Below are 576716 nucleotides of genomic sequence, written 5' to 3' on the forward strand. Positions count from 1 at the left end.
TTTGTGTGGACTGTGAGATTAACCTAAAAGAGCTGCCTGTAGACAGGATCATGGGATTAGAGGTCACAAAGGCAGATCATGTGCATCAGTTGGGTACCATCTTGTTTACTGCTTGGGACAAAAATCCCCTCTGCTCCCACTTTTAGGCACAGCTTCATACCAATTACTCAGGTCCAAAGTTTACTTCTGATTCCAGCCTTAACAGACAAGTGCTGAGCCCATCAAGTTTTACTGCAGTCAATACACCTCCCTTCTAGAAGCAACTGGTCACAGCCATTTCCAACACAAAGCTGCTTGGGCCACCCTTTCTTCTTTTTATAGTCTGTTTCCAGACACTCGGTGACCCATAAAGTTAACTTATAACCAAGTCACAGCCATGACCAGAGCTGTTGTTCTTGTGTCCACCCCTGAGGTTCCCTGGCTTCCCAGGCAGGGCCTGTTGCCTTTTCCCAGGACGTGCATGCTTGGAGGCAATGAATCAGACTGCTTGCCTCCTGTGGGGTCCTTCCTCTTGGTCCAACCCCAGGTCCTGGATACTTAACTCAGACTGTTTCCTTGAAACATTCCCCAAACCCTGGGATTTTCTGGTTTGCCCTCATGAACGCCCATACTGCATTCAGTGCCTAGCAGGACCCTTATTAATGGAGACGTGGATCCCCCTTGGTGAGTTGAGGTCGAGGCACGTTGTGAGCTCCAGTCACCTGGGCGAACACAGCAGTGGTTCAGTGGATATTTCTAGCTCAATGTCCTGATGGTGTCATTTACAATCTAATTTGTCTTCTTTCCCACCCGCCTCCCCTTCCTCTCCAAATAGGGTGAGTATATATACTGAGGAGAGTGTGATGGAGAGACTTGGCCTGTAGGCAGGGTGGAATGTGAACGTTATTGAATTTAGAGAAACTCATTAGGGCATGGAGTCCAGAAATGATCAGGAGCAATCCTATGATTACTAAGACACCCAGCTTCTTAATTTTATTGATTTGGCTGGGTTAGTAAGTTTCCTAGACTTGACCAAGGGTGGGGAGCTAGTTAAATGCAAGGCCAGGGTTAGCACACACATCTTCTCACTCCCAGTCTGGGGTTCTTCTCATTACAGGATACTATGTTTCATCAAAATCTAATTTCGTTTTGTGACAGAAAGATTGGCTTCACAGATAGGAAGAGAGTAATGAAATGTATTTTGGTTTTAGTAAAGTTGGTGCCTATCTCCCACAACATATTAATTAATGAAGGAAGAAAACGGGGGTTAAATCTTATCATAGAAACACACGCTATTGGAACGTTCTGATTTGTAGAATTTTAGGACTGGAAGGTACTTTAAACATAATCATCTAACACAGCAGGTTTCACACTGTGCTCAGTGGAACCCTAGGGTCCCACACAGGTGCCTCAAGGGCCTTCTAAGGATGGGGGAAGAAAGTATGTAGGACTCTGAGCCTTCTCCCTTAGGGCCACTAGAGCAAGCCTGTCTTCATCAGTTTTATATGTTGGGGTTTTAGGTTAGATTTTATCTCAAAAGGGGAATCCACTTCTAAAGAAAGTATGCAAACTTTAAATCTACTTCAAACCCCTCAATTTACAGATGAGAAAACTGAGGCCTCGAATCTTGACCCTGTGGAGTTGCAAAGCAAGAATCATCCCATTCTAGGGATGTGGGAACCAAGATTCAAAGCTTAAGAGATTTGTAGAGATATATGGATTTCATCAAGTGACAGAACCAGGGCTGGAACCAGGTAGAGATTTTTTTTATTCCCAGCCCATGACGTTTCCTATCGTGTCACATTGTTTAATAATATTGAGCATGTGGGTGACCTAATTACTCCATGATTCAAGAAGTCCCCCTAGGGCTTCCCTGGTGGTGCAGTGGTTGAGAGTCCGCCTGCCGATGCAGGGGACATGGGTTCGTGCCCCGGTCCGGGAAGATTCCACATGCCGCGGAGCGGCTGGGCCCATGAGCCATGGCCGCTGAGCCTGTGCGTCCGGAGCCTGTGCTCCGCAACGGGAGAGGCCACAACAGTGAGAGGCCCGCGTACCGCAAAAAAAAAAAAAAAAAAAGAAGTCCCCCCAAAGAATGTGGGGCTGAAACACAGGAGTTTGAGGGAGCAGAATAAGAGGAAGCCAACAGTCAGCTAGTGTGGGGGAGGGGACTGACTCCTGGACCATGGAAACGGGTGCATCCATCCTTACTTCCTTTCCTCATGAGTATATTCCTTTATGCAAGTTCCTTGCTGCAGTGCTGTATCCCCAGTACCTAAATGAAGGCCTGGCACTTAGAGCTCAATAAATATTCGTTGAATCTTCTTGACACCTTCAAAACCCTTTCCTGGTCAAGGACTTGAGAGTATGATACATTAAAAAACCAAATACTGTATCAAATTTGCATAAATATAACCATCAAGTACAGCAGATTTATTTCCACACACAGTAATGCACAAGGCCTGTTCATTGAGTGAATCAATGAACTCAGCTGGCAGCGTCGGACTAAAAGAAGATCAGAGTGGATCTCCTTCTCAGAGCTGCCCTGGCAAATCCCCACAGGGCCTGGGCACCAGGCAAGGGTCCCAGTGGCAGCTGGCACCACTGATCTCTGTTCCTGACAGAGGGAAGTGCACATCCTGCCCGTAAGCTGCTGGGCAGATGTTCGACTGCCCTCTGGGGTAGCCTGACCCTGAATGAACTTAAATAGAAACAAAACCTGGGATCAGAAAGTTCTTATTATATCTTACCCAAAGTGGTTAGCATTTGTAGTAGGTTATTAAAGAGTACTGTACAACATCTTTCCTTAAGTTATTTTAAGAATAGGAATGGCTAGATCCTGCAGGTTTTGAGATATTTTTGTCTCTACAATAACACTTTACAACAGTATCACAGTTTATAGTCTTTCAAAGTGCCTTGAGGCAGGGCAATGGATTAGATGCCCTTCTGAGGCCATCTACGCCCTGTATTCATTTCAGAGGAAGAAAACACGAGGTGAACTCCCAAACAACAAAAATGAAGTAAAAGAGCTTCCAGGAGAACATAATAAGGCAATAAGACGGAGACACACACACAGAGAAAGAGAAATGCCCTTATTGAGATCAAGTGTGTGCTTGACCATGAAACCAGAAGAGCGAGAATCTGATGGAAACCATGCTTGTCTCTGTTGGTCCTGGGCTCGCCCATGCTCTGGAACACACCTCTGACATTTTGTGTTATGGTCTTCTCTGCGTTTAGGGGTGGGCTAGTTTGTCGACATGGTGGGATTACGGTAAAAGTCATTAGATGTACATTTGGATGTGGCTTTTCCATTTACAATAATTAAAACCAACTACTCAGCTGACATTTTCTTTTGACCCCATTCCCGACTTTCTTCTACTTCGGCCTCTTGGGGCTAAGTCTTGGGTTCCGTGAGGGCTTCAAGACCGTGCGTGTCTCCCCTACCTGTTACAGGTAGGGCGAAGTTGCCAATAGGGACAGGGCACTGCCAGGAACCTCATTATTCTTTTTGTTTTAATCCCCTTATTTGGATCCAAGTGGCAATTTCAGCCCCAAGGCTTTGGCACGACAACAAGTGGCTGATGCAGGGGGTGCACCCGGACCCAGGCTCGGGGCGGGGTTTCTGCTGCTCTTCCTCTGCTTCCCACCCCACCGCCGCCCACCGCCCTCCAGGGTCACTGCTCTGGGTCCTACGAGTGGGAAAGTCCTATTTTAAAGCCCTCTGCTATTTTCAGTCTCTCACCCGCCCCTCCACCGCCAAGGGCTCCCCGCCCGAGAGGCGCACCCTTCTAGGAAGCCTTTTCCCGGCCCAACTCAGCCCCGGGGGCACGGAAGCCTCCACACCCGCCTGGTCTCTCCGGCGGCGGCGAACTCACGCACCACCTGACTCGTGCTCCCATTGGCTGCTGCCTGTTGCTAACCCACGTGACCGGCGCCGGCGCGCCCCGCCCCCGGCTCCGCCCCCGCGGGCTCCCGCGGCTCCGGCTCTGCGGCGCGTTCCTGCGGGCGCCGGACGCGCGGGGCTCCCAGCCGTCGCCCGCCCGCCCCGCCGACTGCAGCCTGCGCTCGGCGCTCGGCGTCCGGCGCCCGGCCGAACGGCGCCCACAAGGTGGCAGTGCCGCGCTGCTGGTGTCCTGGCCGGGTTCCGCGCGACCCGCGCGGGGAGGCCGGAGCCCGCGCATCCCTCCTGCAAAAGTTTTAATGAACATAGACCCACCCGGGCCTGAGGCGCTCCCAGGCCTGCTAGCCGCGCCGCTTCGATTTCGGAGTTCCTCTGGGAGAGTTGCACGCTTCGATGGCGTCTCTCTTTGTCCTCGACTCAGAGAATCAGGATTCGGATCCTGTAATTGAAGCAGGTATATTGATGTTTTCAGCACTGTTTTTTTGTTGTTTTTCGTTTTGTTTTAGAGCCCTTCTACTGGGAATTGATTCTGAAAGAGATATATTAACACAAACCTATCGACAATTATTCTGTCTCTTTTCTTGAGAGCCTCCCCCCTCCAGAGAAGCAATCTGCAGCCTCCTTTTTGGGGGTAAAAGACCTATACCACCACCGTTTCGGAGGATCCTTCCCTGCACCCGAGTCCTGGGATCCTAACCCCGTTATGTGGAGGAGGACCCGGGGAACCTCCCGCCCCGCAGCTATCCTGGGATGCCCTTAATTCCAGGCGCACAGAGAGCAAATCTCCTCTGACCTCGTTTGACCCCGCTGCACGCCCGGCGTCCTCATTTAGTGTGTGAGGGTTGGAGGGCCGACTTTTCTCTCTGCTCACTGGCATTTTTTCTCTGCCTTCACTTTTCTCCTTGGCTCGTGGCTGGTCTCACGTCCCCCACCGCAGTCCAACCCCACTACACTCACACAGAAAAACACACAAGCACGTGCTTGCCACTCCTTTTCGATTTTAAACAAAATGTTCTGAGGGTTCTCTGGGGCCATCCGACTCCGGGAAAGAGAAAGCTCAGAGGATGTGAGGGCAAGATGGTGACTTGGGGCACTTTCCTACAAGGGAGAAGGAGAAACACTCCTAGGCTTCCCATTGTCTACACCACCAAGCCCAAATAACATTCCCAGTTAGTCAGGCCCTTCCCTTGGGCCCCCTAAGCTGCCCTCCAGGAAATTTCTCACAGTGCTTCTAGTCTGCTCCAACCTAGCATTCATCCACCTGTGACAGAACGATAGAGGGGGACTCCTATGCACATGTGCTGGAGTTTCTGCTCAGAGGCAAACACGGAACAATCTGTGTGCCCACTAACTGCCCCCCACGTTCTCCAGTGAGGTGCAGGCCATCTCTGTGGGATTGCTGGAGGGACAGTGCCACCCCTTAACTCCAGGCTGTGCGATGGGAGGCTAAGGACCCAGGTAAGGCCAGCAGGGAACATTTTATTAGAAAAATGTCGACCTGTTGTGCTTTCGCACCTACCTTAAGATAGGTGAGGAGGGCTCCAGAGAACCACCTGGAGACCTTGCAGGTGTCTCCTGGAGTCTGGGGGACATGGGGACCAAGGCGACCTCAGAGTAGAGAGAACCATTTGCAGTGGCTAGAGAAGGAGGTATTTGGACCAGACTCTCTTCCAAGAGCTGGCAAGGCACACATCACCAGCTAGTCTTCCTGTTGGCAAAGTGGACCTATTTCCCCAGGCAGGGCCGGGGCCACAGTGAGCAGTAGGAAGAAGGACCTGTGCGGGCAGGGTGGCCTGCCAACCGAGGCTGCCCATGGGAGGGAACATCCCACCATGGAAAAAAACCCACAGAAGGACCCCACGAGACAAAGAGCCAGCATCTGAATGTCTGCCACCAACCCCTAATTACAACTGAGGCTTCCCTGAAGGACTTTGCTCTTTGGGCCCTGAGAGACCTGAACCACCAGCCGGTGATTGGAGGATCTGAGAGGAAGAAACAAACACTGACTACGTTTCCCGACCCCCAACCACAAGTCCCCAAACCTAAGCCAGCTTCCAGCTGTTGGTAGAAGGAGAGAAGGGCTGATTTAAACGAAAGGGTCAGGTTTTTTATGTTGATTGGACTAAACTTTTTAATATGGGGGACTAATAATACTGACAACAACACACATTTACATCATATTTAGTGTTTTACCTGTATTAGCTCATTTAATCCTCAACAACAGCCTTGAGAGGTAGTCTTATTATTCCCATTTCATAGATGAAGAGGTTGAGATCCGGAGAGGTTAAGTAAATAGTGCGAGGTCCACAGCTAGTAAATGGCAAAACCAGGATTTAAATGGAGATTTCAGAGTCTAGGTGTAGAATTAAAGTGCTTCTCCATCTCTGAATCTTTATTTGTGTTCTTAATCAAACCTCACCTGAATTCAAGGCCCACCTCTACCTGATATAGTCTGAGAACCCTCCTTGGTTGGGCCAGCTGAAGAGGCCTCCCTGCTCTGTCATGTTTTCAGGAGTCCGGCCATGGCTGTGGAGATGCCATCACCCTAAGGAAAGAGGGAGGCATCTTCTGAGGAATCGCCTTGAGAACCCGAGGCACATCTGTTCATACCTTCAATCCTGACAAGCTGTTTTTGAAGGCGAATATGATGTTTGGAACCATCTAGAAGTCATTTGGAGTCCAGTGAAAAAGCCAGCGATCAAGGTAAGAGAAACTACTTTTGGTGAAAGGAAATAGGATACACTCTAACTGAAACGAGTCTGGTTTTCTTCTGTGGCTTGAAAACTGGATCTAAATGTAATTCCAAAAGAGAAAATTCTCCCAGGAGGTGAGTCCTGGCCGCCTTATTGGAGAGCGTGTACTCCCAGGGATGCAGGCAGGGTAAAACTCATTTGGAAGTACACGTTGTTTTTCTAAATATATATATTCTAATCATGCTCATCACCTTATCCTCAACTTTCATTTATATTCTTTCTGTATCTTTTACTTCTTTCTATTCCCTTTCACACCAAGTGTGTTACATGCAAAATGAGTATGTTAGGCTGACAAGGAGCCTTGTATGTTGGGGAAACTTTCTATTTGAGTAGAATTAAGAGGGGAGTCCTGGTCTGCACGTGAGCTGGGGTGCAAAGTTGAAGGAAAGCGACAAGGGTGGAATAACTTGAGAAATACTTGTCTCCATCTCCTGGGGGCAGAGTTTATTTAATAAAATCATGGGAGATATAATTAGAAAGGGATGTCTTATGGGTAGATAGGTCTTTATCTTTTAGGCCAGTGGTTTTTAATTTTTTTATTAGAGATTTTCTCCTGCTGCCTCCTATAAAGGCCCCACAAACAGAAATGCAATACAGGCATAACTCTTTTTTTTCCCCTGCTCTACACTTTATTACCCTTCTCAGGTGTTGTGTTTTTTACAAATTGAAGGTATGTGGCAATCCTACAAGCAAGGGTATCAGTGCCATTTTTCCAACAGCATTTGTTCACTCCATGTCTCTGTGTCATAGTTTGGTAATTTTTGCAGTATTTCAAACGTTTTCATAATGATTGTATTTGTCATGGTGATCTGTGGTCAGTGATCTTTGACACTGCTCTTGCAAAGATTACAACTCGCTGAAGGCTCAGATGATGGTTAGTATTTTTTAGCAATATGGTAATTTAAAATTAAGGTACATACACTGCGTTCTTAGGCATAATGCTTTTGCACACTTAATAGACTACAGTAGTATAAACGTAACTTTTATATGCACTGGAAAACCAAAAAAATCCTGTGACTTGTTTTATTGCAAGATTCGCTTTATTGCAGTGGTTTGGAGCTGAACCTGCAATATCTCTGAGGTGTGTCTGTATGTAGAACAGATAAAAGTGGTCTCTGGCCAGAGTTGTGGAGGCAGGGGCCTGCAGCCGGCTGCCTCACTGTGGTCCCTTGTGCACACACCCCAGGCACATCTGAGGAATCCTAGGGCTCTTCCAAAGCAGTTTGAACCACTGGTGTAGACAACGGGGGCGGAGGGGGGGCTTGAAAGTTTGCACCAGCCCACCTCTGCATCAGTGTAACCTCCAGCTTCCTGACAATTCCAGCCCTGCCCCTCACGTCTTCAGATTTGTCCTGTTCCCCAGAGTCTTACAGGACCACTATCCCTGAGACATAACTTGCCTAACATCCATTCTCCTTTTTTCCTTGCTAATGGAAGCCAACTTTAATCTGGCGGCCATGTACTCAAGTGACACCCACCAATGAATCATGATTGGTCCAAGGGAGGACTTGGCCAAATCCAGCTGCTGACTCTTTTGATAAAATTTTATTGGAACACAGACACTCATTTGTCTACCTCCTGTGTACAGATGCTTTCATGCTTCAACAGCAGAATTGACTACTTGTGGCAGAGACCATATAGTTTGCAAAGACTAAATTATTTACTATCTGACCCTTTACAGAAAAAGTTTGTACACAGCCATGGCAATCCCATTCTCCTTTGCCAGACGTATGCAGACATATGGTCACCTTTGACCAAGGATATATAATGTAAAGTCTGCTGGAAGCAACTGAAAGAGGTTTTCCTTCCTGATAAGAGAGAGGAATATGAGGAGAATGTTGTTTTTGTCCTTTTCCTTTCCATTCTATCACATGAAGATGTGATGTCTGGAGCTGTGGCAGCCATGATGAGCCTGATTCCCCAATGGTATCATTAAGTCACCAAACCTACCTTAGGACCATCTACTTTCAAACTTCTTGTTGAGCAAAGAATAAAAATCCCTGTGGTTGATGTAACTCTTCATTAGGTTTTTGTTACTTGCTACTACATATAGACTAACTAAGGTATTTTGTTTAAAGCCTAACAGCAAAAGGCCGAGTGTTCTTGTGGAAGTTGTGCACTGGAGTGGTTTATAGTAAATCTAGTGGATACTAATAATGATAGCTTATAATTATTGAAAACTTCCAGCACGCCAGCCACTCTACCAAGTACTTTACCTTCATTTTCTCATTATCACAAAACCCTGTGGAGACACATTTATCATTATCTCCTGTCTCCATTTTACAGATAAGGAAAGTGAGGCTTAGAGAAATTTAATGATTTGCCAAAAGTGACACAGTTGAGTGGCAAAGTTCAAATTTGCACCCAGCTCTGCTGACTTCAAAAGCCAAGCTCTTAACCATGACTTTACATGGCCACTTCTATCCACAGGCCTGAATTCAAATTCCAGCTCAGCTACTTGGCAGGCAAGTTACTTAATCTTCTTGAGCCTCAGTTTCTCCACAATAAGGGGATAATGTGTTCCTTAAAGAGAATGTTACTGCCACAGTGCCTGAGACACGGTGTTTCACTGTATTTTCTCGCGTGCTCGTTTCTTTAGGGGTAAGTGGATGGCAGTCGGTGAGCTGGGAGAGTAACCAAGAGGTAGAAAAGAGAATAGCCAGGGAAGGGAAAAGACACACCAGTTCCTGGAAAATTAAAGGAGGCTGGCCTCAGGCCTGGACCGGGTTCTATGAGGAGCGGGGGAGGGGAGGGAGAGAAAGAAAACCAGGATACTCCCACCTCATGGCCACACCTTGTGTCTGACCAAGGACTTGGCGACCTTACGGTCAGCTGTGACTTGAGAGCACGTTCCAGCCCATTGTCCTGTCTCAAGGTGCTTTGAAAAATTGTAAGGAGCTAAACAAAAAAGAAATTCCTTGAGGTGTAGTAGGTATCATTCCCCTTTGTGGAAAACTGAGCCACTGTGCAGAGGCAAGCGTTCCTCAGCGCGGAGGTCATTGGCGGCTCCGGCCATTGGCACGTTGTTATCTTCCTTACTGTCCTGAGCTGCTTGCCTGTGAGGAACGGACCTCTGAAGACACTGAGGAAGGATCAGAGGTTCCCTTCTTGGTTCTCAGCTTTATTTTAGAGATTTCTGCTCGGAGCATTACTGTACGGGTTTTTAATGGAAAAGAATAATCAAGACCAGTCCGCTCAAAGAGCTTATGGAAAATATATGAAATTTAGAGTTTAAAAACCAGATTTAATTGTTAGGCCTATTTTTAAAAAGCGAGCAAAGGAAAGCAAGAAAAACGACCCCAGTGGCTTATTATGTAACACCAGATGTTTGGCAAAGAACAGAGCAGATGAGGGGGTGATGTTTTCGCTCTTCATTAGGTTGCTTTGGCCTCGCTGTAGAGGCAGTGAGAGAGGCTTATATAAGAAGCACGGCCTCGGCCATGCTCTCCGCTTGCCCTTCAAGAGACCCGTGAGCCTTCAGCTGCATTTTTAAGCTCCAATGGGGCGGATTCTTAATGAACACATTCCTGTGACCCAGCACGGGCTTGAGAAGCTTCTGGAAATCATCTAATGATGACTCCAGGTAGACAAAGCAGTGGGGGGGGGAAGGTATTTTCCCTTCTCATTCAGGTGTCGTAGGCTCTGGGAGACCTAAAGTCGTTTCATCTTAAATGTACGGATCTAACGTAATATTAAAACACGCCCGTGGGCTTTGAAAAAGTGACAGCTGCATTTCGGTGTGATAGAGAGACGTCCACACTTCAGCTTGCTTTGTTGGTCAGCGTGGATGTTTGCTCTTGCCAGAAATGCCAGCGAAGGGCAGCAAGCACCGTCCTGCTAGAATGCGAAAACCAGGACCTGATTAGTAGACGCATTTGTTGAAAAAGCATTTTCGCCGCACACTAATCTCTACATATCCTGTGGGGAAATCCTCTCAATCCCATACCTGATAAATGAATGTGGGAAGTGAATAAACACTCTGGAAGTCTCTTACTGATACATAATTCCACGTGTTATGTGGGTTCCGCCAGCCTCTGAGCTGGGGCAGCCTGGTGTACCTTTCAGACTGACCCGGAACAAAGCTTGTCGAGGAGAAGATGTCTGCGCTTCCTCCCTGCCCAGCACTGAGCACTTGGCTTCAGCCTTTCACAGGAACCAAGGGGGTGTTCAGGGCTAATGCTGACATCCTGGATTACAGTTTTTATTGTCTGGTGCTTTTGTTGAACTTGAATACTCCACCAGGCGTTGTGTAATACTGCAGATCAGAAACACCACGCTCTGTGTTCTTCTGGTTTTCCACTCAGGGCCAGGGTAGGGGGGTCCTGAAGCTGCTACAAAAATCCTTTTCAAAAGTTAGAATTGAGTCTGCGCAATTGAGTCTGCGGTCTCCCCACCCTCCTCCAGGGGTCTTGGAATGCTACTCCACAATGGTTGTACATGACTATGTAATAGTGATTTTCCTGAAGGTTCTTGAGGGCACAGGCCATGCCTTTTCATCTTTGTGAAGATTGGTGCCTGGTGCGTCCATTAGTAATTAACTAGTTATCAGTAGTTAATTAATGCTGAATGAATGAACTGCAGCCCTTGGTAAGTTTGTGGGCCCATGTATGTGAGACATTGCCAGAGAATGACAGTTAGGTTTTGTTAAATTAGGGATTTATTTAAAAGTGAATGAGGGAGATTTTCTGAAGTCCTTGATAGGACCTTCAAAGATGAAAAAGTGTCTGCTGGCCAAATGTAGTAACAGGGCGACTGCACCAGCACCATCCCAAGGCATGTCTGTGTATCAGAAGGAGAACCGTACAAAGAGAGCGTCCTAGATGTACCCCCAGGTCTCTGGGCAGTACACATGCACATGTCGAAAATACCTTTATAAACCCCAAAGGACTCAGGTTCACTGCCTGCTAGGTATAATCAGACATACATGCATGATGTTGAAACACGTTTCAAGATGCTACTGGTGAAAGAATCAGACTGTTTGTTTGATGTCTTATCAACAAAAGAGCTTTACTGCTGCATAACAAATTACCTCTAAACTTAGGGATTTAAGACAACAAACATTACTCTTAGTTTCTGAGGGGTCAGGATTCTGGGCTCGGCTTAGCTGGGTGGTCTGGCTCAGAGTCTCTCTTGAGGCTGCAGTCAGGATGCTACAGGGGCTGTATTCATCTGAAGGTTTGCTGGGGCTGGAAGATCTGCGTTCGAGATGGTGCTCTCACACGGCTGTGGGCAGGAGGCCTCAGTTCCTCCCTCTGTGGGTCTCTCCATAGGCTGCTTGAGTGTCCTCACGATGTGGCCATTTATTTCCCCCAGAGTGAGTGACCCAAGAGAAGGAACAGGGAGGACCTTGCAGTGCCTTTTATGATGTAGTCATAAAGCACTTCTGCTTTATTCTATTCATTAGAAAATCCCTAAATCCAGCCAGTACCCCAGGGGAAGAGAATTAGCCTTCACTTCTTGACGGGAGGTGCATCAAAGACTTTCTGAACATATTTAAAATCCATCCCAGAGCTGTTGCTTTAATTCGACAGGTATATTTTGAGCAGTAGCTGGCCTTTCCATATGTACATGTTAAATATGTAAATCCTGCTTGGTCTGGAGGAAGTCCTCATCGAGTTGCCCACTGTGAGAAACAGGTTGTCTGAAAATCAGGACCTGTGGTTCTGAGTGCTTGACCTTGTAACTTCCCTTTGAAACCATTTTTGTTTTCCCCGTCTGCAGCGTGGAGAGGCTTTTCACTGGAATCCGTTTGCAACCTCTTAAACAAGAGTAACAATAGCACTCACTATTAGCCATGCTAAGAGTTCCACAAATACTATTTCATTAAATTCTCTGTGAGCTAGATGTTCTTATCATCATCCCTGTTTTACTGATGGGGCCACAGAGGGCTGGTGTGATTTGTCTGAAGTCATCTAGCCAGTAAATGGTAACACTGGGATTTGAACCCAGGCAGTCTGGCTCCAGAGTCTGGGCTCTTACTTTCTCCACTGTGTTAGAGTGTCACCTCCTTCAGCTGGCCTCTCTCTCTCTCTCCACCCAAGACCCCTAAAGTTAAGTTTATTTGTATGTTGTGTAGCTTCTACTTTAAATGAGCCCATCTCAAAAACACTCTGCAAAGTTGGAAGGGATTGGGTCTGGTATTTATTACCACCACCGAGTCCCCATTTAGACCTCCCCACCACCATAACTCATTCTGGGTTTGGGAAACCATTCCCTTTTCTTCCCCTTCAGGTCTGCGAGTAATAATAGCTCCTACATTGCAGCAGGCAGAAAAATGAGTCCCTCACCCCACCCCAAGATGTCTGTCCTAATGCCTGGGGACCTGTGCATGTGGCAGAAGGAACTTTGTGGTTGTAATTAAGTTGAGGATCTTGAGATGGGGAGATGATCCCAGATTATCCAGATGTGACCCATATACCAGGATCCGTATGCGTGAGAGTCAGAATTGGATGTGGATTTGAGGAAGCTATGCTGCTGGCTTTGAAGATGGAAAGAGGGGCCATGAGCCAGGGAAAGTGGGCAGCGTCCAGCAGCTGAAAAGGGCCAGGAAACAGATTCTCCCCTAGAGATTCCAGGAGTGCCAACACCTTGATTTTAGCCCAGTAAGAACCATTTCAGACCTCTGACTTCCAGAACTCTACGGTAATAAATTCGTTTTGTTTTCCACTCTCTACTGCCCAGAAAAAAAATTCCATGGAGTTGCTGAAAATCCACCCTGCTGTTTTTACATAATACGATAACAGAGGAAGAAATTACAAAACTACATCTTATTAGAGATTATATAATTATATAAACTGAGCACATGCTTAAGTTCCAGGCTGTGGGATACAAGAAATTCACTGTGGGAACTTAGAAATTCATTCAGAAGAAAAGGCATATACACATCAAGCAAGCAGCAAATCTGTATTTAAGGGAGAGTGTGTTCAGGACCAATAGCGAGCCCTGGAAAAGTACGGAACCAGGTCGGGTCAAGGACGCTGGCGCAGCTGAGCATGTTCTGGAACTCTACAGTTATCTTACCATGTCTAAAAGACCATGTAGGGACAAGAAAATAATCTTACTGATAGGCAGTCTCAGACACACAGCGTTCTAGAAGGTGTAAAACAGTTCTCTGCTTTTCCCATTGGTCACCCTTCAATTGACTTAGGGCAGCCTCAGATGAGTCCCCACTTTCTCTGCTCTCCCCATGTTTCTTTTTTATGCCTCCAGTCTCTCCTCAGGGTCTGTGCCATCCTGCCAGTACCTAGAATGGTCCAGAGGTAGAGATGCTCCAAGCTCTATCTGGATGGACAGCAGGCATTCTTACACTCACTGGTCCCCCACCGAGTATCTTTGCATTTGACATAGGCTCACCAGTCTTCAGAGATGAGCCTCCACAAGATAACAAAGCTCTCTCTCTTTAATCACAGTCACCTCTCACAACCCAGGAGTGAGAGGGGGTGAGTGGGATGAGGACAGACAGGCAAGCAGATTGCAGGGTCCGATGGACTCTGCAGAAGGGCTGGGGTGTGAGTATGGGGGGAGGGGTTAAGAGCATTCCAGGCCTGGAGAAAGCATTTGCAGAGGCCAGGAGGGAGCAAAACACGGGCAGACGTGTGCTACAGAAGAAGGTGTAGATATATGTTCTTGGGGCAGAGTGTTCCTCTAGGGTAGATGGAAGAAAACTGCATGGGGCGAGAGTGACGAGATTGTGGTGTGCTGGGAAAGCTGTAGAGATGGGTGTATGTTTGGGAAGCCCTTCGAGGGAGTGAGTGAATCATTCCATTTTCAGCCCTGTTTTGGACATTATTTACCTGTGGCTAAAGAAATGAGGGGTGGCTGCTGGGGGGAACCCTGGGGCCACACGTGGGAAAATTCCCACAGCTCCCTATGCCTCTTCCTGCAGAGCTCAGAGCGCTGCCCTGGATAGTCTGCTGCGGAAACCCTAAGAGTTATTGCCAGGCCTTGGAAATAATTAATACACGTACTAGTCAGAGTCACATCTCTGTGTACACAGGTATGTCCCAGGGTGGGCAGCCCTGCTATTTGTCGCATTTTCCGGGAGGCTGCCAGCAGCCCCGTGCGGGCTGTGATTCTCGCGGCTGATCGCGCAGGTGTCTGACCACATTAGCGTTGATCCCGGGCCTGGCTGTCGCATCGCACTCCCCCCAGGCAACATGTTTCTGTTTCTCTAGTATTTAGAACTGAGTTCTGTGCTCTCCGCTCTGTGGATATCAAATATAAATGATTTCAAGCCTGGGCTTTGGGTGTGTGGAGACTGCCTTTTTCTAGGCGAGTATTTCATGAGGTCTTTTCTGACGTGCTGTTTCCACGCTGTTCCTCTCCAATATATCACGGCATTTTTTGGTTCCCGATACTGATAGGGAGAAGATTCTCTGTCTTGGTGGCAATATCTCATCCAGAATTTCTATCACTTTTGTAAGTGGGAAGAGGGATATTCACACCTACTATAAATATTCTAGGTCCTTACTAAAATGTTTTTTCACTTAGAGTAGAATTTGGTGTTCGAAGTTTCCTTCTTGGATTCCAGCCAGTGAGTTTTAGGGGATTACCCAAAGGATTTCATTATGAGACTGAGCCACTTACAGATTGCTCCTATGGATAGGGGCTCATGTGACGTAATGTGGCTGCAGTGTAACTGAGAAATGAGAAAAGAACTTTGGGAGCTTGTCCCAGTTTATATTGCAGTAAGAGGGGAGAGCCTGCTAGGTAGGATTGGGTTTATTAGGTAAAATGGTTTACTGCTTAAATGGTGAATTTTCTCCTCTTTTGCTTCCTGTCCTGCCACGTGGTTTCCATAGCGAGACAACACCGGTGTCTATCTTAAGACCTTGGGTCCTGGAGTCAGATGACTGGGATTTGAAACTCAAGCGCAAGTTATTTAAATCGCAAAGCCTTGGTTTCGTAATCTGGAAAATGATAATAATAATAATAATAACAGCAACAATGACAACAATCATATCTAACTCAAAGGGCTATTTTAAAAATTAAGTCACAAAACTCACATGAATCGTTTAGTATCTGGCACATAGCATAACAAGCAGTCAGAATGCTGTCTTTTGTTGTCAGTGATAGTAATATTTTTCTATTGTTTGTAATGAATTGGGAGGTTCAGAGTACACAAAATTGAGATAATGCTGATGATGGCAAAACTTTAGAAAAGAGTACAAGACTTCTCAAGTTTTGGATAATAATCAGGAATGAATTATTTGCTTAGTCTCTTACCGGCATTATCACTGTATTTCGCTGTATAGAGATTTATTGCCAGCTCACAGAAGAAGCCCTTCCATTCTTTGGCTTGCATACACGTGGGAGTGTGTGTGTATATGTGTGTATGTGTGAGGACATATGCATATTGCTTCATGGGATACCCCCTTGCAAAACGTAGAGAGAAGCACTGTGGGCTGTAAAGGAGACCATCACAGACAAAAAGAGATTTCTCTTCTGTCCTTTCAAATGGACCACTGCCCACTGAAGCACCTTTTTCTTTTCTCTAAAGCCAAGTAAAGGCATTGGGGCCGATCGTCTTTCAGCAGCACTCTTTTTTCTTCTTCTGTTTGGATTTCTCTAAGCACGGTTCCCCAGGCGTCTGGAAAATTAAATGAAAGAAATAAAATAATTCATCTTTTTTTCCCCCTTGGAGTGAGGACCTGCAGAAATAAAGGAAACCAAGATACTTATAATAGGATCCATGTAGGTGTTAGGGAACAAAGAGTGACAACAATCATATGGATGGCTTAAAATAGCTCCACTTCAGGGTGGACCTATTATGCAAGAGAAACTGTGCTGGTGGTAATTCCAGCCACTTAAAGGAAGATACGATCATCTTACAAAGGGAGATACTCACCACCACAAAAAGATTTGATTTTTGGTGACAGATCCCTCATTTTGGTGACATAGACAGTACTAGACAGCAATATGGGGGAAAATTGAATTGGGAAGGGCTAGAAAAGGTGGAAAACAAAGAGAGGTATTAGTGATATTAATTGGAGCTAGCAACTCTGATTCATGAGGTGGTTTGCATCGGCATTTGGTCAGGCCTTTTCAGAGCAGGTGTGGTGGTAACCTGCGGGCAGGGTTTTGAGAAAACCTGAGCAAGGGTGGAGAGGGCTTCCCCGACCCTCTTCTCTGCTTTGCTGTCTGTCCTGAGAGCTGATAAGCATGTGAGCTGCTGAGAGCGTGATGTTCAGAATACCCTTCCTCAGGAGAGCCCCAACTATTCAGGCACGGTCTTTTATGCTTTGGAAAATCAAACAAGAGAAGGATCAGGAAAGTTCTAAGAGGAAGAAACAGCAATTGCATAGTCTGTAACATAGGAAAGATTTATTCCAGAGCGTAGGCTAAAGGAGCAGCCCCCTCTGGGACACGTCAACCTCACGGTAGAGGGAAGGAGCAGTGGTGAAACCCTGTATTAGCTTTGAAAGCTCCTGGCAGAGATGACACTGGCCACATTCATTCAGATGTCATTGGCTAAAGGAAATCAAATGGTCAAGCTCAGCATTAGCAGGAGGAGAAGAATTATTGTTCTGCAGGAACTGGTCTGCGGAGAGGGGCACTGAATATTATAAACAAATAATACAATGGTAACAATGCCATGTTTTGCTCTCTCCATTTTTTTAAAACTGATTTCAAGGTGAAAATTCAGTAGCAGTCTTTTGTTAATAGACATGAAAACTTTCAGATACTGTAATTCAGGATATGATCCAACCCCTAAAACTTAGCATCACAAGCATTCTTTTGAAGGCTAACTTGTGAAAGTCTGAAATGTGCAGTTTGGAAGTGATTAAGCCCAATTCTACTAGAAGAAAAGAACATTTAATAAAACAGAGTTCTCAATTCCTCATCTCATCTTGTACCATTCCCCAAACATTTGAGACCAACTGCTAGGAGGACTTTTATGCAGAGAAAAGAAAAAAAGAATCTTGTATTTCTTCCGTCAAGTAAAGGTGAAAGGGATGAAAAGAATATATTGGTAACATAATTTTAGTTAATGTTAGGTTCCATTTAAGAAAGTCTGTATCATGTGGTTAGCTATGGAGTAGGAAACTTTATTTTCACCAAGGAGGACAAAAATCCCAGTTTACGTAAGCCAAGGAGAATATAAGCCAAACATCAAATATGTTACTTCTGGTAGAGGATCCACCCGTTCTTGCCTGGACTATTGCAGTGGCCCCAACTGACCTCTTGTTTCTGCCCTGGCCCACGCTGACATCTTTTCTCCACGCAGCAGTCAGAGTGGGTCTTCTAGAACTTAGAGTATATCATGTTCTGCTCAGAACCTGCACATAACCGTCTAAGGAGACTCCCAACTCACTCTGAACCGTATCCAAAGTTCTATCCATGGTCTGTGGGATCCTGCATGATGCAGCCTCCGACAGCCTTTATGACCTCATTTCCCACCACTCACCTCCCCCCTCACTCCACTGCAACCACACTGACCTCCTCGCTCTTCCTCTTCCTCTAACCTACCAAGCCTCTGCTGTCTTAGAACCTTTGCACTGACTGTTCCTCTACCTGGGATACTCTTGGCTTCAAAACTCCACATTCCATGGGGCTTCCCTGGTGGCGCAGTGGTTGAGAGTCCGCCTGCCGCTTCAGGGGACACGGGTTCGTGCCCCGGTCTGGGAGGATCCCACATGCCGCGGAGCGGCTGGGCCCGTGAGCCATGGCCACTGAGCCTGCGCGTCCGGAGCCTGTGCTCCGCAACAGCAGAGGCCACAACAGTGAGAGGCCCTCGTACCGCAAAACAAAACAAAACAAATCCACATTCCAAATATGTTTGCTTTATTAGGAGGCCTTCCCTGACCACTTTACCTAAAATAGCACCCAGACCTTCTCTGCCTACTTCTCCTGCTTTATTTTTCCTTCTTCACGTGTGTCACTCCCTGACATCATATCCATGCTCATTCTCCACCTCCTTTTACTAGATTATAATCGCCAAGAGAGTGGGGTCTTCATTTCACTCACTGGTACTAAGACCGGTGACTGGCACTTAGTAGGTGCTTAATAAAATTTGTTGGATAAAAGAAGCTATTGCTATTATTCCTGATTTCATCAGATTAGTGTAAATACTAATGTGCCATTAATACAGAAACTAATAGAAATGTGTTTCCATGCATAGAAGATTCATTCCATAAAACTGATGAAAAACCCTACACATTAAATGTTTTAAAACAGAAGACCACAATCCCATAATTTTCTCTGCTTTTTGTTAATTTTCTTCAGCAAAGTCTCAGAGTTTATAGTACCGGGAATCCTGCACAAAGGACTAGATGAAAAAGTCATCAGATACATTTCCACATGAATGATAAACTGTCCTTTGTAAGCTGAACATGGTGGATTATAGTTACAGCGGCAGTGATGAGAGTAAAATGATAGCAAATATCGGGGTGATGGGAAAACAAAAGCAAACACGGAGCCTAAATGGGCTGATAAGACAAGTATCAGGATGACTGAACAGAAGTATTGGGCTGGCCAAAAAGTTCGTTCGGGCTTTTCCGTAAGATGTTATGGAAAACTCCGAACGGAACGAACTTTTTGGCTAACCCAATAAGAAACAAACCACCAGGCTCAGAACAGCCTGGTTTCTAGTCAGCCCACACGCTAGTGATCAGGACTTCTGTAATCTTGGAAAACCATGTCCCAAGTTCCCCTATTCTTCTGTTTCCATGCAGACAGCTGGGGCCACCGTGATGACACATAGTAAGTCCTTATGTACTCTTTGAAAGAATGCATGATAGAAAGAGTGAGCTGGATTTTCTCTGGAGACCGAATGAGCCCTCTGCAATGGTGATGAGTGATTAAGATGCTTTAATGGTTGAGAGTGGAGGTGGCTGACTGTGACCCCAGAGCCCGAAGCTTAGTGAAGTACCACCCCAAAAGGGAGGCCTTGCCCAGCAGGATGAGTGTGGATTCTCAAAATTCGGCCTCAAGGAAGGGGAGATCCCAGGTCCCGCAGGCCTTTGTGGCCTTCCTTGCTAAGTTAGAACACACGCCTGCCAGCTTTATCCCTGGCTGGAGATGGATGCCCGAGTCTGTATCACACCCGTGAAGCACCTGCTTCTCCTCTAGCTGTGAGCTGATAGAAACATCTTCTTCAAAGGCCACCCAGGCTGCCAGGTTGGGAAGCTCAGTAGCTCAGGGAACCTGGACCCTGGCGATGGGCTGCAACTTCATCACGGCCCTCATCCCTTTCAGAAAGCCCAGGGGCAAGGCGTTTGTTGTCAAAGGCAGAGAAAAGGAATTCACACATGTAAAATTTGTAACTAGCTCCAGGCAAGCAGTAGGTGCCCCATAGACATCATATTTTATCGTTGCCTTGGAAGAACCTTGCCCACTTAGGATCCTCATCCTCATTTTAGAGGTGAAGGAGTCACCACTCAAGACAACTGTCCCATCAGTCAGGACCTGCACGGGAAACTCAGACCCACTCAAAAGGCTTTAACAGAAGAGAATTTGAGGAAGGGTACTGTTTACTGAGGCGCGAGCAGGGCTGCAGCAGGGGGCTAGGAACGGCAGCTCTGGGGATGAATGGCCGTGGGAAGCCATGGCTGGTCCTCGGCCTGAAGGGCCAGAGGGGGTTGGTGCTGCCAGAGGCGGTGAGTTTGGGGGCAGTAGATGGGAGCTGGCCCTGTCCAGGTGTGCCATGCGGCCCCTCTGACCATGTCCTCACTGCCGAAGCAGGGAGACAGCGAGGGGAATGAATACTTCTGCTTCTCTGAATTCCTGTCCTGTCACCGCCCTTCATCCTCCCCCCCCTTCTCTCCCCTTCTCTCTCTCTCTCTCTCTCCCTCTTTCTTTTCCCTCCACTCTTCTTTCCTTCCATCCTTCCTCCCTCCCTCCCTCCCTCCCTTCCTCTGCCACAGACCCACCAGGCATTAGGACCTCACTAAATAAGACCCGAATCCCTCCCCGAGGTACTTACTGCAGCGTCAGGCTATTAAGGAGTTTGTTCCATTAAGGACTCTCTGTGTTTTCAAGCCCTAAGCACAATGTACTTTGGAATTTTATTTTTTAAAAAGGCTCCATCTGTGAAGTCCTTGGAGATCCCCCAGGCAGGAGGGCAACCTAAGTTTACAGCCTTTTTCCTAGGGCCCTGCACATCCGAAGCTGCCCCCATTCAGCTGACCAAGCCCCAAGCTTTTGCTGCTGTGTTTGTTCATTTATTTTTAAATATATTTTCCACTATGCCTCAGACCAACAAGGACCTATGTCTTTCTGCTGTCTCGTTCTGAAGGCTCCTACACCTGTGAATTTTCTTGGGAAACTGGGGTGCCTGGGACCAAGCCCTGTGACCAGTGCCCCCTGTTTGGGCCAGGAAGACCCTCCCCACGTGGGAGCTGGGGGGCGTCCGGCCCCCGTCTGGGCTTCCCTGCTTCCTCATGCTGTGGACTGGGGCAAAGCACTGGTGCCTTCTCTGCGCCTCTATTTACAAAGTGGACATAATGACCCCTTTTTCTTTAAATGGGAGTGCCGGGGGAGGCTTTTGTGCATTTTGAAAGGACTTGCAGCCCCTCTTTGGCGAGCGGAGAGTGCAGGACGCGCTGTGGTTCTCCTTATTCACAGAGAGGTGCCTTCACTTCAGCTCGCCCTGCGCCCTCGCCATCTTCCCTGGTGTTATTGACTAAAGTACTCTTCAAGAAGAATTTCTCCGAGGCTCCCATGTTGACATCCTACTAGTGTCTCGAGAGCCAGGCTTGCTAGCTGTTTAGCTGTTTGTTCCTTCGGATGAAGGCCTGCCATCGCTCTATTAAACACTCTCCATTCAACAGGAATAAGGAGGAGAAGTGGGGGGGCGGGGGGGGGGGAGCAGAAATCCAATAACTGCTCACAAAAAATAGGTGCTTCTCAGCGTCACCCCTGCTATCTCACCACCCTAGACTTCAGCCCTCGTATGCTTTGAGAAAATAAATCTGGAGCATGTATATCTGCTGCAAGGGGGATTGGGCTTTTCCACAGGATGGGTTGGTGTGAGAAGTATTCTAGTGCTGGGTGGGGCACGATGCTGGACTAACTCGTTGGCTGGGGTGGAGATGCTGGTTTGCAGTGACTCAGTCTCTCTCTCTTTCTCTCATCTTTCCAGCAAAAGCATTTGGTCTTGGGACTTTCCTTCTCTAACTCTCTGCCACTGTTTCCCCACATCAGTTCTTCTTGCCTTGTTGCCAGAGAAACCAGCAAAAGAAGGAGACTCGCTTACATGCCTTATAGGGAGGAGGGACCACTGTTGTATGCAGTGGAGCCTAGACTTCTGGGCAAATATCTTTGCCCAGATATCAGGGCAAAACAAAGCAACAGCACCTTCTTCTGGCAGCTCTGGGGCATCCTTGGCCGGCAGCCCACAGAGGTGGAATGGGCACCCACTCAAGAATCAGAACTCACAGTTTCTTTAATCTGGACTTCACCTTGAGCAGCCTCGTGACTTTGGACAAGTCACTAAACATCTTCAGACCCAAATATCAAAGTCATATGATTTTTGTAGATAATTGGTTTAGCAAGTATGTGTTGAGTGCCTGTGTGCGGGGCACTGTGCTAACGCTAGGGCTGTCAGTCTTTGCTCTCAGTGTGTTTCTGGCCTATGGGAGAAATGGACCTGAAATAGGCAAAAACAATAGTGTTTGATGAGTGAGTACCGTGTGCTACCGTAGGGGTGAGAAGAAAGACGAGTCACAGGAGGGACACCCAACCCCATCTTGGGTATTTAGGGAAGGCTGCCTGGAGGAGGCCACAACCAAAGAGAGAACTGACCAGTGGAATAAGTTGGCAGGGAAAGGGGTACAGAGACCCAAGAGGGCATCACCCATCAATTCAGAATGGCTGCAGAGGAGAGAGAGAGGAAGAGCCATCAGGGTTAGGGGTGCGGGCAGTGGTGGGGTTGATGGGCGCGTGCCTGGAGACTTAGGCAGGAACAATGTGGAGATGGTGTTAAGAGGTTCAGACATCATCCTGGGGTAATGAGGAGCTGTTGAATACGTTTAAGTGAAGGGATGACAAAATCAGATTTGCGCTACAGGAAAGTCACTGGAGCTGCGGTGTGGAACTGAATCAGAGAGGGTGTGCTCGATATTTTCCATTTGCCTCTCCAGTCCCGCTCGCTGCCTTTGTCCATCCTGCTCTGTGTCCCAGTAGGCTGACATTGTTTGGACTACAAGAGCAGGTTTCTCTGCCCTCTGATCTCCAGACAGGTTCAGCCCATAAGAGGCAGGAGCAGGAGATGGGAGGGTGGAAGGAGTTAGAAACTGGGGTGTCTGTTCCCCAGCTCCCTCCCTCCTGTGGCCTCAGATTGGCGTGGGGGTGTGTTCCCCTCCTGCAGCCCCGGACCCTGCCTGGCGGACCTTTCCCCCTACGACCCTCTCTCTAGGTTATGTGTAGTAACAGCTGCCATCAGGTCCAGGCACCTAAGCTTCCCCTTGCTGCTAGCCCCAGGGGGCCTCTCCATCCTTTGTTGGTTTCTGTCAACCCTGCCAAGACCCTTTGTAAACAGGGGTTGTTCAAGGACCGCACTGGCGGTGTGCCATCTGCTGGGCCCCCGGCCCCAATACAGGGGATTATGGCTGGAGCAGGGCAGTGTGAGGCCCTTGCATCCATCCAGGCCACTGTGAGAGTGGGGAATGGCAGGGGGGAGTCAGTGGATCCCAAAGATACCTGCAAGATAAAAACAACAGGTCTTAGATACAGGGGTGAGGGAGGGAAAGCTGAGGTTGACCTCTAGGTCCTGGCTTCTAACTGGGAGGACAGTGGTGGTATTCACTGAACTACCAGCAGGGTTGGGGTAGATAGGTTTGGGGTAGAAGGAGATACTGAGTCTTTGAAATACTCAATAGGCATTTGGATATAAAAATCTATGGTTCAGAAGAGGAATCTGGGCTGGAGATTCATTAGCATAGAGATGGTAAATGCTGTAAAAGAAAGTCTAATGACCCAGGCAGAAAGCATAGAGTGAGAAGAGAAGGAAAACAAGGCAGCCGCCCTGAGGAAGAGACACTTGGAAGGGCTGGGCTGATGCACTGCAGGCTGAGAATCTACTGTCTGGGGCAGCAGAAGCGGAGGTAGAAAGCTACAGAGACCCAGAAACCCTTCATCAGAGATTCTTCCAAGTGTCTGAAAGATGGCGTGGTCAGCAGGCTCATTGTCCTGCCAAAGGTCTCGTCTCCGGCCAGAGACCTTTTCCTTTATTGAAGCCCCTTTCTTGGAGAGAAGGGGAAGCACAAGATCGTCTTTCGACTCCATATATATCGGTTGACTATGTAGTATACGTGAGTCTCAGAAACTCCTCTAAAACCAAGTGGCCTCTGGGAGCACACGATGTGCAGGGCCCATGTTTCCTATTAAAGTTGTGGTAAAATGAACATAACGTAAAATTTACCACCATCATCATTTTTAAGGGTACAGTTTAGTGGTGTTAAGTGTGTTCACATTGTTGTATAACCAATCTCCAGGGCCCCTTTCATCTTGCAAAGCAGAAACTCTGTACCCACTAAACTATAACTCCCTCTCTCCGCAGCCCCTGGAAAGTACCATTCTACCTTCTGTCTCTATGAATTTGACTACAGGCAGACCTCAGAGATATTGTGGGTTTGGTTCTAGACTCCCGCAATAAAGCAAGTCACATGAACTTTTTGCTTTCCCGGTGCATATAAGAGTTATGTTTACACTATACTGTAGTCTGTTATGTATGCGATAGCATTATGTCTAAAAAGTCAACGTATACACCTTACTTTAAAAATACTTTATTGCTAAAAAATGCTAACCATCACTGAACCTTCAGCGATTTATAGTAGTAGCATCAAAGATCACTGATCACCAGAACAAATATAATAATGATAATGAAAAAGTTTGAAATTTTGTGAGAATTACCAAAATGTGACACAGAGAGCAAATGCTGTAGGAAACATGGCACCAACAGACTTGCTGGATGCAGGGTTGCCACAAACCTTCAACTTGCAAAGAGCAATAAAATAAGGTGTGCCTATATTCTAGGTACCTCCTATAAGTGGAATCATACAATATTTGTACTTTGTGACTGGCATATTTCACATAGCATAATGTCCCCAAAGTTCATTCCTGTCGTAGCATGTGTCAAAATTTTCTTCCTTTTTAAAGCTACACAATGTTCCTTTGGATAGACCACATTTTGGTTTTTTGTTCATCTGTCGATGGATGGTTGGTTTGCTTCCGCGTTTTGGTCGTGAATAACGCTGCTATGAAAATGGGTATAAATATCTGTTAGGGTTCCTGTTTTTAATTCTTTGGGGTTTGTCCCCAGAAATGAAGCAGCAGAGGAGTTTTTGCATTTAACAAAATACTAGGTTATCATAATGAAAGTTTAAATCTCAGTGATTGAAGAATAATAAGGAACAGGGGGGAGGTTTATTGTGTTTTTAACTTATGCACCATGCATCACTTCTTTTCCATCCTGTATTACTTGGCATCTCTGAAACCTCCAAGAGCCTTCCATGAGAGAATTCTGGAATACTGGGGAATTCCTCTGGAATAATTGTCTCCTCATCCAGCCGCGTACTTCCTTGTTCATTGCCTGCATCGGTGGCCACAGGGAGCTACTACTTGTGTGACTGTCGTGTTTCGTTAGCGTAGCGTCAGGGTTCACGTGCACTGTGATGTGTCAGGATTTCCTTCCTTTTTAAGGTTGCACGTCCGTCTCCTATTGTACATCATAGAGTGTTTCTCAGTTCACGAAGGCCTTTCATACGCATTCTCCCTTTCACCCTCATTTCCCCCACATTGCAGCTGGGGAGTGGTTATTACTCCCGGGTTGCAGCTGAGGAAACAAGCTTTGCGGCATCGGGACCACACAGAAAGCCCAGGCCTGGGACCAGCACACAGGCTTTTGGTGTCTGGTCCATGGCGCTTTCCCTGGAGCACGGCTGCATGTGCACAGCCCACTGGGCGTGCGCTGGGCACCCTGTGAGAGAGAGCAGGTCCAGTGACAAGTGAGAAGTGGAGGCAAGGCCTGGAGTGGCGGAGGACCTGGTAGCAGACCTCCTCTCTGTGTGGGCGGAGGCTCACTTTCCCTCTGGGACACAGGAAAGGGGATTTTCCAGGCCAGCCCCCGGAGTGGGGTGACCGGCCAGCCCTCACAAGACGACTCCTCAAACTTAGCATCAGTGATTAGAGCAGGCAGGCAGGAGAGAGGGTGATGAAGTAGGGGTGTGATATATGCAACAGCGGCTGTGGGCGTGCTGCCTCGTGGTCTTGTCACTGCTGTTAGAACTCCCTTTGATTTCAATAGCCGGGGCACAGAAGCAACCCAAATGTCCATCAGCAGAAGAATGGGTAAAGAAGACGTGGTTCATATACACAATGGAGTATTACTCAGCCACGAAAAGGAACAAAATTGTGCCATTTGCAGAGACGTGGATGGACCTAGAGTCTGTCCTACAGAGTGAAGCAAGTCAGAAAGAGAAAACCAAATATCGTATGATATCGCTTATATGTGGAATCTAGAAAAATGATACAGATGAACTTATTTGCAAGGCAGAAGTAGAGGCACAGACGTAGAGAACAGATGTATGGATACCGGGGGAGGGGGAAGGGGTGGTGGGACGAACTGGGAGATTGTGATTGACATATATACACTACTATGTACAAAGCAGATAACTAATGAGAACCTGCTGTATAGCACAGGGAACTCTACTCAGTGCTCCGTGACGACCTAAATGGGAAGGAAATCCAAAAAAGAGGGGATCTGTGTATATATATAACTGATATGTGTACATATAACTGATTCTGCTGTACAGCAGAAACTTATACAACATTGTAAAGCAACTATACTCTAATAAAAATTAATTTTAAAAAGCCCCAAAAACAAACAAAAAAACTTGGTTCTCTTTGAACTGGAGAAAAAAAAATCTCCCTAAATAAAATGAGTGCACTGCTGTCCTCTGGGGGAGTTCTCATTGGGGCGTCATGCTGGGGTTGGTGGGGAGAATAATCGTCTCTCCCTTAGCGTTCACGTCCAGACCATCAGACCGTCCTGTGTAAATGTGTAAGAACAGGCCCTTTGTGCTTGGAGAACACACACATCGTGAGCACTAGCCGCTTTTTTGGATGCTCGTGGCCCTCAAGCTTAAGAGCAGTAGCTCTTCTATCCCTGAAGCAGCTGAATAAACCCTGTGGCCAACATTTAAATCATAATCTCTGGGACCTGGGCTTAGGCCAGTGGAGGAAATGTGCAAGGGGTTGCTGCCTCTGGGTTCCCACTAGGAAACTGCTTCATATACTATGCTGCTTCATTTCCCATTCAGAGACTGTTCCAGAACATTTGCTGTTTGTCATGGTTAGGAGGTGGGTTATCCCAGTTAATCATATATTCTAGTTAAAGGTGAGCTATTAGTTCTCATTCATGGAGCATGGCTTTTCAAAAGCATCAGAATGCTACAAAATACTCTGAACAGTAAATTACAAGGAGCACAATCCAATCTATCTTTTAAAACACTGACGCTACTTGTATTTCCTCAGGAACATAATTATGAACCCCATGCACCAAAGAGTTGGTAAAACAGGCAAGAGAATGCTGGATAAACAGCTTCTAATGAACTTCCCAAGTCTTGATTCTGTCATATGTTAATTTTCTTAAAAGGACCTGAGTATGTTTGAAGGTGATTGAGATTCAATAAGCTAATAGAAGAGAATGACCTTAGAGGCAACTTAAACCAGCTCTGCATCTAGCACAGAATGCCCCTCTCTAAACTTTCTGACAATTATTTTTTCCCATTTCTTTTTTTAAAAAACAAAACCCTGGTACCAAGGAGCTCACAACTGCATTCCATTTATGAATTTACTATTAAAAAATCCCTTTGATTCTCGCCTCTGAAGCCATGGAGGCTAAGTCCCATCTTTCTGTTTTACAACTCTTCAGATGATTAGGACGTTTGTGTACCCCTTTCCCAGTTTCCTTTTAGCTAAGCCTGTCACCTCCATTTCCTGCAAACTTCCTCAATGTTTGCAGATCATCCTTTGACTATTCACTTGTCTGGGGGGGCTCGAGACAGAACTATGCGAGCAGATGTGGTGAGTCCAGCGCCAAATGCCGTGGGACTGTCCCCTCCCTCCTTCTGAGTTTTATACTTCCATGATCGTGCCCAGGAGCTCTGCTTCTCTCCATGGTCATTCTCCCTGGGTTCAAATCCTGGCTCTGCCACTTACTACTGTGTGGCCCTGGGCAAGCAGATAACCTCTTTTTTTTTTTTTTAAATATCGTTGCTTTACAATGTTGTTTTAGCTTCTGCTGTACAGCAGCGTGAATCAGCTCTATGTGTACATACATCCCCTCCCTCGTGGACCTCCCTCCCACCCCTCATCCCACCCATCTAGGTCACCACGGAGCACCATATTACTTAGCCATATAAAGGAACAAAATTGGGTCATTTGTAGAGACGTGGATGGACCTAGAGTCTGTCATGCAGCGTGAAGTCAGAAAGAGAAAAACAAATATTGTATATTAACACATATATGTGGAATCTAGAAAAATGGTACAGATGAATCTACTTGCAGGGCAGGAATAGAGATGCGGGCATAGAGAAAGGACATGTGGACATGGGGTTCTGGGGGAAGAGGGGGTGGGATGAATTGGGAGATTGGGATTGACATATATACACTACCAGGTGTAAAACAGGTAGCTTGTGGGAACCTGCAGACAACCTCTTTAATGCTATTAAAGGGAACAAATTATAGTATCAACCTCACAGCCTCACAGGTTTATGGCAGTTGAGATCATGCATACATCATAAATACCTAGACCTGCAGCATAGTAAATACTCAATAAATGCATGTGCTTGGAGAGCAGTGACGGTGAACACAGATGGTGAAGTCTGAAGGTCGGGTTCACACGCCAGCTCAGGTTCACATTTTGACCCCATCACCTCTGACTGAACAGCCTTGGGAAAGTGGCTAAAACTCTCTCTGCCTCAATTTCCTTATATCCTTATTTCCTTATATCTCCTGCGAAAGGAGATTACATGTAAGGTGTTTATTACATGTAAGGTGCTTGCAACAGAGCCTGGAAAGTAAAATGGGCCATATAAATGAGAGCTATTATTATTATCACAGCTTGAAAAGACATCTTATCTTTAAAAGGAGTCACATCAGAGGCTGGCCCATGTAGGAGCCATGGGTACCAACATGCTGGGTCCCATAGCCCTCACAACCTGATGGTCTGTGTATCCACAGTTCTCACTACTTAGTTTCTGTATCTCATACTACTCCCTTAGCAGATCATCTTGAAGACGGCAAGTGCTTCAAGAATTCCTGGTCTTTGCAACCACATCTACCTTTCCTCTGAACTATCTGAAATCTGCTTTCCTAGTTTCTGGATAGTTTAACTACATAATTTCTCTCCAGACGTGGCTTGAGGATTGCCTATTCTGAAAACTGCTCGGATTCTTCTAGGTGGGATCAACCCCGCACCACATTATACATGCAGTGTTCCAGAGGAAGGGCAGTGCTCACGTGTGTACAATAGCCTTTACTCCCTGTGAGACTATAAGGCCTTCAAGACAGGGCTGTGCTAATTGGTTTTTCTATATTTACTGGGTTCAGGCACATTTAGAGTAAAGCCCAACTTCTTCATGCCCTTGTCCTACTGCCAGTTGGCAAGAAAGTCTTCCCTTTTTAGAAGCACTTAGCAGAGGGTAGGTGCTTAAAAATGTTTCTGGAGTAATGATATGCTTAACCTGGTCCGGCAACCCCACCTGTGAGAAAAAGGACAACGTGGAGAAACTTGTTTAAACTGCGAAGTATTTCCAAATGCTTATTACCACTACTTCTAAAGCAGCAAAATTACTTTTCCAAGACCTTTTTTTCTATATCCCAATTGGCCTTTCTCTGAGGAAAAATCAGAATTAAGTCTGGAAGAGAAAACATCCTTCTTTATTTTTTCTATCTTGTTACAATTTAGAGATTCAATTATTTATTAAAGTAAAATACAAACTTGTACTTTGTTTTTAATAAAATGAGACTTACACCAGACGTAGAGATACTTGAGAGATTTCCATTGCTTCTATGTATTGCCTTTAGGCCAGTTTTATCACTAAGGAAAAGCACTGAATTATTTCTTCCCATTGTCATACCTTCTGCCAATTCCCAACTCCAGCTTCTCCACATGATTATTTTAGCCTGATTTTACCTGCAATGGAAATATTAAGCAAAGGCACCACAAACAAAATCAAAAGCAAACAATTGGGAAAAATATCTGCAGGGTGTATTATATAGACAAAATGTTAGTGTTATTAAGTTAGTAAGACAAAGACCAACCCCCAGTATAGAAATGGGCAAAAAATATGAACAGGCAATTCACAGAAGAAGAAATATGAATGTTGACTACGTATTTAAAGACTGCTTTACTTCACTAGTAATCAAAGAGGTTAAAATGTAAGATGTAATATATTTTTCACCTATCAGATTGACAAGATTGAAAAGAATGAAAATAACCAGTATTAGCATGGTGTTGTAGTAACAGAACTCTCAAGAAATATTAAAGGGAAGCCTTATGGAGCAATTTAGCAGTGTTCATTGAGAACTTTAAAATACTCATACTGGGCTTCCCTGGTGGCGCAGTGGTTGAGAGTCTGCCTGCCGATGCAGGGGACGTGGGTTCGTGCCCCGGTCCGGGAAGATCCCACATGCCGCGGAGCGGCTGGGCCCGTGAGCCATGGCCGCTGAGCCTGCGCGTCCGGAGCCTGTGCTCCGCAACGGGAGAGGCCGCAACAGTGAGAGGCCCGCGTACCGCAAAAAAACCCAAAAAACACAAACAATAAAAAAAAGTAAAATAAAATACTCATACTGATCACGATAATCACTTTCGAAATGTATTCCAAAGGAATAAAACTGACAGTTGTACAGAGATGTATGTAGGACAGCCATTGTAGTACTTTATAATAGCAGAGAAAAATCTGAAGCAACATAAATTTCCACCAGGAAGAGACTAGATAAATGATTGGTGGAACACTGACACAATAGAGCAGTGTGTGCCCATTCCAAAGGATGAGGGGGAGGTATGGGTCCCTGATATGCATTTAAGTAAATATGATATAGTATGATGCATCCTTATTTTATAAGAAGCATAGAAAAGATTAGCTGAAAATACATTTACTTTCTGTTTTATACGTTTCTGTACCTTTTGGATACTTTAACATATGTGTATTTAACAAAAAGCGCTCGTACCTGAATCCTTGATGTATGCTGGGAATGATTTGGAGATTGGCAGCTAGGGAGTAATATCCCCAAGTACTTTAAGTTTCAAAAGCTTTAGGGGAAGCTTAGGCCCACTACAGATGGGCCTAGGCCTTTGTTCTTATGGGCACATGTGTCAAGGGGCTAAATCTCAGTACAGAACAGTGTCTGGGCATTCACGCAACAAGTGTTTTAGAATATAGTAAAAGGGGATTTTTATTACCTCAAATCTGCCTTGACCAATCAATCTTCTCTACCTCCCCCACCCCAACCATCAATCCTGTGTCTTTAATTTCCTTCCGGCCATCTCTTGGGCATCCCGCAAGACATGACATGGCAAAAGCTTATCAAATTTCTCTCCAAACAAGGGATCCTTTCCCACTTATCTCTCCTGACATCCTTCTAATCCTCTTGGGCTTTGCTGGGGGCCACCCGCCACGTGTGGTCACAGAACACTTGGAATGTGTTGCGGTATGCTGTAAGTGGAAAACACACACCAGATATGGAAGATTTAGTATGAAAAACAAAAGCACCCAGTAGGTAAAATATTAACTTTAAACGATGATATTGGGACATATGGGGTTAAATTTAAAAATTCTCAAAATAGTAATATTATTTATTTCTTTTTTGCTCTTTTAATATAGCTCCTAGAAAATTTATAATTATATACATAGATTGCATTACATTTCAATTGTATGAAACTACTCTAGACTTTGCAATCCTGGAGTTATTCTTTATTTCTTGCTCTGTGGTTCCATACCAAATCTGTCAACAAGCCCTGGTACCCGGTCTCTTGGCCCTTCATCCTTCCCCTTCCTTTCCTGAATCCGGAGTCCAGACGAGCCCTCTCCCTGTAACAGCGCCCCCTGCATCCGCCGGCTTCCAGAGATTCTACTCCAGGCCTCATTCAGCTGCCAGTGAACAAACTTGATAACCTGAATAATGGGAGTTAACCTCGTTAAAATCCCCCCGGGGGGATTAAAAAGAAAACAAATAACAGAATAAACTCTGGGCATAACTGCTTGTCTAAGAAGAACTCTGATGTGCTAGAGATGAAATAACCAGCCACTCAATTTTATGTGCTGCCGTCAACATAAGCCAGCGCCTCCTGCCCACAAATGAGAGGCTCCTTGAGAGTGGAGCAGGAAGCCCTTGTCAAGCTCCAGAGGAAGAAGATGGAGTCCCTGACCTTCTAAACCACAAACAGATACACAGTTTCTTTTCAGTTTGGTTTTAGCTCAGTCTTCCCAGACACAGCCTTCGAGGGCCAGGCTTTCTTTTAAGAAGGCATTATGGATAACACACACACATTTCTGGTCCTGGACTCTGAGCTTTGGGGATCATGAATTGACAAAAAAATTTTCTGGAAAATCCAGCCCCTTCTCCACCCAGAGGAAGAATCAGTGGTGAGAAAGTAAGAATGGAAATGGCCATGCAGTAGATTAGATCTTGGGGATGACTAGGAATGACTGAGATGAGGATTACTCAGTTCTTATTCTCTTCACGCATTTCTTGCCTATCCCAGGGCAGTGGCTGGCAGACGTGAGGGGCGCCCACCAGAAGCAGGCACACCTGGGCATGGGCAGAGACTGGAGACCCCAGCCCAGGTCAGAGCACCTGCCCCCCAGCCAGCAGTGCTCCTCTCCTTCTGAGGTGCTGTCCGATTCCCCTGAGGCCCTTGGCCTGCCCCTCAGTGAAGGCTGAAAGCCACTCAGGACCTGTGCCAACCCCTGACCTCGAGCCACTTCAGAAAGAAAGGCAAGCCTCCTAACTGCGGCCACTGTTCTCTGTTGTGTCCCCGACTGATGATATAGAGTAACTAGATCTATTCCCCAGGTCATGAACCCAAACTGATATTATTTCCGTTTTCCAGCTCACACCTCATAAACGTGTCCTTCTGGCTGGTCCAACCGGCTAGGCTTGGAGAGCGAGGCTGTCACCAGGACAATAGCTCTTCTTTCCGACAGTAAACAACAAATGCAGTAAGGACCTCATGGAGCTCTAGAGGAGAAGGTGAAGGGATTCCCTTCGCTGCGTCACAAACGTGGATCTCCTTCCACGTACACACTGACGGGGACACTCCAGATTTCCTCAGGTGGGGAGTCAAGCAGAAATGGAGGCACACAGCACCACCGCCCCGGTTCATCTGTCCCATTTTTCTAGGTTCCACATATATGCGTGAATATAAGATATTGGGATTGACATATATACACGAATATGTATAAAATGGATAACTAATAAGAACCTGCTGTATAAAAAAATAAAATAAAATTTAAAAAGAAAAGAAATGGAGGCACAGGTCAGCCCGAGGGGGTGTGTGGTGATGAGGGAAGGATGTCCAGTGCTGGCCTTGGCGTTGCTAGCAGATTTCCAGGAGCCTTATAGTTTGTACTTTTTCTCTTAAGCACCAGCTGGCAGTGCCAATTCCTCTCTCAAGGGCTGGCGCTGTGAGTCACTGCCCATCTGCCAGCAGTGAGAAGAAGGAGGGAAGCATCTCACGGAGCCCTGGCTGCCTGCCCCGATTTGCCGTGAAGATGGCATGAGGTTTGCGGTGGCCCCCGGTAGGACAAGCAGTCCCAGGCCTGCCTCACACTCGTCCCCTCCTGCCGCCCCTGACAAAGGACAATTCATCCTCTGTGATGGGTCCCTCTTGAGACTGGCTCGAACTCCTCAGGCTGATGCAAATGTATTTCAGATGACATTGGATTTGCACTGATTGTATCCCACTGACTATGGACCTGGTAGGCTTTTAGACTCTACTAGAATCAATCAGACCTGGAACTCTGGCTACTGAAGAATAAACAAATGCTTCTTCTAACAGAGTGGTTTTAAATCCATTTCCCAGATGAAGGAACGGCAGCTCAGAGAGAACATTAACCAGAAGCCAAGTTATGCCGTCACAACAACCTCAAAATCTCAGTGGCTCAAGACACCAGCCTGCAGGTCTGAGTGGTTCTCCTGGGCAGTTGTCCTCCACGTGGTGACTCAGAGATCCAGCTGCTTGGATACTATTGGATCTGTCATCTCAAAATGAGGCTCCTAAATGTGCCCCAGCAGGGGCGGTGAGAGCCTGGGGTGTCTCAGAGGGGACTTTCACTGCCTCAGGCTGGGTAGCTACACATGTTACTTCTAGTCAGATGAACCTGCTTAAGTGCTGGGGCTAGAAAATGTCATCTTCTTGTTGTTGGAACACGAGCAGAGGAGAGACATTGGTGAGCACTGTCATGTCCGCCAGAGCGAGATCAAGGAACTCTCCCTATCCTTGTTCCATCTAGTATTTGTGCCCCCTTCTGCCTGCCTGTATAATTCTTCTCTCTCTTGCACACTGGCTTCCTTGAATTTTGTGGTCCATATGTTGAAAATGAGGAGACCAACAGCACTCAATGTTAGTGGTGTGGATTCAACCACCTGAAGCATCTGATCTCTCTCTCTCTCTGACCTCCCAGATTTCCCAGGGAGAGGACGAGTTGGCCCAGTTTGGGTTACCTGTCTTCTCTAGACACCTATGCCTGGGACAGAGGGGAGGAAGGCCATAGATAAGAATGTGGCAGTTCCTACTGCAACCTTGTAGATGGAACATAGGTAAAGGGTCACTAGAGATTGTTAAGTGACAGAATGAGGATTCTCACCCAAGTCTGTCTCCCTCTGAAGTTCTTTTACATTTACTACACACACAGCTTCCTGGCTATATTAAAGGTCAAATAATTGGGAGAGCTAGTCCCTGTATATATAAAACCATGCATACTGCTGAAAACTCTGTATCTTCAGACTTACTATGGCATGCATACATTAGTCTAGAACTAAAGGAAATAGTAATAGGTTTAACAGATTCTACAGTACTCCGAATGTGGTGTAGCCATCCCAATGCAATATGATAAAAATTATTTCTTTTCTCCTCAGGGGTCTAAGTATCCAGATCTACTCTCCAATCCAGTAGCCACTAGCTACGTGTACTTATTTGACTTTAAATTCATTAAAATTTAAATTTCAGTCCCTGAGTCACATTAGCCACATTTCAAGTGCTCAAGAGTCCCATGTGGCCCGTGGCCACTGTAGGACAGTTCAGATGTAGAATATTTCCATCACCTCAGCACATCCTGTGGGACAGCAGTGGTCTAGACCTCAAACTCAGGAGTCTCTATACAGAGGAAGCATATTCTGAGATACGGAAAAAAAAAAATTAAAACATACTGGAATGAATCAAGAAGTTTCACACTAAAGCAAATAAGCTGTCTTAATAATAAAAACTTGGCAGTGCTCTCGGTGGTCCCCCGGATCTGTCTCTTGCTTCAACAGTGTTTGGACAGAACAGACTCAGGGACGCCCTTTGCTCCAGACTCCAACGATGAGTGGGGTAAAACCCAGGGCGCTGTGGAAGCCGCCATTCTCATGGAGAAGGACCTGAACCAGGCCCTTTTCGATCTGCATGCCCTGGCTTCTGCCTGCACAGACCCCCACCTCTGAGACTTCCTGGAGACCCACTTCCTAGATGAGGAGGTGAAACTCATCAAGAAGATGGGTCACCACCTGACCAACCTCCACAGGCTGGCTGGTCCCCAGGCTGGGCTGAGCGAGTAGCTCTTTGAAAGACTCACCCTCAAGCATGACTAGGAGCCTCCAGAGCCCAACGGCCTTTGAGGAGCCTCTCTGGTGTCAGGGCTTCTGCCTGAAGCCCCTCTCTGCAGCTACTAGGCAGCTTCTTAACTACCCTGGAGCCCTCCCCCACGCCTTGGATCAAATGGAAACAATAAAGCTTTTTGCAACAAAAAAATAGATAAATAAATAAACGAAAAATAAAAACTCAACTAAACCAACCTAGGAACCCAAAAGAATAGATGGCAGGAGAGGCAAAAGAAGAAATAGGATCTCACTGCCCATGATAGGAATGATTTGAACATAACAAAGTGAGGGTTAAACCACATTAATTACCTTCATAAAAACTGGTGGCTTCATTGTAGATAAGTCCCACCTCATTCCTCAGGAGTGAACCACACATGTAGGCTGCACAGTCTCCCACAAAGGCAGTGTACCGTCTCTACAGCTCTTACGTGCGTTCACCCTCTTCCCTTTTTTCCTTTCTCCATCAACGCTTTCACCCTGACTGTACTTTCTGCTGCAAAACATTTACCCTCCTTCCACCCTCAACTTCCTTCAACTTTTAAGCCAAGTCAGAGATCTAAATGTGATCCTTTTCCAAAGGGTGCCCTACCAGCCAAATAGCTGTGAAGGCAAGGCCAGATTGAAGGGTCCTGAAGGATGAATGAGATAATCCAGCGTTGAATGTTGCCCTGAGAGATGCTTGTTTCCCTTTCACAGGACGCAGAGTTGAGTATATATAGGGTACCAGTGAACATAGAACGTAGAGTGTCAAAGTGTGGAATGAGAGTTAAAAGGTGTTAGTCAACCAGATCAAACCAAACCAATAGTTTCCATGTTCAAACAAATTGAAAGTCATACTAGGTGAAAGAATACATATCTAGAGCTGTTGATATACAAATGTGTCTTGTGAATTTCCAGGAGGATGTAATAACATGTCACATTCCTAAACTTATTTCACACCAGCTAGCTCCCTTTAGTTTGGCACGGTTTTGTCACTAGATGCAACCCTCAGGCCTAAAGTAAAAAGGTTGGTTTTCATGAGTGACTTAGCCCTGAAGGTGGTTTCAAAGGAATGCTCGTTCCAGAATATTTTGAGAGTATCATTGTAATAAGAATGTTCCCAGGTTGATCATGACGAGAAAGTCTAGTCTGAGCATCTGTTCTTATGTAGTCAGCAACAAAAGTTGCTTTCTAGATACTTGGTATGTTTGGTTGACAGAAAAGTTTGGAAGTAAAGAAAACAAGGAAAAGGGAAAGAGAGATATAAAGTATGAAGCCACAGAGAGAAAAAACTAACTCTTAATCTGGACCAGGCTTGGCTTCAACCATTTAAATTGTCATGTCTAATGATATGATGGATATCTCCTTTAGAGATTGAGTGACAGTTGTTAAGGGAATAGTATAAGAAGTGTTTAGCAATCCTCGGGGATGAGGTACTTATTTTTCCTAGCCAGATCTAGGCTGGCAAGGTTATAACTTTTTTTTCCAAACGGCTCCCTAATGCATGTGGTTTGGTCAGGTTGATCCATAGATAACATGGTAGGTGGCTGCTGGACGGCACATCTCAGTGCTTCATTTCCTTTTCAGTCTTTCTTGGCTGCATTGCTTTGGATACAGTGGGAGGGCCTGTAATATTTCTGCATTTCTTTTTGGGATTGTGAATTGATTCTGATCAACAAGCCAAGTTATGTGGCTTTTGGCTACATTTGTCTCAAGAAATGTGGTAGGTGAAGAAAAACTCTGTAGTAACTATTTCTAATAGTTAAATATGTAATTCTAGAATGATTTGGCTCAAAATTAAAAATACTCTACAATGAACAGCATTTGAGTGAAAACAGAAGCTACCACACAAAGGTACAACAGTTAGGAAATACCAGGTTTCAGTCACGTTGTATGAAGGCAGCTTCATGCTGTGTTGGAGTTAGCAAAATTGCCTAGAAGACCACACAGATCAGAACACAAGGAGATAAACAGCAAATAGCTGGCAGAAGTATTTGAAGCCTAAGTTTAAAAATAAAAATAGGTAATGAGATGAAAAAAAGCATTTGAAAAAATTCAACAGCCATTTGTACATAAAAATCTCTTATCAAAAACAAAACAAAACACTTCTTGAACCTGGAAAAGGGCAAAGACAAAAATTCTACTGCTAACTTAATACTTAATGAAGAACAATTGAACACATTCTATTTAAGATAAGAAATAGGACAAAAGCACCTGCTTTCATTGTTTGTATTCAACAGTGTCCTGAAGTTCCTAGCCACTGTAATAAGGCAAGAAAAAGAAACAAAAGGCATAAAGATTGGAAAAGAAGAAATGACTGGTTCTTAGATACAAATGACATGATTGTACACATAGAAAGTCCTAAAAAATCTACAAAATAATGCTAGAAATAACAACTAAATATCAAATTTGCAACATATAGGTCAATTATATAAAAATCAATTTTATTTTAAATACTCATAGCAAACAAATTAAAATGAAATTTAAAAAATAATTTACAATAGCACCAACACATAAAATACTTGGGAATAGATTAAACAAAATTATAAAATAATGTTAAGAGATATTTAAGAAGACTTAAATTATGAAGAGATATCATATTCAAGGACTTTATTTCCTGAATCAGGAATTAAATATTGGGGTGGGATAGGGAGGGTGGGAGGGAGACACAAGAGTGAGGAGATATGGGGATATATGTATATGTATAGCTGATTCACTTTGTTATAAAGCAGAAACTAACACACCATTGTAAAGGAATTATACTCCAATAAAGATGTTAAAAAAAAAAGGATTAAATATTAAGAGGTCAGTTGTCTACACATAGATTCAGTGCATTCCCAGTCAAAATCCCAGAAGACTTTTTGTCTGATAGAAATTGACAAACTGGTTCTAAAATTTATATGTAAATGCAAATGACCTAGAATAGCCAAAAACCCCCAAAAACTTAAAAAAGAACAAAGTTGGAAGACTAATACCATCTGATTTCAAGATACAGTGCAAAGCTACAGTAATTAGGATATTGGCATTATAATAGACAAATAGATCAATAGAGTACAGAAAAGAGACCCACACATATACAGCAAACTAATCTATGGTGTTAGAAATTAGAATAGTGGTTGCCTGAAGAGTAGGAAAATGGAAATTTCTTAGGTGATAAAAATATTCTGTATCTTGGTTGGGTGGTGGTTATACAGGTGTATAGTTTTGCCAAAACTCACTAATGCACACTTATGATCTGTACCTTTTACTATGTATAAAATGTACCTTAAAAAAAAGAATAGCTGTTGACTCTAAACACATATTTTCTACCTCTTGCTTAAATACTTCATATTGGATTTTTGCTGTTGGTGCTGCTGGTGGTCTTGTGGCTTGAAAAGGAAACTCTGAAGAACAAACACCAAGTTGTATATAAAACTGGACATCCCATTATGCAGAGGAATCACTTGTGCAAACCAATCTAGGTTTATTATGGGCACATCTCATAATGCACAGAGGGAGCACAGTGACCTGATAATTACACTGCCATCAGAGATAGTCAAGAACTAAGGCTTTGGGTTCAGGCAGATTTGGGTTTGAACCCTGGCTCCAGTGTTCCCTGGCCATTTGACTCTGGATAAATTACTGGGCTTCTTGTCCCCTTATTTCCTCACCTGTATATAAGTGGCATAATGCTTACCTCATAGTTATTAGGAGCCCAGATAGGAAAATACATGCAGGTTGATAGCACATGTACTGTACACTGCTAACAACATTAAGAATAAAATGAGGGTTGCTTCTATATTAGATAATACACCAGAGAATTTTGGAATTTTACTTAGAAATTTGTCTGAAAGTTCCCAGAAACATTTCCTTCGATGCTTTTCCCACTAAATAAATAAGTTAGTTTATGATAAAGAAAAAGAAATGGGTCCCCTGGACTCACATCTCTCACCCTTCCAAAAGATTATTTTCACCTCCCACTCCCATCTTTATCTCCCATTCTCACCTTTATTCTTACCTCCCTAATAGAGGAGAGGTTCTCAGATTCCGATTTCACACAATCGAGATGCAACACTTTATTTATTTTACATATCATTGAGATCTGGGTTACTTCACGATAGCTTCAGGCCTTAAATGGGAAAGCTTGGAACTTTAGCACCCACTCACCGAGCAGGTGAAATGTGCCCATCTCAAGTGGTTTTGGGTGTCAGAGTCAGTGCCAATCTGATGATACTCAAGGTGCACAAATACAGCCAAAGAAGTTCCTACAAAGGAGATACACTTCCAGAACTTGAGTTGTATCCTGAACTATACTGTGTCCTCCTCTGACCCTCTCCCAGAGACAAGAGCTGGACAGCATTGTTTAATTACCACCTTTCACAGCTAAGGGATCTGTGTGACATTGCAAATGTTGCTTACCGTTGCAGATCTCAGTCAGACAGATCTGGGAATGGAGCTGCCTGGAACTTACAGCTCTCCCACATCACCCAGACCAGAGCCCAGCTGCCAGACTTTTCTCTTTACCTTGGTCCCAGTTCAGGCCAGGTTCGGTGCATTGCTGGCACAGTGCGGTACACCTGTTACCCTGTGGCCTTCTTTAACTGTCTTCTCTGAATGACCACAGCACATCCTCTCTGGTCCTCTCATTGATGCATGTGTAGAACTGGTGCAAGCGTGAGAACTCTGAGGTCAAGCAGACCTGAGTTCAAGTCCTCCCTTTCTGACCACATGACCTCGGGCCAGTGCAAACCTCTCAATCTCTGTTTCAATCGAATCAGTCTAATAACAGCACGTGTCTGTCTTCCTAAAGATTCAATGAGATAACATATGTAAAATGTTTATCAAAGGGCCTGGGACTTAATGCATGTCAGCTACTATACTTATTGTATTTACTAATTATAAGAATTCTTTGTATCGTTCTCCAATTGCTCCCTATATGTAAAAACTTGGGTCCCCATTTATGTGAGGGTGAAGGCAGTTTGCATATTCTTTTTATTTTTATATACCCCACTGTACCTCAGGTGGTAGGGGTTAGAGGCAGCATCAATAACAGCTGAATGAGTGACTGTAGGTGACTTGGTTGGCTTCCTGATATGATACGACTTACTGTGCTTTTCCACATACAGTTTAAATGTCCACAATGAACAGGTGATCTGACCTAATTGCTCTTACATTGCAATGCTCTTCCCCAAAAACCTTACTCTGGAGACACGTTCTCTTCCTGCAGATGAAATATTGATATGTATGGCTGGTTCATACTACACTTTTATTTTCTTTAAATATGTGGCTTTTCAGTAAGCGCAGGTGAAACCCGGTGGGGTATTAGTTGCTTTTCTCCTTTCTGAAAGAGGACAAGGGATCGAGGCATTACTTAGCAGATTACAAAGATTTAAAAAAAAAATCCTCCTAACTAGTTCACTTACAGTGTATTCGTTACAGTGAAAACGATGGCCATCGCCCCTGGAGGGAACACAGAGAATTGGGTGACACAAAGGTGCAGGCCAGCTGGATCAGTGCAAGAAGCGTCCTCAGGTGACTCGGACTTTTTCATGAGAAAACAAGAGTGTCCTCACTCTTGAAAACAGCAGAAGGTGACATGATTCATGTCAGGTTATGAAATGACTTCAGCGGGTGCCTCAAGGGAGAGTCCCCTGGGCCTGCTGGTCGATAGTGAGGCTTGTCCTGTGCAGGACCTCCTGTGAACCTGCTCAGGCACAAGGAGAAGGGCTCCTGTGAGCAGAGGTCGAGGTGGGCCACTGTGCCTGGGCATTGGCTTCCTGCTTCACCCCTGTCAAGACTAGAACAATACCAATGACTCGACAGCCTTCAAGCCCAGCCAGCGCTGCTTGTAACCCTGAGGAGAGATGCTTGGAACCATTTTTGCGTGCTTTTCAGATCCTTTTGTAAGAGGCTGGCATGAGGGTGAGAGGACGGAGAGTTATAGCCACTTCTCTGCGGTCTCTTCCACATCTCGGGCCTCGAGGACATGCAAGAGACCAGGACAGAGATTCCCAAGATACAAATGGAACGTCAGGGAATTCCCAGAATCTGTTTTCTTCTGTCCAACCATTGCCCGTGTCTCGAAGACAGAATGGTTCCCGAGGACCTTTGTCTCGGGACAAAGGATTTCAGTTGTTACTTTTCACTTGAGCCTCTTGTTTTAGGTATGAAGCTAAATCAAAAAGTGAGCTATGCAAAAAAATATATAGTTTTTTAATTTCTTTTTTTTTGTCTTTGGTAACAATTTAATTTCTATTTTGAGCCCCCATTCAGCCAAGTGGTAAAACCCTACCCTTAGCCAAACCGGGATCCTCCTCCTCAAGGCTACGTCCATTCTCTAAGAGGCATACAACGCTGAAATTAGGGGTCTGGGAGCAGAAGGGTCATCTTAGCCTGGGACTTCTCGTTTCTGGCCTCTGCTGAGATGCCCTTCTTCCTCATCCGTGTCTCTGCTGGGACTCCTTCGTATCTGATTACAAAACCTCTTAGGGTTCTCTCTCCCTCCGTCTGTCTCTCTCCCTCTCCCTCCCTCCCCCTCCCTTCCCCTCCCCTCCCCTCCCCTCCCCTCCCCCTCCCCTCCCCTCCCCTCCCCTCCCCTCCCCTCTCCCTCCCCTCTTCCCTCTCCCTCCTCCCCTCTTCCCCCTCCCCCTCCCCTCTTCCCCCTCCCCCTCCCCTCTTCCCCCTCCCCCTCCCCTCTTCCCCCTCCCCCTCCCCTCTCTCCCCCCCTCCCCTCCCCCTCTCCTCCTCTGTCTCTGCCACGTCTGCAACCACTCTTGAAAGCACAGAAAACACGTCACTGGTGCAGTCCACACTGACGGAGGGCTTCTGAGATCTGTCCACCCATGTAGATACATTTCACAGACATTTCTTCTGCTCCTCACCTTGCCAGGCATGGTGGAATCAGGTGGAGGAAGAGGTGGGAATTGCTACAGCTCGTGGCTGGGGGCACAATCCTCTCTGGAACTCAGGGGTTCTGTCACTCCTTCCCCTTACTTTCTTACTTGACTGAGGGGAACTCAGGACCCAATAGCATCTCAGCTTTCCTTCCCTCCCTTTCAACTTTTCTCTTCCTCACGCCTCCAGCCCAGAGACTCTTTATCTAGTGCCAGGGTGGGGAATCCTTGCTTTTCTATCATGTTTTTTGTTTTTTTTTAAAAGAAGATGTTGGGGGTAGGAGTTTATTAATTTATTTTATTTATTTTTGCTGTGTTGGGTCTTCGTTTCTGTGTGAGGGCTTTCTCTAGTTGTGGCAAGCGGGGGCCACTCTTGATTGCGGTGCACGGGCCTCTCACTATCGCGGCCTCTCTTGTTGTGGAGCACAGGCTCCAGATGCGCAGGCTCAGTAGTTGTGGCTCACGGGCCTATTTCCTCCGCGGCATGTGGGATCCTCCCAGACCAGGGCTCGAACCTGCGTCCCCCGCATTCGCAGGCAGATTCTCAACCACTGCGCCACCAGGGAAGCCCCCTCTATCATGTATTTTTAATGCCCCAAGTCTTCAAGCTTGTATTGAGTTCTTCCTCTCTGTGGTCTGGTGCAGTACTGTCCTTGACTTGGATAAATGGGACCCCTGCCCCAGGCCCTGTGCCTCAGGGAAACCTGCTCTTTGAAGTGTCTTCTTGAACCTTTCTAAATCCTCCTCTGGCCCCCAAAAGGTATATGGGCCTCATTCCCGTTTCTCTCCTGTGAAGCACTGTCTGACCCTTTTCTGCATGTGAGGGTCTACCAGATGCTGAGGGGCCCTAGATCTTGAACCTGTAGGATCATCCAAGGGCACTAGTGCTGGCCTCTTTTCTAGAAGAGTAGCTTGGCAATAAGATTACTTCCACTGGATGGAGCAGTGATTCCTTGTCAGGATTGTAAGAGATTGGGCCACCATTCCAGTGCTACTGACAGGATCGTTTGGAGTGACTTCAACTGTTTATACGGACAGTTCCCCACCCCCTGCAAAAATATCTGCCTGGCACCCCGAATACCCTAGGGGTGACTTTGTTTTTATATCTCTTTCCTTCACTCAGGCAGTAAGCATAAAATATCAAGTTAATTCTAGAATAGAGGGAATAGACACAGGGTAATAGAAAACATAGGGAAGAAGCACCTCAGCAAATCTACTTAAATATGATGCTGCCATTCTCAGGAAAAGTAGCACAGTAGGTGGTCTGCACTGAGATTCAGGAGACGAGTTCTATTTTTAGTTCTAGTCCTGACTCTGCTACTAACTGTGTGATCTTGGGCAAGGCACTTCGCTTCTCTGGACCTATTTCTTCATCTTTGAAATGAGGTGACTGGGTGGATGGATGAGTGGATGGCTGGGTAGGTGGGTGGATGGGTGTGTGGATGGATAGATGGATGAGTGCATGGATGCATGGATGGATGAATGGGTGGGTGGGTGGGTCCAAGGATGGTTGGATGCATGGATGGTTGGATGAGTAGGTGAGGATGCCTGCCAGACAGACCGAAGAGACGGAGGAAGGAGAGCTGGTGGCTGTCGGCTGTCCAGACACTCTAGCCCTATCTAGCTGCTTCAGATTTACCATTTTCCTGGTCATCTTGCCTGCCCCTGCTTTGTTTCAAGAGCGGTTTGGTGAGGTAGTTGAAAAGATTGCCCCAGAAGTCGGAAAACCTGAATTTTTCTTCTACAGCGTTTGTTGTGCACTGGCTGACCCTTGGGCAATTCAGAAACTCTGTCAATTTCCTAATCAGTAAAATGGAGTTAATGACACCTGTCCTGTCTGTCCTGCGTGGTTGTGTGGGAATCGAATACGATAATGGATGTGGAAGATGCTCTGCAGCCAGGGAGCCCTCATGCAAGGTTATGTTTTGTGAGGTGTTTACTGGGACTGCTTTCCCCCCCTTACTCCCCTTCACAGCTGCCCATGGCACTCATACGTGGCTTACAGGAAACTGTTCCAGGGGATTTCACAGCTCCCGGAAGAAACAGAGTGACAGAAATCACAAGCTAAGGTTGTGGTGCCATGTTGTGCTCATCACATCTCAGGGGAAAGGACTTTTTTTGTTGTTTTTTTATTTTTGTTAAGGCGCTGCAACCAGAGGCGAACCGTTATTCCAGGGAGAGTAAAAACCAGGGGTTATTTGTGTATGTGCGGTTATCCACCTGCACTAAATGAGGCAGTGGAGAATGTCCAGCGTTAGGCTGAGCCGACACCTAAGCGTTTGTGGGATAAATCAGCTTATCTACGACAGTGCTGAAAGGTGAAGGCTGAAACCATCCTCTTGTTAAACATCCATATGCAGTTTGTAAGAGAACCGTCGCATCTCATCCCTTTACCCAGAGCCAGGCGCTCTTGGTCACTTCTTAATAATTCTTGTTTTGTAACATCATAAAATCTTAGCCTCCAAAGAAAGCTTTACGTGACCTAATCTGGCCTTCCCCTTAGTTTGATGGTTCTCAAAGCATGTCCTTGGACATGCATCTTCAGAGCATCACCTGGGAACTCATTAGAAATGCAATTTCTTGGGCTCCCCCTCAGACTTAATGAATTAGCAGCTCTGGGGGTGGGACCCCAGTGATCTGCGAACAAGCCTTCCAAGTGATTCTGACGGACCTGAAATTTGAGAACCAAGGTCCTAATTCATTACTTCCCTAAACGGCATACCTGAAGGATGAGCCCTGTGGCCTCTACCTGAATGTTTCTGGCTACAGGGAGCTCGCTGGTTCACAAAGCATTTGGTGAGAAGCCCTAACAATTAGATATTTTCTCCTTGTAATGATGAGATAATTCTGACTTTTTGTCCCTTCCACCTGCTGGCCTTGTCTCTATCTGCTAAATGCAATGCAGAGTTAGAGCTGACTGGAGATCGCTGGTAACTGGGCTAATTATTCACGTAGTAGGAGCCTGGGAAAGTGAGTACAAGAGGATAAACTGGGAGGGGGGCCAGTGCTTCGAATTTTCTTTTAGCAAGATAAAACAGAAAGATTAAGGGCTGTCCCCTGCATTTGTGAGATTATGATAAATATCAGTATTAATAACAATAGTGACAGTAATAATTACCCTTGGCTCTATTTGGATGCAGGTCAAGAAACCATCCAAATCAAATTACATGTAAAGAAATATGTGTGTTCAGTGCTGGGAACATTTTCAAAGAGGAAGAAAAATTGTTGCTATGAAAAACATTTCACCTTCTAGTGGGGATAACTTCTCCTTTCCATTCAGAGGAAGCTGTAAAAGAAAGGAATCTCCCAGCAGGATAGAGATATTTTATGGTGAGGTCCCAGCCCCCTCTGACTAAAGATGTGTACAGTCATTGAGGCTGGAGGGGGAAAACGAGCCTTTGCCTGGTTGCCCCTAAACCTGGAATGCTTTGAGTTAAATACACTTGTTTGACCAGATTTTGTTAGTGATAGTCTTTTCTGTTTGTTTCTGGTGGGCACTTGGCAGAGGGGCCTGGGAGAGAGTGTGATATTCTCATACTGGAATCCTCCGGAGTCAGGGAGGCTGGGAGGGTGGAGGCTCCTTGCCCGGAGGGTGAGGCCACTCTTGACAGCCTCACCTCCTCTTATCCAGTGTAGGTCTCTTCTTACTCCAGTGCCTCCTGTCTTTGGACTGAAAGCACTGCAGCTCTAAGCCCTTCCAGGACACTCTCACAAATGATTTTTCCTCCCCCCAGTTTGAGCCTGGAGAGTGTTTACTTCCTGTCAACCCCCAGGGACCTGCTGATTTTTCCCATTACTGCAAATTGCTGCTCTCAGTGCTTTGCATTTGTTATTAAGATGCAATCAGGGTTTCCTAACTGATTAAGAGCCTCACCCTACAACCCCCCGACCCTCACACCTGACTTGGAGGCAACGAGAGTGGAAAACAGGATCCCTTGGCTGCTGGGTGTCTGTTCTGTTGGGGGGCTCATGGGTTTGGGGGCAGGCAGCTGGCGGGACACCAGGGAGGGATGAAGAGGCTCCTCCATGAATCCTGGGCATGCCGGGAAGGAACTTGGTGCCTCTCAAGTCCCTGGGCATTGTGGTGGGTGTCGGGCCGTGTGACAGGCCTCTGGGATGATGACGGCTGATGGCTGCTGTGGCCTGCCCAATGAGGCGCAGGCGGCCTGAGCTGGGCCTTCCAGACCGGTAAACGCAGAGCGTCTCTTAAGGTTGAGTGGCAGGATGATGAGCACGCGGGTGATGGCCTGCCCAGAATCATATGCCGGTCAGCTGGCTCCGGAACTGCTCCCAGTGCTGCCACCCAGATGCCCCCCACCTCTGCTTCCCCACCCACCACGTCAAACCCACTCAGCCCCTTCCTTGGTCCTGTCCGTGCTCAGAGCCAATGAAATGCACATCAACACTTGTCCACACATATGCAGTGGCTTCTGAGCACATGTACAAAATCAACTCATGGTGCAAAGCTCGCTTTCTTAACAACATCTGTGACCCTTTCTCTACCCTCCTTGTACATGTGTGTTTTTTTTTAAGTGTCTCCATTTTCATCAAACAAGTGTCTTTGCCCTTGCCCTCACTGAAGTTTCATCGTTGCCTGATAAAAAAGAAAAGCCCTCGAAGATCAGAAATCTTACTGAATCCCTGAGAAGTGAAAGGGTGAGAGGATTGGGGGAGAAGCCCTGTGTCGCAGCTGTCACGGAGCGAAGCAAAACCTCCAAAACTTAATTACAGGGTGAGCAGAGCTAGAGTTCTTTATGCGCTGCTCGACGCAAGGCAGAGCTGCGTGGGCAATCTTGGGGCCAATGGGACACTGGTCCTGCATCACTTGGTTTTTCATTAGATCTACTGAATGTGTTTTGGGGAGAAACAGAGAGTAGAAGATTAAGGGAAAAGACAGGGAGGAGGGATTTTTGTCCCACTTCTCGTGCCCAGACTTGAAAAGAGATGGACAATCCCAAGTTCAATCCCTGCTTGTTCCATTTACTGCCTCTGTTATCAGAGCCTGTGTTTCCCGCTCTAAAGTGAAGATAATAAATCTTCATCGGGTTGTCATGAGTCAAACACAAGGGGTTATATACAAAGTACATGAGGTTTACTTTTCTCTTTCTTTTTTCTTTTGTTTGGGGAAGTGGGTAGTTAAGGCAACATTTAAAAACATAAAATTATTATTGGCATCATTTAAAGACTAAGATGAAATCTTAAGGTTCAGGTATTAAATTCCAGAGTTACGTTATCTCATCCTCTCTATTAATTATATTACTTTTTCCTGCATACTGCTTAGACAACCCAAAGCTGACAAAGGCGAAGACTTGACCCAGGATCCTCCCTGACTGTTCAGGAAACCCTCCTGGACACAGCTTTCAAAGCAGGTTGAAGGGCCAAGGAAAGAGAGATCAGAATGGGCACTGTCTTTGGCACAAGGAGGCAGCTCCGAATATGTTTAAGGAGAAGGATAGAGGCTGTGAATCCCTTTCACGAATGTAGATTTAAAATTCTTAATTAAAATATTTGCAAGTCAAATCCAGTGATACATAAAAAGTAAACATCAAAACCAATTTGGGTTAATTTCAGAAATATAGGAATGGTTTAATAATCAAAAGACAGCAATTATAATTTAACACATTAATAGAATAAAGGAGGAATATAAATTGAATGTAGAATAATATACACAATATAGAATGATAAAAATAGAAAGGAGATGTGGCCATCTCAATAGATGTAGAGGAAGCATTTGATAAAATTCAATATGCATTCTTGACAGAATTCTTACTCATCAAAACAAACATAGAAGTCATTTCCTTAATCTGATAAAGGGCATCTACAAAAAAATCTACTGCAAATATCCTACAGGTAAAATAGTGAAAGCCATCCCTTGAGATTAGGAATGAGAAAAGATACCTGAATCACCTTTCTTCAATGTTGTACTAGAATGACTAGCAAGAAAAAAGAAATAAAAGCAACGAGGTTTCAAAAGGAAGATATAATATTACTGATATTTGTGGATGACATGACTGTACATTTAGAAAAAGACAAAAGAATTAAAACTATTAGAATTATTAAGTAAATTCAGCGATGCCACTGAATACATCAGTATACAACAATCAATTTATTCCTACATACAGTATTTCCTGCTTATCTGCAGCAGATATGTTCCAAGACCCCCAGTGGATGCCTGAACCTCGGCTAGTACCAAACTGTATATAGACTATATTTTTTCCTGATACAGGTACTAATGAGATGGGTAGCATATACAGTGTGGATACACTGGACAAAGGGATGATTCAAGGTCCCGGGCAGGATGGAGAAGGTCCCGGGCAGGATGGAGAGGCACAGTGAGAGATTGCATTATGCTACACAGAAGAGCACACAATTTAAAACTTATGAATTGTTTATTTCTGGAGTTTACCATTTAATATTTTCAGAACATGGTTGACTGCGGGTTACTGAAACCACAGAAGTTAAACTTTGGTTATAAGGGAAGGACTATTGTACAAGCAACAATTGCAAAGGAAATAAAATCCATACCATTTACAAGAGAATGCCCAAAAGGTATTAAACTATCTAGAATAAATACAATGAAAGATGTGCCAGAAAACATCATGAGAGAAATTAAGGTCTAAATAAAGGAGGAATAGACTATATTCATGGATTAGAAGATTCAATATTGTAAAGAAGCCAACTGATCTAAATATTCAGGATTTAGGATATTTAGGACGTTTGTGTTGCTTTTTTTCTTTTTGGGGAAAGTGACAGGCTGATTATAAAATTTATATGAAAATGCAAAGGATAATAGCCAAGTACTCCTTGAATAAGAAGAATAAAATTGAAGGGTTTATTAAGAGGTATTATAAAGCTGCAGCCAATTAAGAGAGCTTACTATTCATATAAAATAGAAATATCAAGCAGTGTGTCAGAAGAAAGTATTAAAAACAGACTCATTCATATAAATTCATACTTGATTTATGACAAAGTTAACACAGCAGTGCATTAGTTAAAAGATTTTTTTTTTCATAATGGTCTGAGTCAATTCGATATCTGTATGTCAAAATCTTGATTCCTCTCTTACACCGTATAAAAGACATCAGGAAAATTACAAATCTAAATGTGGAAGCTAAAATAATTCAGCTTCTAAAAGTGCAGACAGATGCCTGCAGGCAATTTGTAACACTAGTTCATCAGACACCTGGGTTCTAGCTCCTGCTTTAGGCCTCTGGGGACCCCAGCTACATGGTGTGTGAGTTAGAGATGCTTTAGGCTGCAAGTAACAGAAATCCCAAATGGCACCTTAAACCCACAGGCCTTTGCTTTTTCACTTAAGAAATCTGGTGGGAGGTGGAGGCTGATGTTGGTTCAACTGCTCAGGGAACAATGTGGTTTCTCTCTGTTCACTCTGACATCCTGAGTTGTTGACTTTTGTCCCCTCTCCTTGTCATCTTGAGACTGTAAAATGGCTTTTGCAGCTCATAGCTTCAAAACCATGTACAGGGCAGAACCAAGGGGAAGAGATAGGAGAGCTTACTCTTTTCCCTTCCCTGTGTCTTATCAGAGGAAAGGCTTCCCATAAGCCAACCCTCATCCTCAGCAAACTTCCTTGTGTCTCCTCGGCCAAGACCAAGTCACACTGGCACCGCTAGATACAAAGGACCCTGGAAAGTGAGTAGTATTTGGTTCAGAATAGCTTTTGCATAGCCAACCAACAGTGGCAGAAGACAAGTCATTCAGAATGACAAACAGAAGCAGAGATGTTGTATAATCTACCTACAACTCTGAGTAATCAAGAGTCGGATTTACCTGTTTGTCTTTCTTTGGGGACAGAGGTGTACTTGACTAATCTCCATGCAACCTTTGAAATTACTTGCTTGATTTTTCTGTGTTTGTGGTGAAAATGAGGTTTTTCCTTTGGTAAATATAATGATTTCCTAATAAAAGTGATAAATTATTTCATTGAGTGGTGACTCCAGACACCCCTCCCTGCTACTTGTTTGAACATCAGAGTCAATTCCCCCAGTGTCATCCTGGACAGTTTGATGGAGGAAAGGAATGGGAAGCCTCTGTTCAATCAAGTATCTGATTCATACAGGTGCAGTATGCAAATTGCTGACTTTCTAAAAATTCGAATAAGATAAAAGCATGCTTACAACCGTCCTTACAGTCTCTGTTCTCTTTCTCTAAATCTCTTAACATCTTCTCCCAACACTACCTGCTATGTGTGGTAGGATTTTCGAGACTGTTTTTATTTTCCCCTTCTTTTCTTCGCCCTAATTGCTCTCCCCGAGTCTTCTGTGCTTCTCTGCCACTCTTCGCTGTCTAATGTGGGTGAAGCGATTCAGCTGAGAAAATGACACGTTGCAAAATGTGTACACTAGTATTAAATCTAATCACAATATATGCCCTGATCTGGACATGGCACCTCCCCATGAACAATAGATACTTATTTATATATAAGGTGTTTTTACGACCTAGTTCTTCTGTCACTGCTGGGTATTTTCAGTCCTTTTTCACAATGCCTTTACAGCAAATGCAGCGTGTCAGGAATTCTAGATTATCCTTCCCAATGTAGTTGGAGGAGATAAATTGACAGGCTGTTTCTGTTTTTGTGTCTACCTGTATTTCATGTGTACAAATATACAGTGTATATTGTAAATTGTTGCTATTTTAATGATTCCTTCTGTCAAAACAGTCCATGACCCTGCTTGCAGCTCTCGGCATGTTAAAGGTGTGCTGTAGTGAAAAGCTAAAGGTTTAAGGGAAAACCAAGCATAGAAGAGATGGTTTAGAAAATGCAGGATGTGCTAAGTAAGAGAGGAAAGGCAAAGAGCCTGCACATGGGGTTTTAAGACACAGCGAAGAAAGAAAATTTGACTTTTAAGGTCAGGGTCTGAGAGGTGGGCAGCCTGAATGATGAATCAGGTGGCCAGGGAATCAGAACTCCAAAACCATGGGGTTCTGCCTGCAGCCAAGCACTGTCTCCTGCATGGAACAGTCACCCAAAGCTGAGCTCAAATCTCAAAGGTGTAAACCAAGTGCAGGTAAACCAAGTGCAAAAAGAATCACAGGGCTAAGTGGGAGTCTTTGCTGGTGGTTCATAGGAAAGTGAAAGCAGAGAGAAAGGGCAGGGTGTTTTAGGAGGGAGCATCGAAGGTTCCGGAGGTTCTGATCTCCACTGCTTGGGTGAAGGCTGGTAGAAACCATGAGAGCAGAATAAGGTCTTTGCAACGAAGGGCACATACATCAGGGAAGTCTATGGAATGCACTGTTTTTATTCTTGCTTCTAAATGGATGGGTAGGATTCAGACCTGTACTTAGTACATTTAACCCATAAATGAAGGTCCCTGCCCCGATTGGCTTTCCCAAAGTGTGGGAGTTGGATGAAGGATGTGATAAGAAAACCAACATTTATTGAGCACCTAATACGAGCCAGGGACTGTGCTAGGGATGTGTGTGTGTGTGTGTGTGTGTGTGTACATATATCGTCTCATGTCATCCTCACGGTGAGTGTCTGAAGCAGTTGTTGTCACTCATGAGGAAACTGAGGCTCAGAGAGGTTTAGGGATTTGCCCAAGGCCACACAGTCAAAGTCATGGGCCTAGATTCAAACCTGGCTCTGCTTTGCTCGAGGCTCGTTCATTCAGCATTTTCTGCGGATTGACTCTCAGCCTGAACTGGTTGTCTCCCTCACAGAGGAGGAAGCTGCCCTGCCTCCCTGGGTGTTCTTTTCCTTTCCACTCTCCCCCTGGCTGGGTGTGGCCACGTTGACAGGCACCTGGGTTTTTCCCAGACTGCACACTTGGGAAGATTCCACTCTGGCTTATGGTGACGCCACTGTCTTTCAAGCCTGTCACCTCTTGTGGCTTTGCTTCCTGCCCCTCCCGGCGGGCAGCATGCCTCCTTTGATCAAAGCTCCTGAGGGGGGCTTCCCTGGTGGCGCAGTGGTTGAGAGTCCGCCTGCCGATGCAGGGGACACGGGTTCGTGCCCCGGTCCGGGAAGATCCCACATGCCGCGGAGCGGCTGGGCCCGTGAGCCATGGCCGCTGAGCCTGCGCGTCCGGAGCCTGTGCTCCGCAACGGGAGAGGCCACAGCAGTGAGAGGCTCCTGAGGGGATAGCCCTGGGCAGGGTGGTGTGTGCTGATGCTGCCAGGCAGGCCGAGCTGAGCGCTGGCCTCTGGAGCTCAGGCGCGCAGTGCATTCTGCCCTCACTCCACTCGGCTCACAGCAGCTGCCTGCAGATCCGGCTCGTCCGGTCCTCAGGGTCTCGTGCAGAGAAAAGGGGAGAAGGAGATCCCCTCTGCAGCCTGGGCTCCCCGCCGCTCTCCTTGCCAAGCAAATTTGGAACAAGTTCTTTTGGGACAGTTTATTGATAATCCTGCCAACCACCCATTCCTGTGATTGGAGTATGGCATTCGGTCACAGAGTGACAAAGCAGACACAGTGATTAGAGTAAGGCAGATACTGGACCAGAGGTGGGGCTAGTAACCAAGTTCTACACGGGATCTGTGGACCTTCTAAACTCTTCGATTTGACATTTATTGAACTGGTTTAAGAGCTTCACTCCTTCCCGTTGGCATAATAGGGTGTTCAGAGTTCAAGGCCCACTGTCTCAGCCACTTTATCACAAGGGGTATTGGAGAATAGGTCAAATTTTCAAATTCTTCCATGCAACCTCAATCATGAAACTAAAGGAAAGCTAGAAACTGGCAATAAACTGGATGTCTAGTTCTTAGACATTGTTTGTCCCCCCCACCCCGCTTAGTAGGTTGTAAGGGTCATTCAAAATATTTGATAGAATTGTCCCCTGTTTAGCCAGAGCACAGTTGCGATAAAGAGGGTGAGGCGGAAGAATTGAGAATTTTACCACTAGTAACATTTGGGCACTGAAATGTCGTGACTGCTCCACGCCTGACCTTGCTCATCTGGACACAGTGGTGACGACACTTCCTTCCCAGGGAGGTGGTGTCAGGCACAGCACCACCCTCTGGACTCTAACCTCCTTGAGGATGGGGGCTCCCTTGCTCTCACTGCATCCTCACCCAGCACCACAGGAGCCTGTTCAGTGGATCCTTCTAGACTACCATCCTTCCTCCCCCTCCATTCCTCCTTCACACCACAGGCAGTGCCCCTTATCTCCTGAATCAGGACTGGGACTTGATTGGATCCTTGTAATCTCTTCCACATCTCCGCCTGTGGTGGAAATAGCCGTTTCCAAAGAACAATTGACTTTCACGCAAAGCCACACCCATGTGGTAAAAAAGTCAGAAACCCAAATGAAAAGGGGAAGAAAATGAAAAGATGAAAAGGGTGGGAGGGGAGAGCGAGGGAGTGCAGGAGCAGGACAGAGGCCCACCCTCAAGGGGATTAGCGCACGTGCAGCCCAATTACTGACCTGCCAAATACCTCTGGCTGTGCCTCTGAATGGAAAATGGGATAGAACAATAGGCACTGGAATTTACAGCCTGTGAAAGCAATGCACTCCACTCCGAATATGCCAAGTTTTGCTTTCTGACCACAGGAGCCTTTTCTGGCCCACGTGGCCCCATGACAGCCGGCAGAAGAGAGCAAACCCTCCATGGCCGTGACCTCTAGCTTGGCCCCTCTGTTCCTTCTGTGTGTATTCTCTGTGCTTAAAAAGGCCGAGCATGTTTCTACAAGGAAGGTGAACACGAGGTGTATAGTTAATGAATTATATATCAATAGGGTCTTACATCCTATGGCCTGATTTAGCAAAAATGTATCTGTAGGTCTCCATCAAATCACTCAGCTAGATGACCCAGACATTCCTGACTTTACATTGAGGGAGTCAGGCTCTACCACTGCTGAGACTTGAACGAAACACTCGGTGCACTTTCATATGTTCTTAACACATTCCTGATTTGGGTTAACAGGGCTGCCCTCCAGTCTCGAGCCAGAGAAACCCAGAACAATCCGTACCTCTGTCCTCTCTCTCACCCCCGGCACCAATGTGGCCATGCCAGCCTGTCTTCTTTCCTCTGATTCTGGTCACACCTCTCCATCTTCCTCACTGCTCCCCTCACCTTGACGAAGGAAGTAGCCTTTTCTGTCTTCGAATCTTTCCTTGTTTTTGTTCAACTTCCTGGATTCTCCCAGATTTTGCTTCCTTTCTCCAAATCCAATCACATCGCTCCGATTTCCCCACCTCCCCTGGGTTCTGTTTGACACAGGAGAAAACTGCCAAGACCAGGGGGAGTGTAGGGGGTGGAGCCCATCCTGGGGGACGCTCACACTGGGGAAGTGCCCCAGGAGCTGGCTGGGCTATTGCTTTGAGACTTGCTGAGTCACTTTATTCCTTTATTTAAACAACAACTTTGATTAAGCCCCTATTATGTGCAGGCAACATTATAGGCCCTGGAGATACTGTGTTGAACGCAAAACCCACCCTGGCCCTCCTGAACTTAGCTTGCTGTGGACCCGCTTCCGCAAGAATCAAGCGCATGAGCAGAGGGATCTGGGGCCAGGGTCCTCCTGGGAAAGGCTGACCCCACCAAAGAACCGAGCAGGAACCCCCGACGGCGGAGGCCCACGTGGGTGTCAGCGATGGGGTAAAGAAGGGTTCCCGCTGCTGTGAAGCACAGGTGCCTCCTTGTTTGTTGAGGTTGGTTTTAGGGGCTGTCAGAGAACAAGAGTGAGGAATGGGGCGCTAAAAATACCCAAGGATGTTCCCAGAAATCTCTGGGTGCCTTGGCTCCCACTCTGCATAGCTTGCCAGATGGCGTGGCCCAGATTCCACCTCTGAGCTCTGAACCCCACCTGTGTCAGGGTTGGATCAAAGTTGCTGCTGGGGCAACCGCGCAAGGACCAACCGAACAGCTTGGAAGGTATTACCGCTGGTCCCCTGCGTAGCCATTAGATATCCAAATGCGATTGACATCAGGACCTGACCGCTAAGGGGCACCTCCTTATTTCTGAGGGTCCCCTTTTGTCCCCTTTGGGCTTCTGCTCCCTGTTCTTTCAGGTGCACATGGAGTTCTCAGCCCAAGGATGCTCTCGGGTCTCTGGGAGCTCTGGAAATCTCCAGACTTGGGCTCTTTCCTTATCCCAGCAGCAGTGAGCTTGGTGAGGCTGGAAGTCAGCAGTGAGGCCCAGCAGTGTCTCCGTCAGCGCCCGTGAGCAGCTGGTGTGAAACCGCACGGGCCGCATTGCAATAACAGACAGAGATGAGTGTGAGCCTGGGGGGCGGGGAATGAGGGAAAGATGTCTGCTCCCCCCCATAAGCAGGGATGCGGCTGTGTGACTGGGTTGGGGAGCTGTCTTAGGAGCCCAGCCTGGACTGGAAGGGCCCCCCACTGTAGGGGTAGAGTCGAGGACCGGGCAGGGAGAAGTTCCTCTTGGGGAGGCACAAGTCAGAGGTTGGACTGGTCATAGCACCTCATCCTCAGCCTGAGCGGTGTCTTGGTGTTGGTCCCTCTGGAAGTGGATGCAGAGGCAAGACTTCAGGAGCTTAGTTAGGAGGTGATGCCGGGAAGCACGGCTAGGGGAGTGGGAGGGGACAGAAGGGAAGGAAGACAAGGAGGGGGCTTTATTAAGCCATTTGCCACCGTGGGCGGCTGGGGCTTGATCTCACCAGAAAAGAACATGCCTCAGACAGACTGCAGCCAAGGGCGAGGGAGATGGGCATTGCTCGTCACTGATGGACAGATGTTTTCTGGGGCCTTGACCTTCAGGCCCTCTGGGTTTCCCTGCACGTGGCACAGAGGGCTCCTGTGGTCAGGAAAAAGCAGAGTCACAGGCTTTGCAGGAAGCAGGCTCCGGGCGTAGAGGGGGATGCGGAGGGGACGTGGCTGGAGTGCCAGGGACATCTCGGCAAAGTAAGAGAACCCCAACAGGGTGCCGCTGGCTAAGGGTGCCGAAGAGGGCGTGAGTGGAAGGTGGAGCAAGGGGAATCCCTTGAGGTGAGAGAAGAAGACAGCTACTCACCTTTGTAACGGGGCACCTGAGCTGTGGGTGGGGCAGGTGCCTGGAGGCCGTGCCCAGTCACTCTGGTCTGAAGGGGAGATGCCGGACTATCGCCCTTCCTCCGTGCTATGCACTGAATTGTGTCCCCCAAATTCATAGATTGAAGCCCTAACCCCCAATGTCACTGTGTTTGGAGACAGGGCCTATGAGGGGGTAATTATGGTTAAATGAGCTCATAAGGGTGGGGCCCTAATCTGATAGGGCTGGTGTCCTTCTAGGGAGAGGACAAGGCACCAGAGCTTGCTCTCCCTCTGCACAAGCACAGAGAAAAGTCCAGGTGAGGATACAATGAGAAGGCTGCAGTCTGCAAGCCAAGGAGAGAGCTCTCACCAGAAGCTGAATTTGCTGGCACCTTGATCATGGACTTCCAGCCTCCAGAACTGTGGGAAAATAATGTCTGCTGTTTAAGTTCTCCCATCTGCGGTGTTTTGTTATGGCAGCCCGAGCAGACTAACACACCCCTTCACTCCTCCTAAGCACCCCTGGGAATATCTGGAATATTGAAGATGTCCTCTTATCCATAGAGTTATGGGATCGATTTTAATCAACAAGAAATGCTGTGGTGCATAGGACGTATATCAAATGTTAAATCTGTAATTGATTAGAGACATTTTGAGGTTCTGAATGGTCCACGTCTGCAATTCCCTTCCCCCATCCTTGCAGCCACTCATGGAGTCAGAGGCGAGAGCCGGGAGTGGTCCCGAGGCTCTGGGATCCCCTCTTTTTCCTCCTCTTCTTCCTCCTTCTTCAGGCCGGTTGCCATCTCTAAATTGTAATTTTGTAAATTATAAAATTGTAATTTTCTTAAACCCAACAACAACAAAAACCCATAAATATATTTAAAAGTAAACTAGTGGGAATGCAGCTTAGTTTGGTTTGCCTTAGGTTCTGGGTACATGAGCCAGTGCTTATTTCCAGATCTGTCCATTCCCCTTAATGTGTCTTGTGATACATACACTTAACTCACTCTCCTAAACAGATCTCTCCATGAATAGGGAGGGAGCCAGACTATGAAGGAAGTTAAGAGCTTTAGGGCAGCTAAGTGGACGCTGTTTTGTTTTTTTTTCTTTTTTCCAGCTTCAAATCTTTAAAACCTGATGTTAATGTTTTATTTTTATTAGGTGACTGAAAACATCCAGGAGGTGGGCATTCCACACCTGGCATTTCATGGGCACAGCTTCTCAAATGTTCTCTTTCAAATGATGGACCATTACTCTCTACCTCTGAGCTGTCCTCCTAGTGTGAGCCACCTTCATCTTTCACCCAGTCCATTGTCACAGCCTCCCTGTTCACTTTCCTTCCTTTGGTTTACTATCAGCCTAGCAGTGGGGGCAGATGGGGAGACCATGCTTGCATGGTCAAGTTCCTCCTCTGCTCAAAATCCTCCATGACTTCGTGTCTCACAGGGGCTGCTTGTGGTATGCCCTTACAGCATCTCTCTGGCCTCCTCTCCTACTACTTTCACTCACTTACTCACACCCCTCCTGCTGGCCTGGTCCCTTTGCTATGTATCCCAGGGCCTATGCACACACTGTTTCCTCTCTCTAGAATGCTCTTCCCTAGTTACCTACAGGGCTCACTCTCCTACCTCCTCAGGTCCTTCCTAACATGTTGCATTCTTACTGAAGCTTTCCCCAGCTCCACTCTTCAAAAGAGGACCCCAAGTCATCCCCCCTGTTGTCCTTATCTTATTTTCTTCTCCTCTACAGCATTTCTAATAGACTATGCATTTTTCTTATTCATTTTGTTTACTGTCTGCCTCTCCTCCGTGAATGTGGCCCACAAAGGGCAGGTGTTTGTCTGAGTTCTATCTGTCATGTGCCCAGCACAGAATGATGCCTGACACATAGTCGATGTACAAAAATAGGTGTCAGATGAATCCGTGGAAGGTGTCAGGGTGGTAGGCAGGATGGGAACACCCGCTGGGCTTCCCTTAAACCAGAGGTGCAGACTAGATGCTCACAGAGACATTTTCTTTGGTTTGCACAATATATTTCAAAAACTTTATTAGTTATCAATTCATAAGAAATTGGTCACTCATATAAAATCCAGATACCTGGCATCATTTGAAAAGTATGGGAAGATCAACTGCGTCCCCCTCCCCATGGCAATGATGAGTGGGGCTGAGTGGTGGCCACACACCAAGCACACGGTTGGGCATCCTCTCCTGCTGTGCTTGCTTCTCCAGGCCAGGCTGATGGCTGGAGAAGAGGGAGGGTGTGGGGTGGGCAAGGTGGGCAGAGGCAGCAGCACACTTCAGTTAAGACCTTGCTTTATCAAGGAGGGAAATGTCCTTGGCGTTTAGCTGCCCAGGTTCCCATTGGTGGCTGCTCCCAGCTTTCTGGTCCCTGTGATCTCCGAGCCGCAGAGCCTTTGTCACATCCTGGCTCCCTACATATCCTCAGAGGCACGTGGTCAAGAATAGATGGATGAAGATGCAGCTTAAGAGAGAAAAGAAAATGTACCTGTTGGTCACGTGTATGTGGTTCTCCACGCATGTGTTAGAAGGTTAAAGTGGCCATAAAGCACCATTTTTGCTAAATAGAGCAATTCTACTGTGTCATTGGCAAAGTGCGCCTGAGCACATCTTACACGTGTCAACCGGGTGCTCACTGAACAGAACTAATTAAGGAAAGCGAGAAAGAAAGAAAAATAAGACCTCAGGACACAAGCTCTCAGCATCTAAGGAGTTATTGTAATTAACAAGCAATAGAGAAAATGATATTACTTATTCCTCACCCTGTGTTCATTTAGCCTCTTATATCATGTTCCTTCTTTTACTCCTGATTCAGTGCACAGTTTTGTTTTGTTTTGTTTTGCGGTACACGGACCTCTCACTGTTGTGGCCTCTCCCGTTGCGGAGCACAGGCTCCGGACGCGTGGGCTCAGCAGCCATGGCTCACGGGCCCAGCCGCTCCGCGGCATGTGGGATCCTCCCGGACCGGGGCACAAACCCGTGTCCCCTGCATCGGCAGGCGGACTCTCAACCACTGTGCCACCAGGGAAGCCCCAGTGCACAGTTTTGCCTTTGGAGGAGCTGGGGCAGAAGTACTCAGTCACAGCTTCTCTCAGTAGATTTAGAAATAACAAAAGACCTGTCAAATAGTTGTATTATTTATAAAATATTTCTTGTTCACCTTTTATGCCTACAACATTTAAAAGATCCAGAAATAGCATAGTAACACATACAAGTTACTATATCCCTTATCCTTTTCTTCAGAATTTAAAAAGCACACATCCCTCCCATCTCCCCACCCCTCATGCCAAACAGTTTTGATTTCAAACTTAAACCTTGAGATACAAAGACTTCAAATTATGAATAACATGAGTTTCTGTAATTGATTTCTTCTTTCAGGTTATTCAGTGCCTACACTTGAAATACGATTAATTAGACTTACATGTATAATGACACATACCCATTTGAAAAAATCTAATACTGTGTTAAGCTACTTGGACCTTTGGTTCAGTTTTGAAAAGAAGTTATTATTTCCCACTGCTCAGCATATCATGTTTCCCACAGTAGAAGCTGAAAATGGATTTACCAACTAATTGTTGGACCACTGTTTATGTGTAGGTGAGAGAGATTTCAGCCAATCAGTCAGCAAGTTTGCTATCACCTCTTATGTAAGAATCATGGCTCCAGGCTCTCTGAGTCAGTTCAGGCTGCTATAATAAATTATCATAGGCTCAATGGCTTAAACAACAAACATTTATTTCTTACAGTTATAGAGGCTGGCAAGTCTAAGATCAGGGTACCAGCTGATTTGGTTCCTGGTGAGAACCTTCGTCCTGGTTATGGTCTCACATGGCCTTTCCTTGGTGAATGTAGGCACAAAGAGAGCGTGAGACCTCCTGTCTCACCCTCTTTTTATAAAGGCACTAATCCTTATCCTGGGGCACCCACCCACATAACCCTAGATGACTAACCCTAATTATCTCCCAAAGACCTCACCTCCAAATGCTATCACACTGGGGGATTAGGGCTTCAATATATGAATTTTGCAGGGTTAACACAGGCCATGGGGAAGCAAAGATAAATGAGGCAGCGAGACCCTCTGGGACTCAAAGTTCAGAGAGAGACAAACATACAAGCAAATGCAGCATTTAGGAAACAAAAAGAACTATAAGCAAAGTGCTGTGGAGAATTGGGGAAGGAATGATGGCTCTTTATGAGCAAAGGAGCGAGAAGGACATGTCACGTTCGGGGAATGGAACCAGCTGATGATAACCGTGGTGGCCGCTGCTCCTTTGATTACCTTCTCTAAGGCTGCTGGACCGTTGCTGCTCCCACTTTTGCTGTCACACTTGGCCTCACTGGCCAGTCCTCTTGGGGTGTGGTGCTGTCCAGTGAATTCAGCCTCTATAAGCTACACTTTTCCTGTTGCCTTCTTGGAGGAGCCAAAACAAGTTTCCCAGAGACAAGAAAGGAGGCTGCATTGAGGTACCCGACCCAGTATGGCAGCCAACTTTGTTCTTCCTGGCTGTATTCCAACTGGTGTCTATGGTGGGTGCTCTCTCTGGCCACCTTCAGGATGCTTGGCAGTCCTTTGGGTGTGCCTGGTAGAGACATGCTGGGGTGAAGGGGGAGCAGTGGGGTATGTCGGGATATGGGGTGGAAGTGGTACTCCCACCTCTACTGGGTGGAAGCCACAGCTCAGTACAGACAAGCCCTAGGGATTCTGGCACTGCTGCAGCCCAAATTCTAGGCATGCATCAGGGGCCAATCTAAAGAGATAAGTCAGTGAATGGATTTGGGAGCATGGCGGAGCTGGAATGCTCCATTTCAAGTCATCAGATGGGAACTGTGCATGTAAAATGTGAAAAGGGAAGAGCAGAAATACCCCTCTGAAAATCTATCTTGCTGAAAACTCAAGTTAATGGGATAAAGCAAGTGTGATTACCTACGACTGTCTCTCTTTTTTATACCTGGCAATTCCAGGGCCTGACTATCCATCTCCTTGTACCCATTTCTTCAGAGAGCCTTGAAATCCTTCATCTAACAGGACACCTGCTGGCACTTCCTGGTGTCCCAGAGTTCCCTTGGGCTCACATGAAAATTACGTCCTCACCACCATCCTTTCTTTACTGTGAGACCATCTCGTTTCTGCTGAGTTTTGGGTCACACCAAACCCTAAGCGCTAAGGACCCTCACCATTCTAATTGACCTGATGACCGTTAATGCTTCCAGAAGTTTCCTGCCACCTTCACTTAAAGAAGCTTTGTCAATAACTATGGCCCTTTGAGCAAATCACTGATTCCCAATATCCACTCTATAGGACAAGGGGGTAGAATTAGATAATTTCTAGGAGTCCCAGCAAGTAAAGAGAAGAATACTAGCATCGACTCAGACTCCTCCTACACACATCGGATCCCGTGGAAAGTAAATTGAAAGGAAATGGGAAGGAGAGACAGCACGTATTGGATTTCTCATTAGTCCCACTGCCTGGTTCTCATTAGCGAGCCTTCTGGGTTATGGGCACAAGGTCCAGGACTTATTTTCATGGCTGAATAGCACATGTGAAATGTAGACTATTTCTAATCCATATTATATGAGCTCCACACTTTGCTATCTCATAAAGTAATGGGCAGTGCTCAAGGAAAACCCCACCAGAATGACGGGCTAATCCTTGAGGGGGAAAATATTGCTGTTCTGCATACGCTTTTGCTCTCTGCTTAATTAATCCCTAAAACTTTCAGGCCTTAATGAGAATAATTAGACTTGACAGTACTGAGCTTAATGCACAACCACAGACAACAAAAAGCGCGTTCAGTGTATAAGCTTCCCAGAGCTTTGCTGAAAGACTGGCTAATGTTATTTACAGCGGCCCCAGTTAGGGGCCAGACGAGGGCTCAGACTTGAAATGTGGCTAGAGCTCCCCGGGGACCATTTCTCTGAGGAGCAGGGTACTGGTGCCCCCGCTTAGTGGTTTTCACTCCCTAACAAACCGTGGTCTAGACAGGACCTGGCTGGAAACTCCCTTATTACCACCCTGGTCAGACCACGTTTATCATCACCTGGAGTGTGATGCTAGCGCAAACCCTCCAGGCCTCTCCTGTTCAAATAATGAATCGAGGGAGCCACACCACTGCGCTCCCGTGTCTGCCAGCTTCTGGAAATCCCTCATTTTCCAGAAAAGTATTCATTTGTCAACAGAGGGATAATGTTAAAACCTTAAAGACAAATCAGACGGAAGGCAGGGCGGGGGAGAAGCAGGCAGGGTACGGCCTGGGAAAGATGGCTGCTTCAGTTCAGGGCAGTCTCTTTTATTTGTTAGCCTTGCGCCAGCCTCTCTGGCTTCTTGAAGAAAAGGTTTAGGTCTCCTTTGAAACAGTTTGGGTTCACCCTTCCCAGATGGGGCGTCTATAAGCATTCCTCTGGCCCCACAGGGATGACGGGGTTTATTTGTCTGCGTCTGTGCAGGGGCTGCACAGAGAGGGATGGAACGACCAGGTGGGTTCTTGTGTTTTTTGGTGGTGAAGCTGTCTGGGCTCAGGGCACAGACTCGGAGAAGGGATGGCGGGCACTTCCCGCCTGGTGGGGTGACATCTGGGTCCCCAGGAGTGGGGGCAGATTTCTGCACATTCAGTCAGTGGTAATTAGGCAGGAGGCAGGAGGGTGGTGAACGAAGCTTCCTAAACCACTCCCCAGGTTTACACCAGGAGTTATCACGTCCATTTGGAGAAAGATCTTTCTCTGAATCAAAAAACAACAGCTAAGCAAAATGCCCGGTGCTTCTCAGTTTTAAAATAATATAAACTTCAGGGTTCTTATAGATCTAAAGAGATTAAAGCAAAGGGATGCAACATGTTATTAGAAGACCAACATGTGGCCCTTTTAAAAATAGAAATTAGCACAATACACACACACACACACACACACACACACATATCCCGCAATGTGAGGACAGGAACTTTGACCCCGTAAGTGGCACTAAGCTAGCGACTTTGTTTTTAATTTTCAATCAAGGATCTAAAACAGACTTCAAAGGGCATTTAAGCTGACAGTTTTATATTCTCCTTGAGGAAGAGGAAAGATGAATAAGCGTAAAGCCAGCTCGTTCTCAAAATAATTGCAGCCCTGACACATCTAAATGAGTTTGTAAAAGAAAAAGAAAATACAGTGGCAATTGATCTCATTAATTAGAGATGTACCAGGATCGTAACACCCACTTATCCACAGACTGCCTGCAGCTACAAAAATAAAATAAAATAAAATTATAAAATTATAAAATTAACCACTTTCTCCCGGGGAACACAATTTCTTTCCCTCCCTGCCATAGAAAGTCAGTTGGAAAAAACCCCCTCGTTACCACTTTTTTCCCTCCACAGTGGGTAACAGCCAGAGAGAACAGTTTGGATGGGTTTCCTTTCTGTCTGCAGAGCCCAGGGTTTACACTGGATTGCGGCATGCCTTGCATAGCGCGGTGGCTTGTTACAATTAATTGAACGTGTAATCTGACAAACAAACAAACAAACAAAATGTGCTACAGGAAAATGGGAGAGTTGTTTTTTCTCAGCCTGTACATGTCATTTACCTGTGAGAGATGGCAGCGGGAGCCCAGGGCAGGCAGGCCCACCTCTATCAATTGCTCATTCTGTCTCTGCATCCCCCGTGATCCTATTTCTACTAACAATCGCTTTACATATGGAAAGGACTCAATGGGACGGCCCAGTGATAAAACGCTGAGTGACAGTTACCTCCAAGAGTGGCCCAGCCCTGAACTAGTGGAGGTGAATCATCAGGCTGACTGCATGTAAAACTTATATTGATATAAACGTGCACTGTGTTGTTGCAGAAGAGAGAGGATTGGAAAGAGAGAGGAGGAGAAAGAGGAGAGAAAGGAGAAGAGGGGAGAGAGGAGGAAGGGAAGAGTAGAAGAATAATGAATTGTTTAGCCCTGGGCAGAACACCTGGTGCTACCCCATTGATTTCAGTGAGAGTCTCTGTGTGTGTGTGTGTGTGTGTGTGTGTGTGTGTGTGTGTGTGTGTGTCTGGGGCAGATGTGGGCAGGGAAGGCAGGCACACTGTGCCTACAGTGGGCTGTAAGGTGAGTGGGAGCTAAGACCTAGCGTTGGTGGCTCACCCAGATGGGCACTTTTTTTTCTTTTTGCGGTACGCGGGCCTCTCACTGTTGTGGCCTCTCCCATTGCTGAGCACAGGCTCCGGATGCGCAGGCTCAGCGGCCATGGCTCACGGGACCAGCTGCTCCGCGGCATGTAGGATCTTCCCGGACCGGGGCACGAACCCGTGTCCCCTGTGTCTGCAGGAGGACTCTCAACCACTGCGCCACCAGGGAAGCCCCCGAATCTGCCCTTTAAAGGGCAGCCTCTCTTTAATTTACACAAAGATGCAGTGGGGGCCAGAGGCAGTCCTTTGGGGAGAAGTGTGGTGTCATTTGAAAACAAAGTGGGGCAAGAGTTTTGATACTAAAAGTGACCATGTTACCTTTTATCTTCCCACCCCTCTAGAACAGAAAAATGCGTGGCCCACAGACTCTGTGCCCATATTGGCATCACCTACACAAAGCTAAACCAACCAACGAAACAAATAAAGACAAAAATCTTTCAAAAGCAAAATACCCTCTAATATAACAATGGCTGTGATTTGACTTTATCGGAGTAAAAAGATTAAACTGATTATGGAATACTGAATAATATAAAGGACGGCCTAGCAGCTTCCACTGGGTCTAGGGATGCCAAAGGCTACTGTACCTTTGTCTTATGTCCTGGAAGCTGGGCTCTTATTGAGGTGTGAAGAACACGTGTGGCCACGTGTCCCCTGGTGTAGGGACTCACCAGCTCTGACCTCCAGATTAACTAGGGTGAATGCAGATGCAAGAGATGCTGTTTGGATGCCAGGGATGGCCATGGAAAAGTACAGGCCCTGAGAGCAAGCCTCCAGCTCTGTCTGGAGTAGTCGACAGGCCCCAGTCAGGGAAAGAAAAAGAATGCTCCCAACAGATCAAAGCCCTCAGTCTCTTAAAATGGAAATGAACATTTTACAAAGGCCTTTCTCAAGGGAGAAATATGCAGTAAATCGGAGCTTTTGAAAGACAACTGGGGCCTGTGCTGGTTTTTGAATAACTTGCCATTTAATACATGTTCTATTTTTGACCCTTTAGGGAAATATACAACCCCATCTGAAATTTATGGGCCAAAATAATTTAACTTTTTTTAAAAACCTCATTTTTATAAGTTTTTGTGATGGAGACAAATGATCTGAAAGCTTTCTTTTTACGGTATGATGATGAGGCGAGGTCATTTAACAAGAAGGAAATGCTTTTCTCTGCATACCAAGTCAGATTTGGTGAGTTTTTGGCATGTTAAGTCCAGCGCCCTGGGTCTCAGGATCTGTGAAGAGAAGCCAGTGTATGGAGCACTGAGGATCTGTTCTTGGGTTTCCTTTATAAGACCCTGATGATGTACCGATATACCCATTATATATTGTCTCTTCCAAGACGTGTGTGTGTACATACATAGAGAATTTGAAGCCCAAGACTGTATTTCATGCATCCCCAGTCCTGGTGAAAAGGAAGTACTCAGTGTATGTTTGAATTCAGTTGTTGGGTGTTTTTCTCATCTTTCCTATAATCCCTACAGTCCTGGGTACACAGTCTGTCCACAATACACTCTTGCTGTCTTGTAAAATCTTACCTGTCCTTGACCATCTTTGGATTGGAGCATAGAGGACCCGGGAAAGTAGCATCTTACTTACCAGAGCCTTGAATTGTTAAAAATCACGCAGGCTTACTTCACCTTTGTTTCGGGGGTAGAGTCTCATTTTCATGAGTGGTGCAGCAATTGTATTTACTCACATCACTCCGTCACCATCCCTTTCTGCTGACTCTTGAGAGCAACTGTCCCCACAGCATCCACCTGGGATTCCCACTAACCCGACTCAGATTCAAGGGTTGAGAGAATTCAGGATCTGAGGAATGACTCAAAGACCACATGGAGTTTGGTTTTGCATGTTTTCTTTGAGTGCTGGCCAGCAAAGACCGTGGCCTCACATAATTTTTCTGCCGGGTGTGGAAGAGTGCCACAGAAAGATGATTCATGAGAGGAAATTGTCGAGTTTCTGCCTGGAACGGGGTGGAAAAAACTTGGTTGAAAAAAATCCCAGACATGCACACAAAAGACACATAGAACCAAATTTATATCTTTAGCTTTGGGAATCTACATTCATTATTTCTCTCACTTGACTTGAAAAAGGGTGAAAATTGGGCCACAAAGCTCTTGTTGGGTTATAAATAAGATTTTTGATTATACATAAGTGTCTGGGCCACAATAGTAGCCAATATTTGCTTTGTGTTCCTCAGTTCATAAAGTGCTTTTCCTATATATTTAACCTTCATATTAGCCCCGGATATGGGTATTGTTCTTTTACCAACATTGCCTGATGAGAAAATGGAATCTTTATGAGAGGCTACATAGACAGTAAGAGTACAAGCATTTTAACCCAAGCCCTCTGCATCCTGGGACCTTTTGTTTCAGCCACAATGTGACTTACTGCAGTCCAATGCCAATTCTGCAACGTCAACCAGGAGTGCACAACTGAATTCAGTTCTTACGTTTAACTAACCAGAGTTTGCATCAGATCCCACAAGTGAAAGGGCAAGGTGTCTAACAAGACTGCCCTTACTTCATACACCAACCACAAGTGGGGTCCCCAGGCTACCCACACTTCTGCCATCTTGGGTATAAATTCAGTGGTTTCCATGATTCCTTCTGACTCAAGAATTCACTAGAATGACTCACCAAACTCAGGAAAGTGCTATACTTAACAATTACCATTTGATTACAAAGCAGGCGAATAAACATCCAGATGAAGAGATACATAGGGCAGAATTGTCAGGAGGGAGAGGGTGTGACTCAGCTTCCATGCATTTTCCTCCTGAAATCCAGGTGTGTTGCCCTCCCAGCACATCAGTGTGTTCACCAACCAGGAAGCTCTCTGAGCCTCCTTGCTTTGTTTCTTCTTCTTCTTCTTTTTTAATCAAGTTTTCCTCATGTGGGCATGGTTGATTAAATCATTGACCAGTGACTGAACTCGATCTCCAGTCCCTCTCCCATTCCCAGAGGTCAGAGGATGGGGCTGAAATTCCAACCCTCTAATCACGTGGTTGGTTCTTCTGGCACCAGTCTGGATGCTGAAGTTATCCCCGGGCCCTATCATGAGTCACCTCATTAGCATAAACTCAGGTACAGTAGAGAGGGGCTCATTATGAATTTCAAAAGACACTCCTAACATTCAGGATATTCCAAGGGCTTCTGAAGCTCTGTGCCAGAACCGGGAACAAAGACCACCTACTTTCTTTATTATATCACAGTGGTCTATAGTAAGTAGGTTCCAACTAGTGCCACCAATACCTACCTCCCACCCCCATAGCTTCAAGTGGCCCCCAGCCTTAAAAGGGGGCTATTTTTTCTCTTGTGGAAATTCCCTTTAGAGGTCAGCTGCCATGCTTTTAGAAAGTTCAGTTGTTTGGAAGACCAGAGACTACATTGAAAGGTACCTGGGAGGATGAGAGGCCCTGAAAGCAGATAAGGTTGGGGATTCCTGGAGAAAGAGAACCAGTCATGGCTTCCTTGACGGAAGAGAAGCCAGTTTTGGCCTAAGCCATTTGGTGATCTAAGCCTGGCCACAATGCTTGCCTTTGAACATATCTCAGTAATTAATGACCTTAAGGGAACAAAAGAATGCAGAAACAAACAACTGTTTTCAGGCAAGAGAAGTAACAATACCAAAGGTAATATATCAGTTGTGAAGACTCCTAGTTCTGTCTCCATGGTAAAGATTGGCCTGAAGCACTCAACCACCAGATCAACTGGAACCTAAGGGAGGATGACATTGACCTTTTCTGACCCTCATGACTTCAGTCAACTAAAGCTTGGACTCTCAACTACCCAAACCCCTTCAATAATATGCATGTACCCTTAGCTTAAAACTTCCCCAATTTTGCTGTTTGGGGAGACACTGCTTTGGGAAAGATCCCCAGTGTCCTCCTTCCTTGCTGCAAGTAATAAATCCTTCCCTCTCCTGATCTTTGGGTTGCTTGTGTCTTTTGGCTCAACATCCATCTAGAGGGGAACCCAGATTGTGGGTAACAGCCCCACTGAATGCAGCCATGTCAGTGACCTCAGCTATTCCACATGGAGCAGAAGAGCCTCCCAGCTGATCCAAGCCAACTTACGTCATTGGGAGAAATCATACATTTTTGTAGTTTTAAGCCATTAAGTTTAGGGTAGTTTGTTACCCAGCAGCAGGTAACTGAAACAGGGGCCTATTGAGATCCTTCTGATAGTTTAGTATTTTGACAACAGAACTTCACAAAATGTCTTTCCCAGAAGCATTTCAGTTATGCAAAACTCTGCTACATAGAGAAGAGTGTTAAAGGGAGCCTCCATATAAGAAAAATTTAGAGGACCATGTCTTGTATTAAAAAGTACAATATTGAGCCTGGTTAATTTTGATTGTCCTTTCTGCAGTGTTTCTTTTATTGGTCTTCCTGTCATCGCTTCTACGCACTTTTCTGTGTCCTTCTGGTTTACTCCCTTGGTGAGCCTAATGCAAGGACTAACTCGAAACTCATGAAACTTCTTCCTAAGTATCCGTGCAAAGACTTACTTATCCAAGTAGGTTTGGTTACTCATTATAGTTACCATTTTCATTGCCTACATTTTGTAGAAGCTATAACCAAAGATCCCAAAATTGGTATTTTAAGAAGAAAAGAAGAAATTTATATTTATCTTAACAAATTCAAGAGGGGAGAACTGGTTGGCAGGGCAGAGCTACACCATGCGGTAATTCAGGGAGCCAGGTTCCTTCCACTATGCTGCCCTGCCATCTCCTAGGGCATGGTCAGGGCTGGATTCCTATGGTTCCTGGAGGGTGGTTAACGTGATGGAGGAACAATGCGCAATACTTTAAACTGAGGTCTGGGAATGACCCACAGCACTTCCATTTTCCACTGAGAACATTGTCATGTGGCCACACCTGGTAGTCACCGGTGGGGTACCCATGTGCCCAGGGGCCATTTTATTATTATGACAGCCACATACTCAGCTTCTGCTTCTACAGGAGAAGAAAGAATGAGTTTTGGTAAATAATTAGAAATACGTACCATAGATGTCTTATAATCTTTAAAAGCAACCTCAAAAAAAAAAAAGAAAAAGAAAAAATCGGCATTTCGAAAAAAACATTAAGCAGTAGCAGCATCATTTTAATAATTAGATTGGCTACAAATCTAAAAGTATGGCAGCTGACTTCCAAAGGGAGTGTTCTGCAGAGAAAAAGTGGAAGCTACCAGTTCTTTTAAGACCTGGGCTCAGAAGTTTTGGAATGTCATTTTCTTTGCATTCTGTTAGTCAAAGCAAGTCACATGGTCAGCCCACATTCAAGGGAGGGGAAACAGATACACCTCTTAAGGTTGGGGGCCATTTGCAACTATGGGGGTGGGAGGTAGGTATTGTTGGTGGCCCTAGTTGGAACCTACCTACTATAGACCACTGTGATATAATAAAGAATGTAGGTGGTCTTTGTTCCCGGTTCTGGCACAGAGCTTCAGAAGCCCTTGGAATATCCTGAATGTTAGGAGTGTCTTTTGAAATTCATAATGAGCCCCTCTCTACTGTACCTGAGTTTATGCTAATGAGGTGACTCATGATAGGGCCCGGGGATAACTTCAGCATCCAGACTGGTGCCAGAAGAACCAACCCGTGATTAGAGGGTTGGAATTTCAGCCCCATCCTCTGACCTCTGGGAATGGGAGAGGGACTGGAGATTGAGTTCAGTCACTGATCAATACTTCAAAGGCAACAATCTTTTTTTTGTACGTACAGTGTCTGAACTATTTGTTTACAAAGCCCATGAAATTATTTTTGGTCCTACTTGATATTCTCCCCTTTTCAGTACCTCTCTCTTTTCCTGAGAGCCAAACCAACAGTGGCAACAACTTAACGGCATCAGGTCCCAAGGAGCTGTGGAATAATTGGCAGCCAGCAGCTCACATTCTGCCTGCTAGGTACCTCAAATGACTCCTCAAATAAGTATGCAGAGCCATTTCCTCATTCTCTTGACTTCTAACAGCCCTTTCTCAACGTTGTATTTTCACCAGTGTTAACTTGTGAGGGAAAGCTTGCACCTCATCTTCTCATTTTGTGTTACTTACGAATTGCCACACATCAAATGGACATATTTGATTCAGTAGCATACATTTAAATGTTTAATATATGCGGAGTGTGCGAGGGATGCCATTTCACTTAGCAGTCAGTGCTAACATCATTTTTTGAAATGCTCTCCATTTCCGTGATGTAGCCAAAGCTTTATTTATCATCAGATTTGCATTTTGTGATGTATTCTTGAGCCAGCCAAACTCATCTAAAAGCGAGCTTATTTAATGCAAAGTGGATTTAAATGTGACTGCTTTAAAATGGACCACCCTGTTTAAATGCTCCTCCGGATGTAATTAGAACAAACTTGAGTTCCATAGGCAGGAAAAAAAGGCAAGCTAAATGATCTCCTGCCCCCTGAGTAATTTTTGACCACACACCAATAAAACTGCTTATCAAGAAATGGTTTATTTTTAATGTAACTTTCCCACAAACAGTTTAACAGGAGGTAGTTTAGGAATGACACACCACATTCGAATAGACATCCAAAATGAACAAATCATGATGTTTCCAGCCTTCAGTATCCCTTGTCTCTTCAGACAAGAGAGAAAAAGAGAAGAGATAGAAGGAGATAAAGAGGGAAAGAGAGAAAGAAACAGATAACAAACAAAAAAATAAAAAGGAAAAGAAAAAAATAGTAGCGCTATGAGACAGTCTAAACTCCAATAGTGACTTATATTCAGAAGCATCTTATTATCTCCTGAGTGAACTAAGATTCTGTCACTTAACTCCACTTGCATCCCAGCCGCAATGACTGATGGAAATGTTATTTGGGAGCTATTCACATAAAACGACACCATCCAAATAGGATCTGGTAGTATGAGCATGCTTGTCAAATCTCCCATCCCCTACACAATGAACCTCAGAACAGAGCTGCTGCTTCCCGAGTCCTGGCGGATCCAAGCTTGGTGCCAGCCATTAAAAATAAAAGCCCGTTAAACTTTCAGGACATACTTGCACATTTTTGGGAGCCGCCAAGTTTTCGAGAGTTGAGCCAGTTCAGTGGTGATATCACCAGACCAGCGTCGCCTAGGCAATGAAAGTAGTTGCCATGGAAACCCCAGTGCTGCACCCATCAACAGCTTTACAATTTTGACAGTTCAGAAAGTGACTATTTAGGAATTTCAATTAGAGCAGAAATATACACATTTAAGTGAATAAAATGCTTTAAAAGTCTATAGAAAATAATTTAGATTTTTTTTTTTTTTTCAAATCAGAAGGCAGACCTCGAAATATATTCTACGTGTGGAAATGAATTTCGGGAATATTGTAAAAAGCGCTCTGTAAAGAAAAATAGATGTTAAAGTTCTTTTATGCCCTTTCCTTCCTTGGAAAGGAAATAGGCACCAAGAATAAATAAGTTGTGAAAAATGATCAGTGGATTTTTTTTTAACAGGGTAGCCACAATATGCCATGCTTGTTAAGTCAGAACTCGTGCATATTATTAAGAAATATTTTAGAATTTTATATCTGCCAATTCCTCGTATTTGTACAGTTCTGGCAGGGTATTCTTTTTCACAACTCTGCTGTGAGAGTTAGAACTCTTCTTTCCCTTTTATGTTAAGGGAAATTGAGGTTCACCAGGGTGGGAGGTGGGCAGCAAGTAGGGGAGTGCTTGAGATTCCAAATCAGGATGAGGCTCCAATTGCTTTGGGCTGTGGTTGCTCTTTAATTCATGGGCAATGAAAGCTGCCCAGATGAATACAGTGACGTTGAAACATCCTTCAGACAGAAAGCCATTTAAGAATAAAGCTCAAATCTATAACAAAAGAAACAGGTCCTGTTATTAGAGATACCCAATGTTAATAACAATAATATTAATTTGCACGTGTTAATACTAATACCAAGATCATTACTAAGAGCAGCTGTGCTAGTTATTCTTGGTTCGTCTCCTCCATCAGTTGTGCCCCCAGAGGTTGACCCCATGGACAGCATCACCTGGACCTGCCCTCTGCTTCCGGTTGGTTTGGGCGATGGAGACATAGGCAGGAGATCAGAGGTGGGAGGAGCGAAAGGCTGGTGTGCTCAGTCCTCCAGTCCCTGCCTCTTTGACAGCTCCGGCCTTAGACTGTTGCTATCCTTAGCCATGTCCCCATCCCTCATTGACTCCTGTAGCCTGCCACCACCTCTGTAAATAGTACCGACATTCAATAACTCTTAGTTAAACTTGCTGTACCATCTGTGTCCTGCCCAGACCTGACTTTTAAAACAGCAAACATTTATATAAACGCTTACTCTGTCTTTGCTGCTATTCTAAATGCTTTATGTACATTGACTCTAATCTTTGCAATAACCCTATAAGGTAGGTGCTATTACTATACCCATTTTACAGATGAAAGGTTAAGGGAGGAGCTGTTGAAATGCTTTTCAAATCTGTTATTTCCTTGGTCCCTATGAGTTCCCTGTGGGGTGGGAGTGGGGAACCGTGATACGAGAGAGTGAAGTTAGGAGAGAACTCAGGGGCACTCAGCTACTCAAGGGCACTCATGCCTCCTTGCCCAGTGGATTTTCTCTCTTCTCTCCGTTCTGTCATTTATCTCTGGCTTTCTCCAATGGGAGGTGTAGGATTCAGTGATATTATTTTATTCCTCAGCTCTGGTTTTCTGCCAGATGCCCTCACTTCGAGAACAGGGCTTCTGATGACAGAGAGAGGAAGGGCCTCCTGGCCTCCTTGGCTCCTGGGTCCTCCCTCAGGGTTGTACTTAGAGTACAATATGTGAGTACAGGGGTGCTCAGTTCTGGTGTAGTGATTTTCAAGTGCCCTGTGATGTTTTTAATCAGGTAGCTAGAACTACTTTGGGGTGAGGGGAATGGGGAAAGGGGAGGGGAGGTTCTGCTTGAAAACCTGTTCAAAGGTTTGAAAAAGTTCCCACACTGAGCACGTTCCCTGCCAGCCCACCAATAACATCCCCTCACCTCAACCCCACCCCATGTTCCCTCTACCTGCACCTCAGGTTGCAAGTTGCCCTTCTGGGACATTTCCTTCTGTTTCTCTCCCAAAGTTTTCTTGCTGTTCATTTAAACCAGATGTTACCTTTTGGAAGAAGTGAAGGGGGCAGAAATTTGTCCTGGGTCCATTTCTCCATGTGGGCGGCCCTGGCCACCTTCATTAGTAATAAGAGGGACACACTGCACAACCACTCAGGGTCAGGTACCATCCTGGGCACTGAAACAGATAAGCAAAATTCCTGGCCTGGAAAGATCTTGAGGGTCAAGAGGCATCCTGTGCACTGTTGTTCTCCTGGAGTGTGGCCGATACCTGTCATGTAGAACATGCTTAATAGGTATTCGATATATAAATGAGTGAATAAATGGACAAATCTTCTATTTATAAATACATGCCTGTGGACAGATATGAGCCATAAAATATTGAAGAGGAAGAAGTTGAGACAGGGGTCAACTGCCTGCTCCGGAGCAGGTATTCCTGGCTGCCGAGGAAGGGCTGGGACTGGGCTAGGGCTTCCTTCTGTGTCTGCAGGGCTTCCTGGGGCTCAGAGGTGGGGACTTGCAGGTCTGGCTGGAAGCTTGTAAAGGTGGGAAAAGGTCATTCACAACCCTCTGCTTCTCTCTCCAAATGACTTGGAGCTGCCAGCCTGGGTGAGGATTCCAGAATCAAGGATATGGGACAGAAAGGGGGATAGGCCACCTCCAAAACAGAGGGATACAGTCTAGGGCATGTGGCAGATTTGGGCTATAGTCATCAAGATACGTCCAAGGTCAAGCCACAAGTTACAGCTCTGAGCTCAGCCCTCCACTTCTTTTCACACCCTCATTTCTCCAGTGAAGAGGTCACATTAGCAACCTTGCTTCTTGGCCAGCATCACCCCAGATCTGCCTCATTCATTTCGAAGATGTTAACAGGAAGCTAGAGGCTCAGTCTCTCCGGGGCTTCTCTTGCACGGTGATGACTTCAGCAGAACGCTATAGGCCACCTCCAGGCTCACCCATGGCTGATTAATGCCCAGGATGTCTTAGAGCCTTGGGGTGGACACAGACCAGGGCAATGGCTTCAAAGCGCAGGCCGATCTGAAGGGTTGGAGGGCCTCTTCCTGTCATGGAGAGGGGTTATGTTGACCCAAGGGAATCCTGGTTAGGGAATGGGGTAGGGGATCAACCCTGACTTATTTTTCTTTCTTCAGCAAGGGCTTTCCCTTAGAATCAGAGAGAAAGTTGGAAAACATATATGTAGTCAGAAAAAGGAGAGAAGAAAGATAGCGTTACTTTTGTAATTCTTGCTGGTCACATACCTCGAAACTGCCCATATCTCTGTCATTAGACTCTCCGTGCAATCGGAGAGTCTAATTCTCCAATGCAACTTTTGGAGTCTAATTTCTCCAATGCAACTTTCCAATATAGACTCTAACCTTTCTGTTTTAAACCGAGGTGGGAAGAAATTACCAATTAATCTTGACTTTTAAGCAGTTTTGAGGCTTTTGGACTTAAACAGCTATAGGACTTTTGGTTTAAAAAAATACCTTAGGGCATTTGCTGCTTTTAAACAAATTGCTTACATTATGTAAAGCATCTGAACCATTCTTATGTTTATCCTCTCCAATGTTTACAATTCCATAATGCATTTAAATGTACCTTTATTCCCAAAGCACATTCAGATTCTGGTTCATGGTCACACCAGAGCCCCTGGGATGTAGCTCAGCAGAGGTACCAACCCCATCACTGAGATGCAGAGACCAGATCATAGACCTAGTGCCACCAGCCTCCCTAGTGGTAGAGCAGGATTTGAACATCAGCCTCCAGAGTGTGTGCTCTTTAATTCACACTGATGCATTGAGAATTTAGTTTCCTTTTGGAACATCTGGTAAAATCTCATTCATTAGTGTCACTGTAACCTAAATCAACCAGCATTCCTTCTGCCACTACCAGGGAGCAGCTCTTTGTTAGGTCAGGGGATATGGAGATGGATAGCTAGAGTCTACTCAAGGAAACAGACACTCAGAGAAGTAGTTAGCAATGAGTCGTCTTCATTCTTCACCCAATTTAGTTTTGCTGAGAACCTTCAGAGCCCCTATTAGAAACATCCATGGGAAAACCCACAACACACACACACACACACACACACACACACACATACATATGCACAAAAATTGTTGCCCAGTGGGAGAAGGTGAGGTCAAGCAAACTTATATGAAACAGAAGCAAAGAATTTCCTGGGCCTTGTCTAGTTAATTCCATCAAGGTTTATAGTCTACCTTCAGATATGATGCAACGATGATTACAGATCTCTAAGGAGGAGCTGTGACGTTAGTAAAATCATTATGGGAATTCCAATATTTGGAATTCCCAAAGCAGTTAATGGCCAAAGGATGGACCTTCAGCATCCTCTTTCATGGGTGTCTTCACGGACTGAATCAGATGGAATTCCAGAGCCTTCCACCCTTCTTTCTGCAGCCTCTATCTTAGTTCTAGAGTAAGACCTGCCTCAGGGTTGAAATATTTTTTTAACGTTTTTATACTGGAAAAGTTTTTAATGTACACATAAGTAAACAAAGAGAATAATGACACCATATACTCATCATTCATTACCTAGTTTCAATTTGGTACCACTCCTATTTCACTTCTCTCCCCCCTCCACTTTGGTGTTTTTGTTTGTTTGTTTGTTTAACATGATATCATTTTGCTCCTAAATACTTGGAGGAGGTTAACATTTCAGGCAGCGGTTAGACTCGGGGACAGAGGCCCGACCCTGCCTGCACTAGGTTCCCTGAGCCCCTCAGCCTCATTCTGCGTGAGCTTTAGGGGCCCTGGTTTCTAGGGAATTCTCATAATGGCCCTGCTCGTTTAGTTAAATGACGTCTATTAATCTGAGTGTTGACTTTCACAATTCCTTCTCAATAGTCCTTATTATGTTTGCTTTGAGGATCTAGTTTTTGCACCTCCGCTTAAGGACAAGGCTGAATAGCTTCATTTGCTTTGAGAGAAAAGCAAAAGAAGCCAGTCAACGTCATGAATGAATGGAAGGAAAAAGCAGTCAGAAACGCGTAACTAAAAGTCATTGAGTAAAGATGGGCACAATCTGAAAAACAGAGGGAACGTTCCCAAACATTGAGATAAACAGATCCTGTTCACTGAACAGCGTGTACAGAGGTGCCTGCCAACCATTGTTAGTGTTGAATCACCGGTTTTTAGTACCAAAAATAACTAGAGAGACTGAACTAACACTCTCACCATTTTGTGCATCCAGAGACATGAAGTAATTTTCTTAAGGTCACACAGCTTGCTTTCAGATGCTAAAAACCTGAGCACCTAACCACTGTCCCACATTGCCTCCAAATACCGATGACAATGGCAAGAGATGAAGACCGTTTAGAGAACTTGGCAAGGGGAGAGGCGGACCCTAGCACCTTTAGCTGCTGAAGTTTTCTTCAAGGAAAACAGTTGCTTTATTTGTAACCCATGCATACCAGATCGGTACTAGATCATAGCACAGAACTCCCTGTAATATAAGGAAATTACTATTTTCAGGGAAAAGGCCCTCTCCGCGGCATGGTTAGCTCAGATGTGAGAGTGAGGCCCAGATGACACTGAAAATCTCTCTCTGCCCCGAAAAGAAGGCAGGCCTGGCAAACTGGCAACTCCCCTCCCACTGGTAGAGAAATAATTCCAGGCATGTATCTACCTGATGGTAGGTAAATTGTAGCACCTGTAAAGGTGGGGGGAAAAATTAACTCAGTATAAACAACCTCAAAGATATGGGTGTGTGAAAGCCCTCAGATGTAAGAAATCACCTCTGCAAGCTGTGCAGCCCTGACTCGTTTCTTGTGCTTCCATGTTTGAACAGTGCCTGCATTAATGACGGGAGCTAGTGGTGTCGTCAAGACTTAACTTTTATTTATCCGTAAAGGTGTGGGAGGACCTGGATGGCCCCTGAAGCAAATGCAAGAAAGGGAACCACCCTCTGCCCCTCCACGCATGGGGTCCTGGATGCCACTATTGGCAAAGAGAGATAAATAGCTCCCTGTGATATGGGCTGTTGAACATTATGGGCTACCTCGGAATGAGTTAAATTCTTTTCTGTGGCTGACCATAATTCACTACTGCAACTCTTCTCCGAGGTCTCTATTTTTGAAATGACTAGAAATACAGAGATGGGCCATCCTGGAGTCTGTCATGGAGTTCCTCCCTGAATTAGCTCAGGTCCCAAAGGGCCAAGGAGCTGTTTGTGACCTGTTCCAGGGAATACTGTTTACCCTAAAAAACAAGCCTCAAATATTCTTGGCTTGCTATCTCCTGGGTAATTAAAGGGAGAGAGTAAATCACACACTGGAAACCAGGCCTGAGAGCTTAAGTTCGCGTCAGTCACCGAGACTGGCATCTGCACAGTGGAAGGGACCTGGGGTTTGCATTACACACAGCACCCCATGAGATCATTAGAACCACTTCAAGTCCTTGGCTTTCTGGGTAGCCACAGCCCCTCCCGTTTGCCCAAGTAAATGCAATCAGATTCGACTGGGAGCAAATTAGGGAGGCAAAATAAAGCGCGTTACTGAAAACCAGCAAGAACTCTACTGTCTACTATTAGAAAAATTAGAGACCATTTAACAACACGAGACCATTTTGTGTTGGAAATAAAAGAGGCCCTGAATGGAGAAGGCCAGGCCAGAGCTGAGGGCCGGCGTCCAGGTGAGATCAAATGCGGATCAAGGGGCTGGCTCCGGACTAAGCTGGGTTCACGTACGTCCTTATTAGCTTATGAGCGGAGGGAGACTGCCCGGCAAAACAGCTGTGTGAAAATTGGCCAAGCACCAACTTTCCAAATCCATGACATATTTTCTTGGTAGACTTACTTGTATAATTTCCCATGTAAGAGGAAAAATAGCCCTGGCAGCATGTTCCAAAAGACCGGCACTATGTTGATTTCAGTCCTTTAAAACTGGGACTTCTAACAGGGCATCCACAACTGCAATGGTGGCCAGCCTCTTTTTTTTTTTTGTATGTTTTTCTTCCCTACTTCCTTTTAGACCTCATAGTCACACCTCATATGTTAAGATTCTAATTTGTTTAACATCTAGGTGCTGAGCATAAAGGGAGTGGTAAATGGGGCTGGGGGACCGCGCAAAGGGAGACAAGAGAACACAGATGATTTTCATGTCCTAATAGGCATTCTGCCTGGAAACCTGTACAAAGACCTGAAATAGTATTGCTGTAAAGACTGTGAATGTTTAAAATGTCATCTTCAATTAGTAAGTGTCTTTAAATCTTCACTCTTTTGTCACGTTTTAGTAATGTTTATTACACACCATAAATCTTATTCATATCCACATAAATTGAGTCCTCCAGCCACAAGGGAGACAAGCACTTCTACTGGCTGATCTGAAATTCTAGAGCAGTGGATGACATCAAATATTATGACTGAAAAAAAGGAGTTCTCCAGAGCAAACTGGGTTGGGGAGAAGGAATAACCTTCTACCTCCATTGGTGAGGAAAATTGTAATATCTCTAAAATTCTGTTTAGTGATTTTAGGAGTTCAAATAAATGCTCATGTCTCTAATACAAGTTTAAATAAGTTGTTTTAAATAAGCCTGCATACAGGTTGATTTCAGGAAGGACAATATAGTGAATTAAATAAGTAGAATAGGAATAAAAATTTGTTAAGATATTACACACATCCCCCAAAAGGAGTAAATTTAAAAGGTTCAGGTTTATCTGCAGTGTAATTTGAGTGTATGTAAGGAGAAAGGGTGGAGGGGGAAAAAAAGACCTCTGTTTAGAAGAGGAAGAGTGACTGTTCCCAGATTCCTGGGTTTAAGAGACCAATAAAAAAACCTTTTGTAAATTTCAGGAACTGACATGTGATTGACAACTTTTTATTTTTCCAAATAAGGAAATATTATGTTGCATACCCTAGATAGTAGAGATCTTCCTACTCAGAGTTTTAAAACGAGTTAAGTTTAGCTTTAGGGAAAATGCACCTTTCTTTTCTCATTTTACCATGAATTAGCAATGAAATGCAAACAATTATTTTGGAATTGCTGCAGGTTCCAGGGAGACCTGTGTCTAATCCCAGTGAGATCTCTAATATTTTAGGGAGCTATTGCCTACCCCTGCACCTTGGTCTCCTGAGCTCTGCCCCAAAAGGCTATAGTCTGCTGACTGTTTCCTAATCAAAGGAATGTGCAGCTTGAAGGCTTAGGTGTGGGGTACACTGACCCACCAGCTTTCGTTTCACCGAGGAGGTCGGAGATGGCCTGGTGGAGATTTTATGGTGGGCTGAGGAACTCTGGCCTAAGCTAAGTCCTCCCTGACTGCCTGGCAAGTCCTTCTTCAGCTTGCCAGTTTCAGTGTAAGAGGCAAGGCCTCTTCTAAATCAATGCTGACCAGCTCTCTTACCCCTGGGTAGAATAGAACAATGGTTGGCAAACTCGGCTGATCAGCAGAACAATGTAGAAAGCATTTTTAAAATGCAACTTTGGGTCTCTGGAAATTCCAATTCAGTGGCTCTGGGGTGTGCTCTGGAAGCTGTACTTTTAAAAAATAAGACTCCCTGCATGATTCTGAAGCCCAGGTTGCAGACCACAGGTGGAGTGGAGTGCTAACTCCTACCTGTGCTCCCTCCTACCCCAGGAGAGACTTGGTATCATATCCCTTATAACACAGTGCAAGTACGAGACGGCTTTTCTCCCCTGGTAACTGTCCCTCCCAATCCCCATGCCCACCCCGGCACCAGCCCCAGCACACACACACTCACACACGCACACACAGACACAGACACACACACACACACACACACACACACGTACGTATACCGTTCCCTGCCCCACAAATTATGAAAACTTTAGGCAGGGAAAAGACTTATGTTAGCTTCCAGAACATCTAATGTAATGCCTGGCACATAATAGGGGATAGCTAAATAAATATTTATGTGATGTCTATCAGTAAATAAGTCCCTTCGAACTCTAAAATTCTGCATTTCTCTCTTCCCCATTGATAAGCAGTAAGATGAGGTAATAGAAAGTTTAGACTCACAAAGAATGATAAGCGGGGAGCTAGAGGTCCTGGTGTAATGGAAATATCTGGGTGTGTGTACAGGCTGTACCACTGCAGTTACGGGACTGTGAACCACACAGTTAATTCCTGAGTCCTCAGAGGCTCAGCTGTCAAGCGTTCTGTCAAGGCCAAGTGATTTCTGTGATCCTTTTTCAGCCCTAAAATTCGATGATAAATAGATGAACATAATTTTCTTTTGAAAATTAGAAACTGGCTTACATGTTTCTTAATACTTTTAAGTATTAAAGACACTTCTTAAGTATCTTATGTATTAAAATACTTCTTAACACGGAAATTATACAGTGTCAAGGAAAGCACGATTCCAGCCTGAAGGGCTGGCGGCTTATTTATCTCTTTATGATTACTGTTTTAAAACAAAAAGCTTTGGGGTTTTTTTCCCTCTCTTCCCACTAGCACAATCCAGTCCCCCACTGATGAAATGGTTAATGGAGAAATCCTACATAAGACTTTACCTGAGTTCTTATTAAAGTTATTTCTTTCTTTTTAAAAAATTATTATTATTTTAACATTTTTGGCAGCGTCGTGCAGCATGTGGGATCTTAGTTCCCTGACCAGGGATCGAACCCCGTGTCCCCTGCAGTGGAAGCGCAGAGTCTTAACCACTGGACCGCCAAGGAAGTCCCAGTCTTTCTTTAAAAAGTATATGTTGTCACCGGTGTTACCAGCTGTCACTAAATTAGCTGACAATCTAAAAAAAAGACAAAGAAAATAGTAAAAACGTTAAGTCAAAAAATTAAAAGCCAAAATGCTCCTCATTTTAAAATGAGGAGACCTTTTAAGACTCTCCCTAGCATGCAACATCATGTGAACATTGCCTTCACTTAGTGGTATATTTCCAGCATAAACTGAAGTTAATGTAGATTGGTGTCAACTACTACCTGTCAGAAGATGCTGGAAAGCCATGTCACCATGAGAAATGGACCAGGAGAAATAAATAACCTCCAAAGTGGTAGTCTACAAATATTGACATACATGGCCAGGATTCTACATAAATGATAGCAAACATGGCACAGATATAAAAGTCAGGGCCTGCACATTTATGTATCCTGGTTGATCTGCTTTTCATAAATCTGCTTAGCACTAATGACGAGGATGCATTTTTAATAAATTAATTTTGAATAGATGGTGCTCTAGAGGGAAGCTGGGACTTTCCTGCATGTTATTAATAGTTAAAGTGGAAGCATCCATTTAGGAGCACATCTGCAGCTGTAGAAATAGAGTCCCACCAAAATGACCCCCCTGACAGATGACCCGATCGCACTGCAGATCTCTGTAGCCCTTCAAACCCGGTGGGTTTTCACAGAAGTTGTCCTTTTGGACAAATGACCCATTGTGTTTAGAGTACATGTTTGGAGCTGTACTGTAGTCGTGACAACCACAACGGTCTTACCCACGCACCTTCTTCATGTGTTTACTATTGCGGGTGTGCAAGGCAGCCAGTGGGGCAGGGGCCCAGCACTGTCTGTGAGGACGTTATAGGAGGCTTTAACTGGCACAAAGAAGATCAGGTCCACGTGCCTGCTTTATCCAACTGACCTAAATAGAACCAAGTCTGCCTCAATGCCTGTAGGTTAATCCCTACAATCCCCAATGCTCAAATATAATGTTTACATGGAAGTTGACACTTTTCTAGGTCACCAGTGCCTAAAATTGGGTGACCCAAGAGCCAGAAGTAGTAAAAGACTTGGTGGGTGCCTGCAAGGACTCCATGACAGCAGGTGCGGCATGGAAGACCTCACGGGGTCTCCTGAGACCTAATTCCCTGTGGCCAAAAGAATGTAAACTCCCAGTGGGCAGGGAAGTTTCTGCTTTCTGGGCTACTGAACACGCAGCGCCGATCAGAGTGGCTGGTACTTAGTAGGTATACACTCGATACGTTTGTGTTAAAGGAATGATCGAACGAATGGATTCTAGGGTTTCCACAATGAGCAAAATAGCTTCATTCTCTGCATTTTCCTTATCACCCAGCGTCTAACTGTCCGTCCCCTTCTTTGCAGTGACCTATCTTTGCAGTGACTTGGGCTGGTGAGGTAATTATCATTTGCCTTCCATAAATGAGGGAGAATTGTTTCCCCTACCTTCACCAAACTCTTAGGGATATCCAGGGAACGTTTTCTGCATAAACATGCGAGCCTCGTAATATCACCGTCAGCCTTGGATTGAAAATTAATGACTATTTCATAAAATATTGAGACCTAAGACTGGCACTTAAAACAAGACCATCCTTTTCTTTTCCCTGAAAACCGCTCCCACTTAGATAATTGCCAGACCTCAGCAATGTTGTGAAATAAACCTGCAAACACACTGCGATCAGAGTGACACTGCATGCCTGGCTCTCAGGCTGGCAGGCCGGTGGCTGGGTGGTTACAGCACCCATTAGCATGAGTTAATGAGTAAGCCTTCCCTTCACTGTCACATTCCTCTCCTGTTATTAGCCAAAACCTGAACTTTAGCTTAATTGCAGAAGCCACCCGCCCCAGCAGATGAGGGCACGCTCTCCAATGTTGTGATTGTGTTCAAAGTGCTAATTGGGGGGACCCTGACAGATAACATGCCCGGCACCGGCACAGCAAAGAGCAGTAGGTGGGGTGCTGGCAATACAGATTCTGAGATGAAAAACTACATCTTCAAAAGCCTGGAGGATTTGTTTTTCCTCACGCTGGCTCGGCCTTGCACACGGAACCTGATTTCCCAAGTACAAGAGGACCTCACATATCTAGCTTCTTGAATTTTACTTTAGTCTCTCATCAACTTCTCCGATTTTGGAATTGATCATTTCACTGACTCTGAATCACATCCCTTCCCTCTTGATTTCCAAACATCTCTCCTGAAGGTTCTGTTTGTCTCTCCAGAGATTTTACTTTCTTTAGCACCTAAACAACTGGATTTTACTTTCTTTAGCATCTTTAGCTATGTGAAAAGGAAGAGACATAGGTTTTTGTACCTGCGACTCTAGCTTCTGATTTTTGGATTTTGTTAAAACTCTTTTGTATTTGCAAGGTGCTTGGTTCTGGAATATTTAGGATCTGCTCATCCTCCTGTAGTTAATTTATACAGCTTCATTACTGACTGGGCGTTAGTTTTTTACGTGCGCATTTCTTCATCTTAGAAATGTATATAATCCTACCTGATGTCTACCTGCTGCCTGCATCAATTAGGATTACTTTGGCTGCAAGTGATAGTAAACAGCCAACTGGGTTAAGCTGAAAACAAATTCTTGACTTGTATAATTGAAAAGTCCAGGGAAAGGGCTGGTTTCAGACATAGGACGATTCAAGAGCTTAAATGTCATGGGCACTTGTTTCTCTCCTACTCTCGGTTTTCAGCTGTGTTTCATTCCCAGTCAGCATGTTCCTTGGGGTCAGCAGATTGAGACTGTAACCCCACAGTGCGTTTCTCTGTCCCTCATACCCAACGGAGAGAAGAGAAATTGTGCTTCCTACACTTGAGTCTCATTGACCTTCACTGGCCAGAAGCGGGTCACGTGCTCCCCCCCTGAACCAATCACTGTGGACAGGGTGTGGCCAGAACATGCTGATTGGATGATCCTAGATCATCACGTGCTTCACTCCTGGAGTTCACATCCTGAGAACAATGTGAACTAAGCGTCTTGGGGGTCAGGGACTCCCCAAGCAAAATCAGGGTACTGTGGCCTCAAGGTGGGAAAGTAAATACTGGGTGGCATAAACAAACATCCACTGAACTGTCACCGAAAAAGGACCACTAGTTGAAATTAGTAAAGCGCTTTGAATCACTTGAATTCAAAAAGCAGTATGAATTCACAAGATGCAACAAATTTTCCTTTTTATATCCTGACATAGGGAGATAGAAGTAGCACAGTGTATGAAGTAAGTGTTATTTGGCATTTGTCTGAGTGAGAGTATCATGACTCAGTTGATATAATGTGACCTAAACTAAGTTCAAAACTGAGAATATGGTCCTGGCAGATTGAGGTCTTCCTTTGCAATCTCATACTTACCAGCACGGGCTATTGTAAGAAACAAGTTTGCGGCGATCAACTGATCCACCTTTTCTAGCCTTCTGTTGTTCTTACCTACTGTGGACTTTGGGAAGGAGTCAATTAGAGGAGTCCTTCAGCCAGTATCCTATGAGTAATGGGAGCATTTACATGATTGCTAATGGCAGAGTTTACACGATGCCTCAAAGCATCAGTGGTGATGTTTGGCAGCAGCACATCATGACTGTGATTATCACTATAAATTAAGTTTATGTTGATATAATTAGCAGTTAAAAGCTAAAGTAATATTTATACTGATACAAGTTCTATCAAAGCCATACTAGTGCAAACAGACGGTGAATGTTGATACAGTGGGAATAAGTTGATCTTGGAAGGTGGGGTATTTTTGAAACTGAGATGTCCTGCTGGTATATAGTTGACCAAACTGCTTTGCAGACTTAGGGTCCATGACTCAGTCAGGCGATCCCTGCTGAGGGGTGTCCTTTGGTAGCTTTGGCCTTGAACCACCCAAGAGAGAGGAAGTGCTGAGATGGAAGGTGACATCCAGGCACAAGGTCAGCAGTGACGAGGACACGGTCTTGCCAGTGTGGATCCTTTGTCCCAAGGGGCACCAGAGAGGAGGACGACCTGTTTCATTACAAGAACATGACCTTCCTTGAGACAGTCTGCTTGGGGCCGAGAGTCATGGATGTGTAGGCTTAGGGGATCCAAGGTGTGCAGTATCTCAAGGTCAGCAGCATCAAGATGACATTCTTCCCCTCCAGAGCGGGGGCCAGATGCTCCTGCCAGGTCCTCAGGCCCACTACCTAAGGGTGCCAGGCCACTCTGGTTTCTTCTCTGCATGTGACGTGTTTTACATGCACTGTCCCTAATCCATAAGACCCTCCCCAAAGTTGATGGGATTTTCTTTACTTTAGAAATAAGGCAACAGAATGGAGAAGGGTAAGTGACTTTCAAGATGCTCAGTGCTGGGCTTCCCTGGTGGCGCAGTGGTTGAGAGTCTGCCTTCCGATGCAGGGGACACGGGTTCGTGCCCCGGTCCGGGAAGATCCCACATGCCGCGGAGCGGCTGGGCCCGTGAGCCATGGCTGCTGAGCCTGCGCGTCCGGAGCCTGTGCTCCGCAACGGGAGAGGCCACAACAGTGAGAGGCCCGCGTACCGCAAAAAAAAAAAAAAAGATGCTCAGTGCTAGTAAGTGGTGAGATGGAAAGCAGGTCTGCGGCCGGCTGCCTTTGAAGCCATTCTGCCCCTGAAGTATTCATTCACTCAGAAACTCTATGTTCATTCAACACATATTTTTGAGGACTTGCATCTGCCAGGCACTTTTCTGGGAGCTGTATATACATCAGTGAGCTGTCCCGTGGAAGCCTGTATTTCAGGTCTCTCCTGGGAAGTACGTGATCTAGTGAGGAATAATCCTGGAAAGGCCAGCATATGCTTGTTCAGAGCCCTCGCCTGTTGGTCTGCTGGGGGCAACCTACTCTCTTGAGGTGTTCCTGGTGGTCTCGCATCTCTCTTTGCCTGAAAAAATTGGATGGAAGGGCTGATTACTTAGCACTTTGAATACTAAAAGGGAGGCAGTTGGTGGCTCTTGCAAGTTGAGGGAAGCAAGAAATGGCGGTGGCAGCTGGCTTTCGGTCTCTTCTTGAGGCGAGAAAAATTGTTTGTTGTGCCTCTGGTGGAATGAGAGAGAGAGAGAAAGAGAGATGAGTGGCCTCCTCAACCCTGAATCTGGTCGCGTCCCCTCCGCCTGCTCTAGGTGACCACTAGAACCAACATTTCCTGACAACCTATTAGGTACCAGGCGAGGTTTATAGGTCATCTTATTTAGTCCTCACAGCAGCCCCTGTGCAGTGGACGTTATGCTTCTACTTTTATCAACGAGGAAGCTGCGGAGCAGCTAGCTAACATGTCCACATGGATTCTAGTTGCTGGGCTGGGATCCAGACCCCGGCCTGTCTCACACCCAGCCGGGGTGCCTTCCGACCCTCCTCACCCCGGCAGAGGGCACCCAGAGGAAGAAGGGTGAGCCACTGCCTGGCCTCCTTCTTCTCTGTGCTCCCTCCCCCCCGAGCTCCTCCCCATCCCCCAGCCGACATGCTCCCTCAGGATGCAAGAGGGAACTCCTGTGCTATGCGGCTGCTTCCCACTAGCTAGCTATTTTACATTTGGTAGTGTATATATGTCCATGCCACTCTCTCACTTCGTCCCAGCTTACCCTTCCCCCTCCCTGTGTCCTCAAGTCCATTCTCTACATCTGCATCTTTATTCCTGTCCTGCCCCTAGATTCTTCAGAAACTTTTAATCTTTTGTTAGATTTCATATATGTGTGTTAGCATACAGTATTTATTTTTCTCTTTCTGACTTACGTCACTCTGTATGACAGGCTGTAAGTCCATCCACCTCATTACAAATAGCTCAATTTCATTTCTTTTTATGGCTAAGTAATATTCTATTGTATATATGTGCCACATCTTTTTTTTTTAATAAATTTATTTTATTTATTTACTTTTGGCTGCGTTGGGTCTTTGTTGCTGCGCGCGGGCTTTCTCTAGTTGTGGTGGGCTACTCTTCATTGTGATGCGCGGGCTTCTTCATTGTGGTGGCTTCTCTTGTTGCAGAGCGCGGGCTCTAGGCACGTGGGCTTCAGTAGTTGTGGCACGTGGGCTCAGTAGTTGTGGCTCACGGGCTCTAGAGTGCAGACTCAGTAGCTGTGGTGCACGGGCTTAGTTGCTCCACGGCATATGGGATCCTCCCAGACCAGGGATGGAACCTGTGTCCCCTGCATTGGCAGGCAGATTCTTAACCACTGCACCACCAGGGAAGTCCCTGTACCACATCTTCTTTATCCACTCATCTGTTGATGTACACTTAGGTTGCTTCCATGTCCTGGCTATTGTAGATAGAGCTGCAATCATAGGGAGGGTGGGAGGGAGATGCAAGAGCGAGGGGATATGGGGATATATGTATACATATAGCTGATTCACTTTGTTATACAGCAGAAAGTAACACACCATTGTAAAGCAATTATATTCCAATAAAGATGTTAAAAAAACAAAGAGGGAACTCCTGCCAGGGAAGCAGTTCCTCTCAAAGGGACACTGGTGACAGACTTTCCATAGGAAACAGAGAATGGAGAGGCAAAACCTGCAAGAAGGATGTTCCCCTTTTCTGCTTTTAAAAAGCTGTGTGAGGACTAGTGGTCTCTCAAAGGATATGGAAAATGTCCCCCCACCAAGACAGAGGGGGTTAAAAAGAGGAGTCACGGCTGTTCAAGAATAACTAAGAAAATTAACTGGGGGAAGATGTTTAATCTTTATGTTTTGAGGTTTTATCCAAACCAGCAATATTTGAGGGAGGGCTTCGATGTTGGAGATTTGTGTGCCGAGGCTGAGAAGCATCTCTGCCCCCTCTCCAGGGCGATCCCTGGGGTGGGGTGGCAGAGGGCAGGTCTGTTCCTTCTTGGGCTCCAAGGAGCTGGGAAGGAGGGCGTCTTTCAGGCACCATTGGAGCACTGCCCAGGCAATGTTTGTTGACATCATTTTCTCCTAATTAGACCTTTTTTAAAGACAAGAATGTTTGTAAGTGGAAAACAAGGACCTCTCCGGAAAGGTGGGTGGTCCATCCTAGGGAATGATGGGGGACTCAAGTCAAGTGAGGCATGACGCCCCTTTTATGTTCCTGCAACTGCCAAAAGTAACAGGTGTGTTTCCTACACGAGGGTTAGAATTTGCTGGAAGACTGTGGACACTCCCAACTCCCGAGACTGGCAGCCAACGCTAATTCCCTCCTGCGCTGCTCTCATCTTGCCCTTCTGAACATGTCGACAAACTCTGTCTTCATCGTTCTTCTGCCAAAGCACACCTGTGCTTCTCCTCTGTGGTCAGAAGAGCTTGGGCGGAGGTGGCGAGGTGCGTACCAGGTCCTGCTGTGCCGCCAGTAGGCACGGTGAGGTAGGCTGTGGACAGGCCACCTTGCGCTTCTGGACCGGATGCGTTCTCCCCAAAGTCCTTTCTCTGCAGTTCTAAAAGCCGCAATGTTAAGTATGAGGTAGAGGCAGGCACATGGGCCCCCACACACTCACACACACCAACACGTATACACTTCCTTCTAGTGCCCAGGTAGTGACAGTTTTATTTTCAAGGTAAAAAGCAAAGGGTCAGACAATCCCTTCCTTCAAATCTGCTCGGGCTGCCCTTTGGGGCATCTCTGCGGCAATGAAGGGGAGGAGGCCAGGCTTGCTGGCTGGGAGTGTGGTGCTGGGGCCCACCCCATGCTCTTTGCGTCTTCGGGGCCCAGCCACTCCATGTCTCAGGGCCTCAGGCTCCTTTTCAGTGAAAGTGGGGTGGTGGCGCCTCCCGACTCACAAAGCTTTCGTTGGGAGTCACTGCATTAATACGTATGAAGCTGCTGGAACAGGGCTTGGCACCTGCCGGTAGAAAGAGCTACCGTTAGCTGTTAGCACCTCACCAAGCCAGGTAAACCTCTGGCTTCATTTCTGTTGGGATTTCTTCCCTTCTCATCTCAGCGCTCGGTCCTGCCAACCTAGGCTAAGAAATGTGCTGACAACCATCTTTGGAAGTTCCCAGCGAAAGCCTCTTTCCAGTTCCGCCTTAGTAAAGTCATATTTTTCAGTTTCAACAACAAACAAAACCCAGCCAGTCCAAACCTCCTGCCACTGAAATCACTTGGAAACACAGTCATTAAAAAGCATGTTCTCTGGTGCTGGGTCTGGGCCCTCTTCCCCAGTAATAATACAGAAGGAAAGGGGTTATGGCTGGCAGGAGTTTCTGAAGAAGAAGTTTCTGCTAGCAGTGGTCTTGCTATTAGGGTGCTGCCCTGTCAGCAGAGCTGGGGGACATTAGGCCACCCCAGGAAACCTCCCAGAGAAAGTGCCTGGGACATGCACCATGTGCCTGCAGCTTTGTCATTTAGATAATCAATTGGTCAATTCATTAGAGCTGAGCCACAGAGAGAGCTTGGCTTTGATATTTGCGAAGAGGCAGGGTGCCCAGCAATGTCTTTCCAGGTTAGATTTGCCCTGCTCGACTGTCATTTGCCATTGTTTCTAGGGGGAAAAATGTATACTGACTGTGAAATCTTCCTTTGACAGTGTTTTCTGTTAGCTTACAAGTAAATCATGATAAATTTCAACCTCGTTTTACATTATACACACCACCCCCTCCAAAATAAAACCCTTCCAACAAATTGCTTACATGCTAAGGTCCTGTATTCCAGTAAGGCTTTAATTTATTTTAATGGACAAATAATAAATCCCTCCAAAGGCGGTGATTGGAATGGAAATGCTGACGGGTCCTTTCACAGTGACATGCTGCCTGGTGCCACTTTGACACGGAGAGATGGGGGTGCCTGGGGGAGCGGGTGCCCCGAGTCAGGATGACGGAGGGGGAAGAGGCTGCTGAGCTCAGATGTGGTGCCTGGGCCCACAGGTCTCGCATTAGTGCCGGAATCAGCGGCACGAAGCCATGTGCCCCGAGCTCATCAGAAACAACATGTGAACCATTGTCATGGTGTTTGTGGCGTGATTTCCTGCCTCCCAGTTGGGGTCTTACTCTGTGTTACTCTGCAGAGCACAGTTAATATCACTTAGAGTCATAGACGGTTAGATGTGGGTGAGATGTTAAAGGTCATCTCATTTCTAAGAGCCTGACCACAGCAGGGACCCACGGTCCAAGGGAACCGTGCAAGAGCCCCCATTGCTCTGGCTCTTGTCCCACGCACTCACACTCACCAAGGGGCACTAACAGTCCCGCCCCCGTCAGATCCGGAGGCCCCCATCTGTCAGCGGCTCCTCAACTAGCACCTGCCGTTTTCTTCCTCGCTGGTGACCCCCATTGGTGACAGTCCCCAAAGTCGCCTGATGATCCCTCCCCTCCCCACTGCCATTGCCGAGGCTCCCAGGAAATCACCCCCATCGCCCGATGCTCTCAGGGAGCCGGGGCCTGCGCTGGGGAAGTAGAGCCTCCTTCCCCTCCCCCTCTCCTGTCCTCTGGGAACGTGTGTGCAGGGCCTGTGCCTTGTGCCTCTTTTGGAGGACGGCCCCCTCCGTTTAGCTCACGGCCACATGGACACAGTGGGCGGGGCCGGCGGGGGCAGCAGCCACTCCCACTCTCACTCTGCTTCTCTAGCCCCTGGGCACCTCCCAGCCTCCGTCCTCCTCCTTAGTTCAAAATAACCCTGTGCAAGTCAGATTCTGCAAACCAGATCATTTTGGCCACGCCCACAAGTAGTTAGACATGTTACACTTTCCGTTTAGGTTAAAAAGAGTCTTCCTTGAAATACTTTATCAGTATGGAGTCCAAGGTCCGGAGACATTGAAGTGTAATCTTAGATATCAGGAAAGGCAGGGTTTTTGGATGGGTCTCTGTATCCTTTTCCCCAGGGGCGTGCGGTGCAGAGGATGAGACGTAGGTACATATGCTGCCTCCTGGGTCTGCTCTCTCCCCTCTGGATCTCAGGTTGACTGACACGTGGCTTTGAGAATGGAACATCTCGATCCCCTGCCCAGATGCCTCTTGGTGCACCAGCACGCACAGGAGCCATCTCCTAAATTCTCCGACTACTCCATTCCTCCCCGCATGCGGAGGAGTGGGCATCTGACATCTCTGAACTCCCTGAGTATCTATTACTGGATTCTCACCAGGTTCCGATCAACCCATTAATAGGAAAACGTGTCACAAGTGATGATGAAGAAGAGAGATTGTCCTAAAGGACACCTGCTATCTAACAGAAGTTCTAATGCTGGGTGGACACAACACATGGGTTGAACTGAACCAGGGGATGGAGGCGGGGAGGATGGCAGATATGGCTTCACATCTCTGCATCACCGCTCACTAGGAGAAGAGTCCTAGGCAGGTCACTTCTCTGAGCATCAGTTTTACCACCTGTAAAATGGGGACGATACCTCTGCTCCAGCATCATCATAGACGTCAGAAGTGAGATAGATGGCGCACACTTGTACATCCATGTTCACAGCAGCGTTACTTGCAACAGTCAAAAGGTGGAGGAACCCAGATGTCCATCACTGGATGAATGGATAACAAAACGTGGTATATATCCATACAACGGAATATTATTCAGCCTTAGAAAAGAATGTCATTCTGACACACAGTACATCATGGATGAACCTTGAGGACCTTATGCCGAGTGAGATAAGCCGGTTGCCCAAAGACACATGATGTATGATTCCACTTACCTGAGGTTCTTAGAGTTGTCAAGTTGATAGAGACAGAAAGTAGAATGGTGGTTGCCAGGGGCTGGGGGAGGAAGACGGGGAGTTATTTAATGAGGATGAAGTTTCAGTTTTGCAAGATGAAAAGAATTCTGGAGATGGATGGTGAGGGATGCACACTGTGAGTATAGTAAGTGCCACTGACTGCACACTGCAAAATGTATACGAAAATGAAAATTTTACGGGATGTATATTTGACCACAATAAAAAAAAAATAGGTAGCACTGTTAGCATGGTGCTTGGCACACGGGCAGATGCTCAGCAGATGGTTGCTAAGATCATCATCTTCAGGGGAGTGGACTCACGTCTGGCTCCACTGGGAAGCAGCTGGGACAATTTATGTCCCTCTTTGTGTGGCATTTGCTCCATTTGTAAAAGTAGACTCACATGTCTCCCTTCTTTCCTATGTGAGACCCAAAGGCAATTGATGGATATTTAGGGGATATTCAGGAAATATTTAGTGTAAGAGGAACGGGAATGGGAATGGAGCTAAGATATATTAAGCACTTTCTCAACGTGCTCTTTGGAAAGAGAGCTTTGTGTCCACTCCGGCCCGCCCCCAGCTGGAGATCTTTGCTTTATCCAGACACCAAAAGCAAAAGGTAAAGTTTGGATCACCTGTTCATTCTTGGCTTGGAATCTGCAGGTGCCCCTCTGCTCATCGAGGACTTTTTCCTTACAGAAAGTCCCCTAAAAACAAGAAAACATTTTCTTCTGTCCAAAACAATGTAGCCCCAGCCTGATCCTCCCTCCAAATGGTCACTAAGAAAGCAAAATGCCTCGAACGCTAACAGAGCCTCAATTCATTGCTTCCAGAGCCTGTAGCGTTTTATACTCACTCCTCGAGCATAATCAGGGGAGTGATTCTGAACCTTGTTAATCAGAAAGGGCCCTTTAAAAATGTCATGCTGTCAATATAAAACTTGGCTAAATTGCATTATAAATGCCAGATTCAGTGAACTAACACATTTAACACTGTTTCTTAAGTACAGTTTAGATTTTATCCGTGCCAGGGAGAATGAGAAAAATACCTCAGGAGAGCCAACGCCCGCGGATGCCTTGTGCTAAGCTCACTGCCCCCAGAGAGGGATTATAAATATTTAATTCCAAATCCAAGCCATTCTTCTCCTAACGCTATTGTCAATAAGGTGTCCCCACCAAAGTTGCTAGCTTTACGATTGGATGATGCACGTAGCTAAGAAGGTTACAAGGGGTGAGTGTCTTAGACCTGTTTTTCAGCCAGGAGAGAATTCCCATAGCTGTTGTTTTATACCAGAGAGGAAAGGTTTCTTGTGAGTCCCGGGCTGAGCATTGTATGCACACCTGCCATGGGAGGAAAAGGCTCCCTTATTGATATCTATAGAGTCCAAGATAGCCCTCCAACCAGAAACCACCTTGTTTTGGGGAAGATTCCTTGTCACATAGAAATGAACAGAGAACTAACCCCTGCATTCTCCTCCCCTCCCACCAAATAAAGCTATTTCTATACCCTTTTGACTAATTTGATGGTATCTTTTTCCTGTGATCCTGTTCAGACTTGGCCTGGTTTAACGGGAAACTTTGAGCTCTCAGTTTGACTAAACAGCACAAGAGAAAGCACGTTAAGGATCTGAAAAATGGTCATCAAACATTGTGACTTCTGATTTAAAAAAAAAAAAAAAGGTTTGTCTCAGGATAACTAGATGACTTTTTCCATGGTCAATGCATTGGCTTATTCCAAGATGAAAGGTTCTAAGTATACACGGCAGGATAATACTTTGAAATATTAACCAATTTTCATTTCTCCCCACCTCCTTCCTTTTTCCCATTTCCTTCTTTCAAGCTAGACTGTTCTACACTCATTATCTCAAGAAGCAATGACATAGGTGAAGCTTGGAGTGTTTTTCAGGCTTCTGAGTTTCAAAAGTCTTGTCCTCCTCAGAAAAAAATTTGAAGACCTTGTATACATTATAAAATAGCTAGCATTTACTGGAAACTTTCTATGTGCTGGGCATGATTTAAAGCATGTTTTTATGTATGTTAATTTTCATTACAACCCAGTAAGATAGGTATTATTATCATCTCTATTTTACAGATGAGAAAACTGAGGTAACAAGAAATGGAGTACTTTGCCCAGAATGGCACCTCTGATGCTATAGGCTGAATGTTTGTGTCCCCCTCAAATTCATATGTTGAAATCCTAACCCCCAAGGTGATGGTATTAGGAGGTGGGCCTTTGGGAGGTCATGAGGGTGGGACCTTCATGAATGGGATTAGTGCCCTTATAAGAAACATCCAAGAGAGAGCTCTCACTCCTTCTGCCATGTGAAGTTACAGCCAAAAGATGACCGTCTGGGAAACAGGCCCTCACCAGACACTGAAATGTGCATGCACCATGAATTGGGCTTCCCAGCCTCCAGAACTATGAGAGGGAAGCATTTGTTGTTTGTGAGCCACCCAGTCTATTTTGTTAATAGCAGCCCGAACAAACTGAGACATCTGGCAAGTAGCAGAGCCAACTCCCTAATACGGTAGTGTGTCTCCAGAGCATACATTCTGGAGCCCTGCACCCACCCGCTCCTCCCTGTGCAGGAGGGTCACTGGAGAATGTGTCCAGCATTACCACCTGGGAAAAGGAAGGGGCGTCAGCAGGACTGGGTAAAAGAGGAAGTTGGGCTGGGAGGCAGATTGTGAAGGCCTCAGCTGACCCCAGGAAGGGCTCTGGAGGTGGAGGGGCCCTTCAGCATTGTCCCACATTGTGGTAAGGCATTTGTGTGTATACGCCGGCATCAGCCAGCCAATGGATGAGGGCTGCCCCAAGAAGGCTTTGGGTTGAGCTCCCACGAGGGCTCCCAGCCAGGGCTGTCGGTGGCAGCACTCCCGGTCACTGGGGGATAAGACCTTCCGTCCTGGAGGGGGTCTGGGCGGCACACCACAGCGTCCACTACAGAAAGGAGGACGGCCAGAAAGAGTGTGATTGCCAGCCTCGGCCTGATCCTGCAGCATAAATTATGCCTCAGAGTTTGTGTCAACTCGAGATAAGAGAGCTGAGCTTTTATATTTCCTCACCCATCAGGCTTTGGCTAAAGACCACCCTGGGAGGGGGAGGTTTGGATATAAACTCCTAGACCCTTCAGGCTCTCTGCATGTGTATGAGCTTTGGCTCACGGAAAGCAGTTCCAACAGCCCCATGGGGGACTCAGAAGAGAGTCACAGGTGCAGGACATTAAAAGCAAATGCACACAAAGGCGGGACATGGGCATCAAAGGACAGTTGAAGGATCCCCGTGATCTGGCTGAGGCACCCACGGTATCTGCTACAGCTTCTGTAGATCTGAAAGGATTTCCCAGTTTGGAGGAAAGCAATGAGCCAGAGGAGAGAGATGGGGTCACTAGGAAAACGCCCTGCATCTGCTAGGAGAGCCCTGGGCCTCAGGGGTGTCTGTGGGTCGGGAGATGGAATCTATGTTTCACTCTCAGGGGGAGCCTTGCAGGGAAGGCAGACTCTGGAGTGGAGAGGGCTGTGTAGGGGGATTGAGACGGCGTGGTCTGCAGCCTCTAGAGTGGCAGCAGCCAGAGAACTCCACGGACCTGGGAGAGGCAGGGAGGCAGCTGGAGTTTTCTAGAGTTTTCAGCGTCTCTGCATGAGTAGGAGTAGAACAGCCTGTGAATGAGAGAAGACAGAATAATGGAGTAACATGGAGGCTGCAGCCAACTGTGTGGATGGGTATCCGGGGACCAGGCCAGCAATGGGCATCTGAGTGGACGCCAGTGTGAATACAGAGCAACAGGAACCTATACCCTGCCTGGCATGTTGGTAGAACATTGTCACCCTAGAGTTTACATGGAGAAAGCGGGGGACCATGAACTGACCAAGAATATGTCCCAAGTACCTGGACAGATGGAGACTTAGAATAGATATAGATTTGAAGAAAATGAAAGGAAATTAAATTTCTTATCTATATGCGTTTATGGGCTATTTGTTGCTGCCACATGTAGTAACTATGAACAAGGTCTCTTAGAAACCTCTGAACGATATAGTACATGGATGCTTTGGAAGACAGGTGTTTGTAATGCCTGTTTTAGCTCAGCATAATTACTGTTTCGTGGAAGGTTTCCTTTCCTTACGCGAAGGAATTATGCTGTGATGCAAGGACTGAACCAGCTGACTGAGGGACAGAAGATTACACAAGTAAAACCCGGGGCCCCTAAGGCAGAGAACATACTTCATGTATCACTTTGATTATTTGTCTGCAGTTGTGACATCATAACCCATGTGTCCAACACAGCACCGCGTGGGCACACACACATGTGCATACACCTCTTCTGAGGCTATTTCTTTTTCTTTCTTCCTTCTTCATGCTACAGTGAATTGGAGAACAAAAAAGCTAAATACATGCCAGCTTAGAGCCGCCGAGGGTGTGTGTGTGTGTGTGTGTGTGCGTGCGCGCGCACGCGTGTGTGTATGTGCGCTGCTTTTTTCACCCGAGGTCTCAGAGCTGGTTTCCTGCTTGGAGCTTTTCTTGTCTGTTTCAAAGCCCCCTTCACAAGCTTAACACTGACAAGGAGAACAATGGAAAGTGAGCTGGAGCTTGGAAATGAACAGAAAGAAGTGACTGACTTTGGGCTACTCCGGTGGGGTAAATGGACTATAAAATGCAATTTTAAATTAAACAGGTGCTTTATGTGCAACACAATATTGATTTTGTTTCCACAGGCAGAGGCTGAATTGCGTGCAGTCCATTTGTGTGTGTGTGTGTGTGTGTGTGTGTGTCAGACAATTTAGGAAATATATAAGGGTGAGTTTTAATTTAACTTAACTGCCCAGGAAGAACTTAATGATTAATATCTTTGGTTTTCAACTCTTCTTGGTCTTGAAATAATGACTCTTCCCCCTTCTGAACTGTATGCTTGTAAAGCCTTTGTCAACTCCTTTAAAATAGTCCCTCCTCTCTCCCCGTGCTGGTGACGGCGACATCACCCACCAGCCGTACACGTCTGCTGTTTCGCTATCATGCTTTCACTCTTTTCCTCACAAGGGAGTGGCAAGACGGGCCACACCCGACATTCAGAATCAGAAAGATATTGGTACCCTTACATCATATTACCACCCTTTCACATCTCCAGAAAACAAAAATAAGATGTACAAGGTCACATATAGGGGACCCTGGGATTCCTTCTCCAAAATGCTGTTTGGAAAGTAGCTTCAGTAACATATAAAAGGAGAGTTTGAACTCTGACATCCTGAGCAAAGCTGGGAGAGGGAGGATGTTTGTCTTCACTGCCCTCGGTATTAGCACCTGTGAAGACCTGTCTACACCTTTTAAACCCTTTTAGCAAGACTTGCATAGCTCCAAACCCAGGGTCTAATATTTCCTAGAATGTTCTATGGAGCAGAAGAGTGATCAAATTAACGTATTTTCACTAAGAATTCAATGCATTTGAAGTTAAAAGAAAAGAATAATCCTTGGAAGACATCTTTTAATCATTGGCAAGGAGGGGAGGGGAGAAGAGGCATCCTCTTATACCACCTGTGCGGAAGAATTTTGTGTATTAAAGTCTTAATCTCTACACCCTGTGATTTAGTCGTTCCTTTTTCTAGGACTTTATCTTAATGAACTAATTGAGGATATGCACAAAAATGTATGCATCTGGATTCACTGTAGTGTAATTTACAACAGAATGGCCACAAACTGAAAGTAACCTAAATTTGAAAAAAAAATAGAGTGCACTAAGATTCTGTAGAAGCCAGAGGCAGAAGCCAAGACCAGCCAGCCTAAGCAAAGGAGGGGGGTTGGTGATACAAAGACAAACATGTCTCATGGGACTGAGGTTAGGAACACAACTGGGCAGCCCTGACTTTGACATCTGTAACTTTCGGCAAGAGGACTAATGAAGGTCCCCATTCCAGTTGTCTCAGTATTTAAGGGTTATAATCAAGCTATAAATATAATATTTGAACAGTTAAATATAATGATCTGATTCCCTACCTTGACAAATATACCTTCACAACAATCCGGAGAACTAGACTTCTCAGAGTTTTGTGTCAGAAAATGCAGCACGTGGAAAGCCAGAATCTCATCCCAGGGCCCCTGGTCCCCTGGCGCTGACTGGCCCTTTTTCTCTGTTCACCTCCTGGTGAGCTCTACATCTTGAGGGACCTTGCTGACCATCACATGTGTGGACTCACCAGCCCACCCATTCAAGTCCATTCTCACCTCCTGCAAATTACCACGCTAACCTAGTCTTTGGATCTAGGGGTACATGTACTAGCAAGGTGAAATGCCAAAACCCAGGGAAAGGGTCCCCAAATGGGCTTGGGCCATTTGGGCTGGGAGTTCAGGGATCCTGGTTTTTTGGAGTATGGTTCAAAGAAGAAAGTTTGGGTTTCAGTTGGGCACATCCCTTAGCCCCCATGGGGAGGGCTTGGCTAGAGGGAGGGTGCAGCAGGGATCCTAAGATGGGGGCTCCAAGGCAAGGGGCTCAAGACAGGGGCCCCCTCTAGCCTAAGTCAAAGACGGTAATGCAGCTGGTCCTTGGAAGTGACTGCTATCTCTTTCCTCTGGCTCCCTTAACAAAGTACCACAAACCAGATGGCTTAAAACAAGAGAGATTTATTCTCTCACAGTTCTGGAAGCCAGAAGTCTGAAACCAAGGTGTCAGTAGGGCCGTGCTCCCTTCAGAGGCTCCAGTGGAGAATCATTCTTGCCCTTCCACCTTCTAGTGGCCCCAAGGTGTAGGTGTCCGTTGGCTTGTGACAGCATAAGTCTAATCTTTGCCTCTGTCCTCGCATGGCTTTTTCCTCTGTCCCTGTGCCCCACCTCTTCTTATAAGGACACCACTCATTGGATTGAGGGCCCACCTTAAATCGAAAATAATTTCATCTTGAGATCCTTAATTAATTACATTTGCAAAGACTTTCTTGTAAGGCTATATTCCGAGGTTCCAAGTGGATAGGAATTTTAAAGAGACAACACTATTCAACCTACTATAGGACTAAAACCTGAACATGAAAAATCACAGACAACCCATGGAGTTACTTTCCTTCCATCTCTTGTCCCTGATTTTTTCATCTGTATCTTAGTCAGCTGTTTATTTCTGCTTCTCCTTCCCCATGGGAAGTTATGGCCGCCTCCCAGCTACCAAAAAATGTGCATAACGACACAAAAAAAACTGGGAATCTATAGGCCCCAATTCCAAATTCCTGGGAGAGAGAATCTTCCTGGCTGAGGTTGGAAGCCTGGTCCACTCCATGCTGATAAATGTTGACCAGAGGAAGAGAGTCAAAGCTATATTACAGCCTTGGAGCAAAGGCAGCTAATTGCCTGGGTTGGCTTATGGACTGAAGGGACACCAACTGTCTGATACATAGAGAATTGGTTAAATTACGGCACAGCCATAGGAAGGAAGACCGTGTGACTATTAAAAATTATGTTTTAGGGCTTCCCTGGTGGCGCAGTGGTTGAGAGGCCGCCTGCCGATGCAGGGGACACGGGTTCGTGCCCCGGTCCGGGAAGATCCCACATGCCGCGGAGCGGCTGGGCCCGTGAGCCATGGCCGCTGAGCCTGCGTGTCCGGAGCCTGTGCTCCGCAACCGGAGAGGCCACAACAGTGAGAGGTCCGCGTACCACAAAAAAAAAAAAAATTATGTTTTAGAATAAATGTTAATGGCAAGGTAACATGCTGATAATTAAGTGAGAAAAGCAAGTGCTGAAACAATGTATGTATAATATTGTACCCATGTGGTTAATAAACACACACACACACACATACACACACACACACACAAAGAACTGAGGACAGAAGAATGGACATCAAATATTTACAACACCGTCACTAGACAATAGATTATACACGGAGGGGGGGTGTTTCCTTTGTTTCGTTTTTTTTTCCAACAATTTACTGTTAAATTGTTTAACATTTTATTAAATATGCCTGAAGAAGGATTTCTAACAAAAAAATAAAGACTTAATAATAGTGGAATTTAAGACATAAATAAGAGAAAATTTGGGGTAATAAACCTAAGGGATATCTATTGGGATATTTGCCTAATACACAAAGATTCCTCTTTTTTTGGACTTTCACTGGAACCATCAACTATAAACTCTGTCTCCAAAGGGGCAGACATATTCTCCCGCTTGGACCGGAGACGCAGAACAAGTCAGTCTGCAGAGAGGAGAGAAGAGAATGGGGCTGATGTCAGAATAGGGGCACAGATGACAGAGCACCTGGGCGCACTTCAGTCCGATTTAAACCCTCCCCAAGATCTGTTGACATTTCTGCTCTTGGGTTTTTTTCTGATGCTTCTTTATATTTATAGTAAATGTCTTTTTGTATTTAAACTAGCTTGAGTTGATTTCTGTTGCTTGCAAAGAGTTTTTTTTTTGATTTTTTTTTTGTTTTTTTTTTTTTTTTGTGGTACGCGGGCCTCTCACTGTTGTGGCCTCTCCCGTTGCGGAGCACAGGCTCCGGGCACACAGGCTCAGTGGCCATGGCTCACGGGCCCAGCCGCTCCATGGCATGTGGGATCTTCCCGGACCGGGGCACGAACCTGTGTTCCCTGCATCGGCAGGTGGACTCCCAACCACTGTGCCACCAGGGAAGCCCTCACAAAGAGTTTTGACCAATACAAGATCCTTCCCAGTTCCTCCAAAACATAACCCACAAGTGACCATGGCCTGGTACACTCAGTTCTAAGAACAGTTCAATAAGTAAAAGCTTCACATCTGAGACCTGATCTTTTGGATAAAGTTAGGTCCTTGGGTGCCTAAGGCACAAGCAGATGAATCAGAAAAAAGTAATAAAAGTAAGAATTTGATGAGAAACAAGGGACTGAACAGGGGGCAGATCAAAGAGAAAGGCAGGGGAGGGTGAAAAGGAAGCCATATGTTGAGAGTTCTAGAGTCTAGGATGCGGAAGTCACCCCCATCACTGACGTTCATTGATCTTCAATTCACAATCCCATGTGCAATCTGCTTGCCTTTTACGAAGGGCGGATGAATTCCAAAATTAGTTGAGTTGATCTTCATTGCCTTCAAGTTGGCCAGCATACCATCCAACTCCTGTGTGTCCAAGTTCCTTCCACTGGTCACAGTAACCCTGCAAAGGCCCCAAATACTGGCCCTCTGGGAGGGAGATTATTTCTTAACCCCACCCACAATGAATAACTGCAGACTGGGCAGTTGTGTTGGCCCCAGGTCAGTTTTCTTTACTGACCACAATCCAAACCAACAACTCATGAACAGCAAGTTCCATTTCCCAGGACTCTAGAAGAAAATATATCCCAGGGACCACTGAAAAAGTCAAGCAACACTACCGTACGGCCCATCAGATCCCGGTGTATCACTGTCACTATTTAAAAATAAATTTCACACTAATAGATGATTATCCATTAAATAAAATAAGAATCCATGAGGCCAAACTGATATAAATAAATTTTATTTAAAAATAAGGGGGAAAGGGAGGTGGAATGCCAACTAATAAATGTAGAAGGAATGGCGAAATTAGAAAATTATCATTTGGCAAACATCACAATGACAATTGATTCAGGTAGGGAACATCAATGGATGCTACTAAACCTGGCCAGTGAAAGCTTGATGACAAACAGGATATTGACTTAATTGTAAAGTATCTCCCCACAAGATTATTTTTAATTACAAAGAGGGAAACAGTAACTTTTTAGTGGAGAAACCGAGAAGACTGAACTTTAGCCAAGTGATCAAAGTCAGCCTCACTGCTAATGGAACCAATCAGGTTCACTTGCCTCCTGATACAATGGGTGAGGGGGACACATCTCTTCTGTGACATTCCTGCCAAAAGTACATAATCTGAATCTAAACCTGGGAAACGTGAGACAAATCCAAATGGAGGAACATTCTGCAAAAATTTCAAGTTCGTAAAAGACAAAGAAAGACTCTAGAGTGATTCTAGTTTAAAGGAGACTAAAGAGGTGAGACAGTTAAATGCAGCATGATCCTGGACTGAACCCTGAACCAGAAAAAAAATTATTTTGCTATGAAGGACATTATTAGGATAAGGTCTATCAACTAGATAATATTATCTGAATGATTTGGGGGCAAAAGGACATAATAACTTCAACTTAGTTCAGAAAGAAAATTATATCAATATATCCATATCTATATCTATACATCTGCATACCCGTCCATCTAGAGAGAATGCCAAAGGAAATGTGGTAAAGGCAAATGTTAACATTTGGGGAATCTGGGTGAAGCTATCATGGGAATTTTTTGTTCTATTTCAACTTTTCTCTAAGTCTGGAATTATTTTAAAATAAAAATAAATACCACTCAAATCCCTTAGGACCAAGCGCTTGTGGCCCATTTTCCCAATAGCTGATAAAATGTCATTTTGTGCCAGCAAAGTGTCAGCTTCGACTTTCTTCTGAAGCTTACTCCATCCCTTTCCCAAGTCCCACTTGTTCCTCTTCCAGCTGCTTGGCGTTTGTCAGCCCTGGCCTTGTCCCAGGCTGTGAAGGCCCCCGCATCCAGGCCTTCCCATGGTGCCCATGTGGACAGCCCCCCGGGACGCAGCCTCTGCTGGTCTGTGTGGGGCTGGGGCATCTGCAGTCTAGCTCAGGAAGCCAGATGTTGTCCTGGCATCTTCTGCCACCATGGCGACAGGGGGCTGCCCTGGGCTGCTGGATGGGAGGAGGAACTCTGCTCCAGTAAGGATCTAAATATAACACTGAGGAAAGGAGGTGAGAGGGAAGTGGGGGAACATCTTAGCTTTTCCTTCCTTTCCAGGAACAACCTTTAGAAATGTTTTAAAGAGCTTTTCTTCCTCATCATTACTATCAGATGTATGTTCTCCTGGGTTTCTTGGTACTTCAAAAGAATTAATCTTGCCCTACTAGACTTCACAATATCCCCGGTCCCCTACACACACACACACACACACACACACACACTGAGAATGGCTCCCTACACAAGACTTCCCTGGGAGCCCATCTCAGCCTTATTACTCAGCACCCAAATTTGCTCCCCTGGGGATTTGGTCCCAGCAAATCCTTCACCTCCAGAAAGAGAGAAGGAAACTAAACAGCAACGGTTCAGTGTACATCTGGGTCCAGTCACTGGTCAGCAGCACTTAGTAGGGCACCAGGTGTGGGCAGAACAATGCGGGTTTTCCGGGAAATTATAAGTGCCCAGGGTAAAGTATCTGTGTCTGATTCTGTCAGACACATCGTAAAACCTTGGAACTTATGTGCTGATGGTAAATGTCCTTCACAGTTAGCTGTCTCTCCTTAGGGTTTTCAATAGGGCATTCATTGAAGGTAGGAAAAAATATACATTGATGTCCCTGAAGGGAAATAAATGGAACACTTCAGACGTGATGCCAGACGGTGTGGTCATCATGCCACTGTTCTACATGGATTGATTTGGGCAGTGATGCAGAACTGCCAGGAGCCAGCCCTCAGATACCCATGATGAGAGCTTCAGCGGGTCACCGTCTGGACGAGATTTGGCTTGAGATGGCATTGGGTGGCACCGAAGGGAGTTGGAGGGATGGTCGAGTCTGGGAACCTGCTAAGTCATGAGGTGAAGCCTATGGCTGGGGGCTGCTTGGTCTATAGCAGAGACGAGGGGCTCACACACCATGCACGTGACATGCCATCTACTTTGGAAAGTAGAAGGAAGATACCAAGGGGCCAGAGATGTCACAGGGAATTTATGAGGGCCATTGTTTTGAAGGGACCTTTCAAGAAAATGCTTTTCCTTGAAATGCTGAGCTCACTTAGAGCTGTGAGTGAGGGCTAGCAGGGTCCTCTGCCCAGGAGGATGGTGGGGGATGGGGACAGACACCCCACTGGAGGTAGCCAACTGCAGTGGACTTGTGTGAAGAAATGCTGGGAAAGAATTGGGTTCCTCCTAAGGAGCAACAGGGTGGGGCTGATGGATGATTAATGCTACATGACTTACTGTGATGCGTTCTCAGGACGTTGCCCAAATCTTTTCTTGATTTGCGTTCGTGTGGATCTCTATCCTGACCATTTATTACAGAAAGATGGCTTGTTTCAAAGCCTGGCTCAGAACGCTGCTGGGGTATGCATCTGAACCGCTGGACATCATAAAATCCTATCTTGGTGCCAATAGAAGAAGATGCTTTCAGAGACTGTGATGAAGTTTCACTTTGAAACCTTGTTTTGAAAGCCCTGGGGAATGATAGATCATCTCAGGGCAAAATGGAAAAACTGCTAGTGTAGCTAGCTAGTAAGCTAGATTTTGTTCTCAAAGTTTGGGACCAAGGTTTTCCTGGTAAGCAACTTGGTTATCCCCAGAGAGAGGTCAAGCATTTATCCAAACTGCAAAAATATCAAGAAAGCAGGAAACAAAGTGAGTTTAACTTAAAAATATTTCACAGTGTTCAAATAATCTGTCATATGTTTTCTCATGTCACCCTCACAACAGTCTTTAACAAATGTGTACTGTCTTTCAACAAATATTTCTGAATGCCTCATAGGCTTTGTAACTTGGGATAACATGGGGGAACAGACAGACATGGTCTCTGCTCTCACAAATTTAGCCTGTCCTGAAGAAGAATACAATAATTATAAATGCTACTTAATTCCAAGGTGGAATACCAATCTCTTTCTTCAATTTTACTGAGGGAAAAACTGAGGCTTACTGAGGTTCAGGGATAATTCTTCATGTCCAGAACTAAAAGAAAAATCTATTGCCTTTTCTATTCTGTCATTCTGTTTCTTAGGGCATATAGCTTCAATTTGACTATTTTATTAGATAACATTTCTTTGTCACACAAAAGTAAGTTCAGGAGAAAATTTGCAGTGTAAAAATAACTAATATTATAGGAATTTATTAAATCTAGACAATTTTCTCCACTTATTCTATTTCTGGCCTATTTTTGTTGTATCAGTAATTTCTGATAAAATATCAAGGGTTCTCGTTTCCATTACATACAATTGCAGTGGCACTAAAACCTGCAGACGGCACGGCTAAATATAACTTTGCAAATCTATCCTTCTCTACCACACGTTGCCAGTCCCCAGAGTATCCTTACAGAGAAGATTCACAAAAGTAGATTGTTTTACTCCTTTCTGGCTACTCAGTGCCTAGAACGATGCCTGACACATAGTCACTAGATAAATGTTGAATAAATGAATGATTGGTCTCTCTGTTGTTTTAAGAAAAGAAAGCCCTATGTTTTCCTTCTTTCTTCAGACAGAACATGATCTTGAATTTCATGAACTGCCCTGATTATTCACTTGAACCTATACAACCTATAAAAACCAAGGTGAAATTGTCTTAATCCTATACATAAAATTTCAATTAGCCAAGCTAAATAAGGCGGAATGATTTCCAAATAATTCCAGAAGCTAATAGTAACAGAACTGTTGTAATAGGATATCCCAAAAGATCTTTCCCAAAAGGGGTGGTCTAGTTGAGAATGAGTCCGACTGTATATGAACATACTTGGAATCATCTCGAAGCATGTTTCAACGTGCCTGTTGACTATGTGTTTTTAATATGGATTTTGTTTTCATTCAGAATATAGAGTCAATATTTTCTGTGAGGACAAAATTACAAGTTTGAACATTTTGTTTCTACTAGGGGAGAATAAAGGTCTGAGTGAAAAGGTAGCAGCCAAAGGAGCGTGGAAGGGGAAGAGTTCCAACAGGAGTCGGACAAGATCACTTCAGGCAGAAGGTAAGTGAGTATGTTTTGTGGCCTTTCCAAGGAGTCTGTGCTTCACAGTTGTTTTGCGTCATCGTGTCATGAATGTTTGAGCATGTACATGGAGCCCTAAATTATCACCACCTGGCTTCGGTCCACCCAGTGGCACATTCCTCTTGTCCAATGATGCCTTAGCTCATGGTGTACGGTTGAGTCACTTGGAAATCCAGAAAAAGGATTGGATCAAGTCCCATGCATGCAGTGATTGGCCAGCCCTTGTAGCATCAGACTGTGGTTAGTTCCACTCCTAGATCCCTTTACTACATGGATGTTGAGTTAAGACATTTGATGATGTTGAAGCATCATGTTGTCTGTTCCTTCTAAATCCAAGAATTTGTTCCACCATCGGAAGGGTATGCTTGATGAAAGATGGGTCAGAGTCATCTGAAATGACAGGCTGTATTTAGCAGAATAATCTTGTTTTCTTTTATTTATTGCCCAAAGAACTGAATGTTCATGGGAAAGAATGTTTAGGCATCCTAGCATTTGTTTCTGGAATGTATTTTTCTCCATATGCAGCATGCAGCATCTGCATGAAGGATGGTAGACAGAAATGTTTTACTGCGATTCTTCATTACAGATAGGAGAAAACTGGAGGGCAGAGAGCCTCAGTAACTTATTCAAGGTAATCAGGTTCGTTCGTAGCCCAGGCTAAAACCCAGGACTCAAGATTCCCCGTATTTCACAGATGATTTCATAGGAACAGGCAGACATTCCACATCAGATTCCTCCCTCTCTCCCAAGCTCATTCTTGATTTGAGTAGCATTTGTTTTTCTGGAACTAATTACAAATTTACAGTTTAGGCACCAAGCCAAGCCCAACTATTATGGCTTCAGGCTCTGTTAGGGTAAATATAAGCAGAGATGTTCTGACTACGCTCTGTGAAGCCTCCTCAAGGGTCACAGTGCAGATGTGTGCTCATGTGAGTGCGCACGTGTGTTGCTCATGTGTGCATGTGTGGTTGTACGGATAGGGACGGGGCATCCTCTAACTTTGACAAGATTACTTCCCTCTTTACCTACTTACCTATTGGTAAGATTTTGTTTAAAAAACAACAAAAAATGTCTGTGGTGTCAGACATTCCTGTCACACACATCAGCATGTCCTGTAGATACTTTCTCCTGAATCCAAGAAGAAAACATTATATTTTAATTGTAAATTATTCTTTATGGTATAGGGTCTATATTACTGAGACTTTGGTAACTTTGGGCTCTTTAGTCCACAGGCTCCATTACATTACGCAGTGGTGGGTTTTTATTTGTTCACTTACTTGCTTGTGCGTTGAATGATCAACAAGGCTAACAGACATTTTATATACAGATTCATTTTATCTTTTATGTGTTACTGAAAATCCAAACTTTACAACAGAGCGCTATGTTAATGCAGAGAATTTATTAGTTGAGGCCACAAGCCTGGATCCTTCCGAAAGAACACATCAGATAAAGCCACATCAGGATATTACTTTTGATAATAAATGTGCAGACCGGACCATCCCTATGCCCATCTGTAAGGCTGGGTGGGATATTGTGGGCGTCCCCCATCCATCCTTCCACACCCCCAACACACTTTTTATCCTGAAAGCACATCCTCACTTGGTGGAATAGAAAATGTGGAAAGTGTTAGGACTGAAGCTGCAAATTCAGATAAAAATGCCTTGGTGTGTGTAGCTTATTCTTAGGTAAATAATATACCTGAAGGTATCTGAAAATTATCTTTTTTTCATAAACATATGGTTTTGTTGGCTCTGCCTCAAGGCAAACAACCATGCGACAGATAGTACAGAGTTCTTATTAGATGATTTGCCGTAACAAGATAGACTAATTAGCTCTTTCCTAAGAGTTCGGTTTGATGTTGGAGAGCCCGTGAGAGCCGTGGAAGCTGAGGGGAGAGAGGGATGTTACTGAGGAGGGGTGCCAAACAGGACTGGGTGGGACACGAAGGGAGGGATGCTGAAGACAAACTAAGCAATGTTCTGCGTTAAAAAGAGGCATGAAGGGCTTCCCTGGTGGCGCAGTGGTTGAGAGTCCGCCTGCCGATGCAGGGGACACGGGTTCGTGCCCCGGTCCGGGAGGATCCCACATGCCGCGGAGCGGCTGGGCCCGTGAGCCATGGCCGCTGAGCCTGCGCGTCCGGAGCTTGTGGTCCGCAATGGGAGAGGCCACAACAGTGAGAGGCCCGCGTACCGCAAAAAAAAAAAAAAAAAAAGAGGCATAAAGACAGACGGCCAAGCGGCGCATGAAGAGCTGTTCAACATCACGAATTATTAGAGAAATGCAAGTCAAAACTACAATGAGGTACCACCTCATACTGGTCAGAATGGCCATCATCAAAAAATCTACAAACAATAAATGCTGGAGAGGGTGTGGAGAAAAGGGAACCCTCTTGCACTGTTGGTGGGAATGTAAATTGATACAACCACCATGGAGAACAGTATGGAGGTTCCTTAAAAAACTAAAAATAAGAGCTTCCCTGGTGGCGCAGTGGTTGGGAGTCCGCCTGCTGATGCAGGGGACGCGGGTTCGTGCCCCGGTCCGGGAAGATCCTACATGCCGCGGAGCAGCTGGGCCCGTGAGCCATGGCCGCTGAGCCTGCGCGTCCGGAGCCTGTGCTCCGCAGCGGGAGAGGCCACAGCAGTGAGAGGCCCGCATACCGCAAAAAAAAAAAAAAAAAAAAAAAAAAAAAAAAAAAAAAAAAAAAAAAAAAAAACTAAAAATAGAACTACCATACGACCCAGAAATCGCACTACTGGGCACATACCCAGAGAAAACCATAATTCAAAAAGACACATGCACCCCAATGTTCACTGCAGCACTATTTACAATAGCCAGGACATGGAAGCAACCTAAATGTCCAATGACAGATGAATGGATAAAGAAGACATGGTGCATATATACAATGGAATATTAGCCATAAAAAGGAACGAAATTGAGTCATTTGTAGAGACTGGATGGACCTAGAGACTGTCATACAGAGTGATGTAAGGCAGAAAGAGAAAAACAAGTATCCTATATTAACGCATGTATGTGGGATCTGGAAAAATGGTACAGATGAACCGGTTTGCAAGGCAGAAATAGAAACACAGATGTAGGGAACAAATGTATGGACACCAAGGGGGGAAAGCGGGGGCAGGGAGTGAGATGAATTGGGAGATTGGGATTGACATATATACACTACTATGTATAAAATAGATAACTAATAAGAAAAAAAAAAAGAGGTGTAAAGAGCTAACATTTGGAATCTGAAACCATTTTGTTCTTGACTTGCTCACTTGCAAATAACCCAGTAAAAACGTATAGGCTTCTTAAAGGCAAAGATTGTGTCTTACCAATTTCCGCATGTCTAGTGCTTAATATAGAACCAAGCACATTGTTATCACTCCTTAAATGTTTATTGTTTTTAAGTAAATGAACGAATGCTTAATGCACGCATATATATGTTTCTCTACCAGAGAAAAAGATTTCCTTTTTTTCTTTAGGTTGATGCATTCCATGGTATTATATATGAAATGAGATGCCCTTTTAATCTGCTCTGCATGAAACTGACCATTCTGAACAAAGACATTGGCCTTCTCTGAATTCTGATGCTCTTAAAAATTGAGATAAATATTTAACCATCCCTCCCTGTGCCCTTGTGGATCTGTGTGGAATCCTTGAGCTGGCTAATTGAACATTAAATGTATAAGTTAAACTACTCATCTCTCAGTAACAGAGGAGGATAAACTTAGTACAAAAAGAACATTCTTCTTCCTCACCTGTGAACATAAAGCAAAACAAAAATCTGCAAGTGTATTTTGAGATAGGTTTATGAGGAGCTTTGACATATGCATATGAATTTGATGAAGTTTTGACATTTGTACAACTACACACTCATAAAGTTGTATCAGAAACTCTTTAAAAAACAACCACCACCATACATACATTTTGCTGTTTTTCTGGAAAAAAAAAATAGGTACTCCTAATCCATGGAGTTTCCATTCACAGAAAGAGCTGTCAGGAAAGAAAACGTCAGCCATAGAAAGGCATTCTATTAGGGAAATGAACCAAATCAGAAAAGGAGAACACTATTTGCAATTTAACCAGCCAAGTTAAACATGACACGATTAGAGCCAATCTTTGGGGACCAAGTTAGTGGTAATTGTGCCTTATTTAACTTGGCCAATTAAAGGCTGAACTCTTTTCTAAATTGGCTATTTTCAAAGCAATCACACCTTTGCACTCAGAATTTTTTTCAGCTTGCCATTTTTAATTTAGTATTTGACTGCTTAATGGATGTATGTGTACATGGACCCATGACTAAATATTTGCACATAATACAAAATTAATATGCATTTGTATTGGGCAGAATGAAGGATTTCTTATTATATTAGGCTTTTTAACCAGATCAGGGTCATATATGTTTTTACATGTCCAATAATTTCCAACATCTGAAGAAAGTACCTAAGCTGTGAAATATATTGCCTAAGGGTAGATTCCTAGAAAATAACTATTATAACTTGGAAAAAAGAATAACCTAAGGAATGAGGGTTTCAATATGTAGAAAAAGTAGAGAAGAGGACAAAGTGTTGTTTTTTCTACCAACCATAAGTGCATCTTCGTTTACTTTGTCACCATGAGTCAGTTAATATTTATTGAAGGCTCTGTGCAGAGAACTGCTCTTGACTAGATGATTCCAACCAAAGCCCCAGAAATTATCCCTGACTCAAGAAGCATCTACTCTTAAAAAAAAAAAAAAAAAAAAAAAAAAGAAAGAAAAGACCCAAATTGTGTGGGAGCATAAATACAAAGACTGAAAGCTCAAATCAGCTTCTCAGCTTTCTACACTGGGATAAAAGTATTCATATACGTTAGTGTTAAGACTCAAGACTCAGAAAAGGAGAAAAGAAAACAGTTGAGGAGGGCTTCCCTGGTGGCGCAGTGGTTGAGAGTCCGCCTGCCGATGCAGGGGACACGGGTTCGTGCCCCGGTCCAGGAAGATCCCACGTGCCACAAAGCGGCTGGGCCCGTGAGCCATGGCCGCTGAACCTGCGCGTCCGGAGCCTGTGCTCCACCACAACGGGAGGGGCCACGACAGTGAGAGGCCCGCATACTACAAAAAAAAAAAAAAAGAAAACAGTTGAGGGGAGGAGGTCCTCATAGCTCTATGAATTGAGACTGACGGAATTAGTCAAAAAAAGTTTTTCTGGGGAAATCTAGTGGAATAAGCACTGGAAGAAGAGTAAGAGGCTCTGAAATGAAAGTAAACGACTGAAAGTTAGCTTTGTAGAACAAAACACGGTAGGTGCTCTACACTAAAACAAATCTATCTTCCCAATGCCTTTAGGAATTAAGGACATATGTGTTTTTACATAAAGTGTGGATCCAAATACGTAGACTAGAGTAGACTTGACTTTTCAAGATCTAAAACCATTTTCTGCCTAACAGAATGAGTAGTTGCTTAAGAATTTCAATACCATGTTGTACGCATTCTGGTTAATTTTACAGCCAGCTTTTCTACACACACTTTCCATTCTTTGTGGAGATGGAAACCTTAACGCTGTCACCTGTTTTGATCAACAGGAGGAACTGATGACAAAGAGAGGTAATCGGAGTGCAGGGTAAAGTTAGGGCAGAAGTAAAATGAAAACTCGTACCCCGAGGCCACGTGGTGGGGCTTGGTGAGGTGAGCTGGAAGGAACACTGGATCCTTGGCTTCTAGAAAAAAGAGCTCAAGGCTCTTTCCTTGCTTCCCTCGGGTTGGGGGTGGGGTGGAGAGAACTTCACCCCCCAAAGGAGGTGTCGCTGTCTTTGGTCACATTTTGTGACACTTGATTGGCTGACATGGTGGTGGGTGTAGTGGCTGGAGGCGTCGCGTGTTAAAAGATGGGTCTGTCCCCTGTTTGGCTCCTCTGATGTCATCCCTCTCTTACTATCTATTTTAGATGCTCTTTCTTCCCCCACGGAGTAGACTCTTGGCTGGCTTAAGAAAGCCTGGGGCCGAAGACCTAGGCCAGCATGGTTCAAGTGTTGGCCGGGGTTCCTGCTTACTCTCTGGCTCTCTCTGGACATTTGAACTGGCCTTTCTTCTCTTCATAGTGATACAGTCTGAAGGCTTATGTTTGGGGAAAAGAACAAAGGACAGCAGGCCTCTGTCTGCTATGATCCTAGGTAGAGCTCATTGAGACAGGATCTGGTCCAGCCCTTAGAGGTGCATTGTAGTTTAGAGGCTGAAATCCCAGCTAAAAACAAAGTGTTGTTTAACTTTGCATATCATTTCTCTATGCACGTATTTATTTTGGGGGCCTTGTGTAGAGGTGAGTCTACTTGAGGGCAGAATTTGCATATTCTAAAACGCAAACACTATCAACATACCCCGGTAAACTATCATGATGATCATTCTTTAATGTCACTCTAATCTAAAATCTCTAACAGGCATGGGCTCTACAAGTGTCTCCTACACCCTGCTGTACAATCTTGAGTGAGGTGTTTTTCCAAAAGATTTTATTTTCAAAGTTAAAGCTCAATGGTTGGTTAAAAAAGAACCTTGGCCTCATACCATATGACATAACACTTAACATTTTTTTTTGGAGACATAGATTAAGCCCTGACTGCACGTAAGGTATTGTGAAGAGTGTTGAGTTACCAAAATCAACAAGTCATGGCTTCAGCCCTCAATCTGGGGAGAGGCAGATCTGTTTAAAATGGTCCCTGGGACTTCCCTGATAGCCCAGTGGTTAAGACTTTGCCTTCCAGTGCAGGGGGTGCAGGTTCGATCCCCGGTCGGGGAGTTAAGGTCCCACATGCCTCGCGGCCAAAAACCCAAAACATAAAACAGAAACAATATTGCAACAAATTCAATAAAGATTTTAAAAATGGTCCTAAACAAAAAATTGTCCCTAAAAACAATCATAAACAGATATACATGAGATAGTCAATACAAGAGACAGCATAGAGATGGAGATCATGAGTTGGTTGAAAAGAAATTCTCTATAAGAGAATGAACTTTGTGACCAGTAAAGGGAAACATTGAAGAAATGAAAAAACAGTGGAGAAAAGAAAAGATAATGGCACATAAAGGGAAATGATGTCAAATAAACACAAGTATTGCCCTTTAAATCTTTCCATTCTGTTAAGAATTTGAGAGGAGTAATCATAAGTAGAGTACAGTAATTTTGTCTTTTTATTCTGATGCATTGACATCTTGGGGCCATGCTGATCCTGGAGAGCCTGCCCCTCCCAGGACTAGCTAATTCCTAGAGATAGCAAAGGACTTTCCTGCCAGCTCACCTTTCATATGCAAACCAGCCACACCCCACACCCCCAGCCATCTCCTTTATGGGCCGCTATCACACTCTGGGCCGCTATCCCCTGCCTTAATCACCCCATGGCCAGTGCAATGGATGAAATGTTTGTGTCCCCCCAAAATTTATATGTTGAAATTCTAATCCCAATGTGATGGTATTTGGAGGGGCTTTTGCGAGGTAGTTAGGTCATGTGTGTAGAGCTCTCATGAATGGCATGAGTGCCCTCATAAAAAGAGGCCACAGAGCTAGCTTCTTCTCTTCCTGTCAGGTGAGGACACAGTGAGAAGTTGCAGTCTGCTCTCACCAGCACCTGGCTGTGCTGGCATCCCTCATCTCAGACCTCCAGCATCCAGAGCTGTGAGAAAGAAATGTTTGTTGTTTAAGCCACCCAGTCTGTGGAATTCTTTCATAGCAGCCTGAACTAAGACAGCCAGGTACTAGGCAACTAGGGACAGCCCCTATGCCTCAGAGCCCGCTGAAATCATGCAAACTAGACAATCTAAAGCTTGTTTACCCTTCCTCATGCATTCCTTCCCACAAAAGCCACCATAAAGGCTTTGCCCACATTTCCCCTTGCTCTCTCTGCCTCCTGACAGACCCTGGTGCTCCCCCGTGTGCCCCCTCCTGCCCCACCCTGTTTCTTGGGAACTGTGAATAACAAGCCGTCTTTTCAATGGCAGTTACCTCCTGACCTGTTGCCCTCAGCGTTCCTCAATAATAATAAAACCTACTTTTTAAAGCAGTGAGTTATATGTCAATGGAAGATTGTAAAAGGCCACCAGGAAAAGAAAACACAAAAAACTAAAATCTCAGCAGAGCAGGAAGAGTTTAAAAGTGCAGCTGGAGAAAGTGTGGGACAGAGGCCAGGTGGGAGATGCCTGAACAACACGGCCCCCTGTGTCAGCCACCGTGAGTAGAGGGAAAGACATTTGAAAAGCGCATCTTAGGCTGCAGAGGCAAATTCAGCTTGTACACTTCTTTTCTCGCCTTTGTTGTATGTGGTTTCATGTTAGGCACATTTCTATCCCTAACCTTGCAGTCAGGATGCTGGCAAGAGAGCTGGCAGGCATATTTGCACTGTATTTCAGATATCCCTGAGATTGCTAGGATAAAGAGAGGGTGGTGGTGGGCTAGAGAAGAGGACCCCAGCGGAGGGGAGAAGAATCTGCTGACAATGGAAGCTTCCTGCTCCCTGTCACTCCACTCCACTAATGCTGTCTTCATCTACCGAAAAATTAAATCTAAGCATGCTACTCTCCTATTTTAAACACTCAGATGTCCACCGCTACAATGTTCGGCATAGAAATGTGTCCACGATTGAGTTGGATCCTACCTTTCCAGTACTTTCACCCAGTGAACCTGATTGAATGTTCAGTGTCATGGAATTTCTCACCACTTCTTGAACAGACCATGCTTTTGTAACCAGTGGAGCGCTAACTCAAGACCAACAGAGAAATGGGGAAGTAATCCGTTATTAAGAGATGGACAAACCCCTGCTTACGGAAAAGGCAGGGCTGTCTGATAACAGCATGATTGGAAAACATGGTTTCCTTTCAGGGCTGAATCTGCCCTCCCTTTCATCACAAATAGCTGACTTATGGCTTAAATACTCAGGGGCACTTGAGAGAGAGAAGAATGTGGCTGGACCTGCAGAGCAGATGACAGATCCCCTTAGGTAGCTGCCTGGGCACAGCTAGTGGCCTTCTTTACCTACTCACTGGCCGAAAGGGGAAGAGAGAGCTAGCAAGACGGCCAGGCTGCCTAAATTGTTGATATTTGCAACAAGGAGGCTGGACATGCAGGAGTCAGGACTTTCCTACATGGCTTTTCTAGCGCAGTCACCCTGCCCAGGGCTAAGGCACGGCTCAGGGAATGTCAAGTTCTGATTCATCGCGATGCAGAAGGCATTTGTATGTATAGTTCTCTTCCTCCAGTCCAAGTCTGGGAAGGATGAAAGTACTTCCTTTGAAACATGAGAAGAAAGAATCCAGAGTTTTTCCATTATCTTTAGTAAGTGGACTCTTCATTTTTTTAAATCTACTTTCCCCCTTGGTCTCCTTCAGGATGGGAACCACATTATCCATCAATGCTTAACACAGCAGGTGGTTAGCAATAATAAATTTCCCTTTAGTGAGTAATAAACAAATGAATAAATGAGTGATGAACAAATCCCAGGCAGCAAATGTACCTATATAAACCTTTATTTATTTTATTTTATTTTATTTTAATTTATTTATTTTTTTTGCGGTACGCGGGCCTCTCACTGTTGTGGCCTCTCCTGCCGTGGAGCACAGGCTCCGGACACGCAGGCCCAGCGGCCATGGCTCACGGGCCCAGCCGCTCCACGGCATGTGGGATCCTCCCGGACCGAGGCACGAACCCGCGTCCCCTGCATCGGCAGGTGGACTGTCAACCACTGCGCCACCAGGGAAGCCCCATAAACCTTTATATTTTTATTATAAAGTCCAAAAAAATAAGCCGTAACAATAAAGATTTCACATATATAATGTTGTTAAATCCTCAAAACAATCCTGGGGGGCTTCCCTGGTGGCACAGTGGTTGAGAGTCCGCCTGCCGATGCAGGGGACGCGGGTTCGTGCCCCGGTCCGGGAGGATCCCACATGCCGCGGAGCGGCTGGGCCCGTGAGCCATGGCCGCTGAGCCTGCGCGTCCGGAGCCTGTGCTCCGCGGCAGGAGAGGCCACAACAGTGACAGGCCCGCGTACCGCAAAAAAAAAAAAAAAATCCTGGGAAGGGAGGTTATTCTCATTTTTTCCTATGAGAAAACTGAGGATCAGAGAGAACATATTAACCACTTAAATGCACGCAACTAGTGAGTGACAGCACTGGGACTGAGAGCCCAAACTTTCTGGTCCCAAGTAGACAATTCCAGAGCTGTCCAGTAAGTCTCATGGAGAAACTCATCACAGGAAGATAAGAAGAGAGCTAGAGGGGGAAGGACAGGAGTGTGGTTTTCAGATTTCACTGTGCTTAAGAATGAATGGAGGTATGCCTCCATCAATATTCAAAGATACAAGTAATGCCTACGAGTCACTAAGAAAGAGACACAGAATTCAAAAGAATGAGGGGAGAAGATATGAAGATGTAGTAATAGAGAAAGATTCTTAACCTTTCTAGGAATCAGGGAAATGAAAATTGGATGGATGAGATGTTCTTACACCCAATATTGGTAAAAATTAAGAAGTTTGATAATTTCAAGTATTGGTGAGACTACGAGGAAATGAAATGGGTACCATTGTACACTCCTGATGGGAGTATAACATTGTGTAGCCACTTAGGAAGACCGTTGGCAGTTTCTATGAAAATTTAAAATGCATATTCTTTATGACCCAGCGTGATCTAGAAGGTGGATTCTGTGTATCTCAGGACATGTGCCAGACTCATTCAGTATCAGGGAAAATACGGTAACTTCTGTTTGTGTTCAACTGTACACCATCCTTTTAAATTTCGTGTTGAGAATCTATTTTTGCGGAGGGTGCCATGGAGCACCGCCTCGATGCCCTTTCTAGCTGGTTCCCCAGCTGGCAGGAAGGGTGACTGCCAAAGGCTCATGGCTGAGTGGCTCCTAGGGAATTGCCCTCGGCCCAGGGGAGCTGCTTTGCCCATCCTGGTCAGCCTGTGTCCGATGACTGGTCAAGCTGGGGGTAGAAAGACTAGCCCCTTACCTCAATTCTAAATAGCACTAAGGGGCCATCCAGCCCTGAACTCCAGGGACCAGCTGAGTGCTTGCTGGCAACTGCATTGAGCTCACCTTCTCTCCCCGGTAACGTCCCAGCCTGCACAGCTCAGAGCCTTGGTGTCTGTTTCCTGGGGAGCTGACCTAAGGAGGTTGTATAATGCACAAATGAATACAAAAGCACACACATATAATTTACAAATATTTAAATGCACATATATTTTGGTGAATGCTCAAAGATGTGCTTTACGGATAGGGTTGCCCTGTCTACCTAATATTCGTATGTTGAAGTCCTAACCCCTCTGCCCAATCCCTCAGAATATAGTCTTGTTTAAAAATAGGGTAATTGTGGATATGATTAGTTAAGATGAGGTCATACGGGAGTAGGGTGGACCCCTAATCCAATATGACTGGTGTCCTTATAAAAGAGAAATGTAGCCACTGAGACACACACACAGGCAGAAGGCCATGTGGAGGTTGAACTTGTGCAGTCACATGCTGAGGAGCTACCAGAGTCTAGGAGAGAGGCCTGGAAAAGGTCCTTCTCTAGCACCATCAGCAAGAGCACGGTCCTGCTGAGACCTAGATCTCGGACTTCTAGCCTCCAGAGACAATAGGTTCCGTTTTTTGAAGCCACTCGGTTTTGTTGTTGTTGTTGTTTTTGTTTTTTGTTACGGCAGCCCCTGTGAATGAATACAGTGCCTGAGAGAAACAGTCACAGATACGCACAGGGATATATTCTTTGCAAATTCATAATAGTGAAGCAGAAAAAAACAGTATAAACAATGTAAATGTTTCTCAGTTAACTGATCACAAATAAAATATAGCATATCCATGCTATGGATATTTAACCTCAGTTTAAAAGCTTGTGGTAGGTTTCATTATATTGACATAAAACCTTCAGCGATCACTATTACTGAGTAAAGAAAGGGAGAAGTTATATTGACATAAAACCTTCAGCGATCACTATTACTGAGTAAAGAGAGGGAGAAGTTGAATGACATGTGCAGAACAAAACCATTTAATTTATGTTTAAGAAATGCAAAAGAATACTCTATCCTTTGATACATCTGTCTGTGGATATGAATACACAGAACAATGACCAGAAGGATATGGTCTAAACTTTTGACATTGTTTGCCTCTGGGGTAAGGGTAAAGAACCGGGGGGTTGCTAAAGGGATTTTTCATCAGTAACATTTAACTTTTAATAAGAGAATATATTCACAAATTTTCTTTGTAATTAAAAATTAATAAAAACAAGCAAAAAATCATCAAAGGGAATGTAATGTGGCATCCTAGAACAGAAGAAGGACAATAGGTAGAAACTAAGGAAATCCGAATAAACTCTGAGCTTTAGTTAATAATAATGTCTCTATACTGGTTCATTAATTATAATAAATGCACCATAGTAATGTAAGATATTAATACTAGTGGAAGCCGTGTGCAGAGGGTTATATGGAAACTTAGTACTATCTGTTCAGTTTTTCTGTAAAATCTAAAATATAAGATCAATTCTAAAAAAACTCATCTAGGGCCCTTGAGTTAGAAGAATGCAGATTCCCAGACCCTGGCTCCGGAGATTCTAATTCAGTAGGTCTAGGGGGAAGCCCAGTAATTTTTGTTCTTATTAAGCAACGCGAGGGGATTCTGGTACTTTGAGTTACTACGGGCTAGAAAAAAATATCCCAGAAAATCCAACCATACCCATTGGGTTAACAAAGCTGGTACTTGAAGCCTTTTCCCAGGTTGGACTGGGAGTTAGGAAGGGAAAGAGGTGATGCGGAGCGTGTTTCTACTCTGCGGTGGCTGGTCCAGGAGAGCGGAACTCCCTGTTGTGAGGTTGGCCCCTGAGGGTCCCCGAGGACCTGACAGCCGATGGGCAGCCAGCCAGCGACGCAAGGAGCAGCCTCTTTCTTCCCATCACCACGCTTTGGCATATGGTTAGTTCTCAGGCTTTTAACTGTATTTTGAGAATAGTGTTATCAATAATTGATCCTCCCAATTAAAATGTTTTTCTTCCAGCTAAAATTTTTATGAGTGACCTGAAAACATGGCATATTTGGCTACCCTCCCACCTCCCCACTCAGGCACTCAATTTATCGTTCCGAGTTCTAGTTCCCTTAAGATAGTACACAAACACGATCGTAACGGTTATCGTAACAGATGGTAGGTGTGCGTTAACGTGGCCTCCACCACTGGCTTGAGAGGACGCTGAGCTTCCTCATCTTGGTAAGCAAGGGTGTTTGGCCCCATATTAAGCATGTTATTCACTCATTCATTCATTCATTCATTCACTTATCCTCCCAGCGTTTGTGGAGAGGCTATCGTGTGTTCAGTACCCTGCTAGACGCTGGTTAGCTGGCTGTGAAAAAGATGACAGATTTGTCCTTAATAAAACTGGTTATTGTTAGTTGGACTGAATTGCCCCTCCCAGTCTCTACAGTCTGATGAATGAAGTCACAGTAAAGCTGATAAATTATTTCAATTGGAAAATAAGACACTTCTGTGACAATGTTTAACACGGACGGACTCAATTACAAGAGTAGGCTTTTAGATATTCCTCAAAACATCCTATCTTGAAGACAAAGATTTCCACGTTCCTAATACCAGCATTAACCCTCCTGTTTCCAAGTCGGGTGAGTGCTATCAGAACCTCACCACCAGCCTCCAGAATGGCGCAGCCCGATTTGCGGCCCTCATGGCCAGAGAGTGCCTGGGGGCACCGTTACCAACATCATCATACATATGGCTTTGGGGACCTCCAGCCCCATTTGGGGAGAAAACACTGAATACACAAGAACCTTTGCCTTTAAAGCACTTAGAATAAAAACATCATCTGTACTTTCACTCCTCACGCCCTTAAAACTGGAGGAAGTTGGTAACCAAAAATAAAGCCAGAAAACTAAGGGAGGACGAGGCGTATTAGAATATTGACGTGAGGATAATTACAGATGCGGGGCACAGCTGGAGTCTATGTGAACTTTGTAGAAGCCTGGGTGTGGGAAGGAGAGAAGAGGAGGAATAACAGAAGTAGGAAGGTAGAAAAGGGGCAACAGGGCTGGAGTGGAAAGGGTGAAAGATGGACAAGGGGTAGCAGAGGGAAAAGGGAGTGATGGTCAGCACTTTTTGAGCACTGCAGTCACGTGGCAGGTAATGTACACACACCTCCCGTTTAATCTATACAACAGGCTTTGAGAAGAGAACACCAAAGTGCCCTGGGATGCACACTCAGGTGGCCTCCCTACCCGAGGCCACGGCCTTAACCGCTGCAGGCCCTGCCCTACCGAAAGGCAAAGAGGACAGCAGCTCCGCCCTCTTTCCATGGGGCATGGGGCACCTGCGGGCAGGAGAACTCTGCAGTCCAAAGGGTCAGCTCCAGCCAGGTGTCTGCCAGGGACTTGCGATCGTGCCCCGTGGAGTCTGTGCAGGGACACTGCCTGGCCTTGTATTTTCCCAAAGGCTTTCACTTAGGAGAAGGGCCTCAGCTAGTCTACACAGTGAACCTTGTGCAAACTTGAAAAAGTCACCCCACTGGGTGGACCAGTTAGAAAAAGATGTCCCTTCCCTGGGGTCTGTGACTGCAGCCCCAGGCAGGACACAGGGTTCGGGGTACCCAGGGCTGGGCTCTGTTGTTCATGCACAAACTGTGCAGCCGTCTTTGGGGCTGGTAGGGCTCTGAACGAGGGAGCGAGCAGGGCCCAGGCATCCATCTGGGTGGAAGGGCAGCTCGCATTTTCCCCACAATGTAGAAAGTAAACTGTGTCAGGCAGCAGCCGTCCTCTTTTAATATCGGGCATTGAATTACTCAAAAGAGCTTTGACTGGGAAGCAGGTTCTCAGCACTCCTATTAATTGAATAGCCAAAGCATAAATTGGCTTTCAAAAGGTAGTTAGAAATGCATTTTATCCTTTAAAAGGAAGGAAAAAAAGATGAAGCGCTAACCACAAATCTTCACAATGGAATTACTCAGGAAAGATAGACAGTAGCAATAAATAGTAAAACCTTTGTATTGATAATATGCTCCTCTGTGAGGGGTTCAAAGCTTCTTCCTGTATTTTTAAATATACTCACGCCTCTCAACCTGCCTGTGACGTAGGGTGGGCAGGTATTATTTTCCCCATTATTACAAGAACGGACGCAGAAAAACGGAATGCCCGGCATGAGCTCATATAACACATCAGCATCTGAGAGAGATTAGAATGCAGCCTCCCGATGGCCATTCCAGACAAGATGGTGTTGCTGGAAAATGACACAAAGTGGCAGAGTAGCAGCCAGGGTTTAAGACCCACGTTGCTCACGAGTCTGTTTTGGATGACCATATGCTTAGCAGCTGAAATGAATGGTGCTCCATTTATTATTATTAATAAACATCCCTGTGCCCACATCACGGAGACGTACTTCACTGCCTAGCCCTGCACAGGACTGATCGGCTTCCAGCAGAAGCAGGCAGGGCAGGGCTCAGAACCTCCAGGGTAAGCACACGACAAATGCCTGAATGACTGATTGGATGTTTGCCCGTTAATAACAATAAACATTTCTTTAGGAGTTTACTGTTTGCGGGGAACTGCGCTAAGCATTTCATCTTTCAAAACTCTCGTGACAACCTTGTGAGGAAAGTATCATTGCCCCCATCGCACACAGATGTCAGAGGACCCATCCAAGTCCGTGCAGCTGGTTAAAGGGCAAAGCTGAGACTTGCATTCAAAGGCCCCGCTGGACTCTAAAGACAGGGGTCTAAACCACTCTGCTGTGCTCCCTCTGACCAAAGTATGTCCAAAATTTAAACACCGATCCTTCTTCACACCCTTGCAAATGCTAACAAATTCTGCTGTGAATGAAATCAACTGGATTAGTCAGGGTTCTCTGGAGAGACAGAACCAACAGGATATATATAGACACATAGAAGAGTGTTGCCAAACCAGACCCGGGTCTGCCTGCCCCCTCGTGCAGTAAAGCCAATCTCCTGACACCAGACTGTTGTGAAGGAAAGCACAGCCTTTACTGCAAGGTGCTCAACATGGGGCCAAGCAAGAAGAACAGGCAACTCATGCTCAAAAGACCCAAACTCCCCAGTGGCTTTCAGGGACGGGGTTTTAAAGGGAAGATTAGGGGTGTGTGTGCAAAGGAGCCAGATCTGCTCGGCACAGCTCTCTGTTCTGTTGATGGTGAGGTAACAGGGTGATGTTTTGGGAATCTCAATTATCAGCTTTCTGGCTCCAATCATTCTGGGGTCTACGTGCTGGTGGTCAGCATGCAGTTAACTTCTTCCACCTGGTGGGGGGTTCAGTATCTACAAAACAGCTCAAGGACGTGGCTCAGAATATTATCTACAGCCCTCGAGGAGGAGCTAAATGTCCTTGACTGTGTTTTATGGCCAAACTATTATTATTTTGTCTTGCTTAACTGTTTTACTTTGTTTCTGCATTTTCTTACTTCTCTGATTAAATTTGCACTTTGGAACTTGGGGAAGACCTAGAAGGCTAAAGCTTTTCTACAAACAAGAGGCGGGGGACACAGGGGTCTGTCCCTAGGGAGGTCCTGCAGGGTCCTGCTTGGTTACAAGAGTTGATTTATCCAGGAATTGGCTCATGTGGTTATGGAGGCCAAGAAGTCCCACAGTCTGCCATCTATGAGCTGGAGAACCAAGAAAGCGGTCCTGTAATTCTGTCTGAGTCCAGAGGCAAGGGAAACAGGAGAGCCAATGGTATAAGTTCCAGGCTGAGTCCAAGAAACCCCCAAACCAAGAGCATTGATAACCAAAGGCAGGAGAAGAAGGTTGATGTCTCAGCTCAAGCAGAGAGAGGGAATTTGCCCATCCTCCACCTTTTGTTCTGAGACCTCAGCAGGTGGGATGATGCCCACGCAAACTGGTGAGGCAATCTGCTGTACCCAGTCTACCCATTCAAATGCGAGATACCCTCATAGACACACGCAGAAATAACGTTTACCAGCTCTCTGGGCATCCCTTAACCCAGTCAAATTGACACAGAATATTAACCATCATATCAGTTTAATTCCTAGCCAAGATTTTTGGTGAAATAGACTAGACTAGACTAGATAATATCAGAGTGCATCTCAGGCAATAAAGGTAGTTATTGTTTTGTGAAACAGTTGTTTCAAATGTGTGTGTGTGCACATGCGTACTACTGGGTGGTGACATAAAGACTATTTATTGTGGGTCATTAAAGAAAAGCCCGAGAAGCACAGATTCAGGGTCCCCTCTGCCCCTCAGTTACCTTAAGCTTCCCTTCTCCCCACTCACGGCCACTTCGAAAAGACCCCTGCATCTTGGAATGCACCTCGGTGGTATCAGTGATGTGTTTGCTAAAGATGGACAGCAAAAACTAGAAATCTTCCTTTCAGCTCCACTAGCCTCCTGGGTTTTTGTTTATTTCATCTTTTGAATTACATGTGGGCCTTACGTTGCAGGAGCTGGTGGTAGGGTCTCTGTGATCTGACACCGATGGGGCAAACCTGGAGTCCACCAGCAGGTCCTGTAGGGTCAAGGAGGAGCAAGAGAGGCTAAATAATTAATAATTCAATAACTGAGGCTTGGAGCAAGCTTGGAACTTGCAAGAGTGGAAGTACTTTTAAACCTCTCAACCAAGGCCATCATGGGCACAGGCTTTGTTGAGTGAATTTATATCTGAGTTAAGCCAGCTGAGAGCATGAAACACACTGTGAGTTTGATTCAAAGGTGTGTAGAGTGTGCCCCAAGACTCTCTCCCCCACTATAGGCATGTTTAGTGGTACATGGGGACCATCTGGCCCCTGGGCTGCAACAGAGAAAGAAGCAGAAGGTCCCACTGGGAGGAGGGTCTGTAAGGGGACACTCCTACCCCCCAATTCCATTTTCAGAGTCCCCGTGGTGGCAGTAGGGAAAGAAATGTGAATATACCAATAATGGACAGAGGCTGGGATGGGAAAACAGCTAGCTGAGCGCAGTACTTTCCCTCCCTCTGTCTTCGTCTGCTTGGGCTGCCATAATGAAACACCATGGACTGTGTGGCTTAAACAACAGACATTTACTTTCTCACAGTTCTGGAGGCTGGGAGTCGGAGATCAGGGAGCCAGTGTGGTCAGGTTCTGGTGAGAGCTCGCTTCCTGGCTTGCAGATGGCTGCCTTCTCGCCAGGGGCCCACATGGTGGACAGAGAGTGAGCTCGCTCTGGTGTCTCTTCTTATAAGGACACCAATCCTATCAGATCAAAGCCCCACCTTATGACCTCCTGCAGCCTTAATTCCTTCTATAAAGGCCATATCTCCAAACGTAGTCACCTCAGTGTTAGGGCTTCAACATATGAATCTGGGGGTGGGGCAGTTCTGTCCAGAGCACCCCCATTTCTGCACATACCCTGACACTACACTGACCATCTGTCCTTCCTTCCCACTAGCCAAGACTCGAGGAGCCCTGCCATCGAAAGCAGGTGTGATGTGGGTGGAGAAAGTAGTTACGGAGGTCAGAACCACCCCCATTTGCAGGGAAAGAGGCTCAGCCTGGTGTGCTAAGGAGAATTACCTGGTTCTGTTGTGAGTTTCCTGCCGGTTTCCCATCCGACCAGCCATCCTTTTGTTTTCCCTGTAACTACTAACTACGATGGAAAATTAAAATAAACCCCTCCCATCATACAGATCTCCAGAGGGTACGATTATAGGGGTCTTTCAGTCTCTAATTCACACGATTCGTGAATGCTTGCATTTTTAACCAATGTCATGAATGACTTTGTAATTTAAAAAGTAACACTTTATAAAAATAGCACAAAAACACTTTATAAAAACACACAGTAAAAGCGCAGGTGACTCACTGAGTAAATATACAAGGGTGATGAAAGCTCCTGGCTCACGTCCTATAAAGTGTTGTGAAAGGGTGGGATTTGGGGAAAGGGACACCTCTGAGGGGGCTCTTTTCCAGTCTTCTACGTTCAGAGGGGACAGTGAAAAGATTGTTTCTCTACACAAACAGAAAGCCTGAGAAACAAGTTAGCTGTGTGTTTAAAGGTAGTGATGCAGCCCACCTGCATCTAGAGTGGAGGCACTCTAGAAACTTCTAGAAGCTTCATGATTCCTGGGAAGTTCTGTCACCTGGTTAGGTCGGGAGCTACCGGCACCCAACTCCCTTTCACACCCCACGCAGGGTGGCTGAAACCCGTGACTGCTCGCAACCTCGTCCTAAGTACAAACAAAGCATCCTTTCTGTTTCCAACGCCGGGGTGGGAACTGCAGCCCTGGAACGCTGAAAGGGCTTTATTAGAGCCCTAAGTGTGGGTGGAGGGAGGCCACTGGGCCTGGGCTTTATTAAACCGTAGCTCTTCCCTGCTGGCACCTCGTTATTGCCAGGGCTATTGTGAGGCTGAGGGGAGAGCGCTCAGAAGGAAGGATGAGTCCAAGTACAGGAAGAGTAGCTTCTGCTCATCACCACACAGAAGAGCTTAGGGCTAATAGTCGCCTAAAGTGCACACGTCACAGAGAGACTCGGGGACCAAGCCGGGGTCACTGGGGATCTGGGCCACGCTCGGCTGTAGCCAGCGCTTGAGCCCCATGTCTGGAAACAGGGCTCCCTTGTGGGTTTTGAGAAATGATGAAGCCCTGGCTTTAAGGGGCCTCCTTCCCACAGGGGTTTCCAGTACTTCTCTGTCAGGAGCTGTGGATCCTTCCAGCAAGGATGCCATCTGCACCCCAGGCAGGCCCCTAGTTCCTGAGATGTTCTCCTGCAGGAGGAAAATCTTCACTTTGCTGGTGGGAACTCCCCACCAAGCCACAGAGGGGAATTCCACTTCATACTTTCTTAAGGTGTGAATGAGCCTAGGTCTGTGGAAGTGCTTTGTAAACCGTAAAAGGCCCAGCAGAGGAGGGAACACAGAGGCATTATGGTTTCTTGCATAAGGTGTGTGGATTTCCCAGCCCTGTTTGCGTCTGAACATGTATGAACTCTTTTGACCTGCTCTCAGCGTGGGCTCACTCATTGCTACAAAATGCTCCCTCTGCTTTGGTTTTAAATTGCTTTTTCAAACCCAGGCTCCCAAAGAGCAACTGCATTTAACTGATTTAAGCGGTTGCAGAAGGTGGCAGCTTGGGGAGGCGGGAGGGACGGGTTGTGGAGGGGTTGGTGGCTTGGACATTACTCTGGTCTCACTGGGAAAGGGTGCCGAGCCCCTGGGGGTTTGCCCCAGGGGGACCTGCCCTCTGAGCAGGGGCCTGCACTGCAGTCTTTGCCCTGAGCCTCTTCTGGCTTGGGTCCCTAGTGGAGACAAGTGGCTGTGAGAGACTTGGGGAAGAGTCTCTCCTCTATCGAGACTGGACAGTGCCGTGACTGTCCCCCCAGGACTGGAACAGCCCTGGACCCCGGGGCCTTATCTCAGTTCCCTTGAGATTGGTGGTGAGTAAGGTGTATGTTAGGAGACCCAGGCAGATGGAGCCCTTAAAACCACAAACAAAATCATGATGAAGGTGAGAAGAGAAAGGAAAAGGAAGTGAGGGATGGCCAAGATCAGAAGCTGGGAGGAGTGGGGTGCTTCATATTAAGCCTGAGGACAGATGTGCAAGGTTTGCTTTGATGTGGAGTTGCACCCCCTCTTTGTCAGAATGTGATGCTGTAAGACAGGGCACCTCTATGGTAAACACCATTCTTGTAAACCCAACAGGACACCTATTGCCACAATATCTTCTTCTCTCCTTGTCTCATTGATTATTTATGGAGCTCCTAGTCTGTGCCAGATACAGTACCAAGCAGTTAATAAATATTGTCATGTACAACTTTCATAAAACCTTGTGAAATAGACATTTTAATCCAATTTTATAGTTGAGAAAAACTAAGTTCAGAAAAGGTCATTGTCTTGGGAAGGTAGGTGGAAGAAGGCCAGGATTGGAAGTGGCCTTTTCCTGAGTCCCTGATCTTTCTGCTTATGTATATTGTCCCTCCTTCTTTGTTCTCTTTCGTTGCTAATTGGCAAAAGGTCATGATGATCATCATTATCTTTTTTTTTTTTTTTTTTCGGCCGTGCCGCGTGGCTTGTGGGATCTTAGTTCCCTGACCAGGGACTGAACCCGGGCCCCAGCAGTGAAAGCACCGAGTCCTAACCAGTGGACCACCAGGGAATTCCCCATCATTGTCTTTCTTAAACTAAAAAGATTTGAAAGTGCACACTCAAACTTTGTTCGTTCAGTAAGGGCTTATTGAATTCCTACTGTGAGCGAGGCACCATAGTGGCATGGAGACACGTGAGCCAGGAGCCCAGAGGGAAAGCCCGTCTCCCAGTAGTGTCTTCTCCTGATACATTGCATCATCACCACTCCTGTTAGGGTTATAGGGTATAATCTGAACAAGTGCAGGCCAGGAAGACTTAGAGCTGAAATTCCTCTCCCGAACCATCAGAATCATGTGGATTTCTTAGGAAAATACCTGTAGGTAAAATAGAGATTTCTGTAGTGGCCAGAAACCTGGGTCGTGGCACTAGCATCACAACGTAAGTAAGCTGTGTGACTCCCTGGGCCTCAGTTTCCTCATCTGTCCAACCAGGGGGTCAGGCCACGTGATCACTATGTCCTTGTCGGCTCTAATATTTCACCAATTTAACCGAGTTTTCCACTTCAATCCACTGTCTAGGTGAATGAATCCTGAGGCCCATTTTGAAAATGTGAGCTGTTGGCATGTTTTTCTCATCCCTAAGACTTAGGTTCTCCTGGTGACATATGGCTTAATTAGTTGCCTTTGTTTCTGCACCTGAGTCATTTGTCATTTGTAGATGCTTTATCTTTGTCAGGGCTAGTAACGTTCACTTCTGTAAGAGTGAAATCTAGAGGTATACTGAATTATGAGCTATACATTCACTTTGAAAAGCAACCAACAAATCAAGAAACTGCAAATTGAATCCTTCTTTCAATGTAGCAGAACTGCTTGCATTATTAAGAGAGAATAGAAAGTAGATGCAACATATTTTTGTCTGCTAAATATGCATTTTTGTATAACCAGATTATTTTCATGTGAGATGAAAGAACAGTATTTGAAAATCTACTCAAATTGGTACAGTTAATTTAAGATAGGGGCCAGGCACAAAAATTTTTTTTTTCCTAGAAACTTCAAGAAAGTCATTTTTCTCTTCCTGGTGATTTGTTGATTGTCAATGGCTATACTCATTCTGTACCAACTGTACATATGATACAGTATCTAATCCTTAAACAATCCTTCAAGAACAGCTATTGCTGTGTCCATTTTGTGGATGGGGACAGTGGAGTTCAGGGAAGGTATGTCATCTATGCAGGTTCATTTGGATGGAAAGTGGCCGATGTGGGATTCAAGTTCATTTCAGTGTAAACCCAAATGGTTACACTTTCTCTGCGTGGAAGGGAGAGTATCCATACACATACAGTGCCTGGAAGGGAGAAAAATGGACGAATATCCAGGTGGTTTAAAACATGCCCAGAAATAAGCAAGGAGAAAGTGGCTTCTGTAAGGCTTTCTCCACAAAATCAGGAGGAAGAGTGGGCTAATCTCAGCGCAGTATGCCTTTATGTGAGTTAGTAAAAGGTACCCTTTCCTGGAGGGTGCACCCTCACGTGCCAGTGGCTTGTTGTGTGCAGGAGGGCTGACCTCCGACCCCTCGTGTAGGGAACCCTGGCCTAAGGAACACTTTGCACATCACTACCCTATGGATGGAGAAGGGGAGGTATCAGTAAGATGGGGCGGGGGGAACCAAGAGGGTCTTGGAATGGCTGGAAACCAGAAAAGGATGGCAGTATTTATTTTATGATCTTCAAATATTTCTTCTTCTCACTCTTTCTTTCTTTTGCAAATAGTTCAGTGCGCAGAGGGGAACTCTTCTTATGGCTGAAGAGGTTTAGCTTGATTTCCAGATGCCAAGTCAGTTAAGAGTGGGACCACACTTCCCAGAGCTGGTCTGGCTGAAAGCCAGGGAAGAAGTAATTCAGGGTTCTTATCGTTACTAGATTGTCCCAAAGAAAGTTCAAGGAGTCTTATCTCAGAGGTATTCGCTTCTAATAACTAGGCTGCCCGTCTGATAACGTGTTCCTCGGACTGTCTGCTGTCTCTCCATTTCTCCATCTCCTCTGCTTTCTTTAGCTCTTCTAGGCCTCTGCACAATCAATCTGTGATGTTCGGGCTTTGATTAATCATAGTAATAATACTGTAATAATAATCCAAAGATAGAGATGAAGGAGATGAAGGAGGAGGGAGAGGAGGGAGGGAACTCAGTCACATGGACTAAACCTAGGCCTGTTGCAAATGGGGAGGATGAAGGAAGAAGGGGATGGGACTAAAGAGGAGAAAGAGTTATTTTCACAAATAGGAGGCCATTTTGAACCTCAAGGGACTGACCAGAAAACTCAAACCGTGAAGTGTTTCCTCTGGAAATTATCTTAATGGTTAAATAATAGTACCTAACATTCGTAAAGATGTTGCATTTCTCACATGCCATCACATTTACTAGTAAGAGCAACACATACTAGTCAGATCTGTCAGATATGTGATAACAGATGCCAGTTTTACAGGTGAGCAGACTGAGGTTAGAGAGGTTGAGTAACCTGGACTTGGCTAGGGACAACTCCGTCTTACCACTCGTAGAGTTTTAGCAACTTGGGGGCAGGGCCCAGCCTAGGATTTGACACTGATAGGTGTTTCATAAGTGTTTGCTTTAGGAATAGGTGAATTAAGTTATACATTGGAAAAATAAATGAATCTTGTTGCAAACATAAGGGAAAAGTGTGTGTGTGTGTGTGTGCGCGCGTGTGTGCGCGCGCACACGCTCACACTATGACAAGGTAGTGGGGAGGGGAGTAGGAGGTGAGAATTGTGGAATCTGGGGAAATGGGCCCATCTGTCTGCTGCTTGGAGCACCTCTTATAGATCAGAGACAGAAAATCATTGGTGACTTTTGGCATCAAAATGGGATGTGTGGAAAACTTCTCAAAGCCATTCAGGCTGAGATGACAGCATAGCCCTGTCCACTGTAAGAAAAATTCCCCCCCAAATTTGGAGGGAGCACGTCAATTTACTCCTTCTCTCCCCTTCCTCTCTGTGAAGGCTCTTGCCTCCTTCTGTGGGTCCAGATCGCCAGACAAATAAATTGGGGGTAGGGCGGGCAGTGGTCAGTGGAGCTGGGACGTGAAAGTCCTCTTTCTCCATCTTCCAGCTTTCCTTACCATTAAGTTGTGGGTTGAGACTGGTTTAAAAAAATTCACATACCAATTAAAATAAGATACTTTAAAAAACAAATTCCAGCATATGGAGTATTGGCTCTCTCTCTCTCTCTCATTCTCTCTCTCTCTCTCTTTCTGTCCTCACTTCCTTTCTCCCCTTCTCTCCCCTCCCTATACCCCACCTCATGTATTCCTTTTATTCCAGTTTATCTGTGTTCCCAGTGAGCCGTTTCCACCGAAGCTGGAGCCCTTCCTCGTGAAGGTACACCTCGGGTGCTGTAGGGCACGCCCAGTGTGCGCATTAATCAGCCCACAGCACCATCTGTCATGATTCAGGCTTAATTGGAAGATGGACCTCACAAAAGGAGGCTTCACATGGAAGGAGGGGGCGGGAGAAGCAGCAAAGGCAGGGCCTCTCCCTTCAGGAAGGAAGCCAGCAGGCCCTCAGGTGCGAGCTGGGTTCCAGATCAAAGGGGAAAAGAGGCCTGCACCTGGGTGTATGGGGCACCACGCCTGGCCATGTTGGTGGCAGGGAGAGGGTGAGCCCTCCACAGGAGGGCTCTGAGAGGGACAGATTACATGGGAGTACAGTCAGCATCACCGTGTGAATTTCAGCTGACTTCCAGATTACTCTCCAGGACACTCTTCAATAGCTCGGGGCGGGGGGGGGGGAAAGGAACAGAGAACTAGGTCCTGCCTGCCCGCCTCCTTATACCCATGGCCCCTCCCGTCACCTTTAGAAAAAACAAGCAAACTAGGTTGGCCAGCAGATTCAGTTAAATTAGGCACATTTCATTTTTGCAAAGTTGAAAATTCAAAAAATTGGCTTTGGATCCACAGACCCTGCAAACCAAGGGCAAAGGTCATCTGGTTACAGAAGCCTGATTTTCCCATCCTTGGTGTTTCTCCTCTAAATTGGATGCTGGAGAGATGCTGTGACACTTCTAAGCCACTCTGTTACCTTTCTTCCAGTAGAAAGTTTATCCACCTACCAAAGTACTCAACTTGCTCTCCAGGGGTGGATGGGAATTGTGAGTACATGTTGGATTTATCACACACACACATTACTTATTTGTGTGAGAGCCATGTCATACCCTCCAGCACGTGTGCACCTTAGTGACTGGGTCATGCGCATATTTCTGGGGACCTGGTCACATGGTAGGCACTCAGTGACCAGTATATAAAAAGCTGAACAGTTGCAGGGCAATTACAGGGCTTCTGACACAATACAAGATGTACATGCTAAATCTCTCCCTCTGTTTTGAGTGGCTTTGAACATCTTTTTAATACTACTACTCAGAGCTCTTTCTTAACATAAGTACAGAATTACAACAACCCGCCTCATGATTTGCTATACAGTAAAATTTCCTTAATTGGGCCCAGCATTTTGGAATTAAGACACGATCTTATTGGGTAAGAAGTTTGAATGAAGGGTTGTAATTTCGAAATCTGTAAGTTTATGAGATCTACACTTACTAAACAGTGTTTGTATAAATGTAATCCTAGATTCATTTAGCTAATTTTCCTTATTAGTACCCCATTCATTTCTGAAGTTATAGCAAAAAAGAAAAAAAAGAAAGAAATACTGTAACATAATTATCAGTATTTCTTTAAACAAATCCTAGAGTAAGAAATTTTTTTAAAGATTAATTCAAATGAGCCTCACAATCTCCCGTTTCTCAAAACAATAAGATTTTACTCTACTTAATTCCAATTCCTTAGCAGCCGTCTTTATCCAGGGGAGAAATAAGTTAGCGGAAGCCTTGGGAAGGAGACGTAGTGGTTCAAAGTAACAAAGCTGAAGTTCCGTTTTTCTAGATGCTGCTTTTGGTAGATGCCATTTCCTCTTTCAGACCTACTGTGGCCAGGAATCACTTCACCTTTTCTACTGACTACAGCTGCCCCCTGATTATTGCATGTGTTCCCTTCCTGGTCCGGTTATTACTTTTCCTACAGCAACCAAAAAAATGTGGGATTGTCACCTTCCTTTCCCCACAGCTCAGGAGTCTGGGCACATTCTGATGAGGCTTTGTCTAAGGAGGTGGGTAGAAGGAGGTGTCATAAAGGAAAACTTCTCCCTCCTCTGGGGAGGGAGAATCTCCCCTCCTGCTCACCTCTTCTGGGAAGCCTTCCTGGAACCCTCACTAGGTCTGGGTGAGTGACTTGTCTTTGCTCTCTTAGTGCACTTAGGGGCAACATGCAAAGAATGGGAGTTTTAGAGCCTCATACCCCAAGTTTGGATCCCAGTGCTAATATTTATAGCAACGTAACCTTAGGCAAGTCTCTGAGCCTCTTTCAGTCTATTTCCTTAAACAAAGGGGAAAATAAAACTTATTGGAGGGTAATGGGAGGATTAGAGATAATATGCTTCTACATAAGTAGTACCAGAATAGTAAATACTCAAGAAATGGCAGCTCTTTTTATTATGACAGCACTTCCCACACTGTTCTGTGGTCATGTTTACCTGTCTGGCATCTCCTCAGGACTGTGAGGTTTTTTAGAGGATGTTTCTCTATCCCTGGACCTTGGAACAGAATCTGGCACAGAGGGGACATTATGTGAATGTTTTTTTTTGGAAGAGTGCATCAATGAGTCCACGAGAATGCCTGGATTCATCTTTAAGCAGGCTGACTTGGTTCGTGCATCATGCAGAAAATTTATTTCTTGAGACATATTTGAGATTAGAGACTATTCTAAACAATGAGGAAAAAAGGAAAAGAACAAAGAAATTGGATTCAATATTTTGGTCCTTAAAATGTAGCATACCCATGAATCATGATAGGACTCACTACATGAATACAAGAGGTAACTGGCTACATCACAGGCCAGATCATGCACATTCTGTGCATTCAGATGATGGGTGCGAAATGAAAAGCTGAAACACAGAAGGCTTTTTCTCTCCCTCAGCTCCCAGCATTTCTCATTTATTGGCAAGACAATCACTATTTTCCTTCTAGATACCGTTCATGGGAAGCATTGGGATCTTAGAGAAACTTGCAGAATGAACAGTTGTTGGCATCTCCTTGGGAAGAACAGAAAGAACCCAAAGCTTTGATAGATTTTAAACTGCAGCCCTCCTGGGATGCTCTAAATGGCTCATAAATACAGCTGATGGAATATTGCCTACGTGTATTTTCTACTTACACTCACCTTTGAGTTCTTGTCTGGCCCCTTGAGAATCAATACATACAATAACAGAATTGCTGATGTATTAATCTTTTCTGCTGATCTAAGCATTGTTTTTCCTACCAAAATGGGAATAGGGCTGGGGGAGGAAGTGAAATCTAGACCACTCTGAAAAAAATGGGGGGAAAATTTAATTTCCAGACTTCAGGAAATACACTAAGTATTTCTCTTTTTTCTAACCTCACTAAGGCATCTTGATGCAGTGCCCTGGCTGGCCCAGAGCCATGGATTTCAGATTATCACCAGCATCCTCTATCTTGGTTTTGTGACCTTCTTAAGACAAAGCTTTAGCTCCAGGTAAAGCCTGGGCCAGAAGTTCCATTAGAACAATAAGCCTCGTTCTCTAGAGCCATGGCCCCTGCCCGAAGGTTTGCATTACCATCCTGCAGCCTAGCATGGCAGAGGGACAGTTTTTAGGTTTTGAGAACTTTCGCCTGTGAGTATACTTTATTGGGGAAACTGACGGTGAACATCCACAGGTGGGGAAGGAAGGAAGAAGATCTCCACTGGAGATGAGTCCGAGAAGGAGAGCCCCGTTACCTAAATTCTCAGCGTGAAATTAGCAATGCCATATTGTGCTAAGAGGCGTCAGGGGAAGAAGCAAAGGAAGAGATGGTGAACTGGTTCTGTTGTACCTTTGATTCTCTCCTCCAGCTTCTCTTAGAGATGAAGAGATTGATAGCAAATGGAGGGGAAAAAAAATCAACTCCTTTATTTTTGTTTTGTTTTGGTTTCTCTTCCGCTCCTGCTTAGAAAACTAGTAAGATTCTGATCCTAAAGATTCACAGATGAATGGTATGTGACTTCCTACACCTCAGGGTGAGGCATGAAGTCAAAGGGCAGGGGACAGGGAGCATGGTTTCGGGGTAAGAGGGTGCTGGGCTTAAGTGGCAGGACCTTTGCTTCTTGGTTAAATTGCTTCACCTCTAGGACTCAGGATCCTCCTCTTGAAAATGGCAACAGTCACATCAGCTTCTGCCATGTAGGGACACCTGCAGCACTAACAAGAGAAAAGCAGCCATGTTTAATATTAGTTTTACACCATGTGGGGTCCTTCATAAGGAAATGAAGCCTGGAAGAAACAGTTGAACCTGGGTGCTTTTATCCTAAGTTTGATGAAGAGTGGACAGTTGTGATAGGACAGAGAGTACAAGGTAAGTCTAACAGACTGGGGGCAACTTAGCAAGGCCTAGGTGTCCCTCTCTGTGTCCCTCCGTCTTAGGAGACAAGGATGCCCCTCTCCTCTGGGTATAGGGAGGGCACTCCTCACATGAGGGTTTTATGACCTGCTTCAGGGGAAAGTCAGAAAGTCCCTCCTGCACATGCCATTTCCCAAATCCTTCAGCTTAAAGTATTCAGTATATGCCAAGGTGCCATATGTGGGGGTAGCGTGTCCTGAACCCCATCACCAATTTGTTGTGAGGAGTAAACAAGATAATGAAAAGCAGTGGACTCTGTTTTGTTTTGTGACGACCCTGGGGGAATCTCCTTCATTGTGTGAGTCCTGATGGGGAGGCAAGATTCTGGCCCCATGGGCAAACTGAACCTTTCAGTATTCTGGGGACAGTGGCAAAGTCACTCCTGGTGGCTGCATCATGGGTCCAGAGTTTGACAACGGCAAGGTCCTAGCCAGAGGGATCCTGTGGCAAGATCCACACTGTCAGTGTCCCCACTGCTCAGCCTTCCTTGATTTCTGCCCATTTTCAGAGTTTTCGGAGCTCAGTTCTCTAGCCTTCTATTCCGTGAACTTCTGACACTGTTTCCGTACTTTACTCTTCTGCTCACAGTTAATAAGCTGGTATCTTTTGTTTGAATCGAGGAACGCTGACCATTGCAAATGTGAAGTATGTGATACAGCCGGAGCACACAATGGGGTGTTCAGCAAAGCAGACACTCAGTACCTGGTACCTATTGCTATAATTAGCCTAATGGCACATGACTACCCTCGGCATTCCAGGAATTCATATTTGATGCTTCAACTACTCAGATGTCCATGGTGCGTTATATTTTGCTGGGATACCAATTTAAATTGCCTTCGGGATACACATTAGATTATTTCTTAATTGTTTGATTTTTTTACAGGGAACATATAACATCTGTAATCCTCAAAAATAATAAATATATTTCCATTAGAAAACACATGACTTTGATTTGAATTATATAGACCCATAAGCAACAAAGCTTTGGTGATTTACTGACCTCAAATTAATGACTAGCAGGCCTAGGTTATAAGAGAGAGAAATGTATTCTGTAATTATATTCTAGAATGGTACCCCATGGATGATCAGGATCTTCTGGTAGGATGGACCAACTCTAAAGAAACTTCAGTGGTTAAAGAAAGAAAGTCTAAGAAAATAAAGTTTAATATTCTGAATTAAGGCCTGGGTTATAATCTATATTCAACGAATAATCTACTAATACAGACACTTGGTCCATTATCAAGCTTGAGTATGTATGGACCAGTACCAGAGCATCTTGTCAGTCAGCCAAGTCCTTGCTCCTCAAAGGATGGTCCCCAGGACAGTAGCATCAGCATCGCCAGGGAGTTTATTAGAAATGCAGACTCTCAGGCCCCATCCACACCTACTGCATCAGAATCTGTATTTTACAAGATTCCCTGGTGATTCATAAGCATATTAAAGTTTGAGAAGTGTTGATAAGTAACTTAGTCATTAACAGCTGGGAGAAATGTCAGGGCTAGTTTCCCCAAACTAGATGGCGATAAAATTTACAACCCATTTTCAGGCATCAGTGATTTACTCTGGGGTTGCTAACCTAAGTGAGTACTATACTCTTTAAGGAGGTAACTCAGGAAATTTCTGTCTTACCTCCTATAAAATTATCATTTTTCCATATTTTTTTCCCTTCAGATTGACAGTTTGAGGGGAGTAGAAACCTCTTTTCTGCTTTATCTGCCTCTGGCTTGAAGCGAGAATGTAAAGGGCAACAGAGAAAATAACCTTAAATTGTCTACATCACTGAAAAGTAGTGATTTCATCTTTTGGGGTGGGACTGGGTCAGCTCGAATCTTACTTATGCCATTTGTTCAGGACAAGAGGTTTCTGCACAAGAAATAGCTGAGTATAATGGGGAGAATGGATTAGATCCTGAGGAAGCCGTTATCATGGAGTGTCAGTGAATAAAATTAACATGTATTTTTAATAAGTCTGTAATTACTAATTCTACAATAGACCATATGGTCTGTTCGCTTTCGTGGACTCAAACACTTAAGCCCTCAAATGCCGTTTAGTTTTAAACACACACACACACATCCACACACCTCTCCCCCTCAAAGAAAACAAAAGAATTGCATTTCGAGCTCCGTGACATTTCCTTAAGGAATAAAAATTCAAATTACTATCGAAGCCATAACTTTTACACTTGTGTCTAGAAAGCACAGCGATGCGTTTTTGCTGTGCCTTGTACCTTGGGCTCCTCTCTTTGTGACTCGTTGACTCAGTAGTGTGGGCTGAAGGCATCCTACCTGTGCTAAGTTTTCAGCTCTAAGTGCTGACTGTGAATTTTTGAGTCAGACCTGGCATTGTTATTTAAATGGCTCACTGCATGTTTTTCATATTAGAATTCCATTAAATTGAGAAACAAAGACCCCTCTGCTGCTTTCAAGGAGAAAATACCTTCATTTTCCCACTTCTAGACTGTAAGTATTTTTTAGTCAGGTCTTTTTATAATAGTCTCATGAACATATTTTCTGAGACATGCATGCACTTTATGACTTCATTTGGGTTTTTTAAAACTTCCGATTAAGCAATGCCCCTAAAAATGTTTTCTCTACTCTAAAAGGCTGCAGGAAGTCTCATGTGGCTCTCATTGCCTTAGAAGGGTCCCACAAAAAATTGCTATCTTGCAACATATTCTTAAGAATGGGGTAATAAATGCCAGCATTATGGGGACAAATCAGTCCATTTAAGATGACGGTGTATTTTCAAAATTCATTAACTGAATTTTTAAAAGTCAATCTGATCACTATGGATAATTTCACCTTTTAAATAAGCAAGAGATGTAGCGTTGATGAACGGGATTTGGATCACCCAGGCTCACAGCTTGTTCACGTCAGGCCTTGAGTTGGAAATTTAGAAGAATTCTCTGCAATTTGGAAAGACCCATTCCAGAGAAGACCTGGTAGCCAAGGCCTCCATTTACCTTTCTTAAGTTTCTAACCCAATGTTTTCAGCAATCAAGAAAGGGCGACCAGATTTAGGACTTAGGCTGTCCTGTTGTAATCTTTTCCTCTTCATGGGATTGCACACAATCACAGGATAGGAAGAAGTGCTAAAGACACCTGTGCCATGCCCGGTATGGGGAGCCCCTGGGGACCCCGATTCTTGGGTTTCACCTCTTTGTCCCCAGCATGTGGGCAAGTCCAGGACTCAATGTATCTCTTATCTATGCAGCAGCTAGAGAGTCAAAGCTGCAACCTTACATTAGTGCCTCCCTCTTAGGACCACCTCTCTCTAACTGGAGCTTCTAACTAGACATCTGATTCTTCCTTGGGAAGAGCTTGAGACAGGAGCTTCAGTAAACCACTAGAGAGCTGGACACATATCCTCTGCAACTAGGAACTCATGGAGGATTTATACCAGATTCATCCCTGGGAAGAGCTTCAGTGACCTGTGGTCACCAGAAGGAGGGCTGAGTCATGGCACTCCCCGCAATGGCAGGCAAAGCTACCTGAATCCTAGGGACCTGAGATGCAGTCCAGTTTGGTACTGTTGGTCTGGGGCTGTTGTAGATGGCATCCTGCAAGCATTTAAGAGTCGAGAAGAGAGAACACATAAGAGCGCCCACAAGAAAAAGTCAACTTGAAACGTCTGTATGGTCCAGAGATCACGATGCCATCGTACGACAGTGTCATTCAATTAAGAGTTTTACTATCTCTGTTTCCTTTCCTTTCTACCCCAAAGGGTAGAAATTGTAGCCAGTGGATGGTGGGAAGGTTGACCAGAAAAGGTGAGAGCCATACCCTCTCCCCAAAGAAAGGCCTTACAGTTGCTAGAGAAGGAGGTGTAGTATCTCAGTGGGGTTCAGGATGCCCTAACCCCAAATATGGCACCTTGGCATAGTGAATATTTCCAGCTGAAGCAGTTTGAGAAACCAGCAGTAGTGGGAAGGTCACTCTGACCTTTCCCCACCCTTCTCCTGTGAAATAGGTCCTAAAGCTCTCAGGTGAGAGGAGCCCTGCCCGTACCTGGAGGAGAGGCGCATCCTTATCTCCAAAGACAAAGGGACTCTGAGAAAAGTCTGAACACCCAGGCCTGGCCAGTGTCCCCCAGTTCACTACCCTTAGCTCATATTCTTTAACCTTATTCCTCCACGACTGTCTACTCTTCATCAAAACCAGAACAATACTCAGGGCTGTTTCTTCAGGGCTTCATTTCCTCATGAAGGCTCTGTGTCATGTAAAACTTACAGTAAATAAATTTGCTCACATTTCTGCTGTTAACCTGTCAGTTTCATGTTCAGACTCAGACAGGGACTCTAAGAGGACCCTGCAATCTTCTCCTCTCCTGCAATCTTACCGTGAATACTGAAGTTGCTCGGCGTACTGGGCTGCGCACCATTTGTTACTAAATTAACGGAGACATGGCTGAGATTTCAAAGGAACGCGTGATTTTTTCCATTGCCTGAGAGTAAACGGAAAAGCCACGGGGCGTGGAGTGTCCTCACTTTTATTCCCAGACAAGGCAAAGTTTCCCTGCTGGGTGGTTTAAAAGAATAAAGGTGTCAAAAATATTACACCCCTCGAGAACTGGGTGATTGGTAAAGTGGTTGCATGCTCTGTTTCCACTAAACAGAAACCCTTGGGCTGAGAGCAGATATTCACGGAATCCTTTAACAAATAGTTGCTGGCACATGGCACTTGGATAGCACCGGAGAGTAAAGATCGACAAACCCTACTCTTTGCCCTCAAGGAGCTGATGATCTACTGGGGAATGAGGACAATTGAAAATGAAGATGACTTTTCCGTGTGCTAAGTGCTGCTACAGGGTACCCAGAAGCACCTGACCTTTCTCAGAGGATGACAGACAGCCTTCCACTGGAAGTTAAGCAGAATTTTAGACTCAAGGTACCAGTAGGTATTAACTGGCAACAAAGAAGAAGAAAAGAGAGAAGGTACAGGGAGGATAATCGCGTTCTGGGCAGAAACAACAGCAGAGGGTGAAGCCCACAGGTAGATGAGCAGGGGCAAGAAAATTGGGAGTTGTTTATTTGCTTGGAGTGTGGAATTCAAGGTGAGGAATAGCAAGAAATGAGGATTGCGAGACAGGCAGCATCACATCAGGAAGAGCCGCATAAACCATACTCAGCTGGGATTTTCATCTTGGGTCCATGTCAGATTTTAGCAAGGGAAGGATCAGACTTGCACTTTTGAGTAATTTCTCCAAAGCAGAATAATAAGAAAATATTAGGTCCTTTAATCACATTGTTTAAAATTGCGCCCTTTAAATTTTTCTCGTTCTGTATGCTGTTTACACATGCGCTTAATATGGTAGCAATAGTACGTGCCTGTCATTTATAAATATATGCACATTTGAGGATGCAGGGACAATTGCTTTAGAAAGGGCTCCCCTGCTGCAGTAGATGACAGTGTGGAACGTGGGTTGGAGGGCAGCAAGGGTGGAGGCAAGGAGACTAGTTAGGAAGCTGTCGTGCTGATTGAAGTAGGAACGACAATGGCATTAAGGATGCAAGGAAGTGGCTAAGTATGAAGCCGGCTCTAATGTCACTTCAGGCTTGCACGTGTGACTGTTCCATCAGAAACCTCCGCACCCACAAGCGAGCTGACAGATGAGGGGTATAAAGAGCACAGGATGTCAGAAGATCCAGGTGTCAAGTCCTGGTTTCCTCACTTAGTATGTGATTTGGGCAAATCATTTACTTTCTCAGCCTTTGCTTCCCCAACCATAAACATGGGGCTATTGAAACATGGCCTCACTACTTCCTGGAGCAATTGTGTTGACTCACAGGAATAACAAATAAGAGGTTATTCTGAAATCAGTGAAGCACTGGACACACAATAGATGTTATTCCGTATCTATCATTATTCCATCATAGAAAGATTCCACAGGTACTGTATTTCCACGTGCGCATTGTCAGGCTCCACCTCTAATTCTAACAAGGGAAACAAATTACCCTGCCACTTAGTAAAAGCCAGCATCGTGTGACAAAAATAGAAATAAATAGGTCCGGAGACCAAGTTATGCCCTTTCCTCCCTGGGAAGGGCTGAGACTCAGTTTCCTTATCTGTGAATGGGGAAGAATGGCATCTCTCCTGCCTACCTCTCCGTTAACTCAGAGGGAGTTGTGAACACACACTGAGCTGAGGCCAGGAACTCTCTTCGGCTCTGCCTTTCCCACAGCTTCCCTGGGTGACCTCTAACAAGTTACTTTCCTCATCTGCAAAATGGGCAGACGATCTGTTTGACCTTTCAGTTATGAAATATCATTATTCTATTAAAGACGAACGATGAGATGAGATGAAATACAGAGCACGTTCATGACAATTGTGTATTACTTTTTCTGTTTTGCCTGGTTCGGTGGGGAGGAAAGGATGAATACGTTGAAAGGGGAATAAAAAGTTTACCACTACAATTATCTGCACATTAACCAAGGCATGGAAAATGGAAGACGCTGTGAAGATCTTCTCAATATGCAGAGCCACCAGGCAATCAGTGACAATAAAACTGTGAATTCAGCAATTCCATGCTGGGTTTTAATTTTCTGGCACTGGTGTGCCCATTATTTAAGCATGCATTTGGGTTGGTGCCAGCCTGCCCCGCTTCCCCACGGCGAGGGAGGGGTCCTGAGAAGCTTCCCCCATCACACACCAGTGGGCTCAGGACTCCCACAAACCCGCTACTCTTGAAAGGTCAGGAAAGGGAGGTGGCACAGCAGGCTTTATAAATGACAAAGGCAAGCTGGGGGAGAATTGGTGAAAAATGAAGAGTGTGGAAAAGGAGGGAAGAACTAGAAGAAACAGGGGAATAGAATTAAGGGGAGGAAGGAGACAAGACCGTGATGGTCAATGCTGTTTCACGGACAACAAAAAAGGGAGAAATTAGGTGTCAGAATAAGGTATGAGAAGAGGATGGAAGATGGGGATGTACAAGGACTGTATGGTCCAGATCCCTTTCTCCTCCCTGGTCAAGGATGCAGTCAGCTGACACCTCCCGCTGCAGAAACTTTGCACCTGCCTGTGTCAGCGCTGAGTCTCTTCCTGGGCACCTTCCAGCCAGCGGTGAGGGTCTAGGGCTTTTGCCTAACGTGAACCCTGCCCCAGAGCTCCCCGCTGGGCTAGCTGAGGCTTTCTCAGAGCTGCCTTTACATGGAGACTCTTCCTACTCAATCTCCCTTCCTTCTCCCCGATGGTGGTTTGTTTTATATGTCAACCTGGCCGGTTGACATATAAATAGTCCCCAGTTATATAATTACACTAATCTAGGTGGTCATGTGAAGGTACCTGGTACATGTGGCTAACGATCTCTAATGAGATGATTTTAAGTAAAGGAGATGAACTTCCACAACGTGGTTTGGGTCTCGTCCAATCAGTTGAGTGCCTTCAGAGAAAAAACTGAGGTTTCCTGGAAAAGAAGGAATTCTGCCTCAAGGCTGCATCATCAACTCCTCCTAGAGTTTCCAGCTTGCCGGCCTGTCCTACAGATTTCAGACTTGTCAACCCCCCCAAATCACATGAATCAATGCCTTAAAAATAAATCTCTTTATATATATATATATATAGAGAGAGAGAGAGATATAATATATAGCTCTCCTATTTGTTCTGTTTCTCTGGAGAACCCTGACTCTCTTCTTTTACAAGCATCAGACCTGTAGTCTGAAGGCTCTCCCTACTCGCTCCTGCCCCCCCCTTTACCTTCCATGTTGTTACCCCAATAAATCTCTTGCACTCTAACTCCATCGGGCCCTCTACTTGCTGAAGAAGCCAAATGCAGCCTGGACTCTCCAGACTATGTCCTCAATTCTATTTTAGAAAATCTGGGCATAATTAGCCACAGGATCTTATAACACTTGAGTGGGAGGAAAAGAAATAGAAGAAATATAGTGTAAAAAGAGAAATGAAAGGAAGGTCAAAGGCTAAGAGAAACATGGGGTCGCAGCTAGGAGATGCATCGAGGAAATTGCCTTTCCCCCCAAAAATGCAGCAATGTCAGATTTGGATATTGATTTTAAAGCCCAGGGGCTTTTTGCAAACAGTGGATTGGGAAGACACCAGGCAGGAAAGGAGAGGAACAAACACACACTGGTGTTTGTCTCTTGTTTGCTTTTGCTTATTGGAGAATCCATTGAAAATGTATATTTCCCCTTTGCCAATTGCATCTCTTAAATTACCTTACTTAAGAACACACACAAAAACAGTATTCATCGCATCTGCTTCAATTTTCTCCTCAACTTTTACGGATTCCTCTGCGTGGCTTCTTAGCAAAATGAGACTGAATCGTAGAACCGTCTGCTATTGCACAGATCATTTTTTCCCTTAGCTGCTTCACTTGTGGTTTATATAGAGAGTAACCTGGATGGGTTGATTCCAGGGACCATCTGTGATACAGTGATGAGGTGAAGACAATATGACCAGAGCAGTCCGCTGTACAAGGCTGGGAAGGAAACGGCAAGTGCTAATTAAAGCCTCTGGACCTGTATCCTGGCACACATTACCTGACAGCCTCTGAAGCTGGATCTTCATTTCTGAACTTGTGCTGACTTCCCTTAAATCTGAAGAGCTCCCGTTCATTCATTCTTTCATCCATTAATTTGACAATAGTTAACTCAGGGCCCAGCAGGTGCTGGGCACGGTGCTGGATGCTGGGGAAGAAAACCAGCATCATTGCCGGCTCACAAGCCTTCCGGTTCTGTTGGTTGGTGAATGCTTACGAGGCCGACTGTGTTTCTGGGTTGCTTCTTTCACAAAGGTGTGGCTAAAGCCAACTTTAAAAGCTTCCGTGTCCTTCCGCCAAGGGTTGTTGTGTGGCAGCCATGCAGAGGAGGCGTATTGAGGATGTCCCTCGGTCCACATGCTCAGGGAAGAAACCACAGGCCTTACTGGCACCACGGTCTTTTTTTTTTTTTTTTTTTTTTTTTTTTTGCGTTACGCAGACCTCTCAATGCTGTGGCCTCCCCCGCTGCGGAGCACAGGCTCCGGACGCGCAGGCCCAGCGGCCATGGCTCACGGGCCCAGCCGCTCCGCGGCACGTGGGATCCTCCCGGACCGGGGCACGAACCCGCGCCCCCCGCATCCGCAGGCAGACCCCCAACCACCGCGCCACCAGGGAAGCCCACCACGGTCTTTTTTGTCGAAAGCCAGTTGGCATTAGCTGCTGGTCTCTCCTCAAATGGACGGAGCACTTGTGGGTGGAGCAGGGTGTACTGCTCTTCTACCAGCCAATGCAACTCCTGCCATATCTCAGTCACCAAGATGCTGTCCCGAGGGCATCCGAATTTCTTATGCAAATGACCTTTGCATTACCGTGGTATATTAGAGAAACAGAACCAGTAGGGTGTGGGACTGGCAAGTGCAAAGTCTACAGGGCAGCCTGGCAGACTGGAAATTTTGTCAAGAGTAGAAGGTGCAGTCTTGATTCCAAAGGCGGTCTGGAGGCAGAATCCTGTCCTTTTCGGGGGACCTGAGTTTTTTCTCTTAAGGCCTTCAACTGATTGGATGAGTCCCATTTAGGAAAAGGATACTCTGCTTTATTCAAAGTCTACTGATTTAAATGTTAATCATATCTTTAAAACACCTTTACAGCTGCACATAGACTGGCATTTCACCAAACAACTGGGCTCCATAGTCTAGCCATGTTGACACATAAAATTAGCCATCACTCCAGTGAACTCCAATTGTAATATTTACCAGCCCCCTTCTTGGATAGAGTGGGGATAGGTTTCAGTTTTTATTTTGTTGATTGTTTCTTTTGCTTTTTAATTTGATGAAGTCCCACTTGTTGACTTTTGCTTTTGTTGCTTGTGCTTTTGGTGTCATATCCAAAGAATCATTACCAAGACCAATATCAAGGAGCTCTCTCTTTATGTTTTCTTCTAGGATTTTTATGGTTTCAGGTATTACATGTAAGTCCTTAATCCATTTTGAGTTAATTTTGTGAATGGTGTAATTTAGGGATTCAAATTCATTTTTTTGTTTGTGAATATTCAGTTTTCCCAGCAGCATTTATTGAAGAGACTGTTCTTTCCCCTTAGTCTTCTTGGCTCCCTTGTCAAATATTACTTGGCCATATGTGCACTCTCAATTCTGTTGCATTGGTCCACGTACCTGTTTTTATGCCTGTACTACACTGTTTTTGGTTTTTTTTTGTGGTACACAGGCCTCTCACTGTTGTGGCCTCTCCCGTTGCGGAGCACAGGCTCCGGACGCGCAGGCTCAGTGGCCATGGCTCATGGGCCCAGCCGCTCCACAGCATGTGGGACCCTCCCGGTCTGGGACATGAACCCGTGTCCCCTGCATTAGCAGGCGCACTCTCAACCACTGCGCCACCAGGGAAGCCCTACTACACTGTTTTGATTTCTATAGCTTTGTAACATAGTTTGAAATCAGGAAGGGTGATGCCTCCAGCTTTGTTCTTTCTCAAGATTGCTTTGGCTGTTCAGGGTCTTTTGTAGTTCCATACGAATTTTAGGATTGTTTGTTCTATTTTTGTGAAAAGTACCATTGGAATTTTGACAGGGATTGCACTGAATCTATAAATGGCTTTGGGAAGTATGGACTCTTTAACAATATTAACTCTTCTGATCTGTAAACATGAGATATCTTTCCATCTTTTTATGTCTTTTTCAATTTCTTCTGTCAATGTCTTAGTTTTCAGTGTATAGGTCTTTTACTTCCTTGGTTAAATTTATTCCTATTTTATTGTTTTCAATGCTATTGTAAATGAGATTTTTTTTTTTTCTTCAAATAGTTTATTGTTAGTATATAAAAAGCAACTGATTTTGTATTCTGATTTTGTATCCGGCAACTTTACTGAAGGAAAATATTAGTTCTAACAGGTTTTTTTGGTGGAGTCTTTAGAAGTTTCTATGTACAAGATTATGTCATCTGCAAACAGAGATAACTGTACTTCTTCCTTTCTGACCTGAATATCTTTTATTTCTTTCTCTTGCCTCATTGCTTGGCTAGGACTTGCAGTGCCACGTTGAATAGTAGTGGTGAGAGTGGGTACCTTTTTCTTGTCTCTGACCTTAGAGGGAAAGCTTTCAACATTTGACCATTGAGTATGATGTTAGCTGGGGCCTGTCATATATGGCCTTTGTTATGTTGAGGTATGTTCCTTCAATCCTCAATTTATGGAGAGGTTTTATCATGAAAATATGTTGAATTTTGTCAAATTCTTTTTCTGCATCTATTGAGATGATCATATGATTTTTATCTTTCATTCTATTAATGTGATGGGTCACATATATTGATTTGTATATGTTGAATCATCCTTGCATCCCAGGGATAAGTTCCATGTGCTCATAGTGTATGATCCTTTTAATATGCTGTTGAAGTTGGTTTGCTAGTATTTTGTTGAGAATTTTTGCATGTATATTCATCAGAGATATTGACCTGTAATTTTCTTTTTTTGTAGTATTCTTATCTGGCTTTGGTATCAGAGTAATGCTGACCTTGTAAATGAGTTTGGGAGTGTCCCTTTTTCTCTAATTTTTTGGAAGAGTGAAAAGTATTGGTATTAATTCTTCTTTAAATATTTGGTAGAATTCACTGGTGAAGGTAACTGGTCCTGGGCTTTTCTTTTCTTTACTGGAAATTTTTTTGATTCTTGAATAGAAGGTTGAATCAGTAGATTTTCTATTTCTTCATGATTCAATCTTGGTAGGGTGTATGTTTCTAGGAATTTATCTATTTCCTTAAGATTATCCAATTTGTTGGCATAAAACTATTAGTAGTTTCTTATAATTCTTTCTGTTTCTGTGGTGTCAGTTGTAATGTTTCCTCTTCGATTTATAATTTTATTTACTTGAGTCCTCACTCTTTTTTCTTAAGACTAGCTAAAGATTTGTCAATTTTATCTTTTCAAAAAATAAACTCTTAGATTTCTTGATCTTTTCTATTGTTTTCTATTCCTTATTTCATTTATTTCTTCTCTGATCTTTATTATACCCTTCCTTCTGATAAGTTTGGGCTTAGTTAGTTCTTCTTTTTCTAGTTTCTTGAGGTCTGAAGTTAGGTTGTTTGTTTGAGATCTCTCTTTTTTCTTAATGTAAGTGTTAATCACTATAAAATTCCTTCTTAGAACCGCTTTTGCTGTATTCCATACATTTTGGCATGTTATGTTTTCACTTTTATTTGTTTCAAGGTTTTTAAAAATTTCTTCTTAGACTCACTGGTTGCTCAGGAGTATTGCTGCTAACCTTTTATGTGCAAATTTCCAATGTTTTCCTACAACAATAGAGCCATAGTGTAGATAATATTTTGTTAACTTGATATTTGCACTTGGTCACATACTGTGTGAATTATTCCAAGATAATATGTATATATTTCTCTATAACAGCATTCTTAATTATTATAACATATTGTATTGCATGAATATACCATTGTTTATCCAACCAATCCTCTATTGATGGACATTAAAAGAGTTTCCTAATGTGCCCCTATTTATAAACAAGTATACGCTGATTGTTTTCAGTCATACATCTTTGTCCATTTGTCCAAACATTTCCCTCTGATAAATTCCTAGGGAGGGATTACTAGGTCAATAGGTGTGCACTGTTTAAAAGGCCTTTGGTGCCTACTGATAAACTGCTTTTCAGGAAAATACACCAATTAATACAAGGGCTATTATTTTAATAGCATATGTTTATCAGCTTATATTGGTTCCATATGTTACTGAATACCTCTGAATCCTCTATTTCCAAAATTAAATTTGGAAGAAAAATGTTTTTAATCCTGGGATAATAAGAATAATTAAAAAAAACAAAAACAGCTTAATCCTACCACTTTGGCTTTGCAGAAGATTCTCTTTATGGACTTTTTAAAAAAATTAAGTATATTTCTTTCCATTGATGCACCAGTCTACTATAAAATGGAGACTGCGTTACCTAGGTGTATAGAGATTTAAGAAGCAGATAATTTCTTAAAGAATATATGTATGTTGATGGCGTTCAGAGCACACTACCCCAAAATATGGCAACTTGCCATATTGAGCATTTTAAGCTGAAGGGCATAGAAACGGCAAATGCTGGAAGGATTCTCTGACCTCCCCCTTCTTCCCTGATGCAGGTCATAAGACCCTCCCATGGCAGGTGGCCTGTCTATACCTGGAGGAAAAGAGCATCCCTATCTCCAAAGATGGAGGGACCCCTAGGGGAATCCAAATGACAAGGCCTTGCTGAGTTTCCTACGGTTTACTACGTGTATCTCATACTCTTTTCTCCTATTACGCTTTCCCACAACTATCCACTTTTCATCAAACCTGGTATAAAACCCTCTGGTTTAATCATTTTTTTCAGGTCTTCATCTCCTTCTGAAGGCTCCTGTGTCATCTAAAACTACTATGGAGTACATCTGTATGTTTTTCTCTTCCTAATCCTTCTTTTGTTAGTCTAATTTACAAATCCCCAGCTGGAGAATCTAGGAGGGAAGGAGAAAAAGATTTTTTTCCTCCCTTACATGTACATGAACAGAGTTGATGATGTTGCTTAATGTTTGAGGACTGGAAGACTGGGTGAAGTAAAGTACAGAGATAGAGTAACGAGACACCCCAGTTCTGGACTCCACACATTCAATACTTTTTTAGTAGAGATAGATTCTCCACAGTCATCAGTTATTACAGCACTGCGTCAATTCAGATTGTAGAAACTCCACAGCCAGACTTAAAGCAAGTCCAGGACAGCAGGCTAGCACTCACCTGAGTTGACGTGCAGTTCTCACACCTACACATTGTCAACACTGAACTTCCCAGCCTCTTCTGGCTGCCGTAAACATACACCAAACACACACCCACGTGGCTAACTGCAAGAATCACCTTGACTTTGTCTCGAAAGTCACAAAAGTGATTTTGTTAATGACTCAGCACTTTTGATCAATTATAGTTAGAGGCTCGATACATGTGTGTTGCATTGAATTGCTCAGTGTTAATTGTCTCATCCTTAGGTGTTCACTTTGTAAGCATAAATGGGATTGACAAACTGACATTTTTATTCATGGGTCCCTAACAAGCTGGAAACCAAAGGAGGCAGAATGAGAAGTGTGGTTAGGGGCCAACTTTGTTCATGTCCATCAGGGGGTCAGAGGGGTTGAGGGAATAAAAGAAATCGATGCATCTTAGCATAAGGTTAGTGTAGCCTCTGAACGGCGGTCCTGTGATCTAAGAGCAGCCCTGTCTGCCTTCCACTGATAGCAACCACATGCATTTCCTGGGAGTCGAGAACAGTCACGGCACACGCACACACAAATTTCAAGGCAGGATTAAGCTGGAGGTGAAGTCACTTCTGCCCCCGTGATGCCTCACTTCTAAGCTGTCATCGCGCACCTTTTAAAATCCTAACGCCAACGTGCCAATTAAAAGCCTAGTTTGCAGTGGGACGATAGAAGGCAATGTGGGTTTCACTCTTTTCCAGCTGAACAAAAGCAATGGCTTTGCTCCTCGAGCTCCAGGGACAATGAGCTTTTTTTGAATGGTCCCTGCACCACACACTTCCCAGCTACAGTCACTGGCTAGGTAGGTAACAAAAGGGGAGCAAATGGTAATGAATCAGAATTTGCAGAGTTGAGCAGCTACGGGGCGAGGGAGGGCTCCAAAGAACAGCAGAGTGACCCGTTCCATTTGTATCACTTGTTAACCAAAATTGTCAGTGACTCTTAGAACAGTTACCTCCTCCCTGACACCAAAACCCTACACAGCACAACTCTAGAGCCTCCCCCCACCACGTTACTAATCACGTTCACGGTGACTTCCTTCACAGGTTACAGCATTAGCTGACTCCCAGACACTCCAAAGCGAACAAATTAAAGCGGCTCGCTCTGCTCCATGTCTATTCATGCAGCCGATTCATCTTCCCGAAATGCTTCTCCACTTCCAATTGGCATTCCAGCCATGTTGCATATATTTTTTAAAAGCCATCTTACAGGTCAATTACGTTAAACTCTTACCCATGACAATAATTTCCTCTTGTCCAATGTGTACAGACACAGGGAAGGTGCACACACAGAGCGTGCGTGTGAGCGTAGGCACGGAGCCCTTTGGTCTCTCTCTGCATTGTGCGGCCTCTCTTCCTATTGTGTTTCAGCCTTTTACTGGCAGTCTCTTTCTCCCGCAAAGAGAGATTACAAATACAATCCTAGAATTGCAAATAGAACAGTGGATGCTTTTTGTTCAGCTTCCTGTCCAAGTTGTTACCACCTTTGTCATGATAATGAGCCATCAGAATTTCATAGCCTGAATATTCTCTCCACTCCTCCTGTGCACTGAGGGCCTAAATTTGGATGAGTTTATGGTCTCCTTGCTTGCTGCCCCTGGATAAAGATGGCTGGAAAAGTTGACCGGCTTTAAGATAACCAAGGGTTCTAAGTGGAAGGAAGCAGTTCACGGATGCTTTTGAAGGGTTCACATCACGACCTGTATCAACTCATGGAAGGCTTATCTGGAAAACTGAAGAGTAAAATACGCACCTGCCAAGTTTTTCCGTTGGGTCTTGAAAAACGTGGATGGATCTTCCACCCTAGATGAATTTTCCCCAATCGTGACAGAGCAATTTTCATCATTCATTCAGGGGATGTGTGTTGAGTCCCTGAGTGTGTTGAGTGCCTGCTCTGGCATAGATGTGCTGGTGGGGACAGACGTGGCAGGCCAGAAGAACAAAGGCACACATGAGTTCGTATTTATGCCTGCACACAGCGCAAAGAAACAAAAAACTGAGTTCACCTCTACATGTCACTGTTATGTGACTCTCAGATCAAACTTCACCAGTGAGAGCCCATTTATAACAGCCTGTATGCTAATTAGCAAGCCACAAATTCACCAGTGGAGACCCATTTCTGACCTTGGCCATGCTCTTTCAAAAACTGTCCAATATTGATCAAGATAAGATAACAGAAGTGCATTTGTAGTAGCTGGACTTCCCAATGAGAACTCTGACTGCTCACCCCTAACAAGTAAATTTCTGTTAGAGCACCTCCTACACTTAGGTTGTGAATTAAGCTAACACATACATGATATCCCATTATCTATGCTAAAGCACTTTATAGCAAATTACAGACATCGGAACAGTTTACAAGATGATCCGATCTATACTTGATTCTGACATGTATGAATAATTTATTTCACCAGTATTTCATCAAAATTGTGCGCTGCTAATTAGATGGAGGGTTTTTGTGACAAAGCACAAACTGCTGGGGTGGGTGGTCTGTGAGGCTGTAGAACATAAAAGGGCTTTTTACCCCCCAGCAGATGGGGTCCCCCAAGGATGAAGGAGGCTCGAGAGCGACTTAAATGGGCCTCAGGGCTGTTTGTGATTGAAGCTAAGTGCTAGCTGTGATTAAATTTATGTAAAGTACCTAGCACAGTGCCTGGCACTGAGTAGCTGCTGGATATCTGTAAGACGTTTTTTCCCCTAGAGCTGGGTGTGCGTGGTTAGAAAATCACTGCACTGAGATACCTGGTTCCATCTCCAAGTAGGTGTGACTTTTAGTTCAGTGACTCACCCTCAGTTTGTACTGAGAAATCATTGATGAAGCCAAAAACAGAACTCAGAATCTGGGTTCAATTTCTAGTCAATACTTCCTCTTGCTGGGATGCCAGCCCTCCGCAAGCACCTTTGCCAAGAGAGAACAAGATTATCAGAGAAACCCAAGTGCTCTGGTAGTTTTTAAACAGCCAGTTCTTGCTTCCTCTCCAAATATATTTTGCTCTCATACTTGCAATTTCAAAGTAGCTAAACACAGAGGCCTCCCTCCCTCCCTCCCTTCCTTCCTTCCTTCTTTCTTTTTAATCCAGTCGCCTCCAGTATCAGGCTGGGGATTGGGCAAGGGAGGAAGGAAAGAAAAAATAATTTTCCCTCTGCCCTTCTGAGCTCTTAGCTGGGGCCTCTGTAATAAAAGACAGATTAACAAGAGAAAAACAAACAGAAGTTTATGAACTTGGGTACCTCATGTATACATGGGAGATACCAGGGGAAAATGAGTAACTCAAAGGGGTGGCTTAGAATTCAGGCTTAAATATCATCTTAATAGGGAAAGGGGAGGGCAGATGCAGGGCTCCTAGGGGAGAGTAAATGATGTTTAGGAGAGATGGATGGGCTCTTAGAAGAATAAGTGGGAGGGGATGACCATTTGTGACAAAGTTTGTCTGGGTGTGGTGTCAACTACTCTTCCCTCCTGGGATAAGAGTCAATTTTTCCTGGCTGATCAAACTCCCAGGGAAGGGAGGGGAGGGGAGGGGAGGGGAGGGGACTCAAGTGATGGAGTTCCTTTTGGAGGATCTGTCTTTAGGCAAATAAGGGGAGTTGAGAGAAAGCCTCTCCCAGAATCTGCTGTTTTTCAAGTGCCGACAGCTCGAAATAGTCACTGTGCCGAAGTGGCATATTTAGGGGTGGCGTGTCCTGAACTCCTGCAGTCATATTTTGGGGTGGCATATTCTGCTACCCTTCAAAAGAAAAGAAAAAAAATGTGCTGACTTTATCTTTATCTCATGTGTGTGTGTTGGGGGCACAAAAGTGGCAGGAGGTGGGGGTATAGAAGAAGGAACACAGACTCATCTGGTGCTAAAATAATCAATTGTAATTTGAGAAAAGTCTGAAATATGGCTGGTACAGCATTGTTTTTGTTTGCTTAAGAAGACACCGAAGAGGAGGAAGAAGTTTTCCTGGAGCGTCTTAGGGTGCCTGATTGGGTGTGAACCTTAAATCAACAAAGACAGATGAACCGGAGATATGTACACACACGTATTGAGTATAAGGTTTATACGACACAGGAGCTTCATAAGGAAATGAAGACCTGAAGAAAGTGAGATCTGGGTGTTCCGATGCCAGGTTTGATGAAGAGCACAGACGTGGAAGAACACCTAGGACAACAGGTATGAGGTCAGAGTAGTAAACTGGGGGATGCTTAGCCAGGCCTGTGCATCCCAATTCTTCTTGACATCCCTTTTTCTTTGGAGATAAGGATGTTCCTCTCATCCTGGTCTAGGGAGGGCACCTCTCACAGGAGGGCATCTCTCACAGGAGGGCTTTATGACCTGTTGCAGGAAAGAAAATCAGAGGAAAGGCCAGTGTGACCTTCCTGCAACTGCCGTTTTCTCAAACGCCTTTAGTTTAAAGTATTTAACATGCCAGGTGTTATATTTTGAGATAGCGTGTCCTGAACTCCATCCACACCCTTACTCAACCGATGAGTAAGAGACCTCAAGACTCTGCTTTCTCTGACCACAGTCTCCTGATTACCAAGGCGAGAACCATGGCGGGGATCGACTTTACATCTGCAAATACTGTTATTCCACAAGGTCAAGGCCAGCACTGCTTTCTAACAGCTGTTAGGCCCTCAGCTACATTTCCTCACGCTTTGCCTTGGCCCGTAGCCTAAAAAATGTTAGGAGTAGCATTGTCCTTTCTCCCCATCCCGTCCCCTCCTTCTCTCCACAGTTCCCCTCCCTGCAGAAAGGAAACTCCTCTGTTTTGCTCAGAAGTTTCTCAAAAGCTACAATGCAAATCACCCTAATCGTTTGCTAGATGAACAATGATCAGTCTAACCTCCTAATTAACATTGTTAAAATCTGCTAACAAAGGACATTTAACAATATCTTAATTAGGAAGGATTTCCAATTTGTGATATGGAGCATGTTAAACAAACAGGGCACAAGTGTCTTTTTGTTCCTGGGCTCGGCAGCCAGAGAGATTACAAGATATGACACAACATGTTCTGCATTTGCCATTTATCATTCTATATCCTTTACACATTTGCGCTATATAATTAGTGTCGTGGCTAATTTTACCTGTGTTATTGTTTGCACTGTAATTTGGAGATAATAGAGTGGGTGATGCTGGGTGATGGAAATTGGGGCAGGTGTCTGGTTCTCCCTTGGAATAACTGCGGCTTCAAACACCTGCTGGAAAAGACCTCGGCTAACAAACACAGCAAACCTGGGGGGCCTCCAGGCGCAGATAATGGTGTACAAGGTGAAGAACCTTTTTGAGTCGTTCCAAATAAATATGTGGGTGGCTAACCATCTTAGTCTCCCCTCCTTTTCCAAGCTCTTACAGCTTACTTTAAAAGCTCCTATTATCTATCATTTAATTATTAAAAAGTGTCTACTCTGTTTTCATAAATTATCTATGTGTTAGAGATGTTGGCGTATGAGGGAGAGAGTCATGGAGATAAGGGAGGTTCCAAAGCCAATTATCCCAGCTGGGAAGATTTTAGAATACAGTGGGACCCTTGAATTATTCTGTACTAGATCTTTAAGGATGTGTGTGTGTGTGTGTGTGTGTGTGTGTGTGTTTGTGTGTCTGTGTGTCTGTGTGTCTGTGTGTGTATGTGTGTGGTTAGAGTGGCTGGGGGCTGGCGGTGGGGAGGAGGAAGGGTTAATAATTCCTCTAATAAGTCCTATTTTATTATCGCATCTATTTGCAAGGACATCCTTACTGTTGGATCCTTTTCCGGGTGTCTTAACTTCTTTATCTTGAAGACAGGAGAAATGCTTGGAAGATATTACCAACACCAAATGTTATCTGGAATTACCGTTTATATAAACTACATCATCTAAAGTAAATGAGAAAACATAAGAAAAAGGCTTAATAGCATGTCTGGCACATAGTTAATATTCAATAAATTGTAGCTGCAATAAACTATGTCATATTATGAAGCTGTATATACTATACGATGACATCTTGGGTGCATTACAAGTCGATGGTGCTATATACAATACATACTATATTTCATATAGTATGTAATCTAATCAAATGTTCAGAGGCTATTTCTAGACTCTGGTCTAAGTCCCTGAATGGTCTCTTCTATGAAGACATCAGGCAATAGACCAGAGGTGCAACTTCCTACTCCCAACTTGCCAGGAACGACCTCCAAGGATTATCCAATAAGATAGCAAAATAAAATGGAGGGAAAAAAACTTTACAGTTGAATAACTGTGGTCCAAGCCCATATTGAAAAGTTGCTGACCTTGAATTGGCATCTGTTCCTTCTCTCCCCTCCTTACATTCCCCCCTCCCAGAAAAAACCAAAACCAAACCAAACCAAACCAAAACAAAATCCCAAAAAGCCCCTAGTGCATGCCATGCTTACACCCTTACCTAGGGAAGGGAGGGCTGTACTGACAATGGTGCTGTAGAGCGGTTCCTGGTAGAGATAAGAAGCATGGTGAATGTGCCTTCTCTTACAAAGCTTCCTCATAAAAATTTTTGTTTAAAGAAAAATACTACTCCTAGCATCATCCTCTCCATCCCCATCTCTGCAACTTCTACACACACACACACACACACACACACACACACACACACGTAAGGGAGAAAAAAAATCCTTTTCTCTATCCTTTAGGTTCTGTGATTAGGGGCCTGCAAATTAACTTGACAAAAGACAGATTAGCAAGGGAAAAGACAGATTTTGATTCACATACATACAAGAGAGTTCACAGAAAACATGTGATTCAAAGGAGGTGGTTAGAATTTGGGGCTTATGTGCCATTTTTATAGGGGAAGGAGAAGGGAAAAGGGCACTTATGAGAAAACAAATGACTTTTAGGAGAAATAAGCAGGCCCTTAGGAGAATAGATGGGAGATTAGTTTTATGACAATGCCTGTCTGGGTGTGGTGCTGACCAGAAGGTCTCTGAGAAGAGGAGGTAAGAGTGGCTCCCAGGGAGGGAATATAACAATTCAGTTATCTGCAGAGGCTCTGTGTTTTGGCAGAGAAGGGATTTCAAATGCCTTTAGCTCAAAATAATTCTTATGCCAAAGTGGCATATTTGGGGTGACATGTACTCTTCAACGACACACACCAAAGTGGCCTAATATACTACTATTGGGACATATATAGGTAATGTTAACACTTAAGAGTTGGAAGACACCTTAGAAATCACCCCCTGCCTTGTTTTATAAATTAAGAGAAGGGAGGCTCCCAGAGGGAAAGAAACTGCCTCAGATGTCCTTATGTTCAAGGGGAGACAAGGATGAAACCCTTGGAGCCCAAAGATCCCCAGGGTCTGCTGTCCCTGAAGGCAACAGCTAAACACAGTTCTCATTTCAAAGAGAGACTGGAAAAAAAAAGACACAGGAAGAAGGAGAAAGATCTCTTGTTCATCAAGCTTCGTCAGTTTCTGCTCATTTCTGAAAGGGTGGAAAAACTAAGATGAAAGCAGTTCTCCTGTAGAGGGTGAGGGAGAAAAGGGGTGAGAAGAAAAAAAGAGATAATGTAAATTGACATGCTCTCTCCTGATTGCTTGCAAAAACAATCACTTTTTGATGATACAGCAGCATTATCGGGAGAAGTAATTTATAGACACCATTTCAAAGCGGGGGTGGGGGGGTGGGGGTGGGGGAGGGCTGGGGAGTGGAGATCTTACAAAACCTAACAGCACAGAAATGCACGACGCAGTATTGCTTAGGAGAAAAAGAAATAAAACAGTAAACTTCTCCTGCACTTCCTACGTTGAAAAGGTTTGACTGTAAATCCTGATTTTGACATTCATCCCAGATCCATTTTAGAGGCAGCCCACAGACTCAACAGGGCGAGAGAAAACACTAAATCATAATTACCTCATAAAGGCCAAGCCTGTTTCTCTGAATGCTTGAGAACTGCTGTAGCTTCTCAAAATATCATAAATCTGTTGTGTTCTCTCCTGTTTTACTTAACAGCCAATTAATGTTACTGTTTAAAAGAATTAAAGCCATGGCTTGGAAGAGGGTGCGTGTTGAGGGAAAATAGAGGTCTTTAAACTTTGACTAGCACCCAGATACTGTTTGCAAATGGGCCCTCATTATGGAACAGCTCATTAAAAGACTCGGCCGCGGAAAAATCCCGCCACGATGCACATCCACTGATGTGATCTTGTTCTTATTAGCATACTGGAAAGGAAAACATTTTTCAACACAATCTTGAGTCGGTTTTAATATCCTACAGGGTGACATCGGACGTGATGGTAGGAGGCCTTGCTCCTCTCTTGCAAGTCCTCCTGCGAGAGAAGCTTTGGGCCACCCACACGGCCAGCGTAATTAGGGGGAGCGGTAGGATGGATCAGAACAAGGCAGGCACACAGCCCCAAAGGGTCCTGATGCCATCAGTAACTCTGGACCCCAACACAGTCTATGACTACGCCACACGTTTCCAGATAAAGACAATAAAATCTTTGTTTGTTCTCCGAGGTCTCACTAAGTCATTCCATCAGTTGTCACCCTAAATTCTCAGCAAATTACTGAAACAGCTGGCTGTGGGCACTCCTGGGCACTGCACGAAAACCAGCATGAACAGATGCTGAGTTGGGAGCATTCAGATCCCAAACTTATCTCCCACTTAGTTCCTTATCGGGAAAATGAAGATGCCAGTAACTGCCTATGACCTGTGTGGCAAAAATATTCTAAAACGACTTAGACGATTACTTTTGTCAAAAGAGTCCTGAACCGAAGCAAAGGAAAAGCGAGATGACACGGACACCCAGGAGATGGCCAAGAAGCAGGTGACCATTTGAAACTGGGATGCAAGGAGAGAGTGCAGCTGGATTTAAGCAGAGTTGGAAGAGCATGTGCTTAGGAGCCAGACTGCCTTGGCTTAGATCTCATCTCGGCCCCATATATATGGCAGGAGGCAAGTTACTTAACTTCCCTGAGCCTCAATTTTCCCATCTGTAAAATGGAGATAAAGTGGAGTCTCACATGTGAGATAAGACTGAACAATTGAAGTAAAATATCACATATATCCAAATTTTTTCTTGACAGTATGCTCCAAACTGCACCTATATGGTTTCTCTTCCAAAGTCATCTCTCACTGGGTCTCACACAGCTAGATTTTCCTCCAACAGTGGAACAGATAAAATCCTGGCCTCAGTTTATGAGCCATTTTGGAAGAAAAAAACTGTATTGCAAATTTAGGCACTGAAATCAGTCTTGGTGCTCCGAGATGCTAAACACCACTGGAGGCACCCTGGTAAGAGAGAGAGTTTGAGGAAACACACATCTTCTGTGTGCTCTGGTGCCTGAGTTCACGGAGTGAAAGTGGGAGCAAAATCACTTGTACCAATTATATTAAATGCAATCTCTCTCTCTTCCCACTCCACCACCACCTTCTTCTCTGGGAAGTACACACAGTTTAATTTCTCTAGGTTGAGTAAATCAAATGCATGCATCATATAACTCCACTGTAATTACAGACACACCTCACACGATTGTTGTGAAAGAAAACAAAACAAAAAAGTGAGAGGGATAGTGCTTGTCAAGGGTACAGCATGAGACTTGGTATGTGTTCAGTCAATACTGAGTACTGCTTTCCTCCCTCACATTTGTAGAAGCCCCATTATGACTATTTTCAAAGAGAATCAGACAAGTCACATTGCATGGAAACCCTACCCTCATCAATATCTTTATCCTTGAATGACCTTGAAGTTGACTGCTATAGACTGAATATTTGTGTCCCCCTAAAATTCACGTTGAAATCCTAACCCCCCAATGTGTTGGTATTAGGAGGTGGTATTTTTGGGAGATGATTAGGTTATGAGGGTGGAGCCCACATGAATGGGATTAGTGCCCTTATAAAAGAGACCCCAGAGAGCAACCTCACCTCTTGCATCATGTGAGGACGCAGAGATAAGACAGCTGTCTATGAACTGGGAAGTGGGTTCTCGTCAGACAGCAAATGTGCTGGCACGATGATCTTGGACTTCCCGATCTCCAGAACTGTGAGAAATAAATGTCTGTTGTTTATAAGCTCTCCAGTCTATGGTAGTTTGTCACAGCAGCCTGAATGGGTTAAGACAGTGACAAGAAGATAAAAAGGAGGGAGGAAAGGAAGGAAGAGGGGAGACAATGAAGAATATCTACTATGTCAGTGGAAAGAGTTTCAGTAATGATGATATGGAAGGCTGGTGTAGCTGGGGAGATGTTACAGCTTGATTCTATGTGTATTATCAGTTACTCTTTCTTCCAAAATTACATTTCTTACATATCTACCTCCCCAAGCAACCACCATTATCATTTGAATATATATTTCTTTCCATGCTGTATTCTGGGCATAGTTTTGTCACAGTTTCTCACCTTATATATATATAACTTTTATTAAGAATAAGGCCACTTCTACATTGCTGTGATCAGAGTTAGAACTTTAAATTTGGGACTTCAAACAAAATTTTACAAAGGAACTGCTGTTTTCCCTTTTCTCCTTTCTTTCCTTCTCCTTCCTTCCTTCCTTCCTTTCTTTCTTTCCTTCTTTTCTTTCTTTCTTTTTCTTTCTTTCACTGTTTAACCTCACTCTATTTCCTCCAGCTCATTATAGTTAATATTAGTAAATTACTTATTGATCATTTCTCTTGCTATGGCCTTATACTAGGCCTTTGCATGTGTAATTTAAAAAATCAAGGATTATTCAGAGGCTCTTCCCCTTTCCACCTGTACAAAAGGCTTCTGTGCTGTTTTCTAGTTCTTTGTTTGCAGAATCAGGTTGTAGGGCAGAACTGAAAGTAACCAAGATTGGCTGGAGTGATGCATGTCGGAAATGACAGTGTTTCTGGTGGAACAGAATTCAGTAAGGAGGTGAGAAGAGGAGTCAGGTGGAGTGCGGGGCCTGGGCTGAGCAGTAATGTGGACTTGAGATATTCGAGGAGTTTGGAAGAAGAGAGGAGAGATATGGAGTGGGAGTGGGCGACAGTTACTGGGACAGCATATGGGAGAGTAAGGTTCTAAGGACATTTGCAGCGTACTAGAGATGAAATCCCATTTGAAGGGAGTAAAGTTTCAATCAGCCTTTACATAAGTTTTAGTCACCACCATTCTTCCTTATTTTAGTAGCTTACTTTAAAAAAACTTCTTGTAACTATTATAATTGTTTCGTTCAAGCGGCATGATTTCCACGCCATCTTGTTGATCTTTTCTCTCTCTTCCATTTCACGTTAATGACCAGTGAAATAATTGCTCAGGTCAGTCCTTGAAATATCAGTTTTTAAAAATCCATAGAAAATTGCTGCAATTAACCAGACCCTCCAAATTGAGCAGTATACAAAATGACTCTCATGCCCTATCCATCGGCCAAAGTTGGAGAACATCTAGATGCTTTCCAAAGACTTCCCCAAGTAAATCGGTAAAAGCTGTCGTCTTCTTAGCCTGAGTAATAAGTGGGGCACAGCTGCTCTCAACAGCAGACTCGTGACAGCAAATCAAAGCAGGCTGATTCAACTTACACTCAAAGGGGCCTGCGCTGCCTCCTGGGTGTCTCATACTTCCAGAGGCGTGAAGACAGAGCCATGTCTACAGCCTCAAAGACTCATGTGAAATACAGAATCCTGGAAGGGACATGTGGGACCAGGGCCACAGGCAGAGAAATGGGGCTTGGCTGCAAATTAAACAGCCGGTCTGCAGAGACCTGAGTCACCACCAGACATTGCAAATTATTAATACCCACTCCCGCTAAATCCTTGGAATTTGCAAGAGAGTGCCTCACCATCTGAAGCTGAGTTTTCCAGCTTACAGCTTTGCCCAGACTGAGAAAGGCAGGAACAATGAGAGAATTAGTCAGGGTCTGTCCTTGGAAGACAGAGTCTCAGCTGCTCATTTCCTCCTTCCTGAACGTGAAAGGGGCACTTGACACCAAATCATCCAAGAATCTCAGGGCATCAGGCAAGCTAGTCAGTTGGAGGTTTATTGTTGAGTTGGCTTTTGGTTGCTTTCATAATTAACAACTTGCAAATACACCTTTCTGAAATCTTGGATTTCACTTTCTAATTATGCTGATGACTTGGGGTTAACTGAACAAAAAGCTTTCGTCAGTCACAAATAATCCTTTCATTCCATAGGATTCCAATACATCTTCTGGGTCCATTAAAACTGAAGTGAACAATCACTGTATTTCTGAATCTTTTTTTTTTTTTTCCATTACAAATATCTACCATCACTGGGCCCTGGGGCTGCAAGGTTAGATATAGATACAATATAGCAACATGACATCTGGAGTCTGAAAACAAGGGAACTTGAAAGATGCACAATCGGACAGTCCATGGTGTCCTGTTCTCTGGAGGTGGGCACTGCCGAGGTCCTAAGGGTTAGGCTAGCAATTCCTATAAGTACCATCTCTGTCTCTTTTCATGTGAGCATATGTTTTATGACAACCCCCTCTGGGAAGATGTGCCTGCATCCAGTTCCCAGCTGTGTATATGTCCCATTCTACCAGCTTCAAATGCCTTCTCTGGTAAGAAAGGGAAAATGGTGACACAGGGAGGGATGTGTGATAGTCATTTGTGTCCAGAACTCGATCATGTTTCAGAAGTTTATGACAGCGTATTAAGAAATGAGGACATTAGATGCAACCTAAGTTTCCAAGAAAGTGTTTTGCCTTATTTCCAACGCTCATCTGTAAACTTCAGCCATGGCACCAGCAGGCAGCTGGGAATCTCTAATTGACAGCAGGAGGGGCAGGGTAGGGTACAAAGGGCACTCAGAGCTGGTTGCGGAGGCAGCGTGCAGAGTGGGTCGGCACTCCAAGTAACCGTCTCAGTGTACGGATGGAAAGTGGTGCCTCGGCCTCCTGCTTCCCACCCCTACGCCTCCTGGATGAATTACCTTTAGCCTCCACCATATGGTGATACTTGATATTTTCTGAAATAATAACAGAGACCATGAGTCATCCAGCTATCATTTCTTCCCTGGAATGATCACTAAACGTCCATCCTTATAGCTCTGCATGGCCTGGAGAACCTCAAAGCTACTCTTCAGACTCTATACCACCTTGAAGCTCCCACGGTCTTTCTAAAGGTTCACTCTTACTCTGTCCTTGTGGATGAGAAAATAGGAGCACAGTTCAGTTAGGAGATACTTTATGCCCCAGGAAACAGTTAGCTTCTTTTGCCTTTTCTTCTGCAGAGTGAATAATTCTATTCTCTTTACATTTACTCATGAACTTCTTCGCCAACTTTCTTGTCATCTTTTTTGTCTCCTTCTGTGCTTAGAAAACTGGGCCGTTGTTTTTCAAGGCTCTTTCTAAAACACAATGACCTCATTTTGTTGTGTATTTCTGATTAGTACAACATGTCTAAGTAGACTTTAATTCAACTTTAGAGTTGAATTGAAAATTGTATTAACTGTGGTCATTTGATACATAATTGTATGAATTTAATCTACATTTTTGCCCCCATAGCTAATATTTTTCTTGCTATAAAATCATAGCTAGGAAAATTAAAAGATCTAATAAGCCGGTTCTCAAACCTCTGACCACTAAAACTATGAAACACATGAAGTTCTGTAAAATACCCAGACTTCATTGTTTCAGTGTATATTCCTTCTTTCTCTGCAAGGTGTAATAGGAAAACAAAACAAAACAAAAACATGGGACTTGAGCCCTTAATCCACTACTTTTGTCTTCATGAACTCAGGTGAGTCATTTAACCCCTCTGTGTCCCCATTTCCTCATTTATAAAATAATAGTGTTGGATTATATCAAGTGGGTTTTTCACAGCTCTTTGTTTTGCCACGAAAACCTTTCTTAAAAGAAATCTTTAGGTAGAAGCACAGCGCATAGAACAGATAAAAGCAGAGCTCTCTGGATGAAGCAGGGATGGCGAGACCCCCAACCCCAAGACTCATCCGCTCAAACCCTCCACCTAACTCACCCACTCTCACCTCATTTTAACAATGTACGGTTTCATATACAAGCACAGCTTGGGTACCTGTGAGCCTTTACACTCATAGCACATGTCTTGATAGGAATACATGCAAGTGTGTGAGATTATGTGTGTTTCTGTTAGTGGATAGAAGAAATCCAAATTTCCCCCATGCACCTTCTGAGACTAGAAGTGAGATCAAAGGTCGCAAGCTCACTGGTCATGAACCTGACACAGAATGGCAGCCCCGTGCCCACTAGCCCCAAGTATTCCTGGTACCCACCCTCCTGGGAGGGAGAGTAGATAGTCTCATTTGTGCTCTAGGAGATGCAGCTGCCCTTCTGCTGCTACTCCACTGGAAGAGCAGAGGCTTCCTCTGCCCTGGACACCAGAACACCTGCCGGTGGCCATCACATCCACTGCTCCACCAGGCAAGGTTGTCTCTTGCTGGCTGGTGGTTCCACACCATCTATCACTGTTCTGAGGAGCAAGTGGGGCTCTGCGGTTTCTCCAGTGACCACAGCGCCCCCAGGAGGCTGTGCTACTGCTTGGCCCTCTCTCCTGGGCAGCAGCATCCCCAGTGCCGTGAGCACTTACCAGACCAACGCCTCGCGGCATGGCGGGAAGCATGCCTTCTTCAGTTTCGAAGCAGTGTCACTCAGGCCTCAAGATTTTATGAATTTCAAGAAACACCTCTTTCAGTTTCTATTTACACCCTTTCCGCATTGCCACCTCTTCACAGGACTCAAGCAGGCGGGTATCGAAGCAGGGGATGCATCTATGGGACAGAGATCACACGATCCTCAGAACTGCCCTCCCCTAGAAGGATGAAGATGTTCTTACTGAGTCAAAGTCATTATGCCTGGCTTATTTCTCCCTTAATGCTCTCCCAGGAGGCTTCTCAGCCCCTGTGCAGATAACCTTCAGTTCTCCAGATGTGTCCCAGAGTGCTGGAGCCCCAGCTGACCCACCCTGGGCTCTTCCTGAGACCCTTTATGCACACGTATGTGGATGAATCAGTGTGTGGTTACAGAATAAATCAAGAGCAGCTTGTCGGCAAGATAACCGACAGCTAGGGGATTGGGATCTTCCCCACAAGTTTTCATTTTGGGAAGCATATGGAAACTCTAAGTGTGATAGGTAGAGATTAACTACTTAATTCTGTAGCTGGAATCAAACTGGGAGGCTTCAGAACAATCAGGCTATGTGTAAGAGGAAGGGGCTTCAGATCTGGGTAGGAAAAGTCTTACTTCTCTAGCAATGACACTGCTTTGGTTTTTGGCAACTGGTGTCAGAAATAGCACAAAGAAAGCCTGTGAGTAAGAACTCTGTTTAGATAAGTATTTCCCAAAGAGTGCCGTGCACAACCGCCTGTATTATGAGATTCCCTGGAAGTAAACAAATGTATGAACAGGTCTGGAGACCTCCACATCCTCTCTTAGAGGGTGTATTTGGCACACTCCAGATTAGAGAAAATGTTGAGTAGAGAAACTTTTAATATATTGACAATGGAAATCTTTTTTAAAAAAATCTAACACATTAATATCCTCAGAAGTAATGTTTTATGGAGTGCGTTTTGAGAAAGTTTGCTTAGAACAGGGGTCAGAAAACTTTTTCTATAGAAAATCAAATAGTAAAACCTTTCAGCTTTGTGGCCATACGCTCTGTGGCAATGACTCTGCTGTAGCACGAACGCAGCCGTAGACAGCACATAAACCAGCCAGCGTGGCCGCGTTCCAAGAAAACTGGTTATGGACACTGAAATTTAAATTTCATGTCATTTTCATGTGTCACAAAATATTATTTTTCTTTTGGCTTTTTCCAACCACTTAAAAAAGGGGAAAAAAATTCTTAGCTTGAGAGGGCTGTACAAAAACAAGTGGTGAGCTGAATTTGACCTCCAGGTTGTAGTTTCCTGACCCAGGGCTTGGAAGCAGCATCAGCTAGGAAAGGAAGTGAACATCTGTGCAGATACCAGATCCGGAGTCCACGGAGCAGAAACCCTGTCTGTGTACCCCCCCGTTCAATCTCCAGTGCTCAGTTTGCCGCCTAGGACTTTGACGAACCGTACGGTACATGCTCGTAAATGTTTTTTGAATGAAGGGATAACCATCGATTCAATTTATCTGTTAGTAGCATGGGCAGAAGTTAGTTTGTACTGGTTCTGATTCCTGGATGTCATCATAAGTGGCAAATAGGAACCCATGACTCTGAGTCATTCGATGCCAGCAAGAATTTCTACTAGAGAATGGACTTGAGGACACGGGGAGGGGGAAGGGTAAGCTGGGACGACGTGAGAGAGCAGCATGACATATATACACTACCAAACGTAAAATAGATAGCTAGTGGGAAGCAGCCGCATAGCACAGGGACATCAGCTCTCGGTGCTGTGTGACCACCTAGAGGGGTGGGATAGGGAGGGTGGGAGGGAGGGAGACGCAAGAGATATGGGAACATATGTATATGTATAACTGATACACTTTGTTATAAAGCAGAAACTAACACACCATTGTAAAGCAATTATACTCCAATAAAGATGTTTAAAAAAAAAGAATTTCACACTTTTTTGAATAGCCTTTGATTGTAGGTACAGACTGTTGCAGCCGCCTGGTGTATGAGCAGGCTGTCTGGCAGGAGTAAAAATAAATGCATTATAAAAGTTGCCTTGTCTTTGCAAGATAGGAATTTAGAGTCAGTGGCAACATCTAGGTCAGAACATATATCTGTTTCTAGATACTTCTTTTACTTACAGCTGACTTTTTACTTGCTTCCTGGAAAGGCTCTGTTTTGGTGTCCCCATGACATCCATTTGTCTCCATCAGTCTCCCCAGAGTTCACTGCCACAAGCCTGCTTTTCGGGCTTACTCTCAAGTCAGTCTCTTTCTGGGACTGTCTTGTCCTTTGGAAGTTTCCATTGGTAACGTGGAGTCACTGGATGACAAACCTTCTGCCTGGCTGCAGACGCACGTCCTCATTGACACCCTCCCTGATACTCCAGGTCTGTGCAGCACTCCTTCCTCTGAACATATGGATCCCTCCCTCCCTCCGTCCCTTCCTTCCTCCATTCATTCAAAACATGCTTACTGAACAAATGCTCACCCACACACTGCTATGGCCTGGGGGAAAGAAAAACCACCTCCCTTCGAAGGGTTCACAACGTAATGGGAGAGCCAGAGACAACAGACGATGAGAACAACTTCCCTAACACTGAGAACCTCTCCACCTGCTCCTGACCACACGCAGCCCGGTATTTTCAGTGCCCTTTTCTGGGTCTGATGCTAGAAGCTCCAGCTGGTTATGGATTCTTGAGAGCAGACGCCATGCCCTTTGTCTTTCTCACCTCAGAAGTGCCTACACAGTGACCACTTAGCAGAGTAGACTCTCATCACGTGTCTGCAGACTTTATTTTAAAGGTTTCGACATGGGATGCTTGGTTTCCTCATGACCGAGATTCACCCAGACGTGTGTGTGCTTGGCGACCAGTGGACCCGATGGTAGAGGGGAGGGGCGGGAAGCTGCAGTGGGATGGGCACCTGTTCTGGGTGGCACAGGAGAGGCAGCAGGGCTGCAGCAAACAGGAGGGCGCAGGAAGGGATTAGCCCGCCCTCCCCCTCAGGACCCAGAACAGTGTGTCTGGTGGACCCTTGGCTACTGTGGGCCTCGAGGAACTCACTTTCTAGGTCTAACCCCCATTCCAGGAGGAGGGTCCCTCCAGATCAGATCCTGTTGAAGGGGAGGTGGGGACACTTCCATTTCTATAGGAATTTTCAAAACGACAGGGTAGCTTCAGCAAAATGGCCGAGCCATGCAGTAGGGCCGGACGTCAGACAGCAGCGGCCCTGCCCAGTGCCTGCTCGCAACCCCACCAGCCATACGACAGCCTGGCCACATAGTCAACATAGCTACAGCTGGGACCCCTGCCTCAGTTTCACATGGAGAGGTGGGGTTCTGATGGTAAGGCTTTGGAATTAAGCCTCCATTGGTTTAGTATCTTTTTCTCTGTTGTCTGGGACAAATGATTTTATCCTTCTGAGCTTCAGTGTTTGCATCTACAAGATGGGGACAATAATATGTTTTGCTGTTGTGAGGACCGCAGGAGAGAATGTTTGTAAAGAGCCAGGCCCCAATAAGCACATTACAAATGGCAGCTGGTATTATGACCTTTCTCCCGCAGGGACTGTCTGCAGGGCCACGCTCACTCCTGGCCACTGCCGTTCGTGGGCCCGGGAAGCCCCGTGTTCTGCAGAGTGAATCAGCTTGATTTGCAATGGTGACCCCCTTGGGCGTTCAGGTTTAACTTTCCGTACCTCTATCTACGAAGCACCTTACCGTTCCTCCATCTGTTTCTCGTCTCCATATATTGTGGTTCCAGATTCCAGATGTCTCCTGCCCTTAACGAATACGGGGCTTGTGTTTCTGTTTCTTGTTCTCTGTGCTGTTTCGGAGCAGTTCTTGAAAAAAAGAAGGAGGGCGGAAACATCTTTGCTCTGTCATCTAAAAACCTGGTTATCTTTTCAGATACATCGAAAAGCACAACACGTAAGAGAATATCTTAGAAATCAAAAGTAAAAGCAGATCCTTCCCTCCCACCTCCTCCTTCCACACTCCCTCAAATGCAATAAAGACACAATAGCTCGCTTTTTCCGTCTCCCTGCCTGTGCTGCCATCAGCACATTCCTCCTGCGGGTCCCACAGGCCCCGCTCACAGATGAAGCAGTCAAGGCTGCAGCCTGACTGACTTGTAGGGAGGGGGATGTAATCGGAGGGAGGAGAACATTGCAACAACCCAGCTGCTCTTCCGAGGTTGATTTCCATTTTGGAAAATAGCAGAAGCAATTACTGTGGCTCATTAGAAGGCCTAACACACTGGCTGCAAAACTATATTTGGAAAACCGTATTCACTTAGCTCCAGAGTGGTGAGAGGGTGTGAGAGGGTGGCAGGAAGTGGAAAAGACAGACCAGGGCTGGCCACTGTGGAGACTCGAATCTGCAAACAGGTGATTTGATTGAATTCTGCGAGGAACGAGGCACTAATGGAGCTGGGACACAGGGCCCACCTGGACCTGCGTCTCGATGCTCTGAACCTTGGGAAGCTCCAGCCCTTTAGAAAATTGAGGTTGTTCATGGAGAGGCCCTTCTGCCGAGTGGGAGGTGGGGTGAGATAGAGTCTCTTTCATGTGTCCTTCTGAGAAAGCCCAGCTTCCACCTCGGATGTCCAGGGAGTAGCGGTGGGCTTCTGTGGTCTCCCTTGAATTTGCCGTTCAATTACATCAGGGCCTGTGGGCCTTTGGAACAAGTTTTCATTCTTATCTATCTGCTGCTTTCTGACTAGGAAGTGTCGACAACACATGCTGTTAGCTCCTGTCTTGTATTTGCTCATAACTAAAAGGAAGGTTCTGGGATGGGAAGGACATACTTTGGGCAAGAAAGGCATGGTTCAAGAAGTTTGTGGGGTAGGACTCTACCCCAGATAGAACTTGAAAAAAAATCATCTCTGCTCTCTACTGTTGGATGAGGGCATCTGGAGCCCTTCATCCCAGTAATACTTCTCATATAAGTTATGTGATGGAGCGATTTAATTTGTACTTAAATAATCCTCAATGTTGGTATGGTTCTTTATATTTTACAAGATACTTTCTTTATATTTTACCAGGGCTGTCAAGAGCTGCTTCCTACTAAAAAGTAGGGGGGAGTCCTCGCCAGCAAGCATGGGGGCGGGGAATGGTCTCCATGTAGTGTTTGTATTGATAGGCAACAGACAGGATCCAGGCACCTTGGGAGATTCCACAGTCTAGGAAATTTGTATTAGCTTCCCCTGCCCTGCTGATGACCCCTGGCTTTCTCATAAAATATCTCACTTAAAACCCAGGTACATATTATTGTTTCTATTTTACAGAGGAATAAAATGAAGTTCAAGAATTTTTTACAACTTGCCCAGGGCCACCCATCTACAGAACAACATGGCTGAGACGTCAACTCAAGTTACTCTTATGTCGGTTCCTCTTGACCATAGTGCCTTAGTCAGAAATGTACCTCCCTTAGGCAGGAATGTACAGTGGAGAAAGGACAGCCCCTTCAATAAGTGGTGCTGGGAAAACTGGACAGCTACATGTAAAAGTATGAGATTAGATCACTCCCTAACACCATACACAAAAATAAGCTCAAAATGGATTAAAGACCTAAATGTAAGGCCAGAAACTATCAAACTCTTAGAGGAAAACATAGGCAGGACACTCTATGACATAAATCACAGCAAGATCCTTTTTGACCCACCTCCTAGAGAAATGGAAATAAAATCAAAAATAAACAAATGCGACCTAATGAAACTTCAAAGCTTTTGCACAGCAAAGGAAACCACAAACAAGACCAAAAGACAACCCTCAGAATGGGAGAAAATATCTGCAAATGAAGCAACTGACAAAGGATTAATCTCCAAAATTTATAAGCAGCTCATGCAGCTTAATAACAAACAACCCAATCCAAAAATGGGCAGAAGACCTAAATAGACATTTCTCCAAAGAACACATACAGACTGCCAACAAACACATGAAAGAATGCTCAACATCACTAATAATTAGACAAATGCAAATCAAAACTACAATGAGATACCATCTCACACCAGTCAGAATGGCCATCATCAAAAAATCTAGAAACAATAAATGCTGGAGAGGGTGTGGAGAAAAGGGAACCCTCTTGCACTGTTGGTGGGAATGTAAATTGATACAGCCACTATGGAGAACAGTATGGAGGTTCCTTAAAAAACTACAAATAGAACTACCATATGACCCAGCAATCCCACTACTGGGCATATACCCTGAGAAGACCATAATTCAAAAAGAGTCATGTACCAAAATGTTCATTGCAGCTCTATTTACAATAGCCTGGAGATAGAAACAACCTAAGTGTCCATCATTGGATGAATGGATAAAGAAGATGTGGCACATATACACAACGGAATATTACTCAGCCATAAAAAGAAACGAAATTGAGCTATTTGTAATGAGGTGGATAGACCTAGAGTCTGTCATACAGAGTGAAGTATGTCAGAAAGAGAGAGACAAATACCGTATGCTAACACGTATATATGGAATTTAAGGGGAAAAAAATGTCATGAAGAACCTAGGGGTAAAACAGGAATAAAGACACAGACCTACTAGAGAACAGACTTGAGGATATGGGGAGGGGGAAGGGTAGGCTGTGACAAAGCGAGAGAGAGGCATGGACATATATACACTACCAAACGTAAGGTAGATAGCTAGTGGGAAGCAGCTGCATAGCACAGGGAGATCAGCTCGGTGCTCTGTGACCCCCTAGAGGGGTGGGATAGGGAGGGTGGGAGGGAGGGAGACGCAAGCGGGAAGAGATATGGGAACATATGTATATGTATAACTGATTCACTTTGTTATAAAGCAGAAACTAACACACCATTGTAAAGCAATTATACTCTAATAAAGATGTTAAAACTAAATTAAAAAAAAAAGAAATGTACCTCCCTTAATGGAAATCCTCAGTGACAACGGAATCATCTAGGATTTATTTATCTCGAGTCTGGGGAACTTGCCCCAAGGAGACAGGTTTACTGTCTTTCTGGTCTACCAGCCTTATTTAGCATATGGCTTCTGTCCTTATGCTCATAAGATGTCTGCTGTTCCTCAAGGAATCATATCCTCTTTCTAGGAAGAAGAAAGAAGTTTTCTAGAGCCAATGTAACAAAGTACCACAAACTGGGTGGCTTAAAACAATAGAAATTTATCCTCTCCCAGTTCTGGAGGCTGGAAGTCCAAAATTAAGGTGTGGGCAGGGCCGTCCTCCCCCTGAAGGCTCTAGGGAAGAATCCTTCCTTGCTTCTTCCAGCTTCTGGGGTTGCCAGAAATCCTTGGTTTTCCTTGGCTTGTAGATACATCACTCCAAGCTCTGCCTCCATCTTCAAATGGCCTTCTCCCCTGTGTGTCTGCAACTGTGTGTCCAGATTTCCATCTTCTTATAAGGACATCAGTCATATTAGATTTAGGACCTATCCTAAATCAGTAAGACCTCATCTTAACTTGATTACATCTGCAAAGACCCGTTTTCCAAATAAGGTTGTAGTTATGGTAGACATTGATTATCGGGGGATACCATTCAACCCAGTACAAAAGGGTAGAGGCAATGCCAGCAGATTTCTCCTGTGTCATATGGTCACCTTAACTGCAAGGGAGCTTGGAAAATCAAGGAGAGGCAGGCAAGGGAGGAGGAAATTGGAAGGGAAGTTAGGTAAGTCTGATACACACAGCTATTGTTTAACCAGCTTCTTTGTTTCAGACGAAAGGGAACTAGCATCTTTTGAGATCATACAGTAGTCTTAGGTTCTTTACATACATTACCCTATTTAATATTGTAGCTCCTTTCCATGTGTCTCTCTTATTGGGTTGTCAGCTCAGTGAAGGCAGGGCTGTATCTTCTATTTCTTTTATACACCATACAAATTGGAGCTCAGTACACATTATATTGACTAAATTATCGCCGAGTCTTCCTCACTTTTTGCTATAGCCCATTCTTTCCCAAGGGCCTCCTGATGTCAGCCATGGAAGTTGATCCAGGCTTGATGTTGTCTTCCTTCTCCTCCTCCTCCTTCACCTCTGTTTGTTGTCATTGTTGTTATAAAGGAAATAAGCAGCAGTTATATTTCATAAGTAATTCAGTGGGCTGCCCTCATGTGACCCAGAAGAGTAAATTCCTTTCTAGGTATCCCCACCTTGGAAGGACTGTGAATGGGAAAGACTATGGAATAAAGGATTATTATTTTAAGAAGCTAAATTCTAATTCTGAAACGGAATCTAGAGTTACGTGCTCTGTTCTCTATAACCACAACTGTTCTGTTTCCAGTTTTTAGAACTGCTGTCATTTGTCTTCTTAATCAATCCTTATAAGTGTTTCTGAAGGAAAAGGAGAAGGATATTAGAATCAAGACCCAATATCTAAAAAATCATACCTAGGAAGATAAATATATAGGTAGACAGGAGGGAAGATGGACAGATAAATGGAAAGGTAGACCGGGTATCTGAAAGGAAGCTAGGGAGTTCGGAGTGGGTGCCATGCTCACTCCCTGCCCTCTGTGCCAGGAACTCTGGTACACTCACTTCCTGGGCATAGCTGACTGGACTAGAGGTGAGCTCGTGGCCCAAAGGCAATCAGCAGTGGCACTGGCTGTGGTCCAGAGGGACGCAACAGGATTACCTGGAGAGACTTTTCAAAATATCAGATGTCCAATTCAATATCAGATGGAGATTTTAATTTATTCCATATCAGCGGGTCCCCTGGAAGTGTATTTTGAAAAAGCTGTACAGTTGCTTCTGATGGGCTCCCCTGGTAAGGAACCTCTGAGTGCTGGTTTCAAGGCAGTTTTTCCCCAGAGGGGTTCCTTATACTGTGTAGTGATTAGGCAAATCATTCACTCCTCCTTTCTGGAGGAGTTTGACTTCAGAACTCACAGAGGGTTGTTGACGCTGGGGAGTCCAGAACAGGGGAACTGGTGAGCCAGGGGACCTGTTTCACTGACATGGCAGAGCCCTGGAGCAGAGAGGGAAGGCTGCCTGGTCTGAGCAGAAGTGAGCAGATAGATGCTGTGTCCTCAGAGGGGCTATCAGGTTATAAAGCTCCAAATGGATCCTCAATAGTGAGATCCATGCTCCTTTTCCCAGTGGAGCTTCCTGAGCGCTCGCCTGCTTGTGTGTACCTTATAAACACCCACTCACTGAGGTAACCCCAGTACGTCTCTACTGTTCGCAAACTGAAAGAACTCAACATAGAAAAATATCTGTATAGATTCACTGAATACTCCTCAAGCATTTATTTTATAATGAGAATACAAATAAGATAAAGAACATACATATTCTTCACTAAAGAAGAAGTGGTGAATAAGACAGACTGTGTCCCTATTTGCATGGAGCTTGTATCCTATTTGGTTAATTAAACAACTGCGAAGAAATCAATAAGATAGTTTCAGAGGATAGTAAGTGTTGTGTTGGAGAATGATGGGGGAGGGCCACACTTTGGATTGGCTGGTCAGCGCAGACATCAATAATTCTTGGCAGCCCTTCATTCTTTTCATCACTTGGGGCCAGCTTCTTTCCTAGCTGAAGGGGTAGCAGGACTGCAGCAAAGGGTGGAAGGCCAGGCAAGTTTTGAAAATTACAAGGGATTCCTTGAGACAGAAGCATCCTTCTGACAAATATCTCTCTCCCCCAGAGACTGGAGGGGAGAGGAGTGAAAGAAGAGGGAGGGAGCATGGAGGAAGGGAAGGTGATCCTCTCCAAATCGATTAGGAATGAATGTAAGACTTGTTCCCAAATTAAAATAACCATCTACTAAAGGCAGGTTTCCTTAGAGCCACCCTTAGATGCTCATGACCTTCAGCTGTTTAAAACTCCTTTCCCCTTCTCCCTCTAGTCTGCCTGGGTCTCTCTCCTCCCTCCACCTCACCTCGTCCCCCTGTTCCTCCTCCTTTCTTTCCTCTCTCCCTCACACCGTGTTACCATTATTGTCAGTAGAACGAGCTGCATGCATGCCAAATCAGGTCATTCACAAATATAGAACAAACGTCTGTCACTACAGATTTACCATGACTAAATGACTAAAGCATGGCCCTTCTGTCTGTGAAAAGTGTGCCCATTAGTTATGTGGCGTCATAGCCTGCATAGCCTTTTAACCCTCTACCTTAGCTTCACGGAGGTGAGCATTCCTCCAATACACATCCGTTTGAGTGTCTTTGAATGATTTATTGTGGCGGTGTGTCTAAAGAGAAGACAAAATCAGCCTTTGCCTTTAACCCTCCCCCCCAGCACACATGCAAAGCCATTTTCTGGAGTTGAGGGCTTAACTGTAAATATTTGTTCTGGCTGAAACCTGCTAGAGAATATTTACCTAAAATGAGATAACTAACGACACTCCATTAAAGAAAATGAGCATGAACTGACACAACTTTTCAAGAAAAATTGCTAACGAAACATTAAACTCAATTTACGTTATTTAGAATTCTCTTTTAGTTTTATTTTTTATTATTTTTTTTTAAAGAACAAAACAGGTATATTTCTTTTGGACCACCTGATACAGAGGATCGTGTGGTATGGATGGATAGTATGAACGACAAATAATACAAGTATATTTTACTTGAAATAAACAAAAATGCTTACATAGCTCAACGGGTCACTTGGAAATAAACTTGCTTGACTGTATTACTGAGCAAAAACAAAGCTGAAACACAAACTCTTCTTTTGACATGTATTTGGAGGAAGACACTACTTGGTTTTTAAAAAAACCGACCTTCTCTTAAGGCCTGGTCATCGACGTGTAAACAGTGTAAATGAATCCGCCATTACCAATTGTCCTATCGTATCTATGTTACCTGTGCATTCTGAGATCACACCTGTACCTGCCGATAAACCTGGGAAGGGTTGCTCTATCACAGTTACATTTGAGTTGGCAGGCAGGACTGGGAAGACTAATTTGGAAAAAGTTTTACATCCTATTTAGAACAAATCACTAGTCTCCCCTTAAATAACAGGTTGTAATAGAAAGATGCTGTCTATGACTGTTAACTACGTTAACAAACATAGTTTGATTCATTCGCTTATAGTACAATCCTGCCATAAAGTATTAAAGCACAGGGTAACTATTATTCCTTTAACATCTGCATTTTTTCAAGTTTTATGCTCTACTATGTCCCTAGTATGTCAGCAGTTTTTGAATATTACAAAAATAATAATAAATGGGTAGAACTCTTCTAAAAATGCACATGTCTATCACTATAATGGTACTAGATGGGAAGGAGACGATGAGGGAAGGGAAAACAGCAAACACATTCATTTATAGGGAATGTGGTCCAAGTCTTTAGATTTAAAAATAACTTCCCCAGAGAAGCTGGCTATAATGGAATTTCCAGAAAACTTCCTTTGCCTCCAAAAAGAACCTGAAAAGCCCCAATCCAAACGTTTGAAACTATAGTTATGAGATGTTATAAATGATGATCAAAGCAACCGGAGGGAGAAGGATGAATGTGTCTTCCATTCAGCTATAGTTTGTAGCATAGCCTCTTTAGCTGTTGGTTGATCAGTTAAAAACCAGTGAAGTGCCAGAAGTGCTTTGAAGGATGGGGTAGAAAAGTACTGAACATATTACCTGTCTATGTCAGTAACAGGGCTTCATGGCTAGGAACATTTTCTAAGTAGAAAAATGACTCCAGGATAGATATCTCTCTCCATCATTAAATGTGGTAGAATTTAAAAAGAAAAAAAAAAGATTTACAAGTAGATAGAGTGAAAACAGAAAATTACAAGGCAGAAAACACAAAAGAATCTAGACAATGCTATAAGTTCAACAGTATTCCATGAGACTAGAAAACCTGTTAACTTTGAAAGCCCTAGAAAAGTATCCCTCTTGTTTATAAATCACTTATTTATCATATGACCACACGTTGACTCCTTTCTTTCCATGTACTGAAGAATCCTATATTCAGCCTTTAAGCATTCTGCATTTCTTTGCCAATCTTGTAGCTGAGTATCTTGTTCCAGTTGATTTTGGTGCAGGTAACTGGAAGTTGCTGGCACAAGGCCTTGAACGTGGTGTCTGACATTGTTTGATGGTTTTCACTGATTGATACTCATTTGCTGCATATGCTCTATGATTTTAATAAACTCCTTGGCAGTTTGGACTTCATTCGAAACAGTGACTGAGTCCTGTACATCTTTATGACTAACCAACTGAACACTGCCATCTTCGTAACAGTGAACCTGTATCTTAAGTCCTCCAACCACTTGGGCTATAGAGGGTGTGATGGTGAACTTCCATTCTGATCTCCAACGACCACTCCAGAAGTTTTTAGGCTGAAACTGGTGGCTTTAAATACATATGGCATACATGGATGCCATTTCTTCAATAACGGTCTGTTGCCCATCTGTAGTTTTAGCATAAACAGTACAGAAGCCGTTGGAATAATGGTCTTTCACATAGGCCCCTAAAGCACTGTCACAGGATTCTCTCCAAGAATTCAGACCTCCATCTACTTCCTCTGGCTGAGAGTCACTTGCTTCTCTCCGTAAGTGATCAAACTTAAAGGAAATTTTGTTTCTTGGATCTAAAAATCTGCTATTACCCAGGTCACCATGTTCTGTAATTAAGAACTGATCTTCATATCCTTCTATCTTCACAGGCATGAACTGACCCATGTTATACTGGGCAAATACATGTGCTGCCCCTTCCCTGGGGAGACCGTCATTATTAAGTAGTAGCCGGACATCGTTGAACACTTCATTAAATTCCGCTGGGGGTGCGTGAGTGATGAATTTAGCAGCTATGCATACCTTCTCCTCATCTGACACCCAATCCTCCAAGTCGGCCATCTTGGGCTGCTCTCTAGATGTTTTAAATTCATCATGTGCTTTTACCTTGTAAAAACCAGATCAGGGGCTTCCCTGGTGGCACAGTGGTTGAGAGTCCGCCTGCCGATGCAGGGGACACGGGTTCGTGCCCCGGTCCGGGAAGATCCCACATGTCGCGGAGCGGCTGGGCCCATGAGCCATGGCCGCTGAGCCTGCGCGTCCGGAGCCTGTGCTCTGCGACGGGAGAGGCCACAGCAGTGAGAGGCCCGCGTACCGCAAAAAAACAAAGAACAAAAAAAACCCAGATCAATTCTCCTTTCAATCTGATATTAAAATATATCTGATGATAACTGAGAGAAAGAAAAAGTGAGAAGAAAATAATAGTGATTTCTAAAGGAGGATAAAATGAATTTTTGAAATACCTACTTACCTTTAAAATAGTCTTGTTTTCAAATGGTTTAGTCCATGTTAAAGCACAAGTCCACCCTGAGTTTTATAGATAACTAAAGCAAAGCCCAAAGATACATATGTATGAATGAGAAAATTGGTAATGAAGAATATAATTCAACATTGAACACAAAAATTCCAAACAGCTAGAGTCTTCTTCTGTTTTAATTTCTGCAGGGCAGTCCACGGAAATTTTCAAAGACCTCTAAAGCCTAGTAAGAAGAGCATAAAAAAAGCACAAACTACTATCCATACCACTTGTTTCCATTTTGATCATTAGGCTGGGTCTATTTTCATTGAGAATTTTTAGTTTTTAAAAATGTAAAGGCAGCAGAAAGCACAAATGCTAAAATGAGAAAATCAGACCTGTTCTCACTGCCCCCAAATAACTACATTACCTCATTGACCCCAGTCGTCAATGCCTTGCCAGTTAAGTATTACACCATCATTACTGTTATCACCATTGTTATTATTTTGTTCATTTCTTTGCTCATTAGTTTTCTGGTTCAACCATCATACGTGGCTGTAACAGAAATTCATTACCATGGGATGGCTGTTGGGCTGCCTATGGGAAATGACTTGATAGTCTTGCAAACACTGAATCACGCAGGAAATTAACACTCACTTTCATGCATGTTTGCTTGCATGTTGATGACCTGGAAACACATGCTTACACTCCATATTTTTCCTTGTTGCTCTTGATTTGTTTTTCCTCTGGTAGGAACAGAACAATATGGGCTTCCTCCAGGGGACAAAACAGCACCTAACTACTGCAGCACGCAAGGGCGAGAAGTGCAAACTACACTGAGAGGAGACCAGCAGAGCGCACACAGAGGGGAAGTGCAGCTACCTGGCATCACACCTGGGCACTGCCAACCATCGTGGCAATTGGGCTGCCTGGAGAAGGGGAAGGCTAGGAGGAGAGTAGGATCCGACAGTGGATCCTAGAACACTCCCTCGAGGATGTCATAGGGAGCTTTTGCTCCTGGGGCCACGGAGTTTAGGAGCTCAGTTCCCGTCTCGCCCATCCCACACCAAAGAAGGGGAATGAACATACATGGATGCCATTTCTTCATTTCATCAAATACCTCCTTGCTTGTTACAGTCTTTTTGCCTTCAGTGGGCAAGAAGACCAACTAAAATCGTCCTTTATTCACCAAATGTTGTCTTTCCTAGCCTCTAGAGTGAGGCCGGTGACAACTACTTTGTACTATGAGTGGGCTTTTGGCAAGCTATCAACACTTCCTCAGCAGTGCTGTCCCATAGAACTTTCTGAGTGGTGGAAATGTCCCACGTCTATGCTGTCCTATCTAACAGCTACTAGTTACACGTGGTTACTGAACACCTGCAATAGGCTAGATAACTCATTTAAAATTAAACGTAAATTCAATTCAATTTATATTTTCCATAATAAAAGTTGTCGTTGTTGTTTAATGACCCTGAGTACTCAGAAGTGTGTCTTAAAAGTCCATCAACTCTTGCTTCTCTAATTCTGGTTGAATCACGTGTGGCTAGCGGCCACCTAGGGACAGCACGGATCTGAAGAGCAGCTCTCGGAGTTGGCGTCAGAACTTTCTGGCTACTCCTGTGTCAATTCAGGAACGTGCACATAATGCCTCAACTTATCCGTAAAAGACCTTGCTGCCTTATTCTTCTTGTTATAAACCAGGATTCAGGCCAATGCTCTCACACCCAAGTATACGATTACTGTCTATAATCTGATAACACTCAAATCGACTTTCAACCCCCGAGCTGACTTCTTTGGCTCATGTAACACTTTACCTACCTTGACGGTGGGCTAAAACCTCACCCCAGACATATAGAATCAGAATCTCTGAAGGGTTAGCTTAGCTTAGAAATTTACAATTTTAATAAGTTTCTCAGGAGATTGTTATGCAAACAGTCCAATGTTGATTATGACCAGCTCTGCATTACATTTCAGACTAGGTGTATCGCCACCAATTCAGGTGGCATACGAAGAAGATCAAACTCTTCATCTCCTTCTCCTGACTTCTGCCCTTCGTAATTTGTCCAAACCCAGGAGGTAAGGCCATAATTTCCATAAATCTGAGAGTCGTCATCACTCTTTGATTACATGTACCAGCTGGAGAATGGCTGGCACATAGGGAGCATTCAACCAATATTTAATCATTGTGCTTCCCTGGGCCCTTCGTTTCTCATATCTGATTAGTTGTGAAGCAAGGCCTTTTCCCTACATCCTGTCTCTTGTGTCCATTTCATTCTTTCTCTCTCTAACTGCCACTAAGTTCGTTGATAATTTAATCCTCTTGATCCTGTGACAGTGCATCTGTCATCGTCGTCCTCAGCATCACCATTATTATCATCCGGTCCCTTTGTGTTCAATCCACAAATGAACCTCGGGATATGGACATTATAATTCCCATTTTACAGAGTATTAGGTTTAAAGAATTTTACCCAGTGTCATTCAGCTAACAATTGTCAGAGAAATGTGCATTTATATCAGAGGTTATGGTCTCTTCTACCCAGTGGGACTAACTACCTGCTATAAAGCCCCCATTATACTCTATGGCAATTTTCCCCTGGACCAGTTATCTTCTCTGTTCATCTTGTTGACTGTGCCATGCCCATGGTGGAATAAAAAGAGAATCATCAATGGATGCTAAAATCACTGGGTGAGAAACTGTCCAGAGAATAGGACGTTCACAGTCTCAAATATGACACCACAGGTGACTTATTAATACCAAGGGGAAGGTGGCAGGTACCACCTTAACCAAATGGGAATAATGGGATAAACTGACATCAAGCACCTCCTGATGTGACGTAGTGAGAAAACCGCATCACCTGTGTAGTATTTCTGTCAGAAAGGTTAAACTTGAATCTAATCATGAGGAAGGAATCAGACAAATCCAAATTGAGATACAACAGACAAAAAAATGGCCTAGGTTCCTCAGAAATGCCAATGCCATAAAAGACAAAAAAGTTCAGTGAATGGCTCTAGATTAAAGAGGCTGAAGAGATATAACAATTAAGTGTGACATCTGATCCTTGATTGGATTATGACTTTTTCAGAAGCTATGAAGGACATATGGGGACAACTGAGGAAAACTGAACACGGACTACATATTAGAAAGCAGGATTGTATCAATAATACTTTGTATGATTAGACTGTGGTTATGTGGGCGAATGCCCTCATTCTCATATATATAGACGTATGTAGGGTTGAAGTGTCCTGACAGCTAAACTAGTACTCAAATGTTCCAGCAACAAACAAACAAACAAACCACAACCAGAGAGTTAAAGCAAATGAGGTAAATGTTAACGACTGAGGGATTTAGATAAAGAGTATATAGATATTTTTGCAACTTTTCTATAGGTTTGAAATTTATTCAAAATAAAAAGCTGGTTAAAAAAAAAAGAAATAATATTAGCAGCACTTATGTAGCCCTTACTTTGTACTATAGATACTTTTCCAAGCACTTTACACAGAGTAATTCGTTTAATCTTCACAACACCCTGCACGGTATATTATATTAGCTGCGTTTTACACATGAAACAATAGAGGTTCACAGAGGTTCAGTGATTTGACCGAAGTCAACAGTCAGCAAGGAGTAGAGCTGGGATTCCAACTAGAGGCTGTGCAACTTAATCTCTCTGCTCAGCTTTTATTGGGCATATCCTAGTTTCCATAGCCTTCTGAGGGCATGGAAGAGGTTGTCCATCACACCTCAATAACTCAAACACTTTAAAGTTCTTCTTTATATTAACTTGAAATTTATTTCCTGATGGATTTTATCCATTTGTTCTATTTCTACAGTGGGTCCATCTAGAGCAAATCACTCTTTCCTCCACTAGAATGTAAGCTCCACAAGAATTAAGAATCGGTCATGTTCACTACTGTGTTCCCATGTTGGAAAAATACCTCCTGGCACACGGCAGGAACTCACTAAATACTTATCGAATGAATGAATGAATGAACAACAGCCTTTCAAATATTTGAGGTCAACTGCTGGAAATTTCCACTCTCTGTTGAAAACCTCCCTAATCCCTTCAATTGTGCCATTAATATTCTAGTCACTGTCATCTAAATAGTTTCAGTTTTTCTAGTGTTAAGGGTTGTTCCCGGAACTGAAAACAGTACTTCAGAGTTCACTGACCACCACCACTTTCTTTGTTTCAGATGATTTCCTTCTTTTAATTGAGCCTAAGGAATCACAACAGTTTTTTAAGTGGCATTGTAAACACTACAGAATAGTTTTACCGGCAAAGACAGTGGACTGAACATACATGTTAACTATTGCTCTGTCCTAGGCTCCACTAAAACAACGGTAAAGGATTTTTTTTTCTTGCATAAGCCCCTGAGAACAAAGGTAATGAGAGAGAAGGAAATAGTAATAACGTTTTAGAAGCTGGAAAGCAGATAAACAAATGGTAACTGGCTTATCCAATCTAAGAAAGATGAATCTTAAGCCAGCAAGGGGATCAGGTGACACTAAAGAATCCCAAAAGTTTCAGAAATTGGTGACATCAACAGGAATAAAGACACAGACCTCCTGGAGAACAACGGACTTGAGGATATGGGGAGGGGGAAGGGTGAGCTGTGACAGAGCGAGAGAGAGGCATGGACATATACACACTACCAAACATAAGGTAGATAGCTAGTGGGAAGCAGCCGCGTAGCACAGGGAGATCAGCTCGGTGCTTTGTGACCGCCTGGAGGGGTGGGATAGGGAGGGTGGGAGGGAGGCAGATGCAAGAGGGAAGAGATATGGGAACATATGTATACGTTTAACTGATTCATTTTGTTATAAAGCAGAAACTAACACACCACTGTAAAGCAATTATACCCCAATAAAGATGTTAAAAAAAAAAAAAAAAGAATGGACATAAATGTTCAGAATTCAAAAAAGAAATTGTTAACATCAGTTACCTCTAGAAGGAGGGCTTAAGGTGCAGAGTGGAAACAGGAGGATTGGTCACAAATCTGTTTAAGACTTGAAATGTCTTTGTAGCCCTCCTTTACACAGCAGAAACCTAAGGGTCTATTCTCCAGAGGAGTAACAGAGAAGGTCTCCAGACAGGGGTTACACCAGATACAGTTTGGGGCAGGGGTACCTTAATGAAAGGAGGACTAAATCGGATTGGAGGAAGATTAAATAAACGTTTCCATACTGACTGCCAAGACCTATGCCCTCTTCCCCCCACTCTGTTTATCTCTATCCTTCAGGTAAGAGTTTGGAAAGTCTTTCCCTGGAGAATCCAACTCGTCCAAGAGGAAAATCTTAGGAAATTGACAATGAGGGGTCCCCAAAGAAATGGCTGACTCCGTAGCATGTAAGCCCCACACATGAGCTCAGAGCCTCCAATGAGCTTTAAAATTAAAAAAAATTATCATTCACTGTAGCTAAATATACATATGATAAAATTTTATCATACTAACTATTCTTAAGTGTATAGTTCAGTGGCGTTAAGTACATTCACAAAGTTACGCAATCATTACTACCATCCATCTCCAGAACTTTTCATCACCCCAAAAGGAAATGTACTCATTAAACAGTAACTCCTCGTAACCCCCCTCCCCTTAGTCCCTGTAAACTCTGTTCTACTTTCTGTCTCTATGAATTTGACTATTCTAAGTCCCTCATATAAGTGGAATCACATTATTTAACTTAGCATAATGCCTTCAAGGTTCATCCATGTTGTAGCATGTGTCAGAGTTTCCTTCCTTTCTAGGACTGAATAATATTCCATTGATGGAGCAACACCAGACAGGAAACTATAGAGTTAAGGGAAAGCCTTATGTTAACTCATAGCCTCGAGAGATTCCTCTACCTTCCCAAAGCCAGGATGATGTCTAAAACCTCCTTTCACAGCAGCACAGAGAAGCCACCCCAGGTTCTAATCTCTGCAGCAGCTGACGGTTTTGCAAGACCCGACAGTAAAGTAACCTTTGTAAACTGCATTCTGTATGGTATATAGATCTGCACAGAAGCACACTGAGACAGCTAGCTAGGGCGACACCAAGACGGCTGATGCAGGTCCTGGGCCCTGAAGTCTGAGTTGTGAACAAACACATTAGCAAAGAGAGAGAGAACTCCTTGCTGCTGGGAGCACAGCCTTGATCTGGAACAACCACCCTGGCGTGAACCACCACAGAGCACGAACTGGTGCTCAATACAAGAAATGACCACAGTGAGGCCGGCCATGGTCTGAGGACCCAGACCAAAGTGGAGATTTTACACTGGTCCCCCTTTATAAAGGGTTTTTCCTGATCCCTATCAAAAGCAAGGGGGTTCACATGAAAAATCTATAACGGCTGCATCTTTATATTAATTGATGTTCTTTTTTAAAAAATTAATTTAGTAATTTATTTATTTTTGGGCTGCGTTGGGTCTTCCTTGCTGTGTGCGGGCTTTCTCTAGTTGCGGTGAGCAGGGGCTACTCTTCGTTGCGGTGCGTGGGCTTCTCATTGTGGTGGCTTCTCTTGTTGCGCAGCACGGGCTAGAACGCGCGGGCCTCAATAGATGTGGTGCGTGGGCTCAGTGGTTGTGGCTTGTGGGCTCTAGAGCGCAGGCTCAGTAGTTGTGGTGCACATGCCCAGCTGCTCCGCAGCATGTAGGATCTTCCCAGACCAGGGCTCGAACCCGTGTCCCCTGTGTTGGCAGGCGGATTTTAAACAACTGCGCCACCAGGGAAGCCCCTTCGGCAAGCACTTTAAACGCAGTCGCACTTGAGACCTGCTCTCCCCACCCTGGACTGCGCCCTGCGTCTGCAGCTACACAGGGCTGGGGTGGGGGTGGGGATAGAAGTGAGGCATTACAAAACAGATTTGAAGAAATAAATCATGTAAAATAGGTAACCAACAAGGACCTACTTTATAGCACAGGGAACTATACTCCATATTCTGTAATAACCTATAATGCAAAAGAATCTGAAAAAGAGTATATATATATATATATATATATATATATGTAACTGAATCACTTTGCTGTACACCTGAAACTACAATAACACAACATTGTAAATCAACTATACTTCAATAAAAGAAGAAAAAAAGAAATAATCATGGCACAAACTGTTTATCTTGAACCGTTTAAATATAATTTAAACATTAGCAATTTAGTATAGTAATTTCCCTGCAACATAGTTCTGGGAGGATCCTAGAACCAAATTCTTGAAGTCTCAGAATCAGAGAACTTAAGTTATGCCAGCAGCAACTCATCTTCCAGAAATATGCTACAATGTTGATTCTCAAACTCCAGCTGTGCATAAAGATCCCTCTGAGAGCTTAGTAAACAGACTTCCGGGCCCTCACCCCAAAAGATTGTGATTCAGTAGATCTGGAGCTGGCACAAAGACCTTCATTTCTAGCAAGTTCCAGGGTGACATTTATGCCGCTACTCTGAGGATCACGCTTTCAATAGTACTGTTCTACAGCATTAGAAAATATTGTCCAACAAGTTCTCTTTGAGATGTCTTCATACTTTGCATGAGTTTCTATCCCCCGTTTTCCTCTTTTACTTCTTCGCAACCTTCTTGTGTTCTTCCTTTTCCTCCCCCTGCCCTCTAAATATGGATATGCTCCAAGATTAAAATTTTGCTTCTTATCTCCTTGCCTTTCCTTTCATTATAAGTTCAATAACTACTCATTGAGAATAGACTAATTGTTAAGCTGGCTCTAGGCACTGTGTAAGGCAAAACCAGTAAGATCCATGCCCTTTGCTCCCACATTATCTTCTCTGTGAAAATTTCCTCAGAACTTTCTCACAAACATGACCATCTCTTCCTTTGCTTTCCCATAGCTCTTTATTTGTTTCACTCATCTGGCTTTTATTTCATACTTTCTTGGTTGGGAATTCCCTGAAACAGTATCCCAAATCTTGATTGCAAACAGGATCTAGACTGGGCAAAACTCTCTCAACCTCCAATTTTGATTGTGTCACCAATCCGTATTTAATCTTCCATTCAAAAGTAAGGTTTAATAACTATATGAGCCTTGTAATTGATCAGAAAATTGTGCCAATCTTTTCAATACCACACCATCTTATACCAATACAAATATACATCGGAGTTACGCAAAATTTCGATGACTATTTGGAGATGTTGCAAGATGACAGGGAAAGTGAAACAAAATTCCACTTCTAAGCATGTTAGCGCAAGGCAAATATTTGCTGCATTCACTTTTACCTTCACGCCTCTTCAATGGGGGCGGGGGGGGTACCTGTAAATTGGCCTTGCTGCCTCCACCCAGTATTGTGGCCACAATCAATGACAACAGTGCTCATCTCTGTGGATGTGTGTGGTTAAAGAGGATAGAAGTGGGAGCTGGGGAGAATATTTTCACATAACGCTTCGGTAAATATGGAAACCTCTCTGAGCTATCTCTGTCCTGTCCTCCAGACTTCCTTCTCTGTGATATAAAGTGCTCACATAAGCAGTCAGAGCTGTGATGGAAATCCAAGGCTGACCTGATTTACTAAGTCCTCAAATGTTGACCTCTCCTGGGCAAATAAGTAGAGCAGGAGGGCATTTGGATAAGAAAAATAAAGAGGAGCCATGAGCAAACCAGTAGATCTTTGGAATCAAACAATTTAACATAGAATGAATACCAAGCATTTCCTGAGGAAGGAAGGAAGTGTAATTCTGCTTATCCACTAACCTCAGGACCATATCAAATTTAGACTATCCTCATCCCTTTCGCATTGTACTGGAGACATATCACACTCACATTCAACTTACACACACTCAACCACATGTTTGCAGAAAACAACAGCCACGGTAACCATAGTTCTCACAAAACATGGCCCCAGATGCAGGCCAACTACTTCATCTGCTGCTCAAGAAACAGAGATGTGTTTTAATAATGGAAAAAAAAACACCTGGCTATATTGGCTCCATTGAAAGATGGTATGTGATATATGCAAGGCATGCACACTGTCCTTCATGGGTGATTTAGGGGACCTTCTTTCGTGGAAAAACAGCTGATGTCTCAGTGCCCCTGGGGCTTCCACAGGCAGCTGTGGAATTAAGCCAGTGGCTTCAGAGACTGCTCTTCTAGACCACTGGCTGATGAGAGCATGAGGAAGGCTAGGTCTCTACGGAAACCACCTTCCCGTCCCTTTCTATCCTGCACACTCCTCCCTCTTCCCTCTTTTTCCATTTCTCCTATCAGAGAACTTTCCTCACTTCACAAGATGGGGCAGTGGAGGTGATGCAGTCAGTGAAGGCTTCATTGACAGGGGAAGTTGGTATTGTGCACTTTTGGTGGGAGTTTTCACCCCAGATAAACTGTGTGGACCCCTCAGGGCTCATAAGTCCCAGTGTAATACAATAGCTACTTCCGGCTAAGCATCATCACAGCTTGGTGGTTTCCTAAACATGAGAGACCTTGGGTTGTCCTCACTGTAAATTCAAGCTTAGGACTATTGCTAGGCAGGACACTATTGGAGACTATTTTTATCTATGCCAAACAGTAGCCCTTCTTCTAGCTGAATGATTACCAGGTTTTAAGAGGATAGAAGGTATATTTATTTTTACTGTTGTGCAGAATTATGGAGAAAATGTGTAATTAGAAGAAAAATCCAGATCTCCTGAAAGAAAATGGGCAGCGAGGACAAAGTGGGAACTCACGGTACCGGGGCAAGTTGTTAATCCATCAGGGGAGCATTGTGATTGCTCCAGAGAAACGAGGTCACCAGGAAAACCTTTGCTTAGAAACTAAATTAAGAATAAGGTCCCCATTGTGTGTCTTACAGTGGCCAGAGTTCATGAGTGTCTTGCTTTGTCCCCAGGGGCTCTGTTTCTCCACTCTAGGCCAGTTCTGATGAAGAGGAAGCCATATATCTTCTAAGAATATTTCTGTCTTGTGCTTAACTCAGTAACATTAACAGAGGGAAATGAGGTTATGTGAACTTCCCATGGATATTTGGATGGGAGTGACTCAGTTGATACAAAGGATTCCCTGTGAAACACATCCAAATAAATAGAGTCAAGTTGATTCTTGTGATTCCCTTAGGTTTCACCAGCTCAGGAAAGAGGAAAGAATATCCTAAGAGATAGTGACTCCATAACTATATGCAGATGGCCAAAACACATGGTAGGAGATGCTCCCACAAAAATAAAACAGTGCAAAGATCTTCCACTGCAAATGGATTAGATGTGGAATATTTTAATGATAGAGTCATTTCTGATGCAAATAGCTTCCTCATTGTTCCATTTTCCAAATAAAAGGTTATTCTTGTTGGTAGTCAGTGTGTGCTAGTTTCAAAACCTACCTTATCTGTAAAATCTTGCAGAGCAGAAAATTGATAGTAATGAGGAAAATCAACTCTGAGGCAAAATAGTTTAGATTCACTCAGAATTTAGCAAATGTGAAAATTAGTACATTTAAAAAAGAAATCTAGCCATTTAATCCTACAAACAAACTTCTTACAATCCCCCATACACACACACACACACACACACACACACTCTTATTAGATTTCTACTTTTCAGGAAGTGTTCATTATAGCCCATAGAAAATATTCAAACTTAACATAGGGAAAAGCAAGTCACTTCCCTCAGCAAGGGATTAGAATAGGATACACATTCCTATTTTTGGACTTAGGGAAGAATCAGTTTTGGTCTCCTCTCTGAAATAGGAGTGAAATTTGAGTGTCTAAGGGGCAAGGTAGAGCCACAGGGGGCGCTAAATTGGAGAGAAAACAAATATCTTTGACATTGCTAGGTAGGTTCTATCTGCCTTTGGAATCACCTGAGACACAGAATCCTTGACTACCCTTCTTCAGTTCTCATCCAATCTGTTACCACATTTTTTGTATTTATCTCTTTCCTTTAATTTTTTATTCATCACTCAGAGTGATGAGCCAATGCCTTTAAAATAGTAGTTATTCAATAAATATTCCACAGATGAATGGATTTTTCTCATTCACTTCTAGGCTTCCGGTGCTTGTTCAGCTCTATCTCTCAACAGGTATCGGTGTGCAGGAAGTTTAGAAATACCACTACGGCAATTACTACAGGAATTACTTCTCCTGCTTCTTTAACAGCTGGGGCATTATATGCTAGAGTGGGTTACTCAAACCTGAAATTACTTATCATAAAAAAATCTGACTTGGGATCAAATACAGATGGGAAGAAAGGAAGACTTTGATTTCTAGATTCACCTCAACATCACAGAAACCATATAGGCATCTTCCTCTTCTTTCACTCTTTCTTTCATTATCAGTGGCCAGTAAATGTGAAGATAACTAAGGTGCAAAAGGAAGGACAATTCTCAAAAAAGCAATTAGAAGTTTTAGACAGAGAAGCATAGCTCTGACACATCTTTCTCGAGAGCGTCTGCTCCCACCTTTCAGAATGCCACCAGCTTTTGTTTCATCCATAACTTCTATCACCAGGTCCCGGGTTACTAACATAAATTATGGGTAAAGAATTGGTAACAGAAGTTCCATAGCTTCTCTGGATCTGGTAAAATGAAAGGGAACTGTCTTCCTTGATAGAAATGTTCCCACTAACACAAGTAAAGGAACAAAGAAAAAAATTGCCTTGATGCTCGTCCCCCTTGTACTTCCTACTTCCTCACCTTGAAAACAAACTACTGAGAATGTTCACGGAAGGAAGGTTCTGCTCAGCCTTTGGGAGAATGCAGTACCTAATATATATTCTGCAATAACTTGAGTTGACAATATCAGCAAATATATTGCACTCAAACAAAATTGTTTCAGGATAGAATAGAAGTGATATCAAGAGATAAGGCTAGGGCACCACACAGTATTCATCTGAGTTCCCATACCTGAAAGTACCAGAGAGCAGAGGGTATTCCAGGCCTGGAAGAAACTAGACTCACTTGATCTATATGTGGTTTTCTACTAGACCAAAATGAGACAGTAGCAAATGTCCAATTACACACTGAATAAACTCCAGAGCATTTCAGAGAAGCTCAATGCTTCTTCTCAATAGTGATGTTGAGGCACCATTATATCAGCTTTGCAAAGTCAGATCCTTTGGATAAGTCGGATCCTGTGTGATATTTACATAACACACACGTGTTCAAAAGCAACTCTGGGGACTTGTCCACAATCTTCTCAAATGTTCCCAGTTCTCTGTTTTGTCTCCTAGAACCACTTCGACACATGACACATGACAACCCACCGAAGAAGAATCTCATAGCCTTCTTAAGTCTTTCCCTTTTTTCTTGATGAAAGAGTTGTTGTCATTATTGAGTCTTCTCTTCTTCCACACAAGATGGTACACAGTATTCGCTGTTCTGGACAAATCATTTTGTAAAGCACTTCACAAGTGTATTCGGATGATGGCTAATATGGGGGTTTTTGAACCACTGGTGAGAGATGAGTTAGGTCTGGTTATCCAGAGACTGCAAGGCTTGTGCCTTTGCCCTTTGCTGTGTGAAGCAGCTGTGCAGCCAGAATGCAGAATGAATCTTTGGGGACCATTGGACCCAGATGTGCTCACGAAACTCATCTAAAAAAATCCTTAGAAGGTACAAAAGTGGAGGAAAGAAGCTTGACAGACCCAGCCAATACCTTAACTCTCAGTGTCGATTGCAAAGACAGTTGCATTAACAGGGGGCAGATGCCTTCTGTTCTATTCTTAGTCTTTCAGGTCAAGCTAAGGTATAGTTCAGGGGTCAACAAGCCAGGGCCCCTCGAGCCAAATATGGCCCGTTGTCTGTTTTTATATGCCTAAGGATGATTTTTACATTTTTACATTGTTGGGGGAAAAAAATCAAAAGAATCATATTTTGTAGCCTATGAAAATGATATCAAATTCACATCTTAGTGTCCATAAGTAGTTTTATTGGAGCAAGATTATACCATATTGATGAAGGCTGCTTTTTCTCTACACAAACAGAGCTGGGTAGTTGCAAGAAACCATATGACCAGCAAAGAAAAAAAAAAATCCCTTACAAAAAAGTTTTCTGACCCCTGATAAAGTTCATTCTTAAATTCAACCTCATTCCTTAAATAGATGTGTGAGGACTTGCTCAAATGCATGGATTCTGTTTTAGAGGATCGCTATGTCATCTATTGGGGAATGAGCCACTAGTTTTTATCAAATAGAAACTGACATGGGACAAGTGACTTGACCAACCTTGACTATTAGTCAGGGAAACACAAATTAAAACCACGAAAAGATACTGTTTCACACCTACCACTTTGTAAAGAAATTTTAAGTCTGATAACATACCGTGTTGTAAAGGGGCAGCCCAATATGTATGGGCACTGCTGGTGGACATGGAAACTGCCACGACCGTGTTGGAGAGAGCAGCTTGGCAATTCCTATAAAATGGAAGATATATTCATAAGACGACCTATGATTCCACTCCCAGGTTTATCCTCTATTCTGAAGAAATTCTAGCACATTCACAAAAGGAAACACATAAGAAGGATGTTCTGTGTAGCCTGGTTTATGTGGTTAATGGTTTTCCCCATCCCTTCCAGGCACATGGTAGGCTGTGCTTTCAGCTCCCTTGTGGCTGGGCAGAGCCCTATGTCTAGTTTTGGACATTGGGTTGCAAGCAGAAGCGACACATGTCATGGCTGGAGTGTATATAAGGTCAATGTGAGATGCTTCCAAGTTATAACAATCCATAGAATCAAAGAAGAAATTATAGTGGAAAATAGATAATACTTCAAGTTAAATAATAGTACTCCATATCAGAACTTATCATTATACTCTCAAATACTACATATCAAACCTATAGCCATGCTTAAAATGTAATTTATAGCTTCAAGAGCATATTAGGAAAGAAGAAAAATCTGAAAAAAAATCAATAAACTTTGAATCTTAGTTTGGACTCCACTCCTCAGAAGCAGATCGCAAGCCAATGATTCAAGGGCACATAGTTTACTGGGAATAAATTAGTTTGCCAGAGCTGCCATAACAAACTACCCCAGACTAGATGCGTTAAACAAGAGAAACTGATTTCTTCGCAGTCCTGTAAAATGGAAGTCTGAGATCAAGCTGTTGGTGGAATTGATTTCTTCTGAGGCCTCTCTCCTTGGCTTGTAGACAGCCACCTTCTTCCTGTGTCCTCACATGGCCATCTCTCTGTGGCTGTCTGTGCCCTGACCTCCTCTTCTTATAAGGACAGCAGTCAGATTGAATTAAGGCCCATCCCAATGACCTCACTTTAAATTGATCACTCATTTAAAGGTCCTATCTCCAAATACAGTCACATTCTGAGGTACTGGGGGTTAAGATTCCAACATATGAATTTTGAGGGGAACACAATTCAGCCGTAACAGGGAGGGCTGGGAAGGTAGAAACACAAATAGAAAGTGAGACAGAGAAGGGAAGGCAGCCGATAAAGGGTATATTATTAAGGCAGCCATCACAACAGGTGACTGGAGCTTGATTACCAAGGAATACTCTATAAAACTATGTAAAATATGCATCAGAATTATCCTGGCCAAAGGACAAGAAGATTGGTGTATTTACACCCTGACGGCCTTCGGCCTTTGGTTAAAGGTTTCTCCCACGGATGTTAGTTCCCAGGCACTTCTAGTCCACTATTCCACAAAGAGGGTTCAGGCAGCTCAGTGGCAGCCCTCTGACAAAGAATCAGATGTTGGCCCTTGGAACTCAGGCTGGTGTGCATGAGAATGGCAAGGGGGCATATGGGCAGGGCCCCAACAGTGTCTGCTTAGCAGCCCTCTCCAGAAGTTACAAAAAGAGGAGTAAATAAACCCAAAGAGAATGCAATAATTAAAACAAATTCAAATGTATAAATAGATAAGTCTACAAAACTATGGATTGGTTCATTAAAATACTAATAAAATTTTAAAATTACTGTCAAGACTTCCAAAATAAACAATGTGAGGAATTTTAAAACAGGACATCGTTACAGTTCCCACAGACATGAGCTCATTAAGAGAAGAAATAGAAATAAAAGAGAGAGCAAGTAGCAATTCCACACCTACGTATATACGCAAAAGAATTGGAAACAGGTACTCAAACCTAATACATGTACATGCATGTTCATAGCAGCAACATTCACAAAAGCCAAAAGGTAGAAACAACCCAAATTTCCATCAACGGTTGAATGGACAAGTTGTGGTATATCCACACAACAGAATATTATTCAACCATAAAAATGAATGAAGTACTGATATATGCTACAACATGTATGAACCTTGAAAACATTATGCTAAGGGAAAGAAGCCAGACACAAGAGACCATATACTGTGTGATTTCATTTATATGAAATATTCAGAAGAGGTAAATCCGTGGAGACAGAAAGTAAATTGTTGCTTGCAAGGGCCCAGGGGGAGACGGGAATGGTGAGTGACTGCTTAATGGGTTGAAGATTTCCTTTTGGGGTGATAAAAGCATTTTGGAACTTGATAGAAATGTGATTGTACAACCTGTGAAAGTACAAAATAACACTGAATTGATCACTCTGAAATGGTTAAACTGATATGTGAATTTTACTTCAATAAAAAAATTAAGTGAGGGGTAAGGGGGACAGGGATAAATTGGAATATTGGGACTGACACATACACACTACTATATATAAAACAGATAACTAATAAGGACCTACTGTATAGCACAGGGAACTCCACTCAATACTCTGTAATGACCTATATGGGAAAAGGATCTAAAAGAGTGGATATATGTATATGTGTAACAGATTCACTTTGCTGTACACCTGAAACTAACACAACATTGTAAATCAGCTATACCCCAATAAAAATTTTTTTTTTAATTTTTAAAAATTAAGAGAGAGTATGAAAAAAGGAGTAGAACTATCTGATTTGAGTATGGAACACAGACCACATGCCAGATCTACAGCTGCCACACCCTGACAATTTTTAATACTTTGATGATCTCAGCAAGTGTTCCCAGTTGTCCTGTAAGGTGAGGATTACTAATAACATACATTAGTATGTATGGGAGAAGGGAGTTCATGGGAAAGACATGATCCTTTCCCTGGCTTCGTGTCACTTTGTATTTTGCAGAGTTGATCCAGAGTGTCTCTCTTGAGAAGCAGAACCCACAAACATAGAGGAGCTTACTTTAAGGCTTGGAGATGTCTCAGCTAAAGGAAGTGGGCCAGGGCAGAGTGAAGTGCTCTGACATTTCAAATATAGCCCGTGCTTGGTCACTTAGGAAGATAGATTTGTTGCTAGCAACAAGTACTTAGAATGTGTGTCATTTGGCATGTCTTGAGCTGTGAAGTAGATGCAATGCAGGCAAAAAAATTGATGATGTTACAGGGAGGGGCTGTATGGGGTGCTAACTGCCATCTGCAGTGCCTGGAGGAGGGGTGGAGAGGAGAATCTCTTTCTTTTTAATAGATTTTCAAGGTGGGAAAATCATATTGCAATCTCTGAGCATTTGGGAACAATTGTACTTAAGGTAGAAAGTACACCTAACATGAAGCTGGAAAAACTGGACCCTCTCTACAAACTCACTTTGCAGATTCCTCGGTGTCAGAAGAAAAGGTCAGAGCATTTCAATTGCCAGTGGTCCCCTTACTCCCTCCAGCCACTTATGTGGAGCCCCAAAGAGACAGCAAAAAGCAGAATAGCAAGTACCGATGGCTGTGGGATTTGTAATCACCACATAGGATGACTTCTATGATCTCTGGAAAAGCATGCAAAAGATGTTAGATGAGATGGTAGCAGAGAAGTGATTGAAGCCTAAACCACAACGCTATAGGCATGTGCTGAAGCTAATTCTTTGGCTCCGTTTAGAGTTTATATTAGAAGGTACATTAGCAAAATCTCTGAGAACGGTATGTTATTCCCTACAATTATACCTGGAGAAGTAGGTTAATATTTAATCTTTATCTTAATTTTAAGAAGGAGAAAATTTTATACTACAAATGTTAAAGTGCAAATTAGCATACAATCATAGGTCCAAAAGCTGAAAAGAATTTTGACTAAGTCCTAGAAGAAATCAAACTATTGAAAAAGAGGGGAGGAGCTTCCCTGGTGGCGCAGTGGTTGAGAGTCCGCCTGCCGATGAAGGGGACGTGGGTTCGTGCCCCAGTCCGGGAAGATCCCACATGCCGCGGAGCGGCTGGGCCCGTGAGCCATGGCCACTGAGCCTGCGCATCCGGAGCCTGTGCTCCGCAACGGGAGAGGCCACAACAGTGAGAAGCCCGTGTACCGCCAAAAAAAGAAAAAATGGGCAGAAGACCTAAATAAACATTTCTCCAAAGAACACATACAGATGGCCAAGAGGCCCATGAAAAGCTGCTCAACTAATTATTAGAGAAATGCAAATCAAAACTACAATGAGGTATCACCTCACACCAGTTAGAATGGGCATCATCAGAAAATCTACAAACAACAAATGCTGGAGAGGGTGTGGAGAAAAGGGAACCCTCTTGCACTGTTGGTGGGAAGGTAAATTGATACAGCCACTATGGAGAACAGTATGGAGGTTCCTTAAAAAACTAAAAATAGAACTACCATACGACCCAGCAACCCCACTACTGGGCATGGACCCAGAGAAAATCATAATTCAAAAAGACACATGTACCCCAATGTACACTGCAGCACTTTGCCAGGTCATGGAATAGCCAGGTCATGGAAGCAACCTAAATGGTCATTGACAGATGAATGGATAAAGAAGATGTGGTACATATATACAACGGAATATTACTCAGCGATAAAAAGGAACAAAATTGGGTCATTTGCAGAGACGTGGGTAGACCTAGAGACTGTCCTACAGAGTGAAGTAAGTCAGAAAGAGAAAAACAAATATCGCATGTTAATGCATATATGTGGACTCTAGAAAAATGGTACAGAAGAAGCGGTTTGCAAGGCAGAAACAGAGACACAGATGTAGAGAACAAACATATGGACACCAAGGGGGGTAAGCGGGGAGGGGCAGCAGGGGTGGTGGGATGAATTGGGAGATTGGGATTGACATACATACACTAATATGTATAAAATAAATAGCTAATAAGAACCTGATGTATAAAGAAAATAGACTTACCCTTTATTTCTTAAACCCTAAAACCCTGTGTTCATCCGGTCATCAAATTGATCAGTGCTTGACCCGTTGATTTAAACTCTGAATTCAAGTCCTTCCTGCCACTTTCCTGCCTTAATTCAATCCTGGGTTATTTCTTTTCTTTTTTGTAAGTATGTTTTTTTATTGTGGTAAAATACACATAACATAAAATTTACCATTTTACCTATCTTCAAGTGTGCATCTCAGTGGCATTAAGTGTATTAACAGTGTTGTATACAACCATCACCACTACTGAGAGTGGAACAGAACTTTAAGGATGATTTTTCTGAATTGGTTCTGGGAGTTGACTCTCTAATCTGATTAGATTTAATAATGCTAATGATTCTATTTTCAATAATAAAGGCACAAGTAAGTTACATGAAGAAGTGCTCAAAATGCCTATGGTTGCCACTTCTGCTCTACTGCCTTCTCTCTCCTACAAGAAGAGGCTAGGGTCTGGTTTATAGATGGTTCTGCACGGTATACAGGCACCACCCCAAAGTGGACAGCTGCAGAACTATAGCCCTTCTTTCTGGAACATCCCTGAAGGACAGCGTGAAGGGAAATCCTCTTAGTGGGCAGAAATTTGAGCAGTGTTTACTTTTCTTAGAAGGAGAAAAGTCCAGATGTGTGAGTATATGATTATATACTGATTCATGGGCTGTGGCCAATTGTTTTAACTGGATGGTCAGGGACTTGGAAGGAATATCATGGGAAAATTAGTGATGAGATTCCAGGAAGAGCTGTGTGGATACGTGTCTCTGAATAGGCAAAAAAACGCAAAGGTATTTGTGTCCCATGTAAATGCTCACCTAAGGGTGACCTCAGCAGAGGAGGATTTTAACAATAGGATATCCTGTTTTATAGATTCCAGTTGGCCTTTTTCTCCAGTTACCACTGTCATCACCACAGTGGGCTCATGAAGAAAGTGGTCATGGTGGTAGGGATAGAGGTCATGCCTGGGCTCAACAGCAAGGACTTGCACTCACTAAGGCTTACCTGGCTACCGCCATTGCTGAGCATCCAATCTGCCTCAGGCAGAGATCAACATGGAATCTTCCATATGGCACCACTACCTGTGATCAGCCAGCTACCTGGTGGCAGGTACATTGATTTCATTGGATCACTTTCATCATGAAAGGGGCAGCATTTTGTTCTTAACACAGTAGAAATTCAGGATACAGACTTGCCTTCCCTACATGCAACATTTCTGCCAAAACTACCATATGTGGACTTACAGAACGCCTTATCCACTGTTGTGGTATTCCACACGGCAGTGGTTCTAATCAGGAAAATCACTGCACAGTCAATGAAGTGCACAGTGGGCTCATGCCCATGGAATTCATTGGTCTGACCATGTTCTCCACTACCCTGAAGCAGCTGGCTTGATAGAGTGGTGTCATGGCCTTTGAAAACTCAGTTACAGCACCATATAAGTGGCAACACCTTGCAGGGCTGGGACAAGGTTCTCCAGAAGGCCGTGTGTGCTCTGAATCAGTGTCTAATATTTGATACTGTTTCTCCCACAGCCAGGACTCATGGGTACAGGAATCAAGGAGTGGAATTGGAAGTGCCACCACTCACCATTACCCCTAGTGCCCAACTAGCAAAATTTTTGCATCTTGTTTCCTTAACTGTACACCCTGTTGGCCTAGAGGTCTTAGTTCCAAAGGGAGGAATGCTTCTACCAGGAGATACACAAGGATTCTGTTGAACTGAAAGTGAAGACTGTTGCCTGGCCCCTCTGGACTCTTCACGCCTCTGAATCAACAGGCAAAGAAAGGAGTCTTTTAGTATTACCAGGCCTTTGGATTCGGGTCAATGAAAAACTACAACAACCCAACCCAAGAAGGATTACTCATGGCCCAGATTCTGGAATGATGGTTTGGGTCACTCTACCAGGTAAAGAACCACAACAAGCTGAGGTACTTACTGAAGGCCAAGGAAATACAGAATGGGTAGTGGAAGAAGGTAGTTATAAATACCAGCTACGACCACATGACCAGTTACATAAACTAGGGGTAACAGACCCAAGAGACTGAAACCTGGATCCCGAAGGATGGTTTTGAGCGGCTGAATCAACCAGCTCTGCTGTCTGCCCTACCTCTGGACTTCTTATTAAGTGAAAGAAATAACCTTATTGCTTAGGTCAAGGTTTACTTATACTTTAAGCCAAAATTATCCCAACTGATACAGTCTGGGGGAGTTAGCAATACTGTTTCTGTTATGAGGGCCCCAAAGTCTGGGCCATGGGCTGATTTCCGAAGTAGGAGTGAAAGACATCCTTACACTATCACAACCCCACGAATACCTCTCTTCCCTTCCAGACTCCTGAAATTCCTTTACTAGGTGACAGAAATTATTTTTCCATAATTGACTATCAACCAGCTGACAAAGGAAAATAGTAGTAGAAAAAAATGCCTGGGAAAATGGTCAGTCTAAAAACGAATAAAGCATGCAGATTTAAACAAGACACACTTTACACTATCAAATTGATTTTAAAAGATCCTCACATTCAAATTGCTGGCCAGGTTGTGCTAACGTTTTTGAAAACAAGAAAAATGTATCAACTTCTCTGCTAAGTATCAGTCTGCTTGGGTTGCTGTAAAAAAATGCCATAGACTGCATGGCTTGAACAACAGACATTTATCTCTCACAGTTCTGGAGGCTGGAAAATCCAAAATAAAGGTGCTGACAGATTTGGTTCCTGGTTAAAGCTCTCTTCCTGGCTTATAGATGGCCGCCTTCTTGCTGTGTCCTCACATGGCCTTTCCTGGATACACACACATGGACGGAGTGAGCTCTCTCTATCTTCCTCTCCTTATAGGGGCATGAATCCCACCGTAAGGGTCCCACCCTCATGACCTCATCTAAACCTAATTACTTCTCAAAGGCCCCACCTCCAATTAGCATCATGTTGGGGATGAGGGCTTCAAAATATGAATTTTGGGGGGACACAAATATTCAGGTCATAACAATAAGCAATGTTAAGTCCTTATTAAAAACCATAAAAAGGCTCACACTTTGGTCAATGCCCTCCAGCCAATGACCACAAGGAACACACAGCACACCTGTATTTGACCAAGTTGGGTTTAATGCTTGTGGGGAACCACGGGGAAGCTCGGTGAGAGTCTCAGACAGGACTTATGCTAGGATTTTGGCTAATGTTAGATGTTTTGGGGGTGGATTTAAGGAAGTGGAGGTTTTCTCTGGATTGTTTGCTGTCAGGAAGTAAAGGTAATTCTATGAATAAATCTCATCTAGAAAGAGGAAAGAATAGGGTGAGGCTAAAGCTGAAACTGGTAAAGCAGCAGAAATCACTCATATTATCCAGGATAGGAAGATGTTGGGTTATTTTTGTGGCTTGGACAATGTTCATGACTTTTCTGAGCTCAGACATGATTATGGAGTGGCCTGGTCTAAGGTTCGTGTTCTGTGAAATTATTTGTGCTCCAACAGGAGAACTATAAGTTCCAGGCCAGCTCCTAGATGCCAAAGGCTGCTTTTCTCTTTACCTTTCAACTCAAACACAGTGTGTAGAAGTCAGCTGGGCCTGCCTTAACAAAACGCCCCAGACTGGGTAACTGAACAGAATTTTCTCACAGTTTTGGATGTTAGAAGTCCAAGATCAAGGTGCTGACAGGGTTGGTTTCCGCTGAGGCCTCTCTCCTTGGTTTGCAGATGGCCAGCTTCTTGCTGTGTCCTCCAATGGCCTTTCTTTTGTGCATGAAGAGAGAGAAGGATCTCAGGCATCCCTTCCTCTTCTTACAAGGACCCCAGTATTGTCGGATTAAGACCCCACCTTTATGATTTCGTTTAACCTTAATTACCTCCTTAAAGGCCCAATCTCCGATACAGTCATTGGGGGTTAGGGCTTCAACATATGAGTTTGGGGGGATGTAATTCAGTCCATAACACTGTGCATCAGGGCCCAAGATTTCTAGAGAGATCTTTCACAGAAGGTAAAAGTACTGTACATGTTGATCTACATTAATAGTAGAACTTAGAAATAACCAAGTATCAAAAGCAACGTAGAAAAGGCAGGTGATAGTTCAGAGGACAAATGGGCCCAGGGCTGGCTCAGATAGTATTAGGGTAGTGGGTTAATTGGTAACTGTTTTAATTATTAATTTTTTCATGTTTCCGTGATATTGCTTTTGCAGCAATTAAGATACAAATACCTATGGGAAAGTTGATAAATAGATTTAAGCTTTTTTGCCCCATGGGGTAAGTGAAAGCTAGCAAGTGCCCTGTCAGCATGTTTTAGTGTGTTTATGGGTGGGACAAACCAAAGAGGGGACCCACGTGGCACTGAGGTGGAGAGGAGACCCATGTAAGCAGCGGGCTTCGCAGAAGACCAGAAAGGGCAGCTAGGGAAAACCCAGGAAATCTTCCCCCTTCTGATGTGCCTGTTGTCAGTCCTCCTGTATCATCAGCCCGTGATGACCCAAATCACTTCCAGGCTCTGCCTTCAGAACTGAGCCAAGCTCCCGTGTGTCAGCTGCAACCCCCAACCCCAGCTGAACCCTCACTCGGGTGAAGAAACGCTCCCTTAGGTAGGAGATGCTGAATGAGACTCCTTCCGCTCTGTTTTTGTTGTTGTTCTCATAACTGTTCTTTCAGGGTTTTTTTACCCGAAAGAACTGCCCCCAATATAAAGACTAGGTGGGGTGGAGACCTTTATTTAAGTTGTAGATCTTGTAAAACGGCTCCAGATCCCTAAGCGTGTGGATGGTACTGAGTTTGGGGACAAATCATTACTGAAGAGAACATACTGTAACCTTCATTCTCAAAGTAGAGGCCAATGCTACTATCTGGGCCAAATCTATTTTTAGGATAAAGGCTGCAATCTCTGGTAACAACAGATCCCCACTAAACAGTACGCTGTGCCCCGCCAGGAGGCACGGCCTCGGAACGCCAGACCACGCACACCTCCCCACTAATGCAGCGCACCCCACCCGCTCTTTCACACAGGGGCCCCTGGAGGTTCAAAGAGTTTATTTTGAAGTGATACGGCCACTGGAAAAAGCTTTTATTTTCATATGGGACAAGCCTCATAAAGCGTTTATTTCTCTTCATTAGCGTTCACGACGGCAGCCCAGAAGGCTTTCTCCCGCCAATTTGTCGTTGATCTTATAAAACACGTCTCTCTTCTTGATCTGATTTCCACCCCCCCGTGCATTTGTTCTGCTTAAACCTTTCAGCACATTTGTTAACTTGAGTGACACTGAAAAAAATCGCCACCCCATGAATGTGGAGTCATGCAATCCATGGGATGTGCATAGTTCATTTAATCGGGACAGCTTGGTTCCTTCCCAGATGTTCCCTTTCAGCAGATACCATTGTGTTTTAAAACTTTGGATAATTATAGCTCTGTAAACCTAGAGGACAAGATTGGTTGGCTCCAGCCAGCTCCTTGCTCCTTATGTAATAGCTTCATTGTTTAGTAATCGCCCTATTCACAGAGCAAAGGGATCCATGTCAGCCAAGACATCTATTCAAAGCACTTCCCCTGTGCTGGATAAACAGGAGTAGGAGTAGTCCTACCCAGAAGAACCAGAACACTCACAGGGGACGTGCTACAAGTTTGACCAGGGCTGATTTTCCCTTCTCAAATGGAACCCTCCTTCAGAAATGGCTTCACCTTTCCTTCAGTAACAAATCAGCCTTTCCCTTTGCTGGTGAAATCCCTGCTAAATGCAGGGAGCCCCGAATGGGTGGGGCAGGCCAATGTGGGTGGTGGGCGAAATGCTGGGCCACTGAGAAATGAGATGAAGGGTGTGGGATGAGACACAGAGCACTGGGGGATGGTCCACACCTGTTGTCCCTGTCAGGGAAGAAGAAATTTTCCTCTATCCTTCTAGGTTATCCTTCTGGTCTAAGAATTAAATTGACATGAGACAGATTAACAGGAGAAAATCAAACAAAAATTTGATAACAGGTACACACGGGAGAGACCCAGGAGAACCGAGTTACTCACCAAAATGGCCAAAGCCCTCACCTTAAATACCATCTTCAGCTAAAGACAAAAAGGAATGTTGGATGTAGTGGTTTGGGACATCAAAGGGGAGGTGACATGGTGACACCTGACATGGAGGTGGATGAGCAAATGTTTGGTAAATAACTGTGTGCTGGACCTGCAGAGACGATGGGACATGGAGCAGACTCTGATCTTTAGCCCCTTCCTAGAGTTCCTCCCACCAGACCTAGCCTGTATCCTTTGAGGATATCTATGGTGATGGCTATATTCTGGGTATGTGCCCTCTGTCTGAATTCTTTTAGGTAGTTAAGGGCAAAGGTCAAACAAGGTCAAAGTTTCTTTCTGAGTCTTTTGGGCCTTGATTTGTTTCAGCTTGAAATAATCTGCAGGACAAAGAGACACTTTGGGGTGCCGAGTCTTACTCCCCTACATTCCCAAGGACGAGAGAAAGGAGAGAGAAACTTCCCTAAGTTATTTCCTGGAAGAATCCAGAATGATCTCTGGGAGCTCTATGGGGGCATGAGAGGGAGCTCTGCAATGCAGGAAGAGGTAGAGACTTCTTCGATTTTGTGGAGGATCTTCACCAGGGAGTCTATGCCCATGTCTCCCAGCCTGTAGGATCCCAGCGAATACTGGAGCCCAGTTTCCTCTGGCCAAGAGCCTGGAGGTGCCCCATCAAAAGACGGAAGGCTCTCAGCAAAGCACCGCAACACACAAGCTGCCCTTCTGCCTCCCCAGCTCTCTCCCTGTCCTGATCCTGCAGCTCCAGGAGAGCAAACGGTGGAGAATGAGAGAAGAAACAGAAGGAGATTTAAAGCATAACAATAAATAGGGATATAGAACACCCACTGAAGCTGATTCAGTATGGACCCGGAAGGTGCAGAAATGCTATGACCCATCCTTGAGAATCAGTGTGCTCAAGACTGATTATTAGAAACATTTCTTTCTTTTTCTCTTTTCTTTTCTCTTCTTTCTTTTTCTCTACATATATATATATTCTTTTTATAATATATTTATATATTTTGTACGAATCTATGCGTGTGTGTGTGTGTGTGTGTGTGTGTGTATATATATATATATATGTATAGCATCATGGTTTTGGCATAAAAATTATTTTAGAGTGAAAATATTTGAAATCTTACCTGAACTTCCCTTATCTGACTAAAGCAGAGGCTTCCAAAAAATACAGCTGCCACCAACCCCCCTCCAAGGGGATTCCCTGCAAATTCCAGGAAGGAGACAGACTGCCCATTCCCATCAGCATCAAGAAAAACCCAACAGAACCTGGTATACCTTCCCACTGAAGCCGCACCCGTTTTGTTAAGTGGATACAGAAACCTTTACCTCTGAGTATTCAGCAAGTACTCATTACTGAGAATTCCCACAGGCACGTGTAAATAAACCTTGTCTTTTCTCCTATTCATCTGCCTACTGTTAGTTAATTTGCAGGCCCTGACCATTCAGCCTAAGTAGGTGGAAGAAGAGCTTTCTCCCGAGAGTTTATATGTGCAAATACACACACACACACACACACACACACCCCCACATTTTCTGCTAACTGACTGAACCTGCAGGCCCTTTCAGATCTGAAAATATTCCGACTCCCTGTCCCACAATGCCCCATTGTCACTCCCACCCTGACACACACATTGCACACATGCCACTAGAAGTGGGTCTCCTCCCATCGGGCTCTGCTTCTGTTGGGCGCATCAGCTGTGTCCTGCCTGGTCTGCTGGGCTCTCAAATCTCCAACCACAGCTGAGGCCCTTGGCCTTCAGGACACCAGAGACGTCACTGGGCCTTCTATTGTTGACAAGAACTGCGGCCTGGTGTGGAGGGGGTGTCCTCAATTCCTCGTGTGATTTTCTATCAGAGATCTCACTTTTAAGCACACTGTTTCTATTGTTTTGTTTTGTTTTCTACCCTTTAAAATCCTGCCCTCTCCCCATGGGGCTTATATCTGTATCTGATGTGGCCCAGAGAGGGACCCGTCCCCATTTGGAACCCCCAGCTCCTGCAGGCACCTGGTCTGCGGTCCTCAATGCACTTCGAACACCGTCTGGCACCCGGCCCAAGTCCACAGTCCTGTATCCATAAATCTAAAGTCCAGAAGTCTCTGAAAACAGAAAGACTTTTATAACTGCTTTGGTGTGAAGTGACATAAGGCTCCATTTATCCCACTTAGTGTGAATATTCATGTATTTTGCTGGTACAGGACTGTGGAAATATTGATGTGTTTGATTCCCAGGGTGTTGCCTCAGATCCCTCTGGGATGTTATCAAACATTTGGTTTATGCACCATAGTGCCTTGCTAAAATCTGAAACATTCTGAATTCTGAAACCTATGTGGCCTCCAGGGCTTCAGATAAGTGACTGTGGACTTTGCACGTTCCAGTAAATATGTGCTGATTGAACGGCTGACCCGCTCCTTCCTTCCTACACACGGGTTTCCTTGCAGGTCAAGTTCTCGGTGATGTCTCCTTCCTCTGCGGTAGCAGCTGTCTCCAGGCTTCATGCGAACAGGCTCAGTATGACCAGCGGGGACAATCCACACATGGTCCAAAGCTGGGCCCTGACTGCCTGTGGAGGTGTTATGACATGAAGCTCATCCTTACCACCACTTTAAGAAAAAAAGTAGAGAGATAGACAAAATATTTTCAGATCTGAGCAGGCACGTGGGGCCAGCTAGTTAACAGGAGAAAGAAAACGGAACAACAATGAAAAAAAAAGAATTTGATCTTGCTAGTAGTCAGTTACAAACACCTGAATGGATGAACATTGACGCTCCAGCCATACTGAATCAGCTTTAGAAGGGTGTTCTAGAATCCTTTTTGTTATTTTACTCTCCCTCCTTTTTCCCTTCTCTCTCTGCACTGCCCAAGGTCTGGGCTCTACTCCCAGTGTCCCAAATGGACATGGTTGGATTCATCAAGCCTCCTTCAAGGCCCAGTTTCTACCTTTGTATTTGTATATAGGATTTCTACTCCCTCAAAAAGCCTCCCCCTGCCAAACTGACTAAGCTCTGGGCCCTACAAAACATGGTTGCTCTCTGGGGAGCTGATAGGCATCCCCGGCCCCAACCTGGGGACCTGCGGGGGCTCCCTGCCGTCTTAAGTTTTTCACATTCTTCCCGGTGGAGCATCTATATGGCAGACCTTCCTCATGCTGACAACAATGGCTTCTCACTTCGTGACTTGAGTTTTTTATGCTAAAATGCTCCCTCCCTTCCAGGAGTCAGAGGCCCGAGAAAATAAGTGACTTAAAGGAAAGTCTATCTCTTGAGTTAGGCATTTTTGCTTTCACTTATGGATGAGAAAGAGGATGCTCAAAGCGCTGAGTGAGTCATTTATCTAAGATCACAGAGCTGGTTAGAAACCCAGTCAGAATTTGAACCCAGGTCCTCAACTCCTAAACTGCTGTTTCTTATTCTATTCCATATTTCTAATCCATCAGAGGCATTCATTTGAAAGAAATAAATTCGGTTTTTCTGATCCGAGCTAGTTAAGAAGCACATGGGTCTTTTTGAGTAACCGAGACCTCATGTTCCCAGCATTTTCAGTAAAGACATAACTTTTGAGGCTGCGTTCTCTCCTTTCATTTTTTTTACACTAATGGGTGTTTCAGTAGGAATGGGATCCCTACATTTCAGATTCTAATGTGCTTACTCCACTTAACAATGTTTGGCTTAATTATTAAGAGTGCTGTGAGGCGTGAGGCCAGAGCAGTCCCAACGTGGCTACATCCTGTGCGTGGGGATATCTGCGCTCATGGCAGGATGGAGAGGTCAGGGAGGCCAAGAGGCAGGGGGCTGAGAGGCAGGACCTCCTTGTCCCCCTTCTGTGACATGGTGGGCTTCCAGGTGAGGATACAGTGGGGTGTGCAGTGCAGAGGTGACAAGGAAGGGACACTATTAGCTTGGTAGGGTTGCTGTAACAAACTACTACAAACAAATGACTTAAACAACAGAAATTTACTGTCTCACAGTTCTGGAAATTAGAATTCTGACACTGAGATGCCGGATGGCCAAGCTCCCTCTGAAGGCCCTGGGGAAGAATCGGTCCCATGCCTCTCTGTTAGCTTCAAGTAGTTCCTTGGATTGTGACAGCGTAGCTCCAGTCTTCACATGATGTTCTCTGGTGTGTGTGTGTCTATGTCCAAGTCACCTCTTTTAATAAGGACAGAAGTCATGTTGGATTAGGGGGCCACTCTACTCCAGTATGACCTCATCTTAACTAGTTGTATCTGCAATGACCCTATTTCCAAATACAGCCACATTGTGAGATTAGGGCTTTAACAGGTGAATTCTGGGGGACACGTTTTAACCCATAATGGCCCACCCTCTGGTCCCCCCCAATTTACGTCCTTCTCACATGCAAAATACATTCATTTTATCTCAACAGCCCCGAAATTCTTAACTTATTCCAGCATCAACTCTAAGTCCTAAATCTCATCTAAATAAGGTATGGGTGAAATCGGAGTATGATTCACTCTGGGGCAAAATTCCTCTCTGTATGAGAACCTATGAAACCAGACCACAAGTTACCTGCTTCCAAAACATGATGGTGGGACAGTCAAAGGACAGACCTTCCCATTCCGAAAGGGAGAAATCAGAAGGAAAAAGGGTCATGTGTCCCAGGAAAGCTTGAAACCTAACAGTAAGTTCCATTAGATTTTAAGGCTTGAGAATAATCCTCTTTGGCTCAATGTTTTGTCCTTTGAGTCCACCCACATCATGAAGGGTGATCTGCTTTTCTCTCTGCTTTTCTCAAAGTCCACTGATTTAAATGTTAATCACATCTAAAAAAAAAAAAAAATGCTTTCACAGCAACATCTAGACTGGAGTTTAACCAAACAACTGGGCAACATATCCTAGACAAGTTAACCCATAAAATTAGCCATCACTGATATTTTTTGAAAAAAGTACTATAATGTGTCCAAGATGGGGGAAAAATCAGGAAGAGACACTTAGAAGAGAAGGGGGCGAAGACTTTCAGGCAGTCTGAGCTGGGCGATGTACCACTGGGGCAGCACTCAGAAGGGTCAGCTGAGGTGTAGTTTTAATCTGTCCCAGTGGTTAGGATCAGAGAAGTGGGCAGAAATGGTGGTGTGGAGGGTGGGAAACACAGATGACTAGAAAGTCAGGGCTGTGGCCCAAGGAGAAGCCCTAAAAGAGAACTGGCTGGTCTGGAGCTAGGTACACTGGCAGGGAGTGATGGGCTGAATGTTTGTGTCCCCCCATGTTCATATGCTGGAGCCCTAACCACCCCCCCCCAACGTGATGGTATTTGGAGGTGGACCTTTGGGAGGTGATTAGGTTTAGATGAGGTCATGAAGATGATGTGATTAGTGCCTTTATATAAAGAGGAAGAGACACCAGAGTTTCCTTTCTGTGTCACGTGAGTGGGAAGAATCTAGGAGCTGGATGTCACTGAGAACTGAATCTGCCCGGCCCTTTCTCTTGGATTTGCATCCTTTAGAACTCTGAGAAATAAATGTCTGTTGTTTAAGCCACTCAGTCTTTGGTGTTTTGTTGCAGCGGCATGAGCTAAGACACAGAGGAAGCCACTCATGGCCTCCTGCACGTGCCTCACCTGGGCAATATTCTATTGTATTGTGCTTGTCTCCATGTCTATCTCCCCACGAGACCTCAGCTTCCATGGGCTGGTCTTATGAGAGGATGTCTCCTCAGCAACCAGCACAGGACCTGGTGTCCAGAAGGTGCTCAAGTAAGGGTTGTTGAATGAAAATGTGAGTGGACTCTACCCAGCTTCTTAAAACTTGGTGGCGGCAAGAAAATTTTATAATGGTGGACGGGGATGGATGCGGTTTAGCTTGTGGGGTGTAGCAAACCTATCTTGAAGCTGTGTTGACCGGGCAAACACACTGCTTCTCCCTGGAACATGTGGTTATTTGAGTTGGCTTGGGGAAGGCCGATGGCTGAAAAGAGAGAGGTGTTAAAACTCTCCCAGCCACCCCTGGGAGTCTACAAAAGCCTGGAGGTTGTGTGAGCCTGCGTTAAGACAAGGTGACCTTTTTTTTTTTTTACTGTACGCGGGCCTCTCACTGTTGTGGCCTCTCCCGTTGCGGAGCACAGGCTCCAGACGCGCAGGCTCAGCGGCCATGGCTCACGGGCCCAGCCGCTCCGCGGCATGTGGGATCTTCCCAGACCGGGGCACGAACCCGTGTCCCCTGCATCGGCAGGCGGACTCTCAACCACTGCGCCACCAGGGAAGCCCAGAGGTGACCTTTTAAGAAGACCAGCCTGTGAGTGCCTTTCTGCTCTTAGCCTGTAACCAGAGATCTTAATCTCTACACAGAGTAAAGGTTCACACCTAGACATTCTGTAGTCTAAAGGGCGTGGAGGGAGAAGGAAGGAAGGAGCACATTTGAGGGGCAGAGAGAAAGTAGGTGAAGCTCATGGTCCTGAGGAGAAATGCCTTCCCACTGGGTGGGACAGCGACAGTCACCCACTTAAATCCTTCGTGGGACCTTCAGACTGTCCGTCTGTCACGGGTCCATCTAGTTTCTGCAAAGGAGGGAGGGCGTGGAAGTGGGCAGTTGGGTTGACGATGATATTTCCATGTCGGCCCACTGGGTGTCCACATGCTACACAACCCACGTGACGTGCGGCATTTGATTCCCCTGTATTGCTAATGTCACTCAGGGGCCTCCTCGCTTTGCACAAGACTTGGAAGAGGATCTTCCCGCTGACAACGAAGCGGCTCCAAACTGGGATCACTGATTTCCATTTCAAAACTGCCTTCAATTTAGTTGATTTAAACGACTTGACTTTGCTCTGTGAAATGACTGTGGCCTACGAGCTCAGCCCGTTGCCCTTTGAACGGCATAAACACGCTCCCTGCCCGTAGGCCCTTTGAACGGCATAAACACGCTCCCTGCAGGGACCCATGGAGCTCCGCCACCCATTGTTTATCTAAAAACAGCGTTTTATTATTGTCGCTCAATTAGTCCAGACAGCGGACACAAATGACTCTCAACAGCTACATCCTTACCCTTCGCGTCACACATAAATGCCAAAGACGGCTCTAATAGCTGGCTAATAAAATCAAAACGTGCCTGCATTGACTCTGTGATTACTCAAATCGTCACCCTTTCTTCTGAAATCTCTTCTTGATCTAATTACGTACAATATTTTCACTTTAGTAAAAGAACATTAAACTCAGTAATCAACAATTCTGTTCTCAATTTATTTATGAGCAGCCAACCAAGGTTCTTTTGAACGTAAACTTTGGAGGGGAGTTTATTTTCTATAAACAAACGAGCATATTTTTTCCCCTCAAGGTCAAAACATTATTGCCTGTGTAGGGCTTTTTCCTATAAACTTTTTTTTTCTAAAAATTGCACAATCTGTCATTTCACAGACACCCACGGAAAGCCACTCCTAATCACGTGCAGAAGATAAGTTTCTCCCAGTTTATACTCACTGCTGTGAAAATGCTATTATACGCAAATGTTTCATCCGTTTTGCAAACATATGCTTTCACACACACATACTCACCACACACAGGCAGTGTCTGAAACAGGAAGGGTCTTTTGAAAAAGACGGAAAATGAAATGCACTGAGCCGCTTAACATTTCCCATTTTCAAATCCATCTTGGAAGCATAGGAGGCTGACGCTCAAAAACCACGTGCCATTGACTGTGCCCGAACCGCACGCACTCTTTGAATGGAAAGATGCCTGCTGCCTGCTTCGGACCTCTAGCGGATGACTGAAGAAGCTGAGGGTCAGAGAGGTGAGGAGATTTAAGGGAGGTTAGCAACCATGTTAGTGTCAAGTGGACAACGGGGACCCAGGTGTACCAGTCACATCCCTGGACCAGTGTATGATTGAAACACAAAATCCGAGAATCGGGGTAGTAAGGCTCCGTCCTCTTGGTGGGGGTCATAAGGGTCTGAATGCTGCAGGTGAGGTTTAGGTGTTGAGTTTAGCTGCACTGTGGCTACCTTCCTTCCCCTCGAATCCCTCTACCCCCATCTTTACCCCCCAAACATACACACATGCACACTTTGGTCATATAACATTTCTAAAGTTTTCATTTGAGTTTAAGGTTGGAACTCCTCCAGGCCAAACATAAAGAAAATCTCCAAGCTGGCCCTCTTCTCCCTCAGGACCCCGGCCAGGCTCCCTCTGGTTCCTGCCATGGATGGGGAACCAACATTACCTCACGTCTCAAAACTCTGTCCCTGGGCAGGCTCACTTTTGCCCCTCTGCTGTCTCCTCGGGGTGAGAAGAAAGGGGGTGATGTCGGCACCATGAGAGGAATTCCTCTTTCCACCCAGAGAAATTACACTGTCCGGGGCTGAAGGCCAAAGCGAAGGAGCCTCCCAAACCATTCCAATGGCAGAGGTGGGAGGCTGTGAATGGACTTGGGGTTGGGAGTTCAGGCTCTGCTCTCCTGAGGGGGCTTCGTGCTTGTTCCATTGGACTAGCTTCCACCGTTTCATCAGAAGAACAGGAAGCATTAGGTCATCACCAAAGCAGCACCTAAGAGTCAAACGACCTTAACTTTGGTGCCCAGCAAATGCCTCTGACACTTACCCAGCCACTGACCTTGGGCACATATCGCTGCTTCTTTATCCACCAATTTTCCTAATGATCCCTCTCTCTGCTTCCCGGGGGTGTGGACCACACAGAAAAGCATACAATGCCCCCTCAGTGCAATTCCTATTTGACCCCATCTCCTCCTTTCATGGAATAATAGTGAGTGCCAAGGAACGGGAAGCGGTGTCCGATGTCTGATCAGTGAGCTAGAAAAAGACTACCCTGGCAGGGACACAGTGTTATTTTATTAGCTATAAGCTGTGACTTAGGGCTCATCTGCCGTGTACACACCTTTAAAAGAAAATACAGTTTTTATAATGTCACATTCTCCCAGATCGGTGTCAGCTGGCCAGTTTCTCTTTGCTCTCTACCTGCCCTGGGGGGTGAAATGTCACCCCCTCTGGAAGCAGCCACCAGTGAGCTGCCCGGCTGAGGGATGGGCTTCCTGTGTTTCCGCAGCCCAACATTTCAACGGTATCGTGCTCTCGCTGAGACAGCTTTCCTCAGGAAGCCACACGAATGACCCTCAAGACGAGTGGATCTTCCTGGGGCGATTCACCCTGAATTTTTAGGCTCTCACCACTGTCTTAGGTTCTGGCCCCCCTTGCCTCCTGAAACCACAAAGCAGTTAGAGATTCTAATCTCTCAACCCAAAGTCACTTTGGCAATGCAGTCAGATGTCACCTGGGGTCACCATCGCCCGTCTGTGGTGGAAAGTTCCAAGCAGTTGCAGTTGCTTTTGTGCTCTGCCAGTTGACGTGGCGAGACTGCCCTGAAACCCAACAGGAAGGTGGTTTTCTGAGGCAGGTTAAAAATACATTTACGTTTGTTTATAAACGAGCGATCATTTTTTAGTCTGAGGCAGAGGCTCGACAAGCATCTGGAGGCCCGCGGTGGTGTGGCTTAACCAGCGGGATTTGCACCTGCACAGAACCAGGAGTCTGGGTTTTTCTGCTTCGGGTCATTGCCTCAGTTCCCTGACTCCGTTCTGGTCTCCCAAGGCTTCAGGACGAGGTAAAACTGATCCCAGAGCTGCCTTTGTATCTGATTTCTGTTTCTCTGCAGGCCGGCAGGCCACCGTGAGGCAGGCCACACTTGAGAGGCCAACGGCTGAGCTTCAGGCTTTGAGAAGCTCCTTCGTGCGGGTAAGAGATGAGGGCCATGCCTTTGGAAGTCTCTGTGCAGTGCTGGGCTCCGTTGCTAATGATGGCGAGCTCGTCACACCTCTGGGTGGTGTGGGCAGATGGTTCCTACTTCGCTGTAGGAGCTCCAGGCTGAGGGATGGCCAGGAAGTTTAGAAAGATATGCTGGTTCTTTAGCCTGTGCCTGATGCATTCTTGGCCGATGTGGGTAACAGAGGAGAAAACAGAGATGTACGTGGCTGTCCTCCAGCTAATGCACCATCACCACCATGACCCCCACCTCCATGCAGTCAAGCAGGGGCATGGGAACCAGAACAAGCTGAGACAAATGGCACACCCGCAGGGGACCACAGGTTGACAGCAACCCTGGGATCAGTGGCAGGGTCTGGGGCACCATGAATCACCAGTGACCACCTAGGTCCCTCCGTCCCTGATCCCCCATGGATTGCTCGCGCAGAGCTTCTCTTACAAATGATTGTACGTACTCTGTGATGACCTGCCAGCCTAAGGCTGTTGGGTCCAGACGAGACATAGCTGATGTGGTCAGTGCTTGCCCACATTCCCTGGGAAACTTTTCTCATTTTCCTGCACACCAGCTCCAGGTGCGTCAAGCAGCACCTGTGTCTCTCTGTCAGAGGGCTACCCGCAGGGTTCTGGAACTGCTATGCCAGCTTAAAAAAAGTAATAATGAGAATCTGCATCCTTCCGGGGATGACAGCCCTTAACCAGTGGATGACGGATGGGAGGAGGATGTAAATACTTCCCTGGGCCCTAATCAGGAGCACAGTGGAGGCCATAGGGAGACGTTGGAGAGAGTGTCAGTCACACCTCACCACTTCCCTCCCTGGGGCTTTGCGCCATGTTGCACACTTACCCAGCATCCTTCCTTTCCGGGGCTGACTTTCCAAACCTTCTACCAGATTTTCCTGGGGACATTCCTTAAACGAATCACTCAGTGTTCGCTTCTGGGGAATCTAACCTAAGTAAGACACAAGACAAGGCACGGGAGGCAATGTTTGTTCTAAGGCCCAGAATCAACCCGGTTTCCCCTCAGCTCAGATGGCTTCTCATGTCTTTAAAGTTCAGGCTTCCTAGATCATCCCTTAAAGATCCTTAGAGTGAAAGAGTCTATCGTTCTGCTGCACAAGCATAACAGGCAACTGTTCTCCCACTCTACAGGGTCTTCTGCGAAATCTCAACTCAAAGTCAGCCCCAGGGCCCTGGGGGAAATTCTGCTTCCTACGTCTTAATTCAGAGTAACATAGGCCTTGGCCAAAGCTTCCAACCATATAATCACCTCATGTTTCCCCCGTCCCTTTAGCCCAGCAAAAATGAAAGCCAATGGGGGCCTTATATGGCGTTCACAGACTTCGGAAACCCGTTCAAAAATAGTTTCAGTTCCTTTCTTATTGTCTCCCCAGAGTCTGATAATTCCTGGAAGGAGGACTGTAGGTTCATTGATACCTGGGGACTCCAGCAGAAAATCAATCCTGTAGCTCAGGGAAGCTGTACAAAAACCCCACGCGCTCCCCTGCTGGGGCTGTCAACTCTCTCCTCCCTCCCAGCCCTTTGAGCCTTGGGAGTAACTCCTGCTGCTCCGCAGATCAGGCAGCCGTGGACGCCACGCAAACAGGGAAGAAAATGGTGCAAACTGGGAGAACGCCAGTTCCTCAAGCTTGTCCTTCCTCCCCTTTGTGTAATCTCCAAGAGCATCTAGTTGAGCAGAAACGTCAACATTGGTTTCAACATGACACATCTCCCAGGAAAGTTCCCGCACGTCACGAAGGAGAGTTTGGGCTTGTTGTGACCACTGTCGGTCTTGGCCCAAGCCTGGAAACATGTGAAAACACAAGACTGGACCAGAACAACTACAGGCAAATGCTCCGAAGTCCTGACACACCACTCATATCAGGGCTTGGGGGGGGGGGGTCGGGAGAGGGGAGGGAGAAACAGGAAGAGAGGCGTAGGGCAAACTCTCCAAATCCCAGATCTTCTGCTTCCTTTCACCTGTCAAGGCCTAATGGCCTCTTCCCGGTGGACTGGGACCTGGGTATTCACTCAAGTTCTAATCCTAGAGAGGATGCTTCTTAGGTTTGTCAAGAGAAGGAGAAGCTACCTGGGAAGGAGAAAGGTGGCATGAGGGAGAAGGGGGCCGTGGGCAGCAACAGGATGCACCTTGTGTACGCAGTCAGTTATTCAAGTTGTGCTCGGGATGCCCTTCAGGGCCTGGCCTTTCCCCACAACCCGCAGACCCGAGGGAGGCCCGGTGAGGCATGGCCACCCTCAGCAGGAGTGTTTGGATTGGAGGAGGGATTGTCTTGAATTCCAGCCTCAGCCCAACTCTTGAGGACTCGGCCACTCCAGGTGTGGCAAACAATGAAATGTGTTTTTTTCTTTTCTTCTCCTTTCTCTTTCCTTTCTTGCCAGGGTGAGTGAATTCTGCGCTTGCCATCGTGTTTTAATTAATGTTTGATGGGGAAAAAAAAAAAAAAAGGGAAGGGAGTTAAAATGAAAAGGTGCTATATAAAAGCAAAGTAATTTCTGGAAGGCCATGAGCTCCTGCTGGCAAGTACGTCTAGGGGTAGAAACAGTGTGCTTGCTGTTTCGAGAGCAAACCAGCAAAGCCGATCCAGGCTGGAGAAGGAAGGCTCTCTTGGCATAAGTCGGCACTGGGTTTAGTCAGGGATTCACACAGACCTCTCTGGAAGTGGGCTGAGGAGGGAGGGCTGCATGAGCGACGGCCCATCCACAGTCTGAGGCCTTATTCTCTGGTCTTTGCTCCTCTGAGCTCCCATGGGGAGGAACATGAGGGGTAAGGAGGGAAGAGTCTGACTCACCCCTCTGTTTCCCCATCAGCCAGCACAGTGCTTGGCATGCCATAGGCGCTCAATGTGTGCTTGTGGATGACAGCGGAGCTTACCAAAGCAGTCCTGTTCTCTAAAACTTTTCACCGAAGAGGTGAAAACAAGATCCAGGGGGAAAACACATAGGGATGCCCTTAATTTCTCTCTTTCTAACTGTAAAAATTAGATATGCCATTAAGATTTGTGAGAAAGGGGAGAAGAGAAGAGTTTCTTTAAGCAAGTAATCCATGTTTTATTGCTGCACTTTAGGGGCAAGAAACCGGTTTGGTGTGGAAAAGAGCAAACACAGGCCATGTGCCTGGCTGCCTCGGTCGGCGTCCTGGCTCTGCCGTTTGGGGCAAGTTATACACTTCCCTGTGCTTCCTCCTCCTTTATAAATTCGTGCTGTTAACAGGACCTATCTCATAGGATTGTTGTGACAATTATAACAATGCCTGGTACATAACAAGCGCTAGTGAAGTGTTGTTATCAATCATTATGATTGTTTTCGGTCAGTCATTGTACTAGGAACTTTACATAGCTTGTTTTATGTTTCACATACAGCATCTCTTTAAAATAAACACTATTTTATAATTGAAGAAACTGAATCTAAGTGAAATTAAGTAATTTGGTCATGGTCAAGCCTCTGGTGATGTTTGGACATTGTATTTGAACCTAGATCTGTCTGACTCCAAAGCCTGTGCTTTTTCTAAGTTACGCTCAAGGTGACACGTTTGGAACTTCCCCAGCTTGCCCTCCTGTCGGCATTCTCTCAACCGCCAAAGCTAAAGAAAACATGGCACTGAGGTGAGCTTCCACTGGACTCTGACAGAGGAGCAGTTGTATCTCCATCAGAGAAAATTCCCAGCACCAATAATCGTTCTAGCTGCTGTGGAATACTTAAGAGGAAATGAATTTAGGAAGTCTCCATGAGAGACCTCCTAAGATTTCAGGGATTCGACAAGAAGACTATGAAGGAGATGGAGTAATTATTCTTCTACTCTTGACTGGGGAGGTCAAGTTCCCTTTATGTTATGAAGACTGAAGTTCCAGGGCTCTGGGACGGAGTTCTCAGCTACTGCATATCACTGAAACAACAGAGTTCCAAATGTACGCAATCAATCCATCCCATCTCTAGGGAAACCTAAGTCTGAGCCATCCGGTACGGAAAGCCACGTGTCCTGTGAGTAAAACCACTTCCCATGAGACTTAACCGTGGAGACTGGCAGGAAAGAGGGAGACCAAGGTGGGACCACTGCTAGAAGCACAGAATTGCATTATGGTTCTTCTGACGTCGTGACCTCATTCTGTTCTCCCAACCCGATAATTCTGAGATGAACCCCTCTGGATGTATTCAGAAACTACTCCTTCTGTGCACTGGATCACTAGCCCAGATGACCTTTTTACGTCTAATATACTGGAGCCATCTGGGTCTTTGAATGTGTGGGCGTCTCCAAGTCCTGTTTCTTTGTCCAGCTGCTTTGCAATCTCACCTAAGCATCTATACAGCTACTGTGCCTTGCCCTACTTTGGGGGTTGAAACAGGTAGCTGGAAGAAGAGCGGTGTTCTTCTTTTCTTTTATTCCGATAGACTTTGAAAACCTTTCAAATGAAGTATTGCATACATACAGAAAAGCACATAGATCATTAGTTTACAGCTCAGTGAGCTTTCACAAAATGAACACACCTGTGTAAGTACCACCCAGGTCCATGAACAGAACAATATCTGCACCTGAGAAATCCCCGGCAGCTTCCCGTCAATTACCACCACTCCTCTTCTCTCCAAAGGTAACCACTCTTGACTTATAACACCACAGGCTCATTTTATTTGCATTTGGGCCACATATGAATAGAATTATACACTATATATATTCTTTCAGGTCTGGCTACTTGACATTTTATTTGAAAGTTTTTCATGTATATGTGTATAACAGGAGTTCATTTCTTTTCGTTGCTATATAGTATTCTGTTCTACAAATACATCGCAATATATTTGTTCATTCTACTGTCCATTTAATGGACATTTAGGTTGTTTACAGTTTGAGGCTATTATGAATCGCTTTCCTCTGCCTTATGAGTGAGGAAGGGAAACCCTTTGGTGACCGGTAAGTACAGGCACATTAAGGGATGTCCTTGGTATGTTTGAGGTCTCTGACTGTCGAGAGTTTCTTAAAGAAAAGTTATCTCCCCATTGGTTTGTCAATTCTTGGAATGCCTTTGGTAGAGACAAAGCTTTTCAAAGAAATATCTCTCAGAGAGGAGACCCCTGGGGTAAAAACAAGCGAAGGCATAAAGACTGTAAGAAGAAACCAGTGGGGCTGGGTGCTGGTACCTGAAAGGAAGTGGATTCCAAACAGAGGTGGAGGCGGATCAGGGGAAAGCCTGGAGGCAGATGTGTAGTGAGGCCGATAGTACTTGTGAGGGATCTTCCCTCAGAATCATGCATTTCACAGAGGAGATGAATTAGGGCTCTGCTTTGAAGGACTTCAGAGGAAAAGTTACACTCAACGGACAAGGAAGTGCTGCCATTTTTCTTAGAGTCTGAGAGTGAAGTGGGCAGGACAGGATGGCTGTCTGTCAACATTCATGCTCCTCCTTCCCTAGTGAAATGCTGCTGCTGGGCAGAAACGACCCCATCAGAGACTACTTCCAGCAGCCTCTTGCATCTGGGCTGGGCCAACAGAATACATGTAGAACTAGCATTTGTCACTCTTGAGCCACAGCAATTAAGAAGAAGGTGTAGCTTCTCCACCCTCATTTTTTCTTTCCATGGCTGTATACTAAGTTCCTAGGAGACAGCAAAGCCACAAGATGTCAGGCTCCTTAATTCTTGAGTTATCTCATTGAGAAAGTTGTGTGCCCGCCAGACACACCTGCATTGGACTGTTCCGTAAAGGAGCAACAGACTCCTGTTGTGTTAAGTCACTGACGTTTGGGTTTGTTTGTTACAGCTGCCAGTGTTACCCTCACGAATATAGTTGGCTTCTGAAATAATTCACAGTATAGACAGAAAGGAAAAAAAGCACAATGTCCTTATATTGCTGCCATTTGATTTGATAAAAGGTAAAAAATGAGAAGGGAGGCTAACTCAGAAGAACGTTCCTCAAGCTTTCTTAAGTCATTGGAGAATATTCACAGTTAGTATAAAAACAGGACAATAATAATGTCAACACATAATATCTGTGCCTAATAGATTTACACTCCCCCCAATTGCATTATAATTTCCTGGAATTGGCTCACGACACATTCTTATGCGGGATTCAACATTTAGCAACAAATAAGACTCTTTTCTCTCTTGGCACTTCTTACTCCTCCCTCCCACCAACCCCCATCCATATCCCTGCTGCCTTCTCCCTCCCACAAAGCTCATTTTTGGCAAAACCATTTTCATAAACCACACATTTTAATGAATTAAGTGTAGCCCCACAATCACACTTGCATTCTCCCACAGTCCCCTGACTTACACATGCCTCCAGCTATGGGAATTCTCCCTTACACCTCCAGGAAAGAAAAAAATGCATTAAAAATTCTATCTATAAGTAGAAAAGTTATGCACAGAATGTGATGGCTCTTCCACTTTTCTTTTTGGAAAATACAAGAAGGAAGATGACTTTCAGACACTGCATGTCCTCTGAGAAACTAAAAAATTCACTGCTGTTCTTCTTTTGGCAGTAGCAAAACTGGCTATGATCATAACTCCGCCAATTTCTCCCTTTATCCTTTTCAATGGGAGCTTCGTGGAATGGCTCCTGCCTTGCCAAAGAAGACAGTTGAGGTGTTTGACAGCAGGGAAGTTTAAAAGAATTTCAAAGACGAAAAGGACCTCATAAGTCATAGTTTCCAGTCTTCTTATTTTAATACCGAAGTTCATATAGGTGGCTTAACTTGTCCAAAGTCATACCACTAGCTGACGGCTTTTGGACAACTTAGCTATATCTGACCTTTACAGTTCGTGTCACATGGAGTTCCAAGCACATGATCTTCCTGGATCATCACATCAGCCAGGTGACAGTGACACACTTCTGTTAGACAGGCGAGGGGACAGATGAGTGCTAAGAAGAATGCCAGGTCTTAGGATCTAGCCCCTTAACACTAAATCCACGTCCTCAGATCCAATAAACTTTCCTCATTCTTTTGCGGGGGGGCTGGGGGCGCCGACTACGCATTAGATGCTTGGCTAGACAAAGACGTGACCTTTACCCCCAAAGTGCACACGGTTCCCGGAGGGCAGATAGATAAACAGATGATGCCAATCGGGTCTGATGAACGCTCCGCTCTTCTGCTCCTGGCACGCAATCACTTCCACGGTAATGCTGGCTTTTCCTGGGAAAAACACAGCAGCAGCCCGTCGCTGAATCATCCAGCGAGGAGGCACCAACAGCTTTGCCTCCCAACTCGGAAACATCTTACTCAACCTCTTCCCATCCACCATCACCACCTGCAGGTTTGGAACCAAGAAAGGCTTTGGAAACTAAAGATCATGTGCTAATAGGATGTTAAAGCGAAGCTACCTCACCACCAGCCACCAGAGGTAGTTTGTGTAACTGTGTGATTCCCGAGCCCCGTGATTCGTTTCATGACTTCAGCTCCTGGCACTTTGCTAGGTTTGAAAGTGTTGCTTATCCAGAGAGCTCAGAGATTGCTTTTGGCAAAGGGCTCAAAGCAGGCGGATCCAACCCTTCTCGCTGTCTCTCTCTTGTTGCCAAAATAGAAGACTCTTGGATTTATGGGAAACTCGTGTGAATTCTCCTTCCAATGAATAACCTGAGACTGCGGTTAAAATTAAGTAGGAGACGAAGGCTGGGAATCAGGAGGGATTCTGATCAGGCTGGGATCTGGCTCTGAATTTGCTTCTTATTAAAATTATCTCTAAGGTTTGTAACAATTCTGGCCCGGTATACACTCAAAATGTTACTTCATTTCGGAGAACACTTACTGAGTACATATTACAGGCTGGTCATTACGGTAGGCATTGGGGTAAAAAGATGAAAGTCCCACCCCCCTAACAAGGAGCAGACAGATTCCCTAGAGAGTTAAGCAGTTAGCTGGAACTCAGCCAGAGGCGTGGGCTCCCAGAGGTGTGCATGGGAAGCTGTGGGGCACAGAAGCAAGGCACTGTGTACCTTCTGATCCACCGAAGAAGACCAGAGCATGCCACCACAAAATACGTCACTTTGGCATTTTGTTTTGAACTGAAAGCACTTGGGAAGCAGCAGATGCAGGAAGGGCTCTCCTACCTCCCCCTTTGTGCTTGAAAGCAGGACACAAATTTTCCATGAGAAGGGTACCCTCCCTGTACCAGAAAGAGGAGAATATTCCTACAGCCAAGATGGGGAGTTGACCCTGAGATGAAGCTGTAAAACAAACTTACTAAAATAGCCTTTATCTTCCATTAGTTTCCCCCATATGTTTCCTAAGTCACTTTCCCATAATTTACTGCTCCAAGCCCAAACCCCTTTCTCCTTTGTCTTGTCACATCTCTACAATTTATCGTTCTTTGTGGAAATGGTATGTAAGCTCTCAGGCCTGTCTACTTCTTTGGATCTTCTTTTCTATGAAGGCTTCTGTGTCATGTAACCATATTAACATCAAATAAAATGTGTTGCTTTTCTCCTCTTAATCTGTCTTTTGTCGGTTTAATTCTCAGACCCATTCACAGAACTTAAGAGGGTAGAAGAAAAGTCTTTCTTCCTCTATACCACCTTTTTTCTCTTCCCTGAGAGGCTGGCCTACATGGACCACAGCAACAAGGCTCTCATTGGCTTCCATCAATGGGGGAGCTCTCCAGGAGATCAGACGGAGAGGAAGGGAGTTCAGGGGTGTTTATTTCCCTCCCTGGGAGGATAGCTGAATATAAAGTCACTGCTCTTCCTGCACTGACCTACTCTCTACCTCATCTTCCCCCTGGTGACAGCTCTGCTGCTGCTAGCCCCAGATTTCTACACCAGTTCCTGCGGTTCCACTGAACTCCACCCACAAGTTCATAATTAGTCCCTTGTAAATAAACTCTCCTTTAGTCTAGACCGATCAGAGGGTGCCATCTGTTTCCTGCTGGGACACTGGCTGATACAGACATGAAGCCCACTTTTGAGGTGTGTGTACATCAGAGGTAGTCAGGGGAATAGAGAGATGACAAGGAGGAAGGGGCAGGACAGGGGAACAGTAAAGTGTCCCAGAGGTAAACAAAGCTAAGGCTTGAAAGATATCTTGCAGGTAAGGAACTTCCAACTAAGGCAATGATGAGAAGGGAGAGATCATTTCAGAGAGCAAGTGTGGGTGTTCAGAGACATGAGAGTGTCCTGTGGAAGGTATAATGTTCGAGATTACCACAGGGAGGAACTGGTAAGGAGAGGAGATGGTAAATGATGAGGCTGGAGAGGGGAGGGATGGGCGAGATCATGAAGGACTCTGTACGTTCAGTTAATGAGTTTGGAATCTATCCTGGAGACAATGGGAAATCACTGAAAGATTTTTAAGCAAAAGATAACATGATCAGGTTCGTATCTCAGAAGATTACTCTGGTGAGCAATGTGGAAGAAAGCAGGACTGGAAGCAGGAAGATTGGTTGGCAGGTTCATTCAACGACTAAGGCAAGAATTAATGACAATTTGGAATTTGTCCTTGGTGGTGAGGCAGGAAGGGGCATATATGAGAACTGTTGAGGAATAGAGAGAATTTGGTGAGGAATTGTGTATGGTGGTGAGTCTAGAATGATGCCCAGGGTTTTGGGTTTGGCGAGTTGGTAGATGATGGAATCATTTGTCAATAAAGGAAATCCTCAAGGGGGTCCAAATTCAATTCACTCTTCATTTTTTTTCAATGCTCTAATGAATTCCCTCTGATTATTAGCTTTTATCAAACATTCAGCTTGAATATCGCTCTTCCATCAGTGGCCTCTGGTTTTATTACCCAGCTGATGGGGATAATACCACTTCCTTCCTCATATTTAACAATTAATGAATGGATGCATGTACTATTCCAGGCACAGAATAAATATTCAGCAAAGGTAATTATCAAAACCAATATGTAAACTCAATGGAAAATAGTCATAAAATTTATTTGCTCATTCAACAAATAACTTTTTGAGTGCCTGTGTCGTGCCTACTATTATTTATTCCTTGCGTGGACAGCGGTCAAGAAGCTTTGAGGGCTTAAACTATTAAAATAATTTATGTTTTCTTCTTTTTTTTCTTTGTATTCGTCTTCATCATCTTTCTTTCTCTTCTTCCCTTCCTCTAGCTTTCTTTTCCCAATATGTACATAGCTTCCATTTCCAGGAGGAAGAACATCCAGAAAGCCAGATTTTAAAGAGAGGATAAAAAAAACTTGGCTGAATTATTGATTCATAGCTTTATAATGCACCCAGGATAGTAAGGACATTTATAGATTTCATGAGCTGTTTAATATCTATTTGTGGAGCACCGCCATGTGCAATCATCTTGGACTCATTATGTTTCTTCGGCTGCCCAATGAGTCATAATGAGCCTCTGAAAATGTAAAATAATGGGTTAGAACTAGAGGGAATGAAGTAACAGCCAAAGTCAGATATAAAATTATTATTACACACAGTCTGTAAGAGCGATCAAGACGAGGAAGGGATAGAGGGCCTATTATTACACGCACACATGCGCGCACAAACTTTAAGGAGAGTTTGCAGTAAAGGAGGAGGTAGGTGAGGAGCCCTATGAACGAGATCCTTAAAAGTGATGGGCTGCGGATCTATTTTCCATTAAGACTCAAGCAAGAGGGGGTGGGGAGCTCAAATTATGGTGAAGAAATAGAAAAGCCAGTGGAGACCCTTTTGAGAAGATGGAGCCCTGTACTGAGAGGATAAAAGAGACTTTATACTCCAGCACTTAAAATGAAGAGGAAGAGATCATTTCTAAACAGGGCACAAGAAATAGCTTCATTTCTCCCCATTAACCTCTGTTCCCCTAAAGAAAGCCAGGTGAAGAAAAGCAGGACAAAAGAATTCTATTCAAACACAATGAAGAGTATCTTCTATAATGAGAGCCATATTTTGAAAAAGTATTAATGTAATTTTCTCTTTGGGTTTGCAAGTATAGGCCCTTCCTCCTAATTGGTTCCAGGGTCATCTGTCCAGAGGTCTGTGGGTGTTACATAGAGTATGCAAAGAGAAAGAAAGAGTTGATATTCAGCTTTTGATATTAAAAAAAAAAAAAAACTTTTTTGAAGTAAGACAATAGTCTTGCAAAGAGACTTTTTTCTGAGACCCATTGGAATTCCTTTATCTCCTTCTTTGACCTGCTAAGCACCAAGCAGAAGCGCCCAGAATCTTGGTGTTCTCCTGCAGGTAGAAAAGTTACTCCCCTGGAGATACAACTTGCTGGCTGCTCCAGGAGAAGAGGAGATGCCACAGGCAAAGACAGATCAGCCCTGCCCCTTCCTGTCCCAGGAGACGATGAGAGGATGAAGAGAGTTGGGGGAGGGATTGATTTAGGAATATCCAAAAGGAGTTGATGCAAACGTCAGGAGGCACTGAGACAGCACAGAGGAGCCCAGCATGGTTAGGAGGATAGGGTGGAGCTGGAGACAGGGTCTAATCTGCACTTCTAGGAGATTAGGTCAGACCCTATATGGTAGTGAGAGATGGAATACACAAACAGGAAATAGCTAGGCCATGTTTAAAAATAGAGCCCTGACCTACAATCTGTAACAATCTGCCCAGAAAGCCAACTCCTTATCTACAGTATCAGCCTAGGCAGGCAGCCCACTCTAAGTCAGCTTTGCAGGAAGCCAGATTGCTATCCCTAGTGAGAATCCAGGAAGCTAAACAATAACTTCTCTAATAATCAGCCCCAAATGGCCAGGACTTGATTAATAACTGACATCTTTCCTAATCTTTGTCCCCACTTCCATCTTAGGACCAATCAGAAAAAATCAAATGCACCCACACCCCAATCCATCACATAGGATGCCCTGCCTCTCGTTAGCCTGTCTACAGCTTCCCCAGGCCAACAGCCTCCAATCAGGGCACACCTTTCCTGCCTTCCCTTTTTCCCCACTCTAAAGTCTTCTCCCTCCTCTGCCTGCCTTTGGGTCTGCCAAAATGCAAGTGATGGTGGCTGACTCCCTTTGCTACAGCAAGCTCAAAATAAATAGGCTTTGCTTTTCTCATTAGGTTGGTCTTCGTTTACTTCCACAGTAGAGAAGCTTAGACTGAAGCCGGTGGGCCTAATCGGGGGGCCCTATGGCAGAGTACTTTGGTCTGAATGTTTGTGTCTCCCTAAAATTCATATGTTGAACTCCCAATGCCCAATGTGATGGGTCTTTGGGAGGTGCTTAGGTCATGATGGTGGAACCACCATAAATGGGATTAGTTCCTTATAAAAGAGACCCTGCAGAGACCCCTCACCCCTTCCACCTTGTGAAGACACAGCGAGAAGGAGGCAGTCTGCAACCCAGAAGAGGACCTTCCCCAGAACCCAACCATCCTGATGATGACCTTAGGCTTCTGGCCTCCAGAACCGTGAGAAATAAACTTCTGCTGTTTATACGCCACCCGGTCTGTGGTATTTTGTAAGAGCAGCCAGAACGGACTAACACGCAGGGTATAGACCACCTACCCTGGGAAACAGAATGAGCAATCAGAGTTCTAAGCGTTGCAAACGGGTAATGCTGAGAGGAGATCAAGTCACCCAGAGAGACCCACCAGGCCTGAACCAAGTGAGGGGACCAGAGTAAGTGTCATCCTGCACATCAGCCTCAGTCATAAGGGCCAACATGGTAGATAGCAAGCAGGTGGCCGAAGGCCATTTTTCTAGAGACCCCAGGAGCCAGCAGACCCTGAAGGGCCCCTTTTCCCTCCACTGAGAAGACACACAAGTCACATCCCTTCCTTTATACACCCAGGCACAATCCTAGAGAGGAGCTGGGGAGAAGAGTGGAAGTGTGAAAAATTGGGGAGAAAATGGGCATTTTTACCAAGACTCTGAGTATTAGCTAAGGGGTATTAAACAACTGAGTATTAAATGACTACATCACTGACTTTGTTGTTACTTCCCCAATTAGTTGGCTCACCCAGAAGAGCAGGTCAGTTATGGGCAAAATATTGAAACTGTATTTTCTCTGCATGCTTAAATTGTAATATAAGCAAAATCTGCAAACCCAACAGAACCAAAACTAACATACTCTTCTATTACTGTGCTAAACAATTCTGGGATAAAACATAATTTCCTGGTTTTGAGCTGAACAATGCTGGGACCAGGCAAAAATAATTAAACTACCAATAAATACTTGCTCCTGGAAAATTAGACTGTGGAACTACTAAAATAGCTAACTCATATTAAACCTGTATCCTGAAACTTTACTGAATTCATTGATTAGTTCTAGTAGGTTTTTTTGGTGGAGATTTAAGAGTTTTCTTTTTCTTAAAAAAATAAATTTATTTATTTTGGGCTGCGTTGGGTCTTTTTTGCTGCACGCAGGCTTTCTCTAGCTACAGCGAGCAGGGGTTACTCTTCTTTATGGTGCGCGGGCTTCTCATTGCAGTGCCTTCTCTTTGTTGCGGAGCACGGGCTGTAGGCGCACGGACTTCAGTAGTTGTGGCTCACGGACTCTAAAGCACAGGCTCAGTAGTTGTGGCGCACGGGCTTAGCTGCTCCGTGGCATCTGGCATCTTCCCAGACCAGGGCTTGAACCCGTGTCCCCTGCATTGACAGGCAAATTCTTAACCACTGAGCCACCAGGGATGTCCCAAGGATTTTCTACATATAGTATCATGTCATCTGTACATAGTGACAGTTTTCTTCCTCCCTTCCAATTTGGATGCAGTTTATTTCTTTTACTTGTACGGTTGCTGTGGCTAGGACTTCCAATACTCTATGAAATAGAAATGGGGAGAGCGGGCATCCCCCTTTGTCTTGTTCCTGATTTTAAAGGAAAAGCTTTCAGCTTTTCACCATTGAGTATGATGTTAGCTGTGGTTTGTCATAAATGGCGTTTATTATGTTGAGGTATGTTCCCTCTATACCAACTTTGTTGAGAGTTTTCATTATGAATGGGTGTTGAATTTTGTCAGATGCTCTCTCTGCATCTACATGGAGATGATCATGCACAGGGAAAATAGCCAACATTTTATAATAACTTTAAATGGAGTATAATCTATAAAAAACACGTGAAACTAATATAATATTGTAAATGAACTATACTTTAAATACATAAATAAAATAGCTAACTGACCAAGACTAACAGTTTCCTAGTCAAATCGCACTTTTAGACCCTCGCATCTCTGTGCCTACCAATCCACAGCTATTGTGCATTAAAATTCTGTCTCATCCCAACTAGTTCCCTGCCTGGCAAAACCCACCTTAAAGCCACTCAGGCAGTGCAAGCCCTAAACCCTAAGTAACCTTCCCCCGACTTCTCCCTTCTGAGACGCTTCTAGATTCTGTCACAGTAAAATTCCCCCTTATTGCAGTAAGTTGAAAAATCCTAGCTTTTCTTAACCAGCAATTTTTTTTTCTGGCAGTCTTTTAGGGTAAGCCATAGCCAATATGTTTTGGTATTGTATGGTCTGGCTGTGGAATCCCAGGGAAAAACAGCCACATAACAAGCATGTGGCAACCGGAAATGGATGAGCTCCTTCTGAGCAAAAGTGGCTACAACTCAGGAGGCCAAAGGCCAGAAGTCTACACACAGGAGATGCTTTAAACACAGACCCTCGTGGCAAACACAGGGGCAGTTTCTGTACGTGGCAGAGACTAATCACACCACTTTTTTTCTTTTTGCGGTACGCGGGCCTCTCACTGTTGTGGCCTCTCCCGCTGCGGAGCACAGGCTCCGGACACGCAGGCTCAGCGGCCATGGCTCACGGGCCCAGCCGCTCCGCGGCATGTGGGATCCTCCCGGACCGGGGCACAAACCCACGTCCCCTGCATCGGCAGGCGGACTCTCAACCACTCTGCCACCAGGGAAGCCCACACCACTTTTATATTCCGTCATTCTCTGCACACAGAAAGAGCAAGAGTGAAATTTAAGAAGAAGGGTATAAAAAGGAACATAGCAAATACCTACATACATGTAAGCATAGATACAATGGGTAATTGGGACCACACAAGTTAGAGGGCTCATTTTCCACCTTTCCCATTCCTTTTATTAAATTGACTCAGTATTTTAAAAAAAGTAAAAGAAGAGGAGGAAGAACAACAGAAAAAGAAGGTGTGGCCCCGACCTTCCTAAGGCTCTTGTGGCTGAGAGAACTTCATGCTCTCCTTTCCAAGCCCACACAAAGAGGCTGAAAGGATGGGCCTGTGGACAATGGCACAAACTGGAAAAGCACACGTATCCAGTGCTCCGAAGCATCACAGTTTTCCTTTGCACACGCACAAGGCCCAGTCCCTTCTCGTGGCTCCGGGGTCGGACTGAGGGGCCCCAGTTGTTGAAGGAGGGCTCAGAGTCAGGCTTCCTGTTCTCCAGAGAGGCGTTTATAGACTGTATCTTGACACTGAGAATTAATTCCTCGCTTGCTTCAGTCTGCAAACCTCCTGCGTCACCCCCCTCAACCCCGAATGCTTTATTCCCTCTGCCGGGCTGTACGGTGAGAATTTGGAGTGAGCTTGCTTCTATATTTAGCTCCCAGATGAGTGGCTGCCGAGCCTTGGAAGCAGCCAGAACTCTCTCCAGACTCCACCTCAGTTGAGCTGTCGTCTCCCCGCCGTCGGTTCCGATGACACCTCCCTGGTTTCTTGGGCTGCAGCTGCCTTGTGTCAGGCCTCCAGAAACACTGGCCTGCACAGCAGCTGGTTCATCTCGCTTGCTCTCCACCCCACGCCCACCCACTTGGGAGCCCCAGAGCCACCAAACTTCCCGGTGTGACCAGGCAGAAAGCCACTCTATTCCTTGCGCTGGCAGACACAGTCCTGCTTCTGTTTTCCTCCTTATACCGACACTGTCTAGACCAGATAGTCACTTCCAGTCCCCAAACATCTGTTCTCCAAACATCTCTTTGCCTAAATGAGTCCTTCAACACTGTATATCTCCTTACATCATCACTGCAGTACCATCTTATTACAGCAAAATTAGTTGAAAGAAGTAAGACTGTGTAACTGGGGGGGGGGTGATGGGGGAAGAAGTTTTATGGAAAGACAAATATTTAACTTTAAATGCTAATGGTAAGAAAACATTGCACTTCTTTTGTATAACACTGCAGAGCTGAAACTATTGGTGGAAATTACAGGAAGGGAACTCTTGGCTAAAATAAAGGAGACTTTCCTAACAGTGATATTAAAATTAACAAGCCTGCTTGTAAAGTTTTTAAATTTGGATTATTCAGATGTATTCTTTTTGTGGTTTATCGAGCTATGCACTTAGGACTTGAGCACTTTTCTGTATGTATGTTATATTTCAGGTAAAAGTTACTAAAAATGAACAGGCCCATGCCTTCATTGTTTGCGGTTGTGGAGCCCTTGAAGCCGAGCCCAGATGACACCTTAATGGGGCCATCGCGGGAGATCCACACCCAGAACAGGAAGCCAGACAGCATCTCAGTTTCCTTGGACTTTATGATTCTATTTTCAGGTTCTTCCAAAGATACGGAACTAGTATAGTGTGCAGGCTCCTGCCACCAAAATCAGCCCTTGAGAAACCATAGAAGCAACAGGAAGAGATGGATTCTCGGCAGTGAGAATGAGAATGGCTGCACAAAGTGTCGGGTCATCCCTGGGGTGGCGGAAGCTTGCCTTCCCTCAGTGTGAACGTGGGAGGAGGTAGGTGGCTGGAGAAGAGGTTGGAGGAAAGCTCTGGGAATTCTGCTCTGGTCTCCCTGCCCCGACCCCCATCTCCCAGGAGCCTGAGGGCAATCCTTGACCATTCCTCCTCCACAGAAATTGGCTGCAAGGGCTCAGCGCTGGTGTCTATTGTCTGAGATCTCGGGGGGGGGGGGGGTGTGCAGACAGCACAAATATCTGGGCAGGAGAGACCCTGGAGGGCAGTGGCATTAAGTCTGCGCAGCTGCTCTCAGGCTCTCTCTCTCCCCAACGCCCCCAGGCCCCTAGGCTGGTGGGAAACCACCTTGGAGACGGCCCCCTCCCAATGCAGAGTCACTCGAAGGGTTTAACGTTCAACCGAACCAGAGAGGTTTCCGGTGGAATGATGCACGGTGGTCCTGGGGTGACCGGGGCTCCCCCCAGGAGCTCATGACCTCCCTCCTTAAACTCACCCGGGCAGGCCTCTGACCCTTCCCCAGAGCACAGCACTGGAGACAGCACAGTAGCTGCTATTCCTGGGGGCTCTGTGAGCTCATCCGTCCACAGCTAGACTGAGGAGTTCTGATGCTGAAAACCAGTATTTGCACAACAAATACCACCTGACACAGAAGTATTACGAGGGCTAGGATTTAAACGATCATGAAAAGTACAAGCGGAGAAATAAAGGAAGGGATTATCAATATGAAATATTGTGAAAAAATTGTGAAGAAAAATAAGGAAGTTTTAGCACTAGATATAAAAACTCCATGGGTTGTTATCCTGTTGTGCTAAGTGTTCTACACACGTTACTTAATTGCTTCTTACAACAACGTGAGCTGGGTACTATTACCAAGCCCACTTCACAGATGAGGAAGTAGAGGCACAGACTGGTTAAGTAACTGGCCTACAATTAACTGCAGAGCTGGGACTTGAACCCAAGCAGTCCAGCCCTTGACACTGAACCTGCTCTCAGGCTGGGTTAAGGAGTACAATGGAAGGGGAAATGGTGGAACAAGGAATGAACCCATGAGCTAGAATATTAGACTTTCCCCGAAATATAAAGAGGAATATATAAACGGATAGAAGATACCACAGAAAAGCCAAGAAATACAGAAGATGAAGTCAGAATGTCAACATTCAGATTATAAGAGACCTGGAAACAGGAAAAGAGGTGGAAAAATAGGAGAATTCTATCATTTCTAAACCAAACTGCTTAAGGAAGGTCCTAACACTGCTCCTGGCTGAGTTTCACGCCTACAATCGCTACCTGTCCTGTGCCTGCACAGGGCGGGGAATTTATCAACAGAACCCTGAACCCTGAAGTCACCAGCCCTCTGGCTTTCATTTAGGAGCTCTCCCTGTTCAAGCTCAGCACCCGGGGTTGGTAAGAAACACGGTGGAGAAAGCAGAACCACATAACAGAGGCAGACTGGCCTCCCTTCCCGGATGTAGCTGGTTAAACAGAAACATGGGAGGGGTCTTATTCCAGACCAAGGGTCAGAAGACTGTAGCCCACGGGCCAGTCTCGGCTGCCGCCTCTTGTTGTGAACCATCTTTTATTGGGGCCACAGACACGCCCATTAGTTTACCAATTGTCTGTGGCCGGTTTTGCCCTACAACCTCAGAATGGTTGCGACAGAGACCGGATGGCCCACAAAGAGAACAAATTATTTACTATCTGGCCCTTTACAGAAAACGTCTGCTGACCCCTGACCTTGGTTAGTTCTTCTCAGTCAAAATGTGGCAGGACATTTTACGCCTTGCCTGTCCCCCGCCCTCCATCCGCCCTCATATGACTCTTCCACTCACCCTTCCTTTCCCATCCCCAAGTACCACCCACCAAGGGGCTCGCTAGCTGGAATTCACCCCTCACTTGTGGGCTCCCGGGGGGAAGGTTAGCTCTTTTGTTGGCACCTGAGCAATGAGAAGGGCGGTTTCTATTCCTCTGTGAGGTGCTGCCCACCTATAAATTCAGCCTCCTTGATAGTAGGTGAAGGGAAGGAGGGAAAAGCCCTAAACAACTAGTGGGCAGTTCCCTCAGTCAAAAGTTTGCTCGGTTTACACAAAGAAGAGAGAGAACCTGACCTACTGCTCAAGGGGGAAAACATACAGCTGGAGCTGGAGCTGGGAGGGAAAGAAGGGGCTCCCTGGCTGGTCTGTTGGCCTTGCCTGGACTCCATCCCTCCTGCTGGGATAACGTTTCACAGCGCGAGAGGAGGCGGCAGCTCCCTCCTGCAGGGGCTCATGACTTGGCTGGGGTGCTTGGCTTTGCTGACACACGGTCTCTCCAGTTAGCTGAGCACACAAATCACCCACGCTTATTTGCAAAGTCCATATGTGAGATAAAGGCGAGACAGTTTGCCTGAGCGCGGGAGAAGGGGGGTGAAGAGAAAGAAGAGATACAGGGGCTGTGACGCCTGGCCAGACAGAGCCTTCCTCACATTAGGTCACTGTTTACAGAAAGAGTTAAAATTCCACCGAGGAGGCTTTCCCCGGCTTTCTAACATTGGACACGGCTCCCTCCGCCATCCCTGGAATGCAGTGCGATAAACATCACAGGCCACATGACATCACAGCCAGAGAAGCATGAATCATGAAATCACACTGAGGGAGGAGCGAAACGATGCTGGCGAAGGACGCACACGTGTTCTCTCTGCCTCTAAGTTTTCCCGCTGGCTTTGCCTGTCTTTCTAGTTCCCACATTTGTATCCATGGGCAACCATATCCCCCGAGAGCTACCACACACAGGGGTCTACACCCCAGTTGGCCGACAGAATCAAAAGCTCCAAGCCCTTCTCCTCCCCTCTCCAGGGCCTTGTTACCACCTAACACTGGCTCAGTGACTCTTCAGCATGACCCCAGAAGCTACCAGCAATGGATGGGAAAGGGAGAGTTTCAGAGGTTTGCCTAAGGTCCTGGAGCAAGCAAGCTGCTGAGAGGCCAGGTTTCCTCTGAGCTTCCCGCTGTAACACAGCTACTTTGTGACCTCCCTTGTGCTCCATGCACCTGGCACGTTAAATGGCAATTAGAATGGATGTCCCCCAAGAACAGGGAATCTGTCAGTCACGCTCCTCGGTGCATCTCTGGGCTCCAGCACAGTGCCTCTGCCTCGTCACAGGCGCTCGATACATCTGTGTTCAGTGAAGGTCCTTACATCTGCCTATTTGCTGTCTATTTGACTTGTTTCCCTAGTCGTCTTTAAAGGGCTGGACTGTGGTTTTCCTTTAACATGGGGTCAAGCCAGTAACCTCCACCTCTGCCTCCCAGAGATTTAAATGGAAATAAAATCTTGAGCGTAAGGTGAACCCACCCAGTCCACCAAGCATCGCTACTTCAACGGCCTCCCTGCTGTCAAAATGTCTCCTTTTCCGCTTGGGCATCACTGATTCCATTGTTGACGTCCTGCCTCATTCAGCAGCTACATCTGGTAGTCAGATCCCTCGTCCCTGTTTGAATTCTATATCTATGTGTTTAAATAAGCCAGAAAACACTCACTTTGCCAGCTCCAGATTAGTTCTTCCTTTCATGCCTTTTCTGTTCCCTGGCTCCATGCCAGACTCTCCCTCCATTAGAATTAGGAAACGGTGCTCAGAGTCGTACGTCTTCACCTAGTTAGCACCTCTCTTCCGGGACAGTTCCTCTTCGGTGGCTCCTGCACATGCCAGGCTCTTCTCCTAGTAATTCTCAAGTTATTAGTGTCATGGGCAGGGGCCGGGCTGTGTGAGTCTGAGCTCTGACTTTCGGCACATGGGGGTGGGGTGCATTGTGTTACCACGTGCGACAGTCTGTCTCAGTGACGGAAGGAAACTGTTTCTTGGCCACGCATCCAGGTTGTGCTTTAAGGAAGCCAGGAAGGATTGCTCGTATCTCGAGAAGAGCTATATTTGAAACCTTTACATGAATAATAAAAGCTTGTCTCTCCATCTTAACCACCTCTCCAAGTTATTGTTTTATTTTAATTTTTTATCCTGAGTTTCATAAAGATACCTGGAATTCAATCACCCCAAGTCAGGGTCCCATAGAAGTTACGAGACAGCACCAGCTCTCCTTCTGGGAGCACCTGTCTCGGGAAGTTGCCTCGGCTTCATTCTTCCTCTCCATCTTCTCCGACGCTCCCCTGTACCATCCTGCATGGCTCTTACCACCCTGCACTGGGATTCTTGGCTTCCTTGTCTCTCCCTCCCTCCCTGTCTCCTCTGTTCACATGGAGGCTAGTTTGTAATAGAAGGTCAGCAAAAGACAGTTGAGTGGATAAACAAATGAATGAAATTGTCATGACATCCAGATTTTTTCTCAGATTTTAACAAAGGACAACTGTACAAGTATCACAAAAGCCAAACTGATCCAAGGGAAATCACATACATGATTATTGAATTATTTTTTAGATTTTAAAATACATTGCTTTTGCAGTCCTCCTGCTTCAACTACCTATTACTTGGTACCAACCACCTCCCATCATGCCTTATAAGTCTGCAGTCGATCGGGATCGGTGAGTGGTTCTTCAGCATCAAGTGCAGTAGCTGAGGTTACTCACGAGGCTGCGTTCACCTGGGAGTGGGGCTGGGACATCCTAGATGTCCTCTGTCCTCTGAGGTCTTTCTCTGTGGGGTCACTTATCATTCAGTGATTCTGCCCAAGCTTCTTTACAGCCCGGCGGATGGAGTGGAAGAGGAAGCATTTCATGAGGACAAGCCCCAATGTACCAGTGCTGATCAAGTCTCTGCTCCATCATATTAGTTGCTGTTCCATCCATTGGCCAAAGCAACTCACATAGCCAAGTCCAGAGTCAACGTGGAAGGGACCACACGAGGGCATGGCACAGTCGACCACACCTCCCATCCTTCCTAAATATGTTCTTGTCTCATACTCTGGTGGTTCTTGTAGACTGGTTGACCTTGAGCTGATCAACAACATGTATTGAATACTGACTAGAAGCCAAGTGCCCTGGAGTGACAGGAAATAAGATCCTGGCCTCAAGGACTAAATATTTTACTTGGGAACCTAAAAGATACGTCTTTGGAAAGATTTTGAGCCTTCCATCTGTGTAATTTATGCACATTGTAAATACATTAGTCACTAGAGCCACTGAAGTAAGCACAGTGAAAAATTTAATTATCAGAGTTACTATATGATCCAGATTGACACCTCTGTTTCCGTACGAGAAGTCTGTTGTCTGTTGATGCCAATTCTAAGTACAAAGACTCCAATAATTCTCTTAGAGAAAAAAATGCCCCATGAATAAAACAGTTGTAGCTCTTTGTCATGATTATCACAATCTATATAGTTGTTTTGTTTAGCATTTAGCTTCCTTGCTCTTAATCACTCACCTAAATGATCATCCAAAGCTATCGGGAGGGAGGTGAGTGAGAGGCAACATCACTGAAGGCAGTGTTTTTCACACTTAGTTTCTTAACCAGCAGCACCTTGGAAGTGATTAGAAATGCAGGTTCTCAGGCCCCATCCAGACCTACTGAATTGGAAATTCTGGAGGTGGAGCCTAGCAATCTGTGTTTTAACATCCCTTGGTGATTCTGATGCACACCAAGGTCTGAGAATCACTGCTGTAAGGACCGTGATGTTAGGCTATGGTTTTTAATATGGTGATGCTATACTGAATGTGTTTCCCCAGAATTCATATGCTGAAACCTAATTCCCGGCATGATGGTCTTTGGAGGTGGGGCCTTTGGGAGGTGATTAGGTCAGGAGTGTGGAACCTTCATAAATGGGATTAGTGCCCTTGTAAAAGAGACCCCAGAGACCTCCCCTGTCCTTTCCACCATGTGAGGTTACAGTGATAAGACAGCCATCCATGTCTGGTTGTCACCAGACACCAAATCTACCAGTGCCTTAATCTTAGACATCGCAGCCTCTAGAACTGTAGAAGTCGATGGTACTGTTATAGCAGCTCATACAGACTAGGACAGGTGACTTAGCTGGAGCAGGTAATTCTAATTATAGGATGACTGCTCACCTATCTGCCCTCTGGTCATTGTTGCAGCATCTACCCTAACAAGCAATGAGGGATGAAATGTAATGCTTTTGGTAAAATCATCCAACTTTTCAGAGGTAAGAAAATCCCCAGAGAGTTTCTATGGTGTAGATTTAGCATGTTATCTATACTAATTTAGACTTACCAATCAAAAACTTCTTTTTATTCCTCTTCTATAGAAATTTCACACAGATGCTCAGAATTTCAAGTTTAAGTAACTGCTAGAGGAACCCTTTGGTGGAGTGTCTACTTTTACTCTATTTTTTTTCCTACTACACCCCAGGCAAGAATGGTAGATGAGAAATCTGAAAATCGGATCAGAAAGAAAGTAATCATACCTCTTTGAAAAAAGTTTATTCCCAGACCCAAGATGAATATTGTAAAGAATTTCATCCTTCCAGAATTGTCAAGCCATCTGGCAAAAGAGCTGACTGATACAACTTCTATTTCATTGACCAGATCCTCATATCCACTTCCTCTTTTCCTCATAAGTGTAAATATTTTCCAGTTAAATCTTTGGGGTTGGCAGTGGTGGTGTGGGTGGTTCTTCACTGAAAACGCTGTTGGTTTTTTCCTTTTAAAACTAAGTGGAGGCAATTCAGGATTGTGACTCAAAAGCCTTACACATTCATGTCTTCGATTTAACAATAGCATATCTAGGAATTTATACCAATGAAATAATTAAGAATGTGTGCAAAAAGTTAGCCATGAAGTATTCATTTCATCATCATTTATAGTAGGAAAAACCTGAGAACAGCCTAAATATTCAACAATGGCGGATTGTTTAAAAAAGTGTAAATGTGATTACATAGAACTGAAAAACTACAGCCATTAAAATGGCAACTGGATATGGATGGTGGAAGAATATTAACTGACATGGAAACATGTTCTGGATATATTATTAATAGGAAAAAGCAGATTTCAAAATAGTATGTACAGTCACTTTATACCCATTAGGATGGCTATTATAAATTATATATATATATATATGACAGGAAACAACAATATTGGTGAGAATGTGGAAAAACTAAAACCCTTATGCATCACTAGTGGGAATATACAATGATGCAGCCACTGCAGAAAAGAGTTTGGCAGCTCCTCAAAAACTTGAACAGAATTATCGTGTGGTCCAGCAATTCCACACCTAGGTATTCAATTCAAAGAACTGAAAACAGGATCCAAATTAATACTATATACCAATGTTCATAGCAGCATTATTCACAATAGACCAAAGGTGGAAACAACGCAAGTGTCCATCACCAGACAAACTCAATGTGGTATATTATTCAGCCATAAAAATAAATGGAAGTCTGATACATGCTACAACATGGAAGAACCTCGAAAATATTATGCTAGATGAAATGTCAGACACAAAAGGACAAATACTGCACGCTTCCACTCATATGATGAGTAAGCAAATTCACAGAGACAGAGGGTAGAATAGTGGTTATCCAGGGCTAGGAGGAGGGGGAATGGGGAGTTATTGATTAATGAGGAGAGAGTTTCTGTTGGGGATGATGAAAAAGTTCAGAAGGAAGGTAGTGGTGATAGTTACCTATTGTGAATATTCTTAATTGTAATCTTAAAAATGATTAAAATGATAGATTTTATGTTATGTACACTTTAATACAGTAAGAAAGAAAAAAGAGGGGGGTAGAGTGCATGACATGGGTGAAAAGGTCAAAAAGTACAGATTTCCAGTTATAAAATGAAGGTCATGGATATATAATACAGCATGGTGACTACAGTTAATAACACTGTATTGCATATTTGAAAGTAGCTAGGAGAGTGGGTCTTGAAATTTCTCATCACAAGGAAAATATATTTTTAAATTATGTGTGGTGATGGATGTTACCTGGACTCATTGCGGGGATCATTTTGCAATGCATACCAGTGTTGAATCATTACATTGTACACCTGAAACTAATATAATGTTATGTCAATTATACCTCAATAAAAAAAAGAAAAGAATAGTATGTATGATATAATATTTTCTACAAATATATGATATCCACGTATATCTTTGGATTTAAGATGTCATCATTTGTAGGAAACAACTGTAACTTAGTAACAGCCTTTCAGGACAAAAGGAAACGCTGCCATGGTATATGTACCCGTAGATTCAATCTGATTTCAGAAATACCGAACTTTGAAAAACTTGAATCTTAGAAATTAGGAAATGTATACACAAGCATGGAAAACAGTCTGGAAGATGCTCACAGCTAGTATTCTGGGTGATGAAATTATGGCTAGCCTTTATTATTCTATTTTTCCTATGTATGTATTTTTAAATTTTTCTGTATACAGTACTATTTTCATAATAGTAATTTTTAAAAACTATTTTAAAATGCTTTTTCTAGAATGATTTTTTTTGGAATCCAAGAACTTAGAATTTAGCCTACAACACACACTCCCACTCTGAAAATAATGCCAGAGAATTAAAATCAACGTGAGGAGACCTTTCTGCATTCAGTCAGGGTATGGAAACTTGCCTTCACTAGCTCTTTTTTTTTTTTGCTTCATCCAACCTCCCTGTGCCCGGCGTCCACATCAATATTTACACACTCCATCATTCCTCGGGTTATTTATTTTCCTTGGTCCATTTTGCACAGTGGCTAAGTTTTGCAGCATGGAAGTTGACAGAATTTGTCGCTGATATCAATCTTTATTAAGTTTACTGCTGAGAGCTTGGAAAATGGCGGCTCTGGAGGAAGGCACAGGGTGGGAGAAGAAGGAATACTGGGCGATGGTAAAAGCTGTGCTTATTTTATTTAAAAAGTGTGTGTCATTGTTGCTCAGAATCTTGATTTACCTAGGTTTACATTTCTCTGTGATGCTTTTAATTTTTTACACAAACAAACAAAATCTCCCACCCTGCTCACCAGCCACTGTCACCACGAGGTAAAGAAGGGACAATCCTGGGGCTTCCCTGGTGGCGCAGTTGTTGAGAGTCTGCCTGGCAATGCAGGGGACACAGGTTCGTGCCCCGGTCCGGGAAGATCCCACATGCCATGGAGTGGCTGGGCCCGTGAGCCATGGCCACTGAGCCTGCGTGTCTGGAGCCTGTGCTCCGCAACGGGAGAGGCCACAACAGTGAGAGGCCCACGTACAGCAAAAAAAAAAAAAAACAAACAAAAAAGAAGGGACAATCCTTATGGTCCCTCATCGTCCCCGGGCCTGAATCCCAGGGGCGGCCTTCTGTTGACCAGCGAGCCCCTCACAGAGAGCTGAGGCTCTGTTGAGAAATCTTCACGCTACGGGTCGCCTTCTGAAACTGAAGACACAAAGACTGCGTAGCAGGAAGTTGATTGTGTCTTGTATTATGTGTGTGTGTAAAGAGCAAGGGCTCTAGAAAGAACCTTAGTACCTGGCTTCCCAGCCTGCTAGCTGTGTGTTCTCTGACAGATTACCCAACTGCTTTCTGCTTCTGTTTCCTCACCAGTAACACAGGACAGATAACATTTCCTACCTGTCTTATCAGTTCGGGCTGTTAAAATACCATAGAGTAGGTGGCTTAAACAACAGACAGCTATTTCTCACAGTTCTGGACGCTAGAAGTCTGAGGTCAGGGTGCCAACGTAGTGGGGTTCTGGGGAGGGCCTCTTCCTGGTTTGCAGACTTCTAGCTTTGTCTTCACATGGCAGAGAGCAGAGAGAGAGAAGAAGCAAGCTCTCTCAAGGGTACTAATCCCATCATGAGGGCTCCACCCTTAGGACTTAATTACTTCCAAAGCATCATCTCCTCATACTATTCCATTAGGGGTTAGGATTTCAAAATATGAATTCTGGAGAGACACAAATATTCATTTCATAACTCTACCTCATGCAGCTGTTATGTAATCAAATAAGTTACTACATTTCAAGCACTTAGAATAGAATCTAGAGCATAGGCACACACAACAAAGATTAGTTTTAGTATTATAACTTGGAACAGGTTCCCATGAAAGCTGGAAATTCTCCTGGTGACTTCTGTTCCACCTTCAACCAGGGAGATCTGTGATGAAGGAGGTAGCTCTTTCTCCCTGCAGATTTGCACAAGAAAGAAGTAGCACTTTTAACCTGGTCTTCATGCTGTACTTTATTAGTGTGGGTTGACAGCCTCAAGCAATGAGGCAAAAGGATGCTAGGGGCCAAAATTAATGCAAAAATTTGCCTAGTGCGCAGCCAAGGGAGATGGAACAGGGCAGTTTAAACAGAGCTGCAAACAGCAATAGGGTTTAAAGTTCTCAGCCACTGTCTCAGATGAGCTTCATCTTACATGCAGAAGAACATGTAATAAATAGTTGGGTCATATCAACCTTTTTAGCCATTCCACCAAGCATGAAAATTAGTTCCATAAGCAAAATACCTGAATTAGCTTTTGAGCTGTTTTTTAATTGAGTGAATTTTTACAAAGTAAACACATCCATGGACTCACTACCTAGATAAAAATATAGAGCATTAGTAGCATCTCAAAACCTTCTAATAACTCCTGGTCATTAATCACCTCCCTCCTAAGGTGACCATTCTGACTTGAATCATAATAGATCAGTTTTTCTTATTTTGGACTTTATATATATGGTATCATATATAAGTACTTTTTTGTGTCTCGTTTCTTTTGCTCGATATTATGTCTGTAAGATTCATCCATGGTATTGCATGGAAGAGTTTGCCATTGCTGTATAATATGAATATTTTGTTGTAGTAGTCTGCCATGTAAATATGTCCATTCTACTTTTGATAGGCATTTAGTTTGTCTTAAGTTTGGGATTATTACAAATAGTGCTGCCGTGAGCATTTTTGTACATACAATTTGGTGCACAGATTTCTGTTGGGTATATACCTATAAATGAAATTGCTGAATTACAGGGTTGATGTATGTTCATCTTTAGTCAATAATGCTAGTTTTCCAAAGAGTTCGGATCAATTTAAACTCCCATTGGTTATATATGAAGTACGCATTTCTCCATATTCTCCCAAATACTTATTTCTGGTCGTTTTATTTCATTTTTAAAGTTGTAGCCTTTCTGGTTGGTATGTAGTGGTATCCCACTGTGGTTTTTATTTCTATTTCTCAGGTAACTAATGATTTTGAGCAATTTTTCATATATATGAATCAACTATTTGGATATCACTTTTGTAAAGTACTTGCTCAAGTCTTTCACCCATTTACTATTAGGTTACTCTTTCTTTTTTCAAAAAAGTCAAATTTTGCGTTCTTTATATATTCTGGATATAAGTCCTTTGTCTGATTTATGCATTGTAAATATCTTCTTCCAGACCATAGCTTGCTTTTTTCATTATCTTAAAAGTGTCTTGATGAACAGAAAATTTCAGACTTTATGAAGACTAATTTAACAACTCTTTCCTTTGTGCACTTCCTGTCCTGTTTATGAAATCTTTGCCTAACCCAAAATAATGAAAATATTCTCTTATTTTATCTCCTAGAATATTTATTATTTTACCTTTAACATGTAAGTCTACAGTCCATATAAAAGTGATTTGTATATTGTGAAATATATGGGTTAAAATTCATTCCTTTTTTATCCATATTGATCCAGTGCCATTTATCAAAAAAAAGAATATCCTTTCTGCTCTGCATTGCAGTGTCAGCTTTGTTGTAAATCAGATGACTTAAATGTGTAAGTCTACCTCTGGACTCATCGTTCTGTTCCAATGGCCACCAATGATACCACACTGGTTTTTTTTGTTTGTTTGTTTTTTGCGGTACGCGGGCCTCTCACTGTCGTGGCCTCTCCCGTTGCGGAGCACAGGCTCCGGACGCGCAGGCTCAGTGGCCATGGCTCACGGGCCCAGCCGCTCCGCGGCACGTGGGATCTTCCCAGACTGGGGCACGAACCCGTGTCCCCATCGGCAGGCGGACTCTCAACCACTGCGCCACCAGGGAAGCCCATCACACTGTTTTAATTGCTGTGGTTTTATAATACTTCCTAATACCTTGTACTTTAACTATATTTCTTCAAGATCATCTTAGCCATTTTTTGCCATTTGCATGTCTATATAGCTCTTATAACTAGATTGTAAATACCTACATACATTAGAAAAAAAAAACCTACTGGGATTTTGATTGGGATTACATTGACTACATATAGAAAATGGCACCTTTGCCAGCACTAAGTCTTCTTGTCAATGATCATGGTATATCCCTCCATTTTTTAAAGATCTTCTTTAATTTCCAATGGTAAAGTTTTGTCGTTTTCTGGGTAGCGGTCTTGAAAAACTATTTCTAGGTAAAGGATATCATTTCATAATTTTGTTTTCTAATTATTTTACTAAATCAAGAATATAAATGATTTTTGTATCCTGACCTAATATCCAATGGCCTTGGTAAACTCTCATTAAATATCATAGTCTATCAGTATATTCTTTTTTACTTTTATATATGTATGTTTCCTGTATACAATAATAAATTTTTGAAGATTCTTTTCCAATCCTGATGACTCTAATGCTTTTTCAGTCCTTATTGTAGCAGGCCCTCCAGTAAAATGTTGAGTAGAAATTCTTATCTTATTCCTAAAATCAGAGGGTAAGATTTCAATTACTCTACCATTAAGTATGATATTCACCATGGGTATTTTGTGTATATCCTGTATCAGCATAAAGACGTTTTTTAAGTTCCAAATTTACTGAGAGTTTTTTTTTAAATCATAAATGAGTGTTGAATTTTATCAGATGATTTTAATGCATCTATGGAAATGATAATATGATCTTCTGTCTTACTCTATTAATGTGGTGAATTTCACTAATTGATTTTGGAACATTAAGCCAACCTTGTAATTTTGAATAAAGCCAATTCAGTCATGATGTATTATCTCTCTATGCATTGAAGTGCTCAAGTTGTTCCTATTTTGTTTAAGATTCTTGTGCCTATGTTTATGAGAGGGATTACCTCGTAATATTTTTTCTAGTATCCTTGTCAAGTTTTAATATCAAGATTATGATAGTCTCATGAAATGAGATAGAAAATATGTCCTCTACATCTATACTCTGGAAGAATCGGTGTTATTTCTTTCTTAAAATTATGAATTTATGTTGAAGTCACCTGGACCTGGAATTATCTTTGAGGGAAGTCGTTTCATTTTGAACTTTATTCCTCTCATAGACATAGGATTATTTTTCTATTTTTTCCAGTGTCCATTCTGTAAATTGTACTTTTCAAGGAATTCTTCTACTTCTATACTTTCAAATTTATTGGCATAAATTTCTCTACAATTTATTTTAGAAATCTGTTAAACTTTAGCAACTTCCCATTTTTCTTCATATTGAGAATTTGTGGTTTTTTTTTTTTTTTCTTGATCAGGTTTGTTAGGGCTTGTCAACTTTATCAATCTTTTGAGAAAAACAACTCTGGTTTTATTGGTTTTCTCTACTTTTTGTCTGTCTTCTATTTCATTGATTTCTGCTTTTAACTTTATTGTTATATTTCTTCAATTTTCTTTTAATTTTTTCTAGCTTCTTGAAATGGAGGCTTAAATACTTAATCTCAGATTCTCTTCTTTTCCCATATATTTATTTAAAGCTATGCATTTCCATCTTGGCACTATTGTAGCCATACACCATACATTTGATGTATAGTATTTTCCATCCTTGTTTTATTAAAAATACTTTCTAATTTCCAATATGATTTCTTTTTTGACTCTGATTACACAGAAGTTCACTGCTTGGTTTTCAAATATTCGAAAATACCCTAGATATGATTTTGTTACTGTTTCCTAGCTTACTTCTACTGTGCTATGAGAATATACTTTGTCTGATTTCCATCCTTTGAAATTTGCTGAAACTTGCTTCATGGCCCAGTGTTTATTTAGTTTTGGTAAAATATTTCTTGAGCACTTAAAAAGCCTCTATATTCTGCAGTGTGAAGGTGCAATTTTCAATACATGTCAATTAGATCAAGTTTGTTAAAAGTATTATTCAAATATTTTATAGATCTAATTGTTTTGTCAATTACTGGAAGAGAAGTAGTAAAGTCTTCCTCTATATTTTTAAATTTGCTTAATTCTCCTTTTGGTTCTGTCAACTTTTTTTTTTTTTTTTTGGTACACGGGCCTCTCACTGTTGTGGCCTCTCCCGTTGCGGAGCACAGGCTCCGGACGCGCAGGCTCAGCGGCCATGGCTCACGGGCCTAGCCGCTCCGCGGCATGTGGGATCTTCCCGGACTGGGGCACGAACCCATGTCCCCTGCATCAGCAGGCGGACTCTCAACCACTGCGCCACCAGGGAAGCCCTGGTTCTGTCAACTTTTGATTTATATATTTTAAAGTTATGTGATAAGTGCACGCAAATTTAGGATTGTTATATCTTCACATTGAATTGACTCTGTTTTCATCAACTGAATTTGTTTGCTTCATCAACAAAAATTTCATCTTTATCTCTAGTAGTATTTCTTGCCTTAACAAGTCTCCTTTTTCTGCTAATAGTAGAGCTTTATCAGCTTTCACTCAGTTGGTGGTTGAATGGTATATACTTTCAAATTTTCCGTTTTCTTACATCTAATATCTGTCTTTGTAAGAAGCACATAGTTGTTTTTATTCTTAAATACAGTCTGGCAATGTTTTGTTTTACGTGGAATATTTTGTCTGTTTACAGTTAACATAATTATTGATAAATGTAGGTTTATAGCTACCTGAAACTGTTTACTGTTTGTCCCATCTGTTCTTTGTTCCCTTTTTCTCTGCTTTCTAGCTCTTTTTTAGTGTTTATTGAGTATTTAGTCCATTTTCTGTTTATCAGATTTTAGTTATAACTTTTTATATTATTACTTTGGTGGTTGCCCTACAGATTACAATATGCAAGCTTAATATATTAGAGTCAATCTCAACTTAGTATTTTTACAACTTCCTGGATTTAAACTACTCACTACATTTACTCCCCTCTAGCCTTTTGTGCTATTGTTTTCATGTTTTCTAATTGCACATATATTTTAAACACCACAAGACATTATTATTTTTGTAATGAAACGATGATGTAGATTTACCCACACATTTAACCTTCCCAGTGCTCTTCATCCCTTATCTGCTTTATTGTAGTTCCTTCTAGAATTAGCTTCCTTCTATCTGAAAATCTCTATTCAGCATGTATTTTTACAACTTCCTGGATTTAAACTACTCACTACATTTACTCCCCTCTAGCCTTTTGTGCTATTGTTTTCATGTTTTCTAATTGCACATATATTTTAAACACCACAAGACATTATTATTTTTGTAATGAAACGTTGATGTAGATTTACCCACACATTTAACCTTCCCAGTGCTCTTCATCCCTTATCTGCTTTATTGTAGTTCCTTCTAGAATTAGCTTCCTTCTATCTGAAAATCTCTATTCAGCATTTTATTTGCATAGTGCTGCCAACTATGAATTTTCTGAGTTTTTGTTTATCTGGAAACATTTTTATTATGCCTTCATTTTGAAGGCTATTGCCCTTGGGTATAAAATTCTGGGGGGAGTTATTGACTTGTTTGTTTGACGGTTTAATGATGTCATTTTTCTGGCTTTTCGATTCTCATTGTCAGTGTTATTATTGTTCTCATAAATGTAATGTGTCTTTTCTTCTGCCTGCTTTTAAGATTTTCTCTTTGTCTTTGATTTTCAGCAGTTTCTATTATTCTAATATAGTGGTATTCTGATATTCTAGTATAGCGAGCTTTTGTTCTGGGGAGGGAGTTGTTTTATACTGTTCTGAAAAATCATTTTGAAAAATTCTCAGAAAGAATATTCTTTAAATATCTTTATAATTACACATATGTTAGGCTATGTGAAATTGTTTCACCGCTCACTGATGCTTTTATCATTTATTTGGATTTTTTTTTTTTTGAGCTTCATTTTGGATATTTTTTGCTGCTATGTCTTTAGGTTCATTAATCTTTTCTTCAGCCGTGTCTAATCTGCTGCTAATCCCATCTAATGTATTATTTCATCTCAGACATTGTAAGTTTCATCTCCAGAAGTTTGAATTGGGTCTTTTAAAATTCTCTTCCATGTCTCTACTACACCATCTGAATAGAGTTCTGACAACTGTTTTAATGTTCTTGTCTGCTAGTTCTAACATTTGCATCCATTCTGGATTGGTTTCAACTGATTTTCCTCTTCACTGTGGGTCATGTTTACTGTTCTTTGAATGCCTGGTAATCTTTGTCTGGATGCTAGACATTGTGTATTTTACCTTGTCGGGGACTGAATATTTTTGCCTTTATGTAAATAATCTTTATCTTTTCTCTGGTATGCTGTTATTTAGAAATAATTTGATCCTTACATATGTGATTTTTACAATTCATTAGGCAGGTCCATAACCATGCTCTATCTAAGATTAATTACTCCTTATTGCAGATGCACAACATTCCTGAGTATTCTATCCATATGTCTCGTGAATTATGAGCTTTTTCCAGCCTGGTTCGTGGGGTCACTATTCCCAGCTTTGTGCGAGTGCCAGCTATCGTTCTCTGATTCTTCCGGATGTCTTCCCCCCACACTCGGGTAGTTCCCTCACATGCATGTGTTGATCTGTACTCTGCTGTATACTCATGGGGCACCTTTACGGATCTCCAGGGTTTTCTCTCTGTGCAGCTCTCTCCTCTCTAGTATGCTGTTCTATGAACTCAGGCCATCAGGATTTCTCACAGCATCAGGTCCATCTCCTCAACTCTGCCTGGCTGCCCCTCCCTGCACTACAGCCTGGAAGGTCTCTCGAGACAGTAAACTAGGGCATAAATTAGTTTTCTGTCTCTTAGGGATCACTGTCCTTTAGCGCTTGATGAGCAGTCTTGAAAGTTGTTATTCTGTATATTTTGTATGTTTTGTTGTTGTTACTTCAGGAAGAGGGTAAACCCAGGCCCCTTTATTCCACCTTGAGCAAATGCAGAAATTAGTACGTTGTGTTTTAAAATTTTATTTGACTACGGAATTTTTTTTATGGTGCATACTTTGGGAAATTCTAGGTTGAAACATTCAATCCACAGGCATAACAGAATCTGACAGACACTACATACTCTATTTATTGAACTAAGAAATGAAATTTACCTTTTAAAATTTAAATCCCTTTGAGAGGTAAAACTCCTTAAATCATTAACATTTATTAGCACTGATTAGTTCATCTGAAGACTGGTTTTCCAATTATCCCCTTGTCTAACAGGGAACCAAAAAATGGAAGAACTGAAATTATAGAGTCAGAAAATTAGGTTGTGAGGAGAGAATAAAGATAAGGGCCAGAGCTTGATAGCTTCAAAAGAATCAGTTTTTTGGTTTTTTTGCAGGTTTTTTTTTTGTTTTTTTTGTTTTTTTTTTTGCAGTACACGGGCCTCTCACTGTTGTGGCCTCTCCCGTTGCGGAGCACAGGCTCTGGACACGCAGGCTCAGCGGCCATGGCTCACGGGCCCAGCCGCTCCATGGCATGTGGGATCGTCCCGGACCGGGGCACGAACCCATGTCCCCTGCATCGGCAGGCAGACTCTCAACCACTGCTCCACCAGGGAAGCCCAAGAATCAGTTTTTAGAGCCTCTTTTTACAAGTGAGGGGAATCCTTCAGAGGTTAAATGATTTGCCTAAGGTCATACAGCTTGTAATGGAAGAGCTGGGATTATAGCCCAATTCTAAATTAGAAGACACACTTAGATGTGGCCTGTAGTATAGGAAATGATCAATAGATGCTGGTTTTTCTTTTCTTCTAAATCTAATGCTGGGGCAGGGATACTGAATGAAGAAGTGGGGTCTTGTGATATTCTTTGAGGGGCCCACAGTGACAAGTCTAGCTACTCTAATTGACCGGAGACACCGGGACAAGCAGGTCAGGGATAATGGATTAAAAAGAAGGAACCATACTGGCCACTAGAGGACAATAATCCTAGAATAGGATGGAAACAAGTGACATATATGGCAAATTAAGAGAAAAAAAAAAAGCCATTGCCAACAACTGGAAATACCTCCAAATATGCCTTCCTTCCTTCCTCTTGGAATCCCCTCATACACTGGTTCCCCAACACCCATGAATCCACTGACTTCCTATCTTGTTTCAGCTGCTCTGGATTTAATAGACCAGCTTTGGTCTGGATATTCAGTTCTAACCCACCAACTCCTTAAGTGTCCACCTCAGGCATCTGTCCAAAGTCCTCAGTGCCTCAACTCAGACAAAAGGCACCCCTCCTTCAGGTCATCTCCACGGCTGGCTCAGACTCTAAAGGAGTGAAAGTGCCAAACCCACACTGTCCAAAACTTGCCTTCAAGCCGGTGTGAAGTCTGAACGAGAAATTAGCTGTGTCTTGATTTCTGCTATAGGCTCAGCACAATCACAAAGGAGGAAAAGGTACTTATCCTTTGCCCCAATCCCACCCTCATATACCACAACACACCTTTAAGCGAGTAGTGAGGTGAGGAAGTTTTCCATTCTACCGGTGGAACATCTTTTGCTCCAGGGGAGAATTAACAGACTTTTGTTTAAAGACTGTGGTCCTAAAGCTACAGAACTGGATTGACCAGGAGGCCATGGGCCCATTGATAGAGAGACAGGGGCAGAGAGACAGGGAAAGAGACTCTGAAACTGAGTAGTTGGACAGGTAGAAAAGACACTGTCCCCATTCTGCTATGGGAAGGCAGCTAGTCCTCTGGTGGGCCGGCCTGTGGATCTCAGAGAACTGGATTCTTGGAGCACAGCTCCAGGTGAGGGTCCACCAGTCCTGAGTTTGGCTTAGGTGACTACTCTGTAGTCTGCCCAGAGCACATGCAGGTGCCCAACAGGTGGTAGAGGACCAGCAGTGGATAACCCATCAAGGAGCACAAGGAGGGAACTGATAAGGGATGGTCATTGTTATAGACTAAGGATCATACCGCTGTCCTGTTTTGCTGGCATCACGTAAGTCTCTCAATTCATAACAATAATCATCAAAGTTATGATCAGACTGACACCTTCTGAACACTTGATATGAAACAGGTATTGCTCTAAGAACTTATACATATGGTTTCTTTTAATCTTCCACAACAACCTTCCATAAACAAGAGAGGTACTAATAGCCCCATTTTACTAATGAGGAGACTGAGGCACAGAATGGTTAGTAACTTGCCACGATCAGACAGTGACTGAGCGATGGAACCAGAGCCCAGCAGGCCGGTACTAGCTGGCCCTGGACTTCCCTCTAATCGATGGTAGGGAGCTTGAAGTCCCATGTAATTTGATTTAAAAAAATAAAGAACTGCTACGTTTCCCATTCCCAGATATTAGATGGAAGATTTTAGCTTCTGTACCAACCAGCCCTGATGAAAGTTTGGAGCTTTGTCTGTAGAAGTGGAGCGAGTTTGAGTGTGGCTATCGTGACAACAGAACTGTTCATACTCAGAAGTGTCTATGGAAAAAAAATCTCCAAATTCCCCTTCCCTGAAAGGGATGGAGAAAGGAGGAGGCAGCTCTCCCCCAGGGGCAGAAGAAATATTTTCATTAGTCTGAAGGGTCTTGAAGAGAATTCCATGAGGAAAAAATAAAACTAAAACAACAAAGACAACATCAAAAAACCCTGATTTTTTTTTTCAATTTGAATTTCTCCTTATGGATGGAAACAAATTCAACTAGTTTGCTACTCAATTTAAAATTTAAGCAAGAACCTTAATATAACTGGAAGATTTTCAACTGAATATCTATTATTTCTATAATTTATACTATCCAAGCAAATTTCCCCAAATATTTTGATCAGCATTTTTAAGAGGCAGAGAAGCAGGCGGACAATAGTTCAAATTAAATGCAATTAGCAATTATGAAATGAATGGAAAACTTGGGCTCTTAACTTCGAGAAGCTTAATCTAAGCAGAGGTACCAGAGAAACACACACCTAAGGGCTTAACAGAATGTCCCAAAACAAACCATTGCTGTGCAAAACTATGTACCCTAGTATGAATGACAGCTACTATGGTCATAATTTATTGAGTTCTATGTGTCGGCACCTAGGTACTTTATACATGTTATGGCATTTAATCTTCACTTTCAGATGAGGAAATCAAGACCAGGGGGATTAAGTGACTTGCCTACAACCGCACAGCTAGCAACTGACAGAACCAGGTGTCAAGGCCAAGTCCGTCTGACCCCGTCACCCTTGCTCCTACCACTGCCCTTCTAAGACACACAGAGCAGTGGATTCTTAGACACCAGGTGGAACTGGTAACATACAAATTCTCGACAGAGATCAATTTAACATCAGCTTAGCTGGGTGGACCCTGCATAGATTGGCAAGGTAAAGGGGCACATGTGAAAACTTAAAAATGAAATGCTGTCACGTGGCAGTAGAGCCAAGAAAAAAAAAAAAAAAAACCTTAAATTTAAAAAATAACAATAATAAAGAAAAACAGACAGGGAAGGATGAGGGCATGTTGACCCCTATTTCAACTTCCCTGGTTTCTTCCTCCCCAAATCATGTAGGAAATAGACAGATAATAACGGGAGGCACTTAATCAGAGATTTTACAAACCACTAAATCAAAAGAGACTGTGAAATTCCCGCCCAGGGAAGCTAACAGTGAGAGTAAGTGGATTAGTCTACTGCACAGGAATCCACGGAATGCGGCTGCATGTGCCTTTGCTGTGGATCACTCAGCAGTGACATTACGGCTTTACATCTCCCAGAAACATCTGGGCATGTGCCCTTCTGCCAACCAACAAGGAAGAGCAGCGCCTGGCCTGCTGTCGACCCCGCCCCACGCTGGCTGATTCAGGAGGGGAAGATACTGACATTTTATGGATGGTTTGTGCAGGGACCACGTTGGAAGTGCGAAGGCAGTCAGGCTAATCACACCCCAAATTTCTACCATCAGAGCCTGGCTCCTGATGGCCGAGGGAGGAAAAAAGAAAAAAACGCAGCTGGACTTAGGAGTTCTGGCATCATCTTTGCAGACAAAAAAAAGAGAAGGCCTTTTGACAGCACAGCTCCCAAACTTTGGAGGAAACTGCTACCTGATGGTGGCTGAGAAGCTTCCTTTCTAAGCTGCTTTCCTTTTGGTGTTAACTGTCCCAGCAGCAGCACGTGGAATTAACTGGAAAACCATACAAATTGCTCATTTTCAGACATCCACACCTAAACGCCACAAAGCTAGAGCACTGGATAGATACGTGTACAAACTATGACCTGCCAGAGTTAACAGTTTACATCAGCAGTCTATAATAAATAATTAATATAGCCCTAGGAGGTATAAAGCTAGTGACATGGTATCTCTCCCTCGGCTCTAAATGGAACTCCAGATAACCTACTTTGAACAGTAATGTGTTCACAGTATGTGGGAATTAACTGCTCAATATAATAAGTACTATTGAATTTCCCATCTCCATGAAGATAAAGGGCAACTACCACCAAAAACATAGTAATAATAGTAACCGAGTGACGAGGGGGGAAAAAAGAAGTACCCCCTTTTCTATTACCACCTTAAAATGTTATAGGTTAAAATAATCTTAAAGGGTTTAAAAAACAGCAATTAAATCTTTCCATGTCTGTTTTCCAAGACTGCAGCTGAGAAAACGAGGGCCTAAGAGCCATCCTGTGCTAGCCTTGTTAATAACGCTCTGTGAAAAATCTCATTAATTCAGTCTGGCTCTTCAGATCAGCCGCTAAATCCTTGTATTGTCACTCATCCTCTGGCCTTTTCAGGATTTCCATAGCCTAACTAGCAGTATCTCCATGGAAACCAAGCAGTCCTGCTTTGCACATCCCGGAACTTTTTGTTCCTGACAAAGCTTGACAAATCACATGCAGCATGGAGAGTTTAGCATAGCGAACTAAACCCTGACCCACACTTAGAAATGATAAACCCAAGCATACCAGCTTTATTATAAATGATTTCCTTACAAGATACTTAACCAAGCCGGTGAAATGTTGAACCAGACAAGTTTCAAGAACAAGGTGCTGGGGGGAGAAGGGAAAAAAAAAAAAAAAAGACAAATAAATAAATAAATAGATAAATAAGAACCCCGGGCATGTTCAGCTGTAGGTTTTGCGATCTCGTTTTCTGTCTAACTGACTTAAATTGAAAACAACCAAAAGAGAAAAAGAGTGAGAGGGATGCTATTTCTGGGTCATTTCTGAGCCTGAGAAATGGCCTTTCTTTCCCACTCTGAGTCAGAAAGGGACAACCTAAAGCCATGCCCTGTTTTTCCCTAACTCCTGCAGAGGATGGCCTTGGAAATCTAACCGGTCTGTAAGCCTGGCGACCACCTTTTGGCTGTTCAGTCTGACTCACAGCTCTGGGAACCATGAAGACATTGCCGGTCCTAGAAAGTGGGGCTGGCTTCGCTGGGGAGGGAGGCTGAATTCTCTCACCAGGGCGACAAAAGGACAGGTAGAGATAGCATTCTCCAGGGTCCTATCTCCATTTGAAGCGCCAGCATCCCTATTCATTCCCACTGTTTACCTGGCGAGCCTCCCTTTCTGTCCCCCTCTCCCTTGGGCAACTGTCCAGGTGATGGAGCCAGGTTGGAGGTCCTCCCCACAGGGAGTGCTGTCCCCAGAGAAAGGAGAAGAAGGAAGGTGTGTCTGTGGGACGGGGCAGCCAGAAGCAGACAAGGACCCTGCAGAGAGTCCACACACGTCTTCACAGAGTGGGTGTCCTGACTTACAAACCACGTTCTCAGCCTTAGCCAGCCTCGAGGGTGGAAAAGTGAGGTACCTTCTGAAGGAGGAAGAGCCCTTCATAACCTCCCCGGTCTCAGCACTGCCTTGCTGGCCACTGATGCTTCCTGAGGGTAGATGGAGACGAGGGCAGCCAGTGACCCTTAGTTACTGGCGACCCAGGAAGGTAAGGGCCACCAGCACCATTAGCCCCCTCTATCTCCTGCCTTCCTTCTGTCCTTTCTGCAATACAGCAGGCCAGCAAGGGTGAAGCGTGTGACAGGAAAAGGCACGGGGGTGGTGGAAAGGGGCCTGGGAAACACCCCAAGGTCTAGACTTGATTCTGTCTCCTTGGTCTGGGCCCTGACTACACTTGGAATCACACTAAGGATGTATAAGGGTCTGGGACAAGGTCTTCCTTTTTGGTTCCTCTTGGTTTTGAGACTGGCAATGTTTTAGAGACGCCATGATGCTGGCAGCCTTGGGAATGTTTTGCCTGAACAAACCAGACAGGACCAGAGTGACCTCTGTGTTGGCAGCAACGTCTAAGCCCTCATCACCCAGGAACTCGCCCCGCACAAATGCTACTGGATGTTTACAACAATGACCAGTTCTGGACACATTGTACATGTTCTACAAATACTTGCTGATTAACTGAAATGGTGCCTGTAAGATCTCACTCTGATCCTTCAAAGCAAGAGTAAATGAGGCCTAGTCTCATTTCAGCCTTCAGTGAACTTTACTGCATTCCTTGCCTTTGAAAGTTGAGAAGCCCTACAATAATAATAATAGTGGTAGCAATAACAATAACAGTAATGATGATAATAATGGCAGCTAGCTCTTCTCACGTTCTTACTCTGTAACACCAGGTATCTTCTGAGTGTTTCCCATATAATAGCTCCTTTAGTCCTCACAACAATTATCTGGAGAAGATGCTATTATATACGCATATAATTGACTTCATTTTACCCATGAAAATTCTGAGACACAAAGAGCTTAACTAACTTGCTCAAGTTCACAGAGCTGGTTAGTGGTAGAACTGGGCTTTGAGACCAAGGAGACACATTTTACCTTTTGCTGTCTTGTTATACTATCAATGCTAACTGCCCCAAACCAAAAATTCAGCTAATTATAACAGCTAACAACTACTAAATGTTTGCTATGTGCCAGGCCCCATTCTAACTTGACATGCATCCCCTCATCTACCCTTCACAGCACTCTTTGAGGGGCTGTACTTCAAGGCAGATGCTATTATTAGCATCATTTTACAGATAAGGAAACTGAAACACAAAGAGGTTAAGTAACTCACCCTAAGTCATGTAACTACTAAACGACAGAACCAGATTCAAACCCAAGCAGCATCGTTCTAGAAGCTTCTGTCAGCCAGCCCCCATTTCTGTGATCATTCCTGGCAAGATGGAGAATAATATTCCATGGAACTATTATTCCAGGCAAATATTTTATTCCTGGATGCCCCCGACTCAGCCCACCAAGATGACCCTGTATGAGTATAGTTTTTCTTTCCAAGACTCCCTTTCAAACTGCTTTTATTCAGAGGTTCCCCAAACAAGTTGAGGCCCAGGAGTGAACCTGTGAGAAGGGCCTCCCCATCCCAAGGTCCTAACGGGTCACACCTGAGCAGGCACAGCCTCTCATCCCTTCCTGGAGAGCCCAGGCCCAGAAGGGTGCCGCCCACCTTTCCACTTGCACACAGGACTGTCACGGAGCTCAGCGGAGTCCAGCTCTTGGCACAGACACTGGGAGATCAGACAGCGCTCACTGCATAGAGGGACACTGCCAACGCTTAGGGACCTAAAATTAGACCTACCAGCTGTGTTTTGGTTTTGCAGGCACGTGCATGTCTGCTCCATTCTTGAGCATGCTGGGTGTTGAAATATATATGAAACCTGCTCTCTGAAGTACAGGGAAAGCACGAAATTCTTGCACCTTTTCTGTAATTTATTGTTCCTCTTCTGAGGCCCTCTAACTCTTTTACTGCCCAGGGAATGACACTTGTTCCTCGTCCGTTTTCTCTGATGAGCCAATACCTCCAAAGAACGTATCAATGCTCACCCTTAAGAAACCCAGCCAGTCTCTCTGGAGACTGAGCCTGGAGCATGTGATTCCTACTCTCAGTCCAGGCTCTCTGCTTCCTGGATCACAGCCTCTTCTGGAATATACAGCCTGCTGAACTTAGCAAAAGGGGCCCATGGATGAGCCTCAGGTGGTCCAAGGGCTGGGACTAGGCCTGGGAGTGAATAGGGTTGGTGTGTGGCTGTGAGACAGTGGGTAGAGAGGTCCGGGGTCCACATCCCATGAGGATGACCCCAGGTGAGGGCAAGCCAAGCACCAGGGAAGGTCGCAGGTGGGTCTGAGAGAGCAGGCAGGACACCCTGGGTCCATTCAGGCTGCTATAACAAAATACCATAGGTTGGATAGCTTAGAAACAACAGAAATTTATTCCTCACAGTTCTGGATGGTGGGAAGTCCAAGATCAAGGTGCTGGCAGATGTGGTGCCTGGGGAGAGCCTACTCTCTGGTTCATAGATGGCCAACTTTTTGCTGTCTCCTTACATGGTGGAAGGGGCAAGGCTGCTCTCTGGGGTCTCTTTTATAAGGGCACTAATCCCATTCAAGAGGGTTCCACCCTCATGACATAATCAGTTCCTAAAGCCCCTACCTCTTAATACCATCACCTTAGGGGTTAGGATTCCAACATATGAATCTGGGAGGGATGCAAACATTCAGACCATAACAGCACCCAAGACGAAAGAGTCAGCAACAGAGATCTAGCAAGATGGAACTGGTATTAGCAGATAATGCCTAGAAATATTCCCAGAGGAATTTGATCCAGGAGAGTGAGATCGTTCCATCGCAAGAGGGTCCAACAGAATTTTCTGTGACGCAGAAATGTTCTACAGCTATGCTAACCAGTGAGGGAGCCATTAGCCACATGTGGCAATCAAGGATGTGAAACGTGGCTCATGTGACTGAAGAACCAAATTTTAAATTTAATTTCATAAATTTAAATATAAATGGCCCCCAGTGGCTAGTGGCTGCCAAGTGGGACAACCCATGAGAAGAGGAGGAAGGTCAGCCAGGTGCACATGAAACACCACAGACTGGAATCAATGCCGGGGACAACTTCAGGTTTTCTATTCCGGCTCCTGTCTCCACGCAGGGTGGGCCTCAGTCCACATAGGGCTGGCTCTCAGCCCTCTTCCTGGTGCCCTCGTGGGAAGATGTACCCATTTTCCCTCTAGAGCCCTTTTCAGAACATAACAGCCCTGGCTGTGAGGAGGTCCCTCATAGCCTGAACTGATGTCAAGCAGTCCTTCCTGCTTTGGGCGATGTTCTCGTCTCACACCCAGTTTCCTCTCTCAGCTATCCCCTCCTCAAACCCACCACCTCCACCACTCTATTCCTGATGTCATCACCTCTCACCAGGGCCGCGGCAGCCTCCTCGCTTGGTCCTCTGCTCAGCACTGACCTGTGCGCACAGCAGTCCAGATGACCTTTTCAGAATGAGAATTGAGACCTCTCACCCCCATGTTTCTCTGGGGACTTTCCCTGCACGATTCAGGCTCTGCTCACCTCTCCATCACTTCTCACACTGCTCTCCCCGTCGTCTCCCTCAGCTCCTCCCTATTATGTCACCCTGACACTTAACACTCTATAAATCCCCGAGGGGAGGGGCCTGTCTCTTGTGTTCATAGCTGAGGACGCAGGACTCAGCATATAAAAGGTACTTAATAAAAATTTATTGAATGAATGAGTGATGAGTGAATACTGGATTGGTACACCAGGGCCATGATAAGTGCATTTATTACGAATGTTTCACTACCACTAATAGTAATAATGTAGTATATCCCTTCAAAGTACTAAATGTGCTTGAAAGACATTTCTACATTGATCCTGAAATTAAAATGAAATATGTGTATCTTAAAGGCTGAGCCATAAACCAGGAAAGAGACCATATATCTCAGTCCTGTGACTCCCTCTCTCCTAAAACAGTATCTTGGGCTCAGATCTCAAAATGTGCCACAGAGCCCCTTCCTAGCCATAGTTACACATGAGCATGTGCTATTTTGGAACTAAAGTCTTCACGAGGAGAATAGAATTTAGAGTTTGGGCACCGAGACCTCAAGTAAATCTATTAAAACCTTATACAATTTTTTAGTAAAATAAAACAGTAAAGAAGCACAACAAATTGATAGGTTATAGTTGGTATTTTCAGTCCTTAAATGAGAATATGGCCCAGGTACAATTTTCAAATTTTCATTTACACTTCCTCACTCACTCCAAATCTTTCAAAATCTTCATGTCACACAGTTTCAATGAAAGGTGTTTTTGTTCTGTATCTTTTTTTCTGTCCAAACACTTTGTCTTTCTGATCTTGAGTCTTGAGGTTGTGGATGTCCACCAGCCAGTTCCTGTCCCTCAGGGCTCACTGTGGTCACAGAGAGAGTCATCTGTTTGATCAAAGTGGAGAGATCTTTGGGAAGCCTTTAACTAATAAAAGCTCAGGATTCCACAGAGCGTTTTCCAAACCCCACCTTGGAACATGGAGTTATACACCTTTCGTTCTGCCCATGATGACCCGGCGCTCGCAATGGTGGAGGCTGGCAGACACTTCACCAAGCTCTGCCAGCGAGGACCCCCTCAGCCCAGTAGACCTCAGGGTCTCACCCAAAGGCCCTGCTTCACTGCCCTCACCTTCTGTTGACTCCCCCAATGCCAGTGTTATGGACTAAATTGTGTCCCCTTCAAATTCATATGTTCAAGTCCTATGCCCAGTACCTCAGAATGTAACTATATTTGGAAACACAGCCTTTAAAGAAGGTAAAATAAGGTCACTTGGGTGGGCCTTAATCCTATATGACTGGTGTCCTTATAGGAAAAGATTAGGATACAGACATGCACAGAGAGAAGACCATGTGAGGATACAGGGAGAAGATGGGCATCTACAAGCCAAGGAGACAGGCCTCAGGAGAAAACAACCTTGATCCCAGACTTCTGGCCTCCAGAGATGTGAGGAAATAAATTTCTGTTGCTTAAGTCCCCAAGTCTGTGATATTTTGTTATGGCAGCTTCAGCAGACAAATACAACCAGGTCACAAAATCTTCTCCCCTCCCCCCTCCCCTTTATTCATCTGCCTTTGCCCTTCCCTGCCCCCAGCTGCTCCTTCTGATTTTGTCAAGAACAACCAGACATTTGAGGATAATCAAATTAAAATCCTGGGCTTCCCTGGGGGCGCAGTGGTTGAGAGTCCGTCTGCCGATGCAGGGGACACGGGTTCGTGCCCGGGTCCGGGAAGATCCCACATGCTGCGGAGCAACTAAGCCCTCGAGCCATGGCCGCTGAGCCTGCGCGTCCGGAGCCTGTGCTCTGCAACGGGAGAGGCCACAACAGTGAGAGGCCCGCGTACAGCAAAAAAAAAAAAATTAAAATCCTGAGACATGAAAAGGTGTACTGGAAAAAAATCTGCACCCGCTAGAATTTCCCATAAAGGGGATTTGCTGCTGGAGCAGGGAATGGCCAACTTAAAAGGCCCTATAGGCATATCCAAAGTACTTTCTCTATGAATTTAGTGGTGGTTTCCAGATAAGCCTGGAATGCGATCCTAGTCGTCCTGTGGGATGTCCCCATGGGCCAGGAGACTGTGGAGTCTATTTGAGTGTTAGAGCATCTTGAGGGAAGGGAAAGCCATGAGGAGGAGGTTTTGTACATGGGTATCTGTGGGAAGAGAGAGGAAGTACCGGAGCAGATGGGGTCTGACATCAGACTCATGTGAACGTCTGAAGAAAGAGAGGCTGGGGGCAGGGGGATGTCTCCCTGAGGGACTCTGCTTCAGAGCCCAGGCTGTTGGAGGGCAGAAAGGGATACTATGTCCCCTTGGCGTCACACGGGTTTACAGCTGTGAGGATTCCGGGAGACATTTCCCTGGGCAAGTCTGGAAGAACTGTTCACAGGTCCATAGGAGAGGCTGTGAGGGCCACGCAGGGGTAGCCAGGGAGGCTGAAGGCCTTGGGGGCATCACACAGGCAGTTGTAGTGCGCCTGCAAAATCCCAGGTGCTACTGATGGGACCACATCCTCGCACAGGTATGGGTGAAACCAGAGGAAACTAGGCCCTGAGTTTTGGCTCATCCTGAGCATCCAGGTGACACTAGTTTATGAGTTAGGACGTTCCTATGTCACCCTCCCAGTGACACCTTCCAAAGGCTTTCAGTAATAGAAATATGAAGTTATTCGTGCCTTGGATTAAGGAGATTGTGTTCTGACTACTGAAAAAGGCAGAGAAAAATCAGAGAACCGCACCCCATTCGGGAAACGGACTTTTCCGTTCTGCTCAGATTGCTTCTAATGAGCCTCAACAGGTGTGAGTGAACTGTAAGTGTCCCCCAGGTTTGATTTAAGTGCATCTGACCGTGGACAGGCTTCCACATATGGGCCTCAAAATATAGGTTTTCACTGAGGCCATAATGTTCTCTTCATAGCTTCACTCACGTTGCTGCCTGATCTAGGATCTAACTAAGATCTACGGCCCCAGCTGCCTCTCACGTCCTTCGGTGTCCTTCATGCCCTGCCTTTCCATGGGTCCTGCTCAGCAGACACAACCCTTAGGCCAACGTAACCACCCGTCGCTTCTGCGGTGAGAATATCAGTCTATACTTCATCTCCCCATCTTTGGCCACGGCATCGCGCTGTCCTGAGCCACCCCCAGCACTCCATGGACTCTGCCTCGCTCAGGCAAAGGTATCAGTGATAAGCTTTATATCATAAAGCCATGGCATTTTTTTCAGGGCACATTTTACTTTCTCTTCCTGAAATATTTGGCTCTGTTAACTATCCACGCCCTCCCCCCCTCCACAGAACTATTTTTTTTTTTTGCGGTACGCGGGCCTCTCACTGTTGTGGCCTCTCCCGCTGCGGAGCACAGGCTCCCGACGCGCAGGCTCAGCGGCCATGGCTCACGGGCCCAGCCGCTCCGCGGCACGTGGGATCTTCCCGGACCAGGGCACGAACCCGTGTCCCCTGCATCGGCAGGTGGACTCTCAACCACTGCGCCACCAGGGAAGCCCCACAGAACTATTTTTTAAGAAATGAAATTCCCCCTTTCTTTATATTCTTTTATATTCTTTTCAAAATTTGCCTTCCACAGCACTGCTCTCTCCTTCATTGTCCTTTAGACTGTTGCTTCCAGGCAAACCCTGCCTTATCTTTCCACATTCAATTCAAGTATCATACCCTAATGAATTCTTTCTCGATGCACCCAGATAAAAATGGCCACTTCCTTCTTCCCATCACTCAGCATAGACTTTCTTACAGTTCCCACAATATAATATTGACTGTGTCTGTAAGCCTCTTAATGGAAATGACTGGAGAATTCTTGCACAATCTAGATGCTCTCAAATGCACAGAAACTAAAACAAGTGTGGACAAACATGTTAAGGAAAATGTGTTGATGTGGCTCCAGTTTGACCTGGTTCCACGTGTGCATGTGGGTGCACATGTGTGTGTATGTGTTGTGTGTGTGTGGAGTTTGTTTATTGAGTGGGGGAAAGATATTTTACAATCCAATCAAAATTAATGGATATCGAGGATAATAATTTGAGCATGTTAAATCCATGCATTTTCGTCTTCAGTAGCCTAGCTCCTCCCTGTGCTGCAGCTCCCAAATCCAGAGCACAGTCTGGCAGGCGCACCAGGTTTCTTCCACAGGATGGAGAAGCTATTCCTGCCTGTGACTGCCAGGCTGGGAGGTTTACTGCCCCAGGGAAGGAGGCGGATGCGGCAGAAAAGGAATTCCAGACCGGAGTGGAAGCCCTGTCCGACCCCCTTGTGGAGTGCAGGAAGAGGACGGCAGAGGTCCCAGAGCAAATGATCAGGGATACGTGTCTTGACCCGCCAGCCAGCCAGAGCCTGTGGGGAAGCCTGAACCAAAGGGTCTAGCGCCCTGCTCTGTCCTTGGAACTCCACAAGGGACTGTCCCATGGAATGAGCCTGTGGCAACATGAGCGTGTTGAACAAAAGTGACAAAGATGGTGTGGTGCTGTTAGGGGGAAAGCCCGAGGTAGCACTCCTGAGCCACCCTCTGTGCTCATGGGTCATGGAAAGATCCAGAACAGGAAAGGTAGCGAAAGGAGCTGCCTGACAGTCTGCCGGGAAGGCTGTTGTAGCCACAGCAAGGTGGCCAGTAGTCCCTAGCGCTACAGGGCAGGATTTCCAGGCCAGAGATGGACAAGGAAGGACAAGCTGACCCGAGGGACGGGTCTGCGGTGCTGGCAGGAACTAAACAGGTTGAACAAATCACAGAGCACCACTGACCCTGCCTGAGCCAGGAGGACAGACCACAAACATCACTTACAGAGTCTTTGTCACCAGAGACCAGATCCAACCAGTACCGCCTCCCTACCTGGATCATCAAAGAGACCTGGAGGATGCCAAGGGTACCACACAGACCCCAGACCCTCTCCTTCACCACCAAGGTCACACTAGCTCCTGGTCTTAAACACCAGACACCAGGGAAGGAAGAAGAGAATTAGGAAAAGCCCAGATGATGTATTAGTTGCCTATTATTATAACAAATAATTCCAAAATTTAGAGGCTTAAAAAACAATACATTTTTATTATTTCAAGGCTTTAAAAACTATAAAATTTTACTCTCTCTCACAGTTTCTGTGAGTCAGGAATTGGAGCATGGTTTTAGCTGGATGTTTCGGGCTTGGGGTCTCTCATGTGACTGCAGTCAAGGCGTTGGCCAGAGTGACTGTTATCTGGGGGCTTGACTGGTTGGAGGACCCACTTGCAAGATGGCTCATTCACTTGTCTGGAAAGTTGGTGCTGGTTGTTGACAGGAAGCCGCAGTTTCTTGGGCTGCTTGGGAATCTTCACGATGTGGCAGCTGGCTGCACTCCAGAGACAGCGATCCATAACAGCAAGGTGGAAGGGGCCATGTGTCAAGTGGCTTTGCCTCAGAAGTCACACACCGGGACTTCTGCCATATTCCACTGGCCACAGAGAATAACCCTGGTGCCATGTGGAAGGGGGCTACACCAGGGTGTGAACACCAGGAAGTGAGTGTCCTTGGGGGCCATAAACTCCATAGTAAGGAGTTTGTTTTTGAACTGACTCAATAACCACCAGAAAAGTGACTGATTTATCCAGAAGAGACTGCAAAGTTCCTGGATGGGTCTGAAGTTCATACGAAGAGACTACTATACATTTAAAAAGGAAACTTTCCATTTTTCCTGGTCTACCCATAATGATGGGGCTTGAGAAGCAAAGCTGATATCAGTTATTTGGAAAATCAAAGAAAACAAAAAACTTTATGTTTGCCCAGCGCTGAGTTGTGACTGATTAAGTAAATCTCCTGTAGGTTTTTACTCAAGTTCAGTCCCATGTTTGACAAATGAGTGTTTTTTTCTAGTTCGTTGTCTCTTTCAATTCATATCTCTTATGCTTAGTTCTTGATTATTCATCTTAAAAATGGATAAAGTATTTGATGTTTCCCTTAAGGAATTTATACTATGGATAAGAAGCAAAAAAAAGGAAACGTCTTCTTTTGTCAAGACACGTCTCCCAGGCAGCACACTTATGATGGGAGGGGACAGCCCCTGAAGCAGGGCCCCTTCAAGTCTGTGTTCAGGGCTTCAAGCACCGAGAGGAAACATCAAGTTCCTCGCACTTCCTAACCAGCAGGCAGCCCGGACCCATCACGATGGGACCCTTCTCCTCCCTGGGCAAGCCGGCCATGAAAGCGGAGAAACAAACCACCCCCAGAGGGGTTGCTCAGCTCACAGCCTTACCCCAGCGGCTTCTGGAGAATGGAAAAACCTGCCAGGACACTGGGGCTGGGGAACGTGTCTTCCCGAAACAGGATTCTCCTAACATACCAGAGCCCACCCAGGTTTCCAGGGTAATTGAAACCTTTGGTATTAACTGGAGCAGGGGGTGGGTTGGGGGAGGTGGGGAGGGGGAAACCTTTTCCTGCCATTGCTGAAAAAGCTCACACTGTGGTTTTGGAGAAACAAGTAGTCCAGTGTTTGGCCTTGGACCTGAATGGGGGAGGGGAGCACTGCCTGGGGAGGGGGAAGGGGGAAATGCTCTGTTCCGTCCACCTTTGGGGTTGGCAAGGGACAGACGGCTCAGCTTGGTGCATCAGGAAAGGAATTCCTAAATACTTGTTATTTTAGAACGTGTGGCTTTGCACCCAGGCACCCAGAGGCCCCGGCCTCAAACGCGTGTCGTGAATTCGTCCATCAGCAAATATCGTGACTGTCCAAGGCAACTGGCACATCCACTGAGATACTCAATAAATAGCGTTCAGTGACGATGGAAAGAAGTTATGCAGTTTTTTATATTATCATTCCAACACCACAGGGAGAGCAGAGCAACTGGCACATCCACTGAGATACTCAATAAATAGCGTTCAGTGACGATGGAAGGAAGTTATGCAGTTTTTTATATCATCACTGCAACACCACAGGGAGGGCAGAGCAGTCCAGCAGACAGAAGTGAGAACTAAAAATAAAATTCCTCATTTAGCATCATTTGCCTCCCAGTTGTATCTACCTAATAAGCACTGTGTGTCTGGGTTACGGTGAATTTAATCCTCCCTCCCCTCTTACTCTCCTTCCTTCCAAATAACCCCGCAGAGGCCTGAGGGCTCACACTGGAAAACATCGAGACTACTGATTCAGAGAAACTTCCAGAAGAATACCCAGGGGGAGAGTGGACGATCCAGGGTACCTCAGCCTAGAGCTGACTTCCCAAGGGGCTGGGGTTGTAGCCTTGGTCTGCAAACATAGTATTTAGGAGCCCTTCCTCCTTGTGTTCACGAACTTGCCAACACGAAGCTTTCTGCAGGATTGCTGCCTTAGTTGTCTCATCTGTAAAGTGGGTATAAAACTTGACATATGTTACAGGGCTGTAAAATTTTAATGAAAAGATATCTGAAGTACCCAGCACAGCACCTAGAATGAAAACCGTACCTTCTCTCCCTAGTCTCGTCTGCGATATGAGCGAAATCTTTGCCTCACAAAGCTATGAGGGTTCAATGAAAAACGTATAAAAGCATCAAGTATTATATCTGATATAAGGAAGATTTAACAGGCTGAAATTGAAAAATAATAATATTTGCATAATAATAATTATTATTGTTGGTCTCCACCCTTTGTAATTTCAGAGAGCAATTTGAAGATTTTTGCTCTGATTTCTACACTCCGACCTCCCCAACCCCTGCCCTCACTTACATGTCTTTTTTGTAAATTTTTTTGAGTCTTTGAAAGCTTGAGTTATGGACTTCCTTGCCCCAAGGGGAGTCAACAGATTCTCATGTGCTTCAGGGGCTGCATTTAAAGATACCTGGCAGCCCAACTTTTGCTTAGCAAGTCAGGCTCAGCTAGGGGAATTAGTCTTCACATTGAATAGGCAGGCAGGACTGACCCTAAAGATGAATATTCAGAGTCTGCGAAGAGAATGGAGAGCAGAGGGGGAGAGGCAAAGTCACCAACAGTGGCAGACCAGGGCTGGCTCCCAGGCAGCACCTGGATGGGGACAAGTTTACACAGCTCCAGCTGGGTGTCTCCCCAGGAGAACCAGCCTTCATGTTCAAGGCCTGGGGTGCCTCAGTGGGCGTCTCTATGGTATCTGGGCTTTGCCCGATGAATACAAAGCAGCAACATTGCACAGTAGGCCAAGGGCAATGCAGACAGTGACCCCCATCGACAAAGACACAGGACTCCCTGTTCCCTGCCTCCCCTTTGGTCCATTTCTACCCCATCTTGGAAGCCTGAGACCATAAGAATAATCCAGCAGTCTGAAAACTTCCTTAATAAAATGAGTCTTTCATAATGGAAGAGCTTTGACATTTCTGGTGGGCATAGAGGTGTGAGGTGGACAGCGTGATTGCTCGCTCACTAATATCTCATTAGATAGACAACAGTCTCCCCAACTCATCCTGCCATTGGTTCTGTTCCCAGGGTGTCTCAGGTAAGCAAGACACACGGCATGTTCCCTGAGGCCTAATTTCACATCACCTCTGTGATGGTTAATTTTAAATTTTAACTTGACCTGGCCCCTGAGTGCTCAGATACTCGGCCAAGCTTTTTTCTGGGTGTTTCTATGAGAATGATTTGGGGATGAGATTAGCTTTTGAACTGCTACACTGGGTAAAGCAGACTGCCCTCCCTGATGTGGGTGGGCCTCATCCAATCAGTTGAAGGTCTGAATAGAAAAAAAAGGTGGGCCCTTCCCTGAGTAGGAGAGAATTCTTTCCTGCCTGAGTACCTTCAAACATCAGCTTTTTTTCAGCCTTCAGACTCAAACTGAAACATTACCTCTTCCTGGATCTTCAGTCTACCAGCCTTCAGAATGGAACTACACTGTCAGTTCTCCTGGGCCTCAGGCCTTTGCACTCAAATTGGAACTCCACCATCATCCACTCCGGGACTGCAGCTTGCCAACTCCTCCTGTAGATTTTGGGACTTGCCTGCCTCCATAATTACAGGAGCCATTTTTAAAATAATAAATCTCTCTCCCTATATAGATGTGTATATCTACATACAGATATAGATACAGGTAAAGAGAGATGTAGATATAGGTGTAGATACATCCTGCTGTTTCTGTTTCTCTGGAGAACGCTGAGTAACACGTCTCCTTTCACTCACTTCCCAAGTCCAGCTCCCTCTTGGTCAAACATTCTCCTTCCTTCCACGGACTGCACATATTTCAGTAATGCAACACTGGGAAACCCTTCAGAGAGTAGCCTGAACTTTAGATCAACTGCTTGAAATTACAACTCCAGTTCCAGGCCTGGGGTTTTTGTGCCAAATTCTAAGAAAAAGATAAATGAGAACAAGAGGGGGGAAGAAAATAGTATGTGATGTGAGGCCTTGATTGATGTGGAACAGCTGAAGGCACTCCTGGATGGGTCATCTTTTGTCCAGAAACTCACAGTCCCTGTTTTGTTTTTGCACTTATGAACTGCTTCTATTTATATAGGTTACATTTTCAAAAAATCAAAGGGGAGATCCATTGTGAGGAACACAAAAATCGCCTCCAAGCCGGACAGTTCATCAAGTGAGCAAAGACAAAGTTTCCATCACTACACATGCAACAAAGTCCTTGGAGCAGAAAAGGGGGCTGATTTCCACAGAAAGGTGTATCTACCTTGGAGCTCTCGGGGCTGGGGAAGCATTTAGAGTTTTCTTTGAAGCCTCGGTGGCTCTGTTATTAGGTTTGTCTCGAGCTTGTTGAAAAGTATTTATCAGGGGTCTTCTTGATCCTTCTTCTGTCTGACATGCCATAACTTTTATGACATAGAAAGAACCAAAATGAAGAAGCTGAGACAACTCAGAGATTATTTGCCAGTTCTCCCAAGACTGCTGGTCATTTACCCGAAGAGCACACAGGATAATTTATGGAAGCACGACTCATCTGTAGGAGTGAAATAAGGCCCCACGGTCTGCAGCAGTCATAATGAACAAAATAAATCCCATCGTTATGGAGATGTTCCACGAGGGCTGTCAGCGTATCGGGGAAAATTTACTCCCTGTCTCTGATGCTTGAGACAAATAATTCCACGAGATGAAAAACAGCACAAGAGGAGAAAGCAGAACCTGGCTCTCTGTCTCCTCTCGGAAGTTTTGCTCTGCGTGTTTCTCATCCTAGTATTTTGACCTGGAAACATTTACAGAACCCTGGAAAACAAGAAAACTCTCCACTTGGGTTTTTTTTTTTTAATGACAGTTTCTATGTGGCTACAAGAGAAGCTAAAATAAAATACTGGTTGCTTTGTAGAAACCAGAGATGATTTCCATTCCCTTCAGCCTATATAACTTGCCTCCTCCTTTAAAGAAATCCAGAATTCTCCCCAGTGTCTACCGGTCGTATGCGCCATCTACACTTTTGCCAGTTACAGCAAACTCTGCCAGAAGTGTTGGATTCCTAACGGTATCCCCAAGGAGCCATCTCCCCTCACCTCTCTGTCTGGTTTTGTTACAATTTAGAAATGGCTGTGGTTCTTTGGACGGTGCCAAGGAGTTACATATTCAAGTCTCCAAGCCACCTACAATTACTTTTCTTGGCTCTGATCTGTACTGTTCTCAGTCCCGATGGTAATTTCACCATAAACCATGTCTCTCTCCTTTTATTGTATTTTATTTGGAAGGAGGGGCTCCTCACCAGGAATTAGTTTCTCATTAGACGGCTTCGTCAGAAGCAGCAGCTTGCTTTGCTAGAGGAACCTTTCACAGATCAGAAGCGGTTATGCTCTGGCTACTCAGCCCCACGGATTTCTCCTGGCAAGTCCATTAGCCAGGTTCCCTGACATCTGGAATGCACCTGACTTGTCCCCCAAATTGTATGTATTGGCACTTTTTCTAGGCCTCTTTTTAAAAAAAATAACCTCCACAGAAAAGCAGAAGTGAACATTAATTTGTCTGGGAAACATTCCAGAGGAGAATGTAAAGGAGAAGATAGCTTGCTTTTCCTTTCCTCGATTTTCAGGAAATCATACCAAGAAGTAAGTAGCTATCACCAATCATTCATTGCTCAGAAACATGTAATTTACACCACAACCCTCACTGCCAGATTATCCAATTTACATTGCTAAGAGGGTAGATAAAAGAATTCTCTTCTCACATTTCGTAAAAGAAAGAATCACAGTAGGCAAGGAGTGCGCAGTGGGCCTAGGCTGGTGACCTTTTTCTTAGAAGCTGAATAACTCCAACCCAAAAAGCCCTTTAACCTGGGTCTCTCTCACAGTTTCGGCACACATTCACTATAAAATCATAAAGCAAAACATAAAAAGAGAATGGCAACAGTAAAGTAGCTATGCCACAAACTCGACAACGATTATATATTCTATCTAGGGCACACTTAACTCTCTAATTGCTAATTGCAATTTAAATGAAAACATGTGGTTTTTGTTCAATTCATCAACTACATTTTTAAGTGCTACCAAGGAGAGCTGTGATTAAGGCTGACTGCACCTCAGGGTTTTGCCAGCCCGGGGCTCAGGTAGTTATTGGGATGTCATCTGAAGTTGGAGGTTCTCAATGCACATGTTGCTTTCCCAACCAGACAGCTCAGCAGAATGGAGAGGGGAGCATCTGGGAGACACCGCTTGGGTGGGATTCTTCTGCACATCGTGTGCTGCTGTCTCCTATGAGTCTAATTGTTAAGACTCTGAGAAGTTCATGGGGATCCAGCCCTATTTGGAATCCAGCTTTCTGCCAGCTAAAGATACTCAGTGAAGTTATAAAATTCTGACCAACCGGAGCAACCTCCTGCCAAAGGAGTCGATTCTCTCTGTAACCCTCCGGCTCCCAGGGATGCCATCCATCCCCCACGGGTACAAGAAAGATGGTCAGTAAAGTGATGTTTGTGAAGACCCCGTGTGACAGATACCATGTAAGGACAGACCGTCTGGCACCAAGCAGTTGCTCAGCAAACATCATTCTCATCCTCTCACCAGATAAGCACAAATTTGATATGAAGAATTAAAAGGAAAAGGAAGAAGCTCATTTGCTCAGCTGTGCTTAGGGAAAAGCCAGTTTTAAATCATCAGTCTGGAATAGAGAATAGGTTTTAAGTACACCATTGTTATGTTCAATTAGAGATAGTAATTAGAAATGGTTAATTAAATGACATTTTGTTTATTTTCTATTGGGCTCACAAGAACAATTTGCTAATAGCTTATCAATCTTTAGAGCATTTGGGAGTCTGTATTTGTCCAGGTTCTCCACAGAGACAAAACCAATAGGAGATATATACATAAATATATATATATATATATATATATATATATATATATATATACACACACACACACACATATATAAAATTTCTTTTAAGGAATTGGCTCATGTGACAGGGAGGCTGTTGTCTGGTAAGCTGGGGACCAAGGAAAACCTATGGTGTAAGTTCCAGTCTGAGTCTGAGTCCCAAAGCAGGAGAAGTCTTGCAGGCCAGCTCAGAGAGGGAGAGAATTCTCCCTTCCCCAGCTTTTTTGTTCCATTCAGTCCTGCAATGGGTTGGATGGGGCTCATCCACATTAGGGGGGGCAATCTGCTTTACTCAGTCTACCAATTCAAATGTTAATCTCATCCAGAAACACCCTCACAGATGCACAGAATAACATCTGATCAAATATTTGGGTACCCCGTGGCCCAGCTGACACACAAACTTCACCGTCACAGGGTCTAAGGTTATCTTACGAGGTATGTAAAGCACTGCCTCTATGGCATGTCATGGGACGTGTGCGGATTTGGAGCCAGGCATACCTACCCTAAATCCTGGTTCCTCTGCGTATTTGGTCTGGGTTCCTGGAGAGCCATAAGACCTCACTAAGACTCAGTCCTGTTACGGCCACTGTAGACGATAAGTATCTGCTCATTGTGTTTGTCACGTGCGTGGTTCTAGGTGCAGCCAGCGCGCCCCAGTCCCTGGAAGAGCCTAGTGCTGGAGCCCCCAGCCCCTGGCCATGTGGGCTTGGGGAATTAGGGTCGGTTTTCTGCTACTGTGACTATGACAGGAGCATTCGTAGCACAGGACTAGTGACCTGGAGGCCGGTCCAGTTGGCTGGTCCTCCATCAGCCACTCTCGCTCACATATTCACTTGCTCTTGTTCACCTGTTGGGCTGCTCGCTGACCCCGGAGGACTTGGTCAGAGCTGCCCAGCAAACTCACAGACTCAGGACACCCCAACTCTTCTCTCCCAGTCTCCTACTGGGGTCTGGGAGATTCTCCTTTGGATCTGTTTCGATGCAATAGTGTTATGGTTGAATAGTGTCTCTCCAAAATTTGTATGTTGAAATCCTAACTCCCGATACCTCAGAATGTGACTGTTTTTGGAGATAGGGCCTGTTAAAAGATGATTAGATTAAGACGAGGCCATCAGGGTGCTGTCCTTATATGAAGAGGAAACTTGGACACATAGACAGGCAGCCACCAACAAGCCAAGGAGAGAGGGCTCAGGAGAAACCAAGCCTGCCCACACCTTGAATTCCAGCCTCCAGAACTGTGAGAAAATAAGTATGTGTTGTTTAAATCACTCAGTCAGTGGTACTTTGTTATGACAGCCCTAGAAAATTAATACAGGACCGTTAAAAAACACAAAAGATCTTTCCAGAGCAGTAACAGTAGTGGCCTCCCCCTAGGCAGCTTGATTGCCCAGAGGTCCTTGCATTAGGGGAACTGGACAGGGTGGAAAGGATAATGTCCTTCCTTTCAGTGGGGCAGGATTAATGACATGGGTTCTGATGACAAAAGCCCTCCTCAGAGACAGGCAGAAGTGCCTGCCCAGGAATCCTCATAGGTATGTCCTCGTCAACGATTAAAAAATTCTTAAAACAGAATCTGGTCAGAAACAGACATAATTCTTATTGATAAACTTTTGGATAAGTAGAATTTCAGATGGTGCATTAGTTTCCTAGGGCTGCCGTAACGAAGTACCATAAACTTGGTGGCTTGAACAACAGAAATGTATTGTCTCACCGCTCTGGAGGCAAGAGGTCTGTAACCAAGGTGTCAGCAGGAAGACTGGAGGAAAGTCTTACAGCATCCAGGTTGACTGCACTGCCCCACTCTTGCAGGAGAAAAGAGGTTTAGTTTCTGGAGAGATTTATCAAAGGAGCCTTGGGCTTGGGGACAGCAGACACAAAGGAAGGTAGGATGAGATGCACAGAAACAGGGAAATCAGAAAATCCTGAAGGCCTCAAATGCTTTCAGAAGCAAGTCACCTACAAAGGATCAGGAATCGAGATCACTAGTGAACTTCTCAACAGCAATGCTGGAAGCTAGAAGACCAGGCAGCAATCAATGCCTTTGAAATTCTGAGAGGAAACTTTCCCAACCGAAAATTCTGTTCCAGTTAAATGATCAAACAAGTGTGAGGGTTAAATGGAGACAATTCAAATGTGCAATGTCTGAAACTTTACCTTCAATGCCTTGACACACGTGCTCCACCAAAACGAAAGGATAAAGTCAAAAAAGAAGACATGGGACCCAGACTTCCCCAAAAGGATACGGGCAAATGGAATTCCCTAGAAGGTGATGAAGACATAGGATGATAGCCGTGCATCAAGTCTATAGAGGGTAGAGGACTCCAGGGGGGATATGTCCAAGAAAACCAAAGGATCTCTTTTCTTGAGAAAGCTGGTAGAAGTATTAGTTATAGGAACATTGAAAATTAAATAAAGAAACCAAACAATTATTTACTCCAGGAAAAACAAAGAGTTGTAGAAGAGAGAAAATATAATCGTAATATGCGATGATTATGTATTTCCATTGTGAACAAAATTGACCATGAACTATAGTCATAATAATGTAAACATCTAGTGGTAATGTAAACATCTAATAACCATGTTGGGATGATGTGGGGAGAGAACATGTACAGGTGTGTGTAGCCACGGGTATCTATGAGACTTTCCAGGAAAGATTTCCCGAGTATCATTTACGTAAGAAGTCAATAGATCATATCTAAATTGGAAAAATAAACAATAAGTATGATAGTTAGAAAAGTGGAGGTAAATACCAGAAATAACACTAAAAGAATTAAAATTGGTTGCCTTGGGGGCTTGGGGTTCAGAGGTGTGGAGGGCAGCGGAAAGGGATACCTTTTTCTTTAAATGACCTGTAGTATTCTTTGACCTTGTAAATTAGGAACATATATTACTTTGATAAAAGTTTAAATTATGATAAAATATTTTAAAGAGAAGTTTTGAGTATTCTCTTTTAATTTATGAACTATCTCAGCTCTGCTCACCAGCTGGCTCTGCTAACCCACGCCCTGAGGTGTTGAGAACTACCTAAGCACATGGAATTGACATTTCTTCCACCTGTGACCAGGGATGAGACAGTGGTGCTACTGATGGATAAAAGCTTTTAATTAAGTTTCCAAGCGAGCACCATTAAACAGTGAACAAGAACAGTCCACAGCTCTTTCAATGTCCTGTTTCACATCGGCCTGATTGAATAGTAGGGCGTTTATAGCTAAGGATACCTTTGTAGACCGAAAACTGAGAGATCTGGGGGTTGTTTATTTTTCATCTCCGTTTAGAAATCTAAAAGACTTTAAAACAAATCCAATTAAATAGTCTAAATTGTCCAGATAAGTGGAAATGATCTGCTTTCTCCTTCAACCCGCGTGACCATAGCGATGGGCTGTGGCCAGAGAGGAAGTGAAATCAGAGCAGACACCAGCTGTCTGCCCGGGCAGTGGCAGCCGCCTGCCTCCCTCCCTATTGATCTGCGGGTTTGGGCTGCTGCCTGGCCTTATCAGCTGGTGACATCAGTGCTGCCCTCTCCTCCTGTGAACCCGGAAAGTGCTTCTGAGGGCAATGGGCACCAGTTAGCAAAGACTCCGTACCTCCAGATAAAGAGCATGCTTGCAAGGAAGCACAGGCCTTGCTCCTTTGAAGCGAGATAGCTTTAACACTTAAAGAAAATAAAGGAGAAAACGAAGAGCCTCCCCCTCTACCTGATATCTCCCCTACGGAGCATCTTGGTGCTATTTTGACAGCCATGGATTATACTGCCCCCTCTTAGAGAAGTTCCCAGCTCTAAACAGCACGGAATATACATGTTTGTGTGAGCACATTTTATCTGCATTTACACCAAATCTTGAACAGGATGGAAAGCAGAAATCATCAATGGGAGAATTGGGTATTGTCCCTGAAATACACCCAACTTTGGCCTGTCTTTGAGTTTTTTGCAATTGACTTATATTAAAAATAGAAATGTCAATTTTAAAGATAGATCCAAGGTAATAAGTAAGTATTAGACATTTTAGTCAAATTCTAAGTACTTATGTGACATTGCATCCACTTTAAAATGTGCAGTAATTTTTGCGAAGCTAAAGACGGTCCATTTTTAGCCTTGAAAAATATTTTGGTCAGTGTCCTAGGAAAAAGATCATTTACTAAGTTTCCACGTCTCCAAAGTGGGTCAGCTGTGGTTTTTATGTTAGTTTGTTTCTGCTCAGATTCACAAAGTTCTTGGGATCCACAATATTGGGTAATTGAAGATGAGGCAAGAGAAACCAGATCTGAGATCCTGTCCGAATTACCCGACATTCTTCCAGGATTGAAAGAGCATCTGTCATCCTGAAGCTGCCTCCATCCCTTCAAAATCTGGCTTGAATTTTACCTCCCTGGAAGCCAGTTCTGAATATGTACCCTACACCTTTGGAATGAAATCTTCACCATGTCCATTCTTTTCTCTTACATTCTCAGGCAGGATAATATTTGTTTGTCCTTAATCGTTCTTTTGTTTATACAAATCTTTGCATTTTTCTCCCAGTATACACGTTATTCACCTACGCTGGAATGCACTCTCTGAGACCAGAGTGGGTCTCCCCAGAGCATCTAGGACAGGACATTGTCCCCACGTGGCCCACACTGTTCCTGTCATCTGCCTCTCTCACTCTGAATGTTTGCACTAATGACCAAAATAAATTGATCTGTTCCAGGGAAACCACGATTTAAAATCACGTGAAAATTTTATGCTTGGAGAAATAAATTATGTAAGGATTTGTTTTCATAAACACCTGAAATCTCATGTAAAAAGGGCATGCTTATTCTGTAAAATATATTAGATTTTTTATAAGTCCCAGCAGCTGTTAAATAAGTAAAACTACAATTAAGATAACAGCTGTGATAAATGGACAGTAAAATTCTTAGAAGTTTAAAAGAAACATGATAAATGGAAAGAGTACAAGATTAGGAATCAGAACACTGGCGTTCTCGATTGGAACATCAGTTTCCTTGTCTTAAATAAAGGGAGCGGATATGATATTTATGAACTCTGTAAACACTCCTTGTTTACCTTTTTTTGTAAAAGTTGTTTCTAAGCTTACAAAGGTGTCCTAAGCCCCTTATAAAAATGAACCCTCCCTATTACTCCTCCCTGCCAGCCCCCTTCTGCATTTCTATACACCACATATATGTTCATGTACACATGTCAAAATGCAGGGATTTTTTTTGTACATAAATGACATCATAATACACATATTGTTCAGAGCATTACTCTCTTCACTTACTAGGTGACATCTTTTCCTCACCAGTACGTTCAGATCTGTTTCATCCTACTAATGGACTGCATATATATTCTATATAATCATTATACCGTAGTTATCCCTCTATTGAAAGCCACTCAAGTTTCATCTTATTTTTTTGATATTACATGTAGTGCTTCCATGAACATCCTAGCACATATACCTTTGAGTGTGTAGATAAATATGTCTGCAGGACAGTTTCTAGAAGAAGAATTTCTGGGTCAAAGAGTTTGTGTACTTTAAATTTTGATGGGGTTTTCCAAATTCACTTCCTAAAGGGTTTTGTCCTCTCACTGATGGTACGTGAGAGTGTCCATTTCTTCAGAGCTTTACCAACACTGTGTTATCATTCTTTTTATTATTATTTATTTATTTCTTGGCCTCTCTAACAGGTAAACGTGAGATGTCTTCATTTGCATTTTCCTGTGTTTTAATTTGCATTCACCTGATTATTATTAAGATGAAAACCTTTTTATTAGTATTGATTTTTGTGTATCTTTTTCTCTTTTGCACATACCTGTATTGATTTTATCAAATGTCTCATAATCCTGTTGATCATTCTTGTTATGAACAAAGTAATAAACGCAGCAGGATCAGTAGTTGGATTGCATTTCTTCTTCAGTTATTTAACCTTCCCTTCCTCGATGAGCCTTCCCCCTGAACTGGAGGGCTTTGGTGAAATATGCATGATAGGGAACTGGTACAAAACCTAGAGGCTTCATCATCTCCAAAGAGAGACGGCTTTGTGCTCCTTTCCGTTTTTCCCTTTCCACGCTGTTGTAGATATTTGAATCTCTGCCTCTCTCTCCAGCCTCAGTATCTAAACTGGATGGTCTCCCTCCCAGATCCTCCAATTTATTTAAATAGTAGCTGCAGGAGCTTTGGTTTGGGAGCAAATTCCTTGAAGCTAGCCAGTCTCTGTGGGCCAGGAGGGAGATGTCTTGGACGGCCCCAGCTATTCTGCAGACAGGCCTTCTTCACTATTCACCTCACGTGTCACCTGCACAGCCCACTCCTGCTCTAGCTGGAGTTGACTGGCAAGTTCCTGAAGGGCTCTTACCTCTGAAGCACCCTCTTCTTGCATGTGCTCTGGGCTCCAATCCACCCAGTCCACCTAATCAAATGGCTCTCAGCTCAGGACAATTTGCCCCCCGCCGCTCTCAAGGGGCATTTGGCAACGTTTGGAGATACTTGGTTGTCATGAGTTAGCGGCGGTGTCTCTAGTAACTAGTTGGTAAAGGCCAGGGGTGCTCATAAACATCCTACCATGCATAGGACAGTCCCCATAACAAAGAATTATCCAGTCCGAAGTGTTAATAATGCTGAGTTTGAGGAACCCTCATCTAATCCCATTTACTTTCTATTTGAATGAACCTTTTCCTAATTTCCCAATGCTTATAAGGCTTTACTCTTTTAAAACACATTTTTTGTCATTTCAAGGAGATTTGGTGATGGAGAACAAGTATATGCATGAGTTCAGTCTGTTATCATGAATGAGAATACAGATTCTATGATTTTGTTGACACACGTTGGGTCAGATTGATGTGAAAACCTTTCCTAAACACTCAGGTTCAAATTTCGTTCTTTAACTCCTCTTCCTGCCACACTTTTGCACAACTGCCCTCTAAGTGAAATGAATGCGTAGTGCAATCTTAAGGGGTGAAAAATTTGAAATTAAAAAAAAAAAAGTAATCAAGATCAGTGATTGACTCTTGCAAAGTCTTTTCAGCCATTTATATTACAATATAATTATAGCAAACTGAATTATAATCCTGAAAGAGCTGTAACCTTTTCACATTGATACATAGGCACTGAGTGATGACTAAATGAAAAGAGAAAAAAATATGCTAAACAAATAGATAAATAAATAAATAAGATTTTTAAAGTGCCAATATATATGAAAGGGCTGCATGTCACAGGGGGAAATATCATGCCTATTTTGTCCTCTTGGTGATACTAGGATTTGTAGGCTGTTTGTGTTCCAGGGGTGTGTTTCTAAACTTGATATTAAAAAATGAGAGCACAGGATTTCCCTGGGGTGCAGTGGTTAAGAACTGCCTGCCAATGGAGGGGACACAGGTTCGAGCCCTGGTCCAGGAAGATCCCACATGCCGCAGAGCAACTAAGCCTGTGCACCACAACTACTGAGCCTGCGCTCTAGAGCCCGCGAGCCACAACTACTGAGCCCACGTGCCACAACTACTGAAGCCCGCACACCTAGAGCCCGTGCTCCACAACAAGAGAAGTCACCACAATGAGAAGCCCGCACACTGCAATGAAGAGTAGCTCCCGCTCGCCACAACTAGAGAAAGCCCGCGTGCAGCAATGAAGACCCAATGCAGCCAAAAATAAATTTAAAAAATAAAAATAAATAAATTTATTAAAAAGAAAAAATGAGAGCACATAGATTGTTGGAGTTGAAAGGACCTTAGGGATCATGTGGTCTGTGGTGGATTGTGACATCACAGCCGCCATGATGCACACCCTGTGGAGTTGCCTCCCATGTTGATCCAGGGCTCGGCCATGGCTCTTGCTTTGGTCAGTGGGACATCAGCAAACATAATGCAAGAAAAAGTTTGATAAGTGCTTATGCATGGGGGCGTTCTCCTTTCAGAACACTGCTGCACCATGTTAGAAACCCAGGCTATCCTGCTGGGAAGACAACATGAGAGAAGACTGAGGCATCCTGGCTGACAGCCCTGGCTCAACACCAGACGCGTGATGAGGCCATCTTGGACAGCCCCACCTCAGCCAAGCTGCCAAAAGATTGCGTCCACATGAGTGAACACCAGCGAGACCAGCAGAAGAACCACCCAGCTAATCCCAGCTTGATTGCAGAACGGTGAACAAATAAATGTTGTTGGTATAAGCCATTGACTTTTGAGGTGGTTGGTAACACAGCAGCAGGATAACTGAAACACAGTCCAGCTTCTTCCTTTAGAGACGAGGTAACTGAGAAAATCATATTCTACAAACTGGCAAAATTTCCAGGCCAGCTCCTTAAGAGCCCAGGGTATTCCTGAAGGTGGCACAAACGATCCTCTTTCAACTGCTCCCAACAACCACAGCACATCTGAAGGATGCATTCTTGGTCTCACTATTGCAGGACAGGTTTGTACTTTCTACCTTCCTCCCTAACACTCCTACCACCACCACAGGTGGGTTAAGAGGGAGTACAGTGTGTGATAGTAACTTCTAGGCAGTAACAAATGACCTTTCTCCCTGAGTTTTCTTCTTTTCTTTAAAGTATTCACAAGTCCTAATCTGCATTAAAGCAGCATCCTTCCAGATGTTCTGAAATGAGGAGCCAGTTAGGTGGTGGGTCCTACAAGGACCCAGATCTCAAAGAGGATAAGAAGTTAATTCTTACTGATGTTGGGTATGGGAAGGGTCCATCTTAAATTCCAGTTTTCTAAGCTGGGTACTATCCATCTCTGAGCACCAAGGGTTTTTTCCCAACCTGACATCTCCTGAATCACATGGCACAGAAATACTATTCTTACTCTAAGGATGACTGTGCGCTGCGTCTCATGGGACAACAAGAAGTTTAAAGCACAATTTTAGACCCCAAGGAATTTCCAATCCAAATGGGAATAAAGATCACATAGTCATAAGAAAATGACATCAATAGAATATATGTTTGTTTAAAGAGTTATAGTCACACTGGTTGTTAAATTACTGAAATACTTCCCTATGAATTACTTCTAGTCTCCTGAGAGCTCCTCCCCTTGCTCCAGTATTCCTGGTTCCTCCTCTGGGCTCCAGGTCTCTCCCACACTCTGGCGATCAGCCACAGAAGCAGTACTGCTCTGTACTGCAGGTTCCTCCAGGACTCTGCCCATCACTGCCCTGTCCACTGTGATGAGTCAGTGACCATGAAGTACAGGCTGTCAAATGTTTTTACTATCACCCTGGAGGCATAGCAATAAACTTGAGTTTCCTAATGAGTAATGGAGATGCCAGATGTTGAATAGGTTCAAAGGGTGAGGGCAGAAGCACCATGACACTGGGGTGATGAGGGGAAGTGAATTTTGAGCAATCTGGAGAGACGGGTGGTAGCAAATAATGAGGGAAGGGGCAAGACCCTCGATATGTCCAGTTCATGAAGTCGAATTAGGGCAGTACAAGCACCAGCCAAAGGTTACCCAGTTAAATGGCTGAAGTAGGATAAATTATTTTCTAAAATAAGGATATGGAGGTGGATGAACAAGGTGTGTTCAAAGACGAGGGTGCTTCCTGCAAGTGAGATTTTTATGAAGAAGGCTAGCAGGTGATGTTCTTGAAAAGGAAGAAAAGAGTGATAGGCCAAAAAATGCACACATTCTGGTAGTCCCTGGCTTCCCATGGATGCAGATCCATGGGAATAGAAGACAATAGATTTTGTAGTTTTTGCAATTCAGTATACTTTGCTGTAGAATCATACTATTAAAATGTTACCAGAAGACTTTCTTTGTATGACCTGTGTTCTTCAATATAATTAATAGCACTGCTAAGTATACTGAACACTCATAAAAGTCAAAATAAAAATACTGTATTCTCACACGATCATACTAACAGACAATATTATTTTTCACTGTTTCATTCATCTCTATAATTTCATATGTGTAACTAACTATACAAGTTATTTCATACATGTAATTACAATGTTCACTATGCTTTCCCTTTATATTATCTCATGTTCTGCTGTAATTTCAGACAAGACTTTAAAAAATTTTTCATTTTAAAGCCATCAAAACTTTCACTTGAAAAGTGATCTCCAATTTGAGAAAGGTGGTTAGGGAATGAAATCCTAATAGATTTTCAACTACATTTTGGTTCTGCACATGTCCGTGAATGATTTAGCAGACCTCTGAGGAACTGTCTGCCCCAGCACCTTGTTTTCTTAAAACACTATCTCCCTCATCCCTGTGGTTGCCATGGGATCTGCTGTGTGAGAGCAATGGGACAGAGCCCATGCCATGGTTGATTGGGCCAGTGGTGGGTGCTAGAATCAAGCAAGGTCAATGAGCCCCTTCCCCAGGAATTTTGAAATTGAGGCTATACAATTTAAAACTTGGGAGCCATTTGTTTCCGTGTTTTCCACTTACAAACACAGAAGAACTAGATTGTCAAAATCAAGAGGAATAGCGATATGAAGTAAGAGTCTTGTGGTATCAGAACTCTTCATTCTAGTTGTTTCTAAGACCCAGCCATGTCCCGTTGTTAGGTCAGAGAAGTGGATTCAGATGATGCTAATGCATTCTCCTTATAGCAATCTAATACGAACTGGTTCCTGCACTTCTGTCTATTTGTTCTCTCCGGGCAAATCATCACAACCTTGTAATTTTAAGAAAAATGTATTGGGGTTGAAGAAAAACAAGATTGGATGCAATTGACTGGGTAGTTCCATTCCTGGGAATTAATCCTAAGGAAATATTCCAACTCGTGTGCAAAGAGAGAGAGAGAGAGAGAGAGAGGACAGAGCCAGAGACACAGGTCATAAGAGCATTATTTATGATAGTGAAAAATAATGGACAACCTACATGTTCACTAAAAAGACACTGGTTAAATAAATAAGGATAGGATACATCTATATTATATAATCATGAAAAATGATGTTACATGTTTTTACCCGTTGGGATGGAAAGATATCCACACTATACTGTTAAAAGAAAAAAAGAAAGTCCTGCTTAAGAAAAGGGAAAAAAAGGTGAAGAAAACAAACCAAAAAGAAATATACAACATGTGTACGTATAGAAAAACATCTGGAAAGATATAACCAAAATGTTAGCACTGCTTCCCGTGGGGTGTGATTATGAACATTCTATATTACTTTTTGTGATTTTTCTGAATCTTAGTTTTTTACAATCATCATGCATTATGCTTACAAGTGTATAAAGCTACAAAAATTGTACAAATTAAAAATGCAACTTATGGTCTCGGTGCAGTACTTCTGCAGATCACGGTCCGCTGATCTGCTTTCCCAGGAGACCTAGTGACGAGGGTGTGGAGAACACGGTGAGAGCGGTGTCAGGTTTGATCAGCTCGCAGAAGGCAAGCAAGATCGCAGGAGGCAAATCAGATAGCGGCAGTAGAGCTTGGGTTAGTTGGAGCTAACCATCCATGCAGCCCACTTCCTCCTTATCTCTGCAGCCAAGTGCTTGGCTTCTTTCTGCTTTAGGAAGAACACTCATACCTGCGCTGAGACTTGAACTCAAAGTGAATGTTCTTAGCCCGTGAGCCACCCCCTCTTAGAGGCAACTGTTAGGGTGATGATTTAACTAGAAGAGAACTTGCCAAAGACTCAGTTTGGGCTTATAGCTTCAAGAATAGCAAAGCGTCTGAGCTGTCACTCTACCTGCCAGCTCACCGAGTAGCCTGCCCTGCAACAGTTTTCTGGATGCTGGCTAAGACACAAGACCCGAGTCAAATGAAGCAGAGTTTATTTCTCCAGCAGGCAGCAACCAGAGGATTAGCATTTTCCTGGCCGGCTCCCTGAGCCCCAGTTCCCACAGGATGCTGTGCAGAGGGCCAGGTGATGCCTACACATGTGGGGGGCTGCACTGCAGGAGAGGAACCCCAACTTAGGAAACCCAAAGCTTTTCCAGTAGGCTGCAGACAACCTGCTCTTGGCCCTGGAGGGAGACATTATCTTTACTGTACTGGATACATCTGCACTTTGCTTTGGAATGAGACATGACCTCTGTCTTCTGAGGCTGTCCGCTAGGCAAATACCTTTGAGAGGATGGTCTGGAACAAAATCTGTGGATGCCTCTGTTTACAAGACATGTAGAAATGTGAGAACCCTGTGGAGAACTGGCCCCAATGGTAGCCGCTGTTGGCTACTATTGAGATTTTACTGTTTTCACATATTCTGTGAAAACAACCTCCATTCACCAATTTACTCCTATTCAATTTTACTCATATTCTGGCCAAGGGGCAGAATTCAGCAGTGACCATGTGTGTTTATTCCTTTATGAGCTGATAGAGTTATCCAGACCAGCTGAGGGGTTACTGCTGAATGGACCCGAGGAGAAAGATGGTTTCCCCCTAAGTCCCCAGTAGGTCAATGTTACGAACATCCTCCCTGAGAAGAAGTGTCTGGCAGCACCTGAAGCTCTAATTCAGAATGTCCAAAGTCGGCGCTGAACAAGCCATCTAAACACAACCAAACAAACAAAAACACACAACCTTAGGGTCGCTTCATAAGTGTCCAGGAAATTCCTTGATTTAAATATAAGGATATTTTAGAAATCTTAAAAATAAACACGGGGTGAGTGTTGATTGAGAAGGGTCACTGGGAAACTTTCTGGGGTGATGGAAGTGTTCTGTTCCTTGATAGGGGTGTGGGTTACCTGTCTGTGTCATTTGTCAAAACTCATGTCATTCTACTCAAGACCTGGACCGTTCACTAGCTGTACGCTATGCATCGATTAAAAAGAACACAGGCAGCTCGCATGCTCACAACTCTCACGTACTCAGGGCCCATGAACTTAACCATGGGACATCAAATTTCTTGTTTTACATGCTTATTTTTTTCCTCCGTGTTTTACAAACTTAACATCTCCTTCTTCGTCATGTCACGTGTATTAATGCCTCTGCTGGACTGAATGCATTGGCAGGTAGCGGTAGAGAAACTCAACTTAGTTACATAAATTCCTTGTTTAAAAAAACCCAGCTCAGCACAGTTCCTGGCATCCAGCAAGTGCTCACTGGGTGTTTCCTGAAATGAATGACTTGAAATTAGTTAAGAGTAAAATTGGTGAATGGAGGTTGAACACAAGATAGCAAAACCATGGGTCCAGAGTGTTTGGGATTTATTAGTATATTTTCTTTACCTACTGCATTTTAAAGCCATCGTGTAGATAACCCAAAACACTGGAGGTAAATAAATAGGAGCTCTGTGTCTCATTTTCCATCAGGTAAAATGTTGGTCCTGAATGGCAGTGAGGGTCCCTCCTCCTTACCTTGATACGTCCTTTGTTCTTATTATAGAGGGAGGAGGAGGTAAGATTAGCGAAGAACAGAGCAATGGACACTGAAGGTCAGGGTCACAGATTACAGACAAAGAAGCATTTGTGAAGCCCATTCTTGGGGTAATGGAGTAAGCAGCTAGCACACTTTTCCTCTTTTCTTCTTATTCTAAACTCCCGGTCTCACCAGGCAGTCTGTCCTGGACACGTCTCTAATGAGAGGGATGGGGTGGTGGGTGGGGTAGTCGGGGAGATTGTGTCACCAGAAATACATGTCACTCAAGTGTCCTAGGATTCCAGAGCCCCTAGGTTCAAAATACAGCATGTGGGACTTCCCTGGTGGTCCAGTGGTAAAGAATCCGCCTTCCAATGCAGGGGACGCAGGTTCAATCCCTGGTCAGGGAACTAAGATCCCACATGCTGCGGGGCAACTAAGCGCGTGCGTCACAACTACTGAGCTCATGTGCTTCAACGAGAGAGCCCAAGTGCCACAAACTACAGAGCCCACGCGCCCTGGAACCCACGTGCCACAACGAGAGGAAACCCGCACGCCACAACTAGGGAGAGAAAACCTGCACGCCACAACTAGAGAGAAGCCTGCATGCCGCAACTAGAGAGAAGTCCACGTGGTGCAACTAGAGAGAAGTCCACGTGGTGCAATGAAGCACCTGCCCGGCAAGGAAAGATCCTGCATGTCTCTACGAAGATCCCGCATGCCGCAACTAAGACCCAATGCAGCCAAAAGAAGACAAAGAAAATAAATAAATATTTTTTAAAAAATACAGCGTGTTAGGTTTTGCTAACCCCAAAACTGACTGCTTAGACAGGAATGCCAGACCTGACAGGGCTTTTATCCAATATGCCCTCTGGCTCACTGCATACCCCTGGGAGGGTCCCTTACAAACATGCCTGTCTGCCCCAGGCTCTGTGAAATTTGGCCTCACCAAGTGTCTTGAGGGATCGTCCCCACCCTCACCACGCTAGGCCATCAGCAGGTGACTTCCATCCCCTCACACTCCCAAAGCTGGTCATCTTTGAGCAGTCATTGCAATACAGGCATCTATGCAAATGTGGCCAGAAGACCTTCCTTCCCAACTTCTGGCTGTTTCCAGGCCCAGAGCATAAAGTCTTGCATAGGAACAGCTCCGTCAGCTTCTATGTCCTCTCCTCATCAAGTCCCCAAACCAGTCCACACGTCGGGGTGAGGGACAGATGCCCTGCTTCTCCCCAGTTGTCCTTCTCTCATACAACTCACACAAACACACGACTCCCGCCTCCTCCCCACAAAAAACCATGCAGAACATCACTCATGCAAACACATTCCCCAAAGATCCCTGACTGACCAAGTCAGCAAATAACCCAACTAAATCCCAGGCAAGCACAATCAGGACTCCTGCTATACCTGGGGCACCTGGGCTTGTCCTAAAAGGAGAGCAAGGGGAGGCTGTCTACTCCGATTGTAGAAAAGGTTTTCCTGGTTTGCTTTGCTGGAAGGCAAATGCATCGACAGGACCTCAGAAAGCTTTGAAAGCTGCTTCTTTCTGGATGCCACCCCTACACATGCCGGATTATGATTTGCTGAAATTCAAAAGGCCTCGAAGTCATCTGAGACCTAGGAGTCTCCCCAGAACTCACAGAACACGTGCTTGATTCCAACCGCTATTCTAGGTCCTTACAGGAAGTAGGTTCTCATCACCCCCATTTTATAGATGAGCAACTGAGGTTAAATGAAGGAATAAGGCTCATACAATTAAAAAAATATGGAATCAGATTTAAACCCATGTGATCTGAAAGAGAGCTTGAGTTTTTAGCCATCCTACTGCCCTGTCTCATGGGAGGAGCCACAGACCCAGGGTGTAGGAAGAGGAGAGTAAGTAAGATGCTGAAGTTCAAGGTCATCAGAGGCCTGTCTGCAATCCCCCACCACCACCACCACCAAAAGAGAGACGATGGCATGGGGAAGGATAGACAAGGCATTCCCTGGGACACTGTGACATCCACACTCTCAGAAGAATGAAAGGGTTTAATTTTGCCCAGTTCAACATCTAATTGAAAGTATAGCACGTGACCGGACAAGTGTGCTTAATTCGATTTAAGGCTTGTGTGGTTTGGGCTCTTTAAAGAAGCTGGACGCAAAAGAGCTTTCCCGAGACACCCGAGAAGAGCTCTGCTTGGAGACAGTGACTAAGAACCCATCCATGTGTCTACAGCATGGGATGCACCCTCCGTGCTCCCCGCACCAAGTGCGTCATCCATGACTGGTGGGCAGGGAAGAGGGAACAGGGAAGGGCCTGGTCTAGCAGCATCAATGGTTTGTATCTGTATGAGCATCGTCTCCCCCAGGAGAGAAGTCAAACAACGTTGTTACAACTACTTGTTTTCTTTTCCTTCCTCAATACTCCGCAGATGAAGAAGGCAAAGAGTGTTTCAAGAAGAGGGAACAAGGGCTTCCCAGGTAGCACAGTGGTTAAGAATCCGCCTGCCAATGCAGGGGACACAGGTTCGAGCCCTGGTCCGGGAAGAGCCCACATGCCACGGAGTAACTAAGCCTATGCGCCACAACTACTGAGCCTGAGCTCTAGAGCCCACGAGCCACAACTACTGAGCCAGTGCACCTAGAGCCCATGGTCTGCAACAAGAGAAGCCACCACAGTGAGAAACCTGTGCACCGCAACAAAGAGGAGCCACCGCTCGCCACAACTAGAGAAAGCTCGCGTGCAGCAACGAAGACCCAATGCAGCCAAAAATAAATAAAATAAATTTATTTAAAAATAAAAAAAAGAAGAGGGAACAACGCATGCAGGTTTGGAGAGAGGAATGTGGAGCGAGGCCATGTGTGAAAAATGATGGGTGTCTTCTCAAAGTCCTACAGGTCCTGAGGTGAACCAATTAAAGTGGCCAAGAACACGTCCATTTTTAGGCAGAACTACCAAGACGTCTGTTATGGGCTGAATTGCGTTTCCCTAAATTCTTGTGTTGAAAATCTAACCCCCAGTACCTCAGAATGTGACCATATTTAGAGAGGTGATTAAGTTAAAATAAAGTCGGTAGGGTGGGCCTTAATTCCACACGACTGGCATCAAGTCAGGAAGGGATTAAGACACAGAAACACACAGGGGAAGGACCATGTGAGGACACAGGGAGGAAACGGCATCTTCAAGCCAAGGATAGAGGCCTCAGGATAAAACCAACCCTGCCCACAGCTTGATCCCAGGTCAAGCCTTCCAGAACTGTGAGAAAATGCCTTTCTGTGGTCTCAGCCCCCAGTTCCTGCGGCCCTAGCACACTAATACAGATACCATCTCCCAGCCACATATCAGGACCCCAAGCATCCTGCCTCACGTCGGACCTGCATTAATAAGTCACCTCTCTCCCACACCAAAACAATCCTTCTTCCTGTCACCTGAGGAGAGAGAGGGGAGCAGTGAGCCACCCTCAGCCCTCTTCTCCAAGTCCTCTAATCAAGAATAATCACAAGGGGGAACTTCCCTGGTGGCGCAGCGGTTGAGAGTCCGCCTGCCGATGCAGGGGACACGGGTTCATGCCCCGGTCCAGGAAGATCCCACATGCCATGGAGCGGCTAGGCCCGTGAGCCATGGCCGCTGAGCCTGCGGGTCCGGAGCCTGTGCTCCGCAGTGGGAGAGGCCCACGTACCGCAAAAAAAAAAAAAAAAAAAAAAAAAAAAAAAGAATAATCACAAGGGAGAGGAAGGAGGCAGGAAAGAGGCCCAATAAGACCCCCAGGTAAAGGAGGGGTCCTTTGAAGGAACAGAGGATACTACCGGTACAGGGCTGAGAGGCCTTTGTGGGGTCTGTGCTCAGACGTGCCCCAAGACACTGTCAAAAGCACGGCTCATTTTGAAGGGAACGTGGGGAGAAGGAAAAGGCCCTCAGCCCCTGGAAGGACCACGCTTCATGTTCAGGCAGCCTCAGAGAACTCTGGCAGAAGAGCACACAGCCAGGGGGTGCTGGGTTTCTCCAGTCCCTACAGCCTGGCCCACTCCCATTTCCCCCAAACAGACACAGATGCAGGGAGGTGGCCCCAGGTGCAGGAAGGCTCTGGAGGGTCAAGGCTCATTCCGGAGGTCACTCCATTTAACCCTTCCCTTCTGCTTTTCCCTGGGCTTCTCACTGAAGCCCAGGAAGTTTGCCTGGTTGTGATTTTTGTTTATTTATTTATTGTAATCGCATCCTGCCTTTCCTCTTGGAGCAGCCTGCGGATCCACACACGGCAGCACCACCGGCCACTAAGCCAGCTGATGAGGTAGGATTAATTGGGGCGCGAGGCTTCTGATCCCCAACCTCTGTGGGCTTTTTTGTGGGTTTCCTCTCTCTCTCTCCCTGCAAGCCCTGTGTCTGTGGGATGCACCGAGTCTTTGCATTTGAAAGGAGCAGATGAAAGCCACTTCTCTGAGCTGCCTAATTGGAGAGAATTGCAGTTTAGTGGTGAGGGGTGAGAGGGAGAGGGGGGCAGAGGGGAGGGGGCGGATACAAGGACACGGGCTCTTTTTGATGAAAATGTGGGCCTCCCCACAATCATTCCTCTTCAGCTGCTGCCTCGCAGATGGACCCTTTAATTGAATTTTCCTTCTGGCCTGGGGGAGAGAGCCATTTCAGGCCAGAAGAGCAATTGAAGTGAATCCGATGGTTTGGTTTCTTTTCATCGGGAGCTGAAGGGGCAGGTAGGATGGTTGTCAGTCTTGGTGTTTTCATCCTAGCCCTACCATGCTCTTCTCCTTTTCAGTTCACCTGATTTCTTTTGTTTGTTTTTCCTTTTCGAAAATCCCCACTCTGGGTTATTTTGCTACACTCTGGCCTTTGTCATCGGGATAAGCTTGGAGGAAGATGAATTAGAAAGGGAGGGTCTGCTTGAGTCCATTGGATTCGGCAGCAGTTGGTGGAGTATCTGCTGTGTGCCTGGGCCTGGGTTCTGCTTGGAAGAAGACCGTGGCGCGGTCAGTGCCTACCTTCTGAGAATTCATCCTCGATCAGGAAGAATCCTCTTTAAAAACCGCAAAAAGAAAAATGCAACAAACAACAAATAAGCAGAACCAGTTGAAAGCATCGTAGAAGCCACAGCGTGAAGTTCTCTGTTGAGTAGGTGAGGGGCTAGATGGAGGGTGGGGCAACCAAGAACCAGACTCTGGAGGTTGGAGGCATTGGGGGACATTGAATTTGGGCCACAGCCTGTAGACTGGCTTGTGGAAAAAGTACATGTCTAGAAGGCAGGGCACCCCTCGACCCAGAGAATATTCAGGAGGCGAGAAGAACAACGAGGCCTGGTTCTCTGCCCTTGTGAAAACAGTGACGTGTACCCGTGATCCGGATTCAGCTGAGCAGACTGCAGAGGTCAGAGATTCCAGTGTGATTGCAGGAGCGCCACAAGGAAGACTGAATGTCTGCCTGTCCACAGCTTCAGTCATCTTCCCAGACCTTCATGAGATAAGCAATTGGGTGGCAGAGAGGGGAGGAAAAAACCATTGGTTCCAAAGGGGAAAAACAAAAAAACAACAACAAAAATTGGTTCATTTGTTCATCATTGTTTGCTAAGCCTGTCCACCCTGTTTCTTACTCATTGTTAAAATCTGGAGACACAAAGTCGAATATCACATGGCCCCTGAGGCTTAGAGGAGGAAAGGGCTAGGGAAGCACCCTTAGTTCTATATTAAGTAGTATTTTACAGCAAAAAAATATATTAGTGGAAATTTGGGCTAATATATTAATAATTTATAACTATAACTAATAATATAAATTAGTGAAAAGATGTGGCAGGTGAGGCAAAGCACTAACTGCCTCGTTTAAGAGCTCTCCCCAGAAACGACTCTGAGCAAAGCTAGGTCCACAAACTCAGACACTCTGAGCAAAGCTAAGTCCACAAACTCTTCATCTCAGCCCTTCGTGAGGCCGTGGTGCTTCCAAGCACAGTGGCCATTCTCTGGTGCTCAGGGCATAGCGGCCAAAGCACTCAGGGAAGATGGGTGACCAGGAGAGATGGGCCCAGAGCTGTGCTTCAAGAGAGGAAGAGGATTTGCACGGAAAGAAAAACAAGGCTGCTCTGAGTAGCTCACTGGTGGCCAAGATGTAGAGGTGGCCTTGAGAAGGGACGTAGGGAGAGAAAGGGAGGTGTCAAGCCCACACGGGTGGGAGGACTGTGTTGTGTGTGATGGGGGAATGTTTAGGCAGGTGAAGTAGAATGATCGAGGCAGATCCTTACTTGCGTGAGGAATTTATCTATTCTTTAAGCAAACAGTAAAATCAAAACAAACAAATTAACTTTCAAGTTCCCATTCTGGCCAGTTGCTTTCCTACTGATTACTTATCATTGTCATCATTGCCTTCATCATCGTCACTGAAACCTCACGTAACTACCATGTAGTAGCTAATATTACCTATTTTAAAGGGCAGGAAACTGAGGTTCACACAGTACAAGTCACGCAGCCAGGGTCGCACTGGTGACTGGCGTGGGTGGGACTCTCATTTACACAACACCTTCTACAGCAGGGTCATGACCAACATCCTCTCACCCACTCTCTCAGGCATATAGGTATTTTCCAATCTTCAAGACATGTCTCAGCAAAGGCTGTCTCGAGTCCTCTCCTGAGAGCCCCCAGGCGGCCCTGGAGAGGACATCCCAACCCACGGTACCAAACGAACCACACAAGGAAGTGCCTGGGGGTATGGTGACCAGCGGAGAGGCGGGCAAAGCCCTCCAAGCAGCACACAGGCCACTATTTTAACAAACAGGCAGCACCCAGGCAACCCTCCAAGGCCTGCCTGTCCTAATCTTTTCCTAATCACAGGACCATTTAAGTGTCTATTATGCCACCTGCTGTGTTAGGCACTTTGCATTCATTATTCCAATTAATTCTCACACCAACCCAGGAAAGTAAGAATTATGACTCTTGTTTTACACATTAGGAAATGGCGGCTCCAAGAAGGGGTTGGGCTGCGAGTCAAAAGCCAGTTCTGACCCCAATGACTGTGTTCTTTCCCCAGGCAACCCTGCACTTAGAGCCCCACCCCTCCCCCATGTCCGCCAAAGTCTTGAGTTCAGACTCAATAAACTTCTTTCCAGAGATCAGTTCCTGCCACCCACTGCTATCACTTAGCCTGCCTTGCCTCTTTAAAATACAAGAACAAAACCCTTCAATGAAGGTACGGATTTGTAAGGAGTTATACACACTGCGGGGACAGCTAGTGTGAGGGGGGCACCGGGTGGCCAGATTCTGGTTCGGCCTGGCTCTAGTGACCTGTGCAGTCACTGGGAGGAGGGAAGATCCAGTTCCTCCCTGATGCCCAGGATCAGCTACCAAGGATCGTCGACTCAGCCATCATGCAGTAACGTTTGGAAACGGATGACTAATGATCAAGAGTTGTTGATTGCTGTGTGCCAGCCACTGTGCTAAGAACCTCCCATGTACGGGAGACTCAAACCAGATTTCAGAGCAGTTTCTCAGCCTTGGCACTACTGACATTTTGTGCCAGATTATTCTTTCCTGTGGGGCAGTCGGGTGCATTGTAAGACGCCCAGTGGCACCCCTGGCCTCTCCCCACTAGATGCCAGTAGCACACCCCCTCCCAGGTATGACAACCAAAAATGTCTCCAGACGTTGCCAGATGCCTCCTAGGCAACGACACTGCCTGCACTTGAGAACCACTGTTTTAAAGTATAAACTGATGAACCTCTAAATGGATACAGTGAGACCAGGCACAAAGTCTGAAGGCAAAGTCAGCTTTGACTTAGGTCATCCCAGGCGTTCTGCACATCCACCCGGAGATCTGAGAAACAGGGTCACGCCTGCAAGCTGACCTTCCACAGAGCCAACGTGTAGCAATACGAGTCTCACTAATGAAAGACCCAGAACAGAATGAATGGGCCCCAAACCCCTGGACCTTGGGTTTCCTGAGTTGATTTGCTTGGGAACAGCAGGTAGTGGTCATAAAACCCTGGGGGAACCCTTTTCAAATCCAGCCCGGCTGCTAATTAGACGTGCAGTCTTGCAAAGTGGCAACCTCTCCAAGCTCAGTGTTCTCGTCTGTGAAATCAGGATAACAGAAGCGGTGCTCTGTCACGTGGGTTCTTGGGAGGATTAAACAGGATGTTCAATATAAAGTTCTCACTCCTGTGCAGGCACATAAGTAGGCCTAGTAAATCAAAATTGCCTTTGCCCTCAGCCTTCTCTCACCAAGACAGAAATAGGATCTTATCTGGAACAAACCCAGTGGGGTGCATAACGAATTCCACCGAACAGAGCCTGTGTTATGAATGGGGGTTGGTATTTCCTTCCAAGCATGACGCTCAGGCTTGGCATAATCCAGCCCCTCTGTGAATCTCCAAGTCATCTCTCTTTGACCGGATGCCCGGGCCTGTTGGATCGGGGCTGCTGTCGGAGGCCTCATGAAAAAGGGTGTGGGCCCCTCTGCAGGTGTCTGCTGTCCGATAAGCTTGTCAGCAGAGGCTTTTCTGCGCCTGGCTCATCGGTCAGATGTACAGGTGTGCCTGGGCTCCGCTTACACTCTTGAGTCAGGGTCATGGTTGCCAGCACGGAGGAGTTTTTCCCCGGGGATGGAAGCTTTTATCAACCTGAATAGCACCCCGCTGCAGCCTGGAGCCCACGGAGGTCGATGAATAGGCTTCTCTGTGCCCTGCATGTGAAAACCAAGATCCCACGTGCTTTGCGTGGATCATATTGCTGTGCTCTCTGGGGAATCAGGTCGGGGAGGCTCTTGGTAAAGCTGCAGGTCACAGGGTTAACAACAAGAAAAAAACCCAAGGAAGTAAATGCGAGCCACCCGGTAAGTTTTGTGTGTCTTAGAAGTGATGACTCATTAAATGAAGCCTCGGCTATGCCACGGCTGGGAGTCCACTCTTGGATTGCCTCTCATTTCCTTTCTCAGGTAGGCATTTCCTTGAATATCAACAGACAGAGTCAGAGAAAATGGAATAAATGAAGATGATGCTCAAATCTGAAAATCTTTCTAGTATCTGCAAATTAGAAAAGTCATTTGGATGGAAGAGGAAGGTAAAGCTTTGGGCAAAATGGAATTTGGGGAGTAATTCAGGTTTCATTTATTCACTTCCTTGTTTCTCTCTTCAAGTAAGCAAGACCCCCTAAGATGCTGTGCATCGAGCAGCTTGCTTCTGCTGTCGTCTGGAGGGTGTTAGCTGCTTGAGTGGTCTCCCCAAGAGCCACAGAGGAAGAACCTCAGTACCAGCCTGCCGGGTGCAACCGCGTAGGGGGGCCTTGCTATGTGACGCTTGTGAAAATTGCATGATTGGAACATAGACTCAGCTGGGCTAAACTTCCGACAACCATGTGACCAAATCCCTGATACCACAGAATAATGCCTTTTGGGACTTCCCTGGTAGCGCAGTGGTTAAGAATCCGCCTACCAATGCAGGGGACACGGGTTTGAGCCCTGGTCCAGGAAGATCCCACATGCCACAGAGCAACTAAGCCCATGCACCAAAACGACTGAGCCTGTGCTCTAGAGCCCGTGGGCCACAACTACTGAGCCGCATGCCACAACTACTGAAGCCTGCGTGCCTAGAGCCTGTGCTCCACAAGACAAGCCACCGCAATGAGAAGCCCCTGCACTGCAATGAAGAGTAGCCCCCGCTCGCCGCAACTAGAGAAAGCCCGCGTGCAGCAACGAAGACACAACGCAGCCAAAAAAAAAGGATAATGCCTTTTGGGGTTAGTGGATGGTGAAACCTATCAAAGTGTAAAAGTTGAAAGTAACTTTTGTGTACCCCAAGTAAACAATGAGGCTACCTAGGATCCAGCTGAATATCATCTAATAATGAACAGCTCGGGCCCCAGAGTCAGCCCTGGCTCCCAATGCCAGCTAGCCCACTAGCTGTGTGAGAGCTGTCAGCCTTCTTACCTATTCTGTGCCTCAGTTTCTACGTCTGACACAGTGGTCCCTGTGCTAGTTTCCTAGGGATGCTGTAACAAGTTATCACACATTTGCTGACTTAAAACCACAGAAACTTATTCTCTCACAGTTCTGGAGGAGAGAAGCACAAGGGCAACCTGTCAGCAAGGCCGTGCTCCCTCTGAAGGCTCTAAGGGAGGGTCCTTCCTCGTCTGTTCCAGATCCTGCTGTTTGCCGGCAATCCTTGCTGTTTCTTGGCTACAGGTTCATCACTGAGTCTCCGCCTCTGTCATCACGTGGCATTCTCCCTGTGTCTGCATCCTAATCTCTTTATATAAGGACCACCTTACAAGGCCCACCCTAATCCAGTATGAACTTGTCTTCCCCAACTGCATCTGAAAAGACCTTATTTCTAAATAAAGTCACATTCACAGGTACCTGAGGGTAGAAATTCAATGTATCTTTTGGGAGACACAATTCAACCGGCAACGGTACCTCACGGGGTTGTTTTGAGGATTAAATAAGATAACGTGAAAAGAGCAACAGACCAGCGCCTGGCACATAGTAACACAAACTATTAATTAGCGTTATTTCTAAATTTACAACAAGCTTATAAGAGTGGGTATTATTGTCCTTCTTTGACAGGAGAGGAAGCCCTGGCTGGAGGTTAGGGAAACTGGCCTAATCCCACCCAGATAGTGAGTGGAAGAGCCAGAACCCAAGAACGTCTTTCAGACCATTATTCCACGCTCCTACAATGATGTGATTTTCCATCATAATCTAGTTTCTTCTTATGTTACCTGTAAGACTTGCTTTCCAACCCTTGGGTTCTTCTCTCAAATTTTATTCCCTAATTTAGAACCCAGATAGAATAGTGCTATTCTTACATTTAATACACGTGTCATTAGTCCCTCGTTCTGCTAAGTACCATGCTAGGTTTAGGACACCGAAGTAGACCGTGACATTCCTTCACTTCAAGACTGCACATGAGATACTTTCAGAACTAGCCATTTATAAACAAATTTACAATGTGGTAGATACTGTTTTAAGTGCTTCAACAAATGTTTTAAAAAACATTTAACAAATGTTTAATAAAACACATTTAATTCCTTTAACAACTCTGTGAAGGAGCTACTAGTTCATTCCCATTTTACAGATTAGAATATGTAGGCACAGAAAGGCTAAGGTCCCAAAGCTGGAATGTGCCAGAATGATCCAGAATTGGGACTTGACCTGGGTCATCTGACTTTAGGTTCCAGAGTCTGTGCTTTCATGTGCTGTGTCCCATGTGAAATGGATGTATTTAAACCTTCCTTGGATATTAAGTTATTTTTAACTTTTTAACATTAGAGACAATGCTTCAGTAAACATTCTTTAGCTAAATCTTTGTGCACATCCTGAGTTATTTTTCTTGTAGGAGAATGGCTGTGTCAAAGAGTAGGCATGCTATTAAGGCTTTGTTACCTAACGTCAAATTGCAAGAATGAGGGAAGGAGTTCTCATGAAGAGAAAACGTGATCAGCAAAAGCATGAAATGGAAAAGCATCGCGTATATCTGGAAAATGGCAAACTCTCCAATCTGAATGGAATGTAAAGTGCTTGAAGATGAGAGATTGAAGGACTGCCTCTAAAGCGGTCTGGAGCCAGCCTGTGGAGAGGTTTGAATGCCACACTGTGGAATGTAGATTTTTTGTCAAGCGGCACTCCAAAACCAGCATCTGTTTCTAAACTGGGGAGTGAAATGATCAGATTCTGCCTAAAATCATTTAAAAAATAACTTCCTCTCTGTGAATTTAGCACAATTCAGTGCAGATGGATTGAGGGAGGAGGTGAGGAGGTAGTAAATATTTTACTTCTTTTTTAACATGGTGCATTCTTGAGATCATCTATTTTGATATATAGAAAATATAGGGAATAATACAAAGAATAATATATGAAAAATATACAATAATTCTGTATTACATATTTTACATTATATATTTATGTGTAGTCTATGATATAAACTATTGAATATATTTAATATATAATTATATATTCTGATGTTTTATTTGAATTTTATTTTGTTTTTATACAGCAGGTTCTTATTAGTTATCTGTTATTAGTTATCTGTTTTATACGTATTAGTGTATATATGTCAATCCGAATCTCCCAGTTCAACCCACCACCACCCGCCCCCGCTTTCCCACCTTGGTGTCCATACATTTGTTCTCTACATCTGAGTCTCTATTTCTGCCTTGCAAACCGGTTCATCTTTACCATTTTTCTAGATTTCACATATATGCGTTAATATACGATATTTGTTTTTTCTTTCTGACTTACTTCACTCTGTATGACAGTCTCTAGGTCCATCCACATCTCTACAAATAATTCAATTTCGTTCCTTTTAATGGCTGAGTAATATTCCATTGTATATATGTACCACATCTTCTTTATCCATTCATCTGTCAATGGGCATTAAGGTTGCTTCCATGACCTGGCTATTGTAAATAGTGCTGCAATAAACATTGGAGTGCATGTGTCTTTTTGAATTATGGTTTTGTCTGGGTATATGCCTAGTAGTGGGATTGCTGGGCCATATGGTAATTCTATTTTTAGTTTTTTTTTTGTTTTTTTTTTTTTGCGTTATGCGGGCCTCTCACTGTTGTGGCCTCTCCCATTGCGGAGCACAGGCTCTGGACGCGCAGGCTCAGTGGCCATGGCTCACGGGCCCAGCCGCTCCGTGACATGTGGGATCTTCCTGGACCGAAGCACGAACCCGTGTCCCTGCATCAGCAGGTGGACTCTCAACCACTGCGCCACCAGGGAAACCCTATTTTTAGTTTTTTAAGGAACTTCCGTACTGTTCTCCATAGTGGCTGTATCAATCTACATTCCCACCAACAGTGCAAGAGGGTTCCCTTTTCTCCACACCCTCTCCAGCATTTGTTGTTTGTAGATTTTCTGATGATGACCATCCTAACCAGTGTGAGGTGATACCTCACTGTAGTTTTGATTTGCATTTCTCTCATAATTCGTGATGTTGAGCAGCTTTTCATGGGCCCCTTGGCCATCTATATGAGTTCTTTGGAGAAATGTCTATTTAGGTCTTCTGCCCATTTTTTGATTGGGATTTTTGTTTTTTTAATATTCAGCTGCATGAGCTGTTTATATATTTTGGAGATTAATCCTTTGCCCATTGATTCATTTGCAAATATTTTCTCCCATTCTGAGGGTTGTCTTTTTGTATTGTTTATGGTTTCCTTTGCTGTGCAGAAGCTTTGAAGTTTTATTAGGTCCCATTTGTTTATCTTTGTTTTTATTTCCATTACCTTAGGAGGTAGGTCAAAAAAGATCTTGCTGTGATTTATGTCAAAGAGTGTTCTTCCTATGTTTTCCTCTAAGAGTTTTAGAGTAGCCAGTCTTATATTTAGGTCTTTAATCCATTTTGAGTTTATTTTGGTGGGTGGTGTTAGGGAGTGTTTTAATTTCATTCTTTTACATGTGGCTGTCCAGTTTTCCCAGCACCACTTATTGAAGAGACTGTCTTTTCTCCATTGTATATTCTTGCCTGCTTTGTCATAGATTAGTTGACCATAGGTACATGGGTTTATCTCTGGGCTATCTATCCTGTTCCATTAATCTATATTTCTGTTTTTGTGCCAGTACCATATTGTCTTGATTACTGTAGCTTTGTAGTATAGTCTGAAGTCAGGGAGTCTGATTCCTGCAGCTCTGCTTTTTTCCCTCAAGATTGCTTTGGCAATTCAGGGTCTTCTGTGTCTCCATACACATTTTAAGATTTTTTGTTCTGCTTCTATGAAAAATGCCATTGGTAATTTGATGGTGATTGCATTGAATCTGTAGATTGCTTTAGGTAGCATAGCCAATTTCACAATATTGATTCTTCCAATCCAAGAACATGGTATATCTCTGCATCTGTTTGTGTCGTCTTTGATTTCTTTCATCAGTGTCATACAGTTTTCTGAGTACAGCTCTTTTACCTCTTTAGGTAGGTTTATTCCTAGGTATTTTATTCTTCTTGTTGCAATGGTGAATGAGATTGTTTCCTTAATTTTTCTTTGTGATCTTTCGTTGTTAGTGTATAGGAATGCAAGAGATTTCTGTGCATTAATTTTGTATCCTGCAACTTTACCAAATCCATTGATTAGCTCTAGTAGTTTTCTGGTGGTATCTTTAGGATTCTCTATGTATAGTATCATGTCATCTGCAAACAGTGACAGTTTTACTTCTTCTTTTCCAACTTGTATTCCTTTTATTTCTTTTTCTTCTCTGATTGCCGTGGCTAGGAGGACTTCCAAAACTATGTTGACTAATAGTGGTGAGAGTGGACATCCTTGTCTTGCTCCTGTTCTTAGAGGAAATGCTGTCAGTTTTTCATCATTGAGAATGATGTTTGCTGTGGCTTTGTCATATATGACCTTTATTATGTTGAGGTAGGTTCACTCTATGCCCACTTTCTGCAGAGTTTTTATCATGAATGGGTACTGAATTTTGTCAAAAGCTTTTTCTGCATCTATTGAGATGATCATCTGGTTTTTATTCTTCACTCTGTTAATATGGTGTATCACATTGATTGATTTGTGATTGATATCTCATCCTTGAGATAAATCCCATTTGATTATGGTGTATGATCCTTTTAATGTGTTGTTGGATTCTGTTTGCTAGTACTTTTTTGAGGGCCTTTGCATCTATATTCATCAGTGATATTGGTTTGTAATCTTCTTTTTTTGTAGTATCTTTGTGTGGTTTTGGTATCAGGGTGCTGGTGGCCTCGTAGAATGAGTTTGGGAGTGTTTCTTCCTCTGCAATTTTTTGAAAGAGTTTGAGAAGGATGGGTGTTAGCTCTTCTCTAAGTGTTTCATAAAATTCGCCTGTGAACCCATCTGGTCCTGGGCTTTTGTTTGTTGGCAGATCTTTAATCACAGTTTCAATTTCATTACTTGCGACTGGTCTGTTCATATTTTCTATTTCTTCCTGGTTCAGTCTTGGAAGGTTATACCTTTCTAAGAATTTGTCCATTTCTTCCAGGTTGTCCATTTTATTGGCATAGAGTTGCTTGCAGTAATCTCTTATGATGCTTTGTATTTCTGTGGTGCCCACTGTAACTTCTCCTTTTTCATTTCTAATTTTATTAATTTGAGTCCTCTCCCTCTTCTTCTTGATGAGTCTGGCTAAAGGTTTATCAATTTTATTTACCTTCTCAAAGAACCAGCTTTTAGTTTTATTGATCTTTGCTATTGTTTTCTTTGTTTCTATTTCATTTATTTCTGCTCTGATCTTTATGATTTCTTTCCTTCCACTAACTTTGGGTTTTGTTTGTTCTTCTTTCTCTAGTCCATTTAGGTGTAAGGTTAGATTGTTTATTTGAGATTTTTCTTGTTTCTTGAGGTAGGATTGTATTGCTATAAACTTCCCTCTTAGAACTGCTTTTGCTGCATCCCATAGGTGTTGGATAGTTGTGTTTTCATTGTCATTTGTCTCTAGGTATTTTTTGATTTCCTCAGTGATCTCTTGGTTATTTAGTACGTATTGTTTTAGCCTCCATGTGCTTGTGTTTTTTATGTCTTTTTTCCCTGTGATTGATTTCTAATCTCATAGTGTTGTGGTCAGAAAAGATGCTTCATATGATTTCAACTTTCTTAAATTTACCAAGGCTTGATCTGTGACCCAAGATGTGATCTATCCTGGGGAATGTTCTGTGCACACTTGAGAAGAAAGTGTAAACTGCTGTTTCCGGATGGAATGTCCTATAAATATCAATTAAATCTATCTGGTCTATTGTGTCATTTAAAGCTTGTATTTCCTTATTAATTTTCTGTCTGGATGATCTGTCCATTGGTGTAAGTGAGGTGTTGAAGTCCCCCACTATTATTGTGTTACTGCCGATTTCCTCTTTTATAGCTGTTAGCATTTGCCTTATGAATTGAGGTGCTCCTATTTTGGATGCATATATATTTATAATTGTTACATTTTCTTCTTGGATTGATCCCTTGATCAATGAAATGATCAGATTCTGTCTAAAATAATTTCAAAAATAACTTCTCTCTTCTGAAAAAAGGGTCATTTATCACAATTCAGTGCAGGTGGATTGAGGGAGGAGGCTAAGAGGTAGTAAATATTTTACTTATTTTTTTAACATGGTGCATTCTTGAAATCATCTATTTTGTTATATAGAAAATATAGGGACTAATACAAAGAAAAATGTAATATATTAATAATATATAATAATTCTGTATTATACATTTTATATTACATATTTATATTTACATATAAATATTACATTTATATTCTATGATATAAAATATTGAATATATTTAATATATAATTATATATTCTGACATATTAATAATATGTTATAAAGAATAATATAAAGGATAACCGCTCTTCTGACTCTGGATTTTTCATCTTCATGCACTTTTTTATACCTTCACTATGTATGTAAGTCTATATGAGCAGTAGATATGGTTTGTTGCCTATTTTTAAATTTTATATAAATAGAAACATACTCTGTGTATTTTACTGCAATTTGAGTCTTCATTCACCATGAAGTTGTTTATATTTGCCCTTATTAGTTAATACATGTGACTCTACATCATCTTTTTTTAACTGTGGTATAGTATTCCATTACAGGAGTATACCAGGATTCATGTTTTTATCTTCTTGATGGACATTTGGGTTGTTTGAGAATTTTTTGTTTTACAAACAATGCTTGCTGTCTTCTTGTTTACTCTGAACTGCAAAACAGAGAAGGTAATCAGAGTAACTCTTAAGTTCCCAAGGAAGGCATATAACTAGCCCCATTCTAGATTCATAAATGAGTAGTTAATTGATTTCATACACTGATGCCTGAGAACAGAAGGGGCTTAATTCTCTGCATAAATGTTTGAGAACGTCTGCTGGGATATATCTTAGGAGAGGAACTGCTGTTGGGTTTGAACAATTTCAATTTTACTTGATGGTGCCAAATTGCTCTTCGAAGTGGTTATACCAGTTTATACTCACACCAACAATGGAAGAGATCCACTGCTCCATAGCCTTGCCAACAAATAGTACAGTCAGATTTTTCAAATGCTTGTTGCTGTAAATGGGGTAAAAGAGTATCTCAGTGTTTTAAGCTGCATTCCATGATTACTTCTAAGGAAAAGTTTTCTTTTTTTATTTTCATGGACCATTTGGGTTTTCCCGCTTCATGAATTTCCTGTTCAAATGTTGGTCCATCCATCTACTTCTCAGTTGTATTGTCTTTCTTCTATCATTTTGTAGACCTTGTTTGCATATTCTGATAATAATCCTTTACTGGTGATATGCATCATGGCAAGTATTAAATAAAGTGACCTTTGATGATGAATTTTAGGAGGTTCTGAGTCCTGCTGCAAGGCTAATGCATGGCAAAAAGAGAGGTTTCCCAGAGGGACAGTCAACATGTGGATTACAATTATTCAGTAGACAAATATTGCATATTTTCGATGGATTAGAGTCTGTGGCGGAAGGTCTGGGGATATGGAAATAAACAAGACAGAATCTCTGCCTTTAAGGGATTTGCAGTCTAAAGCAGCACGCAGACAAATGACCATCTAAATTCTATTACAACCCCATCAGCACCATCATGGTTAGCAAAACCGTATTACATGTCTTACCACAGTGATGCCACTTGATCTTACCACAGTGATGCCACTTGAGGCTAAAAAGGATAAAATGTTTCTGCTGGTCATTATCCCATGATTGAAGGAAGAAGAGCACTGGAGAAAGCGTCTCTCCTGGGTGTCAGGTCCCATTTCCCAGTGGGGTGGCCAGTTCAAGGGTGTGGCCGTACCTGGCATCCTCTAGTGTTAACACACCTGGCAGGACCAAAGGCCTTCTGAAAATTACATTCTCTTAAGTGTATATGTGTTCTTTGTTCCCTCACACCTCTGTAAACAAGGCTTTTTGCCTCTGTTCCTACCAAGCTGCTCCCTGCAACTGTGTCTGCGGAAAGACCGTCACAACAGCACTTGTCAGGAACTGCAACAGAGCAAGCCATGACAGCTGGTGGCACGAGGAGGCCAGGCATCTGCTTTTCTCTCTCTGCCAGGCCTCCCTGAATAATGTGAGGTCTTGTGTACACAAGAATGATGCTATTGATCTGCCAACAGTGGGCCCCAAGCTCTGTGTTGGTTTTTTTGTTTTGTAATTTTTTTAAATAGCTGGGGGTTGCATTTACTCTGGTCCGCTCACACACTGTCATCTCATTCTCCCTGGGACCCAGGGGACACATTTACACTTGGTTACAAGTGCAAAGATCCCTGGAGTCCTTATGGGGAGAATGGGGGTTTTGGTGGTGGCGTTGTCACATACTAGCTGGGTGGCCCTGGGGAAGTCATTCGGCCTTTCTAAATCTCTTTCCTCACATGTAAAACAGGACAGTAACACCTGCCCTGTCTCTCTCGGTATACACATATAAAATTACTTCTTAATTGCCTTGTGTGCTTTAGAGTGTGAAGCAAATATGAGGGATTTAAAATTATTTGCAAAGACAGAGCAACTCTGCTCTTGACTGTGGAAGGCACAGTTCTAAGGGGTCCATTAATTGCATCTTGTGGTTTCTGAGCCGACATATCTGTGGACCGACACAAGTGGGCACAAACCCTTCTCCTTGGACAGCTGATGCACTCCGCCCTAGTGGGGGAATCTAAGGAAGACAACTGAGAATGCTCCTCAAATACGTAGAATCATGGACCATTAAATCCAAAGGGGCCTTCCCATCACCAGTGGAATGACCAGGTTGGGTTAAATTTGTTGCTCCCAAACTTTTTGTTCATAAAGTATTTTTCAGCACACCCTTTCAGTACATGAGTATTTATTCATTTATAAATGATAGACATGTACTAATGCTGGTATATAATGTGCATTGTAAAAACATATACACAGTTAGAAATTTTGAAAGTTCAAAGGAAGTTCTAGTATGTTCTTCCTGCTGCGCAAAGTGGATCCATTTTGCTCACCCCGTGAGAGCGCATGCCCGTAACTCAGGAGTGCACTAGACAAAAGAGGAAACAGAGGCCCAGAGAGATGAAGCGATTTGCTCAAAGCCACACAGCTAGTTGGTGACACAGCTGACACGCTGGTCTGAGTGAGATTGCTGCTTCCTGACAACGTGTGGGATCCTGGAGTTGACCCTACATTGCAAATCACTTGGGTGGAATTGTCACACTTATCACAATTTTTTCTTAGTTTATTCCTGATGCATTGAGGGTTTTTTTTTTCCCCCTATCTTAAAGCTCTTTTTGTTTTTCTTTTAATTTCTGGGAACAGACCTGAAAGAGTGGGTATAGATTTCTTTCACATAACAATCTGAGAAATAATAGAGCGAGCGTGTATGTCACAGATGAAAATGCTATATTTATGCCTCATTGTAATCCATTCATTGCTTTATGGATCTGAAGTCCCCCGGGAATGTCACAAATCCACATAATGTTCCTGAGTGCCGGATTTGGCATTTGGATCTCTGATTTAGCTGTCAGATATGTAAAATCACATGTAGCCAGACAACTCCCTGGGGACTCCACAGCTGCGAACACTGAAGAGCTGGAGTTATCCCAACAAGGTCAGCTTTCATTTACGCCCGGACTGCGCTCCCCTTGAGCTGCCCTCTTGCTGCCCCGTCTAATTTTAAGTGTGGCTCAGAGGGCTCAGTGGGGCAAATCCAGGAGGACTCTCTTCTCAAGCCCAAAGGAGGTAACTTTCAAAGGAGTCACATGCCCTTAAGAGAGACAACAGTCATCCCAAGACAGCTGAGGCCGTCACACAGCCCCGCTCAGTACGACGCCCTCCCCCACCTGCCTTTCAGCTTCTCAGGCTCCTTCACACAGTGGCCTTGCTCTTAGGACCCCACGCAGGCCGTGTACATAGCTGGGTGGATGGTTCTCCCCCTGGACCGGGTAACAGTCACCTCAATATCCTCTCCTACGGCCAGACTGGCTCTAATCAGTGACTGATGAAAAAGGTAAATGGACACAAAATGCATTTTAAAAGAAAAATAAGCTGGCGGGTGAGTTATCATTCCCTCCAACACCAGGAGTGCACCAAGAGAAATTATTTTATTGAGTAAGTGCTTGAAGTGAATGGTCTCTTAATATTCCCTTCCACATCTATAGCAAACAAGAATGTAGAATCAGAAGGCCTGGATTTAAAATCTCCCTCTGCCTGTTAATAACAGAAGGACCTAGCACGTAAAGGGTCAAGAAACATTTGTTAAACTGTGCGAGCGATTTCACTTTTCTGTGCTCAGGTCTTCTCTGTAAAATGGAAAGGCAATAACTGTCCTTCCAGGATTGTTACAACAATCAACACTTAACAAATATTTATGTAAATGAACAATGCAATAGAATTGAAAAAGAAACAAGAAATGTCTACACATTTTAATCAACTAGTGCTTTGCGAACCTTAAAAGTGGACGATTCCACAGCAGAGATTTCCATGAGGCCTCGCAGCTTGGCACCATTTCCGGATGTGACAAGCCCGGAAGCCACTGCTGTCCTCTTAGGTCCCCTCCTGAGAATAATGAACTAAAAGTAAAGTACTGACTGGACTCAGGACAAGTGAATGGTCACTGAGTCACACTCTGCTTATCCACTGCTCCAAATCCTCTGGCCTCATCTCATAATGCCAGTCAGTGACCCACCTGTGCAGGTTTCCTGCCAGGACAACCTCATCATGCCTCACCTTAGGCATGTACCTCATGCTCCCCACATCCACCCTTGGACACCTCTTCCTCTAGGACGTCTGCAGAGCCCACCCTGTACCCACACGTACGAGCCAGAAGCGCAGGAGAGTTGAGAACTTATGGGACAAACCTTGGCCAATGGGGGATGGGAGCTGTCTGATGAACGGACGTCCCTCGAGCGAGCAGATCTGAGACACGTTCCATCAGGCTCCACAGAGAGTCCTGGGAAGTAAGCCTCCAGGTGTGACCAAATAATGATGCATCTCTGTATGGACTCTCCCTCCCTCTCTGTTTAGTGTCCATCTCAGCTCTGTTTCCTGGGATCCATTGCTGAATGAACCGCTCATCAGGCCTGTCTCCCGCCCTTCTTTTGGGGAGCTTGGGTGAAGACACCACCATGTGTCAGGCACTGTCACAAGCTATCGCATTTTACCCTCTAGAGGGGCCAGCAAAGTACAACCCAGGTTCCACGCCTTGCCCACCTGCCTCCTATTGTGTAAATGAAGTGTTATTGGAACACAGGCAGGCCCACTCATTATGTACTGTCCATGGCGGCTCTCAGACTACGACGGCAGGGCTGAGGAGTTGTGACAGAGAGTGTACAGGCCACAGAGCCTCAAATATTTACTATCTGGCCCTTTACAGAAAGAGTTCGCCAGGCCCTGCTCCAAGCGTGCTACCTGGGCCACCTGCAGAAGGATCACCGTGTTAAAATGCAGCTTCACATCCCCAGCTTCGATGGGTCACAGAGTCAGCACCCACAGAAGCCAGGCAGGGGACAAGGTGAATAAGCGGGACCGGTCTGTCGTCTTGGCACGTGCACAATTCTGTAATATTAAAAATGAGTAGGAAGAATGTTCTATAAGGAACTGTGCTCTCGATCGTATTTCCTGAAACAGTCCACTCTTGTCCCTCTTTTGATTTCCATTGTGATACAGACATAGAAATTGACAATGAGACCACAGTGCAGGCTGAACGGCCACCCGCACTTAGCCTCAGAGCTGGGCAGACAGAAGGTCACCCTGAAGAACCTACCCTGTATGCAAGGGGCAGCCTCTACTCAGCTCTAGGCAACTATCGCCAGGAGGAAACTGTGGGCCTTGGGGGCCCTGGATGCCAGGCCTTGTGATCTGTTTTTAAAAGAAAACATACTTTTGAATCTCCCCATTTTGAAGGTTGATCCATATTTCTTTTTATTACCCTATGAGTGAAACAAGGTGAGACTTCAGGCCAGGTTCTATCCAAGAGACATTGATACATTTTTTTGGTTTTCATTTTTATATTCTTTACCCCTGGCTAAGGTGTAATTAAAATAGTAATAATAATAATAAAGTACTAGCCAGGGCTGTTATTCAGTAGGTGGGCCTGGGTACAGTTGTGACAATGTTGAAATATACCTGTGCCATTTGGTAAGCAGACACTGTCCCTTGTCCCATCCCCACCCCCAGTTTCCCCCATCCCTTCTGCCCATCTCCTTCCAGGAACCAGAGGACCTCTCCTCCACTGATACAGAAACTTAAGGCCTCCTAGGGCAGTAGGCGCCTCCTCTGGCTCTGGACCCACCACCCAGAATAGCGGGTGAGTATATTTACTCTCCCCCTGTAACAGTCATGGCAGGGTTCTACCTATGGCCAGAGCTTCAGCTGTTCCATTTGCCCTCAGACAGATGGTTGCGTAGGGCAGGGCTGACCCGGCTGCACAAACCATAGTTGACTTTAAATTGACCAGAGTCCTGATTCTGCATCCTTCTTCTTCCCCTCCCTTTTTTGGGAACTCTGTCCTCTTCTCCCACCCCCAGGCTTCCAAGCCCTCCCTAAAGCTCCAAAAGAAAAATGCCACCCCACGCCCCCATGCCTCTTGTTCACTAGGCAATAAACGAATCCCACCTGCTCTAATGCACTGGGCTCAAACTTGAGCGCTGCTACCCATAAGGCACGTGGCTGTGGGCAAGTCATGTCTCCTTTCTGAACTCGAGTTTTCACTTGCCCATCAGGAATAATTGGCCCAAGCTTACAGGGCTTTCCGAGATTCTGGTGGACAAGGTGCACGAAGTGGCTGGCACAGAGTAAGATTACAGCAAATATAAATTGGTCTCTGCCCCTGGCTCCTGGCACAGAGCTCCTAAACCCCTTGTCATTTCCTAAGTGATAAGAGCTCTGGGAGCATTTCTTGTTCTAATGAGACAATGCTGGGTGGCTCCTGGATGGAGCTAGTCACAGAATGACCAAGCCATGATTAGAAGCTGGGGATTTTCACCTCCACACCCCACCCTTTGTCCAGAGAGGAAAGAGGGGCTAGAAATGGAGTTAATAACTGATCATGCCTATGTGAGGAAGTCTCCATAAAATTCCAATAGTATGGGGTACAGAGAGCTTCCAGGTGGGTGAACACACCCACAGCGGGAGCGTCACACACCCCAACTCCATGGGGACAGAAGCTCCCGTACTCAAGACCCTCCCAGACATCGCTCTGGGTAACTCTTCTTCTAGATGTTCATCTGTGTCCTTTATCACATCCTTTAATAAACTAGTAGATGTCAGTAAGCGATTCCCTGAGTTCTATGAGCTGCTCTAGCGAATTAATCAAGCCCAAGGAGGGGATCAGGGGAACCTCACCTTTACAGCTGGTTGATATGAAGCGCAGGGGTAACCTGGCCTTGAGACTGGCATCTGAAGTGGGGTGGGAGCAGTCCTGTGGGACTGAGCCCTAACCTGTGGGATCTGACACTACCTCCAGGTAGACAGTGTTAGAATCGAGTTAACTAGCTGGTGTTGCAGGGAATTGTTTGAGGTGGGGGGAAGATTTCCACACATTTGGTGACCAGAAGTGTCAGAAGCATGAGTGTTTTGTGTGAGTTGTAAAGGTGACGCAGGAGAAAGACTCATAGGAAGAAAGAACTAGGTGTTTCTAATACAGCACCCAACAAATCACAGACCTGTCTCCCTCATTCCTGAGTGTCACCTGAGCCAGGTCCTGTCAGTTTTAACTGGAGTCAGTTCCTTGAAGTAAAGGGAGCAAGCACTAATGATGAGTCCTTCCCTGGATCTCCACGGGGTCGGGGCGGTAGGGGGTGGCCAATATGCTTATTTTATAACCCAAGGCACTATGTACCTCTCCACCGTGCACTTATAGAACTTTTAAATTATGTGTTTATTGCTACAATCCTTCAGTTAATATTTGCTTCTTCACTAGCCCGTATATGTTTCATGAGGGCTGGGATCAGGTCTGTTTCTCTCACATCCCCAGTTATGTAATGCAGGAAGGAAGGGAAGGGAAGGGAAGAGAAGATGCCAAGTGTTAACAACCAGGTATGGGCAGGAGATGGTTTTTTGTTTTTTGTGGGTTTTTTTTGCGGTACGCGGGCCTCTCACTGTTGCGGCCTCTCCCGTTGCAGAGCACAGGCTCCGGACACACAAGCCCAGCGGCCATGGATCACGGGCCCAGCCGCTCCGCGGCAAGTGGGATCCTCCCGGACCGGGGCACAAACCCGCGTCCCCTGCATCGGCAGGCGGGGTCTCAACCCCTGCGCCACCAGGGGAGCCCAGGAGATGTTTTTGATATGGTCTTTCTCAGGACTCTGGCTCTCGTGATGCTGGCACTTGCAGGAAGAAGGGGGAAAGGATCTTTAATTCCCTTCTCCTCCCTCCTCCATCCCATTCAGCTCCTAGCCTCATCACACCTCCATCTCTACTGGTTAAAGATAATCTGTGGGGATATTTGTGAAAATAATGGTATATGCATTTCCAAAGCCCAGGCATAGGAAGGGTAGGGGCAAAGAAGTTATAAAACTGGCTGAGGCCCGACCCTGCCCGTGCTTTCGCTGTTCTGGGGAGAAGAAATATGCTTTGGTCTTCAAGGGTCTAGACAAACAGAGGACTTTCCAGATTGTTTTCAAACTCTGGATATTGCACATGGATAGGCCCAACTCGCAGGCCCCTCCAGGACACAGAGAGCATATTCCATCTGGATTTCTCTCACTCCAGGAGCTGGACCTGATATTCGGGTCCTAACCCAACCCAGACTGTCGAGCTCGCACCGCTGGCCCCATCTCAAGCTCGGAGATGACCAGTCAGCTTCTCAGAACATTAGCCTTAGCAGAGGTCTCTGCCAGTTACCACCCTGAGCTCTCTTTAGCCTTAAGTTTCCCAAGGCCAAGCCCAGGCAGAAGAAGGTACATTATCAGTGGAGCCCAGTGCCTGTACCAGCCGGTCTAGAACAGCTTATTCCATTGTAAATGCTTTACGGAGATAAGTTTTTTTAAAGGGCAGGAGAATGAAAAGCTTGCCGCAATAAATGATTCACCAGGGTCATACAAGTCAAAAAAGAATTGCTTGTATCTCCAAGCCAAGGTTTACGGGAGCCTAAGAACTGCCCCGTCACGCCCTCCTCCCCACAGTACAGCACAGTTTTCTAACATCAGAATCAGAACAGTTACCAGAGTCTGAGTAGTCACACCAATTCCTAGAAGTCAGCTTCCCAGTGGACCACACTGCCTAGAGACCCCTGCTAACTTCCATTTCACATTCACAATTTGGGACAGGATTTTCGTTCGGGGTTATCGATTACACAGGCCAGTGTTCTGTCTATTGCTGTTGCCGTTCACGAGCACTGACATATTGATGAAGACACAGAGATACAAAAGCAAGGCCTGGTCCTCTTTCAGCACACATTATAGTCAGGGGGATACAGAATCAACCCAGAAATGAGTAGCAACCTGGGGGCAGGGGCTGAGTTCCAAACGGGTGGAAGAAGCAGACCACTGAGGGAGTTCATAGGTGAGAGTGACCACTGTTAGGGAAAAAACTTCACTCCTGTGATCAGTAGTTACTGGACTGAGGCCAAAAGCCACAAATGCAGAGACAGCACTCCCTCAGATCTTCTCAGTGTCCCCACACCAAGCAGAAAGCCAAAGCTGAGTATAACGTGTGGCTGAGTGAGCGCTGACGAGCATAATCCAGGGGCCCTTTCAATGTGTCCCTCTGTAGTAGTATGCAAACATCTAAATAGTAATTCGAATGCCTTACAGAAGTTTTATAAAGACCTTGGGATCACCTCTCTGAACCACAATTTCCTCACCTAGAAGATCAGGAGACTGAACTGGATAAACCCAGCAATGTCTCAGAGGCACGAATAAGGTTTTCTTTTTGTTTCTGACGATAAAAGTAATGTAGATTCTCACTGTAAAATAATTAAGACAATACAGAAAAGTATAAGGAAAAAGGAAGAAAAAATTCTTCCAAGATCACGTTACCTAGAAATAGCCGCTATTCTAAGACAGAGAATGAATGGGTGGATGAGTGAATCAGTAAGATAAGCCTGACAGTGGGCTCTGGTGCCATCATGTCCTGGAACTCTATCACCTTCTTCAATAACATGAACATAGCATCACTCCTTGGACCTCTCTTTCTCATAGGAAAATCATAAGTATAGAGAGGGTTTTGGGGGCAATTCAAAGGTCCTTTCCCAGATGTTTGGCACACAAGGAGACTTACATGCATGGAGTCCAGATGGTACTGGGAGAAACAGTTAAAGAGTCCTAGGCATGGTTGGATAGAAGCGGGGGGCAGCTATGGGACACTAGAGGGGGTACTACAGAGCAAAACTGTGGACACGGAAAGAAGTGTCTCAGTAGGTACGAAACTATAATATCTGGGTTCTGAGGGCACTAAGCTAAAGAGGACACTTTTTGGTGAAACTAAGGTGCATGTCCATTAAATGTCTCCATACCAACCCAGGGAAACTTGATCCAGATGAATTATTAATAAATGGACTCAGTAGAGTGTCAGTGAAGTACAGCTTTCCCCACCTCTGAAAGAATTTGAATATCCTATAGACTAGGCAGGATAATAAAGAATCTGTCAGGATTCCTATAGAAGAGTTTCCTGTGTTACGGGACTAGGTGCCAAAGGTACTTTTCATTACCACAGACACTGCTGCTATTTCATCAGTCAATTCAGTTCAACAATTAAGTGGGAAGAAAAAGACTCCAATTGATTGTTTTACTTTTTTGTATGAATTGATTGTTCAACTCGGACAAAAATGTTGATCCCATTTTGTATGTGGAGATAGTCAATTTAGAAGAATTGTTCTTGCTGGCCTAAACCAGGGGGGACAGAAATTAAATCTGACACTGCAGCAGAAGCTGGCATGTGGGAGAAGGTGAATGAAACTCTAAAATCCTTAGAGTTTCTCCCTCTGGTTCCCTGGCGTTTTACAATCTGGTGGCTGTGGCCGTGTGGTGTTAATTATTGACAATTCAATAAACATTATGCCAACATTTGTAATTGGTGGTATTTTGATGGGGCAAAATCACCAAGTGATTCTCTCTGACCAGATGATGCCGTGGATAATGGGGTGGTGATAAAAAGTAGCCCTGAGAGAAAGCTATACCAGAGTCTGGGATGGGTATTCTTCCCTTTGGACTCTCAGTCCTAACTGGGAAGTGTGGAAGCCAGCAGCAATTAGCCCTGTGACCTGCACTGCATTGGTGGGAGATGTTTGCAAGTGGAAGCATTCGTTGTAAGTGCAAACCACTGTTCATAACTGAGAGCTAGGTGAAGTGCACAAGAACTGCCTCTATGGATGTTATATATTAGAGGGTAATCTTGGAGAAAATGCAAAGGATAATGGAAAAAGAAAACAAGGAGGTTCAAAATGTGTTGTTTGGGGGGGATCTGGGGGGGATTAAAACTGGAGCCAAGAGAAAGAGATTAAGAAAATGTGACATAGAAAAAGCCAAGGGGAAGAAATTCTTCATTCTCAGAGCTTTGCAGGTGGTATGAGACTTGTCCTGTGAAGGTGAAGACCAAATTTCCAGAGAAAAAAGTGGAACGATGAGGAGTGTGACCAACCCTTAGTGAATCAAGGGAATTCCCTAGGAGCTTAAGACAAGAGGCGCGTGCTATGGTGTTGGGACTCTCTGTTGAGGAGTGAAGGGAAGTCCTGTAGAACAGCCATGACTGAATTTCTTGGATCAAGTATTTGGGATGTAACAGGAGGTCCTCCAGATTTTTTAAATTCACAAACCACATCCATTGTTACTACTCTTAGGGGTATAAATGTCATTTGAAGTGATCAGAAATATATTTTTAAGGATTATAAAATTTTAAGCGAGAAACTGAAGGATTTGGAAGCCCAGGTGGTGTTTGCATTGATCCTTCAGATCAATATCTGGGATTTAGGAAGAGAGAAGTCAAGGAGGTGAGCAGTTGACTCTGCAGGCGGTACTGTGGGAAGTACCTAGATTGCTGGACCATGGTTTAAGATGCCAAAATGATGGAATCTTGGCTGAGAACAGAATGCATCTCATGAGGACAGGAAAGAATTGGCCCGGAAACTCACTGATCCAATCAAAAGTGTTTTAATAATTCAAGACTGGCAAAATGTTGATAATCTTTTTAGAGTAGACACAGAGATATGCTGATTGCCTCTAAGAAAGGATGCTTGGCCCAGCTGCACAGAGGGTGGTTAGAGACACCCTCCTCTTGTTAACTCCTTCAGGTCAACCTTAGCTTTTGAGTCAAGGCCACATTCTTCTCAGGGTAGCCCCAGCCAGTGACTGAGCAAAACTGTGGTCCAAGGGCTTAGCCATTTAAACTCAACATGGGACTCCTTTAATGGGTAATTTTTGCTCCAGACCTCTCCACTGGGCTGGCAGAAGGGAACACATGTGGACTCAGGAGATCCACTTGGGTGCCTCTTGGGCCAACCTTGCTCAGTTGTAATTATGAATGGAAAAGTGCAGCAAGCTTGGAGGTGTGTGTTCAGCTGACATCTTTTAGCTGTTAATTGCTTCAAGGATACTAGAGGTCACAGTCTTCTCAGGATGGCCCCAGCCAATAGCCACCAAGGCCAAGGGCCTTGGTCCAAGGGCCCAGCCATTTCTGTCAATACAGGACTCCTCTAAAGACAATCTTGGCCCTGGGTCCCCTTGTTAAACTGTGACAAACTCTGTCAGATCTGCATTACCATCTGACAGCTCCCTCTGCCCAGTCCTGCTTCCTCCCATTTCCTTCTGTGGGTGTCACTCCCCAGTAAGACTTTTGCTCTCCTAACTCCATCTCAGCATCTTCTTTCGGAAGGTTCAACTGACATACAGCTGAAGCCAAGAGATGTACATTAAACTTCGTTGTATTAGTCTCTCTACTTTGAAGTGTTTTTTAGTATTTTCACAATAAAATGTCTTTTAAAAGGAAATAAAACTGAAAAGGGGAAAAAGAATGCCTTAAACATAAAGTATAGATGAGGAGAAATAAAATGTCCAAATACATCCATAAAACTAATTGCTGTGAAAATCAGAAGATATTACATAGAAAAAATAAATGAGTAAAGTGTCGGTGATATTTTTTTTAACCAGAAAGCAATTGAGCAGGGGGGACAGAAAAAAATTGTTCTAATCTTAGAAGTCTTTTTTATGTCAGTCAGCAGAGCATGAGTAACAAAATGAATTGGGGATAACTTGAAAGAAATTCTTACAAGATAGGGCAATAAATATGAACTTGCTTCACCAAGCCTGGGAAAGAAGAGATACAGAATTGAAATATGCTGATGGAAGCATATGCTCTATTCGAGACAAACAGGCCTGTTAGAGGAAGAGACTGACTAGAGTCTATGCCAAGAAGCAGACATCTTTGTGGAAATCCATGGACCTGTGGATGGATGTGAGCTGAAGAGCCAAGAGATAAGGGTACGAAACTAGAAGGGATGTTGTTGTGGTACAGGTAGGTCAGTGTTTCTTAAACCTGGCCAATCACTAACATCGTTTAGGGGACCTGCAAAATGCAATTTCTTCTTATGATCTCTATTAACTCATAAATTCTGGGGTTGGATCCTAAAATGTATATTTTTACCACTCTCCAAGCAGTTCTGAGGATCAGGTAGGTTTGTGAATTTCTAATATACAGACTGGGCCAGTGGACCAAATAAATAAAAAGTGTAATATGTTCCCAACACTTTTTTTTTTTTTTTTTTTTGCGGTACGCGGGCCTCTCACTGCTGTGGCCTCTCCTGTTGCGGAGCACAGGCTCAGGACGCGCAGGCTCAGCAGCCATGGCTCACGGGCCCAGCCGCTCCATGGCATGTGGGATCTTCCCGGACCGGGGCACGAACCCGTGTCCCCTGCATCGGCAGGTGGACTCTCAACCACTGCGCCACCAGGGAAGCCCCCAACACATTTTTCTAAATGACTGCGAGCATGATTTGGTAATGAAGGGGGATTTCAACTCTGTAAACATCTACTAAAAGCCTCATCGGGCCCAAAGCAGAGCAGCCTAGAACTTGCCTTGCTGTTTCCAAAAAGATCAAGCACACGATGGAGAAATTACTGTCCTAGATTGAATTCTGACCTACCAGGATAAAGTAGTGTTTATCGAGGAGGATGAAAAAGGAGTCTTAGGGCAAAGGTCACTGAGTTCACAGACTGTGAGCCAACAGACATGAAGACAGCATGATTCCCAGATAAGATTCATAGGTAAAGAAAAGCAAAATTCCGAGGCATGAGGAAGGACGGTCCATTGCACTCAAAATGTTTCAGAAATTTCTCAAACATTCAAATCTCACAACGCAGATACAGGTAAGGCCAATGATAAAGAGAAAAAGAAAATCTGAAACAAATAACAAAACCAGCACACAAAACCAGAAACAAACAAAACTAACATGCCACTCCATTATACTTCTAACTTTGGCTGTCCACTGGGGGACTTCAAAAAATATATATATATACAAATGCTTCCATCACTCCCTGAAATTTTGATTCCATTTGTGTAGGGTGAGAAATCCGCATAAGTCATTTTTTTAATCTCCCCAAGTGACCCCAATATTCACTTATGGTTGCAAAACACTGCTCTGGAAGCTCAGATTTTTAAAGGACAGGATGGGAAGAAGGACACAAACTTAAGAAGCATGTGAGAAAATGACACAGACAGCATTTTATCATAATGAACTCAGGCTGACAAACAAGCAAAAAGGCAAAAGCAAAAACGAAATACCTTTCAGCTCTATTTGGGACTAGCTGGAGATCAGGGACAGGATAGGCATATGCTGTTTGGGAAGAAGTCAAAAGATCTTAGAAGGCTGGAAATGAGTAAATATCCTTCCAATTTTCTAAAATGGAGAGAAAATGGATTCTGTAAACTATGGATGATTGAGCTCGATATGGATCTCAGAAAAGATTCCAGAATGTATTACTAAAGCAATGTTATAATAGGCACCCAAATGACAAAGAAGTGATTATAGGACCCAGCATGGGTTCACAAGAACACATCCTGTTAGTCCGGCCCATTTCCATCCCTCAGTAGGGGGGTTGCCAGATAAAGGCAATGTTCACACATTTCCATTCAGGCATCTGGACTATAGCAAAACACTTGGTGATGTCTCTAATGATATACTTGTGCTTAACACAGAGAAAAATGGGTCGGATGCTAGAACATTTTACTGGGTTATTAACTGTTCAGAAATCACATCCAAAGAATACTCGTTAATGGACTGATGTCAAACCTAGTGAGGGCTTCCTAGTGTCCTGGTGATCTGTCAGAGAAATAGTTCACAGCCCTGTGTATGCCTCAATATTTTTGATGGGCCAGAGTGATCAGCAAAATCTAAAGATAATTAGATTTAATAAGGTTAATAGTCTGGGACTTGAGTCCTAAAATCTTACAGTCCATGTAGAGGAGAAATTCAATATAAAGTCAGCTGACATTTTTTAAGAGCCTTGAGAACTTTAGTCAACAATTAATCCAATACCAGTTAAAAGCAATGTGGCTGCTATTATAGTGAAAGTGACCAACTCTGACTCTAATAAAAGTAAAGAATCTATAATAAAGGGCAGCATTTTCATCCTGTACTGCGTGCTGCTCGGATCACACTTGGAATTTTGCATTCATTTCTGGGTTCCACATTTTAAAAGTGAAGTATACAATCTGAAATATGTTGCAGGGAGAACCTCGGCAAGGTGAAGGAATGTAAAACCAAGCTATACAAAGAACAAATGACGGAACCGTCTTGCTTATTAAGAGAAGACATAAGGGGATAAGATGCCTGGCTTCAAATAATTCAAAGACTGTCTTAGGGAAAAGAAATTAAACTTATCTTGTGTGTTCCAAAGTGTTTAAACTAGAACAAGTACCTGGAAGCTTTGGAAAGGCGGAAAGACTTTCCATATGTAGAACGAAACATGGGCAATAAGCTATCTGAAAATAAAAACAGTGCCCTCAGGAAGCTGAGTTCTCCATCACTGATCATGTTAGGGCAGAAGCTGGGTGCTCACTACAAGGGATGTTGCACAGGAAAATCAGGCATCAGATAAAACTGGATGACCCTGGAGGACATTTAGATCCTGGTATGTCACGGCACTAAGAATATAGAATAGACTTGTACAGCACGTTAGCACACTCTGTCCCTGGGGGAAGATGGGAGGTATTTCTAGCTACAATGAGGGTGAGGGCAGAGTCTTACCATCTCCTTGGATAGGGAACTGATCATCCATTGATTGGTACCCTCTCTACCCAGCAATCCAAAATGGGACAGTCCATTACCTACCAGGCGATTTTGGAGTAGGAGCGACCCCTTTCCCAATCCCACCGTGCCAGTGTGGCCCAAACTAAATACATACTGAAAACCAATGGAGATTTAAGTTGATCATTTACCAAAGGGTTCAGGTGAGTATCCCAGAGTTGGGGCTGGACGGTGATGGGGACCTGCACCTTGACTGAGCTACTCTCGCTCTTACACCAAACGGTGGAACAAACACTCACTCTCTCGGCCTTCTCAGAGAGCCTATGTGGACATCGTCTCCTCCCCAACACCTCCTGTCTCCTCTGGTCTTCCTCAGGTTCTCCCACTGTGTGCTCTTGAAGCCCTTCTCCCCAGATTAACTGCAGATTAAGCCACTGCACCCTCAGATTAACAGAGCCCTGTCTCTTCTTGCAGGTTGGAGATTCTGCTGCCTCAGGCTTTGGGTGGGTGTCAGTAGAATCTTCCTTTGAGAGCTCAGGTGTCTGCTGGCTCACTGGTGAAAAGAAGCATGAAAGAAGTGGAAGCAGGAGCTCTTAACGGGACACATGGTGGTGGATGAAGAGTTGACTTTACCTATACCTTGATTTCTCTCTGCCAGCTGAACTCTGGCCATTATCCCTGGAAGGTCCATGAAGAAAATACATCTTCCACTGCAATAATCAAATTATCTCCCAAAGCCCACAAATTCAAATGTAGGAGTGCATACATCTACAGACATGCCTCTGACTCATTCCTTGATAAATAATGGCTCTCGCCGTATTATTTTACGTTATTATTCATTTGCCTCTTTTCTGGCAGGGTCTTTAAAAACCATCAACTCCCATTGTATTAACCATGTCTTTTATTTTCTGTATACTGAGGCTATAATATCTGGGGACTTGCTGACCATGGAGGCTCTGCTCCTTTCAGGATTAGCCAGTTCCTAGAGATAGTAAACAACTCAGGGAAGCAGACTTTTCAAATGCAAACCAACCAATCCAGAGCCCAGACCCCCCACCACCACCACATCCTTTATTGGGCTCTCACACTCTGGTCCACTATTCATCTACCCTGATTATCCCAGCGCCAGGTTCCAGACAACTAGGGACAGCCCTTGTGCCCCAGAACCCATCTGCTTACCTACTTTGCTCACTCTTCCCTGCGAAAACCACTATAAAGTCTATGCCTACATTTCTTCCCATTCCTTCGGCCTCCTGACTGACCCTGGTGTTCTCCCACATGGCCCTGCAGGCACACTGTGCCTCTTGTTTCTAAGGAACTGTGAACATAAACTTTTTCCTTCAAGACAGTTATTTCCATATCTCTGCGTCTTACTAAACCTGGTTAAAACAAATCCTGGATACCCTTAAAACAACGAACTTAGCTCCCCGATTCCTCTTTACCCTTCTCTAGTCTTAGTCTCTGCACAGCAGCCAGAGGGAATTTCCTAAAATATGTACCAGAGCTCATCACTCCCCAAACCCTTTGGTCACACTTGGAATAAAATCCAAACTCCTTCCATGCCCACCCACACCGCAAGCTCTGGACCCTCTGCCTGCAGCCCCAGGTCCTCTGACTGAAGCCCCTAGCTGTCTCTGCTCACTCACTCTGCTCCAGCCATGCTGGCCCTCAGCATGCCATGCCCCGTCCCCTCAGGGCCTTTGCACTGGCTAGTCTCTCTCACCCAGATCATCATGTGACTTGTTTCCTCACTCTCAACTGGTATCTGTCCAGGTTTCAGACCTCCCACACCCACCACATCTAAACAGTTTCCTGTATCTATTTTTCTCTACCATTTATTCTGCTTTCTTTTTCTTCATTGATCCAGCATCTGAAACCGTATATTTATCTGTTACTTGTTTCTGGTCTTCCCCTCCATCAGGGCAGGCATCTTGTCTGTCTTGTTCATTCTCAGTGCCTGGAACTGCGTCTGGCTCTACAAATATTCTGTTGAACAAATGAGCCCAAGTTGAACCCTGATTGCAGGGCCTTTGAGGCAGAGCACAGAGGTTACTTTTCCTACCCACCCCACGCCAAGCTATCCCGCCCCTACCAGCTTGTGAAAATGTAAGAGATCGATTAGCTGTGTTTGGCTTCATCTAATTCAGGAAAACGGCACTTGCTTTTCCTGATACTCCCAGGCCTCTGGGTGTCCTGGACAGAACACCTTGGCTAATTTAAACAGTGTCCAGCTGTAGGTTTTATTTGAGTGAGAGTGTTCTCCAGGTATCTTGGTAATGAAACTGGGCTTTCTTCAGAGGTAAGTTAACCTTTGACTGCCCATTGGTTCTTTGTTCCAGGTGGGGAATTCCTCTCCACGCTGCCTGCTGCTTTGTTAGAACAGCCCCAGAGCACACAGCGGTGGGGTGAGTGGGGTGAGGCATTAAACCATCTGTCTGGAGTTCTAGATTAGGAAAAATCATAAAGCCTAGAAGGAGAATGATAGTGAAGTAATGGCCGAGTAAAGCCTGGGGATTCTTGGTATATTTAATTTACCCAGATTATCCCCTAGACCCCCACTACCACAGAAATGGGCATGGCTGCACATTTATTAAAGGATGCTGAACTTAATGTTCGGTGCTAAAACATTAATCACCCATCCGCCACCCAAATGTTCATGTCAAATGGTTAGAGCGTCCAGGCTATAATGGCCAACTCTGAGCCCCAGGAAGGAGAAGTTATAGTTAAGAAATATTCAGCCTGAGAAGGTATTATAAACCTGGGATAATTTTTTAAGGCATGCAGACATGAGAATAAATTGTAACTGTGCATTATAATCATATTACTAATTACAGCTTCTGTTTACATGGAAAGGAGAAAACCAGCAAACCAGAGGGATGATGACAGACCCTCATTTGACACTCACTATGCTCCTGGCACTGTTCTAAGGGCTTTACATATAACAGTTCCCCCCTCACAACAGCCCTGTGAGGTAAGGACACCACCCCCACTTTACAAATGAGGAGGTTGAGGCAGCGAGTGGTTAAGTCACTTGCTTGTGGTCACACAGCTATCAAGTGGTAGCCTTTGTACTTAGATCCAGGCAGTCTCTTGACCACTATGGTGCACTGCCTCTCCCAAGCTCTTGGGGACACATCCCTAACCTCAGGAAGGGAACACCAGGCTTGGCTCAACTACACATTGCGGGAGAAGTTGATCCTCAGAGGCCGGGTCACTGGTTCATTCTTTCATTCATCTCAACTCGTATTTCTTGAGCAACGTGTGCAGGCTCTAGGAGAAGGGCCTTGCAGTAGTCCAGGGTGGGCAGATCTCTTACACCTTTGCTCTTTTCTGCAGTCTGTATCTTCTCTCCTTTTATACCCCCAGCAAATCCTTCCACAAAAGAAAAGAGGCCCCGCCGGTCAGATAAGAAGATACCGGAGCGAAAAGCAATGCACTGGATTCCCCACTCTTCTGGCCTCTCCCCGCACACCCAACTCCACTCCGATGACAAATCCCAGGGCTGTGCTGAGGCATGACCGCTCACTTCTCTTCCCAACTCTGTGTTCAGTGACATCACGGCAGTGCCTTGAAATCAGCCACTGGGGGAGTATTTGCACCATGAAATCAGCAGATTCTACAAATCAAGGTGTGTGTGTGTGTGTGTGTGTGTGTGTGTGTGTGTGTGTGTGTGTAGCAGCTTACCAGCCCACCACTCCACACATCACCAGCTGCCTCCCCAAGAGACAGAATGACGAGCCTCAAGCCCTTCCCCTCTTTCCAGTAACTGCATCCAGGATAAGGCACAGCACACACTTGTCTTCCCCCGTGATTCCCTCCAGAGCCATTATCATCCGTCCAGCAGAACGTTCATTATGAACATTTTCACTCCGAAGAGGCACCAAACCACCAGAGTCAGCCCACTTACAACTTTCTCTGGTCACGTCATGCACAGACCCCGCATTTCTTCACATCTGCTGGCTCCTTCCCCAAATTCCCAGCTCCCAGCTCCCATGCCCTTTCATCCCTCTCAGCACTGTTGGATTCTCTACTCCTGGTGTCAATTAGAGTTAGACCTGCATTCGAATCTCAGCTTCATCACTGTAGATCCATTTAGGTCTCAGTTTCATCACCTGTAAAATGGGGATCATGGTAATGCTCAAGCTCATAGACTTGGTTTGAGGAATAAACTTGTAAAGGTACACAGAGCACACAGCAGTCCCCGGCATGAAAGGAGAGACAGCTATTGTTACACACTCTCTCACAGGCAACTCTGGACACTAACTCTCATAGGCTGCTGCCCCGCCCAGGGATCCTATAGACACAGGGCACGTGTGCCACCCACTTCCCCTCTCCCTTGATGTGCTCACATCGCTCCCTTATTCTGGAAGGCCTTTCCCTATCTGTTGAAGTCCTACATATCCTTCAAAACCCTACCCAATGCCTCTGCTGTAGGAAATCTTTGCTGCCCCTCCTACTTGCATTAAACTTTGACTTCTTGGCTCTACAGGAGGCCACTGGCTGACTCAGATGGCAGCCTCACCTTTCCCCACCCAGTCTTCTTCACTTTGCCTGAAAGGCTGATGGAATTCCACTCCTTTGGGCTAAGGGGCACAAAAGCATTGTTCAAAATGTACATGTGTTCTGGGAGGGATCCGCATTTTCCCACGCTTGTGCGTTGTCCGGTATTCCTCAGCACCCACTAATTTCCTAGCCTCAGGGGTTCATAGTGCTGGAAGAGCTCCTAGAGGTCTCGGGCCGACCTGCATGTTTCACAGATGAAGAAACTTTGAGGCTTAGCAAGCCACTTAGCCCACGTCACACAGCTGGACTTAGAACCAGGATGCCGTGACTCCCCCGTCTGATGTTCTGACCATCCCGCCAGGCTCCGGGAAGATCAGGACAAAGCCCAAAGGAGGTAGGTTGAGGGACAACAGTCCGAGCGTGGAGGGTTTCCAAAGAAGGCTTGTGGGGCCTCCAGGAGGGCAGGACAGCCAGGGCAACATGAGGCCATGGGTCTAAGGGAGGGGAGAGAATCAGGCAAAGGGCTCGAAAGAGTTTCTGAAGCCAAAGTCCTGGAGAGCAATTATCTACCTGCCTCAAACTGTGGTCCATATTTTTGCAGGCTCCCTACCCACAACCTTGGCCAGGCCACACAAACGGCCACATGCAGAAGGCATCAGGCTGGGAGCCCGTCAACACTCTATTATTTAGGACGTGGGCTTTTTCAATTTCCTAATGGCTGCATGGGTTCCTGTCCTTGGAAGAATTCTTAAGTCTAAAATAGCCACCACCAACTCGCCACCTCTCCTGGGTCTCTGTTCTTTTACTCTGCTGTGTGTTCCTCAGCTTCAATGTGCTTCTCACTACTTGTAATTTTTATTCATTCATTCATTCATTCTCTTATGTACCATCTGCTCCCCCATGAGAAGAAAAGCTTGAGGATTAGGACTTTATCTTTTCCTAGTATGTACTAGGTGCTCAGTAAACATTGGTTGAATGAATGAATAAGAGTCCTAGCCATACCATATTGTTAGATATTGGTTCTTCGTACTTGCTTGGGAGCTTCATTCTGCTGTTCTTTTTGGCGGTACGCGGGCCTCTCACTGCTGTGGCCTCTCCCGTTGTGGAGCACAGGCTCCGGACGCCCAGGCTCAGTGGCCATGGCTCACGGGCCCAGCCGCTCTGCGGCATGTGGGATCTTCCCGGACCGGGGCACGAACCCGTGTCCCCTGCATCGGCAGGCGGACTCTCAACCACTGCGCCACCAGGGAAGCCCCATTCTGCTGTTCTTTTTCGTTCTTCTTAAGACTGATGCTTGGCTCAATCATTTTGATCCTGCTTTCCTAATGCAAGCATTAACTTAAGTAATGGTTTAGCTGCATTCCCAAGTTTTGATTTATAATATGTTAATTATTCAGTCCCAAGTATTTTCAAATTTTCATTAGGATTACTTTTCTGACTTATAAGTTATTTGGAAGCCTGTGTATGCTATGTGTACGTGTTTACTATCCATATGAATGGGGGTTTTCTACATTTAACATATTATTTCTAATTTATTTGTGGCTTGAGATTGCAATATGGGTGAGCACAATCTTCTGAAATCCAGTTTTATGGCCCAGAACTTGAGCAATCTGCATTACTATTTCATATGTTTTGGGAAAAAAAGTATTTTCTCCTACAACTGCCACGGTCTATGTAGGTCCATTTGATCAAGGTAGCTAATTGTGCTGATCAAATCTGCATACATCCCTTCTTCTGGATGGGTTATTATTTATTTCCTTTTCTATTCCACTTTTAGTCTCTAGCTGTTTGAAAGCTAAAGGCTTTGGTCTATTCTTTAGTATTTACTTTTCCTTTTACATAAGATAAAGGACCTCATATCTCTTTAACTGTGGTCAAGGCTCTCCCATCTTACATGCTGTCGTTCTGTAAATATTAGCTTCCCTAGCCTAGATTTCCACACAAACTAGACATTATTTTATAGTTTTAAACGGTCTTATTTAAATGTACCTGCATCTTTGCTCATCATTCTTACTTGTATCTCAGAACTTTCACCTTGAATGATTTTCCTTCTTCCTAAAATAATCTTTCAGAAGTTTCTTTGGTGGCAGTTTTTCCATGGTAAACTCCATCAGATATGGTTTGTCTGTAAATGTCTTTATTTTAGCCTCATTCTTAAAAGGTAGTTTTGCAGTGAAGTATTATAAATTGGCTAGTTTTCTCTAAGCACATTGAAGATACAGATCCTTTGTCCAGCAATTTCCACCAACGCTGATGAGAATCAGCTATCAGTCTAATCGCCAATCCTTTGTAGACGATCTGGCTTTTCTCACCAGCTGCTTTGTAAAAACCTTCTTTTTTCCCTTTGGTATTCTGTAGTTTGCCTGTAGGGGGTCATGGTATCTATTTCTTTTTATTTATCTTGCTTAGATTTAGGGGCTTGCTAGAATAAATATTGGAGTCTTTCGATAATTCTGGAAAACTCTCAGCCATGATCTCATTGTCTCTTCCCCATTTTAATTATCTCCTCTGGAACACTGCTGAGGCAGAGGTTAAACCTGTGATGTCCAAAATAATAGTCACTAATCACAGGTGGCATTTAGGAGATTTCCATCAACGGAGAAAATTCTACTGGACAGCATTGCAGAGATCATCACTCTATTCTTGTTTTCTCTTAACCTTCCCTTCATATTTGCCAAATCTTTGTCTCACAGGACCACAGACTGAATGATTTGTTTAGATTAATCTCCTGGTTCACAATTTCTCAATTTCTTGAGTCTGCTTTATCATTTTTAAAATTCCAACTATTATATACATATATTTGTATCTAGACTATGATATATGTCATAAATACTATATAAATGGTAAAATAATAATAAGCATACCTAGTGGTGATTCTAACACAAGATTTCTTCAAGTTACATTTGGGTGTGTGTAAAATTTTTTTCAGCCCACAAATGTAGTGTGAGCTCAGACTGAAAACTCACACGAGGGTTGGCTTATGGTTACAGGTTCTCATGGGGAACCTGGAACCTAGGTCCTCTACCCAGCACCTAGGGTTGTGACAGACAAGTTTTCTAGCTGTCCATTTCTGTGTGGTAGAATTTGTTTCCCATTAATCTAACAGTGACTATAAAATCTCGCTCCCAGCTTACCACGGAGGTGGAAGACTTGGTGGGTTGACAGTGTTTTTCTACGATATTCCTCACTTTGAGAAAGCCCTAGATTTTATGTCCTTCCCCCACCCTGTGAGGCCATCAAAGCTAACCCTCAGATCTCAGGGCATCGAGGTTTGGCAGTTAGTCCTGGAGAGATTTAGTACTCATCTATTTTCTAATGTCATTTCTTTTACTTTGTTTAAAACTCTATAACCTGAGGAAAATCATCAGACAAACCCAAGTTGCAGGCCATTCTACAATATACCTGACTACCACTCTTCAAAACGGTCAAGGTCATGATAGACAAGGGAAGACCAAGAAACTTTCCGGACCAGAGGAGACGAATATGATGTGACAACTCATGCACTGTGGTACCTGGGCTGGATTCTGGAATGGAAAAAAACTGGCCAACTTTGTATAAAGTCTGGAGTTTAGTAACATACCAATGTTATTAACTTAGTTGTGACAAATGCAGCATAATGTAAGAGGATAACCTCAGGGAAAACTGACACTGCAACTCTGTATTATCTTTCCAACTTTTCTAAAAATCTAAAATTATTCCAAAATAAAAAGTTTATTTAAAAAGAAAACTGACGATTTCTTACTGTCATTCCAGCTCAGTAGTACCCTTTAAAAGTGTGTCTTTTTTAAATCAATGTTTTAGTTGTTTCATTTGGGAGCGAAGGGCATCTGCCATACCTACCACACTATGGGAAACAAAGCCCCTCGGGGAAGAATAGATCAGAATCACAATAACCAAATGAGGCTGTTTTAATAAATGACATGTTATGGAAGTGGGGGTAGGGTGTGCTGAAGTAACCAGGACCCAGAGGGGAAGAGATATTTGAGAGAGCACAAATGGTAGCATTTATAGAAAAGTAAGATCTGCTCACATTTATCCCTCAACAAAAACACTTACCTCCTCCACGTACATAAAAATGACATGAGGCAAAACATATCAATACTTTTCTTGAAAAGAGTTTGTTAAGGATTGAATTGTATTCCCCCCCCCAAAATTTATATGCTGAATTCCTCACCCCCAGTACCTCAGAATGTGACCGTATTTGGAGACAAGGTCTTTACAGACCTTGTCAAGTTAAAGGTAAGGTCATTAGGGTGGGTCCTAATCCAATATGACTGGTATCCTTATAAAAGGGAAAATTTGGACATGAACACGTGCACATCATGTAAAGATGAAGGCAGAAATCAGGGCGGTGCATTTACAAGCCAAGGAACGCCAACCCACCAGGCGCTAGAAGAGAGGCCTGGAGTGGATTCTTCTTCACAGTCCTCAGAAGGAACCAGCCCTTTCCACATCTTGACTTCACACTTCCAGCCTCTAGAAGTGCAAGACCGTAGGTTTCTGTTGTTTAAGCCACCCTACCTGCAGTTCTTTGTCATGTCAGCCCTAACAAACTAAAACTCTATGTAACGTCTTCTAGGAGAGACAGTCCACCAGGGTCTGCTGTGTGGAGCTAGCTCAGACCACATGTTCTTTAACAGTCTGGAGGAACCTCGAGGGGATAAGAGGGCTCACTGGCATCTTTTGCAACATTCCCAGAATTGGGCAATGTCCTCTTCTATTAATATTTCAGTTTCACAGAGAGGTCCTAGAATACCATCAATTCTTCTCCTTCAAAGTGCTCTCCTGAAAAAGCATGATGCTCTTACTGACACTGCACTTAAAAAGTGTTCTGAAGTAAATCTACAGAGCTCTCTGGCTACTCACATCCGGAAACTGGTTAACCAATAAGGATATAAAGACACAGAGAGATGCTCTGGCAAGGTGGCAGAACAATTTGTGCCAGAGATTAGAATAGCATCCATGCTCCATTGCAGAGCATGGTCAAGGGCCTGGCTAACCTCCAACAACTGACTCTGTCAGTCCCTGGGGTTATGGGCTGGTGGGTAGGGTCTTTAGACCAGGAAGCTCCTATCGTCTCTTCCAGTCCAACAAAGCCCAGTTTGAGTCTGTCAAAGTCAAAAAGAAAAACAAGATATGGGTTACCCCAAAATTCACCTAGTAAGGACCCAAAATCATGCAGAGTAATAGAGACTTGCTGGAATCTCAGAACCCCCCAGCAGAGCAAACGGAATATGTCCAGAACCAGACTCAACTTTCCTAAAGAAATAAGATAGACCTTTTCTCTATTGTCAGGTATGTGTGTTCCTTCCATTTCTTTTGTATATTGAATATAACCTCGCACGAGTCCATCTCAGTAAGCCAGCCCCGAAGCCTGATGAGTCAGCAACCTCAACCAACGACGTGTAAGTGGACCTTGCTATGGAGAAATACAGTTCCATTTACTGTGATGAATGGATTCTTTTGTCAGGGTTTTTTCAAGTTTTTGAAGATTTGGAAGAAATTTTGAAAGTGGAACCTATAACATCAAGCCTTTCTGCAGTTGAAAGCAATTAACCACACAGCAGTTGTAAATAAACGTAAAGAAAACAGCTGTTCCATCCCACTGCTGGGCATACACCCTGAGAAAACCATAAATCAAAAAGAGTCATGTACCAAAATGTTCATCGCAGCTCTATTTACAATAGCCAGGACATGGAAGCAACCTAAGTGTCCATTATCGGATGAATGGATAAAGAAGATGTGGCACATATATACAATGGAATATTACTCAGCCATAAAAAGAAACGAAATTGAGTTATTTGTAGTGAGGTGGATGGCCCTAGAGTCTGTCATACAGAGTGAAGTAAGTCAGAAAGAGAAAAACAAATACCGTATGCTAACACATATATATGGAATCTAAGAAGAAAAAAAAAGTCATGAAGAACCTAGGGGTAAGACGGGAATAAAGACACAGACCTACCAGAGAATGGACTTGAGGATATGGGGAGGGGGAAGGGTAAGCTGTGACAAAGTGAGAGAGTGGCATGGACATGTATACACTACCAAACGTAAGGTAGATAGCTAGTGGGAAGCAGCCACATAGCACAGGGAGATCAGCTCGGTGGTTTGTGACCCCCTAGAGGGGTGGGATAGGGAGGGTGGGAGGGAGGGAGACGCAAGCGGGAAGAGATATGGGAACATATGTATATGTATAACTGATTCACTTTGTTATAAAGCAGAAACTAACACACCATTGTAAAGCAATTATACTCCAATAAAAATGTTAAAGAGATATTTTATAAATAGAGAATTAAATTCAGTGATGTGTCCCAAAGACTCATTAGTGTCTTACATTAAAAATGTTACTTTACCTCTCCCCAAATTAATTATACTTTAAAATGCTTTTCACTAAATAAAAACTAAAAAGAAAAAGGGGGTGCATTAAAAAATAAATAAATAAATAAGATGAGATTTGAGATCAATATTTTTTACCACATCTCTCAGGATATAATACACTACACCTTACATTTTTATAATCCTAATATTCCTATTAGTAATAATATCTAGTATTCACTGAGCACTTAACTATGTGTTAACCACTTGACATGAATTACTATTCTTATTCTTCATAACTATCTCATGAGGAAACTGACACACAGGTTGTAAAACACAGACAATCACGCAAAAGCAGATCTGAGGTTAATTCTAAAATCAGTATTAGATATTACTTAAGATCACATCACCTTCCATGTATATGGCTTCCATGTATATATAGCTCACCAATACAGAAAAAAGGCAAATTTTTAAGCATTTGTTTACCTTTAAGAATACTGGACCGATTATTTATTTCAGTCCTTCTAACATTACTCTTCAAAGACAGTCAGTGTCTATTTCTAGAGAATAATTCCCCGTATTAGTCAGAGTTTGATCAGGAAAATAAAAGCCATTCCAGGTATTTGGTGTAGGAAGAGGTTTAATACAAGGAATTAATGCAGAACTATCGGAAAGTTACAGGAGTAAATGTCAGGAAAAATATTTTCAGGAAATTCAAAACAGCAGAGGTCAAGAGTCTACCAATGATCTCAGTTGCCAACAATACCAAAGTGAGAGATTCTCAGGAGGATGCCCAAAAGCCAGTTGCCTGAAATTTGATGCTGCTGACAGGCCTCCCCAGTGCTACAATGAAGAAAAATGGCTGCTCTTCCTCTGTCTTCCAAACCTGTTCCTTGAGCCTCTAATTGGCAGACTCTAGCTGGAGCTCTGATGGCAAGGAAAAAAGTAGTTGCTAGGCTTTGCCCTGCTACAGTGCAAGCAGAATTTAGAATGTCAAGGATGGAACTGAGAATCAGTAACAATATCAGGTAAATTCTGCTCTTTGGATATTCCATGTCCATTCACAATCTTTGGCCCATTGTTAACCTTGCCAAAATAATAATATCAAGGATGCATTACCAAATAACATAAATACAACTATTTCTTTTTTACAAAAAAAAAAAAAAAGAAAAAAAGAAAGAAAAAAGAAAACAGCTGTTTCACAAGTTGAAAAAATAATCTAATTTATCTCAACGAAGGCAACAAGATTAGGTAATAACAGTATTTATAACCTAAGTTCAAATGTTATCTGTTTAAAATTTTAATATGTTTGTATGGACCTAAAAGACTTGGTAGGCAAACGTTGTGTGAATTTCCTAAAAGTTGAAAGCAAAACAGTTTTGCCACCCTACTGATAAATAAAAAAGAGTAAACTGGCATAATACCCACACAAAAGTGTACCACAGTGAACTTTCAAATGGAAATGACTAAATACACTAAAATAATGAGGTGTCTGGGGCCTCTGGGTCCCACAGGTACATATTGTGGACACTACTGGTTTGCCCTCCCAATTTAAAAATAATGTTTGGGGCTTCCCTGGTGGCGCAGTGGTTGGGAGTCCGCCTGCCGATGCAGGGGACGCGGGTTCGTGCCCCGGTCCGGGAAGATCCCACATGCGGCAGAGCGGCTGGGCCCGTGAGCCATGGCCGCTGAGCCTGCGCGTCCGGAGCCTGTGCTCCGCAACGGGAGAGGCCACAACAGTGAGAGGCCCGCGTACCGCAAAAAAAAAAATGTTTGACCACAGGTTGTAATATTTATGTATGTATGTGAAACATGCATGCCAAAAAAAGTGTTAAGCATGAGATTAAAGAATAGATAGAAATTCCATTTTTTAAATTTCCATACCACTGTGTGAAGCTCACATTGCCTTAGATAAAATTATCCTGCACACAGGCAAGTTGGACTTGCCCCCCATATCTAATCTAACCGTAGACATCTACGCAGGAACTCAGTGGAGGAAAAAGTGGATTGAACTCTAATATCCCTTGGGTTTCTAGAATATAGAAGCATATCTGGTGAACAGTAGCAGTCCCGGATGGAGGCCAGGTGGAAAGAGAGAGCAGTGGGTCTTGGAGAGGGAACTCACACTAAAGGGCTAGAATGTTAGACAGGAGGCTGGGTGCTGGGGTAGAGGTGGAAGTGTGAGTTGATGGAGCCAATTACGTCAGCTCCAGGCAGATCTACTGTGAACCTCCTGCTGATACAATGTAGAGCTGGGGGAGGGAGCATTCTCTCTCCTACCATGGAGACATCGTCTGGCCGGATTGACAAAGGTCTCCTGAGAGCGGGTGGAGGTCTCTGCTTGATGGGCGCCCCATCCCCGCAGGTCTGTGAGGGCTTGAGCGGGAAAGTCAAAGCTCAGCCACACCAGGTTAAGAGGTAAGTCGTAACACAGAAAGGTCTGAGCCCCTCCAGTCCCAAGTGTCCCAACATTGGAACTTGTCTCTCACCTCCCAAGCGTGGTGATGTTGCGGCTAAGGGACGTGCCCAAGCTTCTCTGCCTTTGGGAGCAGGGGGGGGCCTGTTTTCACCACCAATGGTACCTCTAGCTGCACCAGCAGTGGGAGAAATATATTCTAACTTCAGAGTGACCACCTAATGGAAACTTCCAGCTCAAGACTCTTGTGTGGGCCTGGTTTGGTCAGTAATGGATTCATAAATGACCAGAACTGATTTCTGGACACATGTGAACACCCCCTAGGGATTCTTAGAAAAACACTGAGAAAAGAATCCTGGAAGCAATTCATTTTTCTGCAGCCAGGAAGGGTATATTTATAACCCTGCTTTCACTTATATGAGCAGGTGAGTAAGACTGAAAGGTTCCTGTTAAGCACCAAGACTGTCCTGCTAGTGCCACCAGATGAAGTCTGAGGACAGTGCTGTGAAAATGAAGCAACCAATTCTGGCCAGCTCACCAGATACCCCGCCACCTGCTAGAATAAATAATGTAATGGCAGCTAGTACAGTAGCTTTCATTTTAGAACAGTACAAAAACATCTGTAGGGAAAATAAACAATCCCATGCCTTTGGCGAAAGAGTTGGACGGGGTAAGTACGGAAACCAAGTAATCAAGCTGCCTGCTTGGAGACGCCAACACACCCGTTCTTCCCCTCTCTCTGCCAGAACCTCACTAAAATGCAGGCGAGAAATAAAAGTGGCTCAAACCCACATGGCCAAAGAGACCTGGAGAGGAGATGACGGTGCAAAATTGATGTCAACAAAAACTGAGGGCTGAAAGGTAGATTGCAGCTGACTTTGAAGCCCAGGAAGAGCTGAAACTTAAACCTGCAGCAGAGAGAGCCACAAAAACTGTTCTCCCCTAAAGAATCTTGGAAAAACCCAGCTGAGTTACAGGCCCCTCAGAAGGCAGGGAAAATAGGAGGACTAGTTGGAAGACATTGTGAGTGGCACCAAGATCCCCAGATTCTGTCCCTGACTTCATGCAGTCAGATGACTGTCCCCCTCCCCACCCTCCCACTGCCTCCAAAGACTGCAAGTTTAGAGAGGTTCAAAGAGACAGACTTTGGACTCTGAACAGCTGAGGGCAGATGGAGAGCCTTACTGCAAAAAGGAAATGTAGGTGAAAGTTTACACCCTGAACAGTGAGGTCCCCAACTTTTCCTCCACCTTGGTGGGTAGAAGATTGGCAACCAAGGCCGAAGATTGGAGTTCAGCTGTCCGATATGGTAGCCACTAGTCAAAATAAGTGGTAGCTATTTAAGTTTAAATTAAGTAAAATTAAACAAAAGTAAAAATTCACTTTTTCAGCCATACTAGCCACACTGCTAGTACTGAATAGCCACATGTGACTAAAGGCTACCATACTGGACAGTGCTGATACTGAACATTTCCATCACCACACAAGCTGGACAGCACTGGATCAGAAGAAGATCCCTCCGGAGAAACTGACCAGGCTGAGAGAAAAGACCTACAGAGACTGACAATCGTTGATCACCCAGAGAGAAACACAACAGTTAACAAGCTCTACTCATGTAAACAGAGCTTTCTATCAGAAATTTGGTGACTCATCAGAAATTTGGTAAACATAGATGGCAAATATGAATGACCAAAAATTTGAGGAAAGTCCTAACCATGAGAGACAAAAGGAGATAATATAGTATGTTGCATCCATGAAAGAAAAACAGAAAAGTATAAAAACATGATAGGCAAATAAAAAATGAAATGGGTTAGATGGTAAAGTCTCTTAGAGTGCCAAACAAAAAAGAGTTAAAAAACAAGAGGGAAAACTTGGGATAATTAACATATCTGTCCATGAGATTCATCTTTCAATTGGAAGGATTTCCAGCAAAAGAGAACTGGGAAAAACGGGGGAGGAAGAAACTTACCAAAGAAATAATAAAATGAAATTCTCAGAACTTTCCAGATTGAAAGGGGCCACTGAGTGTCTAGCACTATGCGTAAACCAAAGCAGATCATGACATTCTGAAAACTGGAGATAAAGAGAAGTTTTCCAAGTCTTCCTGAGAGCGAAAGCAAGTCCCATACAAAGGATCAGGTATCAGGATCACGCTAGTGTCATCAAAAGTGACATTGGGAGCTGGAAGACAGAACGACACCTCTAAAGTGGTAATAAAAAATGACTTTCAACCTCAAATTCTATACCCAAGGGTGAGGGTAGAATAAAGACATTTTCAAACTTGCAGTGCATCAAAAATTTACTTCTTGTGTCGGTCAGTGCGGAAAACAGGGGGCTCACTCAGAATGGGGAGAATTCACTGTTTACAAAGATACGGTCAGGGTTAAAAGAATCCAGCCAGGAATGGTGAGGTACCCTGAGGCCGGCCAGAGCAGGGAGCTGTTACAAAGCTAAGTTCCCAAAACTGGAGTGAGCTGCAGCCATAGGAGACAGCCACCTGACTGAGGCCGCAGCCACCACCAACTCACAGCTCAAAAAGAAGTGAGCTGGAGAACAAACACCCCTACTTCCTTCTCCTCGTGCTCAACTTCCGTATCTCCCATTGACCAAAGTCAACTGGAAGCCGGAAGGCAAAGAGACTACTGAGGCAGTCTCCATACATGCCAGCCTCCCGGGGCACAGAGCAGACGGAGAGTGCTCTGGAGTGACAACTGGAGAACGTCCCTCTATGTACTCTTCCTCAAGAGGCCACTGAAAGATGTGATTCAGTAACACAGGAGAGTAAATCAAAGAAGAAAAAGACACAGGATCCTAGAAACAGAGACTCAAACCAAAAAGGGGTGGAGGGGGGTCCCAGGATAACAGCAAAGGAAGTCTCAGAAAACATCTCTGCAGCCTCCCCAAAGAGCAAAATTCCACACTGGAGAAGACAGAGTGCTCTTGAGGAGTGGTGCTAAGAAAAGAAAGATGAAGACTAGTTGGCACGTTTAGGACTTAGGAGAAGATAATCCGCTTTATCAGCCAGTTAGGAATTAATTAATAAATTAACTTTAAAAAAAATAAGCAAGTGGGGAAAAAAGGCAATTATTAGCTCCAAAGAAAATTTAAAAGTTGTATAGAAAGGAAACAGAATCATGATTCACTACAACATACATTATAGTACAATGTAGTGAGCAATATTTACATAGCTGTGGTAGGCAGAGTAATGGCCACCAAAGATGGTCACATCCTAAGCCTTAGGACCTGTGAATGAAAGGGACTTGCAGGTGTGATCAAGTTAATCTTGAGATGTGTAGATTATCTTGGAGGATCCAGCTGGGCCCAATGTAATCACAAATGGGAGAGGGAGGCAGAAGGGTCAGAGTGAGAGGAGATATGATGATGAAAGTAGAGGTCAGAGTGATACAATATGAGAAAAACTCAATCTGCCATTGCTGCCTTTGAAGATGGAAAAGGACTCCAAGCTGAGGACTGTGGGCTGCTTACAAAGCTGAAAGAGTTGAGAAACATATTCTTCCCTATAGCCTCCAGAAGGAGCACCGCCCTGCCAGCACCTTCAATTTAGCCCAGGAGGACCCATTCCAGACTTCTGACCTCCTGAACTGTAAGATAATAAATTTGTGCTGTGGTAAGCCACTAGGTTTGTGATAATTTGTTACAGCAGCAATACAAAACTACTACAGTAGCCACAGAAATATAATCAAATATTATTTAATTAAAAAATTGTGAAGAATCTGTGGTAGTTTTAAAATATGTCCACAAATTCTTGGACATCCCTCTTCTCAGAAAGGCCCAATTGTCTTCCCTTTGTGATTCACTTCTAATGAACAGAAGGTACTAGAAGCAATGGTATGTGACTTCTGAGGCGAGGTCACAAAAAAAATTGGAGTTTCTGCTTACACTTTCTTGGATCACTCACACTTGGGAAGCCACTTGTCGTGTCATGATGACCTTAAGGAACCTGTAGAAAGGTCCAACTGGGGAAGAACTGAGGCCTCTGTCCAACAACCAACATTAACTGGCCATCCATGAGAGGATCTTGAAATCAGATCCTTCAGCTCCAGTGAAATTTTCAGATTACTACAACTTTATGAGAGACCTTGGGCCAGAACCCCCAAATTCCTGACCCACAAAAACTGTGAGACAATAAATGTTTATCATATTATGGCACTAACTTCTACAGTAATTTGTCATGCAGTAGAAGATATCAGATACATAATTCAATTAGGAGGATAAGAGGAGGGAAAGTGTGTGTGTGTGTGTGTGTTGATGTATGGTGAATGGAGAGCAAGAAGCTATACAATTACTTTTTAAAGAAGAGAGTCACTAGTAGTATAGAAAACTGAAAATCAGAAAATAGAGGCATACACATATTACTTAAAATACAGAAGAAACATCTGAAAGAGTGGAATGTGTTTGCCTCAAGGTATCAGGAGTTGACAGTGTGGGGTGCGGTTGAGTCTAATCACAACAGTAAGTGTTATATTTGAATTTTAACCTATACACATACCATACTTTTATAAAATAAAAATTTTAAAAAGCAACTTCCACGGACCTCCCCACAGGATCTGGCGTCACCTTGCTTGGAGAGAAGTATGCTCCCAGCTCTTTGATTCAGTAAGAAGAGTATTAAGAGGGAGTATTCTGAGATGAGGGTCCCAGGATCCTAGGTAGAAAGACTCCAGGAGCAGATAATCAGAGCTGGACGACGCAACCAAAACAGGTCATAAGGTTCATGAGATCCACAACAGCATGGAGACTAATCTGGAGCTAGAAATAAAGACTAGGGCCCTCATGAGGAAAAGAAGGTCAGGAGATGTCAGACCAAGCATCAGAATCCTTCCAGGACCCTGGGGAAGATGTTGATACTAATCAAGCCGAACTGGACCAATTTAAAAGATGGGCTGTCTTAAGCAGAAGGGCACTGGAGAAATGCTCAACTGGTTTTACATATGCTTATTGGACATCTTATGTAACTAATGACAAATCCACAAAGTGGCTCTTGTAGTATTGCATTAATACATTAGAGGATGTTAATGCACTTCCTTCACTGAAGAATCTGTGCTGAGTGGATTACTTTAAGCAATTCACCTTCAAATTATAATAGTTGCCATCTACATCATCGTCATCATTATTATTATTATTCCACTTACTATAGTCTTGATATCATTTTATAGGGGACATGTATTTTAAATTGTTGAAATAAGTCTTGGAATTCATTGCTAAATGCCCAGAAGCACTGTCTTCTGAATCAATGCCAGATTCCCATAAAATGAATCACCAGCACCGTAAGATTTTTCGCGTCTTAGATGTGCGATCCTCCATGATTGCCAAAATCATGGTCATCGTTATCATAATTTGCTCTAAATCGTGTGTCTTTCCAGAGCAGCTTCTGCCATGAGGAGTTCATGGTGGTCTGCTGGGAAGAGTTCCTCTAACCCCCTGCCCCATGTCATGAAGGAATTGCTTAGCTGGAAAAAGAGTAACAATACTGAGGTTTTGGAGACATTGCTTCCATTGGGTGGCCTCATCAATCACAACTGCCTGAGGAAGCGCAGACAAGAGAACAGGGAAAAGGCCACCCATACTGAAGGGAGAGTGAATCCTGGGGTTGATATTCCTTATTTGCTTCACACGGCTCTTGGCTTTCACTTGACATGCTTTTTGTCTCTGGTCATACTTTAGTCATTTTCCCCTCTCTCTTGCCTCATTAAATCCTGCTTTTCCCAACCCATGTGTGATGCTTTGGTCTCTAACCTTGCCTCTCAGATCTGGCTGCCCCTTTCCCCACTCCCCTGACCCTACTTTCTTCTTTCTTGCCTCTTCCCAGCTGTGCCTCTCTGCTTTTCTGGCACCAAATCATCACAGTACATCAAACTACGTAAATACAATGACATTTGGAGGTCCTCTTCCTGTACCTCCACCTCCACCTCCATGTCTCCTTCAACCCCAGGAATTCTTTATTTCATTATTCAAGCCAGCATAACCTAGTATGCCGTTTCCAAGCAGACATTCATCCCAGCCAGGCTGGCTCAACCCACTAGCCTATTCCTGTATCTGCTAACATCTACTAGATGATTTTTAAGTACAAAAAATACATCTCCCTAAAGGCCCTTGGTTCATAATAAGGATAAAAGTGTTAATTTATTACCAGAGAATTAGGCACCTTTCAACAGTAAAGCCCCAAGTCAAGCCATAAACTATTTCTACATTGCTGTGTAGACAACAAGGTCTGGGCAATAAACCCATCAACTATCAGGGAGACAGAAGAGCAGAAGGACGGTTCCCGCCCTTGATGGGGCCTCATGTGGGTTTAGGAAAAGACCCAGAGAGGCAACAGTCAATTACACCAGGCATCATCATTCACTCTAAAGGTCTTCAGAAAAGTCACACACCTACCGGAAACCAAGAGACAGGCTGCATATTCAGGATGGGAACGAATCATGGGAAGGAAATAATCCCTGTAATGTGGCTAAAGGAGGGATCAGAAGACAGAGGGAAGATTCGGTGAGTCCACCTTCAGAAGAGGACAAAACACCTTTGAGGCTTCCACTCGTGATCCCAGAGGGAGTTTAAAATTATATACAAGGGATCAAGACGATGAGAACTTCGAAAGATGCTGAACTATTTGCTGCTTCTCCAACTCTGTGATTTTTCGGATGCTGTTTTCCCTTTGGGATCAGCAGTAAAAAGCCTTAAAAACAAAAAGCCCTTTTGTGTTTGTCTTTGGAGGGTATTAAGGAAACAGACTCCAAAGGACAGTGGCAGCTTCTGAGGGAGAAGGAAGTGGCTTAATTTCCTGGAGCCTCAGCAGAGGGGGGGAAAAGGAGACCATGGGGAGATGAGTGGGATCTTAGGAGAAACCCCAGAGCTGCAGGAGAAAATACATGGTGGAGCTCCACCCAAACTGGCGACAGAATGTGCGGTTCTACAACATCCCTCACAGCACAGCACGAATGATCCCACTTTCCGCTTGGGTCTTACTGCTCCTCTGACGAGCGCTGCTTTTGGCTGGAGATTGTCTGAAGCCAGCTGGTGGCATAAAAATGCTACAAGGCGGTCACAAAGCACCGAGTTGACCTCCCTGTGCTATGCGGCTGCTTCCCACCAGCTATCTGCCTTACGTTGGGTAGTGTATATATGGGAGGGAGGGAGACGCAAGAGGGAGGAGATATGGGAACATATGTATAACTGATTCACTTTGTTATAAAGCAGAAACTAACAAAAAAATTTAAAAAAAAAATGCTACAAGGCCCACCACCCCTCCCAGCTGTTGACTGTATTCCTCCAGGACTGTTATAAAACCATCAAAATGCACCTTAAACCTAAGGCTGGGAGTGGTCTGTCCAGGGCCAGGACGCACTCCCCATCTTCACAGAAAAATCACTGAGTTCATTAAGTGTCTCGCTTCACAACCAGCTCTAAAACTACAAAGGGGCCTTAGAGATTTTTTAAATATAAAAGATAGACTATTCTAATGGGACAGCTGCATGGTGTAAGGGTCAGGAGGGCTGGCTTGGGAGCCAGTCTGCCAGTGTTCAAATCACAGCTCTGTCACTTACTGACAATGATTTCTGATTAATCATCTAACTTCTCTGTGAGCCAACTGCTCATCCATATAATGGAGACAGGACGAGTACCTCCCTCATGGGGTAGTTTGCTCAGGAAGAGGTGCACCTTGATCTGAGCCTAAAGGAAACACAGACCACGTATAAATGAAGAGACATACAGGAGCACGCCAGGCAAAGGGGTCGGGCAAAAGCACAGTCGAGTCTGAGGCAGGAGACCGACAGACTCCATGTGGCATCTTGTGACTTTTGTGACCCTCCATGCTTCCACAGGACGCACAGGTTGTGGAAATTATATACATGCCTCTAAGGCTGGGCTGGTCCTTCTCCCAGGACACAGTGTGGCTCACAAACAAAAGAGGGAAACTCTTGTACAGAAGAATGATGAACAGGTGGCTATCTTTGTCCTTGGGTCCCATCTTCTTTCACGGAGTGCTCACTGAATACCCTTGGGAGATGGCAGAGCACAGGACCACTCAAGGACATGGTCCTCGTTCAAAGCCTGCTCTGTCACAGATTGAACTTCACACCCTGAGTCTCAGTTTCCTGAGAGACCAACACGATTCGGCTACAAAACCATGCAGACCCAAGCCAGTTGCTTGCAGCTCCTCAAACAAACTCTGCCCTCTCCCGCCACTTTGCCTTGGGGGATGCTGTAGTAGAGGTGGAATTTGGGGATCCAGGTCCAAGGAGGTCACCGTGTGAGATTTACTATGTTACAGTGCTGAGCATGTCACAGATGGCCAACACATACATAACGACGCATCAGAGCTATGTCTCTGAAACCTGGGCATAACACTTATACATGCACAGAACTCAAATCTGCACCAGCAAACTGCTGGCCAGTTTTCCAAAGGACCAGAAACTGCTCCCAACATCTCAAGGAGCGGCTGATAATTGTACACAGAAGCTCCTGCTCTCACACGCACAATTACCCGGTTTTCACATGCAAATATCCATCTGCACATGGTTTCTTTGGTAAATGCCAACTTCAGAGGTGCAATCCAGGTGCCCAAATTTGAGAACTTGGCATAGAGAGGAGCACACAAGCTTTGAGTCAGTGATGGCCTGGGATCATCATTATAATTAGTTCCAATGGATGTGTCTGTCGTTCAGTAACAATGGTGGATGATTCGGTCTCGCTGCCTCATCTCGTTGCCCCCTTCCCCCACTCACCCCTTTTATAAGAAAAGCCAGCCACGTCTTGCTTAACTGTCCTCCCACCCCCATCCACACTCCCGCCTTTTAAAATGAAAAGCCCAGATGTGGGTGACCCATCTGTAGTGTGTGTCACGTTTTTAGCATCTTCTTTATTTAGAGCTGGGAGAAAGAGACTCATTAGAGAGGAAGTCCACAATGAAATTAGGAAACATTTGATCAGACCATTGTCCCAACACAATACGTGCAATGAGGGAAATGCTGGAGTTGGCTGCGAACCCTAACTGTGTTTCAGTCTCAGTGGCTTTGTCATCCTGAGCTGACCAGAATGGGGAGCTCGACAGCTCCCTGGGCAGAATCCAAGCTTCTGAAAGTGGGGAGGCACCATTAGGGCAGGCAAATTCTCTCTCTCTCTCTCCTTTAAAGACTTTGCATTTTTAGAAGAGCTTTAGATTCACAGGAAAAGGGAGAGGCAGGTACACAGATTTCCCATCTATTCCCCGCCCCACACATGCATAGCTCCCTCCCCATTACCAACATTCCCCACCAGGGTGGGACATTTGTTACAGCCGATGAACCTGCGCTGACACATCACTATCACCATGGTTTACACTACAGTTCACTCGTGGTGTTGTCCAGTCCCTGGACATGGACAAAGTATGACGATGTGTATCCACCACTATAGTATGATACAAAGTATTTTCACTGCCCTAAAAATCCTCTGTGCTCTGCCTATTCATGTCTTCTTCCCCCAGCCCCTGGCAACCACTGATCTTTTTACAGTCTCCATAGCTTTGCCTTTTCAAGAATGTCATATAGTTGGAATCATACAGTACGGTACCTTCTCAGATTGGCTAGTTTCCTTCATGTCTTTTCGTGGCTTGATAGCTCATGTCTTTTTAGCTCTGGATAATTCCACTGTCTGGACGGACTACCGTTTATTTAGCAAGTTCTTTTTTCCCTGTGGCCTCACTCTGCCGGGGAAGTTGAGGCATCTACTGCTATGGCAGTTAGGACACCCTTGGCCTTCACCAGTGTCAGTCCTTCCCTGTGGCCTCAGCAGAGGCATCTACAGGGACCCAGTGGTGAGGACTAACTCATCCCAAAGCATCTAGCCTTTCCCTCAGCTTCTTGGCATTTAAAGGGCAGAGGTTTCCTGCTGGGGACCTTATGTCAAGGGCTCAATACATGAAAACCACTCTTGAACTCCAATTCCATTTCTGGTATCTCAACTCTCTTATTAAGCAAAGCAGAAGGTCAGAAATATACAGACTCCAAAACAGACGCGTTGATGACACCTTTCAAGCTCTGGGTAAACCATTTTTCTACAAGGATCTCCAGTCACATCCCCAAATACTTAATCTGCACTGCATCAAAATCAGCCTAATTCTACATAAGGAGAAATTAAACCACAAAGAAATGGACCCTAGAGCCCTGAGTTAAGACTGAAAAGACTTGATTTCAAAAAATGAAAATGGGCTCTAGCCCTGACTCAGTCACTAGCTATGGATCATTAGGACCTTTAACCTCACGTCTGACAGAGTTCAGACTAGTTGTCTTAACTTAGAAGATTGTTGTGAAAGTACAATATAAAGACAGTTATTAAAGCAATCAGGAGGATTAAAACATCATATTAAAGTGTTTGGTTTTATACTAACAGACCACACAGTAAATTCTCTGCCATTTGTGGGATTAGAATTCATCTCCTACCTGCTAAATCCATTGCTTCTTCATCTAAGTGACATACGAGATTTGCCATTCTGAAGAGACATGGATAATCCATTTCTTGGTCCAAGTTACAGAGCACAACATTTAGCACTGAATATAGGAACTTGAATAGAAACAATTGACTAAATAACTCAATCCATGCCCGCATTGAATGATACAAGCTTAGCACCTGGCACATAGTAGGCACTCAATATATACACTTGCTGAATCAATTAATTAATGAAAAATACGTAAAGAAAAATCCTACTGAAAACAAAGGCAAATTTATTCAACAAATACTTGTATCAGTGAATACCTAATGTGTACATGCCTTTGTTGTTTAGCTAATGTGTAAGTTGAATCAGAACTCCTTTATCCATAAGTCAGTTCTCCATCAACTTTCTCTGTGTAGAACTTTGGCGAGCACCACCAACCATCACTTAGAAGAGAAGGGATTAGACAGAGAAGCATACAGAAAACAGTGAGAAGTGACAATGGACAATATAGCAACCAAAATGAGGTGGCAGGAAATTTGGAAACAAACTTACAAAAATTATGAGTTTGGGGTAAATATCCCCATACATCTCCATAAACCTTGGAGGCATCATCGTATTGATTTCTTTGAAGACACTGTAGTGTACAAGTCCAAGTTTCTTTCATTATCACATTAATCAAGATAACACTGAAACTAAACCCTTTCTTAATAACTCACCATGTGTTATTTAAAAGGTGGAAATATCTGTGGTATACTTTAATGGAGCCTTATGTTAAACACAGAGGATGCATGAGGGGTGGTTAATCATAAAAGCTTCTTTGTTTTTATTTTCCACTATTCCTTTAAACCGGTTCTATGGGATAATGATTTCACTGTTCCTGGATGAAACTTCAGGAAATCTCCATGACTTTTCTGGTTTTCTTAGGCAAAGTCTTATAGTCAGGAGACAGGTACCAGTTTCTCAGGCAAAGTCTTAGAGTCAGGAGACAGGTACCAGTTCCTTGTGCTTTCTGCCTGCAGAGGATCCTTATCAACCCTAAGTGGTCCCACGGAAGCTCTTCCGTGATTTGGACGCACTGGTTGCCTTATTCTAAAATCCCCCTTATAAGATCAGTAGGAACTTAACCACAGCCTGGGTGAGGGGATTCTGGAAGACAGGCATAGAAGTTGTGACTAAGTTTCCAGACATGTTCTTTCCACATCTGTATCTCAGTGCCCTGTCACACACCTCGCTTTGCTCTCCGATATCTATGATATCTTTTGCCTCAGTCCAAACTTCCAAATTAACATTTGATTACATTAGAAACTTTTCACATTGAATAATATACATTGGGGAAGGGAGTTAAATCCTTAATAAGATAGCCACTCAACACACAGAATTACTCATTCACCAAGGGGTGTAGGTAGGTGGTTTTTGTTTTTTGTGATTTTTTTTTACTATATTTGGAAACATCTGGATTTTTGATGAAATGTTTCCAATTTAAATCCAGATGTTTGAGATCATGTAAGTAGCCAAAAGTTGGAAAAGTAAATTACAGGATAGCAAAAGAGCCCTGTTTTTGCTATCATTATTTAGATGTGATCTGACCGCATATGGAATTATATATCTGAAAATCTGGATCCAAATCTAGATTTGGACACTGAACTTTTCTATACCTGGAAGAAGCTACTTATGCCTCTGAACTCAATTTCTCTATAACCAATAAAGAGATTTATGTACTGTGTTGTGAGAATCCAATAATGTAAGTAGCTAACCCTATTGTGAAAAACTTATATTTTGTTTGGAATACGAACAATAAAAACGCAGTTTATGCCAAAGGATTTGTGTTGGTTTTACAACATGTCCACAAATTTCTTTCATATGCCTCACTTCAAAAAGTGGAGCGTAATTCTCCTTCCCTTAAGTGTAAGCTGTACTTAGCAACTGACTTTTCATCAGTAGAATGTGGAAGAAGTGACAGTGTATGGCCTCCAAGATTACAACATGAAAGGCCGTGTGGCTTTTTCCTTTCTCTCTGATCACTCCCCCTGGGAGAAACCAGCTGCCATGTCATGAGGACACGGAAGCCATCCATGGAGAGGTCCACATGGTGAGAAACTGCGGCCTCCTGCTAACAGCCATTAGGAGAGTCAGTGGACCCTCCAGCCCCAGTCAAGCCTTCAGATGATAGAAACCCCGGCTGGCAGTGTGACAGCAACCCCATAAGAGACTCCAAGCCAGAACCATCAGCGTATCCACTTTCATATACCCGACCTGCAGAAAGTGTAGCTTTAACCCACGAAGTTTTAGAGGAATTTATTGTGCAAAAATAGAGAAATAATATGAAACTGATCAGATTTTCTATTCTATTACGAGAATCAACAATACTCAAGAAATCAGTGATTTAAAAACAAACAAACACGAATCTCACTTTGAATAGAAAAAAATATCATTTCCAGATTTTTATCATTGAAGTTCTACTTAAGAAACAGTTCTTGAATCTGGTCCGTTTAAACCACTAGCTCATTGAAGGTACTGTGTATACGCAACAAATTCACATGATAACTAAAATTATTTTTAAATGCGTGGTAAAAGCACAGATATTCACTACTCTAAACTGTGCTACGTACAAGGCTGACACTAAAAAACTTCTTAACAATGCACCTAAGGCTACTTCTAGATGTTTCTTGTATTGGCTGCTTTTAAAAGGGCATCAATTTGCTTTTTATTTGTTTAGGGACTTGTTTTTTAAAAGGAAAGCATAAACATGTTTATTATAAAGATAAACCTTACCTTTTGTGAGAATAAGATCAAAGAAGTTGCATTTAGGATACTAACTATGCTTATGCATCACAGATGATCAGGACGCCACATACCTGCAGGGAGTTTACAGTTGCATATACTTATCTCATTTAATCTTCTCGACAACCCAAGAGAGCAGGCATTATTTTCTCATTTTGCACATGTAATGGTGCAAAAACTATTAATGTGAGAATCCTCTAGGATGTACCTCCTCTTCCAGACCACCAAAGGTAATCCTCTATGTCTAAGCCCAATTTCTCCTTTCCTTTCCCCTCCTAAAGATGTAGCATCCTTCCTGAAAAGAGGCAGATGTTGCAGTGCTGGGGATAGGCATGTGGGGGTGAAAGAAAGCCTCAGCAGCTACAATTAGGAGGATGGAAGAGAGGTTCTTGGAGAGGAAGATGTTAAGGAGAGAGAGAGAGAGAGACACTGGTGCAGCTGTGGGGTGTGAGGGGAGAGGGATATTTTAATGTATTTTATGGACAGTGTATTTGGAGCTCCTTTAACTTCATTTGAGAAATGTGAGAAATTAACAGAATTTGTTTTAATTGCATTTGCCTGTTGAACTGTGCTTTTTCAAAACATCACTTTAGAACTCCTGGGTTTTAAGGTGGCACACTGGAGAAAGTTCAGGTGCAGAGAGTATAAATGACCTTCTCAAGAATCCAGATCTTCTAATTAAATCAAGTGTTTTTCCCACTTTATCACTTGGCCTCCTCATTCATTCATTCACGCGACAAATAGCAACGGCTCACATAATAAACTCCAGGCGCCATCTTAGGCCTTCAGGAAATAACTTGGCTTGAAGCTGCAAAGACTTGTCATTTTGAAAGTCAGCAAAAGAGTTAGAGACCTAAATTCAGTCACCTTTGGGTCTGATTGTTCCCATGTTTGGAATAAACAACCTGGGTGGACTCCTTAATTACCCAAATGCAAAGCAAACACCCATCCATTATTCAGCACTAAAGCTGTGAAATGACAGTAATACCATGTTTTAGAATGAGAACAAAAGCCTTCTCTAATTGTAAATTTTTACCTCTGGTTGAGCCAAAGCTTTTGTTGATTTTTTTCTTTTGTAGTCGTTCTTTTCATTTTTCCTTTTAGAGACTGAATGGCAAGGATATGCCTTTTCTCTATATGGAGCTGGTGTATCCTGTGCCAGTGAATCTTTGTTTCTCTTGAGGAGAGAAGGATGTTCAGGCATGATCCTAACTTTAGTATAAAAGAAGGAGGACTGTGAAAGGGGCTCTTTGTGGTTCAGGCTGTACTAGGATGTGAGTGTCCTGCACACTGTGTTATTTAAGACCAGATAAAACACCTTGGGAAATCCATCAGCGTTAGAATACAGTGTTCCAATGTGCCAGCCCCATTGGGTGTATTCCAACTGCCTTAGAATATATAACAACAGCTTGGGAAGGAGCCCCAAGCCAGGCTGAAGAGGAAAACAATGTACAGGTCTCTGTCTTCTTATTCAAGTTTCCCATATTCCACTTGAGAACTTCCTCTCTCTTGATGCTCTCTCCTCTCTTGGCTTCTAAAATACCACTCTTTTTTGGTTCTCCTCCCACGTCACTGGACGGTCTTCTGCAAACTTCTTTTCTGGCCCTCATCCTCCACCCAAGTTCAAATACATCAGGACTTGGTTGCAGATCTTTCCTTTTTCCATAGCTGCACTCTCTCCCTCGGCAATCTCATCCAGTATTGGGGCTTTAACTACCATCTATATTTTGATGTCTCCTAAATTTATATCTCTAACCCTTACCTTTTCCTTAAACTCAAAACTTACATATCCACTGCCTTCCCAACATGGTCACTTGGATACCTAATAGGCATCTCAAATTGGAGGTCTAAAAAAACCCTTGATTTGGCCCCAAACCTATTCCTTCACCAATATCCCCCTTCTAAGGAAATGATGCCTTTACCCACTCATTAGCTCAATTAAAACTGGGAGTCAAATTGAATTCTTCTCTTTTCTCCCTGCATCCATAACTGATCAGAAAGTTGCATCAGTTTTTATCTCCAGTACACACCTACCCCTCTCCATCTGTACTTCCACCTCCACGGTACCAGTCTATTGCAATAGTCCCCTACCAGTGTCTCCACTTGACACACTGCTGAACTATTCCACTAGTCTTTTCAGCAGTCAGAGTTATCTTTTAAATAAAATGTATCAGGTTATGACCCTCTTTTAGTAACATCTCCCTCTGCGTTTGCTCTAAGGAGCAAACTCCTTTCCATGTCTACAAGCCTCTCCATGATCTAGTCCCACCTGACTCTCCAAATTAATTTCCATTTCATACCACTCTCCCACTCATTTCTGCCATAATATCCTCCATTTAGGGGAAGGAAAGCCTCGCCACCGCACCGCCCCCCAAGCTAGAATAGTAGTAACAGCACTGTCCCAAGGGGGGTGAATGGTCCTGGCCTGTTGGGAGACGACAGCCAGAACTCAGTGAAGATCTTGATGAAGGGGAGACAGAGGCAGCACCACAGCCTCATCTCAACTGAGTGCCATGAGCGTGGGACACCATGAGATGCTCTGAAAACACTGGAGAGACCAGGAACATCAGAAGGTGGGGCAAGGCTGCCACCAATAAGACAGAACTCTGACTCACTGTAATCTACAGTATTAACAGAAAGGTGACCCCACCACTTGGTGACAATCACTTAAGACATTCAGTTTTTGCACCAATGAATCAGACAGAGCCTCTGCCCTCCAGGACTTTTCAGCCTAGTTGGAAAGACAGACAGGTAAACAAATAATTGCAATACAGTGTGATAAGTGCTCTCACGGGAATAGATGCTAGCAAGAAGGATGACACAAAGGTAGCAGTGGGTAATACTTGCTCCAGTGTGGCACCAAGCAGACATAGAGATCAAAGGATTATTCTCCTGTGGCTTGAGTTATGGCCCCTTTGGGCTTTTCCAGAGAAAATTTCCAAATGATCAAATTTTAGATTTCAATATTTTCAGGAAAAATAGACCGGTACTATGTTTACAGAAACAAAGGAGACCATCTTTATTAGATGAAGCTCTTGATTTAAAAGTGCCACTGAAAAATAGGAGTTTGCAATTTTTACGGAAGAGAATAAAACCCATGTAAGTTGAGCTATGATTTTTGTGTACATTTTTAGTGCCATGCCAATTTTATTAATATTATTTCCTTTTGGGAGAAGTATGTTTTTCATTACAATCCCTGAAAACTAGGGATCCAGCAAAGGGAGCAGTGGAGGTACCTTAATAACTGTAGTACAAACGCTGTCATTTCGAGAGTGGCAGGAAGGCAGGCACAGATCAACAGACAACTGTTCCACAAACCAAGAGATGCCAGCAAAGTCTTTGCTTTTCCTCCACCCCTCTGTGGTCCAAACAACACATTTGAGTCTTATGCCAGTTTTCCCCTTTTGGAAAAGTTAAAAAGGAAATTTCATCCTGAATATCTATGGTTTTTCCAAACACTATCAGAGAGATAAACCATGATGTTTTTCCTAACACCGTTGGACAGCAGTTTCTAGACTCACCTCCATTTCCCCACCTGTCCCATCCCATAGCTGTCATAGTGGAGTAGCCTTCCCAATATACAGTATCATTTCAATACACCAACCATTCACTAATGATAAGGAGCACAATTAGATTAGTTTTCTGGAGGCAGGAATCAATAGCCTGGCATATGTGAACCCAATTAGCCATTGCTAATTAGAGCTCTCAGACATTAATCAAATACCACGTATGGGGCTAATCAACCAATGTGAGAAGCAAAAAAAAAAAAAAAGAAAAAAAGAAAAAAAATCTATCGTCTCCCCTTGAATTCTCCAACCTGTTGACCTTGAAATCAGAGCCAGAGACAGAAAGCCTTGCAGAAGGTCTGCATGAACTAGGCTGGGAGGCTGTGCTATTTCACGGGTTCCTGAGTCTCCTGGAGAGTGAGGCGGATGTGACGTCATCAGGATCCTTCTTACACAAACACAGGCTCCATCCTGCAGCCTGGACACACTTCCCATTGACTCCATGGCAGTTAAGGATGTGTGCCAGGTGCAGGCTAGACCCAGAGAGGCAGACCAATACTCCTAGGCCTGAATGATAAATAAAACTAAATGCTTGCTAACTAATAGATTATTCATGAAATAGCCCAATTGCCATCATGCTACGTACTTGTACTCATACAATAATTCCTGTGTGTTTAAATAATGAATGTTAGGTTTGTGTTTAGTAATACAAATTGCTGATTAATCCGTATTCAAATCAAACAGTGCTTTATATGAACTCTTTGAAATACTGTACTAGATCAGTTTGTCTACCTCAATTTAGGAATAGTTTCTATAATGCTAATTCTAAGGCATGCGATTGAGCCCTTTAATTTGACAAAATCTTATGGGATAAACCAGGCTTGAATAAAGATTCTGCTGACAATGCTGCGCAAATCCAGATGTGATTTAAGACTTGTGGAAAATATTAAAAATATTTCCAGCAACTATACCCTTAATTCCTGACTCTTTTTTTTTTTTTTTTTTTTTTTTGCGGTACGCGGGCCTCTCACTGTTGTGGCCTCTCCTGCTGCGGAGCACAGGCTCCGGATGCGCAGGCTCAGCGGCCATGGCTCACGGGCCTAGCCACCCCGCGGCATGTGGGATCTTCCCGGACCGGGGCACGAGCCCGCGTCCCCTGCATCGGCAGGCAGACTCTCAACCACTGCGCCACCAGGGAAGCCCCTTAATTCCTGACCCTTTAATGCTTCCAAATGTTACCTTGCAAAAAGCTACTTATTGCCCAACAAGCTCTTTCAAACTTATCACAATCTCTTTTAAAAAGACATTTTGCTAAAAAGCCACAACATGTGTGCATGCTATCATTATATTTTTTTTTTTTTAGAAATAGAAAGTCAGCTTTAAATAAACCCAAGTCCCAAAAGGTTTACTTGAGATTTGAAATTCACAACCTACAAGAATTGAACACTTTTTATGCTATAGGAGAGCATGTTTTTCCAACCATTCTTAACATTGTCAGTTTTAGACTTAAGTAGTGAGATGGAAATGGAATTCCTAGAACGTAATTATAGGGCAAACTGAACAGCACTGGAGGAAGAAACAGTATAAAACAGTAAAAATAAGCATGGAATCAAATCTTGCTTGAATCCTAATTCACAACACATTAGTTGTGTGGCCTGGACAATTATTTAATGTCCCTGAGCTTCCCGAGGAGAGTAATGTCCAAGGTCATAGTGTGGTTCTGAAGGTGGATCTGAAGCGGTACACGTGAGGGCTTGAGACAAGTCTTCCTGGAGTTAGACTCTCAATAAGTGCTAGTTCCCATGGCCTCTTCCCTTAATGCTGGTTCTATGGGACATAATGTTCTGGAAAGTAAGAACTGCATCTGTATCTTCACTGCCTGGCACTACGGTGGTGCATATTTGACTTAATAAATCATTATTGAGACAAAATTGACTGCCAGAAAAGCCACCAAAAGACATTTGGGGGACAATGTAAATGATTCTTTACCCTCCTTCCCAAAAGTGAATAGTGGACAGAGCCTCCAAGGCAGTCATTTCCAGAAATCAGGGGAAAGCTTCCAGGAGAGCCAAAGCAAACCCCTCCTGCAATTTCCAGTATTGAAAAGTGTGGTTATTAAAACACAAAACCAAACCAAAAGACTCTCTCTTTTACTTCTCTGGCCCCTTTCTCTTGTAATTTTGGGGATATTCATGCATGGAAAATGCCAGGCAGGGCATACAATGCAAATATGATAGGTATCCAAACTACTGATTTTATGAGCTATAAAATATGAGTGTGGGCAGATGGTTAGTGAAAACACAAGCGTAGAGTATGGTGCACAGATACTGGAGAAAGGGCAAAGCTTAGATGAGGGACATTATTAATATCTGATGTGATTCTTAAGATAAATACATCAAGCGGGAAATACCACAGTTCAATTCCTGGAGTTTGGATCAGGGATACACCATGGGCTTCCAATGAATTCAAGTGTTGAGAGGATAAAGGGTACCTACTATGTGCCTTAGCCATCAAGGGAAAGGCAGTGCACGCATAAGCAGGGCCAGGAGTAGAATGTCAGACACTTACTGAAGGGACCGGCCTTAGAACAGGGGCATAGAATATAACCAAGAGCATGTCTTCCTAATTAAAAATCATATTTTCATTTCTTAAAGTAAGCAAATTCAGTGTGATGTAATTTTTTAAGTTGACTCCTAACATTTATATTGGCCACATGTTGTGATGGTGGCGATTAAAATTTGAAAAACTTTATAGAAGCTAGGAATGTGTTACTTTATCATATGTTGACTATTTAACATATTATTTAGCATTTTCTCATATCCCACCGAATCTCACTGTGACACTTTCTGCAGGAAAATTGGGAAAAAAGATGGCCCACCAAAGAGATCTCTCCTGCCAAGTTCTACATTACTGCTGGTCTCAGATGAACTGCCTTTTTTTTTTTTTAACAATGATTCTTAATTTAGTCAATCGTAAGTCTTTATTTATAACCAAAGAATATCTAAATTGAATAGTTGGCATCATCTCTTCCTCTGTGTTTAGGAATTAAATCTCTACCATTTGGAATCAAATTCTTAATTCCAAAAACATTGGGAGTCTGCAGATGAGCGAAGGCCTCGCCCAGGGACTGTAGAGGGTGATAGAAATTCAACTGAGTCGCACGCAGAGCATCTGGCAGCTAAGCCTTTGCTACAGCGGTTGTTCAGTCTTTATCCAAATGGATATGGGCTCTGCAAGCCACTCTGTTCTAGAAGAAACACAGCAGATGCTGATGCACAAGGAGAAAGGGCTGAATTTTCCCTTAAAATTCTGAGCCTCTGAATTCATGGTTTCATCCCCAAACCCCTTCTCCAGGGCCACCCCTGCCAGAACTCTATTCATTAGACTCCATCATTCCAAGTCAGTTCAAATACACAACCCAAATTTCCTGTAATGAGGGGCTTCTGAGACACAAACACTGCACAGCTGTGCTGAGTCTCAAGTTATCATATTATGTTGGCATAACTTTAAATATTAAACAATCTTCCCAGCCTCTGGTTATTGTCACTCACTATGGTAGACATATGTCATATTATCCGCCCCACATTGTTTCTCATTTTCTGACAAGAGCACCCCCTTTTCCTGTAGGTAATTATTCTTCCGCCACTCCACATAGTGCCGGGGTATCTGGGAGATAACGGCTTCGCCAGCACAACCAGCAGAGACCTTCCCTAGATTTTATATGTGGACACTGAGAGAAGAAAATCTTGTTCTTTGAGCGCCATTCATTGCAGCTTCGAAAGCCTGGAGCTCTCTCTGCAGACTTACCCACCCCACAACCAACCCTTGGCCATTTGAAGGTCAACCCAAAAGATAAGTAGAGAGACAGGATGACATCATCTAAATACTTGGAGCCAGGTGGGCCTGAGGCCAGCTCAACCTCTAAACTTCCAAGTTACACTGGCCGTTATAAGACCTTTGGTAACAGCGTCCTTTCTACAACACGTACATTTTTTAGTCCACAGACCCCACTTTTAGGATCCTCAGCTGTTACTCAACACTTCTCCAACCTACCAGGCTGGGTTGAAAACTTTCTTCCCGTGCACCTAAATACAGAACATTGGTCTTTTCTTCTTTTGGTTACATATCCAGCCAATTTTATTTCACAATGGAGCGTTTCTCACCAATTTAGCTGCTATCCTTGGGGATCTGTCCCCCTGGAAAGTTTTAGTGAAACTTTCTTCCCATGAAGGCATTGGGTTCTTGCTTCACTTCCCTGATATAACCGTGTCTAATTATACTCTCTAGATTCTCCCTTCCACTACTTACTCTGCTGTTCTTATTTTCTTTCTTCCTTTGCTGTCTTTTCTTTAATGTCTCCCTAAAGCAGGAGTTCTTAACAAGGTCCATACACTATCCATCAATGGGCTTCCAGGGATTTCTCAAAGTCTCTTGAAATTATATTCAAGTTTTACATGAATATGCACATATACATGTGTTATCGATTGCTGTGTAACAAATTACCCCATAATTTAACAGCTTAAAACAACAAGCACTTACTATCTCACAGTTTCTGTGGGTCAGAAATCCAGATGTAGCTTAGCTGGGTCCCTCTGCCCCCTCACAACGCAGCAGTCAAGGTGTCAGTCTGGGATCTGAAGACCCTGAAAAAGGAAAATACACTTTTAAGCTCACTCATGATTGCTGACAGGATTGAGTTTCTCATGGTTTGTAAGCGGGGACCTACCAATTCCTTCCCACAGGGGCAGCTCACAACGTGGCAGCTGGCTTCCCTCAGAACCAGATGAAGAGAATAACAGAGGGCGAGCAAGACAGATGTCACAGTCTTTTGTGATCTAATCTCACTAGTGACATCCCATGTCTTGTGCTGTATTCTATTGATTAGAGGCAAGTTGCTAGGTCCAGCTCATCCTCAAGAGGAGGAGGTTACACAATGATGTGACAGTCAGGAGGTGGGGATCACTGGAGGCCATCTTAGAGACTCCTGCCATAATATACTGTGGCAAGGAAGATAATCCATATCTTTCATCATATTTTTTTTTTCTGAATCAACATTTGTATTCTCTCTTTATTTCTGTCTCAACCATCAGTTTTACCCAAAGTCTTCTACATTTTCACAGAGTCACTAGAAATCATCTCTCTGAAACATGCTGGACTTAGCCCCCCTTTCACAACAGTCGTTATACCCCCTTCTCTTAAATTTTTATGATGCAAATAATCTATGTTGTCACCCATCCCCATCACACACACTCACACACCCACACACACACACTTTAGTCCAAGGTCACTTGATGAGCAGTGGAGTGTTTTGATCACACAGGACAAGAACCCTATCTTGTAGAACACTGGTTCTTATACTCAGACTCAATTACACTCTTAAAAATTATCAAGGCCCCAAAGAGCTTTTGTTTATTTAGGTTATATCTATTCATAATGTACTGTGTTAGAAATGAAAACTGAGAATTTTAAAATATATGTTTATTCTTTTAAAAATAATAAGCCCATTATATGCTAATAAATATTTTTATGAAAAGTAAAAATACTCTGTTTTTCTAAAACAAAAAAATATAAAGAGTGACAATGTTTTACATTTTTAGAAATCTCTTTAATGTCTGGCTTAGTAGAAGACAGTTGGATTCTCTTATCTGCCTCTGTACTCATGCTTTACAAATACGTTGTTTTGGTGTAAGTATATGAAGAAAATCTGGCCTCATATAGACATGTCAGTGTGAAAAGGAGTATTTATGTAATTGTAAATTTTTTTTTAATACTAAACCAAAACTTGTCAATGATAGTTTCTTAAAGATTATAGAATGTGAAATCTGAAACTCTATCGATGACTTCTTTTCACATTCCACTACGTTAATATCCATTAAAATCTTACACTTAAAATGGATTTTTTATCAATACATGATTTATCATGCACTGGCCATTTGAAAAAAATATATTGTATTCACTGAGCTACACAGATCTCCCAAGTGTTGGCACATTTTGTTACAAAATATCAAAAAATCACAGTTGTAAATATCACGACCAATCTCATGAGTCTTCAGGTATTGGAAAGCAGACAAGTTGCTTCCTGGTGAAGAATACGAGTTTTCCAGAATTCTAAATTTCACTCAATTTTATAATTGGCAATAAACACCGTCAGTTATTTTCCTTGAAGTAACGGGCCCATTTCATTCACTTTTGAGAAAATATCCGCCTAATACCCAAGTCTAAATAGTCATAGTTCGTCTGTCAGTTGTTCTTTCAAATCAAAATCGTGTTCCATGAAAAAAATGGGCTAGTTCAACTGAAAATGAGAGCTTTTCCTTGAGACAACCATTGTACTTGATACACAGCAGAATGCTTGATTCATACATTCTGTTTTGTCACATAGAATAGTACAAAGATGTAAAGTGGTGAGATTTAATACAAGTAATAAGTTTTACTGCTTTATTAAGGTTACTTTTGAGCGACACTGGCTTTTCTTTCTTCGGCCAGTGTGGGGAAGTATACAACCACCACCAGTGCAGTCTGGCGCCACTGCCTGGAACTGTCTGAAGACACCAGCATTTTACCTACCATTGCTTTTGCATCAACAGTGCAAATGTCAATATATTGAAAAGAGCAAATAACGTCTTAGTATTATTATGGAAATAGTTCTGACATCATGAACACATTCAAAGTGACTTGGCAACCCCCAGGGATGCATGCACTATACCTTGAAAACCATTGTTACAGACGGTTTTATATTGTTTTTTAATCCTAACACTCATTATTACAGTGAAGGAGCCGAATTTGATATACTGTGTACTCACTTCTGCTTATCTAGATCTGATGGGAGAAGGCAGTCCTATAATAAAATTACCCTTTTGATTTATTGAGCATGACCCATCCAATATTTCCCAAATGTCACTAATTCACAAGTTTTGTCAGAGAAACGTAGTCATTTTTTAAACTTAAATATTTAAAAGGACCTTTTATCCAGCTGAAAACAAGTATGCTATCTTAGCACAAATAGAAGAAATATAACGCCTTTAAAGTAAATATATAAGGACTCAAATTTTTGAAGAACCTTTCATCGAGAGTATTACCTAAAATCATTCCAGGTACCAGCACTGAGAGCTCACTTTTGAAAAGATGGCAATAATCCCTTCCTACCTTTGAGCTCCTTCACTTTGCCAAATTCCATTATATGCAAATTTATTTCCATATTTCTTTTAGATTTTTATATCTACAGATTGCAAATTCCTCCTGTTGGGGATAATTTTTAAAAAGGAAACTGGGGATTGGGAAAAAAGAAAAGGGAGGTAAAACAGATGGCAGCAAAGGAATAGAAGTTTGGGCACGAAGCTTGGGTGAGATAAAGGGAGAGCAGCACAGGAGGAGGGGGGAGCCTCTGCATTGCCCTCTCGGGTCTGGTGCGGCATGGAGGTGAGGCGGATGTAATCGGGACTCTGCTAAAATGTTCTTCCGTGTGATGAGAGCTGAGCTCTGGCATTGGAAACCAAAAATGCCTACCCAGCTGTGTTAAGTAAAACTTGCTGCAAAATTTTTCCATCTGAAAAATCCAAGCACTTTTGTGTCTGCGAGACCAAGGCTGGATTCGGGACATGAGAATAACCAAATCTAAGTTATAAAATCAGAAGGGCATTGAGTATTTGGAAGAAAGGAAAGTGTAGGTACCCATGCGTGCACACACACATACACATACGCGTTGTCTCTTGGTGTGCACATGTTCGGCAGTGAATCAAAATAAAATTGAAAGCATCTTGTAAATGTGGGGAGAAGAGACCATGCAAAGTCGCCTTTGAGCAAGAGAGTGTAAATGGAAATTAATAGTATAATGTCCATCATAACCCATTCAAGTTGTGAAAGTGCCTTTCATATGTTTATTTCTCCTGCTATCTTTATTGTTTAGTGTCAACAAATATTTCATAAAGTATTTATGAGGACTTTTATTGGCTCACTTGTTATCTTGGTTCTTAAAAAGTATCTTTGCCGGTCTTCCCTGGTGGCGCAGTGGTTGAGAGTCCGCCTGCCGAGGCAGGGGACACAGGTTCGTGCCCCGGTCTGGGAAGATCCCACATGCCGCGCAGCGGCTGGGCCCGTGAGCCATGGCCGCTGAGCCTGCGCGTCCGGAGCCTGTGCTCCGCAACGGGAGAGGCCACAACAGTGAGAGGCCCGCGTACCGCAAAAACAAACAAACAAACAAACAAAAACTGTCTTTGCCGTAAGGCAGTGCTTTCAGGTTCAATGGAATATATTAGGGCTGATGGCTGGGAAAGGTCCTGAGCTCCGTTGCCTTTTCTTCTATGAGAACGTCTCTGCTTTGACCTAGTTTGCATGTTAGTCTCCCCCCTAAGATTTCATCTGAAGAAAGGGCTCTGGTGCTATAAAAGACACACTTTTAAGCAAGAAAGCCAATGTCATAATGTCTAAAGTCTCTTGAAAATGAAGAAACACTACATGCCAAAAATATATGCGAAATAACATACAGAGACATGAACAGGCACGTCAGAAGGAGGTCACCCAAAGAGCCAACAGGCATATACCAAGTGCTCAACTCCATGAGACATCAGGAATACACAAATCAAAACCACAGAAACGATGCCACTGCACACCCACCTGCTAAATTAAAAAGATGACGATACTAAATTGCTGGCAAGAGAATGGGAAAATGGGAACTTTCACTGAATGCTGGTGGGTGTGCAAATAGGGCAACAAATGAGAAAAGAGCAGTATCTACCAAAGCTGAGAATGCACGCACCCAGCAATCCTGAATTTGTATTCCTACAAGTGTATGCCCAATGCAAGGCACCAGAGGTCATTCAAGAAAGTGCATAACAGCACTATTGTTAACTGGCAAAAAATGGAAAGAAACAAAGGCCATCAACAATAAGGCAGACAGTTAAATACTGGCATATTCATACAATGGAAAACTATACAGCAATGAAAAGGAATGAAGTGCTGCCATATATAACAGCAGCGAAGAAAAGCAGCATAAAAGAGAGCATGTTGTATGATTCCATTTATATAATGTTCAAAAGCAGGCAAAACTATAGGAAAGGACATCAGGATAAGAGTCATCTTTGTAGGGAAGGGTCTGGGGTGCACATGGCGGGGGTTTGGTGTACTGGCAGTGTTGTTTCTTAATCTGGGGGTTGTCACCCAAGTTTGTTCCCTTTGTGAAAATACATCAAGATGTATATACTCTAGACATCTTTGTGGCTTGTGCCCTCGAGTTGTATTTTAATAAGAAATTTACTTGAGAGAAAAATATGAAATGTCCTTTTCAATTATGTAGAATTTCAGGGTCCTTTCCTGTCTCGGTATTTCTGTGAGCCCTCCCACCACCCACATCCTCATCCCACACTTTTTTTTTTTTTTTTTTTTTTAGTTTTCTTTTCTAGATTCTGGACCGATTTAAAATTAGCTATTTTTCAACAAGGTATATTATAATGGATTGTTACTCTAAAAGCAGAAGAGCATACTCTCCTCATCCTTGTACACCTGCCCTGAAAAGGTGGATTAATACACTAATTCAGTACATGTGTTTGAGCACTTACCTGGGCCAGGCACTGAGCTTGGCTCTGGAAAGGCACGGGTGAACAGGGCAGACACAGTGCTGGCCTGGGGGACTTTACTGTCTAACAGGGGAAATCTGCCGTTAAAAGCAGTTGTCAGAGAGTGTGTTAAATGCTGTGGTGAGTGAAGGTCAGGTGCTAGGGGGCCACACAGCAGGGCTCATGTCTCTTCTCATGTCTCTGGGACCACATTTCTCTCCCCTAATTTGAAGGCCAGTTGTACTTACCGCTAGTACCCCAGAGTGTGCTTCCTGTCGTTAACCTGTCACCTCTAATTAAGCACGGGGAATTGGTTTGATTGGGTATCTCCTGTTGGATTTAATTCTGGGCAAGAATTAGACCCTTTAAAATACCTGATGAGGGGAGGAAGGAGGAAGTTGGAAGGAACATCCATAAAGAAAGAGACTTTTCAGCAGAAAAGACAGGGGGCATTGCTGAGACACAAACAGAAGCAAGAAGCATCTCTGCTGCAGAAAGTCAGAGGGCAGCAGCCTGAGGATGGTGGCCAATGGTCGTCTCCCAGAGCTTGGGTCTGTAGGCACTCAGGACCTGTAGAAGGAAGGTTCTAGAACCACCTGCCTGACTAAATTCAAATAAGAAGAAAATTACTCTGACTTAACTTTTCTACTAAGGAAACCAGGATATGCTTGGGGAGAGAAGAGGATCACTCCAGAAACATGTCTACAGCATTAGAAACCTCCTGACACCTCATCGGCTGTAGCTAATGTCTTGACATCTTCCTACCATAGGGATTTAAGAGACAGCACAGGGCTCACCTGATAAGGTACGTGTAAAGACCCTGCACAATGCCAGGATTCCCAGCAGCAAAACACTAACAGCTTAAGCTCCAGGAGAGACAAAAATGGGGATGTAGGAGGAGGGGGGAGAGGGAGGAAGGAGAGAGTGAGATTGCTTGCCACAGCAAGAAGGCATCAGGATGCTGAGAAATAAAGGGAAGGGAAAGGTGATGGGAGGCGAAAAGTGATGCTGCCTTCATTTCTTAAATTACCAGGGAATGAGCCTAATTACAGTTCTCCATCTGGTAACCTAGCTAGAACATTCTCTAACCAGCAGGGCCCCCATCAAGCTGGGGCTATTGTGGTTATTATTTACTGCGTGGTAATACTCAAATACCTAAATTACACAACTAATCCCCTTAACTGCCACATTCTTTTTGTTTGTTTGTTTTGTTTTTTTGTGGGTTTTTTTGCAGTACGTGGGCCACTCACTGTTGTGGCCTCTCCCGTTGCGGAGCACAGGCTCCGGACGCCCAGGCTCAGCGGCCATGGCTCACGGGCCCAGCCGCTCCGCGGCATGTGCGATCTTCCCGGACTGGGGCATGAACCCGTGTCCCCTGCATCGGCAGGCGGACTCTCAACCACTGCGCCACCAGGGAAGCCCTGCCACATTCTAAATAAATGCTTTCCAGAATACCATCTCTCGTTGTCAGAGTTTACAACTAATTATATAGTACCCCAGGTCCACCTACCTCTTTATCATAATATTCAAAGCAATTACATTTTTTAAAACACCAAAACTCTAGGCATCATGTCTTCCCATGTAATAGAAATGTAAGTTCCTCCAAAGATTCTCTGAGTTGTGGTTCCTGCCTTTGCATTGATCCTCTGTCACGAGCAGCATGAATGCTGGTCCCCTAACGAGCAGTACACGCCTCGGAAGGCAGGTGCCTGTGTGGCACATTAACCCCACTTTGCAGTTCCGGAGGCTGCAGCCTCGAGACCTGTTCTCCAGTGCAGGCGCCCGTGCTTCCATCAGCTTCCTATGGCAGGATCTGTATTTATAATTCATGCTTCTCCTTTGGTTTCCTTTCCAGGTCTCTCTGGGCTGGTGCTTAAGCAAAATCTCTACCCACGCCAGGCATGTGTTAGTCCTTCCTCAGTTAATAATTAATAGCAATGATCATAATGATCACATTTTTAGAGACTGGTTATCTTCTGTCCTTCATCTAAGGGTCACTTCTTCCTTTGCTTCAAGGGGTACTCCTGAGGCACAGACGCGACTCAGACATCCCCCAAAAATCAGTGGCTGAATTTTATGTTGCAGTTAACAAAAAAACCCAGAGAGCTTATAGTGGAAATGTGTTATTTTGCCATCAGAATCCGATTTATCCTTCATGAAGCAACAATGTTACATTTTGCTTTGAGGGAATGCTCTTCCCTATTCCCCACCGGACTCTCAGCTCTTGTCCTCAGTTGAACCCGAGTCTATCCTCAGGCTACATGAATGGAAACAACCACCCAGATTAAGCCAACAAGCCTAGTCTGTATCCTTGCTACTCCAAGTATGGTCCTTGGATCAGCAGTTTCAGCATCACCTGGGAGCTTATTAAAAATGCAGAATCTCAGGTTCTCACCTGAGACCTTCTGAGTCAGCATCCGCCTTTTAACAAAATTCCCAGATGATTCATATGCACGTTAAAGTTTGAGGGGCTGGGGTCAACACCCCCTTCACAGTAATTGTCTCAGGGGTGACACATTAGGCCAATTAGGACCAAGGGGATCCAATTCCCAAACTTTTGTTATTAGTCAGGAAAGTAGTTTCTCACGGTGACTGTATTTGAACCTACAAGTGTGTATCTTCCAGTTGCTGGCAGCGCTCTTGCAAGCAGTAAGGGAGAGAATGAATGAAAATCAAGCCCACCCAAAGGAAGAGAGAGTGACCAACTAGACCCTCAATGACATGAGGGAGCCTGTCTTGACCTGTGCTAAAGGGCACATCTGTAACAAGACTGTTTGGATACCTGAGACACACACCTGGGTTTTTTTTTTTGGTTTTTGGTTTTTTTTTTTGGTAATAAAGGAAATACAAATTTGGCTTTCTGTCACTTGCAACCAAAAGAATCCTAAATGATTCAGGGCCCAGCTCCCAAAAGAATTTATCCTCTGCCCAATCACCAGGGCAGGCAGTTTCTGACATTCTAAAGGCAAATCTAAGCTTGTTTTTTTTTAACCTGGCCTTTCAAAACACCTCCTAGGTTAGGCCTTTAAAATACGCACCACCTCAGTGGAAGGAAAAATCCACAGGCCAAAGGGTACCAAATTTCTTAAAGGTTTCCTTTCTGCTTTTAATATATTAGATGCGACCCCTGCTTCCCCTTCTTCTCTTAGAGATGAAAGACTTCTTGGAAATGCAGGCACGCAGCTGTCATCTGGAAATGACAGGCAGGCTGGAGAAGGTTAATGCTGTCATCAAAGATGTCCATCTTCTAAGTTGGTTAAATGGACTTTTCTGGTTCGCCTGACGCTCGTTCTTTTCCCAGACTGCCCAGCAACTCAGTGAAGTGTTGTTGCAATTTAGGTGCCTTTGCCCAAGTACTTTGGGCATCCAGTTTTCCCATGTGTCCCAGGTTTAGCAAAACCCAACCAAAGATGTGCCCAGCACAAGCCAGAGGAGGCAGGTCAGGACAGGTACTTCCTCTGCAGGAACAAAGAGAAAGGGACACTAGAGTGTCTGTCACAGAAAACTTGTTCCAAAAACGAAGGTCCCAACTGCTTGCTTCCACTCACTCCATCAACCTCCCAATCCTGCCAGCGCTTCGCAAACAGTAGCCCACATGCCACGTGTCTCAGCATGGCCTGGGGTGAGCCTTACCGCTGTGGGCCCCCGGGCCTCATGACTCCTTCTCCAGACTGTTTGAGCCCCGAGTTAATTATTTCACTGGAGCTGGAATTGATGTGCTTAAATAAAGGTCCTTTCTGACTCTGAAATTCAATGACGCTGTCAAGACAAAAGGATAAGACCCGTCGCTGAGAGGCGGGTGTTAAAAGCGCATGGTCAACCTGATGAGAAAGACTTGCCAGGATGGGAAGAGGGAAAAGTAGTCTTGAGTCAAGTACACGGATTAGTTGATTCAGTCAGCTAATCACACAGCCTTGCAGTGAACGAAACACAGAGCCAGGAGGTTTTATGGGATATTGAGGTGTGAGTGTGGAACTGGAGAAAAAGCAAAATGTGACTGAAAGAAAACAAAAAGAGAGGCTCCATGCAACTCCCATGGCAGCTCCTTACCTCACCAAAGCTCAGACACTCCAAGAAAAATCAAGTACCTCCCTAGACAAGTCAGCAGGGTTTATGAAACATCTTCAAATGCAGGAGACTCTAAAACCTACTGGCAGACTGTCCCAAACATTTTGGGGCATTTTTGCTTTGTATTTTGGAAGAATTCCCAGATAATATTAGTTTTAAAATTAGATTTGTTTCTAAGATATGCTTAAACAACTTAACCTTTTACCTGGGCCAGCATGAGAAGATCAGAGCACAAACACTCATTTATTCTATTGGGAGAGCCATCCTCCTCTCTGTTCTGCTGTTCCTCTCAACACAGCTCTGCTCTGAGAAATGGCCGGAATGTACAGATTGGGAACACGTGGGTTTATCTCCCTAAGATGACGCTGCCAGTGTTCTACGTGAGGCAGGCAGCTCTTTGTGTGCCAAGAGCAGCCAGATGAGAACCAGAAAGCCCTGCTCCCTCACTCTTCAGCAAATGTGACAAGAACAGTATATTAGTGTCCTATTACTGCTGTAACAAACTACCACAAACTTAATGACTTAAAACAACAGAAATTCATTCTCTTAGAGTTCTGGGGGCCAGAAGCCTAAAAGGAATCTTGTGGGGCTAAAGTGAAGGTATGGTCAGGGCTAGATCCTTCTGGAGGCTCCAGGGGAGAATCTGTTCCTGTCTCTTCCAGCTTCCTTTGGCTGCCAGCATTTCTTTGCTTGTGGCCACATCACCCCAATCTCTGACACCATCTTCACATTGACTTCTCCTCTCCGGCAGTCAAATGTCTCTGCCTCCCTCTTATAAGGACACTTGTGATTTCTGTTGACCCTTGAACAACACAGACTTGAACTGAGTGGGTCCACTTATACACACATTTTTCTCCCATAAATACTACAGTACTAACGATAAGAGGTTGGTTGAAGCCACGATGTGGAACCACAGATACAGAGGGCCAACTATGGGACTTGAGCACCTGTGGATTTGGGAATCCAAGATGGGTCCTAGAACCAGTCCCTCAGGGATACCGAAAAGATGACTGTACTTTTGGGGCCAACTCAGACAATCCAGGGTAATCTCCCCATCTCAAGGTCCTAAGTGGAATCACATCTTCAAAATTTCTTTTTCCATGTAAGATAATATTCACAGGTTCTGGGGGTTAGAATGTAGCTATCTTTGGGGGCCATTATTCAGTCTACCACAACCAGATTTGATAACTGAAGAATGAGCTTGCTGGGGCTGGGGAAAATACAGTGTCGGCACTTTCTGAAATCCAAGAGCTTGCCCCTCTATGACCTAGAAGAGCACATTCAGGCAGCTACACTGGCTCCATCTCATCTCACAGAGCTGGAACATTTTAACTCTCAGAGTCACATACATGAAGGTGACAACGGTTGTAGCTTGGAAAGAATTCCCCCCCTCCACCTTGCCATTCACTTGTACTGGCCATGTTACACTTTTAGTTTCTTCTGGACACACCTGACCTGGGTGAAAGAAGAACAGAGTTTATGAGCTTACTTTACGAATCAGCTGAAGACACTTCCAAATCAAAACAAGCTGGCTCGAAATTTCTTCCACTGCTGCTTATTTTCTGAGATGGAGCCTGGTTTGACAGGAGTTCCAACAAGGGATAAAGGGGGAAAAAATCTGCTTCACAAGTTTTCAGTGGATGCCGAGAGATGCGTCTTTTTATGTGCATGAAAGGGATGGCTTAAGACAGTCTGACTTTGTGGCCAGAGCAGGCATTTAATTATGGGGTTTTATGTCTTTTTATGTTTGCCTGGGAGAATTCTTTGTAAATCAATGACATTAGCCATATGAAAAAATTACTGATTCTTTGAACTGAATTCCCACAAAGTAAAACAGAATCTAGTCTAAACACATTTTCTGACATCCTGACATCATTTTATGACTGCACCATGTTGAAAACTTCAGCTGGTATTCAGGCGATCTATTCCTCGCTGCCTCGTGATCTCAAAACCACAGGTCAATGTAGGAGCTGAAACCATTTAAGTCTTGTAGGATGAAGTTCCCTAAGCCCCAACATTTCCCATTTCTCACGTCATTGCTGCCACTCCCTCTGGCTCTGGAATGCATTGGTTCCCAAATACTTTACCCCAGAGGATCTTCCTGCTAAATATTGTAGATTACCCTGAGCACTGACAGCCAACAGGTATCCCTTCCTTCCCTCCTCCATCGAACCTAGACTTCCCTGCAGGTACTTTTTAAAGTCTCAATGTATTCTCTGCTTCTTTTCCTCTGTCTCTCAGAAAGCTAGACCTTGCTTCAACCTCTCTTCTATTCTAGATCTTTCTCCCTCAGCAAAAACTTCTAGGCCCGGGATTTTTATTTACACAATCAAATAGCTTTACGTGGTGCCAGAATCCCACCCTGTAGAGTTGATTTTTTTTTTTTTAACAGCAGCTTTTGGACATTCAAACATTTGGAGAAAGTTAGAATAGAAAAAGCCCAGAGGTAGCATAATCCCTTTGAGGTATTGACAAGTAAAAAGTGGATATATTTGGTTGAAGAGGAGCCATGGATTTCTAGCAAGACCAGTTTCAGCTAGAGGCTAATAAACAATCCTGCAATTTATACTACTACATAGAAGGGCAATGTGAGGAGAGCGAATTGGAGAAACAAAGTCCATCCCTCAAAATTCCGTGACCTTAAGCACAAAGTTGCTCCAGAACTGCCCCAGCAGTCTGAAAGGCAAACAACATGGTTATTTTTTTTTAAGTCTATAAATGTGCTTTACCTGCCAGCAGAGCTGTTAGAATTTAATAGGCTCATACCGAAGCTCAGGTGTTTTGAAACACCTATTACAAGGGTTGTTTTCAAAAAGGACTTCTGCCCAATCAAAGGCAAGGGAAATTAACCCTGTAAGAGAAACAGGAAATTGATTGCATGGATTTGACTTTAGTGACATAGGCTAGAAGGCTCTGAGTTGATGTACACATCCTTTAATGGAACTCGATCTCCGCAGGTCTGTTGGCTGTGTACAGAGAAATACTTTGTTCGGACCTCCATATGACACCACTAAGTGGAGACCCAGATCATGAGGGACACCAGAGGAGACCCATCACCTGGTCCCCCTTTCATAGTCACACCTGGTCTGCGTGTGGAGTGGTCACTATTATGGAGGCACATATGGTGGCCTTGAGGCCAACAATGAATGTTCACAACAACCTTGTGGGTTGGTACTGTTATAATTATTCCTATTTACAAACAAGGAAGTTGAGGCTTAGAGAATCCAACCTCTTGCCCAGTCACAGTCAGAAAGTAACAGAGTTGGGGTTTGAGCCAGGGCTGTCTGCCTCAGGAGACATAACCTCTGAGCACCATTCCCTGGTAAATGTCTAAGGATGGCTAGACCGTGGGATTGCTGAGGTACCTGCTGGCCATTTCTCCCTGATTCTTCTGATTTGTTAACAATTTCTCCCTCCAAAATGTTTTCTGCGCCATTTCTGTACTGCAAAGCACAATCTCACCAGCCCCCTCCCCGCTCTTCCTCACTGGATACTACCCTCTGACCTTAAGGTGAAGCACCGATGCAGAAATAAGCCCAGTGCTCAAAGCATGGAATATAATAAAGGCCCCAATGACTGCTGTGCTCTTTTTCGCCTTCTTATCTGATTTCTTTGCATCCAATACCCCTTTTCAGCCTCCCAATAACCCATAAGGTAGGACTATTATTACCTCATTTTACAAATGAGGAAACTGAAGGTGCGAGACGTGAAGTCATTTGTCCAAAGTTGCAGGAAGAGTTCATGGCAGAGGCAGGATTTGAACCTCGTTCAGTGTGACTTCACCACCTACATTCTTTTGCCTCCACTGCTCTGCCTTTCTAGCTCCTAGAGCAGGAGAGCGAGGTGTGCACCCTGCCGGACCCGGCAGCCCAGCTCCTCCCAGCCAGCTGCTGGCTGTCGTGAGGTGTTAGCTCACCGCCCAACTCCGAAGGGAGGTTCCAGCACACACGGGGAGCCTCTGCCTGGCAGGCTTGGTGGCTCAGAAGCACAGCTGTCCCTGTCTGCAGTGACACAGCCCTCCAGTTAATTCACAACAGACATCATGAAGCTTCGGGTACACATGCTGGTCAGGGACTCGGGTGTCCATTCGTGGCACATGTCCTGCCCTCCACGGCTCAGCTGTCCCAGGACTAAGGGAGGACTCTTGCCCCACAGATGGATGAGCTTCCTAACACAAGGCAGGCAAACTAAGATGCCAAATCCTTGCACAGAGGATACCTGGGTGCTTCTCCTCTCCAGTTCAAATGAAGCCCAGAACGTGTTACCCTGGACCAGAGGTCATGAGGACCACATGGCCAAGCCTCAGGGTCACAAAGGCCTCCAAGGTTCACTTTTGGCCTTATGTCCAAACGAATATAATGAGATTAACCAACATGATTGGAATAAGCAGCAGTGGTCCAACAACCTGGAATTTAGATCTCATTACAAGGACACACTACTTTTAATGTACCACAAATGAACAGTTTTAATAAATCCCATGATTATCTTGTTTTTAATGCACGTGCACATCATTGGCTTTGGGGGCTAAGAGCATTCATTTTTTATCAGGGGGCAGCAAACTTTTTCTGTAGGGCCAGTTAGTAAACATTTTAGGCTTTCTCGGCACATACAGTCTTTGTGGCATATTCTTTGTTTTGTTTTGTTTTTTTTTAAATGACCCTTTTAAAATGTAAATTCCATTCTTAGCTCACAGGCTGTTCAAAAACAGGCTACAGGCCAGACCTGGCCTGCAAGCCATAGTTTGCCATCCCCAAAATTCAAGCATATAAACTACATTACAACCATTTTACTACACCTTCATTTATTTTTTTTATTTTTTTTTGCGGTACGCGGGCCTCTCACTGTTGTGGCCTCTCCCGTTGCGGAGCACAGGCTCCAGACGCTCAGGCCGAGCGGCCATGGCTCACGGGCCCAGCCGCTCCACGGCATGTAGGACCCTCCTGGACCGGGGCACGAACCCACGTCACCCTGCATTGGCAGGCGGACTCCCAACCACTGCGCCACCAGGGAAGCCCCTTTTTTTTTTTTTTTTTTTTTACACTGGATGCCTCAAAAAGTTATATAAGTGGCTGGAGTTGAGGTCCACCAGACCCCAGCTAAACCTCAGTCCATGGAAATATGAAGTAATCAGCAGGAGGAAGATCTAGGAATAAGCGTAACAAATATTAAACTGTGACTTTTATTATTGCCTTTGGATGAATCTTTGGAAATCATCCATCTTTCCACTTAGGTTTCCCCATCTGTACAACGAGTGTAATAACATTGGCATAGATCCTGGGCAGTAACCAATAGGTTACTTGTGTTCCTGTGGTCTGGCACATTTCTGCTCAGAAACTACAAGTTTTTAGGTCAGTTCCTACTCTGTGGCTTTTCAGTGGAAGCATTTACTATTTCCTTTGGCAAGAGTAGGAAATTGTTGATGGGAAGGTGAATAATCCTGGGTCAGCAAAATACTTTAGAGTCTGAGGAATGGCACCAGCTCTGTAACTCCCGTTCCAGGAGTGCTTTGCTCATTGTGCAATGACCCGGGGTTACCCTAGATGACCTTTAACCACACCAGGCTTCCCTCTGCACTGACTCTGCTCCTCTAAACAGACCAAGGGCATTGGAACCAACCTCATCACCCAATTGGTCAGGAATTTCAGAAGGTCTGGCCCAAGTGTGCCACAGCAACTCCATCCTCCCAGGTGGATGCAGAACAGTGAGGCATCCTCAGGGATGCAGGGAGCATCCTGCAGAGCAGTGGTCCCTGACCTGGGAGCCAGCAGACCTGGATTCGAGTCTCATCTCCATCCCTAATCAACATATTACCTTAGGAAATGTCTCAATCCTCTGAACCTCACTGGATAAAATAAGGGCTTTGAACTAAATGGTGTCTAAGAAATGTCTGCCCCTAACTGTGTAAGTCCCATTAAGTTAACTGCTACCACCCCACCCCAGTAGATGCCATTAATTCCTACTTCCCAAAATAGTTCCTGAGATTTGAGATTTGTTCTCCTGTCTTCTCCTTGGCTGCCTTGTGAATAAGCCGTGTCTTTGCTGCAAACCTCGGATGTCTCAGTGTTTTGGCTTGCTGTGTTTCTGACAAAGGGAACCTGGCTCTGATAAATCACCCAGCAAAGAAAAATCCAAGACACCAGTCAGATTTTTACCACAGTTGCCTACGCCGTGTGGCTGACAGCGTCTTAGTGCTCCGGCCAAGGGTCAGGCCTGAGCCTCTGAGGTGGGAGAGCCGAGTTCAGGACACTGGACCTCCGGAGACCTCCTGTCCTCACGTAATATCAATCGGCAAGAGCAATCCCAGAGATCTCCGTCTCAACGCTAAGACCCAGCTCCACTCAACGACCAGCAAGCTCCAGGGCTGGAGAGCCCATGCCAAACAACTAGCAAGACAGGAACACAACCCCACCCATTAGCAGACAGGTTGCCTAAATCATAATAAGTTCACAGACACCCCAAAACACACCACCAGATGTGGTCCTGTCCACCAAAAAGACAAGATCCAGCCTCATCCACCAGAACATAAGCACTAGTCCCCTCCACCAGGAAGCCTATACAAGCCACTGAACCAACCTACCCAATGGGTGCAGACACCAAAGACAAGCGGAACTATGAACCTGCAGCCAGAGAAAAGGAGACCCCAAACACAGTAAGTTAAGCAAAATGGGAAGACAGAGAATATGCAGCAGATGAAGGAGCAAGGTAAAAACCCACCAGACCAAACAAATGAAGAGGAAATAGGCAGCCTACCTGAAAAAGAATTCAGAGTAATGATAGTAAACATGATCGAAAATCTTGGAAATACAATGGACAAAATGCAAGAAACATTTAACACAGACCTAGAAGAACTAAACAGCAAATGAGCAATGATGAACAACACAATAAATGAAATTTAAAATTCTCTAGAAGGAATCAATAGCAGAATAACTGAGGCAGAAGAACAGATAAGTGACGTGGAAGATAAAATAGTGGAAATAACTATTGCAGAGTAGAATAAAGAAAAAAGAATGAAAAGAACTGAGGACAGTCTCAGAGACCTCTGGGACAACATTAAATGAACCAACATTCAACTATAGGGGTCCCAGAAGAAAAAGAAGAAGAAAGGGACTGAGAAAATATTTGAAGAGATTATAGTTGAAAACTTCCTTAATATGGGAAAGGAAATAGTCAACCAAGTCCAGGAAGTGCAGAGAGTCCCATACAGGATAAATCCAAGGAGAAACACGCCAAGACACATATTAATCAAACTATCAAAAATTAAATACGAAGAAAAAATATTAAAAGCAGCAAGGGAAAAGCAACAAATAACACACAAGGGAATCCCCATAAAGTTAACAGCTGATCTTTCAGCAGAAACTCTGCAAGCCAGAAGGGAGTGGCAGGACATATTTAAAACGATGAAAGGGAAAAACCTACAACCAAGATTAGTCTACCCAGCAAGGATCTCATTCAGATTCAGCAGAGAAATTAGAACTTTTACAGATAAGCAAAAGCTAAGAGAATTCAGCACCACCAAACCAGCTTTACAACAAATGCTAAAGGAACTTCTCTAGGCAGGAAACACAAGAAATGGAAAAGACCTACGATAACAAACCCAAGACAATTAAGAAAATGGTAATAGGAACATACATATCGATAATTACCTTAAGTGTAAATGGATTAAAAGCTCGAGCTAAAAGACACAGACTGCCTGAATGGATACAAAAACAAAACTCATATATATGCTGTCCATAAGAGACCCACTTCAGACCTAGGGACACATACAGACTGAAAGTGAGGGGATGGAAAAAGATATTCCATGCAAATGGAAATCAAAAGAAAGCTGGAGGAGCAATTCTCATAACAGACAAAATAGGCTTTAAAATAAACACTATTACAAGAGACAAAGAAAGACACTACATAATGATCAAGGGATCAATCCAAGAAGAAGGTATAACAACTGGAAATATTTATGCACCCAACACAGGAGCACCTCAATACATAAGGCAAATGCTAACAGCCATAAAAGGGGAAATTGACAGTAACACAATCATAGTAGGGGACTTTAACACCCCACTTTCACCAGTGGACAGATCAACCAAAATGAAAATAAATAAGGAAACACAAGCTTTAAGTGATACATTAAACAAGATGGACTTAATTGATATGTATAGGACATTCCATCCAAAAACAACAGAACACACTTTCTTCTCAGGCACTCATGGAACATTCTCCAAGATAGACCAAATCAAGCCTTGGTAGATTTAAGAAAATTGAAATCATATCAAGTATCTTTTCTGACCACAACGCCATGAGACTAGATATAAATTACAGGAAAAAAATGTAAAAAATACAAAGACATGGAGGCTAAACAATATGCTACTAAATAACCAAGAGATCACTGAAGAAATCAAAGAGGAAATCAAAAAATACCTAGAAACAAATGACAATGAAAACACGATGACACAAAATATATGGGATGCAGCAAAAGCAGTTCTAAGAGGGAAGTTTATAGCAATACAATCCTACCTCAGGAAACAAGAAACATCTCAAATAAACAACCTAACCTTACACCTAAAGCAATTAGAGAAAGAAGAAGAAAAAAAAAACCCAAAGTTAGCAGAAGGAAAAAAGTCATAAAGATCAGATCAGAAATAAAAAGAAATAAGGGAAATGATAGCAAAGATCAAGAAAACTAAAAGTTTGCTCTCTAAGAAGATAAACAAAATTGATAAACCTTTAGCCAGACTCATCAAGAAAAAAAGGGGGAAGACTCAAATCAACAGAATTAGAAATGAAAAAGGAGAAGTAACAACTGACACTGCAGAAATACAAAGGATCATGAGAGATTACTACAAGCAACTATATGCCAATAAAATGGACAACCTGCAAGAAATGGACAAATTCTTAGAAAAGCACAACCTTCTGAGACTGAACCAGGAAGAAACAGAAAATATAAACAGACCGGTCACAAGCACTGAAATCGAAACTGTGATTAAATATCTTCCAACAAACAAAAGCCCAGGACCAGAGAGATTCACCGGCAAATTCTATCAAACATTTAGAGAAGAGCTAACACCTATCCTTCTCAAACTCTTCCGAAATATAGCAGAGGGAGGAGCACTCCCAAACTCATTCTATGAGGCCACTATCGCCCTGATACCAAAACCAGACAAAGACGTCTCAAAAAAAGAAAACTACAGGCCAATATCACTGATCAACATAGATGCAAAATCCTCAACAAAATACTAGCAAACAGAATCCAGCAGCACATTAAAAGGATCATACACCATGATCAAGTGGGGTTTAACCCAGGAATGCAAGGATTCTTCAAAATACAAAAATCAATCAATGTAATAAACAATATTAACAAATTGAAGGAGAAAAACCATATGATCATCTCAATAGATGCAGAGAAATCTTTCGACAAAATTCAAAACCCATTTATGATAAAAACCCTCCAGAAAGCAGGCACAGAGGGAACTTTCTTCAACATAGTAAAGGCCATATATGACAAACCCACAGCCAACATCATCCTCAACGGTGAAAAACTGAAACCATTTCCACTAAGGTCAGGAACAAGACAAGGTTGCCCACTCTGACCACTATTATTCAACACAGTTCTGGAAGTTTTAGCCACAGCAATCAGAGACGAAAAAGAAATAAAAGGAATCCAAATTGGAAAAGTAGAAGTAAAACTGTCACTGCTTGCAGATGACATGATACTATACATAGAGAATCCTAAAGATACTACCAGAAAACTACTAGAGCTAATCAATGAATTTGGTAAAGTAGCAGGATACAAAATTAATGCACAGAAATCTCTTGCATTCCTATACACTAACGATGAAAAATCTGAAAGAGAAATTAAGGAAACCCTCCCATTTACCATTGCAACAAAAAGAATAAAATACCTAGGAATAAACCTACCTAAGGAGACAAAAGACCTGTATGCAGAAAACTATAAGACACTGATGAAATAAATTAAATACGATACAAACAGATGGAGAGATATACCATGTTCTTGGATTGGAAGAATCAACATTGTGAAAATGACTATACTACCCAAAGCAATCTATAGATTCAATGCAATCCCTATCAAACTACCAATGGCATTTTTCACAGAATTAAAACAAAAAATTTCACCATTGGTATGGAAACACAAAAGACCCTGAATAGCCAAAGCAATCTTGAGAAAGAAAAACGGAGATGGAGAATTCAGGATCTCTGACTTCAGACTATACTACAAAGCTACAGTAATCAAGACAATATGGTACTGGCACAAAAAAAGAAATATAGATCAATGGAACAGGATAGAAAACCCAGAGATAAACCCACGCACCTCTGGTCAACTAATCTATGACAAAGGAGGCAAGAATATACAATGGAGAAAAGACAGCCTCTTCAGTAAGTTGTGCTGGGAAAACAGGATAACTGCATGTAAAAGAATGAAATTAGAACACTCCCTAACACCACACACAAAAATAAACTCAAAATGGATTAAAGACCTAAATGTAAGGCCAGACACTCTAGAACTCTTAGAGGAAAACATAGGCAGAACATTCTATGACATAAATCAGAGCAAGATCCTTTTTGACCCACCTCCTAGAGTGATAGAAATAAAACCAAAAATAAACAAATGAGACCTAATGAAACTTAAAAGCTTTTGCACAGCAAAGGAAAACATAAACAAGACAAAAAGACAACCCTCAGAATGGGAGAAAATATTTGCAAATGAAGCAACTGGCAAAGGATTAATCTCCACAATATACAAGCAGCTCATGCAGCTCAATATCAAAAAAACAAACAACCCAATCCAAAAATGGGCAGAAGATCTAAACAGACATTTCTCCAAAGAAGATATACAGACTGCCAACAAACACATGAAAGAATGCTCAACAACACTAATCATTAGAGAAATGCAAATCAAAACTACAATGAGGTATCACCTCACACCAGTCAGAATGGCCATCATCAAAAAATCTACAAACAATAAATGCTGGAGAGGGTGTGGAGAAAAGGGAACCCTCTTGCACTGTTGGTGGGAACAGAAATTGATACAGCCACTATGGAGAACAGTATGGAGGTTCCTTAAAAAACTAAAAATAGAACTACCATATGACCCAGCAATCCCACTACTGGGCATATACCCTGAGAAAACCATAATTCAAAAAGAGTCATGTACCGTAATGTTCATTGCAGCTCTATTTACAACAGCTAGGATGTGGAAGCAACCTAAGTGTCCATCGACAGATGAATGAATAAAGAAGATGTGGCACATATATACAATGGAATATTACTCAACCATGAAACGGAATGAAATTGAGTTATTTGTATTGAGGTGGATGGACCTAGAGTCTGTCATACAGAGTGAAGTGATGGACCTAGAGTCTGTCATACAGAGTGAAGTAAGTCAGAAAGAGAAAAACAAATACCGTTAATACATATATATGGAACCTAAAAAAAAAAATGGTTCTGAAGAATGTGGGGCAGGACAGGAATAAAGACGCAGACATAGAGAATGGACTTGAGGACACGGGGAGGGGGAAGGGTAAGTTGGGATGAAGTGAGAGAGTGGCATGGACATATATACACTACCAGATGTAAAATAGATAGCTAGCGGGAAGCAGCTGCATAGCACAGGGAAAGCAGCTCCGTGCTTTGTGTCCACCTAGAGGGGTGGGATAGGGAGGATGGGAGGGAGAGGCAAGAGAGAGGGGATATGGGGATATATGTGTACGTATAGCTGATTCACTTTGTTATACAGCAGAAACTAACACAACACCGTAAAGCAATTATACCTCAATAAAGATTTAAAAAAAAAAAAAGTTCCTACTTCCCAAGGAAATAAAGGGCAGCAAAGCTGAACTTGTCCACGCCCTCTTCTCTCCCACCCTCTAAACGACTGACTCCTCTCTCATGTTCCCTGCCCAATGTCATAAAAAGGAAGTGAAGTGTCTTTTCCTCTGTGGCTAAGTGCCCCCTTCGACCCCAATTCCACTCTGTCCCCCCAGTCTCAGGATCATATTCCTCCCGCCTGCATCTGCACCCTCCCTCTCTACCTGTCCCCTTCGCTTGTGTGGAAAAGCATCCCAGTAGCCCTATTCCTAAACCACCACCATGAACCCCCCATGGACCTGCCTCCCCTCAAGCTGATGGTTGAGAGCCACCTCCAGCAGTTCTGGCAGGGGCTCCTGAAGCAGGGGAACTTCCCCATTATGGCACAGAGCCCTTTAAGGAAGGGTCCCTGAAAAGTCTGCTTCTCAACCCAGTTCACCCCAGCCCTGCTGAGAAACATGGCTGGGGGTACCCTGTGTTCCTCGTTTCTGAATCTCAGAACCTGTCCCGGTGCTTGGCATAGAGTAGACTCCTCGGCACGTGTCTCAAGTTACAGGGAAATGACAGCACTGAGGAAGGAAAAAGGAATAACCACTTCTGCAAAACCACACCTCACCTCTGCTTGGGAAAGCTGGCCCCTGCAAAAAGATCCTGCTTTATTTCCCCACAGCGAGCTGGGCTCCTTAGTTTTTAATCTATTGGGAATCCTTATTACCAGCCTAGAATGCAGGGCTGGATGGAAAGAAAGGCTTAAATGGTTCTTTTATTTTCTGGCCATTTTCCTCTTTTGCCTCCCTCTTAAAATAATAATAATAATAATGGGAGGGAGGGGGCAATTAAGGAGCTGAGGTTTTAAACCTTCCCAGAGGTCAAACAAATTGCATTTTTGCTACAAAGAGGGGGAGGGGGAGGGGAGGGGCAGATGGTAAATCGGCCCTGGAGACCCTTCCGTGATGTCTTTCACTGGGCCCCCAGCTGGCGAGACTGCAGCAGCGCGAGGGGCAGCCCCTCCGGTGGGCAGATCCGATCGCAAATAGAGAAGCAAGGCGTGCCAGCAGGAGCCTCACTGGCTGGGAAATTATTTCCTAATAAAACTACAAAGGGAAGGACGATAACTGGGCACTGCTGACAAGTATTGTTGTCTTGTATCAAAATCTCTTTATAAACCTGTTTGAAGAACAGAGCTGGCTTCTCTTTGAAGTCCCATTTCAAAGCCTCAAAGCCATTGACTTGCAGGGTTCCCAGCTCCGGAGGGGGCGGCCAGGGAAAGAGAAGTCAGAGGAGCTTAGCAAACTCTGGGCACAAACCGGTACTCGTGCTCTGGGACGAGTTTTTAGGTAGACTTCCCGACCAGGCGCATTCTGCAGGTGATCTCATTTAACACTCACGGCCCCGGCAGGTAGACAGTGTCACCCCCAACTGACAGATGAGGAAATGCGGGCCGAGCCCCCGGCTCTCAGGCTGACTCCAAACCAGGCTCATCCTCCAGCCCATGAAAGCCCGGCCTCTCCTCACCATACGTGGGCCAAGTTGCCACCCAGACCCTGATGGCTGGTTGCATTGTTTCAGCGGCACCAAGCGACGGTCAGGATAGAAAAAAAAAAAGAAAGTAACAGCACAGGTTCTGTCTCCCAGCAAGCTCTCAAGTTTAGACGACACAGGCCTTCTACACAGGCCCTATGGACACAGAGAGAGGATCCCTGCCTCAGTGTTCCCACACCCAGGTGGGAATCAGGCCACTAAGGGGCACAGACCAAAGCCCTTCCTGGAGGAAAGGAAAACCTCCTGCTGCCGCCCGGGTGAATTGTGTGCCCCTCCCCCCAAGGATTGAAGTCTAACCCCCCCTCCCCCAACCCGTACCTATGAATGTGGCTTAATTTGGAAAGAGAGCCTCTGCAGTTGATCAAGTTAAGATGAGGTCAGCAGGGTGGGCCCTAATCCAGTATGACTGCTGCTCTTACACAAAGGGGAAACTGGGACACAGAGACAGACAGGCACAGAGGGAAGATGAAGTGAAGAAACAAGCAGAAAGCCACCTACAAATGCCCGCAGGCACCAGAAGCTGGGAGAGAGGCCTGGACAGACTGTCCCTCACAGCCACAGAAGGAAACAACCCTACCGGCCCCAGCCTCTAGACCGGGAGACAGTAAGTTCGTGTTGTTTAAACCACTCTGATTGTGGTACCTGGTGACGGCAGCCCTAGCAAACGAATGCACCTACCAACCTTGGACATACCTGCAAAGGTCAGCAGAAGAGAAAAGCTGTGCTGTTCCTGGACTGGAGCCTGGAGAGAGGAGAGCATATCCCTGCAGGCAATGCTCCTTCCTAGAGGGTGGGAAACAGGGTAGTAGGGAAGACCTACCCACACCTGGAACGGGAGAAGAGTTATGCTCCCGGCCTGGGGTAACCGCCACTTACCCGCCTCCAGTCCTGCCTGTGTCCTCACCAGCCTGCTGTGTCCATCAAGTCCCTCTTCATCCGGAGCCCTCTCTCATCACCTGCCCCCGATTTCTATCTCCTTTTATCTTTCTGCACCACCTTCTCCCCAGTACCTCTCTCCAAAAGCAAGTCCATTAGTTCTCCAAATCAGTGGTTTCAAAGGCTGGGCCCTGAACCAGAAGCATTAGCAACAGCTGGGTAGAAATGCAAATTCCTGGGTCCCACCTGGAACCTGCAGAATCTGAAACTCTGGGGATGGAACCCAGCAAGCTGCCCCACGACATCCTGATGTTTGAGAATCACTGTTTAGAAAAGTGGCCAGCAGCTAAATGTTGTTTTTCCTAAGATCACAGTCAAAATACACTGGAGTCAGGAATCAATTTCTTGTACAGACATGGGCATTTCATCATAACCACAATATTCCAACAGTTCATCCAGCTGAGGTTTAAGGCAAAATGATGACGTTTTCTTTGACGAGGCAGGCCACCTTCCCCACCTTCCCTCTTTACGCGGCTCCTTGAGGAGGTCCTAGGCCCGGTAAAAAGCTGTGCCCTTCTGATTTACCAGCAAGGTCATGGATCCTAAAACCCCTGCACTGTCAACACTTAGCTCAGGAATGAGCTCGGGGGTCTCTTGCAAGGTATGCATGAGACAAACAAGAGGAGTCCTCTTGTCTCGAGGAGATAAAGTTTTCATTGTTAGTTCTTCTATTTTTCTAGTATAAATTGGTGTGAAATTCTGTCCAGACTCGCTAGCCACTTTGGCGCTCCCTCCCATGCACATAACCCCAGGAACACTCGTCCGGTGTTGGGACGCTGTTCCTCTCTCTTCCACTTCGGTAGGAAGGGGAATTTGTTGGCAAGACTATTTCCCTAACACAGGGCCATGGCTGCTAAGTACTCTGCAGTTCTTTTGCCTCGTCATCCAAGCCTGGGAGAGGGGTTGGGGGATCGGTAGAAGACAACTGTCTTCAAACATCTTTTCTCCCGGATTTATACCTCGGAGACCTCACGCCCATCATGCAGCCTTGCCCAGCATGGGTCTCCTATGGACCCTTTCACTCTCTGCCTGGCCCTATTATAATTTTCTTCTTTGCCTTTGCTGCCACCAGACACATTCCATCTATAACTGGGGAGCTGTTTGTGGTTTCTGGCGTCTCCTCACTTAGAATGTCAGCTCCATGAGCTACTGACGTGGATGGTTCGTGGCCGTGTCCCCCAAACCTGAGCAGACACGTGTAGGCGCCACGTCTTCCCAGGAGGCCCCGTTCTCCCTCCCCTAAGAGTCCCTGCCCATCCCGCTCTTGAAGAGCAGACCCAAACCAACACCCTATTAGTAATCTCCCCTGAAACAAAACAACCGGCAAAATGGAAAGCTGCTGGGAGGAGCGTCCCTCAGGCCTGCGCCACCAGCGGGCTCCCTGCCATAAAAGTAACCCAGCCATCAGTTTAGCACAGATGCCACGTTGGGACTCATAAACACATCACCTCAGCCAGCTTCTCGGGACTCCGCTGCCAAGGGAGCAGAGGCCAGGACCCCAGGCCGACAGAAAGACGTGGAAGAAGGAGGCAGGGTGTTGGGATGGGCATCTGTCGTCTCGGCAGGTCTCGCCTTGGCAGAGAATCCTTGAATCCCTCGTGCCATGCAAATGTGGTGCCGAGGAGGTCACTGCCTTCTGCCGGATTACTACCTCTGACATTTTATTCATAATAATTACAGAGCCTTTCCCCCTTCAAAGTGCTTTGCAAACAATAATTAATTAATTAACACTCGTAACACCCTGGTGAGGTAGCTTGGTGTTATTCATTTATCTCTACAGTATATTATTATCCACTGTTTCCTCCCTCCCCACCAAAGCCGGTGAGCTCCTGTGCTGTGTTTCTGGGCCATTCCTCCCAGTTTCCTACTTCCGTATCCCACTCTGCTCAGCAACGATATGCCTCGGAGTTTGCCAGCCGTACACACCCCTCTTCAGCCTGGAGACTCGGTTCGCTACAAAGCACCACCCCACTTGTCTGAGTCAGAGCTAAGGCCGTGGATTGTATTTGTTTCCCTCCACGCCCGGAACTCCCACCCCCAACACCCCGTATTAACTCAATTCTCACCTCTCTCTCCGCCACCCCCTTTCATTCTCTCCTGTTCCTGCCGCATTTTCCCCATCTCCAACTTTGTCTTTTTTTATGATTCCAGCACAAGCAGAGCTCTAATCCCCATCTTTCAGCTTGTCCTCGCCTCTGTGCTTCCTTCCGTCTCTACAATTCTATCTACCATTGGCTCACCATTCATTCTCCTAGTTATCTGGATTTTAATTATGTAAATTAGACTTCTCTGAGGGGCGCTTAAAGGAAGGCTAACATTCAACTCTTCTCTCTCTCTGCTCCAACGCCTCGTTTTTTTAAATCTCGTTTTCTTCCTGGCGTGTACTGCTCTCTCCCTGTCTAATCCCGTCACCCCACAGCCCATCCCTTTATCCTGTGCTTATTCCACCCCAGTCCTTGAGTGCCTACTACAGGCTAGGTTCTGTGCTAGAGTGCAGGCAGAGGGAGAAGGCAACGAAGATAAACTAGAACCCAGGCTTCATCCTCAAAGAGGATGAGATAAGCACTGCAGTAGAAGGCTCTGAGAAGCTCTATGGGGATTCAGAGGCGGTGATTAATCGCAATTCTGCCTATAGGAGTAGGAAGAGGGGAGGGGTCACAGAGATCTTCACAGAAGTGAGGACACTTGAAAGATGAGTGGGTTGGAACTTAACTGGCAGAAAAAGAGGGAAAGGGTGTCGCAGGCGTTGGGAACAGCGTGAACAGTGGGATGTAGGCACGGCCTTGGATTACTCAGCTTCTGAGTAATATGGCTTGTATAACCCAGCCTTTGATTTCACCTTGGGCCATCTGTAGGCAGGTCCTCCCCTGCCACCCACTGAAAGAAGAGGGGAGGGGAGGGGAAAAGATGAAAGTCACAAGCATGGAGGGGGCAAGGATTTTACCAAAGATTTTATAGGGACAGAGAGCAGGGACGATCCACATCACATAGCAGGCAGCATTTCTCTCCAAAAATCTCCCCTCCACATTTTGTCTTCCCCATCTAAAGTCCCTTGGAAACCAACCCAGATTACTCTTTCCCCGGATCTCACAGCCTCCAGGGCCCAAATCGCAAATTTTCCCAGGCCTGTCACACACTCCCTTTCACAACCGGAGATATTTTACTCTCTCGCTCTTTGTCTCTTGCGTGCTCTCACTCCCTCACCTCAACTGTCTTCTTGGGGATAAACAAACAAAAAGGAGCTCTAGGTATCAGGATCTTGGCAGATTGGGAAGAATAATTATAAATATCAAATAATTTCTTCCTGTGATAAGTAATTTAGTCATTTTTATTTGTTGAATTACAAAGAGTCTGGTAGCATAGTATGTGGCTAAAGCATTGTGTGTGTGTGTGTGTGTGTGTGTCTGTGTTTGGCAAGGAAAGTGGACCTCAAACACCAGGCTAACAAGCTTGACTGGTTTCTGCAGGCACTGAGGATTGTATTCGCTTCCTACGGCTGCAATAACAAAGTACCACAAACAGTGTGGCTTAAAACAGAAATTTATTGTCTCTTAGTCCTGGAGGCTGGAAGTCCAAAATCAAGGTGTCAGCAGGATGGGTTCCTTCTGAGGGCTGCAAGGGAGAATCCGTTCCATGCCTCTCTCCTAGTTTCTGGTAACAGCTGGCAATCCTTGGTGCTCCTTGGCTTGTAGATACGTCACTCCAATCTCTGTCTCCCTCCTCCCCTGGCCTTCTCCCTGGGTCTCTGTCTTCATGCATCCGTCCTCTTATTAGGACACCAGTCATGTTGCAAACTCCAATATGACCTCATCTTAACTAGTTACGTCTGCGATGACCCTATTTTCAAATAAAGTCACACACTCTGAGGTTCTAGGAGCTAAGACTTCAGCACATCTTTTCGGGGGACACAATTCAACTTATAACAAGGCTCAATAGCAAGTTTTTAAGTAAATCAGGTAGTCACCTGAACAGATCCACAGGCAGTCACCTGAACAGATCCACATCTAGTCAGAAAGGCAATGGGGCTGCAGCAATGTGGAGGACAGATAAGGTGTCAGAGAGACTGGAGGGGGAGGCCACCAGAGGACAGTGGGACCATCAGGCCCACAGCTTCAGCGTTCCTTGCTGTGCACCTGCACACATACAACCCTCCAAGCAATCCCCAGTCTCATGCTCTCCATCCACCTCTCAGCGAGTCTCCAGTGTTATAAACGGTCCTATCGAGTACAGTCATCGTGGGGTGCATTGCTTCTCGACACTTATCCATCCTGCAGAACTGCCACTTTGCATCCTTTGACCACCATCCCCCCATTTCCCTCACCTCCCTGCTCCTGGTAACCACCGTTCTACTTTCTGCCTCTATGAGTTTGACTTTTTTAGATGCCACATATGAGACGGTGCAGTTTTTTCCTGTGTCTGGTTTACTGCACTTAGCACAACATCCTCCAGGTTTATCCATGCTGCAAACGGCAGGGCCTCCCCCTTTTAAGGCTGAATTATATATATAATAATATTTATATGTACATAAAATCATGTATCTCACATCTTTTTTATCCACTAGATCTGTCGATGGACACTGACGTTGTTTCCACGTCTTAGCTCTTGTGAATAATGATGCAATGAACATGGGAACACAGATACCTCTTCAAGGTACTGATTTCACATCCTTTGGGGTATGTACCCAGAAGAGAGGTTGCTAGATCACATGGCAGTTCTAGTTTTAGTTTTTAAGGAAACGTCATACTGTTTTCCATAATGGCTCTACCAATTTACATCCCACCAGCACTGTATAAGGGTTCTCTTTGCTCCACATCCTTGTCAACACTTGTTATCTTTTTTCTTTTGATAACAGTCCTCCTAACAGGTGTGAGGTGGTATCTCCATCTTAACCATATTTAAGTGTACATTTCAACAGTGTTAAGTACATTCAGGCTGTTGTGCAACTTATCTCCAGAACTCTTCATCTTGCAAAACAGAAACTCTACCTGTTAACAACTACCCAATCCCCCCTATGACCCAATGTCTGGCAATCACCATTCTACTTTCTGTCTCTATGATTTGACTGCTCTATGTATTCCCAACCCCCGCCTTTATTATTGTGCATGATTGTGTCATGAGTTTAGCACCAGAGTCCACCTCTCCAGTGTGCAGAACATTTTTATTTTAAACTATCTTAGTCCCACTCTGAGCTCCCAGCCTGGGGCAGTGGCAGAAATTCCAGTATAGTCATCACTGGGCCCACCTGCTCAGGGTGGGTGTGCAGTGACCAGGCCTCCTCCATCACCAAAGCACTAGAGAGTCCCCTCCCCTCACTGGTCATCTCTTCTTGGTCCCCAAATTCCCCCGTTGCCCCAATCCACCTGGGCCTCCAGGGCCAGCGGCTCCCGTGCCTCAGGGTCTCATCTGGGGAGTTTGGGGTGAGGCTGGGATCCCCTGTGCCTTGCCAGCCCCTCTAGGTCTGCTACACCCGCACCTTTGTGATCTTTCCACATTTCCTCACCTCTCTGCCTTCCTGCCTCTCCTTCATCACCCTCAAAGCCCTCTCTCACTCAGCATCTTGCCCACAGAATCATGTCCCTTTTCTCCTGATGCCCTCGAAGGCATCCTCTCTCTCCCCTTTACCCCTGGGATCCCTAGCATCCTTTCTTCAAAGAGCCTGGGAATTTTACAAAAGCCTTTGACTTCAAGCAGCTTCTGTTTTCTGCCCTGAAAATATCCTGAGGCAAGGACAGCAAAGCACGCATCTACCTGTTGATCTGAGGGAACATAAAAATAGAGCAAAATACAAAACAATCACTCAAAGTCTCTTTTACCATATTTATATATTTTCATACTTTTCTCCCTGCTAGACTGGACATACCTTTAGGACTGGGTGTCATCTCCTCTTTGTATCTCTAATATCTCTGCAACCAGAGTAGCTCTCAATAAACAGTGTGGATACAGAGGAATGAGGGTAATGCAGGCTTTGTCAGCCCCAGCTTTCTCTCCCTTCAATAGGCACAGAGATGCACCAAAGACCCACTCCGTGGGCTCAGGCAGAGGATATGTAAGTGTAATCCTACTACCTACAATATTTATTTTATCCTTGGGTTTCCTCAACTAAAAAAGTGTGCACAATTCAAGCTTTTTTAAAAATAGAAAAATATATTTTATTTTAAAATCTGGGTCATTGGGAGAGAGGGCGGGCAGAGAAACAATGATCTCCTCACTCTACAAGACAGCGTGAAGGCTCTGCTCTCACAGTACAGCATGGAACTACTTGTCTCCACCCTCAACCCCCGCCCCCATGCCCAGTACTAACCCCGGAATGGGAGAAGAACGCACCATGTTCATTCTTCTTATGGGGCCCTGCTCTGGGAAAGAGTAACAAGAGGGAGAGGAGCGAATGGATTAACAGATAAAGGATTTCCTGTTAAAACTGGGAGCAAACCCTGGATGCACAAGGGCATTAGATTACCCCTTAGCAATTGAAGACCTGCTCTTTGTCATGCCCAGTAGAGAGTCCGGGAAGCCACAGTCTTCTGCAAGCTTGGCCAGCTCAGATGGAAAGAAAGCTATGTGGTGCTCAGATCTCGCAGGAAATCTCGGCTCCTGCAGTGGGGCAGCGTCCAGACGGGGCTCCCTGGTCTGGCCATCTGGAATGGCCAGCTCTATTTACTGACCCCAATTCATCCTCTCCTATTCACTTCAGAGGATGCCCCATGAGGGAAAGAGACAAAAAGCCATCAGGGGGATCTGGGGGAAGGGAGGGAACTGGCTAAATAATTAGCCCTCCAACCTTCAAAGTACTCTATAATCATTAATTAATCCACCCAACTGGGATCTATGGGCAGATGGATGCTTACCGACTGCCCTGACACACCTATTGCTAAATGCAGACTGGGGGCTGAGCAAACGCACACAGGAGCCAGTGGTGCACCTGACCACGATGCTTTGGCTCCAGATTTGCTGTTAATAATAATCTTTGGGTAAAACCTGAATGAGGCGACAAAAGGGAGCCCAGAAGGCTTTTGAGAAAGAATTCACCCTAAGGCTGGGGGAAATAGAACCAGTGGGTGGGCTTCCACTCCAAAGGCCAGGAGTCAAGGGTGTGATGGCCCTGAGTCTGCAAGGAGGCTGCCCCCACGAGAGTGTATCTGAGTCCTTGCTGGGCATCTCCCTGAGGAAGGAGACTTCTCCTGAAACCATGAGGACCACTGACGGGTCCCACCAGCAGCCTTAACAGCAGCCGGCACCGCCTTGATCAGAACCAAGGAAGATGCCCAGGGAAGATGTCCCAGACAGACACATGTGTTTGAATTGCAGGAGCCAACCCGCCCCATCCCTCTACTGTGGAGCCTGCCACAGGGAAATCTGTCTCTCTGGGGGTGATTCTAGATTGTTCTGTCCACACCTTTTTACCAGGTCTCCCATCTACCACTGTGCAGTCCCCGCAATAAAATAAGGTTTCAGCCTAATATTTTTTCACCACATATGAGCTCACACTTCCAAATTCTCTATTTTCACCAATGCCTAGAAAGGACAATGAGCGTGGAGACCAAGACGTTGACAAGGAGAGAAACTGCTAATTTCTCAAGATTCATGAGGAATTATTCATCCCAGCAAGTTCACGGAAATGCCCGGCCCCCAGGCAGGCATACCCCCCAACTCAAGTTCAATGTTTTAAAGTTTTCTGGACTTAAGGAGAGTGAGTCATACTAAAATAACCTACAAGAAACTGAGATGTAGCATCAAAGTGAATTATATTACTATCACTCTCATTACTGGACCCTTATTGTGGAGGAGGCATTCAGCAGAGCGCTCGTCAATATTATGTCTTATTCTCCTTATTCCTCTCGCTCACCCTGTGACATGGGACTCTTCCCACCCCCATCTTTCTCAAGTGGATACTGAACTTCCCAGAGTACAAGACCCTGCTCCAGTCCTCCCCTACTGTAAATGGAACAGCTGGTCTTCAAGCTCACGAATGACTCCTACGTCCAAGTTCTGACCACTCCTCTCTGTTGCCAAGACAAGTGTTAAGTGCCAAGCCCAAGAGGTCCCCAGGCCACCGCGTCCCATGTCTTCCGCCTGCAGGCAGGCTCTGTGGAGAGTCAGATTTTCAGAAGGTTGCTCACCGTCGATGCAATATAAAAAGGGGAAGCACTGATTTGAGAATTTCAAGGCTTCCTCCATTTTTACAGCCCTCTTCCCACTGGGGGTACCTGCCAGGCCATCCCTCACAGAGCAACTGCCCTCTTGCACTCAGGGGGGGTCCTGTCCAGGCTGCCTTGTGAGGCTCTCTTTTCTGTTTTTCCATTGAGGGTCACCACAAGCTTCTGAGGAACTGGCCGACAACACAGCCACATTCAGGCTTTATTCCTGTTGTTTGCTGCTCGTCTGTCTCTTTAAGGAGTCTTTGCAAACCTATGTGCTACAATAATTTGTGCCAAGAATGGGGGAGATGCTGCATGATCCCACTCATATGAGGTACCACAATGGGCAAATCCATAGAGGTCAGCAGGGGCGGGGAGCAGGCAGTGTTAGTATTAAATGGGCACAGAGATTAGGTTGAAGATGAGGAGAAGGTTGGGTACAGATAGTGGCGATGGTTACACAATGTTGGGGATGTATTTAATATCACTGACTTGTATGCTTGTGAACGGTTAAAATGATCAATATTATGTTGTGTATATTTCACCACGATAAAAAAGAAATGAAATTCTAATTCATGATACACATGGATGAACCTTGAAGATATTATGTCAAGTGAAATAAGCCAGACACAAAAGGACAAATGCTGTATGGTTCCTTTGCATGAGGTACCTGGAGTGGTCCAAGTTCACAGAGGCAGGAAGTAGAACGGTGGTTGCCAGGGGCTGGGAGGAGGGGGCAGTGGGGGGTTATTGTTCATGGGGACAGAGTTTCAGACGGGGAAGATGAAGAAGGTTTGGAGATGGACGGTGCTGATGGATGCACAACGCGCATGGACTTGATGCCACTGAACTGTACAGTTTAGAATGGTTAAAATGGTAAACTTTATGTTACATATATTTTATCACAGTAAAATTTTTTGTCTTAAATGAGGGGGAGGCTGCTTTGTCCAGCACACCCTCGAAAGGAGTCTCCCCAGAGCTGAGAGACCCAGGAGTCTTCCCCCTCCACTCGCCTCCAACTTCTGGGAGGGGCTCCCGATTCCCAAGGGATGGAAGGGCGTAGCCAGGCAGGACCCAAGGCCGAGAGCGGCACAGCTCTCATGGGCTCCAGGAGCCCCAGCGTCTCTGCAGGATTGGCTGTGCGTGGTGCCCCTCTTCCAGGGCCGCGAGCCCCCGTCTCCCTGGCTCAGTGTCTGGCTAAGGAGCTGTGTTCTTGGAGGTTGTCAGGGAACTGCTCTTGGCGAGTTTATAGCTCCAGAAATCTTTGTAATCTTGTTTCCATTACCACCATCCCTGCTCTCAGAAAACTCAATATTCCCAACTCTCAATTTACAAACAGATAAACCCTGATTGCAATTCTTCAGGGTTCTTTCCCTGAAAATGAGCCTACCTTCTATTTAAGCTACAACAATAAATTCTTTAGAATACCCAGACTCCATTCTCAAGAGCATGCACTTCTCGTAAAGTAAGACACACTGACAACTCTCCTGGAGCTCCAAGCACGACGGTCACCATCACCTATCCCAGCCCAGAGAAGGCGGCAGGCATGTCCACATCCCTCCCACCGCCGGGCGACGACCCCAGCAAGAGCCCAACTTGCAGCCTGCAGGCTCTAGCCCTCCTCAGAGACATGTAGAGCTGCTGAGCATCCCCTTCTGGAACAGCCCTGAAAGCCCTGGTGAGAAAGGCACCCCACCACTACCCGGGGGCTCACAGTCCCCCAGCAGGGGAACAAGGACCACAGCAGGTGGCACGTGACACCAGGAGCCCTCAGGGCCGGGAGGCCCGCGCAGAAATTTACCCAGGGATGCCAGGCCTCTTGGAAACCCAGAGCTGGCAGGGAGGAGGGGCCATCCCAAGACACCGCGTTCAGACTCCACCTGACCACGGCTTCCTGATAGCGGCGGCCCCAAACCGCACCCCTCCACCCCCGGCTGCCCCCCACCACCACCGGCTCGGGCTCTCCCGCAGCAGGTGGAGAGCTTCAGAGTGCTGGTTTTAGGACTGGAGCTGTCGGCTGGAGAGACACATTTTAAAATTCATGACCTTTCCTATCAGGGCTCGGAAATGGATCAGACTCCAAGACGAAAGCTGAGTTTATTCTTTTACTGGTCCTGGCGGTCCCCTCCCATCTCCCACTTCACCCGCCTCTCTGCTTCTTCCTCCTGGAGTTTGCATTGTCCTCCAGGATCTTTTGCATTGATCCCAGTTTTAATCCCACCTCCCCCGCCAGAAGCCAAAGCAAAATGAAACTTCTCCTGTTTCCAAACAGAGCGTGTGCTGCCTGTCTATACAAGGTATCTCCCTCCGTCAGGTGGGTCAGGGCCATGGAAGGTGAGGCTGCGCAGCCAAGGTAGAGCAGTGGTTCGAACAGAATGAGAGTCGGCTGGGGCTATGGCGATTGCCTTTGCCCAGGAAAGGCATGGGATGGGGGCCCACCTGAGGCTGGCGGAGGTGAGGCACAGCTCGGGCCCAGCAGACGGGCTGGCAGCCACCCGGCGCCGCAGACCCTGCCAAGGAAAATTAAAGAGCAGTGTGTTTGCTTCTTGCCATGAGGATAAACAACAACAAAGATTCTCTGGGTGGAATTCGTGCCTTGCGATTTCAGTCAGCTGTCCTCAGCTGCCCCCTCGCGTGGTTGTTCCTCTTCTTGGGCCTCCACTGACAGCGCCCACACCTAGCATCCTAGTTTATCCTGGGAGTCAGGAAAGATCAACCTCCTCCCAGACTCGGCAGCCACTGAGAAGGTCCACGGACTTTACTGCAGCCCCAGGAGAAGTAAATGGAAGAGAAGCAAAAGCTGCAGCTGCAGGAGCCTTGGCCTAGGGACAGAAATGACATGTCCCAGCCAAGATGAGAGCAAGCATTTCCATTTCTGTGGAGGAATGACAGGTAATACTTTGCCAGAGTGTACCTGTGCCGGGCAAGTTCTAAGCTCTGTAACTACATCAACTCATCCTCTCCTCACGTCCACCTTATGAGGCAGATCTCAATAGCCACACATGATGGTTAATTTCAGGAGTCAGCTCAGCTGGACCAGCGTCTCCAGGTACCTGGTCAGACAACCAGACTAGATATTGCCGGGAAGGTAATTTTTATACCGATGAGATTATCATTTAAGTCAGTGGACTTTGAGTAAAGCAGGTTACACTCCATCATGTGCGTGGAAGTGTGGTGGCCTCGTTCAATCGGTGGAAGGTCTTAAGAGAGAAAAGACTGAGGACCTCCTGGGAAAAGAGAATTCTGCCTCCAGATGGCCTTAGGACTCAAACTGCAATATCAGCTCTTCCCTGGGTCTCCAGCCTGGCTAGCCTGCTCTGCAGATTTCAGACGTGTCAGCCTCCACAAACACTTGAGCCAATTCTGTAATTAATTCCTCTCTCTCGCTCTCTCTCTCTCTCTCTACATATACACACACACAAACACACACACACACACACACACATACATCCTATTGGTTCTGTTTCTCTGTAGAACCCTAATACACCCCACTTTACAGATGAGGAAACTGAGGCACAGAGAAGTTAGCTCCCTTGCCCAAGGTCTCAAGGCCAGTAAATGGTGAAGACAGGATAGGAATGCATCCTGCCTGGCTCCAGAATCCGCTCACCTCCCCCAAACTGCTGCTTCTCTCAGCCACATGTCCATCAGCAAACTAAAGCGGGGAGGGAAATGTAGTGGAAAATGCATTCAAGTAAAATGGAGCTGGTTCCGTGGACACAGACAGGACAGACTTTGAAATCAATGAGATTTGTTTTCAATCTAGGCTTCATTTTGATGTCTGTGACTTTGACCGTAGGATGGAAATCTCTCTGGGCCTCCATTTTACTAATCTGCAAAGTGCCATAAAAACTTTACAAGGGGGCTTCCCTGGTGGCGCAGTGGTTGAGAGTCCGCCTGCCAATGCAGGGGACACGGGTTCGTGCCCCAGTCCGGGAAGATCCCACATGCCGCGGAGCGGCTGGGCTCATAAGCCGTGGCCGCTGAACCTGCGCGTCTGGAGCCCGTGCTCCGCAATGGGAGAGGCCACAACAGTGAGAGGCCCTCATACCGCAAAAAAAAAAAAAACTTTACAAGGTTACTGAGGGATTAAATGGATAATTTTGTAGGCATACAATATTTCTGTTATGTGAATGAAATCACATGGATTGTCTGATTAGACAACGGCTCCAGACTCAACTGTTTTAAGCCTTCCCTTGCTTGACTTACGCGAGATGCAATCTTCTACAATTAACTCTCTCCCAAGTATGTTTCAGTTCCTCAGGGGCCCTGACCTGAGTCCATCTCTGGGGCAGGGCTCCCACAGGTGGAGGTCACACCCACCTTGAGTTACTACCTCTGATCTAAGCAGCTGCCAGCCAGAGCACAGCTGCACCTACTGCAGGTCCGGGCTGTGTTTCAGTGTGGGGTCATCAGTCCCAGACTCTCACTGGCCTTCCTCCTTGGGTTTCCCGCTGGGCCTGCTAAGCATCTCAGATACCTTGCTCGTGGGGACTGCTCACCCAGGGCCCTCCCCTCCTCGTCTCCTATCCTACCCACCAGTCTATACCGTCTGTCTCTGCATGCCCACAGCCTAAAGGTGAACAGGGCTCATGCATTTCTCTCTCAGGGAAAACACACATGCACAAGAGGATGTACAGGTAGAGGAAACTTCACCGGCAACATTTCTGTGACAGACCAAACCAGGCCAAAAGAACAAGGAGCCTTGTCTGGGCTGGGGTAGTTGTTTTGTTGTGTTTGTTTGCCTTTCAGCTTTGTTCTCCTTGTTGCTTCCCTTATATGTTGGAGACATTCCATGGCAAAATTCTTGACCTGCGTTTGCTTATTTAATCCCCCCAACACCTCTGTCGTACCGTTATTGTTCCCACTTTATGGATGAAAAAAATGAGGATCAAAGGAGAGAATCAACATGCCATTGCTTCACAAATAGTGCCAGAGCCTAGGCTTGTCTGGCTCCAGAGCCCTCATCCTTAACCACTATGCTGCCCCTTTATAGTGGGTATGTCTGTCTATCACCGACAAATACTAGTTACTTTCTTGGGAGGCAAGAGACATTACTTCTATCCCAGCTCTGTCTATTAGAAGTCAAATGACTTTGAACAAGTCACTCAGTCCTTCAGGCTCAGTTTCCTCATCAATAAATGGAGAGAAATGGAATAGAAGAAGCAAATGGTCTCTTGAAGCTCTCAACATTTACAATTCTAAGAATTAATGGCCAGAGAGCCTAAACTAATACATTTACACCATGTCCCCTTCAACTGGTACTCAGCATTAGGGAAAATTCTTAGAAACAGAAATAAACAAAAACATTAGGTATAAGCCATCTATTAGATTTACAGATTATGTTGCAAAATTTATTGTGCTCTTTTTTCTTTGAATGGGAACATCTAGATCTAGGATATATAGTCATAATACTGTGGAGATACGAGTTATTACTGACTGGCCAAACACATGCCCAATTCCAAGAATCTTCTCCGAAATCACATGCTTGATAACGCTTATACTTAAATGCCCCCTCCACCCAATAAGCAATATGGAAAAACATTTGTCTTTTTTATTTCAAAATAAACATTGAGAATTTCTCTTTTTAAAATGGTGAAAACAATCACGGAGATAAGTATAACAACAAAGTCTTGGAGAAGAAATAAAAGAGAATGGGAGAAAAACTTGATGTGACATTGTCTCTTTGTACTCACCCTGCTCCTTCTGGCTTAATGCCACCTCCTACAGCACAGAACTGGAACCCAGGGCAGATGAAGTTATAGCCCCCTGGATGGGTAAAGGCACTTCCCAACATTATCAGGGAGGAAATGTTGGGGATGCCTGTCAGCCCACTGAAATCAATTCACGTCAACACACACATTGCTCCTTTTTATTCCCTACACCTGGGCCTTGGACACTTTCGCCCTAACTCGATAAGCAGTTTATAATTTTGATTAGGAACGCCAGTGCATCAATCAGAAGGCACTCCACAACCCACTCTAGTGCACACACTCCAGAAATCTCTCTTCTCTTTAATTTTTCATTTTCAGCCATCTTTAATTCATTCACGTATTTATTTATGTATCGCAAATGCACAACAGAAGTGTTCCCATAGGGGCAAATTCCAAAAGAGAGTAAACCTTCATTTGTTCTCTCTACAAATATTTACCATGGGCCTGCTACGTCAGGAGATGTCTGTACAGAAACAAAAAAGACAGTCGCTGCCTTAAAGAACCACCTGAAGGGGTCAACTGGGCGATCACCTCCTCCAGGTTGCCTTCCTCAGCATCCGGGTCAAGACAGAGGAGAAGCACCCCCTCAGGGTTCCATGGTATTGGGTCCTTCACATCCATGACCTGCATCCCCTGGAGCGTAAGGCAGGCTCTCCTTGCTTCAGATCCAGTGGGAGAGTTTTAAATAGGACGCATCTCACCGCATCCTTGGACAAAGCATTGCAATAACGACGATGACGATAATGAAGACATTGATGATGACATAATGAAAAGAAATGTAATCCCCTTTTCTAGAAGTACTGCTTGCCTATCTCCTTCTGCCCCAAGTCCCTGGATGTGCCTACCTGCACACTTAGAGGGGCATCTGAGAGGATGCCAAGACAGCAGTGTGACGCCAGTTTCTCGTGGGGCACTGCTCTCTGATGTGTACCATCCTGACTAATGTACTTCAGCTGTATCGGAATGAAAAATGAATACGAAGTAGATCTTGCTGCTGAAACATATGTGTCAGAAAATCATTGAGTATTAAATTACAGCAATAAAATGAATCAGAACTAATTTTGCAAATTAAGATCCAATAAATTTTTTTCATAGCCACACCTTTTCTTTAAAACAAAATATAGCAAAATAAGATTGAGCCTAACAGTATTAAACCTGCGTGTAAGGGGGGTGGGGTGGTGTGAGAATATGTATAGAACCAGAAATTTCAATATGACAAACAGATTAGCATTTTGGAGGGTTGGGGGTGGAGGTTGTCTGGCATGTGTGCCGAACAGCATAATGATCAGGCTTTGAATTGACATACCTATGTATTTTACATGTAAAATTTATGTATACTTATTCCCCTTCCTCTCTTCTGCTCCCCCCAACTCACCTGCCCACTCCCAAGACAAGGTTCTGCTGACACAAGAAACTAGTAAATTTCTAAATTTCTGACAACCGCTTATTTTTAGAAGAGACTATCACTGTCTGTCAAATTAACTCTGAAGCTATAAACAAAACTTTAGAGCTGTGCCTGATCTGGAGAATAACAGGATATCTCCCTCCACCCTCCAGCCGGAGAAAGAGGCTGTAATTAGATCATTGTCCGGAATTGCCATAAAGGGGGCGGGGCGGCAGACATGCTCCCTTTCAACCTTTCCAGGGAGATCTCGGGGGCAGATGTTAATTAATTCACTTCTACCATCATCTCCTGGGAACAGGGTTGAGCACAACACCTCGTTCCAAAAGGGACACTGAGGAAAAAGTTGAAATGCCCTGGCCAAGGACTCACAGACAGGGTCCACCAAGAAGAGGGAAAAACAGGATTCACCCCCTGCTGTCACATTCCTCCAGGCTCAGGCTCTGGCAGAACTGCGGGAAGCGGCTCTGCTCTACTCCACCCGTGGAACCAAACTATTTATAGCCACACAATCATTATAAATTACGCTGTTTATAACATCGAACCTTGGCCCTGCATTAATTAAAACTGTAAACTGGCAGCTATAAATAACTCTGTTATATGCTCAAGTGTGGCTACTGACTGATACTTCCTCAAATTGTGACAAATAATGACAAGTTTGTTTAACAAACATCCCACTGACATTCATCTGATTTTGAGTAAGCGGTGCTGCTTTTTTAATTTGGTCCCTAAGGGCCGGGGTCTGGGGAACTTCCTTTATTCTTTCCCTCCCTCACCTCCCGCACCAGGAGACTGTCCTGTGTGTAGCTGTTTTCCCCCCCTCCCCCAATCACTGGAAGGGATTTGGGGCCGTTTAAGTGGAAGCTTATTAAATCCACTGCTTCTCTCACGGGATGGTTCTGCTATAGGGGCTTTGCAAGGGTCTGGGGAGTTTTGTTAATGACACAACCGCGACAGAGAGGGGGAGGGGAATGTGGGCCAGACCTGGTGTTGGATAAAGGTGGGGAGGCATTCGGAAGGGAAAGGCAGATGTGAACGTCGGATTGTTGGAATCTGCCTGCAAGGGGGACCTGAAAACCTAGAAATGCTGGAAGTGAATCGATAGAAGACAAGACTCTGGACAGAGGGATTTACCTCCCAAGGCCCCTGACCTGAGAGACCTTGAATAGTCCTAGATTGGGGTCCCCAAGGCTTGGGTGCCCTCTCTAGGTGAACCGACAGTGGTGTATGTCAGGAGTCACATGGGATTTCAGAGCTCTGCGGGGCCTTTGGGATTGTCTGATGTAACCCAGTCATTTTACAGGTCGGAAGAGTTGAGCCAAAGAGGCTCCCACAACTAGTTAGTGCAGAACTAGACTAGAACTCAGCTCTCTGGGCTCCGGGCCGGGGGGCTTCTCCCATCATCATTAAAGTAATTAATATATGTAAAGTGTTTGGAACCGTTCCCGGCCCTCCGTGAGCACTTTCCTGAGTGCTAGCAATTGTGGGAGTGGTGCACATCAGCCAGTTCTTCTGACTGCTAGACTCTATATTAACTCTTTAAAAGGAACTCTTCCATGGCTCCCCACCTTCCGTGTTCCACGTCTTCTCTGTCTGATTTTGTTTTTTGCGGTACGCAGGCCTCTCACTCTTGTGGCCTCTCCCGCTGCGGAGCGCAGGCTCCGGACGCGCAGGCTCAGCGGCCATGGCTCATGGGCCCAGCCGCTCCGCAGCATGTGGGATCTTCCCGGACCGGGGCACGAACCCGTGTCCCCCGCATCGGCAGGCGGACTCTCAACCACTGTGCCACCAGGGAAGCCCCTTCTCTGTCTGATTTAACCCCTAATTATAACATGTACACAAGCTCACCTCCCCAGCCCCACTTTTCCCAGTCTATCCGAAACAGAGCTTTCAGGTCACTCTCTGGTCCCAAGCGCAGGGCCCACACCTGAGTGAGCAGCTCCATAAATGTCTAACCTCAGGTGCTTCACCTCCTTCACCCTATAGCCTTGACCCTGCCTCTTCCTCCACCAGAATAAAAACCCACCCACTTGTTCTGTTGGTTCGGTGTCTGCCAAGTGGGCTACAGACTTCTCAGGCTGGCTAACAACATTACAGGTCCCACCTACTTCTCCAGTCCAAATCTATGCTTTAGCTCAAAGTGGACTCCTTGCTCCTCCCAAAACATACAGCCTGAGTTAATTTCCCCGTTGCCTTTGACAAGGGAGCCCTCCCTTTACATTTCAAAACCCTGACCTTCTCTCAAGACTTGTTGTAAATGCCTAAGGTAGTCTTTGCTGATGGATCAGGCAGCTGTGACATCCTTTCCTTGGAAGTCCCATTACCCTTATTTGTGTGTCTCTTTCAACACCAGCCTGTCTTAATCCTGCCTTGCAGTTACTGTGCACGTGCTTATGTTTAATCCTCTTTCCTACTAGTAAGGGGAACTCTTTCTTAATCATTTTGGTATCTAGTATAGTGTATATTTAGAAAAGGGTAAAACATTTAAAAACTCCACTTTCTAAAAGTGCAAGCAGAAACAAAAAAGACTTTGAAAGTGATAAATAACATATCAGCTAGTAAATATTTGCTGAGATGTGTAAATAAACAGCAAAACCTATAATGGGTGCAGGCGTTTCAGGGCAGCCCAGCCTCGTGCCGTTCCAGGAAAGCTACATAAGGGATGCCCACTTGCAAATGGGCACGTCCTCTGTGCTGATGACAGATGCAAATGCTTGCAAGGTACCAAGAGAACCGGAAATGAAAAAGGCCAAACAACTGGGCAACCCGGCAGTTAAACAAGCTGGGGGAGAAAAGGGGTAAGTATCTAATCAACCCATCGGTCAGCCACCCTCAAACATTTATTTAGAGCCTGCCTGCAACCTACCTGACATAGACCTTACCAGCAAAGAATAGATGTTTTCAAACAAACAGACTCACAGAAAAGGAAATCAGATCTGTGGTCCCCAGAGGCTGGGGTGGAGAGAGGGGCAATTGGATGAAGGTGGTCAAAAGATACAAATTTCCTGATGTATGTAAGCCAAATCATCATGCTGTACACCTTAAACTTATACAGTTCTGTATGTCAATTATACCTCAATAAAACAGGGTTTAAAAAAGAATAGATGTTTTCCCCACTTTCTAGAATTGTCAGCTCCACTTGCTACATTTTTCTCCACTCCTTAAGCTTTTATAACACTAAGACCCATAGAACCCAAAGTCTCTTGTCTGCCCCCAAATTCTTATCTTTACGATGAGAGAATTAGCCAAGCTTCCCCCGGCCTCCCAGCGGGTTCCACGGGCATGTCAGCCCTGGCCCATCGGCCCCCTGCAGCCTGCCAGGGCCCTGGGTTCTTTAAGGTCCCCTTAACACTCCACGGACACGGGACAGCACTCACCATGTCAGGACTAACCCATCCCCGGAGGAGAAGCAGATAAGAAAACTTTCAGCTGACAAGCTAACCACCAAAGAGGAAAAGCACAAACTGAACATTCCTACGAGAGTCTTCTTTCTTCCTCAAAAGTGACACAAGAAGGAAGGCGCCAGGCAGGACAGAGGCTTTGGGTCCCTTTGTGCGATTCGGTATTAACACAGTCACACTTTGCTATGCAGATGTCACTTCCAATAAACACCAGGGCTTTGCTGGGCTGGGACTCTAATTGAAGGGATTGTTACTGTTGCTGAATGGCTGGGGAATTAATTAATGCCGAGCCAACCACTTCATAAATGCCTGCTTTGTGAGCGGTCCCAGCATCCTGGGGACCACAACTCCTGTGGTCAGCGCAGCCCCAGGCCTCTGTGTCAGCAAATGATATTTATTATTGCCGTCAGCCGCTTTCTAAAACCACCAGAAGGAGGCCTCACCTGGAGCCTGGTGGACACAGCCAACCATCCTCCCATTTCTCTAGGGCTGAGCACGCAGTGTTGGAAAAAGTGCCCCCGGACTTTTCATGCAAGACCTGACTTAGTTTTTGAAGAAAGGCTTCGTTTGCAAGTCGTAAAGACAGGAACAGGCATGCAATCAGATAAAAAGCTTTTCTCAATCCACTCTATTCCTCATTTGGTTACTTGAGGTCTATGCAGATACAAAAACAGAGGCACACACTCGAGCTGGAAACACACACACACACACACACACACACACACACACACACACACACACACACACACGGAAAGTCTCTGATCTGCATTACTCCCAGTCTTCACCTAATTTAAAAATCAGCTCCAACTTGAATGCAGCAAATGGACTCTTCAGGTTAACTTACTTCCTAGGAATATAGAAGGGAAAAAGGAAGTGGTGAGTCAACACGCAAGCTCTCTGCCTGATACATACACACCTCACGGAATACACACGGGGTGGGCGGTTTTATTTTTCCCCCAGAAAATCAGTCCCCGGTTCTGCTGACATCGCACGTCCAGGCCCCACGTCTCTTTTTGCTGTGGTGGCTTTGTACTCTCCTCAGTCTAAACTGCCATGGATGCAGTCCTGAAAACCCCCTTTAAAATTAAAAAAAAAGTGCCACAATGCTAACAGCGGAGGAATTGAGGAAGTTTTTTTTCTTTGTACTTTGTTGTGATATCTAAATGATCTATGGTCTACGGTGAGGGTATATGTTTCATACTCAAGAAAAAAATGCATGATGTTAAAGAATTATTTTAGGTTCATAAAGTCTCTCAAGATCCTTAGGTTTTCTTTGGCGGCTTTATCCGATTTTTGTGGAAGTAGTGTTCAGGTCTTAAAAATTAGCCTGGGTCATAAAACAAGGAGACTATGACAGCCTCTGAAACTGAATCCCTACACCACTGGTTTCTGTCTAAACTTAGTGGAAAAGAAGTAATGGAGAATTTATCTTTGGAAACTTCATTCTCCCTTTTCCACGTTCTTATCCCTCTTCCCATGCCTTTGCCACACCTGCAGTTCCCATCACTTTGCCTCTTTTCCTTTGGGTTTTTCCTTACTATTACCTTAAACACACTCTGCGGAGGACAGGGTCCAGCATCAGTTATTCATACCTTAATATGAATTAAAATAATCAGCATTTATTTGGTTCCAATGTTAAAAGTGCACATTTGCATTTTGATTCTAAATTCAGTTGTATAATGAAAGGTATTGGCTAGTAAATGGAAGAGCTCACCACCTCCCTGCATCTCTAAAATCAGACATCTAGGCTCCTGGCTCCCCTGTGAGAAAGGCAGTCCCTGGGACCAATCACAGGGCTGGCTGTAATTAATGCTTCCACTTTGGCTACAGAATATCACCATTTAATATCCCTATCCCTTTTGAAGTAGCACACACTCCAGGGATACTGCTAAACGTGGGAATGGCTGAAATATAATGCACAGTCTGGAAAATATTCACAGGCCCCAGGCTTTTGAAAAACTACCTTCTTTATTCTTACTCAGAAAATTATATTTACCAAACTCATATGCTGAGTATGCATATTGAATGTCTGATCAAGGAAAATGAGCAATGTTTTTGAGTGCTAGATTTTAGAAACAGATGAGGAAACTGTATCCCTAAGAAGTCCAATAACTTGCTCAAGGTCATTCACTGGTCAAGGGTGGCCTAGAACAAGAAAAGAAGGTTTCTGATTCCTAGCCTGGGCTCCTCTTGTTTCAGCACATCATCTTTCAACCCACCAAATTCAAGTCCCAGACAAATGTGACTACTTCACGCTGATGGATGACCCTCCTAATGTTCTCCCCCTCCCTTTTGGGGAATTCTTGGCTAAGAAATGAGGCTGAATGAGCAAACACCACGTTTCTGACCCTCCTGAGCCTTCTCTACCGATCAGATCATGCTCTGCAGATAAAAGGGCAATACAGAACAAAGGAAAACTTAGGAAGAAACAATCATTTGTCATCGCTGCCTTTTCCATCATTCTGATCCATATAACTGTGGTCGACCCCTGGTTATCCACACACTGTCCAGGACCTAGAGAGACAGAGGTGGGGCCACCAAGGGACCACCCAAGGACCATCCTCGAGGCAGAGTTTCCCAGCGGAAGTCCACCTCCCAAGCCAGAAGGGTGAATTAGTGGTGGTCTTCTATTATCACAGGTGGTAATCAAGACTTGACTCTGCACCTGTGGTTGGCTCTGGGGTCACCTTCCACCAGGCCCCAGGTGGACAGCATCTTGGTCCCCCGGTCATCGTGCACCTGTATGTTTGCCACACTGCCCTGCCTGCCGTCACCTAAAACCAAAATAAGATCGTGACCTTGACTCGCCAATGTATGCCGCATAAAGAATCTCAGTACCAGCCATTTATAGATTTGTTCATTTATTCAGCTAAAATATGGCAAGTGGTTATCGTGCACCAGGCACTGGGCCAGGCTCTTGCTATGTAAAGAAACAGGACACACAGCTCTTGCTCTTGACAAGCTGATGTGACAATCAGAGAGAAAGGGACAAATGACAGAGAGCCAAGTTAATTTATAACCAGATCAACAAAGGTCTCTTTCCTCTTTAAGACTCAGATCAGACATCGGCCTCTTCAGAAGGCTTCCCGTTCATCCGCAGGCAGCGATGTGCTGCTGCTTCTTCTGTGCCCGGATAATATCTGGATCGTTCCTTGACACCAACATTTCTCATATGGTTAAAATTATGTCTCTGTACATCTACTTCATTCCTTGGATTGTGTGTGAAAGGGGGAGGGTGGAGGATGGAGGGAGGAGAGGCAGAAACTGTTATTTACCATCTCCAAACACCACAGTATCTGGGACTTTTCAGATGAATGAATGAATAGGTAAATGGATGAATGAATGAATTCATTCCCAAGCTCTCTTGCCCTCTGGATTTCCTTGACTCAAGTGTGTGTCCACTAATTCAAACAAGGAATAAATTTCCTCGTGGCTCCTTAATATGTAGAGTGTGTTTATTTCCAGTTCGTTACACAAACCTGCAAAATTTGGGGAAGTGAAAGCTTCATCTTAGCCAACAGCACTATTTTGTTGTCTTTGTGTTTCTCCAGGCACATAACCACAGTACGTGTGAGCGGGTGTGAGTGTGGGTGTGCGTCGATCCTGCACATAATCTGGTGGCATCCTCAATAACAGGTGTCCCTCCTGTAGGTCTCAGTGGTGATGGAGGGCAAGGAGGGGTGTGCCAGGAAGATGGGGAGATGCCGCCTGCCAAAGCCGGTCACATTAAATCTTAATGCTCATTCAGGGCCTGTCACAGGAGGAGAAATCCGATGAACACCCGTGTGTCGGGGTGGTTATAGCATCTGTTAAATGGCTTGTTAATGTGATTTTTGAGAATTTTACACAGAAATGATACCGGCTACAATCAAAGCAAGGCAGGCCTGGCTCCAAGACAGCTTCTACCAAGTACTGTCAGCACTTCAGGCCAGGTGGGTGGGGGTTTTGCTGCTACCTGGCCTGGCCTCCTGGCTGTCATTCTGAGCTTTCTCTCTCTGTATTGTAATCTTTTTTTTTTTTTTTTTAAGAAAGGGCTAGCAATCTCCCCCAAAAAGATACATAGGGTCATAATATTTGCCTGTTCTTGCACTGAAATAAATATCTTTTACACCAGAAATAAAGAGAGTTTGGAAATAATCTGTCACTCTCATTTCCTTCCATGAAATAAAGAAACAAGACATGAGTAGTTAGGTCAGGTGGTACCAGAGTCCAAAGAAAGTGAAAAATCACTGAAGAGCAGAGCACAGTGATACCCAAGTAGCTTCTAGCAGCTCTTTCCCTTTGGTTTTCTAGAGAGTCTGGAGCGCAGATGACGGAAATCAATACTCAATGAGTCACCAACACTAACTAACCATCTGCTTGGGCAATGGACTGCCTTAGCTGATTTGGGGGACAAAAATGGAAGTTACATGAGTCTCGTGTACAAGTACCTTCTGACTTAAAGAGGACAGATAAAGCTAAAAAAATGAAATTTTGTTATTGTACAGGTAACTGATGGAAATGAGATTTGGGATATTAGTAAAACTCCTTAAGATCCTTTTACAACCCTTGCTCATTCATTTCTTCAACATTCATTCACTGATGCCCACATTGTGCCATACTATAATCATGTAGCCCTTACGAATAAATCTTCCATGTACACTTTATTTCATTCTATTCTATTCCATTCTGTTTGGGGGAGGAAGGGGTATATATCAGAAAACATTTCATATTGTTTTGAATATCTCAGTAAGAAAACCTTTCTTCAGGGTGAATGTGTTTCATTAACATTCGGACAGCAATTATAGACTCTTAGGGTTATAGACTCTGGAGGTGATCGAGCCAACCTCGTAGTGATGACAAAGTTAATAAGTTCCTGAGCCACTGCACAGTGGGCTGGAGCAATAGCTCAGGTCTGCTGATGGTCAGTCCTGCACACCTTCCCCCTCCTCGACCCCGCCCAACTGCGTAAAATTCAACTGCCCCGCGTTTGTCTTCAGTAACAAGAAACACAGGCTGCTCTCTCTGTCCTGGCCCTGGTCCGAGCACGTCTTTGACATTTCCTTGCCGTGTGCCTCTCTGGTCTCTGGAGAAGGATGCTTGGCTCTCCAAAGTATGCAGCCCACCCCTCCCACGTGCAGAGTGACCCAGGCTGGGTGGCACAGGACATTCTGGGGAACAGACGGGCCAAACCGGCCAGTTATCCTTGCTTACTTGGGACGACTAAACCCTCCCTGCCTGGGTCCTTTTCTTTCAACCCCTGGTAGTGGCAAAAGATGCTTCCTCAAAGGCCTGGCTTAGAGAAATGGCAGTCCTCCCCCGGACCCACACTCTGCTTCTCACTGGGTCTCCTCTCTCCTCACGCGCAAAGCCTGGAAATATTTTTCTGGTCTATTGAAGCACGTAGCCCAGCGCGCGCTCCAGGTCTCAATGACACGACTGCAGTACATGATAAGCCCCTGCTGCCCCAACTCTTTAGCCAAGGCTGAGATTTCCTTCAGTTCCTCACGGCCTCTGGAAATTAAGATCTGCCCTCCCAGCCTCTCTTGACAATCCTGTCCCTGTACCCGAGGCTCTGCCACCAGGAATCCTTCAGCCAGCCTCTCCTCTGCCTCTTCTTTCCAGTAGAAGCCCAGCTCTGTGTGCTGGTTTTAATGGCTTTTCTTGAAGGCAGGTTACCCTCTGGATTAGTTTCCTAGAGCTGCCATAACAAAAAATTACCACAAACTGGGGGTTTAAAAATGACAGAAATGTCCTCTCTCACAGTTCCGGAAGCCAGAAGTCCAGAAGCAAGATGTCAGCAGGGCCACATTCCATCTGGAGGTCCGGGGGTCCTTCCTCGCCTCTTCCAGCTCCTTCCAGCTCCTTGTGGCCCCAGGTGTCCTTGGCTGTGGCGGCATCACTCCAATCTCGTCCTGCCTCTTGGCACGGCCATCTCCTTGTCTCCTCTTCTCTCTGTGTCTTCTCCTCTTCTGCCTCTTTAAGGACACTTTTCACTGGGTTTAGGGCCCCCTGGATAATCCAGGGTGATCTCATCTTGAGATCTTTAAACATAAATACCTCTGCAAAGATCCTTTTCCCAAATACGGTCACATTCCCAGGTTCTCAGGGTTAAGATACGGACATATCTTTCTGGAGGCCACCGTTCAACACACTACACCCTCTTCCAGGGATGCGGTTCACCCTAAATCAGAGTTGAAACATCGTACTTCGGAGTTACTGAATGATTCAGCCAGTACGTCCTGAGTGTTGCCTAGGCCCTGGATGCTGGATATTAGTTTGCCACTAGAGATACAAGATGAATGGCTCCTGCCCTCTAAAAGTTCGTAATCTTATAAATCAAATAGAAAAGCAAATAGATCATTATAATACAACATGAAAAAAAATGGGAAAGTCCCATCACTCAAGGATTCCATGGCCCATTTTCCCTGATAATTCCCAGATTCCAAGCAGCGTCACTCTTTTTTGTTCATATGCCACTGAATCTGCTTAAGCAGAAAAATGAAAACTGATAGAGGAAGGGGAGTGTCAAGAAGGACAAGGGAGATGTCTTCCCTGGAGAAATTTCTCTCAGCCACAAATATGTCTGTCTGAATATTAAAAATAAGGGCAGACATCTGGTAAAACAGTGCACTGGGGGCGTAACGTTTCTGAAGTCTGAGCAGAGAGCATCTCAGAGTCAGAAATGGCTCACCCGTGGACAGAAGTGATGGCTCCCTGAAAAGGCTTCTACGTATTTGTGCACAAATCAACAACTTGGATGGGTGCCAAGAAGCGAGCACGCTCTTTCACTGTTGAGTTGTTTAAGCATTTTAATACTTTAGTTATGCGGGGCCATATCTGCGCTCCCACGTGGAGCCCCCCACATTCGGCACTCTAGGTAGGAGATGGCCTGGCTTACAGACAGGGAAACAAGGCAGGCGCTTCCCTCCACTTCAGACCAGAGAACCCTAAAGCCTGCTGCTAAATTTCCTGAGGGGCAGGGGATGGTGGTGTGTTGGATTATTCAGGATGATGAGGAAGCCGTGTGGAGAGAAATCAAACACACACCTTGTTAAGCGATTCTAGAAGACTCCTATTTCACAGCAGAGATTTCTTTCAGTAGCAAAGCTTTCCACAATTTAGGAGGCAAATGGTGGATAACATTTATCCTTGAAAACGGAAACATACAGATATAAAGGAGACAGGCAAGTAGGCAATGTGCAAATTGGCTGGAATATTGTGAGTCAGAAATAAAACTCAATTTTGTTTGCTAGAGTGACTGCTCTGTATTTAAAAAAAAAAAATGTAGTATCTTAGAGTAAAATGACTTTCCTTCTGATTTTTTTCAGAGCTGAGACTCAATGAATAAGACATAGATAATCGTCCTAAGCCCTTATCTTTGGTTCCCTGCTATTATCTTTGAGGAAAGAATTATGTCCTGGAAGAGGGTTTCTAAGAAAATTGGCAAAGATCCACCGGCTGTCCAAAGAAAGTTGAAAGCACAACAGCAAAATTTTCTAGAAAGCTATGCTTTGGTGACTGTGCCCGGTAAAGAACTTTTTCAGCCTGAGGTAAGCGGCAGTTAGAAAACGCTCTGTTACAGATTCCAATCTCTGCTCTAAAGAACGACTCGTGTTAAGTCCTAAGGGTAATATTTTGACAAATAAAAATAATTGTTATAATATCCTCAGTACTACAAAGGAGAATACCTCCACACACCTGCTCGTACAGCTGAGAAATATTACGAAGGGGATTGACCTGGCTGACTCCCAGTTTCTCCCCGCTTATACTTTAGCTAAAAGAAGATGATTTATGCTGACCTTCTTCAGCTCTTAAAGATCAGGGTGACCCCAGCCAGATACTGGGTTCCATCATGCAAGTGAGTTTGCCACAAAAATTCGTTCTAATCCATTTCCCCTTCCTAATTCTGTCTACCTGAAAAAGCAAGAAATCCCATCCTTCAAAGAACAGAGAGAAATGCAGGTGGTGAATCATGTCTACAGATCTCATTTAGGAAAATGTCAGCATGAAGTGCTGTTCATCAGCCTAGGGTGACCAGCCCACAGGGTCCTGCTGCCCCAGACTGTGTCCACTGTGTCCCTCCACCTCCCACTCCTGCCCCAGGACAGGGGTTCCAAATCTCAGGTTCACCAGTGCGGCTGCCACCTCTCGGACAGCACTGCCCTAAGCAAGATGTGGGCAAAATAAGACCAAAGTACAAGAGGGTCTATTGGTCAGTCCATTTTTACCTTATGTAGCAGGTTAAATGGAGGCCTTCATAACGATAGGTCCATGCCCTGGACCCTGTGAATGGGACCTTATTTGGCGAAAAGGTCTTTGCAGATGTGCCTAATTTAGGAATCTGGAGAGGAGATGATCCTGGATTGTCCAAGTGGGTCCTAAATCCAAGGACAAGTGTCCTTCTAAGAGTCACAAAGAGGAGAGACACATGGAGAAGAAAAGGCCATTGGAAGATGGAGGTAGAGATTGGAATGATGCAGCTACAGCCAAAGAATGCCTGGGGCCACCAGAAGCTGGAAGAGACAAGGAAGGATTCTCCCTTAGGACCTTCCAAGGGAGCACTATTCCCTGCCAACACCTTGATTTTGGACTTTGGGCCTCCAGAGCTGTGAGAGAACACAGTTCTATTGTTGAAGGTCACCCAAGATTGTGGTGATTTGTTACAGCACTAGGAAGCTCATACACCTTACTTCATTTTCAAGGACAAATGACATTCCCATGATCCAGAAGGCCAAGTCACACTATTAGCAAACTCACAGGTTTGAAATTTGAAACCTCACAAATTTCTGTCATTTTATAATTGGTCATATCTCTCAGACGAATCGATTAGTCAATAAACATCCTTCAAATCTACCAATTTGTTGTAGCAAGAAAAAGACAACTGAACTAGAAAATAATGCTAGACATATGTTTCAGACTTTCACTAATATACATTATAAACATACATGTGATACATCTTTGAGGTTGTCTGTCCTTGACAATTTAATCTTCTTTTTCTGAAAATCACACCTCACATCCACAGACTTGAGTTCCAAGACATGTTTGAATCACATGACTCTTCTCCACTCGCCATTAGACTGGTTATAAGCGACGGGAGCAGGGATGGACCTTGACCCCAGCTGGACCAATCACACTGTCTCTCCTGGGAATTTGAAACTGAGATGAAGATCGCCAGGCTAACTGGGCTGGTTGGGTGCTAGAGGAGAGATAGATAAACTCAACAGCTACAAAGGGGCCATCTTCCTGCATTTTTACAGATGGAGAAGGTCAGTCTGGAGAGGGAAGAATGGGACAGATGCCAGAGAAAAACAAAGATCAGAGATACAAAGAGAGTCCTCTCTGGGCTCCTCCTGTCTCCCCAGGACCTCATGATATTCTCTCAAGGAGCCCCAGAGCCCTTGGATCCTGTGCAGCATTCCAACCTCCTCCCTATACCTTCTTTTTTGCTTAAACCAGTTCAAGCTGATCTCTGTTGTTAGTTTCCAGGAGAAACTTGATTAAGATGGAAATGACTACCAGCAAACTAATGAATAAAGATTTACATTTTACAATGGATACATGTAGAGATCAATTTATCTATCTATCTATAGATATCTATGTATCTTTATCTATATACAATACATACAACACTCCTTAAACAGGCACAAAGTACTTTTGGATATAAAAATTTAAGGAATCCTTAAGCATTGCATCCCTGTCTTAAAGAAACTATTAATTTTATTCCACCCATTACTCATTAAATTAGAATTTAATAAGTGTTTATTGCACACATACTAAAGAGGATTCTGCAGCGTTCTTTGAAAGTCCTTTCTTCCCCTTGAAGAACTTATGATCTAATTAAGAAGATAAAATATACACTGTGACCTAGTGCCCATATTTCACCTTGTCATCATTACTAGTAGTTTTCAACTTTCATAAATCGAAAACTCTCTACCCCGTCCGCTCACACAGTTTACACTGACTTCTCTCCACCAGTTTTTGTATGCCAAATTCAGATCTTTATAAATCAGCTGAAAAATGAACATTTTGAGCTTAGTGCATGGCGGTGCTGTCAGCCGAGAGTTGAGTTTTGTCAGTGTTGCCATTTTTATCTGCACAGCACTGTTTCTGCAATTATTTGAAATTTTTATTGCACTTTGCCCCTATGGCTTTATAAAAATAAGTGGAGAAATGGAAAAATGAACGCACTTAAACGTCATCCTCATAAACTTAACACAATCAAGACAAAGCTAAAAATAGGGCAGCCCAATGTGGCTAAACACGCACTGGGGTTAAACTGGTGAAGGAGAGTAACAACACTAAGGAGCTCTTGTGAAATGCCGTAAACAGGTCTTCAAAGAGTGGATCCGAAAGCAGGGGTATGGCTAGAGACCTGATCCTTTTCACAGCCTGCTGGGGATGGAATCCCTCCTCTTCTATTGTTCGACTTTCACACATCCCTGTGAGATGGAAGTTTTCAGCAAGGCATCGGGGATAAAAATAGGAAAACGCCTGTGGACCAACATAGGTCAGCAGGGTCTTGAATCCGACTTCCACTCCTATCTGTTAGAAATTCTAAGAACCTCCATGGAAAGGTAAGAAAGGCACTTGTCTTAGGCTAACTCACTCTGCTGCTCTCTCCCCAGTTCATTTATTACGCCTTCTAGCTACAGCTTACAATTGGAGTCTTGATCTAGCCAGTGGTTCTCAACCAGGCAAGAGCCTTCTGCCCCCCAGGAGACACTTGGCAATGTCTGAAGATACTTTTGATTGTCTTAGGGGAGGGTGGGGCTGTAGCGTTACTGGCAGGTAGTGGGCAGAACTCAGGGATGCTGCTAAACACCCTACACAAGACAGCGCCCCATCACAATGATTATCTGGCCCCAAATTTCAAATAGGGCTGCCAAAGTTGAGAAAACCACTAGCTCAACTCTGCTCTTAATTTAAGAATTAATGTTTCTATTTTAAAACTCCCTGAATCCAATTAACTACAGGCAGACCTTGGAGATATTGTGGATTCGGTTCCAGGCCACCACAATAAAGCAAATATCGCAATAAAGCAAGCACACGAACTTTTTGGTTTCCTGGTGCATATAAAAGCTATGTTTACACCACAGTGTAGTCTATTAAGTGTACAATCGCATCACATCTAACAAAAATGATGTATATACCTTAATTTTAAAATATTTTATTGCTAAAAAATACTAACCATCATCTGACAAGGCGGGGTTGCCACAAACCTCCAATGTGTAAAAACCGCAGTGTCTACGAAGCACAATAAAGCGGAGGGCAATAAAACGAGGTATGCCTGTAACCTCTGGATGATGGGTTTTTCTCTCTAATTTGCGTGTGAGAAGGGACTATGCACATGTGGATGGAGGCAGAGGCGGAACGGAACTGAATAACACCCATCACTTACTGAGCACGTACTATGCGCCGGCCACGCACTGTTCTAAGAGCTTCGCATACACGACCACATTCAACCCTCATAAGAGCCCTATGAGGTAGGTCCACTATGATCCTCATTTTACAGATGAGACATCCAAGGCTAAGAAAAGTTAAGAGAGATGTTTGAAGTCACAGAGGTCTTAAGTGCCAAGCCAGGACTGGAATAGAGGGAGCCTGACTCACGAGCCAGACAAACATGCTTGGTAGTTGAGTGAAAAGACAGAAAGGCAGGTGAGGCTCCAAGGCAGCGTGGATGGGAAAGAGGAGAGGGGGGACTAGACAGAGACACACGTGGGGAGATCGGTGGGGCAAAAATAGGTCCACAATGGCCCTCCTGGTTCTTGGTGCTGACTCAGGGGCAGAAGTTGCAGTTCTGAGCCGTCGGACCTGAACTTGGGGTCACGCTGCAGGCCCACTGTTTAATATTCTCACACCGTGGCTCTCTCATGGCCTGTAGAGAAGAGGCATTTTCCCCCTGTTCAGACTCGTTACATTCTGTTAACCCAGAACCTGTTTTGTGCAAAAGCTGCAAACTGTGAAGAGAGCAGAAAGCATGTGATATGTTTCAATATGCAGGAGTTAAGATGCTGACCAGCGAGGTTTGTTTATTAAAATCTTTATGTGGGGTGAAGGCCAACTGAGCTTATGTCAGCCGGTTTCTGGAGAGGCCCTGTTTTCAAGATCAGTCTGCCGTTTGTCTTCTTTACTGAGCTGACAGAGGACATTCTGGAGCATACATTATGCCAGAAACATCTGTAGTACAGAAAATCAACAATGAAGGGTAACAGCTCCAAATGGGGTTAGTACTTTGAAAGGCTTTAATGTGTCAATAGATTAAACTGCTATTTTTAACCAAGGAGGAAACAAGCGGAAGTAAACCAGTTTAAAAAGAGCAGAAACCAGCCTACTCTTTCTGCCAAGTTATTTTGCACACTCAGGAGGACACAGAGTTGGTCTTTGTTTTGTATTGTTTTTTTTTTAATCAGGGTACTCGGGCCGACTTTTTTTCCTTATTTTTGTCCCCCACTTGGATGCATGCCTCTGGATGAGACACGATGCAAAGGGGTTTGCCTCTGATGAAGAACTGGGCACTTTATATGCCTTCCTCTTTAAAAACCCTGGAGTGTCACAGGCATACCGAGATGTAACGGGAACTAAATTTGTCACCAACGCTTTCATCGGGATAACAAGAATAATAACAATAACCAATTGCTAAGCACTTACTATGGCTAGGTACTCTTCATTTGTTATTTCATTTAATCCTCACCTCTCTATGAGCTAGGTATAACACATATACAGAAAATTACACACATTTTTAAGTATGAAACTCAGTACATTTCACAAACTGAACACACCCAAGTAATCACCACCCAGAACAAGAGACAAGACACCTCCAGCCCTCTCCTGCCCCTGCCCAATCACACCCCCTCAAGGGTAACCACTTGCACAACTTCGAATAACAAAAATTTGTTTCACCAGTCTTTGAACTTTATCTAAGTGGCATTATACAATATGTACCCTTTTCTTTCTGGCTTCTTCCCTTCAACATTTTGTTTGTGAGATTCATCCATATTGTTTTGTGTTGTTGTGTTACATAACTGTATTGTGCGTTGTGTGTAGTTGTAGATTTCCCATCCTCACAGCTGTAGAATATTCCATTATATGAATATGCCACAGTTATTTTTTCACTTTGCTGTTGATGGGTTTTATGTGCATTTCAAGGTTGAGGTTAAAGCTGAAGGTTAAGATTGAAGATTAAGAACACTGAGACTCAAGAGGTTAAAAATAACTTGCCCAAGTTCACAAAGCTAGAAAATGGTGGATCTGAGATTCTAACTCAGGTTAGCCTAACTCCAAAAAGTTAGGTTTGTAGGGACCTCTCTCTGATGGGTGGAAAGGTCTTTTGTATGAACAATTTGGGAGGACCACTGGAAGAGGATATTTGAGTAACACAACACGATGGAAAACCACCCACCTCTACAGGGCTCCTTGCCTTTAGGCATGTCTCTTTACCTTTGGTTCCCATCTAACACTTTCTCCCTTTTTTATTACTTTGACTGACTGTTCCAATAGCTCTATTGAGATCTCAAGCATTGTGGGACCTCACTGAGCTGTACAGACAGGAAACACACAACTGCACCTGAGACCTAGAAAAAATGTTGAGTGTAAGATACATCCTTAGAGAAAGCAGCCACTGAAAAAGGTGAAGGCTTCAACGGATATGTCAACAAAAGAGGGAATGGGGCATGCCCAAATTCAGTGTGGACATGCACACATTCGTGGGTCTTCTCCAACCCATGCGCTGGCTCACTCTCCTCCCCTCTCTAACATTTCTCCTACAAATACCTTATTATGCTGTTACCAGGTCACTCCTACGGTGAGCATCAATTTGGCACATCCAGTGAACTGATTCACTATTAGGATAATTGTATCCTAATTGGCATTCATACTTTCCACGTGTTTTTTAGAAGGAAAGGAAAAGGAAAGAAAGAACAACAACACTTTCAAGGTATCACGTTAACAATAAAGGAAACGTGAATGCTTGCTCTCTCCCTAATATTATGTCCTCTTCAAATGGAAGGGAATACAGTGAAGAGATGCCATTCAGCCCAGTAAAGAGAGGGAGCCTCTTAGGCAATCTTTTTGGTCCCACCCTTTGGATCCTTCTCCAACCTCACAACCAGAAGTGACTAGAGACACAGGGAGACCAGCCATAGAACCTACAGGAAACTCAAGGAAGACTTTCTCACTCACTGCCTCTCAGCCTAGCTCATTGGTGTTTTTCTGCAAACAGGCACGGAACTGACATGCGTCTGCTAGATTATTTAGCCAGTTTACAACAAATCATGAGGCTAATGCACAATTATTGTGGGCCAACAAACACTGCTTGTTAAAATGACAGAAATCACTGAATCAGCTGAGATATGGGCCAGTTGTTTCATTGATAAAAACACCATTGGGGTTTCCAGGTATTATTCTAGAATAAAACCACCTTGCTTTGCAGAGTCTCAAGAATCCTTTTCTTCTCTTCTCTATGCTCCCCTGAAGGAAAGAAGAGACACTGGCACTGGCCAGCTGTATTGGTTTGCTGTGGCTGATGCAACTAAGCACTACCAATGGGGTGGCTTGAACAACAGAAATGTATCATCCCACAGCTCTGGGGTCTAAAAGTCCGACATCCAGGTTTTGGCAGAGTTGCTTCCTTCTGAGGGCCGTGAGGAAAGGATGTGTTTCATGCCTCTGTCTTTGGTTTGCACATGGCCATGTTTATGCTCATACTGCATTCTCCCTGTGTATGTCTCCATATCCAAATGTTCCCTTCCTATAAAGACATCTATCGTTCTGGATTAGGGCCCACTCTAATGACCTCACTTTAATTTGATTGCCTCTGTAAAGACCCTACCTCCAAATAAGGTCACACTCTGAAATACTAGGGGTTAGGACTTCAACATATGAAATGCAGGGGGCACCCAGCTCAACCTATAACACTGACTCCTACAAAGGTGTCTTTGTCTCAGTGCACCATCAGTTCAGCTCTCCCCAGCATCTCTAGGGTCCACACTCTGTCTGCTCTGGCCCCAACCAGATAAGCTTACTGAAAAAAAAGGGAGTGAACTTGACATGGCCCCAACTCCAAATTCTTTCTGGTCTTCTAGTATCTTATCACCACAGGGAATGATGTTCTGTTCATCAGGGTCTCCTGAGGTCAGAGGAGTCATGGATGCCCATCTCACTTCGGGTTCGGTCTCCTCCACCCCCTTTCACACACCTGCTGGTCTCACCACCAGACCTCTCTCATCACTTCACGCAGGCTCTTCCTTCCCTCCCTTTGCTGACGCTGCTCTGGCTCCTGTCTCCTCTTTCTCTGCCCTGTGAGCAATCTTTTCAGATCTCACTCAGTTCATGTCTTCCGTGACAGGTGCTTTTCACCCACATCATCCGAACAGGGAGCATCTTGTTCCAATTTGTTTTACATGATTTGATGAAGGAAGGAGGAAGGACATTTTCTCCTTCCCTCTGCAATGTCTCAGTGGCTCGCAAGAGCTGTCAACTGATATCCCGCTTCCAGATCTCAGTTTCCTGGGGCCACGGAGTCTTCTTCTAAGTATCTTACCTTTGAAGCTTCTGCCAGGCGAGCAGAGATTGGACAGCTCGATCGCACAGATCTTAGACTGATGACTGCAAACATCCAGGAGATTTCACCCACGGTTAAATGAGAGGAGAGAGAGTCAGGACTTGATTTTCACTCTCCTGTATGAAAACATCACTTTTTAGAGATCCTGTTTTGTCTCTGGTGCTATTTCTAATGGAGTCTTTTCTTTCAAATTGACTTTTAATTTTGAGAAGCTACTTCATCTCCTCAGAATCTCATAAAAATTCCTCCCATTCAATTTGAAAGCAGAATCAAGTTGCTGGAAGTCATCACATGGATAGAAAGGAAGAGGTATGCTGTTGGGAGTGGCTTGTAAAGGGTTTAGAAATATAACATTTGACCTTATTTCTTTAAAAATGTAAAACTTGAGGATTTCTTCTGAGCATCTGGAAGCCCTCATGAACGGATGGGTGGGGAGATGTGTATCAATTAGGAGACCTCAAAACCACTGGTAACACCTGGCTTAGTCTTTCCAGGGAAGGAATGCCTTTCTAGTGAAAACCCAGGTGCTAAGGGAAGCACACTCTTTTAAGATGGAAATCCATTTTTTACAGTACCACTTGCTAACAGACCCAATTATTATCCCCAACTAACTGATGAAAAACTGCAAGAGAGGCAGATCTAGTATAGGCACCTAGCCCCATGCCTGAGACATAACTCTCAGTACATGTTAGGTTAGGCAAATCCTAATCTGTGTTGAAAAGTCAAAGGCAAAGAAAGAAAGAAAAGCCCTATTTCCTAAGCCAGTTAAGTTCAATTCACTAAATAGGCTGTTTTTTTATACCAAAATGCAAAAGTGCCTTACACCAATGAGTAGATATGATCAAAAAAGATATGCGTTCAAAATATTTTGACCCCTACCCTCGTATCAATAGTTCTTTTGTGTAATAACAATTTCCCACATACTTCTTACATGATGACAATGAGAGTAACACGCAGTCTGACGGGCGAAACAGAAAAGTTAAGATGGTTGCAGTATAATGTAGAAGAGTATATAGGCAAGCCACTTAATCCGGTCTTAGAGGGGAGAGAACTGTTGAAAGGAAGTGCTATCTCAGCTGAGGCCTGAAGATAGAGGGATTACAATAATCTAGAAGCAAGATGAAAGTGGCCTGCACAGCGCGTGGGCAGCCAAGATGGAGAAAAGTAGTCAATTTAGTGAGATTTTAGGAGAAAGGATCTACCAGACTTGGTAGGACTGTTTCCTTTGTGTCTTCCAGGTCATGGTACTGAAGACGGAAGAGGAACAGATGGGAAGGTGATTTATTTTACAAAGCGCCTAACAATACACTAATACATCTGCTTTGTCAATCTCTATTTTCACATGTAGCAGGCTTGTTTACAACTGAGTAAACAGCAGGTGCGCAGCAGATTTGACTCAGTTGAGTCTTTTTATACCAATAAGTCCCTTCCACTGTCTCATTCGCGCAGCCTAGCTGCTAGGCTGGATACCTGAGTTGAGAGTGAAATTCTTCTATCTCCTTTTAAGCAGGAATCAGAGGCTCCTTTACTCTACATGCCATGATATGATGACGAGGCGTGCTCAGGTTGAGCAAACACTCATTTGTTCCGTGTGAATAAGACATCATTTATGTAGCAACTTCTGCCTGTTAGCTACTGGAGATTTCCCAAAATGGATAATGCCCCTGTTCTTGAGCTTCTACAATGGAAGAGAAAAGACAGAGTGTGGTGAGTGACATAAGACAGGTGTGGACAAATTCTTGTGAGAACAAAGTGGGGGGGCACGTGCTTTGAGCCCGGGCTTGGGGAACAGCAATGAGGGTGCTCTCAGGGAGAAGGTAGCGAGGAGGCTCCACCTACATGAATCGGTAGGAGCCGCCCAGATAGGCAGGCGCACGTGTGCATTCCAAGGAATCAAAACATCCTGAACAAAAGGATCAAAGTGGGAAAGGGCAGGGAACATTGAGGAACAGTACACAGACCCTGTGATACAGCCAGAGTGCCCAGGGTCACTGAGGAGAGTGAGAAGCAACCTGAAGGGAAGACAATAGGAAGGGCTGTGAATGCCAAAGCAAGGGGAGCCATGGACACACTGGGGGGCCATGAGCAATTGTCAAGCAACAGAGTGAGGTGACCAGCCCTGCTCTCAGGAGCAGCGTGTCAGTGGCAGATTGGAAGTGAGAGAGATGAGTGTTGGGGACACCAGCTAATAGACTCTGAAGCAGCCCTACCAAGATCTGAAGAAGATCTGAAGCAAGGCTTTGACCGTGGCAAGAGAGAAAAGGAGCAAGGCCAAGTGACATTTCTGCAATAGGATCTAGAAAAGTTGATGACAAACAGGATATCAGCTGGAAAAAAGAGAAGAGAATCTAGAGTTTCTGTCTTAGTTCATTCGGGCAGCTGTAACAAAATACCGTACAGGTGGCTTAAAAACAACAGAAATTCATTTCTCATAGTTCCGGAGGCCAAGATGTCCAGGGTCAAGGCACCAGCAGATTAGGCGTGTGGTGAGAACCTGCTTCCTGGTTCATAGATGTCCCTCTTCTCACTACAACCTCATGTGGCAGAAGAGGGGAGGGAGCTCTCTGGGGTCTCTTGTCTAAGGGCACTAATCTCATTCATGAGGGCTCTACCCTCATGACCTAATCACCTCCCAAAGGCCCCACCTCCAAATACCATCACATAACCACTGTGATTAGGTTTCCACGTACAAATTTTGGGGAGGACACAAATATTCAGAGTAAGGAATAAAGGGAAGGGATGAAGAATTTTCTAGAATTTGGAGAGTAAGAGTCTCTGAATAATTTGGGGGAAGGTTGGGATAGAGAGTCAAGTAGGAGAAGAACCAATTGCTGTTTACTCTGTGCTAAGATTCCTTTTTTGGTGGTCTTTGAAAATGTGAATATAGGATTTGGGTTATTTTTATGTTCCTTTGGAGGCTAGACAGTTTCCCAAAATTCAGGAGTCCCTTCTAGACTGGACCACATGAGTCTCTTGTTTCTCTGGGTTACACTGGGGCAGAGTTGCTTTTAGAATGAGGATGAGTCCTTCAGCTATTGGAAGTGTGTAGACTACCCGACAACAGTCATCTGCATATATGAGGTACGGGATGCTTTTGGAGGAAGAGGGTGAAAAATACGAGGATTGATGGCAGAAGGTTGGGCTATGCCAGGTTAAAGAAAACACGAGGAAGGACAAGCAAACAAAGGGGGCCTCAAAAGAGGAGTCATGAAGTGTAAGGGAAATGGAGCGGGCACAGGGTCACGGAGGTCAAGAGAGAAGGCATTTGGGAAGGAACACTAGAACCTCTGGCTGGGAACCGTAGAAGCCTGAAATCATCACCTTCTGTGGTGCCCAAAATGAGGTGTAGATGCCTGTAGTTTTGACCCTCTCTCCCCTGGGAACAGCGCTCTCCTCCTTCGGGCATCCCTCTTCACTCCACCCATGTGCTTTCAGAGGAATGACCGTGTTGTAACACGATCTCACCCCCTAATCCACAGCAGACAGGCACGGGTACCTATTCCAAGCTAGGCCAGCAAGGCCCTTTCTCTAGGATTATTCTGCAAGGACACCATTGTTTCAGTCTCTTTCCAATGGCTAAAGCTGTCATTCAGAGGGTCTCAAGCTTTAGAGTAAATAAGAATGAACTACACAAGAAGTCTTCTTGAAATTCAGATTCCCAGGCCACTTCCCCAGGGACCCTGACTCAGTGGGTGTAGGGTGGCTCAAAGGCCTGATGTTGACCCTGCTGTTCTGTATCAAACACGGGCGCTGCTGTGGGCCAGGCTACGTGCAGCGTGAAGAGAAGAGACGGCACAGAGGGAAGAGATGAGAGACAGTTCTGGGTGTCCTCCACGCCCTGCCCCCAGCTCCGACCCTATCACTGGGTCCACATCCCAGATTTTATAACAGAGGGTTTCTCTTTGTGGGAACCAGTTCAAACGGTAGTCCCATCACCAAATGGTAGTCCCATCAGCTTGTAGTTCCAACAAGCTCAGAATTTGTAGGCAATCTTTTCCCTGAGTGCTTAAGAGACAGAGGGCTTGTGGACCATCGTCCCTTGAAACACTTGCATGAGCACCCAAAGAACATAATGTGCACCGCGAGAAAAAGCTTTGCGTGTATATTTTGTGTATGTGTGTGTGTGTGTGTGTGTGTGTGTGGTGATGAGAAAAAGTAGCGAAAAAGCAAGCAAGATGATCACGTACAACGCGCTACTGTTGCCACCTTCATCTGGGTGTGTTTGCTGTGGTGGGCTTGAACCTCAGCCCACGAGGGCCTACTGCAGCCCCCCACCCTGCCTGAGGGGAAGAAACTTGGTCTCTGTTAATTCTGGAGCCTCCTTTCCCCTGGGCAGAGCATTTTAGGTGGAGCAAGATCTCGTAAGCGGGGCCGGCACGGGCCGGACGCAGGTGCAGAAGGCAGCCATCGGCCCACAGGTCCACCGAAAGCCTGCGCCACTGTCCACCAGGCGTTTCCCCGTCCTCTGTTCACAGACAGGTAAAGGGCAGGGGTCATCCTGCTCCGGCCCGGGCCACACAGGGCCATGGAAGTCTCTGCAATGTGTGCTGAGGCCATCAGTCAGCCCCTGGAAGTAGGAGGCAGGGCACCTCTCCATCTGATTATCACTTACCCACTGTCTTTACTCCTTTCTTATCCCCAGGGAAAACCTCGCCTAGATTTGGGGGTAATGATGGGTGCAGGGACCCAGGCTCCTCTCCTGACATTTCTCCCTAAGGGTGTAGTCCTTTGAAACAGGTGTAAGACAGCAAAAAGCAGGCAGGCCATTTGCTCTCCATTCTACCCCATCTTTCCCCCCCATACACCCCCCCACCAAGGCAAGGAGCATTAGATGGCCTGGCTGCTTCCAAGGAGGGAGGAGCTGGCAAAGGGAGAATGATGGGCTGGGGGAGGGAAGGGATGGAACAAAGGTTAACTTTTCAAAACCATTATCTTAGCAGCAGATCCCGGCAAGGCTCCCCGTGCCTGCACGCAGGCAGGAAGTGCATATGCATTATTAATTCACCTGGACATTTTTATCCTTTCCAGCCTGTGCCCCCGGATCTCTCTACTCTCTGCCACACTGGTTTCCTCAAGCCCAGAACTTGAGCGGCTGTCATTCCCTGGAAAGCCAAGCTCAGTAGTTTGGAGAAAAGGACATGCCAGTCCCACAAAGGAATGATATATGCCAAAAGGTACTGCATTAGGCTCTTCATTAACTGGAGGGCGAATAAATTTATGAAAATCGTGAGTCAGTTAATCCACTCCTTAGAACAATTAATGGTTAATTAACACGAGGACGGGGCTGAGCCCTCTGTTCATCTCCACTCACTCCTGAGCACCCACGTGCAGACACGGGATCCAGGGCAGAAAATGGAACTCACGTTGCCTCTATACTGTGTATTACCCTCAGATCCCTGGCGGCATCCGAAGATGGGATGGACTAAATGTAACCTTCTCTTAATATTGGAATTTCTGCTGAGGGCTCATGCATTTTTTTAACTTTTTTTTTTTTTTTTTTTTTTGCGGTACGCGGGCCTCTCACTGCTGTGGCCTCCCCCGCCGCGGAGCACAGGCTCCGGACGCGCAGGCTCAGCGGCCAAGGCTCACGGGCCCAGCCGCTCCGCGGCATGTGGGATCTTCCCGGACTGGGGCACGAACCCGTGTCCCCTGCATCGGCAGGCGGACTCACAACCACTGCGCCACCAGGGAAGCCCCATTTTTTTAACTTTTTATAAAAACTTATTATGAAGACAGTCAAACATATGAAAAGCACGTCAACATCAACTACCTTCAACAATTATCAATACATGGCCAATGTTATTTCATCTATGCACCCCCCTCTCTGGATTATTTTAAAGCAAATCCCAGGCTTCCTATTATTTCATGTATAACTATTCAGTACGTGTCACTAAAAGAGAGGGACTTTTTAAAACATATTAACAATACCATTACCAGACCTAAAAAAAAATAATGATAATTCCTCAGTGTCATTACATTTTCTCATGAATCTTATAGTTTTTAAGTTTGTTTAAATTCGGATACAAACGTGAGCTCGGCGGTGTAACTGGCTGGTGATACTCTTAAAACCTACAGGCTCCTCCTCTACCACTGCTTATTCCTTACAGTTTTTTGCTGAATAAACTATGTCGTGGGCTCTTAGCCTTTGACACAGTCTGGATTTTGATGATTGCATCCTTGTAATGCTGGTTAGTTCACACCAGTTTGGTTTTGCTCCGGTTCGGCAAGAATTTCAAAGGTGGTGGTGTGTGTGCTTCCACTGGGAGACACGTGAAGTCTGGTTGTCACTCTTTTTGTGATGTTATCACAGCCACTGGTGATTATTACCTACAGCAGCGTTTCTCGACCAGGGGGATTTTGTCCTCCCAGGGAACATGTGGCAATGTCTCGAGACAGTTTTGGTCATCACAGCTAGGGGAAGAGATGCTACTGGAATCTAGTGGGTGCATGCCAGGGATGCTGCTACAATGCACAGTCCCCCCAGCACAGAGAATTATCTGGCCCCAAATGTCAATAGTCCAAAGTTGAGAAACCCTGGCCTAGATCCATTTATTCATCTGGGGTTGCAAAATGTTATATTTCTAATTTCATCATTCATTTTTTAAATTTATTAGCACTAATATTGGTATAAAGAAAAACTTCCTAATCAACTATTTGATTTCCCCAAGGTAGAATTCATGGAGTAAATGTAAGCTAATGTTTAATTCTTTCATTTACCAGTTTTCAAACTAATAAGGTAGTTTCCTAGACTTTTCCAAAGGTGACCAATAAGATTTTTTCTTATAAGAATCATGTATAAACTTGAGCGCGTAAAGGGACTGGGTATGTTCCAACCACTACAGTGATTATCTTTACTGATGCCTAAATTATACCTTCTTTGGACATATGGAGCTTATTCAGGGGGGTTTCTGAGTCTTTCTGACACACCCTTGTAGACTTTAAAAGTCTGCTTGCATTTCAGGATGACAAGATCCTCTAGGGTCATCTTGTGTACAGTATTTACTTTCCTGGACTGGTATCAGCCACTTCTCCAAGGAGCCCTGGTTCCTTTCAGTGGTAGTTAGCAATCACCATCTAATTATGCATGTTAAGACATAAATAGCCCTTGTAGCATTTTATTTTTCTCTAATGATGGAATTTTTTGAACCACATTTTACACATGGAAATATTTATACAGTTGACCTTGAACAACACAGGAGTTAAGGGCGCCAACCCTCTGTACAGTTGAAAATCCAAGTTTAACTTTACAATCGGCCTTTAGTATATGTGGTTTCACACGCATGGATTCAACCAACCCCAGATCATGTAGTACTGTAAAAGGTAGTTAGTGAAAGAAATCCACGTATCAGCGACCCATGCAGTTCAAACTCATGTTGTCCAAGGGTCAACTGTACTCAAGAGAGTGGTTTCACCCCAACTCAAACTTAAAGCAAATGGACATTTTTGAAAGCTGGCAATTCACCCACCCCTATTTCCAGATCCTCTCTTTTGGTCAGCAGGCCCAGGAATGGGACAGACTGTCCTGAGCGCCCAATAATGAGGATACAATGACAAAACAGGCTGGATCTAGGGGGGCCAAGAAGGCCTGGAAATGCCAGAGTTGTTCTGAACTCCGGGCCTCTGGTCTCTCCAAGACTAGGAATTTCCCAGGCCCCTTCTCCTGGGCTGCAGATGGAAGAACAAGAGGTGCAGGCGGGCCGGGGGGACCATGAGGAGGGTCAGCCCCGCCAAAAGTCTGGAACCTCTTCAATATCACAGGCCAGGTACAGAACTTTATATGAACAGATAGGCTATGGAATAGCATGCCAGAGTACCATTCACACTTAGAATATGTGACCTTGACGAAGTTTCTACTTGTTGCAGGTCCCTCTGAGCTACATTAAGACCCCAGGGTGCAGAGACCTCTGGTCCTCTGGCATCAGGGCCTTTTAGGAGAAAGAGTGAGAAACACTGTGAGGCAATTCCAAACACATTCTGCTGCAGGAAAGGGCTTCTTACTTTATTACAAATCTAGGCACAGCCTCAATTATATTGAAAAGTCAGAAAGTATGTCATTTGTTTAAAGTCAAGAATTCTTTACAAAGGGAATTGCTATCTCCTAATTTCTCTTTTCTTAAAGAGTTTACTATCTCAGAGCCGCCTAGCTCAAGTTTAAGCTGAAGCATGTCAGGTTGAAACCAGCCTTAAATCCTTTCTGGAACAAGGTAGGAAATGATACAGAGACAAAGATAGAGATAGAGAGAGATAGAGATAGAGACAGATAGAGATCTTGTGGACATATACATTGTGGAAACATACCTGCTGTCAGAAAAAAAAAAAAAAAAAAGTGCCTGAATTTTTTTTTTTTTAGCCCTGCAGCCACCTCTGAGTGAGCCCAATAAAAAACTCCTCTGCCCAAGTGATGAGATCAGATTAGCGTGCTCCAGCTCTCATGTCCTGTGCTGAGGGAATTAGAAGGGGCTGATGGTGCTGGAACAGGGCTATTTTGCATTTCTCAGTGACATCCTCTAATGAGCTGACAACGCGGAACACCAGGCTGCTGTCTTGGAGAAATGAAAACAATCCAGTGGTCATTTCACATCCTATCATCCTAATGACAACCCGTGAGCTGCCTTCTTCTTGCCTTTGATTAAAATACACGGGACCTGCCCAAGGAATTGAGGCTAAGATGCCCAAGAGGGAAAGAGACCAAAGAGTGCTGCGTGGAGGGAAGAAGGAGGCCTCCCAGGGAAAAACACATTTGGGAAAGTCAGAAAAGTCAAGGGTAACGAGGCTCAGTGTTGCTTGAAACTTGGCACTCTTGGAAATTGTCAGCTACAATGCCTGATTGACTTTCTCCAACAGAGCCAATGAGGGATTCCACCAAAGAGATCCAGTGCTATGTCGTGGCTCGAATGTGGTTCAATCCCCACAGCAGCACAAGTTATAGGGGTGATGCTCCAAGGTGGGAATTCGGCTGGCGTGCACCGGGACAGCTGGACCCATTAAGATATTGAAATGCTGCATACTAGCGGCCGAAAACCCCTCCCCAAGCCAATCTCCCACACACTACCTCAGCTGCCCCCCCACCCTCTCCTAAAACCCCTGGCCTCACCCCAAAAACCCAGCAATTTCACTAAACAGGCAAGGCTTGGCAACAGAGGGTGCCTGCCCGCACCTGGATTCAGCGTGGTAGGCGACTTCCATTCTGACTGGTCAAAGTCCGGGCCAGACCCATGATTAAATAGTCATATTCCATCAGACATGCCCATGAGACCGCCCAGCACCGCTGAGCCTTCTCAAGCCCTGCCAACAACCCACAGGGGTGGGCCAGCCGCTGCAGGACTGCTCTGCGCCATCTGCCCCTGGGGACTGCTGCCCACACGATGCACTCCCCTGACCCTGTGGAGGAACAAAGGAAATGAGAGGCCTGGGATTGTCCTGGCTCTCAGAGGACTGGACAACCTTCTCAAGCCCGGCAGGCTTATCACTGGGACTTTTAACTGCCCTTTTCTTGTCGCCAACCCTCTTTAAGCTTCCTAAATTAATAATGATGAAGCTCTTTCAGCGTATCTCCAGTCTGTTTTCGATGATTTCCATTCTCTGGAGCCTTTTGCTCCCCTCTTAGCCCTTTAACCCTCTCTCCTTCATTTGTATCCATTCTCAGATAATCACTGATTAGGTCATGGAGGGAGAGGGGAGGAAAGACAATTAAGAAAATGAAAGAAATAGCCATTTGGGTATTGCTGAGTCAAAGGTCTGGATCAGAAACAATATGAAATTTCAAGGGCTGTTTCCCCAGTGAAAGGACAGAGGAGGAAGAGGACAGAATATCTCCGAAGGGTCACGCATAACATCTAGCGCACGGCAAAGAAGAGGGTGAGTGTGGAACACCCTCCAGGACCAGCACTTGAACCTGGGCTTGAGCTTGCCTGGTAGAAGCAGGGGAAAAGTTTCCCTCTAAAACAATCGGTTTATCATAAACCAATAATCCTCTGCTTTGGGATAACTATCTATTCTTTCTCCTTAAGGAGAAAGAACTACCAGGTTCAGCAGAGTTGTTCCTCCATCCTACCCCCATAGTATTTCTGCATCATTAGATTTTTCTTATCCCACTGAAGAAACCCAGAGACGAAGCATTCCAAAAGGCCCTGGGCTGCCCACCTGGCAAGCAAGAGTCTCTCTGTGCAGCATCAGCCTCGGGTGGCAGCCAGGGATTCCGCTGTCGACCTTCCAACGGAGGGGAAGGGCTGCCAGCTAAAGTAGAAAACCAGAATGTCACAGAGAAGTGGGGATGTACTTATGAATCACTCACCACTCTGCTGTAAGTTTTAGCTTCTCCAATTCCACCCAGCACGAGAGAAGTATGCTGGGTGGAAGTGTGCTGGGTGCGATTGTGTGTCAGAAGCTGTGCAAGCTACAGGGAACCGTAGAACAGCAGAAGACACTTTCTCTCAGGGAAAAAGCTCATTGTTTGGCTATGAGATGGCTAAAATTAGCCAATCTGTAAAACACTGACAATAATAACTATCTCTTTGTGACAGGCACAAGGCTGTGTGTTAACCCAATCTAGTTCATTGTCTCCCTGGGCACACGTCTAGACCTTTCCCAGCATTCCCTGCAGTGCCCACAGGAATGAGCTCTCGCTAGCGGGAGGCGGATAGGACGGCTGAACGTCACTTCCAGGACTGTCCTCTGAAACCTCTCCCACTGAAATCTTCCCTGGATTGTCTCTCGCTCTTTAGCCAGCAGGATGCAAACACCCAGCAGAGGACTGAGAGGCCCTATAGGAAGTGAAACCACTAGATGAAAGATTCTGAGTCCCTCAGAGACTACAAAGAACAGAGTCCCCCAGCCCAACAGACACACACACACACACACACACACACACACACACACACACACACATAAACATGGGCCACACTGGCTATGAGATGAACAAAAAATAACCTTATTGCATTAACCCACTGAAATTTTAGGGTCGTTTGTCACAGCAGCTAATGTTACTTACCCTATCTAACACACACGTGGGTTTCATTAACAGATAGAATGAGAAAATATATTTACAGTGCCTGGTTGTATGTCTGACATATAGCAGGTGTCTGGCACTGTGCCAGAAACACGGTAGGTAGTAAATAATTGAGCTTCATTTTGCAGGACCAGAGAGGGGATTCCACTAGACAAAGAGGAGGGATCAACAAGTAGCACGACCCAGAGGCACGAAGCCACATGACATAGCCAAGAGAATACAAATAGTTCCCACAGCTGCAGGTAAAGATACACCAGGGCAAGCAGATACTGGTCAGACACCAGATCAGAGAGGCCAGCAGAAGTCAGTTCTGGAAGACCCTTTATCCTTGGCAATAAAAAACTAACAAAGTGTTCTTTTTCATTTTTAACAACTTGAGACAGAATTCAAATACCATACAACTCGTCCATTTAAAGTGTATGATTCAATGACTTGTTTATTCACGGAGTTTTGCATCCATCATCACACTCGGTTTGGGAAACTTTTCATTACCCCAAAAAGAAACCCTGCGTCCCTTAGCTGTCACTCCCCAATCCTCCTCCTGGGTATGTGCCTAGAAGCAGCGAAGGGTTTTTAAAAGATCACTCCCTGACCCACCACTGCCCAAGGCCCGACACGGCGCACGCATGCACATGCACACACACTTCTTTCATCATCCTCACGATGTAAGTGTGAAGACCAGCCCCAGAGACCTTACACTCCCCACCAGCTGAACCACTCAGGTGCCTGCCCCTGCACACCAGGCCCTGGTTTCCCGCCTCTGCAAGAAACACTTGAGGAAGCTTAGCTGAGCAGGCCTTGGCCTCAGGCAAATTCACACCTTTGGGTTCTGCTTCCTGGTCCCTCCCCCTTCAAAGACTCCTTCCTTCCCTCCCTCCCTGTCCTGCCACACATCCCTTTCCCCTTCCCTCAGAGGGACAGAGCCTAGAGGCGATCACCAAAGGCAGTCCACCGTGGTCACACTTGCAGAAGTCCCTGGAATTCTCTCAGAACCCACGTGCATGGAAGACAGTATTGTCCTCGTGTTATTGGGTTGGCCAAAAAGTTCGTTCGGGTTTTCCCCAAGATATTATGAAAAACCCAAATGAGCCTTTTGGCCAACCCAATAGAAGTGGGGAAACTGAGGTTCAGAGAGTTCAAGTACTGTTCCTAAGGCTGCACAGCAGGTGAGTGTCAGAGCCGAGCTTCCACCCGAAGCGCGGAGACGCGGGCAGCATTTAGGACCACTCTCAGCAGTGTGAACAAAACTTCCAAACACCAGCTTAGTCAGATGCGGATGGTTTCTTCTCACCCAGCAAGAGGTCCAAGTGAGGAACTGGAACAAGCACATCCTTAGCGACAGCCAAGTCCCAAGCTCCTTGTAGCCCTCTGCTTTGCCATCCTTAGTCTGGGGCTTTCATTTTCATGATCAAAATTCCTACTCTAGGCCCTGTGCTTTTTTTTTTTTTTTATCAGAAAAGCAAGAGCTCTCCCAGAATCTCCATTCAGTAGGCGTCTCTTCCATCTCATTGTAACATTCCTGCTACAAACAAAATTAGCATTTGTCACCAAGGGAAAGAGGAGAATGGGTGCTGGGTAGGGAAGCAGCCGTGCAGGCTCTGAGCAGAGTCCAGCCCCTTCGGCCTCTCACATTCGATCTGCATTGGCTGAGGCCTGCTGCCCACCACCTCCTCCGCTCTTCAGCATGCGCTGGGCTAAACCACAAGGTGGGGCCTAGAGCTTCGGGAGAGAGGAAAGCCTTTCTAGATCATCAGCATGATCAGCTGAGTGCACGTTCCCACGGGCAAGGGAAGAGGTTGCTCATTTCCTCTGGTTCAGTGGAGAAAAGTCCCCACTTTGGAAAGAGTTAGAAAGCCCTGGGAATACACCCACCCTCAACTTTCGAGCACTCACAGCTGCTGCAGGCCTTAATGGGAAAGGATCTGATGCACTCATTTCCAGGCCTGCCACAGAGCCCTTCTGCAGAACCTTCAGACTCTCAAAAGGGCTCAAGAATAAATAATGCATTAATCACCATCTGAAGATGAATGGAAAAGATCAGACACATATAATTTCTGGCAGCATTAACCTAGAAGCTGGGGGTTCGGGGGCTGGAGGGCAAGAGGTGATATGGTGAGATGGGAAGAAAAGGAGCCTCTCGGGGGCACTGACTTTACCTAGATCCATCTATCTTGTCCTCCATTCCCTCTGGCTGAACGTGCCCACGTGACTGAGGAAGGTGGATCATGGGATATTTTCACCAAAGAAAAGAGCCTTCCTTGCAGGGCTGAATGCTGAGGCCTGGTGCCCTGGAGGTTATGACATGTTGAACCACTCCTCCCACATCTCACACTTCTGAACAAGGTGTGATGTGAACCTCACCCACGGTGCCTTCTTCCCGGGCCCAGAATGCTCCCTGCTCTCTGAATATTAAACCTCTGAGAAGCCTTGCTAAGCATCATCTTGGGTTTTTAGCAAACACCCTTTAAAACCGAGACCCTGGGGGGAAAATGTTCCATGCAAAGTACTATGTCATGGAAGGATTACAGGCTTCAGGGGCAGCAGCCCTGGATTCCAGACCTGGATTCTACATTCACCATGAGCCTCCCTGGTCCCTGGTCATCAGTCAGTCTTCTCGTCCATAAAATGAGGGTTGGAATTAGTGGAGACTAAAGGTCACTTCTGGCTCCCGTTCTATGTGTCTAGGGATGGACTCAACGTGGTATTTCCTTTTTGTATGAATTTTCTCAGAAAATGTGAATTAATCAAGGATATTCATGACAATGACATCTGAGTGATTACTATGAGCTCTGGCAAAGTACTTCAACCTGGTAACTCTCAATCCTCACAGCAATCCTCTGTGGAGTAGGTGGGTATCATTAACAGCTCCAATCTACTGATGGGGTGACCAGGCACAGGGAGATAATTAATCAACCACTCCATTTCCACTGGGATGTCTTAGAGGCATCTCCAGTTTAGCAGGTTGGAAACTGAACTCCGGACTCCCCCACTCCACCCCAGCCAAACCTGCTTCTCTCTCCATCTGCCCCTGCTCAGCAGATGGCAACTCCTTCCTTTCTCATACCCAGGCCAGAAGGCTTCAAGTCTCTCCCACCTCCAATTCATCACAAATCACGTCAGCTCTGCTCTCAAAAAATAACTGGAATCCACTGTTTCTTACCACTCCCAGTGCGACTACCCTAGCCTACGCCTTCATCATGTGTTGTCTGGACCATGGCAAGAGTCTTCTTACTGGTCTCCCATTTCTAGCCTCTGTTCTCCATCACGTGCACACACATACGTGCACATACACAAGCACACGTGCACACACGCACACACTGAGTATTTTTTATACCACAGCCAGCATGACCCTTTGCAAATGTAAGCTATGTCATTCCTCTGTTCAAAACTTTCAGTGATTTCCCATCTCACTGAGGGTAAAATCCAAAGTCCTTACACTGGCCCGCAAGGTCCTCCAAGCCCTCCCCCACCCCACCCTCTCTCCTCCCCTCCCCTCCCCCCAACTCTTCCTTCAGCGCACCAGGCATCCTCCCGGCTCAGCCCTGGCCCGGCCGCCCTTCCCCAGATATCCCAATGGCTTGCTTCACCACCTCGCTTCCGTCTCTCCACTGAACCGTTTCTCTGACTAAATAAAACAGCACCTCCCTCATCTGTCTGTGTCCCCCTAGCTTGGTTTGTTTTTCTCTTTAACTCGCATCTCCACCTGCCATAGTTTATATTATTTGTTTATTTTCGTGTCCTTCTCCCCCCTACCAAAGGTAAGCTCTGTAAGGACAAAGGCTGCGTGTTCACTGTTAGGCCCCCAGGGCTGAAAGAGTGCCTGGCATTTTAAACAGTCACTCAGTGTGACCTGTGGTGGTGATCATTTTGCAATGCATAAGTGCATCAAATCAACATGCTGGACACCTTAAGCTTACACAGTGTTATATGTCAATTATACCTCAATAAAGCTGGAAAAAAATAAACCATTCAACAGATACAGGTGGCCCTTGTTATCTGAGTCTAATCTGTACCTGAAATTCCACTGGATAGGGAATTTGTGGGTAGCGGAAACCCATATTCTATTACATTAAAGGGAAAAATAAATAATGTGTTCCCTATACCACCTATATTCCTAATCACCTATAAAACAACCCACTGTGGATTTCTGCATGTCATTTAATACACCAATTACCTAATTACTTGACTCTTAATGAACTCATTAGTGAATATGCTTGTGTGCAGTATGCTACAATACTGAAAGAATTACATTTTCCTTCTACACAGAAAGGAACTATATACTGTAATATAAATAAACAATAAAATGATTTGTTAAAGGTACATAATGAATGCCAATAAAATGACCAAAACAAAATAAACAGGTTTCTTTTAATTACCTTTTTTATATAAATTTGTGGCTGCGTTGGGTCTTCGTTGTGGTGCGCGGACTTCTCATTGTGGTGGCTTCTCTCGTTGCGAAGCACAGGCTCTAGATGCACGGGCTTCAGTAGTTGTGGCGCGCAGGCTTCAGTAGTTGTGGCTTGTGGGCTCTAGAGCACAGGCTCTGTAGTTGTGGCACATGAACTTAGGTGCTCCGCGGCATGTGGGATCTTCCTGGACCAGGGCTCGAACCTGTGTTCCCTGCATTGGCAGGTGTATTCTTAACCACTGCACCACCAGGGTTTAAATGCTTACTGACTCAAGGCAGAGCTGGCCAAGTGAGACGCAGAAGTTACTGAACGGCACAACTGTGGGGAGAGAAAAGTCAAAGTGAGCTGGGGAAGGAGCAAGTGAGACCATCCAACACCCAATGCACAAACACTTCTTAATCGTGGAAGCAGTAGGCAGTCTTCTCTTCTCAGCATTCAGGAGTCTGGAAATGGATGGATAACTGTGGCTCATCGCCCAAAGTCACAAATGAGGCAGCAGGATTTTTAGAAAAACACTAAAAGCAGGCATCTGTTTTAACTACTATGTAACTATATAATTTATTATCCACACTGGGGACAATTTTGAAAGTGAAAAATATATTTTAAGAATTTTAAAAAATATATTTTTAAGCATTCATAGATTGACAAGTTGGTTTTATTATAATGGTAGGCCTATAAAATAATTCCAGTGAAAAATTATTTTCAAAAATAAAATCATTTCTAAAAATAAAACAATCAATCTGTATCCATTAAAGCAAAACATTTTAAATGATTTAGATTGAGTAGTCTAAAAGGTTAAAAATAACATAAGCAGAACAGTATTCTTATTTCATAAACATTTATTGTAATAAGTTCTAGAGTCATATCTATATCTATTGCTATGCTACAGGTATTTTTCTAAAGAATGAATTTTTAATATATATTTCTATTTTCTCATAAAATTGCCTTCAATCTTTTTCAAAGTTGCATTTCATAGTTTATAAATTTAAAGTTGCTGGGACTTCCCTGGCAGACCAGTGGTTAAGACTATGTGCTTCCACTGCAGGGGTTGCAGGTTCGATCCCTGGTTGGGGAACTAAGAGCCCACATGCCTCGCAGAGAGGCCAAGAAAAAAAAATTGTTGACACCATCAGTTTGAGATAGGCTGGGACCTGGGACCCTTTGCTGCAGTGCTTGCACCTGGACAAACATCTCCTTGAGCAACAAAATACAAAGAAACTATAAGGGACTAAAAATAACTGCATGCATGGTCAGTTGGGGGCAAATTATGGAAACCAAGATACAAAAAGAACAAAAAGACCAACTGCCACTTCTGAAGAGCCCGGAGCAAAAGCAGGGTGTCAGGAGCAAAAGCAGGGTACTGGGCATTCCCCCTGCACTCAACACCACCAAAGGGGTGGGCAGACCTCCTAAGCCGCCCCTCCAGCCCGACCCCTGGACCCACCCCTACCCTCACCCCATATAAGGGACCAGTTCAACAACCCCCATCCCCCTGCCCCCGGTGAGCAGGGGAACAAGCAAGGAAGGGAATCTGTGGCTTGTTTTAGCTCCCCCTCTGCTGCAGCAGGGGCCCCAATAAAGCCTTGCATGAATTTCTCATCTGGCCTTTTATCAATTTCTAATGATTGAGGAGGCCAAGAACCCTGGTTGGCAACAAATTGACTCTTCTCAGTTGACAGCAGTATTTTTAATTAAGAAAATAGTCTTTCTACAGGTGCTGAGATATCTGGTAAGTGAAGAAGTAATTCTGATAAATATTCTCAATTCTAATTTTTTTCTTAGTGAAATGTGTTACTATTTCAGTTCAAATCTTTTCACAGGTACCATTCTTTTGTCATTCAGGGAAACTGTGACAAATATTTTATGAGACAAAACTCATCAAGTAAGTTGTCTCTATTTATGATTTTTAAAAATGTTTTGCCAAATTTAGATGCTACAAAATCACAGAACTTCACAATTTCATTCCATTCCAGTACATAATATAAATCCATCCAGTTAAATATAAAAGCTCCATCAAAATGTTCTTCCTGTAAGATATTTCAAAGCATAAGTATTTACTCTCAAATTTAAAATTATTTAATTTCTTCAATTCCTTCTTTGGTTTTGTAGGTACAAATTTTGTTTTCAATAGTTACAGTTTCCTAAAGGCTTCCAGAGCTGAAGTCTTTTGGCTCACCATTCCTTGAATACTTGATTAAAAATTACCAACTTATTTTAAACAAAATGCAAACAAAATTTAGAGTACTAGTTTGTTTAAAAATATTTTTTTTAAGTAAAAGGTCACTATGTATTGTATTACACTTCGGTTGATTTACAAAGTAGCACTTCAAAGGCTGAACATTTCTAAAATCTAAGAACATGCAGAAAAGGAAAAAAAGCACATACTGCCAGGCTGAAGCACTTTTTAATTCGACATCAGCTCTATCACAAATATTTTGTAGCTCAGTTTCTCTGTGTATAAATAAAAATATTTATAATGTCTGTCAACTATAGCTTCTATTTTGTTGGTAGACTATCACAGCTTGTTTGGATGCAGTTTTGAACTATGAACGCGCTACATCTAATTCCAAATACATTTCTGCTCCACAGATTTCTTAATTTAGTAATAACACTATTTTTCCCATTATGCTGTGCACCACCAAAAATCTGTATTTTTAGTACCACCACAATCTTCACTGTTGAATTATTTTTAAGTGAAGTGATAAACTACAATAATGTCAGATGCTATATCTTTGACAAAATGATCTTTCAAAAGCTTTGAGTCCATGAATTGGATTGAAAAAAATAATCAAACCATTATTTAAATTAACTGGCTTTTTCTTGAAGAAACTGATATAAAACTGCATCATTTAACTGTTTGTGACATTCTTCTTCTGCTAGTGGAGCCATCCCACAAATATCCCTTTACTTTTCCTATGTGCACAAGAACAGCTGAAGGCAAAATTAAGCAAAATTAACTTGTTAGAATAATCATTTTACCTAATTGAAAAGTCATACTTCTCAGAGTGATATAAAAACACAACCAGGCATAACTGTCTTAAAAAGTTACTACTTTTTTAAATAGATGGTGATGCTTTTTCACAAGACTTTGTCTTCTGGGTTTACCTGTGGCCAGTGATATTACCACAGCCCCCAGAGCATCTGGCAAACGTTAACAAAGTTTCACATTCATCAATACTCTTGAGCAAAGGATATCAAGTACTGAATTTTGCATTAAACGTGCACCTTTTTCCAAAGCTCAGTGCGGCAGGAAGAGTTTGGTTTGGTGGTGGGGCTGGGGGGGTTCTCTCTTTTTTTTTGGTAAAAAAAGTATTATCACAAGATAAAAACATATAGATTTACACAATGCAATAGATGGCAAGCCACTGAGGTGGCAACCACGAGAGCATTCAGACCATTCTATCTACACTCCACAGTGACACCGACCTCTCAAACTCTGTTTCCAGCAGGTGTTTCACACCCACCCAATCCCCCCACGTCTCATGCATCCTTCTGGCTGCAGTGACTCAATGTCCTGGTGGCTCCAAGGTCAGCCCAGGGCTGAGGCTCATAGCCCAAGTTGCCAGCAGGGGCAACAGCAGTTGAATGCATTCAGACCGACGTATCCACCAACCATGGATCGAAAATATTTAGAAAAAAAATTCCAGAAAGTTCCAAAGAGCAAAACTTGAATTTGCCACACCTGGTAAATATTTACATAGCATTTGCATTGTATTTACAATTATTCACACAGTATTTACATTGTATTAGGTATTATAAGTAACCTAGAGATGATTTAATGTGTACGGGAGGATGTGCATAGGTTATATACCAACATCTACCCCATTTTATGTAAGGGATTTGAGCATCTGTGGATTTTGGTATCCTTGGGGGTCCTGGAACCAATCCCCTGTGGCTACTGTGATTCTCCCATCATTAACTACATAGATCAGAAGGAATTACTAGTCCCTGGCCACTCGTATCTGAGGGGAACAGGCTCTCTCTCAGGTCCCTCCAGAAGGAATCCATCTTGCTGACACCTTTCCTGGCCTCCAGAACTGTGAGAGAATAAACTTCTGTTGTTTGAAGCCACCGACTGTGGTACTTGCTACAGCAGCCCTAGGAAACCAGGATGCTGCCTTCACTCCCAGAAGTCCCAGTCTTGATTTGCACGTGGAGGACCACATCGCTCTGGCTTGGCAAACTGGTCCTTGCAATTTTTAAAGCTTTTGGACAGTTCTGGAACTGACCTGGCACAGGAATGATTTGCGCATCTTCTCTCGTGACACACTCCACTTTACTGTCCACTCATTCAAGGGGAGGTGAAGGGGATGTGGTGGGTCTGGGCGGTGAGGGTGACAGGTTTACTTCTGATGCGTCACATCTTCTGGGTGACATCAAGATGATTACACAGAGCTATGCAGGCTTGTCCTTAAATCCTGCCGCGCCCACCCCTGCCCGAGGGCCTACTCTCCCTTAATGCTTCAATAAAATAGCTTAGTCAGACATCCATGAATTTGTAAAATGTCCAGGGCTTACATTTTCCAGGTCATTTTTTAAAATTTTTATTTTATATTATAGCATAGTTGATTGACAATGGTGCGTTAGTTTCAGGTGTCCAGCAAAGTGATTCAGTTATACATATACGTGTAACTATTCTTTTTCAAGTTCTTTTCCCATTTAGGTTTAATCCAAATTTCTGTCTCCACTCTGGATGCCACCCTTCATGATTTCCTCAAAGCAGACTTAATACCAAAGAGTAAAGTGAGGAAGAGTTTACTGAAGGTTTGGGAAGAAAGGAGAAGGTGGCTACATAGCATGGAATAGGAAACAACCTAAAACTGAATACCAGGCACCATTCTTTTTTTTTTTTTGCGGTACGCGGGCCTCTCACTGTTGTGGCCTCTCCTGTTGCGGAGCACAGGCTCCGGATGCGCAGGCTCAGTGGCCATGGCTCACGGGCCCAGCCGCTCCACGGCACGTGGTATCTTCCCGGACCGGGCCACGAACCCGCGTCCCCTGCATCGGCAGGTGGACTCTCAACCACTGCGCCACCAGGGAAGCCCCAGGCACCATTCTTAAGAGACCCTTGGCCATCTTCCTCTCCTGGCTCCTGGTCTGCTCTCTTTCTGTGCTCATTTTCCTCTGCGCTCCGTAGAGGTATTTCTCCTCAAGGACACACAGGCTATTCAGGTGTTCTTCCAGGTCCAATTCCTACCTCTGATGTCTCCTCCTTGTGTAATCCGGAAACATTAATTAACCTTATGTGTCTCAGTTTCTTCATTTGAAACACAAGTATAATATTACTCACCCATAAAAGGAAATTAAGTATTGACACAGGATACAGCACTGATGGACCTCAAAAGCATTATACTATGTGAAAAAGCCAGACACAAAAGGTCACATACTGTAGGATTTCATTCATAAGAAATGCCCAGAGTAGGTAAATCCATAGAAACAGGAAGCAGATTGGTGGTTGCCACGGGCTGGAGGAGACAAACTGCTCAATAGGTATTACAGGTTGAACTGTGTCCCTCAAAAAGATATACTGAAGTCCTAACCCCAAGTACACCTCAGAATATGGCCTGATTTGGAAAGAGAGTTGTTTTTTTTGTTTTTTTTTTCCTGCGGTACGCGGGCCTCTCACTGCTGTGGCCTCTCCCGCCGCGGAGCACAGGCTCCGGACGCGCAGGCCCAGCGGCCATGGCTCACGGGCCCAGCCACTCCGCGGTATGTGGGATCCTCCCGGACCGGGGCACGAACCCGCGTCCCCTGCAGCGGCGGGTGGACTCCCAACCACTGCGCCACCAGGAAAGCCCGGAAAGAGAGTTTTTACAGAGGAAATCAAGTTAAAACGATGTCATTAGGATGGCCCTAATCCAATATATGACTGGTGTCCTTATAAAAAGGGGAATCTGGACACAGAGACAGACACATAGAAGAAAGACAATGTGAAGACACACAGGAAGAATGCCTTTAGCAGATAGAGGCAGAGATTGGACTGATACAGCCAGAAGCCAAAGACCACCAAGGGTTTCTGGCCACACTAGACGCTGTGAGAGTCAAGGAAGGATTCCATTCAAAGTCTCAGAGGGAGCACAGCCCTGCAGACACGGTTGATTTAGGAGCACCAGCCTGCAGAGCAGTGAGACAATACACTTCTGTTGCTTTAAGCCATCCAGTTTGTGGTACTTTGTTACAGCAGCCCTAGGAAATGAATACAGTGGATACAGGGTTTCCTTTCCAGGTGATGCAAGTGTTCTAGAACTAGATAGAGGAGGAGGTTGTACAACATTGTGAATGTTACTGAATCGTTCACTTTCAAATGCTTAATTTTATGTTATGTGAATTTCACCTCAACACACACACATACACACAAGTATAATATCAATAACGCCTATCAGTTGTGAACATTCAGTGAGTCAGCACGCAGGAAGCATTTGGAACAGTCCCAGAGACACAGTAGTCGCTCAAGAGAAGTTACATAGGGGCTTCCCTGGTGGCGCAGTGGTTAAGAATCCGCCTGCCAACGCAGGGGAGCCCCGGTCTGGGAAGGTCCCACATGCCGCGGAGCAAGTAAGCCCATGTGCCACAACTACTGAGCCTGTGCTCTAGCGCCCGCGTGCCACAACTACTGAGCCTGTTCTCTAGAGCCCGCAAGCCACAACTACTGAGCCCGCGTGCCACAATTACTGAAGCTCGTGTGCCTAGACCCCATGCTCTGCAACAAGAAAAGCCACCACAATGAGAAGCCTGTGCACCGCAATGAAGAGTAGCACCCGCTCGCCACAACTAGAGGAAGCCCGTGGGCAGCAACAAAGACCCAATGTAGCCAAAAATCTAAAAATAAATAAATTTATATATAAAAAGGAAGTTTAGATAATATTAGTATTTTCAAGTCTCTCTCCAAACTTCCCACCTCTAACCATCAAATAATGAGCAGCAACTAATCCCCCCAACCCTGTTTTCTCCTTATGCACAGCATTTGTGCTCTCTTCTTCCAGACCAAGCTGTGTGAGTACTAAGTCTGAAATGCCTTCTCTTTATACACAGCCTGACCCCTCAAGTCATTTTCCCCAGAGTTTCTCACCCACAAGATGAATGGTACCTCCCACCCACCTACCACCCCTACCACCAAGTATTCAAAAATTAGCAGCAGAGAAATTTATTAAAAAATGGAAATTATTTCCATCCCAGTAAGAGGCTGCATATAAAAATGTTCTCATTTCTCTGCTACGTAAGGTCAGGCATTTTCAGTCCTCACTCTTGGGGGCGGGGGTGGCACATAGGGAGGGATGACTTATGGGACCCAATCACACTCTCTCCACCGGCTGCTAACCAGCATTCCTGTAGGCTGTGATGGCAGAAGCCAGGAAGGTGGGTTACCCTATAGGAAAATCCGATACCTAGCCCCAGGGCTCTGGGTTCCATAATCAAGTGAGTTTACTCTCCTGTACTCAGTTCATTCCAGGAGAAGAAAGTCCTAGTGGGTGGGTTGCCAATTTATTAAAATAGTGCAAGACCCAGAAGAACTAAGGTCTTGATTCAAGAGGATAAAGAAATCAGCAGATGAACGGTAAGGAAGTCCAAAAGGGAGGGGATATATGTATATGTATGGCTGATTCATTTTGCTGTACAGCAGAAACTAACACAACATTGTAAAGCAACTGTACTCCAACAAAAATTTATTAAAAAAAAGAAACCAACAGAAAATGACTTGCTGACTTTAAAGCTGTCTTGCTTTTCACCCCACCCCGCAGAATTACAGAACAGAAAGACAGAAAGCTTTGCTAAGCACTGAGAAACCAGCCTTTGAAAGATCTGATGCTTTGTGCGAGAGGGAAATTGATCACGGAAGAAAAGGAAAAGAAAAAATTGTGCAAGCCAACTCGAGCAATGAAAGAAAAAAATCAAGGAGACATGTAAGACCACAGCAGCCAATTTGAATCAAGCATGCCATAGATTTGGGGCAGGCTCCTTTGAAAATAGATGCCTCAAATTACATTTCATAGAATTGCTGTTAATGCCCTACAACTTACCATAACATGCTGCATCTTCAGAAGGCCCTTTTTTATTACTAATATTTTATTGTTTTTATAGTATGCACCCTAGGAGTATGTAAGAATGAAAATGTATCAGCCATGAATCCAGGTGGTAGCGCAAAGCACTGGTTTGAATGATTCTGTTACAAGCTAGATACATATTTATGCCTGCGATGCTTTCTTCTTCATAAATATTTTCTCTGGTGTCTCCGTGGTCTCCCCTATCCGTTTAGGGATCAGTTAACCCCACAATCAAACACTATTGGGCGAGCCATGGAAACAGACAGCTGTTTCTCAAACAATTGCACAAGGAGGAAATATGTGCAATTCTCATCACAGTAGTAACAGGTTGCTGGGAAAGGATACCCCTTCCCTTTCATCTGTTGAGGTTATCAGAAAGATCGAGGCTACATTTAGGAAGAAAAAAAGAGTCCTTACTATAGGACAGAGCAAGTGAGAAATTTTATGAGTCAAACAAATAATGATGGAGTAACTATCAAAATAATTGCAGTCGCCATTTACGGAGCACACAGGCCAGGCTTTGTGCTGAATGGTCTACATGATTTATCTCATTTAAACCTTCCAGCCCCCCTATGGGGGTAAATGTCATTATACCCCTTTCAAAGACGAAGCAGCTGAGACTCAGAAACCATTGCCAAATTCATAAGCTATTAAGTGGAGCCAGCCCTCCGATTTAGGTTTATCTGATTTTGAAGCCCATGGTGTTATTTACAACGCCCCTTGCCAAACTGCAAGTCCTCACATGCCCAAGGACAATGCTACCAGTTCTCTCCAGACGATTCTTATTCTTTTTGTCAAAGGATGCCATTTTTTGGCATAAATAATCTGTAGTTTCCAGGGCTGGCATTCCAACTGTGGCCAGGTCTGCTTTTCTGAAACTGAGAGAGATCATTTCCTTCTTGCTACCCAAGGTAAGCAAAGTACACTTGGTCTTTGGGATTAAAAAAAAAAAAAGTCAACAGATATAAACAGGTGAATATAGTTACTGTGAAAACAAACAGTAAAAATGGAGCCCCTGGATGGAAACATGATTGCCCTGCGGTCAAGACATAATAATTGCTAGAGGGTTAAAGAGAAGAGAAAGAGGATGGAGGAGAAAGATGAGGAAAGCCAAGAGACCCACTCAGAGCATAAGATAAAGGCAGAGAAAAGTAAACGCTTTTCTTGCATAATTAAAACTGGGATCTTACAAGATACAAAGTTAGACACTGAGTAAATTATATATTTCTAATTTCTCTACTGAAGCGCCATGGGCTAGAGACAGCCTCCCAGGTATTAATGAAAAAGTCTCAGTATGGTGCTCCTAATTTGCCGCAGTGTGCCAAAATTAACAAAATAAGCTCGGAAAACCCGCAAAAATGCCAAAGTAAACTCCTTTGATCAGTTATTTCTCTTAATGGCAACTGTTCTCAATTTGATCACCACCACCACCACCACCACCCCCGCCGCCAATGCACCACCATCTCAGCATACACACGTGTTCAAGCGTGCACGTGTGCGTCACACATACAGAACGAGAGACAATTCTAAGAGTATTTTCTGGATGGCTTGCTTTGCCTTTGAAATGTGTTTCATTATTCTTTAGCAAAACTTAAGGCATGTCATCATCCTGCTGACAAACTAAGGCCTAATGACCTGCCACACTTAGCAAGAACAAGCCATTCAAATCCTTAGACAATGGAGATGCAGCCTAAGACAATGGAATTCCACTTCCTCTTTGGGCAGCTTTTGTTTCATTCCATTTCTTCTAACTGCGTGAAGAGCAGGCGTGTTAAAGGCCAGCCAGGCTTAATGCTCTGAAACAGGCAACTCACTGGTTCCTGGGCCAACTCCTCCTTACTCAGAATCGCCAAGTCTCCTCACTTGCCCCTTTCAAAACCTCTCCAACGTCTAAGACCTGCTCAGATGCTCCTGGTGGGGTGTAAATTCATACCATCTTTGTAGCAAGCCATTTGGCAGCGTGTATCAAAAATCTCAAGAATATCCTTTTCTGTGAATCACACAAAAATATAATCCACATCAAAAATGTATGCACAAAAAATGTTACAGAATCATCTAAAACAGGGAGGCAAAATACAGTGCCCAATTATGGGAGAAAGCGTAGCTAAATAATGATCCACCCATTTATGCAAGGATATTTTTATCATTAAAAGTGATTATGATATGAAAAAAGTTAAAAAATAGCTACACATTTATTTATAGTATAAACTCAACTATCCGAAATACCACCCACAGAATGAGGGGAAATGCCAAGTGTAGTTACCTCTAGTCTAGATGGTGGAATTATGATTATACATAAAATAATAGAGGAAATAGTATCTCTTCTCATAGCTCTCTTTTCCTTTGCTGTCCAGTTTTCTGCAATGAGTGTTAATGTCTTCAAGGCAGGAAGGCGTAGTGGTTAAGAGCAGCCTCGAGTCAGAAGACCTGGGTTCACAGCCTGAACCCACCACCTGCGGGCTGCACGCCTTTAAGCAGGTTACTGAACTCCCTGGAATTCAGTTCCCTCACTGATACGATGAAGAGGATTAAATGAATTAATATGCAGACATACCTCATTTTATTGTACTTTGCTTTACCATATGCTTCATGGATACTGCACTTGTTTTACAAATTGAAAGTTTGCGGCAACCCTGTGTTGAGAAGTTGATTGGTGCCATTTTTCCAACAGCATTCACTCACTCCCTGTCTCTGTGTCACATTTTGGTAATTCTAGCAATATTTCAAACTCTTTCATTATTATTATATTTGTCATGGTGATCTGTGGTGAGCTTTGATGCGACTATCGCAAAAAGATAACTTGCTGAAGCCTCAGATAACAGTTAGCATTTTTTGGCAAAGTATTTTTTTAATTAAGGTGTGTACACTGCTTTTTCAGACATGATGCAATTGCACACTTAAGAGACTACAGTATAGTGTAAGCACGACTTTTATACACACTGGGAGACCAGAAAGAATTTGTGTGACTCGCCTTATTGTGATGGTCTGGAACTGAACCTGCAAAGTTCTCCCAGGTATGCCTGTATGTAAGGTGCTTAAAGCAGTGGCCTAGAGTAAATGCTCAGTAAACATTACCCATATTATTAAACATTTATTGAGTGCTTGTTGTGTGCCATGTTGAATGTTAAGCGCTGTGGATAAAAAGATGAGTATGATTGACTCCTTGTTCTCGAGTAGGGAACGCAGACATGCAAACAGATACCCACAATTCATTGAGTAAGTTCTGTAAGGAAGGGGAGATACAAGATACTGTGGGAGCAAAGAAGAAGGTCCCTACCCTGCCAGGGCAAGAATTTTTACTACCACTGGAATTAGAATTCCTCAAATAGTTTCAGATTCTTCTGTTACTTCGTCTTTATATATTTTAGGCAACTCAGTAGGGAGTATCTGTAGGGTAACTGGTATCTTAAGTCTATAGAGCATTTTATAGTTTCCAGACTGCTGTCATCCTCACCATCCAAATTCACTCTCACATGACACCTAAAAGGCTGGCTATTTTTCAGCAAGGCTTAGAGAGGTGAAGTGGGCTAAGGCTCCTCAGCTAATAAGGGACAGAGATGAGACACAAACTCAGGTCCTATGGGAGAGAATTGGATGTCATACCAGAGATGCTGCAGAAAGGACTTCTCTGTCAGTAGAGACTCAAGTTTTCATTCGTTATGCTCACAGTTTCTAATACTACATGAGAACAGAGTCATAAGAGAAAGAAGTAGGAAGCTAAAGATCTCAAAAGGAGACTTTGAGCCAGCCAACCATACGGTTGTCTACACAACAAAGTTAGGATCTGAAAGATGCACCCTGTAAAGATCTCTATTTGACAAGGGAGTCTCCCGCACCACAAGGGCAGCAAAGGGGTTTGATGCACCAGTGAGCTGGCAGAAGATGGGGAAGGCCAAACACGAACCCCTAGAGAGAGAAGGTTTGGACAAACTACCACCAAGAGCTCAGACTTTTTATAGGAATGCTAGACTGAGATACAGACTACTTGTTGATCCAAGGACTACTGACCTTATACTCCCTCATGCCTACTAATTTAATTTAGGCTTTCATCTGCTGGCTGCCTTTGAGCCTATCATTCATCCATAAAATTTTCTTTTATGTACCCAGCTACTGAGAAGCAGGGTAATCTAAAGGAGATAACAATGAACTTGGAAGCCAGTGACCTGAGATCAAACTTAGTTGAGCTATTCATTAGTTGTATGACTTTAGCAAGAGACCTTCACCTCTGTAAGCCTTAGCTTCTTCCCTTATAATATTAACCTAAAAATGTCCATCTCTTAAAATTGTTGGCAGATTAAATGAAATATATGTTTCTGAAGCATTTAGCAAAATGGCTTGGCTCATAAATATTACTTATTCTTCTGAATAAGGGAATGGATACTTGGTGCTAGTTGACGACGTCATCAGCATCACAGGGTAGTCATGTGTCAAGAATCACAGGGTCCTGACTGCTCGGCATGCATGCCGGTCAGCTGGACTACAGCTAAGTCACCAACAGAGACATTTTCCACCGGAACTAGAGCCTCCATACTGAAGGGTTTCCTTTTTATCCAATTCCCATGGCCTTCACCCAACTGAATGGATTAATCCACTGTTTTGAACATCTAGGTCAATAGTCTTCATTGTTGTCATAGAAAATTGAGAGCTGCTCTAGGATAAAAATAAATCTCTCCCAAGACCTACATTTCTGTATGGAGTCTGAGATGTGCTGAATTGCTCTTGATCAACACATTTTTCCATTGCCAAAATGGGTCTTCATACAATAACAGCCACGCAGACTCTCAGAGATTTCACCAACCATAACTCTATGCACGATTGTCGTGAATGAGGAAATATGATTAGGAGATTACAGTTCTGGTGTTTTATTTTAAGGGAACTTAAGGAAAATGAATGAACTGAGCTATTTTGCATTTTTCAGTAGAATCATTTATAGGAGTGGGTAATGGAGAACTCGAGACTGGTGGAAAAAAAAAAAAAGGCACAAACAATGTTGCCACTTCACAGCCTATCAGCATAGCTCATCTGTGCCTCCTGTCCTGAACAGTTGTGCAGTGTTGCTGTACATGGTTAAACAGCTGCTATTTGTTTCTGGCATCTTTATTTCGGTGCTGGATAAACTGCCCTGGAATTTTTTAAAAATTACTTTATATCTAAAGGTGTAAAAAAGACAAGATCTTTATCATAACATTTCACATTGTGCTTTCTATAAGTTAGGTCACTTACAACAGTATCTCTGGGACTTGAGTAATGGACTAAACTCCTCTGGCAGGTACAGGACGTTTCTTGTTTTATATCACATCTACTTTACAATGAACTGTACTGTGGCAAAGTTCAAGGTTCTTAGAAATCTTGTTAAAAATAAAGGTGCTTTCCTACTTTCAAATATCTTTTATTGTAACAACAGTGCTTTGGCATTGCTAACTTTTTTTCTGTCTTCAAGTCCTAGGCTTATAATTCTGACATCTCTCCCATGGAGTTGGCAGTAAAGCAAAATTCCATACAGCCTCTTTTACTTTCCCACTGATACTATTATAAAATTAGAGGTGCATTTCTATGAAAATAATTTGGCCCTGAAACGTAATCAAAAGCACATTTAAGAATGCAACACATATTTTAAGCACATGTTTTAAAAAATAAAGATAACTTGTGTTGAACAATATTCAAAATAGCCGTACAATAAGGGGAAAAGCACTGGACTTGGGTTTGAATCTAAGCCCCAGCAGTTACCAGCCGTGCGATTTGGGGCGTGTTATTTACCTTCACAGAGTTTTGTTTTGTTTTATTGGACTAAATACTTACTTCCTGGGGTCATTATAAGGATTAAGAGGCACAGAAGTATAATATCTGATATATAATACAGGTTTAATAAGTATTATTCAAATTGGATGAATGGCTAAAAATAAGCTATAAAAGTAGCTACATGAAGTGGTAGCACTGATAAAAAAACAAAATTGATTTAGTTTCTGAAGATTTTTAAAGTACAAGCCTCACATTGCCCATATTTTTAAAATCTTGATTGACGTTTTCACAAATTACACATGTAATACAATACTGGACAAAACAACACATTTCAGAAAAACATGATAACAAGTAATGAAAGTTTCTCATAATTAATGAATCCATAATTTTTGAGCCTGGATTCAAACCCAGGCCCAATTAAGGTGGCTATCTACTCTGCCTTGCCTGAAACTCTGTCAGTTTACGCCGCACATCCTGGCATAATTAATAGTGCCTCTTGCACAGTTAAACTGTCTCGGTATATGGACAGTACGTTTCCCCTCAACGCATAACTTACCTCCCCAGAAGAACCACCCCCTACAGCTGGGTGCCGTGCTCTCCATCTCTCTGCTCCTCTTCATTATTAGTTACCCTTAAAGAGCATTATTTGTTTGTTTTCCACATTTTATTTTTTTTAATTTATTTGTTTTATTTATTTATTATATTTTACTGTGTTGGGTCTTTGCTGCTGTGCACGGGCTTTCTCTAGTTGTGGCAAGCGGGGGCTACTCTTCGTTGTGGTGTGTGGGCTTCTCATTGCGGTGGCTTCTCTTGCTGCCGAGCACGGGCTCTAGGCACGCAGGCTTCAGCAGCTGTGGCTCACGGGCTTAGTTGCTCCGCGGCGTGTGGGATCTTCCCAGACCAGGGCTCGAACCCATGTCCTCTGCGTTGGCAGGCGGATTCTTAACCACTGTGCCACCAGGGAAGCCCCACAATTTATTTTAACTTTTCCCCTTATTACACGGATTGAATTTTTGTTGAAACGTAACTCCCATATGTGTTAATTTTCCTATTTGAAATAAGACTGCATAATTTTGTTTTAAATGCATTTTGCATTTCCAAGAAGACATGCTAGTGAATAAAAATGAAACATAATACTAGTTAATGCTGACTTTTTAAAAGTTCCATGAAAAAGGTAATTTTACTTGAGTTCTGCTCTGTAAATCTCATCCAAGTGAGCACAGATGCAGAAATAAACATTATTCAAATAGGTGAAGTGTAGTAAAATCTCACTAGTTTGGAATCAAACAATCTGGAATTTGAGATCATTTGGAGAAGATGTGAACTGAGGTTTACTCTTGCTTAAGAAGTCATTTCTTCCTGACAATGAAAATGAACATTTAAGATAAGATTTTAGGGCCAAATGTTTATGAGATCAAGCTGCATGTTATAAAAGGGTTATAAAAGAAAAATATATGATTTAGTCTAATTTGACTTAAAGCCTGAGCTTGAAATTTTTTTGATTATCTATTGCACGATTCTGTAATTCAGGTTATTCCTTAAATTAGAAGGTCTATTGAGGTGCGAGGGCAACCTCTTGATTAGCTACTCAATACCCACATCCACTTCCTTCTCCTTGGCAGCCCAGATACATTCCCAGCCTGCTTTGCAGCCAGTGGTGACCCGGTCCCAGCCAAGTCCCTGGAGGTGGAGATGGAAGGGAACGGCACATGGTCTTCTAAGAAGATTTGCTGCCTGCTCCCCACGCTGCCTGCCTTGGATGTTTGGAGTTGCAACTGCATCTCACAAACATGAAGCAAAGGCTAAGAGCACTGCAGAGACGCCAACTCTAATAATGCTGAGCAACTAAACCAATATTTTTCTCATGTAGCAAAGAGTCTGGAGTGAGGCAGCTGCCTCACTCCAGACTTTTTGCTACATGAGAAAAATAAACCCATATTTGTTTAAGCTACTGTGAGCTGGATGTCCTGCTACTCGGGGACAAGTGCATGCCTAACCAACACAAGGGTTTGGGGGCCCAGGTTCCTAGGAGATGTCGGTGCCCACAAAGGCAAAGCAAAAGCAAAACTATGTACAGACCAAAGTCATGAGATGCCTTCCAACTATCAGTGCACAGATGGAAGCAATAAGGTTGACTCCAAAGTAGACTCCAGAACTCCACAGACACACACACACACACACACACACACACACACACAGTGCAGGGGGCTGAGCATTAGCTAATTCTTAATCAAGAATTCAATAGAATCTTGCTGAAACAAGTCTACTTTACTTTAAACTGATGTTTCGTATCCTTCTAAAAAGTGATGTGGTTTCCTTCAAGCCTTAAAAAAAAAAAGAGTAGTTCCTCTCGAATCAATTTAGCCTTTTAGCTTCAATTTGGACTCCACTATTTTATTTTGAAGTAAATATTCTCAGAACAGCTGGCAAAGCTATGTTCAAATATAAATGTTAAACATATTCCAGATGTAATTCTTTTTATTATTAACTGCCATTCCACGAAGTCGTGGTAACAAACATGGGTTCTAGAATTGGAATGCATGGTTCCCAACCCTAGCTCTACCACATACAGACCCTGTGAACTTGGATTTGAGCTTCCGTGCCTTAGTTTTCTCATCTGTAAAACAGAGAGAGAGTTCCTCTTTAATAGAGTAATTGTTATAAATTACTGATATGTACCATGTTTTAAAAAGTGCATGGAGAGGTAAGCACTCAATAAATATTAGGAATTATTACGAGTGCTTAAAAGTTGATTCTATTTCTTATATACAAATACACACGGGCTTCCTTGGTGGCGCAGTGGTTGAGAGTCCGCCTGCCAATGCAGGGGACGCGGGTTCTGTGACCCGGTCCGGGAAGATCCCACATGCCGCGGAGCGGCTGGGCCCGTGAGCCACGGCGGCTGAGCCTGCGCGTCCGGAGCCTGTGCTCCGCAACAGGAGAGGCCACAACAGTGAGAGGCCCGCGTACCGCATAAAAAAAAAAAAAAAAAAAAAACACAGACTATGCATGTATGTATATGTACATTTGTAAGTATGTGTATGTACAATCGTTTTTGTTTACTCTGGATTCTCAAATGAAACATGGAATAATTTAAAAATTGGATTATCCAGTCCTTGTAAACCTAGACAAACCCTAATGAATAAATTGTCCTTAATCTCTTTTGCCTCTATTTTTTTAAAATTCTGTGTGCTCATTGGTAAAAATTTGTGTAATGGAACTCTAAAAACCATTTACTCGTATTTCCATGAAAAACCTGAAAGAATATGGGTACTTCTTGAAAATTCTTGGGCTAGCTCTCTTGAGCATCAACTATTACTATCTCTCCACACCACCCATTATTAGCAAACATATGTTTTGTGTTGTGTTTGGTTGGATTTTGTCTTTTTATCTTTTCCCTTCCTGCAAAATTGTTGTAACCTCTGTCTGCTTCTCAATGTCTTCATCTGTGCCCTGGGAACCCTTTCCATTTCTATGTTTAAATACGTGACCTGTTCCTTTGTACCTCTTAGCCACACGCTCTTCTTAATATTTTAATTCTGGTTGCTTGAACTTTAGCTCATCTGAGAATACAGGTATTAACCAAGTGAGTTGCCTCTAAGGTTCCAAGTCTTTCTTCTCCTTAGCGAAAGAGGTTTGCTTTCCCCTGCTGCATACCAGCCTGTTCCAAGCCACCAGCACCCCTCCATCTCCTCTGCTGAACATGTGTCTCCAGGACTTGCTCCTCCCATGGGGCAGGCTTACTGCAGCCTGTTCTCTCCACCCAGCCTCTTCTTCCCATCCCAGCATCTGTCATCCTGAACGCTCCCACTGCAAGATCGCTATCTTCCAAATTGCCTTCCTGAGCTGCAGCTGCCACTGCTCCTCAGCCGTGGTCAGTGTCAGGTCTGAGAGAACTGTCCCCTCGCTGGCTTCTCTATCTCCCACATTAAAAAGCTGTCATCATGACATTTCACTTGTCAGCAACGTGATGCATGAATCAGATATTTCCTTTTACGCTTTCATCTTTGCCACATGTAAGAATTAGTGTCTAATGACACAGAGGCGAAAAGTTAATGGAAATTTAATTGAAAAAACTACCATCCCCACAGGAATTGAACCTGGTGGCCTCAACACAGAAGGGAGATATTTCATCCACTAGGCTCTGGAGTTTGGTTTAGCATGCTTGGGTATAGATGGTATCACTATGGTAAACAGATAATTCCCTTATTTTCCTAGTATTACTTCGGTCAACAGAATAAAGAAGGGAGTGGGTTCCGATTTAAATGTCAGGGCTATCCACTTTCAAGATTCCAAACAGGGGAGTTTTAATGAAAATAGGATTTAATTTCCTGTAAATGTTTGAGTTCTTCAACCCTAATATATAGAAATAATGAATATTTATGCATACCTTCTTCTAAGTTAGAGCAGCATTTAGTCACTCCTGCCCAGAAAAACTCCAGGAGAATTTTTCAGGGATTATGAGTCACACCTCAGATTTTTCTAGAGGAAATAATATTATCTGAATACTTTTGTCCCTCCTTCTTTCATATTTTTCTCCAGAAGCCTAAATCACGAAGAAATGGACAAGGTACACAATTTTGATGATTCAACAGTAATGGAATCCTGTAGGAATTTAGACCATCGGGCTATCATTACATATTTTTTTAAGAATAAATTAACTAAGCTTAATGCATATGCATGATCCAGATTAACCTAGAGCTTTCACCCAATCCGCAACACTCAAGGTTGAGTGAGGTCTCCTGAAAGGTTGACAGAGGTATCTATCCTCAGCCCTTGGTTTGCGTTCAGCCATTTTAGAACATTTTTCTGTTTCCTTGTGCCTGGTTAAGTGGCTGTATGCATCACAGTATGTAATTTTAACTAACTTAACCTTCAAATCATTGAAAAAACTGCAAAAGATTCACAGAAAGAAACCACAGACTGAAAGTACTGCCAGTAACACCAGCCCCAACAAGCCATGAGAAAATGGCAGAGCCCACAGCTTTCACTCTTTGACAAGCTCTTCACCAGTCACACCACAAGTGAACAACATGGACGCCTTCATTTCCAAAAGGTCAACCAATAAAAGACCTCAAAGTTATTTTTTTAAACCTATTTAAAATAAGGACTGACACCCGCAATCATTAATGATGAGCCTTGCATTAAGCGTCTATTATGACTTGAGACATTAGCCAGTGATGGTATGAAATCTTGATGATTAGCAAGACATTAAAAACAAAGCATGCAGAACTAGAAAGCAAATGTCTCCAAGCGTTTTAACTAGGCTTAAAGTTATGTGAAACCCAACCAGTATTTATAAAACTTGATTAAGCTTAATAATAAATATTTAAAAGCCTCTCTTTTGTGAAGGCAAAAATGGTTTTCCGAGTTGCTAACAAAATTTTTTTTTGAATTTTATTTTATTTTTATTTATTTATTTATTTGTTTGTTTTGTGGTACACGGGCCCCTCACTCTTGTGGCCTTTCCCGTTGCGGAGCACAGGCTCCGGACGCGCCGGCTCAGCGGCCGTGGCTCACGGGCCCAGCCGCTCCGCGGCATGTGGGATCTTCCCGGACCGGGGCACGAACCCGTGTCCCCTGCATCGAGCAGGCGGACTCTCAACCACCGCTGCGCCACCAGGGAAGCCCCTATTTTTTTTTATATAGCAGGTTCTTATTAGTTATCTATTTTACACATATTAGCATATGTATGTCAATCCCAATCTCCCAGTTCATCCCACCACCACCACCTCCACCACCCTCTGCTTTCCCCCCTTGGTGTCCATAAGTTTGTTCTCTACATCTGTGCCTCTATTTCTGCCTTGCAAACCTGTTCATCTGTACCATTTTTCTAGATTCCACACGTATGCATTAATATACGGTATTTGTTTTTCTCTTTCTTACTTACTTCACTCTGTATGACAGTCTCTAGGTCCATCCACATCTCTACAAATGACCCACTTTCGTTCCTTTTTATGGCTGAGTAATATTCCATTGTATAGATGTACCACATCTTTATCCATTCGTCTGTCAATGGGCATTTAGGTTGCTTCCATGACCTGGCTATTGTAAATAGTGCTGCAATGAACATTGGGATGCATGTGTCTTTTTGAATTATGGTTTTCTCTGGGTATATGCCCAGCAGTGGGATTGCTGGGTCGTATGGTAGTTCTATTTTTAGTTTCTTTAAGGAGCCTCCATACTGTTCTCCATAGTGGCTGTATCAATTTACATTCCCACCAACAGTGCAAGAGGGTTCCCTTTTCTCCACACCCTCTCCAACACTGCTAACAAATAAAAATTATGTTGCTGAAGCATTTTTACCTTTACTTCATCCATGTTAAATTAATTTGTATGTTTTATAAAATACATACTATGTTAGGACCAAAGCACATATATGTGTGCACAAACATACACAAACATGTTAGAGTAGGTATACTTCTATTGAGAGAATATGGTCAAAAGTGTAATAATGGTCATGTTGAATCAAGAAAGTTGATAGATCTCTGCTCCAGTGAGAATGCAGTAGCAAGATTTTTTTTTCCCAGGGATCTAGGTCTTTTCGTTTTTCCTAATGACAGCTCTGAGAACTCAGTACTAAATTTACTATTCATGCCTTTTCATCTAAATGTAAATCCCTTACTTTTCCTTATGGCCTACCCATTTGGCTTAGGGGTTAACACTTATCTAGAATCAGGCAGACCTATGTGGAATCCCAGCTCCATCATTTGCTAACTGGGTTATTAGTCTCTCTGAACCACAGTTTCCCCATCTGCAAGACAGATATTACAGTACCCATCTCATAGGTTGAGACAAACATGTAAAATACTTAGCACAGTGTATGGGTACATGGTAGGAGTCTATTAAATGTTAGCTACGGCGGCGGTGGTGGTGGTTATATCATCATCAACATCATCACCATCATCATTGCCATCATCCCCCTTAAAGGCCATCAACTCTCCAGCTACGTTGAACCACTCACCGTCTCCTCCTGAACGGCTTTCCCTCCAGCTCTCTGTGGTCAAACATTACCCATGCTTTTCCGTCCACTTTACATACTCCCTGCTCCATGAAGTTTTTAGTAACACTGCCCAGCCAGTGAAAGAAAGAGCAACTTTGTTTCTCCTCCACATCACTTAATACTTTGTTTGCATCTCACTTGTGGGACTTAAGAGCTTTCTAGCTTGCATATAGCATAGATGACGTGCGTGCATCTAGATCATTTGTATATATGTCCTACTGCTTCATAGTGAGTGAGTTTCTTGAGGATGGGGGTCATTTTCTATTCATATGTGTCCTTCCCAAAGCACTCAGCATTGAGCCTTGCCCTTAGTGACAATCAGTAAGTATGAACTGGGGGCTTCCCTGGTGGCACAGTGGTTGAGAGTCTGCCTGCCGATGCAGGGGACACGGGTTCGTGCCCTGGTCTGGGAGGATCCCACGTGCCGGGGAGCGGCTGGGCCCGTGAGCCATGGCCGCTGAGCCTGCACGTCCGGAGCCTGTGCTCCGCAGCAGGAGAGGCCACAACAGTGAGAGGCCCGCGTACCACAAAAAAAAAAAAGTATGAATTGAATTAATTAATTAATATTTCTGTCCACTCAGTGCAAAACATCTGCTTGAAGGCAAAGACCGAGCAATGAGGAGGCTCAGCAGGTAGTAACTATTTCAATCTTCATGCCTCCAATCCCTGTCACACGCTACAGTTAGTGAGGTGGTACCAAGCTCATCCAGACATTCCCCACCATGAACTTGGTGACCTTGGAGGAGTCATTAACTATTCTAGGCATCAGTGCCCTCATTGGTGAAAATAGGGAGTTAGATTAAATACCTCAAGACCCCTCTGATTGCAAATCCAGTATCTTATATTTCAGACAATGTCTCGGCGCCAGCAGAAACAGAGGTATGAGAGGAGAGAACTAAAGCATAAAAGCCACTGAGTATCACCAGAACATCAAGACTGAGGCCAGCAAACAAGAGAAAGATGGCTGTTAGGAGCAGCGTTCTGGTTAAATTTAAGGTTAGACCTAAGGACAAGCCTATCAGGCCAAGAGCAAGATTCAAGATAGAGGCTAGAGCAGGGATAGGCATTACTCAGGGCCTGTGGAAACAAACAAACAAACAACAGCAAAACATAGTCCACATCAGGTAGCTCCAGATAGAAATTTTTAATATAGAGATCTTGCCACAAAGGTGTTGGAAGAGCTAAAAAGAAAAAAGGGATGGTGAGGCAACCCAGAGATTAGCAACGGCAGGAAGCCACTACCCTTTCTGGGGCTAAGGAAATAATGAGAGGAGGTGATGTCACCAGTGCTCAGGGCTGGGGAGGTCCAGCGTGAGAGACTGTCCTGTAAGAGCCACAACTGCAGATAAGACCCAACTACCCCCAAATACACCATCCCAAGCAGAAAACGAGAGGGAGAAATACCTTGGCTTCTCCCTTTCTCTTACCTTCCAATGACTCTTATTGGCCAAACTGAGCTGTAAGACACTTGGCAAGAGAGTCTGGGGATGTAGTTTATATGGGTCAGCCCCATGCAGTACAAAACAGAGCAGGAGAAAATGAGAAAGGGATCTGAGAGCAAACAGACAACTAAGCAACCCAGATGGTCTTGGAGCTAGCTTCAGAGATGATTTTTCCAGAATACGCTCTCTCTTCATCTGTGACTTTGAAGTTCCCAACCCTAGATGCTGCCAGCACACCTTGCTGTGAAGTGTTGATGCTTTGGAGTAACTAAGAAGAAAGCTGCTGACAAATGGTCTGATAAAATGATGTTTTGATGTAAAGACCCTGATACATAACACTCAGTTGTATAAGTTCCAGAATCCTTCCCTAGATGCTTTCTGACATGTGCTGTACTTGTTTATAACTGGAGCTTTCCCAGTGCAGTGCACGCCAGAAGAGAACACAAGGTGCATTTTTCCAAAAGGACATTGAGCTCATTGTCTTAGACCATGTAAACTATTGATTTAACATTACCAGTAAACCCATATTCCAGTGATAGGCTGATCCTTCCAACAAAATCATAAAATCCATCAGTGTGTTTTCCTGCTAATGAGAATTAGGAAGATACAAGCTTTCCTTTTTTCTTTTTCTTGTATTTCAAAATGACATTCATTGATTTACAGCTGGCATTTGTGAAATCTACAGTAAAATGACATCACATGCATAGTTAACTTGTACATCTTCAACTATATCCATTCAGGGGGAAAAAGCAGTGTGAGAAGTGGGGGGCACACAGGGCAGCGGTAAGGAGAGAGAGGCGGAGAGGAGAAGTTTTCCAATAACATGAGCAATTCTACCTACCTTCTTCTCAGTGAGCAAATGCCCTGGAGAACATGGGAGAGGAGCGATGTGAATCTACGCTGCCCTAAGTCAGTCTTTGTTCCTGCTTATCTCTCAGAGCCTCTTGCTAACGTTTAAGGATTTGGCACTGAAAAATTAAACGTTGCGTACGTAGTCTTTAACCGTATACGAATTTTGTATATACTATACATACCAATGCTATAAACTACGTATACTGCATGAAAATGGGCAAATTATGGGTGAATTTTTAAAAATATAATAGCTTCTCACCCTCCATACTGACTTTAGAACCCAACCCTCCCATATGGTGTGATTCCAGTGCATATACACTGGGATTGAAAATTCATTTGAGAGGTTGGCAATGGTGGAGGAACAGGGAAAAGGAGTTTTACAGTCTACAAAACAAGGGTACTAGCCTTAGCTTCAAAAGGAGAGGAGGGAGGAGAGAAGCACTGCTGAAAATGAGAATAGCTTCAGGATTTATCCTCATAGGGTGTCCCCAGGAATGTACAGTTACTGCTTTGAGTTTCCTCATATGACTAAACCAGTTACTTCCTTCTCTCTGCCTCAGCTACCTGTCTCAGGAAGTGGGGCAGAATATCCGCTTCTTGCTTTTTGTCACGAAAGAATATATAGTGCTTAGTGACTAGACCTAACTACTAGGTAATCCGTCCACCAATGCTGAAGTGCTTGGCACTCCGGAGAATCTAAGAAGACAGCCAAATTTTCACTGGAATAACCCATCCTGGTTCTGTTCACCCCAAAGAGGGCTGAGCTTTGAGGTGCAGGGACAATTATGATAGCGTGAATGTCACTTTGCCTGAGAAACATCACAGTGATACTCTTACTTAATCCAGCGCATCAGGAGAAGGTTTCTCCCAACGTTAATCCAAGTCTAAAAGCCTTCACTTGAACGGCTTCAGCTTCCTAATCTCAATTGAGTAATACCCAAAATACATACACAAACAACCAACCAAACTGGAAAAACGTTATGAGCTCCTGCAGTCTGAAAAGCTGCCATTAGTAATAAGCCCTCCTGCACTCACCCCGCCCTGAACTCTGGGCCCCCTGCTGCATTCCACAGTACAGCTGTCTCTAACATGCCAGGTTAATGCTGAGAAGGGACTTAAGCCACAAAGGACCAAAGAGCAAATATTTTTGCCCAAAGCTAATGTAGCAAATTACATGCAGGATCTAAACTCCAAGAACCTTTTAAATGGTGCAAGTCTACACAAACACATAGCATCCAGTTTGCCAAGACTTAAAAACTAAATTACATCTAAGTCAAGTCCCACTGGGGAATTTATAGAACCAGTGAAAAGACCAGGGTTCTGGTCTTGGCAGGACCGCTGGCTTACATCGTCCCCCAGGTTGCTAATTTCTCTCACTGGGCTTCTGTTTGCCTGCCTACGAAGCCAACATTCTGCTCTGAGAGCACAGGAACGAACAGTAATGTGAGTAGGTAGGCAGGGCACTCAGAGCTCCACGCTAGAAAGACGTCTACGCATGCTCAGAAATTCATCCACACACTCTGTTGCCCTAACTGGGCTGCCGTGGACGACTGTGTAATCTGTGAAGTGCTAGAGGGCACGGTAGGAGCTAAAGTTAGGCCTTTTTTCCACCTTGAGCAGGGCTTCCTCCAACTGGAGGAAAGGGTCTCATCTTCACACACGGTGCTCTCTGCCTCCAGGCCCAGTCAAAGGTGTTGACTTCTTAAAATTCCCTTAAAGATACCCAATAGATGGTGGCCCAAGCCCTAACCAGGAATGGAGCAACTATCAAAGTTGACGTCATTTTGCAGAAAGCCAGATGAAGGAATCATCTACAGATAAAGCTGCTCTGGTGGAGTCACATTCACCATGAGCGTTTGTGGTCAGAAGGCCGGAAACAAGCAGAGACGTTGGACTGAGAGCCCCCTTTGCACCAAGGCTACATTACCGAGCATTTGGCCGGATTCTCCATGTCCTGCTCCTTCACCTGCAGCTGCCACCCCAAGGAGCAACGCAGGTGAAACTGAGGAAGCTCGTGTAGAGAAAACAAGTGCAGTAGGAAAGCTGGCCACGGCGGCGTGGCATAAGAAAGCCTGGAAGCTAACTGGCTGTGTCTGGCTTTGTTTTGCTCACACACTCAGTTGGACACCAGGCAACAGCAGTGGTTATTTTTTGAGCACTTGGGGGGAAATGTATTTTTTTACGTCAGTGTGCGCCGTCAGTTCTGCATCATTTTCATTCCTGACTCTCTTTATGTGTAGATCTCAAACTGTATTTCAATGAGGCATTTTCATCCTTGTGTATTAGTAGGGAAATGAGTTACTGTCAAGGATGATTCACATATTTCCAAGGATCCTGTGGCTACAAATGTGACCCTGCAAAACCAGGAGAGCAGACTATCCTCCGGTGCCCGGGCAAGAGCGCCAGTGCCGAGAGCGACAAGCAGCTGGTCACCAACAGAAGGCCCAGTGGCCTAACCTAGATTCAAGTGCAGAAGTCTAGCAACGAGGAAAATCTCACACACACTACATGCTGGCCAGACACAAACAGTCATCCAGGCCAACATGCAGATCTATCAACAAACTTTTATTTTATTTTATTTTTTTAATTCTCACGGATTCTGAATGTTTCTGGGCTGGGGAGAATGAGGAGGAAACGTAAGAGACAAAAGAAGGATATTCCTCACTCCCTGACATAAGCCACTCTCAGGAAATTACCATTCACGGTTATACCTCTGACAGTGAGTCTTTTTTGTTATCTCTATTCTTTCCTGTAGTTCCCTAATTTTCTACCACAAATGAGCAGTTTCTAATAAGCAAGAAGTGGGGAAAGTACCCTTCATTATCCAAATTTATTTGATTCCTAAGTTCTGACAGTGAATATCTGGACACTGATTTTGGAGAGGAAGAAATCTATTTGGTTCTGAGTTTCAGAAAACAAGAATTGAGATTTCAGAGAGGGATGGATTTATCTGAATCAACTTGCTTCCTAAGTTCTGAGAGGGAAAATTTGGATGGCCACGGGTCAAATAGCAACAGACACCTACACTGAACTTTGAATAAATAACCCTTTCCCACCCCTTTCCACACATAAGCACCAAAAGTCCACCCCGATGGGCAACTGTGCAATGTCTATCTCTGGAAAAGTTTTATCCCACAGTACTTTCTTATAACAAAATTTCATGCATATTTTGGTTGCTTTTTAAGGTAAGGACGTTTCTGAGGTGAGTCACAGAAACAAAGAAATCGGGGACAACACAAGTAAGGTAGGTTTCTCTGTCAAATTCACACAACGGAAATACCTGAGTAAGGATTATGGTTTAATTAAAGTAAATATGTGTTCTCTTAACTACTATGTCAATGATCTGAGATCCACAGGCAAAATGTGTTAGGCAAATATGAAGTATGATTTCTTGGCCTCAGCCCACAGAGTCTTCACTTGTGACTTAGACAAATTAAATAAGAGAAAATCCTGGCCAAACCCATGACTACTGCAGACATTCTATGCCAAGGAAGTAGAACTCATCAAGACACTTGGAATTAGGAACTAGGACTTCGCCCCACACACAGTACCAAAAAGGAGAGCTCACAGGTGTCGAACGAACACAGTATTGCTAATATCCCTCAAGAAAAGATGCAACCAGAGAACCAAAATGTTTTATACAAAAAGTGGAAGGAAATCAGACCCCTTGAAGAATTTTTTCCCTTTTTTTAATACCTTCCAAATACATTTGAACTTTGTTCCCTGCTTGGACTCATTTAACTTCTGCTGATCTACTTCACGGATGTGAGTTACACTTGGAAACACAACTCAGGTTGTGGTTGTGACTCACGTGGGTTGTGACCCACGCACTGGGCTCATGAGCACCTCCAATGATTCCCACAGCACCGACGTCATTCACTCTCCGTGCTGCCCACCTCCCTGCCGGCAAAGGGCCACATTACTCAGCACACAGTGACCCCTGACTCGGTCACTGTGGGAGGAGACTATCATCCGAGGCTGTGTGAGTCTAGGAGAGAAAGATCCCGAATGGCTTATGAAGACTGCTGGGACTTGCCAACAGCTCCACTCACAGGTCAATTCTCTCTTCTTTCCTTCTTGTGCTTAAAAGTGGCATAATTTGTCACTTGTCAAACAATACTGGCTTACTTCCAGTTACCTGGACTCAGCACTCCATATTCCAAATCACAAGTCTAAGTAGATGTGTCTCCTAAGTGAGTGAGGAGTGAGAAAGGACAGATGCAGGAGTAACTGCCAGGGCTGACCAACACCTCGTACTGACACACACAAACTTCTCTGAAATTCAATTTTAAAATAAAAACAGTCCCCACTTGTTGGAACCTAATGTTTAGCTTCATAACAGCCCCAAGGAAATGTACTGTCGTTCCCATTTTACAGATGAGAAAATCATGAGTGGCAAGTTGGGTAAGTTGCCCAAGATCTCACAATTAGGCAATGATGGAGCTAAGTTGAATCTCTGCTCTTCCAATCTCTAAAATTTAACAGAAATAACTAAGCTAAGTATGTTTAATAAAATAAGTTTGGATAGAAAAAACAATCTATAGAAATTTGGAGAATGGTTTGGTCCAAGATCTTCTAAGTCAGTTACCTTATCGTCATGTTATTCATGCTACTGTTGACAACCTAATTCAACCTAACTTCCTTTATGTAGAGAAATATCAAAGAAAACATTCAGCACTCTGCTTTCTTCTTAAATAACCTCCTTCCAGCTTCCCTTATTCTTCTTCCTCTCAGCTCATTGCCATGTTGGCCAACAAGGTCTCCCCAGGACCTCATCCGCACAAGGCTGCCTCCCCTCCTGACCTCCTAACCCAGAAGGCTCTCCTCCCATCCCTCAGAATCCACCCACCCAAGTCCGGGCAACCTTGTGCTTAGCTATACAAATGCTGCCTTCATCAGCAACTGACACTTCATCCTCTGAGACCCTCCCTTCAGGTCGGCCCCACCAACTCCCAATCTTTACCTCTTGAATCACAAAACACACCTGGAGAAGGGCCCACAACCCCCAGACCTGGCCCACCACAGACTCAGAACGGGCTCAATACAGCTTGGCCCTGGCACATGCTTAGTAATCCTGGTATTTGCCCCTCACCCACCCCCTGGCTCCTTTTCCCAATGTAACTATTACAGACCTTCTCATCTTAATACCCACACCCTGGCCAAATACCCATCTCCTTTTTCACCAAGAGTTAGACAGCTTTGAGAGTCAGCTTTGCCTTTGAGTTCCCCTTCACCTACCATAACTCTTTTCTTCTGCCTGTTCCCCTCCCTCTTCCCTTTCCTAAGGCCTACTGCCCTTCAACACTCCTCTATCAACCTTCCCCTGAAGTCCTGAAGCACATCTTGTTTGTACCTCTTATTTGACTTTTAAGGTACAGTTGCCAAGTATTTCTTATCTTTTTTGCCTTTGAATCATCTTTTAATACTTTAAATTGCACAAAACAACAGTCTGACTTATCTTTTTTTGTGCACATATCCTGTCTACCCCACCGGATTGGGTGCCTTCCAATGTTCTGTCCTTTCCCATCTGCTCACCTCCCTCTCTAATGACTCCCTTGGAGAGAGCTCATCCGCTTGTGAAGCACCACGTGTGCTACACATGTTTGCGCCACCAAGCCCCTGCTCGGACTGCCCCGGCCTGAGGGTCCTTTCCTCTTCTCCTCTTCACTCTAAACCCACACTCTTTTCTCAAGGCCACTTCAAATTCCAGTGAAGCCTTCTCCAGCAAACATGGGTCCACAATTATCTGTTCTTTCTCTGAGTTTCTATAGCATTCCCGACTATACACATTTTAATGCTTATGTGTATTCTTGTTTTATTGTGTCTATGAGTGTGTAGCTTCTATTTCCCTAAATAGATTGGGAGCTTCCTGAGAACAGTAACCACGTCTTTGATTTGAGATTTCCCCATAGAGTACCCAGCACAGTGCTACGTACTCTGAGAGTACTTATCAATTACCTCCTACCTACATACATCCTCCATTTCAAAGTTAAAATATAGCTCAGATTTCTTGTTTCAAATATGGCACAGTAAAATAAGGCTGTAGTAGCTCTAAATTGAGCAAAATCTGAACCAAAACTGAGCAAAATCTAAGCCCTTGGAGTGAGGGGCTTTATGTGCTGAAGGCTCTCCTTTCACAGGACAACAAGTTCAGTGACACTGCAGACAGCACCCAACTTCACAGGGTTATCTTGTTTACTTATTTGAGCCCAGAAATACAACACCTTGAAAGAGTCTGTCTGAATCAAGAATTCAGCCCTCATTTGCCCAAGTGGAAAGTTGCATGTAGCCAAGCAAAGCTGACCTGATGAAAGCCAGTGTGTTCAACTTCCTTTCAAATCAGCAACCATAATCGCCACTAGCAGTTAACATGGCACCAATCACACCTGTGTTCTGGGGCCAAGAACAGTGGCCAGCTCACTACCTTCTGAAACCCGGGTGGCTGAAATCCAAGGCAAACAAGACTGAACAGATGAATCGCAGCAGTGAGAATTGTGATGTGCCTCTGCAATCCAGGGAGCTTCCCCACTCCAGCAGGGCAGGGTGTAACATGTAACAGGCTGGATTTAGGGTCGATTCAACCATCAACCCTGGAAAGTTGGGTCTCCACTTACCACTAATGTGAAGAAATTCTCTTGCCTCTTCCTGGTCTGAAAATGTTGTTAATCCTCCTGGATTGAGGAGCTAGGCTTCATCACAGAAGTGAAGTGTGGCAATCCCCTCAGTAGACCACCTTGCAGAGACAGTCTATACACAGATGACAACAAGCCAACAACCAACATTCCCAGGCTCTTTTGTTACAAATTGAGGTCCACAGCAGCTGGTAACCATTTAGAATGTTCCATAAAATTCTCAGGATAGTATTCTAGGAAGGCAGCCCCTCAACGTCCATCAGTCCAAAACCCAATCAGAGTGGAGAGCAAGGGGAAAGTTGAGATACCACAGACTCAGCAGCTTCTAAATTTTCTTAGTTTTTTTTTTTTTTTTCCAGGTCTAGCAATAGCAATTGGGAGAAAAGAAAGAAAAAATATAGCTCACTGTTCAAAAGTACACCCAAGCCCATGAACAATAGGGATGCAGACACTGCCAATTCTGCTGCCCCTCGCAGAGCAGTGGAGAAAGCACCTGTATTCATTTTCCTATGATGCCAGCACCCTCTATAGGATCCTCCCTGAGGCCTGAGGACAGAGTCACCTGGGCCTGGGGCACCTCTCAGTCTTACTCCTGAGAGTCTAGAACTTCAATTCATTCATTCACTCAACCAACATTTATCAAGCATTTACTATGTGTAAGGCAAGGGCTCTGAAGCCCGGGATATGCAATCACTAAAGTAGGAAAACTCTGTGCCCTCCTGGATCCTATATTCCAGTCAGGAGGAGACAGGCAACTGACAAACAAATACATAAACTATCAGCTGGTGATAGATGCTATGGGGAAAACAAGGCAGATCAAGAAGGACAGGGATACCCCAGGGGTAGGGGAATGTGGCCTATGTCGGGGAGTCAGGGGAGGTCTCACTGAAGAAGTGACATTTCACAGAGACCCTGGGTGGGTGAGGGCGGGAGGTGGGGTGTGGCAATGAAGGAGAAGCCACGCAGAATCGCAGGGAGAGTTTTTCAGGCAAAGGGATCCTGAGGCTGGAGAAGAGTTGGTGCGTTTGCAGAAGAGCACGGGCCAGAGGGGCTAGAGGAGAATGAGCAAGGCGGCCAGTGTAAGGAACAGATACAAATCAGCGGGGCGGCAGCCAGCCCACCTAGGACCTCAGCAGCCGCGTTCAGGACTTGGGCCTCAACTCAGCATATCAGTCAGGGCCCAGTTGGGAGACAGAAGCCATACCAGTTATTTTAGCAACTATTAATTAGGAAAAAAGTCAATAACCAGGTAACTGAAAGGGAGAAAGACAGCAACTGCGGAAGCCGTCTCCACTCCTAGGGCTGGGCGAACAGAGGGTGAATTATTAAAACTTGGAAGCTCAGAAGAGGGTCCCGTGGGGCTGGAGTCCAGACCCCTGCAGACGGGGAAAATGGCAACTGGCCCTGATGTCCCTGAGCAAGCACAGTGAGATTGAGACAGTTGAGTGTGAGACAAGTTGCAAAGTGGATTTAACCACTGCTACAGGAAGGAGCAGCCTCTGCCAGTGTGAAGCGGCAGGGCTGGGGTACCACTCGCAGGAGATGGGAGCTGACGGGAAACCCACAGAAAACAAAACAGGAGGGAGCAAGTCCCTTCTCCCTTCTCCAGGGTGCGGTCTCCCTCGAGCACCTCCTACTGGCCCAGCCCCACAGGCAGCCAGCTGGCCAAGGAGAAAGGTGGGTTCCAGAGGCCCACCCTCAGCAACATAAAAGCAAGTGTGGAAGGCTGGGTTTGAAGCTGAGGGGCAATAACTTCATAACTGACACCCCTGAATGGGGCAGGAAGGTAGCAAAGGATTTTGAGCAAAGGGGTGGCAGAAGCTGACTCATTCTGACGGTGGTGTTGAGGACAGACAGTGCGAGGGCAATGACAGTGGCGGTGGGAAGAGGCGGTTGGATTCTGGAGAGTGTTAGTCCCGTTGGATTTGCCGATGACGTGCGTGTGGGCTGTGAGAGAAGGAGGGTAGTCAAGGGTGACGCCCACATTTGGCCTGAGTCACTGAATGGAGACACACCTACGGAGAGAGGGGAGACTAAGCAGGAGGACGCTTAGGAAAAGGGAGGGCGATCCGGAGCTCTGCCTGCGGCAGGTGCCTGTTAGAAATCCAAGTGACGGCATTGGGAGGCAACTGGATAAACCAGGCCTGGAGTTCAGGGGAGGCTCTAGGTTAGAGGTGTAAAAGTGAGAGCCACCCACCGTACAGATGGATTTTAAAACCGTGTGGCTGGATGAGATCACCAGCAATGTGTCAGCACGGCTCGGAAGGCACAGTGGCTAGAAACAGGATCTGGAATCAGGATGACATGGATCTGACTACACCTCTACCACCGTGCACACCCCTGGGCAGCTCTCCACTCTAAGCCTTGATTCCCTCATCTGTAACATGGGGGTGATAATCACACTGACTGCATTGGGCCTGTGTGAGGATCCAACACAGCAAGGTGATGGAAGCCCCTGTACCAGCGCCTGACACGCATTCTAAGCTGGAGGATGAGGCAGCAGTCGACTTTGTCCTCCTCAGTGAGAAAACTAAGGACAAAGGTCCGGAGGGGACTTGAGTGCCTCCTGATGTACGTGGGCATGAAGGCGGAGGAACAGCTCCTCTTACTTGTGAATAACTGGCCGGGGACAGCCATCAAATATGCACAAAAAGGAAAGACAGCTTCACAAAAGTATTCTTAAAAAAAAAAAAAAAAATAGCAATCCTTTAAAATGCCAAAACTGAGTTTGCAGGGCAAGAGCAACACAGAAACAGAATTCTTGCTGCAGGATGAACTATTGGGACATCAGTGTGTGCCCGTCGTGAGCCAGGCTGAGCTCTGCATCACGACACTCGGCCCCCACACAACAGTCACCACTCACTCCAGATCTGCCTGGGAACGGAGCCCCGGTCTCCCATTAATTGCTCACCTCTCATTAGGCATTCACACACGAGGCAGGCGTTTCTTTCCAAGCGCTCCACTGCAGGGTTATGTAAGGTTCTACTGTATTCCTGGCCCCCAAACTGAGACCAGCTGCTTACACAGGGCACTCCTTTCCTAGGGGGTAGGTCAATTCAGGAAACCAGAGAGCAGATCACAAAGCTCAGAAAACCCAGCAGTGGAGTGACAGAGGCTGTCTGTCCTCAGGGGCTGCTTTCCTCAAGCGCAGTGAGCACCCTGCCTGCTGGACCCCCGATGTGAAATCATAGCTGCCCCCCCTCTACCCCCAACCCCCGGTGTGGTGGACCTTTTAACAAATCTCTCCACCGTCACCTCGTTTGGTATCAAAGCTCTTTACATTGTTCTGCTTATAGCAGCCTTTCCCACCCAAGTTCCCAACCCTTTCACAATGTAAGAAACTCAACTGTCCAGGGATTATATTCCAAACAGCTGTTCCTGGATGCTAGGACAGATCCATCTGGAACAGTGATTCTCAACCCAAGCTGCAGCTGGAGTCTCCAGGGGAGACATTAAAGTGCTGATACCTAGGCTCCACCCAGACCAATTGTTATGGACGCACTGTGTCCCCCCCAAATTCGTATGTTGAAGTCCTAGCCCCAGTACCTCAGAATGTGACCCTATTTGAGATAGGGTCTTTAAAAGGTGACTAAGGTAAAGCGAGGTCATTAGGATGGGCCCTAATCCAGTATGACTGGTGTCCTTATAAGGAGAGGAGATTAGGGCACAGACATGGACAGAGGGAAGACCACATGAAGACACAGGGAGAAGACGGCTGTTTGCAAGCCCGGGAGAGAGGCCTCAGGAGAAACTAAGGCTGCCAACACCTTGATCTCAGACTTCTAGCCTCCAGAACTGTGAGTCAATAAACCTCTGTTGTCTAAACCACCCAGTCTGAGGAACTTTGCTATGGCAGCCCCAGGAAACTAATATACCAATTGAGTCAGAATCTCTGGGAATGGGTCCCAGGCATCAGTATGTATTAAAGTTCTTCAAGTGTTTTGACCGTGCAGCTGCATTTTAGAATTTGCTGTTCTAGACTAATAAAGTCCCTCCAGTCTGCTAAAACCAATGCTGATCGGTTCACTAAGGATGCATCATAAGTGATACTTGGTATAATTTCCTTCCCTCTCTCCCTTCCATCCCTCCCTCCCTCCCTCCCTCCCTCCCTCCCTTCCTTCCTTGACAACAGTGAACAGGACAGATCACAGCCCTCACCTCAGCCTCAAGCTCAGCATAAACGAAGTGCCATCTAACATCCTTCCATTAAAATCAGAACCACTGGGTGGCTTCCAAGAAAAACTGTAATAAAGCCGAGGACCTAGAAGAGGGCTCTAACCTGATGAAAGACTCCAAGTGAGAGGAGAGGCTGCTTCAAAGGCAAACAGGGAAAGATGAGGCAGCACCTTCCCTCTTCGGAGAATGCGCAAGTGCAGGCAGAGACAGAGCCGCAGCAACTGGAGACAGACCTGTGCGAACGGCCAGGCCTCACTTTTCTGCCCCTGGCTGGTTCAGAATAAGCCACCAGCGGTGACCTGGTCACTGCACCTCTTTAAATAAATAATGATACCAAGAGGGACTGGAGAGGGCGCAAACCTCCTCTCCTGCCCTGTGCCTCTGTGTGCCTGCCTGTAACACAGACCCGGGAAACCTGGACCTCTGAGCACCGCGCATGGGAAGGTGAACCGTCAAGAGTTTTAATCATTCTCCTTCTCAACACAGAACCTTAACCTGCGTTTGTTTCCCCAGCACTTGTGTGCCGTCCCCTCCCCCCTTTTTTATTCATTCCTGAAAGCTTCTATTATCAGTCACTGCATGGGGTAAATTTTCAAATCAGCAGTCAGAGTTTTTAAGCCGCAGGACTTCTGTTACAGTCAAAGGGAGGCAGGTGACCAACATGGAAGCTGTCTCAAAAATCCACTCACAGTTTATTTCCTTAGTGTCCATTCATTCATTTCCATGGCCTTATCAAGCCTGGGTTTTGATAAAGGCTTCTCCAAGGAAGGGTCTATCTTTCACAGACGGTCCAGGGCAAGAGGGGTGCGGAGACACTGAGGCAAGAGAGAGAAAGGGAGGAGAGTGCGTCTGCACGCCATTTTTCTTGTGTTGGGTTTGGGTCTCTGGGTCTCGCGCCATTAATTCTAGCTTCCCTTTCCCGAATCACCTAAGCGTCCTTCAAGGATGCCTTCCACCCACTGGCAGGTCCATCCCTGTACAGGAGGTCCTGACCCACACGCCAGCAGCTCCGGGGCCCCCTTGGCTCTGCCCGTCTGCCACATGGGGGCGCAGTCTTGGCCTCTCCACTCTGGTCTCCTAGCTTTCCCTCTGATCCAGCCATTTGGAACTCGGTGCCTGACCTCATTTTTACACCCAGACCTTGCCTTTTACATGACATCTAGAGGTTAAGGAAACCTCCCTATAACCTCTAGGCCACTGAATGTCCAAAACCTTCCCTGCAATTTCAGCCAATTTGGGGGACAGCCTCTCTGCTTCTGGTCCCCATACCTGCACATCCTGTTTCTGGGCTGCATCCTAGTGACCCCCTGTATTCAATCCCACTGCTACAAAACAATCACTAAGTACCGAAGAGAGGGGCGCAGAGGGAAGACCTACATCAGGCACAAATGAAGACTCCATACTATGTTCTCAGATTCCTCCTGGCAACCCCACAGTCCGGGGCAGGTGGCAGGATTGCGGGGTGACCCTCTTTCCTCTGCCCCTCTCTGGCCCAGCAGCCAGCTTGCTCCAGGACTTCCCCCAGAAACTTGAATCTTCTTCCCTCCATTATGTAGAGCAGCTCAGGAAAAACTTGCAGACATGAGTGCAAGTGGGCGCAGGCTTTCTTCGAGGCACGTCTCGCCTGGGGAAACGCCTTACTCAGAGGCCGCCTCCACCTAACAGGGTCCTGCCTCCACCTCCACCCGATGGGAGAAGCAGCAGCCGCGTCAAACGAGAGCCGCCCGGGGGCCGGGAAGCTGTGCCGAGAGGGAGACGACGCTGTGCGGTGAGCAACCTGGGCCCATCGGGTCTCGCAGGAAGCTGGGTTGCGGGGCTCAGCCACAGCCGCGGCGGCGGCAGCTGAAGCAGCTTGGGGGAGCGGCAAGGAAGCCGATGAGGCTGGAGGAAGCGAAAGCCATGAGGTGTGGAACGGGACACAGGAAAGGCTGCGGTAGGGAGCGGAGGCCAAAGCAGGGAAGGGGCGGGATGGCCCCAGGAGACCGGGCGAGGTGCTTTGGAATGAAAGAGGCACCCTTTTCCCTGCCGCTGCCTCCGCGTCCTCTGCTTGCTTCCTTCCCCGTGTGTGCAGGACTTCTCTGCTCCTTATAACCTAAAACCGTGGGTCCAGGGCCTCTGCTCTGCACAAGCTCTGCTCGCCTGTATCAGAGCGCTCACTCCCCAGCTGCCCATCCCCACCCCGCCCTGCGGCGCAGGGTCTGCTTCCCACTCAGACATACAACCCCATGTTCACAGCCTCGAGGACAGAGCCGCCTCTCAGAGTCTGCTTTCCTTCCACCCAGCCCACTACACTACGCCTATGATGTGAGCCTAATTTCCTACCATTCCTCACAGGCCATGAGGCAAAAATAAACACTGTATAAAAGTATATGCCCAAACACTGGCCTTATATACGCTACCAAATGTAAAAGAGCTGGCGGGAAGCAGCCGCATAGCACAGGGAGATCAGCTCGGTGCTCTGTGTCCACCTAGAGGGGTGGGATAGGGAGGGTGGGAGGGAGGGAGACGCAAGAGGGAAGAGATATGGGGATATATGTATATGTACAGCTGATTCACTTTGTTATAAAGCAGAAACTAACACACCATTGTAAAGCAATTATACTCCAAAAAAGAGGTTAAAAAAAAAATATATATATATATATATATATGCCCAAATACAAGACCTTCAACTTTCCTCCTCCAGGTTGACAAACAGCAAGGGGCAGTTTAAACTAGAATATCAACTGGTTCCCACGGAAAGAAAGCTGAAAAAGACCTTGTTGTAAAAACAAAAGCTGTGATTCCTTCCCCCATGCACTTGGGCAGCCATCCCGTCACTGCAGCCACAAACTGGAGAGCTGGGGGACTATCTGGGTCTCCTGTGTTCAGAAGAACTGTAGAATGGGCAAGCTTGCAAGTCCTCATGTCCAGTACAAAAGCGAGGAGCTTTCTAGTTCTACCATAGCCATTCTCCACGAAAAAAATCTATGGAGGAGTTGATTCTGCAAAACTCAGAGAGGGAGAAAACGGATCAACGAAATCTATGCAGCAGGGACCAAGAAGCCCTACAACCTGGGTGACCCTTTCCACTGAATGGGGCCGATGCCAAATAAGTGTCAGCCTTTTGCGTTCTGTCAGAAATGCATCAAAAGAACAGATTTCAGCTATTTTTTCTGAAGGAGACCCTTCTTTTCTGTCTTCTTGCTAAAAATTTTTGACTCTGTTGATAGCCAATATGTGAATATAGCTTATGTAGGTTCACGTCACATGGCATTTATTACATAATAATAATCTCAATCGAGTCTCAGCTTCAGAAGCTCAGATTATTATGGTGAGACGAAAGTACACAGACCCGTTCTGTACCACCACCCTCTTTCCCTACTCCCCTTTAACTAGAGAGGTCCTGGAGGCCACTCTCCAATGGAAATCAACCGCATCCTCCCAAAGTGAGCTGTGGAGGTGCGACCTCTCATGGCGGACCTCTATATTTCTTCTGACCCAGCTCACAACCCAGACTATGTTCACACCAGTACAGCCCCACAGGCATGCCCACAGGCCAGGTGTACACCCATCCCTTCCTCTCCCACTCAAGGAAGTAAGTTAGAACGCAAGAATCTAAGTGCAGCATTTCTAAGGGGGCTCACTCTGGAATGCGTCGTAATTTACCAACAAAATAAATTATTCAAAACTTTGATATTTCAACAATTATTAGTTAACAAATTCCTTCCCACATCCAGTGTAGACACCGTGGGTTGAGACACTGATTTCCAGACCCCTACCACTATAATTGCTCGTGTCTGACTACTGAGCGAAAAGAATAAATGCTACTATTCACTGGCTCACGGAAGATCCCAGCACTTTAGAGGGAATCAAGTCACCTCTCCCTTCCTCAGAACACATTCACAAGAAAGACAAAGTCTCCAGTGACAACAGCAAGTGTATGATTCCCCAATAAAGGCTCTATCGCCCTCGAAACAAAGGAAATAGGATAAAACATGACAGCCTTATCATCACTATGGATGGTGTTTATTTATTTTTTGTGGTCTTGTATACTTTCTAATCCCCTTAAAATGAACATCCAAGGCTTCCCTGGTGGCGCAGTGGTTGAGAGTCCGCCTGCCGATGCAGGGGACATGGGTTCGTGCCCCGGTCCGGGAAGATCCCACATGCCGCGGAGCAACAGGAGAGGCCACAACAGTGAGAGGCCCGCGTACCGCAAAAAAAAAAAAGAACATCCATTACTTTTTTAATGGAATATCGCTTAAAATGTTATGTTAAAAAATGAAATATTTTCAACAGCAGGAGTGGAAGATCATGTGATTTGAGGAGATTCTACAGGGCAATGAGAAGAAGAGGAATTTTAAAAATATCTCCAAAGCAGGGGTGGGGTGGAGAAGGGAAGATCAATCACTTTTTACTAAAAGATTCCTTGACTGCCTCCCAGTGTGATAGATATTATAACAACACTCCTATGCTCTCAACAAACCAAAGACAGCTCCTTCTGAGTGTCTATAATATGAGACATGACCTGAAGGATCTAGTATTTCAATACATGTTTACAAGTCATCTATCAGCTGAGCTCCTATGAGTGAAAGGCACAAGCTTCTAGAAAAAGCATGTCCCAGAACTGGAAATGAAAGCCGATCAAAGGTACCTATGCCACTAACCAACGCCAAAACCTATTTAGTCACTGAGAAAACAAAGGCTCGGGTTATTTCCTCCCAACTGTCTGGGCAGCAGTTAAATGGCAATCAGGGGATTAAGATGCTGACAATTCAGAGGACCACTGAACGGCTTTTCCATACAACTCACCATTTCTCATGCTAGAAGATGTGAGCTTTGAGGTTGGGTGGTGGCCAGGATAAAGGGAGGAGGGTAGCAGGAAAGGGGAGGGACACATACATGGAGCCAGGTGGTCACTACAGGAAGAACAAGAGAAAGAAAAAGAAAATGGAAGCGGCTAGAGATAAAAATGAAGGCAAGAAGTCTAGTGTTCCTCCTTTTACCAACGGAGGGAAGATGATCTAGGTCTGTTCTCCAAACTCATCAGGAGCCGGAACAGTCACGAAAGTCAAAGGACAGGGGAGGCCCCAGGGTGACAGAGACTTTGCAGTGAGAGAAAACACACAGGGAAACCAAGTTTGCAGACATTTAGGCAACAAAGCTGGGGGAAACCTCCACAATCTCACAGTCTCAGTCCTGTCAAACGACAAATGCCTCTTTTATGTAAGGATCAAACAGTGTTGGAGGCAGTAACATAAGCAAAACTTCAGTGACGTTGATTTTGCACGTTCGTACAGTTGCTTCTATCGACTGCCGGAGAGTTTCTTCACCTGAAAACGGTGATTGTGCAGCTCACTTCGCAGCCACATAACAGGCCAAGAGGAACAAATTCACCCAGAGACCTTCTGACAGCAGCACGCTGACACTTCAATTACCTGATAACTGCAGCAATGTTTTCCTGGCTGAGCAGGAAAGCTTCAAAAGAGCTTAACCTTTTTTCCTCTCCAGCTTCCTGCAACCTTCCACCTCCTTCTGCCTTCATGGCTGAGTCTCCACAGGAAGGCTGTTACCGACACACAAATAGAATACAAGAAGGAGTCCAGGCCTAAATTCAAATCCTATCTCCACTGTTTACCAGTGGCCTGACCCTGGGCATGTTGCCTAGATGCTAATGAATTTCAGTTTCCTCATCTGTAAAACAGAAGTTGCGGTGAGAAATCACATGAGAACTCTTTGGAACACATAGGTGCTGTGATGATTCACTGCAAGGCCAATAATAGCAAGTGAATAAGGATTCGGCTTACTCTAAAATCTAAAAGGAAATGCATTTCTTCTCACTTAAAATGCTCACTACCTCCTGAGCAGGTTATAAGTAGCCAATCTATCTTTGGCTTTATGTAAAAATAGTCTGCTCCAATTATACTGAAAACTTCTCAAGGGAAAATTACTGTTTAATCTGCTAACATCATCCTTCCAATATAAGCAAAACAAACAAACAAAAACCAAACAAATAAATTTTCTATGTTCAAGAAATAATTATAGGTGATTAACATGATGATAATGTTAAAGATAAAGAAAAATATGGTATAGTCAACACCCCAAATTTACTTACAACGGGTTTGGGGTTTTGTTCAGTCTAAAGATGGCAGCAGAGAATATTACAAACACCCCTGGGCTCCACTCTGCTTTACACAGATTTCTCTCTACTGAAGCAGCTGGAGTGCTTTTGCTGCATTGGTTTGTTTGCCCCTCACTGGAATGGGAGCTCCTGCGGGTAAGATCTACATCTTAGCCATCTTTGTATACCTGATGCTTGGCACAGAGTGGGCCAGGATGGATGGGTAGACGGTCAGTCCACCCGCACTGGCAGGCAGAATAAGATACAATCTTTTTTTTTTTTTTAATTGGGGTATCGTTGCTTTACAATGTTGTGTTAGTTTCTGCTGTACAACGAAGTGAACCAGCTATATATATATCCTATATCCCCTCCTTCTTGTGCCTCCCTCCCACCTCCCCCCATCCCACCCATCTAGGTCACCACTTGAGCACCGAGCTGAGCTCCCTGAGCTATACATCAGGTTCCCACTAGCTATCTGTTTTACACACGGTATTGTATATACATCAATCCCCAATTCATCCCATCCCAATCTCCCAGTTCATGCCACCCCGCCTTCCCTCTCTGTATGACAGATTCTAGGTCCGTCCACATCTCTACAAATGACCTAATTTCATTCCTTTTTATGGCTAAGTAATATTTCATTGTATATATGTACATCTTCTTTATCCATTCATCTGCCAATGGACATTTAGGTCGCTTCCATGTCCTGGCTATTGTAACTAGTGCCGCAATGAACATTGGGGTTCATGTGTCTTTTTGAATTATGTTTTTTTCAGGGTATATGCCCAGTAGTGGGATTGGTGGGTCATATGGTAGTTCTATGTTTAGTTTTTTAAGGAACTTCCACACTGTTCTCCATAGAGGCTGTATCAATTTACATGCCCACTAACAGTGCAAGTGGGTTCCCTTTTCTCCAAACCCTCTCCAGCATTTATTGTTTGTAGATTTTTTGATCATGGCCATTCTGACCGGTGTGAGATGATACCTCATTGTACTTTTGATCTGCGTTTCTCTAATAATAAGTGATGCTGAGCATCTTTTCATGTGCCTCTTGGCCATCGGTATGTCTTCTTTGGAGAGATGTCTATTAAAATGAAAGCTATTTTATAAGTCTATATTATACTTGTACCAGTTAAGATTAAGCTCAGATGCAACTATCAAAACCCTAACAAAAATGGCTTAATCAGGGCTTCCCTGGTGGCGCAGTGGTTGAGGGTCCGCCTGCCGATGCAGGGGACACGTGTTCGTGTCCCGGTCTGGGAAGATCCCACATGCCGCGGAGCAGCTGGGCTCGTGAGCCATGGCCGCTGAGCCCGTGCGTCCGGAGCCTGTGCTCTGCAACGGGAGCACGCGTACAGAAAAAAAAAAAAAAAAAAAAGTCTTAACCAAAACAAATGTGTATTTCTCTCCTACACAGAAGTCTAGAGGTGGTCTGTCTACAACTCCACAGTGCCAGGGACTCATATGCCTTGAATTTATTTCTCTGCTCTGTGTGGCTTTCATTCCCAAGTTTACATCTTGGCCCAAGATGGCTCTGAAGCTCCAGATGTTATAATCGCAATCCAGGTAACAAGAAGGTGGAAGACAGGTATGCATGGGTATTTGGGAAGCAAAATGGATGAACTGTGTCAAAGAATGCACTTTTCCTCTCAATATCCATTTCTCCCCTTTTCAATAACAGAATCTCAATTTTCATTCTAGTTAACTGCCATCCACAATAAATACTATATTCCCCGGCCTACCCTGCATCTAAGTGTGGCCATAGAATCAAGCTTTAGACAATAAGATATAAGCAGAAGTATTGTATGGAATTTCTGGCAAGTCCCTCCTCTTTAAAAGGAACACAGATATGATGGCTGGAGCTCTAGCAGCCATCTTAGATCATAAAAGACAAAAGCTGCATTCTAAGAATGACAGACTAATGAACTAGAAGAAACCTGAATATCTGAAAACCTCGTGCAGGAACTGTACCAGCCATGGACTGCCAACTCTGAACATCTTTTATGTAAGAGAGCAATAAATTTTATATTTTCCATGCCCTGTTATATTTCTGTCTCCCATAAAGCTGAATCTAGTACAGTACTGAAGAAATGTTTTTCTACTAGTTTCCAGCATCATTTTCTCCACCAACAGTGGCCATCACTGAATGTTCTTTCTCTATCTTAACCTTTCTCACAGGGAGTAGGAAATAAAGGACACATAGCTCATAACTTTTGCAAACCGTGACGATTTTATAACAAAAGGAAATAAAACATGAACTATCAACAATTCCCTGTACAACTACTGTGAGATAAAATTAAGAGAATACACCTCCAAAATCGCAGAAGCACTTCCCGTTGCGACATAACATCTATGGCCATGTTTGCAGTGTGTACTTGGTAAGGAAGAGAATATATCTCTAGGTAAATGGTTCTTTGTGTGTGTGTGTGTGTGTGTGTGTGTGTGGTACGCGGGCCTCTCACTGCTGTGGCGTCTCCCGTTGCGGAGCACAGGCTCCGGACGTGCAGGCTCAGCGGCCATGGCTCACGGGCCCAGCCGCTCCGTGGCATGTGGGATCTTCCCGGACCGGGGCACGAACCCGTGTTCCCTGCAACGGCAGGCGGACTCTCAACCACTGCACCACCAGGGAAGCCCGGTAAATGGTTCTTAATTAACTAATATACTTTTAAAAATAAAGTCAGCAGAAAAAAATCGTTATTATTCTATATCAAAGAGGCAGGTCAAGACATCTTTGCTACCTGACCTAAAACTCAGTTGAGCAAGATTACTCCACTTTAATTCTCAAAAATCCCTGCAGTAGAAGTTCAAGGCACGTACATTATCAAAACAACGTTATAAATGAGCTGGTGCACACACACCGTGAACACTAAAAATATTGTCCAGACTGACAGTTGTCTTCCCTGAGATTCTATTGGAGTTATGCCTATTGTAATAACCTCAATTCTTATTTTATTTTATTTATATTTAAATGAGTTCAGTTCATCCACAAGTATAGGATAAAGAAATTTCTAAATTGACACCGTGGAGAGATTAGTAAGTTTTATGAAGACGGTGCATTGGTAGCTTCTTTGAATCTTTCTGCAAGGTGATGATATCTGGCCGCCAATGATCACTACAGATCCTGCGGTGGAGGAGAAAGACTGGTGTACCTAGAGTTTACTTCAGAGACCTGGATTCTTGTCCTAATTCCATTTCCAACACGTAGTGTAAATCTGGACAAATGTCTTAATCTCTTCTGCCTCTTTTCTGCTAAATGAGAATAATACCAACTTTAAATAATTTTGATGATATTCAACAAACGTGAAAGCAGTTTATAATGGTAAAGAGTTGCGTCAATATATTATCTGTATGTCTGTATTGGTTAGTAATGTTTGGGCTCTAAGTAGTAGAAACTAATCTGTGTCGCCTCAAGCATGTGTGTGTGTGTGTATATGCAGATATGTGGGTGTTTAACGTATATAAAACGTTCTGGGAGAAAAGGAAACAAATGGTTAAATAACAGTTCCCCTTTGGAGTAGGGCATTTATTTTTTTCCTATGGATATTTTAGGTGGTAGCCATACACTACTTTTAAAATTAAGAAAAAATATGAACCGTGACTGAGGTTTTTTTTCCATGATGAAATGGGAGGGGGCCCAAGCTAAGGGATTTGGAAGAAGCAAATCTTTTACTTCTGTTCTTTTAGTGATAATAATGAGTCCCCGTATCTACAGTCCTGAAGGTCCCTACCCACGTGATCCACATAACTCCCACTTTAAATGCATGTTAATGCTAGGCTGGCCCCCGCAAGAGAGCAACAAGATTTAGAAAACAGAAATACTTCAAATCGCTTGAAGAAGCCCCTGAATATTCAACACAAGGGTTCTTCTGGCATTAGGGGCCAGCAGCACCCATATTCCCAAGGTCAGCCTTTTTATTCAGGTAGCACCGCTATCTGCACAGTCTTTACTGGAAAGCAGTGTGTGCCCTCCACGATTCTGTCAGTGTCTGCTACTTCGCTCCCTCTCCTTCACCCTCTGTTCTATAAATACTCCAACACTTTCAACTAAAGCCCCATAGAAAATTTGGAGGTGATACGCTGAACAGGTGTTACGCCTCTGAATAATACCTAGTAATCAAGAACCCCCTTGCCCTCCATTCTCCCACAAATTAAGGCAAACGCATTTACCTTTGTGCAAAATAAATTACTCCCGCTCTCTTCACTGGGGTCTCCGGTGTCCACCATGAACGTCCATGGCTCCAGCTTCTCCTGCCTCATCTGCTCTAAAGCCCCCAGGACGGGCGCCTATAGAGTCCAGAGTACCATCCTAACAACAGCTGCCACCTCAATCCATACATCCACCTCCCTCTAATGCCATCCAGGGGGCTGCTCAGGAGGAAACGGTCCAGGTGAAAATGATGCCAGGATGGTGCTGCTACAGAAAGCAGTATGGCAGGTCCTCAAAAAGCAAAACCACCAGATGACGCAGCAACTCTACTTCTGAGTAGATACCCAAAATGACTCAAAACAGGGTCTTGAAATGATATTTGTATACCCATGTTCACAGCAGCATTATTCACTATAGTCGAAAGGTACAAGCACTCAAGAGTCCATTGACAGGTGAGCAGAGAATCAAACTGCGATCTATACATAAAACAGATATTATTTAGCCTCAAAAAGGCAGGACATTTTGATACCTGCTACATGGCTGAACCTTAAGGACATAATGCTGAGTGAAATAAGCCGGTCAGAAGATGACAAATACTGTATGATTCCACTTGTATGAGGTACCTAGAGCAGTCAATTCACAGAGACAGAAAGTAGACCAGTGGTTGCCAGGGGCTGGGGGAATGGGGGTTATTGTTTAACGAATATAGAGCTTCAATTTTCAAGATGAAAAGAGTTCTGGAGACTGATTGCTAGACTATCTGAATGTATTTAACACTACTGAGCTGTACACTTAAAAATGGTTAAGATGGTAAATTTTATATTATGTATATTTTATCACAGTGTTTTTCAAAAAGGAGGCCAGAAACTTCTATGTCCTCCTCCAGAGCCATGAGCACCACACATGCAGCCCACCTGGGCTCCCGAAAGCCCAACCTCAGAAGGCCAACCCACGTCACACTCAAATCCTGCCATGAGCAAATTCCTTCCAGCAAATGGGGGAGCCTTTTCATCACTGAACTTCTATAACCAGATAATGAAGAACTAAATCTCAGTCCCAAACTCTGTTGTAGAAGAATAGTTTTAGACATAACGAGGTCCCCGTATGTGTAGAACTTTAAGAAGCTGCAATAATGTTCTGTTTCTTGATCTGGGTGGTGGTTACATGAGTGTGTTCAGTTTGTGATAATTCGTCAAGCTGTACACTTAGAATTGTGCATTCTTCTTTGTGTAACTTAGACTTTTATTTCTTTTAAGTTATTAAAAACCTTTTTCCATCCTACTTTGTCACTGCTTGCTTTATTCGTATGATCCTTGGTCTCTCACAAGATCATAGAGAAGGCCTCACAAGAGCCTCGCAGAGTGCCAGGCTTCTATTAAGAGCTTCATATTTGCCTATTGACTTCACCAAAATCTGGAGATCCAGGGGATATCAGAGGGAAGAGGCAGTGCACAAGGCAGTAGGATGGTTTTCCAAACTCCTTCAGCATCAGGGAAACAAAAGCTTCCTGACCCCAAAGTCACAAGTTACTAAAACAGCCAGGGCAACCCATACAGGCTCAGAGACAGAGGAAAGTCAGCCGTGCTGATGAGAAGCCACACCCTGGGAAAGTAACAATTTTGATTATGAAAAAGATACACACAGACACAGAGAGACACACACACACCCTACCAAAAGCACAGTATCAGTAGAGCCCAACTCCAGCCTTCCCACAAGAAAAATTAACATGATGGGGTGAAAGTTAGTGCCTGTATTGAGAAGTGGCTTAAACCAGAAGTGACAAGCTGAACCCTGTGAGTCCATGACGGCTGATTCTCAAGGAAAGTCAAAGTGTGAGCGAGAGTCCCTTGGTCTTGAAAATGCTGATGACTCCCATTTACTCCGAGAAACACAAGGGCTGGTCCCAAAGCAGAAAGGCTGGAAGCAAAGGACCTTCAAAGGGGTAAGATGGGAGCCCGCAGAACCACTGGTAGGAGGGTGTCAGTCTGAGCCTCCAGCTGGAGACCTTTGGACTCTGAGACGCTAAGCCTCATGCACTGCGAGGTGGGTGGTGAGGTCTTTTCCATTTCGGCTGTTTCTCCGGGTGCCGGAGGGCAGAGTCCCATCTGGCAGGGCTGGGCTGTCGTACCAAACAAGAAGTCACCCCCCTCCCCAGGAGTCTCGCCCACGCTCTGCCCTTGTCCCTCTGTGCCTGGGTGGAGAGGGAGGCAGGCGATGGAAGGAAGCAGGGGGAGGATTTGATGCCAGGGAGGTGACTAAGGTCTGATGCAAACACTATGCGTGCGTGGGACTCGTGAGACAGACACGGAGCAAACGGGTGTTCTGGTCACGGGGCAGGGGAGCCCGACGGCCCCCAAAGCTCATTAGGTAAAATGTGCATTCAATGTCTAGGTCAGTCTAAGGTGGAAGGGGAACCAAGATGCCCTCAGTTCTCGTGTTTCTCTCTTTCTGGTTTTGTCCTGTTTGACAAATCAAATGGAATCCCAAAGGAGAAGCATGGGAGGAGGGGAGAGGCCTCCTTCTTCCGGCAGATTTATGGCATGCTGGATGCAGCTTGCGTCTGTCAGGCCAAAATGGTGAGGGTGGGCTAATAGAGTAGAATTACAGCTTCCTATAATGGGGAAAGTTAAATAGACAAGCTCTCCCAGCCCGAGGAGAACGAAGCAGAGGTCAGTGCTGCTGCCTTTGAACACGAACGGCCCCTTCCCGTCCGCTCCCTTTCACATGTGGCCTGGCAACAGTAGCAGACAGATGCGACACAAAGACAGACACACCTGATTAACCATGAATACGACAGCTGTCGTTTCCCCACCGCCGCCGCTGCCCACACCCTGGCTCTTTTCCGCTGAGTTTTTTCCCTTCCTTTCAGCAAGCGTGAGGAAATTAAACCTACCATTAAGACCCACGTTAGTGGGAGGGTGCCAGCGGTAGGGCCTTTGTTTCTCCGCTCATAGACTTGTGATAGGTGCCTTCTGATTTGTCCTTTCATCTGAGCAGAGTGGGAGCCTCCGCCAGCTCCAGACCCAGGACCCACAGGAAGGCCAGCGGCGGGTGGGATGGGACGGGGCTGACTCAGACAAGGAGGGAGAAAGTGGACTGAAAGCGGCGTGTTTTGTGCACCTGAAAGTGCGTCTCTCCACACTCCTCACCCTCCTCCTCCGTTTCATTCTCTTGCCTCCAGCGGCCAGATTTCCCTGCTGCTAAACAGATTTCCCTGCTGCTAAAAACACCCACCCTTGGGGCTTCCCTGGTGGCGCAGTGGCTGGGAGTCCGCCTGCCGATGCAGGGGACACGGGTTCGTACCCTGGTCCGGGAGGATTCCACATGCCGTGGAGCAGCTGGGCCCGTGAGCCATGGCCGCTGAGCCTGCACGTCCAGAGCCTGTGCTCCGCAGCGGGAGGGGCCACAGCAGTGAGAGGCCGGTGTACCACAAAAAAACAAACAAAAACAAACAAACAAAAAAAAAACATCCACCCTTAAAACAAACTGGCAGTCAGGAATGTACCCATAGGAAGTGGCTCAACGCAGCACTGTCTTTCCATGAGAACTTACTTATTTTGCCCTATTTTGAGCTGGCCTTAACAAGGAAGAACCAGGGCAGGTGTTTGGGTCTGTTTTTTTGGCTTTTTCCCCCCTCTCTTTGGTAGCCAAATCCTTGAATTTCCAGTTAACTTCCAAGACCTTGAGAATCAGGTACAGGAGCAAATCTAAGTGTTGACAGGTGAATGATTTCTAATGACGTAAAGTACAATGTGATTATGGGAGCTTCCAGAAACCTTTGCAATGGTAATTGCAGCCTTGAGTGTGAACCCTGAGTTTTCTTCAGGATTTCTGGGGGGTTTTTTTGGTCAATCTTGAGTTAATCATTTGAATTCTGTAACCATGCATTTCTAGACCTTGAAATGGCTCTCTCTCAATTGTCAGAAAGTTCCTTAAGTATTTGCAAAGAGAGACTAATAAAAATGATCAGAAATCACTCAGCAGACATACGGCCTTATAACATAATAATGGGGTGATAACTGGATGATTTAACTCATCCTCACAAAAATTCAACAAATATCCCCAGTTTCCTCATGAGTGGAAACATGGTGGAATAATCCAAGCCTATCATCGAAGGTTCACTGTTTCTAATGAAGCCCCGAGCCCAGTGTATACTTCTGACTTCTCCTAAGAACTCATGGAGATATTTCCATCAAGGTAATCAGGAAAAGGGCTAACTGAATTGCCTAGAAATTTTTGTTTCAGGTAACACAGTAAAAGTCCCAGGAGCCATGTTTGTGTAGGACATTGGGATTTGTTCTAGAACACAAAGGTAGCCTACAGTGGTTGGTAACTTTAGGTTCATCTTTCATCCAATTGATGAAGAGCCATATCCACTATTAAATCAACTGAGGGTGTCTCACCTCAGAGCAATCCGAAAAGACCCTGTTCGCTTTGCCATCAAGACCATCTCCACAACTCTTCTTCTATTATCCAAATATCTCTTTTTCTTGCTTCACAGCCCACAGTTTAAGCAGAGTAAGCCTGTCTGTTTTCAATTCTTAACTTTTCACACACACGGCAAATGAGAGGAACTTCTGAACACTGCGATCATCTGGCTGATGAGCAAGCTGTTTTTCATTTCTGGCAACAAATACTCTTGGCTTATCTTGACGGGAAGAAAATGGATGAAAATACACTCTGGTTGGATATCATTGATAGCATTTGTCATCTTTGCAGCTAAAAAAAATTAGCTTAGAAAATGTTTCCCTCGGTATTGCAGAAGATGGCAAAAGAATTGGCACCACCACTGAGATGCCAGTTGAACTGAATTCATAAATGAGGTAGCCTACTGTGATCTTTTTCATAACAAACACAATATCTCATCATGAAGCGGGAGGAGGACCGCACCAGCAGTGAGGACCTTTGGGGCCTGGACTGGCAGCCCCGTGGGTAGACACAGTACCTTTAAAGGTTCACTTAACATGTCTGAAACCTGTCCTCCTTTGTATTAGTTTGCTAGGGCTGCCGTAACAAAGTACTAAAAATGGGCAACTTAAACAACAGAAATGGGGCTTCCCTGGTGGCCCAGTGGTTGAGAGTCCGCCTGCCGATGCAGGGGACACGGGTTCGTGCCCTGGTCCGGGAAGATCCCACATGCCGCGGAGCAGCTGGGCCCGTAAGCCATGGCCGCTGAGCCCGCGCGTCCGGAGCCTCACAGCACTGGAGGCTAGAAGTCCAAGATCAAGGTGTTGGCAGGGTTGATTTCTCCTGAGGCCTCTCTCCTGGGCTTGTAGATGGCCATCATCTCCCTGTGCCTTCACATATGGTCTTCTCTCTCTATGTGTCTGATCCTAATCTCATCCTCTTATAAGGATACCAGTCATATTGGATTAGGGCCCATCTTAATGACTTCACTTTAATCTGATCACCTCTTTAAAAACCCAATCTCCAAATACATTCTGAGGTACTGGGGGTTAGGACTTCAAAATATGAACATGGGAGGAACACAATTCAGCCCCTAATGCCCTCTGAGGGACTCATTTAACTGAAGAAGCTCAGCTCTGACAGATTCTGAGCCTATGGCCTGGATCCACAAATGAAGTGAGTGGGGGGGGGGGTAGTCACCTGGCATCCATCTTGCCATGATTCACTCACAACAAAACATGGAGGAAGTAAAACGAATGGGCACTTCACTTGAAAGCAGGGAAGTCCATATCATGGATTCTAGGGGCTGTGAGAATCACGATGCCACCTCTCAGAGGAATGAGAAAGACCAATAAACGAGATTACTTCCACTCTAAGGTGAAAGTGTTTTATGACTGCATTTTCTCACCCGCATTGACCATGCCCATTCACCAAAGCCCAGGACAAAAGGGTTTTTCCCTTATAACGTTTAGAAACAGCAAAGAGCAGGGGAATGAATCATCAAACAAGCAGAACACTCTTCCTATGACTCTTTTACCTAAGTGAAAACATTACTTCCTGAAAGAGTGAAAAGAGAGAAAAGTGGCAGGAGATGACTAACAGAGGTGACTGGGCTGATACAAAGAGCTTCAGGACAGCATGAACTTTATAAACAGGCGGGGTTAAATGATGAAACGAAGGCGGGTGAGCACACTCCCTCAGGGAAATGAGGCTTGGGGGGAGTTGTGAATAAGAGGCTCCCCAAAAAAGATGTATGTGTAGTTTACTTTATAGTTCCACCAACGTGCAGCAGCGGGTGGGGCAGGATGGTCCTAAACACCCTGTGACACGTAGTTACACAGAAGCTGGGTGGCTTTATTCAAACGACAACTCCTTATTCATCACCCCCTCTTGCAGCGCCGCTCAGTCACGAGCCACGTGCTGGCAGTGGCCCGGAAGCGATGGGAAGGCCAGCAGCTCACGACTACGGAGTTTCTTGGAAAAGATGTAGCTCTGCGTCATGGCCTGTGTTACGAGTTTATTTGCGTCTCCCAAAAAGATATGTTGAACTCCTAACTCCCAATACCTCTGAATGGGACCTTATCTGGAAAGAGGGTCACTGCAGATGTCATTAGTTACGATGAGGTCATACTACAGTAGAGTGGGCCCTTAATCCAAAATGGCTGACACCCTTATGAGAAGAGGCTAAATTTGGGCACAGAAACAGATATACGGGAAGAATGTCATGTGATGACAGAAACAGAGGTTGGAAGGAGGCATCTACAAGCCAAGGAATTCCAATGATTGCCAGCAAATACCAAAAGCTAGGAGAGGCAAGGAAGGATTCTCTCCTACAGGTCTCAGAAGGAGCAGGGCCCTGCTGACACCTTGATTTCAGACCTCTTGCCTCTGCAAGAGTTTCTGTTATTTAAGGCATCCATTTTGTGGTACTCTGTTACATGGCAGCCACAAGATACTAAAACAGCCCATCACACACTGTGGTGAACCCCACAAGATTCACTCCACATGTTCTTCTGCTCCATGGCTTCTAAAAAAATACTCTACCGGGCTTCCCTGGTGGCGCAGTGGTTGAGAGTCTGCCTGCCGAAGCACGGGACGCGGGTTTGTGCCCCGGTCCGGGAAGATCCCACATGCCGCGGAGCGGCTGGGCCCGTGAGCCATGGCCACTGAGGCTGCGCGTCCGGAGCCTGTGCTCCGCAACGGGAGAGGCCCCAGCAGTGAGAGGCCCGCGTACCGAAAGAAAAATAAAAAACAAAAAAAACTCTACCAAAGGCCTCCACTTTCAGGAACTTGGCTTTTTTCCAGTTTTTAAAAAACTTTATTGGTCCTCCACCTTCTTATGCCAACATGTTGCACAAACACTCAGTAGATCAGAGCTGGAGACAGATTATCTACCTGTTGTAAGTGATGACTTCTGTAATCTCAGCTTATCACTGATCATCATGACCTTGGGCAAGTCTGTAGGACATTGTCTCTTCATTACAAAATGAAGGACTTGAACTATAGTAATTTCTAGTCTGAAACACTGAAGACCATGACCCTTCTTTTTCTTCATCAGTGTTTTACACTCCAAGATGATAAATGAGAAAGGGAGCAAAAATGTGATTAGTTTCCTTCTCTCTTGTGCTTAAGGTCTTGATACAAAACTTAAATGGAAAATATTTGTTGAATAAACTGTTTAGTAAGTCGCAAGAGGGAAGAGAAAGGATATCAGTTCAAAGGAGATGTTTCAAACTGTAGTAAGTAATCAACATTTACTGATGCCTACTGAGAGACTGAATATATTGATACAAATGAACAATGGCCTCATCATATATAATAGAGTTCTGACCTACAATCTGCAATAACCAGCCCAGGAAAACAACACATTTTCTACGGTAACCAGTCCAGGAAGTCAGCGTACTGTGTCAGGGTTATAGAAAGTCGGCAACAATCCAGGAAGCCAAATAATAACCCCTGTAACAACTGGGCCAAAATGACCAGAACTTAGCAACTGACAGCTTTCGTAATTTTTGTCCCTTCCAACACAGGACCAACTAGAGAAAATCAAATACACACCCCTAACTGATCCCATGGGATGCCTTGCTTCCAGTTACCTGCCTCCAGCTTCCCCAGGCCCACGGTCTCCAATCAAGACACACCCCAAGCCTTCCCTTTTTTCCCCTATAAATCTTTCCCACTCTTCTTCATTTATTTCCACACTAAAAAATGCAAATAAATCCTATGCTAGACTCTTGGCAGATAGGGAAAAATACAAGGAGGTGTAAGACATGGTCCTTATACTTAACAAACTTTAAAACATTGGGATTTGAGATAAAATGCACAGAGAACAAGAACAACTACCACAACAACTAAGCAAGCAATAAAATCGTTCAGGAATAATAATTCTCAAGTGCAAGTTCCAGGCAATGAGTGTAGAAGTCTGAAGGAGAGAGATTACTTTCAGCTGGGGAAATCAGATGTGAACTGGATTTCAGTACACAGAAAGGAATTATTCTAGTAAGTGAGTCCCCTTGCTCACATGATTACTTAAACTTGAAAGTCTGTGGTAACAGGAAAGAGCCCTGGCAGGAAACGTGTTTGTTCCACGACTACTTTGTCACTAAAGGAGGGTGATTTTTGGGGAAGCCCCCTCCTTTCTCTTCATAAGCGCCAACTGAGTCAGGGCCTTCCCTGAGTCACTCGGACTGTAGACACGATGAGCTCAGCCAGTGGCCTCTGTGTTTCCATTCCAAATCTCTGCCCCAAATTCAGGGCTGCCCACCAAGTGTAGATGTTTATCCCCACCAGGCAATTGCTGAGGGCCAAGCAGAGGAGCCCTCTCTGATGAGGCTTTAGGGAACCCAATAAATAGGACCCCGCTTTCCTGCCCAAGTTCTGGGTCAATTAAGAGGCATAAGTATAAGACAGATCGAGGTAAAAACATCACCTTTTCTTTTCAAATTGACAAAGTCTTGGTTAGAGAGTGTGACTTCAGGTCTGCAAACTTGTTAATACTGTACCACTGAACTGAAGTCCCCTGGCCAGCACCAGGCAGTGCTGAAAGGTAGGAAACTTTACTACATGAGGAACTGCCCCTTAAAACTTAAGGCTTGAAGGAGCAGAAAATGTTCACTTTCTCCAGGCAATTCCCATACGGAGAGAAAGGAGGCAGTGAGACACACATCTTCAACTGATTCTCCCAGACTAACCATTTTCCTCTCCCTCCAATGAGATGAAGGAGATGATGGAGAGAGCGAGCCCCGGGGATTTACTCAATGGAAGCATGTTCCCCTGGAAACAAGAGGAGTGGGGAATAAACATTCCTATGTAACACCTACAACAGGCAGGGCTAAGTCTCTGCAGGGTTGAAGTCTCTAACACACACACACACACACACACACACACACACGAGTACATGCTCACATGTGAGCACACACGGCTACCAAAGCTGTGGTCATGTTTTCTAGTTCTAGAATTTGTGACTTTTTTTTTTTTTTTTTTTTTTGCGGTACGCGGGCCTCTCACTGTTGTGGCCTCTCCCGTTGCGGAGCACAGGCTCCGGACGCGCAGCCTCAGTGGCCATGGCTCACGGGCCCAGCCGCTCCGCAGCATGTGGGATCCTCCCGGACCGGGGCACGAACCCGCGTCCCCTGCATCGGCAGGCGGGCTCTCAACCACTGCGCCACCAGGGAAGCCCCTGTGACAACTTTTAACTCTAAGGGGAACAAATGTATTCATGGAGAGAATCTCCCAAGTGACGGACTGCCCTCAGCATGACCAGTGTTAAGTGCCGACCCCTAAGTCAGGTGTCCCGAATCCCCATCCTAGTCCTGGCATTAAGTGGCTCTATAATTATTCAAGGTCACTTACCCTCCAGGTGCTCTGTCCCTGATTAGGCACCGGTAATCATGGCACTTGTCTTGCCATGTGCGTAAGACGGGAGACAAAATGAGAAATGGTCGCTAAATAACTCAGCTCCATTCCCCGGAGGCACTGAGGCTGTCCCATATTAAGAGAAAATAGTAATGTTTTTCTTGAAATATGGAATAAACGTGGAGCAGCCTTCCGTCAGCACTTCGAACATTTTCAGCACTAGCGAATTCATCCGAGAGTGGACGTCACAAAAGAGAGACAGAAGACAGGGGCGGTGGAGGCCCCTGAACCTGTAAGATTAAGAGCTGGGTGTTTCCCACACAATTTGGATACATACCCAGGGATTTAGTAACATATTTGTGATTAATTACACAGATAACTCTGAAAAGCTGAGACAGGTTCTCTTTTACCCTCAGGGAAATTTTATCTGAATCATTCCTTAGGAACAAGGGACTAAAACACCCCTATTCCAAAAGTTATCCATCGGAGGATGGGATGATTTTGAAAGGGCACCCAACTTTTTCCCCTGCAGTTTCCTGAAGGAGAATCACTACTGTCAGATTAGCCCTTGGTCATGACTTCTTTGCAAATTCCTTGACAACACATTGACCTTAGACCTAGTTTGAGAAATGGTGGGGAGAAAGGAAAGGAGAAATAAAGGAGAAACTAGGGTTGAAGAAGGAGAGAAGAAAGAAGGGTTAGTCTTGCAAATACAAGACAGGAAGAAAAATAAAGTGCAGAATTCTTCCAATTCCTGATTGGAATTTCCCGACTTGCCCCTGAAAGGGGCTACAGAGACCTCAAAGGCGGAGCTTTGTTCATTGGTAGATACACAGAAAGGCTCAGGAGGAAATGTAACTTCGATTGGAAAGGTGTAGAAGGACCTGCATTATTTCATCTTGTCATACTATTTCTCCACCTGTTATTCTCTCTGCTCGCCACCTCCCTTTCACATGCTTTCATTCATCACAAACTAGGAGCCAGGCGCTGTGACAGGTGCTACAGACACAGAGGACAAAGGCTACTCCCTGTTACCTTCTGGGAGATTTGGGCCAGGTAGGGGAGACATGAGAACCGTGTTCTGTTCCCATACAGTGAGAGAAGTGCTGAAGTAGACACAAACAAAGGGCATTCAGGAGCCCAGAGGATAGGGCTCTAACTTAGCGAGTGAGGTAAGGGACCACAGGAGGGGTCCTCCGTTGGGTTCCCCAAAACACAGACCCATAGACAGATTCGTGTGTGCAAGGCTTCCGGGAGATTGCTCACTTGCGAGGGAGGGAGGAAGACAGGGCCAGGCAGAGGAAGAAGTTTCGCTGCGATGCTGCTGCCAAAGAGGCCTTGGCTGACCCCTCAGGGAGCTCTAAAGCTGGGATGGCCTTTCAGAGCTGTCACTAACTGAGGCAAAGGGGCCAGGCCTTGGAGCGGGGCTTCGACCCCTCATTAGATGTGGGCCGTCCCAGGGGAGAGGTGTGACCTTAGGCAAGGCTGCTCCCTTGGGCCAAGGACAAATACAGGAGAGGGATTTATCGGTGAGGCAGCAGCAGGCAACACCCGGATGCTGAGATAATGAGCATCCCAGGCCTGAAGGGGAGATGGGCCAGCATCCACTCCAGGAGGCTTTCCACAAGAGACGGGAGCTACGTGTGGGAGCATGCCAGCACTGGCAAGAAGAGAAAGCGGCCTAGGAAGAAAGAACGGCGATGCACAAAGGCAAGGGACCTTCAGAAAGCACTGCACATGTGGAAAATGACCATCAATTCAGCAGACCCCTGAGGAAGGTTGGGAGGCAGGGCCTGAGGAGAGGAGTCGGGAGAGGTGAGCCAGGAGGGTGGGCAGCCAGATCATACGGAGCCCCACTGTCCACGCTGAAGAGTCTGGATTTTGCCTTGGAAATAGGGAGAAGCCAGTGAAGGGTTTTCAATACTGTTTACAAAGTTGTTTTCGGATTTATACTCATAAAGTTTGGAAAATGAGTTACGTACAAATGATAAAATACACCCATAATCCCACCACCCAGAGAAAACCATAATTAACATTTTGATGGTTTTCCTTCTGGTATTTTACTATTTATAGATATATGTATCTAGGCAAAGAGAAAAAGGTTTTCAAAACGTCAGATTATACCATAGGTACAGTTTTGTATTTGCTCTTGTGATTTATATCATAAGCACCTTCACATCATTAAATGTTTTCCAAACATGTGATTTAAATAATGGCATAGAAGTCTATTAATTGGATTTAACTAACGCTTTCCTTATTGTTAGTCTGGTTTTTTCCCAGATCTTTATCTACAACTCTTATTATATCCCTAAGATAAATTTCCCCAAAAAAGGAAATAATTGGGCTAAAAGATATGAACATTTTAAGATTAAGAACACCAATAGAAGGTTTAAAAGATAAAGCTGGATGCACAGAAATTTATTGTTTATTTCCTTTATGTTCTGTTGACTCACTTATTTGTCTTCAATGAAGGACAAGGAGAGAGGTCCAAGCAACTAATGGGTGTTCCAGTTAATGGAAGGTTCATCATGATGATTATGGGGTTATAACACAAACCCTCAGGGATCACATTCATGCTCTGACACTACTGGGGTCACAGAGGTCTGGTGGGCTAGAGCCTGTGCCACATCTAAAACTTAATCTGTCCTGACCCTCAACCAATTGGAGTATTCAGATTTCATGTTTTCCTTCCCGTTGGAAAAAATCCAAATGTCCAAAGCCCAACGTTGGATGACCTTTTCCCGCTGAAATTCTCTGACTGTATCTCTGCAAATGTTCCTTACAAGTGAGCTACACTATTAGCAGTACTTTCAACACGATGCTCTTTCTCCTAAGGCAGACAGAAGGAAGAACCTTTAAGCCTTCTATTGACATAACAGAAATTTTCCAAATGCCCTCAAATTTATCTTTATTTGTGCTGCTGCCTATAAATTACTTTCTCATGGGATATGGTTTGAATTACAGAAACAATCCCCCATTCCTTCCCCAGGGTTGCAGAATACTTCTTTTTGATGTTCATATCCTAATTTTAATCCATATATCATGTTCTGTTGATGGTCCCTGGAGCTTACATCAGACATAATTCTTGGGCAACGGGAAGTTAGGTTCCGGTAATGTGACCGGTTCCGTTTGTTAGGACCCTTCTGACAACAAGCTCTCTCTAAACAGCCCTCCTAACATGTGTTTATAATCACTTGGAGCTATCTCTATGGCACTTGAGTTACCTTCCATCTGAAGTGGCCCTTGCGGTAGCACTCATTCATCCAGCCTGCCCCCTGGCTTTGCGGTTTTTTAACCTGGCATCTCAGGGGGCAGAATGCTCTAACTGAAAGAGGACCAAGCTCGTATCAAGAGGCCTAGATTCTTGGCGAAGTTCTGCCACTAACAATCCAAGTGACGGAGAGGAATTTGCCTCCCATCTACCCATCTCTCGGAAGTGTCATGAGGATAAAACAAAGTAATACTCCTCAAAATAGAAAACAATGCACACACGCTTGCCTTGATGAAGGTGGCACGGTCGGTTCCGGGACGCCCCTCGGATACCGAACTCTGAGGATGTTCAAGTCGTTGTACGAAATGGTGCAGTGCAGCGCACTCTCCATATCTGCAGGCTCCACATCTGAGAGTACAGAGGGCTGACTGTATTCCATTGCAGTAATCTCATTTATATGAATGGAGCAAGAAATAATATAGTCCATAAAGAAAATGTATTCATTCAAAAAATGTATTAAGCCTGCCAGGGGTTAGAGCAGGCGCTTGGAGAAGCAAGAACTACAGAATCCAGTCCATGCAGTCAGGGGGTTCAGAGAGGGGCTGGAAAAGAGTATCTGTGGCAATGAGAAGGACCTTCACGGATGTGTGTGACGTGATGTGGAGCCTAGAGGAGGTAGCGAACCCTGCTCGGGGGAGGTCAGCACCAGTCAACACGTGATGCTTGAGCGAAGTCCTGAAGGATGAAAAAGACCACGTCCAGGAAGATAAATCAGGAAAGAAAGCATCACTCACGAAGAGCCTGAAGAAGTAAAAGGACACAGCACGTTCAAAGAACAGCAAGTCCATCCGGGTGCGGAAGTGCAAGAGTGTGTCGGGATGTGGCAAGGCTGAAGACGTGTGCTCCTGCCGCTGACGCTGCATTTGTCCTCTGGGCAGGACAGAGCCAGTGACGAGCTTTAAGCATGGTTGTATTAGTCACGGTCCAGGCAAGAAGCATATGGCACGCTGAATTTGGTAATTTAAGAAGTGTTTACAAAGGGATTGCGTTCAAAGGTGTGGGCGGGGTGTAGGGAGACCACAAGGGGTCCTGTTGCCATCCTTAGGCCTGAAGGGTGAGGGGAGAAACAGTAAGAAACTTGGAGGAGAGAGTCGTGTGGAAAAGCGCCATCGGACAGCCTGGGAGCATCCATCGAGGGATGAAATCGATGTGTGGGGACCTCCAGGGAAGGGGTCAGGGAGGTAAATGACCCTTCCCACTGCTCCCACCTCCCGTCTGACCAGTGCCTTCCATTGGCCAAACCCAGCCTGAAGCCAGAGGGCAAAAGAGGTTTGGGGGAAGAAGGCAAGGTGAGAAGGATGTCTCTGCAGGGACAGATGAAAGCTATCTAACACCAGGCAAGTAGCACCAGACTGGAATTTCATGAAGCTCTTCAGGCGGCAATATGGAGAGAGGGAGCTAGGGAGAAAATGGGAGAAGTAAGGCATAATCCAGGTGAGAAATGATGGGGACTTGACAAGGCAGTGGTGGCAGTAAGGAAGGGGTGCAATGGCTTCAGAGAATGTTCAGAAGGTACAGTCCAAAGAACGTGATGGTTACTGGCTGGTATGTCTCAAAAGTCCTTTCTCAGACATGTACAGCTCATCAGGCAACAAATAAAACAACAAAGAAACCAGACAATTCTGGGCGATGCAGCCCATTATTTCTGATGTCTGAGACCTGTCTTTCTTCAAGCAATTCATTTTCGTGGGGGTACCAACGCCTTGGATTTGGAAGCCAAGGCTTTAAGTGGTTCCATCCTTGTCAGCTATCTCGATATCCACCACCTGAGAAGAAATGTGGTGACTGTAGTGGGCCAAGTGGTGGCCCTTAAAAGATATGTCCACATCCCAGAACCTGTGAACATGACCTTAATTTGGGAAAACGGTCTTTGCAGATATAATTAAGGATTTCAAGATGACATCATCCTGAATTGGCCGGTGGGCCCTAAATGCATAACAAGTGTCTTTATGAGAGACAGAAAAGGAGAAGACATGGACACACAGAGAGAAGAAGGCCATGTGAACACGGAGGTAGAGATTGGAGTTAAATAGCCACAAGCCAAGGCACACCCGGAGCCCCCAGAGGCTGGAAAAGGCGAGGAAGCATTCTCCTCTGGAGCTTTCGGACACCTTGATTTCAGACGTCCAGAACTGTGAGAGAATACATTTCTGTTTTTTAAGCCACCCAGTTGGTGGCAATTTGTTATACGGCAGCCCTCAGACAAATACAGCAATGAACCAAAGAAAACCATATTCTGATGGCGTAAGAGTATATACGTGGAACGAGGCCAAATTTCAACTTTATTTTTTTCCTGTGTCAAACCTGTTTGGTGAGCTGGGGTAGTGCCTGGCTGAAAAAGTAAATGCTTTAAGTTGACTAAAGCCAGGTAGCAAAGCTTTAAAATTCCATATTTACACCCCCAGATGTGCAGGTGTGACATTCACGGCACAATCGGGTGAAACCAGCTTATCTACAGACAACTTCTGCAGTTCACCAGCCCTCATAATCACCTGTGCCCAAAGTCAAACCACCAGATGAAATGTCAGCTCTGTTCAGCATTCAACCCAACATGTGCCTTTAACTTCAGCTGCTAAAACGTTTGCCCCAGAAGCAAAACACAAGGCCTGCACTTGCTTGTTTGATGTCACACATCCTGGATTCTGCAGATGACCCAAGTGAAATAAAATCTGCATTGAAGACAGGACATCATAGCCATTTTAAAACATGTTACTGAGTATGTTTATCACCTTTCACTTTACCAAATAAGCTTCATGCCTTTATGGGAAAGAACTTCTGAGACACTCTAGCATACAAGAGATTGCTAAAAATATTCCAATCTGTTGCTTGGGTGTCTACGAATATGGTGGCATCACTGAACAAACCAGAGAGCCCAGGAGTAGGGGCAGGTTTGATGAAGTGGGACAGAAACATGATGGTCACCATTTTGAGGGTGTTGGACGTAAGATGCCTGAGCTCACGAGGTTTAGATTTCTGGTAAGCAGTTTTAAATATGTCTGAACTTAAGAGTAAAGTTTAAGAGGAGATTTCAGAGAGCTGTTTTCCCCTGTAAAAGCAAGAATTCTTTTTTTGTGGATGTCGCTCTTTCTAAACACGTTAATATATAAATCAAACACAGAACTGAATTTCCCTTCTATATGGCTCAAGGTTTGCTCCTTCTCACCAAAAGCAAGATTTCCATTTGAATCTACCTTGCCCCCATGCAGCCAACTGACCCCATTCCTAGATCCCAGAGTGCATCCTGTTTAGTCTAAACCTCTAAGGGTAATTCCATCCTTCTTGTAGAGCTGAAGATCGGCCAGGTGACTCAATTCTGGCCAACAAGATGGAAGGGCTAAAGCCTTTCTGGAAAAGGAGGTTCACTGCTTTTCTGCAGAAGTACCAGAAACCAGCTCCCTCTAACTCACACTCTCTGGTCATGAAAAGGGGGCACTAGCACTAATGCTAGTGGCAATCATTCTATGCCCATAAGGAGAGCCAGCCTTAGGATCAAGTCCGTGCTGCACGCACAGAGATGAAGACAGCCTGGGTTCTTACACTCAACACTGAGCCACTGGATCAGCCTTTCCTGGGCCACTTAGTCCACTTTCACATTTTCTATTAACCGCCAATGCAAGCATCCTAACCCATTCAGGTGTCTCCTGATCACCTTACCCTAGACCCCTCTGGTGAGGCTCCTGTCACCTGTCACTTGTCATTTCTTGGTGACAAATGAGACCACATGTGTTAAAGCCCCGAGCATGGAACTCAGCACACGTGAGGCCCTGGGTAAGTGTCCTGTCGGCTTGCTTCTCAGCTTTGAGCACTATCTCGCCCAGATCCCCACCATTGTTTCTGAAATGCTTTGTGTGCCAGGATCCAGGTCCAAGCAGACCTCCAGATAGCTGAGTGGTTAGAAGCCTCGCTACCTGGGAGGACTGCACCTGGGAACTCCGTGACCCAGAAACAGCAGCGAATCAGCCACCTTCCTTATTCGACTGCCACCGTGGCTAGTCACAGAGATCCTTACTCTTCAAGGGATTCAAATACGGTGGGATAGCATGAACACCACCATTATAAGCTCAGTAAAACTTGGTTTCTGATCATTCACAGCCAGTTCAAGATGTTCACACCTGCGTCACCATTGCCAGTATCAGGGCTCGCACTGCAGACATGCAGGAAGGCTGATTAATAAAGAATCCTGATTACTACAATGTCTGTAGTATCACTAAAGGAGAAGGCTGACACTCCGGCCAGTAACTTCTTTTGAAAAAGAGACCTCTGGATTTCCCCTCCCTTTACCCTGAATGCCTTAGTTCTGGGATGTTGGCCCAACCGGAGTTGTATAAATCTTCGTTTAGAGGTGTGTCTCAAACTTTGCTGAGCTATAACACTGCCCTAGAATGGCCTGTTCTATAACACATCCTAAAAAACCTTCCAAAAACGGCTCTGTTTTTGTCCTTTTGGTTTTTTGGTTAAAATTCATTTGAATTCAATATGGGAATCTTACAGTACTCTCATAAGACACTTGAGTCCTTGGGGTATTGTGGAAACAAATGCTGAAAATACTGGTCTGGGAACACCAGCCTGGGTGGCAAGTGCCCTCCCCATCTTGCCAGTGACTCACTCTGGTGACTCAGTGCTTGTCACACTGTAGCTCACCTTCCTCTGCCTCCCTGGAGGGAAATTAGGGATTCATTAGATAAAGGGTACAAAGTGCTTTCAGTTTTCCAGATACAAGTTAAGTAAATAAAAGGCATTATCATCTCCCAGATGTTAAGGAAGGAGAGTGGGGAGGAGCGAGGATAGGATCTTTCTTTCACAAAGGTGGTAACTAAACCAAAGGCCCCTGCAAAAGCCAAGACCTAGAAATTTCATAAAATGGAGAAGATTCTGATTACTGCCTTAACTATCAAAAATTTTAAATTTCCTGCAAACTTTAAGAAAAAGAAAATCTTGATGAGCTAGCCCAAATGCCTGTCATATATATTCAATTCCCTTTCTCCCTGAAAGACTAAAGTATCCAGTAATATTTTAATATCTATACTTTTATTTCTTTGCTATATAATCACATCAACTTGGACTCAAGGCAAATATGTGAAATTTTCAAACATAAAAAGAAGCCAGGTTACTCACCGAAGGGAAACCCTGTGTCAACCTTCATTACCACATGCCAAAAATGTCAGGCAAAGGCACTAATTTACTCAAACCAAGGCAAAACTAGCCTGCCAGTGCTCAGGAGTTCCTTCTCAGACATGTGCAGTGTTAACAGAGTACTGAACCTTAAACTCATTTGGAAAATGAACTTGTGAATTTTTTTCTTAGCAAATGCCACTGGCTGACCCTGCCTTCAAGTCAAAAAACTGAAACTCAGCTTGTCTTGTTTCCCTTGAGAACTGAGTTCTAAAGGCCACTAGTTTCAATACATTTTGCCAGAAATAACTTGAAGGCACTTCTGAACAGGCACCAAAGCCCTTGTAATGATGTAGTCATTTTAACTTAACCTTAAAATAACCTGATTTTTGTTTGTGACCAAAGTTTATATTGGAACACCTCCATGGAGGTAAAATCTAGTGCATTCACCCCAGGCAGGGCATTTACTGACAAACAAGAATTGGAACAGGAGGTTTAAGTTCAGATGCCAAAAAACCAAGGCTGTTTCTGAAAAGAAAGGCTTATCTACTTTGTCAACCAGTCTGGGATGAACCTAAGCCTTGGTTAGGTGAAAGAACCAATGGGTGAGTCTTCCTCTTCCAAAAGATTTCCTTTTCCTGCAAACATCTGCTAGAAAGTAGCAACTTGGAAGAAAAATATAAAGAGAGAGCAAAGATTATTTGCAAGCCAAAAACTGGAAACCACCAAAATGTCCTTCAATAGGTAAATGTTTGGAATACTACTCGGCAATAAGTGGAAATCAACTATCGATATACACAGCAACTTGGATGGAATTCAAGGGCCTTATGCTGAATGAAAAAAAAACCAGTCTCAATAGGTCACATCCTGTATAATATCATTTGTATAGTATTCTCAGATTAGTGGTTGTCATAGGTTAAAGATGGTAATTATGATTATAAACGGGTAGCTTGAGGGAGATCTCCAAGGTGATGGAGTAGTTCTGTTTCTTGATGGTTACAGGAATCTTACACGGGTGTGATAGAAAGGCACAGAACTCTCTGCACAATTTCCCAGTTTTGATACAGTACTATAATTACATAAAAGGTGACCTTGGGGGAGACTGGGTAAAGGGTGTATGGGAACACTCTGTAATTTCTTTGCTATCATTGCAACTTTTTATAAATCTATAATTGTTCAAAATAAAAAAGTAAAGAGAGAGAAAAAAAGGAACAAGGGAGGAAGTAGAAGAGAGAAAGGAAAAGAAACAACTTGGGATGAATACTGACAACTCCAGAGATGAAAGGCGACAGGGAAGACCTGGGGGACGGGACGGTAAGAGTAAATACTAGAAGTTACAGTCAGGCAGGCGGACAACCAGAAACTGTTTGGATTGTAAATTATATGTGAACTCAGTGGACAGAGAAGGTGGAAGGTCATTGAACTGTTACCCCTGAATGATACGGATAGAAATGAGGCACAGTGAGCAAGAAGACTGAGTAACTGTGGCAGCAGGAGCTGCAGGAAGGGCCGGCGGGAAGAGAGGGGGAGGTGCGGGGGTGGCATGCAGCACCTGGTACTCCCTAAGCTGAGACATTTGTCAAACGAGAGAAAGGAGGGTGATTGCGGATGATCCCTTCATTCTAGGTATGGCCTAGAAAGAAATCTTGGGAAGGAAGATGTGCCATAGAAATCAGTAAGTTAAGAAGAGGCAAAATCATTGGACTTGAGCAGAATTACTGATCAAACAATGTGAGGTGATCAAAGAATATCACAGCCAGGTGAGTCAGAAGGAGAAAAGAGCACACTCAGTCTTGGAAAAATGACAGAAAACGGGTCTTCAAGGAAGACAAATGATGAACAACAAAACACAATGACTTCCGGAAAGGCGTTTTCTACATGGGTTAAAAAGCCAACAACAACACACCCTGAATTTCCCAGATTTATTTAACAAGTATCTTTGACAGCCTAGTACATAGCAAGTATACATCAGCCTGAGTTTTATTTCAGAAAATATGACCTTAAAATGACAGTTCATGTAAAAGTAACACAGAACTGGAGGAGGATGAATTTTGTAAGGGAGGAAAGAACTTACAAGCCATCTTTTGGGCAAACATCTTGGAGTCTCCCAGGGCTACGGACCATGATCAGTAAACTTCAGTCTCCCGGGGAATAAGCGATAAGATTAAAATCAAGAAATTAATATAGTAATTCTGAGATCTTTGAGATTTACTGTGGTCATAAAGGAATTCTTATCACATGGGGAAAAGTGAAGTTTCTGATTGCTGCAAGAGACAGTGGGAAATTCCAAGGAGGAAGCCCCTAAGAAAAGAGAAGGAAGAAAGATGGCTGTCCACTCTGCATGGATGAAGAAGCTAAACAACAAAATACTGGTTTCTCTTCCAGCTACTGGGTAAATATCGACTCAGAATTCTTTGGACACACTCACTCAACAGTGGGGAAAGAACTGATGTCATCCTGAAAATGTGGTTGGACGGGAATCCATTTCTCTCCACTACCTCCAAGCCCAACCTCTAGCCTTAGATAAGAGGTCAGCAAATAACATAAAAATTAAAAACCCAAAGCACATGGTAAACTTGGCCAGATATTATTCCCTGATAAATTATGTTCCTGTGGCAATACAGAGAAAATCTCATTTTTCTTAGCAGTTTTACATGAATTCCTTGCAAGGAGCAGAGACACGCATTTTTGGGAGGAATGCTTTGATAAACCTGATCGAAGGCTGGGTGCCCAGGGCCTGTGGGTGGCTGCAGCCAAGGGCTGAGAGAAGTGAGGAATGGCTACATGTTTCTGCAAAGAGTCAAGGATTGGCGGAGGGGAAAAATTCTCTAAAATGGAGGATTTGAGAAGCTGCTGGGTAGAAGGTTTAAAAGACACAAAGGCCAACAGCAGAGAATAGACTTGGGAAGAGACATCTAATGGCAATTGGGGGCATGAATCCTAAGCACTGTGGGATGTAAATCCCCCCTTAGTCTTCCTTACGAAATCTTCAGTAAAATCTGCATTCTCTGCCTTGAGGAGTGGATTTTCATTGAGGGAAACATGAAGGAGAACAGAGCTCTGCACAAGGGCAAAATGTAGCAGTTACCTATTTATTAACTATTATTTAATTTAAGGTATGAAGAACCAGAGGAAACAAAGCACAGGGGAAGGAAAAAGACAGGAGAGGTTGTTGGTTGAGTACCTTCTTTTACTAAACTTTTGAATTCTTGAGGCACTTACTTTCTTGGTTTCAAATCAGGCTCTGTGGGACAGGTGTGGTGGCCTAAAGTTTACTGTGTGGGTATCATCTCATTCATTCTCTCCAAACCCTCAAGCAACATTAAGAACGACAAAGATCCTTTTCAGCTCAAATATCCTTTTCCCCTGCCAGCATCTCAAAAGCCTGGTCACCCTCCTCAGAAACAAATTTAGGGTCTTTAAGGAGATCACACATATTTCTTTGTTCTGTTGCTGCTTCTTCCTATGGGTTATCATCTGATTACAATCTGAAACAAAAACGCAAGGCACATAGTTCCTTATCCCCAACCACACAAATATTAACTGATCAGAAAAAAAAATTAACAACACACTTCCCCCCCAGCTCATCTACGATTTCTCTAAGTCACTTTTTTTTTTTTAATGTTGTCCTCTCTCTGCCACAATTCTGCCTCTTGTTTTTTCCTTATTCCCCTCCTCCAGGATATAATTATTCTCCCCGTTCTCAGAAGAAACACAGCTACAATCACTGGCTACAATAATTACGAGTGTTAGAGGTACCCTGAGCTAGGTGATGCTAGGCTGCTGGGTGAGGAGGGCTGGCAGTGTCAGGTGTTACCCAGTGTGGATACTGAGGCAGGGGTGACCCCATCAGAGCAGAGAGTTGATTATTTTCCAGTTATTGAAGGGCCTTATTCTCCTTGTTCTCCCACACAACACCTCCAAAATCCTCTCTATAAAGTAGCTTTCATCACGCATTCTCTGCTCAAAAATTTGTCAGTCATCCAATCCACAAATACCTATTGATTGTTTCTCCCAGGCTCTCTCTCCTTGACCGTCAGTCAAGATGATGCTGGATTTACCCCAGCAATAAAAGACCAAGGCAAGTGCTGTGCCCACAGGACTCCGTGCCTGTCAGAAAGCTTTCTTTTTCAGTCCCTCCAGCCTTCTCCCCAGCTGTGCAGCAGAAGCCCCAACTGCAAAAAGTCATCACAAAAGGTTATGGATAAAGAAAACCGCAAGAAGCAGTTTTCTAATACTCTTCTGCTTTTCTGTAGTTCATGAGCCAAACTTTTTGCTCTAGCACCACAGCCTCTCTCTGGCCTGTGGCCATTCCCTTCCTGTTCTGTTTTCTCACCAGGTCTGATGCTGTTCTGCATCCCTCACAGCTGCGAGCACAGCGCTTTGCAAATACTTGGGCTCACTGTAGACACAGAGTCTTGATTTGATTTCTCCTAGGATCTCAGGTAGCTTGACGGGCTTGAGGCTTTCGATGCACCTGATGGGTACGGTTGCCAGATTTGGCAAATAAAAATACAGGATGCCCAGTTCAATCTGAATTTCAGACTCACAATGGAAATTTTTATATGTTCCTTGCAATGGTTGGAGCATATTTATACTCAAAAATTCACTGCTCATCTGAAATTCAAATTGAACTGGGCATCCTGTATTTTATCTAGAAACCCTACTGGTGTGTCACCCGAAACTGAGCAAGGGAAGTAGTCTATATATAAAGTCGGTGACATCTGGGCCACAGAGATGGCTTCTGCGCAGCACAACTCATAATCCCTGACTCCAGGAAAAACAGAAGGGGAAGGGAGGATATATCAGAGTTGTCTGGTAAATTACCATATATGAATAATCTGGAAAAGGGGCGCTTTGTCCCACTCTACTGAGTCAAGGGGGCCGATGGCGTTTTACGTGATGGTGCAAGACGGGTCGAGCAGGGAGGTGTGGAGGCAGAAATGACTGCGGAAGAGTGACATACAGCTACTGCGGCCCTTCGAAGAAAGTGATTTCTTCCACAAGGGCTCCCACCGGCTCTGCCTCATAAACACGTCCTAAATCAATGTGGAGTCGAGGCAGCCAGGTGGTCCACTGGGCTCCCTGGAAAGCCATCCTGTCCACTACGTCACCCCACTCCCCAGAGTCACAGCCTCAGATGTTTTTAGACAACAGAAAAATCCCCATGGCCGGAAGTGAGGAGCATTTCCAGAGATTCTGGGCAACTCCCACAGTATCCCAGAGAACTGGCAGCCTATCTTCTACCTAGAGAATGAGGGCACTTTTTCTTTTGTAATGTGATTTCTTGGCTGGAGAGGAAGTGTTAGGCACCCTGAGATGCTCTGTAGAAATGCAAGATGATACTGTATTGTATTAATGTCACTTAATGGTAGCTGTCAATGATAGTGATGGAATAAATATGGAAAAGGAAATTACTGTAATTGATTGACAGTCTGGAATCTTCCATATTCGACCTAATGAGAGGAACCTATGAGCAGCAGCTTCCAGTGCAGGCTATTAAGGCAGATCATATGCACCGTGCTGGCATGCTGAATTATGCAATGCCATGTGAACGTCTAATCCATTTCACCAGGCTTGTCTTTATCCGGAAAAAAAATACTTCACTGACATGCTGATTAGTATATTAGGAGAGTCTAAGAAGTTTGGTGGTAAAGCAGGTGCCATCGTGGTGTTATTAAGTTAGTTCTGAACAAGACAAACAGCTCCATGCAGCCATCAAAATCACTACGTAAGTCTACAAGATAACTTTGTCAAGACTGATGGGAATTTACAGAAAAGTCTTGTGATATGCGGAAGGGATTAGCAAACAGATAAGGAGCACATCATTTTTCTAGAAAACCACTGTCAAGGACTTAGTACCCATGCAGAACCAGACACCTGCCAAGACATCTACAACGTCTGCACGATCGCTTTCTCAGAGGCTCAGAAACTTGTGGAAAGTTAGAACCAGAGGTTAAGAGGTCAAGCAAACGACAGGTACAAATAAGGTTTAGGGCCTTCTTTGGGGACCCCATGGAGATTTAAGTATTGCCCAGGCATCATCAACAACCACCAAATATTCCCGGTGGGAATATACTTTATGTGAGAAGAAGTCTGTGGTGACAGAAGAATGAGTTGCCCGTTACTTACATGTCCCGAGAACTCATAGCTTTGAAAACTCCACAGCCGTCATTTCTTTACTCCCTGCACATATCAATTCTTAAAATTTGGATCAATAGAGGAAGCACCTAGACTCCTAACTATGTAACCCACAGCTTCCTACATGTCAATTGTGACCTGGCTGCTCACGGGACCCCGAATGTCCCCACATTGGAAAGCACTGGGATAGAAGAAAAAGAAGGAGAGGGTGTCATACACTGCAGTCTTCCACTGGTGGTCTCGAGATAGTCTGAGGTCAGTATACAGATGAACTTTTTATCTAATTCCACAAAAATTTTTTGGATACCTTTTATGTTCTAGGTACGATGCTATACCCTGGATATACAAGCACTGCTCCTGTCCATATAGAGATTATATTCTAGTGGAAGAGGCAGATATGAGGTGATAATTACAAGGGGGTGTGATTATTACGAGTGTTACAAAAGAGGAAGCTGGGGTATATGATAGGCGGACAGACTTAGTCTGGGGGGTTAGCAAAGGTGTCATCAAGGAAGGGGTGTTTAAGTCAGGACTCCGCGTTCTTATTTTTTTAATTTTAATGATCATGTAGTAATACAATGTATATTAGAGAAAATATGCTTGACAAACTTATGATCTCACTGTCACATGTACTGACGCACATCTTTCCTTTTCAAGTAAACCAAGTTAAATTAAAAAGTGAGTCGATTTAAAGAAAATATTAAGCAAAGAGTAATGCAGTTGGTACTCAAATATACCACAAATTGTGAATTTGGTACATGAATGACTGAAGTTTGGGAAACCTGTATGAGGGAAGGTGACAAGAAAGATGAGGGCCCGCTGGGAGGGAGGGGCCTCAAGCAAAGAGCTGAAATAACAAAAGGAAGGTAAAGAAAGGCATACAGAAGGTTCCTCAATGTGGTTTCACATATATCGGTTCATTCTTTCACCATCACCAGTCCCCTGTGGTGTAATGTATTCTCGCTGAATTTTCTATAGAATAATTGAAGCCCTTGCAAGGTTAAGTAAAACACTAAAGGTCGTCCAGCAAATTAGCAGCAGAGGTAGGATTACAACACAGGCCACCTCATCCGTTTGAGAACAGTGCCTCTTGCCTCCAAAGTTCCAAGTGTGCCGCAAGATGGAAAATGAAATTTTATATAAAGCAAGCTACGTAAAATAGAGGACTTCTAAGGGAAAAATAAAGGCTGCAACTGTTTTGAAAAACCTAACTCTATTATTTATTACTGCATGTCCTTTGAAATGACTCAGTCTCAGGGTCCACGTAAAAGCTTGTGTAGTGTTTGTTCTGTATCTTTTTTTTTTTTTTTAATTTTCTTTACTTTTGTGGCTGTGTCGGGTCCCAGCTGCGGCACGTGGGATCTTTCCTTGCGGCGCGTGGGCTCCTTGTTGCAGCACACAGGCTTCTCTCTAGTTGCGGTGTGAGGGTTTTCTCTCTCTAGTTGTGGCGTGCGGGCTCCAGGGCGCATGGGCTCTGTAGCTTGCAGCACGCAGGCTCTCTAGTTGAGGTGCGCGAGCTCAGTAGTTGTGGCACGTGGGATCTTAGTTCCCCGACCAGGGCTTGAACCTGCGTCCCCTGCACTGGAAGGCAGGTTCTCTACCACTGGACCACCAGGGAAGTCCCATTCTGTATCATTTTAAGGAAGAGATAGGCCCCTAAAAAGCAAGGATAGGGGAGTCCACATCCCATCCAACCCAAGGTCTGCCTCTCACAGATACAAAACGGCATTCCATGGAATGGGCTTGGGCTTGTCCTTCTTAACGTCAACTTTATCGTGGGGTTTTCCCCTCCTGGCTCCCAATTATCCAATAACTCAGTAAAAGGCAACCTGTCATCCGTCAAGCTTGAGTTCCTCTTAAACCATGGGGAAGCTAGTTCTATTTTCCAGTCTCTGTCAATCTGGGTTTAATGAATTCCACACCCTACCCCTCACTGTATGAAGAAAGGGTGCTCCCCCAAAAGCTCTTCAAGGAATCCCATGCACTCTTGTTTCTTGGTCTGAAACAGTCTGGAAAGTCCGGCTGCTGTTAAATTCGCTGCCCTACCAGTGCCTTGTCACCTCTCCCACCACATTTCACCGACTCCGTCTTCCTCCCCACCCTATCTTCTTCTCTCCCTGACCCCAGGCTTCCACGGATTCCTAGCTCTGGGCTCAGGATTCATTTATCCTACCAGCATGTACACTGAGCACCTACTCTGTACCAGGCTCTGCTCTAGATCCTGGGCTCACCACACAGTCCTGCTCTAACCAAACTCATGTTCTAGCGGGAGGAGACAAGCAGGCAGACTAACAGGTTTTTAAAAATCAAATAGTGATGATGCTATCCGTTGCAGGAGTATTTTTTAAAAACTGATGTGAAAGTGAATGAACAAGTGGACACTTTACAGTCCGGAAAGCCACTCTGAGAAGATCACATCTGAGTTGAGATCTAGCCCATGGGAAGAGCAGGGGGGAGCATTCCAGGCAGAGGCCATAGGCGAGCTAGGGAGAAGGGGGGCAGTTTCACAGAACTGAATGAAGGCTAGTGTGGTGCAGGAATTCTCAGCGGGGCCATCAGTGGCTGTACTGTGTGGGGCTTTTCCATGCATTTGAACATTTCTACCATCCCTGGCCTCCCCTCCCATTAAATGTCAATAAAGCCCCTGGTTCTAACTACCAGCCACCCACCCCCACTTCTCCCGGTGCCATTTGGGCAGCCACAGTGTTGCCCCCGTCAAGAAGCACAGTGACTTGGGTATGAGCACAATTCAAAGGGAGGCCCTAGAGGAAGGGGGGCGCACATCATACAGGCTTTGTAAGCAGGTGTATTCGTTTCCTGGGGCTGCCGTAAAGTATCACCAACCAGGTGGCTTAAAGAACAGAAGTGTATTCTCTCAAAGTTCTGGAGGCTGGAAATCCGAAATCAAAGTGTCTGCAGAACTGGTTCCTTCCAAGGCTATGAGGGGGACTCTGTTCCAGGCCTCTCTCCTGCTTCCGGTGGCCTCAGGCACCCCTGAGCTTGCTGCTGGCATCCTCCCTACGTTTTCACATCATCTTCCCTCTGTACATGTCTATTTCTGTATCCAAACTCCCCTCTTTATAAGGACACCAGCCACACTGGGTTAGGGCCCATTCCATCATCCCATTTTCACTTGATCATCCACAAAGACCTTATTGCCAGTAAGTTCACATTCACAGGACTTCAACATCTTGGGGGAGGGGCAGAGTTCAACCCATAACACAGCGTAAGGAATCGGGATTTTATCCTAAATGTAACCCCTTGGAGGATTGTAAGCAAGTGAGTGATGTCATCTGATTTCTGCTTTCAAAAGATCACTCAGGTTTATATGTGGTGAGTGGCTTATTCGGGACAGCAGGGGAAGAGGGAGATCAGTTAGCACAGAAATCCAGGCCAGAGATGATGCTAGCTTGGAAGAGGTGTCCTGATTCCTGTGGTCAGGTCTCTACAGCATTTAGCCAAGCGTGGCCTCCCAAAGAACTGACCAGGAAATGGACTCATCCATCTGGAGAACCTCTGCTCGGCGAGGGTAAGCTATCTGGGGACAGTCCACCCGAAGAGGTAAGCTACAGCCTGACCACCATCCACCTCCGTGTAGAGACCAGAAAATGACTTGGACGGTTTTCTGAGTGCCGAGGGCAGAATCCGATGGTATTTCAAGCATCCTTCCAACTGTACGGGTACGTGGTGCTAACAATTCCTACATTATAAGTCAAGGAACTACATCTGCCACCTTCAACAACCCAGGGCCATGAGCAGGCAATGGTGCCCCTGCCTCATCACCCCACTCCTCTCTTGGGTCCACAATGGTACCTGCCGGGGTCGCACACCACCACTGCCTTTTCAGAGTTGTGCTGATGACACACATCACTTCCAATGAATTAATACTTCCATCTCAGTGAACAAAAGCAAGTTAACCCATGGACAGTGTGGGCTACCTTCCAGGGTTTTTCTGCTGACAGATTAAAGAGTGTGTCAACACGGCTTTATGTTAACAAATATTGCAAAGCAGAAACCTTTGTTGGTTTCATTTTGCTTTGTTTTCCTGGTTTCATGGTAGTGTTGGTGAACCCACACCTGCATCCGTACAAAGGTGGATGGGCCATGTTACGTCAGCCTGGCTGGGACATCTTTTGGGAAGGACACAGTTCAACCCATAACACAGGATAAGGAATTTGGATTTTATTCTAAATGTTAACCCCTTGGAGGATTTTAAGCAAGTGAGTGATGTGATCTGATTTCTGCTTTCAAAAGATCACTCGGGTTTATGTGTTGAGGGCCGCTTATTCGGGACAGGAGGAGAAGAAGGGACACCGGTTAGTGTAGAAATTCAGGCCAGAGATGATGCTGGCTCGGAAGAGGTGCCCTGATTCCTGTGGTCAGGTCTCTATAGCACTTAGCCAGGCGTGGCCTCTCAAGGAATGGCAGCAGGACATGGACTCCCGCCCATCTGGAGAACCTCTACTCGGTAAGGGCAAGTCCACCCAAAGAGGTAGACTGAAACTTGAAGACCATCGGCCTCCCTGCAGAGATCAGACAATGACTTGGACGGGTCATTGTGACAGTGTCAGCAAATGTCAGCAGTCAGGGCCTCACTCTGACTGCTGAATCAGCCCAGAGAGCACAGCCAGGTGAGAGGGTGTGTAGTTTCTTTATTATGCAATTTGGGGTAATGACCTGGCTGTTGTAGGGTGGCAACCTAACCTGTCATAAGATGCACTTTTTTTTTTTTTGCGGTACGCGGGCCTCTCACTGCTGTGGCCTCTCCCGTTGCGGAGCACAGGCTCCGGACGCGCAGGCTCAGCGGCCATGGCTCACGGGCCCAGCCGCTCCGCGGCATGTGGGATCCTCCCGGACCGGGGCACGAACCCGTGTCCCCTGCATCAGCAGGCAGACTCTCAACCACTGCGCCACCAGGGAAGCCCCTAAGATGCACTTTTAAGTGCCTGAATTTTAATTTCAATATCAAAGGAGGAAGATGGCAATGGAAGGGCTGAGGGCTAGGAGAGCCATTTGGCAACTTATCACAAAAAGTTAAAAAAAAAAAAGAACAGGTATCTTTTAATTCTTTAAATAAGACACTAACTCTGGGCCTTCTCTCACTCTCCATTCCCAGTGGCTGCCTGTTTACAATAGTGATCAATTGGCTAAACTTGATCCAACGTCACTGGATGGGCAAGGGTACAAGACTACCCTAAAGAGGAGTCAGCCAACCATGGCCCACAGGCAATTCCACTTCTGTACAGCCTGCGAGCTAAGAATGGTCCTCCTACTTTTAATGGTTGCAAAAATCAAAATAATCACTTTTTAACACATGAATCACATTGCATGACACACGAAAATTAACATTCTATGAAATTCAAGTTTCAGTGTCCATTTCAATAAAGTTTTACTGAAACACAGCCATGCTCCTTTGTTTCCTTATTAACTATGGCTGCTTTTGTGACACATCAGCAAAGCTGAGTAACTTTGTCAGAGGCCACATAACCTTCGAAGTGGAAAACGATGACTCTCTGGCCTTTTATAGAAAAGGTTTGCCAACGCCGGCTCCAGAGGCTTCAGGAAGAAGCCCACTGGATCCTGGCATGTGGTCGCCCTGCGTTTTCAACCAGTGTCCTAACTCTGTGTGAACTACTGTTTTATTCATTTGAAAATATATATTGAGCTCCTACTATGTGCTGGGCTCCTACTATGTGCTGGGGGTACAATTGGGAACAACAGCAGAGCTCAGAGTCCAGTAGAAAGGCAGGTGTTGATGCAGTGGCCTGAAAATGTTCAGGTGAATTGGCCTCCTGTTCTGAGATAGCAAGTAAGACACGGCTAAGTATAGATTAATGACTGATTTGGGATTTGGAGGAAATGTTGACAGTAACAAGGAGAAGAGGAAGAGAAAAATCACCTACTTCCATTTCCCGAACACACCACCCTTCTTACCTTCCTCAACCCTTTACTGTACCTCTGCCTGGGGTGAAGCACAGAAAACAAAAGGAGTGAGGAAGGGTGAGGATGCAGAGATAGGGAGGGCCAGGCAATGCAGAGACTTCGAGGCCGTCTGAAGGATTCTCTGGCTTTACCCTAAGAGCAGTGGGAAGTTGTACAAGAATATTCTTAGCAGCACTGTCCCCAGTAGCAAAACTCTACAAGCAACCAAAAGACCCATCCACTGGAAAAGAGGTAAATTATGGCATATTCATAAGATGGAATATTATAAAGGAGTTAAATCTACCGCACCTATATGCAACAATGGTGATGAATCTTAGCGATACATTATTAAATGGAAAAAGCAAGTCCCAGAAGATAACACACAGAATGTTTAAAGTAACTAAACTTTAACAGGGCACTTTTAAGGAATACATGTAGGTAATAAAACCATATTTAAATAAAGCAGGAGAATAATTAAATACAAGGCTCAGAATAGTGAGCTGGCAGCATTATGGGATGGAGCTCAATGCATAAGTAGATGAACATTCTTGTTAATGTTCCAGTTCTGTGGGCAATGGATTCATAGGTATTTATAATATTTTTTAAAAATTTAATTGCAATGAGAAGCCATTAAAGCAATTTATAACAGAGGATGACATGGTCTGATTTGCAATTCACACAATCTCTCTGGATGCACTTAGGAGACTTCTTGGGAACAGGGCAAGAGTGGAAACAAGCAGACCAGGCAAGAAGCCACTGCAAATGGACAGCAAGCCTGGGCTCCGACTAGGGGAATGGTGGCAGAGATGGACTGTGTCATCCCTTTGCTCCAACTGACCTGTTGTCCCTTTTTACATTTAAAGCATCACTATTAAAGGAACAGCAACTCAACACTGCATTAAATGGATGGTACAAAAGGCAGATGGGCAAGAAAATAAATCAGGAGGGTGCCTTTAACCAACAGACTTCCAAGCCTTCCCATTAGAAACCGTGTTATCAGGTGAATAAACAGAGACTACATCTGGATGAGGATCTGGAGACCGTTAGAAGCATTAGCAGCAAGGCCAGCTAGCCTAGAGGAGCTCACGGAAAACCCTCTTATCTCCTGGAAAAATAAATATGAGAAAATCACAACAAAACTACACCCGAACAGCCGCCGCCCACCCTCCCAGAGAAATTTTCTCCCCTCGCTTGTATTGGATCTCCCTCCCACCTCCACGAATGTACTGAAAATTCTCCGAAGTACCAGTTCTGGGAAACTGATTTCCCAACGGACACGTTTCCTTGGCTAGTAGCCCCTCATCCATAGGCGCAACCTGAGGTGCAAGGGTCAAGGCTAGAGCCCAGCAAAGCAAGTGATGATCGTGACGCCCGTTCTCACAGGAATGCTTTGCAAAGTGAACAGAGGGCTGCCATCTTCATCAGGCAACGGTTAGGACATCAAAAGGCAACGAGTTTTAGCCTTTTCAGGTTTAGGCTGCTCTAACTCTCACACGTTCTTTACTACGAGCAGTGCAGGAAAGGGACCCTCACTGGCTAAGGGACGTGGGTGGGTGCTGACCTGTGACTCTGACCATACCAGGTCCATGAAGTGTTGGCTGCCCTTCCCTAAGAAGCAATCTCAAAAGATACCAAACAAGTTACCTACCTTAGGTGTGTACCCTGTTCTCTGCATCATTATCAAATGGTCCAAAACAACTTCTCTCCCTACTGGTTTCACTGAGCAAGAAGCCAGTGAACTCTATTCTTGGAGGTGACAGACTCTTGTTTTCACACCCTGGTGCATCCAGCACAGCCCCCCGCTGAGCTGAGGACAGGCCTTATCCTCTGCAATGCTGAATGGCTTCTCTTTGTTTTCCCTTCTGCTTGGTTTTCAGTATCTGATTACTTGCTGGTTATTACGCTTGTAAATCAAACAACTTCAAGGAGAAACAAAAGCAAGTTAATGGGTCAACTGCCCTTCTGCCCACCATGTCCACCAGGCTCCGTCTCCTTTACCAACAGACCCCCTTCTCTTCTTCCCTCTTCCTTCCCCAAGAAATAACAATGACATTATTTACAAAACAGCTTCCAAAGTGTCAAGCTTTAAAGCCTTTCAAGTGAGTTTTTTGACTCGGGGGGTGGGGGGTGGTGGCGGGGGGGGGGGGGTGTAAGATAAGAATCTCCCCCTCAAATGATATGAATAATAATAACAGTAATCTTTTAAAAATTGCCTAATGGCAAAGGCTGTTAAAGCCCTAGAGAAGAACAAATTTTTAATTCTGAGAAATTCAGAGGGTGGTTGGTTGAGACATTCTCATACATGCATGCTCCAGTGATGCTGGGGGGGGGGTGTGTGATGCTCACACAAGAGCCCCGGAGCACACGCTTACATGCCTGGTAGAAATGGGAATTATGCACACTGGTAACCCTGGAGACATACAGTTCACTCATTTACATCGAAAGGTGAACACATTTGCCCCAAGTAACAGATAAACATATTAACGTGGATTGTAAATCATAGTGCTGCAGAGCTGGGAAGGGTCTAGAGATCATCTAACCCAACCTGCTTATGTTACGGAAAAGGAAACTGAGGCCCAGAAATCCCAAGTTAGTGGCCCTGCCGCCCCCAGCGGCAGAGCTGGGGCTCAGATGCTGCTTTCCTGGCTCCCAGTCTAGTCTGCTTTTCTCACAAGTCCCCACTTGCCTCTGAACTTGAGTGAAACGATTCTGTTATCTTATAACAGACAGAAAAGCAATGAGGGAAACAAGATGAAAAAAAGAAAGAAAGAAATTGAAACAGAGAGAAAAGGATGGAAGAGATAGAGAGTGACAGAAATTACAGGAGGAAATCTCTGTCTGCCCCTATCTGTCTCCATCTTTCTCTGTGTCTGCCTGATCCCATTCTCTTCTGTAACCTGTCTCCATTCTGTCCTCCACACATTGGCTCCCAAAAGAGCACAGCATTATTTCATTTCTTCTAAATACTTCTGAGGAAGGCCTGCTCATGGGCAGCAGCTGGCGGGGCTGGGAGCAGTCAGAAGGAATTCTCCAGGACTTCTGTGCCTCGCCCACCCCATGCCCACCCCCTACCCTCTCCACTGCCAGCGAGGACGGAGGTCCTATCATGTAGGCCTCCAACTGTGGCTCATGGGCACTACCTGAAGCTGGTAAAACTGCAGAATCTTGGGCCCCACCCAAACCTAAGGGACCAGAATCTACATTTTAACAAGATGCCCAAATGATTCATGGGGACTTTCAAGTTTGAGAAGCCATGACAAGGAGAACACTGGAAATGTTTCTTCACAAGTACACCTCCTTCGGTCACAAACTTTCTTCCAGGCCCAAGGAGGAAGACAAGTCAGAGATTTTAAAGACTGAATAAGATCTCCAGTCTTTTAACTGGTAAAATCCATCCTGGGACCCGCCTCAAGAGCAGATACATTCATTTTTCCACCGTTCATTCCATGGCACTTGTGGCTTGGTCCTTTCTCCCCAGACTACTTGTCATCTGTGACAAACTCTCAAGAATTCCTATAACAGGTTGGGTTTTGCAAAATCCAAAGGGATGTGGATTTCCAATATTTCCAGCCACTCCTGAATCAAAAAAAGTATAAACAGCAGGCAGGGTTTAAATACTGTGAACTTGCCAAATTCTGTGGCAAAGCAGATCTCCTTCCACGCCTTGCTGACAAGGGGGGACTCGGGTGGTACCACGTTGGAAGATGCGGATGGTTCCGCTGCTTAGAGAAGGCAGCCAAGATTTTCTAATGAGTAGCCTTGTTGCAAAATCACAATAAAAATTAACAGAAGAAAATTTCCAGGTGTCACTTCCCATCAGGGAGTAACAGACAAAAAATAAGATGCATCTTACATGAAAGCATTTCCAACTTTGAAGCTGGTGAGAGAATATTGACTTACATCTTTCTTTTTCCCAAGTGTGATGTCATCCCATGTGTCACGTTAACAACTGACAAGGATTTCTTGTTAAATAATCCCTTTGCCACCATCGGAGAATAATAGCCCTGCCCTGTGATCTAAATAGATATGATTGTGAGAGCTACCTTGCTTACACATCTTCAGTTAGGCTGCTCTAAATAAGATTTCTGAAATACAACAGAGGAGGAGAGGATACACATAAAAGTACAATGAGTAAGCTTTAAAGAGAGAGAGAGAACCAATTCTAGAACATGCATCCTATGGAGAGACGCTGCCAATATGCGATGTGTATAAAGCATTCTACACCCTCCACAGATTTTATTTCATCTGCAGACTTTGCCGATCACCTTCACATTTATAGCTGCGTGCAACTCTTCATGATGCAAAATCTAAAACAAAGGCCAAAACTTCTACCCTAGAGAATCTGAATTCTGTCGCTTTCCCTTCTTTCTTACACTCTCTCTCTCTCTCTCTCACACACACACACACACACACACACACCACTGCCATGCTAAAACTCTCCTGTGCCCACACATGACGCCTCGACGCACAGCCTCAGCCACCACGGCTGAAAGCAAATCTCACTCCCACGTTGGATTCCCCCTTGTCACGTGGAGACGTTAAGCTTGGCTTCTGGATTACAAATACTCAGAGGGAAGAAAAAAGCTTCAGAATGAAAGCAAAACCCCAAAGTTACTGCTTCACTCGTTGCAGTGACACCGTAACAGGACACACACACTCACACACTCTCACACACACACACACACTCACTCACACACACACACACACACACACACACACACACACACACACACACACTCATGCCCACACAGGTTTCCTGTGCCTTCAAAGTTTACTTTTCTCTATTTTTTTGGAAGGTTGAATCCAGTACCACAACAACGAAAGTCCGAAGCAGTTCTAACCTGCTTCATATTTGAGCTGGCTCCGGGCAAGGCAAGTAAATCGTTGGTGAGTTCCATCCTGCTATAAAAATCAGCGGACCTGAGCTTGAAGTCTTCTTTTCATAATGGGCAGGCTGACGGTGGCCAGAGCCCAGTTCTAAAGATGTGGGATATTTTGTCTCTTCACAAGAAGTCTGGGGGACACAGCGAGGAAAAATACTTTAAATAAGGAATCAGCCCTCTGAATTGGAAGGCAACCCAGGGAAGGGAGTGTTTGGTTTTGTGGTTTCAAAACCAGTTACAGGGCTTCCCTGGTGGCACAGTGGTTAAGAATCCGCCTGCCAATGCAGGAGACACGGGTTCAAGCCCTGGTCCGGGAAGATCCCACATGCCGCGGAGCAACTAAGCCCGTGAGCCACAACCACTAAGCCTGCGCTCTAGAGTCTGCGAGCCACAACTACTGAGCCTGCGCTCTAGAGTCCGCGAGCCACAACTACTGAGCCCATGCGCCACAACAAGAGAAGCCACCGCAATGAGAAGCCTGCGTACCACAACGAAGAGTAGCACCCTGCTCGCCGCACCTAGAGAAAGGCCCGCGTGCAGCAACGAAGACCCAATGCAGCCAAAAACAAATAAATTATTTTAAAAAAAAACAAAAAAACCAATTACAGCGCAGGGATCAGGCAGCATCCCTGCTCCTCCACCGGACTGCCTACACCAACAAGCTGGGTGGGGCTTTCCTAGATGCACCTCTTTCTTGAGAACGAGGGGACAGTCTATAAGAAGCCTCTTGATAGAAGAAAGGATTCCTTTGAAAAAGGACATCTTTTATTTCCACATGTGTTTCTTCTCACAGTACGATTCGCGGTCACATCGGGTCTTACAACATTCTGAAAAATAATTTAGCACTTTCCTCCTGTAAGTTTGAATACATAGAGAGAAAAGGGCTTATTTTTACTGCCTCTTTCAGCATGGACATGGCTGGAGGGAACACTCCCCAGCTGCCGCTATGTAAGAATCTGTTATAAACAGAAAGGGGGTGAATGACTTTTGATGGGAAAAAAAGGACACCCGCTCCCAAAGAAAAGGGTGTTAATTGATTGTTTTCAAAAACTGCGAATCCCTGTCTCTGCTTAAAGCAAATGAGGCATCAATGCTGCAAAGACCACATTGGGCCTGTGGCACAGAATGTCTCCAAGTGGAAGGAGAGTGAATGGCCCCTTCACGTGGCTATGGAATCTTCTGAAATGGTCAGGTTTGGTCTTCAAGTTCAAGCCACTGGGACATGGAATGAAGCAACGGTGGACACTCAGTCACAAACAACTTAAAACTTTTACATGAATCCCCAAAAAAGGAAGAAAAAAGCAAAGAGACTTTTTTTTCTAGCTGCTAAAAAAATGACCTGTCCTTGCTCCTGGCCTTCCTCTCCTCACATTAGCCAGCATCAGTGGGGTGAGCTCCCTGAATGGAGAGGTAATCAAGCTGAAGGTGTGCTGCTATGGAGCTCAAGTCACTGAAGGAGCCATACAACCTCCATCACCACAGCCTGTACTCCCTGGCTTATCCCCAGCAGCAGACCTCCCCTCCTTCCCTCTCCTCCTTGCCTCCAAAGCTCAAAGGTAAGGGAAGCAACATCTGCTACAAGCACAGCCCAGTTTTTTGTTTCCAAATATAGTGCTAAGAGGAACTTAAAATGAAATCATGTGCAACGAGATGGCCCTTGTGAAGGAAACACCAGCCCCATACAATGAACACTTTGTACCACCTGCTAGTGGGGAAGGGGAAGATACAAAAGCGACAGAGGGATTGCTTAAATGGACAGGTAAGTTTCCCAGACGGTGTCAAGGAAAATACCTTGATGAAATTAGAAAGTTAAATTCTGAAACTCGAAATGATATGGAAATTTTAAATCCTTATCACATTACATCATAATTAGATATAACATCTAAGTATTAAGTTAATATAATTTAGAAAGCTTCATTTTTAAAATGTTTAAGTGCATTTTGTTTGTTTATTTGTTCGGGGTTTTGGTTAACGGAAAGCTCCAATATGCTGTCTGGCTCAAAAGTAAAGGCCACTGCATCTTTGTAGGACAGTAGAGCCCTCAAGCTAGATTTCTCAAAAAGTACTTCAGTGTCCCCCTCCATTCGGTTCACATGACTATCACCCTTCCCAGGGATGCTGCCCCACCAGGAAGGGGATTCTACAAGGCCCTGAGTTTCCTGAGGCTGGACCTGACCAAGCGGGAGCAAGCTGGGCACTGAGAACTCCCTGGTCTACCAGGGTGACGTGGGCTGAATGTTTGTGTCCCTAAAGCTCATCCGTTGAAGCCCTAACCCCCAGAGTGATGGTATCTGGAGGTGGGGCATTTGGGAGGGAATGAGGTTTAGAGGAGGTCATGAGAGCGGGACCCTCATGATGGGATTAGTGGTTTTATAAGAAAAGGAAGACAGATTCCTTCTCCCTCCCTCCCTTTCTCTCTCTCTCTCTCTCTCTCTCTCTCTCTCTCTCTCTCTGCCCTCACCCCTTGGCCAACAAGAAAAGGCCATGTGAGGACACAGTTAGAAGGTGCCTGTCTACAAAGTCACCAGAACCCAGACCTGCCAACATCTTGACCCCGGACTTTCAGCCTCCAGAACCATAAGAAATAAACATCTGTTGTTTAAGCCCCCCCAGTCTGTGGTACTGTTGCAGCAGCCCAAGCTAACTAAGACACATCTAGCTCTGTCCCTCCCCCTACAGTCAGCCAGCTTCTCCAGAGGTCACCTCTAAAAGTAATCCCCGCCTTAATCATGCCCAACTGATCTTTACTTCCTTCCTTCTAAAGATCACGGGATTAAGCTTCTGACTTCTGGGAGGGAAATACAAAAACAGAAAGAGTGTGTGTGTGTGTGTGTGTGTGTGTGTGTGTGTGTGTGTGTGTGTGTGTGTGTGTGTGTGTGTGTGTACACTAGGCAGAGAACACCCTCTCTTTCAAAGACCAATTAGAAAAATATAACAGCCACAGATGTGCTGCCATGAACATCATTCCGGAGAGAGGTACACTCCCAGCCTCTTTCCAACTGCGCTTGGACTCCTCTTGAGTTATCTTTCTAACATGTGTGCTGTCTGGTTCTTATAAATATCCTCTTGAAGAGGGTGAAAAGGTCATCCTGATTCACATCGACAAAGACAAGAGGGCATTTGGCTGAGCTTGTCTCCATCAATGATCTACTTTTGAAACCTCCCAGCCACAACAAGCCTCTTTGTTATTGAAGTGAGATGTTTTTGAAACATGGAGCCACAAAAAATATACAAAGTCTGGGTACATCCAGACACACAAAATTCTTGCACTTGACAATGCAGTTACATTTCAATGAAGTTAGCGTGGTGAGAGCTGGCAGGGCAGAGAGCAGAAGGATGGAGTCCAAGTTGAGATGTAATTTTCACACTACGTTCCCCCTACTTGTCCCTAAATAGGGCCCATTTTCACACACCTGGAGATTGTAGCTCTAGACTACACTAGGTATTAAGCCTTGGTTTTCTCAAGCTTTCCCAAGGTCGAAAGCATCATGACGGATGCTATTACAATGAAACCACAGTTACCATGGCCCCCACATGCTGCAGTAGAACATGGAGGTATAAGGAGGAGAAGGTGTGGTCCAGAGAAGGAAGCTGAGAGAAGAGAATGTTGGACAAGAGGGAAGTGCTGAGAATGTGGGGTGTGTGTAGGCCCCAGTCCTCCAGGGAAAGAAAGGAGGAGGCTTGCTGGGCAGATGGGGAGACTGGGGGAAGATTAAAAATAACCCTAAGTGGACTGGGCCATCAGAAGTTTCTGGAATGTACACAGGAAGGGGTGAGGGAGAAGATGTAATTCCACAGACATGGGAACATTTGCTGCATCTTCTAGATGATCCTGTCGCTGGACATGAGGCCCCACAGGCTATGTCCTTAAGAGGGACAGTCAGGGCCTTAAAAGCGTCCAGTCAGGATGGTTTTATCAGGTCAGATCTACTGGGAATTATTAACATCTTGTGTGACAAGAAAGTAAAAGTAGGGCATGAACTCCAGGGCAGGGACCATGCCCTGCTTGTCCTGTGTCTACAGCACTGTGTCCAGCATTCACAAGCCTTCAGCTCTTGGATGCTCTCAATTCTCTCTTCTCTGTGGCCCTGCAACCCCCCATCTCCCTGTTCTCTCCTCTATATTCTGATTTTTTTTAGTATGCAAGAATGGCCTTGTTTCTGCCTGCAAGATAACATGAGTGCTCTCCAGACCCACTTCTCTCTGCCTCCAAAGATGACTGTGATGGTGGTCATTGATCCCCAGATACTTCCTGACTTACTGGCGGTTAGCCAGAGCGCTTCCTGGTGGTGAGCCCTGAACCATCACCCAACTCTGATGGTTGCTCTTTAAGGAATTCCTCACTGGCAGGTCAGGGAAACCTTTCTTTAACCTTAGATGTGGAATGCTGATGGATATAATCACGCTTGATAGCTCTGGGCACAATTTCCTCCTTGGTCCATATGGGGCCCTTCTCTTGTCTGGCTGTCTTTCTGATTTTGTTTTATCTATCTTCTTTGTCTCCATGTATTACCCCCATTAACTCCTCCCCATAGGCGATTATTCTAATGTGTTTAACATCCATCTTTTTGTCCGTATCCTCTCTTGCACAGTGTTTATCGCTCTTTGGTATAGGTATACTTTTAACCTACACAAATGGTTTGTACTGCACTTTTTATCCGTTTCTTACTTTTTTCAACCAGCATTATGTTTTGTTTGTTTTAAACTTAAAAATTTTTGCCATTGTTATTGGTAAAAATGGTATCTCATTTTCCTCTTTAACATGTTTCTTTAGGAGTGCAGCTGAGCATCTTCTCATGCAGATCTTAGATGTTTACATATTCTTAGTCAATTTTTCTACTGGGTTAATTTTTCCTTATTTATTCATTTATTTTTAATAGCTCTTTATTGGAGTATAATTGCTTCACAATACCATGATAGCTTCTGTTGCACAACAAAGCAGCATTATGTTTTTAAGAGAATTTGTGTTTCTATTGTACATTGAGTCCATTGCTTCTAATCGCTGTGTGGCACTTAGATGACGTTGATCTACCGTGTTTTACCTGGTAGTTCTCCTGGCGATTGACAGATAGTCTCTAACTCTCAGTTAACACAACAGTATGGTAACTTATTGATATGAACATCCTTACGTATTTCCCTGTCCAGAGCAATGTGAAAATTTCTCTGGGATATACACCTAGCCATGGAATATCTGGGTTACAGTTTATGCAGATGTTTTATTTACCTAAGTAGTGCCAGATTACTCATGAAAATGGCTACAGGTCAGTCAAGACTCAGCTGGAGGTGCACGAGAAATCCTATATAACCCAAATCCCATTCTCCACCATCAGCTGACATCATCCATTTTTTTCTAATGTTTTCCAGTTTAAGTTCATGAAAGCGAAATCTCATTGTCCTTATTTGCATTTCTCTGCTTATTAATATATATGAGCATTTCTTTATGTTTATTTCCTTTTAGGTTTTCTCCTTCCTAAAATGCCTGTTCATAAATTTTGTTTTTCTATTGGAGTTGATTTGCAGGCCTTCGTTCCACATTCTATATCCTTTGTCATTTTGAGACATTGCAAATATCTTCTTCCATTTGAGTCTGTGTCCATCTTTGAGTCCTCTGTTCTATTTGGTGTATATGTCTGTAAATACTATTTGTATTACTACAGCTTTGTTGAATGTTTTACTATCTGAATATACAAGTCCCCCATTTCACTTTTGTATTTCTTTTTATTATTCCCTTACCTATTTGTGAATCTTTCTTCTTTTGTAAATTTATTGAGATCCTGAAAAATAATTCAGCTGGAATTTTGATTGACAGTGCATTGAAATTATATATTAATTTGAGAATTGCAAACTTTATAATATTAAACTGTTCATCCAAGAACATGATATTTATTGATATTATTTTCTTTGTCTTTTATTAGAGTTTTAAAGCTTTTCCCCATGGAGGTCTGATGTAATCTTGGTTAAATCAATTTCTAAATATTATGTTGTTTTTGTTACTATTGGAATGGCATCTTACTTTTGTAATATATTTTCTGGATGAGTTAAATGTGAAAAAACCAGGATAGCCATAGCAGGAAGTGAAACTGTAACTCTGTCTAACTTAATTATTCCTTCCCGCTGAGAAGGGGAGATGGTCTTCCTGAACCTAGCCCCTGCAAGGAGAACACCCCATCTGAAAGCTCTACCTCTCACATTTCTCACTCTCTCTTCAATCCCCCTTGTTTTCCATAGTCCTCTTCAAGTCTCCCAACGTGGAGCACTCACTTCTTTTCTCTGTAAAGTCCAGCCCTCTCAACCAGTGGAGGACTTCTACCCCTTGATTCACTCTTGCTTCTTGCAAATGCTCAACTGCAGCTGATACAAGCGGAGGTTGGGGGCATGAGCAGAGCAGGGGATGAGCTCCAGTTCTGTGAAGGAGAACAAAATTGGGTGTCCAGTTCCAGTTTAATATCTTAATCACCACCAGGAAGCACTCTGGCTAACCACCAGCTGGTTTCCTTAGTAATTGCAAAGAACACCTTGCCAAGTCAACATTGGAGACATCAGAATGTTATTTCATGTGAAGAAAGGGCATTCCCATAGTAAATGTGACTTTGACCTTGCCCCTTTCAAAATAATGAGCTCTGGCATGATGGTACGATGGAGCCTTTTCTTCTTTCCTGGGCCAACGTATATCACAGCAGCCATCTCAGCAGCTATAAATGGCTCTCTTCCCATCATCCTCAATGGACAGCACTAGCTCTGATTAAGTTTTCTGGTTTGCTGTGTTTTGATGCCCAAGAGCTCTCTCGTAGGTGGGGTGAATGTGAAGGAGCAGGAACAGTTTAACCTACCACAATGTCTCCTGACCCTAGCAACACTGTGGAAATGATGGGATCCAAAACTTCCGCTCTCTCTGCCATTCCAAGATCAACCTAGAAAAGACTACACCCTATAGATAAATTTCTACAGGCTTTGAGGGGGCAGTGGTGAGAATACAAAACATTCCAGGTCCCAAGATGTCAAAATGAAGTTTAGTTGCAAGGGAATTTGATTGTTTACAGTTTTACCAAATTCCCCGTTACTTACATGTAAGCTGGGGTCGCTGTAAACCTGAAGAACATTCCCCTTGTTAAAGATATTAGCTCCATTCATTCCCACAGCTGTTCCGTGCTCCTGTGCCTTCAATCGACCTTTCTCCCTCTTTTCCCCTCCTTTAATCAGAGACTCTCAACTGTCCACATTCAAAACCACCCCTGGTTTGAGAACCACTGAATTAGAGACACAACTTCAAATTGTAAAGTTTACAGTGAATTTCAACAGGATTTAAAAAGCCAACCCTTTCAGGGCCTTTTATATGCCCTTGTTTTCACAAGAGGATTCACCACTTCCTGTCCTAAATCACTGTGTACTACCCCCGGGGCAAACACACCCATCATACCCAATTAGGCAAAGCCAGGAATCTCAAGGAATCCAATTCTCTTCTCCTTCCTTCCTCTCTTGTGCTGAACTGTGGCTGAACACAGCACTTTGGTGCTTAATTATCCTCAGCCTCATGGCTTTCCTTAAATCTGCTCACACTTTATCTCTGCACTTAAGTTCAAAACCCAACGGTCAGCTCCACATGGAGGATGCACGCCTGGCAGATTTTTTCTGGTCTCTACTCACAGAGAGAGGTCCTGCCTCAGGAGTTCTCAATACATATCCAGCTAACAGGATGACTCAATTTCTAAAACTTTCATGCAACCCTTCCACTTAAACCCAGTTTCTTGAGCGAGCCATTTCGTTAATGGGCAGGGAAGAACCAGAGACAGAAGCCGTGTTTACATGTGTACTTTAAGTCAGTGCGTCCCTACGTTTCCTGTATCCCCTGAGTTTCACCTTTTCTCTTTGAAGAGAGGATTCCTTTGACACATTTTACTGTCACATAAAGATTTACTCACACCCAAGTGTGAGGGGGAAACACACTCCAGCCTCTATAACGTGTGCCCAAGGAGCGATACTGTAGCCCCGAGGATTTTTAAGCCCCCTGATGAACAAACCATTCCACGTTCACACAGAGAGGTGCATTATGTCTTCAGCAGCCTGCAAGGGAGAGGCCCTGCTGAGCGGGATGGAGAAAGTGCCGCAATTAATTGGGAGAGTTGAATTGTTAACATTCTCTCCACCATGTTCCCAGCACAGGGCTCCTGATGGAACTACTGGAGAAAATAACCAAATAACGGGGAGGGGGTGTGGAGGAGAAAAATTTCTCATTAAAACCCCCATCAAGCCACTTTAGCACCTCTTTTTCCCACAAGGCATTGCTTGGAGGGCAGAACGCTACACTTGTTGCACACTATTATCGTAACAGGTCTCTGCTCTGTCCTAAAACCTGAAATTGTTTGTTTTCCTTGGGAAATTTTCGTGTGGGGTGTGTGAGTTGAAAAGCTCATATGCTGGATCCTCAAAAGAGCATATGTTTGCACTACAGTATCTCAGACGATATGCATTTCTGTATATGGGCATACATATATTCATACCGAGACAGACAGATGTGTGTGTGTGTTTTACAACAGAACCAGGACTCATAACACATACCAATTTCTGTCCATTTCTTGTTTTCTTTCTTTCTTCATGTTGGGATGAAAAAGAATTGGTTATTTCTTAAAAGTGGGCCTTAGGAAACCTCTCTTCATACAAAGATGGCTGTGCTGGCAGACACCTCACCTATTAGATTGTATGTGCCGTCCTCCTTTCTGGAACCACCCTCCACCCTCCTGCCCTGGTCACAGGGAGCTCCCAATTGTCATGTCTGTTCAACATGGTCCCTTAGCCCCAGCCAAGCTGACTGGGACAAGAGTAAGGGCCAGACCCATTCCAGACCAGTGAGAATCTCGAATTACAGACTCTGGGACTCTGGAATAGGAATTAAGGGGTGGACGCCAAGGTGTGTCTGTGTTTTCCACGATGTAGACTGAGGTGATGATGAAATCATCCTGCTGAAAGAAGGAGGAAAATAAAACAAGCATACACAAAGAAATGGAAAAGGAAGATGGAGGGAGATGGCTGCCTGGGTGCCCAGTGGCCCAGAGCATCCTGCCTCTGGGGCCAGCCTGTCAAGGTGATTTCTGAACTCGTGGAGCTAAAGTCCTTTCACTGACGTTCAGGGCCAGGGAAGAAAGGTCAGGAGAGAAAACCCCGCTGAGGACCTTAAGAAGGGAATCTTCCTGGGAGAAACATTCCTTTGCTTCCTCTACTATTCCTACCTCCTCTAACAGTGAACTTCTGGCAACAAAACATATCATCAAACACATCTTACTCCGGGTGAAAGTATCAGTGTATTGTTGTCATGATGAAATTTAACCCATATCAGAGTAACTACTCAGAAATTCCATGTGCTATATATACTTAAACGCTTTTACTGAGAAACCTACAAATATAAAGCGTAGGAGGAAAGGCCAACTTTTTTGTGAACATACCCAAGATATTCCTAAACATTGATATTTACAAAAGTGAGGTCACTTGAGTGACACTGAAAGGACTGGCTGACCCCCAAGTTATCACCCACCCTTTCTAACTGCCATGCTGCTACCTGCAAATTCCACCATTACCATCATTCCTCTATATTACAATCAGTCCTCTGTTTCCAGAAATTTCCGCATAAGGTGTAAATATCATGTGGAAGGTTTTACACACTAAACCAGTAACACAGTAGTATGGATTTACTCTTCAAATTAGTTGCTTGATCTTTTAAAAGCTTGAGGATCTGGGCTGTCAGATGGTAATCTTTAATGGGTGAGAAAGCAGATTCCCCTCATGTTAGAGAGAATTACGGAGTCTCCACCGTATGTCTGAGACTCTCTTGGTGATACATAATGAACGTGACCTGTTCCTTCCTTAAGAAACCAGAGCAGGCAGACACATAACAAGTACAAGACATCGCTATATATACAATTGACGTGCATAGTTGACACAATAAAAGCACCTGGGATGGGATGGGATGGGGGAAGTACGGAGTTTCATACATGAGACATAGGTTGGGCTGAGTCTTGAGTACAGGTAGAAGTCCATCAGGACACCAGCCTGTGCACACAGGTGGCATAGGCTAAGGAGACCTTCAGCATGAATTTGATGTGGCTTTCCATCAAATAGAAGTAGGGAGAGGCTGGAAGGAGTGGATGAGATTGAGATTACTGGGGCTGTATCATAAAGGCCCTTAACGTATACAAGGGAATTCTGATTTTTTTATCAATAAACACACCTCTGGAATCTTTGCTAACTCAATACGCTAGCTGCCAGCCAAGGTGAAATTAGTGGAGCTGACTGGAACCATCAAGAGGGCTGTTTCTGAATTCTCACAAGGAATGCAAACAGTGCTCAAAGGAAAGCCAGTGTGCTCTTTCTCTCAGCCCTTCCGAGTCCTGGGCCCCAAGCCCCAAGGTCACAAGTACTTTCTCATGAATTTTTCTTTCTCTCTTGTTTTGGTTATTATAGGGGTTATTACAAATACATATGGCTTCCTATTCACAACACTTATAGCCCTATTTCCAAAATGACTGACGTTTAGGTCATTTTATGGTTAATACTTAAGGGTTTTTCTGTATTAAAGCTCAACTGAGTACCTCATTCAGGTGTGCTGAGGCCCACACCTGTGTGATGCTATCCATGGCTATATCTGAAAACATAGCAAAGTTCATGTTAGGGTGAAAAGCTACTCATTTTTGCTCGTAATCAAAGGATCATTTAGTGCTATTCAAAAACCAATCTTTGCAGTACATTTTGGAGAAGAAAAAATGATATTTTTTAAAAAAACAGGACACCACAGACAAAGCTAACAAGCAACAAACTGAAAGCAGATATTTGCAGGGTCAAAACCAACAAGGGACTACAATCTAGAGTACATATAAGGGACTCGGGGCTTCCCTGGTGGCACAGTGGTTGGGAGTCCGCCTGCCAATGCAGGGGACACGGGTTCGAGCCCTGGTCCGGGAAGATCCCACATGCCTGGAGCAACTAGGCCCGTGCGCCACAACTACTGAGCCTGCGCTCTAGAGCCCGCGAGCCACAGCTACTGAGCCCCCTGCTCCTGGACCCCATGCTCCACAACAGAAGAAGCCACTGCAACGAGAAGCCCGCGCACCACAACGAAGAGTAGCCCCCGCTCGCCGCAACTAGAGAAAAGCCCGCGCACAGCAACAGACACCCAATGCAGCCAAAAATAAATAAATAGATTTATAGAATATATATAAGTAACTCCTGCCAACCCACAAAATCCAGGCAGCCATTCTAGAGAAAACCTAGCAGTACTCAGACAATGTAAGGACACACACATTCTGTGGCGCAGCAAACCAGCCTCTGAGTCCTAGGGCACATATGCCACGAATTCTTGCAAGTCAATAAGGGGACGCGCTTGAGGATGTTCACCTGTGTCTGTGGTGGGGGCGTGGAGGCAGTCACTGTGGGAACACATGAGTGAAACGGGGAAGAGGCACAGAGCAACGAGGATGCCTGTTAACGTGCCAAACAGAACGAGCAAGAAGCAGAGTGAGGTTTCCTGTGCGCCATTTACGTAAACGCAGGACATGTGTTCACAAAACAGAAATCCATGTTCTACAAGAGTACAAGCAAATAAAGTAAATACATACAAACACATTAAACCGACGGCCTATGGAGAGGACAAAAGTGGGGGTGGGGAACGGGAAAAAGGAGAGCATGCCATCCATCAGGAGATGGGCCTTCTTGAACAGACCACAGACCACAGTGTGCTGTGACCGGGACTCCGCCCCTGAGGTGCAAAAACAAACAAAAAGGGGCAGGGATGCCACCGGGGCCTCAGGTCCTTGAAGAGAGCGTGCAGTGGGCTCCCTTCTGAATCCCCGACAGCAGCCAGCCCCCATGTCTTATCTTTGGGGCACGTCTGCTAGTTGGACAATAGATATTTGACTGATAGATGCATAAACAAATGGGGGAATAAAAGGCACAAACAAATCTAATGGAGGGTGGCCAGGAGACATGGAGCCACTCTCCATAAATAAAGAATGATTGATGCTCTCTACATGCCAGGCACCATGCTAGACCCTGGGAATGAACTGAATGATGCGTGAGACAGGCCCTGTCCTCCTGCAGCTCTGCTGAGTCAGGGAAATGGATGAGTCAGTAGCAGTGATAACACCGTGTTGATGGCTACGATAAAGATCAGCACAGGGGACCCTGGGGTCAGTGAAGAGGGGCTCCTAACCCAATTGTGGAAGTTCAGGAAGACATCCCAGAAGAGACTGATGCCTGTGCTGAGTCCCAAAAGATAAGTAAGAGCTATGCAAGCAAGGAGGAGGGAGGGAGGGGTCTATAAGAGGCAGTAAAAATCACATATGCAAGGAGGCCTGGGGTCAGAACAGGTATAATAACTGATACCTGTTTCAGAAGGGCCTGTCTTCCCAGCCTTAAGATATACCATAGCAGTTGCTTTAACAGATGAAGCTGCACAGCATTTATTAGTGTTCTCGAGGCATCTTTCTCAAACAAAGAACTGATCCCTGGGTAAGGAAAGAAAAAGCCTTCAATTCTCTTTTCAGAGCAAGCAGATGTGCACACCCAAGTCGATTTTGCCCAGAGCTGTCCACCAGGAGACAAGCACTTATCACTGTCCTGTGAAATCATCTCAGTTGGACTTAAGAAAGAATTCCGAAGAGAAAGGCTTTCAACCTGCCAAGCTAGTTCACCTTTCTAGAGTTTTCCTTTCATCACATGATTATAATCCTTCGTGTACATATCGGCAAGGATACTTACACCTGATACACTTGACAAGTCTCACTCTGGAAATGTTACCACGTGTATGTAGGGCTTTGAGTTTGTACTGGCTTGATGAGCTAAAACTAAGAGGCATACAAATGCCAACGCTAGAAACATCTTCCAGGGGTTGAATGTGCATCAGTGTCCCCTGCAGGGCTTGTCGAAACAATGCAGATGCCTGGGTCCCACCCAGTGGGGCTGATTCAGTCGATCTCAGCTGGGGTTTGAGAATCTGCATATAACAAGTTCCCAGACAAGCTGATGCTGCTGGTCTGGGGACCACATTTGAGAACCACTGAACTATTCTAATTTTACTGATGAAGAAACTGAAACTCAGAGAATGTAGGGGAAAGAAAACCTACACTTCTCCTCCTGTGTCTCTCCTTTACTCTCACACGACTACCACACGCACACCACTTCTGACACCAGATGTGTGGAGGTTTTTCCCATACCAAGCAACTCCACAACACCAGCTGGGTGTCCTACAACTTAATTCTGACACTCTCAACCTGGAGCTAGCGTCAGATCCCACAGGTTAAGGACTCAGTCCCACAAAACCGGTCCTCCCTACCCCACTTCAAATGCCAATAGCAATGTCACGGGAGCTTCTGACGCATCGGCTGTAAACCGGAGACTCCCACAATCCCCTCTTCAGGTTTGATTCATTGACTAGAGCAGCTCACGGAACTCAAGAGTCTACTTTACCAGCTTAGGATGAAAGGATATGATAAAGGGCATGAATGAACATCCAGATGAAAGAGATGCATAGAGCAAAGTATGCGGGAAGGGGCACAGAGCTTCCATCCCTCTCCCTGGGCATCACATACCACCCACCCCCCTGTACCTCCACGTGTTCACCAAGCCAGAAGTTCTCTGAACCCCACACTTTGAGGATTTTTATGGAGGCTTCCTCATGTAGGTACCATCAATCATGAGCTCCATTTCCAGCTCCTCTCCCCTCTCTGGAGAATGGGGGAGTAGGGCTGAAAACGTGCAGCTTCTAATCAAGGCTTGGTCTTTCTGGTGACCAGCCCCTATCCGGGAGCCCACCAAGAGTCCTCCCATTAGAACAAAAGGTACTGTGAACACCCAGGAAATTCCAAGAGATTTAGGAACTCTGTGCCAGGAACCGGGGGCAGAGACTAATATATATATTTTCTATTATCTCCCAGCAAGTGACATACATAAGATCACACAAAGTTTTGGCGACCCAATCCAGGTCTTAAGAGAATATAGTAAATGGGAAGTAGAGCTACAAAGATTTTTGAATGAAGGCCATCTCAATTAGTGGCTCACAGGCACATATGAGACATCTTATCTGGTTCTTACAACCCACACTCGACAGCACTTGGAAAAGATAAAAACGTGTTCCTGCAGATCCGCTCACAAGAGCCTGCCCCACCTGTCGGCCTTCGGTACCTACACGGGGATGGCTGCTTCAGCCTCCCACATCCCCTGAAACCCTCTGAGGCACAAAGGAATCACTGCCAGCCTCCCTCTCCCATTGTGCCCCTGCCATTGCGCAGGCGGCTTTCAGGGAGAATGACGGCCATGGCAGTCGTAGGACTTGCAATGCTTTAAACAAATGGGGGAAGGAGGGAGAACCATACAAAAGCAATTGCAGGCCTGTTGACCAGCGAAGGCTTAATGGGCTTAGAGAGAAAGAGCAGGAAGTCTGTGCTTTCACTCTCACTTGTCAGCATCGTGCTGAAGAGTCTAGGTGGATAAAGATTCTGGTTTGTCACTCTTGTTTTGTTGTCCATGCACCCTGATTCTTTTTATGAGGAATCTGACGGGAGAGGAAAAGTAAGTCATCAGTGGGGGCCCTCGCCATAGCAATGTCAGTTATTGAGTTGGAGGCGCATTGTTTAGGCATTAGGAGCTCAGAGGGCAAGTCTCTTTGACTGTTTATTACAACTCTGGCCCAGAATGCTCTGGATATCTAAAACTATTAACTGAGATTTCATGACCAAATTATTTCTAATGGACCTCATAATGATCTATGATTACAAAGATGGAAACAACTTGCTTTGCAAGAAGACTGATTTTGAATTCCACCTAAAACAGTAGTCCTGTCCCATGAGTAGTTCTTCTGTTCAATGAGATGTCACAAGAAAATGATCCCAGCCAGGGCTGCTGAAGAACTGCTGTTACTTTAAAGCTACGAGTTCTAAATTTGCTTTAGGTTTTCTTTCAAAGCTACTCAGATACGAAATTTTTCTCCAGAGGTTTTTGGTTACAATGTGACTTAAGAGGAGGACTTAAGTATTTCATTCCAAGGAATCCTAGTTTTAGGTGACTAGCTGGTAACTAAGTAAGCCATGTAACAATAAACATTTCATTTTACCATAGAGCGGTATTTTGTGAAATATCCGTGGACTACTATTTAGGCCAATTTGCAGCCCAATTTTGAGAGCTGATATTTGGTGGATAATCATGGAGGTCTGACCACTAGCCTGAGCTACAGCTCACCTGATCTCCTATGGCCACTGCTGAAAAGGGTGAAGGAATCAGGACCAATTTGCTCAATGCACGAAGGTCTTACGTGTTAGAAGCTAGGGCTTCCAAGGTTCACTCCAGAAGGTCCAATTCTCTTTACTACACCTTTATTTCTGATTTTAATAGCCTAGTTCAGAATTCTGAGCAGTGGAGGCTCCCGGAACAGCAGCAGGCACCACGATGACCCACTGCCTCGTACTGTGCTATAGGGAGAGTTAAAACCTCCCTCCAAAGTTAAATCCATTCCTGTGGTTTACATCCTTCACCCTGCCCTCCCTGACCACAACAGAGTACACACAGGCAGAACTCTGATGTGATTTTAGGTTTTCAAGGGTCAACACCTGACCACCCAAGACTTGTGTAAAAATGCCCCGTATAAAATTCTTTACACATTTGTTTTTAAATTGTGGGAATGGCTGATTTACTCCCAAAGAACGTTTGGAGATTCTCAGAGCTATGCAAGGATCCATAATTATCAACAATTGCTAAGACAGCTTAACCCTTATGTAAAATACGATGCATACAAATGGGTTTATTTTGAACCAGTTCACACTATTGAACTTGAGTCTGGTACGGGTTTATCCCAAGGCAGTGCTCAATAACAGACAGTAGCAAACACCTTGGCTATAATATGTCTTCCTATTTGGTTGGTTTGTTTTTATATCTTTGCATGTTTAAATAGGCAACGGGAGTGCTAATTAAAATGCAATCATGCAGATAAATTATACCACGTTTCTAAAAGGTAAAATGGAAATCCTTTTGATTTCAAAATCCTTGTGATATTCAAGGCAAAAACACAGTGTGATACTGAATACAGAGAAACCTTTCATGATTAGTACATGTTTAAAACCAAACTTCTTTTTTGTTTTGGGGGTTCTTTTCAGATGTAACAAATTAATTATGAGTAATTTCTTATGGGAGTCAAGACTCAGGGTTTCTAATGCAAATGTTCAAGCTGTAGGTCACTCTGAACAATTTGTACTGTCTGTCTTCCGCCTGTAAAATGGGAAATGTAACGTGTATTTCAAAGCCTACTTTGGTCTAGGAGCAAGGGCAACCCCTAAACCAGTGATCAAGGCTCCCCCAGTGGATTTTCTGTTCCATCTACAGCTTACCAGCTTACAGGGGAACCTCACTGCAAGAACCAAAGATAAAAACAATATGCTGATATCCAGCAAACTATTTCATCTCTCTAAGCCTCAGTTTCCTCTCCTGCAAAATGGGCCACAGGAAGGCACTGCTAACTGCTTTTGAGATTAGAGACTGATTTGAGAATCTGATGAAAGCCATTCGCACTGTTCCCAAAACAGCAGGTGTACACATTCCCACAAAACCGTGCCCATGCATCCAATGATCCTCTGATGCCTGTCCATGGACCTCCAGTGAAAAACTCCAGGTCTTTACAGTGTTGAGATTCCACATTCTTCTTCCAAGACCTGTTCTGGGCTCTAACCTGCTCCTTTACTTACTGTGCTCTGCAAAATTAATCTTTCCCCCCCAAAAAATCATATAAAAATTCACCTTTGTTTCAGTATGAGGGTATTTTGCCCTGTATACCATTCACAAGCCTGGATATAACTAGAAACCATGTAAGCAATACAACTAGTTGAGTCTAACTGAAAGTGTCAGATAGCCTGGGAGTTCTTATGCACCCACTCTCTCCTTTTGGAAGGCATGTATTACTTTATCCTGGGCCTTCCCTTCAAGGTCACGGTTTCACCGGCAGATTCCCACTACGGTACATTTGCAGTCCCAGGCTCAGACCTGCTCAGACCTGCTCTCAGCCTGCTCTGGTGCTGCTTGCATGCTGGGTTCTCACGGTTCCAAAGCACACCCTGAATTGTCCTCTCCTCTTTCCAAGTCTGTTCTAGGACAGCATTTCCCCTGGAAAGTATCAGAGAACAATGTGTTCTGTGGCCAAAGGAATCTGGGAAATTCTGCATCTTGGACACTCCCAAAGCATTTTCTCACATTAAAGGCACTGAGAAGTCTTCATAAAGAAACCAACTTAATTTTGTTGTCCCAATATTTTTAAAACTTATGTGATCATAGAATAATTCTGTTCCTATGACATTATTAGAAAATAACACTTAGAGAAGCTCAAAGAGCTGGTTTCTACCACATCCTCAGTCAATGGACTCTCAGTAAGCTTAACCTAGATTCTGTTTACCGGCTTCACTGGTCATTCCTTTCAGCTAAACATCTTTGGTCTTTCCCAACTTTGCTTGCTGGTGTTGTCAGGCCACCTGGGTCTATTCTCTTCCACCAGCAGTTCATATCCACCCCCCTTTTTGAAACTCACAATGCACACTTGCATATAAAAAGACAGACATCATCCTGCCCAGGAAATGGCTCTCCTTGTCTCTTCTTCAATAGAGACGATGTTTAAATAGAGTCTTAGCAATTTGGAGCTGAGTGGGCTTTAGAGATCCCCCAATCATTCATTCTAACTTTATAAATGAGAGAACAGACCTGAGAGGTTAATTGCCTTGAGAGAGGTAAGACAGGAGCCTAGATTTTCTGATCCCCAGTCCAGTGGCCCTAGGAAGTGGCTTAAGCTTCCCAGAGGCACAGGAGATGGATTCACACCAGAGAGTAAATTTACTAATTTACAATGAGGAGTGACATGTGTCTGGCACAAGGCCAGTGATCTAGAGAGAGAGAGATCTACCCAATGAGTAAATTATAGTTGGACGCTTCCTAGATACGCGTGGGCTTAGAGAGTGAAGAGTGAGGTCTTCTCTAGGGGATGATGTGTCTGGCACAAGGCCAGTGATCTAGAGAGAGAGAGATCTACCCAATGAGTAAATTATAGTTGGACGCTTCCTAGATACGCGTGGGCTTAGAGAGTGAAGAGTGAGATCTTCTCTAGGGGATGATGTGTCTGGCACAAGACCAGTGATCTAGAGAGAGAGAGATCGACCCAATGAGTAAATTATAGTTGGACGCTTCCTAGATACGCGTGGGCTTAGAGAGGGAAGAGTGAGGTCTTCTCTAGGGGATGATGTGTCTGGCACAAGACCAGTGATCTAGAGAGAGAGAGATCGACCCAATGAGTAAATTATAGTTGGACGCTTCCTAGATACGCGTGGGCTTAGAGAGGGAAGAGTGAGGTCTTCTCTAGGGGATGATGTGTCTGGCACAAGACCAGTGATCTAGAGAGAGAGAGATCGACCCAATGAGTAAATTATAGTTGGACGCTTCCTAGATACGCGTGGGCTTAGAGAGGGAAGAGTGAGGTCTTCTCTAGGGGATGATGCGCTGGGCTGGGAGTTAGGAGGCTGATTCTAATTCTAATTCTCCCACTACGAGACCTTAATGTCACTGGGCTTCAGTTTCATCATTCAATAAATGGTAGGAGATTAGGCAATTACCTTTACATCCCGTCTAGCTCCACACTTTATGATTCTGTGAGTCTAAGTTCTTTCCTTTCAATTACTCTGCCTTTATATTTTCAGCATCCCTTTTTATACGTTAATACACAAACCCCTAGCCCTTGGTCTGAGTGTCTTTCAATTCACAATCATTCAGTTTGGGGAGTGGGTCCTTTTCGTCCTATCATGGGCATTAGATAAATCATCTCAAGATTCTCGCATAAAGGGCTCTTTAAACAAACAAACCGGGTATCCACAGCTGCTGGCTGACCTAGAATAAATATTAACATCGCCCTCTCTTCCTGGAACCCCTGTATTAATGTAGTTCCCCACGCTCACCAATATCCATCCATTCTCTTTCTACTGCAAGACCTCGAGCTCCCAGGGAAGGCAAAGCCACACTGTGAAGTCTAGACACCTCCATTCAGTAGAGTCTCAGCAGCTTCCTGCAACACCAGATTAGTGTCATTCGCTACAGACGATTGTGGCAGGGTCTCCTAACTCAAGTCTGTGATAGTGCCTTCAAATCACAACAACTACTAAATCGCTTCACTTATTTAAAGAATGTCCACTGCCCCTGGGGCCTCTGGGCATGGGCACAAAACACCGCTCTCAGGAGGAGTCCACGGCAAATCTCAGCAATCAACTAGCTGCTCACCATCACACTTTTACCAGCAACACCAAGTACATCAACAAGGATGAGCTATAAGAAACATATGGGGCTTCCCTGGTGGCGCAGTGGTTCAGAGTCCGCTCACCGATGCAGGGGACGCGGGTTCGTGCCCCGGTCCGGGAAGATCCCGCATGCCGCGGAGCGGCTGGGCCCGTGAGCCGTGGCCGCTGAGCCTGCGCGTCCGGAGCCTGTGCTCCGCAACGGGAGAGGCCACAGCAGTGAGAGGCCCGTGTACCGCAAAAATAAAAAAAAGAAAAAAAAAAAAAGAAACATATGATTCTTGTTCACACTTACATAAAATAATGACAGTGCTGTTAGTAATTAGTTACCAGATCCTCGATCGCTTTGTTCTTTGGCATTAGTAATATGCCACTTGAAGTTTTACACCAAATTAACATCACCCACATTCAACTGTTTCCAACCCCTTGAAAATGTGTAATCCTTCTTCATAAGCAAGACGACGTGCCTGATAGTAAGATAAGCACTCTGCATCGTTTGCTCCCAGCCTCCAGAGTATGTGGTGTGTGACCCATTTTGGTGCAGGACCATGCTGTTCTGACACTTAGCAACGGTCCTTAGATATGAAAGATTATTTCACTATGTGAAACTAACTCACCTGTCTATGAAATAAATTTTTTAACATGTAACTCTGTCAAACTACCAAGCCTAACAGATTAAAGCGAGGGAAAGCAAACTGAATACAACCAAGGCACTTACTCAACTAGGACTCATTCTGCTTCCACCGTCAGCTCGTACACAGAAACGTAATGTCAGAATTTCAGGGATCAGGTTTGTAATCAATGCTGCTAGGTCCCTTAAATTCAGTTTCTATTTTTTCTATTTGTAGAAAGTGAATGACATCTGTTGAGAGCTACACTTCTTATGACGATGAGTAAGGTGGCAACTATATGAACCACTTCCATTTTAAAGGGAAAAAAGTGCTTTTGGAAGAAAGAGGATTAGTGTTGACCAGACAGAATCCCAAAACCAGCATCCAAATTCTGTTCCAAATACGTGGGCATCTACACTGTCAAGAGAAAAAACTGTCTCTCATTCCACTTGGAGTAACTACCCTACCTTTGTCTTATAAATGACCCTGTAGACAGTGTTTATATATAATACCTAGAGATTTGTTTGTCTGTTTTCCACTGACACTATAAATCAAATGTTTTCAATGGACACTGTAACTAGAAAACTGGATCTAAATCTGCTAACTGGTTAACACAGCCTTATATGATCTGGAGTCTTGAGGCTTCATTTCCAAATCCATCTGAAACTCCCAGATCTTTGACTATCCATTTCCAATTGAAATATGAATGTGTCAGTTAGCTAACTGGCTGAGAGAGTACACACTGAATCCAGAAACTCCAGATTTTGCCACAGGATTAAATATTTTATATGCTATAAATGCAGATCCTAGAATTATAATCTTTTCCTTTCCCGTATTTGAATTTAATCAGATGCAATGCTGTTCTTGTTGCTGGTTAGTTAATGGTGCTGTCCTTCACGTACGGAAGTTCTGATTCATCAGAAGAAAGACATGCTCTTGAGTTTTTCGACTAGTAAAGAGAGATCCTATTGTTATTACCCACCATTTCACCAAATTCCTCTTGCAACCATATGACTGGCTGGACAAGCCCCCCTGTTAAACTAGAAGAGAGGGTTTTGGGTGTTTTTTTTTCATTAAGTAACATGAAAGAAGTTTAAATTCATGATCTTTCATTCTTAATAGCATGGTCTAATAAACAGAACTAACTATCCCAGATATTATAAGAATGTGATCCAACATTTATTGGGGAAATATTACCTTATGTATTTAGTTAATTAATATATTCTAGATTCTAATGTTTTCACTATGTTGCAAGCAGAAAAGAACTATAGGATTGGTAACAAATGTTTTGCTCCTGCAAGTAATTATTTCGCTTAAAACAAAATACTCAACTTTTTTTTCCCCTTCCACAATGTGGATTCTTCAATCCTTTTGGATAAAAGGCTTAGATGATCTGTTGTCTCTAGCCAGAGTGACTGCATGTGTTCAATAATATATCAGTTCCATCAGCTGCCATAGAATAGGCACACATGACAATAAATCATTTTGGGAACTTCCTGAATCCCAGCCACGTTGTAGACAATAAAAGATCCTGCTTGTAAAGGCAGCTATAAAAGTTAATTTCATACAGGTTCCCCAGCACGCATGCTACAGTTCAGTTCCAAACAGATGTGGTCTTGGAATAGCAATGGAAAATGGCATGAAGCATTTTTGCTAACTTTCCGTATCAGGAGATTCAAATATTTGGTGTTTTGTGTAACCTTCGGTCATTAACACATTGCAGCAGGTATGAAAAATGAATTCTTCAAGCTTTTCTAATGTTGTTTCCAGTCTGAACTATTCCTCCACATTGGAAAGATTATCCATCAAGCCAGACATGCAGAGACTGAGAAAATCCACCCAGAAAAATAACAAAGACAACAGCAGACATTTGGGGCTACTTTCGGAAAGAATCTCTTGAAACAAGAACTTTTATTTATGTCCTTATTTGCTTTTGCCTGTAGATGCCCTGGCAGATCGCTGCAGAGACAGCGAGCTACTCCACTCAGCCATGGAGTTAACACGAAGAAGAGACGTGAAGGAAAGGAAAAGGCTGAACTAGACAACGGAAGCCCAATTACATGAACTGACTGAAAATGTCCCTTTTGTCAAACATCACACTTGGTCCTTGCTCTTAACTAAGGCCACTGTGAACACTTGCTTTCCCTACCCCTGCCGAGGACCACTGCTCAGCCTTGTTCATTCCTAAGGTTCCCCATGATACGAGACTAAAATCATGTTTCTCCCAGTTTCAAACAATAGTTCGAATGCTGGGAAGTTGCATGTTTGTCTGAATATTTATAATTTGATCCATTCTCTATTCAGGTCTCAGTAGCAGAGCTCCCTATTAATAGTTCTCTGGAATTGTCTTGCAACAATAATGATCAATCCTTTGGTTTATCTTTTGCTGGAAAGGGGATTTTCAAAATGTCAAAAAGATATATACCCTCTCTACAAAAGCCCTGCTGAGCTTGAGAGTATAGAGTACACCTGGAGTCAGAGAAATTGTAGAACAACTAAGTGCTGAGGGCTGAATGAGGGTGTTATTAACATATTAATCATACACCTGAAATTAATTAAGGCCGACCAAGGGACTAAGGTGCTCCAGGCCAAAAAGGAAAAGGAAAAAATGGATTGATGATGCTACATAGTGGATAGTTACGTAATCACGTCTTACGGCAGCAGATTGCTTTAAAATTACAAATGACACTTTCCATCCGCTGGCTCACACGAACATCAGGCCAACCTCATAAATTTGCGAGGGATTCTTACTTTGTGGGTTTGAGGAAACAAGCTCAGTGACATTAGGTGACAATCCCAAAAAGAACAAAGGAGACAAAGGCCACAATCCCAGGGTCACGGCCTTGAAAGGGCAGTAGACTAGGAGTTCTACCATGGCTCCAGGGGTACCACACACACTGCACTCTGGGACTGTGCTCCGCGGAAGGCACAACTTCCTGTAACAGCTCAGCCACTGACCAATGACTTCGGCAAGTCACTTTAACTCTCGGGCCTTTTCTCATCTTTAAAAGTGAGGAGGGTGAAGTAGAAAAGGAACCCTAAGTTCCCTTCAGAGCCGACCTTCTACACGCATCCTCTGGGGGGACGTGGCAGAGATGAACCGTTATTGGCAAGAGGCACTAGGAACCACGCTTTGTGGGCCTTGGGTTAATGGTACCCCTGCCCCTCTGCCATGTTTTATCACAAGTACTTTGCATTTTCAAGTACTAGATACGACTATGTCAAACCATGGGTGGGGTGGCCTCAAGGCCAGAGGATATTATTCGTTCTTGTACCAGAGTGAGAGACAGAGCAGAAGCCAATGCAGCAAGTCAGGAAGCAGAGAGGCAAAAACACGTCAGTCTCACTAGCCCCTGTGCAACTTTCAGTTGGTTTCACCTGGGGTTGGTTCTCAGTTTAGTGGTTGGTTTTCTTGGAACTAATAGCAAACGGTTTGTTTCAACAAGCAGGGGAGAAACCAAATACCTGGACCGTGACTAGCCTGACCCTAGGCCGACTGTGGTGTCTCTCTCCAGAGTCAAACAACCTCCGCTTTCCACCAGTGGCGCTGGTGCCACAAGCAAGAATGGATCTCACACCCAGTCCTATCTCTAGTATCCTCCTCTTTCTCTCCCATTTTGCAATTTAGAACCTACTAATGCAGGTCTTCACTGGCAGGCTACCAGTGGAGTATTCAAGGTCCCAACTGTTTAAACTGTAATCTGTGGCACTGAACGGAAGTAGGACTGGCTTGATGTCCAGACTCCACAATGAGAACGATGCCTTCATTCGGCAATCCCATGAAAACCACAGTCCTGCGTCTATAATACCTAGAACATCAATAGCTTGTAGAAATTACTCTCTATCATCATCTGTTGTCATCAGAACATACCCATTTACAAGATAATAGAGGTGATTTTGTTTTATTTTACTTAATGGGTCAGCTCTCTGGAAAAAAACTGGTATTCTATATGGTAATAAATAGTACTTTAATGTCATAAAGAGTCCTTATCTGGCACCCAGGGCATAGCCTGCTACCTGGCAAGATACGGATCATTGGTTTTCAGTCCATATTACTTCCTAGAAGGTGTGGGCTGCAAAGGAACTCTTCTTTCTATATTCCAGCGTTTGAGTAAGTCTCGTTTAGCCAACAGAATGTCCTAAACCAAGACCAGGTGGTTTTAAACAATCTTTGCCCTCAAATGCCTTCCAGCACTCCACAGAGCAGCATGGCGAGGTAGGAGTCCAGCAGTGGGCTTCCCTTTCGACAAGTAAAGAACCTACCACAGAGAAGAGATGAGCCATTTGTCCAGAGATCACATGTGTCCAGAGACATACTCTTGGCTTGCAGACTTCTTGCTCTGTATTAGCAGCTCTGGGTGACAGCCATAAGAACAGTTCAAAGGAAGGGCCTTTCGCATTGATCATGGATTTCCTTTCATCTTGGAATTATTCTGTAGGTAACATAATAGTGCCCTGGGCACTTCCTTCAAGTAAATAAACCTAGAGAACATGATAATCCTATTTGAAACACTGTCATCCATATACAAGACTTCAAGGTGGCTTCTTGTGGAGGAAGAAGGAAAAAGTCATACACAGGTACTGTTAGCCACGAATCTTCCCTGGTGTTTTCACAATCACTGGGAAGAATTTTTTTTTCATTCCAGTTATAAAATTTATTTTATTACCAATCAATTGCATAAGCCTTATACCTAAGAAAGAAAATGAACCATGGACACATCTAAAGACAACTTCAAATACTTTAGAAAACTTGTGCTATCTCAAAAGGAGACTAGGCAGAGATTTTTCGAGCCCCAATCCAACCATTACAATAAATTTTTTAGTTTTATACAATTAGTCGTGGAGCTTCAAAATGCCCAAATTGACATCAGGCCACTCAGAGTTATTTAAAAGTAAACTGACAATTCATAACAGTAATAGCCGTAACAGCATCTAGCATCTGTACCGTGCTTGAGAGTACTGATCTAGAGCTTTCACACCTAGCACATTTCATCCCCACCACCTCTCTAAATTGGTTACTATTATCTCCCTTTCATAAATTAACACTGTGGCCAAAAAAGCTCAAAAATGGGACTCATACTCAAGTCTTCTGAATCAAAACCAAAACTCCTTTCATTTTACCACAAACAAATCTCAGCAGTGCCAGGTCAATTTACAATACACATTGGGAAATCATAAGTTGAATAAAGAGTAATTCTACATTTCTGAAATTGTACATGCACTAATTTAAAAATGAGTAAAACACCATCATAAAAAACAAGAGGATTAAGTCCTGAACATGATGTATTCAGCAGTTCTCCTTAAGATTTAACACTTCGCACAATGCCGTACCCATTTGTAATGTTTTCCCAACAACCAACCAAAATTACTTTAGTTCTCTGGGGCAAAAATCTCTCGGCTCTCCCAACAGTTTGCATCTGCACCTCGTAGGGGGTTTCGTCATCTCACTCCATCTCTGTCTCTAATATGCCTCCAGAGGAGGAGACTTCAGATTCTGGATAGAGCTCTATGCTGTCAACATCTGTAGGATTACAGGTGGTTGGCAAATAGGATTCCGCAACTGCTGCTTCTATTTCCTGTAACCTCCTTGGAAAAGGGAAGGAAAGGGAAGCCTCTTAAGGAAAATTTAGCTTAGGTACTATATCAGAGGCTACATGTCCACCGATATTCATTCTCTCCATTTTAATAATGCAATTCCTAAGTTGTACCTGTGCATAGCCCCTCAACTGAAGACTACATTTCCCAGCCTCCCTTGCAGCTCGGTGTGGCCATGTGATCACGCTGCAGCCAAAGGGACATGAGCAGAAGGATAGATGCCACTTCCAGGCCACTCTCCTGGCTCTTTCCCTCCCTCCTGCTCACTGAAGCTGTAGCCGCTGCCTTGCCTCCAGCCCCCGCCTGCTGACCACTGGACTGTTATGTAAGAGAAAAAGAAATTTCGATCCTACTTATGTCACTACATTTTGGGATCTTTCTGTTTTAATAAGTTAGCCTGTGCCCTAACATTTTTAATTACAGGGGCTCAGGACCTGCGTCTTACAGTACCTAGCAGGGCATACACCTAAACTGTGAATTACTTGGGTCTCTTGTTCAAGTGAGCGTTCAACTTTATGTCCATCAACTTACTACTCAGTTAATATTTTCTGAGTATGTGCTCCATTCAAAGCATTCTGCTTGGCACCAGAGATATGACATTACCCAGCCCACAGGAAGTTCACCATCTAGCCACCAAGACCAGAGAGACACAAAACTACCACAAGTCGGCCCTGTTCATCGTTAATCTCCACACAAGTGGCACCAATGGCGAGTGTATAGCCATGCTTCTTCCACCTGCACTAGTAACGTTCTTCTCTTCTGGCCTGAGAGGCCTCCCAATCTGTAATAAGACTATGGCGTTTGAATCTGTTTTCCCTTTCCCAGATCACTTAGTCTTCCTCCACCTCAAATTTTCCAATCACCAGACAGTCCCAGTGACTATCCACATCCTCACCCCTTTCAGACGCGAGGCTTCCCAACCACTCCATTACGTGTCCTCCTCTCTGTCCTAAGGCACAAGGGAGTTGGCCTAGGCGACTGCATATTTTGTTTGTAGGCCATGCGCTATTAATGTTGGAGATAATCAATCACTCGGCGCCTCTCTCCCTGCCACCCAAACAGCGAATCTTGCACTGCTGTATTGGCCCGTGAGTTCCCACCTGCTGAATGACTGCTTTCCAGGAGCCGGAGAAAAGTGGCTGTGCAAATTGGCCTGGATTCCCTGGGCACCAAAGCTAGAAAAGGACAAAATAATCAGGCCTGGACAAAATCAGGAGACAGACTAATGAAATGAAGAGGAGTACAGATGGACTCTCATTATATGCCATTGGTGAGTCTAGAGCTGTTTTTTAAAATTAATCAAATGCCTTTGCTGTTCACTAAAGCCAAGGGTAACATCTGCTCACCATATTGACCAACATTAAAACACACACACACACGTGAAATGAAGTTTCACCTACGACGCTGGATTAATCACATCCCCAATCTAGTTACGTGGAGGAACTGGAGCAATTCCTCAATGTCAGTTGATTCTGACAGCAATCTCCATCTACCTTTAAGGGAAACCGTTTGAAATACAGCGAAGAGAGAATTTGTTTGGTGTTAGAAGAGCTGCCTGACCACTTACTACAAGTCCAACTTATCCAGCATACTTCATGTGTGAAAATGGGATAGCAATGCAGGGTTTCTCTGAAAGTCACTGATAAATGAAAAAGCCTAGCATGCTGCCTGACCCAGAGTAACTAGTCACTAGGTTTAGCTCAATCAGAAATGGACATTCAAAGAATGCTAACATTTGTCCTAAGATGAAAGTGAGAACCTAGAAGGAAGGGCTGCCAGGAGATGAAATGTAAAAACTAAAAAAACTGATTCGTGGGAGGAAACCAACATCCTCTGAAAAGGAAAGATTTCAGAAAACATGAGAAAAATGGCAAAGACACGGCATGAAGTGACAGAGAAATGTGTAGGAATGCTCTGAAAGCAGAGGGGATCTCAAGGACATGAGCCCAGGAAAGAGGAAGAATAATACACTAAAGTATTCCATGAGCCGGACATCGGAGCAGTCCAATCCCAACAGAGACTACGATTTTCCACCACAAATGAAGGAGGGACCTTGTGGAATTTCCCCACTGATCAAAGTTGAAAAGAAGCAAAAGGAAAACCTATAAAGGGAATTGGAGAGAGATATAAAAGCCTGAGTTAAATGGCATTAAAAATAAGATAAGATTCTATATCCCTGCAATTTGCCAAACTGTTGTAGAGCTGACCCCAGGAGACTTCCACATGTTGTACTAAATCACTCTGGACACTGACTGAACATGTGTGGTGTTTCAGAGGTACCAGCTTTGGCGAGGGGTTGGGGGCTGCTGAGGGCCGTAACCTACATTGTATGAGAGAAAGGAACAATGATTCCAAGGGCACAAGGGTGTGGCCATGGGAGCCTCCATGTCTCACCCCTTCTCCAGTGACGCTCCAGATTCTGGTCTCCAGGCATACCCTGAGCCTGTGACGTCACTGGCCTTGTACATTTCAAACCCCTTTTCTAACAGAGTAAAGAATTGGGACAGCCGTACATAGCAGGTAGGTCATGGTGGAAACGTCCACCTCTGGGCTGGTGGGTAAATAGCCCACAGAACAGAGAAGTGTCTCCTCCAAGGGACTCAAGAGTTCCTGATAATTTGAGAGGAAGAGAAGGAAGAAAATCCTTCCCCGAACCCCTGAGTTCAAGGTCATGTCCACTACCACCATAACGTGTGGTTTTACTTTGCTTTCTCTCAAGAGGCAGGCGGAACTCCTACCCCATCCACCCCGCCAGTGTCCAGCTTGTAAGCAGAGCTGGGGGCACCTTCCCAGTGCCCATGCTCTGGGGACACAAGAGCAAGGCAACTCTCAGTGCACTGAAGCATGATGCGTGGTTTCCCCACCAGGCGGTCTCCAGGTGGACACACCCACCCTTCCCTTCCATGTGCCTCCAATCCTGCCCCCACTCAGCACCTTGCGCCCCATCCTCCCCGGGCCTGTCCTTAAATCCCACACCCCGTGGAAGAGAAGGGATGAGGGAAGACAGCACCGCAGCAAGCAACCTAAAACAAAGCCAGGCAAACTGCGCTCTGACCCCCGTGGGGCGGCCAGATGGCCCTTCTTCTGCCTGGGAACGCGGTTCCGTCAGAGAGCCCCAAGCTCCGAGGCAGTGAGAGCACCTGCCGTGGAAGACGAACCTCAGCCTCGCTCTCACTGCCCAATTCCAGCAGGGCTGGAAGACCTCGGTGCACCCTTGCTCCTCTGGACCCTCAGAAAGCTCAGAGCCGTTTATTTGCCTTTGCTCAATCTCCCCTTTTTGCCACCAGGACAGTGTGAAGTCTGGAAATCTGTGCTCAGCACAAGACAAAACAGAGAGAGGAAGAAGCCAGCACAAAATGCTTTCTCCAGCGCGCTGCCTGGGGAGCTAGGCCCTGACTTTGACATGTGCTGGAGGTGTGGTGTCCAAAGTAAACCTTTGAACTAATTTTTTGGAACCTCCAAAAAGACCTTGCACATCAAAGGGGGATCTGATCCCTGCTCCGTGCGTTGCAGGCATGGTTAAGCATTTTGCATGAATCAACTACCTTCTGAAAAAGAAAGGAAGCCCAAACTCAAAGCACATTGACAGCCCTTGGACCCAAATGTGGCCCCGAGCACATGCTCACCACATGGCTGTACGCCCCCCCCGCCCCCATTCAGTGGAATCAAACCCTCCAGACACACCCCGGGGTCCCCCATCGCACAGCAGTCATGGCAGAGCCTCTCTCTGCAGCCTCCCAGTTCAGGATACAATGGGGCCACTTGTGGGAGCAGCCTCGTGCCCCTCGCCATGCCTACCTCAAGGGAGCCCGTGTGAGCTCAGACACCAGTCATGAGGGCAGCCCTGCAGGGCCGCCCCCCTCTTCCCCAGACGCCAGTACAGGATGCAGTTTGGGGCTAAACAGGGAGTCCTATGTGAGCTCCCTGGCACCATGCCCAGACAGCCACATCTTCTGCCGGCACCAGCACTGGTGGGCACAGCAGAGAATTCCAGTCCCTGAAAGGAGGCAGAACAGGGAGTGTATCCTCAGTCTTGAGATTCTTCTGCCTTCTGCCCTCCTGGAATTAATTCAGTTCGCCACAGGCAGCTATGGTGATCAGCAGTGGATGAGCTGAAACTCAGAGGCCACAGTTGCCCCAGCAGTTCCTAGAAATTGTAAGATATTTTCTTCTTGACCAGCCTGAGGAGGAAAGCATTTTCAGGCCCTTACCTACCAGCTGTGCTATCTACAGCCCCACAGCTGGACCATCACTGGAGGGCAGCAGGGAGTGGCCCTGGGAGGCCACTTGTGTCCTTTCCAGCCCCTAACAACTTCAACCCACTAACAGCTTTCAAAGAGCTGGGAAGATATCCGACCTTATCATTTCACTGGAGGCACAGGAAACAGTTTGGGGGACAAGATGCTATCATTCTTGGCAACTGTCTTTTTTAAAGTCATTTTCTCTGGTAAGCAAAGTTCTAGGTTCAGGAAAAGGAAAAGGGGTTTAAGACTGCTAATGTAACCTGATAGGTAACAGTCTTAATTAGCAGCTCAAAAACTGCCCACATTCTGTGTTTTTAATTAATAGGCACAATTTCTGTTGAGTTCTACTTCAATAGGAGCTATATAAAACCAATGAGTGGGCGACATTATTCCATTCAAAAAAGAACTATAAGAAGAAAAAAAAAAGCTGAATTAGGAGGTACAAACAAGACAAATGAACTGTTTCTCTGGGCTCTTCTGTCATAAATAAACATTGTTACCTAACACCTCTTGCTGGAAACACTTCACCCCATGACCAATCCATCCCTTGAACCCTTGAACCATTTTAACACCTTGTCATTTTGACCCTTGAGTCCAGACACTGGGGATCCCAGCCAGAGACCCTCATTCAGAAAAGACTGATGGAGCGTGCTATATGCCCAGCACCAGGCAGGTACCAAGGATGCTGAGATGAAAGAGCTGGTCCCACTGTCCAAGGAGCTCATAGTCTTATAGAAACTAATCAAATAAGAAAAAAAAAGTGCTGTATGACTGAAGTATAAGCATGCTGAGCACAGAAAGGCTGTCTTATTTATTCTTGTATTCCCACAATCCAAGCAAGGTCCAAAGAGAGTAGGCAATTATCAGATGTTTGTCAAGTGAACACAGGGTGAATAACAGGTGCTCCATATGTACAGCAGTGGCACAAAGGAGGGATGATCAACTCTGCTAGGGTGGGGTTTACCCAGAGGTCAGTTATCTGGTGCACAGAGGAAAGACCACACCAACAGTTCTCCACGTTCTAACTGCTCAGAACCCAAGCAGACCACTTGTTAAATATTTTGATTATTATCCATAGGGAGAGAGGTGAAACCCTGAAGCTGGGTCTTAAAGACCAAGTGGGAGTTCCCCAAACAGAAAAGCTGGGAAGGACATTCCAGGTAGAAGCAGCAAGATGGACAAAGCCAAGGAAACCCGAAAGGTACCAAACAAGTTGGGGCGTTCTGAAGAGGGAGGCTGGGCTGACGCACACAGGAGCCAAATCCTGCAGAGCCGCATCTACCGCACGCAGGCGTGCAGCCTTCACTGGAAGTCTGCGATCAGAGAGAGACCTGACTGAACCACTTTGACAAGACGAGAGACACATCTGGGAAAAGACAAGTTCAAAGAGCTTGGAGATGGACAAGTAGAAAGATGTGAGGGGTTGGAACGAAGGCACTGGCAGTGGGTTAGAGGGGATCCGTGACTAATGGGGATATCTGCGAGGTAGGCTGTCCTCAGACAGAACTTAGGAGACTATTAGAGGTGAAGGATGAGAAGACAAGAGTTTAAAATAACTTCCATCCTTCTGGTTTGGGTAACTGGGGAGATGGTGGTTCTACTAAGACGACAGGACACAAAGGAGCCCAGGAAGTCTGGGGCGAGGAGATGATGAATTTCTCATGGTGAATGTTGCTTTTGCCATGACAGATGGAGCAATCCAGAGTGGGTCGTAGAGTTCCAAAGCTCAGGCAGAGGATCTGTCATGGAGAATTGGACCTCTACTGGCCTAGGATTTGCACGGGGTTTTCTTCTACTCTCTCGTGCAAACACAGACGCACACAGACACACCCTCCAAAAAAATTCTGGATGTCATCTCTGATAAGAACATTTCCATGTTTGAGATAAACCTGATACTAATTCAGAAGACACCACAGAGAGCAGTGCATAGAAAGTGGCTATGACACTGACGAGTTAGTTATGACAAGGCAGACTCCAGCAAGACTTCCAAATAGGGAGAAATGTTCAAGCTCCATTTCTCGTATATGTTCCAAAGAGCTCAGAAAGAAACCTCAGTGCTCTCAGTAACCTCAAGGAACCTTTTCTCCCTTTAAAAAAGAAAAGAAGTGGGCTTCCCTGGTGGCGCAGTGGTTGAGAGTCCGCCTGCCGATGCAGGGGACACGGGTTCGTGCCCCGGTCCGGGAAGATCCCACATGCCGCAGAGCGGCTGGGCCCATGAGCCATGGCCGCTGAGCCTGGGCATCCGGAGCCTGTGCTCCGCAACGGGAGAGGCCACAGCAGTAAGAGGCCCGCGTACCGCAAAAAAAAAAAGAAATAATGATTTAAAAAAGAAAGAAATCTTCTTAGCACACATCGTCAAAGCCTTAGTCTCTGCTCAGTTGCTCAATCAATCTGAAGCACACAGTGATGGTCCCACCAGACATCTACCTGTTGAATTCTAAAGAAACCCTGAACAATCAATAGATGGACTACCTTGTGATCTCCTTCCCTTTCGATATTTTTTTCTTATAATCCTGGTTTCCCCAAGAACAAGCAAGTCTTACTAAAACTTCACATCAATTAACCTACCACAGATTCAACAAATCCACTCCTATCTGGAGCACACTGGAATTTCCAGGTGGAGAATAAAACCCAGGAAAAGATCCAAACCTATATGGCTGTAGCATAGCCAAAGGGATCTTCAAGATCACCCTGATCTTCCACCAGATCTGCCTATAAATTAAGTCCGTCCTATTAGTCTCATTTTAGTACCTGACTGGGGCTCAGAGAGAATAAGCAACTTGCATGAGATGATACAGCAAATTGGCTTTATGATAAGAATTCCCAATTACAATGGCCAGGAATCCCTGTCATTTTGAGAAGTGAGTTCTAGGCATCCCTGTGAAGAGGGCAGTCTGTATAGGTTATTACTGGACCCTAAGGCCAGATCAGGTGAGATGCCCAGAAAGAGGCACAGTGAAGGGTTTACAAGATCTTGTGTGTTACAAATGCTAGTTGATGCTCGTTATTTGTGGTAGTTACAGTCTATAAAATTACTGGACCATTGCTCCTAGGGGAAATGCAAAGTTAGGCTCCTGAGAGCCTCTGATCACAGCATTAACCGGTCATCAACTAATCAATACAGAACCTTGTTTTATGTGTGTTTCTGCTTAAAGACACCTCATTCAATATATATTGTTGATTTGTTAACACCAAACTCACGGCCAACAGCCCTATAGCTCACGCCTGAATGAAGATTCTCTAACACGTGTATTTAAGTCACAATCACAGCCTCCTTGCACTTAGCAACACTAGACATCACTTCAACACTACACTAGGGGACCATTTTAAATAGCAAAATCACCAAGAAAAAGCACCAAAATGTGGGAAATGTGGCACTAAACAGACCACGAGAAGGAAAGCTGTTCACAGTACTAGAGCTGAAACCAGAAGGCAGAGTGTGGCCTTGTTCAGCCTCAGCTAGAAATCTGTGCGTTGGGTGACTCAAATTTTTCACCACTCTGCGCATGTCCACAAGTGACTGTGAAAGTACTATAATCATTGATCTGGGTGGGGGCTATAAATAAGTTTTAGCCAGTAGGTGAGTTCGCAAATACAGAGCTGTGAGTAACGAGGATCAATTGTAGGTTGTACTGTAACTCTTTCCTGTAACCCAGCTATTCTGCAGGGAATTTTGGCTAGATGTTTAAACACATCATCATTTGAGTTCAAGGTCATTCAAGCCACTTTCACTTGGGGGAGGGGATTTTAGCATATTCTTACAACAAAAATTAAAATGAAGAAATGATCGACAGGGTTATTTTTTAAATGCAGTCTGTTTTAAATGCTTATGTCTGACAAATTAATGCCTTGAACTCGCAACACTGATATAATGCAATGCAACTGGCACCAACCATAAGATAATTTTTAATATTAAGTCATAGATCATCACAGGCAGTATGGTCTGGAGGAGAAACACACGTTTTCAGTTATATGTCAATCATCTTTTACTTTATGTGGATCTTTCTGTGTCTGTGACCTCGTCTGGAGAGAATCCCAATGTCTGTATTTGAACTCCTCTGAGAACATGTGGCTCCAGCAGATGATCTTCCTGACCCTCCCTGTGATGGGCTCATAAGTGAATAAGGATCCAGGTCTCTTCAAGGAGTCGGTCACTCCCTTTCCAGTTCACAATGCGATTAAAGGAACCTATTATTCTATCTTCTGGGTGACTAGCAACAGAGGCCCTAGGAAGGAAAGAGGCCAGGACACAGTAAAGGAGCAGGTTAAACAAAAGCCACAGTTCAGACTGTCCTTCCAGGCTGTGAGATCTGCCCCAAGTCACTTTCTGTCTCCAGGCTTCAGTTTCCTCAACTGGAATTAGAAGGTGTTTTAGATCAGTGGTTGGCAAACATTTTCTGGAAAGATTCAGCTAGTAAATATTTTAGCCTTTATGGGTCAAGAGGCAAAACCAAGGATATTTGTAGGTAATTGTTATAACAAGAAAGAAAATGAATGTCCACAATTTTTTTCAACCATTTTAAAATGTAAAAACCGTTCCTTAGCTCATGGGCTGTACGAAAACAGGCAGCAGACTGGATTTGGACATTGGGGTGTAGTTTGCTGACCCTTCTTTAGATCCCATCAGTGCTGCCCAGCAGAACTTTCTGTGATGATGGAGATGTTCTCTACCTGCACCATGGCTATTGAACACTTGCAATGTGGCTAGGGTGACAGGGGAATTGAATTGTTAGTCTTATTTCATTTCAGTTAATTTAAATTGAAATAGGCACACAGAGCTAGTGGCTAAGCACAGCTGCAGACCTTTCCTCCATTTCCTCAGGCCCTAATACTTCACGGTTCCACAGCTCGCTGCCTTCAAGAGCTTCTGTTTTATGAAGTTGGCAGATGCGGACAAGCTTTGAAGATTTTGCCCTCGTTGATTACTCTGGCCTGCACTGACTTTTTCTTCTCTAGTTTTCTACCATGTCTCTAGTCTGCCATATCCATTCGAATGCTAAATTCCAAACTGGGCAGGGAGGTACCACAAGGTGTCCCAACAAACTCAAGGGATGCTACAGAATATTTTAAATCTGAAGAAACCACACCATACTCAACATTTATCTATCTATACTAGTGCAGATGACTACTAGTGCAACATCTATCCAATAGTTCATACACAATGACTAGTTTGTAGCTTCATCATTAGATAGAGCTACATTCCTTTCGATGAAGTCATATCTTTGCAAAGTTGGGTTTTCAACAGTGATCAAAAGCAAGGTATGCAGTGCTGCCTTAGTTCACTTGCACTGCTATAACAAAGTCCCATAGCCTGGGTGACTTATAAGCAACAGAAATGTACTTCTCACAGTTTGGGAGGCTGGAAGTTTGAAATCAGAGTGCTAGCATGGATGGGTTCTGGTGAGAGCTCTCTTCCAGGTTACAGACAGCCAACTTCTCATATTGTCTTCACATGGTGGAGTGAGAGAGCTCTCTGCAGCCTCTTTTTATAGGGGCACTAACCCCACTTATGAGGGCTCCACCTTCATGACCTAGTTATCTCCCAAAGGCCCACCTCCAAATACCATCACACTGGGGATTAGGGTTTCAACATATAAACTTGGGCGGAGAGGGGGAGAGAGGACATAAACCTTCAGTCCATTGCACATGCCCAATCTGATTCCAAGATTTTCTTAAAGTACAACTTCTTTTATCCCTTTCTTTCTCTCTACCTCAAAAGCTGTGCCTCTCAATTTTTCTGATTCACAAAGCTCAGCAACTTACTTGACAAAATTCCCACTACCGATGAGTCCTGACAAGAACTAGATGAACTTTCTCTGCCAAAATCTGGCTAAGGCAGATTCTGCCTAAGGCTTATGAGAAAACTTTATTGAAGTATTTGACAAATGTAAACTGGGGTCCCTTAGCTCGTCATCAGGAGCAACTGTTTGTTTTATTTTTAGAGGCTTTAGGAGAAGCTCTTATTTTGTTTGTCTCTTCAATGGTTAACCCAGCATTTATTCCTGTTTTTGGAAGGAATGGAGAGAAGCCTGGTTCTGATACTGATCTACATTCTCCCTGCCAGGGAATAAGAGCCCATTACATGATCCTCCCTGCCGGCGAGCTGCCCTTTCTCCACTTGACCTGCAGACACAGTAAGTTAAAAAAGTGACCTGCAATCTTTATGATGTTCTTTCCAACTCCCGGGTTTCCCTGGTGTCCGGCTGCTGCCTGCATAAAAGGCAATGAACCTAAACCATTAACATTTTTTCTATGTTGATTATGAGGGAAAACTGGGATACAGAGCAAGTGCCTACAGGAAAAAAATATATACAGTCTGTGCCCTGTTTGTCTCTAGAACCTTGATCAAGAACCTGAAATCCAAGGTTTGAGCCATGTGAGGAGTCACCTCTGCCAATTACTGAGGCAGCTCAAGGGCTTTGTCCAGTTTCGTGGGGAAATGCCTACAACTAGGGCTGCCGTTGCATTCTACCCCCCCACCCAAGAGAGTGGGCCACACACAAAACCTTTCACCATGGGGTCAGGTTTTTGGATATTCTGGCTTTCAACCTACAATTTCACTTGGTTGAAATTCAGCCCACTTTACTTACTCTCTACTCTTTCATCCTGGGGGAAAATCTCTCTTTTCCACTGAAAACAAAAGAAGATCATAAGATCCATTTTACCAAAAGTAAAAAACTCAAGTCCTATTAAAACACTTCTGAATTTTGGCAAAACCCACTGATGGGCTGGTGGTGACAGAGTGTCAGGGGAGGTATAAACCCAGCAGATTCCTTCTCTACAAAAACAAAGTGCTTATATTTAAAAAGCTAAAGGAAAGCTAGATGACCTTCTCACTCTGAAATTTCATGATTCTGTGGATAGTTCTGAAGGATTTCATAGGCTCTCTTTGCTACATGATGGTGGACAAATTCTATAAATTTCTTTTCCTTAATTTGGCTAAATTTAGAAATCTACTGTGGGCCCAGAAATATGTCAGGTGCTGGAGATATAAAGATGAGTAAGGCCCAGTCCCTGTCTTCAAGTAACTCAAAGAAGAGGAAGGAAACAGATGCATAAAAAATAACTCTAAATGTCCTCCAAGAACAGGGCAAGGGAGTCAAGGAGCTCTAAGGAGAAGATGTTGCCTGGAAGATGGAGCACAGTTCTCCTGGAGCATCGGGTACCAAGGAAGAGCATCTCAGGAAGAAGGGAAGCATGCACATGGGATAGACACATGCGATGCATTCAAGTAAAAGCAAAGGTTAGCCTTTCTCAGCCTATCTCCCAACTCTGGACTTCCCCCTCCAATCCATTCTTCACTTCAAGTCAGAGCCATCTTCCTAAAATGCAACTCTCTTAAAACCCCTTGGTAGCTACTCTTGGCATGGTTTGAAATGCACTCCATAATCTGACCACTCCTTACCTCTCCAGCCTCAACTTAATCACCCAACCAGTCCTCTGTGCCACCACTCTGTTCCCACCACGGAGCCTAGCCAACTCCACTTGCTCTTCCAGGACGACTTCGCTTAAGGGTGCCTCCAATAAGACGTCTTTCTTGACTCCCAAGGCTGGTTTAGGTTTTTCTCTTAAGTATCCCTGAGTATCCTGTAGCACACATCAGACTGTTGTATTGTAATGTCTGTGCCCCCCCCCCACCGGACTGTCAGCTACTTAAGGTTAAGCACTCAATAAATACTTGTAGAAGGAAGAAAGGAGGGAGGGAGGGTGAGAGGAAAGTAGAATAGAATCCTGGAAAAATCTCAAATGTAAGAAATAAACTAAAGAAGAACTAAGAGTCAAGGAAAAAGTAATGAGAACGATGCGGGGAAAGAATGGTATCATGGGAACAAAGGAGAAGAGAACTTTCAGGTGGAGTCTCTTCTTATTGTAAAAGAAACACTCTAGAGAAATCAGGTAGCTAATGATTAAAACTGGGTTCTTTGCCCTTCTTTTGTGCCACGGGCCTCTTTGGCAGTATGGTGAAACCAATGGGCCCCTTCTCAAAATAATACTGTTAAATATATAAAATACAATATAGACTATAAATTATCTATATTGCAATACAGTTATTGAAATATTAAAACATTATATTATGGTAATATATGTGCTTCTTTATTAATGCATTAAGTAACAAGATCCAGCAGTAGGTCCAGAAACCATTGCAATTTCTCAAGAGCAATGAAAGACACAACACTTCATGATATCTACCATAACTGTACTGTGAAATTGAAATATCTTCGGATATTATTAATACTACTGTGGTTTATTCCCTATACTCACAGCTGAAACAAATGCTAAATTTCAGTTAATGGTTAGTACTTTCCCCACCAGAATTCACAGACCCCAACCAAGTCACCGAGTTGGCAATGAGGTCCTAGCTGACCTTTGCCTGAGCAGTTTCAGGCAAGTGGAAGGGGCAAAAGCCAGAGTGAAAATTAAGTGACAAACGAATGAGAGATGAGAAGAGGGAGGACATGGTTATAGGCTCCTCTTTCCAGATGTTTTAGTGGCCAAAAGAATGAAAAGGCTTGGAGTAGCTTGAAGAAGAATGTCCAGGGGACATAGCAACAGAACAGGCCCTCTCCTTGGGACCCAAAAAGTAATGTCAGGAACAAGGCTAAATCACTGTTGGAAGTAGTCCCCACATCGTGAATAAAGGGCAATAAATCAGGACACGGAGTTATCAGCACTGTTTTGACTAGTGTAGGGAGATGGTGAAGATGTGCACAGGCTTAGAGGCAGAATTGCAGGGAAGAAGAGACAGTCAATGCCAGGGGATTCTTTTTCTCTGAAAAATAGCTATCATTGTTTGGAATAAAACAGATAATGGGCTGAGTTTGGAGTTAGTCCATGATTTCCACTCTCCATGTACTGCTGATTATAGAAGGGACCATAAAAAGAATTCTTCTAGTCTATGGGGAAGACAGAGTCTCCCAGAAACCTGCTCCAGATACAGCTTTACTTGTTCAGATGTGAAATGGTCTCAGGGCAACAAAAGTTATTTAACCTAATCTTTTTCTGGGTCAAGATTGCATACTTTCAATAGCAGTTAATGTCTGAGGCATCAGATGCTAAAAGGAAAGAATGTGTATATGAGAGACAGAAACAAAATTCAAGAAAATGGCAAGACAGACCCAACAGTTACTAAACACAGAACATAACTAAAACAAAAATAGAAAAAGTTTGGGTTTCTTAATAACCACCCTTTTTGAGCCAAAGGAAAAAAACAAAAAAGGCTCCTGAAATCCGATGAGCTGTACAGTAGGAGCCTTCGGAGAGTCTGGGGAGAAAGTGAACAGAAGGAAAGCTGTGCAGATATGCAAATACCCTATTCAAACCCAAGCTTTGCTTTTCCTGCAACTGAGGGTAATTAAGTAGTTAGAGAGCTGCCTTTGAGCCTCTGCTCCTAACAAACAATCGTGGATTTGTTGGCTAGTTGACTTCATCCGGCCTAAGCCAGATCAAGATAAATCAAATTAAATGTCCACTGACACAAACCCCAGAGCCTGTGTGACACTGGGAGCGGCTATACAGCTTCTGTGGGTGTGCAGCTCTGTACCGCGACTGGAGCTCAGGTGCTGCTAGACATGAGACTGAAAGAACAATTGTACCCCCCTGTATTCCTCACTGGACATCGTTTATTATGCCTCCCTGTGCAAAGAGCCCAAAGCCCTTTCCAGAAGTGACCTCCATTAGCCTCAGCCACACCTCCCTGAGCCCCCCCAGCCAGCAGCCAGACTGTCTCATCAGCCCACGTTCCAACCCCAGAGTGAGTGGGGGAAAGGACTATATTCAAGGTCACCCAGCAGGTGGAGGCCAAGCCTCGGGTAACACTCACCCCTAACCTTGGGTCTTATCGGTCACAGCACTATTTATCTCAACCTGCAGCCAGGGATATGGCATTAAAAAGAGCGCTTTTCCAAGAGCGTTCAAGGTCGTCCTCTGTGGGACCAACCTGGAGGTCTCCGAGAAGCTAACACAGGGCTTAAGGGGAAAAGATCATATTTTCCAAACCTAAGTGCTTAGGGTTCTAACACCCCACCTTCTAGCTGCATGGAATAAACTAACTCTGGATTCCTGGAGACAAGATGAATTGAACACGATATAGAAACCAAAGAGTTACACGCTTCTAAGGAGTATGAGACTCCGTCAACCACCAGCTTTGGGGTAACTCCAGATCTCGGGGAGCAAGTCTCCAGCGTAGGGCAGCTGTGCTTTGCGCCAAAGAGCCCCTCGGAACCGTGGCAGCTCACCGGGGAGATTAATGAGCGCCCTCCAGCACTCTCTGCCCCATTTCTGATCAGCGTGCTCTGCAAAAAAACCCAAACCGGGCCCGTGAGCCATGGCCGCTGGGCCTGCGCGTCCGGAGCCTGTGCTCCGCGACCGGAGAGGCCACGGCGGTGAGAGGCCCGCGTACCACACACACACACACACACAGAAAAACCCAAACCAAGTGAAGCTTCTGCCCGGAAGAATGTGGCTCTAGGCGCGGGGACGGACACCGGTTTCCAGGCCAGAGGATCCCCGGTGAGCAAGCCCTGAACTCTGACCTACCTGCCCGCCACAGGTTTGCCCTGGACGCTGCCCAGTAACTATTTGATGCGGGCCCACAAACAGTCTGATTCTCTCCTGTCAAGAGCGCAGCTGAGAGAGGAAGGGAAGGGCCCTGGGTGGGGACGGGTGTCTGCACTCACCTCGGGGGCCCACCTTCTAGCGTTTTCTCCCCTCCGGCTCCGCGGCGAGCTTCCGCCTGTCGGTCAACCAGAGGCCTGGTACCCGGAGCCCCGCCCCCCACGCCGCCGGCGCCTGCGTACCCCGCGCTCCTTCCCGGAAGTGCTAAGAACCGCGACGCTTTTAAGAGGCGTCTTCTGTATCTGCGAGTTTTGCTTTCACCTGAAGCCGAAAACACCTTGGCCAAGTGAAAATGCCCTTGAGGTACTGCAGGTCAAGGCCTCACATGGAATAAGAAAGAACGAACAGAGGCTCTGGCTACCCGCCAAACACACAGACCGTGAGGGACACCGTTCAAGTTGGAGCAAGTGATCTACTAGCCCCCCTTACTCCACATTTAGTACCTAAGAACTTCTTTAGTTCTTAACACGTGACATTGAATCCAAGAGTCCAGTGGCCAAAGGGAACCCTTCTTTCACCATCTGTTCTTGTGAAATAAATGAGACATCTACGAAAGGATGGCTAAACGTGCTTTATGAGATCCTTTCTAAAGAAAAGATGGGGGTGGGAACCTCCACATCACCAAGAGAGCTCTTTGCCTCCTTCAGGCTCCTGCCCAGTCCAGCATCCAGTCACCACCGGAGGCCACCACCACGGCTTATCTGCTCGGCCCCTACGGAGGCCCAAGAGCCCTGAGGAAGAAAGAGTCACACGCAGCTCTGCTCCCAATGCGAGATGCCCATCCAACAGACACCTACCTCCCTGCTGCCTTGCAATCCTTTGATTCCTGCCCATCTCCCCTCTGCCCCACATCCCCCGGGGGCTCCAAAGCTCCTTCCACACCTTCTACCCTTGCCTCCAGCTCCAGCCTGCTTCTCTCTGCTGACCATACCCATTTTGTCTTGTGTCCCTCCAGCCCAAGAAGTACAGAAGACTTCCTCCACTCTTAAGACAGCCACCCCTCCTAACACCCAACGGACTTCACATCCATGATCATTCTTTCCCCACACCTTTATTCTGGCCCTTTCTACAGCAGTTGCCTTTCTGCCCTGAACCATGTCATTCTTCCCCTCCTAGGGTATAGGCATGGGGAGTTCCCTTTGAACTGCTTCACCTCCCTCCTTCTCAGCCGAACTTCTAATCTCCCCTACCTTACATTTTCTTAGCACTCATTTCTTCCTTACCCTAGGCAGTCTGGCCTACACCACACAGCGGCCCTGAAACCATGCTCTCTCAAATGTCAGCAGTAATTCTCAACCACATCCAACAACAACCTTTTCTCACTTCTCATTCACCTTTAACTCTCTGAAACATTTCACACTTTGGTAACAGCCACCCCACCCCCCAGGTGTCCCCCATTTTGATTTCTGTGGCACTCTGCCCTCCTGGGTTTAACCCCCTGGGTGTTTCCCTTCTGTCTCCTTTATGGGTCCTCTTCCAAAGGTGGGAGGAGGATGAGCCATCATCAAGGCTCATCCTTGTACTTTTCTCATCATTCGCCTTCTCTGAAGTAGCCCATTGATCCTCACTGCTAACAGGACAAAGTACCAATTCATTATCCTAGCCTTTGAGGTCTTCCACATGACCCTACCCAGCCCACCTTATCTCCAACCAGGCTGCTGGCCTCATCCGTGGACCACAGGCTTTGATCAAGTCCAAGGCTCTACCTGGACCACATCCCTTCTACATTCCTCCTCTCTATCCAAATTTTACTCCTATTTCAAAGTCTAGCTAAACTCTCATCTTGTCTCACTTGTATTATTAACACAAAGAAAACCGGGAAGGTATCTTTACTCTTGTAAATCTCCTCGAAGCCTATGGTAGACATATGGAATCCAAACAAAGTCAAGCAAAAAAGGTATTAAACAATTTATTTAATAAATATACTTAATCTACACATTTAATAAATATACTTAATCTACACATTTAATAAATATACTTAATCTAGGCATCCTTTTGTCTTGACCGTCACAGCAACAAGCAAAATGTGGGACATAGTTTTTCTTCAAATATTGCTTCCTTTGCAAACATTAGTGATCATAAAGTCGATCATTATATATTACAGTTTTCATTTCATAGGTTTAGGTTGACAAATTCAGTACTAAATAGACCAATTGTTCCCCCTACTTCTTGGGATTAGGGTAAGTGGTCATTAGCTAGTGGCAGTGTTTCACACTTGACTACGTGGCCTCAATGGATGGCTTTGCCATCGATGTAGTTTATCTGAAATGGTGATAAGCAGACTTTTCCTATCTTACAAAATAGAGCTCTTTGTTAAAGCATCTAATTGTAAACACCCAGTAACATCACACCAAACACTGTGTTTAAAAGACGACACTGGGGGGCTTCCCTGGTGGCGCAGTGGTTGAGAGTCTGCCTGCCGATGCAGGGGACACGGGTTCGTGCCCCGGTCCGGGAAGAACCCACATGCTGTGGAGCGGCTGGGCCTGCGAGCCATGGCCGCTAAGCCTGCGCGTCCGGAGCCTGTGCTCGGCAACGGGAGAGGCCACAGCAGTGAGAGGCCTGCGTACCACAAAAAAAAAAAAAAAAAAAAAAGACGACACTGGTGTAGCTTACTATTAGAGAAAACAAGCACCTAGGAAAACGATAGCTTTTTTTATTCATCTTTGTTTATAACTTAATCCAAATTTTTATTCTTATTTCACACACTGATTGAAATGTCATTCTACAAACCACATCTGCTGTATCAGAAACAGCTAATTATCCCCCAGTGTGCACTCCCTGCTTTAACAGGTGAACCCCCAACGTTTAGCTGGCTATGGCCCAGCCTGTCTTTCAGCTTGATATGGCCATGACCATGTCTGGCCAATAGGATCGAGGAGAAATGTCATGTGCATCTTCTGCGAAGTATCTAAAGGGAAGGATTGTTCCCTTCTTTCTCTTTTCTTCCTTCCTGATAATTAAATGCAAATGAATAACTTGACCCTACAAACCTATTGGCCGCTGAGGGGAAGCACGTGTGGGTGATGGGGGAGTAACCCAACAGAAGGAGCCTGGTCCTTGATTTTTACAGGACACACTAGCCCTGCAATACGTACCTCCAGAGTTCATTTCATGAGAGAGAAACAGATACCTTTTCTATTTAAGTCACTGTTATTTGGGGTTTTCTGTTATGCTCCACTAGACCTAATCCTAACTGATCTACCAAACTGAGAATCAAAACTTATAACTCAATTTGTAATTTCCAGAAAGTCCAAAACAAAATTCTGCCCAATATACATGTACGCAGCTTTGCTTCCAAAGTCCAAAACCAATTCCTTTCTTCTTCTTTTTTTTTTTGTATATTAAATGGGTCCATGGCTCATTTCAACAAAATAGGCCAAAATAGTATTACTGTCTTTCCCCATCCTTGTTCCTTTGTGACTTTCTTCACCCAATAAAAGAGAAGCTGAGTGGTATCATAGAACGTGCATGCAATGTGCAATATGAGAAGTTAGCTCTCACCTCTGCCCTTTTTCAGCCATGTGACCCTGAATAAATGACATCCTGTATTCAAAAAGCAAGGTGAATAATTTCCATTTGAATCATTCAAAATCCCCACTGGGGCTGCTGTATTTAATGATATAAATACGTTAAAGAGCCTGGCAAGTGTCTGACGTGTCTGAGGGGTTTGATAAATGCTTACGAAATCTAAAAAAAAAAAAAAAAAATTCAACCACAGAGCAAACAGCTCCCAAGAAATTGACTTTTAATCAATAATTAACAACTCCTCTTTTAAGCAGAGAGAAAAACGGTGTTCCTCACAACAGGTGTCAGGATCTTCTGTACACGGATGGATGCTGAGGCTGTTTACCTTGCAACCTTAGAGCTGTGAAGTCCAGCTCCCCCACAGGTAGTAACAATTCATGGGGAGTCCAAAACAAAAGCCGTCATTTGGTGTGAGTTGAAAGGTACAATAGGTCATCTGCAAAGATGGCAGCCGACCACCCTTCTCAACTCCATACACACATGTGCGTCCCACTCCACACAGCAAGAGGCAGACAATTTTCCCCTCCCTGTGACTTGCTTTGACCAATAGACTGCACCAGAGTAGCATTTGGTGAATCACAGGCCTAGACCTTAAGAGGCATTGCTGCTTCTGTTTGCTCTCTTGGAAGCCAGCCACCAAGTAAAGAAGCTTAGGCTAGACTACTTATTGAATGATGAGGGACTCCTGAAGGGAGGTCATGTAGAAGAGAACCAAGGCCTCCCAACTGACCACCAGCGTTAAGACCCCAGACAACCACCCTCCTGGATGTCCCAACCCCAGCCAACTCCAGAGGAATGCACCACAAGTGGCCCCAGCTAACATCAGTAGGAATAGAACTGCCTCACTGACCCACAGAACTGTGAGGAATAATAAGTCGTTGTTGCTTTAAGTCACTGCATTTTGGGATGGTTTGTTACACAACAATAAGCAATCGATACAAAGGATGAGCGTTATCCCCTATGGTGCTTAGAACACAGGACACAGGACCCACCACCCCAATGCCTCCTTCCAGTAAACCGCCAAGCCTGTAACTTCAATCAGAGAAGCTGCAGTCTCAGCTATCCCAGCTTAAAGGCACTTACTGAGCCCTGCATACCCATACTGTTTGAGGTAACTGCTTTAGTAGGTCCTTTTTTTTTTTTTTTTTTTGTGGTACACGGGCCTCTCACTGTTGTGGCCTGCCCTGTTGCGGAGCACAGGCTCCGGACACGCAGGCTCAGCAGCCATGGCTCATGGGCCCAGCCACTCCGCGGCATGTGGGATCTTCCCGGACCGGGGCACGAACCCCTGTCCCCTGCACCGGCAGGCGGACTCTCAACCACTCTGCCACCAGGGAAGCCCAGTAGGTCCTTTTATTATTCTCTATCTCTTGTGTATTACCATTAAAATGGCAAATAAGAAACAACATAAGGGAAGAATTGTGAAGATAACCCAGGATCCAACGAAGAAGTTTCTCCCCACCATTGGCTGTGCCAAAGCACTACAGTTAAATTCCCATTCTCTAATCCTAAGCGAATTTCTTGTTACTAAACTCTAGAGTAAAATACTGATAGCTAACGTTCATTGTGTTCTTACGTGTAAGGCACTGTGCCAAGCTTCAGAAGTAGGATAACATTTCTTTTTTTAAACAACTCTATGAGGCAGATTCTATTCACTTATGTATCAAAGGTTAATCAACCAGGTACTGTTCCAGGTACAGGGGGATACAGAAATAAACAACATAGACAAAGACACTGCCCTCATGGAACTTGCATTCCAGGGTTGGAGAGAGACAATAAATAAATATAGGATGGTGAGAAATGCAAACTATGGGAAAACATAAAGCAGAATGTAAGCCTTCCTGATCAGGTGATATTTGGGCAGGAAATGAGGATGTTAGCCCTGGAGACGGATACGAGGGAAGAACATTTCAGGCCAGTACAATTCCCTGAGCTAGGCATATGCTTATTGTGCTCTAAGAATAGCAAAGAGGTCTGAACAGCTGGATCAAGAAGAGAATATTTAGGGCTTCCCTGGTGGCGCAGTGGTTGAGAGTCCGCCTGCCGATGCAGGGGACACGGGTTAATGCCCTGGTCCGGGAGGATCCCACATGCCGCGGAGCGGCTGGGCCCGTGAGCCATGACCGCTGAGCCTGTGCGTCCGGAGCCTGTGCTCCGCAACGGGAGAGGCCACAACAGTGAGAGGCCCGCGTACCGCAAAAAAAAAAAAAAAGAAGAGAATATTTAGAGGTGAGGCCTGAGAAGCAGCGAGGAGACAAAGCAAGTGGGGCCTTCTAATCCATGGCAAGGACGTTGCCTTCATGAGCTGGGAAGGCACAGGAGAATTTTGAGCTCACCTTCTCAAAGACTCACTCCGTCTATTATGTGGTGTGGGGAGGAGGGACTGGTTAGGAGGCTAAGGTAATAATAATATGATGATGATGACTTGGACCCAGGTGGCCGCTGAGGACATGGTAAGAAACAGCAAGCTTCCAGAAATATTTGGGAAGCAGAGAGAGCCCTATCACTGTTAGCATTATTACACCTGTTTCACAGACGAGGAAACGAAAGGGAGAGTAACCTGCCCAAGATGATATAGCTCGTACCCTCAGAGCCAGAACTCAGCTCAGGGTTTGACTCCAGAGCACATCGTCTTCACCTCACTGCCCTACTGCCTGACTTTTAAAATCTCTGAGCTTCATAAGTCAGAAATTTCACAGGTCAAACTGTCCCAACTCTACCCTGATCCATCTACGCATAAAATAGAAATAGGCCAAGCCCCAGCCCAGTATCAGTTCAGCAGACTGTTGAAGGAGCACTGTACCCTGGTGCCTTAAATAACCCCTCCGCTTTATGTGAAACGAGACTCAAAGCCCCGCTCTTGGCTGTGGACAAGCTTTTGGCCCCGGCCACAGCAGGCGTGACTAATTCCCCAGGATTGCCTAAACTCTGGGTGAATGGTTCTTCTCTGTTGAGGAGGCAGCCAAACAATTCCTCACAACTGATGACCTAAAGAGATCAGAATGACAACGTCACGAAACAGTCCTAGAGGAGACTTACGAAACCATGCTTTTAAGTGTTCAAATAATTTTATCATCGCCTGCCGCTCGGTCAGTTAAAAAGTGAGGCTGGGAAGGAAGCTTTCCACTAACCATTTCCATGAATTGGAGAGTTTGCACTCTCTTACTCTACTTGGAATTTTCTGGCTCATCAAAGTTTACATTGTGATCCAGTGATGATCCAAATGTGTTTGTGCGGGTGCTTCTTAGAAGAAATGTGTATATACAAAGGCCCTGACACAAAAGAACACATCACGGTAAGTAATCGGATGGTCATGACCTTGACGCACTCCATTTTGAAATTAGAAAAAAAAAAACAAAAAAACCTTTCTTTATTAAAGTCTTGTTAAAATTCTCTAACATAAAATAGTTTTCATTAAAGAAACCAAGACCCCTTCCCCCGATTTCAAATTTCCTATCAAAGACAAAAAGGCCTTCTCTGACTCAATCTCTCTCTCTTTCTCTCTCTCTTTTCTTTCCAAAACAGAGGACTACAAGATTTTCAGCTGCAAAGCCTTGGAGACCCCTGAGGTTCAACTGTTAAGAACACCAATTTCCGACTGAGGAATCACATGCAAAGAGAGTGAAGGATAACTGACATCACAATTTATTGCCCCAAAAACAACCTTCCCAGCTCAAAGCAAAACCGTAAGTATTGGTGAGAAAGACACTGCCTGTTAACTGGCTGTGAAAGAGTGATTTACAATGCATTTTCCCTCACAGTAGAAGGCCTCTTGGCAGCCACAAATACAGGTTTTGTGCATTCAGAAGGAAAGCTTAGAGGAGCAGAAGAGAGTAAAAAGGATACTCGGCATGGGAAGTGTGCCCTTTTCCACTGCATTTATTCCATAAGGTCACAGCACTAAGAGCTCTTGGAAAATTTCTCATTAGGAAAACAAACTTTCACCATGATAAGGACAAAAACTGAACACTTTTTTTTTTTTTCTTTTTTTCCTCTTAAGTAGTTTCATATCCATTGAAATCTCCTGCCCGGCACTTACGGCTTACAGGAAGATAGCCTTTGCACAAATGCGGAAAATGCTAATACAATTTTAAGCCACAGAATGACATGACCTAACGTTGCCAGAGATAGATGATGTAAACTAGCATTAAATTCTTGTATCTGAGGGAGCTGTCGAGCATTACAGCTAAAACAACACTGTAAGATAAGCAGGCGTCTAAGAGGATGCTTTCCTGACATCACCCGGAGAGAGGTTAGTTCAAAGAGATTGCAGGAGGATCTGGGAAATCAAAAGGGTGGAAGGACAGAAAAGGAGTCTGGAGGAGAGAGAAACTCGCCTAGTGACCAGACCTTCAGAGGAACTGCCTAGTAAGAAGCTCTACCCTTCTTTCCTACAGTCCCCACCCCGGGTCACAGATTCCTGGAGCGCACTGGCACGGGAGCCCACTGAGCCTTCTCCCCAGACCTGGAGAGCTTCTAACATGTTTGCCTTAGTTCTTCCAATCAACACAGATGCCCCCGATGCAGGAGCATAGGACTCCTTTCCCTCCTAAGACAGACATGGTCTCCAAATAGGATTCATCTTTGGGAATTAGTCCACTTTAGGACTACTGGGACATGGCTGGATATTAAGAGAAAAATGGGTGTAGATGACAATTTTCTTCACAGAGTTTCTTTAGCAGACGTGAGTGTGTATAACCACAGAGTGAAAAGGTATGGAATCCAGAACAAAAGAAAAGGTAGGGTTCAAATGCAGTCTGTCTTTAAGCAAGTAACTTAAATTCTGGGTCTTACTTGTTAAATGGGGTTGGAATAACTATATCAAGGACTTGCTGTGGATCTGACAGGAGGCTCTTTATCCCAAGTGCCTGGCACAAGGCGCCACTGAGTTGGGACTCAATGCATGGGGGGTGCCTCCCGTGCTGAATCGCCCGATTTGATCCCCCTAAACCCAGACGTGGGGTCAATAGGGCTGAGTATCCATTGGCTATGCTGACTGTGCTGAGGCTAAGAATGAGAAGAAAAAAATACGTACATCTAAGGAGAAGAAATAGATCGTCCCCTGTCAAGAAGACTAGATTACATAAAGGGAAAGGGAGATAGCTGACAGCCCATCAGCACACCAACCATGGGCCCTGACCATGCACAGGGTTGCCACCCAAAGTACAGGATGCCCAGTTACCTCTGAATTACAGGTAAACAAGGAATAATTGTTTAGTATAAGTATATCCCAAATATACATATGCCTAATTTTTTTTTTTTTGCGGTACGCGGTCCTCTCATTGTTGTGGCCTCTCCCGTGGCGGAGCAAAGGCTCCGGATGCACAGGCTCAGAGGCCATGGCTCACGGGCCCAGCCGCTCCGCGGCATGCGGGATCCCCCCAGACCGGGCGACGAACCCGTGTCCCCTGCATCGGCAGGCGGACTCTCAACCACTGCACCACCAGGGAAGCCCACACCTTGCATTTTTATTTGCTAAATCCGGCAACCCTGAGCACCCAGTGCATTGGTCCACCAAAGCAATTTGGAAAGAGATCCAGAAAATTGTTTGGAAAGTCAGAAAAAGAGAAACTCAGGCGGCCCACCATCCACTTTGCACACATTGACTCCAGGATGTCGCCCCCCATTCCTAGGCAGGATCAAGTGTCTGAGGAATGGAGAGTCTGTCTTCCACTAGTCATTTCCAGCAGGCAGGGAGTTAAAGACACAGGTTTCATCATCATTGCAGCATCACTAAGCCTCCCAGGGACCCAGGACACAGCTCACGTTCCACAGCAAGAACCTGGGCTTTCTGCACTCAGATGATTGCTTTTCTCTAGACAATGTATTGCATTTACCCTAACTGCTATGTCTCTTCCCACCTGAGGATATAAGTAACACCCCCTCCCCCCCAAACCTCATCGGGTCCTAGGCTAGTCCTCCCATCACCCAAGATATAAACCACATCTGCAAGTTGTCAGTAGCAATTCCCCTTTCCCCAAGGCCTGTCCTTCAGGCTAAGCTGAGGAGGGTGTGAGAGATGAAGAAAATCACATGGGAGCCATGAGGCCTTCCATCGAGGTCCACAGTCATGGGCTGAATGGACACACAGGAGAAGGCCTTGGAACGCTGCAAGGGCAAAGTGCAAACGAATACACCATAGACAAGGTCGATTTGAAAAAACTCAGCCTTTGGTCCTCTAGGCCACGGGGAATGTCCCACTGTTTGTGATCGGACCCTCCCCACTCAATAAACATAGTCCTGGAGAGATGAACCCAGGACTCGTGCAGGACAAAGAAACCCAGGTGCCCCAGCAGCAAGCAAGACAGTGGTTTGTTAGCTGTGAAGAAAAGACCAACTCTTGAATTTCCTCCTTCCTGCTGTGGGAATACATCGTTGATGAAGCCCATCCCATCACCCACGACCCACACACATCACAGAGCAGAAGACGCCAGTCTGAGAATCAGAGGAGGAAGGTTCGGGGAGGAACTTGCAAGGTCAAAGTGACCACCTGGGGAAGTCTGATGACTTGACACATTTAAAGCATTCTTAGCCGGTCTGGAAGGAGTAGAAGCAGAATGAAATGGGGTGGGGGGGGGGCATCCGAGGGCTGTGGAAAGAGAAGGGCCATAAACTTGAGAGTACCTCCTGGAGTTTTACTGAACGGCCTGCAATCTCCTGGGGCACAAGTTATGAAAAGGCAAACGGGCAAGGAACCAGCCAGCCAAATACAAAGGGAGAGGAGTGTGGAGGAGAGGTTAATTGTGGCCGTCAGAGATGAGTGGTTACACGGGGAGCTTCATTTAAAATTAACGAGGCATTGGTTGCATTTTATAGGTCGTGGTAGGAGCAGAATGGAATGGCTCCTTGGAAACTTTTCCTGACCAATCCCTTCAGGCCAAATACACAGACATAGGGTCTCCACGCCAAGAAGCACAAAGGGACATGGATGCCAAGAGCCAAGGAAAGGAGAGGGGTCCCATCCAATGAGCACGGGCCAGGGTCAGTCCAGGAGAGGTCCTGGGGGAAGGAGAGGCCATGAGGCCCTAAGGATCAGCATGCTTGGAACTTGAAGCTGAACCTCTTGCTCTGCCCTGAGATCAGATGCAAGAAAGAAAACCCCAGCACCAGCTGGGTCTGAGCTTCTTCATCTTCCTATCCCCACCCTCAGGTGTAGAAACAGTGTGAACAGGGGAGGAGACATGCTTCCTGGACTCACCCAGGCAGTGCCAACGATTTGGCATAGATGCTGCTAGAATCTAAGTTGGGATGGGGGGGGGTGAGGGTGGACTAGCCTCTTGGTGCCTCTATCAGGATGATCCTAAATCATAAAACAGGCTGCAAGTTGCCTCCCCTGAGAAGGCTCCCCTAAAATGCAGGTGGAGGGAATTGCTTCTTCCTTGGTGCATTTTGTTCAAATTTCTATCATTTCATTATACAGATTTTTTTTTTTTTTTTTTGCCATTGCTTGACTCAGGAATAAGAACTTTGTCTCATTTATCTTTCCCACCATGCAGAATAATGAAAGCCTAATAAAATTGTCTGTAGGTAAAGGAATGAAAAGACAGAGTGAGGTTCTAAATATGGTAACTAACCAGAGATGGGGATGAACCAGAAAAGAGGGCGGACTCAGGGGAAAACAAAATGCACACATCCTAAAGGTGCAAGCTCAGAAGGAAAGAGCATCATGGTAATGGGAAAGACCTCCAGGAATATTCCAGTGGAACTGGGAGCCTGGAATTGCAAGCACTGGGCTGGGGAATGAAAGAAATGAAACTGAAATAAAAAGACAAGGTGCCTATCTCTTCTTATAGGATCAAAGTTTCCCAACACCAGGAAATAGAGGCTCATAAGACTGTCAGGAATCAGAAATCATGAAACATTCACAGTCTCATCTAGCCCCAAATGCTTTGGCCCTAGCGCCGAGATGTCTAAAATTGTAACTAACTGTTTACCAGTCGATTTCTCATCAAATCCACCTTGTAAAGAAACCTGAAATAGTGGGGGGAAAATACTGACATGAATCAACCAGCTCATCTTTTTCCTCTCTAAAGAAAATAGCTTGAAGAGTGTTCAGGTAATATCCACAGTCGAGAGAATAGGAGACGAGTTGTTCTGAAGAGACATCACAATTCAAAGGAAAACTATAGATACAAAGGACTAAATTCCAAGCTGCATACCAGTCAACTTTTCTTCTCCTAGGAGGACTCCTCTAGGACTGCTTTGGAGATTTCAAGCACAGACCCAGTGGCCAAAAAGCCATCTTCCTCTTTATTCAGTTGTTGTTCCATCCGCACAAAAATATACACGTTTTGAACCTCCAGGGTAAAGGAAAGAATGTCTCATGTATCTTTTTCAAACTTCCCTGCTTCTTAATAAAGGGTAGGCTTATGGTAGGTATTCCAGGCCACATGACCAAGGCACGATAAGAACGGGGAAGATAAGCAATTCAGGACTATTATTCTGAGTGTAAAGCTGAAAGCAAATACGAGTTGGATGGAGAAGGGCCATACAGGCCACTTAAAAGGCTTTGTCTTAACTCTGTAAGAAATGCGGAGCCATTAAGGAGTATCAGGGAAGGAGTCCTGAGTCCTTCAGCTGAGAGAGATGATTCTGCAGAGGGTAGATTGAGGGCAACCAGCCTGGAGGCCACTGTAATAGGACAGGCAAGGGCTGATGAGAGCCTGAGCTGGGCCCTGCAGTATAAGGGAGGAGGGGGAGAGGAGGGAAGGTTGTGTGGCACTGGACTAGGCACTGCAGGGGATAGTACAGTGGATCACACAGTCCCTCCCTTTGGGCTCTGGGGAGGGGCCTGACTGAGTTGCTGGGGATCCAAATGCCATCATTAAGTTGGTTGATTGACCTTGGAAGCCAGACTCACCTTGTGGGTAAAAAGTGGCACTTCCTTCTTAAGCAAGTGAATATCCCCATTATCAACCATGTTGGGCCATAAAGAGAAAATGAGAGACTTTAGACTCGGGGAAGGTATCAAAGAGAAACTGCACCCAACATCTGTTTAAAACAGCAAGACAGATTTTATTCGAGCTACTGCAGTAGGGGAGAGAGACTTCAGTGTAGAACTGAGCTCGACTCTAAATACGGCAAAGACAGCTGGGGATTTATAGCCAGTGGGCAGAATGAGGGAGTCGGTGGTTGGAAAATCACTAAGAGGAACTTGATTAGATATCAAGGGTTGGGGGGATTCTTGCTAAACTGGGCTCAGCAGGCCAACGATGAGGCTTTAGTCCAGGAGAGCGTTCAAAGGAGCCTGACTAGAGCTTGGTCAAAGTGCTCTGCTCCACAGGGCAGAAGGCCCACTGAAAGGGCCCCAAGACGACTGCACAGATATGCAGAGGCAGCAGGGAAGAGGTAGGTGGGAATCTGCTGGAAACTAAGCAAGGACCTGAAGCCAGGTTCAGGGCCTCTGAACCCTGAGAGAATCCACTGCTGGGGTGAAAGGAAAACATGAACGTGGAAAAGTGAGCATAAGCAGGGAAAATTTCATGATAGAGAGAAAAAGAGACCAACAGAGAAGAGCAGCAAAACCAACAAGTGTCGATTCATGTGTCAGGTTTAAATGACAGGATCCCACCAGGAGAATTTGCGGAACAAGCTGGCAGTCACTGGGGATACCCACAGTCTATGAGCGGAATCCTGAAAGAGTCACTGAACTTCTTGCCTCTGGGTGTAATGGGGGTCTCAGAGTGACTGTGGATAGACCATTACAAGAAATGTGACCTTACTTTCTTCTCTAAACTGGGGAGATAGGCCATTCTGGCTACTACAGACTTTATCTATATAAATGTCCTATGTTGCAGGGACCAACTCTACTAAAACAGAAGAGAAATGTTTTTGTTTGGGGGATGGGAGAAAGCAAAGTTATTTCTCTGAACTCAGAGAAATATTTCCAACTGGGGAACCCAACAGATTCCTCTGTCCACCCAGACCCCTGACATCAACAAAACAGGGCTTGCCCAAGTGACTCTTCCAACTTTCTGCCAGAGAAAGCTAAACTTACAAGCTAAGAGCTCGGCTTGATTCAATTCAGCATGTTAAAAATCCCTCCCCCACTCAATTCCCAATTCCTCTTGGCTTTATTATATATGATCAAGTGAGTTTGAATGAAACTGTCTCCAAGTCCTCATTTTTATTTCATACTGACAATATTATTTTTATCAAGTTCATATTTCAAGAAGCTTTATTTTTCTCTGACTTTCCTGAACCAGAGGAAATTATCTTGTTCCTTCCCTTGGGTTTGAAAGAAAACCTTTCCATAACTAATGTTTATCAGCAGTGCAATTTCTTTTGCAAGAAATTGAAACCCCCTTGACATAGAAAGGAAAAGGACACCAGAGCTGGGATGATAGACAGACACCAAAAAAACCTTAAGGGAAAGTGAAGTCCACCTTTCCAGAAGCTCTGCCCTCTGTGCGCCTCTCTGGGCAATGCGCTCGCTCGCAGAGTCTAGCCAAGAACGCTTTCAAAATGTGTAACAACCAGTGCAGCCTGGAGGCTGACCAATCAGAACAGAAAAGGGTCCCTGGCTGGATTCTTGCCGGGCAGGCTTTAACCCTTTCACTTCTGGATGGGGGAGAGGGGATTTCTAGGAAAGCACAGCAGGTGATATATTATGCACGGTTCTCCAGAAAAACAGAACCAATAGGAGATATATATATAGATATATATATATATGTAATATATGTATATAATATATATATATTTGATATATATACAGGTATACCTCGTTTTATTGTGCTTTGCTTTACTGCGCTTCGTGGATAGCGTGTTTTTTTACAAACTGAAGGTTTGTGGCAACCCGCAGTGTCAGATGATGGTTGGCAATAAAGTATTTTTTAATTAAGGTTTGTACATTATTTTTTAGACATAATGCTATTGCACACTTAATAGACTATAGTGTAAACATAACTTTCATACGCACTGGGATACCAAAAAATTCGTGTGACTTGATTGATTACAATATTTGCTTTATTGCAGTGGTCTGGAGCAAAACCTACAATATTTCCAAGGTGTGTCTGTGTATATATAGAGAGACAGACATGCAGACAGACAGACACAGAGAAAGACACAGAGAGACAGACAGAAAGAAGGAGAGAGATGGTGAGACAGACAAAGAGACTGAGACTTCAAGGAACTGGCTCATGCAATTATAGAGGCTGACTTGTCCAAAATCTGTAGAACAGGCCAGCAGGCTGTGCAGGATTTGGTGCTGCAGGCTTGAGGCAGAATTTCTTCTCCAGAAAGTCTGTTTTCACTCTTAAGGCTGTCAACTGATTAGATGAGCCCACTCACATTATCAAGGGAAATCTCCTTTTCCTAAAGTCAACTGAGAGTAGATGTGAGCCACATCTACAGAACACCCCACAGCAACACCCAGAGGAATGTTTGATTGAATAACTGATACTAACAAGAGTCTAGCCAAGGTGACATGTGAGACTAACCAGTGGGGTTGGGGGCAGTAGGAAAGGGGGTCACTCAGGGGATTTGAGGTAGCTGCTATTCACCACCCCATAGAGGAGTATTTTAATATTTTAAATAGTAGCCCTGGTGTCCTCCCTAAATGGAGTTTCTATAAAAGCTCATTGCCCTTTTGTAGTTGTAGCTATGGCTTTTTCTCCTGGTTCTGTGCATGCAGCCTCACAAGGGTTCCTGGTGAGGAAAGCAGAAAGAAATGGAGCAGCCCCATATGGGCTCCAGGAGCAGTTTCTAGGAGAGGCTGCTCTACAGTGAAGGATGGAATGTCAACACATCTGGTTTTCATGACAAAATTCAGCTCCCCAAATTCAACTCACTCCCAGGCCATTTGGGAGAAATGGCCACCATCACCCTAAGAGGAAAAGCAAATTTACTATCATCATAACAACAACTCCTATTTATTGAGAACCTGCTGAACAATGTGTCATGAAACCTTCAATAATAACATGTAAAGGATAAGAGTGAGTATCCCTCTCCTCCAGATAAAAAAACTGAGACTTGAAAAGATCAAGTAGCTTATCCAACATGATCCAGGTAGTAAGTGGGAGAGCTGGGATTTAAACCCAGCTCTGTTCAATTCAAAGTCCATGCTCTTGGCACAAAATTATGGAAGCAAATAGAAGTGCTAACCAGCGAATGGTGAGTTACTCTAGCACAGGTAGTCTGCCCAAGGTTAAAGAAAAGCAGTTTTAACCAGAGTGGAAAAGTAGTTTTCATTGTTGCTGGTTCATCTCTGGTAACTAAAACTCAGACACTATGGGTAGCGCTAATTTTCCAGAAGATCCGTGAATCCTTGGTTTTGCTTTGGTCCTGCCCAACTCCCATTTTCTTCCAGTTCCGTGAGTCCAATGCTGAAATTTCTAACAGGATGCTAACTAGTTTTGATACTCTAACACACATAACCTCCTATTAACAACGAAGTCAGTAACTAAAACTTTATCAGCATGTTTTGCTACTGTATTATTCTGAATGACATCCTCCTTGCCCCCAAAGCAATAATACTTTGATTGCAAACTATTTCCCTAACCAAATATACTCCTTCCCACAGAGAACCTCTACCATGGAAATCTATATGATAGATTCATTTTTGTGGCACTGCATATCAAATTTGACAACATAATTTTGACATTTGGTAAAAGTGCATCTTTGTCTACATCCTCATAAGAAGGCTTGCCTAATAGTATTTTTCCCAAATGTTCCTACCGTACATATTTTATGCTGACACCAAAAAATGGGGGGGGGGGAGTTATCTTATTTTTGGTCTTGCTTTTTGACTTATGTTTTTTAGACATCTGAAGACGGAGTTTTCACAAAGTTAAAAAAATACCTGCAAGTAAGGTTGTGATGAAAATGATTTGCAACTCCTACAGCATATTCACTATTATGAAGTCAGTACTAATGACCAAGCTCCCCTTTGCAACACCTCCAGCCACGTGTGTTCCTCAACGTTCTCCCTGATGCCAAACTCCTCTGGAAAGATTACTCTGAATGGATTCATGGGAAAGAAACTGGGCTTATTTCGCTCCAAGAAATTGGAACCACATATAATAAAATAATGCCAAATTATGCTTGGAACTAGGATATGCTTGTTTCCGATTTCTTGTGACAAAAGAGTTCCAGATTACAACCAAAGTGTACAATGTGGAATAAATCCTTTCTTATTTTTGGATATTATAAATATCCCTAGCACTGTGTAATTTGCAAAAGGAATTCTTAACTTTGCTCAGTCTTCACTATATTACTGTTCCCTAAAGGGCAGGATTTTCTATAAAAGGGTATCTTGGACGTCATCCAAAGGTGTTTACTTACTGAGGCTGCAAAAAAGGCTTATTATGAAATGGTCTCTTAGTTGATTCCAAAGCATGAAACCCAGGTAGTGTTTCATAGGGAGACTCTAGTGAATTCCTTTTAAATATCTACTGAACTCAATGTTAACAGCTTACTATTGACAAAATAATCTGTCATTTTACTCTCCACCCAAATGAACATTGCCTCAAGGTTACTTCTGTTTTAATCTCATGTATGAAAAACAACTGAGAGGGGATACCTACTTTCTGGTATATAGATGAACTCTTAATGCCTCAAAAAGCATATTTCAATCAATGAATTTTTAAAACATGTGTAATTGAAGGTATTGATATGTTCAGTTTCTATATCCTGATTCAGTCTCTAGTGTTCCTTGTCATTATTTTGAGCTTAGACAAAAGACCAATTAGAAATGATGTCCTCCATTTGTTTCTGCCAAAATATTGGCCGAGAAGCTCTTTGACCTATACCTGTGTTAGGAGCAATGAGAGATAGAGACGTGCATTATGATGGTCCAGCCCTTGAGAAGCTTAAATGCCATTTAAGATGACATATGCATTTGCTTAATGATTATTAACAATGCAGACGTGAGTACTCTAGTGTATCACACATCTATCCATCTATCAGTCTCTTGATCCATCCATCAATCCATCTTATTGGTTTTTTTCTGGATTTCAATGTAAGTTACAGACTTACCCCTAAACACATCAGCATGTATCATCAACTAGAGTTCAAATAAAACAAAAAATGTTGAACATGACCAAATTTGGGGACGAGAAAAACTCACTGGTGTCAGTGGGAAGTATAACATGCAAGAGAAACGCTCAGAGGCTGGCGATAGTCAGGGGGGCCATTCCCAAATTTCCAGAGAGAGATGATGAGGGCCTGGACCAGGGCAGGGATGGAGGGGGCAGAGAGGAGACAGTAGAATTGACAGCTCTTGACAACTGGTAAGACATGGGGGGCAGCATGAGGAAATGGGAGGAATCTGAGGTAACTTCCAAATTTCCACCGTGAGCAACCATAACTTTAGGCATCTGAAATATATTTGGGGGAAAAAGTTGTAGGTTGAATTTTGGATGTCATTTTTTTTTTTTTCCCCACACCTCGCAGTCTGTGGGATCTTAGTTTCCCAACCAGGGATGGAACCCGGGTCCCAGCAGTGAAAACACGGAGTCCAAACCACTGAACCACCAGGGAATTCCCTGGATGTAATTTTTAAATACCTATTAGACACCCAGATAAATGAGCCCAGTAAACGGGATAGAGAGATCTCCATTAGAGACACAGATTGGAGAGTCAGCAGTGTTTGTGTGGTGTGAAAAGGAGACTGTGCAGCCAGGACCAAGAATAGAGCTTAAGGCGGCATGTGGATTCAAAGGGCAGGCAGGGGAGGGATGCTCATAAACAAAACGGAGAAGTAGCTGGTGAGGAAAGAGAAGAACCGGGGAGAATAAGGTCTTGAAAATAAGGAAAGAAGAAGTTTCAAGGAGGTGACCTTGTCAATGGTATAGAATGCTGAAAAATCAAGAAAGATGAGGGCATCGCAGAGTCTATGGGATTTAGCAAGTTGGGAGTTGACAGCGATTTGTAGAAAAGTTTTCATGAAGCTGGGGAAATGGAAGCCAAATTTCAGTGGGTAGAGAATTGAATGGAAGAAGGAGTCATGGAAATAGTACACGGAGACTCATTATTCTAGGTAATTGGGCATGAGAGGAAGGAGAGAGGCAAGCACACACATTTACAGGAGAGGATGAGGGTCGTGGGAGGATCAGCTTTACACACAGAGTACCTTGGCCACACATAAATGAATGCTGGTAGTATTTAGCTGACGCTTAAAATACATGGCCTTAGGTTGACAACTTTTATTGTACGTATGTGTTATCAATACCTCCTTGGTCAGTCATAACTTCCATGAACAAGTGGACCATGTACTGCACTTGTAGTCTAATGGAACGTAAAAGCATGACCATGCCAGAGATCATTTGCTACAGCCCCTGATCTATGGTTGAAGACCCTCAGGCCAAAAGACAGTGAGTCACAGAAGGTCATGCCCAGGATGGTTGGTAAGGAACCACCCCAGGCCCTTTACATGGTGTTTTGCAGTAAGGAGAAAGGTTTTGTTGCCCGACACAGTTGTATGAAAATTCCAGTCTGGGAACCATCTCAAAGGGATAGCCCTGATCAAGTGGATTTCCTTCCTGAGTCTCCTAGCAATGTGACCATCTCTAGCTGGGTACAATAAAGCCAATTTCCACCTGTGCCCCCAGATTGGAATTGATTTGTTGGTATAAAATTTCCAGGCAATGTAATTTTTCAATTCCTATCACCTCTTTACTTCGCTCACATCTGCCTGTGGGAGTATTTCATGTTGCTTCAGGGAGACAATGTCTGATTTTCCTGGCCTGTCAGTAGCAGACACAGAGCAGAGCTTCCGAAAGAACACTTGTCTTCAGAACCCCACATATATCCAGGAAGAGTATTCTCTGGGTTCATTTTGGATTTCAAGTGATGGATGGATATGGGCCAAACCTTTTAACCTTTTCAATTTTCTACTCCTGCTTCTCCAGCTCCCTCTTCAACTTCCTTTAATTAGCTCCACTTTAAGACCTTTAGAATCACCTAATGTCAGGCAAATGTAGTTGCCCTGTGCAGAGAAAGAGAAGTACAAGGTAATCCACTTTCAGGGCAACTGATTTATTACACGCAGAGAAACTTCTTGTTAGCTTCCCAAAAGTTATCTTTTCTCTTGTTATTTGGAAAGCACAGTAATTTTCCACTTATTCTCTACTGATGTAAAACAGATTTGTCTGACTCTTAGAGGAAACTCTATTTTACACTGGGGTGTGTCTGTGTGTGTGTGTGTGTGTGTGTGTCTTTTTTCCTGGTAGACCACTACAATCATTTGGCTGTGCACAGCTATATTGGGCTTGGTTACTGCACTGTACTACATTTGCAAAAATGTTCTTTTCTAGAAAAAGCCTCCACAAGCTAAACTAGTAACATCTGCCTTTCCAAAATGCCCTAATTGTATTGGCGAAAAAGCATCTCTTATTTTTTAAAGCCTACTTTCACTGGATCGTTGAAGCAGCACAATTAAAAGGATAATGACAATGTTACCCTCAAATAGATTTTCTTAAAATAATTGCTTTCCCCCACTGAGTGCTGGCACGGTGCTAGTGAAATTCTGCCAGGGTCAGCAGGTTCTTTGATGTTGCCCACCAGAAGACTGTCTCTTGCTGACCCCCTCTCTTTTCTTCCTCGTCCACACTCACCCCAGTTTTACTTCACTATGGAAACTTGTTTCTGTTCTTGTATCACGGCCCCTTCCTTTTTTTTAATGGTAAATAGGTAGCTTTCTCAATGGGCCAACAGTTGCTGCTGCTTTATGTTGACTTGATGGAAATCTTTTTATTCTGGGAGTCAAACAAACATTGATTTTGAGAGCATCACCATCCCAGAAATTGATGGGTTGGCCACAAAATCATAGGTCTTCATATTCTGATGCTTATCTTGGGTGAACCTAAGAAGTGTGGGGATGCGCTGCATGAATAGGGAGCATCCAGCCCTTGCTGGGAGGGGACTGGAGTCAGGACTGGCTGTGCTGCCTACCTGGGCTGTTCTTCTGGGGCAGGGAGTGGAGGGGAGTCTGGCTTGTGGATGGGTGTGGGTGAGGCTGGCATGAGGCTGTGGAAAGGAAGCAATAGGGAACTGAAGCCTGTGTCTCTGAAAAAGGAAGGCTTTAGAACCAAGTCCAAAACATCAAGCCACATGCGTGTGGCAGAGAACTGAGGAGAGGCAAGACAGAGGAAGGCAGGGATTCCTGGAGACAAATCGTGCAGATGGAGAGGGCATTTTATAGCTGCTCTCTGCCCTCACTCTGGGCAAAGAGGAACCTGTTTCAAGAATCAATTTATACAGGAAAAAATTGGACCACATGTTCATTGTATTATTTTATGTCCAACTCAAACGGAGGCAGCCCATCAGCTAACGCAGGATATACTTAATCTCTGTGAGAACGCAGTAGCTCCATATCACTACGCACACAGTCAAAATGCAAGACATTAGCTTAATTCTGTTGACATTGGACTTCCGTCCAGCCAGTGTCGTTGGATAGACAGACCACCTCATCGAACCTACCCAGTCAGTGAACTAATTAATGGTTTATATCATGTAATATGAAGTTTTTCTCTCTTTCCCTCTGTTTATAATGATATTCGCGACACACAATCAACACTGTGAGCACCTGCTTTCTCCCTAAGTGATGCATGGAGGATGGATGGAGGAAAATTGAAACACTTTTCCAATACCTTACCTTTTCAACCCATTTGTTTACAATTTATCAACCACTTATAAGTTACAAAGAAAATTCACCACAATGTATTCCTTAGAAAGATGATGCAGGGAGTTTGAGAGAGAATCACTAATAAATTGATGGTGAAGTGCTTTGTTAATATAGAGTGCTATTGAAATGCATAATGAGGAGTGGCCCCCTTCAAGGTCACGCACTGAAGAAGAGGCTAGAACTCTGGATGCCTTACTCTTCATACAGAGTAAAATGCTGGCATACAAACCTGAATAGAGCTTTTTTGTTTTGTTTTGTTTTTGGGGTGCACGGGCCTCTCACTGTTGTGGCCTCTCCCGTTGCGGAGCACAGGCTCCGGATGCGCAGGCTCAGCAGCCATGGCTCACGGGCCCAGCCGCTCCGCGGCATGTGAGATCCTCCCGGACCGGGGCACAAACCTGTGTCCCCTGCATCGGCAGGCGGACTCTCAACCACTGCGCCACCAGGGAAGCCCTAGAGTATGTTTTTAACCCCACTTGGGTACTCCCCAGAGGGGTCGCCACTTATTTCTACCCAATAACCTGGGTGAGGTTAACAAAGTAAACAAGAAATAGAGCAGTGCTTCTCAAGCTGTAATGAACAAACAGATCACCTGGAATCTTATTAAAATGAAAGTTGTGATGCAGTAAGTCTGGGGTGGGACCTGAGACTCCGCATTTCAAATAAGCTTCTAGGTGATGCCAGCGCTGCTTGTCCAAAAAGCTTCTCCAATCCGAAACATTTGGAGAGGTCCATAGGTTCTCTTAGTCACTAGGATTTCAACATGCTGGAAAAGACCATCTCTGAAGGATACAAAATACGAGATACAAAAATTAAAACATCCAGGTAGGAGTGCCTTGAAGGCCACTGGAGATGTAGAATTGGAGTTTAGGAAGAGAGTAGGTCTGTGAATGTTTCGAGAACCATCCGTGTCAACTGATGCCATGATAATTCCATCGATAGATGATAGACTGATAAATAGACGAAATATATGGAGGACCTCAAACTTCTCAGTTCATAGCACAGTATCATCATTGGCTCATGCAAAGCCCCATTTTTGTTTGATTTTTTAAATTATTTCATTCATTCATTCATTCATCCTCCCCACCAAAGCAGTGTTCTCATGTGTTTGATGTGTGGCCTTTTATTTTGAGAAGTCTTCTTGTATCATGTATCTCATTTGTGTGCATTTTTAAATTGAGGTATAACTGCATACAGTGAAGGGAAATAACCTTAATTATACAGCTTGTTGAAGTTACACACAGGTACACATCTACGTAACCAGCACCCAGATCAAGACACAGAATATTTTCTGCAGCTCCATACACATATTTTTAATTTACATAAGTGCCACTGTCTAACAGATATCATTGTGTTTCATACCTCATTCCACAGCACAACATTTTCAAGGTTGATGTATGCGTCTGTGTTTACACATTTGCTTCTGACTACTTCAGAGCATCCTCTTTGTGCATGTGCCACATTTTATTTAACATTCCCCAATGAAGGACATCTAGATTTACCACAAATAATGCTAGGACAAACATCCTTATTTGTGTTCTCTTATGGACCCAGATGTGATTTTCTTTTCTGGGATATATAACCAGAAAAGTGATTACTGAGTCTTGCTGTGTGTACATACCTATTAGGACTAAAAGTTGCCAGATTGCCTCCCCAAATGGCTCCACCAATCTGCACGTACAAATACCTTTTTCTAGAGTCAAATTTATATTTCTTGTGACTGTTCATTGTGTTAAACTGGACTCAAGGCAGCCAGGTTTTCTATTTTTTTCTTTTTCTTTTTCTTTTTTGGCCGCACAGCTTGTGGGATGTTAGTTCCCCTACCAGGGATTGTACCCATGCCCTCGGCAGTGAAGGCACAGAGTCCTAGCCACTGGACCACCAGGGGATTCCCAGCCAGGTTTTATTAGAGTTACGTTTACATTTTGCCTATGACTGCCAATTGATTCATTCACTGATTAACTATTTATGGAGCGCCCATGGTACTCCAGGTACTCTTCTAGGGGCTGGGAATAAAGCTGTGATGGAGATAAATTCCAACCCATATGGACTTTATGTTATAGTAATTAAAACATTAAGTGGGTGGAATCACTTAGGAAGAGAATATAGAGCAAATAATAATGAAAACTAAGGGCAGAATTCTAAGAAACATCAAAAGATTAAGAGGTAAACAGCAAAGAAACCCTGGAGGGAGATCAAAAATATTCTGAGAGGTCGCAAGAGAACCAAGAGAAGTAATGACACAGAAACCAAAAGAGAAGAGAGTTTTAGAAAAGTCCAGTCTTCAAGAAGAAATATGATTAGGAGGTGACTCGTCACCAAGAAGTCTTTGGCACAAATCACTGATGGAGAATTGGAGAACGTGGGAGAGTACACACCCTATGGTACTCAGTCATGACCCCTTGGACATGTAACCATGTCCCTCACCCAAGCCCATGACCTCCACTTTTCTGAAAGCATTGGGACCCTCTTTTCTCCCCTTGGTGTGCATTCTTTCCTAAGAAACTCTTCCCCTCAATAAACACATCTGACTTTTCCATCTCTCTGGACAAGAGCATAAATTTTGAATTCTGGTAGAAATACTGCTTATTGATCAAGGATAATATTTTGCTGGTTATTCCAAAGAGTTGGTCTCTCATCCTATCTAAGAATTTTGCAAATCTGTGTGCATTTATCAAAATTAGTCTGCAGGATTAAAGAAGATGGAAGAGTGAGGAATAAATGGAAATTTTTTTTCTGGTCTGAGAGTTGAAAAGATAGCTTCAAATGTCATATTACTGCTTTGACGTAGGACATAACTATGACTTTGTCTCATTGCTTTCATTCATCCCCATAATCATTATATATCAGGTACATTTGATTTTTTTTCTGTAAAATGTCTGTCCCATGTGTTCAATCCTTTGTATTCTCAGTTCTCCCCCATGACTTGGGCGTGATCCTCATTGCCTCGGGCCCGAGTCATGCAACAGCCTCAGGACAGGCACTCTACCTCACCTCTCCCATGCTGAGCATCACCACAAGGTGGGACACTCCATTCCCAAAATCATCAGTGCTTTCCCACCACGTCAGGATGACTCCCACGGGCCAGATTCACAGCCCTGGATCTTGGATTTCCCACTGCATCACAACCGTAATCCTCTGCCCCAGCCACACTAGACTGCCTTGACCTTCCCCAAATACACTGTGCTCTTCCAATCCATCATTCTTGTTCCTGCCATTTAGTATGTTTGGAATTCCCTCCCTGTATCCACAGTCCATCAGGTCCCATATCCTTCACCTTCCACTGCTCTGTCCAAACTCCCAGAACGGCAGCTCTTGGACTTTCTGGTTTCAGGACACTTTTACATACTTAAAAAGTATGAAGGACCTCAAAGAGTTTTTACTTTATGGATTATCAATTTACCATTATATAAATTAAACTGAGAATGTTTAAAAATATTTAGCAATTGTTTCTAAAAAACCATTACGTATTATCATAAAAAATATATTTTATGAAATAGCTATCTTCCCAAATGAAAACAAAAGAGCGAGAAGAGTGGCGATGCTTTATATGTTTGCAAATCACTTTAAGGTCTGGCTTTACTGGAAAGAAGGTTTCTCATATCTGCTTCCACATTCAATCTTTTATGATATGTTGTTTTGGTTGAAGCACATGAAGAAAATCCAGCCTCACAGAGACTGTACTGGGGTAACGGAGGGGAATTTTAATAGCCTTTGCAGATAATTGTGGACATTCCTTTTTCATGGTAACCAAAACTGGAAAACTCATAGTTTCTTTCTTAAAAGTTAACTCGCAGTGTGGAGTCTGAAACCTTATCAGTAAACTTTTCCTACTCTGTTATATTAAAATGTATTTGTTTATCTTGCACTTTGAATGGATCTTTTATCTAGTCATTATTAATAGCGTCAAGCATTGACCATTTGGAAAATATTGGTTCTTGAACTTATGCAGAACTTCCAAATGTTGACACATTTCATTAAAGAATATATTTTTAAAATCCCAGGCATTCACATCACCACCAGTCTCATCAGAAAAGCTTCAAGTATTTAGAAACTGTCAAGCTCATGATGGTGAATACAAGTTTTCCAGAATTCTACTTTCTACTTGGAAGCTCAACTTTTCTAATTGGTAACAAAAATGCCAGTTGCTTCCTTTAAAGCCATAGGTTCACGCTGTTCATTTCCAAGAAAATGTTGGGCAAATACCCAAGTCTGAATAACCATAGTTTATCTGTCCGTCATTGCCATAGGCAGAAATAATGCCCTCCCCACACCAAAGGTATATTCACTTCCCAATTCTGGAACCTGCGATTATTTACCTTCTACAAGCAAAGGATGTGATTAAGTTAAGGCTCTTGAGAAACAGGACTCATCCTGGGTTATCCGGGGAGCGCATACACCAAGGACAGGTCTCTTACAAGAGGGAGGGAGAGAGAGACTGGAGACAGGAGAGGAGAAGACATAGAGACACAAAGAGGAGAAAGCGGTGTGAAGATGGAGGGGGAGATTGGAGTGATGCTGCCACAAGCCAAGGAACTCTAAGGCATCAGTCAAGGCACACCACCAGAAGTTAGAAGAGGTGGGGACAGTTTCTCCTCCAGAGCCTCCAGAAAGAATGTGGCCCTGCCAACACCTTTGGACTTCTGACCTCCAGAACTGTGAAAGAATATATTTCTGTCATTTTAAGCCATCAAGGCTATGGCAATTCGTTAAGGCAGCCCTAGCAAACTATTACAGTCATTCTTTTTTTTTTTTTTTTTTTTTGCGGTCCTCTCCCGTTGTGGAGCACAGGCTCTGGATGCACAGGCTCAGTGGCCATGGCTCACGGGCCCAGCCGCTCCGCGGCTTGTGGGATCTTCCCGGACCGGGGCACGAACCCGTGTTCCCTGCATCGGCAGGCGGACTCTCAACCACTGCGCCACCAGGGAAGCCCTACAGTCATTCTTGCAAGTAAAAATTGGTGTTCCATGAAGAAGGCTGCTAGTTGAGCTGGCAACTCAAACAATCACACAGGTGCTTTTCCTCCAGATAGTCATGATATTTCAACACGGACCTCAGTGCCTTCCACACACTTCTCATTTTATCACTCCAGATATTAAAAAGATAGGTACTCAAGAACTGAGATTTAACAAAACTAGTAATTTGTAATGCTTCATCAAGGATGCTCTTAACTGAAGCTGGCATTTTTTATACTACAAGTGTGTGGCGGTCAAGAATACCATAACTGCTGGCATAGTGGGTGTCACTGCCTTAGCTCATGCCAAGGCACGAGAGTTTTACCTACTCTTACTTTTGCCCAATCAGTGCAAAATCAACACAGAAAAAAAAAAGAAAAGACAGATAACATTGTAGCATTATTATGAAACTTGTTTTGACTGCCAGGTTGCCCTGAAAGTGGCCCCTCCTGGCCTGTGGTCAACATTCGCGAACTGCTGAAGCAAATTTAGCAAGGGACTAATTGTAAAACATAGGTGGTAGTGGCAATCACTGTACTTGCCTTTAAATTTTTCTTTTTTTCATTTTTGTAATGAAATGGTGCTGGGGTGGGGAGGGGAGTTTTGTGTACCTGTAAAAAACTTTAAAAAATTGTTAGCTCACTTTCCGTTGCCAAAACTGAAGGATGAAGCGACTAGCCCTGGCCTGCTGTGCTCTGGCTCAGGGCTCCCTGTCTGGACCCATCACATCCTCTAACCACTCCGGCCACCCGATGACCTGCAAACACTGGACAGCTTGGAGTCATCCACACACACCACGGCCTTTCCCATCCCCACGTCTTTTCATATGCAACTCCTTGAGCCAGAATGCAATGTTCTCCCCCCTCCATCCCTCCTTGTGCTCCAGGAAAAATTTAATTTAGCCTTCAAATGTTGGCTCCAGTATTTCCTCCCCTGAGGAGCTTCCCTCCCCAAGGAAGAATGACTTTGGGGGCTTCCCTGGTGGCGCAGTGGTTGAGAGTCCGCCTGCCGATGCGGGGGACGTGGGTTTGTGCCCCGGTCCGGGAGGATCTTGCATGCCACAGAGCGGCTGGGCCCGTAAGCCACGGCCGCTGGGCCTGTGCGTCCGGAGCCTGTGCTCCGCGGCGGGAGAGGCCGCAACAGTGAGAGGCCCGCGTACTACAAAAAAAAAAAAAAAAGAATGACTTTGGGGTTTCTTTCTACTCCCAGAGTCAGATTAAAGAGCAGAGCAGCCAGGCATCTGCCCAGGACACTCACAAACATGGTCAGATAAACATCACTGGAATAAATTAGACAAATTATGCTAGTTAACTCAGGTTTCCACAGGCAACTCTTTATGGAACAGGTGAAATATAAATTAGTAATGACTGTTGAAGCACACGGTGATCCAACATGGAACCCCTCTGCCTCCACACCGGCCTGCCTCTCTAAGAGTGTTTGCCCTGGACAGAGAAGCCACCCCAAACAAACACAGGCCATTTCTGAGACACTTGCCTTAAGTCATAATTGGAACTCGCAAAAACTCTGAAACAAAACAATGTAAGGTAGGGTAGTATTTACCGGAAATAGGTGGGTCATATCACTGTATAAAACTTAAAACACTTTAACATGCCTCCCCCAAAGTTGCCTGCTTTCAAAAATTCTAGTTCCAAAAAGGTTAGCTCTTCTGGTACATTCAGTGTCTGTCCTGAATCCCATACTTCGAACAAGAACAAAAAGGTAAACGGTTTTTATTGCTAGAGAATCCTCTCCACATCCACACTGATTATAGGTTGAATGTATATTAAAGGAATATCAGTTTGAAGCATGTCAAATTATTAGTGTCTGGGATGTTTTCAGCCAGTCCAAGCTTCTGGCTTCCTCTTACTTTACCCATTCGTCCATCACTGCATGGTTTCATCGTAACTTAATTATTTTGACTTCCATCTTCCCACTTGAGAACAAGCTCCTTGAAGGCAAGGACTACCTTTGTATCCCAGAGTCTAGCCCAACGGCTGGTACCTGAGACATGCTCGATAATTGTCTGTTAACTAAGTGAATACATAACAGTGGGGGAGGCCTTGGCACATGCAAAATTTCAGACATCTGTTATACAAACTCCACATATAGTACCTGCATTGATAATAGAAGCAGAAGGCCCAAAGAGAAAACTCAGCTCCTTTGGTGATCCGCTTAATGAATCAAGTATTTGTTGAACGACAAACACGAGCAACTCGCCAGCCTCAGAGCTGAATGCTGGGGGAATGCAGAACAAAACAAGGTTCCTGCCCTTCTGGAGTGAATAATGCAAACTCTGTAGACAGCTGTGAAACAACTCGAGAAAGATTAAGTGTGTGGAGTACCATAAAACAAAAGCTGGCAGAGGCCCTTAAGGGGACCCAGAATTTGAATGTAGGATGCTGCAGAAACCTGTTCCTTCCTCTATTGTATAACAGTTGAATGCAGACAATGGAACTAGGGAATCTGAAGCCCAAAGATCCAAGTAAGCTAATAGACCATGCAGTATGTGACCACCACCCACCCCCCAAAAAAATCAAGTTAACAAGAGAGGAAAGAATGCTAAAAGGCATTTATATATTGTGTATCCAAATGTCTATTCAAGAAAAAACAAATTTAAAAAAATCTCTTTCTGGGCCAACTGACTGTCAGGTTCTAAGGTAAATGTACCATTTCCCACAGCCAGGAGAGATTCACAATAAAAACAGTCACCCTTCGTCAAGTCACTTTACGTTTGTTACCTAATTTAATCGCCCTAACACCTCTAAGGATTACAGTCCTTAGACCTGGAACTGGGACCCCTGTTCTGGGACCCACACCCTGGAGGTCCCATTCCTGCTCTCCTCCAGCCACACCCTTCCCATGGGGTGAGAGGCCAAAGCAAGGTGCCACCCAGAGCCCTCCCCTCCATCCACACCCACACGGTGGCCAGATGTAGCACACACAGGATGCCCCTTTAAATTTGCATTTCAGGTAAACAGGGAAACATTTTTAATAACATCCCGCACTTGGTATATGCATGTCTCAGAAGAGTAGATTTCTACAACTTTCATGACTGAGCCAGATGCCCTCATCCCCGCCCACCCCTGCCCACAGGTGGAAGCAATCACTGCCTCCTCTGAACACCCGCTGGATTTATCTGTACTTGGGCACTTGGATTTATCTGTACTTTTCTATCCCACAGTACAGGACTGACCCTCCTGTCCACTCTCACCTGCTCTACTAAACAAAAGCTCTTCACTGACAGAGCCCTGTCTTAGGAGGGTGCCCGGCATCACACATTCGTCCACTAAGGTGTTTGAGCCTTGTCTGCCGAAGCCTCCACCTTCCTCACGTGCTGCGGTTCACGGCAAGCCGGAGTGAGGTCCGTGCATGGGACGCCATGCCCCTCGGTGGCGGGGAGTCACTTGGAGCCCCGGGGGCCTCCTCCCTCTGTCTCCATCCTGTCCCCGAGTAGGATGGCTTTCCAGAGCATCACTGAGGGAAGTGGACACACCACGGAGCTGCTTCCCTTCCCTCTTCCTCTCGTTCTGAAGGATCCCTAACTCTCATTGGGGAACATCTGTCCCACACAAATCTGTCTCATTTTTCTTTCTGAAATGATATCAAAAACCAAACTATTTAAATCAGCAAGAACCGTAAGAGCTGGCAAGTTGGAGTAGTTACAAGTCAATAAGAAAAAGACAAAAAATCCCAGGTAGGTCAGGCCATACTTCACATCATTCACAAAACATACAAAGAGGCAAAAGGGCATTTGAAGAAAGTTCAAACTCATTATTCAAATAAATGGCAATTACTTTTCCTTTAAAATGGCAGAAAAAATATTTAAATGTTTAAGACGCGGCTTTGGCAAGAGTGCATTGAAACGGGCACTCTTTCGTGTGCTGCCAAAGGAAGTGTAAACTTGAAAAACGTCTCCAGAGAGAACTTTGTCAATTCGTATCCAGAGCTTTGAAAATATTCATAGTTTCTGACCAGACTCCATTTATAAAAATTTCCCGTGAGAACACAACAGATAAGCACTTGAGTTTTCACAGCTGCGCTTTTTAAAAAAGAAAAAAAAAAAAGTGTGAAACAAATAAATGCCTAACAACAAGGAGATGACTCAATACAACTTAGAATACACGTATAATGAAAAATTGTTGCCGTCATTGGAAACCGAGTTCTCAAGCATATTCCTGACATCAGAAAGCACTGTATGAATTGGAATAGGCTAGGTTATGCTGCAGTAACAACTTCAAACTCTCAGTAACTAAACACAGCAGATAATGTTCTTCTTGATCACGTTTCACGTCCAAATGAGATGAGGCAGGCGAGGCTGGGGGGAGAGTTGTTCTCAGTACAGTCAGCCAGGTCCCCAGCGCTCAGAGGACCATACGACCACCCTCTCCGCAAAGGAAGGAGACCCCCAGATGGTCCCACACAGGCAGTACATGTTCAGTCCAGAAGCGACACCCTCACTTTTGCTGGCAGCCCATCTACCTGCAAAATGGGTGAAAAAATGTAATCCTACTATGTGCCTGGGAAGAGAAGTGAGCCAGATACGGGGCAGCACTGAACGTTGCTACCCTTATACTTATGATACAATAGTAAGAAAAATGGAATACAAAATTGCATTTTTAACACAATCTCATTTTAGAGAAATATTCATGATACTTTCATATATGCATGTATAAATGCAGAAGATTCTTATAATAAAACAGGGACCTGGGTTATGAAATTATAGATGGTTCTGATTTTCCTCTTTAAACATGTTTGAATTTTCCAGATTTTCTATAAAGAACACATTAATTACTAGGGGAAAAAAAATTTGTGCTTCAGTATTACTTAGGCTATCCTCTATTTTCTTGCCTTCGGAAAACAAATTTTTCTTTTCCCTAGTTCAGCAAATTCCTTCAGTCTCAGCTCCATCTGTAAAATGGGAATAATATTACTTGCTCATCTTCTACCCAGAAGAGAGCTAAACAAGAAGTATAAATGTTCATCTAAAGACATTTGCATTCAGGGAAAAAAAAATATGTTCATAAGACACAAAACATTACGATGCTTCCCTCAGAACTAGGAATACAATTGTGTCACTCTACATAGGAGATTAAATAATATCTCTCTGCCATTGAGCCAAAAGATATGCCTAATTCAGTTGCTTATTCCCTAAGGAAATATGAACCCTACCAAATAGTTCAGACCTAGGGTGAAAAAATAGATCAGAATATTCATTCTCATGAATGAATTCAACGGCATGGATTTTATGACTTGGTTACCAAGTTCACTGTTGATATCCATTCCATACGCCTTCGTGGCTAACATGGGCTCCAAGAGCGTCTGCCTTCCTCTGAATCTTCTTTGTTCACATAGTCTATCAGACGAACCAACCCAAAATTACTTTACACCCTGTTTCAAGTACTGATTTCCAGGCTTCTAGGAAAGCAGGGACTCCCCCCCACCCCTTGGTTCCTCTCTTGTAACCCCCTTATGACCTAGCCTAGCACCAGCATAGCTCAGCACCGCTTAATAAAGAGTTGCCCATTTGAGCCGATCCCTTTAGAGGAAGAAGTCACTTATGGGTGCGATCCTGGTCCCTTCCTCACAAGCACCTAATGCAGTGTCTTTAGGCTCCTGCTGGCCACCGTCCATCAACTGACAGACTAAACCCAACCAAAGAGACACACAGATTAGAAATGGGAGCAGAGTAGAGCATGACCCTCAGGAACCAAACTGAGATTCCATTATTAAAGAAAAAAAATCACATGCTGTATATATTCAAAGAGAAAAGATGTCATTTTACAAGCCCATCAGCCCATCTTCCAATGAAGAGTGAAAAGAAAATGTGACTGAAGAAAATCTCAGAGCATCAGGGACAGATGCAATGCTTGCGTTTGGGGTCTTTTTCATTTTGAATATGCTCCACTGGCCAAAGGTCTCCACAGATGTGAGGAAGAGTTAATTAGTGGCAGCATCACCATTGTGGCATAGTTTAACTGCTGATATGACAGAGATTGGGAAGAAAAAAAGAGAAGGATTATCAGGAAACAGAAGAAGTTTTCATTAATGGTGTCTTGAGATGTCACTTCTCATGGAACAAAGTAAGAATGACCTCGACAGGTAACTGATCCAATGCCACATTCACTGCACATCTGCTTAAGATAACTTGCTTTATCCAGGTGGTTCCCAACTTGAAGGGGAAAAGTGGAAAACATTGCTAAGGTGACAGGAACATTCTCTGAGCTTCATCACATACCATCTCTGCAGACCCAGGGACACAGAGCCCAGGTGGGGCCTTGCAGGGTGATAGGTGGATGCAGCAATTTTACTAATGCATTCACACTGGCCTCAGGCTGTGCAAAATTGCGTGTGTTTAACACAGGAATCCCAGCCCTACGTTAAAAATGATTACCAACCCCTTTTGACTTCCTAGTTGTAAGTACGAGAAATAATCATAACGTTTGGCTCTGTGACTGATGGAGATCATAAATCGCACTGTGTTTTCACTCTAGCGGCGTCTGCCACAGTGCTAGGAGACCACAGCAACCGGCATCTTTGGAAGAGATAAAAACAAGACAGCTTATAAAGATATTTTGGAGGAAACGGCTTACCGGGAGCTGGAGGAAATGGTCCCAGCCACAAAAATCTTTCAACATCCTTCTCCACTGGGGTGTGTGGGCAGGGGGCTGTCACTGGTCCTCCTCCACCATCTTGAGATCCACCCTCCCCAACCAAACAGCAGCACCACTCATCGCATCCTCCCTTGATAGGGACACAGCACCACTTATAAAATCAACATCACTCTGCTTTTGCCTAGCATGAATTATTACTCTCCAAAGATAGCAGGAAAAGTTGTGAAGGGAGGATTGATTTATACTGCCTCCTGGCACTGTACTGGTTTGGGGAAATCGTGGAGAAGAAAGTCCAAGTTCACTAAGCTAATCAAGTAGCATGTATTCGAGCTATCTCATAGCCCTACAGGGACCATTATTCAGCACACCCAGCCACTCTGTCCTACCATGTTGCTTCCTTTGTTTCTGATCTACCTCACACCAATAACTCACTTCTGGACCTCTGCAACTGTTGGCTTCATCCTAATGCTTAATAATCCAGACAAGGTTTGTTTACTATATTAGTTTGCTAGGGCTGCTGTAACAAAACACCACTGACTGGGTGGCTTACACAACAGAAACCACTGTCTCATCGTTTATTTCCAGTTCTGGAGGCTGGAAGTCCAAAATGATGATGCCGGCCAGAGTTGGTTTCTTCTGAGACCTCTCTCCTTGGCTTGCAGACGGCCGTCTTCGCCCTGTGTCATCCACGGGGTGTGTTATCTATGTTATTCTATGTCCTCATCTCTTCTTAGAAGGACTCCAGTCATATTGGATAAGGGTCTACCCACATGACTCCGTTTTATCTTATCACCTCTTGAAAGACCCTATTTCCAAGTAAACTCACACTCTAAGGAACTGGAGGGATAGGACTTCAACATATAAATTTGGGGGTGGACACAGTGCAGCCCATAACACTTGTTTTTCCCCTAGCATCACCAAGCTCAGCATTTACATGTGTGTACACAAACACACACACACACACACACACACACACACACAAACACACTTTATATTTTTCTGTATCTTGCTCAGAAATTCCAACTAGTATGGTGGGAGCTGGGAGGGATGAGGGAAGAACTCAGCTTCTTGTGGCTCAAAGGAGTCTCACTAGAGTAAACCAGTCTCTTCCAGTAACTGCTCAGCTTTCCAGAGTGTCTCCCCTTCCCTGAGGACTCACCCACCCCCTTGAGCCAGGCCTGGAGGGAAGGAGGGCCTGGGGTCATGCTTTCCTCCAGTTGGGCCACTGTCATCGCTGCTGTTGTTGCTGCAGTGCCCCAGGCCAGCGTGACCCCATGTCTGTTCTCCTGGCGGGGTGCCACCCTGTCACTGCCCCGGGGCCCTCGGCCTTACCGCTCTGCTGACTGGGCCCACCTCAGCTCTCCCTGCACCGAGGTCTGGCTACAGCTGCCATTAGATCCTCAGCTTCATCAATTTCCCAGCCCTCTTCTCCCCCATGGTGACGCCCTCGGCAAGCTCACCGAGCCAGCCCCTCTGCCACTGTCCCCGTCTCCCGCTGAAATGCCCCGTTTCAGCAGCAGGAGGCCAGGGCCCAAGGCTCCCTGGACTAACACACCACATGCCGTTTTTCTTCTCCGTAGGGCCGGCAGCACCACAAGAGGGGATCTTTCGAGCTCTGAGCGTGGAGTGGAAGTCCAGGCCCTCCACACTGACTTCCCCTCAGCTTATCTGGGGTGTGTTTTCTACCTGCCATCCCTTACCTCACACAGTTGCCCTCACCAAGAGGCTTGAACTTGAAGGAAGAAACAAGAATGTATCTCCTGTTATTCCCTTTCTTGCTCCCTCTCTCCTCAGCTCAACTTCCCCAAACTGGAAGGACCTTCCATTTCCAGCTGAATGGGAACTTCACTTATGTCACAATCTCTCTTCTCAACATCATGGTTCGAAATGATAACACTCTATCTCAGGCGTCCAAGGTTCACTCTGGACATACAGACGGAAGCTTTTTGGAGTTTGGAAAACACTTCTCTCTCTCAGCAAAACATGGATTTAAGACTCTCTCACTTTTCACATAACAATTCTAACATGAAACCCAAAGCTGAGCCAAGACTCTTTATTCTGGGTGGTCTGCCTCCCACTTCCCCCTGAATTGATAGATTCAACCCCATGACATCCCCATAGCAAGGAATGAAGATACATTGATATGTCGGGAATACAGTTCCTGTTGCACTAGAGACTGTGATACAAATATTCTAGTACATCGTCCAGAACAAGCTGATTTCTTCAGGGCATTTATTGATCTGGTGATCACTGCCATTTTCCTTAGCAGACAGACAACTAGGGAAGTAATGCAAAGAACCATCGAATTTGTTCATTTAGAATTCATTGGCAGGGGCTTTCTCTGGTCCATAGATAGAAACCTTTGGCACCCAAAGAGCTAAGGCAACAACACATAGCAATTGTCTTCCCAGGAACAGGAAGGTAACTGCTCTCCTTGCTATTTGCCCTTATCTCGTTTGGGACCACTAAGGGCTGTGGAAACTGGCAGAAGAAAAGCCTCGGAAAACTTCCAGTACAGAAGGATCAGATTGGCTGGATCCCTGACAATGACATTAAGACAGAAAATCTGATGTAGAGGCAATGCATGGTGGGTAACAGGGGAACTAGAATCAGGCTGCTTGGCTTCGTGTCCTGACTCACCACCTTTCTACCTTGGTCATTCCAAACAAGTTACTACATCCCTATCTGTCTCCTCATCTGGTGTAGTGTTGTTATGAAGCTTACAGGAGTTAATGGAAGTAAAATGCTGGAACCGTACTGACACACAGTGGACTCTCAGTAAATGCTCGTTGTGGGGAACTATCGGGTTGTAGGAAAGTGGTCATTATGAATCATATTAATAGCTAAAATTTATTGAGTGCTTATAATATGCCAGGCAACGTTATAAACTCCACACATGTGTAACAGGGGCTAAAACATTATTATTATAAGAATATTTGTAAAGCCTTTTTTCCATCCCTTCCAACGTCTGTCCACCCCCGCTTCCACTAGTAAAATTCTGATTTGGTTCACTTGCCATTTCCCCATATCCTCAGCTTGTGGGCTTTAATCCACAGATTGGGGGAAAATACTGTAGGGCAAGGAGGTTCATATTCGAAATGAAGAGAAACCCTGGCAAAAACAAAAAGACTCATTCTCAGAAAGTATGGCAGGGAAAGCAGGAGAAATTTTAGTTGGCAGTTGAGAGTGGAATAAAGGGAGATCTTCAAGCACAACTACTGTCTGTTGAAAGTGAGAGGTGGACAAGTTGAAGGCAGAGAACTTTTTGTTTAAGTTTAGCTATTTCTTAGGCATATACTAACCCTCTTGGAATTTTCTTAAGAAACTGCACGAAGGGCTTCCCTGGTGGCGCAGTGGTTGAGAGTCCGCCTGCCGATGCAGGGGACGCGGGTTCGTGCCCCGGTCCGGGAAGATCCCGCATGCCGCGGAGCGGCTGGGCCTGTGAGCCGTGGCCGCTGAGCCTGCGCGTCCGGAGCCTGTGCTCCGCGACGGGAGAGGCCACAACAGTGAGAGGCCCGCGTACCGCAAAAAAAAAAAAAAAAAAGAAACTGCAGTAAGCACTTGAATTGCTTTTGATTAAGCTTCTCTGTTAACTTGTTTTGTTTTTTAATCTGATTCTATGCAAAGACAGGACCACCTAAGAAGCCACTTTTATGCAGGTTATACACACACTCTTTCATTTTATCCTCAGAGCAACCCTGTGAGTTGGATACTATTATTATGCTTTGCTGGAAGAGAAAACCAAAGCGTAAAGAGATAACTCACAGTCACACAGGAAGCACCAGAGCTTGAATTTGAATCTACATAGTTTGACCTCAGAGCGTACACACTGACCATTGTGCTACACTAACTGATCGATTATCCCTTTTAGCCTCTGCATTAAGTCGTGCTTTCTCAGTCGTCCTGAGATTGTTGTCAAAGAAAAATAACTCCAGGTTTCTTCCCAATACATAATGTTTCTGTTCAGTTAAAAACAAAAGCCGAAGTGTGTGTGTATGCGCGTGCGTGCGTGTACCTTTGATTTAATTAAATATTTACATTGTTTAAAATTCAAAAGGTATAAATGAGATAACACAATGTGCCCCTTCTAACCTTGTTCCCCAGCCATCTGGTTCCCCCTCCCAGAGGCAAACAATGTTGTCAGCTTCTATTGTTTATTTTCAGGTAAAAGCATTACCAGCAAATACATTTCTCTCTCTTTTTAAAATGATACCACAACATATTCAATGTTGAGCACTTTGTTTCTATTATCAATATATCTTGCAGACAATTCCATATTGGTCTAGAAGGTGTGTCCTCATTTTTCTTTACAGCTAATAATAATGTTAGGATGCACCATCATTTACTAACCATTCTCTAACTGTTGGACATTAGAATATTTCTAAATGTGTACTATTGTAAATGACGTGACAATGGATACCCTTGTATAGTACGTAATGTCATTCTGCATGTTAGTACAGGCATAGTATAAATTCCCAGAAACAGAACCATTGGGTCAAAAGCCACGTGCATATGTATTTTTAATAGATACTCCCAAATTGCCCTACATAGATTTTTTTTTTTTAACAAAGTACATGCCTACCAGCAATGGGTGAGATTGTTTGTTAATTTTCCCTTACCCTCTCCAGCACAGTGGATTATTAAACTTTCTGGTCTTTGCCCATCTGATAGATGAAAATGGAAAATCCGTTTCTTCTTTTGCCTCCAGTTACTTGAGTTTAAACTATAACTTGCTGCCCACAAACCCTTCCATTCATTCATTTAAATAGTATAAGGCATTTACCACACATAAGGCTCTATCCTAGTCATCCCTTTGCCCTATAACGCAGAATCTCTCTCCAAAATCATATGTGGCTTAAGATTCTTCCAGATGACTGGGATTTGAGTGACTCCTGATATCTTAAACATAGAATAGCAGAATGATTATTGGGGTTTTGGAGGAGCAAATAACACACAGTCCTGCCCCAATTCTCTCCCCAACCCCCATCCTACCCAGCTTCAAGTTGGGACCAATCAAGAGACAGCCACAGGACAGATGGAGATGGAAATATCTGCTTTGTGTCTGATAAAGCCGATTGGAGTCTAAAGCTTAGTCCCAGAAACAGATGGGTTTTCTAATATCTTCCCTGAACCAAAAAAAACCATAATTAAACCCACATACCCAGTCATAGGCAGGCCTGGACAAGGGCAGGCTCTTCGGCAGTAATGGACACTTATTACAGGGCCTTGGAGGAGAGTGGGTTTCCTGAGGACAGCCTACAGAAGGCTTGGCCACATGGGCCACCCAACCAGAGCAGCCACACGTGTTACCTGTAGCCACACAAGTGTCCCTCCCCTGTATCTCTCCTCCTGAGACAAGGAACTTCTCACACCCGTGCAAATGTAAGGAGATGGGGATAGGAATTCTCCACCAACTGTATTTAACCTCCAGGGATGAGATTATCAAGAAAATGGAATCTTTATGGGGGGGAAAAGTTTTTTAATGTGAGAAGAATGAATAATGTATTCATTATTTCATTCAACAAATATTGACTGAGAATTTACCTTGTGCCAGGCTCTGTGCTAGGATCTGGGATTATGAGGTAAATACAACTCAGATCCTACCTTCTATAGAGTTGATATTGTACAAGAGAGATAACCACATAAATAAATCATCCTTATACAAACTCTAATTGAAACATGGAAAAAGGACCTTCACAGGGAAGGTGCCTTGAGCTGGGCCAGGAAGGATGAGTAGGGCACATCAGCCTTGTACAGAATGTTATTCTGCATAAGGTGTCTTTAGATCAGCACAAGGGAAGGCTGTATCAGGAAAAAGAAAAAAAAAAAAACAGTTGCAAAAATAGAGAATGGAATCAGGTTGTATTTGGGGCCTGGAAAATATTTCTGTGTGTCTAGAGATCTGGGCAAGGAGGGAGACAGGGTCACAGGTGCTGTAAGATGAGGCTGAGAAGGTGCCCCGGGTTAGATTGAGAAGTTTTTGCCAGCCACACTCAGGAGCTCATGCTCGATTTTTAGGCCATGGAGAGCCTTTAATGCTTTTTGAGCAAAACTGCCATGATCCAATTTGTTTCAGAAAGATCACTCTGGCTGAAGATAAGGAGGATAGGTGTGAGGGGGGGCGGTGGAGAGAGAGAGAGATCAAAGGCGAGAGGGCCAGTTAAGAGTTAACCAACTGGCACAGTAGAAAGAGGCGATAGAACAAAATTCGCACGCAGGTGACAAAGAAAAGTAAAGAGATTCAGCAGACATTTCACAGGTAGAATGATCAAGATGTGGTGATTGACTAGACATAGGAGGTGGGTGGTAGGGAGTCCAGAGCAAATAGGTGTTCGATTTGAATGGTGAGGCCATAACTGAGACTGGAAACAAAAGAGGAACAGGTCTGGGGGGAAGAAGGAAAATGAGTTTAGTCTGGGATACGTTACGGTAGAGCTGCCTGAAAGATATCTTGTAGGATGTATCCAGCAAGTGCCTGGAAATAAAAGTCTGAGCTCAGGAGAGAAAGCAGGGCCGCCAAGTCTATTGCTCCATGAGCTGTAGAGGAAGCTGTGGGAGTACTGTAAGAGCAGTCAGCCGAGAAATCAGTGAGGCCTGAGAGAGAAGTGGGACAGTGCAGGAGAGCCAGACAGGCAACGGGCATCTGGAACAGAGAAGAGGTCAATGGAGGACATTTCAGTGGGGAGTGAGGGGCCCGGGAGACAAGGAGAAGGGAGACCCCCTTCAGCGTATCATGGAAAGGATCACATTCTTCCTCCTCCTAGATGCTCAAGGCCACACTGCATCTTCAGAGGGAGCAGTTTTCTCATCTGTGCTTATCCTATAACATTCGCTCTTCTAATAGAGGCTCCCTGGAAAACTGGGTGACAGAGAGAAGGATGAGGATGACCACTCAGCAGAGGACCAGCTTTCCCCCACATCCCTCTCTGCAGGAAGTGTCTCCTCCTTTGCCATAGAGTGAAGGATGAGAGAGCCGGCGTGTCTGCAGGAACACCTTCCGACAAAACCCTGCGAAAGCTCTGCATTTACAAACATCAGAAGGAAATCTAATATCCTTGTTTACGGTTTCCCACCAGCTAAGCCCATTCTATCTGACAGTGATCCCTGCCAGGCTCCTTCCTGCCCACACCATCTGCCCCAGTCAACAACCTGGCCACCCTCTAGGCTCACCTTTCTCCAGTCATCAGATCTTGGCAAAAGCTCGTCCACAGGCCTGGAACATCCCTGTTCCTTCTATAAAATTTCTACTGATTTCTTCAAAACCATGTTCAATCCTCATCAATCCATTAAGCTTCCCTTTTTTTCTGAGTATGAACTCAACATATGTCCTTTGGCTAGAGAAGTGGTCTGTTAATTTTGTTGGTGTTGTTACAGAAATCATTTCATTTGTCATAATTATTTAGGGGGGACCAAAATAACCAAAGCGAACCAAAAGCTCTGCCTGGGGAATTCCCTGGTGGTCCAGTGGTTAGGACTCCACACTTTCACTGACAGAGCCTGTGTTTAATCCCTTGTTGGGGAACTGAGATCCCACAAGCTGCGCAGCACAGCCAGGAAAAAAAAACAAAAAACCTCTACCTGTAAGTATCAAGATTTTATTCCATTCATTCAACTGAACCAATATTTACTGAGCTCTTACTTTTCATGTGCCAAGCACTGTGCTCCATGATGGAGATTTTTTTTTTCATTTTATTATTATTTTATATATTTTTTTTTTTTTTTTTTTTCGCGGTACGCGGGCCTCTCACTGTTGTGGCCTCTCCCGTTGCAGAGCACAGGCTCCGGACGCGCAGGCTCAGCGGCCATGGCTCACGGGCCCAGCTGCTCCGCGGCATGTGGGATCTTCCCAGACTGGGGCAAGAACCC

At 44.5% G+C, this 576716-nt stretch overlaps 3 long non-coding RNA genes and 1 pseudogene across 11 annotated transcripts; 2 read left to right on the forward strand and 2 right to left on the reverse strand.

Moving 5' to 3' along the window:
- Positions 1-3931: 3931 nt before the first annotated feature.
- On the forward strand, positions 3932-224825 carry LOC111181380 (uncharacterized). 4 transcript variants are annotated; one of them, XR_002646472.2, is made up of 6 exons: positions 3932-4331; positions 6390-6580; positions 105251-105346; positions 206847-206973; positions 208848-208927; positions 210104-224825. It is a non-coding gene; the product is annotated as an uncharacterized LOC111181380 (long non-coding RNA). The 4 variants fall into 4 exon arrangements; XR_016394545.1 differs by having other exon boundaries at positions 212038-224825; XR_016394544.1 differs by having other exon boundaries at positions 206842-206973; positions 208848-224825.
- LOC149748135 (uncharacterized) lies at positions 163922-457713 on the reverse strand. The gene is made up of 5 exons (XR_016394546.1): positions 455857-457713; positions 416521-416871; positions 343566-343669; positions 188457-188548; positions 163922-165917 (listed from the first exon to the last, which is right to left on the reverse strand). It is a non-coding gene; the product is annotated as an uncharacterized LOC149748135 (long non-coding RNA).
- LOC149748136 (F-actin-capping protein subunit alpha-1 pseudogene) lies at positions 171976-179868 on the reverse strand (annotated as a pseudogene).
- Positions 452002-463877, forward strand: LOC115802115 (uncharacterized). Of its 6 annotated transcripts, none has more exons than XR_016394541.1 (4): positions 452002-452343; positions 453123-458544; positions 458718-458917; positions 461529-463686. It is a non-coding gene; the product is annotated as an uncharacterized LOC115802115 (long non-coding RNA). The 6 variants fall into 6 exon arrangements; XR_016394539.1 differs by having other exon boundaries at positions 452002-452207; XR_016394542.1 differs by having other exon boundaries at positions 452036-452343; positions 457957-458544; positions 461529-462101.
- The last annotated feature ends 112839 nt before the right edge of the window (positions 463878-576716 follow it).

Source organism: Delphinapterus leucas, chromosome 10 (assembly GCF_059928025.1).
Source record: "Delphinapterus leucas isolate spDelLeu-1000000601 "Yukka" chromosome 10, BTC_Dleu_Yukka2, whole genome shotgun sequence".
NCBI lineage: Eukaryota > Metazoa > Chordata > Mammalia > Artiodactyla > Monodontidae > Delphinapterus > Delphinapterus leucas.